General features: G+C 46.0%; 2 protein-coding genes across 3 annotated transcripts; both read left to right on the plus strand.

The window, feature by feature from the left end:
- Window positions 1–17501: 17501 nt before the first annotated feature.
- On the plus strand, window positions 17502–474883 carry pot1 (protection of telomeres 1 homolog). 2 transcript variants are annotated; one of them, XM_086008747.1, is made up of 22 exons: window positions 17502–17660; window positions 76632–76801; window positions 113948–114085; window positions 124667–124739; window positions 130524–130621; window positions 152389–152499; window positions 174603–174674; window positions 191257–191371; window positions 309799–309929; window positions 361973–362263; window positions 388912–389067; window positions 427094–427275; window positions 432660–432748; window positions 434926–435039; window positions 440287–440343; window positions 443686–443842; window positions 446615–446835; window positions 448056–448191; window positions 450362–450450; window positions 460851–460945; window positions 467540–467645; window positions 474093–474883. In XM_086008747.1, exons 3-22 carry the CDS (start codon window positions 113963–113965, stop codon window positions 474206–474208), a joined length of 2532 nt encoding a protein of 843 aa, XP_085864873.1. In that variant the 5' UTR covers window positions 17502–17660; window positions 76632–76801; window positions 113948–113962; the 3' UTR covers window positions 474209–474883. The 2 variants fall into 2 exon arrangements, with proteins under 2 accessions (XP_085864873.1, XP_085864874.1); XM_086008748.1 differs by lacking the exon at window positions 434926–435039 and adding an exon at window positions 61188–61244 and having other exon boundaries at window positions 17503–17660.
- Window positions 474884–495501: 20618 nt separating this feature from the next.
- Window positions 495502–508331, plus strand: gpr37a (G protein-coupled receptor 37a). The gene is made up of 2 exons (XM_086008749.1): window positions 495502–497892; window positions 506916–508331. Exons 1-2 carry the CDS (start codon window positions 496780–496782, stop codon window positions 507729–507731), a joined length of 1929 nt encoding a protein of 642 aa, XP_085864875.1. The 5' UTR covers window positions 495502–496779; the 3' UTR covers window positions 507732–508331.
- Window positions 508332–576716: the final 68385 nt, after the last annotated feature.

The raw sequence follows: 576716 nt of genomic DNA on the forward strand, positions 1-576716 counted from the left end.
TAACCTTTGCGCTGTCATGGTGGAAACGGCCTTGTTAGGGTTGAATATGGACACCAACGGCTGGTGGTCTGTCAGTAATGTGAACTTCTTGCCCTGCAGATAATGATTGAATTTCCTTACGCCCCACACAAGGCTGAGGGCCTCCCTATCTATTTGAGCATAATTTCGCTCCGCGGAGGTCAATGATCGGGACGCGAATGCCACTGGCCTTTCCGAGCCATTTGGTAACTTGTGTGAAAGTACTGCTCCAATTCCATAGGGGGAAGCATCACAAGCTAGACGAAGAGGTAACGTTGGGTTGAAATGAGCCAACACTTCTTCAGAGGTAATCAACGCCTTGCTTCTGCGAAAGGCCCTTTTACATTCCTCACTCCACTTCCATGGTACTTCTTTCCGCAACAGAGCATTCAGCGGATGCAGCACCGTGGATAGATTCGGCAGAAACTTGTGATAATAATTAATCAACCCCAAGAATGATCTTAACTGTGATACGTTTTCCGGAGCGGGGGCCTTCACGACAGCTTCTATCTTGTCAGGTGACTTGTGCAGCCCCTCTCGGTCAATGACATGACCGCAGTACGAGATCCGTTTTTGGAAAACTCACATTTCTTGTGATTAACTCGAAGGCCATATTCCTTCAACCTAGTGAGCACCAGTTTCAAATTTGTGAGGTGTTCTTCCTCGTCTTCTCCCGTAATCAGGATATCGTCTAAGTAACACTGCGTGCTTGGAATTCCTTGTAATACCTGCTCCATGGCCCTCTGCCAAATTGCTGGAGCCGAAGCTACCCCAAAAACCAGTCTATTATAACGATACAAGCCTCTGTGTGTGTTGATGGTGAGGTACTGACGCGACTCTTCCTCGACTTCCATTTGTAAGTATGCCTGTGCCAGGTCTATCTTGGTGAAGTGTTTCCCTCCAGCCAACGAAGCAAAGATATCTTCAATCCGCGGAAGCGGGTATTGTACCGTGTGAAGCACCGGATTCACTGTGATCTTGAAGTCTCCGCAGATGCGGACCTTCCCCGGTCCCCCTGGCTTGTTACTTGGTGAAGACTTCATGACGGGAACAATGGGCGTGGCCCACTCACTCCAGTCCACTTTTGACAGTACCCCTGATCGTTCAAGTTCTTCCAGTTCTGCCTCCACAGTAGGTCGTATCGCGTAAGGTACCGATCTGGCTTTGAAAAATTTTGGGCTTGCATGTTCTGCAATCTTAACCTTTGCTTTAATTCCTTGCAGTGTTCCCAGTCCTTGCTGGAATACCTCTTTAGCTTCGTCTAATATTCTGGACAACCGTTCAGGTTTGACATCTTCCTTTCCGGAATCTACCGTCATGGTGTTTAGTGAATGCCAGTCTATCTTTATTTTCCTGATCCACTCCCGTCCCAGAAGTGGTGGACCTCCCTCAGGCAACACATACAGGTCCATCCTTTGGTGCTCTTTGTCCTTGTATCTCACCTTGACTTCTATCTTTCCGATGGGGTATACTTTGTGCCCCGTGTATGTCTTCAATACTAGTTCCGTATCCCGTAGGGGAATATGCTTGAATAACCTTTTATAATCATGCTTATTCATGACCGTCAATGCCGATCCGGTGTCCACTTCCATTTTCACTTGGACTTTTGCAATCTGTAGTGTGATCCAGATAGCTTGTCGGTCAGCTTCATTACTCACATTGTGAATTCTCAGACTATCCAGTTCCTTGCAGTTGGAGTGTGAGTCCGAATTCTGTTCTTCCGGACTCTTCCTAGTCACCTCATGTACCTTCCTGTACCTCTTTTGTGGTGACTCATTATTGTTGGTCTTCTTCCCTGACCGGCATACCTTAGCTATGTGACCGAGCTTGCCACATTTCCTACATTCCTGGTTTTTAAACCAGCATTGGTTCTGGTCGTGTGTTGTCTTCCCACACCGATAGCATTTCGTTGTACCCGAAGTAATTTGCTGCACCCTGAGTGCCGCTGCCTTTAGCTGCATTTCCGTCGTTCCTTTCGCTGCGGCTTCGTTCGATGCAGCAATAAGGACAGCCTTCTCAAGTGTAAGATCGTTCTCTTCGAGCAGTCATTTTTGTGTTTCTTCCTTCGACATTCCGCACACGAATTTGTCTCGCAACGCCTCTGTCAGATTCCCTCCAAACTGGCAGTGTTTCGCTAGTCTACGCAGTTCGACCAAGTATTCTGCGTTGCTTTCGTCTTTCCTTTGCGTTCTCGCATAGAATTTGAATCGTTCCGCCAACATCAACGGTGTGGGGTTCAAGTGATCCTTCAGAACAGTCACAATATCATCGAAAGTCTGATCCGCCGGTTTAGCTGGTGCTAGTAGATGCTTCAAGAGCTCGTATGTCTTCGCGCCCATCGAGTTTAGCAAGGTTATAGCTTTGTCATCTTCTTCTATTTTATTGGCCTCACAATAGATCTCAATGCGTTCCACATACGTGGCCCAGTCTTCTACCTCGGAATTAAAATCATTGATGTTACCACGCTTAGGCATCTTCCTCTCTTCCTGATAACACCACGAATTATTTCTTTAAATTTTTTTTTTTTTCCAAGATGGCGGTTCCCGCGAAAATGGCGGTTTCCCGCGCTTATCTTCTCTCCCCGCCCACTTCAATGGCGGTTCCCCGCTTCTGTCTTCTTCTCCGCCTAATGGCGGCTTCCCGCGTTTCTTCCCCTGGCGGGAGGGGTACACTTTCCCCACGGGCGACGGCCGCTGGCTTTCAGGTTCACAGCCTGCGCGTCGACTTTAGTGCTTTCCCTTTTCTCGGCAGGGCAACCGGCGCTGGGTACACCCCGTTGACGGCGAACAGTTTCAGCCGCTGGGCTGGCTCTCGCTCAGTTCCCCTTGCTCGGGCTCTGTCTCTCTCCCGCTCGCTCGGCTCTACCGGCGCTGGGTACACCCCGTTGACGGAGAACAGTTTCAGCCGCTGGACTGGCTCTCGCGCAGTCTCCCTTGGTCGGCTCTGCCTCTCCCGCTCGCTCGGCTACCAAACGCCTCTCCCAGCTGTCTCGCAGTCCGGTGCTTCCCTCCCCGGCTGCGGCTGAGTTTTTATATCTTCCCGCGCCTACGCCCCCATTCGCAGCGCTTCGTGGCTTCGGTCGCTGCCCGGCCTTTTTCGCCGGTCGCGGTCTAGCTGTCTCACGACGCCGTTGCGTCCCCAGCCTGTCTGTACCGCGGCTTCCTTGCTCCACGCTGCCCCAGTCTCAGCGCCTCTGGGCCCGACTTCTGTCCGGCTCCTTTCCCCCTCGACCGTGGTCGAGTGCACCGCCCTTATCCTCCGGTTATTCTTTTTACTTTTCCCTTACTCACAGTCACCGTGGCCGCCTTGCTTCTCGTGCTGATCGGCTCACTCCTCACCGTGGCAGAAGGGACAGTCAGTGCCTGTTGCTGATGGAAGTCTTTGTCTCTGAATTCTTCCTCCTTTCCAGCTCTGCAGACTCGAGTTTTCTCCCAGCAGAATGACGAGGGCGGTTGCCTCTTCTCGACGCTCGTTAACTGCTTCGGAATTATTGTTGCCGCAGGGTACGATCGGACTCGTCGCCACTGTAAAGTCTGTGGGTTGTTTAGTTAATTAATACACAGACTCCAAGAGTAACTTAAAACAGGACTTTACTATTCGAAGGTCAGGGCGAATCTGCTCAATACTTCCTGACACAGCACTTATATACCGGTGTGGTCACCGTCGGTATTACACTATACAGAAGCCAACAAAGTAGTGCAACACCTAAAGTAGTTCTCTTAAAGGTGGACGGTTACATACAATAGTTCTCTTAAAGGTAGACGGGTACATACACTACATGGAACCTTGTCAAATGCCTTTTGGAAGTCCAAATACACTACATCCACTGGTTCCCCTTTATCCACCCTGCATGTTACATCCTCAAAGAATTCGAGCAAATTTGTCAAGCATGACTTCCCCTTTGTAAAACCATGCTGACTCTGTCCTATTAAATTATGTTTATCCAAATGCTCTATTACTGTATCCTTAATAGTGGACTCCAACATTTTGCCAACCACAGATGTTAGGCTAACTGGTCTATAGTTTCCAGCTTTTTGTCTACTTCCCTTCTTAAATAAGGGTGTTACATTAGCAGTTTTCCAATCTGCCGGGACCTTTCCTGAGTCCAGGGAGTTCTGGAAAATGATCACCAATGCATCCACAATCCCTACCGCCACTTCTCTCAAGACCCTAGAATGTAGGCCATCAGGTCCGGGGGATTTATCCGCCTTAAGTCCCATTATTTTACTGAGTACCATCTCCTTAGTGATTTTAATCGTGTTTAGCTCCTCCCCCCCCCCATTGCCCCCTGTTTGTCCAGTGTTGGGATATTTTTAGTGTCCTCTACTGTAAAGACTGATACAAAATATTTGCCATCTCCATGTTCCCCACCACTACTTTCCCAGTCCCCTACTCTAAGGGACCAACGTTCACTTTAGCCACCCTTTTTCTTTTTATATAGCTGTAGAAACTCTTGCTATATGTTTTTATATTTTTATATTTTTTGCTAGTTTACTTTCATAGTCTATCTTCCCTTTCTTAATTAATCTTTTAGTTATTATTTGCTGGCTTTTAAATGCTTCCCAATCTTCTATCCTCCCACTAGATTTGGCTAATTTATATGCCCTTGTTTTCAGTCGAATACTATCCTTTATTACTTTACTAAGCCACGGATGGCTGTCTTTTCTTTTACTCCCCTTTTTCCTCAGTGGAATATATTTATCTTGAAAGATGTGAAATATCTCCTTGAATGTAGACCACTGCTCTTGTACCATCTTACACTTTAATCTGTTTTCCCAGTCCACTCTCTGCTCTAAGGAGAACAACCCCAGCTTCTCATGTCTATCCACGTAACTGTAATCTTTCACCCCTGGAACCATTCTAGTAAATCTCTTCGGCACCCTCTCCAAAGCCTTCATGTCCTTCCTAAAGTGCGGTGCCCAGAATTGGACATAATACTCCAGCTGGGGCTGAACCAATGTTTTATAGTCCAAGGCCTAGAAATTCAGTCTAGCCACTTTTGGGGCGGTAAAGTCGGGCGGGCGGTAAAGTTAGCGCCCGCCGGAAAGTGGAGGCCACTTCGCCGAAATTCAGTAGCTTTGGCCAAGGAGTTTGGGCGAGCGCTGAAACTGGCGTTGCACTCCTATCTTTAGGCGCTAAGCCGGCGGTGCGGACTGATAACGCCGAGGCCGGGCGCAGCGCAGGTGCGGTCATGTTTTGATTGACAGCAGACACCCTGACGCCGGCCAGCTCTTAAAGGGGGAAGGGTCGACTTTGTCTGCTGCCACGCCCTGGATAGTGGAGCCCTGCAGCTAGGCCTGAACACTGCTGGTGGACCCAAATAGCGCCTGAAGCCATGCAGAAGGCCCGTGAACGAGCACAGCGCTTCTCAGAGCATGCTTTGAGGGTGCTGCTTAGGGGGTTGGAAAAGAACAGAGAGATCTTGTGCCCGGACAGTGGCAAGAAGGCTCCCAGGAGGCAGTACAGGAGAGCCTGGAGGGAAATCGCCCTGAGGGTGTCAGCCAACAGCGATGTCCCCAGGACTGGTGACCAATGCCGCAAGAAGTACAACGACCTCACTCGGTTGGTCAGGGTGAGTACCCTTTCCAGTGTCCTCCTCATCCTTGCATGTGCACCTCACATTATGGGCAAAGGGACCTCAAAGGCCTAATGGCCAGCCCTCCTCCCGCAGCTATGGCACTGGCATGATCATCAATAGCACTTTCTGCACTTCACACACTGGCCAAGCTATTCAACCATGGGAGGCAGTGCACACAACAACAGGGCACCACACTGTACTTAGAGGCCATCCTTTCTCTTGCAGGCCAAGCTGGCGCAGAATCTGAGGAGCCGGACTGTCACCGGGGGAGGCCGTGCCCAGTTCCAGGAGCTCAGTGACCTGGAGGAGCGCGTGGCTCGACTCATGCGTGCCCGGGTGGTTGGCCCCGTTGCTATTGGAGATGCCGACCCTGTGCTGGGCCCCAATGGTAAGGACATGACCGTTTGCACCTCTCTCGTTCCCCTTGCGCTTCAGATCTACATCCTTTGCCACTGTCCGACCAATGCGCATAATGCCACCAATCATGCCTCCCTCGCTGACGCCCTGTCCTCACTCTAAAGCTACTCTTGTGCCTTCCTGCTTTCAGCTGGTGAGGAGGAGGTCCCTGAAGCTGAGAGTGCCAGTCCCTCGGAAGAGGAGGACGATGAGGACCAAGAGGAAGGCGGCACATCGGGGGAACCCTCATCCGCGCCAGGGGATGGCAATGGAGGGGACACGTCTTGCCTGGAGGAGAGCCAGGGGGAAGTGTTGCAGGGGGGTGTAGCTCCTGGGCCCAGTGGCGTCCAGGCACGCGGGAAGGGTCGGGCAGCACAGCGGCTTTCTCCCCAGAGGGGGGAAGTGTTGCAGGGGAGGGCAGTTGCTGGGCCCAGTGGCGTCCAGGCACGCGGGAAGGGTCGGGCAGCTCGGCGGCCTTCTCCCCAGAGGGAGAGTCCGGCCTCCAGTCCGGAGACGGTCCTCGCCCAGGAGGTGCGCCTCCTTGATGAAATGTCCGCGGCCTCGGAGCGGCGCCACAACGAGTTCATGGGGGTTGTGGGACAGTTGCCTCAGGCCATTGAGTCCCTGGCTCATAGTGTGGCCGATTTCGGGGACTCACAGGCCAGGGGTGTCGACCAACTCGCGGCAGCACAGGACGCGAGTCGAGAGTTCATGAGTGGTGCCGTGCAGACACTGGCTGATCTGATGCGGGCACAGACCAGGGCAGTTCGGGCACTCACTTCTGCCACACTCGCTGTGTCGCGGAAGCATCGCCAGGGCACCCGCCGCCCTGCTGCAGCACAGCGGTCTGGCCTTCACCAGATTGCTGCGCTTGCTGCAGTGCCAGCCCGGCCGAGTGCCAGTGTCTCTGGCGACCAGCGAGCGCCTGGCATCAGCCAGCTTGCCCCCATTGATGCAGCCGCCACTGCCACTCCCCCAGCCAAGCTGCGACGAGCTGCTGGAGAGACTGATGCTGCCCAGCCACAGCTGCAGCAGTCAGCAGCCGGCCCCTCCAGGGCCGGACCTCGTCTAGGCCGACCCCCAAGGGCATCTGCCGTCACGCATTGTGCCCCTCAGGAGCCTTCCCCCAGCCTTGCAACACCCACAGGGCCCAGGTTGAGGCGGAGCAACAGGTCGGGCAGGGGCCGGAGAAGCCTGCACAAGGACTTGCCCTGTCGGCACACCAAGTAGAGTGTGTTGGCAACTGTTTTTTTATATGGGGGTGTTTGTGTTCTGTATGGGGGGGGCTTATTTTGCTAACGCCGAAGATGAAGGCAACTGTTTTTTTATATGGGGGTGTTTGTGTTCTGTATGGGGGGGTTTGTCTTGGTTAGGCCGAGGATGAAGGCCAATTGGATGGACAAGTTTTGTTATTCCTCCCCAGGTTGTGGGAGTGAGATATGTTTTTGACTGTTTTTTGGGGGTGTTGTCTGTTTTTCTGTTTCATGTGGGAAGGGCCCTGAGTTTGTTAAATAAAGCTTTTTATTTATTCAGCTTGTCCAGGTGTCATGTTTCAAGTGGTTGTTGCGTTAAACGGCTGAGGGCTTGCGGAGCGGCTACATTCAGGTGCGTTCATTGCCACAAGCCATTCCCTGACAGGGGGCCTAGAAGTGTCGTTCAATAAGCCGCCGGCGGACGGCCCTTGGACCTTGTGGCTCCCTCCTGGGCTGGTACTCCTCCTCCTCCTCCTCCTCCTCATGGTCCTCCTGCTCGTCCTCCTGAGGTGGTGGTCCAACGTGAGGTGGCAGTGCCTGAGTCCTGCGGATAGCCAGGTTGTGCAGCATGCAGCAAACGACGACGAACTGGGAGACTCTATCCGGCGAATACTGTAGAGATCCGCCGGATCGATCCAGGCAGTGGAACCGTTGCTTGAGGACGCCAATCGTTTGCTCTATGATGTTCCTTGTGGCTTGATGGCTTTCGTTGTATGCCTCCTCCGCAGGGGTCCTGGGCGCGCGGAGCGGGGTCATGAGCCATGTACACAAAGGGTAGCCCTTGTCCCCAATAAGCCATCCCCTTGGTGGAGGCTGTGCCTCGAACATGTCAGCCACAGTAGTCTGGCGCAGGATAAATGCATCGTGGCTGCTTCCTGGAAAGCGGGCATTGACAGCTAGGATGCGCTGCCTGTGGTCACACACCAGCTGTACATTAAGGGAATGGTAGCCCTTCCGGTTGCGGTAATCCTCGGCATTGTCGATAGGTACCCGCATAGCCACATGCGTGCAGTCAATGGCGCCCTGCACCATGGGGAAGTCGGCGATCCTGGCAAATCCGACTGCACGCTGCTCCTGCCTCTCTAGGGTCATGGGGAAGGAGATGAATTGGTGTCTCCTTGCGAAAAGGGCATCGGTGACCTGCCGGATGCAGCGATGCACGGCGAACTGGGAAATGTTCGCTATGTCCCCAGCAGCGGCTTGGAATGAGCCGCTTGCATAAAAGTTCAGAGCCACCGTGACCTTCACTTCCACCGACAGAGACGTCCTGCACGTCGGTGCAGACTCGATGGGCCGAAAAGGCCTCTATCTGCACTGTGGGGTTTCTGTGATTCTGTGATCAGCTGTGGACGCAGATCTCTGTGAAGCAGCTGGCAGATCTCTGCAACCACCTCCCTTCTGAAGCGCAGCCTCTTAACACAATGCGCGGCAGTCATGGTGAGATAGGACACTTGCTGCCGGTATTCCCTGAGTGGGTAAGGCCTACGTTGCTGACGCCTGATGGCCCCTCTGCATCTAGGCATGGCTGGCCCTCTCACACATCGTCTGCGAGCCCTTCGCACGTAATGGTGGAACTGAGGGTTGGAACCCCATGCAGCCCCCATAATAAACTTGCAAACAGTGAAATCACAATGAGTGAAATTTCCAAGCTCTGGCCAGAAGCCAAAAATACCTCTCCTATGTTGTCCCAAATCAGGAAGGTCTGTTCCTTGGTCTCTGTCCAGAAATCCAAAGCACTAAAGTCATTGCAGCAAAATGGCTGGCCTTTATAGTTCAGTCTAAGTGCCCTTTAATTAGCGCTCCCCGAGGCCCGCAGGGCCTCTGCTGCGTTCCACTTCACAGTTCTTAACAGCGCCACGCCCACATTGGGCGGGCGCCACTGAATTTCCAGTTTGGGGCGCACAAACAGCGTTGCACGACGAAATGACGTCATAAGCTGCGCGCGCAGCTGAGCGGGCGCAAACACTTTGTGCCGGCGCTATATGTCAACTGAAGTTGGGCGTAGGCGCAGATCGGCCTGCGCCCGGGCGCTAAGTGCCTAGCGCTGGAAATCTACCCCTCTTATGGTGCTAACGGCTGGCGGACGCAACTGAATTTCTAGGCTCAAGTCATTAATGTGCTTCAAAAACAGCAATGGTCCTTGTACTGAACCCTAGAATTGTGCATCTCCCTCCAGTCTGAAAAACAGCCATTCACTACAACTGTCGGTTTTCTATCCATTTGCCAGTTTGGATCCATGCTGCTACTGCCCCTTTTATCTCACGGGCTTCAATTTTGCGAACAAGCCTAGTATGTGGTACCTTTTGAAAGTCGATATACACAACATCAATTGCACTGCCCTCATCCACTGCATCAAAAAACTCAATCAAGTTAGTCAAACACGGCTTGCTCTTAACAAATCCATGCTGGCTCTCCTTTATTAGTCCATGCTTGTCTAAGTGGCTGTTAATTTTCCCACGGATTATTGTTTCTAAAGGCTTCCCCACCTCTGATGTTAAAGTGACTGACCTATAATTGCCAGGTTCATCCTTCTCCCCTTTTTTGAACAAGGATGTAACATTTGCAATCCTCCAGACCTCTGGCACCACCCTTGTATCTAAGGAGGATTGGAAGATTGTGGCCAGCACCACCACAATTTCTACCCTTACTTCCCTCAGCAACCTAGGATGCATCCCATCCGGACTGGGTGACCTATCCACTTTAAGTACTGTCAGCCTTTCTAGTACCTCCTCTTTATCTATTTTTAACCTCATCCAGTATCGGGACAACCTCATTTACCATAGCTTTGACAAAGTTCTCTTTCTTGGTAAACTCTGATGCAAAGTACTCATTTAGTACCACACCCATGCCTTCTGGCTCCACCAACAGCTCTCCATTTTGGTCTCTAATTGGCCCCACCGCTCCTCTGACAACCCTTTTACTGTTAAAAGGGAGCCTACTGTCAACAAGGGCAGAGGTCGACGATCAAGTCCAACACCACCTTCAGTGTGCCAGTGCAGCCTTCGGTCACCTGAGGGAGAAAGTGTTTGAAGACCAGGACCTCAAACCCGGCACTAAGCTCATGGTCTACAGAGCAGCAGTGATACCGCCCTGCTGTATGCCTCAGAGACATGGACCATGTACAGCAGGCACCTCAAAGCACTGGAGAGGTACCACCAACGCTGCCTCCGCAAGATCCTGCAAATCCATTGGCAGAATAGGCGCACCAATGTCAGTGTTCTTGCTCAGGCCAACATCCCCAGCATCGAAGCTTTGACCACGCTCAATCAGTTCCGATGGACGGGTCACATTGTCTACATGCCCAATACGAGACTCCCAAAACAAGCACTCTACTCGGAGCTCCGGCACGGCAAGAGAGCCCCAGGTGGGCAGAGGAAATGCTTCAAGGACATCCTCAAAGCCTCCTTGAAAAAGTGTAAGAAGTCACACAACACCAGGTTATAGTCCAACAGCTTTATTTGAAATCACAAGCTTTCGGAGCGCTGCTCCTTCTTCACCTGAAGAAGGAGCAGCGCTCCGAAAGCTTGTGATTTCAAATAAAGCTGTTGGACTATAACCTGGTGTTGTGTGACTTCTTACATTTGTCCACCCCAGCCCAACTCCGGCATCTCCACACCTTGAAAAAGTGTAACATCCCCATCGACACCTGGGAAGCCCTGGCCAAAGACCGCACAAAGTGGACGAGAAGCATCCGGGAAGGCGCTGAACACCTTGAGTCTCTTCGCCGGGAGCAAGTGGAAGCCAAGCGCAAACAGCAGAAGGAGCGCACGTCAACCCAAGCACCCCACCCGCCTGCCCCACCTGTGACAGAGACTGTAGATCCCCCATTGGACTCATCAGTCACCTGCAAACTAATTTTTAATGTGAAAGCAAGTCATCCTCGGTTCTGAGGGACTGCCTAAGAAGGAAGAAGAAGGAGAAGAATATGCTTATAGAAGACCTTTGGATTCCCTTTTAGTTTAGCTGCCAATCTATTCTGTACTGTCTCTTTGCCTCCCTTCCTTTTTTCACTTCTCCTCATTACTTTTTATATTCAGCCTGATTCTCCCTTGTATTATCAAGCTGATATTTGTCATACACCTCCTTTTTCTGCTTCATCCTTCTAACTCCTTTGTTATCCAGGGAGCTCTGGCTTTGGTTGCCCTCCCTTTCCCCCTTGTATGAATGTACCTAGACTGCACCTGAACCATCTCCACTTTAGAAGCCGCCCATTATTCCATTACATTCTTCCCTGCCAGTCTTTGACTCCAATTTACCCAGGCAGATCCCTCCTCAATTTGCTGCAATTAACTCTCCCCCAGTTAAGTATTTTTATTCTAGATTGCCCCTTGTTCTTCTCCATAACTAATATAAACATTATAATATTATGATCACTATTCCCAAGATGCTCCCCCACTGTGACATTCTCCACTTGACCCACTTCATTCCCCAGGATTAGATTCAGCAATACCTCCTTCCTCATTGGGCAGGAAACCTACTGATCAAGAAAATTCTCTCTGCCCTTAACGCAATCACTATTGGGGTAGTTAAAGTCTTCCATTATCACTACTCTAGGAGATTTAGGTGTCCTTGTACAGGAAAGTTAGCATACAGGTACAGCAATTAATTAGGAAGACAAATGGCATGTTGGCCTTATTGCAAGGGGGTTGGAGTACATGAGTAAGGAAGTCTTACTACAATTGTACGGGGCTTTGGTGAGACTACACCTGGAGTACTGTGCACAGTTTTGGTCTCCTTATCTGAGAAAGGACATACATGGAGGAGGAGGAAAGCCTCAGGCTACAGGACGATATAAACGGGTTGGTCAGATGGGCGGAAAAGTGGCAAATGGAATTTAACCCTGAAAAGTGCGAGGTGATGCATTTTGGACGGACAAATAAGGCAAGGGAATACACAATGAGTGATAGGACCCTAGGAAGTACAGAGGGTCAGAGGGACCTTGGTGTACATGTACATAGATCCCTGAAGGCAGCGGAACAGGTAGATAAGGTGGTTAAAAAGGCATATGGGATACGTGCCTTCATTAGCCGAGGCATAGAATATAAGAGCAGGGAGGTTATGATGGAGCTGTACAAAACGCTGGTGAGGCCACAGCTGGAGTACTGTGTGCAGTTCTGGTCACCTCACCATAGGAAGGATGTGATTGCTTTGGAGAGGGTGCAGAGAAGATTCACCAGGATGTTACCTGGGATGGAGCGCCTCAGCTATGAAGAAAGACTAAACAGGCTGGGGTTGTTTTCCTTGGAGCAAAGAAGGCTGAGGGGGGACCTGATTGAGGTGTACAAAATGATGAGGGGCATAGATAGGGTAGACAAAGAGGAACTTTTCCCCTTAGTAGGGGGGTCAATAACAAGGGGGCATAGATTCAGGGTAAGGGGCAGGAGATTTAGAGGGGATTTGAGGAGGAACTTTTTCACCCAGAGGGTGGTTGGAATGTGGAACTCAATGCCTAAAAGGGTGGTAGAGGCAGGAACCCTCACAACATTCAAGAAGCATTTGGATGAGCACTTGAAATGCCATTGCATACAAGGCTATGGACCAAATGCTGGAAAATGGGATTAGACTGGACAGGGATGGATGGGCGGCGCAGACGCGATGGGCCGAAGGGCCTCTTTCTGTGCTGTAAACCTCTATGACTCTATGCCTTAGAGGTGGTGCAATGAAGGTTCACTAGATTGATCCCTGGGATGAGAGGGTTGTCCTATAAGGAGAGATTGAGTAGATGGGCCTATACTCTCTGGAATGAGGGGTGATCTCATTGAAACATGAAACATTCTGAGTGGGATTGACAGGGTAGATACTGAGATTGTATCCCCTGGCTGGAGAGAATAGAACGAGGGGTCATAGTCTCAGGATAAGGGGTCGGCCATTTAAGACTGAGATGAGGAGGAATTTCTTCACTCAGAGGGTTGTGACTCTTTGGAATTCTCTACCACAGGGGGCTGTGGATGCTAAGTCATTGAGTATATTCAAGGCTGAGATAGATAGATTTTGGGACTCTAGGTGATTCAAGGGATATTGGGATTGGGCGGGAAAGTGGAGTTGAGGTCGAAGATCAACCATGATCTTAGTAAATGGTGGAGCAGGCTCAAAGGGCTGTATGGCCTACTCCTGCTCCTAATTCTTATGTTCTCTATAGTTCTTTCACCTCTCAGTAATTTCTTTGCAAATCGGCTCCTCTATCTCCTTCCCACTATATTGAAGGGATAATTACTAGTCCTAACCATTTTCAGGCTACCCAGATCAGGCGTATTCCCCAGACGTTCACCTTCAACTAAAGTTAAAGATAGCCGAATTCTATGAGACGCTTAATTGGGTCTAAAGGTTCAGACTATCTCTCCCTAAAGGAAAGAAACGATGTGAAGATGTTACCATCCTCCGGATAGCACTTTTAATAAGTTTAACTAGACTGTAACCTTCCGGATATTATGAGGGTCCGGAATACCCCCCAGAACTCTGCAACTCTTCACCAAAGAATGTACAGAGATTTGAGTCCGTGAGTTTGATACAGAAATACTACTTGAGACAATTCTAAAAATATATAGATTTATTAAAGAAGCAACATGTAGTTAACAGCTGGTGAGTCCATCGCAACATTACAGTTCAAAAACAAATAGCTTACATTTCTTATCCTCAGAGATCCTTATTCTGAAATCTTAACTTTGTACATTTTTACATTTCTTATTCTTAATTCTAATCCAGGATATCCACCAAAATCAAATACCTTGATTACCCGAGACTCAGAGTTGTAGGCTTACAGAGTGGTTCTGAAGCTGAGAGTCGCTTGCCCGTTTCCAGCAACTTCTGACTTTCTATTCTGAAAAGCCCTTATTTTTATATCTTTTTTTAGTGATTTATCCTTTGAAGTTTTCTGCTGATGTAAGCTAATTGTCTCTAGTCATCTTCCTGTTGACTTTTTTCTATTCTTACTGTCAATTTAGCTGCTGCATGCATAATTATGTCTCTACCTTTAGGTGTTCCAAAAACTTATCATATAAAATTGTTGTTACAGATTTATCTCTTTGATGCCATTCTTATTGAAGGTTTTCCATTCAATTCTTAATATTGGCTTACCTGTTTGTAAAAGACTTCGAGTCTCCTAACTGTTCCAAGTTCAATTCAAAAACCATGTGATTGCTTAGTGTCATCTATTGAAGTCATATCTTCAAAGTGTTCTGTAGGTATCTTTTACAACATGTAAATTGAAAACACTTCAACTGGGGTGTTTCATGCATTTCTTAACTACTTCAATTGGTTGCATATTAATCGTGTTTCCTGTTTCATTTGATGTTACTTTTACAAAGGCACATGGTTTTTTAATATTCTGTTTCCGAGTGTTAGTTTTTAACACTTTGCTTGGGTCATTCCATTGTGTTTCTCCCAAACTCCAGACCTTCTGGAAGCACCAAACTGCTATTTCAATAGGGCCATTGTTTTAGTATTAACAATCAATTCCCATTTCAAAAGCCTGTGTGGTTTTTACAGCTTGTGTTATCAAACCAACCCATCTCAGAAGCCTGTTTTGACACAGCTTGTGTCTCCGAGGCTTTTCAGACTTTTAAACCCAGTATATCATGTATTAATAAAATCAGAATTCTGTTCATATGATGGTGTATTTTTCTGAAATATGGCTTATTCCTTCACAATATGATGGCCTATAAAGTGCACCAAGTAGCGTAATAGCTCCTTTATTGTTTCTTAATTAACTCCAACCAAATAGATTCTGTCTTTGACCTCTCAAGGTCATAGTTAGGGGAGCAGATCAATAGTTAGGGGAGCAGAGAGGCGTTTCTGTGGCCGCAGACGTGGCTCCGGGATGGTAAGTTGCCTCCCTGGTTCCAGGGTCAAGGACGTCACTGAACGTCTGCAGGGCATTCTGAGGGGAGAGGGTTAACAGCCAGAGTTCGTGGCCCATATCGGTACCAACGACATAGGTAGGAAGAGGGATGAGGTCCTGCAGGCAGAGTTTAGGGAGCTAGGAAAGAGGTTAAAAAGCAGGACCTCAAAAAGGTAGTAATCTCCGGGTTACTACCAGTGCCACGTGCTAGTGAATACAGAAATAGGAAGATAGAGCAGATGAATGTGTGGCTGGAGAGATGGTGTAGGAGGGAGGGCTTTAGATTCCTGAGGAATTGGAACCGTTTCTGGGGGAGGTGGGACCTCTACAAGCCAGACAGGTTGCACCTCAATGGGAACAGGACCAATATCCTTTTGAGAGGGTTTGCTAGTGCTGTTGGGGAGGGTTTAAACTAGCTTGGCAGGGGGATGGGAACCTGAGTATAGAGTCAATAGGGAGGGAAGAAAAACTGGAATTGGAAAACAAAAATGTAGAAAGTAAATTGGAAGGACAGAGGAATCAAGGGCTAGATAGTAGTCAACAAGGAGGCTTGCCTATACTAAATGGTATATACTTCAATGCAAGGAGTATAGTGAACAAGGCAGATGAGCGGAGGGCACAGGTAGATACTTGGGACTATGCTATTATAGCTATTACAGAGACGTGGCTGAAAGAGGGGCAGGTATGGCAGCTCAACATTCCTGGTTACAGGATTTTCAGACGGGAGAGGGAGGTGGGGTCATGGTATTGATTAAAGAAACTATTACAGCTGTGAGGAGGGATGATATGTTGGAGGGATCATCAAACGATGTCATATGGGTCGAATTAAAAAACAAAAAAAGGGGCGATCACACTGCTGGGAGTGTACTACAGACCCCCAAACAGTGAGAGGGAGATAGAAGAACAAATATGTAGACAAATTGCTGAGAAGTACAAAAACTAGAGGGCCGTAATAGTAGGGGATTTCAATTACCCCAATATTAACAGGGATAAAATTAGTGTGAAGGGTATAGAGGGTGCAGAATTCCTAAAATGCATCTAGGAGAACATTTTTAGCCAGTATGTAGCAAGCTCAACAAGGGAGGGGGCGGTTCTGGACTTAGTTTTAGGGAATGAAGCTGGGCAGGTAGAAGGCGTATCAGTGGGGGAGCATTTTGGTGCTAATGACCATAATTCTGTTAGATTTCAGGTAGTTCTGGAAGAGGGGTCAAAAACCAGGGGGCACAGATTTAAAGTAATTGGTGGAAGGTTTAGAGGGGATTTGAGGGGAAATTACTTCAGAGGGTTGTGGGGGTCTGGAACTCACTGCTTGAAAGGGCGGTAGAGGCAGGAACCCTAAACACATTTAAAAAGTACTTGGATGTGCACTTGGGATGCTCTAACCTGCAGAGCTACGGACCAAGAGCTGGGAAGTGGGATTAGGCTGGATAGCTTTTTGTTGGACACAATGGGCCGAAATGGCCTCCTTCCGTGCTGTAACTTTCTATGATTCTATAAAAGAGACAGACTGAAAAAGTAACATTTTTAAGATCGCCAACACTAATAAATTCTGCAGGAATGAGACTCCACACTTGTAAAATTATATTTTCAGTGCCAGAGAGGTTGTTTGGCAGTAATTATGACTGATCATGCCATTAAAAAATTCACTTACACCTGACTGCACCAGCCCTAACTTTTTCTGCCGTGTTTAGCGGATAACTAGTGAGTAAGTGCCGTAACTTCACGCCCTTACATTGATTTCAATGGCGAGTCTATCGGCGAGGTACTGTTATAGGAGCAAAGTAACTCGAGTTCAACAACTTCAGATCATAACCTCGGGCCCCCATTATATTTTTTATCCACACTTTTGGTTTGTGACTTTTCCTTTTTCTCTCCCCCACATGGCAGCTGTCTCTCACTCTGCCAGCGCATTTCACACTTCATTTAGAGTCATTGTCTGTTTCTTTACCTGTCCTATTACTATCTCATCTCACCTTGAATATCTCTTAATGTCTCTTCTTTCATCCCCTCCCCCATTTCCCAGCCCCCAAACTGCCTTTTGTTCCATTTCCTGCTTTTTTCCAGTTCTGACGAAAGGTCATCGACCTGAAACGTTAACTCTGTTTCTCTCTCCATGGATACTGCCCTGGCCTGCTGAGTTTTTCCAGCGTTTTCTGTTGCTATTTCCTGTAAGAATTTGATACGTTTCAATGAGATCACCTCTCATCCTTCTAAACTCCAGTCTAGACCCATTCTACTCAATTGCTCCTCATAGGACAACCTCTCATCCCAGGAATCAATGAAACGGACTCAAAAATTGATGAAATAGGCTGAGAACAGAACTACTCAGATCTCTCCTGTTCACACAGCTCGAATTGCCTTCACCACTTCCTCTACACTGCTTATTTTTTTCGATTCTTTCTCATTTCAGCCCTTCCTTGAGATGAGCTGTGTTCATTCAAAGGCAGCAGGTCGTTGTCTCCGCTTCACCTCCCTCCTCTTGGCTGGGCAAACACGTGTCTGTCTCTGAATGAGCCGATCGCTTCCGGGTTCCCTTCCCCTCGGTTTGGACAGCGGCTGGTAAACAGGAACCGAGCGGGTGAGTCCCACATTTCTTCAGTCACAGACGGCGGGAGACGTAGCTTGTGGGCTTTACGTGCACTTTAAAAAATAAAGCTGCAATTTCCTGGGTGGATTAAAGCGACGAGTCACTCAGGACGCATGAGCATTAACGTGCAAAAATTAAAGAGGAGGAACATTTGGTGCAAATAACGAAAAGAAAAGTGCAACTGGAAGTGATTGCAAAGCGGCGAGAGTTAGTGCATGGGTCAGATCCCGTCAATAGGCTCCGCGTCTTTCTGCAAACCGGTTACAAGGACCCAGCAATATCGGATAGGGGAATTAAAAGCTGATTGCAATATCATGCACAGCGTGCTTTGAGGTTACAGCTTAAACTGGAGAAGTGAGCGCCAGCCCGTGCATTTGGCGTGTAAAATCCACATGGGCTAACTCTCAATGTGGCCAAGAAGGCATCTCTGCAAACAGCAGCGCGCTAAAGTTTGACTTGAACCAGGCTGACAACAGCCTCCGCAGAAAGACCAGCCCCACGGCCTGAGTAATTACCCCCTGTCACACGGAGTGAAATGTGGGGATGATAATATTCCTACAAGTGGAGGAACCTGCATAGCACTAATGCCAGTAGAGAAAGGGGGAGGGAGTGGAAAGAAAATACCTTGGCAACGAGCTGGAAATGAGCTTAAAATGAAACGACTCTGCCTGTTTTTGTGCTGTGTGTTTTCTCTCTCACACAGCATTAATAGTTCACCTAGTAGGAATCTCTCTCTGTTCAAACTCTGATACTGAGTGTGAAGAGTCAAAATAGTGAAGGAGGAGCAACGGAGGGGAGAATTATGCACGCTTTTCGACTCGAGATGCTTTTAAAATTAGAGAATGCAATTTCTTCAGTGTTTTTACTTGATAACCATTACAAAACCCAAAAAAAGTAAAACTCAAAGTGGACAGCATGTAAGCAATATATACAGTGAAATCCATATTACAAAGGTAACTGCAGCAATATTTAGTTTTGATTAGTTGGTAGGGTCCATGCTTGTGGTTTTATCTTTAGCTAATATAAGTATCAGAGGTACCCTCCCACTAAAAACTCATCACTTTTACCAGAATGATTTATTACAGCTGCAGTTTCAGCCCCCAATAGCTCAGACAACTGTTCCCTTACAATTCCCTGAACATAGCCTCCATATTTTATAATTCACAAACATAATAGCCTGCGGTCATTCTCCCCATTCCCCTACAAACTTTGGAGCTTCTTCTCCCGTTGACCCATTTTGGAGTACTTTTACTTTGCTTTTGCTGCACTTAAGTATGTACTTTTTTTACATAAATTGTTAGACGCATTGTTATTAATCCTTGAAAGATTTATTCTTGAGTGGTGCCCTCCAATCTATGTTACTCCGCCTCGTATATCTTAAATTGCCTTCCCATCTGAACAAAGTCCAGAAGAATGCTGCTTCTTGTGGACACCTTGGTGCAGTCATTATTTGCTTATGTTGGACTAGTTGATGCAGTCATGCACTCCATTGACAAGCTCAGTCATTATTGGCTTATGTTGGACTAGTTGGTGTGGTCACTCTTTGCTTGTGTTGGGCAAGTTGAAAGTCCCCATCATTTCTGTTTTGCGTTTGTTGCTCACTCCTTGAATATTGTTATATAAAAGGGTGGGTCTTTCTCCTTATTTTGGTTTGACAACTTTTTGTAAACGCCAACTGTTGTTCTGACCTTTCTTTGTGGAGCACAGCTAGCCAGGGACTTTCATGCTTTTTCTTCAGTACTGGCTTGACTGCCTTAACATTCCAGATGGTCTCTTATGTATAAGAGAACCACCCATCTTTGCATTACTCCTTATTAGTCTTGAATGCTTTGTACCCATGTAAGTTATATTGACTTGCATTGTCCTGGGTCAGGCATGTTTTTGTGATTCCTGTGACATGTAAATACTGGTTGCTGCTAGCACCTCTAATTCAGTCACCTTGTTTGGAATTCTGTGTCCCAGTTTATTTAGAAGTAAGTTAGTTATGCTGGCCATTTGCAGAAGTGGAGAAACTGGACATTGCATTGTTCATTGCAATTATACAACAGGTGGGAATAATTTTATTTAAAATAACCTTTTGCTTTTTCTGTTAGTTTTAAAGAACTATAGTACAAGGATGGTGAGCTTTTTAATATCTCAGCAACTGGTCATCTTAGAAATTTCACTGATAGGTGTTGTATAAATTATAAAATTCTGAAGGGCCAATTTAACCTCAAAGTAAATTGTGATTATTTAGCTTCATGACTTGCCAAAAAAAATCAAGCTGTCACCAAGCTTACAGTTATTTGCCGTACAGTGAGAAACAGCCATAACAGTTGTGTTCAGCAGGTTATAAGTGTGCCACATGGCAGGTTTATTGCAGAAATAAGGCTTTAGATCACTGGTGACATACCTCAGTATTGTTTCACTTAATCGATCTTGGCATCGCTAAGTGGAAGATACATGATGAAGACCCATAATTTACATTTGTGTATGAGCTACTCTGATAACTTGGAAACTCAGGAGTGACAATTTATCAGTTGCAATGTGTGAGGTAACAGTCATATATAGTACGTCTTCGGAATAAAAAAGAAAAAGACTTGCCTTTATATAGCACCTTTCATGACCACCGGACGTCCCTAAGTGCTTTACAGCCAATGAAGTATTTTTGAAGTGGAGTCACTGTTGTAATGTGGGGAACGTGGCAGCCAATTTGCGCACAGCAAGCTCCCACAAACAGCAATGTGAAAACGACCAGATAATTTGTTTTTGTTATGTTGGCTGGGATAAATATTGGCCAGGACACCGGGGATAACACTCCTGCTCTTCTTCGAAATAGTGCCATGGGATCTTTTACATCCACCTGATAAAGCAGACGGTGCCTCGGTTTAACGTCTCATCTGAAAGACGGCACCTCCGACAGTGCAGAGCTCCCTCAGCACTGCACTGGAGTGTCAGCCTAGATTTATGTGCTCAAGTCCCTGGAGTGGGACTTGAACCCACAACCTTCTGACTCAGAGGTGAGTGTGCTACCCACTGAGCCACAGCTGACACTTGATTATAATAGCAAAATACTGCAGATGTTGGAAATCCGAAATAACAACAGAAAATGCTGGAAAAACTCAGCAGGTCAGGCAACATCCGTGGAGAGAAATTTGAGTTGACGTTTCGGGTTTGACCCTTCTTCAAAACTGGAGAGAAAAGGAACTAGATCGAAGGCAGGGCTGCGATCGGACAAAAGAATAAAAGAACCAAAAGAAGTAAAAGAGATTAGAAGCTAGACGAGATGGTAATAGGCTGGGATTAGGTGTAAAGTGTACTGGCAGGGCAAAAGATAGCTGCCAGGTGTGAGAGAGAAACAAAAGGAATTTCAGATCATAACCTCGGCCCCTATTTCATTTTTACTTATATTTTTCCACTCCTTTCCTCCCCCCCCCCCCCCTTTCCTTTTGTTTCTCTCTCACACCTGGCAGCTATCTTTTGCCCTGCCCGTACACTTTACACCTAATCCCAGCCTATTACCATCTCGTCTAGCTTCTAATCTCTTTTACTTCTTTTGGTTCTTTTATTCTTTTGTCCGATCGCAGCCCTGCCTTCGATCTAGTTCCTTTTCTCTCCAGTTTTGAAGAAGGGTCAAACCCGAAACGTCAACTCAAATTTCTCTCCACGGATGTTGCCTGACCTGCTGAGTTTTTCCAGCATTTTCTGTTGTTATTTTTGACACTTGATTATATATTTGGTGTAGTTTAAAAAAAATATATTTTGGATAAAGAAATATGTGTGGTGTGAAAAATGATCTGTGTACACACTCATACTCACAATTTATACGATTAAATATATCATGATGTGTGGTATTATGTATTTGGAAACAATATGTATAAGTACAGCTTCATTTTATAACTAATTTACTTTGCAAGTTTATTGCAACTACAGAATAAGTTTATAAGCTATAGGACAGAAGGTGATGCTAAGATACAGTTGCTAAATATGAAATGCATATTATATTGCAGCGTTGCCCCTATGATTTCAATAAAGCGGTATGGGACTCTGAAATACTAATGTGTCTGCTTGAATTAGATGTAGAATCCTGCAGTGCCATTAGAAGATTTTATCTTTCCAAACTTGGAGAGAGCATTTTGAGCTATATCAAACTAGGGTGAAATATAGATGGTTGAAGGTCAATCACTGGGGTGCTAGGGGTGGCAGTGTAAGTCACTTAAGGTGAGAAAGTAAGAATATGATGATCTAAGAGGCATAGCATGCAGCATTGAAGCATATTGTGAAACGTGTGTGTCTGGTGGTTATGCTACTGGAATAGTAATCCAGAGGACATGAGTTCAAATCTCACCATGGCAATTTGAGAATTTGAAATCAATTTTAAAAATCTGAAAATAAAAAGCTGGTATCAGTAAAACTGAAGATGAAGCTGTCGGATTGTGGTAAAAACCCAACTAGTTCACTAATGTCCTTACCCAATCTGGCCTGTATGTAACTCCAGTGCCGCACGAACGTGGTTGACTCTTATCTGCCCTCTGAAGTGGCCTAGCAAGCCACTCAGTTGTAGCAAGCCATTATCAGCGGTTCAAGAAGAAGCCCACCACTATCTTCTCAGGGCAACTAGGGATGGGTAATAAATGTCGGCCTTGCCAGTGACTCCCACATCCTGAAAATGAATTAAAAAAAATTAAAGCATGTTGGCAGTTTTTACAGTGTACAGGAAACTTTGGTTTATCTGGAGGTTAACTGTCCAGAATGCTCGAGCCACCAGCAAAATTCAGGAGTCGGTTCAGTAAGTTTTTTTTCTTTTCGTTGCTTTTTTTTCACCAGTCAGGCTCTGCAAGGTCTAGCTAAAGCTGTTGCTTAGCTACAGAGACGCTTGCAAGCTACGGCCGACTGTTTAGAAGCTGTTAAGCAACAGGGTTTGTTGCTAGATACGGAGCTCAAAAGCTTCCGTATGTTTTAACATTAGCGCTGGTTTTGTTGTGTATGTCCCTTTAGACTGCAGTACTGGCAGTGACCACCCCTGTATAAAAGGCCCTAGCAGGCTTCTGTAGTTTCAGTTTCAAGCTGCCTCTTGTTCAGTAAAGTACCTGTTAAACTGTTCTCCCGAAGTCCGTGTGTTATTGAGGCGCGGACTTTACAGTGGCGACGAGTAAGTTCGAACTCCCCTGCAGTGTGGCATCATCTCACGGGGATCTCGCCTGAAAGGAAGGTCCTGGAAGGTCGTAGTCTGAGCAACGGGCGTCGACCGAGGGCAACTGCCCAAAGAATCCATCGGTGTTTGGAGAATTGCGGGAGAGACTGTGGTTCCAGTGAATCGTGCTGGTAGCAGGTAGTGCGCTGACCCTTCCGGACTGCGGCGGGCTCAAGCTCGATCGAGCGGCTCTACAAATCGGGCCGCGCAGCGTCGCCGGGAAAAGAAAACGAGAGAGAGGGTGGAGCGCAAAGGGTGCGGTCGGTGCTCGAGAACAGGACAGCGGAGAGAAACTAAATGGGGGGGGAAGGAAAGCGAGACGCGCCGAAGCTGCGGGTCGCCGCCATTACCTCGTAGAACGCGAGGAGCAGCGTGGCAGTAAGGGGAAGAAGCAAAAGCGCGGGAGGCGCCATTTTATCCCGTTGGGGAAGAAGCAAAAGCGCGGGAGGCGCCATTTTATTCCATTGGGGAAGAAGCAAAAGCGCGGGAGGCACCATTTTAAATCGCCCAAGATGCCGAAAAGTGGCAGTATCACTGCTTTTGACAACGAGGTAGAAGACTGGACCACGTATGTGGAAAGAATTGAAGCGTACTGCAAGGCAAATGAGGTGGCTGATGGAAAGAGGGCGTCGGTATTATTAAATCTGATGGGTGCGAGTACGTACGGCCTATTGCGGAATTTAATTACCCCAGCTAAACCAATGGAGAAAAGTTTTGAGGAGATTGTTCATATCTTACAGGAACATCTAAGCCCTACACCACTGCTGATAGCAGAAAGATTCAAGTTCCATAAAAGAAACCAGCACAACGATGAGAGCAATGCTGACTTATCTTACGGAACTATGCAAGTTATCGAAGCACTGCCAGTTCGGAGCAGGACTGGCAGACACCTTACGGGATAAGTTTGTCTGCGGGCTCCAGAGTGAAGGAACCCAGAAACGACTACTTTCAAAAAAGGACCTGACACTAGAACAGGCTTTCAGCGTGGCAGTATCCTATGAAGCAGCAGCACGGGGAGCTGCGGAAATACAACAGAAACCACAAGAATACAGCGCTAATGAAATGGTGTATGGAGCCGAAAAGTGCTATCGCTGCGGCAGAACAACCCATGAGCAGAAGGACTGCTGGTTTAAAGACAAAATATGCAGGCAATGCGGGGAAAATGGGACATATAGCAAGAGTCTGCAGGTCGGGAAAGAAGACCAACACGACAAGAACTTCTAAGGAACAGTACAGGAAAGTAAAGAAACTGACAGATAGTAGTTCAGAAGATCAGGAGAGTGACGAGGACTCCGGGAGCAGGCGACTAAGTTGTTTAAAGTTACACAACGTGATCGCAAAAGAAGATCACCGAACCATTTGGGTCACCCTCATGATAGCAGGGTCCCCAGTGAAGATGGAATTGGACACAGGATCAGCCCTAACTGTCATGAATCGACGAGACTATGAGCGGCTATTCTCACACATACCCTTAAAGGACACGTCCATTGTATTGAAGACATACACGGGGCAAAAGGTCTACCCCAGAGGAAAAATAAGGGTGCCAGTTGAATATAACGGAAAGAAAACACAGAAACTATACATGTATATACTACGAGATGGAGGACCACCATTATTGGGACGTGAATGGATCCGAAGACTACAATTGGATTGGCATTCCATTCTGGCACTAACTGTGACTGACAAAAAAAGATGATGACGTCGCACCTGGACATCTGTCACAAATTCTATCTGACGCGGAAGAGGTGTTCCAACAAGGACTTGGGACTCTAAAAGGAGTAAAGGCAACCATAAAGATTGAGGATAACGCAACCCCAAAATTTTTCAAGGCTAGACCGGTGCCATACGCGATACGCCCAGCTGTGGAAGCTGAACTGGAGAGTCTGGAGCGTTCGGGGGTGCTGTCTAAGGTGGACTGGAGCGAGTGGGCCACACCCATCATTCCTGTAATGAAGAAAGCATTGAGCAGCATGCCTGGGGAGCCAAGGAAGGTTAGCATCTGTGGGGACTTCAAGGTGACTGTGAACCCAGTCCTGCACACAGTACAGTATCCGCTTCTGCGGATAGAAGATATTTTCGCCTCACTATCTGGAGGGAAACGTTTTACAAAGATTGACCTGGCTCAAGCGTATCTACAAATGGAGGTGGAAGAAGCATCTAGGAAATACCTCACGATAAACACTCACAAAGGCCTTTACTAGTACAATCGACTGGTATTTGGGGTAGCATCAGCCCCGGCTATGTGGCAGAGGGCAATGGAACAAGTCCTGCAAGGGATCCCGGGGACCCAGTGTTATTTGGACGACATCCTGGTTACGGGCGAAAATGGCAATGAACACCTTGCCAACCTGGAACAGGTGCTCACGAGATTGCAGGAATTTGGGCTACGAGCCAACCGTCCCAAATGCGAGTTCTTCAGGAGACAAATCTCGTATTGTGGCCACATGATTGATGAGGAATGGTTGCATAAGTCACCGGACAAGATTGAGGCTGTAGTCAAGGCTCGAGCACCAGAAAATGTGTCGCAACTGAGGTCGTTCCTCGGGTTGGTGAACTACTACCATAAGTTCTTGCCGAATTTATCTACAATTCTGCACCCACTGAACGCCCTCCTTCAAACTGGTGTAACATGGAAATGGAGTGATGAGTGTAAGCGTGCCTTTCAGGAATGTAAATGCCAAATCACTTCAAAAGAAGTATTGGCCCACTACAACCCAACACTACCGATTCAGTTGGCATGTGATGCGTCACCTTACGGCATTGGAGCGGTGCTGTCACACAAATTCCGTGACGGTTCAGAGAGGCCAATAGCCTTTGCATCGCGCTCGCTAACCTCAGCCGAGCGTAACTACGCTCAGATTGACAGGGAGGCCCTCCGCCTGGTGTGGGGGGTGAAGAAGTTCAATCACTATCTGCACGGGCAGAAATTCACCCTACTGACTGATCATCAACTCCTGTTCTCAATTTTTAACCCAAAGAAGGGCGTTCCGGTGATGACGGCGCAACGGCTGCAAAAATGGTCAATTTTTCTAGGAGCACATCAGTATGACATAGAGTACAAAGGTACAAAACAACATGGAAACGCTGATGGGCTGTCGCGCCTACCGTTGCCTACGGTGGAAGAAGCACCTGCAGTGGACCCGGTGGAGATATTCCATGCGACCATAGTCGAATGTTTGCCTGTTACAAACGCAAGTATTGAGAAGGAAACCCGAAATGACCCGACACACTCTCAGGTCTATGATTTGACGGTGAAGGGATGGCCAGCATATGGCGACTCACAGTTGCCAGCATTCTCGCCAAGGAGGGAACAGCTGTCAGTGTGTCGGGGAACCTTGATGTGTGGATCCCGAGTGGTAATTCCACCCAAGTTAAGGGATAGAGTACTCAATGAGCTTCATGAGGGTCATCTGGGAGGGGTAAAAATGAAGAGCCTAGCCAGGGCGTTTGTGTGGTGGCCGGGAATCGATAAAGAAATCGAGGATATGACCAAGAGATGCACAGGATGCCAGAAGGTCCAAAACACTCCACCACAGGCCCCGCTACATCCGTGGGAGTGGCCCTCATCTCCATGACAACGGGTACACATTGATTTTGCTGGTCCATTTATGGACTCCATGTTCCTAATCGCTGTGGACGCCCATTCGAAATGGCCAGAGGTCATTAAAATGTCCTCCACCACCACCACGGAGAAAACTATTGCAGTCCTAAGGACCATCTTCACCAGGAATGGGTTGCCAGAACAGATCTGCTCCGACAATGGCCCACAGTTTGTGTCTGAGGATTTCTGGAGGTTCCTGAAGAATAATGGGGTGAAACATTACACATCTGCCCCATATCATCCAGCCACAAATGGATTGGCTGAGAGGTTTGTTCAGACCTTTAAAAAGGCCATAAAGGCAATGTATAATGACGACATACCACTGCAACACAAGGTGGATAACTTCCTGTTTGCTTACCGGAATGCGACACATGCAGTAACCAACCAAACTCCAGCTGTACTGTTTTTCAACCGGAGACTAAGATGTCGCTTGGATTTGCTCAAACCAAACATAAGACAAGATGTTGAGGATAAGCAGTTCCAGCACATAAATGAGAAGCCAACCAGGAGCTTCAAGATAGGGCAACCAGTCTTGGCCCGCGACTACCGAACAGAAAAATGGCAGCCAGGCACGATATGCACACAGCAGGGACCACTAATGTACACAGTGGACGTTGGAGAGAGCATCGTGAGACGCCATGCTGACCAGATTCTACAGTCACAGGAACAAGTCAAACCTGTACCACAAGCATGTGCACCTGGTAATGAGCCCGAAGTACAGATTGCGTCTACCTCAGAAGCAGGGGTATTGGAAGCTGATGAACCAACCAATGACAATGAGCCAGAATTGACTCCACCGCCAGAACAGGATACTCGAGAAAGGCGCTATCCAGTCCGGATCAGGAAGCCTCCTCAAAGACTGAACTTATAAATGACTATTCCAGTTGATGTATATATTACTGAGAAAATTGTAATTAGTTATTATTTAGTTGTTAAATGAATGTTATGTACTGTTTATCTAAAAGGGGAGGAATTGTTGTGTATGTCCCTTTAAGGGAATAACTGGTCTTAGACTGCAGTACCGGCAGTGACCACCCCTGTATAAAAGGTCCTAGCAGGCTTCTGTAGTTTCAGTTTCAAGCTGCCTCTTGTTCAGTAAAGTACCTGTTAAACTGTTCTCCCGAAGTCCGTGTATTATTGAGGCGCGGACTTTACAGGTTTGTCCGGCAGTTTTGATGGGACGGCAACAGCTCGGTCCCGTTGGTGCCGGATAGCACAAAGTTTCCTGTAGTAGCATTGATACTCTACTATGCTTGGTGAAGAACAGGGATGTTTGCAACACTTGCGATTCACCTTTGAGTCCCATGATTTGTGAAAGTTTAGGAAACGTTCACGATTTAATCTTGTAGGAAATTTAATCTTGTAGAAAGCTTCATTTTAAATTTCCCAACTAAATCTTGAGCATTTAAAAAAAATTGCGGAAATTTGTGGGACTCGTAAGCATGCATGGTCTGCTCCTCTTAAAGTCGTTCATATTCAAATTATTGGGCGATTTGAAAGTTTTTTGCATTTTAAATTACATTGGCTAATTGGCTAATTAGATATTTTTTGTGCTGAAACTGACAAGTATCAGAATAGATTGCCAATCATGAGTGTTACAGCAGTGTAAATTAATGCTGCGTGAAGATGGCTCATAATGTTCTTGGATGTATGAAATGGAATGTGGGTAATTGAGGATAAGTCAGGAGATCGCCTCAGAAATGGTGTAAGTAATAATATTATGATTTCCTTTTTATAACTTTCCTCTTGTTGAAAGTACATTTTATATTTGAGTTTCTTTATTAGTTGTGTCCTTCAAATAAAAAGTGGGGTGCATGTAAATTCGGTTTTTTGGTTGATGAGACTGGGCCAACCCTGTGAGATCCTGGTGGATTGTTTGAAAAAGACATGCATTTACCTTCTGCGGCTGCAAGAAATGGAATGTCTTGTTGACACCAATACTAATATTATTTGATTTTATCAGTTTCCTTTTGTCTTGTTTGAAGTTCATATTATGGTTAAGTTTTTTTTTTAGTTGTGCTCCTTTTAAAATAGAAGGATGGGGTGGGGGAGGGATGGTGCATGTGTAAATTTGGTTTTCTGTTGATGTCACTGGGGCAACTCTGTGACATCCTTATGGATTATTATTTAAATAAAAGGCATCCTCTCTACAGAGGAGAAGGGGGATCCTGGAGCCACTGTGCTCCTCCACTTCCACCCTGAAGCTGTAAAGTCAATCTAGGTGTTAAGGGGTCAGCTATGCACAAAAATAATTGCTAAGCAAGTCAGAGCTTTCTTCTGTTCTCCTTTGTCATAACTTCAGTGTGTTAGCAACACTTGCTAATTTTATTTCTTTTGTGAATTAGCTTCTTATCCTGTGTGTGGTTGGGGAGGGAGGGAGGGGCGGGGGAGATTTTGTAAACAACTACAGCTTTAAAGAGATAACAGCCATTTTATATATTGGCCTTGCTGGAGTGGGGCATCTTGCTGTGTGCCCTGCTAATTCGATTCTACCCCTGGTCCCACAGCTCAGAATCTTTGCGCTGCAAATTGCTGGAAGTTTCGAGTTGATAACGGCATGCCGTGGTCAACAGGGAATGTGGGACTTCGGTGAATGTCGGGACCAACAGTATAGCTTCTCAACCCAAGAGACTGAAGGATCGAGAAAGAAACAGAGGGACGACGGAGAAAGAAATAGGGCGAATTAGAGTCAAACAGGTGCAGAAAGAGAAATAAAGAGAGGGAAAGAAAGATTGGATTGAGAGAGAGGAAAAGTACAAATTTTTTAAATTTAAATTGTTAAAATCAAAAACGTTTAAAAAAAAAAAAAAAAAAAAAAAAAAATTCAAATAATTTACTACCTGGAGGAATGAGACTCCACAGTTTAAATTGTTCCCTTTCTGGGCCGGTGAGGTTGATTAGCATTGCAGGAACATAAATCTCCTAATTAAAAGGGTATTTATAAATACCAACCCAAACTTTCTGTGGCGAGTTTAATTCGCAGTTTATGTGCAAATGCAGCAGTTTCTTGAAACTCGTGGAGCTTGAAGGGGAACTGCTGTTTTCACAAAGCTGACAACTTGTGGCGATTCGCAACTCACTGAGCATCTCTTCCTCGCCACAAATTGCTGGACGTTTAGCACACTAATAACGGCGAGTGCCATTAAACTCCAGTTATTTACCCAGCAGCTTTTGGGCCATTCTCGTACAACCGAGTACAATTTTTTTCGTACACAGTTAGCATTTGGTATCATGGACTTGAATATAAAAGGCATTTTAAGAAGAGGTACAACAAAGCAAAGATTATTCTGTGTCGAAATCGGTGATAGGTGATATCCAGAAAGCTCAAAGCTGGTCCTGAGATTCTGGCAGCATCACTGATCCTTACCTTCCACTTGCAGCTGGAAATTCGTGCCTGAATTTTGTGGTCAATGGCAAAGGAATGGCGCTCGCCGTTCATTACGCTTACAGCTGCCCACTGTAGAGATTTGCGTATCTCTGGTAAAGAGGATAGAGTGCAAACCAATATGGCGGGTATATTGTGTTTAATCAGAGTTTAAGATGGAATATAACATGCTAGTTATACAGCAAAAACATATGATCGTGACAAGCAGCTGGCACTGGCCCCGATTGGACAGACGGTTGGCGTGCATGAACAGTTCTCTGGCTTGTGGCCTCTCTTTCTCTCGTCTAGAGCCTGTGAGTATGGGATCACTCTCGAAAGAGCGCTTGACCAGCCCAACTTTTGTTTAGCTCTTTCCTCCACCATCTGAGTGGGCAAGCCCTCAGGGTGTTACTTTTATTCTCTTTTTAGGGGTGGGCCTGAGGCCAAATTATTGACAAGACCATTTAACCTATAGAGGTTCCCCAAAACCTCAGTACCCAATGGAGCGTTCAGTTCTCTGTCTCAATTCTTGGATGAAAGCCCTCCCTCAAAGGGGTCTCATGATCTCAGCCAATTTATCTTCCTTGTTTTTACATTTTGAAGGTTCCTCCATTGGAATTCGTCCTATCTCCCTGGTCCCTATCCTCCCTGGTACAATTGGTACTAGTCCTGGCCTTGTCCCCTTTCAATCATGAGGCCCAAGCCAGAGCTGTTCCGCTTCAGCCGGTCATTATCTCACTTTCTTCGAGCAAACTGCTCCATCCTGAGATGCATACCTTAACTCCCCTAAATTCCTTTTATTCTATGTCTTTCTATACTAATTAACTTTTAATTATCTTCACAAGTAGTTCTGTTAAACAAATCCAAATTCTACCTTAGCATTATAATATGGTTATTAGTAATAATGGAAGAAACATAGATTGGGCCTTCATTGGCCAAATTAAAGATACATTAACAAAGTCAAAACCCTAACATACAAACAATCTAACTACAGTAACTGAAGACATTTTTTCTCAAAGTCTAATACAAGCCTCCAGGAATACAAAACTTATACATTAACCCCTTACTTGTCTCGAACAGAAACATACAATCATTATTCGCATAGCCATATACATTTTTAGGCTCCCCTAGTATAGAGTTATACAGCACAGAAAGAGGCCCTTCGGCCCATCGCGTCCGCGCCGGCCATCAAGCTCTGTCTAATCTAATCCCATTTTCCAGCATTTGGTCCGTAGCCTTGTATGCTATGGCATTTCAAGTGCTCATCCAAATGCTTCTTGAATGTTGTGAGGGTTCCTGCCTCTACCACCCTTTCAGGCAGTGAGTTCCAGATTCCAACCACCCTCTGGGTGAAAAAGTTCTTCCTCAAATCCCCTCTAAACCTCCTGCCCCTTACCTTGAATCATTGACCCCTCTACTAAGGGAAAAAGTTCCTTTCTATCTACCCTATCAATGCCCCTCATAATTTTGTACACCTCAACCAGGTCCCCCCTCAGCCTTCTCTGCTCCAAGGAAAACAACCCCAGCCTGTCCAGTCTTTCTTCATAGCTGAAGCGCTCCAGCCCAGGTAACATCCTGGTGAATCTCCTCTGCACCCTCTCCAAAGCAATCACATCCTTCCTATAGTGTGGTGACCAGAACTGCACACAGTATTCCAGCTGTGGCCTAACCAGCGTTTTGTACAGCTCCATCATAACCTCCCTGCTCTTATATTCTATGCCTCGGCTAATGAAGGCAAGTATCCCATATGACTTTTTAACCACCTTATCCACCTGTTCTGCCTTCAGGGATCTATGTACATGCACACCAAGGTCCCTCTGATCCTCTGTCTTTCCTAGGGTCTTATCATTCATTGTGTATTCCCTTGCCTTGTTAGTCCCTCCAAAATGCATCACCTCACACTTTTCAGGGTTAAATTCCATTTGCCACTGTTCCGCCCATCTGACCAACCCATCTATATCGTCCTGCCGACTGAGGCTACCCTCCTCGCTATTTGCCACCCCACCAATTTTCGTGTCATCTGCGAACTTACTGATCATACCTTTTACATTCACATCCAAATCATTAATGTAGACCACAAACAGCAAGGGACCCAGCACCGATCCCTGCGGTACCCCACTGGACACAGGCTTCCAGTCACAAAAACAACCTTCGACCATCACTCTCTGCCAGTTTTGGATCCAATGTGCCAAGGCACCCTGGATCCCATGGGCTCTTACCTTCTTGACCAGTCTCCTATGCGGGACTTTATCGAAAGCCTTACTGAAATCCATGTATACCACATCCACTGCACTACCCTCATCCACACACCTAGTCACCCCCTCGCAAAATTCAATCAAATTAGTCAGACATGATTTTCCCTTGACAAAGCCATGCTGACTATCCCTGATTAATCCTTGCCTCTCCAAGTGGAGACTAATTCTGTCCCTCCAGATTTTTTTCCAATAATTTCCCTACCACTGATGTTAGGCTCACTGGCCTGTAATTCCCTGGTTTATCCCTACTACCCTTCTTGAATAATGGTACTACGTTAGCTGTTCTCCAGTCCTCTGGCACATCCCCTGTGGCCAGAGAGGTTTTGAAAATTTGTGTCAGAGCCCCTGCAATCTCCTCCTTTGCCTCACACAGCAGCCTGGGATACATCTCGTCTGGGCCTGGGGATTTATCCACTTTTAAGCCTGCTAAAACCGCTAGTACCTCCTCCCTCTCGATGCTAATATGTTCAAGTATATCACAGTCCCCCTGCCCGATTTCTATGTCTACATCGTCCTTCTCCATAGTGAACACAGATGCAAAAAATTCATTTAAAACCCCACCTACATCTTCCGGCTCTACACGTAGATTGCCACTTTGGTCCCTAATGGACCCTACTCTTTCCCTAGTTATTCTCTTGCCCTTAATATACTTATAAAACACCTTAGGATTTTCCTTTATTTTGCTCGCCAGTGTTATTTCATGGCCTCTCCTCGCTCTCCTAATTTCTTTTTTAAGTATCCCCCTGCACTTTTTATACTCCTCTAAGGCTTCCTCTGTCTTTAGTCCTTTGTATCTGCCAAAAGCCACCCTTTTTTTCCCTAATCCATTCTCGTATATCCCTTGACATCCAAGGTTCCCTGGGCTTGTTGGTCCCACCCTTGACCTTTACGGGAACATGTTGCCATTGTACTCTCTCAATTTTCTTTCTGAAAGACTCCCATTGCTCCAATGTGGATTTTCCTACAAGTAGCTGATCCCAGTCCACTTTGGCCAGATCCTGCCTTATCATATTAAAATCGGCCTTCCCCCAATTTAGAACCTTTATTTCCGGTCCATCTCTGTCCTTTTCCATGACTACCTTAAATCTCACCGAATTATGGTCACTGTCACCAAAGTGCTCACCTACTAACACTTCTATCACTTGCCTGGCCACATTCCCTAGAATTAGGTCCAGTACCGCCCCCTCTCTTGTAGGACTTTCTACATGCTGGCTCAAAAAGCTCTCCTGGATGCACTTTAAGAATTCTGCACCCTCTAAGCCTTTCACACTCTGACTATCCCAGTTAATATTGGGGAAGTTTCTAACAGTCCCCACCTTGAGAGGGAGAAAAACTCTATTTCGACTTCTCATTTTTGACCCTCTACCAACCGTACCAACTCTAGATGATTGGTTTGATGGTTCAGTCGCCGTGTTAAGCATCTCAAATAACAACATAATTAGAACTATTAAGACCAGGCATTGAGCAAATACTAGGGCTGCTGATACCATTCTTGCTCAGGGATGCTGGCTGGCATTATAATCTACTCCCCACCACTAATGGTCCCCTAATTTTCTTATTGCTTTCTCAACTTGGGCATTGAAGAAATGAAGATTTCCCCCTTACAGTGCACTCCTTTGAGGGGGAGGAGCAACCTTCGACCCCTTACTCAAATTCAATTCAATGTTCAGGTGTTCCAATTCTGCCCCGCCTGGGCTCTGTTTCTTCGATTACATAGGATATACGGTACAGAAACAGGCCATTTGGGCCAACCAGACCATGCCGGCGTTTATGCTCCACTTGAGCCTCCTCCCGTCTTTCCTCATCTAACTATCAGCGTAACCCTCTATTCCCTTCCCCCTCATATGTTTGTCCAGCCTCCCCTTAAATGCATTTATACTATTCGCTTCAACCACTCCCTGTGGTAGCGAGTTCCACATTCTCACCACTCTCTGGGTAAAGAAGTTTCCTCTGAATTCCCTATTTGATTTCTTGGTGACTATCTTATATCGGTGGCCTCTAGTTATGCTCTTCCCCACAAGTGAAAACATTCTCTCTGTATCCACTCTATCAAAACCTTTCATAATTTTATAGACCTTTATTAGGTCACCTCAGCCTTTTTTCAAGAGAAAAGTTCCTGATATATATATCCTCGAATTTCTGGTATCATCCTTGTAAATCTTCCCTGCACCCTCTCCAGTGCCTCAATATCCTTTTTATAATATGGCGACCAGAACTGTACGCAGTACTCCAAGTGTGGTCTAACCAAGGATCGATACAAGTTTAGCACAACTTCCCTACTTTTCAATCCTATCCCTCTAGAAATAAACCCTAGTGCTTGGTTTGCATTTTCAATGGCCTTGCTAACCTGTGGCACATCTTTGCTGATCTTACCCCGCCTGGGGTGGTCTCTACGATGCTTCGGATCTTCTCTTTCGGTGAGCTCAATTAATTTGTTAGTGCTGGTTAGTCACAGACATGAGTACACAATTGGCTTATGCATCAAAGTCTCACTACATGGGTTTCATATATCAAATACACTATCATTACAAATTGGAGAACTACCAGAGTGTGTGAAATAATACTAACCTAAGGGTGTGCTGATGTATAAACCCCAATATCCCATCAGTGTGAATCATCCCCTATGCTGTCAATTTCAATATCCTCAAATTGTCTTGCTCCAAAACATAAAAATACTTTAGGCATCATGAGCTCACTGAAGCCCTCGGAGAACAGGGAAATGTCATTTTTGGATTGTACCACATAAATGTGCAGCTCATACTGGCTTTTCCCACGCTCTGTTACCTACAAAGCACAATTATTACAGTCACAGTTATAATTCAGTCTTACAATCATGAGTACGTCGACTAAGTGCATACATTTCAAGCGACAATGATGCAGACAAAGAATACAGAATTTGTAAAGAAAGCTACAGTTTAACATCTAACCAGGAATATTTATTCTTTCTCAGTTTTCAACTGATTGATAAGGTACCATTTAGTCACCTTGGACCTCCCCTTTTTCCCAGGGAATTGCACCAGATAGACCGAGGGACTGGCCCTGTCAATAATCGGGAAGGGGCCATTCCACTTTGGTTCGAAGCAATGTTGCTTCTTCCCATAGTTTAGTACCATTACAACATCTCTCACTTGATACTCAAATGGTCAGACCTTCTTGTTGAAGTATTTCTTTGCCTGGTTTTTTGATTTCCCTGTTTGTGTAGCTACAAACATGTTAGTTTGTTCTGTTTTCTACCACCATTTCAAGCTATTTTTGGTTGTCAATTCCCTGTACTAATGGTGTGGCTGAAGGGGTTAACAGATGGGCTAGCATTCGCATTAGTCACCCGGTCAATGCCTGGTAGGGTGAGATACCTGTTGTGCTATGTGGGGTGGATCTAATAGCCATTCGACACATTGGCAACATACTGGACCATTTAGTGGGGTGATCTGCACAAAATTTGTTTAACATAGTTTTCAGAGTTCGGTTTCCTCTTTCCACCACTCCAGATGATTGTGGGTGATGGGAGAGGTGAAGTTTGTGTGAGATACCCGTTATCTGTTGTAGTTCGGTAAAAATTTGGGTGGTAAAGCGTGATCCCTGATCGCTATCAACTTGAATTGGCAGTCCCCACCTGCAGATCACCTCGCCCAATAAAAGGCGAGCTGCTGTCAGTGTTGTTCCTTTTACATGGAAAAGCCTCCATCCATTTAGTAAATTTCTCAACTATAACCAGACAATACCGCAAACCAGAAGATCCTGTAGGTAAGGGTCCTATAAAATCAATTTGAAGGCGGGTCCACAGCCCATCGGGAGGAGTGGGACTGCACAACAGTGCCCGATTAGTATGGGCACTTGGATTGTGCTGTAAACAGGGCAGGCAACAATTCACCCTATGAGTAACATTCATCACACAATCAGGATACCATGCAAATTTGCGTAGCTTCTGAACGGTTACATCAGCTGAATAGTGTCCTCCTACCGGGTGTGAGTTGAGATCAAAGATTTTGGGTGCCATGGATGGTGGGGGGGGGGACACAGACAACTGGGAGATCGGATGATAGTCACCGCAAGCGAAGGTTGTACATTAACAGGGGGGCAGCTTTCCCAGACTGATCCAGAGCCAATTGTGTGTCTGCAGCCCATGGCTGCGGTAACGGACGTCCATTCTGACGCCATGCAATAATAACCGCATAGGGGGAATAACTGGCCTGGAGGCAGGGGAGGTCGATGTCCCCACCTTGGATACTCGAGACTGATCTTAAGGGAGGGGTAGGGGCTTGCCAGAGGTCACTGTTAATGGTGGTGTCCTTAGCAGCACAATCTGCCTGTGAGTTACCCTGGGTGTGTACATCCGAAGAACGTGAGTAGGACTTCACATTACCAAAATAGACAGGCGCTGATCATGAATTTAAAGAGTCTCAAAGGGAAGCAAAGAGGTCTGCATGGAGCAGGGTCTTACCTTCGAAAGTACAAAAATTATTCCTAGCATATAGCAGTAAAGGTAGCAAAGTGTTAATCACATAGGCACTATCTGACCAGACGTTAACAGGTATGTCATGAGTAGTTTTGATCACTGTCACCAGGACTGCAACTTCAGCATATTGGGTAGAGTGGGGAATGCATTTATACGTGAGTTTTCGGTCAGGCAAAACTACCGCAAATCCAGTAAGGGGCTTTCCATCCCTGTGGTAGGATGATCCATCGACATAGACACCCTGGGCATCACTTAGCGGAGTAGGAGAGACGGGGTGATGGTCAAACTCCAGTGGTGGAAGGGGACATTCATGGCTTCCCCCTTGTACAGTAGGAGCTGGGGTAGTAGAATTGTCTGCTTTCGTGTTTGTTCCAAACCTCTCTGAGTTAACAGAAGAGTCCAGTGACTGAGTCGAGTGGAGGAGACTAAAGTGTCCCCTGGTTTGAGTAGAAGATTCAAAGGAGTGCAGAGGCTGTGGATAATCATTTTGTTCAATCCGGTAATAAACGTGAAGTGTTTAACCGCCAAAAAAGTGGCCAGCAGATGTCGCTCACGCACACTGTAATTCGCCTCCACGCCAGTCAAAATGCGAGAGGCGTACACAATTGGCATAAGCTTATCATGTACCTCTTGGCACAGAACGGCAGCAAGACTCTGATCAGTGGATCCCACCTCCAGGTGGAAAGGCTTGTCCCGGTCAGGACTTGTCAGGTATGTGGCTTGCATAATGGCAGCCTTAAGGAGGGACACAGCCGTGATATGTTCGGTTGCCCAGTCACGGGCCACAGAGTCCTCTTTGCCCTTTAATATTTCATATTGGGGTTATAGAATCATAGTCATAACGGCATAGAAGGAGGCCATTCAGCCCATCGAGTCTGTGCTGGTTCTCTGTGGAGCAATCCAGTCAGTCCCACTGCATGGCTATATCCCCGTAGCCCTGCAAGTTTATTTCCCTCAAGTGCCTATCCACTCTCCCCTTGAAAACATTGAGTGTCTCCACTTCCACCACTTCCGTCGGCAGCGAGTTCCAGGTCCTCACCACTCACTGCGTGTAAAAGTTTTCCCTCACATCCCCCCTGTATCTCTTGCCCAAAACCTTAAATCTGTGTCCCCTAGTCCTTGTACCATCAACTAGTGAGAACAGCCTTTCCCCGTCTAGCCTACCCAAACCCATCTATCAAATCACCCCTCAACCTCCTTTGCTCTAATGAAAACCAATCCAGCTTCTCTAACCTGTCCTTGTAACTAAGATCCCCCATCCCCAGAATGATTCTGGTAAATCTCTGCACCCTCTTAAGGGCCTTCACATCCTTCCTAAAGTGTGGTGACCAGAACTAGATGCAATACTCCAGTTGTGGCCTAACCAGTGCTTTATAAAGGTTCAGCATAACTTCTTTACTTTTGTACTCAGTACCTATATTTATGAAGCCCAAGATCCCATATGCTTTGCTAACTACTCTCTCTATGTCCTGCCACCTTCAGGGACCTATGCACATTAACTTCCAGGTCCCTTTGTCCCTGCACATACTTTAAAATGGTGCCATTAAGTGTATATTGCCTCTCCCTGTTCCTTCTGCCAAAATGCATCACCTCTGTATTAAATTCCATCTGCCACTTGTCTGCCCAATCTGCTAGCCTTTCTATGTCCTGTTGCAGTCGATTGGTATCATCCGCACTGTTTGCCACCCCCCCAAGTTTGTTGTCATCGATAAATTTAGAAATTCTACTCTGTATTCCAATATCCAGGTCATTTATATATGTCAAAAAAATCAGTGGCCCCAGCTCTGACCCTTGGGGAACACCATTGTCTACCATCCTCCAGTCTGAAAAACAGCCATTTACGACAACTCGCTGTTTTCTGTCCTTAAGCCACTCCTTATCCAAGCTGCCACTGACCCACCTATTCCATGAGCCTCAATTTTGTTAACCAGCCTTCTATGTGGTACTTTGTCAAACGCCTTCCTAAAATCCATGTAAACAACATCCATTGCATTCCTTTCATCGATCCTCCCTGTTACTTCATCAAAAAATTCTGGTTTGGCCAGCTCTGCAAATCTGGGAGTAAACGAGCGTTGGTATCCCACCAGACCCAAGAATGAACGAAGTGCGGTTTTGGATGTGGGCAATGGTAAACGCTGAATCACATCAACCTGATGCTGGTCGGGACTGAGCACCTTGGGTCCCACAGTAACCCCTAAAAATGTTGCTTCTGGTTGTAACAATTGTGCCTTCTTTGGATTAATTTTTAGTCCGGCCTTCAGAAGAAAGTTTAGTAACTCTGCCATTAGTTCAATGAGTCTGTTTGTCAGGTGTAGCAAAAGTTTGTCGACATACTGCAGCAGACAGCCAGGTTTCGAGAAAGGTTGAAGTGCCTGGGCCATCCGTTTGTGGAATATAGTCGGGGCATTGTGAAAACCTTGAGGCAACATGTCCATGTACTGTATAACTTTGCTCTTCAAAGGTGAAAGCAAGCTTATACTGATCCGCCTCCAGAATCCATTTGAAATGTCAAAGATGGAGCAGTAGCAGCTACCTGGTGGAATCTGGGACAGGAGAGTGGGGATCTCCCGAACAACAGGGGCACAAGCTGGGGTTACCGAACTAAGCTTGCGATAATTGTTAGACGCCAGCTCTCGTCTGGTTTCTTAACTGGCCAGGTTGGAGAATTAGTGGTAAAAGTGCCACTGCGGATAACACCCTGCTTTAACAATGACTCGATAGTAGACCGAACATAAGGTTTACTCTCAGCCGGAATGGAATACTGCTGAACAGGAGGGTGGGAGGGTCCATTAATCTCCTCATCTCCTGACATCCTACCATAATCATATTTGGACTTAGCAAAAAACCTTTGAAAATTTATGAATTAGTGTATTGACCGTGGGGTCCTCAGTCCCGGGAAGGGTGAAGTCCTCAGGTTTTTTAATCGCATATACCGAATGGGCATCTGAAATAGGTGTCGATGGTCCCTCATTAAAGTGCCACCAAAGACAATTATTAGCGTAGTCAAGGACAGCACAGTGTTTATGCAGCATGTCACTTCCGAGGATACCTTTCAGGTCATGGTGGCCATATATACAGGAGAGGGGATATCGACGGAATTCCCATCGATGGACAAGACTATGGAGCTCAATCCCTAATTAGCCAACTGAGTAGAAGCATCAAAGCCAGAGAGGTTTAGGGAGTGGGGTCTTATAAAATAGTCACGGCAGAACCGGATTCCACAAGCATAACATGGTGGCAGCCTCCATGATCTGTGGCCCGGACAAAGGGTCGGCCGTCCTCCCTGTACCAGACAGGAGAAGACGTGGTCACCGTGGAGGCCGGTGACTGTCACTGGGGCCGTGGGTCTGGGAGCGTATCTCCACTATGAGAAACAGCTTCATGGCCTCGACTACCGCCGAAAGGCATTCTAGCTGCTGCTGCAGAGAGTTCAAATCAGACCCGTTACCTTCACAGACTGGGGGTTGGTAGCGTGGGCCATTATTTGGACGTCGACTATCGCAGCAGTCGCGAGCATAGTGTCCGGGCTTATAACCGCTATAACAGATTCCATGCCGTTTGTCTCCTGACTGGGGAGGGGTTTGTGGAGTCAGAGGACCCTCCACCGCCGACACTTTCCAACTCAGTAGGGATGAGGGACAATTTAACTCTGTCCTAAGCTCAAATGCAAGAGTCCATCAGATCAGCCCAGGGGATTCCCTGATGAACAGTAATACCAAGAGCGTCCCTTACGGGGGGGTAAGAGAGCGCCGATGAGTGTCACCTTAAATCCCTGAGTGTCCCAAAACCCTCGACTATTATGGTTTTCCTGGGACTTGTCTTACAAATCATACAATCACAGCAGGTTAAATCCGAGGCTTCAAGCCTCATTATAATATTTAAAGTGCCAACCTGCCTCCTGGGAGCGGGTTGGCTTCCTGCCCCTGTCCTGCATCCTTTTAAACCCAGAAGTAGACGGGTTGGGGTCAGGATTCACATTTTTAATATTTTAACCTCCCATCCGACCCAACCCACCAGTTTTTTGGGGTTAAAATTCCCTCTGCAGAGTCTGAACCAGGAAGTGTAAGTTAGAATATTTAATTCAATGTAAAATCATGGACAGAAAGTGAAATAAAGATAGGCAAAGAAAGATGGCATTAAGAGAAAGTGATAAAAGAGGCAGAAAGAAAAAGTAAAAAAAAGTTTTATTTTAATTTTAATTTAAAAAAAAATCTCCAACAATAATCAAAATCTGAAGGAATGAGACTTCATACTTGTAAGAGTAAATTTTCAGGGCCAGAGAGGTTGTTTGGCAGTAAATAGGCAAGCCCTAATGTACACTGGCCTGTTTAGTGGGTAACTAGTAGCTTGGTACCGTAACTTAATGCTTTTCATGTGTTTTAATGCTGAATCTCTCGGTGAGGTACTGGTGTAGAGAAGCTTGTGGAGGAGCAGGACAACTCGGAGAGCAACTTCCTGATTTTCACGTTTAACTGCGCATGTGCGGTCGCTGGAAGTTGCTGCCCGATTTACTCCATAGTAATGGTGAGCCTGATGATCGCCTCACCGTAATTCTTTCTGCAAAATCTGGGCCATTAATGTCTGCAGTTTAAAAACTATTTTGGGAAAGCAGGGACTGCCACCTGCGCTCTCAATGTATTCAGGACTGGAGCTCAGTGCATGTGCTAAGAAATTGTTCCTGAGGCCTGTCCTAAGTTTGCCTTTTTAACCCCTCTAAAACTCTACCCTTGTTTCCAGCTGCTGTGACATCTCTGAAATTATTTTTTCGGGTTTTCTTCCTCCCTCTCTCCTGAACTTCACTTTGCCCCAAGAAAAATTTTGTGGATAGGCAGATAATTGGAGCGAGGATAACATAGAAACTTAGAAGATAGGAGCAGGAGTAGGCCATTCAATGCGATCATGGCTGATCATCCAAGTTCAGTACCCGGTACCTGCTTTCTCACCATACCCCTTGATCCCTTTAGCCTTAAGAAATATATCCAACTCCTCCTTGAATACATTTAATGAATTGGCCTCTACTGCCTTCTGTGGTAGAGAATTCCACAGGTTCACCACTCTCTGGGTGAAGAAATTCCTCCTCATCTCTGTCCTAAAAGGCCTACCCTTATCCTTAGACTGTGACCCCTGGTTCTGGATTCCCCGACCATCGGGAACATCCTCCCTGCATCTAGTCTGTCCAGTCCTGCCAGAATTTTATAAGTTTCAATGAGATCCCCTCTCATTCTTCTAAACTCGAGCGAGTACAAGCCCAATCGACCCAATCTCTCCTCATACGTCATTCCTGCCATCCCAGGTATCAGCCTGGTGAATCTTCGCTGAACTCCTTCCATGGCAAGAATATCCTTCCTCAGATAAGGCGACCAAAACTGCACACAATACTCAAGATGTGGTCTCACCAAGACCCTGTACAACTGCAGCAAGACATCCTTGTTCCTGTACTCAAACCCTCTCGCTATGAAGGCCAACATACGATTTGCCTTCTTAACCGCCTGCTGCACCTGCATGCTTACCGTCAGCGACTGGTGCACAAGGACACCCAGGTCTCGTTGCACTTCCCCTTCTCCCAATCTATTGCCATTCAGATAATCTGCCTTCCTGTTTTTGACACCAAAGTGGATAACCTCTCATTTATCCACGTTATATTGCATCTGCCATGCTTTTGCCCAATCACCCAACCTGTCAAATCATCCTGTAGTTTCTTGGCATCCTCCTCACAGCACACACGTCCACCCAGCTTTGTGTCATCTGCAAATTTGGAGATATTACATCTAGTTCCCTTGTCTAGATCATTAATATATATTGTGAATAGCTGGGGTCCAAGGACCGATCCCTGCGGTACCTCACTAGTCACTGCCTGCCACTCGGAAAAAGACCCGTTTATTCCAACTCTTTGCTTTCTGTCTGCCAACCAGTTCTCTATCCAAGTCAATACCTTGCCCCCAATCCCATGTGCCTTAACTTTACACGCTAATCTCTTATGTGGGACCTTATCGGAAGCCTTCTGAAAGTCCAAATACACCACATCCACTGGTTCTCCCTTATCTATTTTACTAGTTACATCCTCAAAAAATTCCAGTAGATTAGTCAAGCACGATTTACCTTTTGTAAATCCATGTTGACTTTGTCCGATCCGGTCAGTGTTTTCCAATTGATCTGCTATTACATCTTTTATAATGGACTCTAGCATTTTCCCCACTACCGTTGTTAGGCTTACCAGTCTGTAATTCCCCGTTTTCTTTCTACCACCTTTTTTGAATAGTGGGGTAACATTAGCTACCCTCCAATCCATGGGTACTGTTCCAGATTCCATCGAATGTTGGAAGATGATCAGCAATGCATCTACTATTTCTAGGGCCACTTCCTTAAGTACCCTAGGATGTAGATTATCAGGCCCTGGGGATTTATCGGCCTTCAATCCCATCAATTTCCCTAACACCATTTCCCTACAAATACTGATTTCTTTCAGTTCCTCCCTTTCATCAGACCCTATGTTCCCCGACATTTCTGGGAGGTTATTTGTGTCCTCCTTTGTGAAGACAGAACCAAAATATGTATTTAATTGGTCTTCCATTTCTTTGTTCCCCATTATAAATTCCCCTGATTCTGACTGCAAGGGACCTACGCTTGAATTCACCAATCTTTTTCTCTTCACATATCTACAAAAACTTTTACAGTCAGTTTTTATGTTCCCTGCAAGCTTACTCTCATATTCTATTTTCCCTTTCTTAATTAATCCCTTTGTCCTCCTTTGTTGAATCCTAAACTGCTCCCAGTCCTCTGGATTACTGCTTTTTCTGGCCAATTTATATGTCCTCTCCTTGGATCTTATGCTATCCCTAATTTCCCTTGTTAGCCACGGTTGAGTCACCTTTTTTGTTTTATTTTTATGCCAAACTGGGATGAACAAATTCTGTAGTTCATCCATGCAGTCTTTGAATGTTTGCCATTGCCTATCCATCGTTAACCCTTTGAGTGACATTCCCCAATCAATCCTACCTAATTCGCGCCTCAGACCATCGTAGTTTCCTTTATTTAAATTCAGGACCCTAGTCTCTGAGTGAACTACTTCATTCTCCATCTTAATGAAGAATTCGATCATATTATGATCGCTCTGACCCAAGGGGTCTCGTACAACAAGATTGCTAATTAATCCTTTCTCATTACATAATACCCAGTCTAAGATGGCCTGATCTCTGGTTGGTTCCTTGACATATTGGTCCAGGAAACCATCCCATAAACACTCCAGGAATTCCTCCTCCACAGTATTGTTACTAATTTGGTTAGCCCAATCTATATGTAGATTAAAGTAACCCATGATGACTGCTGTGCCCTTTTTGCATGCTTCTCTAATTTCCCTTTTAATGCCATCCCCAACCTCCGCATTACTGTTTGGAGGTCTATATACCACTCCCACTAACGTTTTCTGCCCCCTGGTATTTCTCAGTTCTACCCATACAGATTCCACATCATCAGAGGTAATATCCTTCTTTACAATTGTGTTAATCCCTTCTTTAACCAGTAATGCTACCCCACCTCCCTTTCCTTTTTGCCTGTCTTTCCTGGATATTGAATACCCCTGGATGTTGAATTCCCAGCCTTCGCCACCCTGGAGCCATGTTTCCGTAATCCCAATCAAATCGTATTCGTTTACCTATATTTGCGCAGCTAATTCATCCACCTTATTACGAATGCTCATCGCATTAAGACACAAAGCCTTCAGGCTTGTTTTTTTTAACGCTCTTAGACCTATTAGAATTATTATTTACTGTGGCCATGTTTGATTTAAACTGTTGATTTCTCTGACTGCCACTTTTGTTTTTCTCCTTTTGCTTTTATCCTCGTTTCCTTTTCCTCTGTCCCCCTGCTCAGGTTCCCAACCTCCTGCCATTTTAATTTAAACCCTCCCCCAGAGCACTAGCAAACACTCCCCCTAGGACATCGGTCCCACTGTGTATCAGAGTTATGGTATTGTATATAGATGTTGGACTGTACCTCAGGAGTTGTAATGTATATAGGGGTAGTGATGCTGTACATTAGGGCTATGGCATTGTATGTCGGGGGCGGTGGTGCCATGTGTCGGGCTCGTGGCACTGTGCCAGTGGGGGGGGGGTGGGCGGCGGTGGCCACTGTGTGCTGGGGGGGGTGGGGCTGTCGTGGGAGGCGGAGGCCACTGTGTGCTTTGGGGGGGTGGGGGCCATTGTGTGCTGGGGGGGGGGGCAGTGGTGGGATGCGGAGGCCACTGTGTGCTTTTGGGGGGGTGGGGGCCCTTGTGTGCTGAGGGTGGGGGGTGGTGGTTGGGAGGTGGGGGCCACTGTGTGCTTGGGGGGGGGGGGGGCGGGGGCCACTGTGTGCCGGGGTCGAGGCATTGCCTGCCGGGGCAGTGGCAGTGTGTGCCGGGTACTTGGTACTGTGTAACAGGGTTGTGGCACTGTACATCGTGGTCGTAGCACCGTATTTTAAAGTAATGTAATGAGAAGCTGCAGTGGAAGATTACTGGCTTGGCAGTATTCCTACGGGAGATTAAACCTGCAGCTGAGCTAAGAGAATGACGTCATGTTAAAACTATTCACTGCAGCAAAATCTGTAAACGATACAGTGGAATCATAAATCAAAAACCTGGCAATGTTTGAATGGGGTTCGCAAGATTTTTTTGAAAGGCACATATTTCTCAGAAGTAACCGATTTTTACCAGTGACAGTATTGGTTGGCTGATCCATTTTTGCAGAGTTGTACGTTTGTGCTGTCACAAGTTTTACATTAAACCTGATTGCACCATAACAGCAGGCACACTGCAGGCACTGTGAATGTGAGCAGCAGAATATCGCAAAGGGAAAAGAAATAGCAAATCTATCAATGAAGCCTCTCGGCAATTTTAAATTGGCAACATAAATAAGAATGCAGCCTTTCAAAGCCTGTTCCAACCTACACAACATGGCATTCCTGTGGGGTTGTCAGAAGGTAACAGTGACAGGGTGTATACAGGAACAGATTCACCTGACTGACTGTGGCATCTCTAATACCAGCGCCCTGTGATCACATTGCCAAAGGGAGGTTCGGGTACCAGCCTCGCATGCTTACACGTGGTGCGTTGTATGTGTGGGTAATCTGTTCTCTAGCTGCTGTAGGTGGAAGTGTTAACCCTGCACACAGCTCGCTTTGAAAGATCAGAACATGCTGAACAGAGAGGTCGTTAATGAGAGCTGTGTTGTTCTGAAAGCCCACTGGTGCAGACATTGGACTTTGTTGCAGCTGTTTTATGGGAGTGTAGCGGAGCACAATGAGAGCCAATTTTAGGAACCAGCGTCCTGCACCCCAAGGCTGCCTGAAGATATGCGACTCTGGGTCATTTTTCAGGCGTCTGGGGCAGTTGCCTAAGACAGGCATTGGGCACCTTGCATATGGTAATGAGGGGCTTAAGGCCTGTTTTAGGACCCCACTGGGAAATTGGGCTGCTCTGGCCAGAGTAGGTGCTGGGCCTGCTGGCATGGATGCGGCCTAGCAAGTGACCACCACCAACAAAAAGGTAACAACAATAGCGCCTTTAATGTAGTAAAATGTCCCAAGGCACTTCACAGGAGTGTTATAAAACAAAAACTTTGACACCGAGCCACGTAAGGAGAAATTAGGGCAGGTGACCAAAAGCTTGGTCAAAGAGGTAGCTTTTAAGGAGCGTCTTAAAGGAGGGAAGAGAGGTAGCGAGGCAGAGAGGTTTAGGCAGGGAATTCCAGAGCTTAGGGCCTAGGCAACAGAAGGCACGGCCACCAAAGGTTGAGTGATTATAATCAGGGATGCTAAAGTGGGCAGAATTAGAGGAGCGCAGATATCTCGGGGTTGTGGGCTGAAGGAAATTACAGAGATAGGGAGGGGCGAGGCCATGGAGGGATTTGAAGGCAAGGATGAGAATTTTGAAATCGAGGTGTTGCTTAACCGGGAGCCAATGTAGGTCAGCGAGCACAGGGGTGAGGGATGAACGGGACTTGGTGCGAGTTAGGAAACAGGCAGCCGAGTTTTGGATGACTTCAAGTTTATGTAGGGTATAACGTGGGAGGCCAGCCAGGAGTGCATTGGAATAGTCAAGTCTAGAGATAACAAAGGCATGGATGAGGGTGTCAGCAGCGGATGAGCTGAGGCAAGGGCGGAGACGGGTGATGTTACGGAGGTGGAAGTAGGCAGTCTTTGTTATGCTGCAGATATGTGGCCAGAAGCTTATTTCAGGGTCAAATATGACACCAAGGTTGCGAACAATGTGGTTTAGCCTCAGACAGATGTTAGGGAGAGGGATGGAGTCAGTGGCTAGGGAACGGAGTTTGTGGTGGGGACCGAAAACAATGGCTTGGATCTTCCCAATATTTAATTGGAGAAAATTTCTGCTCATTCAGAACTGATTGTCAGACAAGCAGTCTGATAATTTAGAGACTGTGAAGAGGTCGAGAGAAGTGGTGAGGTAGGGCTGGGTGTTGTCAGCATACATGTGGAAACTGATGCTGTGTTTTCGGATGATGTCGCCAAGGAGCAGCATGTAGATGGAAAGTAGGAGGGGGCCAAGGATGGACCCTTGGGGGACACCAGAGTTAACGATGCGGGAGTGGGAAGAGAAGTGTAAAATGTCATTTTGATGTCGAGCCAGTGGGACTTGCCAACAACTGATGACTACCTTTGCCTCTGTTTACAACATGGAATGAAAGAAATTACAGCACAGAAGGAGGCCATTCGGCCCATCGCAGTCCTACCTCTCAACTGGAGCTGCCGCATTTACCTGCCTTTTTATTTGGATTAATTTTATATTCCATCTTTTCAATTATGTATTTTTAGATGGGTGTGAGACAGAGGGAGTGTGGTGGGTGGGAAAGGATCACACACCTCATGGCTTTAATCTGCTGAGTTATCCAGCTGCTTGTAGCGATGTACATACAAAGCTACTTTGTAATGATGCAAAAGTGTGCTAATAACTGCACCCTAAGAAATAAAGTTGTTCATGTTTCTTTTTCTGCGCGTGGCTTTGAAAAAGCCCAATAAGTTGGTTAAAAGTTGTTGAAACTGGACGGGAGCAAGAATATTTGGCCGTTGAATGCCTGCTTTGATGATTTCCCTCAATATAGATAAGGTGAAGTGGAAATTTTGGGTGCTGATCATTTTATAAGCTAGCCGTAGAACTTGTGCGAAATAATTGTAGGTAAAGTAGCCAGCTGTTGGTGAGGAAGTTTCATTTATTATTTAGGCACGATGATGTTGGAGGCTATTTTTAAAGTTGTATAATTGAAATTCAGGTAACTGAGAAAATCACAGCAGGTGAGATTTGTTTCAGAATGCCATGTTATTTTTTTGACAAAGGAGTTTTATAATATTTTCTTGCAAAAATAGAACACTTGCAGTGTTCTTTCTGCTGTAATTGAGACCCTGGGGAAGGAAAGAGAAACACTTAATCCTTGTTCTCTTCCTGACAGTTTATCACTAGAATAAAGATCAGGTTAAATTGCTGCAAATTGTGAGTCAAACCTACGTGTGACAGGATATGTCTTAAGGGGTTGGGAGTGTCACTCAGTTGTGGATTTTCAGCTGTGTTTTGTGATCCAAACCCTTTACACTGTCGGGCCCTGTCGCTGCTCTCTGCATTGCCCCAGTTCTGTAATCAACACTCGGCTCTTGCACGAAGAATTCAGAAAGATCTACAACCCCCCCCCCCCCCCCACCAATAGTTTTTAATTCGGTGTTTCTTCAGACAAAAGGACAATGTTTCGTCAAGTCACTGTACAGTTTGTCACAGGGAAAAATTGACAGAGGAATAAATGGGTACATCGTTGCAATCAGTACGTTGGAAACAATGTGCTGTTTGGGAGCCAGGATGGTCTCTGGGGCGTGGCTGCATTGGGGGGTATATCAAGGGTCCTGCATGTATGGTGATGGGCCTTATAGTGCTGTGTTGTTTGTAGCTTCACTCTGACTTTCTTGGAAGATGATCTTCGTCTATGTGTGCCATGTGGATTTCCAGGAATAGGCCTAGACTCTTGAGCTCCAGGCAGAGTCCGACTGGCATAAACCCCAAAGATGTGTCACCCCCAGTCGTTGTGGGGAGGTGTTGTACTCCACTATACAGAGGGGGTGGGGGTGGGGGTGGGGGGAGTGCAGTTGCATCATCTTGCAGCGACAATTGACAGTTGTTCTAGCCTGTGAGTTGCGGGGAGAGGGAGAAGGCTGACTCAGTGGCAGTTAGATCTAGTTGACACACACTGCAATTGCAGGCATTGTCTTCATACTCTCTGTGGCCTTCAGCTGCCAGGCCCAAAGCTCTGGAATGCCCTCCCTAAACCTTTCCACCTCTCCACCTCTCTCTCATAGAAACATAGAAGCAGGAGTAGGCCATTCGGCCCCTCGAGCCTGCTCCGCCATTCAATGCGATCATGGCTGATCATCCAAATTCAGTACCCGGTCCCTGCTTTTTCCCCATATCCCTTGATCCCTTTAGCCTTAAGAAATATATCCAACTCCTTCTTGAATATTTAAGACACTCTTTAATATTCTTAACTGTCCCAATATCTCCTCCTTTGGCTCGGTGTCAAATTTTATCTGATTGCGCTCATGTGAATTGCCTTAGGACATTTTACTATGTTAAAGGCGCCATATAAATGCATGTTGTTATTGAATGAGGCGGCAGGAACGGAAAGTTATGTATGCTCTGGCTGTAGTCCTTCCAGTGTTCATCTACCAGAGAGGGGTGGGATTTGTGGGCCAGATGTGGGGGAAGGGGTGCTGTATGCTCAATGTGTGACCTTGAGCAGCCTTGCACACACTGCCGTGGGTGGTAGTTATGAGGATCAGCTTCCATACAGTTCTCCATTTCTCATTTGGTGATCTAAGTCTCACTCCCAGGTCTTTTTACAGCTTTCTGTGTTGTAGTTTGTTCTGGAAGCGCTGATGGTATCATGCGTCTTTGAGGATTTGTCGAATAGTTGAGGTGCGGTTTCTGGCAGGTCAGCTCGTATTGTAGTAATTCGAGCGTGCCTGGGCCTGGAGGAGATGTTTAATTTAGACGTAATGAAATAAACCGCCTTAGATGAGCTGTAATTTGTCCACCAGTTGTTAGGGCATCTTCTGGCCTCGATCAGGGAGCTGACCATGCTTTTTCATGCCATACTTAAACCATTTGTCACCGGTGAGTTTGAAATTTATGTCAGGGTGGGGCTGATTAATAGGTCCTGGGGGAATTTTCAAGGAAAAGCGGACCACTTTCTAAGCAGATAGCTTTGTTATTTTTAGGCTCCTATTGGCCTTTTCTAGGGGCCTATGAAAGGCAGACTTTATATGGGGATTGTCTGGGAGGTCCTGGTATCCATGGCCAAGATTTGTAGGTTCTAGGCTATAATTCCCCAAGTTGCACTGCCCAATAGTAGTGCCTGAAATTGGGAAGGCTGAGGCCTCCTTCATGAATGGGGAGCAACGGACATTTGGGATGTATTTGCGATTTTTTTTTTTTTTTTTTTTAATTTTTAAAAAAAATTTTTTAATTTTTTTTTAATGCCTATAGAAATTTGGAGATGAGGGCTTAGCAGGCCAATTAGGGAGGAAATCACTGACAGAGCATGTCAACGTCTGACGTGCTAAAGACTTCTTGAAAGAAGAAATGTCAGCATTTTACAGCTCTGTGAAGCTGTCAAACACTGACATTCTCTGTAGTTTGATGAGTCCTTGTGTTCAGGACTCGTCAAACCTTTCAACTTTGTCGATTTCAGATGGCTGTTGGTTCGGAGGATCCAACAGCCAGTCTGTGAAATCGACAAGGAAGATGTCGGCTCTCTCGATCCAGGGTGGATGCAGGCTGTAGGAAGAAAACAAGGTAAGTGAACATTTTTAAACACTTATCACTCACCTTCTATACTTACCACTCCACACTTGCACCCATCACTCACCTCTACATCTTGCTTCCAGGTGCCTCCGATCCCCGCAGACCTCCTTCACGTCTCCTTCAACCCGGCGGGGTTCTCCGAGGTGGGAAGCCTTCACCTGAGAAGGCAAAATGGCACTAATCCTTTTTCCTGCCTGTTAACTACCTGTTAACAGGCAGTTAAAAGGATTTAATCCCTTTCCCACCTCCAGGAGACAGGACCCGAAGCAGCACATCTTCCTGCCTCCTGGCAAAAGGGCACGGAGGCGGGATGGGGCGGGTTTGCCATCCGCCGCCACTTTCTGCTACTTTACCGGCAGTCCCGCCTCCATGCCCGCCTCCTCGGGCTGAGAAAATCCAGCCCGAAGTCTCAGAATCGCTCCATTGGAATCTTGACTCTGAGCATCTGAAGCATGTTGGGAAGGCTGGGATATGTTTGGAGATCCCCACAGTTAAGTATCGGCCAAACTCCATAATGTTTTGGAAGATGTTAAGGAGCGAGCTGGAAAAGTTAGTTAGGACAGCTTCAATATGGACCGGAAATAAAGGTTCTAAATTGGGGAAGGCCGATTTTAATATGATAAGGCAGGATCTGGCCAAAATGGACTAGGATCAGCTACTTGTAGGAAAATCCACATCAGAGCAATAGGAGTCTTTCAGAAAGGAGTGTGTCAGTATTTGTAGGGAGTTCCCGGGAGTGTGTCAGTATTTGTAGGGAGTTCTCGGGAGTGTGTCAGTATTTGTAGCGAGTTCCCGGGAGTGTGTCAGTATTGTAGGGAGTTCTCGGGAGTGTGTCAGTATTGTAGGGAGTTCCCAGGAGTGTGTCAGTATTGTAGGGAGTTCCTGGGAGTGTGTCAGTATTTGTAGGGAGTTCCCGGGAGTGTGTCAGTATTTGTAGGGAGTTCCCGGGAGTGTGTCAGTATTGTAGGGAGTTCCCAGGAGTGTGTCAGTATTGTAGGGAGTTCCCAGGAGTGTGTCCGTATTTGTAGCGAGTTCCTGGGAGTGTGTCAGTATTTGTAGCGAGTTCCCAGGAGTGTGTCCGTATTTGTAGCGAGTTCCTGGGAGTGTGTCAGTATTTGTAGCGAGTTCCCGGGAGTGTGTCAGTATTTGTAGGGAGTTCCCGGGAGTGTGTCCGTATTGTAGGGAGTTCCCGGGAGTGTGTCAGTATTTGTAGGGAGTTCCCGGGAGTGCGCCAGTATTTGTAGGGAGTTCCTGGGAGTGCGCCAGTATTTGTAGGGAGTTCCTGGGAGTGCGCCAGTATTTGTAGGGAGTTCCCGGGAGTGCGTCAGCAGTTGTAAGGAGTTCCCAGGAGTGGGCCAGTATTTGTAGGGAGTTCCCGGTGTGAGGGAATAAGTCATATTTCAGAAAGATACACCATAATATGAACAGAATTCTGATATTTATTAATACATGATATACTGGGTTTAAAAGTCTAAAGCCTCAGAGACACAGACTGCAAACAGAAAACAGTGTAAGATTAGGATCACAGGCTCACACAGATTATCCAACAGGGCTTTAGAAGTTGTAAGGCTTTTATTAAAGAGCTACAGTTTTAAAGCATAATCGGATATTACATATGGTTTAAGCTGAGTATAATAGACATACAACCCGTGACAGTAGGAGCGATCTACGACTCCCGAATCAGAATGCCATGACCGGTCAGACAGGGAGGCAGTACGGTGGTCTCGGATTGCGTGGATTCCTGCAGTCTGCTGCAGTGGTCACTTCCGTTGGGTCATCTCTCAAGCTGTTGGAGGTGTGAGGCCGTCAGCCACCTCAGAGGCTAAACTTGACCAAGGTGTTAGGCCGTAGCCACCTCGGGGAAGCCTTCGCCCCTAACTGCCTGATTTCCCCACTTGGTCGCCTATATTTATAGTTATTTCAGTGGGCTGGTAATCACCTGGTGTCAAATCATTTGATCCCCCATCCTGTTGTCCAATTGTGAAGCGGGAAGGCATCCCTTGCTGTCTCTTTCTGCATGACTGACAAGGCCTCCCTCTTATCTTTCTGAGGAATGTTTTGTTAAGTTTCTTCAAGGGCTTCATGGCTCCTTATTATCTAGCAGCTGCTATCCTCCCTGTTTCCTTGCATTTTACGACCTTATCATTTTGGTGTTTGTTACTTGGCCTTGCTGACCTTTCTGCTATCTGTTCCCGGCTGCATGTTGTCAGTCTCTGTTCTAAGAATTAAAACCCATCTTTGAATCTAACAGCTATTTCTTACAACAGGCTTCTGAGATAAAGATCAGTTGTTTAACAAAGTTGTAAACATACAAGCTTTGAAATGGGAATTAGTTAAATATACTAAAACAATGACCCTATTGAAATGGCAGTTTGGTGATTCCAGAGGGTCTGGAGTTTGGGAATAACACAATGGGAGACCCAGTTTAAGGTGTTATAAGCTAACATGTGAAACAGAAACACAAATATTAAAAAAAAACAAGTGCCTTTGAAAAGATGACACCAAGTAAAAGAAACACCTGCTGGCCAAATAGCTTTTATGTTAAACTTGGAAGACAGGAAACATAAGATTAACTATGCAACCAATTGAGATAGCTAGAAATGCATGAAACACCCTGGTTAAAGTGTCTTTAATTTATACATAGTAAATATGATACCAACAAGAACACTTTGAAGATATGAGTTCAATAGATGCACCAAGCAATTACATTGTGTTTGTATTGAACTTGGAGCAGTTAGGAGACTCAATGTCTGCTAAAAACCAGTAAAGCCAATATTAAGAATTGAATGAAAGAATTTTGTAAGAATGGCATCAAACAGAAACCATTGCTGTCATATTGCTTTTATGATAGTTTTTGAAACACCTAAAGGTAGAGACATAATTATGCAGGCAATAGTTGAATTGACAAGATAGAAAGCATTCAACAGAGGTATCAATAAATACAATTAGCTTACATCAGCAGAGAACTTCAAAGAATAAACCACTGCAAAAAGGGTATAAAAGAAAGACCTTTTCAAACAGAAAGTCAGAACTCGCTGAACGGGCCAAGCATTTCTCAACTTTACAGGCACCATCTGTAAGTATTTAACTTTGAGTCTCGGGTAAACAAAGTAATTGATTTTGGTGGATAATCTGGAATTAGAAATAAGTAAGAAATGTAGAAATGTAACAAAGTAAAGATTTGAGAATAAGGATCTCTGAGAAATAAGAAATGTAAGCTATTTGTATTTTGAATTGTTAATGTTGCGACTGATTCAACAGCTGTTAATTGAATGTCGGCTCTTAATTCTAAAAATATGTAGTTTTATTTATCTCAGAGTATTTCTCTATAACCTTGCGAACCCAATTTCTGTACACTCTTCTAAGGAGTTGCAAAATTCTGGGGGGTATTTCGGACCCTCATAATATCCGGAAGGTTACAGTCTAGTTAAACTTATTAAAAGTGCTATCTGGAGGACGGTAACATCTTCAGTCGTTCCTTTCCTTTAGGGAGAGATAGCCTGAACCTTTAGACCCATTCAAGCGTCTTATAGAATTCGGCTATCTCTAACTAACTTAAGTTGAAGGTGAACGTCTGGGGAATACGCCTGATCTGGGGTAGCCCGAGACAGGGCTAGGACTTGTAATTATCCCTTCACCGGGAGTGTGTCAGTATTTGTAGGGAGTTCCCGGGAGTGTGTCAGTATTTGTAAGGAGTTCCCGGGAGTGTGTCAGTATTTGTGGGAGTACCCGGGAGTGTGTCAGTATTTGTGGGAGTACCCAGGATTGGGTCAGTATTTGTATGGAGTTCCCGGGAGTGTGTCAGTATTTGTAGGGAGTTCCTGGGAGTGTGTCAGTATTTGTGGGAGTACCCAGGATTGGGTCAGTATTTGTGGGAGTACCCAGGATTGGGTCAGTATTTGTATGGAGTTCCCGGGAGTGTGTCAGTATTTGTAGGGAGTTCCTGGGAGTGTGTCAGTATTTGTAGGGAGTTCCCGGGAGTGTGTCAGTATTTGTGGGAGTACCCAGGATTGGGTCAGTATTTGTATGGAGTTCCCGGGAGTGTGTCAGTATTTGTGGGAGTTCCCGGGAGTGTGTCAGTATTTGTAGGGAGTTCCCGGGAGTGTGTCAGTATTTGTAGGGAGTTCCCGGGATTGGGTCAGTATTTGTGGGAGTTCCCGGGAGTGTGTCAGTATTTGTGGGAGTTCCCGGGATTGGGTCAGTATTTGTGGGAGTACCCAGGATTGGGTCAGTATTTGTGGGAGTTCCCGGGAGTGTGTCAGTATTTGTAGGGAGTTCCCGGGAGTGTGTCAGTATTTGTGGGAGTTCCCGGGAGTGTGTCAGTATTTGTAGGGAGTTCCCGGGAGTGTGTCAGTATTTGTAGGGAGTTCCCGGGAGTGTGTCAGTATTTGTAGGGAGTTCCCGGGAGTGTGTCAGTATTTGTAGGGAGTTCCCGGGAGTGTGTCAGTATTTGTAGGGAGTTCCCGGGAGTGTGTCAGTATTTGTGGGAGTACCCGGGATTGGGTCAGTATTTGTAGGGAGTTCCTTGTCATGTGGTAATGCAGTAGATGCAATATATCTAGGTTTCCAAAAGACCTTCGATAAGGTATCACATAATAGACTAATGAATAAGTTCAGAGCATGCAGAATCAGGGGGCAAATAGCAGAATGGATAGATAACTTGCTGCAAAACAGAAAACAGAGAGTAGGGGTGAAGGGTAGCTATTCAGAGTGGCAGAAGTTGGGTAATGGTATTCCACAAGGATCAGTGCTAGGACCACTGTTGTTCACAATTTATATTAACGATTTAGACTTTGGAATAAAAAACACAATTTGTGGATGACACCAAATTGTGGGGAGTCGGTGGGGGTGCTAATCAATACTGAGGAGGACAGCAACATATTACAAGAAGACATTAATAAACTTGCGGAATGGGCATATAATTGGCAAATGAAATTCAACACAGATAAATGTGAGGTATTACATTTTTAGTAAGAAAAATAAGGAGGTCGCATATTACTTGGAAAATAAGAATCTAAATAGGGTAGTGGTGCAAATCTGGTAGTACAAATACATACATCAAGAAGTAGTGACACAGGTTAATAAGGCCATAAAAAAGGCAAACCAAGGGGTCTATTTCTGGAGGGATAGAATTGAAGAGTAGCGAAGTTATGCTAAACTTGTATCAAACCTTGATTATAAAAAGTATATAGAAGCACTGGAAAGGGTGCAAAAAAGATTTACAAGGATATACCAGAACTGTAAGGTTCTCTGAACCTTTATAAAACACTGGTTCGGCCTCAACTTGAGTATTGTGTCCAATTCTGGGCACCACACTTTAGGAAGGATGTGAAGGCCTTAGCGAGGGTGCAGAAAAGATTGATGAGAATGGTTCCAGGGATGAGGGACTTCAGTTACGTGGGTAGACTAGAGAATCTGAGGTTGCTCTCCTCTCAACCTTCTCTACTCTAAGGAGATTTGATAGAGGTGTTCAAAATCATGAGGGGTCTAGTCAGAGTAGATAGAGAAAAACTGTTCCCATTGGCGGAAGGGTCGAGAAACTGAGGACACAAATTTAAGGTGATTGGCAAAAGAACCGAAGGTGACATGAGGAAAAACTTTTTTACGCAGCGAGTGGCGGAATGCGCTGCCTGAAAGGGTGGTGGAGGCAGACCCAGTTACTGGCTGGCAATCCAACTCTTCAGAATTTGCTGCTTCTGCTTTAGGATTACATCTGACACTGGCATCATTAATACAGCTCCATGATCCACCGACTCACTGAGCAATTCTGAGGATATGTAGGAATGTACCTTGTTGCAACTGAGGCTCCATGTAATGTAGGGGGAATTATTTAATGCCTCAAAACAACTGCTGATCAAACTGGTTTTCACCTCATTCTTCCCTCTCTCCCACAACCAAAATGCACAAGTGGGAGTATCATTGTATATAAATACGATCTCATTACCCATGGCAATTTATGGATTTGTCTTCGATTTAAATTTGTGGTCACTACCTAAAAGTCCAAAATTAAACTCATTACCTGCCGGGCTACTTTTTTGGGGAACTCCATGTCGAACAGACTGTGCTGTCTGTCGCAATATGTGACACATTGCAGTCTCTAACGATATGCAGACTGGCCAGTCACTCTGAAAATGGCTACAAACGCAACTTTAGACTTTTGCTAAATAACTATTATTTTGCTTATTATTATTGCATATAAATGGAAAGCATGTTAGATAGGGAGCAGCTTATGGCAAAGAAGTCCTTTGTTTCATGGTTGCCTGTGATGCTTGGGGATAAAGGACCTTCAATCGACTGGTGGTATTTTTCAGAAGCCACCACTCGGAGCATATATCCTCTGTGGTATTTACTCCAGAGTGGGTTGAAGTGATGAACTGTGATAGTCTATGTTCTTTCATAAATCCAAGTCTGTGCAACAAAGAGTAAGACTGGAGATTGGAGTACAATGAAGCAGCAGATTTCGATTTCATTTATTAGACTATGCTAAATCAGGTGAGGATTCATTCTACATAAAAGTGTGTTCAAAACAAACAAAATTGCTCTCAACAATCAGATTGTATTTTCGTGTAATTAGCTGCAAAATGTTTGAATCTTGCAGCTCAAACTCGGTAGGTGATTGCCACTGATGGCCAAGGCTTGCAATTTCCGTTGCTATAGTCACCAGCAATCAGATAATTGCGACTCGCGCTATCTTTCAGTCTCCAGTTTGGATATTGTCTTGTAATAATGTTTTCTTCTTGTACTGTTTCACATTACTTTGTCAACTGATGTCTTTGAATCTTTGGGGTGATTTTGCCAATGGGGAGCTTTTGGAGGTGGGACTTCCACTTGTCGGGTTTTAGTCCCGCCTCCATCAACTTCTGGCCAACCCACGCTATTTTCCCTTGATTGACCTTGTTAAGCCCGCCCAGCTGGCTTAGCAGGCCAATTAAGGGAAAGCCGGTTACAGAGAACGTCAACGTATGACATTTCATCTTTCAAAAATTTTTGACAGATGAATTGTCATCATTTGACAGCTCTGTGAAGCTGTCAAACACTGACATTTTCTGTAGTTTGATGAGCTCTTGAATTCAAGACCTCATCAAACCTCTTTCTTTTGCAGAAATGAGATGGTTGTTACATCTGAGAATGCAACGGCCATCTGTCATCTCCAACGCGGAGGTGCAAGACTCTCCGCATACACACCGACTGAAGCCTGCAGGAAGAAACAAAGGTAAGTACACTTTTACTAACACTTTGCACTTACCTCAGATACTCACCTCTCCATACTTGCACCCATCACTTACCTTCACAGCACACTTTTGCACCCCGCAGACCCACTACTCGCCTCGCTGACCTGGCGGGTTTCGGAGCCTTCGGGAAGCCCGCATTTGTGAGGGCAAAAAACAGGCAGTCAATAGGCTTTAATCCCTTCCCGCCCCCAAATTCTGCCATTTTTCCGTCAGTCCCGCCTCCAAACCCGTCTCCCAGGGCTGGCAAAATCGCACCCTTTGTTAGCTCTTTTTAATTTTCTATATTCTGAACATGGTGTCAGCCGTGGTTCAGTGGTAGCACTCTTGCCTCTGGGTCACAAGGTTGTGGATTCAAATCCCACTGCAGAGAGCACAAAATCTAGGCTGAAGCTTGAGTGCAGTACTGAGGGAGCGCTGCACTGTCAGAGGTGCCATCTTTTGGATGAGATGTTAAACTGACGCCTGTCAGCCCTTTCAGGTGGCCATAAAAGATCCTATGGCACTATTGTCCTGGCCAATAATGACCCCTCAACCAACATCACTAAAACAGATCATCAGATCAGAATCACATTGCTGTTCGTGGGACCTTGCTGTGCGCAAATTGGCTGCTGCGTTTCCTGCATTAAAACAATGACTACACTTCAGAAGTATTTCAATTGATGCTTTGGGACGTCCTGAGATTGTAGAAGGTGCTATATAAATGCAATTTTTTTTTATTAGCCGAGGAGAGATAATACACCTGTCATCCGTGGTTACAGGAGATCTGCCCATCAGTAAAATGTAACATAATCTGCAGTGGTAAAGACAATAAGGTTAACCCAGCAAAATTATTGGATGAATCAAAGCACAATAACTGCAGCCTCCTGTAATGTGGCCAGAATCAATTATTTCTATTTCAGCCGGATAGGTATGAAAGCTTTCCTTGGTTTTTCACTTCAGCGCTATGCAGCGACGGTCCATGGAAGGGTGGAATGAATCTGACAATTAAAGGAATGTTCGAGGGAGAGCAGACTGGTGCAACTTTTCTTGGTGCACAATGTGTAACTGAACCGTCTGCTGAGAGGGCAGTGTAGTCACAGAATCAGATCAGCTGTGAAGCCCGAGGCAGCAGGTTGTAAAAGGTGCTATATAAATGCAATTTTTTTTTATTAGCCAAAGAGAGATAATATACCTGTCACCTGTGGTTACAGGAGATTTAACGTTAAGCATTAAGCACTTCTGTGTCATTTGAGCTCCAGAGTGCTTTGGAGGATTAGGGTGGGAAGGAGCAAGTACACACTGACAGAATACGTGGGATAGGAAGTAAAAGCGGTAGGGGTAATGGGCGCTAAATGTAAACATAAAGGAATCTGTAGTAATTGTGTGTATTCCTATAAGTGCGTCCAGTCATAGTGGAGCATAGTGTGCAGTGTATGGACTGCTCAGGGAAAAGATGAATGAGCAAAAAGGTGTAAAATTAAGGGGAAAATAAAATGAAGCTAATTTTGTAATGTAGGAAACATGGCAGACAATTTGCACACATCCTGGCTCCACAGACAGCAATGAGATAAATGACCAGATAATCTGTTTTTTTAATAATGTTGGTTGAGAGATAGATGTTGGCCAGGACACTGGGAGAACTCCCCTGCTGTTCTTGAGACATGAACATATAATCTAAGCTGACATTTCAATGCAGTACTGAGGTAGTGCTGTGCTGTCTATCAGATGAAGTGTTAAACCGAGGCCCCTTCTGCCCTCTCGGGTGGAATGTAAAAGGTACCATGGCACTATTTGGTCATTTATCTCATTGCGGTTTGAGGCATCTTGCTGTGTGGAAATTGGCTGCCACGTTTCCCTAAATTACAACAGCGACTACACTTCAAAAGTACTTCAATGACTGTGAAGCACTTTGGGACATCCTAAGGTTGTGAAAGGTGCTATATAAATGCAAGTCTTTGCTTTCTTTTTCTTTCTCTACAAATGATTCTCTGTCCTGTCTGGGAAGAAGTAAAAAGTAACTAGCAGTGATTCAAGTTAATGACCAAAAAAATATATCCAACATATATTAATCATTGATTTTAAACAAAATCTGATGGTAATTCTGAGGTAAAAATGCAGGTGTTCCACAGTTTTCCAATGTGTAGTTTGGCCATGAGAATGGCCTTCACAACTATGCTGCATTATTTGGTCTTCCACTCAAGTGAAACAGCCAGATTATTCATTATGGCTCCTCTATGTTTACATTCCTGATTGTGTCCATCCAAACTAACCTATTTGATCTGGAACTTGTAGGGGCTGAAGGAACTGTCTTTCTCTTACAGAATAGCATCTAGTTCGGTTTTGTTCTGTAGTGAGAGTCGGGCCCACGTCAACCTGGCTGATTTAGCTTTGTTATGGAGCACTAATCCTGCTTCCTCTGTGGGGCAGCTTTTAATTCTGCCTTGGAGCAAAGCATTCTATATGAGCATATAAACCCAGTACTGCTGAATCACAGTTTTAGTTGTTTGCTTGCTCACCAAGTCAAAACAGAACATCAAATAACTTTGCTATTTTGACTTTGAGAAACCCTTCAGCTTTAGAAGGGAAAGAAATGCGTGTTACGGCCCATTTAATGTGTTTACGGTTGCAGAATGAAAATTGAAGACTGTTTTAATTTTGTGTCTGATTCCTTCATTTCATTAACTGTTTTTCAACTAACAACTTTTCAGTTATTTTTCTTTTGCAAAGTTCTTTTCATTTTTTTTTGTATTTGTATATTTTCTTTCAGTTTTTTTAGTGCTTTTTTGTGAATTTTAGATGAGAAATATGTTATGCTTCTTACAGGCCAGTGTTAAACAACAATAAATTCAGAGCTAAGTGAATGTGCTCTTTACTGTGCAGCCATCTTAGGAACATAGGGACAGGAGTAGGCCATTCAGCCCCTCCATTCATTTAGATCATAGCTGATCTGTACCTTTGGTCCATATCCCTTGATACCCTTACTTAACAAAAATATATCGCTCTCAGTCTTGAAAGCTCCAATTGTCTAAGCATCATTTAGGGGAAGATAGTTCCAGATTTATACTACCCTTTGTGTGAATAAGTGCTTCCTGATTTCACTCTTAATTTTAAGATTATGTACCCTCCTCCTTGATTCCCCCACCAAATCGTTCCTTTGTATCTACCCAATCGAATCATTTTAACATTTTAAACACTCGATCAGATCACCCCTCAATCTTCTGTACTCAAGGGAATACAAGCCAAGTTTATGCAACCTGCCTTCATAATTTAACCCTGGTTCTCATTCTGAGTTCTAGTTCTTCGTTCTACACTGCCATTGCAAATTGTACAAAATAACTTCAGGTCAAAGGATTCCTGTGTTTCACTATCGATGTAAAGTTTCAATTCAATATTGGTTCACCTCCCCTCATCAGAAGAAAAGCAACACATTGTAAAGTCTCAACATGCCATTGGTTCCAGTATGAACTGCTCAAACAGTCAGGTGTCACTGGTATATGAAATATGTGTTTTGTGGTCATCCAGTGTTCTGCCACCACCTTGTTGTTAGGGTAGCAGGCTTATGCTGTTCATGGGAGCCTTATTTCCATCCTTACTAATTGTTATTCTCAACCGTTTCAGACTGCCTTCGACTCCAGGAGCTTGCTGAATCTTCTTCATTCCATCCTCGGTTAGGGGGTACGTTTTGCATTGTTTTCATAATCATAATCAACTTTATTGTCATTGTTAGTGCACAAGTGCAGTACAACGAAATGTAGGCTTGCGGCTCCCGAGAGTGTACATTTAGATTAAGACATTTAAACATTCAACATTCATTTGGCTTTCTGTTTCTGAGCATTTGTCAGTTGGCCTGACTTCCTCCTTGTTAACATTCCTGGCCAGTGTGAGGTAGGTTTGCTCTGCTTCAGGTGTCAGCAAGAAACAACTCCTTGCCTCCCTTGTAAATGACAGCAAAGTTGTTATTCTCTGGAGCTGTTTGGTAGTCTAACTAGTAGCAGTTTTTGTGCTCGGTGTCCATTCATACTGGAAACTGGACCGAGTCTGCCCAAACCTCCATCATGCAGGGCACTTCTAGCCAGCAGGAAGAGGAGACTTTCACCCAACAACAACTTGCATTTATATAGCGCCTTTAACGTAGCAAAATGACCCAAGATGCAGCTTAAGCTAGATTTGAGATCAGATCTCTGAGATGAAAGGCCGCTGTCAATCCTGCAGTACCACAAGTTACCTTTCCTTCAATTTTTTCTCATTCAGTGTTTCCTGTATTTATTTCCTAGCTTCTGTTCCATTTTACCTATTGAAATTATTGTTTTATTTATCTGTTTATTGTAAATCTTTTATCTGCCCTCTGCAGCTTTTCATTTAAAAAGTCTTGTTTATTTATTGTGTTGTTCTGTTTTTTCAATAAATTTTATACGCATCTGCCCTTCTCCTATAGGCCCCTTTTCCCTGACTGATTTTCATCAGTGCAGGCTTGAGCTACATGTTATGGTAGGCCACACTTTTTAGTAATGCTTAATGTTGCCTGCAAGAAGTTTATTGTTACAGCTTCTGATCAAGTGGCAATAGCTTCCTGAAGGAAACCGTTTCTGTCACTGGAAAGTTCAAATCCTTTTTGTACATCCACACGCTCTGACTGAATGTAGGTGGTAATTATTTCCATATTGATGCAAATGCTCATGTTTTATGGGGACAAACAATGAGTTTTTCACAGGTACATGAAGGAAGAGAAAGAAAGTTGGTAATGTACCAGGAAATCAGTGCGAAGGAAGTATGTTCCAACTCAGGCTTCATTATCTTATCCAAGTGCAGTGATTTTAAAACTGGCAACGACTAGGTATATCTTCTCTGGGATTCTAACCGGGTGTCATTACGCTGCCAATTATCAATGAATAGGGCTCATTGCAAAAATAGAATTTATTAAGGATGCCATATATAGTTATTGTACTTCTTGACTATTTAGCAACATGTCCTCCTTTCCACAATTGTTGCAGATTCAATCTTGTGGGCATACACAAGATGCAGCGCTTAATGTACTTAATGACAGAACTATGATTGTAGGAGGTGATGGGTACACCACAGCTTTACCCCCCGCCCACCCCCCCCACCTCCCTCCCGGACCAGGAGGGTGATTTACGTTTGTTTTTCGTGGGCAGAATGGCCCTGCCATTGGCATTCCAACATACCTGTACTTTGAATTCATATCATTTGTTGCAAAGTACAGCAGCCTCATTCTGCATTGACTGTTGGTGGCCTGTATGTTTCAGCAGAATACTTTTTGATTGCACCATTAAGATATGAATTGAATATGACCTTGCTGAGTATATAGGGTATAACCTCACCAGTTACTGACCTAGTCATAAGCAAACCCAAAGAGCGGAGTTTCATTTTAGGTGAAGTATACTAAATGCTGTAGGGTTGATGTGAGTTTCCTTATTCGCCAAAAAGGGAACATGCCAATGTAATAATGAAGAATACTCCCATACCACAATGTCGACTCCTTCAACAGTGCTAGTGCACAGCAAGAGGGTGCTGATACTTAACATTTTGAACAAAACAGAGAAACATAGAAGATAGGAGCAGGAGTCGGCCATTCGGCCCTTCGAGCCTGCTCCGCCATTCAATTAGATCATGGCTGATCATCCAAATTCAGTACCCTGTCCCTGCCTTCTCCCCATATCCCTTGATCCCTTTAGCCTCAAGAAATATATCCAACTATTTCTTGAATATATTTAATGAAATGGCCTCCACCGCCCTCTGTGGCAGAGAATTCCACAGGTTCACCACTCTCTGGGTGAAGAAATTCCTCCTCATTTCAGTCCTAAATGGCTTACCCCTTATCCTTAGACTATGACCCCTGGTTCTGGACTCCCCGGCCATCAGAAACATCCTTTCTGCATCTAGTCTGCCCAGACCTGACAGAATTTTATAGGTTTCGATGAGATCCCCTCTCAATCTTCTAAACTCCAGTGAGTATAAGCCCAATCGACACAATCTCTCCTCATACGTCATTCCTGCCATCCCAGGTATCAGCCTGGTGAATCTTCGCTGCACTCCCTCCATGGCAAGAACGTCCTTCCTCAGGTAAGGTGAACAAAACTGTACACAATACTCAAAGGTGCGGGCTCACCAAGGCCCTGTACAACTGCAGCAAGACATCGTTGTTCTTGTACTCGAACCCTCTTGCTACGAAGGCCAACATACCATTTGCCTTCTTAACCGCCTGCTGCACCTGCATTCTTACCTTCAGCGACTGGTGCACAATAACACCCAGGTCTCTTTGCACTTCCCCTTCTCCCAATCTATTGCCATTCAAATAATAATCTGCCATCCTGTTTTTGCCACCAAAGTGGATAACCTCACATTTATCCACATTATAGTGCATTTGCCATGTTTCTGCCCAATCACCCAACCTGTCCAAATCGTACTGGAGTTTCACGACATCCTCCTCACAGCTTACCCTCCCACCCAGCTTTGTGTCATCTGCAAATTTGGAGATATTACATCCAATTCCCTCGTCCAGATCATTAATATATATTGTGAACAGCTGGGATCCTAGGACCGATCCTTGCGGTACCCCACTAGTCACTGCCTGCCACTCGGAAAACAACCCGTTTATTCCAACTCTTTGCTTTCTGTCCACCAACCAGTTCTCTATCCAAGTCAATACCTTGCCCCCAATCCCATGTGCCTTGATTTTGCACGCTAACCTCTTATGCGGGACCTTATCGAAAGCCTTCTGAAAGTCCAAATACACCACATCCACTGGTTCTCCCTTATCTATTTTACCAGTTACATCCTCAAAAAATTCCAGTAGATTAGTCAAGCATGATTTACGATTTGTAAATCCATGTTGACTTTGTCCGATCCTGTCACTGCTTTCCAAGTGCTCTGCTGTTACATCTTTTATAATAGACTCTAGCATTTTCCTCACTACCGATGTCAGGCTTACCGGTCTATAATTCCCCGCTTTTTCTCTACCACCTTTTTTGAATAGTGGGGTAACATTAGCTACCCTCCAATCCATGGGTACTGTTCCAGAGTCTATCGAGTTCTGGAAGATGACCAGCAATGCATCTACTATCTCTAGGGCCAGTTCCTTAAGTACCTTGGGATGTAGACCATCAGGCCCTGGGGATTTATCGGCCTTCAGTCCCATCAATTTTCCTAACACCATTTCCCTACAAATACTGATTTCTTTCAGTTCCTCCCTCTCATTGGACCCTATGTTCCCCGGCATCTCTGGGAGGTTATTTGTGTCCTCCTTTATGAAGACAGAACCAAAGTATGTATTTAGTTGGTCTGCCATTTCCTTGTTTCCCATTATAAATTCCCCAGATTCTGACTGTAAGGGACTTACGCTTGACTTCACCAATCTTTTTCTCTTCACATATCTATAAAAGCTTTTACAGTCAGTTTTTATGTTACCTGCAAGCTTACTCCTTACTCTCATATTCTATTTTCCCTTTCTTAATTAATCCCTTTGTCCTCCTTTGTTGACTCCTAAACTGCTCCCAATCCTCAGGATTATTGCTTTTTCTAGCCAATTTATATGTCCTCTCCTTGGATCTTATGCTATCCCTAATTTCCCTTGTTAGCCACGGTTGAGTCACCTTTTTTGTTTTATTTTTATGCCAAACTGGGATGAACAATTTCTGTAGCTCATCCATTTGGTCTTTGAATGTTTGCCATTGCCTATCCGCCGTCAACCCTTTGAGTGCCATTCCCCAATCAATCCTACCCAACTCGCTCCTCAGACCATCGTAGTTTCCTTTATTTAAATTGAGGACCCTTGTCTCTGAGTCAACTACTTCATTCTCCATCTTAATGAAGAATTCTATCATATTATGATCGCTCCGGCCCAAGGGGCCTCGTACAACAAGATTGCTAATTAATCCCCTTTCTCGTTACATAATACCCAGTCTAAGATGGCCTGATCGCTGGTTGGTTCCTCGACATATTGGTCCAGGAAACCATCCCGTAAACACTCCAGGAATTCCTCCTCCACAGTATTGTTACTAATTTGGTTGGCCCAATCTATATGTAGATTAAAGTCACCCATGATGACTGCTGTGCCCTTATTGCACGCTTCTTTAATTTCCCTTTTAATGCCATCCCCAACCTCCGCCTTACTGTTTGGAGGTCTATATACCACTCCCACTAATGTGTTTTTCCCCTTAGTATTTCTCAATTCTACCCATAGAGATTCCATATCATCAGAGCTAATATCCTTCATTACAATTGTATTAATCCCTTCTTTAACCAGCAATGCTACCCCACCTCCCTTTCCTTTTTGCCTCTCTTTCCTGAATATCGAATACCCCTGGATGTTGAGTTCCGCGTCTTGGCCATCCTTGAGCCACGTTTCCGTAATCCCAACCAAATCATATTCGTTTACCTCTATTTGCGCAGCCAATTCATCCACCTTATTACAAATGCTTCTCGCATTAAGACACAAAGTAATATGTCACTGACCTTAACCTCTTTAAAGTCATTTATTATCTTGAAAAACCTATTCATGAATTGTTATTAGAATATTTTCTTTCACTAAATGGAAACTATGCATATCTTTGGTGCCTCACAAAAAATATTTGGTTGCTGAAAAATGTATTTTTAAATGGTCTTGTTGAAAACGCATTCTGGTATCTGTGAGTGAATCATAGAATGGTTACAGCACGGAAGAAGGCCATTCGGCCCGTCGAGCCTGTGCCAACTCTCAGCTAGTCCCACTCCCCCGCCCTTTCCCCGTAGCTCTGCAATGTTTTTTCCTTCAGATACTTATCCAACTCCCTTTTGAAAGATAAGATTTAGTCTGCCTCCACCATCCTTTCAGGTAGTGCATTCCAGATCTTAACCACTCGCTGTGTAATAAAAAAATTTCTTACGTCGCCTTTGGTTCTTTTACCAATCACCTTAAATCTATGTCCACCGGTTCTCGACCCTTCTGCCAATGGGAACAGCTTCTCTCTATCTACACTGTCCAGACCCCTCATGATTTTGAACACCTCTATCAAATCTCCTCTCAATCTTCTCTGCTTCAAGGAGAACAACCCCAGCTTCTCCAGTCTATCCACGTAACTGAAGTCCCTCATTCCTGGAATCATTCTCATAAATCTTTTCTGCACCCTCACTAAGGCCTTCACATCCTTCCTAAAGTGTGGTGCCCAGAATTGGACACAGTATTCCAGTTGGGGCTGAACCAATGTTTTATACAGGTTCATCATAATTTCCACACTTTTGTACTCTATACCTCTATTTATGAAGCCCAATTTCACGTAAGCTTTTTTAAATGCTTACTCAACCTGCCCTGCCACCTTCAGCAATTTATGCACATATACCCCCAGGTCTCTGTTCGTGCACCCCCTTTAGGATTGTATCATTTAGTTTATATGTCCTCTCCTCATTCTTTCTACCAAAATGCATCACTTCACACTTTACTGCGTTAAATTTCATCTGCCACGTGTCCGCCCATTTCACCCGCCTGTCTGTCTTCCTGAAGTCTATCACTCTCCTCCTCACTGTTCACTATATTTCCAAGTTTTGTGTCATCTGCAAATTTTGAAATTGTGCCCTGTACACCCACGTCCAAGTCATTACTATATATCAAGAAAAGCAGTGGTCCTAGAACCCTGGGGGTTCCTCCAGTCCGAAAAACAACCGTTCACCACTACTCTCTCTTTCCTGTCACTTAGCCAACTTCGTATCCAGGCTGCCACTGTCCCTTTTATTCCATGGGCTTCAATTTTGCTGGCAAGCCTATTATGTGGCACTCTCCTCAAAGTTGCAGTACAGCCAAAATCCAGGTTGTTTTTCAATTGTAATGTTAGGAATATGTTTGTGCTCTGGAATGTTTTGCATCTTTTGTGGTTTGACCTTGGCTGGACAGTCCTTCATGGCTCAGAGTATCAGATTAAGGGTTAGAAGGTTGGGGGTTCGAGCCTCATACCATAACTTAGGCTGACACTTCACTGCAGTGCTGAGAGAGTGCTGCATTGTTGGAGGTATTGTCCTTCATGTGAGATGTGGATGTTAAAGGTCCCATGTTACTATTGAAAAACAAAAGCAGGGAGTTCTCAGTGTCTGGGTTAGCAGTCCTCCCCAAACAAATACCACAAAACAAACAAATTAACTGATCGCTTCTATTGCTGTTTATGGGATTTTGCAGGTGAAGAGTGTCTGCAGTTGCCTGCATAATACTAGTCATACACTCCAAAGATTAATTTATTTTATGAAGTATTTTGAGAACATTTGAGGCTGTGGTAAAGTTCTTTAGTCTTTTTATCAGTCTTGGATTGTTGGTTTCTCAAAAATCAAACGCTTACTGTGCGTGACCCAGGGCTCAGACCAAAAACCACTCCGGTTCAGGCACTGTTATTTGAATCGTGGCAGTGGCTCGAAATTTCAAACTTGGTGATCACAAAGTCCAGATAATTTGGGATAAAGGCTGCTCAGAACAGCAGGATTGAAGACGGTCATATTGCGGAGTTTATTTTTAATACTAGACCACCTGTTTAAGAGCAGAAAGGATTGCAGCAAAGTAACTTTTGACCTGACGATTAAGAACATAGGGAATAGGAGCTGGATTCAGCCATTTGGCCCTTCGAGTCGGCTCTGCCATTCAATAAGATCACGGCTGATCTTCTACCTCAACTCCACTTTTCTGCACTATCCCCATATCCCTTGGTTCCCATAATATCCAAAAGTCTATCGATCTGTGTCTTGAATATACTCAATGACTGAGCCTCCAGAGCCTCTGGGGTAGAGAATTCCAAAGATTCACCACCCTCTGTGCAAAGACATTTCTCCACATCTTGGTCCTAAATGGCCGACCCCTTATTCTGCGACTGTGACCCCTGGTTCTAGACTCCCCAGCCAGGGAAACATCCTCCCTGCATCTACCCTGTCAGGCCCTGTAAGAATTTTGTATGTTATTGCCCTTTTTTCTTGGCGGCGGGGGCAGGGAAGAATATTGTAACGTTCTCTTCAGAAATCTCCGGAGGGTTCTTTAAACAGAGGAAATGAGCTAATGAATTTCCCCAGCAGATTAAAAACTGATGCTTATGTTCAATTGTTTCTGGTAATGGGAGAGAATTAGTGAATTTTAAATTGAGTGACTGAGTCGAAATGTGCAAGCACCTTTACATCCAAACTACAGAAATGGAGTTTTTCTCGGGTGAATTATCAATGGGGTTGGTGGGGTGGGCTGAGGTAAATCTTGTTGCACTCGGGGTTCCAGAGCACTGTATCTTGCAGACAATTGTCCATTGGCCTAATGAAAAGGTGGATTGAAATTCAGGTGTTGTAACTCCAGGTGTGACTCCCCTTCCACCATCCAGCGCCTTGGAGCGATTACATTGCTTCTGATTCATGTTGACAGCAGATTACCCAAGCAATCCAAATGGGAGGTCAGCATGGCAAGATTTACATAAAGATACTGTGCTCCCATTTGTTGGAAAATCTCTTACCGTTTAGATACTGTCTCATCGAGAGCCAGTGCGCTGTTACCAATATTCACTTGTATTTAATTACTGATCTGAGGCCTCATTGGAAATGAGAGGTGCTCCCTTCCTTGTCAATAATAATGTGGTGATGTCAAACTGGCTGTACGCTGCTTTTAATTTTACTGCAGCCATGCTCAATTTCGTAGCTTTTTTATTTTGTTGTTGCTTTAGTTTAGTATACCTTTGGGAGCATTTTCATCCTGCCTTCGTTCACAGGCTTGCACTAATGTAGAAAGGCGTACAGTGCTGGTGTCAGGGTTCGGCTCCTTGCTATACATAACTCCTTATCGCAGTTCAGTGCTTCTCATTGGTTGCTGAGCTCTTGACTGGTGTCTTAACCTGAAATAACAACAGAAAAGGCTGGAAACACTCAGCAGGTCAGGCAGCATCCGTGGAGAGTGTTTTTTCTCTCGCCACGGATGCTGCCTGACTTGCTGAGTGTTTCCAGCATTTTCTGTTGTTATTTCAGATTTCCAGCATCTGCAGTATTTTGCTATGGTGTCTTAACCTGTTTGGTTCCAGTGACTCCTTGGAAATAAGTGACTGAAATCAGTGCTATGCCTCCGTATGCTGGACATGTGAACATAGGAAAATAGGAACAGGAGCAGACCATTCAGCCCCTCGACCCTCGAGTTTATACATTATTCATACTGTATATCAGGTGATCAAAGGATTCACTCTTATTTAAACAGTTGTGATGTATAAACACGTTGCACAAATAGACCAGTGACCTAACTCTTTGGCAGCGATCAGCTGTAGAATTGCGCTGTTACCATTTGCTGCTGCTTCCCTTTATTTGCACAGTGACTTGATGTCTTTGTCCTGCTGGTGGGGCTGTGGAATCAGGGGCCCCCGGTTATAGGAGTTTAAAGTTGCATTCCTTACTCAGTTATTTTTTTCCCCATCAAAACCAGTAATACTCAGCAGAATACTGCTAAGTCGCTCCTGCAAATATTGTGATTCTCAAATCCATATAGAGTTTCTAAAATGGAAAATACGCTGAGTTGAATAAGAAGTGATTTGATTTTTTTTTGTGCTGCTTTACAGTCTAATTTGTATCTGGATTTTGCAGGGGAGATGATAGCTGAAAATAAGTGTAAAATTGTGTAGGTTGTACATTTTGGATGATTTCTGCAGCCACACTGGGCAAGACCAGCTTTTTATCATTTGCTATGGGACAGACCAACTGCTGATTATCTTCTGTAAATGTTTTGCTGTTGCTTAAATTATTTTGAATTTAAAAGTATTTTCCTCTCCTCTGGTCCTCTGTGGTTTCCCCACGTCTCACTATCTCCAGCTGAGTTAGGCAGATACTTCCTTCCAGCCATTTAACTATGTCACTGTTTAGCCACAAGAAGACGCACAGGAGCAGTCAGGGGGAGACTCTTCAGATTTATTTATCCTCCCTCCCTGTGGAGAAATGCATAGCCTCCAGTCGGCACTTAGCCCACGATGGTATGGCTGGTAGCAGAAACCAGTGGGCAGGTTACTCTGAGCAAGAAGCCACTGTGTCCTGCTCATTGATGTGGAGCTTTGGAACTGGATGGGTGTCCTCAGATGGGCTGATTGGATGACCTGGGATGGTCTGGACGGATGACCTGGGATGGTCTGGACGGATGACTTGGGATGGTCTGGACGGATGACCTGGGATGGTCTGGACGGATGACCTGGGATGGTCTGGACGGATGACCTGGGATGGTCTGGACGGATGACCTGGGAGAGGGGCTGGACGGATGACCTGGGAGAGGGGCTGGACGGATGACCTGGGAGAGGGGCTGGACGGATGACCTGGGAGAGGGGCTGGACGGATGACCTGGGAGAGGGGCTGGACGGATGACCTGGGAGAGGGGCTGGACGGATGACCTGGGAGAGGGGCTGCACGGATGACCTGGGAGAGGGGCTGGATGGATGACCCAGAATGGTCTGGATGGATGACCCGGGATGGTCTGGATGGATGACCCGGGATGGTCTGGATGGATGACCCGGGATGGGTTGGATGGATGACCCGGGATGGGTTGGATGGATGACCCGGGATGGGTTGGATGGATGACCCGGGATGGGTTGAATGGATGACCCGGGATGGGTTGGATGGATGACCCGGGATGGGTTGGATGGATGACCCGGAATGGGTTGGATGGATGACCCGGGATGGGTTGGATGGATGGGCTGGATGGATGACCCGGGATGGTCTGGATGGATGACCTGGGATGGGTTGGATGGATGACCCGGGATGGGTTGGATGGATGACCCGGGATGGGTTGGATGGATGACCTGGGTTTGGGTTGGATGGATGTCCCGGGTTGGGTTGGATGGATGTCCCGGGTTGGGCTGGATGGATGACCCGGGATGGTCTGGATGGATGACCCGGGATGGTCTGGATGGATGACCCGGGATGGTCTGGATGGATGACCTGGGTTTGGGTTGGATGGATGACCTGGGTTTGGGTTGGATGGATGACCTGGGTTTGGGTTGGATGGATGACCTGGGTTTGGGTTGGATGGATGACCTGGGTTTGGGTTGGATGGATGACCTGGGTTTGGGTTGGATGGATGACCTGGGTTTGGGTTGGATAGATGACCTGGGTTTGGGTTGGATGGATGACCTGGGTTTAGGTTGGATGGATGACCTGGGTTTAGGTTGGCTGGATGACCTGGGTTTGGGTTGGATGGACTACTTCATCATCCCTATCTGGTGATTTCTGATACAGTGCCCGCCCTCAACTGTGTTTTCTTCTTAAAGTTAAACGAGGAATGGTAACTGGCTGGGGCAAGTATTGTCAGTGAAAGCCCTTATACGTTTGTTGTAATTTTATAACTTCCCCCCTGTGAAACCTACAAGATCAACATCTCAAAGAGGGAGGGGTTGATGAAGTGACATTGATGAGGTGACGTTGATGAGAGGATCTTATTGAAGAGCATCTGACGTTCATCTATTTAGGCCATTTGGTCTGTTTACAAACCAATACATGCCATGATTTCTTTTTTACTGGAGTTGGTTGCTTGCCCAGTGCTTTACTGTGTTCACAACTAAATGCAGTGGGGACCTGTTACAAAAAAGATCACTGCCAATCAATTTGTAAACAGCAGTTACATAGAATTTACAGCACAGAGACAGACCATTCGGCCCAACTGGTCTGTGCTGGTTATGCTTCGCACGAGCCGCCTCCCACATTACTTCACCTCATCCTATCAACATATCCTTCTATTCCTATCTCCCTCTAATACTTATCTAGCTTCCCTTTAAATGCAGCTATGCTATTCACCTCAACCACTCCATGCGGTAGCAAGTTCCACATTCTAACCACTCTCTGAGTAAAGAGGTTTCTCCTGAATTCCTTATTGGATTTATTAGTGACAATTATGCAGAAAACAGCGCTAGTTAGCAGATACATTCTGCAATGTCTCCCCCTGCCTGATGTCCTTGTAGCCCATTTACTTCACTTCAGCTGATTCGAACTGTCTGTCTGAAAGAACTGCTTAACTCAGAATTCATGGGCTTAGGTCAGAGTGCAAGACAAAGCAGCGATGTGCAACGTATGGGGGTGGGGGGGGGGGTGGCGGTGAAGGGAGTAAGTAAGTAAATTACATATAAAATACTTAATCCTGCACTTACTGTCTTCTTTAATAGTGATTTATTTTAGGTTAAAAAAATGAGGAGGAATGAAGGTTTGTGTTATTGTGACAAGAGAAACAGACCATGATTTCAGGGTTCACTCGATGGTTCAACTGGGTAAGATTAAACCGTGAAGAAGGAAAGAGAGAATTTGCATTTATACGGCGCCGTTCACGAGGTCAGGACGTTCCCAAGCGCTTTACAGCTAATAAAGTACTTTTGAAGTGTAGTCACTGTTGTAATATAGAAATAGTGGTTTCATTGGCTGTAAAGCGCTTTGGGACGTCTTGAGGTGGTGAAAGGGGCTAAATAAAGGCAGAAAATGCTGGAAATACTCAGCAGGTCAGGCAGCATCTGTGAAGAGAGAAACAGGGTTAACATTTCAGGTCGATGACCCTTCTCTTCACATACCCCTTGATGCCCTTTCTGTAAAAGACATCATGGTTCTATAAAAGGCATCAAGGGGTGTGGGGAGAGAGCGGGAATATGGTATTGAGACAGAGGATCAGCCATGATCATACTGAATAGCGGAGCAGGCTCGAAGGGCCGAATGGCCTACTCCTGCTCCTTTTTTTCTATGTTTCTATCTCAGCCAGATGACACTAGAAGTGCTACAACTGACCTCCATATCCCTGGGTTACGGAACAGAAAAACTGCCCCAGAATCTCTGCTTGTATCCGCTGTCCAGCTGGAAAGTGCATCTGTTTACATGTTCGTTGAGGATAGGATCGGACGATGGTCTCTGCAGCCTAATAGCCTGCAGACACATGCTCTCGACACGAGGAACGACCACTTGGCTGAGGTCCCGGAGGGTAATTGGCCCTAATGAAACTGTACCCCAGCGAGGAGGTAACACCTTCAGGAGTGGAGAAAAAAAGAGAGGGGTTAAGAAAAAAAGACCCTGTCGTCAAAAATTATTGGGTGAGTTCCAGTTCTGAACTATTACTGGACTTGCTGCCACAGGTAATAAGTGAGCTGGTTGTGAAAAGAACACAAACAACTAGCCTGCTTCACATACAGTGGAACTGGAAAAATTCTAGTGACATTTGTAATGATTTCTAAATCAAATCAAGTTAGCACTTGAGTCTTCAGAGGAAAGAAAAATCTATAACTATGACATTAGCTAGATTCCTGCATTTCTTTACTGGGGTTTCAGTTAAGAAGTGCCGGCGCACTCCCACATTCTACTGTTACAAGTAAATGGGCAAAGTATAAGATTTCTCGAAGCAATGCAGGTTTTTTTTGTGTCTGTGGTGTGAATGCAGATGCCTAGTAGACTGCCATTGTCAACTTACTGGCAAGGAGAGAAATTCTTCCTCCCAGGAGTTTCCGTGCTCTCTCTATGCTATACCATGACTTCCTCCTGCACACCTTGGTAAAGTGATTCCTGTTTGTGTGGCCCTGCAATCAAATAAAGAAAGACTTAGATTTATATAGCACCTTTCACAACCTCAGGCCATCTCAAAAAGCATTACAGTCAATGAAATACTTTTGAAGTGTAGTCACTGTTGGAATGTAGGAAACGCAGTAGCCAATCTGCGCACAGCAAGCTCCCGCAGACAGCAATGAGATAATGACCAGATAATCTGTTTTTAGTGATGTTGAGGGATAAATATTGGCCAGTACACCAGGGAGAATTCCCCTGCTCTTCGAAATAGTGCCACTGGATCTTTTATGTCTACCTGAGAGGGCAGACGGGGCCTTGATTTAACGTATCATCCGAAAGACGGCACATCCGACAGTACAACACTCCCTCAGTGCTGGACTGGAGTGTCGGCCTAGATTTTGTGCTCAAGTCTCTGAAGTGGGACTTGAACCCACGTCCTTCTGAGTGAGAAGCGAGAGTGCTACCCACTGAGCCACGGTCGATCTGGACCATATGGTACATTGGCTGTTGCTGGAGTGGTTTTATACTGTATGTTGAGAGCAGGTTGCAGGCTATCAGCTGAACTAAGTTTAAAAGTGCAAATAAGTCGTTTGTAAAGGCACATGCCCAGGTGTCAGTTTTACCATTTGTCAAGGTCCTGAATACTTTGTCCAGAGTTTCTGCTGGCCAGAGATGTATAAGAGGTTGAAAGCCGTAGTTTCAGACTCTCTGAAGTCCTATGAGTTCAATGTAAGATTTCTGTCTTTCAGACTGTTACAAAATACACTGACATTTTTGCAACAATTCTTTGAAGTTGTCCCTTGTTTTAACCCTTTCCATATGTTGTCCCTCAGTGAATCTTGTCCCAGGGACAGAAATGAAGGGGCCAGATTTTAACTCTGATTCCTGTATTGGACATCTACTTGAAAAGGAAAAAATTGCAGGACTATGGGGAAAGAGCGGGGGAATGGGACCAATGTTCCGCTAATTTCTTTGGGGCTACGCGGCCCATTCAAAAGTCTGCGCATACGCGTTTTTTCAATTTAAAAGCCGGCTGACCGGCTGCGCAGGACCCCGGGAGCACCACGCAGCTTAAAGGGAACATTAAGTGCGACTAATTGGATTGTTCTTTCAAAGAGCCGGCACAGACACGATGGGTCGAGTGGCCTCCTTCTGTGTTGTTTGATTCTATGATTCCTGATATCTTAACAAGGGGGTTGTAGGAACCCACCAAGTATAGTGCTTTCCAAATACAGAGCGCAACAAACAGGTGCTGCTTTGTGTCTGCCGGACCTATTCCTGGCTGGGACGGAGATCACCTCATACAAGAGGTTGGTACTAGATAACATTAATCAGGGCCAGAGTGATCTTCTGGACTAGTTTTGATCGCTTAAAGTGGTCGGAGAGGAATTTTCCAGATTTTTTTCCTCTAATTGGCCTGGGTTTTAATCTGTTTTTTCCGCTTCTCCCAGGAGATCGCGTGGTTTTCGGGTGGGATAGGGAATGTGTGTATTGTGATGCGCAAAGCAACTGTGCTGGATGGATCAGAGGGTCTTTTCCTGTCCACCCATATACCACATTCTCCTAGGACGGTGGGGTGGGGGTTATTTGATATACATGGTGGGATTTTAGTGGTCTTCCTTGACTTCCTGCCGCTGGAGAGAAATGCAGCACTGCAGCCGCTTAAAGGGCCAGAAACTTTGATATGGCAGAAGTAGGGACAACACTGGGAACATCTGCTAAGAGTCTCACACACTTAGAAGGACATTCTGTAGGCAGAAGGACGCTCTGTAGGCAAAGATAAGGGCAAGGAGAGACGGGCTCTTCAGAAGTCCCAGAAGAGGGTGGTGTGGACACTATGGAGGGAGATGGCTCTGGCACTGAGTGTCACCTCGACCATCCCATGTACTGCAGCACAGTGCCGGAAAAAATTTAATAACCACATGAGGTTGGACAAGGTAAGTCCTGAAAGAATGCTGGAAGCATGACGCACCTCCATACCTACCGTGCACTCAGTGTAAATACTGTGATGGATGTGACACTAAGTATTAACAAGTAACATCACACTCTACACACGTGCTGTTTTCCAACCATTCCACTGTGCCACTTCCCAGTGCCTGAGGCTAAGGGTGGTAGTGTTAGAGTCAAAAGAGAATTTTGCTCTGTAGCCTGCACCTGAATGTGTTCTCATCTTGTCCTGGCTACAGACGCCTGGGTGAAATTAAATGCTGTTCCCGTCAGGTGCCTTCAATCTGTATTTTCCTTGCAAAGCTAAAGATTGTCTGTAAGAACAGCAATCTGTGTTGGGGCCTCAACTATTCACAGTATTTATTAACGACTTAAATGATGGCATAGAAAGCCACATATCCAAATTTGCCGATGACACAAAGATAGGTGGTATTGTAGGCAGTGTAGATGACAACATAAAATTACAAATGGGTATCGATAGATTAAGTGAATGGGCACAACTGGAGCAAATGGATTTCAATGTAAGAAAATGTGAGGTTGCAGGAACGGAGGTTCCTATCAAAAAGACGAAGTTCGACTCAGGCAATTAAAACAATGAACTTTAATGGGACAAAACAGGTTTTAACTGGAAACTGCTGGAATACATCAACTACAGGTCTGTTCTCCTTGAGGGCTCCACGAGGACTGATCCCCTGGTCAGAAGACTGACGTCATGACGTTCTTCCCGCAATTTGGGGCATCACGTGACTAACGGCATGACATCATCACGTTGAAACGGCGCTGTAAAGGTAACTAGACATTGTACAGTCAAACAGTGTAATTAAAGGTACAGGCACAGACAGTAACTACATTGCTGTTAAAGGAATTATGTACAACCGCTCTGAGTCCTTTGGTGGCTCCGCCACAAGGTCATCCATTTTGGACCTAAAAAGGATAGAACGGGGTACTTTCTAAATGATGATAAAGCTAAAAACAGTGGAAGTCCAAAGAGACTAGGGGGGGTCCAGGTACATAGATCATTAAAATGTCATGAACAGATACAGAAAATAATCAAAAAGGCTAATGGGATGCTGGCCTTTATATAGAAACATAGAAGATTGGAGCAGGAGTAGGCCATTCGGCCCTTCGAGCCTGCTCCACCATTCAATGTGATCATGGCTGATCATCCAAATTCTACCCTGTCCCTGCCTTTTTCCCATATCCCTTGGTCCCTTCAGCCTCAAGAAACATATCCAACTCTTTCTTGAATATATTTAATGAACTGGCCTCCACCGCCCTCTGTGGCAGAGAATTCCACAGGTTCACCACTCTCTGGGTGAAGAAATTCCTCCTCATTTCAGTCCTAAATGGCTTACCCCTTATCCTTAGACTATGACCCCTGGTTCTGGACTCCCCGGCCATCAGAAACATCCTTCCTGCATCTAGTCTGTCCAGACCTGACAGAATTTTATAGGTTTCGATGAGATCCCCTCTCAATCTTCTAAACTCCAGTGAGTATAAGCCCAATCGACACAATCTCTCCTCATACGTCATTCCTGCCATCCCAGGTATCAGCCTGGTGAATCTTCGCTGCACTCCCTCCATGGCAAGAACGTCCTTCCTCAGGTATGGTGACCAAAACTGCACACAATACTCAAGGTGCAGTCTCACCAAGGCCCTGTACAACTGTAGCAAGACATCCTTGTTCCTGTACTCGAACCCTCTTGCTACGAAAGCTAACATACCATTTGCCTTCTTAACCGCCTGCTGCACCTGCATGCTTACCTTCAGCGACTGGTGCACAAGAACACCCAGGTCTCTTTGCACTTCCCCTTCTCCCAATCTATTGCCATTCAAATAATAATCTGCCTTCCTGTTTTTGCCACCAAAGTGGATAACCTCACATTTATCCACATTATAGTGCATTTGCCATGTTTCTGCCCAATCACCCAACCTGTCCAAATCGTACTGGAGTTTCCCGACATCCTCCTCGCAGCTTACCCTCCCGCCCAGCTTTGTGTCATCTGCAAATTTGGAGATATTACATCCAATTCCCTCGTCCAGATCATTAATATATATTGTGAACAGCTGGGGTCCGAGGAACGATCCTTGCGGTACCCCACTAGTCACTGCCTGCCACTCGGAAAACGACCCGTTTATTCCTACTCTTTGCTTTCTGTCCGACAGCCAGTTCTCTATCCAAGTCAATACCTTGCCCCCAATCCCATGTGCCTTAATTTTGCACGCTAATCTCTTATGCGGGACCTTATCGAAAGCCTTCTGAAAGTCCAAATACACCACATCCACTGGTTCTCCCTTATCTATTTTACCAGTTACATCCTCAAAAAATTCCAGTAGATTAGTCAAGCATGATTTACCTTTTGTAAATCCATGTTGACTTTGTCAGATCCTGTCACTGCTTTCCAAGTGCTCTGCTATTACATCTTTTATAATAGACTCTAGCATTTTCCCCACTACCGATGTCAGGCTTACCGGTCTATAATTCCCTGCTTTTTCTCTACCACCTTTTTTGAATAGTGGGGTAACATTAGCTACCCTCCAATCCATGGGTACCGTTCCAGAGTCTATCGAGTTCTGGAAGATGATCAGTAATGCATCTACTATCTCTAGGGCCACTTCCTTAAGTACCCTGGGATGTAGACCATCAGGCCCTGGGGATTTATCGGCCTTCAGTCCCATCAATTTTCCTAACACCATTTTCCTACAAATACTGATTTCTTTCAGTTCCTCACTTTCATCAGACCCTATGTTCCCCGGCATCTCTGGGAGGTTATTTGTGTCCTCCTTTGTGAAGACAGAACCAAAGTATGCATTTAGTTGGTCTGCCATTTCCTTGTTTCCCATTATAAATTCCCCTGATTCTGACTGTAAGGGACCTACGCTTGACTTCACTAATCTTTTTCTCTTCATATATCTATAAAAGCTTTTACAGTCAGTTTTTATGTTCCCTGCTAGCTTACTCTCATATTCTATTTTCCCTTTCTTAATTAATCCCTTTGTCCTCCTTTGTTGACTCCTAAACTGCTCCCAATCCTCAGGATTATTGCTTTTTCTAGCCAATTTATATGTCCTCTCCTTGGATCTTATGCTATCCCTAATTTCCCTTGTTAGCCACGGTTGAGTCACCTTTTTTGTTTTATTTTTACGCCAAACTGGGATGAACAAATTCTGTAGCTCATCCATTCGGTCTTTGAATGTTTGCCATTGCCTATCCACTGTCAACCCTTTGAGCGCCATTCCCCACTCAATCCTACCCAACTCGCTCCTCAGACCATCGTAGTTTCCTCTATTTAAATTGAGGACCCTTGTCTGAGTCAACTACTTCATTCTCCATCTTAATGAAGAATTTGATCATATTATGATCGCTCCAACCCAAGGGGCCTCGTACAACAAGATTGCTAATTAATCCTTTCTCATTGCATAATACCCAGTCTAAGATGGCCTGATCTCTGGTTGGTTCCTCGACATATTGGTCCAGGAAACCATCCTGTAAACACTCCAGGAATTCCTCCTCCACAGTATTGTTACTAATTTGGTTGGCCCAATTTATATGTAGATTAAAGTAACCCATGATGACTGCTGTGCCCTTATTGCACGCTTCTTTAATTTCCCTTTTAATGCCATCCCCAACCTCCGCCTTACTGTTGGGAGGTCTATATACCACTCCCACTAATGTTTTTTTCCCCTTAGTATTTCTCAATTCTACCCATGCAGATTCCACATCATCAGAGCTAATATCCTTCATTACAATTGTATTAATCCCTTCTTTAACCAGTAATGCTACCCCAGCTCCCTTTCCTTTTTGCCTATTGTGGTAAACCACTGTTTGTATTCCACTGTGTACATGCCTCGGCTGACTCCTCCCACAAGTCCTAGTATAAAGGTGACTGCTCCCCAGCCCTTTGTATTTCTGGACCGGTCGACCACTCGAGGCAGACCTTCATTCTTTTGTTAATAAAAGCCTTTAGTTACTCTCTTAACTCTCAGTCTTTTATGAGTAATTGATAGCGCATCAATTTTATTAACAAAATATTTATAATGGAGAAGATCCTCACACCAGCATGCCTGGACTTAGACCATCGGGAGGCGGACTCATCCACCAAGTTTACTCACTGGCTTAAGTGTTTCGAAAAATTCCTGACCGCCTCCGCAGCAATCAAATCGGACGAGGACAAACTGGATGTCCTGAACTCCAAAGTGAACCACCGAGTGTACTCGGTCATCCAAGACGCGACCTCGTACGCGGACGCTATCAAGCTCCTCAAGGACCAGTGCACGCGCCCAGTGAACGAAGTGTACGCCAGACACCTTCTGGGGAGTCGTAAACAACAACCTGGGGAATCGACCGTGGAATACCTTCAGGCACTGTCTGTGCTTGGCCGGGCCTGTGGTTGTAAGGATGTAAAGGCCGCCGTGTACACAGAGGAACTTATCCAGGACGCTTTTGTAGCGGGCCACAGCTCCAATTACACCTGACAGCGACTGTTGGAGCAGAGTGACCTCGACCTCAACAAGGCCTCTGAATTCGCACTATCATTGGATGCAGCCTACCGGGGCATGGATGCCTACTCCTCTGCACCGTGGACGCCGCGGGGAATGACAGCCTGGGACACGGTAGGACCGCCTCATAGCGCCGTGCCACCCCAGCCACATCCCAGCAACGGCCCAACTACCGCAGCAGTGTCCCAAGGCCAGACAGCAGTGCCCCAAGGCCAGAAATGCTACTTCTGTGGCCAGGCAAAACACCCCAGAGCGCGCTGCCCGGCGAAAAACGCGATCTGCTCGGGCTGCGGGAAGAAGGGACACTACGCTAACGTCTGCAGGGCCAAAGCCACCCCGAACCCCAGCAGCGCCGCGTGTGGGCCATGCGGGCCGCCATCTTGGGCCTCCCCGGCCATGTGCGAACCACCGGTACAGCAGCCATTTTGGACGCCTCCAGCCACATGGGGATCATGGACGCCGCCATCTTGGACGACAGCCGGAACGCAGCAGGCCCCCAACACCGCCTCATCTGATACCCGCAGCGACACACCGACCCCTACGCTGGCATCCGTTACACTGGACCAAGCGAGACCGCACCAGCTGGCCAGTTCCACAATGGACATTAAGGTAAATGGCCACGATACAATCTGCCTTTTTGACTCTGGGAGCACGGAGAGCTTCATCCACCCCGACACGGTGCGGCGTTGCTCTCTCCCAGTCCTGCCTGCGCACCAGCGGATTTCTATGGCCTCCGAGTCCCAGTCGGCGGACATCGGCGGCTACTGCGTGGTGACACTCGTAGTAGACGGGACCGTGTACGATCATTTTAAACTTCTGGTCCTGCCCGACCTCTGTGCTGCCGTCCTGCTGGGGTTAGATTTTCAGTGCCACCTTAAAAGTGTTACGATGGCGTATGGTGGACCCCTACCCCCACTCACAGTCCGCAGCCAGCAGCTCCCAAATTGCCCGCCGCGCACCAGGTGCAACCTCTCCACACTCAGAGTCACCCCCCCCCCCCCCACTGTTTGCTAACCTCACCCCCGACTGTAAGCCCATCGCCACAAAGAGCAGGTGATACAGTGCCGGGGACAGGGTTTTCATTAAAACCGAAGTGGAGCGGCTCCTGAAGGAAGGGATTATTGAGGGCAGCACCAGCCCCTGGCGAGCCCAGGTTGTGGTCGTTAAGACCGGCGAGAAGCAGCGCCTGGTCATCGACTACAGCCAGACAATAAATCGCTACACCCTGCTGGACGCCTACCCACTCCCCCGCATAGCTGATATGGTCAACCAGATCGCGCAGTACCGCGTCTTCTCGACCATTGACCTGAAATCAGCGTACCACCAGCTCCCTATCTGCCCTGAGAACCGCCAGTATACTGCCTTTGAGGCAAACAGCCGCCTCTACCACTTCCTTAGGGTTCCCTTTGGCGTCACCAACGGGGTCTCCGTCTTCCAAAGGGAGATGGACCGGATGGTAGATCAAAATGCATTGCAGGCCACTTTCCCATATCTGGACAATGTGACCATCTGCGGCCGTGACTTGCAGGACCATGACGCAAACCTCGAAAAATTCCTCCGCACCGCCCAACTCCTGAACCTGACATATAACAAGGAGAAGTGCATATTCCGCACAAACCGCCTCGCCATCCTTGGCTGTGTTGTGGAACATGGAGTCATCGGCCCCGACCCCGACCGGATGCGTCCCCTTATGGAACTCCCACTGCCTCAAGGCCCTGAAGAGGTGCCTAGGGTTTTTCTCCTATTATGCCCAGTGGGTCCCCTACTATGCGGACAAGGCCCATCCGCTGATCAAGTCCACCTCTTTTCCCTTGACGGCAGAGGCCCGCTTAGCCTTCCACCGTATCAAGGAAGACATTGCCAAAGCCACCATGCACGCAGTGGACGAATCCATCCCCTTCCAGGTGGAAAGCGACGCGTCCGACTTTGCCCTGGCCGCTACCCTCAATCAGGCGGGGAGACCCGTGGCCTTCTTTTCACGAACCCTCCAAGGCCCGGAGACCAGACACTCCGCTGTTGAGAAGGAGGCCCAGGCGATTGTGGAGGCTGTGTGTCATTGGAGGCACTACCTGGCCGGAAAACGATTTACCCTGCTCATTGACCAACGTTCAGTTGCTTTCATGTTTAACAACAAGCAGAGGGGCAAAATCAAAAATGACAAGATCTTGAGGTGGAGAATCGAACTTTCCACCTACAATTACGAGATCTTGTACCGGCCCGGGAAGCTCAATGAACCCCCGGATGCGCTATCGCGTGGCACCTGCGCCAGCGCGCAGATCGATAGACTGCGGGCCCTCCACAATGACCTCTGCCACCCGGGGGTCACCAGGTTCTTCCACTTCATCAAGGCCCGCAACCTGCCTTACTCTATTGAGGAGGTCAGGACCATGACCAGGAACTGCCAAGTCTGCGCTGAGTGCAAACCGCACTTTTATAGACCAGACAGGGCCCACCTGATAAAAGCCACTCACCCCTTCGAGCGCCTGAGCGTTGATTTTAAAGGGCCTCTCCCCTCCTCCGACCGCAATGTGTACTTCCTCAATATTATTGATGAGTACTCCCGTTTCCCGTTCGCCATCCCCTGCCCGGACATGACCAGTGCCACGGTCATTAAATGTCTGAACGACCTCTTCACCCTGTTCGGTTTCCCCAGCTATATCCATAGCGACCGGGGCTCATCGTTTATGAGCAACGAACTCCGTCAGTACCTGCTAACTAGGGGTATTGCCACAAGCAGGACCACCAGTTACAACCCCCGGGGGAACGGACAGGTGGAAAGAGAAAATGCGACAGTTTGGAAGGCCGCCCTGCTAGCCTTAAAGTCTAGGGGCCTTCCAACCTCCCGCTGGCAGGATGTGCTCCCCGATGCGCTCCACTCTATTCGGTCACTGCTCTGCACTGCCACTAATGCCACCCCTCATGAGAAAATGTTTGTCTTCGCAAGGAAGTCCACATCGGGGACATCGCTGCCGCCATGGCTGACGTCCCCAGGGCCGGTCCTACTGAGAAGGCACGTGAGGACCCATAAAACGGACCCCCTGGTCGAGAGGGTCGACCTCCTCCACGCCAACCCCCAGTATGCTTACATTGCATACCCGGACGGGCGGGAGGACACAGTCTCCATAAGAGACCTTGCACCCTCGGGGGCCGCAGTAACCCACTACTCACTACCACCCCGCCCCACGATCCGATATCCAGCCCCAGCAGACGGCAGGCCTGGGCCCCGCGACCCGCTCGACATCTACGAGGACGACACGCCTGTGCCACAGCCCACGCAGGACTCGACGCCGGAAGCTCCACTACCCCTGCTGTCGCCACGCCGATCACAGCGGCAGACAAGACCTCCGGAGAGACTCCAATACACTAACTTTTAATACACTTCACCCCGCCGGACTCAATTTTAAACAAGGGGTGAATGTGGTAAACCACTGTTTGTATTCCACTGTGTACATGCCTGGACATGCCTCGGCTGACTCCTCCCACAAGTCCTAGTATAAAGGTGACTGCTCCCCAGCCCTTTGTATTTCTGGACCGGTCGACCACTCGAGGCAGACCTTCATTCTTTTGTTAATAAAAGCCTTTAGTTACTCTCTTAACTCTCAGTCTTTTATGAGTAATTGATAGCGCATCACCTATCTTTCCTGAATATCGAATACCCCTGGATGTTGAGTTCCCAGTCTTGGCCATCCTTGAGCCACGTTTCTGTAATCCCAACCAAATCTATAGGACTAGAGTGCAAGGGGGTAGAAGTTATGCTGCAGCTCTTCAAAACCCTGGTTAGACCATGCCTGGAGTACTGTGAGTAGTTCTAGGCACCACACCTTAGGAAAGATATATTGGCCTTGGAGGGAGTGCAGCGTAGGTTTACCAGAATAATACCCGGACTCCAAGGGTTAAATTATGAGGAGCGATTGCACAAATTAGGGTTGTAGTCCCTGGAATTTAGAAGGTTAAGGAGTTTTCAAGCTATTAAGAGTAACAGATAGGGTAGATCCACTGGTTGAGGATTCTAGGACTAGGAGGGATAGTCTAAAAATTAGATCCAGACCTTTCAGGAGTGAAATTAGGAAACACTTCTACACACAAAGGGTGGTAGAAGTTTGGAAATATCTTCTGCAAATGGCAATTGATGCCTAGATCAATTGTTAATTTTAAATCTGTGATTGAAATTTTTTTGTTAACCAAAAGGTATTAAGGGATATGGGGCAAAGGCGGGTATATGGAGTTAGGTCACAGATCAGCCATGATCTCATTGAATGGTGGAAGGAACAGGCTCAAGGGGCTCAATGGCCTCCACCTGTTCCTATGTTCCAATTAAACTTGTTTTCACTGGAGAAAAGATGACAAGTTTGAGAGGAGCAGTGAGGCGAGGAGGAGCCCGGTATAAAAACCGGCGCGAGCACCGAGGCCCGACCAGTTCCAGGGAGCAGTGAGGTGAGGAGGAGCCTGGTATAAAAACCGGCGCGAGGCCCGACCAGTTCCAGGGAGCAGTGGGCGAGGAGGAGCCCGGTATAAAAACCGGCGCGAGCACCGAGGCCCGACCAGTTCCGGGGAGCAGTGAGGCGAGGAGCGCGGTATAAAAACCGGCGCGAGCAGCGAGGCCCGACCAGTTCCAGGGAGCAGCGAGGCCCGACCAACTCAGCAGCAGGGAGAGAGGTAAAAAGTAATCCGAGTGTGACGTCACCAGGGAGCAGGTAAGTGATTGGTTGGTGAGTATTTCTCTTTTTTAAACTTTAACTCTGTGGTTTATAGTTGCTAAGGTCTTTTCTGGTGTAGCGGGGACTGTTGGTAAACCATACAAGCGCCTTAGAGTTTATCTTTAATTGGTGATAGTGAATTAATTTAAATTAATTAAAGGGTAAGTCATGTCAGGACAGCCCAGCCCCGTGTTATGCTCCTCTTGCTCTATGTGGGAATTCAGGGACGCTGCTTGTGTCCCTGACGACCATGTGTGCCAGAAATGCATCCAGCTGCAGCTACTAGCAGACCGCATTGTGGCGCTGGAGCTGCGGATGGATGGGCTTTGGAGCATTCACGATGCTGAGAGGGTCGTGGATAACACGTTTAGTGAGGTGGTCACACCGCAGGTAAGGGCCGCACAGGCAGATGGGAAATGGGTGACCATCAGGCAGAGCAGTAGAGGCAGGCAGGTAGTGCAGGGGACTCCTGTGGCCATTCCCCTCTCAAACAGGTATACCGATTTGGATACTGTTGAGGGGGATGACTTACCAGAGGAAGGCAGCAGCAGCCAACTTCCTGGCACCAGGGGTGCTTCTGCTGCTCAGGAAGGGAGGAAAAAGAGTGGGAGAGCAATCGTGGTAGGGGATTCTATCGTAAGGGGAACAGATAGGCGTTTCTGTGGCCGTAGACATGACTCCAGGATGGTTTATTGCCTCCCTGGTGCCAGGGTCAAGGATGTCACTGAACGGCTGTAGGGCATTCTGAAGGGGGAGGGTGAACAGGCAGAGGTCGTGGTTCACATTGGGACCAATGACATGGGTAGGAAGAGGGATGAGGTCCTGCAGCAAGAATTTAGGGAGCTAGGTAGCAGATTAAAGAGTAGGACCTCAAAGGTTGTAATCTCTGGATTACTCCCGGTGCCACGTGCTAGTGAGTATAGGAATAGGAGGATAGAGTAGATGAATGCGTGGCTAAAGAGTTGGTGCAGGAGGGAGGGCTTTAGTTTCCTTGATCACTGGGCCTGCTTCTGGGGAAGGTGGGACTTGTGCAAGTCGGACGGGTTGCACCTGAACCAGAGCGGGACAAATATCCTTGCGGGGAGGTTTGCTAGCACTGTTCGGGGGGGTTTAAACTAAAATGGCAGGGGGTTGGGAACCTGAGCAGGGAGACAGAGGAAAGGGAAACAGGGATAAAAGCAAAAGATAGGAAGGAGAAAAACAAAAGTGGCAGTCAGAGAAATCAACGGTTTAAATCAAATGTGGCCACAGTAAATAATAATTCTAATAGGTCTAAGAGCGTTAAAAAAACAAGCCTGAAGGCTTTGTGTCTTAATGCGAGGAGCATTTGTAATAAGGTGGACGAATTGGCTGCGCAAATAGTGGTAAACGAATATGATTTGGTTGGGATTACGGAAACGTGGCTCAAGGATGGCCAAGACTGGGAACTCAACATCCAGGGGTATTCGATATTCAGGAAAGATAGGCAAAAAGGAAAGGGAGGTGGGGTAGCATTACTGGTTAAAGGCGGGATTAATACAATTGTAATGAAGGATATTGGCTCTGATGATGTGGAATCTGTATGGGTAGAATTAAGAAATACTAAAGGGAAAAAAACATTAGTGGGAGTGGTATATAGACCTCCCAACAGTGAGGCGGAGGTTGGGGATGGCATGAAAAGGGAAATTAAAGAAGCGTGCAATAAGGGCACAGCAGTCATCATGGGTGACTTTAATCTACATATAGATTGGGCCAACCAAATTAGTAACAATACTGTGGAGGAGGAATTCCTGGAGTGTTTACGGGATGGTTTCTTGGACCAATATGTCGAGGAACCAACCAGAAATCAGGCCATCTTAGACTGGGTATTATGTAACGAGAAAGGATTAATTAGCAATCTTGTTGTACGAGGCCCCTTGGGTCGGAGCGATCATAATATGATCGAATTCTTCATTAAGATGGAGAATGAAGTAGTTGACTCAGAGACAAGGGTCCTCAATTTATATAAAGGAAACTACGATGGTCTGAGGAGCGAGCTGGGTAGGATTGATTGGGGAATGGCACTCAAAGGGTTGACGGTGGATAGGCAATGGCAAACATTCAAAGACCGAATGGATGAGCTACAGAATTTGTTCATCCCAGTTTGGCATAAAAATAAAACAAAAAAGGTGACTCAACCATGGCTAACGAGGGAAATTAGGGATAGCATAAGATCCAAGGAGACGACATATAAATTGGCCAGAAAAAGCAATAATCCTGAGGATTGGGAGCAGTTTAGGATTCAACAAAGGAGGACAAAGGGATTAATTAAGAAAGGGAAAATAGAATATGAGAGTAAGTCTACAGGGAACATAAAAACTGACTGTAAAAGCTTTTATAGATATGGGAAGAGAAAAAGATTGGTGAAGTCAAGCGTAGGTCCCTTGCAGTCAGAATCAGGGGAATTTATAATGGGGAACAAAGAAATGGCAGACCAACTAAATTCATACTTTGGTTCTGTCTTCACAAAGGAGGACACAAATAACCTCCCAGAGATGCCGGGGAACATAGGGTCTGATGAAAGGGTGGAACTGAAAGAAATCAGTATTTGTAGGAAAATGGTGTTAGGAAAATTGATGGGACTGAAGGCCGATAAATCCCCAGGGCCTGATAATCTACATCCCAGGGTACTTAAGGAAGTGGCCCCAGAAATAGTAGATGCATTGCTGGTCATCTTCCAGAACTCGATAGACTCCGGAACAATACCCATGGATTGGAGGGTAGCTAATGTTACCCCACTATTCAAAAAAGGTGGTAGAGAAAAAGCGGGGAATTATAGACCGGTAAGCCTGACATCGGTAGTGGGGAAAATGCTAGAGTCTATTATAAAAGACGTAATAGCAGAGCACTTGGAAAGCAGTGACAGGATTGGACAAAGTCAACATGGATTTACAAAAGGTAAATCATGCTTGACTAATCTACTGGAATTTTTTGAGGATGTAACTGGTAAAATAGATAAGGGAGAACCAGTGGATGTGGTGTATTTGGACTTTCAGAAGGCTTTCGATAAGGTCCCACATAAGAGATTAGCGTGCAAAATTAAGGCACATGGGATTGGGGGCAAGGTATTGACTTGGATAGAGAACTGGTTGGCGAACAGAAAGCAAAGAGTTGGAATAAACGGGTCGTTTTCTGAGTGGCAGGCAGTGACTAGTGGGGTACCGCAAGGATCGTTCCTAGGACCCCAGCTGTTCACAATATATATTAATGATCTGGACCAGGGAATTGGATGTAATATCTCCAAATTTGCAGACGACACAAAGCTGGGTGGGAGGGTAAGCTGTGAGGAGGATGTCGTGAAACTCCAGTATGATTTGGACAGGTTGGGTGATTGGGCAGAAACATGGCAAATGCACTATAATGTGGATAAATGTGAGGTTATCCACTTTGGTGGCACAAACAGGAAGGCAGATTATTATTTGAATGGCAATAGATTGGGAGAAGGGGAACTGCAAAGAGATCTGGGTGTTCTTGTGCACCAGTCGCTGAAGGTAAGCATGCAGGTGCAGCAGGCAGTTAAGAAGGCAAATGGTATGTTGGCCTTCGTAGCAAGAGGGTTCGAGTACAGGAACAAGGATGTCTTGCTACAGTTGTACAGGGCCTTGGTGAGACTGCACCTTGAGTATTGTGTGCAGTTTTGGTCGCCTTACCTGAGGAAGGACGTTCTTGCCATGGAAGGAGTGCAGCGAAGATTCACCAGGCTGATACCTGGGATGGCAGGAATGACGTATGAGGAGAGATTGTGTCGATTGGGCTTATACTCACTGGAGTTTAGAAGATTGAGGGGATCTCATTGAAACCTATAAAATTCTTTCAGGCCTGGACAGACTAGATGCAGGAAGGATGTTTCTGATGGCTGGGGAGTCCAGAACCAGGGGTCATAGTCTAAGGATAAGGGGTAAGCCAATTGGACTGAAATGAGGAGGAATTTCTTCACCCAGAGAGTGGTGAACCTGTGGAATTCTCTGCCACAGAGGGCGGTGGAGGCCAGTTCATTAAATATATTCAAGAAAGAGTTGGATATATTTCTTGAGGCTAAAGGGATGAAGGGATATGGGGAGAAGGCAGGGACAGGGTACTGAATTTGGATGATCAGCCATGATCTCATTGAATGGCGGAGCAGGCTCGAGGGGCCGAATGGCCGACTCCTGCTCCTATCTTCTATGTTTCCCAGTTGGTGCTGTAGATGTAAGCACATTGTTTGACTCGGATTGTGAGCGCAGAACTAAAGGTCGAGTTTACAACTTGGACTTTGTTGTGTGATGAAAGAATTTCACACTGAGTAGAGGCTAATATTAGTGCGAGTGAAATTGTTTGAACAATGTTGAGTGAATGCTAAGGAACTGTGCAGCTTGTGATGGAGGTTTTGAGAGTCCTAGATCACCATTTTGATTGCATGCTTTCTGCGTTGTCTCATGGTTTAAAACGATCCATTAATTGTCTTGTAAGGCACAAAACAAAAGGAGGAATCAGTACCAGCATGCGCGAGCCTGATTACATTTGCTGTACATGAGTGGAAAGCAAGCTGTGTGCTCCATAAAGCTGAAATTAAGAGGAGCGTATTACTTACACAGGCCTCAACAGAGTTCAGGACAGATAATTAAGTTTCCCCCCCCTCCCCCACACCATAATTACTCAGCCATGAGCACCCAGCAGACTTAACGTGACTTAACGTGAGTTATCGACTTGAAGTTTAGAACTGCATCTTTATTTTTATTTTGTGACATTTCCCCGATACATGTTTTGTTTGTATCTTCAGACACCCGTTGGCATTTAGAATAATATATTTCTCCCCAAAAATACTGCAGTAGTGCTCTGTTGTATCTCAGGGAAATAATCTTCTCTCTTTGCATAACCAGCTCAGAGGCAAGAGTTTTGTGTGATCGTATCTGAAAAAGACCTTGAAATGACCTCGTGGATACCAGTGTATAAAAGCTTCCATATCGAACTGCTTCTATTGGTATTTTATGGGAGGAGCTAGCTCATTTAGATTACAGAGAAAAGAATTTCACACCAACATCTTAAACGTTGCTCCACTGGTGTTCCCAACAGTTTTGGAGCCAATTTTTCTGTTGGATTCAGTCCCTTTCAAACAGTGGTTTGAAGAACGTACAGTTCTCAGTGTCGGGCAAGTGAAACTTTCACCCTGCTGCACTGTATGCATTTTTTTCACTGTGATTTCAATAAAATGGTGGGCAAGTGAAATTTTCTGTCTTAAACTGAAAACACCCAGCAGTACTGTTAGACTTTGGATTATGTTCTTCAACAACAACTTGTATTTATATAGTGCCTTTAACACAGTAAAACACCCCAAGGCGCTTCCCAGAAGTGTAATCAGACAAAAATTGACAGAGTCCATGAAGGAGATGTTAGGGCAGGTGGCCAAAGCCATGGTCAAAAATGTAGGTTTGAAGGAGCATCTTAAAGGAGAGTTTAGGAGAGAATGTGTTGATTGGGCTTATACTCACTGGAGTTTAGAAGATTGAGAGGGGATCTCATCGAAACCTATAAAATTCTGTCAGGCCTGGACATACTAGATGCAGGAAGGATGTTTCTGATGGCCGGGGAGCCCAGAACCAGGGGTCATAGTCTAAGGATAAGGGGTAAGCCATTTAGGACTGAAATGAGGAGGAATTTCTTCACCCAGAGAGTGGTGAACCTGTGGAATTCTCTGCCACAGAGGGCGGTGGAGGCCAGTTCATTAAATATATTCAAGAAAGAGTTGGATATATTTCTTGAGGCTAAAGGGATCAAGGGATATGGGGAGGAGGCAGGGACAGGGTACTGAATTTGGATGATCAGCCATGATCGCATTGAATGGCGGAGCAGGCTCGAAGGGCCGAATGGCCTACTCCTGCTCCTATCTTCTATGTTTCTATGTTAAAGGGGCAGAGAGGTTTAGGGAGTTCCAGAGTTTAGGGCCTAGACAGCTGAAGGCACAGCCGCCAATGGTGGGGTGAAGGAAGTGGAGTATGCACGAGAGGCCAGAATTGGAGGAACGCAGAGTTCTCGGGGTCGTACGGCTGGAGGAAATTACAGAGCTAGTGAGCGGCGAGGCGATGGAGGGATTTGAACACGCGTTTTCAAATCGAGGCGCTGGTGGACCGGGAGTCAATATAGGTCAGCGAAGGTTGTGTAGGGAGACAATACTTTGAGTTATACATACTCGAATGGAGCACTGGTTGGAGTAATTCATGGTGATGAATTAAGAGTATCCTGTAGCGCGCGTGTGTATTGGCACAACATTAAAGTGTCATGGTTTAAGGGTGATTTTCTTCCAGCACATTGATGGCAGTACTTTAAGCCCGGTGACAACACTGTTCTTTATTAAGCTGAGTGATTGAGTTAGCATGGAGTTAGAAGGTATACAATTGGTGCAGCCACCCAACATACAATGAGCCTGGAGGGGGTGGTGGGAGGGGGCTGTGGTCAGTGAGGTCATCATAGGGGAGAGATCCTGGGGAAGGCAGGGATCCAGGCCAATGCCATTCTCCCTCTTCTCAGGCTGGGTTGCTGGCTTCATGTGTAAGACTATTCTTGGCTGTGTTTTATTTCCTTCTCTGTACAGTCACTGTGCAAGCAATTTTATTTCAATTTGGTTCGATGAAGAAGTGCAGCTGATGTGTTGATCTGATTGGTCTATAAGATGGAGATTAAGTTAAAGGAATTAAAGCATCTAATGAAGCCATTGCATTGTAGAGACTCTTGATGGCAATAAAACACTGTTGAAAACGGGCACAGCAGTCAACTACTTGGATCATCAATATTCACCTCAGCAAAATTCACTCATCCTCCCACCCTCTGGTACTTGAGAAACTTACTGCAGACTCACTTACGATCACACTAATGAAATCTATCCTACTTGCTTGACAACTCTGGTACTTGAGAAACTTACTGCAGACTCATTTAAGATCACACTAATGAAATCTATCCTCCTTGCTTGACAGAAAGTGAAGATGAAATGTTATTAAAGCTCAGCCTGTCTCCCATGTCTGTCCATTTTCAGACTCGTGCTGTCCAAGTACTTTACAAAGGCGCAACCAGCTTCTCGAATCATGCACGACCTGTAATGGCCTGATGGTGCTGCACTTTATCTATCCTTCCTTCTAAAATGAGTTAAATTTATAAGGATTGGACTAACAAACAGCGTTCTTAATCCACTACACACCACTGGGATCATTCCTAAACCTCACATGATCAAAAATGCTTTGGTGTGCACTAACACTCCATAGGTCCTTCCATATGATTCTTCCACACGTTATAAATTGCAGTTATCATAGCCTCCATCTTGGTAAAAATCCAATGTGGTTAACTCAGGGCATATAAAACAGGCCCACCATGTCCCCCCACACTCAGTTAACACAGCAGCAACAACAACAACAAGTATTTATATATAGCGCCTTTAACATTGTAAAACATCCCAAGGTGCATCACAACAACAACAACAACTTGTATTTATGGAGCGCTTTCAACACAGTAAAACGTCCCAAGGCGTTTCACAGGAGTATTATAAGACAAAAAATTTGACACCGAGCCACATATGGAGAAATTAGGGCAGGTGACCAAAAGCTTGGTCAAAGAGGTAGGTTTTAAGGAGAGTCTTAAAGGAGGACAGAGAGGTAACGAGGTGGAGAAGTTGAGGCAGGGAATTCCAGAGCTTAGGGCAACAAAAGGCACAGCCACCAATGGTTGAGCGATTATAATCAGGGATGCTCAAGAGGGCAGAATTAGAGAAGTGCAGATATCTCGGGGAGTGGGGGGGTGGTGTTTGTGGGGCTGGAGGAGATTACAGCGATAGGGAGGGCCGAGGCCATGGAGGGTTTGAAAACAAGGATGAGAATTTTGAAATCGAGGCGCTGCTTAACCGGGGGCCAATGTAGGTCAGCGAGCACAGGGGTGATGGGCGAACGGGACTTGGTGCGAGTTAGGACACGGGCAGCCGAGTTTTGGATGACCGCAAGTTTACGTAGGGTGGAATGTGGGAGGCCAGCCAGGAGTGCGTTGGAATAGTCAAGCCTAGAGGTAACAAAGGCGTGGATGAGGGTTTCAGCAGCGGTTGAGCTGAGGCAAGGGTGGAGATTGGCAATGTTATGGAGGTGGAAATAGGCGGTCTTAGTTATGCCACGGATATGCGGTCGGATTCTCACTTCAGGATCAAATATGACACCAAGGTTGCGAACAGTTCAACCTCAGACAGATGTTAGGGATAGGAATGGAGTCAGTGGCTAGGGAACGGAGTTTGTGGCGGGGACCGAAAACAATGGCTTCAGTCTTCCTGATATTTAATTGGAGAAAATTTCTGCTCATCCAGTACTGGATATCAGACAAGCAATCTGACAATTCCTGTGGAGCGGTCGAGAGAAGTGGTAGTGAGGTAGAGCTAGGTGTTGTCAGCGTACATGTGGAAACTGACGCTGTGTTTTTGGATGATGTCGACAAGGGACAGCATGTAGATGAGAAATAGGAGGGGGCCAAGGATAGATCCTTGGGGGACACCAGAGGTGACGATGCGGGGGCAGGAAGAGAAGCCTTTGCCGGTGATTCTCTGCTAGGATGAGATAGATCAGAATTGAACCAGGCGAGTGCTGTCTCACCCAGCTGGATCGTGTGATGTCACACTGTAAATCACACCAACACTCGATCGTGTGACGTCACACTGTAAATCACACCAACACTCGATCGTGTGACGTCAAAATGTAAATCACACCAGTATGCGATCGTGTGACGTCACACTGTAAATCACACCAACACTCGATCGTGTGATGTCACATTGTAAATCACACCAACACTCGATCGTGTGATGTCACATTGTAAATCACACCAAAACTCGATCGTGTGACGTCACACTGTAAATCACACCAACACTCGATCGTGTGATGTCACATTGTAAATCACACCAAAACTCGATCGTGTGACGTCACACTGTAAATCGCACCAACACTCGATCGTGTGACATCACACTGTAAATCACACCAACACTCGATCGTGTGATGTCACACTGTAAATCACACCAGTATGCGATCGTGTGATGTCACACTGTAAATCACACCAACCCTCGATCTTGTGACGTCATACTGTAAATCACACCAGTATGAGATTGTGTGACGTCACACTGTAAACCACACGAACACTCGATCATGTGACGTCACACTGTAAATCACACCGACACTCGATCTTGTGACGTCACACTGTAAATCATGCCGACACTCAATCGTGTGACGTCACACTGTAAATCACACCAGTATGCGATCGTGTGACGTCACACTGTAAATCACACCAACTCTCGATCGTGTGACGTCACACTGTAAATCACACCAACTCTCGATCGTGTGACGTCACACTGTAAATCACACCAACACTCGATCTTGTGACGTCACACTGCAAATCACACCAACCGCTCGATCTTGTGACGTCACACTGTAAACCACACCAGTATGCGATCATGTGATGTCACACTGTAAATCACACCAACACTCGATCTTGTGACGTCACACTGTAAATCACACCAACACTCGATCGTGTGACGTCACATTGTAAATCACACCAACACTCGATAGTGTGACGTCACACTGTAAATCACACCAACACTCGATCGTGTGACGTCACACTGTAAATCACATCAACACTCGATCTTGTGATGTCACACTGTAAATCACACCAGTATGCGATCGTGTGATGTCACACTGTAAATCACGCCAGTATGCGATTGTGTGACGTCACACTGTAAATCACCGCAACACTCGATCGTGTGACGTCACACTGTAAATCAAACCAGTATGCGATTGTGTGACGTCACACTGTAAACCACACGAACACTCGATCGTGTGACGTCACACTGTAAATCACACCAACACTCGATCGTGTGACGTCACACTGTAAATCACACCAGAATGCGATCGTGTGATGTCACACTGTAAATCACCGCAACACTCGATCGTGTGACGTCACACTGTAAATCACACCAGTATATGATTGTGTGACGTCACACTGTAAACCACACGAACACTCGATCGTGTGACGTCACACTGTACATCACATCAGTATGCGATCATGTGACTTCACACTGTAAATCACACCAACACTCGATCTTGTGATGTCACTCTAAATCACACCAACACTCGATCGTGTGACATCACACTGTAAATCACACCAGTATGCGATCGTGTGACGTCACACTGTAAATCACACCAGTATGCGATCGTGTGACGGCACACTGTAAATCACACCAGCACCCGATCGTGTGACATCACAATGTAAATCACACCAGTATGCGATCGTGTGACGTCACACTGTAAATCACACCAACACTCGATTGTGTGACGTCACACTGTAAATCACACCAATATGCGATCGTGTGATGGCACACTGTAAATCACACCAACACTCGATCGTGTGATGTCACAATGTAAATCACACCAACACTCGATCTTGTGATGTCACACTGTAAATCACACCAGTATGCGATCGTGTGACATCACACTGTAAATCACACCAACACTTGATCGTGTGACGTCACACTGTAAACCACACCAACACTCTGATCATGTGATGTGACACTGTAAATCACACCAACACTCGATCTTCTGACGTCACACTGTAAATCACACCAGTATGCGATCGTGTGACGTCACACTGTAAATCACACCAACACTCGATCGTGTGACGTCACACTGTAAATCACACCAACACTCTGATCATGCGATTTCACACTAAATCACACCAGTATGCGATCGTGTGATGTCGCACTGTAAATCACACCAACACTCGATCGTGTGATGTCACACTGTAATTCACACCAACACTCGATCGTGTGACGTCACACTGTAAATCACACCAACACTCGATCATGTGACGTCACACTGTAAATCACACCAACACTCGATCGTGTGACGTCATACTGTAAATGACACCAACACTCGATAGTGTGACGTCACACTGTAAATCACACCAACACTCGATCGTGTGACGTCACACTGTAAATCACACCAACACTCGATCTTGTGACGTCACACTGTAAATCACACCAACACTTGATCTTGTGACGTCACACTGTAAATCACGCCAGTATGCGATCGTGTGACGTCACACTGTAAATCACACCAGTATGCGATCGTGTGATGTCACACTGTAAATCACACCAACACTCAATCGTGTGATGTCACACTGTAAATCACGCCAGTATGCGATCGTGTGACGTCACACTGTAAATCACACCAACACTCGATCGTGTGACGTCACACTGTAAATCACACCAGTATGCGATTGTGTGACGTCACACTGTAAACCACACGAACACTCGATCGTGTGACGTCACACTGTACATCACACCAGTATGCGATCATGTGACGTCACACTGTAAATCACACCAACTCTCGATCGTGTGACGTCACACTGTAAATCACACCAACACTCGATCTTGTGACGTCACACTGTAAATCACACCAACACTCGATCTTGTGACGTCACACTGTAAATCACGCCAGTATGCGATCGTGTGACGTCACACTGTAAATCACACCAGTATGCGATCGTGTGATGTCACACTGTAAATCACACCAACACTCAATCGTGTGATGTCACACTGTAAATCACGCCAGTATGCGATCGTGTGACGTCACACTGTAAATCACACCAGTATGCGATCGTGTGATGTCACACTGTAAATCACACCAACACTCGATCGTGTGACGTCATACTGTAAATCACACCAGTATGCGATTGTGTGACGTTACACTGTAAACCACACGAACACTCGATCGTGTGACGTCACACTGTACATCACACCAGTATGCGATCGTGTGACGTCACACTGTAAATCACACGAACTCTCGATCATGTGACGTCACACTGTAAATCACACCAACACTCGATCGTGTGACGTCACACTGTAAATCACACCAGTATGCGATTGTGTGACGTCACACTGTAAACCACACGAACACTCGATCGTGTGACGTCACACTGTACATCACACCAGTATGCGATCATGTGACGTCACACTGTAAATCACACCAACACTCGATCGTGTGACGTCACATTGTAAATCACACCAACACTCGATCTTGTGATGTCACTCTGTAAATCACACCAACACTCGATCGTGTGACATCACACTGTAAATCACACCAGTATGCGATCATGTGACGTCACACTGTAAATCACACCAACACTCGATCGTGTGACGTCACACTGTAAATCACACCAACACTCGATCGTGTGACGTCACATTGTAAATCACACCAACACTCGATCTTGTGATGTCACTCTGTAAATCACACCAACACTCGATCGTGTGACATCACACTGTAAATCACACCAGTATGCGATTGTGTGACGTCACACTGTAAACCACACGAACACTCGATCGTGTGACGTCACACTGTACATCACACCAGTATGCGATCATGTGACGTCACACTGTAAATCACACCAACACTCGATCGTGTGACGTCACATTGTAAATCACACCAACACTCGATCTTGTGATGTCACTCTGTAAATCACACCAACACTCGATCGTGTGACATCACACTGTAAATCACACCAGTATGCGATCATGTGACGTCACACTGTAAATCACACCAACACTCGATCGTGTGACGTCACACTGTAAATCACACCAACACTCGATCGTGTGACGTCACATTGTAAATCACACCAACACTCGATCTTGTGATGTCACTCTGTAAATCACACCAACACTCGATCGTGTGACATCACACTGTAAATCACACCAGTATGCGATCATGTGACGTCACACTGTAAATCACACCAACACTCGATCGTGTGACGTCACACTGTAAATCACACCAACACTCGATCTTGTGATGTCACTCTGTAAATCACACCAACACTCGATCGTGTGACATCACACTAAATCACACCAGTATGCGATCGTGTGACGTCACACTGTAAATCACACCAGTATGCGATCGTGTGACGTCACACTGTAAATCACACCAGTATGCGATCGTGTGACGGCACACTGTAAATCACACCAGCACCCGATCGTCTGACATCACAATGTAAATCACACCAGTATGCGATCGTGTGACGTCACACTGTCAATCACACCAACACTCAATCATGTGATGTGACAGTGTAAATCACACCAACACTCGATCTTCTGACGTCACACTGTAAATCACACCAACACTCGATCTTCTGACGTCACACTGTAAATCACACCAACACTCGATCGTGTGATGTCACACTGTAAATCACACCAGTATGCGATCTTGTGACGTCACACTGTAAATCACACCAACACTCGATCGTGTGACGTCACACTGTAAATTACGCCAACACTCGATCGTGTGATGTCACACTGTAAATCACACCAACACTCGATCTTGTGACGTCACACTGTAAATCACACCAGTATGCAATCGTGTGACGTCACACTGTACATCACACCAGTATACGATCGTGTGACGTCACACTGTAAATCACACCAACACTCGATCGTGTGACGTCAAACTGTAAGTCACACCATCACGCGATCGTGTGACGTCACACTGTAAATCGCACCAGCAACCGATCGTGTGACGTCACACTGTAAATCACACCAACACTCGATCGTGTGATGTCACACTGTAAATCACAGCAGTATGCGATCGTGTAACGTCACATTGTAAATCACACCAGTGCAGAATCTAACTGTTAGTGCATATAACCGTGCCTTACATGCAGACAATGTGACCCGTCCATCGGAGCTGATCGAGCTTGGTCAAAGCTTCAATGCTGGGGATGTTAGCCTGAGCAAGAACACTGATGTTGGTGCGCCTATCCTGCCAATGGATTTGCAGGATCTTGCGGAGGCAGCGTTGGTGGTACCTCTCCAGTGCTTTGAGGTGCCTGCTGTACATGGTCCATGTCTCTGAGGCATACAGCAGGGCAGGTATCACTGCTGCCCTGTAGACCATGAGCTTAGTGCCGGGTTTGAGGTCCTGGTCTTCAAACACTCTCTTCCTCAGGCGACCGAAGGCTGCACTGGCACACTGATGGCGGTGTTGGACTTCGGCATCGACGTCTGCCCTAGTTGACAGTAGGCTCCTTAGGTATGGAATGTGGTCCACGTTGTTGTGGTAAACCACTGTTTGTATTCCACTGTGTACATGCCTGTACATGTCTCGGCTGACTCCTCCCACGAGTCCAGGTATAAAGGTGACTGCTCCACAGTCCCTCTGTATTCTGGACCGGTCGACCACTCGAGGCACACCTTCATTCTCTTGTTAATAAAAGCCTGTTAATTACTCGCTTAATCTCAGTCTTTCGAGTTATTGATAGCGCATCAATTTTATTAACAAGATTTTTATAATGGAGAAGATCCTCACACCAGCATGCCTGGACTTAGATCATCGGGAGGCGGACTCATCCACCAAGTTTACTCACTGGCTTAGGTGTTTTGAAAAATTTCTGATCGCCTCCGCTGAAACGGTCAAATCGGACAAGGACAAACTGGATGTCCTGACCTCCAAAGTGAACCACCGAGTGTACTCGGTCATCCAGGACGCGACCTCGTACGCGGATGCTATCAAGCTCCTCAAGGACCAGTACACACGCCCAGTGAACGAGGTGTACGCTAGGCACCTCCTGGGGAGTTGTAAACAACAACCTGGGGAATCGACCGAGGAATACCTTCAGGCACTGTCTGTGCTTGGCCGGGCCTGTGGTTGTAAGGATGTAAAGGCCGCCGTGTACACAGAGGAACTTATCCGGGACGCTTTTGTAGCGGGCCACAGGTCCAATTACACCCGACAGCGACTGTTGGAGCAGAGTGACCTCAATCTCAACAAGGCCTCTGAACTCGCACTATCATTGGACGCAGCCTACCGGGGCATGGACGCCTACTCCTCTGCACCGTGGACGCCGCGGGGAACAACAGCCTGGGACACGGTAGGACCGTCTCATAGCGCCGTGCCACCCCAGCCACATCCCAGCAATGGCCCAACTACCGCAGCAGTGTCCCAAGGCCAGACAGCAGTGCCCCAAGGCCAGAAATGCTACTTCTGTGGCCAGGCCAAACACCCCAGAGCACGCTGCCTGGCGAAAAATGCGATCTGCTCGGGCTGCGGGAAGAAAGGACACTACGCCAGCGTCTGCAGGGCCAAAGCCACCCCGAACCCCAGCAGCGCCGCGTGTGGGCTGTGCGGGCCGCCATCTTGGGCCTCCCCAGCCATGTGCGAACCACCGGAACAGCAGCCATTTTGGACTCCTCCAGCCACATGGGGATCATGGACGCCGCCATCTTGGACGACAGCCAGGACGCAGCAGGCCCCCAACACCGCCTCATCTGATACTCGCAGCGACACACCGACCCCTACGCTGGCCTCCGTTACGCTGGACCAAGCGAGACCGCACCAGCTGGCCCGGTCCACAATGGACATTAAGGTAAATGGTCACGAAACAATCTGCCTTTTTGACTCTGGGAGCACGGAGAGCTTCATCCACCCCGACACGGTGCGGCGTTGCTCTCTCCCAGTCCTGCCTGCGCACCAGCGGATTTCTATGGCCTCTGAGTCCCAGTCGGCGGACATTGGCGGCTACTGCGTGGTGACACTCGTAGTAGACGGGACTGTGTACGATAATTTTAAACTTCTGGTCCTGCCCCACCTCTGCGCTGCCGTTCTACTGGGGTTAGATTTTCAGTGCCACCTTAAAAGTGTTACGATGGCGTACGGTGGACCCCTCCCCCCACTCACAGTCCGCAGCCAGCAGCTTCCAAATTGCCCGACGTGCACCAGGTGCAACCTCTCCACACTCAGAGTCACCCCCCCCCCCACTGTTTGCTAACCTCACCCCCGACTGTAAGCCCATTGCCACAAAGAGCAGGCGATACAGTGCCGGGGACAGGGTTTTCATTAAAACCGAAGTGGAGCGGCTCCTGAAGGAGGGGATTATTGAGGGCAGCACCAGCCCCTGGCGAGCCCAGGTTGTGGTCGTTAAGACCGGCGAGAAGCAGCGCCTGGTCATCGACTACAGCCAGACAATAAATCGCTACACCCTGCTGGACGCTTACCCACTCCCCCGTATAGCTGATATGGTCAACCAGATCGTGCAGTACCGCGTCTTCTCGACCATTGACCTGAAATCAGCGTACCACCAGCTCCCTATCTGCCCTGAGGACCGCCAGTATATTGCCTTTGAGGCAAACGGCCGCCTCTATCACTTCCTTAGGGTTCCCTTTGGCGTCACCAACGTCTCCGTCTTCCAAAGGGAGATGGACCGGATGGTCGACCAAAATGCGTTGCAGGCCACTTTCCCATATCTGGACAATGTGACCATCTGCGGCCATGACTAGCAGGACCATGACGCAAACCTCGAAAAATTCCTCTGCACCGCCAAACTCCTCAACCTGATGTATAACAAGGAGAAGTGCATATTCCGCACAACCCGCCTCGCCATCCTTGGCCGTGTTGTGGAACACGGAGTCATCGGTCCCGACCCCGACCGGATGCGTCCCCTTATGGAACTCCCACTGCCCCACTGCCTCAAGGCCCTGAAGAGGTGCCTCGGGTTTTTCTCTTATTACGCCCAGTGGGTCCCCTACTATGTGGACAAGGCCCGTCCGCTGATCAAGTCCACCTCTTTTCCCGTGACGGCAGAGGCCCGCTTAGCCTTCCACCGTATCAAGGAAGACATTGCCAAAGCCACCATGCACGCAGTGGACGAATCCATCCCCTTCCAGGTGGAAAGCGACGCGTCTGACTTTGCCCTGGCCGCTACCCTCAATCAGGCGGGGAAACCCGTGGCCTTCTTTTCACGAACCCTCCAGGGCCCGGAGACCAGACACTCCGCCGTTGAGAAGGAGGCCCAGGCTATTGTGGAGGCTGTGCGTCATTGGAGGCACTACCTGGCCGGAAAACGATTTACCCTGCTCACTGACCAGCGTTCAGTTGCTTTTATGTTTAACAACAAGCAGAGGGGCAAAATCAAAAACGACAAGATCTTGAGGTGGAGAATCGAACTTTCCACCTACAATTACGAGATCTTGTACCGGCCCGGGAAGCTCAATGAACCCCCGGATGCTCTATCGCGTGGCACCTGCGCCAGCGCGCAGATCGATAGACTGCGGGCCCTCCACAATGACCTCTGCCACCCGGGGGTCACCAGGTTCTTCCACTTCATCAAGGCCTGCAACCTGCCTTACTCCATTGAGGAGGTCAGGACCATGACCAGGAACTGCCAAGTCTGCGCTGAGTGCAAACCACACTTTTATAGACCAGACAGGGCTCACCTGATAAAAGCCACTCGCCCCTTCGAGCGCCTGAGCGTTGATTTTAAAGGGCCTCTCCCCTCCTCCGACCGCAATGTGTAGTTCCTCAACATTATTGATGAGTACTCCCGTTTCCCGTTCGCCATCCCCTGCCCGGACATGACCAGTGCCACGGTCATTAAATGTCTGAACGACCTCTTCACCCTGTTCGGTTTCCCCAGCTATATCCATAGCGACCGGGGCTCATCGTTTATGAGCGACGAACTCCGTCAGTACCTGCTCGCTAGGGGTATTGCCACAAGCAGGACCACCAGTTACAACCCCCGGGGGAACGGACAGGTGGAAAGAGAGAATGCGACAGTTTGGAAGGCCGCCCTGCTAGCCTTAAAGTCTAGGGGCCTTCCGACCTCCCGCTGGCAGGATGTGCTCCCCGATGCGCTCCACTCTATTCGGTCACTGCTCTGCACTGCCACTAACGCCACCCCTCATGAGAAAATGTTTGTCTTCCCAAGGAAGTCCACATCGGGGACATCGCTACCGCCATGGCTGACGTCCCCAGGGCCGGTCCTACTGAGAAGACACGTGAGGACCCATAAAATGGACCCCCTGGTCGAAAGGGTCGACCTCCTCCACGCCAACCCCCAGTATGCTTACATTGCGTACCCGGACGGGCGGGAGGACACAGTCTCCATACGAGACCTCGCACCCTCGGGGGCCGCAGTAACCCACTACCCACTACCACCACCCCCCCCCCCACGACCCGATATCCAGCCCCAGCAGATGGCGGGCCTGGGCCCTGCGACCCGCTCGACGCCTACGAGGACTACACACCAGTGCCCCAGCCTACGCGGGACTCGACGCCGGAAGCTTCACTACCCCGCCGTCGCCACGTCGATCACAGCGGCAGACAAGACCTCCGGAGAGACTCCAATACACTAACTTTTAATACACTTCACCCCGCCGGACTCATTTGTAAACAAGGGGTGAATGTGGTAAACCACTGTTTGTATTCCACTGTGTACATGCCTGTACATGTCTCGGCTGACTCCTCCCACGAGTCCAGGTATAAAGGTGACTGCTCCACAGTCCCTCTGTATTCTGGACCGGTCGACCACTCGAGGCACACCTTCATTCTCTTGTTAATGAAAGCCTTTTAATTACTTGCTTAATCTCAGTCTTTTGAGTTATTGATAGCGCATCAGTTGTCCAAGTCCTTGTCGTGGATTTTGATAATTGGGGGGCAGTACCAAAACAAGTGCTCTACTCGGAGCTCCGGCACGGCAAGAGAGCCGCAGGTGGGCAGAGGAAACGCTTGAAGGACACCCTCAAAGCCTCCTTGAAAAAGTGTAACATCCCCATCGACACCTGGGAATCCCTGCCCAAGACCGTACAAAGTGCAGGAGAAGCATCCGGGAAGGCGCCGAACCCCTCGAGTCTCTTCGTTGGGAGCAAGCGGAAGCCAAGCGCAAGGAGCGCACGTCAACCCAAGCACCCCACCCACCCGCCCCTTCAGCCACCGTCTGCCCCACCTGTGACAGAGACTGTAGGTCCCGCATTGGACTCGTCAGTCACCTGAGTACTCATTTTTAATGTGGAAGCAAGTCATCCTCGGTTCCGAGGGATTGTCTAAGAGAAGAGAGGCTATCCTCGGACCTCAGTTTCTGCTGCTTCTGGTACTGCACATTATAATAATTAATATCACAAAGCCATATCACATCCTCCGAACATCCCAGAGCGAAGCAATGATGTGAATTCACTGTTTCAAAGCCAGCAAACTAGTGTCAGCCAAGTTGTTGTAACTGTTCACTGGAGCAGAGTTTATTTGCTGTAAATTAAGATGATTGAAATGCATCTCCAAACTCTGCCACCTGTCTGACAATGTAATGATTTTTGCAATCCATCACAGTGTATCTTCAGAATCAGACCTCTTGGGGATTGTGCCTCCTGTTCTCTTTTGGAGAAAATATTGCCACAATGTCACTGTCCTGATTTGGCACGGTGGACTTTCACTCTTCCCTCATTAATTTGACTCCCTCACTGTCGGTCACTTCGACCCAGTATCAAACGTTCCATGTGGCTGTTCGGCATTTGTGCCAGTGCCACTCTGTGACCTAGGGGTGCATAACAACAGCCCAGGGTGATAAACTGCTGACAGATAGCAAGAGACTATGGGCTTGATTTTTTATTTCCGAGGCAGGTTGGAGTCGGGTTGCGTAGTGGGCGGGTTCCGGAGCCGCTTCCGACGGGATCAGCTGCTGATGTCCGATTTTAATTAAATCAGCTTGTTGATTTCATTGGGGCGCGCTGGCCGGTCCAATGAGTGCGATCGGGTCGACTGGCCACCTCTGATGATGTCATCATAGCAGCTGGTTTTAAAGCTGCCATTCCGCCTCAGCCTTTCTCTTCTGGATTCTGATACTCAGTGAGATTGCTCCATCCACAACGACTTCTTCCAGAGGCAAGGCAGCTCCTCGATTTAATGATGAGTCCCTCCATGCTCTTGTGGATGCTGTCAGAGGGCGCAGGGAGATTCTCTTCCCTCCTGATGACCGGAGGAAGCCTCCTCAGCAGACCAAGGCAGCCTGGCTGCTCATTGCTGAGGAGGTCAGCGTAAGGTCCGTTTGTTCACGCTCCTGGAACCAGTGCTGAAAACGGTTTAATGAGCTTGTGCAAACATCAGAAGTGAGCATCACATCACACTTACCTTCAATCTGCTTCCCTTCTCTTCTCATCACCAGCACGCTGCGTTGTTAGCCTGCTCCTCCACATACCACCTTACCCTTACTTCCCTTGGCCCCTTACCTATCCATCTCTGTCTCTGTACTGAATCACTTCACCATCCTATTATGCATCCCTTAGACTTGCTCCCACTGTTATGCAGGGACAACAACTAACAACGCACAGCGATCTCGCTTCCTCTTGAGACCTCACCCCATCTTCGTCTCCCTCAAAGATTCTATGATAGGGATTCTTCACACTCACTCCATCACGGGTTGAAACTCCACTTGTATCCCTCCTTGCGGGAAAAGATAGCCCACAATAAGAGAGACAGAGCATTGACTGGTGCAGGTACACCAACCCTAGCAACCTTGACAAGTGCTGAGAAGGCTGCACACAAAATTGTTAGAGGTGGCGAGGATCTGGAAGTGGGCGATGGGCACACTAGAGGAAACTGGTGACATAAGAGTTTCATCCCTCTCATTGACATTTAGTGATTGACTGCAATGGCATATGATGTTCATAGAGAATCGCGTTGTATCATGTGCACAAAAGGCTGTGTCTGCTTCATCAATATCAGATGTCTAAATCATGCCTTTTAATCTCCCACAGGACTATCGAGCGCCCCCCCTCCCCACGATCCAGGACGAAGAGCCAGACGACTCCTCAGAGGAACCTGAAGCCTCTGAGGGAGCAGCGTCATCAGGACTCAGCGCACCCAGCACCAGCGCAGCAACGCGCACCTCGGTGGGGCTCTCGCGAGTTAGAGTAGTGTTGTCACCTGGTCTATCACAGCGCACAAATGAGCATCAGCAGATGGTGGAGATAACGACAGCAGTGGAGAGTCCTTGGTGGAGGTTGCAGCAATCTCCTAGCTCTACTGAGCTGCATGCAGACGCTGTGCCTCTGGGGCCATCCAGAAAAAGAGCGGTTCGTGAAATACAGGAACAAGTGCAGGAGTCTCTGGAAGGGTTTGCCTCCAGGGTTAGTGCGAGTGTGGATAGAATGGAGGAGTCCATCTGTAACATCAGCACTGCCGTGGTGGAGGCAATGGCGCATGAACGCACCACCATGGATAGGATGGCAACCTCCATGGATAAGATGGCAACTGCCATGGAGGAAATAAGTCACCAGAGTCAGGAAAACATGGTAACTGTTCAAAATAGATTGTCATCTCTGGAGGGGAGATGGGCAGCTATTGAGCAGAGAGACCAGAGCTTCATGGACGTCCTTGTGATGAGGACTGCCAGTGCAGATATGGGTCCTCATGGCCCGTCTGATGTGCAGCAAGGTGCTCTCCAGCCATTTGCCATCACTGAGGTGCGGCTGACCCATGAGAGGGATATTGTTGGCAGGACACAAGGAAGTGTGGGCTCCTCTCAAAGCGCTCACACAACCATGCCACTGCGGAGCCCTCGGTCAGAGACCGACTTTGCAGAGCCAACTGAGATGGCCGTTTCAGCCCTACACAGCCGCAGGAAGAGCAGACTGTTGAAGAGCCCTCCCAGGCTCCCAAACCCAGACGACACCCACCAAAGGCATGTAAGCAGGTGCAGCATCCTAGTCAGTAAGGTGCTTCTACATCTGCTGAAGCCACAGGGAAGCACCACGTAGAAGCACGCGTAAGAGAAAGATTAAACGCCTATAGTCACAAGGGGACTCACGTGGGTGTTGTGCCTTTTTTTTCCTAAATGTTCTTGGTTTGTGATCCTCTTGTCGTGTGGTAAAGAAAGATTATGACAAACAGTTGATTGTGTGGCCTATATGTTCTGGGAAATGGCAAAAGCGCATTGAGGGCTCAGGGCAACTTGCTTTTGTAATGCTGATGGTGAAAGTGATAGGAAATAACCGGGTATAGCAGGGATGATGTATGAAGTTGGGCAAATGTCGCCTACAATTACAGAGCCATATGGTAGCCACCTATGGTTGAAGAGTAAGCTAATGCAAATGTGGCATGGCAGTGTGCATAACCTTCTTGATAGGCAGCAGTGAACTGGAAGGATGCTGCATTGGTCACAACAGGGCACGCAAGGCGCCCCTCATCATCATCCTCCTCGTCTTCCCAGGAAGATCTGCGCTGAGCCACACAGCTGGTACTCCTCCGATTATGAGGACCAGGATGAGAGGACATACATTTTTCCCATCCCCTTGCTATAGATTTCATTTGAGGTAACAAGCTTGCAAGCGCACAGTCGAAGTGGCCTGAAATTATTCCATTCAGGTCACACAGCAGATGGGTGTCAGCTTGAACAGTCACAAGGTCAGTAGATGTGCAAAATTCTTATTCCATACCTACAACAGTAAAGTTGTTGCATTGAATGTTAGCCATGTTTCAGGGGTGCTTTTACAGTGCTCCACCAATGACTACAAATCATGTCCTCCAGTAACTCGTCTCCTTGAAGCTGGCTTGTTTCTGACAAGACGGAAAACAGGAGCCAGAAGCTCGAAAATGGGAAACCACTATCAAAATAGGATTAGCAAGGTAGTTAACAGGCTCTTAACTACCTGTCCCACCGGTTCCCGTCGGGTCAGTTTGGGAGCGGTTGAACAGACACTCACGAAAATCGGTTGGGGGCGGGATGGAGGTGGGTTGGCAGTCTGAAACCATTTTTTCCGATTTTCGCTACAGACCCGCCTCCAAACCCACCTTCTCAGGGCTATTAAAATCGAGCCCTATGTTTCTGGTGGGTCACATTATTGGTGATTATTTTTATGATGGGGAGGATTTGCAATGAGCCCTACATCAGTCTGTATAATGCAATGCCTTGGAAAGGGTGCAGAGAAGATTTACCAGAATGATACCAGTGATGAGGGACCTCCGTTATGTGGAGAGACTAGGGAAGCTTTGAATGTTCTCCTTAGAGCAGAGAAGGTTAAGGGGAGATTTAATAGAGGTGTTCAGGATCATGAAGGGTATTGATAGAGTAAATAAGGAGAAACTGTTTCCACAGGCAGGCTGGTCAGTAACCAGAAGACACGGGTTTAAAAACCCGAGGGGAGATTAGTTTTTTTTTACGCAAGGAGCTGTTAAGGATCTGGAATGTACTGCCTGAAAGGGTGATAGAAAAAGATTCAATAGTAACCCTCAAAAGGGAATTGAATATATACTTGAAAAGGAAAAAATTGCAGGGTTGTGGGGAAAGAGCAGGGGAGTGGGGAAAGAGCAGGGGAGTGGGGAAAGAGCAGGGGAGTGGGACTAATTGAAGAGCTCTTTCAAAGAGCCAGCACAGACACAATAGGCCGAATGGCCTCCCTCTGTGCTGTAAGTTTCATTGGGCTGTAATTTGCGACACCTGCAGGTGCGTACAAGGTACGCACGTGCCCGTAGGGGCCGCGCAAATTCCGGGTTTAGGCATGTGAAGCGCATGCGCGAAAACCCGGAACTTGCGATCTGTCAAGAATTCTCTTGGCAGATGATCCGCATCCCCTGGAGAAGGGCCTCCGCGGGCGGAGAGTTGCGCTATTTGCCCAACTTCTGCCCGTTGAATGCCCGTGAAATTCTTATGCCTGGTTTCATACGTACAGAATCCCCCTAAGTATGAATGGGGATACCCTTCTTTCATTGGCTGGGCCGGCCCATGTGATCCCAGGGGCACTTACGAACCGCCTCTGGGATATGTGGGCCTCTGCCCGTGGGTACCCGGAGAGGCCCAGGAGCGCGAATCTACGAACCTCCCGGGCCACCTGGTAAATTCGTAGATTTTTTGCGGGTCGGAGGCATCCGCCCACGGGAAGCCTCCGACCGCAAATTTTGGGCCTATGATTCTAAGTTTTGCCTCCTCTCCCTCCATTTATACATGAATATATACTACCAGGTAGCTTCAACCTGTTTCTTTCCTCCTTGGAACATGCCCCAGAGTCAGATTCATGTTATTTTTACATGTAGCGCAGGGTTTGCTTTGCATTGCTTTAGGCGTGTGAACAATAGGAATTCAGAAGCTTGCTGAGAACTGTGCAGTACTCCAGGGCTTCACCTGACGACTTCCCAATCGGAGTTTTAAACCGATCTGTGCGGCCTGCCAGCCCTTCAGCTAACTTCCAGAAAATCTGCTGCTCTTGTCGCAACACTGGCCGTTTGAAGTTTGTGATCGAAGTTGGGAATAAAATACACTTGTCGGGAGGCAGTCATCTTGGTGAAGTTTTGCAAATGAGATGGCCTGGGTGTGCTGATTCAGCATTATGAGGAATACCTTTTATTAGCTGCATTAAACATGTCCTGCTTGTTGTCGGACTGAAAATGGTCCACAGCGTTTCTGCTCACTCCTTCTATCCAAGTAGTTTAAAGAGGCAGTGCCGTTTTAATAGATACTCAGTGAAGAATGTGAGTTTTCAGAGTGGCATGGTGGGGTTGCTTTCTCAAGTGCAGGTGAGCAGACCTTCTTTGCTGAATGGGCGTCTACAGTATTAACAGAAATTCAGGACCTCTTCATTAAACCCAACCAGAAAAAGAGGGAGGGAGGTGGCCCATCTCTTCTGGCGCAGCACTGATTATGCTGACCCCAGACTTGCCCTTGGTTATTCTGTTGGTCGTTTTCACTTCATCCTTGGCTGTTTCATCAAGCAGCAAGCTGTCATCAGGACTGTGGAGGTGTTCATACTGTTACTTAGATTGTTCTCTCAGTCGGAGGTTCCTCGCAATCAGAGCTTGTGGTGGGGCAGAGGGAGGTGTTTTGATTCCCAGTCTTAACCATTAAAGTACTGAGACCATTTGCTACAGTAACACTATGGAATTCCATTTGTTTATACACTGATAGTTCCAGGGACTGTTTCATTCTCTCCTTAACTATAGTACTGCTTTGTCTAGACATAGGAGAAGTGCCTTTTATTTCCCCCCCACCCCCCCCCCCCCCCCCCAGTTATTTACCCATTCCTAAATGTTGTTGACTCCTTGCCATGGCTCAGTGATGGCACTCTCATCTGAGTCAGAAAGTTGTGGGTCCAAGTCCCACTAGAGACTTGAGAGCCAAATCTAAGCTGATATTACAGTGCAGTATGGAGTTCCACTGCACTGTTGGAGGTCCCGTCTTTCGGCTGAAATGTTAAACCAAGCTCCCATCTGCCCGCTCGGGTAGACATAAAAGATCCCATGGTGATCATAGAATCGTAAAAATTTACGGCACAGAAGGAGGCCATTCGACCCATCGTGTCTGCCGGCCAAAAAAGAGCTCTCCAGCCTAATCCCACTTTCCAGCACTTGGTCCGTAGCCCTGTAGGTTACGGCACTTTAAGTGCATATCCAAGTACTTTTGAAATGTAATGAGTGTTTCTGCCTCTACCACCCTATCAGGCAGTGAGTTCCAAACCCCCACCACCCTCTGGGTGAAAAAGGTTCTTCTCAAATCCCTGAAAATCCTTCTACCAATTACTTTAAATCTATGTCCCCGGTTATTGACTTCTCTGCTAGGGGAAATAGGTCCTTCCTATCCACTCTATCTTGGCTCCTCATAATTTTATACACCTCAATCAAGTCTCCCCTCAGCCTCCTCTGTTCCAAAGAAAACAACCCCAGCCTATCCAATCTTTCTTCAAAGCTAACATTCTCCAGTCCTGGCAACATCCTCGTAAATCTCCTCTACCCTCTCCAGTGCAATCACATCTTTCCTGTAATATGGTGACCAGAACTGTACACAGTACTATAGATGTGGCCTAACTAGTGTTTTATGCATTTGAAGCATAACCTCACTGTTCTTATAGTCTGTGCCTCGGCTAATAAAGGCAAGTATCCTGTATGCCTTCTTAACCACCTATCTACCTGTCCTGCTACCTTTAGGGACCTGTGGACATGCACTTCTCAGTATCCTACCATTTATTGTGTAATCCCTTGCCTTGTTTCCTATTGAAGACATATCAAAATGAAAATCCTATTTCGAAGAAGAGCAGGAGAATTTTCCCCAGTGTTGTAGTGTATGTAACCTGTACCACCTTAAGAGACTACCTTAAGGTGATGAACTACTTTCTGATGGCTCCTGTATGTTGTAGTACCGGTGGTGACCACACCAGTATATAAACCCTGTGGAGCAAATTGTATTTCAGTTCAGCCCTGACCCTCAGTTACTAAAGACCTGTTTAAGTATTCTGTTGTCTGTGTCCAGTTATTCAGCATAACTACATTTGGAAAGCACAGACTCAACAAGTGTCCTGGCCAATATTTATCCCTCAACCAACATCACTAAAGCAGATTATCTGTTCAGTGTCATTATCACATTGCTGTTTGTGGGAGCTTGCTGTGCACAAATTAGCTGCTGCATTTCCTACATTATAAGCAGTGACTGACTGTACTTCAAAAGTAATTGATTTGGTCATAAAACGCTTTAGGATGACCTGCGGTCATGAAATGCAGTATAAGTCTTTCTATTGGGGTACAGTTCCACAGGTGATCCTTTGGTACCTTCATCCAGCTGGTCATTATTCATAAAGGAGCCTTCATAGTGAGTGTCAGTGGGTGTTTGATGGTGGAGGTGGGGTGGTAATTTTGTAATTACCTACTGTCCACTCACACCATCTCTAGCAGGGGCCGCTGGATTGTGATGAGTCACAGAAGCCTTGGCCGATTTTTCCCTTCCCTAGGCCATGACCACTGAGGCCAACTGTAGCACTCCCTACCACCACCCTGGCTTTGATCAGCTTCCTCAACACAGACCAAGGATCAAACCTGGGCCCATCCTGGTGTGTATGACTCACCACCTCACAGGATAAGCTCGCTGAATTGTCGAGGGGGAGGCTACCAAAACATTGAGTTTGATTGTTCAGAATCTGATGGAACATTAGGAACAGGAGTAGGGCATTCAGTTCCTTGGGCCTGCTCCGCCATTCAATGAGGTCCGGGCAGATCTGCACCTCAGCTCCATTTTCCTGCCTTTTTTCCATATCCCTCGATACCCTTAACTAACAAAAATCTATCGATCGCAGGCTTGAAAGCTCCGATTGTCCCAGTATCCACAGCCTTTTGGGCAAGAGTGTTCCAAATTTCTACTACCCTGTGTGTGAAAAATGGTGTCACGGTGCTTGGGAGGAAGCAAAACTGAAGTATAATTGAAGGTTCTACTGGGTTTTACTGGTATTTGCTGCAGTTCCCGTCTATCCTTACCAAGGCCTGTGAGGGAATAAGCCATATTTCAGAAAGATACACCATAATATGAACAGAATTCTGATATTTATTAATACATGATATACTGGGTTTAAAAATCTAAAGCCTTGGAGACACAGGCTGCAAACAGAATACAGGCTTCTGAGATAAAGATCAGTTGTTTAACAAAGTTGTAAAAACCAAACAAGCTTTGAAATGGGAATTAGTTAAATATACTAAAACAATTACCCTATTGAAATGGCAGTTTGGCGATTCCGAAAGGTCTGGAATTTGGGAATAAAACAATGAAAAGTTTAAAGTGTTAAGAACTAACACGTAAAACAGAAACACAAACATTAAAAGAGGCATGTGCCTTTGAAAAGATGACATCAAGGTAAAAGAAACACCTGCTGATCAAATAGTTTTTATGTTAAACTTGGAAGGCAGGAAACATAAGATTAAATGTGCAACCAATTGAGATAGCTAGAAATGCATGAACCACCCTAGTTGAAGTGTCTTTAATTTACACACAGTAAATATACCAACAAGAACATTTTGAAGATATGACTTCAATAGATACACCAAGCAATTACATTGTTTTTGTATTGAACTTGGACCACCACGGAGTCACAATGTCTACTAAAAATCAGTTAAGCCAATATTAAGAATTGAATGAAAGAATTTTGTAAGAATGGCATCAAACAGAAACCATAGCTGTCATATTGTTTTTATGATAGTTTTTGAAACACCTAAAGGTAGAGACATAATTATGCATGCAGCAGCTAAATTGACAGTAAGATAGAAAGCATTCAAAAGAGGTATCAATAAAGACAATTAGCTGACATCAGAGAACTTCAAAGAATAAACCACTGCAAAAACGGTATAAAAGAAAGATCTTTTCAAACAGAAAGTCAGAACTCGCTGAATGGGCCAAGCATTTCTCAACTTCACAGGCACGCTCTAAGTTTTTAACTTTGAGTCTCGGGTAATCAAAGTAATTGATTTTAGTGGATAATCTGCATTTAGAAATAAGTAAGAAATGTAATGAAGTAAAGATTTGAAAATAAGGATCTCTGAGAAGTAAGAAAAGTAAGCTATTTGTATTTTGAATTGTTAATGTTGCGACTGATTCAACAGCTGTTAACAGAATGTCGGCTCCTAAATAAAACTATATTTTTAGAATTGTCTCAAAGAGTATTTCTGTATAAACTCGCGAACTCCATTTCTGTACACTCTTTTGTAAGGAGTTGCAGAATTCTGGGGGGTATTCCGGACCCTCATAAAATCCGGAAGGTTACAGTCTAGTTAAACTTATTAAAAGTGCTATCTCTAGGACGGTAACATCTTCAGTTGTTCCTTTCCTTTAGGGAGAGATAGCCTGAACCTTTAGACCCATTTAAGCGTCTTATGGAATTCGGCTATCTCTAACTTAAGTTGAAGGTGAACGTCTGGGGAATACGCCTGACCTGGGGTAGCCCGAGACAGGGCTAGGACTGTAAGTATCCCTTCAGGCCCTTCATGGACCCAGGACGTGTTTGAAACTTCCGTGTCAGGACTCATCAAATGGGAGTTGTGGACCTGCATAAAATAATATTTTTATTCCACATTTTTGGTCTGATGGAACCTAATGTTTATTGTTGCCGAGCCGCTCTTAAATCTATTTTTTATGAATAGTCTGTAGTGGGGAGCTTTGAGTTTTATTTTATTTTCTCTTAAGCCAGCAGGACTAGCTATGCCACTGCAGCAGCTCAGAGAGTCTGATGGTCCAATCGAAGCACAATTCCCCAGCCATGTGCAGCGGATTGAATTTGATAAGCTGCAGCCGGGCTCTGCCTGCATGGACAAGTATGTTGAGGTAAGCTCCCTCCACGCGTGTCAATGGGTCTTAGCAGAGCAGTTTAAACCAGTGTATTTTGTCACACTCTAACCCTCGAAACAATGACTGTGCAAGTGGCTGAGATTCCAGTTTCGTCAGAAATGCTGTCTGGTTATGGAACATTTTAAATAAGTCATTCAGATTTATGGCACCTTTTGCTGACTTTAAACAGATTAAGCATCTCAAATGTACAACAATGGGTAATCGGTTTCATTCTCAGTGCTTTTTGTGCAGTCGTTGATAGTGGGCACTAATTTTGGTTTAATTTGGCAAACCATTTCCATTAAACCAATTTGGCTGGAATGATGTGCTGCGTCTGCACACACTGGAAAATAATCAAAGCAAATTAAATTGGCCCTATGGGTACTTAAAGCTGTGCTAACCTTGTTGAATAAACTGCTCTGCTACCAGAGAGTACTGAGCACTACTGTTACCATTGATTCAGGTGGTGATGCTGTTGTATCAGCCTGATTTAAATAATAATCCGAAGATTTGTCTTTGGCTACCAATCTGCTTTCTTGGGGGATTCCTGTTGCCTGATGTTTTTCCTGACACGTGAACACCCTTTTTGGATGGCATTGAGGTCTTCACAAATGCTCCGCGATCATTCCCAAGTCCGTACACAATTATGGTGAACTAATTGTCCTGTGTGTAGGCCATTTTGTAAAAAACAACTTTTAAACTTCTTAAAAGTAAATTATGTTTGAGCCTTAATGCTGATTATCTACAGCTGTCTGACATTTGGGGACGTCACAGTTGAGTCTAGTTCTGTCCTCGCCCTACCTCTCTTTTTAAAGGAGTTAATGGGACTTGTTCATTTTGTATTGTTACAAGTTAAACAGCCTTTTACATGATCTGTATGGAAACATAGATCATGTTCCCCCTCAATCTTCTTTTCCAATCAGTCCCAGATGCCCAATAGTTTTTGTATAATTTAATGTGGAATTCTCCACCACCTCTTGACCCCTCCACTGCTTCTGTGGTGTCAGACTGCTTGCCCGACATCCAGTCTTAGGTGAACACAGCTAAACGTTGGAAAGACCAAATACATTGACCTCCGCCTCCGGCACAAATCTTGTACCCTTGCAACCAACTCCTTCTCGGCCACTGTCTCAGACTGTACCAGACTGTTTACAGCTTTGGCGTCCAATTCATCCCTGGGCTGAGCTTCAAACCCCTTCTCCTCTGTAACATCACCTGCCAATGCCCCTGCCTTAGCCCATCTGCTGCTAAAACCCTCATCTATGCCATTGTGAGCTCCAGGCTCGACAATTCCGATGTTCCCCTGGCTGGCTTCAAATCCTTCACCCTCCGTAGACCTCCGCTCACCCAAAACTCTGTTGCCCTATTCTACACCAAGTCCCACTCGCACATTTCCCATGTCCTCGCTTATCTACATGGCTCCTGGCACTTTTTATGCCTCTAATTTGAGATTCCCTTGCTTGTGTTTAAATCCTGCCCTCCCTGTCTCTTCTCCATCCTTGCAACCCACCCCCAAATTCTCAATTACTCTGATTCAACCTCCTATGCATCCACCCTTCCTTAGCCGCAACATTGCCAGCGCGCCTTCAGTTGCCTGTAATTCCCTCCCTAAACCCCTCCCCCTCTCCACCTCAACCTCCTTCTTTAAGACCCTTAAAATGCACCTCTTTGGCCACACCTTTGAGCACTAGAATATAAGAACATAAGAAGCAGGAGTAGGCCATATGGCCCCTCGGGCCTGCTCCGCCATTCAATAGGATCATGGCTGATCCGAACCTAGACTCATGTCCACTTCCCTGCCCGCTCCCCGTAACCCCTAATTCCCTTATCAGCTAGGAAACTGTCTATCTCCGTTTTAAATTTATTTAATGTTGCAGCTTCCACAGCTCTCTGAGGTAGCAAATTCCATAGATTTACTACCCTCTGAGTGAAGAAGTTTCTCCTCATCTCAGTTTTGAAAGGGCAGCCCCTTATTCTAAGATTATGCCCCCTAGTTCTAGTCTCGCCCATCAGTGGAAACATCCTCCCCGCATCTGTTTTGATTTCTTTTTGGGTTCAATAAAGACTCATTTCTGAAAGAGAATGTTGTTTAATCTAAAGTCTTGTTCAAGACTTTCTACAGCTTTTTACAGAACACACTATGCTGAGATGCATTTAGAATGAAACTGAAAGTAAAACTCCTCTGGACTGCTTGTCTCTCACATGACCTCTGCTGGTCAGGCACAAGTAATCAAAAACACAGACAAATATGCTGTAAGGCATAAGTAATCAAACACAGACAAATATCATCACTATTTGCTGATATCATTACATCTCCCTTTCTTAAAACAAAAGTATTTTACTTTTAACTAACAATATTTAATGAACTTACATTATCATTATCATGATCAAGGTTTTTTACCCTTGCTTTGTGTGTTCACATGAAATATGTCAATACACTAGAACTTGAAGAAAGAATAAGATAACATGGTAACCTTAGGAATCTGTATCTGCCAAATGGAGTGTTGAACGTGCACAGTCTTGAACTTGCTTCGTCCAGCTTCATCTGCCAAAATCCTGAGGACGCATCTAACTTGCTGAAATATTTTGCATTTGCAAACTGTGCCATGATTTCCTCACGTGTAGGAAGCTTGAAGTGCTCTCTCTTTATTGCTCTGTTTAGATCTCTTGGATCCAGGCAAATTCTGAGTTTTCCATTCTTTTTGTCCACTACGACGAGGGAACTCACCCACTCAGTTGGCTCATCTATCTTCTGAATCACGTTCAGGCTTTCCATCCTGTCCAACTCTGCCTTCAGTTGCTTTTGAAGAGCAAACGGAACTTTTCTGCATGGATGTATGACCGGTGTCATACTTTTATCTACTCTGATCGTGTGTTCTCCTGGAATGCAGCCTAGACCCTTAAATAGGTCTTTTTACTCTTTCATGAGTTCATCATAGACTGTCTCTCCTTCGCTTTCCACAACGAGGACTCTCTTTACCAGGTCCAGTCTCTCACAGGCTTTTAACCCTAGTATGGCTTGCACATCCTTTGGCACCACGATTAATGCTAGCGTGTGCTCTCTGTCCTTGTGTGTTACTTTGACAATGCATTTTCCTTTCACTGGTATATCAGTACCTGAGTATCCGGTCACTTTCACTTGTATTCCATGTAACTTTGGTCTGGGTCTAATTCTCTTAAAATCGGTCTCTGATATCACATTAACTTGTGCTCCAGTATCCAATTTAAATGGAATGTGTATGTCATTCACTTTTAGTGTCAATATCCAGTCTCTTTCTTCTTTTTTGTTTTCAGACACAACATCTACATTGAATTCCTCTATCTCGCTTTCATCTACTGTATGGACCTTGCTTTGTTGCGCTTGGTTCTTACAGCAACGGGCATAATGGTTGTTTTTGTTGCATCTATTGCATGTTTTACCATATGCTGGACACTTTCTTGGTGGATGCTGTGTACCACATCGACGACATGACTTCCGATTGTCCCTTTCATTTTTGTTTGCTGGCCACGTCTCTTTTTTCACATTGGCGCTCTCTTTGTTAAACGGTTTGTATCCGTTCTTTCTCACTGCATCCACGTTGCAGCTACTGTCACTGAACAGCTCCTTTGCCTGCAACTTCACAGTCTCTGTAACCCTACACAGTGCTATGGCTTTTCCCAGGTCTAGATCTTGCTCTCTTAGCAGTCTTTCCCTTAGACCATTATCTGGAATACCACACACCAGTCTGTCTTTTATCAGCGAGTCTGTCAGTCCCCCAAATTCACACGATTTGCTTCGGTTTCTCAGTTCAGTCACATACTGATCAATAGTCTCGCCGATTTTCTGTACACATGTGAAAAATTTGTGCCTCTCAAAGGTCATGTTGCGTTTAGGTATGCAGTAGGCCTCAAACTGTTCCATTATTTTATCTAGCTTCATTTTGCCGCCATCAACAGCAAATATGAAATTATTATATACCTCCAGCGCTGCATCACCCACGACATGTAAGAACAGTGACGATTTCTGTTTATTACTTTTATCGTCAGCTCCGATTGCTGATAAATACAACCCTACACGTTGTTTGAATCTTCTCCAATTTTCAGCCACATTACCTGTCAATTGAAGCGTCGCCGGTGGGAGTAAACCTTCCATTTTTTCACTTCGTTAGCTATTCTCTAATGGTAAGCAACGATGTTCTCTTCTGGCTTGCTAATATGTGGAGAGCTGATTTCGCTTACTTGCCACAACTGCGTTCACTGTCCCATCAAGTTGCTAACTTCAGATTTTTTCTCTTTCAGCCACTTCTGACATCATGTTTTGATTTCTTTTTGGGTTCAATAAAGACTCATTTCTGAAAGAGAATGTTGTTTAATCTAAAGTCTTGTTCAAGACTTTCTACAGCTTTTTACAGAACACACTATGCTGAGATGCATCTAGAATGAAACTGAAAGTAAAACTCCTCTGGACTGCTTGTCTCTCACATGACCTCTGCTGGTCAGGCACAAGTAATCAAAAACACAGACAAATATGCTGTAAGGCATAAGTAATCAAACACAGACAAATATCATCACTATTTGCTGATATCATTACAGCATCCACCCGATCAAGCCCCCTCTCAATCTTATATGTTTCGATAAGATCGCCTCTCATTCTTCTGAATTCCAATGAGTAGAGGCCCAAACTACTCAACCTTTCTTCATAAGTTAACCCCCTCATCTCTGGAATCAACCGAGTGAACCTTCTGTGAACCGCCTCGAGAGCAAGTATATCTTTTCTTAAATATGGAAACCAAAACTGTACGCAGTATTCCAGGTGTGGCCTCACCAGTACCCTGTATAACCAAAGCAAGACTTCCCTGCTTTTATACTCCATCCCCCTTGCAATAAAAGCCAAGATTCCATTGGCCTTCCTGATCACCTGCTGTACCTGCATACTAACCTTCTGTGTTTCATGCACTAGGACCCCCAGATCCCTTTGTACTGTAGCACTTTGCAGTTTCTCTCCATTTAGATAATAACTTGCTCTTTGATTTTTTCTGCCAAAGTGCATAACCTCACACTTTCCAACATTATATTCCATCTGCCAAATTTCTGCCCACTCACTTAGCCTGTCTATGTCCTTTTGCAGGTTTTTTATGTCCTCCTCACTCACTGCTTTCCCTCCCATCTTTGTATCGTCGGCAAACTTGGATATGTTGCACTTGGTCCCCTCCTCCAAATCATTAATATAGCTTGTAAAGAGTTGGGGTCCCAGCACTGACCCCTGCGGAACACCACTAGTTACTGATTGCCAACCCGAGAATGAACCATTTATCCCAACTCTCTGTTTTCTGTTAGATAGCCAATCTTCCACCCATGCCAGTATATTACCCCCAATCCCGTGATTTTTTATCTTGTGCAGTAATCTTTTGTGTGGCACCTTGTCAAATGCCTTTTTGGAAGTCCAAATACACCACATCCACTGGTTACCCTTTATCCACCCTGTTTGTTAATCTCTCTCCACTTGAGTGAACATCCATTATTTTCCATTATGCCTTTGTGAAGTACCTTGGGATATTTATCAACAGGAGCCCTAGTAAAACTAAAGTCAATGGGGCTCAGGGGACACTCTCCAATGGCTGGAGCCATACCTGACAGAAAGGAAGATGGTTGTGGGTGTTGGAGTCCAGTCATCTCTGCAGGAGATTCTCAGGCCCAACTATCTTCAACTGTTTCATCATCCTTGCCTCCATCATAAGGTCAAGAAGTGGGACTGTTCTCTGATGATTGCACAATGTGCAGCTTCATTTGCAGTTCCTCAAATAATGGAGCAGTCTGTGCCCACATGAAGCAAGACCTGGACAACATCCAGACTCAGGATGATAAGTGACAAGTAACATTTGTACCACACAAGTTTCAGGCAATGACCATCCCCAACAAGAGAGAGCCTAACCACTTCCCCATTCAATGGCATTACCAACGCTGGGTCCTCCACCATCAACACCCAGAGGAGTCATCACTGACCAGAAACTCAGCTGGACCAGCCACATAAATACTGTGGCTGCTTAAGTAGGTCAGGGGCTGCGTATTTAAGCAGTCCACTTGACCGGCAACTCATCTACTAACCTAAATGTCCACCCCTTCCACTACCCATGTATTTTAGCTGCAGTGTGTTCTAGCTACAGGATGCAGCAAGTTGCCAAGGCTTCCTCAGCTGCACCTCCCAAATCTCCAACTTCGCCACCGAGAAGGTGAAGGACAGCAGGCGCATTGGAACACCATCACTGTCCAGTTCCCCAGTGTCCAGTCACACACCATCTGTGTCCACTTCCAGTCACACACCATCCTAACTTGGATATATATCGCCGATCCTTCATTGTCGCTGGGTCAAAATCCTGGAATGCCCTACCTAACAGCACTGTGGGAGTATCTTCACCACATGGACTGCAGCGGGTTCAAGAAGAAAGTTCACCACCACCTTCTCAAGAGCAAATAGGGATGGGCAATAAATGCTGGCCTTGCCAACGACACCCACACGCCGAGAATGAATAATAACAAAATAATCACTGAAACTTGTTATAGCTGCAGTAGTAGTCGTAGAAGGACAATTTTACAATGGGTTTTATAACATTTATGCTGTTGCCAAGAAGCCATTAATTTTGTTGCCAGGACGTGTTCTCTGGAGTCCAGCATTCGAGAGCTGCATGGCAGAAAGCTTTGGCCGTACTCTCTGAAATTTGGAAGCGTAAGCCATATGCAAATTCAGTAATTGCCAAGATGGTAGTCTCAGGACATTACATTATTCTGATAAAATGTAAAGAAAATCCCTCCCCATCTGCTCCAAGCATCTCCCATCAATAATCAGACTGCAAAAGTCACCCACAGCAACCATTATTAGCATAGCAAAACACCGTGAAAGCCACAGAGTCATCCAGAAATGTGAAGCAGGAGCTTTGAGATAAACCTGCAGGCTTTCTTGCACTTTCAGCAACGACTTGCAGTTATATCGTGCTTTTAATTCAGTAAATGTTCCACGGTGCTGCACAGAAGTGGAAACATCTGTAACATACAGGATTAAAATGGCTTTTGCAAGTAAACCTCAAATGAAGTGTGTTTTTTATTGGATTAGATGAGGACTTTATGCTGCGAGAGAACACTGTGCTGACATGCGATATGGTGATGATACTTGCATTAAATAAATGTTCATATTGAGAAAATGTAGCCATCTGTCTCCAAAAAAACCTCTCTGGGCAGTGCTTGAGTTGGTTTGCCAGCAACAGATTGAGATAACAGAATGCATTCTGGCTGCTAACAGTCCCAATGGACTGTTGAAAAGAGAGCGAGGCATTACTGTGCCTGAGCTCTTGTTTGCTTTCAAATCTCTGCACTGAATGCTTCACGTTTATAGTACTTTTATAGATTAATGTCTTGGAACTATTAGCTTCTAGTGCAACAGAGCCTGCATACTGTGCTAACTGCAGAAAATAGTTCGACCATTACAGCCATTCCATCAGAGTCACAGCCTTATTCCTTTTCATGTACATATTCACGTGGAACAGTCTGCACTGGTGAAGAGGGATTTAATCAGGAACATTAGTAAAGCTTTTGGCACCAGACTACTCTCAAAGTAAAGGTTTAGCAAATATTTACCATGAAAGACAAGGCTCCAAGGCATTGACAAACTGCAACTGCTTTGAAGATTGCCTTCCAATTTTAACAAATCAGATTACGTAGATAATAACCAATAGCTTAAAACAGACAAACAGACTTTCAACCATCTTTTTATATAGTCCAGGAAAATTATATTGATGTGTTTTTTAAACTTGCTGTTTGAATTTTGCTATCTTTTTGTTTTTCTAATAACTCTTGCCGGATTTTCCTTCCTCCTGGTGTTAAGGGTTTCACCATTAATTTTCCGCTTTGCTACCTTCTAACTTGTTCTTCCGGCTCTCACCAACACTTTCAGACGAGATGTTAAATAGAAGCCCCATCTTCCCTCTCAGGTGGACGTTAACGATTCCATGGCACTATTCAAAGAAGAGCAGGGGAATTCTCCCCAGTGTCCTGGCCTTATCCCTCACTCAACACCTAAAAGAGATTATCTGGTCATTATCACATTGCTGTTTGTGGGACCTTGCTGTGTGCAAATTGGGTACCGCGTTTCCCGTATTACACTTCAAAAAGTACTTCATTGGCTGTAAAGCACTTTAGGATGTTCTGAGGTTGTGATAGGTGCTATATAAATCAAGGCCGAGAAATTCAGTGCCCTTAGCGCCGATTTTGCGGCGCTAGAGGGCCTAGCGCTGCAATTGGCGCCGGCGCCGAAATTGCCTGGGGCCCTTCCGCCGCGGTAGACCGGTAGCGCTGCGCCGGCACCGATGACGTCATCGGTGTGCGCAGCGTCCCGGTTGCCATGCCGACGGGCCCCAGCGCCGAAATTCAGTTGCGTCCGCCTCGCCCGTGGCAGCCGCAACTAAGACTCTGGCAACAGAGTCTTACATGACTTTGCGCCGGCGCATTAAAGGCCCCGCGGCGGCCGGCCGCTTTCCCGCCGGCCGCCTGGCCGCAGCTCCCTCCCCGGACTTCCCCCCCCCCCCCCCCGGAACAGAAGCAAGCCCGGCACTTGTCCGAGGTGCCGGGCTCATTTTTAAAAAGATTTTCGCGGGCTGCGGCCGGGTGCAGGCAGCTCCTCCTTAAGGGAAGGAGGAGGCCTGCACTTCCCGAACCTGCCGCACCGCAGCGGGCGCCGCAGCGCCGGAATAGCGCCGATATTCAGCGCGTAGCGCCAGTTTTCAGGCGCAAACAGCTCTCAGCAGCGCCGGCAGCCGTTTGGGCGCAGAACTATTGAATTTTGGGCCCGACCAGCGCGACTTAGCTCCGGCACTAACTTCCGGCGCTAAAGCCCTGGCTGCGCCAAAACTCAATTTCTAGGCCCAAGTCTTTTTGCTTGTAAAAGCGCCAGCACAAACAACTGCGGTGAATGGCCCACTTGCTTGTTCAAAATACCAACAAGAAAATCCACGTCAGAGAAAAAGAACTACAACATCTGGGAAAAAAAATCTATGCTCCAAAATCCAGTAGGATTAGCTAAATACCAACATCTACTTGACACAATTCATTGTTATGGTGATCTGTCTGAAGAGGTACAACACAAACAGCCTTGCACATGAGCATCCACACACCTATATAAACCTGTAATGAAATACTGGATCAGTCTTACTTTATAATTTTCCGGTGAGTGACGTAAGGAGGCGATAAACTGCTTCTGGAATCAGAAGCTGATGGTATTTTGGAACATGCTGTCATTTTGAGTCCCATGATAAGCCTGCTTCTTATTTAAGTTGTCCATCAAAAGCAGCAGGAAAGAATGGTCTGTTGAAATATTTAAAAAAAAAATCTGAATGTTGTCTTGAAGCCATGCTCTTCTCAAGCCTTGTGTCATCTTGTATCCAAGAGAGTGGATGACCTTTTCCTAGGCCTCCACTAATGTAACTGGCATATTAGCTGTTCCCTGCCACAAACTGCGTTCCCGAGCCACCGACTCCATCACTTTCCCTGGCAACTGTCTGAGGCTGACGCAGACTGTTCTCAACCTTGGTGTCATATTTGACCCCGAAATGAACATCTGACCACATTTCTGCGCCATCACATTTCCACCTCCGGAACGTTGCCTGATTCCGCCCCTGCCTCAGCTCAGCTGCTGCTTGAAACCCTTTGTCACCTCTAGACTTGACTATCCCAACGCACTCCTGGCTGGCCTCCCACGTTCTACCCTCCGTAAACTTGAGCTCATCCAAAACTCTACTGCCCGTGTCCCAACTCGCACCAAGTCCCACTCACCCATCACCCCTTGTGCTCGCTGACCTACATTGGCTCCCGGTTAAGCAGCGCCACAATTTAAAAATTCTCAGCCTTGATTTCAGATCCCTCCATGGCCTCGCCCCTCTCCATCTCTGTAATCTTCTTCAGCCGCACAACCCTCCGAGATATCTGTGCTCCTCTAATTCTGGCCTCTTGAGCATCCCTGATTTTAATCGCTCCACCATTGGTGGCCATGCCTCCAGCTGCCAAGGCCTTAAGTTCGGGATCTCCCTCCCTAAACCTCTCGACCTCTCTTTCTTCCTTTAAGATGCTCTTTAAAGCCTACCTCACCCGCCCTAATATCTCCTTATGTGGCTCGGTGTCACATTTTGTTGGATAACACTCCTGTGAAGTGGTTTGGGACATTTTACTATGTTAAAGGTGCTATATAAATGCAAGGTGTTGTTGGTGCCCCGGCCTGCAAGGAATTACCTGACCAATTTTTAGCACCTCTTTCAAGTGAATTGGGGATTCTCCTTGATTGCAGGAGAGTTGGTGGTTTGGGGTGATGTTCAGCCTATTGTAAGCTCCTTCGTTGTACTCATCAGATCATTACAAGGATAGTTTTATGCTGTGGATTCTTGGCTCCTGGGATCTTTACTGAGTCTGCTATTTCTCACTTAGGATCCTTAGGCAGCCATCAGAGAAAGAGGGGGCATTTAACAACCAAATCTTGAACTGGGTCAAACCCTGGCTCCACATGCAAAAGGGCAGCAGTCATTGTTTAATTGCCATTGTATCTTTGTTTCTGATCTTTAGGGAGCTATTTTAGTGAAGTACCCATCACATGAGCTTGGAACAGGAGAAAAAGTATTCAAAATGGTGTTGGAAGGTAAGGTGACATTGGTTGATGGACAGATTGTAACTTAGAAATAAACACAAGCACAGCCCTTTAAAGGAGCTGTGTGTCTTAATTTGACAAACTTGTTGGTAAATTGCTAACATTCCAGTTTTGTGTGTCATTATCTGCCAACTTCTAAAACTTTTAAAATTGCTGCCATTTTAATGTGGGTGGAATATTCTACTCCCCTTTGTATTCCAGCACCCTCGGGATAAAGGCCTAGATTCCATCAGCTTTTTTGATTATTTTTTGTACTTGTGCGCTAACTTTTAGTAATTTGTGTACATGGACTCTCAAATCCCTTTGCTATAAGGACACTCAAATTCCTAGGGGGAGAAATTCGGTATCGCCCTATTTGGGGCGCAATTATCGGCCGGGCGCAAAGATTAGTGCCTGGCACTAATTATCGCCTCCGACTGCAAACTTGGCTTTTATCGCCCCTGGAGGTGATTGGAGCGCTAAATCAGGCGCTTCACATCTGTCTTAAGGCGCAAAGGCCAAGGAGTGAGGCGCTAACTCACAGCGCTGGCGAAGCTCATGTGATGTCAGTCAGCAATGGAACACACACACTGGCACCAGCCAATTCTTAAAGGGGAGTTCTGATGAATGGTCATCGACCTGAAACGTCAACTCTGTTTCTCTCTTCACAGATGCTGCCTGACCTGCTGAGTTTCTCCAGCATTTTCTGTTTTTATCTTAAAGGGGAGGGTTTATCTTGGTCTCCATCTACATCCTGTTTATTGCAGCCTTGAGTCTTGGCCTGGAGAGACCTGTACATCAAATCTGCTGGAAAGAACAATGGAGAGACCCAGGAAAGAGCTCAGAGTGCAGCCCCCACAGTCTCTTCTAAATAGATACAAGGAAGGGCAAATCAAAATGAACCTGCAAAGTGCTGCTCAGTATGCAAAACTCCTTCACACAGTGTAGAATCTCTCCAGAAGTCTCTCTCTCTCTCGGAATGCATGGTGCAAAAATGTCACCAACAAAAAAAGGCAGGAAGCGGTCGCCTTTAAATAGCGCTCCCCCAGTCCCTTCCCGACTGCAAAACGCTCCCCTCAACCTGTCGTTGCTAGTGGCAGGCGTTAAAGCAGGGGGCACCACTCAATTTCCAGTCCGGGACGCTACCGGGGCGTTGCGCACTCGACTGATGTCACGATCTGCCGGCGCAGGAGATCGTGGCGGTATTGTTTAGCGCCGCCGCAAAATGTCCGGTCAATTTCGCGAGAGGCGCAGATATCGCCGCGCCCGGGTGCTAGTTGGTTTGCGCCCCACTTAGCGCCCTCTTAAGGTGCTAACGGGTGGCGCTACCAACTGAATTTTTCCCCCCATGACTCTTACCATTAAGACAATACTCTGATTTGTCTTTCTTTGATCCAAAGTATATGACCTCACACTTCCCCACTTTGAACTCTATCTGCCACAGTTTTGCCCACTCACTTCTCTGTCTATGTCCCTTTGTAACTTCCTGCTCTCATCTACGCAATGTAATTTGAAAACTTGAAAATATATATCCCTTCATCCAAGTCATTGATATATATAGTGGAAAACTGAGGCCCCTGTACAGATCCCTGTGGAGTACCACTTGTCACATCACACCAATCAAAGTATATTCCTTTAATCCCTACATTCCCAACCAGCTACTGACCCATGTCACAATGTTACCTTCAATTCTGTGTGCTATTATTTTTTGGTAATCTCCTGCGAGGAGCCTTATTAAATACCTTCTGGAATTCCATCCAAATAACATCCATAGACACTCCCCTATTCACCATGTTAGTGGCATCCTCAAAAAGTCAATTAGATTTGCCAAACACAGTCTACCCTTCACAAATCCATTCTGATTCTCGTTGATTAGCTCATCCTTGTCCAAGTGCTCAGTCACTCTGTCCTTGATGATAGATCCTAGTAGCTTCCCCACAACTGATGCTAAACTGACAGGTCTGTAGTTTCCTGGTTTTTTCCCTCCCTCCCTTCTTAAGTAATGGAATGATATTTGCAATTTTCCAATCCAAAGGCACAATTCTTGAATCGAGAGAAAAACTATGACCAACGCACCTGCAATTTCCTCAACTACTTCCTTTAATACCCTGGGGGTGGAAATCAACATGTCCTGGAGATCTGTTGTCTTAGGTCTCACTATTTTCCACATTAGCATTTTTAAAAAACTAAGTTCCTCTCCCCTTGTCTTACTTTTAAGCTCCCTTGTTAGCATTTTGTCCTCTTCCTCTACTGTGAAAACGGATACAAAGTACTTGTTTAACAAGTCTGTCATTTCTTTATTGTCCATTATAGTCTCACCTGCATCTGTCTTTAATGGACCCACATTCCCCCTTACCACGCTCCTTCCCTTAATATATTTATAAAAACTTTTATTGTTACCTTTTGATATCCTGTGCAAGTTTTTTTCCATGTTCTCTTTTTGCACCTCTTGATACTTTCTTTGTACCCTTTCATGATTTTTAAAGCTCTCCAGTCTGCTGGATTTCAATTTTTCTTGCATTTGTGTAAGACTTTCCTTTTAGCTTGATGCTGTCGCTTACCTTGTTTGTTGACCATGGTTGCTGAACAAGTGGTATGTACTGGTTTTGTATTGTATCAAATACTTTGAATACGTCCCACTGTTTGTCGGTTTAACAGTTCAGCCTGATTTACTGTGGGTAATTTAATTCATCCCTTCGAAGTTTAAGTTCTAACAATATGAGCCAATCTCCTTTTTGAATGGCTAAATAGCGTTAACTGTTAGCCCAGCTGATACTATGATCAGGAATTTCAGCTCTAATCAACTCCTGTCACCACATCACTTCACCTTTTTTTGTATGGCCTCCCTTGATAACGCAGCTTAAATTGCTGCTTTAAAAACCTTTTAAGCCAAAAGCATGGATTGCTTATAAATCAGCCAGTTTTTATGGGAGCTTTTAACATATTTAAATTTATTCGAAGTGCTAGTGTGCTTAAAATGTCTAAGAATTAAGATTTAGTAAACTCCCTACATCATTAAAACTAAGTATTCATGAGTTTTTTTAAGAAACATTTACTACATTCATTGAAGGAGGAACATGAGTAGGCCATTCAGTCCCTCGAGCCTGTTCTGTCATTCAGTTAACACCATTTAACCACCTTGGTTCCATATCCCTTAATACCCCTGCCTAACAAAAAACTATCAATCTCAGTTTTGAAATTTTCAGTTGACCTAGCCTCAACAGCTATTTTTTGCTGGGGAAGAGTTCTATATTTGCACTACCCTTTGTGTGAAGAAGTGCTTCCTGACATCACTCCTGTACAGTCTAGCTCTAATTTTAAGGTTACGCCCTCTTGTTCTGGACCCACCCACCAGAGGAAATAGTTTCTCTCCATCTACCCTATCAACTCCTTTAATCATCTTAAACACCTCAATTAGATCACCCCTTAATCTTCTATATTCAAGGGAATACAAGCCTAGTCTATGCAACCTGTCCTCATAATTGAACCCTTTTAGCCCCGTAAGTAAGTACTCATTAAAGTGAGGCATGGAATAGTATGATTGCAGAACAGTTTTATTTTTGCTTTATGATTAGCATCACTCAAAAGCAAGCATGGTCCATATATAGGTAATTAAGGGCTAATTTCACAGCTCCCTGCTCCCAGTTGTGTCTTCTGCTCATAGGGAGCATGGGTTGAAGACAAGGCAGCAGTGTTGCAGCACTGATTCTTCAAGCCATGCTGCTTATATCCAGTGTATTTTATAATCGGTTGATTGGAGATTTTACAAAGCTTTGAAACCTCGGTGACAGGTCAAAGCTGCCTGTTTTTTCCTGTTCTGGGTTAGTGGGAGGGGAATAATACGGTGTAGCTAAGCTTTGATTCTGGTCTCTGTTCTGTTTCTCATTCTCCAATCTAGTTTTTGTAGCTCTGATCTTTTATAGAATAGTACAGCACCGAAGGAGGCCATTCGGCCTATCGAGTCTGCACCGGCTCTTTCGAAGAGCAATCCAGTTAGTCCCACTCCCCCGCTCTTTCCTCATATCTCTGCAATTTTTTCTTCTTCAAGTATTTATCCAATTCCCTTTTGAAGGCGACTTTTGAATCTGTATCCACCACCCTATCAGGCAGTGCATTCCAAATCCTAACCACTCGTTGTGTAAAAAAGTTTTTCCTTATGTCACTTTTTTTGCCAAACACCTTCAATCTGTGCCCTCTGGTTATTGACCCTTCAGCCACTGGAAACAGTTTCTCTTTATTTACTCTATCTAAACCATTCATGATTTTAAACACCTCTATCAAATCTCCTCTTAGCCTTCTCTGCTCTAAGGAGAACAACCCCAGCTTTTCCTGTTTATCCAAGTAACTGCAATCCCTCATCCCTGGAACCATTCTGGTAAATCTCGTCTGTACCCTCTCCAAAGCCTTCACGTCCTTCCTAAAGTGCGGTGCCCAAAATTGGACACAATACTCCAGCTGGAGCTGAATTAGTATTTTATAAAGGTTTAGCATAACTTCCTGGCTTTTGTACTCTATGCCTCTGTTTATAAAGCCCGGGATCGCATATGCTTTATTAACTGCTTTGCTAACCTGTCCTGCCTCCTTCAAAGATTTGTGCACAAACACCCCCAGGTTCTTGCAACCCCCTTAAAATTGTACCATTTAGCTTGTATTGTCGCTCCTCATTCTTCCTACCAAAAATGTATCACCACACATTTTATTGAACTGAATTTCATCTGCCATGTGTCCGCCCATTCCACCAGCCTATCTATGTCCTCTTGATGCCTATTAATAGCCTCCTCACTGTTTACTAAACTTCCAAGTTTTGTGTCATCTGCAAATTTCAAAATTGTGCCCGGCACCCTCAAGTCCAAGTCATTAATGAACATCAGAAACAGCAGTGGTCCTAGTACTGATCGCTGGGGGACACCACTGTATATCTCCCTCCAATCGAAAAACAGCCATTCACCCCAACTCTCTGTTTTCTATCCCTTAGCCAATTTTGTATCCATGCTGCTAGTTGCTTATAAAATAAGTGACTGCACTTGAAAATCAATTCATTGTCTGAGATTCGCTGTAAGGTTGTGAAAGGCGCTATGTAAATATATAAATGCAAGTCCTTTCTTTACTTGGTCAAGCTATCCCCCCTCCCTCCACCCCACCCATCCAGAACGGAAATCATTGGTGCCATTTAGATTGTTACAGCCTGTTATTAGCACCGTAAATTGATGTACATTGACATCAAAGCATAGTTATCAATGTAACTGATGTACAGGAAACTTTCTGGTATCCGGCACGGCACTGACGGGACCGAGCTGGTGCCGTACCATCAAAACTGCCGTAGAAACCAGCGCTAACGTTAAAACATACGGAGCTTTTGAGCTCCGTGTGAATCAACAAACCCTGTTGCTTCAAAACAGTCGGCCGCAGCTTAAAAGCGTCTCTGTAGCTAAGCAACAGCTTCAGCTGGACCTTGCAGAGCCTGACTGGAAAAAAAAAAAGCAACGAGAAGTAAAAAAACTTCTAGGAAACGGCTCCTGAATTTTGCCGGTAGATAGAGCTTTCCGGACATTTAACCTCCGGTTAAACGAAAGTTTCCTGTATTAAGTACAGTAAATGCCTGCAATGCCACTATAGAGCGGAGGCTCCCAAGGTTTCCTACTTTGATGGTGCAAATGCTTTTGCAGAAATTTTGTTAAATATAAAAACATAGATGTAAATATATGTGCTTAGTACACGTCTCTGTGTTTTGTAAATAATTGGAATTTAAGCCCTCTGCTGTAACATAACACAACTTTAATTTTCTGCTTTTCTTAGAGTCGACAGCACAACAGTCAAAGTCCAACCAAGCAACCATCAACACCTTTATTTTTGGAAAGCTGGTGGAGGACTGTGAACACACTCTTAAACAAGGGGTAATGTATTTAATTAAACAAGTGTGTCAACTGAGAGGTTATAACTCTCAGGAAAGATTGAACAGGCTGGAGCTCTTTTGTCTAGAAAAGAGAAGGCTGAGGGGTGACCTGATCGAGGTCTTTAAAATTATGAAAGGGTTCGATAGGGTAGACATAGAGAAGATGTTTCCACTTGTGGTGGAGACCAGTACTCAGGGCCATAAATATGAGATAGTCACTAATCAATCCAATAAGGAATTTAGGAGAAACGTCTTTACCCAGAGAGTGTTTAGAATGTGGAACTTGCTACCATAAGGATTATTTGAGGTGAATAGTATAGATGTATTTAAGGGAAAGCTAGCTAAACACATGAAGGGAAAAGGAATAGAAGGGTATGTTGATAGGTTTAGATGAAGAGGGGCGGGAGGAGGCACATGTGGAGCATAAACACTGAAATGGACCATTTGGGTCGATTGGCCTATTTCTGTGCTGTAACTTCTATGTAGTTCTATGTAAGGTGAGAAGCCATAGTGATTGGTGATGGAGCTTTTCATTGCACTGACAATAGCAAACAGGCATTTGTCCCCTACAGTGAGTGGCCAACAGACCTATCAAGTCTCCATCATTAAGAATGAGATTCACTCCTTTTGAGGTGTCTGATTCTGAAAGTCATTGTCTTCTTGTGTATGGAAGTAGCAAAGCATATCAAATGTCAATATCTAAGTCAGATATCCAGGCCAAAGCTCCTGGTGTAACAGCGTGGATATCTTGTAGGCTGCCTACGAATTTCCTCTGAGGGCAGTGCGCAATGATATGCTCCAGGGTCTGAATAGGAGCTCCACAGTCGCATGATGGGGATGCTTTAATCTTCCATCTATGAAGAAGGTGGCAGCATCTACCATGACCGGTTCTGAGGTGGTTGATGATTGTCCACTGTTTGCGAGGAAGTTTTGATCCTTCAGGTTGTACTGTGGGGTCCTCTATAAGGAATCCATTCCGTATATCACAGTTCTTCCAAGCATTTCGCCATCGGACAGCAAGGCTGAGGGGAGATCGCTGAAGGGCTTCAGCGACTGTCGAAAATGGCCTTCTAGATTTGAGACGGGTTGGTGGTAGGTTGTTCAAGTCAGCCTGGATCAGCATGTCTTTGCTGGTGTAGCGGTTGTATTCTCTGGAGACTGCGTTTCATGGCGTAGGTGTGGTGGTGCAATGTTTGGAAGCACAGGCTCCAAGGTGTTGGTGTCGATAAAAGTGTACTGGTGATAATTCTCATCATAGAGCTAAGCTGGACATCAACGGATTTGACATACGGACTTGATAACCATGCCGGAGAGCAGTACTCCGCTGTGGAGTACACCAGGGCAAGTGCTACCATATGGAGGGTTTGAGCGTCTGCTCCCCATGTGGATCCGGCGAGTTTCTGGATCAAGTTGACCCTACTCTTTGGTTTCTTCCCACGGTTCTGGAGATGCTGTCTATACGACAAGGTGTGATCGAGCCTGACTCCTAAATAGAAGGGTTTTTAGCATGGTTTACCTCTGCGCCGCAAAAGGAAATTTCAAAGCTTGGTTTGCTTGACGGGTGTTGAGGTGGAATGTCGAGGTGACCGTCTTTTGCAGGTTTGGCTGAAGTCGCCATCTGAAAGTAAATCACAGCTCCCTTTGTGTTAACCGGTTACCAATAAGAACATAAGAAGTAGGAGCAGGAGTAGGCCATTCGGCCCCTCGAGCATGCTCTGCCATTCAGTAAGATTATGGCTGAACTTCTACCTCAACTCCACTTTCCTGCACTATCCCCATATCCCTTGATTCCCTTAATATCCAAAAATCTATCGATCTCTGTCTTGAATATACTCAGTGACTGAGCCTCCACAGCCCTCTGGGGTGGGGAATTCCAAAGATTCACCCCCCTCTGAGTGAAGAAATTTCTCCTCATCTCAGTCCTAAATGGCCGACCCCTTATTCTGAGTCTCTGACCCCTGGTTCTAGACATCCCAGCCAACCTGTCTGGCTCTCTGTGATTATAAATCTCAGTCCTAGCATTTCTCTGAAGTCAATAGCTTTGCTCACCAATTTGATCATTCCCACACTAAACAGAGAATGCCACTGTAACCTGTAATTGCTCACCTTCTTTGCCTAATTTATAAGAGAATGGCAGGCTGTCGAAAAGATGGGACCATTCAGGTAAATGTCCTGGAGATAAATTTTACAATGTTAAATGAGCTTGCAGAATAACATGAGAACACTGTCGTCTGCAGGGAGAGATTTTTCTTCCCTTCTGTGTTTAAATTTAGATGAGAGGACAGTGCTCAAATTCATTGTTCAGACAGTCTACCTCAAGAAGAAATCTGTCAAGACAGAAAAAGAATTGCATCGTTAAATCGCTATTTTCAGACTTGACTTCTAAACCCTTTTTCATAACTGCCTTCTACGATGCTGTGATTTATTCAGGAAAATAGGCTGGAATTTTAATTTGGAGGCAGGTAAGGAGCGGGGGGGTGGGGGACGGGGCTCGAAAGCGGTCGGGATTCCCGGGAGAACAGGTTTCCCGCAGGCCCTGCCGAATTTAACGGCAGGGCCTGATTAGCATTTCGAAGCACTGATTCCCATCCGCGGCCAGCTAACTGGGGAAGCTGGCATGCCTGTCGAGCGGTAGGCCTGCGGCACCAGGCCGCAGAGAGGAGGGAGGGAGGGATTGGGGGGGCTGGAGGCCGGAGGAGGTTCGGGGCTGGAGCGGGGAGGCCAAATAGTGATCGGGACCAGGGCCTGAGGAGGAATGGGGCCGGAGCGGGGAGGCCGGATGGTGATTGGGGCCTGGGGGCGGGATTGGAGGCTGGCAGGTGGGTCGGGGTTTGGAGGGGTATCAGGGACCGAGGAGGGGTGTGAGGGGGTGGTCGGAGGCTTCGGGGGTGAGGTTGAGGTTGGGTGGGGGGGCGGGGGGCGGGTGGAGATCAGAAGGGTTGAGGAACAGATCGGTGGGAGGGAGGGTTGGAGGCCCCGTGTTGTCCGATCGCGGGGGCGGGGTGACGGGGGGCGTGGAGTGGGGGGGGGTGGGGGGGGCAAGGCCGGGGTGCTGAATCCAGCAGGTAAGTGGAAAGGCACTTACCTCTTGGATCCAGCAGTCCTCGTCTCACTTTAGCTGGCAGGTTCCCCTAGGCCTGGGAAACCCGGCCAGCCATGTTAAATTTGAAATGGTGGATCACCATGAGGAACGCCAGCCTCATTATAATATTTAAATGGAGGACCCGCTTCCTCGGAGCTGGTTGGCTGCCCCTCCTCCACTGTCCTGCCTTCGTTAAAAAAGTGGGCAGGCTGGAGGCAGGTTCGGGTCGAGATTCAGTTTTTAAATTTTTTAACCTCCCACCGGACCCCAACTCACCTGCCTTTTGGAGTTAAATTTCTCTCCATAACTTTGATTTAATTTTGGCTATTAATATTTATGTGCTTTTTTTTTTGTTGAGAAACCAAGGCGTCAAGGTCCATATTGCTGGCCAAAGAGTAAAAGAGATGATTAAATCAGGAAGTAGTGTTGAGGTGATACCAGGCTTAGGTTTGAAAATCCTGAAGATTGTATTCAAGCCTTGGAAGGACGTGAACTTTGAAAGAGTTCATAATTTTATATGGGGAAAAAGAAGTGTATTTGTTTGTCACCAGAAGGGGAAATTTAGCTTCTTTTAGTAATGAAGGAAATATAAGAGTTCCATTTGAGATTAAGGAGACAGTGAGGCCAAAAATGTCAACAGATAAAGAAGCACTAAGGTTAAAGCCATTAAAGGTAAGAAGTGGACATAAAGAAACTGTTTGAAAAATTGATAAAAGCAAAATTTTGCCTGTCTCGATGAAGGGTTTTGGAAGAGATGAAGGCCTAGAAATTCAGTCGCGTTTGCGCCCACTTATTGGCTATAGAGTGGTTTGCGCCGGAAGTTTTTTAGCGCCCGAAATTCAGTTGGTCCCTAACATCGGCATTAGCCGGTAGCGCTGCGCCGGCACTGATGATGTCATCGGTGTGCGCAGCGCCCCGGTTCCAATGCTATTCCGTGCCGATGGCCAAATTCAGTTGCGGCCGCCTCGCCCGTAGCGGCCGCAAACAGCGTTTGAAAAACGGTGCCTTGCAGCTCCGAGAGGCCGGCGCATAAAGGTGGAGGGGCAGCCGGCCGCTTTCCCGGTGGCCGCCTGGCCGCACCTCCCTCCCCGGACTCCTGCACCACCCCCCCGCGGCATTGGTGTCTGACTCCCGCGAGCCCGGCACTTCTCCGTGGTGCCGGGCTCATTTGCCGGGGGAATCCAGCGGCGATCTCACGGCTGCAGGCAGCTCCTCCTTAAGAGAAGGAGGAGGCCTGCAGTACCCCAGCCTGCCGCACCACATCGGGTGCCGCAGCGGCAGCTGGACGCCTGAAACTGACTTTCATCGCCCCAAACGAGGCGGCCAAACCCTGCAATAGCGCCCGCCTCCGTCTTGGGGCGGCGCAACTGAATTTCAGGCGGGCGCTACGGGAATCCGGGCGAGCGCAAAATTTCGGGCACTAAAGACCTGGCGCGGCGATACCGAATTTTTAGCCCACAGAGTGTAGTGGTTCAACCAGTGAACTGGAAGAGGACTGGACGTAGTGGATTATTTGACAGTAACAGCTTCCATAATTTCTAAAATGCCAAATTAAGGGCAACAGGGCAGTATTTAGAAGGACAAGAGAGGTCATCTTTCTTGGGGAACTGGATGAAGATGAGCAAATTTTTATGGAGGAGGAAAAATGAACTAGAACAGAGAAGGAAGAGACTGCATAGGACAAGCGCAATATAGGAGCTGTTACATCTTGAGACGTTACTGAGATATTCCTCGGGTGCGAGTGCCAAAGACCACTCCTACAAGTTAAGCTCACTGCATGCAAACCAGAGTGTCATTTTATCCGCACAAGAAGTAGCGTTGCTCAAGAACTGAGCAGATACCTGCCTTGCTGTAATTCAGTCACTGAATTGACATGAACTTTCTCTGGTTCTCTTCATCTTTGGAGAGTGAATGAATAGATGCTCTCCCAGACCATGTAACTTAAGCTATGAAGCACGCATTAGGTTTATTAAAAGATAGTGCTGAACAATAGCAGAAAGTTAACACAGCAGATTTCACTTGATTACAGAATTTCTAACTTGTGCCTCCTCTGCGATACAAAAATCACAAAAGACACAACACTTCACTGATGCAACCAAACTCAGACCAGCATCCGTAACATAACCTAAATGTGAGGTGTCATCCATCTACACAGAGTCATCATTTATCACTGTTGACCCAGAAGAACCAAGGAATTGGGAGAATGCTGCCAGGGACATACCTCTTGCAAACTTTGAAGTCCCAAACTGGAATACAGGAAAACAATGCTGATTTCCATAATTAAACCAAACTTTTCAAATTAAAGCGATGGTCCACCCAGATGAGCCCCTCACTTGGACTTTACCTTAAATTGCTTGATTTCTGGACAAAACAAGCAGCCTGTGCTTGTCGGTTTCTGCTTGCTTTGCAATCAAAATGTATTTGCGTAGGAATAATACCTATGAAGTGACATTTTGCACACTAGATAGCAATATGTATCCTCTTTAGCGTGTGTAAAGCAAATTTAGTGACCTAGCTATTGCTCATAAATATGATTTGAATCGTGAAAGAACTCCTATTCATCACAGGAGGCACACGCTTTGAAGATAATAGGAGGGATATCGTGAGCACCACAGGTCTTATTAGATTCCAGAGAGTGGAAGCTCCAGCGCACCCGCTGCGAATAAAACTTGCGGTTGGTCATAATGGTCAAGCAGAATGGAGCAATAGAAGGATATTCTTTACCAAGGTTATTGAGATTAGAATTAGAGGGAAAAGTGAATCAAACGAGCCAGTTCTCTCTCCGAGAGTTAGAAACTGTGCCATCAGGACAGTGCAATATATCTAAATGCCAAGATTTTATTTATAAACAAAAGGCAACAAAACTGCTGATGCTGGAAATCTGAAACAGAAACAAACTGCTGGAGACATTCAGCAGGTCAGTCGGCACCTGGGGAGAGAGCATGGGAGTTGACGTTTTAGATGCGAACCCTTTGTCAACACATTGGCCCAGAAATTCGGGTTGGAGGCTTCCCGCGGGTGCAAGCCTCCGACCTGCACTTACTTAGCGCACCGGCCGTTGAGCTGTGGGCCCGCGTGGGATTCCGATCCTGGGCCTCCTCCAACTGCCGGCGCGCAGTGCTTGCGTATCCCAGGGGCACAGTTAGTTCGATGCATCCCCTGGGATCACGTGGACCATGGAGAACCAATGGTAGCAGTGAAATGCCCATTCATAAAATTGACGGGAAGAGCTGTCAAAACTATAAATACTATAAGCCCCAAAACATCACTAAAACTTCAAATAAATTTTAAAAAACACATCACATTTTTAAAATAACTATAAATTACATAAAATAACTATTTTAAACAATAATTTAAATTTTTGAAAAAATTAATTACATTTTCTAACAGGGCTAAAAATAAACTTACCTTTAAAGTATTTAAAAATAATAAACCTGTGGAAAAAATGTTTTAATTTTAATTAATTCAACACTTACCTTGTTAAAAGCAGGCCTTGTGCCTGTTTTTTACATGTGTAACTCCTGGAGACTTACCCTCCCGGGAAAAACCTGCAAAAAAAACGTAAGTTCCATGCACACGCGCTGCCTCTCCGGCGCACGTGCTGCCTCTGAACCCCTTCCTTTAAGGGAACGGAAGTTCCGGTTTCCCGCGCATGTGCAGTGCATGCACGAAACTGGCACTTCCGTTGGGCCTACGGGTGAGTACCCCATGCGTACTCACCCGTGGAGACCCGAATTTCTGGGCCATGAGTTTTCATGAAGGGTCTACACCTAAAACGTTAACTCCTCAGTTCTCTCCACAGATGCTGCCTGACCTGCTGAGTGTTTCCAAGGTTGTATTTATATCTGGGGCACCTCAGGGCTGGCTGAAGAGGTACCATGTGGTGATTGGGGGTGGGGGGGGGGGGGGGGTGGAAATAACTGTAATTGTTCCTGATTGGTGTCAGTGATTAGTAGCCTTCAGTGAGTGTTGTCAGCAAGTAACATAGCACAGGCTTTTGTGACTTGTTATTAAACACTGGGCCTGTGCCATTCTAGTTAAATAAGGATGCCTGAGGTATTTTAGAATGATACCCAACCAATAGTGGGAGCTCAGAGCACATGATTTGAACTTTATTGTAGTTCAGGTTCTGGAGCTCAACCCCACTGGTGACTGTGGAGGAGTTTGGATTTACAGAATCAGCATTTTCTTTTGGCTTCTGTTCCTATCATTATTGGCTTGCTGATGGGTTTTTTTTGGCTTTTGAACTTAATGGTATAGACACTCTTGTGGTAATAAAATATATTATTCAAATACTAATTGGCATTTTTGAGCTGAGGGTAAACCATTCGATAACCTCTTGGGTTATAGAAGAATTTTTGATAATGCCATTATGTACAGTCCCCGCCACTTATAGCGGGTGTGTTGGCGTTAACACGATTTGCCCGCTGTATGAGGTGGATGGTTTAAAGGGGTAGAGCTGGACAGGAATCAATTTCACAATCAGAATGATTATTGAACAAACTGAACTAGACTACTTAAGATAATTGGCCAAAGAAACAGAGAGGGGGATGAGGAGATTTTTTTTTTACACAGCGAGTTGTTGGGATCTGGAAGGCACTGTGTGAAAGGCTGGTGGAGCAGATTCAATAATAACTTTCAAAAGGGAATTGGATAGATACTTGAAACGGAATTGTTTGCAGGGCTATGGGGAAAGTGCGGGGGAGTGGGACTAATAGGATAGCTCTTTGAAAGAGCACAGGCACGGTGGGCTGAATGGCCTCTTTCTCTGGTGTGCGATTCTATGACCATATGCTCATCTTGTGCAGCTCATCCATGTTACTCAGGAGGTGGATTTTCGTGCTGAAGCTCGTAAGCTTTCCTCTTTCCAGTTATGTTTGGTCGTGCAGCCAGTGCTGAGTAGCACAAGCTGTAAACTAAACTGTAAACTCAGAGGCTATTAAGTATCCAAGGTAACTGCACCTTAACAAGGTGCGATCTGCTTATTGAACAGTTACAACTGCCCGAAATAGCCAACACGGTTAATACACTGTTAGTGGTGCCTTTGCAGTTGACATAAATGGTAATGGAAAATGGTTACTGCTGTTTGCCAGATATAAACGGTTGCCCGCGTTAAACGTGGGCGGTATAAGTGGGGGGGCTGTACTTTTTAATTATTATACATGGTTTTGTTATAACATGGTTTCATAAAAACGTATCCTTAGGGAATAAGTATGTGTCTGAGTCACTGGGAGGGTATTTTTGTATCCATGACGTATAATGCAATGAGGCCATGTTCCATCATTTAGATCCATTGTTTTAATGGGATGTGATAGAGCAGTAGTTATGTTGCTGGACTCGTAGTCATGGACTAATAATCCAGAACGCGAGTTCAAATCCCACCAAGGCAGTTTGAGTATTTGAATTCAGTTTAAAGAAACACGGGAAATAAAAAGCTGGTACCAGTAAAAATGATTATGAAGCTATTGGATGTTGTAAAAACACAACTGGTTCATTAACGTCCTTTAGGGACGAAAAGCTGTTGTCCTTAGTCTGGCCTATATGTGACTCCAGTCCCACATGTGGTTGACTCTTAATTGCCCTCTGAAGTGGCCTGGCGAGCCACTCGATTACTTCAAGATGATGGCTCAGGGCAACTAGGGATGTGCAATAAATACTGGCCTTGCCAACGATGCCCACATCCCAAGAATGAGATTGGTGATAAGTGCAATCTCATACCTATGTGCATCTGTCACAAGCCTGCTTTTAACACCCAAACAAGAGGAACAATGAGGGAATTAACTGACTTGATAAGTCAGTTGCACATTTGCAACATAAGCCAAACGTTTGTGTCCAGCTGCTCAAGATGCTGCTTAATTCACCCATTGGAGAGCTAAAACACTTCACTTCACAGGAATTTCTTCATTCTCTTCATTTGAGGAATAAATTCCATCTTTAATGGCTAAACGGTTGCCTGCGTTAAACGTGGGCGGTATAAGTATCCCAATAATTTATCAGTCTGCAGTACCTGAAAGTTACAGACTTTTAATATATTCTGATTGTGCCGCTTGCCAAGAATTCAGTGTGGGTGACGATCTTTCAACTCGAAGTGATTCGCTTACAGTCATTAATGCTTTAGTAGGCACATCATCTCACGCACTGTATAATATTTCTGACGAAAGCCAATACATGGGATTGAGGTGGCTGTTTGCTGTTATAGTTCAAGCCATTTGATCCCTTGGGGAGAGCAGGGCCTCACCATTTGCTGAGTAAGCTGACCTCAGCTGGGGAACAATTGGGAATGCTGCAGCTGGCCTCACTGACCTGGGCTGTGGAGGGAAAAGTCAGCTAGGGTTCCCATCCCGGTTGGAATTCCAGAGACCCCGGCGTGTTTGGAAATTGGGTGAGGACAGGATTGGGCTCAGCTGTGACTCCCTTCACGGTGAAATAGCCTGCTGACTCGCACGTGAAGAATGACCTTTTGGGCGAGTTGCTGGGAAGCGATCAGTGCTGCAGGAGACAATTAGAGCAAGAACATGGAATTTAAAAACCACTCTCAGGTGCTCAATATTTAATCTGCATTTTCTTAGGTGATTAGTTTAACTGCATATTTACCATCTCTGATGTAAGACTTGCCACTCTTCATTATCGATGGCCTCTCAGCTGTGCAATAAGCTTGCCTGATTTCACAAACAGAGGCTGGTGCTTCTTTGTGTGAATCACTACTAAAATGGATCGCATACTCAGAGATCTGTCTGGAATCCTTCATTCCCTGTCTGTCTTTCTTTTCCTATAGCAACAAAACATTATCTGCCGAATTGTTCTTCAAAAATAGGCTGTTGATGAAAATATACTTGATGAGAACCGCTTTCGCAGTCTTCAGTTCTTTTTATTGTGACTGTAGCTAGAGGCTGGACAAGCATATGAGGGAGAAGGGAATAGAGGGTTACGCTGATAGATTTAGATGAGGAAAGACGGGAGGAGGCTCATGTGGAGCACAAACGCCGGCATGGACTGGTTGGGCTGAATGGCCTGTTTCTGTGCTGTATATCCTATGTAAGCTAGGCTGTACTAAAGGTGGAGGTAGAACTGCATGTCTGCACTGGTGCATTCCCTTAGGGTAAAAGTACCTAAAAGGTTTCTGAAAGTAACAGGCTCTTAAGGTACAAATGAATGATGGTGTCGGCTCACCTTTATGAGATGGATGCGGTACATGAAGCAATGGTTAAAAAAAATCACATACCACCAAAGAAACCTCTGCCAGAATACCAGATTTTGCAGCTCTGTATTTATTAGTTTGTTTTCACTGCTAGAAAACATTGCCTGAAGGCATTTAATAATTGGATAGCTCAACTTTTGGATGAGCGAGCTCTGTGGCTATCAAGAGGAATCTGTTGTTTGTTTTGAACTCAAAGACAAGGATTTTAAAGGATTCAACTAAAGGCTTTTAATCACTAAGAACATAGCAGCATAGCAGGTCTTCCCACATCGAGTTCATCTGGTAGTGAGTGACTCATACAGCTCCTGAGACCTTTATATGGCGAAAGACAGGGGCGTAGCCAATACACACAATAGGAACAAAAGGGTGCGGTTCACACAATACAAGCAGGTAAAATACAAGCAGGTCTGATGAAGGCATATTTCATCACATTCACCCCTTCTACAGATTTAGTCTGTCCGGGGGTGTGATAGTCCTTCCTGAACGTCGCAACAGTACCTCGGGTTCCGACCGGGAGTCCGTGGTGCCCTCCTGGGCATACCCATGTGCCGGGGGTGTTGCAGGTACTTCTGGGGGTGGTGAGGATACCTCTGGGGATGGTGGAGGTTCTTCTGGGGGTGGTGGGGATGGGTCGTCGTCGTCGCTTCCTGCCGAGGCGAGGTCCTTTATGGACACGGTGTCTTCACGCCCGTCGGCGTGCTTGACGTACGCGTACTGTGGGTTTGCGTGGAGTAGGTGTACTGCCTCCACGAGGGGATCCGTTTTGTGGCCCCTCACATGCTTCCATAACAGGACTGTCCCTGGGGTGGAGAGCCACGAGGGTAGGGATACTCCTGAGGTTGATTTGCGGGGAAAAACAAACATCTTCTCATGAGTGGCATTAGTAGCAGTACACAGTAGCGACCTTATCGAGTGGAGTACGTCTGGGAGGACCTCCTGCCAGCGGGAGGTGGGGAGGCCTTTAGACCTTAGTGCTAAGGTGACCGCCTTCCACACTGTCGCATTCTCCCTCTCCACTTGCCCATTACCCCGGGGGTTATAACTAGTGGTCCGACTCGTGGCTATCCCCTTCGACAGCAGGTATTGGCGCAGTTCATCGCTCATGAACGACGCCCCCCTGTCAGTGTGGATGTAGTTAGGCATGCCGAACGTGCAAAACAGGTTGCCGAGGCACTTGATGACCGTGGCACTGGTCATATCTGGGCAGGGGTAGGCGAATGGGAAGCGGGAGTACTCGTCCACAGTGTTGAGAAAGTACACATTGCGGTCGGTGGAGGGGAGTGGTCCCTTGAAATCTAAGCTCAGGCGCTCGAATGGCCGTGTAGCTTTGATCAGGTGGGCTCGGTCGGGTCTGAAAAAACAGGGCTTGCATTCCGCACAGGTGCGGCAGTCCCTGGTCATAGACCGGACCTCCTCGATGGAATAGGGCAGGTTACGGGATTTTATAAAGTGGAATAGCCGGGTGACCCCCGGGTGGCAGAGGCCATTGTGGAGGCCCTGTAGCCTGTCCCCCTGGATGCTGGCACACATCCCTCGTGATAGGGCGTCGGGGGATTCGTTGAGGGCCCCCGGCCTATATATTATGTCGTACTCAAACGTGGAGAGTTCGATCCGCCACCTGAGAATTTTGTCGTTCTTGATCTTCCCCCTCTGTTTGTTGTTAAACATGAAGGCTACCGACCGCTGGTCGGTAAGCAGGGTGAAGCGTTTGCCGGCTAGGTAGTGCCTCCACTATGGCCTAGGCCTCCTTCTCTACCGAGGAGTGTCTGATCTCGGGCCCTTGGAGGGTTCTTGAGAAAAAGGCTACGGGCCGCCCATCCTGGTTGAGGGTGGCTGCTAAAGCGAAGTCGGACGCATCACTTTCGACCTGGAAAGGGATGTTTTCGTCCACTGCCCGCAGCGCGGCCTTCTCCATGTCGTGTTTAATGCTGTTGAAGGCGGCGTGGGCCTCGGCTGTGAGCGGGAAGGACGTTGATTTTAGGAGGGGACGGGCCTTGTCGGAATAATTGGGGACCCATTGGGCGTAATAGGAAAAGAACCCCAGGCACCTTTTCAGGGCCTTGGGAGTGTTTGGTAGGGGTAGCTCCCGTAGGGGGCGCAATCGGTCGGGGTCCGGACCGATTTCCTCGTTTTCCACCACGCAGCCCAGGATACAGAGGCGCGTGGTGCTAAAGACACACTTATCCTCGTTGTAGGTGAGATTGAGTCTGAGGGCGGTTTTCAGAAATCTCGCGAGGTTCGAGTCGTGGTCCTGCTGGTCGTGGCCGCAGATGGTGACGTTGTCTAGGTATGGGTAGGTGGCTGTTAACTGGTTCTCATCGACCATGCGGTCCATCTCCCGCTGGAAGACCGAGACCCCGTTCGTTACCCCAAAGGGGACTCTGAGGAAGTGGTAGAGACGTCCGTTCGCCTCGAAGGCGGTGTATGGACGGTCCTCCGGCCTAATGGGGAGCTGGTGGTATGCCGATTTTAGGTCGATGGTGGAAAACATCCGGTATTGCGCGATTTGGTTAACCATATCCGCTATGCGGGGCAGAGGGTAGGTGTATAGATTAACCGTCTGGCTATAATCTATCACCATCTGCTTCTTTTCGCTACCCTTAACTACTACTACCTGGGCGTGCCACGGGCTGGTACTGCATTCGATGATACCCTCCCGCTTGAGTCTTTCTACTTCCGACGCAATGAACCGTCTATCCTCCCAGCTGTACCGCCTACTGTTGGTCGCTATGGGTCGGCAGTTGGGTGCGAGGTTGGCGAACAGAGAGGGCGGCTTGACCTTCAGGGTAGCCAGACCGCACACTGTGAGGGGCGGCTGGGACCCACCGTAGGTAAGCGTGATACTTTGGTGGTGGCACTGGAAGTCCAGACCCAAGATCACGCTCACACAGAGATCTGGCATTATCAACAGTTTAAAATCTCTGTAATCAGTGCCTTTTACCGACAACATAACCGCGCAGAAACCTGTAATTTTTGAGGTATGAGTCTTATCGGCCATGGCGATTTTGCCCTGTGTGGGGACTATCGTTAGAGAAAGTCGTTTTACCAGGCTAGGATGAATAAAGCTTTCGGTGCTCCCGCAGTCAATCAAGCATTTAACCTTGTTCCCGTTTACCTCTATGGCCATCATCGATTTAGACAACGGATGCGGCCTGGATTGATCCACTGTGATCGAGGCCACCAGTGGGTCCTGGAGGTCTGTGTAGTCGGGGCAAGATGGTGGACTCCATGAGGGTGGACAAGATGACTTCCAAGATGGCCACTCCCACGGCGCACACGCGGCAGTGGTGGAGTTGGAGGCGGGGTTCCCTCTGCAGACTTTGATGAAGTGTCCTTTCTTCCCGCATTTAGAACAGGTGGTGCCCTTCGCTGGGCACAGATGCCTGGAGTGTTTGTCCTGACCGCAGAAGTAGCATTTCGGGCCCCGATGCATCGCGGCAGTAGTGGGGCTCCTGGGTGGAGGCTGGGGCTCCGATGGTGCTGGGCTGGCCTGAGACCTGGGAGGTGAAGATGGCTTCCAAGATGGCGGCCCCCACGGCGCGCATGAGGCGGAGTGGGCCGCGTGGCCTGGGGAACAGGATTCAGAGTTCCTCTGGGCCATATCCAGCGATCGTGCTATATCTATAGCCTGTTTTAAGTCCAGTCCCTCCTTTTCAAACAGTCTCTGCCGAATATAGTTTGAACTGAGGCCCGCAATAAGGGAGTCTCGAATCAGCTCCTCCGTGTACACGATGGCAGACACGGCCTTACAGTTACAGTCTCTGCCCAGTACTTTTAGGTTTAGTATAAAGTCCTCTAGTGACTCACCATGCCGCTGCGTGCGAGTAGTCAGAAGATGCCTGGCGTACACCTCGTTTATTGGCCGCGCGTAGTGGGCCTTCAGGATGGTGCAGGCTTCCTCGTAGCTGGTGGCATCTTGGATGAGGGGGGAGACCCGATGGCTCACCCAGTTTCGCAGGATTCCCAGTTTCATGTCTCCGGTAGCGGTTTCGGCTGCGGCTATGGCAGTGGATGAGTTTGCAATGAAAAATTCGAAGCATTGGAACCAGTGTCCGAACTGTGTGGCTGCGTCTGAGGCATGGGGGTCCAGATCCAAGCGCTCTGGTTTCAGGAGTCGATCCATCTTGGTGTTTGTGATGAAATATACCTTCATCAGACCTGCTTGTATTTTACCTGCTTGTATTGTGTGAACCACACCCTTTTGTTCCTATTGTGTGTATTGGCTACGCCCCTGTCTTTTGCCATATAAAGGTCTCAGGAGCTGTATGGGTCACTCACTACCAGATGAACTCGATGTGGGAAGACCTGCTATGCTGCTATGTTCTTAGTGATTAAAAGCCTTTAGTTGAATCCTTTAAAATCCTTGTCTTTGAGTTATTGAAGGCACATCAATTTTAATCACTAAAACACCAAGATGGATCGACTCCTGAAACCAGAGCGCTTGGATCTGGACCCCCATGCCTCAGACGCAGCCACACAGTTCGGACACTGGTTCCAATGCTTCGAATTTTTCATTGCAAACTCATCCACTGCCATAGCCGCAGCCGAAACCGCTACCGGAGACATGAAACTGGGAATCCTGCGAAACTGGGTGAGCCATCGGGTCTCCCCTCTCATCCAAGATGCCACCAGCTACGAGGAGGCCTGCACCATTCTGAAGGCCCACTACGCGCGGCCAATAAACGTGGTGTACGCCAGGCATCTTCTGACTACTCGCACGCAGCGGCATGGTGAGTCACTAGAGGACTTTATACTAAACCTAAAAGTACTGGGCAGAGACTGTAACTGTAAGGCCGTGTCTGCCATCGTGTACACGGAGGAGCTGATTCGAGACTCCCTTATTGCGGGCCTCAGTTCAAATTATATTCGGCAGAGACTGTTTGAAAAGGAGGGACTGGACTTAACACAGGCTATAGATATAGCGCGATCGCTGGATACGGCCCAGAGGAACTCTGAATTCTGTTCCCCAGGCCACGCGGCCCACTCCGCCTCGTGGGGGCCGCCATCTTGGAAGCCATCTTCACCTCCCAGGTCTCAGGCCAGCCCAGCACCATCGGAGCCCCAGCCTCCACCCAGGAGCCCCACTACTGCTGCGATGCATCGGGGCCCGAAATGCTACTTCTGCGGTCAGGACAAACACTCCAGGCATCTGTGCCCAGCGAAGGGCACCACCGGTTTTAAATGCGGGAAGAAAGGACACTTCAGCAAAGTCTGCAGAGAGAACCCCGCCTCCAACTCCACCACTGCCGCGTGCGCGCCGTGGGAGCGGCCATCTTGGAAGCCAACTTGTCCACCCTCATGGAGTCCACCATCTTGCCCCGACTACACAGACCTCCAGGACCCACTGGTGGCCTCGATCACAGTGGATCAATCCAGGCCGCATCCGTTGTCTAAATCGATGATGGCCATAGAGGTAAACGGGAACAAGGTTAAATGCTTGATTGACTGCGGGAGCACCGAAAGCTTTATTCATCCTAGCCTGGTAAAACGACTTTCTCTAACGATAGTCCCCCACACAGGGCAAAATCGCCATGGCCGATAAGACTCATACCTCAAAAATTATAGGTTTCTGCACGGTTATGTTGTCGGTAAAAGGCACTGATTACAGAGATTTTAAACTGTTGATAATGCCAGATCTCTGTGTGAGCATGATCTTGGGTCTGGACTTCCAGTGCCACCACCAAAGTATCACGCTTACCTACGGTGGGTCCCAGCCGCCCCTCACAGTGTGCGGTCTGGCTACCCTGAAGGTCAAGCCGCCCTCTCTGTTCGCCAACCTCGCACCCAACTGCCGACCCATAGCGACCAAGAGTAGGCGGTACAGCTGGGAGGATAGACGGTTCATTGCGTCGGAAGTAGAAAGACTCAAGCGGGAGGGTATCATCGAATGCAGTACCAGCCCGTGGCGCGCCCAGGTAGTAGTAGTTAAGGGTAGCGAAAAGAAGCGGGTGGTGATAGATTATAGCCAGACGGTTAATCTATACACCCAGCTAGACGCCTACCCTCTGCCCCGCATAGCGGATATGGTTAACCAAATCGCGCAATACCGGATGTTTTCCACCATCGACCTAAAATCGGCATACCACCAGCTCCCCATTAGGCCGGAGGACCGTCCATACACCGCCTTCGAGGCGAACGGACGTCTCTACCACTTCCTCAGAGTCCCCTTTGGGGTAACGAACGGGGTCTCGGTCTTCCAGCGGGAGATGGACCGCATGGTCGATGAGAACCAGTTAACAGCCACCTACCCATACCTAGACAATGTCACCATCTGCGGCCACGACCAGCAAGACCACGACTCAAACCTCGCGAGATTTCTGAAAACCGCCCTCAGACTCAATCTCACCTACAACGAGGATAAGTGTGTCTTTAGCACCACGCGCCTCTGTATCCTGGGCTGCGTGGTGGAAAACGGGGAAATCGGTCCGGACCCCGACCGATTGCGCCCCCTACGGGAGCTACCCCTACCAAACACTCCCAAGGCCCTGAAAAGGTGCCTGGGGTTCTTCTCCTATTACGCCCAATGGGTCCCCAATTATTCCGACAAGACCCGTCCCCTCCTGAAATCAACGTCCTTCCCGCTCACAGCCGAGGCCCACGCCGCCTTCAACAGCATTAAACACGACATTGAGAAGGCCGCGCTGCGGGCAGTGGACGAAAACATCCCTTTCCAGGTCGAAAGCGATGCGTCCGACTTCGCTTTAGCAGCCACCCTCAACCAGGATGGGCGGCCCGTATCCTTTTTCTCAAGAACCCTCCAAGGGCCCGAGATCAGACACTCCTCGGTAGAGAAGGAGGCCCAGGCCATAGTGGAGGCAGTGCGGCACTGGAGGCACTACCTAGCCGGCAAACGCTTCACCCTGCTTACCGACCAGCGGTCGGTAGCCTTCATGTTTAACAACAAACAGAGGGGGAAGATCAAGAACGACAAAATTCTCAGGTGGCGGATCGAGCTCTCCACGTTTGAGTACGACATAATATATAGGCCGGGGGCCCTCAACGAATCCCCCGACGCCCTATCACGAGGGATGTGTGCCAGCATCCAGGGGGACAGGCTACAGGGCCTCCACAATGGCCTCTGCCACCCGGGGGTCACCCGGCTATTCCACTTTATAAAATCCCGTAACCTGCCCTATTCCATCGAGGAGGTCCGGTCTATGACCAGGGACTGCCGCACCTGTGCGGAATGCAAGCCCCGTTTTTTCAGACCCGACCGAGCCCACCTGATCAAAGCTACACGGCCATTCGAGCGCCAGAGCTTAGATTTCAAGGGACCACTCCCCTCCACCGACCGCAATGTGTACTTTCTCAACACTGTGGACGAGTACTCCCGCTTCCCATTCGCCTACCCCTGCCCAGATATGACCAGTGCCACGGTCATCAAGTGCCTCGGCAACCTGTTTTGCACGTTCGGCATGCCTAACTACATCCACACTGACAGGGGGGCGTCGTTCATGAGCGATGAACTGCGCCACTACCTGCTGTCGAAGGGGATAGCCACGAGTCGGACCACTAGTTATAACCCCCGGGGTAATGGGCAAGTGGAGAGGGAGAACGCGACAGTGTGGAAGGCGGTCACCTTAGCACTAAGGTCTAAAGGCCTCCCCACCTCCCGCTGGCAGGAGGTCCTCCCAGACGTACTCCACTCGATAAGGTCGCTACTGTGTACTGCTACTAACGCCACTCCTCATGAGAAGATGTTTGTTTTTCCCCGCAAATCAACCTCAGGAGTATCCTTACCCTCGTGGCTCTCCACCCCAGGGACAGTCCTGTTACGGAAGCATGTGAGGGGCCACAAAACGGATCCCCTCGTGGAGGCAGTACACCTACTCCACGCAAACCCACAGTACGCGTACGTCAAGCACGCCGACGGGCGTGAAGACACCGTGTCCATAAAGGACCTCGCCTCGGCAGGAAGCGACGACGACGACCCATCCCCACCAACCCCAGAAGAACCTCCACCATCCCCAGAGGTATCCTCACCACCCCCAGAAGTACCTGCAACACCCCCGGCACATGGGTATGCCCAGGAGGGCACCACGGACTCCCGGTCGGAACCCGAGGTACTGTTGCGACGTTCAGGAAGGACTATCACACCCCCGGACAGACTAAATCTGTAGAAGGGGTGAATGTGATGAAATATGCCTTCATCAGACCTGCTTGCATTTTACCTGCTTGTATTGTGTGAACCGCACCCTTTTGTTCCTATTGTGTGTATTGGCTACGCCGCTGTCTTTTGCCATATAAAGGTCTCAGGAGCTGTATGAGTCACTCACTACCAGATGAACTCGATGTGGGAAGACCTGCTATGCTGCTATGTTCTTAGTGATTAAAAGCCTTTAGTTGAATCCTTTAAAATCCTTGTCTTTGAGTTATTGAAGGCACATGAGTTACGCTGATAGATTTAGATGAGGAAAGGCGGGAGGAGGCTCATGTGGAGCACAAACGCCGGCATGGACTGGTTGGGCTGAATGGCCTGTTTCTGTGCTGTATATCCTATGTAAGCTAGGCTGTACTAAAGGTGGAGGTAGAACTGCATGTCTGCACTGGTGCATTCCCTTAGGGTAAAAGTACCTAAAAGGTTTCTGAAAATAACAGGCTCTTAACAAGGTACAAATGAATGATGGTGTCGGCTCACCTTTATAAGATGGATGCGGTACATGAAGCAATGGTTAAAAAAAAATCTCACACCACCAAAGAAACCTCTCCCAGAATACCAGAATTTGCAGCTCTGTATTTATTAGTTTGTTTTCACTGCTAGAAAACATTGCCTGAAGGCATTTAATAATTGGATAGCTCAACTTTTGGATGAGCGAGCTCTGTGGCTATCAAGAGGAATCTGTTGTTTGTTTTGTATTTTATATGTTAATTTTATCAACAGCACCCAAGTTGTATTAAGTGTCTGTCTCAGATTTAGTTGTGTGAAGGAAAACATTTCTGACATTTTCACTCCATGTTACATTGTGTAAAAGTAAGTTCCATTGACATCGGAATTAAGCTTTGTCTCTGAGATAGACTGAAGTGCCTGAAAAGTGCAGGGCCCTGACTTTCAGCTGCCTCGCTTCTCTGCCTGATTTTGCCAAGTAAAATGGTGTCGTTTTAGGTAGGAATCTGTGTTTGAGGCTGATCGTCTGCCAGTCTCAATCTTCCACCCGCCATTTATTTGGATTGAAACTCTGTATTGCACAGAATCAGATCATCAGCTTGATGTCAGATCAGCTCAAAACTGAGAGTAGGGGGCTAAAGGTAGTTACTCAGATTGGCAAATGGTGGGAAGTGGTGTTCCACAAGGATCAGTGCGGGGACCACTGTTGTTCATCATTTACATAAACAATGTGGACTCGGGAATCGGGGGTACAATTTCAAAATTTGCAGATGACACCAAATTGGGGGGTGTAGTTAATATAGAGGAGGACTGCAACAAAATATAGGAAGACATTAATAAACTTGCAGAATGACATGTGGTTGGCCAATGAACTTCAATATAGATAAGTGAGGTACAGGAAACTCTCGATTTACCGGCACCTAAATAACCGGAAATCTCTGTTAACCGGCAAAATTCAGGAGTAGGTTCAGGTAAGTTTTACTTCATATTAGTGGCAGTTCCTGGATCTGTGGCTGTGTAACTGGGGTTCCTGCACTTGTGGGACGCTTGGTCTGTGGCCGGAGTTCCTGCACATGTTGCTAAGCAACAGGGAAGTTTGGAATTGTTGCTGTGTACGGAGCTCTCGTACCTTTTAACTATACCTCTCTGTAATCCGGACTTTTTGATAAACCGGCATCACGCCGGTCCCGTCGGTGCCGGATAATAAAGAGTTTCCTGTAGTACATTTTGGTAGGAAGAATAAGGAGGTCACATACTCCTTGGAAAATAAGTGTCTAACTGGGGTAGAGGAACAGAGGGATCTGGAGGTACAGATACACAGATCACGAAAAGTAGCAACACAGGTTAATAAGGCCCTAAAAAAAGAAGCAAACTAAGCACTGGGGTTCATTTCTAGGGGGATAGAATTGAAAAGCAGAGAAGTTATGTTAAACTTGTATAGAACCTTGGTTAGACCACACTTGGGAGTACTGTGAACAGTTCTGGTCTCCATATTATAAAAAGGCCATTGAGGCTCTGGAGAAGATGCAAAAGAAGATTTATCAGAATGAGACCAAAACTGAGAGGTTATAACTATCAAGAAATAGTGAACAGGCTGGGTCTCTTTTCTCTCGAAAAGAGAAGACTGAGAGGTGAACTTCTAGAGGCCTTAAAGATTATGAAAGGGTTTGATAGGGTAGACTTAGAGGAGATGTTTCCACTTGCGGGTGAGACAAGAACTAGGGGCCTTAAATAGTAATAAATCCAATAGGGAATTTAGGAGAAACATCTTTACCCAAAGAGTGGTTAGAATGTGGAACTCGCTACCACAAGGAGTAGTTGAGACAAATAGCATTGATGCATTTAAGGGGAAGCTAGATAAGCACGAGGGAGCAAGGAATAGAAGGATATGTTGATGGGGTTAGATGAAGAAAGATGAGAGGAGGCGCCTGTGGAACATAAACACTGACACGGATCTTTTGGGCTGAATGGCCTGTTTCTGTGCTGTAAATATTTTGTAATAACCACTTCTAAGGGGGCAGAATTAGGCCGCTTTGGACTTGATGGGGTTTGATTTTCAAGTGACCGCTTTCATTGGATGGGAGGTAGGTGGAGTAAGAAAAGTGAAAGATTGAATTGTGTAACAATGGAACATAAGAACATAAGAATTAGGAGCAGCAGTAGGCCATATGGCCCCTTGAATCAGCTCCGCCATTCAGTAAGATCATGGCTGACCTTCGACCTCAACTCCACTTTCCTGCCTGATCCCCATATCCCTTGATTCCCCTAGAGTCCAAAAATCTATCTATCTCAGCCTTGAATATACTCAACCATTCAACATCCACACAGCCCTTTGGGGTCGAGAATTCCAAAGATTTACAACCCTCTGAGTGAAGAAATTCCTCCTCATCTCAGTCTTAAATAGGCGACCCCTTATCCTGAGACTGTGCCCCCTAGTTCTAGACTCTCCAGCCAGGGGAAACAACCTGTCAATCCCCCTCAGAATCTTGTATGTTTCAATGAGATCACCTCTCATTCTTCTAAACTCCAGAGAGTATAGGACCATTCTACACAATCTCTCATCATAGGACAGCCCTCTCATCCCAGGGATGACTCTAGTGAACCTTCATTGCACCGCCTCTAAGGCAAGTATATCCTTCCTCAGATAAGGAGACCAAAACTGTGCACAGTACTCCAGCTTCCAAACGTTTTCCTTTTAAAAATGGAACTCCTCAGAAGCAATTCACAGTATTCCACCAGAAATATTTGTTGTATGAAACTGGTTCATTGTGCCACTCTAATTGTTTAAACCTAATTTAAGAATATTGTTTGAAATGTTTGAATTCTCTCTTTCCTCATTAGTTTGTAATAAATTCTCCTGTTTCTTTCCTACTATCTCAACAGGACACAGTGGTGCTCACGAAGTTCCAAGTCAGCAAGTCTCCAAGTGCCAATAAGGATGGAAGGCATACTTTCCAGCTTGAACTTTCGGAAGAGACTGGAGCAACAGTGTTTGTAAGTAAAGTTACAGTGACTCTTTCTCCGTACAAGTTAGCTTAGGTTATTGGCATTGCAAGTGCTGGAAATTCCTAATAGTGAATGGGGTTGATGTAATATGAGGTGTTTAATCTAAATCCAAACAACCTGAATCTATATATATAAATCGGTACTTCTGTCATTCTGTCTATCTGTCTGTCTATCTGTCTGTCTGTCATCGCGTGTGCGTTGCGGGTATGCACTCGAAAGTTACAGGGCGTACCTACGCGCGCGTTACCTCCAAAGAAAGCTTACGCTTCCGAGACGGTTTTAAGCGTATTTACGTTTCGTCCGGGCTAAAATCCCGCCCGCGGTATCCCAAAAACCTTCAATGTTCCGCTCACTAGCATCTCATTATCCGCTCATTAGCGACAGTGTGACCTCGAGCTCGACCAATCGTACGCCGGGTTGCTGGCGTGTGCCGCCGGGCCAATCGGTGTGCGTGTGGCCGGGCTTTATCGTTCTGAACCGAGGTGAGTCGCCGCCATCTTGATTCCAAACTTTTCCTTTTTCCCGCTTTCTGCGTCTTAAAAAAAAACATTGCTTTTAAAACACATATTGTTTTTAAAAAAAAATGATTTAGAAAGTAATTAACTTATCTAATCTCATTAATTTTCCTACCTTTCCCGTTTTTCCAGGTAGACCTAGAAGCCTCGGCGTCTCCTCCGCACCCACGCCCGAGCTAGGCACCTCCCGGCCCCACTCGAAGGCTGGAGGGCCGAGCCTCAGCCCAGCGCCGCTAGGGTGCGCGCGCAGCAGGAGCTGAGACGTCTCTGGCTCGGCCGGGGGGGCGGGGCTTGCTGAGCGTCCAGCGTTACCCTGGCAACCGGGCCCGCCGGACGTCTCGCACAGCCGCAATCGGCGGTCTTCACCTGGGGGGGGGGGGGGGGTGCCGCGCGCGCAGCAGGAGCAGCTGAGACGCGGCGTCTCTCTCTCTGGCTTGGTCAGCGTCACGGTTGCCCTGGCAACCGGGCCTACTGGCCAAGAGAGACGCCGCGTCTCAGCTCCTGCTGCGCGCGCAATCGGCGGTCTTCACCTCGGGGGGGGGGGGGGGGAGGCGCCCCCCGCCCTCCCTTCCCCCCCCCTTTTCCCCCCTCCCCGCTCCCCCCCTGCCCTCCCTCCCCCCTCCCTTCCTCCCCGCCCTCCCTCCCCTCCCTCCCCTCCCCCTCCCCCTCCCTCCCCCCCGCCCTTCCCCCTCCTCCCTCCCTTCCTCCCCCCCTCCCCGCCCTCCCTTCCCCTCCCTCCCCTCTTCCCTCCCCCCGCTCTCCCCCCTCCCCTCCCCCTCTTCCCTCCCCTCACCCCCTCCCCTCCATCTCTTCCCCCCCAGTCGCGCTCTCTCTTCCCCCCCAGTCGCGCTCTCTCTTCCCCCCCAGTCGCGCTCTCTCTTCCCCCCCAGTCGCGCTCTCTCTTCCCCCCCAGTCGCGCTCTCTCTTCCCCCCCAGTCGCGCTCTCTCTTCCCCCCCAGTCGCGCTCTCTCTTCCCCCCCAGTCGCGCTCTCTCTTCCCCCCCAGTCGCGCTCTCTCTTCCCCCCCAGTCGCGCTCTCTCTTCCCCCCCAGTCGCGCTCTCTCTTCCCCCCCAGTCGCGCTCTCTCTTCCCCCCCAGTCGCGCTCTCTCTTCCCCCCCAGTCGCGCTCTCTCTTCCCCCCCAGTCGCGCTCTCTCTTCCCCCCCAGTCGCGCTCTCTCTTCCCCCCCAGTCGCGCTCTCTCTTCCCCCCCAGTCGCGCTCTCTCTTCCCCCCCAGTCGCGCTCTCTCTTCCCCCCCAGTCGCGCTCTCTCTTCCCCCCCAGTCGCGCTCTCTCTTCCCCCCCAGTCGCGCTCTCTCTCTTCCAACAACAACATTCCCTCGAAAAAGCCTCGGCACCGCCGGGCACTTCAGCTAGTGGCAGATAAAGAAGTGGGTTCACTGAAAAACATGCAGCCTTGAAAGGAAGTGACTGCTGGGGGACCTATACAGAGTTATACAGAAATAACAACATGGACGCAGGCCATACAGCCCAACCAATTCACGTTGGTGTTTGTCCTTCACATGAGCAGTAGTCCTTACCCCATGTCCCCATATCCCTTTATTCCCCTTTCCTTAAACCACCTGTATAACCTATTTGTCAATGCTGACATGGTCTCTGCTTCGTACTAAGCATTCTAGACAGGGTAAATCCACAGCACCATTTCAAGGTAAGCCATGGAAGTAGGACTAGTGGGTACAGGTTCAAACTGTGGAAAGGAAAATTTAGAATCAACATCGGGATTTTCATCACGCAAGTGGTGGTTAACACTTGGAAGGGACTTACGGTGAGATATTCAAAGTTGAAACCTTGGAGTCATTAAGTCGCCATTAGACGTGGTGCTGCAGCTTTTTGTTAATGAATGAGCTGAGCTGGGCAGAATCCATAACCAGCTTGTAATCTTAAGAATTGACACCAGATGGTGCCATTTGAGCCCAGAGACTGCAGTGGGAAGCGGACTGAATTAGATCTAGCAGCAGTGAATAATAGAAGAACTATAATTGGAAAAAGTAGGTCTCTGCAATCACAAGACCATACGGTATTTATCAATGAGGACACCATGTGGCTCATTTTAGTTCATCCATCCAGAATGTCCTTCAGTCCTTCATTGCAACATACAATTTTTTCTTGTGATTCCAGGGTTTTTGCCTACGCTACTGTATTTGTTCCTCGTATCGATCACTTTTTGTGTTAAGAACTTCCTGACATCAGTTCGAAATTTGCCTGTCACCAGTTTGAACCTGTGTCTCCTTGTCCTACTCTCACAATTTAATTTAAAGTTATTTTCCATATTTGCCTTTTCCATACCCTTGCCTATCTTGACTGGCGCCAATAGGTCATCATATTGATACCTCCTTTCAAAGCTGAAAAACCCAAGTTCCTCAGACCTTTAACACTACTGATCAACCCTGTGGCTCTTTTCTACACAGTTCCCGATGCTTGATTGTCTCCCTTTTATTTCAGTGACCAGAAACTGGGCACCGTACTGAAGATGTGAAGACCTGAGCACCCTGCAGTTTGATTATGGCTTCCTTGGACTTGTATTCTTCAGTTTTGGCTATATGATTCAAAATTACCTTAGATCAAGTACATTTTGTTGTTTTCATCTTCAAGTAAATTTGGGGGTTGATTTGGGAAACAAAAAAAATACTTCCTTTTTCTCACAGTGCAGGATAGACAACAAGGGCTATACAATCAGCTCTAAAGACAAAAAAGATAATTGAATCAGAATGGCACAGCACAGAAGGAGGCCATTCGGCCCATCGAGTCTGCACCAGCTCTTTCCTCATATCTCTGCAAATTTTTCTCCTTCAAGTACTTATCCAATTCCATTTCGAAAGCTACTATTGAATCTGTATCCACCACCCTATCAGGCAGTGCATTCCAAATATCTTGTTATCGACCCTTCTCTTTATCTAAATCCTTCATGATTTTAAACACTTTTATCAAATCTCCTCTTAGCCTTCTCTGCTCCAAGGAGAACAACCCCAGCTTCGCCAGTCTATCCACGTAACTGAAATCCCTCATCCCTGGAACCATTCTAGTAAATCTCTTCTGTACCCTCTCCAAAGCCTTCACGTCTTTCCTAAAGTGCAGTGCCCAGAATTGGGGCTGAACTAGTGATTTATAACGGTTTAGCATAACTGCCTGGCTTTTGTACTCTATAGCTCTACTTATAAAGCCCAGGATCCCGCATACTTAATTAACTACTTTATTAACCTGTTCTGCCACCTTCAAAGATTTTTGCACAAGCACACCCAGGTCTTTCTGTTCTTGCACCCCCTTTAAAATTGTACCATTTAGTCTGTATGGTCTCTCCTCATTCCTCCTACCAAAATGTATCACCTCATACCTGTGTTGAATTTCATCTGCCATGCGCCCGCCCATTACACCAACCTGATATATCCTCTTGAAGTCTATTATTATCTTCCTCATTGTTTACTGCACTTCAAAGTTTTGTGTCATCTGCAAATTTTGAGATTGTGCCCAAGTCCAAGTCATGAATGTATATCAAAAACAGCCGTGGTCCTAATACTGAATCTTGAGGTACGCCACTGTATACCTCCCTCCAGTCAAAAAAACAACCATTCATCACAACTCTCTGTTTTCTATCCCTTAGCCAATTTTGTATCCATGCTGCTACTGTCCCTTTTATCCCATGGGCTTCAATTTTGCTAACAAGCCTAATATGTGGTACTTAATCAGACACCTTTTGAAAGTCCATATACGCAACATCAACTGCACTGCCCTCTTCCACCCTCTTCGTTACCTCATCAAAAAACTCAATCAAGTTAGTCAAACACGATTTGCCCATGCTGGCTCTCCTTTATTAGTCCACACTTGTCCAAGTGGCTGTTAATTTTCTCCTAGATTATTGTTTCTAAAAGCTTCCCCACCACTGACGTTAAACTGACTGGCCAGGTTTTTCCTTCTCCCCTTTTTTGAACAAGGATGTAACATTTGCAATCCTCCAGACCTCTGGTACTACCCCTGTATCTAAGGAGGATTGGAAGATTGTGGTCAGCACCTCCACAATTTCTACCCTTACTTCCCTCAGTAACCTAGGATGCATCCCATCCAGACCGGGTGATTTATCCACTTTAAGTACTGCCAGCCTGTCTAGTACCTCCTCTTTATCTATTTTTAATCTCATCCAATATCCCAGCAACCTCCTCCTTTACCATAGCTTTGACAAAATCCTCTTCCTTGGTAAACACTGATGCAAAGTACCCATTTAGTACCGCACCCATGCTTTCTGCCTCCACCAGTACTTCTCCATTTTGGTCCCTAATCAGTCTTCTGACAACTCTTTTACTGTTAATATGCCTACAGAAGACTTTTGGATTCCCCTTTGTTAGCCACCAATCTATTCTCATACTGTCTCTTTGCCCCTCTTATTTTCTTTTTCACTTCTCCTCTGTACTTATTATATTCAGCCTCATTCTCCCTTGCATTATCAATATGACATCTGTCATATGCCCCCTTTTTCTGCTTCATCCTACTCTCCAACTCCTTCGTCATCCAGGGAGCTCTGGCTTTGGTTGCCCTTGCTTTCCCCTTACAGGAATGTACCTGGACTGCACCCGAACCATCTCCCCTTTAAAGGCCATCCATTGCTCCATTACATTTTTGCCTGCCAGTCTTTGACTCAAATTTACCCAGACCAGATCTCTCCTCAATTCACTGAAATTAGCCCTCCTCCAGTTAAGATGAAACCACAACAGGAATGTAATAATTTTGCCAAAGATGTCACAATATATCAATATACCTTTCACTTTTCTTAAATTTCTTGTGTTGTTTGTGCACAAGAGAATCACATTAAGAACATAAGAACATAAGAAATAGGAGCAGGAGTAGGCCATTTGGCCCTTCGAGCCTGCTCCACCATTTAATAAGATCATGGCTGATCTTCTACCTCATCTCCACTTTCTTGCACTATCCCCATATCCCTTGATTCCCTTAATATTCAAAAATCTATCGATCTCTGTCTTGAATATACTCAATGACTGAGCCTCCACAGCCCTCTGGGGTAGAGAATTACAAAGATTCACCACCCTCTGAGTGAAGAAATTTCTCCTCATCTGAGTCCTGAATGGCCGACCCCTTATTCTGAGACTGTGACCCCTGGTTCTAGACTCCCCAGCCAGGGGAAACATCCTCCCTGCATCTACCCTGTCAAGCCTTGTAAGAATTTTGTATGTTTCGATGAGATCACCTCTCATTCTTCTAAACTCGAGAGAATATAGGCCTAGTCTGCCCTCATAGGACAATCCCCCATCCCAGGAATCAGCCTGGTGAACCTTCGTTGCACTCCCTCTATGGCAAGTATATCCTTCCTTTGGTAAGGAGACCAAAACTGTACACAATACTCCAGGTGTGGTCTCACCAGGACCCTATATAATTGCAGTAAGACGTCTTTACTCTTGTACTCAAATTCTCTTGTAATAAAGGTCAACATACCATTTGCTTTCCTAATTGTTTGCTGTACCTACATGTTAACTTTCAGTGATTTGTGTACAAGGACACCCAGGTCCCTCTGAAAACCAACATTTCCCAATCTCTTACCATTTTAAAAAATACTCTGCTTTTCTATTTTTCCTACCAAAGTGGATAACTTCACATTTCTCCACATTATATTCCATTTGCCATGTTCTTGCCCACTCACTTAGCCTGTCTATATCCCCTTGAAGCCCCCTTGCATCCTCCTCACAACTTACATTCCCACCAGGCTTTGTATCATCAACAAACTTGGATATATTACATTTGGTCCCCTCATCCAAATCATTGATGTAGATTGTGAATAGCTGAGGATCACTTTTCCTGTGGGGTTTTTGTGCCTTAAAGGAATGTACATTTGTTGTACATTATGTATTAATTCTTTAAATGCTTGCCATTGCTTGTCTACCGTCATCCCTTTTAATGTAGTTTCCCAATCTACCCTAGCCAACTCATCCCTCATACCTACTTAGTTTGCTTTGTTTAGATTTAAGACCCTAGTTTTGGATTTAACTAAATCACTTTCAAACTCAATATAAAATTCTATCATATTATGGTCACTCTTCCCTAAAGACCCCTTTACTACAAGGTTATTAATTAACCCTTTCTCATTGCACAATACTAGATCTAAAATAGCCTGTTCCCTAGTTGGTTCCTCAACATACTGATCTAGAAAACTATCTTGCATACATTTCATGAATTTGTCCTCCACACTATTACTGTAAATTTGGTTTGCCCAGTCGATATGTACACTAAAGTCCCCCATGATTACTGTATTACCCTTGTTACATGCGCCTCTAATTTCCTGATTTATACTCTGCCCTACATTACAACTACTGTTTGGGGGTCTGTAAACAACTCCCACCAATGTTTTCTGCCCCTTGCTGTTTCTTAGCTCCACCCAAACTGATTCTACTTCTTGATTTTCGGAGCTAAGATCCTTTCTCTCTACTGTCTTTATCCCATCCTTTATTATCAGGGCTACCCCATTAGAGAAGCGTGCAATAAGGGCACAGCAGTTATCATGGGTGACTTTAATCTACATATAGATTGGGCTAACCAAATTAGTAACAATACTGTGGAGGAGGAATTCCTGGAGTGTATACGGGATGGTTTCCTGGACCAATATGTCAAGGAACCAACTGGAGATCAGGCCATCTTAGACTGGGTATTATGTAATGAGAAAGGCTTAATTAGCAATCTTGTTGTGCGAGGCCCCTTAGGTCGGAGCGATCATAATATGATAGAATTCTTCATTAAGATGGAGAGTGAAGTAGTTGACTCGGAGACTAGGGTCCTGAATTTAAATAAAGGAAACTACGATGGTGTGAGGCGCGAGTTGGGTAGGATTGATTGGGGAATGTCACTCAAAGGGTTAACGGTGGATAGGCAATGGCAAACATTCAAAGATCGCATGGATGAGCTACAGAATTTGTTCATCCCAGTTTGGCATAAAAATAAAACAAAAAAGGTGACTCAACCGTGGCTAACAAGGGAAATTAGGGATAGCATAAGATCCAAGGAGAGGACATATAAATTGGCCAGAAAAAGCAGTAAACCTGAGGATTGGAAGCAGTTTAGGATTCAACAAAGGAGGACAAAGGGATTAATTAAGAGGGGGGAAATAGAGTATGAGAGTAACCTTGCAGGTAACATAAAAACTGACTGTAAAAGCTTTTATAGATATGTGAAGAGAAAAAGATTGGTGAAGTCAAGCGTAGGTCCCTTGCAGTCAGAATCAGGGGAATTTATAATGGGGAACAAAGAAACGGCAGGCCAATTAAATACATACTTTGGTTCTGTCTTCACAAAGGAGGACACAAATAACCTCCCAGAGATGTCGGGGAACATAGAGTCTAATGAGAGGGAGGAACAGAAAGAAATCAGTATTTGTAGGGAAATGGTGTTGGGGAAATTGACGGGATTGAAGGCCGATAAATCCCCAGGGCCTGATAATTTACATCCTAGGGTACTTAAGGAAGTGGCCCTAGAAATAGTAGATGCATTGCTGATCATCTTCCAACATTCGATGGAATCTGGAACAGTACCCAAGGATTGGAGGGTAGCTAATGTTACCCCACTACTCAAAAAAGGTGGTAGAGATAAAACGGGGAATTAGACTGGTAAGCCTGACATCGGTAGTGGGGAAAATGCTAGAGTCCATTATAAAAGATGTAAAAGCAGAGCACTTGGAAAACAGTGACAGGATCGGACAAAGTCAGCATGGATTTACAAAAGGTAAATCGTGCTTGACTAATCTACTGGAATTTTTTGAGGATGTAACTGGTAAAATAGATAAGGGAGAACCAGTGGATGTGGTGTATTTGGACTTTCAGAAGGCTTTCGATAAGGTCCCGCATAAGAGATTGGCGTGTAAAGTTAAGGCACATGGGATTGGGGGCAAGGTATTGACTTGGATAGAGAACTGGTTGGCAGACAGAAAGCAAAGAGTTGGAATAAATGGGTCTTTTTCCGAGTGGCAGGCAGTGACTAGTGGGAACCCCAGCTATTCACAATATATATTAATGATCTAGACGAGGGAGCTAGATGTAATATCTCCAAGTTTGCAGACGACACAAAGCTGGGTGGGCGTGTGTGCTGTGAGGAGGATGCTGAGAAACTCCAGTATGATTTGGACAGGTTGGGTGATTGGGCAGAAGCATGGCAGATGCAATATAATGTGGATAAATGCGAGGTTATCCACTTTGGTGGCAAAAACAGGAAGGCAGATTATTATCTGAATGGCAATAGATTGGGAGAAGGGGAAGTGCAACAAGACCTGTGTGTCCTTGTGCACCAGTCGCTGAAGGTAAGCATGCAGGTGCAGCAGGCGGTTAAGAAGGCAAATGGTATGTTGGCCTTCGTAGCAAGAGGGTTTGAGTACAGGAACAAGGATGTCTTGCTGCAGTTGTACAGGGCCTTGGTGAGACCACATCTTGAGTATTGTTGTGCAGTTTTGGTCGCCTTATCTGAGGAAGGATGTTCTTGCCATGGAGGGAGTGCAGCGATGATTCACCAGGCTGATACCTGGGATGGCAGGAATTCAGATTCAGATTCAGATTTAGATTCAGATTCAGATTCAGATTAGATTCAGATTCAGATTAGATTTATTTGCCATATGTAACAAGTACAATGGAACGCGTCAGCTATACATACAGCGCCACGTTCAGAGTCAATACAGTGGCTTCCCGTGGCACTGGGAGCACGATGTCCCTCAGCCGCTCCGTCCTCCTCTTCACCGCGGCTTCCTCCTCACCTGTTGCCGGCTCCACGTGTGGTGGCCTGCTTCTCCCGCTCTGGCCACCATGCCCGGCTCCCCTCCTCCTATCCGGACTGCGAGTTACCCGAAATGGAGCTGCCGGCCGACGTGCTGCTGCGTGTCGTGAGTCTGCTGCTGCTGCTCGTTGCGCTGCGCTCCTCCGCCCGACTCGCCGAACACATCGTCGGGATGTGAATGCTCCAATTCAGCCTCCTCTTCACCGTCGCCGGCTCCACGCTCCACGGCCCGGGGCCTACTTCTCTCTCTTCGCGGGTCGGCCTCTGGCCGCCCTGCTTGGCTCCCGTCCTCCCAGTCGGAATTCCTTCCCGCCGAGGAGCTGCCGGCCGATGTGCTCCAGCGGGTCGGCTTGGCTGCTGCTGCTGCTCACCGCACTGCGCTGCCTCTGCCCGACTCGCCAACGTATGAGGAGAGATTGGGTCGATTGGGCTTATACTCGCTGGAGTTTAGAAGAATGAGAGGGGATCTCATTAAAACTTATAAAATTCTAACAGGACTAGACAGACTAGATGCAGGAAGGATGTTCCCAATGGCCGGGGAGTCCAGAACCAGGGGTCACAGTCTAAGGATAAGGGGTAAGCCATTTAGGACAGAGATGAGGAGGAATTTCTTCACCCAGAGAGTGGTGAACCTGTGGAATTCTCTACCACAGAAGGCAGTAGAGGCCAATTCATTAAATATATTCAAGAAGGAGTTAGATATGTTTCTTAAGGCTAAAGGGATCAAGGGATATGGGGAGAAGGCAGGGACAGGGTACTGAATTTGGATGATCAGCCATGATCTCATTAAATGGCGGAGCAGGCTCGAGGGGCCGAATGGCCTACTCCTGATCCTATCTTCTATGTTTTTATGTTTCTATCTCCTTTCCATTTTGCTTATCTCTTCTAAAAGTTAAGTATCCTGGAATATTTAGTTCCCAACCCTGGCAACTTTGCAACCACATCTCTGTTATGGCTATTAGATCAAACCTGTTAATTTCTATCTGCGCTATTAATTCACCTATTTTGTTGCAAATGCTTCGCGCTTTTAGCTATAGTGCCTTTAGCTTTGACTTATTTCCATTTTTCCCTGATGTCACCTTTGTCATGTCTTATTACCTTTGTTACTCTCCCTGTCCCTTCCTGACCCACTCTGCTTATTTTTACCCAAAACTCTACTCTGCTCTAGAGCCTTGACATTTCTCGCACTGCTTTTAAATTTACTCCCCTCACTCCCCCCCCACTTCATTAGCTTAAAGCCCTGACTGCCGCCCTAGTTATTCGGTTCGCCAGGACACTGGTCCCAGCCTGGTTTAAGTGGAGCCCGTCCCGACGGAACAGCTCCCTCTTTCCCCAGTACTGGTGCCAGTGCCCCATGAACTGAAACCCCTTCCTCCCACACCACTCTTTCAACCACGCATTTAAACCTCTAATCTTTTTGTCCCTATGCCAATTTGCGCGTGGCTCAGGTAACAATCCAGAGATTATTACCTTTGAGGTTCTGCTTTTTAATTTGGATCCTAGCTCCTCAAACTCCCTCAGCAGAAACTCATTCCTAGTTCTACCTATGTCGTTGGTTACTACATGGATCACGACAACTGGATCCTCCCCTTCCCACTCCAAGTTCTACTCCAGCCACGAGGAGATGTCTTTAACCCTGGCACCGGGCAGGCAACACAACCTTTGGAACTCTCGGTCGTGGTTGCAGAGAACAGTATCTATCCCCCTGACTATACTGTCCCCTACCACAACTACATTTCCTTTCACATCCCCCCACTTGAATGGCCCCCTGCAGCATGGCGCCATGGTCAACTTGCTCATCCATCCTGCAGGCTTTTCCCTCATCCACACAGGCAGCAAGAACCTCATACCTGTTGGACAAGGGCAAAGGCTGAGGCTCCTCCAGCACTGCACCTGGGGTCCCCTTACCTGCCTGAGTTGCAGTCACAACCTCCTGTCCCTGGCCACTAACCAGACCTGTACCACTATCTAACCTAAGGGGTGTGACTGCCTCCTGGATCAAAGTGTCCAGGTAACTCTCCCCATCCTTGATGCCCCGCAATGTCTGCACCTCAGACTCCAGCTCAAAAACTGAGCTGAAGCTCCTCAAGATGCAAGCACTTACTGCAAACGTGGTTGTCCGGGATCACAATGCTCTCCACAAACTCCCACATGCTGCAGTTGCAGCACACTACCTGTACTGCCATCCCTGAAGGACCTTGTTTTATTTAATTAAAATATTGCATATAATTTTTGAAGGACCATAGTACATGCAGTAATCTATTAAAAAATACCAAAATGCCATTGTTCCGCTTGGGTAATCATAATTATTTCATTCTCATGATTGCTGCATTAAAAAAAAAAAAGTGTTAACATTTTGCTGCACTTATCTATTTACAGGCAAGCTTGCTCTCCTATAAATCTGTAAACAACTGTCCCTGGTTCGCTGCCTTTTAATTTATAAAATTGACAAGCATATCATTGAAAGAAAGATACAGGAGCTTTAATTGTTACAGGTATTTTGTTTCAAACATATAATGCAGGATAACAATTTAGTTACTGATGCAGCAAAATTATTTTATTTTGCTTTTAAAAGTATATATTAACCAAAACGTTGCACAACAGAGCATTAATATCAAAGCACTTCTTATTAGAGGTGTGATTTATTAGACGGTGACAAGTGAGTCCTGGGGCTGGATTTTGATACTGGAGGCGTGTAGGAGGCGGGACTACAACTTTTGGGGTTGTAGTCCGGCATCCATCGAGTTGTGGCCAACCCACACGATTTTCACTTGATTGACCTTGTTGAGCCCGCCCAGCGGGCTCAGCAGGCCAATTAAGGGCCACCCGGCAACAGGTGACGTCACAGATTGACATTTCATCTGTCAATAACTTTTGACAGATGAAATATCAGCGTTTGACAGCTCTTTGAAGCTGTCAAACACTGACAATCAATACACTAAGTTAATTCCTTCCTTTCAGGCTGATTTAGAGATCTCTCCAGAACAGAAAGCTGAATGCTGCAACTTTTGACAGCTCGCGGACATTCTGCTTTCTGTGCCGGTGAGATGAGGAACTCCCGAGACCTGAAGGAAGGAAGGCTGTAAAGGTAAGTAAAGGTAAGTAAAACTTCTTTAAACACTTTACACACACCAAACACACTTACCTCTTCACTCATGCACTCATCACTCACCTGAACACCAGACATCTCGAATCCTCCAAGCCCTTCAGCCCGACGGTCCGCCTCGCTAACTTGGCGTGGTTTGGAGCCGTCGGGAATCCCACACTACAGCAATAAAAATAGGGATTAGGCTAAAAACTGCCTGTTAACTACCTGTTAACAGGCAGTTAATTTGGCACTAATCCACTTCCCACCTCGGGGAGGCGGATCCCAGCACAGGTCAGGTCTCCGCCTCCTTTGAAACTGGCATGGGGGTGGGATGGGTTCGTGCCCCCCCGATTTCGAGATTTTAACCCCCCACACGCCTCCAATCCCGCCTCCACGGCCCAATGAAAATCCTGCCCCTGGACTCTTGTATCTGGATTCTTTTCCACAGTTCTGTGCTTTGCTGTTTAATTAGATAGGAATTGGCTGTATTATTAACATGATGATTTTGCAGTACATAATTTTTATCATAAATGTATCAGAAGCTGGCAGAATAAAATTTAATTTCTGTGGCCTAGTTCAGACTGGACGTCCTTAATTAAGGACTGTACAAGATGTTTTATACATTGAAATGTCCTTCCTGTACGATGCCAAGATAGGCCAGAACCCCTTGCTTATCTTCCTATTCTTTCTAAAATGAAAATAAAACCTCCTTAGTGACTGCCCAAAGTCCTTGCTGACAGATATGGGATTCCACACCAGCCAGGGGTTTGTACATGGGCTGTCATTTCACTGATAATCTCTGTCATCTTTCACTGTAATTTACGATTTTTCTTCTGGACACGTACCAGCCATGATGTTTTTATTTGGTACTAAAAGTAAGATTTATTAGGATGGAATGCAGATTCTGATTTGCTATTTTGACCAGAGCTATATTTCAAGAACTCCTTTGTAAATCTGACCGCCACCTTAGCCCCCCAACCCGTCAAGGCACATGAATGCGGTGGATCCCTCACACCTCACTCGCCCTTACTTGGCCATGAATGTTCTGAATTTCCTCTACCCCGTGTCACTTTGTTTACCATGGCGATGGAACCCTCGGCTGGCACAGTTGGAGGTTGTCCTGGTTTCAGGGGAGTGAAACCGGGATTTAGAACAAATTTGCTTTGGACATAGTCATTTGCTTAATCCTCACCACTGATATTCTAATTTCTATCCTAAGTGTTTGTAATGTTATTCAGGAATTTCACACCATATTTATATTTAAATGGAATTGTTCTAGTTCAAAATTCTTTGTCTTATCATTACAATAACCAAGGCCACTGATTCATATGGCGCGTTTAATACACGCTGCCCCTTGGGAACATCATCCGAAAACACAGTGTCAGCTTCCACATGTACGCTGACGACACCCAGCTCTACCTCACCACCACTTCTCTCGACCCCTCCACAGTCTCTAAATTGTCAGACTGCTTGTCCCACATCCAGTACTGGATGAGCAAAAATTTTCTCCAATTAAATATTGGGAAAACCAAACCATTGTTTTCGGTCCCCGCCACAAACTCCGTTCCCTAGCCACCGACTCCATCCCTCTCCCTAACATCTGTCTGAGGCTGAACCACACTGTTCGCAACCTTGGTGTCATATTTGACCCTGAAATGAGCTTCCGACCACATATCCACAGCATAACAAAGACCGCCGACTTCCACCTCCGTAACATCGCCCGTCTCCGCCTTTGCCTCCGCTCATCCCATGCTGAAACCCTCATCCATGCCTTTGTTACCTCTGGACCTGACTATTCCAACTCACTCCTGGCTGGCCTCCCACATTTCACCCTTTGTAAACTTGAGGTCATCCAAAACTCGGCTGCCCGTGCCCTAACTCGCACCAAGTCCCATTCGCCCATCTCCCCTGTGCTCGCTGACCTACATTGGCTCCCGGTTAAGCAGCGCCTCGATTTCAAAATTCTCATCCTTGTTTTCGACTCCCTCCATGGCCTCGCCCCTCCCTATCTCTGTAATCTCCTTCAGCCCCACAACCCCCCGAGATATCTGCGCTCCTGAGCATCCCTGATTATAATCGCTCAACCTTTGGTGGCCGTGCCTTCTGTTGCGTAGGCCCTAAGCTCTGGAATTCCCTGCCTAAACCTCTCCACCTCGCTACCTCTTTCCTCCTTTAAGATGCTCCTTAAAGCCTACCTCTTTGACCACGCTTTTGGTCACCTGCCCTAATTTATCCTTATGTGGCTTGGTGTCAAGTGTTTTAAGAACATAAAAACATAAGAAGTAGGAGCAGGAGTAGGCCATACGGCCCCTTGGGCCTGCTCCGCCATTCAATAGGATCATGGCTGATCGGAATCTAGACTCACATCCACTTCCCTGCCCTCTCCCCGTAACCCCTAATTCCCTTATCTGCTAGGAAACTGTCTATCTCCGTTTTAAATTTATTTAATGTTGCAGCTTCCACAGCTCTCTGGGGTAGCAAATTCCATAGATTTACTAACCTCTGAGTGAAGAAGTTTCTCCTCATCTCAGTTTTGAAAGGGCAGCCCCTTATTCTAAGATTATGCCCCCTAGTTCTAGTCTCACCCATCAGTGGAAACATCCTCACCGCATCCACCCGATCAAGCCCCCTCACAGCCTTATATGTTTCGATAAGATCGCCTCTCATTCTTCTGAACTCCAATGAGTAGAGGCCCAACCTACTCAACCTTTCTTCATACGTCAACCCCCTCATCTCCGGAATCAACCGAGTGAACCTTCTCTGAACCGCCTCGAGAGCAAGTATATCTTTTCTTAAATATGGAAACCAAAACTGCACGCAGCATCCCAGGTGTGGCCTCATCAATACCCTGTATAACTGCAGCAAGACTTCCCTGTTTTTATACTCCATCCCCCTTGCAATAAAAGCCAAGATTCCATTGGCCTTCCTGATCATCTGCTGCACCTGCATACTAACTTTTTGTGTTTCATGCACCAGGACCCCCAGATCCCTTTGTACTGTAGCACTTTGCAGTTTCTCTCCATTTAGAAAATAACTTGCTCTTTGATTTTTTCTGCCAAAGTGCATAACCTCACACTTTCCAGTATTATATTCCATCTGCCAAATCTCTGCCCACTCACTTAGCCTCTCTGTCCTTTTGCAGGTTTTTTATGTCCTCCTCACTCACTGCTTTCCTTTCCATCTTTGTATCGTCAGCAAACTTGGATATGTTGCACTCGGTCCCTTCCTCCAAATCGTTTATATAGATTGTAAAGAGTTGGGGCCCCAGCACTGACCCCTGCGGAACACCACTAGATACTGATTGCCAGCCCGAGAACGAACCATTTATCCCAACTCTTTGTTTTCTGTTAGATAGCCAATCTTCCACCCATGCCAGTATATTACCCCCAATCCTGTGATTTTTTATCTTGATCAGTAATCTTTTGTGTGGAACCTTGTCAAATGCCTTTTGGAAGTCCAAATACACTACATCCACTGGTTCCCCTTTATCCACCCTGTATGTTACGTCCTCAAAGAATTCGAGCAAATTTGTCAAACATGACTTCTCCTTCATAAAACCATGCTGACTCTGTCCTATTAAATTATGTTTATCCAAATGCTCTGTTACTGTTTCCTTAATAATGGACTCCAACATTTTGCCAACCACAGATGTTAGGCTATCTGGTCTATAGTTTCCAGCTTTTTGTCTACTTCCCTTCTTAAATAAGGGTGTTACATTAGCAGTTTTCCAATCTGCTGGGACCTTTCCTGAGTCCAGGGAGTTTTGGAAAATAATCACCAGTGCATCCACAATCCCTACCGCCACTTCTCTCAAGACCCTAGGATGTAGGCCATCAGGTCCGTGGGATTTATCCGCCTTAAGTCCCATTATTTTACCGAGTACCATCTCCTTAGTGATTTTAATCGTGTTTAGCTCCTCCCCCCCCCCCCCCCCATTGCCCCCTGTTTGTCCAGTGTTGGGATATTTTTAGTGTCCTCTACTGTAAAGACTGATACAAAATATTTGTTCAGCGTCTTTGCCATCTCCATGTTCCCCACCACTAGTTTCCCGGTCTCATCCTCTAAGGGACCAATGTTCACTTTAGCCACCCTTTTTCTTTTTATATAGCTGTAGAAACTCTTGCTATCTGTTTTTATATTTTTTGCTAGTTTACTTTCATAATCTATCTTCCCTTTCTTAATTAATCTTTTAGTTATTGTTTGCTGGCTTTTAAATGCTTCCCAATCTTCTATCCTCCCACTAGATTTGGCTACTTTATATGCCCTTGTTTTCAGTCGGATACTATCCTTTACTAAGCCACGGATGGCTGTCTTTTCTTTTACTCCCCTTTTTCCTCAGTGGAATATATTTATCTTGAAAGATGTGAAATATCTCCTTGAATGTAGACCACTGCTCTTGTACCGTCTTACACTTTAATCTGTTTTCCCAGTCCACTTTAGTCAATTCTACTCTCATACCTTCATAGTCTCCTTTATTTAAGCTCAGTACGCTGGTTTGAGATCCAACTCTCTCACCCTCAAACTGAATTTGGAATTCAACCATATTATGGTCACTCATTCCAAGGGGATCCTTTACTAGGACATTTTTTATTAATCCTGTCTCATTACACAGGACCAGATCTAAGATTGCCTGCCCCCTGGTTGGTTCAGTTACATACTGCTCATGGAATCCGTCCCTAATACACTCTATGAACTCTTCCTCAAGGCTGCCATGCCCAATTTGATTAGTCCAGTCAATATGAAAGTTAAAATCCCCCATGATTATAGCTGTTCCCTTATTACAAGCCCCAACTATTTCCTGATTTATACTCCGACCAACAGAGTTGCAACTGTTAGGAGGCCTATAGACTACGCCCACTAGTGACTTTTTCCCCTTATTATTCCTTATCTCCACCCAAACTGTTTCACTATCCTGATCCTTTGACCCAATATCATTTCTGACTATTGCAGTGATTTCATCCTTGATTAACATAGCAACCCCACCTCCCTTTCCTTCCTAATTGTCAAATACCCTTGTATGTTTAGTTCCCAGTCATGATCATCTTGCAGCCATGTTTCCGTAATGGCCACCAGATCATACCCATGTGTAGTTATTTGTACCGTCAACTCGTCTATTTTGTTACGAATGCTGCGTACATTCAGATAAAGAACTTTCAAATATGTTTTCTGACAATTTATTCCTGCTTTTACCCCTTTTACTACTTTACCTTTATCATTATACATTCTGTCCCTTCCTGACACGCTCTGGTTTTTAATTCCCCCACAGCTACCTTGCTCAATTGCCTTCTCCGCTGTCATTTTTATTTTTCGCTCTTAAAACCGCTACTCCTGTGCAGCGTCTTGGGACGTTTTACTATGTTAAAGGTGCTATATAAATACAAGTTGTTGTTGTACAGAGCATTTCCAGTGTGTTTTAATTATTATACACTGCTGTAACTTGCTGGTCACTCTTGCCCCCAGTATGTCTGATGGGCAGTTATTGCCATTAAAGTTACCAGAAGACTGCCTCTATAAATTAGAATTCAAAGCCAAATTTTGACTGAGCTTAATTAATAACTCACTAATTTCCTTTGGAATGGTAAAAGGGTACAAGATCGATAAAGCAACTACAGCTGCCTGGCTTGCAGGTTTAGCTGGGTCATCAAAACCTGAAATAACATGTCTGTGGGCTGCACTACTTTTAGTTGAAGCATCTCTTAATTGATACGTGCCACCCTATTCCAATTGGATGTGCATTATTTATTAATTCTAAACAACTGTCTGCCAATGTTCAGTTCCATCAATGCATTTGACAAACTCTGTGTGCGGATAGTTAATTGCTATCCTTTCAATATCCCCCAAAGTACTTCAATGCCATTCTACATATAGTAGAACACTAGCCTCACTCTCTCTCCGTCAGTTTCCAGAGATGAGAGCAAGGCGGTCTCTAAATATTTTCTGACCCGTTTGGCCGGGAATACTTAAACCAGCACCAAGTCCCTTATTGATCCTCTAGCTTTTTTTAATACTCTCAAATAAGCCATGTTTATTACACAGGGTAAACCTCCAGAATCCTTTCACTTCTATAGAACAGTTTCTAAAATGGAGCAAAATAGAACCACAAACTCATTACACTTCTTTATCATGCCATAACTAGTTTGGAAACAGAAAATGCTAAATTCAGTTTGATGGGTTCAGAAGGAAAGTCTCCAAAGAGCTCAGTTTGGAAATCAGAATGTATTGGCCTGGATTTTGCTCTCACGCGAAGGAATGGCGCTCGCCGTTCACCTCGCTAACAGCTGCCCACAGACTTTTCGCGGGCTTGTCAGCTAATTTCTACTAATCCGCTGTCTTTCCAGTGCGGCGCCCTCTACAGGGGATCTGTGGCGTGTGTAAGCAGGACAAGCAACAGCGAGGCTCTTCAACCAATCAGATTGAAGAATTCTCACTGAGCCACTCAGAGTCCAAACCAAGAAGTATGAAGCAGGAAATATAAATTAGAATTAAGTGATGTTCAGAAAGCAAAATAAAAATTGGGATATACAGATGGGAAATACAGATGGGATTAAGGGAGAGAGATAAGAGATAGACAAAAAGTAAAAAAAAATGTTTTAAATCTCCAACACTAATTTCCTTCTGAGGGAATGAGACTCCATACTCGTAAAATTAATTTTTCAGAGCCAGAGAGGTTGTTTGGCAGTAATTATCACTTACTCCTGAATACCCCAACCCTAACTTTTTAAGCCAGTTTTATTGGGGAACCAGTGGGCAAGTACAGCAAGTTCACGCCATTGCAGCCATTTCATTGCCAAGCCTATCGCAAGGACTGCAAAGCACACCCTATGGAGGGGCAGAGTATCTCTGACAGCAACTTCTGGATTTCCATGTTTAACTGTGTACTCCAGAAGATGCTGTCAGATTTCCTCCATTATAACGGTGAGCGCTGATAGCCTCACTGTTATTCTCATCGCAAATTCCAGGCCAATATTTATCAGCAACAGAATTAAAGGAAGGCAGAATACTTAAGAAGCTGGAAATCTGATATATAAACAGAAGATGCTGGAAATACTCAGCAGGTCAGGCAGCATCCGTGGAGAGAGAAACAGAATTAACATTTCAGGTTGATGTCCTTTCATCAGAACTGGAAAGTGTTAAGAGATGTAACAGGTTTTAAGCAAGTGCAGGGGCAGGGAAAGGGGGGAGGGGAGGAAAAGACAAAAGGGAAGGTCTGTGATAGGCTGGAAGGCAGGAGAGATTAAATGACAAAAGGGATAATGGTGCAAGACAAAAGGGGGTGGCAATGGGACAAGTAAAGAAAGAAAAGATGGGTCTGAAGGAGTTGTAAATGGCAATAGCAGAAACATTGCCAGCACCTGTTATCTGGAAAAAATGGGAGCAGTGGTTATGATCTGAAATTGTTAAACTCTAATTGAGGCTGGAAGGTTGTTGAGTGCCAAATTAGAATTAAAGGAGTCTCGTTATTTGCCTACTTGGCATTTATGTACACGACAGACCAAATTTAATCAGATAGTTCCTGATTACTTTTGATGAACAGGTTGGTTCAGTACTGAAAGTTATTTGGACCTGCCCTCAATCCAGCTTTAGTAAGATATTGGCCCGTATTTTCCGATCGGAGGCTTCCTGCGTGCGGAGGCCCCCGATCTGGAAAAAATCTACGCCCTTACCGGAGGGCTCCAGAGGTCCGGCCATTTCCGCTCCTGGGCCTCTCCACGACGAAATGTGCAGGGCCCACGTGTCCTGGGGCGCAGGCGGTTCACAAGCGTCCCAGGGATCACGTGGGCCATGGGGAACCAATGGGAGAAGGGAATCTCCCTTCATACTTTTGATAGCTTAGACCTGTCAAATATATGAATGGAGATCACTGAAAAAAGGCATCAAAACATTAAATAAATCTTTTTATCACGTTTTTAAAATGAGTTAAAATTACATTAAATTAAATATTTTAAACAAAAATTTAATTTATTGAAAAAAATAATTAAAACTTTTATGGGGCTAAAAATAAACTTACCTTTTTAAAGTATTTTTAAATTATAAATGAGTGGGGAAAAAAATATGTTTTCAACTTTTTTAAACTCATGCTGGCCTTACGCTTGCTTTTACCAGGTGTAAGATTTTTAAGTTATTTCAGCGGGCGGAGGTTCTGCAGAAAGCGTAACTCTCCCCCCGCAGAGGCCCTTCTCCAGGGCAGGCGTCCGATCTGTCAAGAGGATTCTTGACAGATCGGAAATGCTGGTTTTCAACGCATGCACTTCGCATGCCTGAAACTGGCACTTGCGATGTCCCAACAGGTGTGTGCACAGCTCAAACACACCCGTAGGGATTGGAAATTATGGGCCATTATCATTGCACAAATAAATAACTATCCTTGGCCAAGCAGTTCACAGTCTGGGTTTGCCTTGGATGTTTCTATTAGAGAAAGCTATTGGATTTTATTACATGGATCCTCTATTTATACGTTGGAGCAACAAGTCTCAGAGTAATTTTGTTGTTTTTATCTTAAAATGCTTCAATGCTACACCTGAAATACTGTATGCAGTTTTGGTTGCCTTATCTTTCAAAAAGAACTCACAACTAAGTGCTATATTTTAAGTGCCGTATCAGCAATGATCTTAAGGTTAGAATAATTCCTTTTGGCATACTGGCAAACATCTTTGAGATGAATGCTAATACCTGATTGACTAAGTTGATATCAACTTCAGTCTAATGAAATATAGCCAATCAGTGGTCAATAATAATTCCATGGACACTCCATGATTAACAAGGCCATAAAAATGCAAACAAAGCACTGGGATTCATTTTAAGAGGTATAGAATTGAAAAGCATAGAAGTTGTGTTAAACTTGTATAGAACCTTGGTTATACCACACTTGGAGTAATGTGCAGAGTTCTGGTCTGCACTGGAGAGGGTGCAAATTTTTTTTTTACAAGGATGATACCAGAACTGAGAGGTTATGCCTATCAAGAAAGGCTGAACAAGCTGGGGCTCTTTTCTCTAGAAAAGAGAAGGCTGAGGGGTGAACTAATAGTGGAATTTAAAATTATGAATGGGTTTGATAGGGTAGATGTAGAAAATGTTTCCGCTTGTAGAGGAGCCCAGAACTAGGGGTCATAAATATGGTCACCAATGAATCCAGTAGTGAATTCAGGAGAAACTTCTTTACCCAGAGAGTGATTAGAATGTGGAACTCACTACCACATGGAATAGTTGAGGCAAATAGCATAGATGCATTTAAGAAGAAGCTAAATAACTACATGAGGGAGATAGGAATAGAAGGTTATACTGATAGGGTGGGAAGAGGCTCGTGTGGAGCATAAAAACACTGGCATAGATTAGTTGGGCCAAATGGCCTGTTTCTGTGCTGTATATTCTATGGAATTATTAAGTACATGTTTCATATTTCCTGTTCTAATGTGAATAGTCTCGCCTCCATCTACATTAAAATCCATCTGTTGTTCCTAAGCTCATCTGCTTATTTGGTCCAGATCCCTTTGAAATGCTTCTCGTCTGTCTTGTACTCATCACCTTACCCACATATCTTGCTATCATTGGCAATATTATAATTGCCCTCTGTATACAATCAGGCCTCAAGTATCTGAATTGATAGTGTGAATAATACAGGACAAGTCCATTTAGAATCAGTAACTCCAGCCTCACTCTGCTTCGACTGTGTGATTAGAGGTGAAGAGAAACCAAAACTTTTATTTTTTATTCTATTTTAGGTACGTGGCAAATCGGTGAAAGAACCAGCAGCAGCTTGTAGTATTAATGCACCGATCATCGAAAACCCGAAGGTAATTCCTGTTGTATGTTTGTCCTCTCGATGTATCAGATGTATTGATTACTCAAAAAAAAGTGAACAGCCGGCTTAAAAATGCAATTCGGGTCTAATACAAGAAAGAATGAAAGAACTTGCATTTACAGGAAACTTTGTGATATCCGGCACCGACGGGACCGAGCTGTTGCCGTTAGATCAAAACTGCCGGACATGTTGAAACATACGGAGATTTTCAGCTCCGTGTGAATCAACAAACCCTGTTGCTTAGCAACAGCTTCAATACAGTCAGCTGCAGCTTAAAAGCGTCTCTAGCTGAAGCTGTTGCTTAGCTACAGACCTTGCAGAGCCTGACTGGGGAAAAAAAAGCAACGAGAAGTAAAAATACTTACAGGAAACGGCTCCTGAATTTTGCCGGTAGATAGAGCTTTCCGGACTTTTAACTTCCGGATAAACCAAAGTTTCCTGTATATACATTAACTCCTTTCATGACCTCAGGACGTTCCAAAGCACTTTACAGCTAATGAAGTACTTTTGAAGTGCAGTCACTGTTGTAATCTAGGAGGAAACCATAACTGTATAAAACGGTTTTAAAAGCACACACTTCTTGTTTTTGTTTCCACGGAAACTGGTTCGATGAAATGAACAGGATCAAAGTATGCACCGTAAAACAACTGGAATGCGTCTAAAGGGGAAACTTTAGTGGTGAAATAATCACATTGTTCTGAATGTTTTAAATACATTTTCAGTTCAATTTCAGCATAATTTGTGGCATTCTAGCCATTTCAAAAACATTTCACAAAGTGCATTTAGGGCACATTAACTTGTCTGAGACACTGAGCTGATAAATACCTCAAAGATCTCTTTACGGGCACTGAGAAACCTGGGTGAGGGTCTAGAGCCAATGACTCTTACTGCTATTACTTAAAAAAAAAACATAGAATTACATAGAAATTACAGCACAGACACAGGCCATTCGGCCCAACTGGTCTATGATGGTGTTTATGCTCCATATGAGCCTAAACAGTATCAAATATTAGGTAAATAAAAATACAGGAAGCAAATAATTTCAGTCATAACACTAAAATCAAAGTGTAATAAAATATCATATACTGTAATTAGTAATAAGAAATGAAAAGCAGAGTGACGTATCAAAGTGGCAGAATGTAAAAGAAACACCATTTGTGCATGAGCAGTTTGCCATTTTTTACAAACACTGATTTTCGGGTTTTATGTAAACACCAATTATTCCTTGGAAGGCGCCGGGAATGTCTCCAACAAACCCCAAACTCTTACTTCTGTATTATCGGTGCTCCAGTGGACCACCGAGATAAATGAAGAAGTCGTGATTAAGTGACACCAAGCTTGTGTTTTTCTCAAAACATGTAGATTTTGGGGGGAAAGTGGAGTCAGTTTGGGACGAATGAGTTTGAGGAGGACGAAATAGTGTCATAAGCTTCGATTTTCAACAAAGTGTGGATGCCGGGGAGAGACCGAACATGTAGGGCACTGGATTTGGAACTAAAGGGAAGCCAATAGAGACAGTTCAGAGGGGCAATCACCATAGTAATTTTGCTAAAATAGAAACCAGGAAAATTGACAGTGGAGAGACAGAGGTTGGGAGCCAGAGGTAAGAGGAAGACTGTCCATCAGACAGCAAGTTTTTTCTTGTATCTTATCCAGAAGTGCGAGAGAGGTGTTCGAAGAGCAAACCCATACATGGAAAAGGTATTCACATCTTGGACAGAGAATTAGGAATGGTTGAGGGGATTAGATGTATTGACACAAAGTGGGAAGTTGAACCTTTTTGTGATGTAGGAATTCTATTTGAGATTTTTTATGGCCTTGCTAACCTGTGTCGCAACTTTTAGTGATTTGTGTATTTGTACACCTAGATCCCTTTGTTCCTCCACCCCACCTAGACTTGCACCCTCCGAGTGATAAGTGACCTCCCTATTCTTCCTACCAAAATGTAATACCTCACATTTATCTGTGTTGAACTTCATTTGCCAATTATATGCCCATTCTGCAAGTTTATTAATGTCCTCCTGTAACTTGTTGCAAGTACCCCTCAGTATTGACAATCCTGCTCAATTTGGTGTCATCTGCAAATTTAGAAATTGTGCTTTTGATTCCAAAGTCTAAATCATTAATATAAATTGTGAACAACAGTGGTCCCAGCACTGATCCTTGTGGAACACCACTACCCACCTTCTGCCACGGTGAATAGCTACCCTTTACTCCTACTCTCTGCTTTCTGTCCTGAAGCCAGCCAGGAATCCATTCTGCTACTTCTCCCCTGACTCTGCATTCTCTGACCTTGTTAATCAGTCTATCATGGGGTACCTTATCAAAGGTCTTTTTAAAAATCCAGATAAATTACATCTACTGCATTACTATTGTCTACTCTCTCTGTTACCTCTTCAAAATATTCAATGAGGTTGGTTAAGCAAGACTTTCCCTTTTGAAACCCATGTTAACTATTCATCATTATTATATTTTTGGCTTTTAGATGTTCTTCTATTTTCTCCTTTAGTAGGGATTCCATTATTTTTCCTACCACCGATGTTAAGCTGACTGGTCTATAATTCCGTGGACTTGTTCTATCCCCCTTCTTAAATATCAGTATTACGTCAGCTATCCGCCAGTCCTCTGGCACTACACCTTTTTCTAACGAATTATTAAATATGTGTAGTAATGCCTCTGCTATTTCTTCCCGAGATTCATTAAAAATGTGTGGATGCAATCCATCTGGACCAGGGGTTTTATCCTCTTTGAGTTTGATTAATTTAATTTATTTAATATATCCCCTTTTTAAATTTTAAACGCACTTATTTCATTACTAATCTCATCATCCAATGTCATGTCCACCTGTTCTATTTCCCTGTAAATACTGAAGCAAAATAATTATTTAATATGTCTGCCATCTCTCAATTGTTACGTGTGGTATTATCCTGACTATCCCTTAATGGCTCTATTCCCATCCCAACCTTCCTTTTTTATTGATGTGCCTATAAAATATTTTACTATTTTGTTTTATGTTCCTTGCTAATTTAATTTCATAGTTCCTCTTTGCCTCCCTAATTGTTTTTTTGACTTCTCTCCTAATCTTTTCGTATTCTCCCTTATCATGCACTCCCCTGCTGTCTGTCTACTTAATTTATGCCTCTTTCCTTACCTTCAATTGTTCCCTTATGGCTTTATTCATCCATGGAGTCTCTTGTTGTTTAGTTTGTTCTTTCCTTTTAGCGGAATATATTTTTCCTGCACTCTGTTGAACACTGTTTTAAATGTTTCCCATTGCTGTTCTACATCGTTGTTTGCCAATATTGTTGCCCATTTTTTTTCCCAAGTTCTATTCTCAGCCCCTCAAAATCAGCTTTTCTCCAATCTATTAACATGGATCTGCTTTGGCTCATCATAGGGCATGGGGAGATCAAGATGTAATAATTTACCCATTGCAATGCCAGGAGATTGGTCATTAAAAGGTTATAATCTGAAGAAAGCTGCTGCACGTTGCGTGGAATCATCAGCAGTAGAGTGGACTGTGATAGACAATGAGTAGAGGAGATCATTAATAATAAACAGGAATATGCTTGGCGAGAGAATGGAGCCCTGAAGAACCCATTAGTTGATGGAAGTAATGTTGGATGGTCAGCTATCAACTAGTGCACAGATAGAGCACCTTGAGAGGAATACTGGATAGCCATGACCCTAGCTTTGGTGGAAAGCCATATAGTAGTAACTTGTTCGTAAGTACATGGTATCACAACCTGTGGAAAAACTTTGGAGATGTCCAGGCGATGACAAAGGAATCATGAAAGAAAGTGTACTGGTTATCATGAGTGCCTCTCTTGGCATCCTACGAAGGGCCCATCGAGGCACTCGTCACTGCCTTCTTACGAGCAGCAACCCCAACTGTCCCATCCTACTCTCTCACCGACCTTCCCGCCCAGCGTGCCCACTGGAGGAAAATCATGCCAATCTCCTCCCCATCCAACTCATCCCACCGCCCCCCCAGCACTGACCCTGTGGACGCTAGCAGTGGGGCAGCCTTCACCGACCTTCTCCGCATCTCCTTGCGAACAAGGCCCTTGCCATCCATGAGCTTATCGTGGATGATTGCATCGTCATCATGGCCCTGACAGAAACTTGGTTGAGGGGTGATGATTCCTTACCCTTAAATGAAGCCCCCTGCCCCCTGCCTGGCTATACCTTCCACCACTTGCCCCGCTCAGACCGCCGTGGTGGTGTGGCTCTCATCACCAAATCTCTGTCCCCCTACTCCTCCGGCCCTTTCTCCTCCTTTGAGCATCTCTCCTTATTCCACCCCTCTCTCCTCTCATTTAAAATTCTTGTTCTCTACCGCCCACCCAAGTACCATAAAAATGTTATTACTGAGATATCTTCACTGTTCTCCTCCCTCAGCCTCTGCACCGAGCGACTTCTCATCCTCGGTGATTTCAACCTCCATCTGAATTCATTATGCTCTCTCTCCTCTGAGTTCACCAGCCTCCTATCCTCCCTTAACCTCTCCCTCCATGTAAACTCCCCAACCCATATTCACGGTCACCACCTCTACCTTGCCATCTCTTGTGGTCTCGCTACTCCCATCATGTTCAATCGAGGATAAGGCCATCTCTGACCTCGTGTCACTCTCCACCCACATCCCCCTTCCACCGCCCCCCGCCCCCCCCCCCCCCAAACCTACTTCCTTCTGTGTCCGCCCCTGGAAAAAACTCTTTCCCATCTCTCTTACAACAGCACTTATGAAATCCCAACTGTCCAGCCTTTGGCCCTCCATTACCATGCCATTTCTGCAGCTACCGATCTGCTCAACCACACCCTCACCACCACCTTTGATGCCCTAGTCCCTATTGAAACAATTACACTCTCACCCTGGCCGTTCCCCCTGGTATGACCCTCATCTTTGCTCCCTTAAGTCCAAGGGATGCAGACTTGAACGGATATGGCAGCCAACTGGTTTAGCCATTCACCGCCAGATCTGGCTGGACCACATAAAGCATTATCGGGTCCCGTTCTCGTCTGTGAAAATTGCTCACTATTCCAGAATCATACTGGAATGCAAATATAAACCCCGGCTTCTATTCTCCACTGCTAACCGTCTTCTTAAACCCCTCTCCCCTGTCTCCTCCGCCCTCACCTCCAACAACAAGTGTGAGGAACTCATGGATTTCTTCGTCTCTAAGATTGAGACCATCCGTTCAGCTGCCTCTGCCACTTCCCTTCCTTCCCCGAGCCCTTCCTTCCTTTAAGGTTCCCCCCTGCCCTGAACTCACATCTTTCTCCAGTTTCTCTCCAACCTCCCCTCATGACCTCTCCGCACTCATCTTGTTCATGAGATCCACTTCCTGCTCCCTCGACCCTATTCCCACCAAACTGTTGACTACACAACTTCCTTTTCTGGCTCCCATGTTAGTTGATATTGTTAACGGTTCTCTCTCCTCAGGTACTGTCCCCCTCTCCCTCAAATCTGCCATCATCACCCCTCTCTTCAAAAAACCAAGCCTTGACCCCTCCGTCCTCGCAAACTACTGTCCCATCTCCAACCTCCCTTTTCTCTCAAGTCTGTGAACGTGTTGTCGCCTCCCAAATCTGTGCCCATCTTTCCCGCAACTCCATGTTTGAATCCCTCCAATCAGATTTCCGTCCTTGCCACAGTACCGAAACGGCTCTCATCAAAGTCACAAATGACATCCATTGTGACTGTGACAAAGGTAAACTATCCTTCCTCGTCCTTCTTGACTTGTCTGCAGCCTCTGACACGGTTGACCACTCCATCCTTCTCCACTGTCGTCCATCTGGGTGGGACTGCCCTCGCCTGTTTCCATTCTTATCTATCTAATCGTAGCCAGAGAATCACCTGCAATGGCTTCTCTTCCCGCTCCCACAACGTTACCTCTGGTGTCCCCCAAGGATCTATCCTTGGCCCCTCCTATTTCTCATCTACATGTTGCCCCTTGGCGACATCATCCGAAAACACAGCGTCAGTTTCCACATGTATGCTGATGACACTCAGCTCTACCTCACCACCACTTCTCTCGACCCCTCCACGGTCTCTAAATTGTCAGACTGCTTGTCCGACATCTGGATGAACAGAAATTTTCTCCAGTTAAATATTGGGAAGACCGAAGCCATTGTTTTTGGTCCCTGCCACAAACTCCTTTCCGTAGCCATTGACTCCATCCCTCTCCCTAACAGCTGTCTGAGGCTGCACCACACTGTTCACAACCTTGGTGTCATATTTGACCCCGAAATGAACTTCCGACCAACTTTCCACAGCATAACTAAGACCGCCTATTTCCACCTCCGTAACATCGCCTGTCTCCGCCCTTGCCTCGGCCCATCCGCTGCTGAAACCCTCATCTATGCCTTTGTTACCTCTAGGCTTGAGTATTCCAACGCATTCCTGGCTGGCCTCCCACATTCTACCCTACATAAACTTGAGGTCATCCAAAACTTGGCTGTCTGTATCCTAACTCGCACCAAGTCCTGTTTACCCATCACCCCTGTGCTCGCTGATCTACATTAGCTCCTGGTTAAGCAATGCCTCGATTTCAAAATTCTCATCCTTGTTTTCAAATTACTCCATGGCCTCGCCCCTCCCTATCTCTGTAATCTCCTCTAGCCCCACAACACCCCCGAGATATCTGCGCTCCTCTAATTCTGCCCTCTTGAGCATCCCTGATTATTATCACTCAACCTTTGGTGGCCGTGCCTTGTGTTGCCTAGGCCCTAAGCTCTGGAATTCCCTCCCTAAACTTCTCCTTCTCGCTACCTCTCTTTCCTCCTTTAAGACTCTCCTTAAACCCTACCTCTTTGACCAAGCTTTTGGTCATCTGCCCTAATTTCTCCTTATGTGGCTCGGTGTCATATTTCTGTCTTATAATACTCCTGTGAAGCGCCTTGGGACGTTTTACTATGTTAAAGGCGCTTTATAATTACAAGTTGTAGTTGTTGTTGTTGTTAGGCCAGACCATTAAAGTGCTGAATAATCTAGACGGACCCACCACAGATGGGATGCCACTAACATCAACAGTCATGTTGAAATCCAGAAAAAAGGCCCCACAAAGCACTATCTGCTTCGCTGGCCCTCCAATCAGTTAACTCGCTCCCTGTCATTAGTGTATCTGTTAATTGTCTCTCTTCGCCCTTCTCTTTTTCTTTCATCCTTAGTATCTTCAGTTTTGATGAAGGGTCTACACTTGAAACATCAAAATGTCTTTACATTTTGCAAATGCTGACTCACTCGCTACGCAATTCCAGCATTTTCGGTCTTTCCTATATTTGCACATAGAATCATAGAAATTTACGGCACAGAAGGAGGCCATTCGGCCCATCTTGTCCATGCTGGCCGACAAAGAGTTATCCACCCTAATCCCACTTTCCAGCACTTGGTCCGTAGCCTTGTAGGTTACGGCACTTCAAGTGCATATCCAAGTACTTTTTAAATGTGATGAGGGTCTCTGCCCCTACCACCCTTACAGGCAGTGAATTCCAGACCCCCACTATCCTCTGGGTGAAATAAATTCTCCTCAAATCCACTCTATCTAGGTCCCTCATAATTTTATACACCTCAATTAGGTCTCCCCTCAGCCTCCTCTGTTCAAAAGAAAACAACCCCAGCCTATCCGATCTTTCCTCATAGCTAAAATTCGCCAGCCCAGGGAACATCCTCGTAAATCTCCTCTGCACCCCCTCTAGTGCAATCATATCCTTCCTGTAATGTGGTGACCAGAACTGCACGCAGTACTCTAGCTGCGGCCTAACTAGTGTTTTATACAGTTCAAGCATAACCTTCCTTCTCTTATATTCTGTGCCTTGGCAAATATCCCGTATGCCTTCTTAACCACCTTATCTACCTGTTCTGCTACCTTCAGGGATCTGTGTACATGCACTCCAAGGTCCCTCTGATCTTCTGCACTTCTTGGTGTCCTAACATTTATAGTGTATTCCCTTGCCTTGTTAGCCCTCTCCAAATGCATGACCTCACACTTCTCCAGATTGAATTCCATTTGCCACTGTTCTGCCCACCTGACCAGTCCACTGATATCCTTAATACTTCCTCTTTCACTATGTTTATTTCATCTAATATTTCACACTCCTCCTCCCTGATTGCATTGTCTGCATCGCCCCTCTCTTTTGTGAAAACAGATGCAGTGTATTCATTAAGAACCATACCCATGTCTTCCGCTTTCACACAGGTTTTTATGGTCCCTAATAGGCCCTACTCTTACTTTAGTTATCCTCTTGCTCTTAATGTATTTATAAAACATCTTTGGGTTTTCCTTGATTTTACTTGCCAATATTTTTTCATGCTCTTTCTTTGCTTTCCTAATTTCCTTTTTAATTTCACCCCTGCACTTTCTATATTCCTCTCGGCTTTCTGCAGTATTGAGTCCTCGGTATCTGTCATAAGCTTCCCTTTTTTTCTTTATCCTACCCTTTATGCCCCATGACATCCAGGGGGCTCTAGATGTGTTAGTCCCACCCTTTTTCTTTAAGGGAACATACTTGCTCTGAACCCTCACTATCTCCTCCTTGAATGCCTCCCACTGCTCTTCACTGATTTAACTTCAAGTTTCTGTCTCCAGTCCACTTTGGGTAAATCACCTCCCAGCTTAGTAAAATTAGCTTTTCCTCAATTGAGAACTTTTATTCCTGGTCTATCCTTGTCCTTTTCCATAACTATGCTAAATCTAACTGAATTATGATCACTACCACCAATATGCTATCCCACTGATACCCTTTCCACCTGCCCAGCTTCATTCCCTAAAACTAGGTCCAGAACCGCCCCCTCTCTTGTTGGGCTTGCTACGTACTGGCTAAAAAAAAAGTTCTCCTGAATGCGTTTTTAGAATTCTGCTCCCTTTATACCTTTCACACTAATTTTATCCGTTAATATTAGGGAAGCTGAAATCCCCTACTATTACTGCCCTATTTTTGCACGTCTCAGAAATGTGCCTACATATTTGCTCTTCTACCCCCCTCTGACTGTTTGGGGGTCTATAGTACACTCCCAGCAGTGTGATTGCTCCTTTTTTGCTTTTCAGTTCAACCATATGGCCTCATTTGATGATCCTTCTAAGATATCATCCCTCCTCACAGCTGTAATTGATTCTTTATTCAATATTGCGACGCCCCCTCCTTTTTTAACCCCCTTTCTATCTCGTTTGAAAACCCTGTAACCAGGCATGTTTGAGCTGCCATTCCTGCTCTTCTTTCAGCCATGTCTCAGTAATAGCTATAATATTATACTCCCACGTGTCTATCTGTGCTCTCAGCTCATCTGCTTTATTCCCTAGACTCCTTGCATTGAAGGTATATACCATTTAGCACTGCCAAACTCCCTTGTAGTCTATTTTCTAGCCTTTGTTTCCTCTGCCTTCCAAACTCGCTTACTAATTTTCTGCCTTCCATTTCCAGCTTTGCTTCTCTCCCTTCTGAATCCACTCTCCGGTTCCCATCCCCCTGCCAAGCTAGTTTAAACCCTCCCGAACAGCACTAGCAAACTCTGCCACGATGATATTGGTTGAGGTGCAACCCGTCCGGCTTGTACAGGTCCCACCTCCCCTAGAAACGGTCCCAATGCCTCAGAAATGCCTGTCTATTTCCCTAACTATCGCATCCCCTACCACTATTGCTCTTCCACTCTTCTTCCTCCCCATCTGTGCAGCTGAGCCACCCATGGTGCTGTGGTCTTGACTCTGGCTGTAGTCCCCAGAGGAAGCATCGCCCTCACCAGTATCCAGAACTGAAAACCAGTTAGCGAGCGAGATGCACTCAGGGGATTCCTGCCCTACCTGCTTGGTCCTCCTCTTCTGTCTGGCGGTCACCCATTCCCTCTCTGCCTGCATACTCTTAAACTGTGGGGTGACCACCTCCAGAAACGTGCTATCCACGTAACTCAGCCTCTCGGATGCACTGCAGTCACTCCAGCCGCCACTCAAGCTCGGAAACCCGGAGCTCAAGCTGCTGTAGCTGGTGACACTTCCCGCACACGTGTCCGTCCAGGCCACGAGAAGCGTCCAGGACTTCCCACATGGCACAGGATGTGCATTTCACGGGATTGAGGTGCCCTGCCATGCCTTTATTTTATAGACTATTAACTAGAAACACTTACCAGCTACTCACCAATCAGCTCCTTACCTTCTGCCGACGTCAATTTTTAATTCTGACGTCACTCTTTCAAATTCTGCCTTTGTTGAGTTGCTCCCGCTCGGGTCCGCTTCCTCCGCTCTCAGGCCTTCCTCTGCCGCGCTCTTTATTTGCTCCACCTCCGCTCTTGCTCCCGCTCAGGTCCGCTGCCTCCGCTCTCGGGCCTTCCTCTGCCGCGCTCTTTATTTGCTCCACCTCCGCTCTTGCTCCCGCTCAGGTCCGCTGCCTCCGATCCCATATGTCTATAGATCCCATATAAATGTTCCAGTTTAGAAAATCCTATTTTTGGATAACTGGGCAGATATTTAGTTTATTGCTGCTATCCATAACAAATGCACATTCAGGTGTACAGGAGTTGGCACATTCCAGACTAGGGCTGAGTATGTTGCCAGCTTTTACTTGACGTGCTCCTCATTAACCTCATACAGCGAACATATATTTGCTTTTGTTGGGAAATTGATAAACTGATGTAAATTATTGTAGGCTTCTCAATACGACTGCCAAACCTTTCTTAAACGGGTAAAATATGAAATTTAACCACGGGGGGGCAATATTAATGGAAGTGCTCATGAATTGATTTATCCTTCTGCTAATGAATGCACTGTTGTCTGCAGTGAGAGATTGCAGTTTGTTTTACTGTACTAAAAACCGAAAATGCTGGGAATACTCAGCAGGTCTGGCAGCATCTGTGGAGAGAGAAACAGAGTTAACGTTTCAGGTCGATGACCTTTCATCAGAGCTGGAAGATGTTCGAGATTAACAGTTTTTAAACAAGTAAATAAACAGAAGATGGGCCCAGAGGAGGTGTAAATGGTTTGTTTCTTTACTTTCCCTATTGTCCCTTTTGCCTTGCACCATCATCCCTTTTGTCATTTAATCTCTCCTGCCCTCCACCCTATCATAGAGCTTCCCTTGTGTTCTTTCTTGACTCAACATTTCCACCCCCCCCCCCCCCCCCCCAATCTCCCTCCCTCCCCTTTCCCTGGCTCTGTACTTGCTTAAAATCTTTTGATCTGTTTCCACTGGCAGGCGGTTAGGTAACCAGAGGACACAGATGTAAACTAGACGATTTACAATAATTGGCAAAAGAACCAAGGGGGAGACGAGGAGCCATTTTTTATGCAGTGAGTTGTTACGACCTGGAATGCACTGTCTGAAAAGGTGGCGAAAGCAGATTCAGTAATAACTTTCTAAAGGAAATTGGATATATATTTGGAATGGAAAAAAAATTGCGGGGCTATGGGGAAGGAGCAGGGGAGTGGGACTATTTGGACAGCTCGTCCAAAGAGCCGGCACAGGCATGATGGGTCAAATGGCCTCCTTCTGTGCTGTATCATTCTATGATTCCATGAACCACAAAAGCTAAATGCAGTTACTATGATCCTGATGAAAGGTCATCGACCTGAAACTCCAGGTGGATTCCCTGCTCAGGCCTGAGTTAAAATTACAGTCGGGTCTCAATGATGTCATCGGACTGCAATGTGCATACGTAAAGAAGGACCTTGTTGGCTCCGGGTGTGTATCCCTGCCAATATTAATGGAAGTGCACAGCTTGCCAAGCAGTCATAGCTTAACAGGCCACTCGCCAGGTTTCTGCTGAGTGAGTAGGGTTAAAATCACCTCCATTATCCCTGTTTCTCTCTCCACAAATGCAGCCTGACCTGGTGAGTGTTTCCAGCATTTCCTGTTTATATTTCAGAATTCAAGCATCCGCAATATTTTACTTTAGGTTTTTTTGTTTTTACTGTATGTTTTAATGAATGAAATGTTGTCTGCAGTGAGAGATTGCAGGTTGTTTTACTGTATGTTTAATGAATGCACTGGATCTAGTTGATAACATATCAGTTGCTGCAACAAATCTCTTTCCCAAACCACCCAGCACCTGCAGCGTTGCATGCGATGAAGTAGATGCACGCAGACACTGCGTTCTTAAGCAGGGGTTTACTGTTCACTGCAACAGTTGTTCGCAAGCGTCATTTCTCAGACTGAATAAGGCAAACTGAAATACTGAGTTCAAGGACAGCCAGAAACAACAGTGACTTACTGGCTGAGCAAAGCAAACTAAACGAGCAAAAGATGAACCATGTGGCACACGGATCGAACTGAGCTCCTTGCAGAAAAACAGATGGATAACTCAAGTAATCCATCCTTTGCTGTCGAATCAATAAAGTAAATCCGTAACAAATACAGGACATGATAAACAGATAAATAACTTTCTAGTGCACCGCACTGGGGCTCAAGAATGGATAGATCAGAGCCGTCAATAAGTGGACAAATCCTAGCGCTGAGATTTTCAGTCGTGAGGCACCTACCTCTCTGTTTCTGTATCCCTTTATCTGTATTTCTTGTTCTGCCTTCGCAACCCATCTGGCTGTGGATTTGCAAGTGAAAGAGGAGAGGAAGCAGGGGGCGGCAAAGCTAATCCGCCATTCAAAGTGCTAAAGAAAGATTTCTATTATCACTGTAGAGTTTATCATTTTCAAAGATGATTTTCTCTATTGCTATGAATGCTCGGCGAGCTGTGGCTCCATAGTCTCGCATTGCCTCACTCTCCTGTGATATACAACAAGAGAAATGGTAGGGATTAGAGACACAGTGCGATCTCCTGTGTGAGAATTCGCCATGAATGCAGGAAAATTGGCGGCACTTGCTGAAAAAGATTGCAAAAAGGCGACAATCTAGAAAGGTGCAACGTGCAGTTAGTGTGTTGAATATTGAGTAGTTATGAGTGCACTGTGCTTGTAGATAATGGCACCATGTTCTAAACAGACACTGGGATTGCAAGCATTGATTCAACTGTTAAACTACCTGAAAATTCCACAGCAGTGAAACTTGAATATTCCCTGACTTGGTCTAATTGATTTGGCTGAAAAATATTGGAGATTGGATTCAAGTCCAATCCCATATCCTGAAGCAGTACCAGCACGATCAAAGCTAAAGTCATCACAATAAGTTTGAATGAAACACTGCAGTTGATTCAAATTGATCTGACAGATGTGTGGCTGCTGTTACACGACCAGACCTCCACGAATGACAAGTGATTTTGAGTATGCATCAGTGCAAAAATGGTAGGAATACCTGTGTTGTATCCAAGTCTAGCGCCCGAGCGCACCACAACTGGGAGGTGTTGTCAAGTCAGTAGACTCGTGTCATTTGGTTTGTGCCCTGCTGTGGAATAATTCTAGTCTGTTGTGAAGCTGCATTTTAAAACTGTCCAAGTGTTCTTTAAACTTCAGTGTGGAATGTTTTGAATAGTTCTTTATTGCAATGTGCTTAATTTCCCATTCAGTCAGATATGCAGATAGGATATGCTTATTTAGCTTCAAGCAATTGCTATTAAAAAGGTAGATTGAATAACTTTACTGGTTTAAATCTTGATGCCCACTCCGAGCTTTATCTGGTATTAGTGTGGCTGAGGATGGGTGCTATGAATTCAGAAACCCTAAGAGTTTTCTGTATCGTCATTAGCATAGGCACCTCGCCTGCACCCAGAGCCTTCCCAGTGGTTCCAAGGGTGGTTGGGAACTTTGCAGAGAAACTCCAAAAACACCAGCAAATTGTAACTGATCTTTGAAGTACCTGTCATCTTGTAATCCATATGGTGTATTTTGCTTGTGGCATTGGTCGGCAGTTAATGCTTTCATTGCATGACATTATAACAGTTGGTGGATGGGCAATGTGCCGAGCTATTAAAAGCACTGCGTTTTTCCAGGTTTAATGAGTACAAATGATGATGCACCTCGGGCGCAAATGTGTCATGAAAGCATTCATTAAAAAATCCGTCTCGTCATATCATGCATTGTTCGTGTCAGTATAAGACGGATCAAGGTCACCCATGTTTACATACTGAAAGCAATGAGATTTGATTTTAACAGAAGTCAAGAGGCTTTTGCTGTTACGATATGGGTGGACGAAAAATAGCATATTGCTGCAGTAGTGTCCACAGTTCAGGATCACAGTGTTTGGGTGGTGATCATGGGTTGGGTGGGCAAAATTGATTATGGGCTACTCTGCCTTGTCTGGGGTCTCATTTAAAAAAAAAAAAAAATCATTCATGGGATGTGGGCGTCGCTGGCAAGGCCAGCATTTATTGCCCATCCCTAGTTGCCCTTGAGAAGGTGGTGGTGAGCCGCCTTCTTGAACCGCTGCAGTCCGTGTGGTGAAGGTACTCCCACAGTGTTGTTAGGGAGGGAGTTCCAGGATTTTGACCCAGCGACGATGAAGGATCGGTGATATACTTCTAAGTCAGGATGGTGTGTGACTTGGAAGGGAACTTGGAGGTGGTGGTGTTTCCATGCGCCTGCTGCCCTTGTCCTTCTAGGTGGAAGAAGTCGAGCGTTTGGCGAGTTTCTGCAGTGCATCTTGTAGATGGTACACACTGCAGCCATGGTACACCGGTGGTGGAGGGAGTGAATGTGTAAGGTGGTGGACGGGGTGCCAATCAAGCGGGCTGCTTTGTCCTGGATGGCGTTGAGCTTCTTGAGTGTTGTTTGAGCTGCACTCATCCAGGCAAGTGGAGGGTATTCCATCACACTCCTTACTTGTGCCTTGTAGATGGTAGAAAGGCTTTGGGGAGTCAGGAGGTGAGACATTCACTGCAGAATACCTAGCCTCTGACCTGCTCTTGTTGCCACAGTATTTATGTGGATGGTCCAGTTAAGTTTCTGGTCAATGGTGACCCCCAGGATATTGATGGTGGGGGATTCAGGGAGGTGGTTAGACTCTCGCTTGTTGGAGATAGTCATTGCCTGGCACTTCTGTGGTGCGAATGTTACATGCAACATTTCAGCCCAAGCCTGAACGTCGTCCAGGTCTTGTTGCATGCTGGCATGGACTGCTTCATTATCTGAGGAGTTGTGAATGGCACTGAACACTGTGCAGTCATCAGCAAACAGCTCCAATTCTGACCTTATGTTGGCGGGAAGGTCATTGATGAAGCAGCTGAAGATAGTTGGGCCGAGGACACTGCCCTGAGGAACACCTGCAGCGATGTCCTGGTGCTGTGATGATTGACCTTCAACCACCACCATCACCATTGGGTTAGACCACTGTTCTTGTGGTGCCTGGAGCAAAAGGTGCTGTATTCTCATCTTCCCTTTTGTATCTGCTTGTCCCTCTGTGAGGGCAGTTGTGGTGGAGTTGGCAGTAAGGGTCTTGTTGTATAGATCTTCTAGAAGTGCAGAGCTCAGGCCAGGTAAGGTTATTTGTCATACTATGGGGAAGGTCCACCATGGCCCAGTGGTAGCACACTTGCCTCTGAGTCAGAAGGGTATGGGTTCAAGTCCCTCTCCAGATACTTGAGCACATAATCCAAGCTGACACTCCAGTGCAGCACTGAGGGAGGTGCTGTCTTTTGGCTGAGACGTTAAACCGAGGCTCCGTCTGCCCTCTCAGATGGACGTAAAAAGTCCCACGGCACTATTCGAAGAAGAGCAGATGAGTTCTCCCCAAGGTCCTGGCCAATATTTATCCCTCAACCCGGGTCACTAAAACAGATTTGGTCATTGTCACATTGCTATTTGTGGGACCTTGCTGTGCGCAAATTGGCTGCTGCGACTCCTACATTACAACAGTGACTGCACTTCAAAAGTAGTTCATTGGCTGTAAAGCGCTTTGAGCTGTTCCGAGGTTGTGAAAGGCGCTATAGAAATGGAAGTTCTTCCTTCTTTTTAGTAGAGGGCTATAAGGGTCTTCACCATAGCAGGTACATCATTTAGCCAGTTTTTTTTAATTTAAAAATTCAAATATCTCTTCAAAAGCCTTTCTATACTTTAAAGTACATGCTGAGCACATTATACGTCGATGGACAGAGATACGGAATCAGGTTAATTGCTTATGTATGGGGTTTATTTTTACCTGTGGTTCTTTTTTGAGAATTTTAAGTGAAATTTCATCAAATCTTTTAAAGATTTTAATGATTTTTAAAGAAAACTGAAGGTAAACAAAGTTATTGCAGTATTTGGAAGTTCTATATAAATACGCTGATTTATAAGTGTTGCACATTGTGGTACAGTATAATGGTGAGACTGAAGACGGTGAGTAAACAGTGAGTCATTTTTGTAACTTCGGGACTGCCAGGGGCTCTTGATCTTTCTTTTTCTTTTATCGATTAGTAGCTTTGAATAGCTTTTTATCTCCCTGCTACTCAAGGTTCATTACGTTGTTTTATGTGGGTTCATGTGGTTTTTGCACTAAAAGGTAATGAACAGCTGTGTCCAAAGCAAGATGGTTACATTTCCTTGTAGCAATTGAATTACCTTTGTGATCCCACATCGACAGGAGTATGTAACAAACAGCCTATTAACCAAGGCCTCATTTTAAGTCGACATTTCCTGTCAACTTGTGCTGAATGATTCCAGTCTGTAGTACAGAACAACAATTCCTGTTGTGACTCGTGCTATTTTTATGCATTCTTTCTTTAGGTCGGAACGCAGGATTATATTTATGTGCCGCTAAATAAGATCAAAGATGGAATCACTGTAAATGTGTATGGTGTTGTGAAATTCTTCAAGCCTCCCTATCGCAGCAAAGGAACAGGTACGTAAGAATATATGGTTTACACGTGGTCAAAGTATATAAGGTAAGTAAGAATGTAGACATTGTGTGTGGCCAGAGATGAATCATCGAATTATAAAGCACTGAAGGAATCTTAATGTGACAGCCCATCACACCTGTAACAGCTGTCTGAAAGAGCTACCCACTTATCCTGTTTCCCTGCTCTTTCCCCATATCGTTTGAATTTTTTCTCTTTCAAATATTTATCTCGTTACCTAAGAAAGGATATATTTTCCATAGAGGGAGTGCAGCGAAGGTTCACCAGACTGTTTCCTGGGATGGCATGACTGTCGTATGAGGAGAGATTGGGTCGACTAGGCCTGTATTCACTAGAGTTTAGAAGAATGAGAGGGGATCTCATTGACACGTATAAAATTCTGACAGGGCTAGACAGACTGGATGCAGGGAGGATGTTTCCCCTGGCTGGGGGGTCTAGAACGAGGGGTCACAGTCTCAGGATATGGGGTAGGACATTTAAGACTGAGATGAGGAGAAATTTCTTCACTCAGAGGGTGGTGAACCTGTTGAATTCTCTACCACAGAAGGCTGTAGAGGCCAAGTCACTGAATATAATTAAGAAGAAGATAGATAGATTTCTAGATGCAAAAGATATGGGTATGGGGAGAGAGCGGGAATATGGTATTGTGATAGAGGATCAGCCATGATCATATTGAATGGTGGAGCAGGCTGGAAGGGCCGAATGGTCTACTCCTGCTCCTATTTTTCTATGTTTCTATCTCTTTCACTTTTAAAAGCTATTATGGATTCTGCTTCCACCACTGTTTCTAATGGGGCATCCCACGTTCTAATAACACATTGGGTAAAAAATAAATGCCCTCTCCTCACCGACTAGTGGAAATAGTTTCTCCCTGTTTACCTTATTATAAAGACCCTTTATAATTTTGAAGCCCTCGATCAGATCTCTACTTGCCCTTCTCTGTTCTCCTGAAAAGAGCCCCTGCTTTTCCAGTCTCTTATGATAACTGAAGCCTCAACCCTGGTATCACCTTAGTGAAAATATGTACATTACATATTGTTCAAGATTATCTGATATATAAAAAAGTTATGCATTGCAGATGGTCAAAGTATTTAAGGGATGTAGAAGTATATGCATTTAAGTATGTTTAATGAATATAAGATATATGGAACCATTTATATTCAAGTCAATGTTTTGATGGAAATTATGGTTGAAAGTAAAAATAAACGAATGCTTTTGATTTACTTAATATTTTGTAAGTTTTACTGACTGCTCTTCAGCAGTGTTGTTTGACAGAGTTGATGTCTTACTGTTCGAGCAGCTGAATTAGTTAGTGATCAGGGATCATTGACTGTGAATTGATTATGAGAACAAATTCAATCTCTTCCTTTGGGACGCTGTCCCCAATTATTTCATATGCCGATCTCAAAAACAATTCAAGCTTTGTTTGCACCAAGTCAGTTTTAATTAGCGATGAGTTGAATATTCAAAATATTAGGAACCTCGTATATCAGTAGGACTTTCCAGCCTCATCTGTATTGCATTGGTAAGGATCAGTATGTTCTGAAAGTAGGTTTTAGGCATTAAAAATACTGTAAGTAGCTAACTGGAAATTATTGCGAGATATTTCAAAAGGTTTTATGAAGTCATCATGCTAATATTATAAAATATCTCACTTTATTTGCTTCACCCAATTTCTTCTTTTCCCCACCTCTCACTGCCCATTCTTTCCACTTGCTACCTCTTCTCCCTCTCTTGCTTTCCATACCTCTCCCGCCCTTTCCTCTCCCGCCCTTTCCTCTCTTCCCCCCTTTCCTCTCTTCCCCCCTTTCCTCTCTTCCCCCCTTTCCTCTCTTCCCCCCCTTTCCTCTCTTCCCCCCCTTTCCTCTCTTCCCCCCTTTCCTCTCTTCCCCCCTTTCCTCTCCCTCTGGCTGATTTTCGGTTTCTCCCAGCACCAGAGACCTTCCAGCTGACATTGGCGCACTCATCACAGACTGGCAATTGAAACTGGGGGTCTCTATGAACTGTAAGGCTCTTTAGCACATTAGACAGTGTATTTACCCGTCATCATTAGGGGAGCTGCAGTGTTAAAGGCATACGCCGTGAGCAGTCCAGCAACTGCAGTATTGGATCCAGATTTTTGGCTGGACATTCATTTTTGAAGCACATTGCTGGGTCTTAGTTGGGTTACATTGTGGAAGAATAAAAAGTTGATTGGCAGCTATGACATTCCTATATTGCTCAAGCAAAGCTTTCAGTTGGTTCACAAAGAGGATCATTGATGGTGTTTGTGTGACGAGATACTGCCTGGAATGTCCCATGCACCTGATAGGGTGGATGAGGGAGTTGGGGCAAATGACAAAAATGATTTTTTTAAAAGATGTCTGTTTGCATGAAGCACATGGCAGGAGGTTTCCAAGGTTGGTCGGCTTTGACAATTTAAAAAAAAAAAAATGAGCGGCTTTTATCCATCCAGTAATTTCCTCCAATGCGATGGCTCTCTGGCTGAGATGTATCCACATTGCATTGCAATTTCAATCAATGGGAAAGAGTGCAGTAGTATAATTGAGATGTGGAGTGTTAAATAATGAATATGTTGTTGATCTTCATGTATAGGCAGATCACAAGGTAGTGATCTGCCATCTGCTGTTGAAAGCAAGGCAGCAGATGCTCTTTACCTGTATATTCCTTAGACAGCAGCCTGATATCAACTAATACCATTCATTTAACTCTGACGCATGTAATACGAGGCAAAGTTAAAGTCTGACTGTTAAATTATGTTCCTGATTTACAACTGGTTATATTTGCTTTTTCTGGAGGTGTCAATCCTCCCAAAAATCAGAATGTAATATTATCAAAAACATTTCATTAAATGTTATTTGTCCACAGATTCAATTTAGACAAAGCACAGCTATTAAAAATGGAAACATTTGAAGTCTTGTCCTGTTATTTAAGATGTAGTTCCAGGGCAGCACTTAAACTCACTATAAGTACCTGAAATGCCTGTATACAGAATTACATAGAATTTACAGCACAGAAACAAGCCATTCTGCCCAACTACGCTGGTGCTTATGCTCCACATGAGCCGCCTCCCGCCCTACTTCATCTAACCCTATCAGCATATCCTTTTATGCCTTTCTCCCTCATGTAGCTTGCCCTGAAATGCATCTATGCTGTTCACTTCAACTACTCAGTTGAAGGGACAAGGACAGAATCCATTTGGTTAGAGTTGAGGAGCAAAAAGGGTATGATCACACTATTGGGGGTATTCTACAGGTCTCCAATTAGTGAGAGGGAGGTAGAGGAGCAAATCTGCAGGGAAATCGCAGAGATATGCAAGAGCTATAGAGTGGTGATATTGGGAGACTTTAAATACCCAAATATGGTTTGGGATAATACTAGGGTAAAGGGAAAGGAGGGGGAGGAATTTCTGAAATGTGTTCAGGAGAATTTCCTTGACCAATATGTTATTGGCCCAACTAGGAAGGAGGCATTGCTGGATCTGGTGCTGGGGAATGAGGTGAGCCAGGTCGACCAAGTGTCTGTGGGAGAACACTTAGGTACGAGTGATCATCGTATCGTAAGATTTAGATTAGCAATGGAGAGGAGCAAGGAACAATCTAGAGTGGAACTTTTAAACTGGAATAGGGCTAACTTCGATGGGATGCGAAAGGATCTAGCCAGGGTAAAATGGAGCCAAAGACTGACAGGAAAAACTGTAATGGAACAATGGGTGATCTTTAAGGAGGAGATGTTCCAAGTAAAGGCTAGGTATATTCCAACAAGAGGGAAGGGTAAGGGAACCAAAGCAAGGACTCCTTGGATGACGAGGGAGATAGAGAAGATGATGAAACAAAAAAAAGAGGGTGTATGATGCATGTCAGGTGAATTCTCCAAGGGAGAACTAGACCAAATACAATAAGTTGAGAGGGGATGTGAAGATGAAAATAAGATTGGCAAAGAGAGAATATGAGAGTAGAATGGCGGTTAACATAAAAGGGAACCCAAAAATCGTCTACTGCATGTAAACAGTAAACGGGTAGTAAGAGGCGGGGTGTGGCCTATTAAAGACAAAGAAGGTGATATATGCTAAGAGGCGCAGGGCAAGGCTAGAATACTCAATGAGTACTTTGTATTGGTGTTTACTAAGGAGGTGGATGCTGACAAAATATCGGTAGAAGTGGAAAAGGTAGAAGCAATGGAAGGGGTGAAAATTGATAGATAGGATGCACTAGAAAGGCTGGGTATGCTTAGAGTGGACAAGTCGCCTGGTCCAGATGGCTTGCATCCCAGGTTGCTGAGGGAATTGGGGGAGGAGATAGCGGAAGGGCTTGTCATAATTTTCCAATCTTCCCTAGATGTGGGGGAGGTGCCGGAGGATTGGAAAGTGGCAAATGTGACACCATTGTTCAAGAAAGGGTGTAAGAACAATCTTGTTAAACTGACCGGCCTGCAGTTACTATCAGTGGTGGGTAAAGTTTTAGAAACAATAATCAAGGAAAAAATTAAGAGGCACTTGGAGAGGTTTAAGTTAATTAAGGAGAGCCAACACAGATTTGTAAAAGGCAGATCGTGTTTGACTAATCTAATGGATTTTTTTGATGAAGTAACAGAGACGATTGATGAAGGGAATGCAATGGATGTTGTCTACATGGATTTTCAGAAGGTGTTTAACAAAGTAGCACATAGAAGGCAGGTTAACAAAATTGAGACTCATGGAATAGGTGGGTCAGTGGCAGCTTGGATAAGGAATTGGCTTAAGGACAGAAAACAGCGAGTTGTGGTAAATGGTTGCTTTTCAGACTGGAGGATGGTAGACAGTGGTGTTCCCCAAGGGTCAGTGCTGGGCCCATTGCATTTTTTGATATATATATAAATGACCTGGATATTGGAATTACTAAATTTGCAGATGACACCAAACTTGGGGGTGTGGCAAATAGTGATGATGATATCAATCGACTGCAACAGGACATAGAAAGGCTAGCAGATTGGGCAGACAAGTGGCAGATGGAATTTAATACAGAGAAGTGTGAGGTAATGCATTTTGGCAGAAGAAACAGGGAGAGGCAATATACACTTAATGGCACCGTTTTAAAGAGTGTGCAGGGACAGAGGAACCTGGCAGTTAATGAGCATAGGTCCCTGAAGGTGGCAGGACATATCGAGAGAGTGGTTAACAAAGCATGTGGGATCTTGGGTGTCATAAATAGAGGTATTGAGTACAAAAGTAAAGAAGTTATGCTGAACCTTTATAAAGCGCTGGTTGGGCCACAGCTGGAGTATTCCGTCCAGTTCTGGTCATCACACTTTAGGAAGGATGTGAAGGCCCTTGAGAGGGTGCAGAGGAGATTTACCAGAATGGTTCTGGGGATGTGGGATCTTAGCTACAAGGACAGGTTGGAGAAGCTGGATTTGTTTTCATTAGAGCAAAGGAGGTTGAGGGGTGATTTGATAGAGATGTACAAGATTATGAAGGTTTGGATAGGCTAGACAGGGAAAGGCTGTTCCCACTAGATAATGGTACAAGGACTAGGGGACACAGATTTAAGGTTTTGGGTAAGAGATACAAGGAGGACATGAGGAAATACTTTTTTACGCAGCGAGTGGTGATGACTAGGGGGATAAAGCGGGGGAATGGGACTGACTGGATTGCTCTACAGAGAGCTGGCACGGACTCGATGGGCTGAATGGCCTCCTTCTGTGCCATTATGACTCTGAACACCTGTGGTAGCGAGTTTCACATTCTAAACACTCTCTGGATAAAGAAGTTTCTCCTGAATTCCTTATTGGATTTATTAGTAATTATCTTATATTTATGGCCCCCTAGTTTTGGACTCCCACATAAGTGGAAACATCTTCTCTATGTTTACCCTATCAAACCCCTTCATAATTGTAAAAACCTCTATTCGGTCCCCCTTCAGCCTTCTCTTTTCTAGAGAAAAGAGCCCTGGCCTGTTCAATCTTTCCTAATAGTTATAACCAACATTCCCCCTAAGATGCGTGGGCGCACGGCCGCATATCGATTGGGAGGCCCCTCGCCGGCCGCTCACAAGCTGTTGCCGCTGGAAAAGATACCGCGCAGGACTGCACACAAAACAAATGAGGGGACATTGGTTATAACCACTCAGCTCTGGTATCATCCTTGTAAAAAAAAAATGTTTGCACCTTCTCTATATCTTTTGTATAATATGAAGACCAGAACTGTAGGTGGCTCTGTGATGGGTATCTTCAGTGTTAAAAATGTCTCACAATAGCTGCTATTTTATAGTGAGAGTACATCACGCTGTGATTACGCAGACTGGTCATCGATTTCCCACAAAATACTTCACGAATTTTTTTTTCATTATTTTTTCTCTCAGTGGCTCTAATCTCAAAAAATAAGGGTCTCGCAAAAAGAACGAAATTCAAAAAATGTTATCTTTCATAATAAGATTACACTTATGCATTGAATTGTCATTTTTTTTCTTTTAATGCCTTCATCAAAGTGTTTATTTGGAGGCCTCAGACTCTCCCAAGAGCCTGGGCTTTGACTTTTGCCCACAACTGTGAGGCTGTGAGCTAAATTTGGATTGTGCAGTCTGAGCACGTACAGTGCACCACATTTCCCAGGGTGCAAGGCTACTGCTCAGTCAGCTGTACTGAGGAATAATTGTTCTATCGCAGTTTATGTTCAAAAGTTTTTCAAAATTATTTGAAGGATAGATCGAGGGAAAAATGTCAAAGATTTTACTGAGGTAGAATTCATATTGAGTGTTTTTTTAAGAAAAACCGCGCGAGAAACAAAAATGGTATTGTTCTGATTTGTTTTGTATTCTATAAACTGTAGAAAGGAGAGAGGGAGAGAGACTTGGGTGAGAGCAAAAGAGAAATGAGGGAAGGATTGTGTTATTCTTCATGGTAATGCTAGTTTAGTTTAAAAAAAATAATATTGAAGCCAGCTAATTAGCTCACTTGTGTTTTGTTGACAGAAAAGTCAGCATTAATGGGTAGGAGAGACATATACAAATGGAGAGAAAGGCAGACAAGCAGTTTCTTTCCTCACTTTAATTTGATTTCTTATTTGGTCAAAAAAAAGTAGCATTTGGAAACAGATAAGAAGATAGAATAGCGGGGGAAGGGATGGGCAGGAGGCGAAAGTGATCTGAGGGTGATGGGGGCCTCTGTCCTCTTGCTATCTGCCCTCGGGGGGCAGTGAGCAGGAGTGGTAGAGTGGATGCAAGATTAAGGATGAGGTGAGTGACAGCAGAGCAAGGGGGCAGGGAGGATAATGAGGTTGAGAGAATACGTTGTAGAGGAACCAATCGGGGTAGTGATGGGAATAAAGGTGTGGTGGAAGGGTAATGGTAGTTGAATTTGAGGGGGTATATGACATCGTGGGAGCAAGAGGTTATGGGGAAGTACAAGTGATTGGGGTGGTGATGGGAATGGAGCTACTAAGGGCCACATTTTTCCCGCCACCCCCACCCCAAATGTAACCTGCAGCCGTTGGTGGCTCCTTTCCCCGCTACAAAACCCACCACCTCTCACCTGAAAGGAAAGAAGAAACAGAGAAAAAAGACAAGAGAGAGAAGCAACGAGTGTTGAAGAGAGAAAAGCAGAACTGAAAGGAGAACCAGGATTGGAGTGACAAGAGAGAGAAAAACAGCAACATGGAGACAGATCAGAGCGAGACAATATTCTCTGACTTTTTGGCCCCAATATTCTGGGGAGATGGAGTGGGGGGGTGGGTGGGTGCGGCGGCAGTTTTGCGTTTCGGAAACCCGCATGAACGGGTTTCCCTTGGTTACTGCCAAATTTAATGGCAGGACCTGATTAACAATTTTTGTCTCTGTCTCCCACCCGCAGCCAGCCAGAGATCGGAAAGGCCGGGTTGGTGGGAAATCTTAGCTTGGGGGGTGACATCATGATCATGGCTCGGGGTGGGGGGGGGGGGGGCAGCGGAGGGTGGAGCAAGATCGAATTGTTGCGGGGGATGGGGAACAGCTGATTGCAGGCTGTAAGGAGTGGGGGGAAGCAGGTTAGCTTGTTGGGCCGGGGGGGGGGGGGAAGAGCTCCTGCTCCTCCTGGCCCACAAACAGTGCTGGAAAGGTGCTTAACCTTTTCCACGCATCAGTCTTTGCCTCCCTTTCGCTACCGGGTTTCCTGAGGTCCGGGAAACTAGGCCAACCAGGGTTAAACCTAAAATGGAGATAAAACCTGAGGCACGCAGCCTCATTAAAATATTTAAATGAGCAAACCGCCTCCTGGGAACTGCCCGCACTCCCCCATCCCGCCTCCGGAATTGGGCGGGTTTGGTTTGGGTTTGAGAATTAAACATTTTTTACATTCCACCCGACCCATACGCACCTGTTTTTGGGGGATAAAATGTGTGCAACATTACAAAAGATTGAAAATGGGCGGTCTGGGACCTGATTAGTTTTACAGCCATCTGTGACAGTTATTTATGATTTATAAAATTCTCCAATTGCAACCACTTGATCTGAAGGGGTGGGGGAATATGTGACATTAGCCGCTGTGTTCCAGATGGTGTGTTCTGATTCAGCCTGGCACGGCCTGGAGGGCAAAATCAGTGGCGAAGTCAGTCCTCATTACCCTTGCACTTCCCATAGTAGAATTGACTCTTCGCCCTTCTCTGTAAAGTACATGGTGAAGCGGAACAATAGGAAGAGTGGGTAAAATTCGTCAGAGTGCAGGAGCAGGACAGTCTGAGGCAGTGAATAATTGCACCATCACACTCATGATTGCCAGAGGGCACGATTCACATATGACTAACGATCATTTCTTGTGACCCCCTCATTTGCTTCATAGGGTGCTTTATTCGTTCATAGAAACATAGAAGCTAGGAGCAGGAGTAGGCCATTCGGCCCTTCGAGCCTGCTCCGCCATTCAATGAGATCATGGCTGATCATCCAAATTCAGTACCCTGTCCCTGCCTTCTCCCCATATCCCTTGATCCCTTTAGCCTCAAGAAATATATCCAACTCTTTCTTGAATATATTTAATGAACTGGCCTCCACCGCCCTCTGTGGCAGAGAATTCCACAGGTTCACCACTCTCTGGGTGAAGAAATTCCTCCTCATTTCAGTCCTAAATGGCTTACCCCTTATCCTTAGACTATGACCCCTGGTTCTGGACTCCCTGGCCATCAGAAACATCCTTCCTGCATCTAGTCTGTCCAGACCTGACAGAATTTTATAGGTTTCGATGAGATCCCCTCTCAATCTTCTAAACTCCAGTGAGTATAAACCCAATCGACACAATCTCTCCTCATACGTCATTCCTGCCATCCCAGGTATCAGCCTGGTGAATCTTCGCTGCACTCCCTCCATGGCAAGAACGTCCTTCCTCAGGTAAGGTGACCAAAACTGCACACAATACTCAAGGTGCTGTCTCATCAAGGCCCTGTACAACTGTAGCAAGACATCCTTGTTCCTGTACTCAAACCCTCTTGCTACGAAGGCCAACATACCATTTGCCTTCTTAACCGCCTGCTGCACCTGCATTCTTACCTTCAGCGACTGGTGCACAATAACACCCAGGTCTCTTTGCACTTCCCCTCCTCTCAATCTATTGCCATTCAAATAATAATCTGCCTTCCTGTTTTTGCCACCAAAGTGGATAACCTCACATTTATCCACATTATAGTGCATTTGCCATGTTTCTGCCCAATCACCCAACCTGTCCAAATCGTACTGGAGTTTCACGACTTCCTCCTCACAGCTTACCCTCCTACCCAGCTTTGTGTCGTCTGCAAATTTGGAGATATTACATCCAATTCCCTCGTCCAGATCATTAGTATATATTGTGAACAGCTGGGGTCCTAGGACCGATCCTTGCGGTACCCCACTCGTCACTGCCTGCCAATTGGAAAATGACCCGTTTATTCCAACTCTTTGCTTTCTCTCCGCCAACCAGTTCTCTATCCAAGTCAATACCTTGCCCCCAATCCCATGTGCCTTAATTTTGCATGCTAATCTCTTATGTGGGACCTTATCGAAAGCCTTCTGAAAGTCCAAATAAACCACATTCACTGGTTCTCCCTTATCTATTTTACCAGTTACATCCTCAAAAAATTCCAGTAGATTAGTCAAGCATGATTTACCTTTTGTAAATCCATGTTGACTTTGTCCGATCCTGTCACTGCTTTCCATGTGCTCTGCTATTACATCTTTTATAATAGACTCTAGCATTTTCCCCACTACCGATGTCAGGCTTACCGGTCTATAATTCCCCGCTTTTTCTCTACCACCTTTTTTGAATAGTGGGGTAACATTAGCTGCTCTCCAATCCATGGGTACCGTTCCAGAGTCTATCGAGTTCTGGAAGATGACCAGCAATGCATCTACTATCTCTAGGGCCACTTCCTTAAGTACCCTGGGATGTAGACCATCAGGCCCTGGGGATTTATCGGCCTTCAGTCCCATCAATTTTCCTAACACCATTTCCCTACAAATACTGATTTCTTTCAGTTCCTCCCTTTCATCAGACCCTATGTTCCCCGGCATCTCTGGGAGGTTATTTGTATCCTCCTTTGTGAAGACAGAACCAAAGTATGTATTTAATTGGTCAGCCATTTCCTTGTTTCCCATTATAAATTCCCCTGATTCTGACAGTAAGGGACCTACGCTTGACTTCACCAATCTTTTTCTCTTCACATATCTATAAAAGCTTTTACAGTCAGTTTTTATGTTCCTTGCTAGCTTACTCTCATATTCTATTTTCCCTTTCTTAATTAATCCCTTTGTCCTCCTTTGTTGACTCCTAAACTGCTCCCAATCCTCAGGATTATTGCTTTTTCTAGCCAATTTATATGTCCTCTCCTTGGATCTTATGCTATCCCTAATTTCCCTTGTTAGCCACGGTTGAATCACCTTTTTTGTTTTATTTTTATGCCAAACTGGGATGAACAAATTCTGTAGCTCATCCATTCGGTCTTTGAATGTTTGCCATTGCCTATCCACCATCAACCCTTTGAGTGCCATTCCCCAATCAATCCTACCCAACTTGCTCCTCAGACCATCATAGTTTCCTTTATTTAAATTGAGGACCCTTGTCTCTGAGTCAACTACTTCATTCTCCATCTTAATGAAGAATTCGATCATATTATGATCGCTCCGACCCAAGGGGCCTCGTACAATAAGATTGCTAATTAATCCTTTCTCGTTACATAATACCCAGTCTAAGATGGCCTGATCTCTGGTTGGTTCCTCGACATATTGGTCCAGGAAACCATCCTGTAAACCTCCAGGAATTCCTCCTCCGCAGTATTGTTACTAATTTGGTTGGCCCAATTTATATGTAGATTAAAGTAACCCATGATGACTGCTGTGCCCTTATTGCACACTTCTTTAATTTCCCTTTTAATGCCATCCCCAACCTCCGCCTTACTGTTGGGAGGTCTATATACCACTCCCACTAATGTTTTTTTCCCCTTAGTATTTCTCAATTCTACCCATACAGATTCCACATCATCAGAGCTAATATCCTTCATTACAATTGTATTAATCCCTTCTTTAACCAGTAATGCTACCCCACCTCCCTTTCCTTTTTGCCTATCTTTCCTGAATATCGAATACCCCTGGATGTTGAGTTCCCAGTCTTGGCCATCCTTGAGCCACGTTTCCGTAATCCCAACCAAATCATATTCGTTTACTTCTATTTGCACAGCCAATTCATCCACCTTATTACAAATGCTCCTCGCATTAAGACACAAAGCCTTCAGGCTTGTTTTTTTAACGCTCTTAGACCTATTAGAATTATTATTTACTGTGGCCACGTTTGATTTAAACCGTTGATTTCTCTGAATGCCACTTTTGTTTTTCTCCTTCCTATCTTTTGCTTTTATCCATGTTTTCCTTTCCTCTGCCTCCCTGCTCAGGTTCCCAACCCCCTGCCATTTTAGTTTAAACCCCCCCGAACAGTGCTAGCAAACCTCCCCGCAAGGATATTTGTCCCGCTCTGGTTCAGGTGCAACCCGTCCGACTTGTACAAGTCCCACCTTCCCCAGAAGCAGGCCCAGTGCTCCAGGAAACTAAAGCCCTCCCTCCTGCACCAACTCTTTAGCCACGCATTCATCTGCTCTATCCTCCTATTCCTATACTCACTAGCACGTGTCACCGGGAGTAATCCAGAGATTACAACCTTTGAGGTCCTACTCTTTAATCTGCTACCTAGCTCCCTAAATTCTTGCTGCAGGACCTCATCCCTCTTCCTACCTATGTCGTTGGTCTCAATGTGAACCACGACCTCTGCCTGTTCACCCTCCCCCTTCAGAATGCCCTGCAGCCGTTCAGTGACATCCTTGACCCTGGCACCAGGGAGGCAATAAACCATCCTGGAGTCACGTCTACGGCCACAGAAACGCCTATCTGTTCCCCTTACGATAGAATCCCCAGCACTATTGCTCTCCCACTCTTTTTCCTCCCTGCCTGAGCAGCAGAAGCACCCTTGGTGCCAGGAAGTTGGCTGCTGCTGCCTTTCTCTGGTAAGTCATCCCTCTCAACAGCATTCAAATTGATATACCCGTTTGAAAGGGGGATGGCCACAGGGGTCCCCTGCACTACCTGCCTGCCTCTACTGCTCTGCCTGAAGATCACCCATTTACCTTCTGCCAGTGCAGCCCTACCCTGCGGCGTGACCAACTCATCAAACGTGTAATCCACGACCCTCTCAGCATCGTGAATGCTCCAAAGCCCATCCATCCGCAGCTCCAGCGCCTCCATGCGGTCTGCTAATAGCTGCAGCTGGATGCATTTCTGGCACACGTGGTCGTCGGGGACACTGGCAGCGTCCCTGAATTCCCACATAGAGCAAGAGGAGCATAATACAGGGCTGGGCTCTCCAGGCATGACTTACCCCTTTAATTAATTTAAATTAATTCAATACCACCAGTTAAAGATATACTCTAGGGTGCTTGTATGGTTTACCAACAGTCCCCGCTACACCAGAAAGACCTTAGCAACTATAAACCACAGAGTTAACGTTTAAAAAATAGAGAAATACTCACCAACCAATTACTTACCTGCTCCCTGGTAACGTCACACTATGATTACTTTTTACCTCTCTCCCCGCTGCTGAGTTGGTCGGGCCTCGCCTCGCTCCTCCTTTTATCCTCGGCCTCAGTGCTCTCCTGGTCCGATCTGGTCGGGCCTCGCCTCGCTCCTCCTTTTATCCTCGGCCTCGGTGCTCTCCTGGTCCGATCTGGTCGGGCCTCGCCTCGCTCCTCCTTTTATACCCGGCCTCGGTGCAAGGCCAGCATTTATTGCCCATCCCTAATTGCCCTTGAGAAGGTGATGGTGAGCCCCCGCCTTGAACCGCTGCAGTCCGTGGGGTGAAGGTACTCCCACAGTGCAGGTAGGGAGGGAGTTCCAGGATTTTGACCCAGCGACAGTGAAGGATCGGCGATATACTTCTAAGTCAGGATGGTGTGTGACTTGGAGGGGAACTTGGAGGTCATGGTGTTCCCGGTGGTAGAGGTCGCGGGTTTGGGAGGCGCTGACGAAGAAGCCTTGGCGAGTTGCTGTAGTGCATCTTGTAGATGGTACACACTGCAGCCACAATACGCCGGTGATGAAGGGAGTGAATGTTTAAGGTGGTGGATGGGGTGCCAATCAAGCGGGCTGCTTTGTCCTAGATGGTGTTGACCTCCTTGAGTGTTGTTGGAGCTGTACTCATCCAGGCTAGTGGAGAGTATTCCATCACACTCCTTACTTGTGCCTTGTAGATGGTAGAAAGGCTTCGGGGAGTCAGGAGGTGAGACACTTGCCGCAGAATACCTAGCCTCTGACCTGCTCTTCCAGTTAAGTTTCTGGTCAATGGTGACCCCCAGGATGTTGATGGTGGGGGGTTCGGCTACTGTAATGCCGTTGAATATCAAGGGGCAGTGGTTAGACTCTCGCTTGTTGGAGATAGTCATTGCCTGGCACTTGTTTGGCACTAATGTTACTTACCACTCATCAGCCCAAGCCTGAATGTTGTCCAGGTCTTGCTGCATGCGGGCATAGACTGCTTCATTATCTGAGGAGTTGCGAATGGCACTGTAATGAAATCTGTTTGTTCTTGCCTGTATTCGTTTTGCACTCATGTATATTACCCTACCCCACACGGTGTATAGTTTCACTTCCTCTTTCCTGACTAACCTGGAGGGTTCCAGGTCTTGGCTCTTGGCTCCGCCCCTGACTTCTCTTACATAAAGATCCCAGGATCTGTATGACTCATTCCTGCGAGCCAGTCAGTGTGTTGAGATGTTAGCTCTGATCTTAGTGATTAAAAGCCAACTTGTTAAAGTCTATAACTTCTAGTTTTGTGGTTATTGAAGGCACATCAGGCACTGAACATCATCAGTGAACATCCCCACTTCTGACCTTATGATGGAGGGACGGTCATTGATGAAGCAGCTGAAGATGGTTGGGCTTAGGACACTGCCCTGAGGAACTCCTGCAGCGATGTCCTGGGACTGTGATGATTCACCTCCAACCACCACAACCATCTTCCTTTGCGCTAGGTATGACTCAAGCCAGTGGAGAATTTTCCCCCCGATTCCCATTGACTTCAGTTTTACTCGGGCTCCTTGATACCACACTTGGTCAAATGCTGCCTTGATGTCAAGGGCAGTCACTCTCCCCTCACCTCTAGAATTTTGTCCATGTTTGGACCAAGGCTGTAATGAGGTCTGGAGCTGAGTGGTCCTGGTGGAACCCAAACTGGGCATCGATGAGCAGGTTATTGGTGAGTAACTGCCGCTTGATAGCACTATCGACGACACCTTCCATCAGTTTGCTGATGATTGAGAGTAGACGGGGCGGTAATTAGCCAGATTGGATTTGTCCTGGGCAATTTTCCACATTGTCGAATAGATGCCAGTGTTGTAACTGTACTGGAACAGCTTGGCTAAAGGTACGGCAAGTTCTGGAGCTCATTAAAGTATCCACTTACTAATTAGAACTATTGACAGAAATGTAAGCTTGAGTTTGGCTAATTTTATGTGTTTCCTTTAAGGAGTTAACTTTTTTTAAGCTGATACAGACCTTGGTTTCCTCGTTTTGAGTCAAATTGAGAGTTTTGAATCTCATTGTTAAGCAAGAAAAACTTGGGGGAGGGGTTAAATTGGGTCACGTAGCACCCATTTTTCAGGCGTTACTTGGCCTCCTAAGGCCGCAAAATGGCGGGCATGAATTGTGCACGCACTTCCAACCGGAAGTGCACTGCCCGCATGTTGGGTAAGGATAAACAAGAGGCGTCCTTTACCCATGCCTGAAGCAGGCTTTAGGCCCTTTGCATATACAATTAAGGAGCCCAACGCATGTTTCACGTCCCTGCTGCAATATTGGTTTGTGCTGGCATTGGCTGCACTCAGAGAAAACCAACCCTAAACATTGCCTGTGTAAAATAACAGAAAGGCAGAGTATTTCCTAAATGGTGAAAGATTGGGGAATGCAGATGCTCAAAGGGACCTGGGTGTCCTTGTACATAAGTCACTGAAAGTGAATGTGCAGGTGCAGCAAGCCATTAGGAAGGCAAATGGTATGCTGGCCTTCATTACAAGAGGATTTGAGTACAGGAGTAAAGAAGTCTTACTCCAATTATATAGGGCCTTGGTGAGACCACACCTGGAGTACTGTGTACAATTTTGGTCTCCTTACCTAAGGAAGGATATACTTGCCATAGAGGGAGTGCAACAAAGGTTCACAAGATTGATTCCTGGGATGGCAGGACTGTCGTATGAGAAGAGATTGAGTAAACTAGGCCTGTATTCTTTTGAATTCAGAAGAATGAGGGAATCTCATTGAAGCGTACAAAATTATTACAGGGCTTGATAGGGTGGATGCTGGGAGAATGTTTCCCTTGGCTGGGGAGTCTAGAACCAGGGGCCACAGCCTCAGGATAAACGGTAGGCCATTCAGGACTGAGATGAGAAGACATTTCTTCACACAGAGGGTGGTGAATCTTTGGAATTCTCTACCCCAGAAGGCTGTGGAGGCTCAGTCATTGGATATATTCAAAACAGAAGTCAATAGATTTCTGACTAGTAAAGAAATCAAGGGATATGACGATAAGGCTGGTGAATGGCGATGAGGTAGAAGATCAGCCATGGTCTCATTGAATGGCGGAGCAGGCTCAAAGGGCCGAATGGCCTGCTCCTGCTCCTATTTCTTATGTTCTTATGTAAAAGATATGTACTTAACCACAATCGCCATTCCAGTCACTGCCGCTTCCAGTCCTGAGATCCCTGACTTCCAGGCCCTGGCCCCAACCCCTGGTGTCCCTCTCCTCCTCCTACCCCACCGGCCCCGACCTCCAAGCCCCCAGATCCTTCCTCCGAGGCGTCCGATCTCGAGTCCAGCCACTTACCTGGAGCACCTACTGTCCAGTGCCTCAAATGCACAACGCCCAAGAATGGGCGCGCCTGAATTTTATCCCCTTGAATTTATCAAGGCTCTTAGTAATGCCTCAAGCTGCTTCGAGCAAGTTTACACTAACTCTGTAATAAAATTCCAGGTTGCATCCTTGCATTTCATGGTGTGTGAGTTCCTGGTTTCCATTAAGCCAGCACCAAAATGAGATGCAGTGATGAAATGCTTGCCCGGAGGTGAAATTACACTCACATGCACATCCTGCTGGCCAGCCCTGGGCAGCATTGTGGAGTGTTTTATAGAGGTAACCTAATGAAGCAGCAGAAGTTCCTGACAACACGGTAGCACTATTACCAAAGTGTTGTTTACCAAAGTGTTGTTAATGCTCCATGGGGTGGACTTAGAATTATGGGCGATCGACTGCTGGAGTGCGCTGGCTGATCGGCTGCCCGTTCGGCCGGCGTGCTGCGGGTCGCCAAACAGGCCTTAGATTGAGGCCTCCAAATCGCACCTAGGCAGCCACCAGCAAGATGAATTGCGTGGGGGCGGTGGTCGCGACACCGGCCCAGATTAGTTTTGTGGGCCCCTGAGGCGTACTATTGCTCCACCAGGGCCCACAAAAATAATTCAACACTTGCGTTTGGCGGGTCTCTTTGCTTCCATCACCCAAAGAACTGATTGTAGCCTGCAAGGTGCAAGTTCCAACCAGTTCGGACCTAAAATGGCAAGCTAGGGCAAATTTACGTCGTAAGACCCCAATTTCCATAATAAAAGTGTCCTGAAACAGGTGGGTGCTTTGGGCATCCGGCAGTAGGCCCCTTTCAAAATGGAGCCGGCTGCATCCAGATAATAATCCTGGCTCTACCCTGTGGCTTTAATGTTGCCGGCCCCTTTAACTGTGCTGTTGCCTTTAAGGTCCAGGATTCCTCTTCCTGTCTTCATGGCTGCGACCTAAAGTGTGCCCCGAAGTGTACCCAAGTGGACCCTCCTTTATTTAAACGAAGCATTGGAGCAAGTTCGGGCGCTCAGCTCCTGGTCCCGGCGGAAAGCTCTGCACTAACACGAACTGCCCTCAACGATTCATTTCTGAAAACAGCAAAGTATTTTCCTCACCATTTTGAGTGTGGCTTTGCCATTATTATGCTGTACCTTGCGTGGAAGTGTAAAGAAGCTAACGTGAGGCAAATATCGATGTCCTTCCTGGGAACCCATGTCCTAAATTCTGAAAAGGCAGTCTCAGCTACCCAGAAGGACGCAGTGTTCTCCCTACAAAGCCATGTTTTATTTGTATACAACAACAGAAATAAGTCAACTAAAGCAGGAATCTGATGACAGATGAATAAAAATCTCATGACCTTGTGGACCCCCCAGAATTGTTTCGTAGACATCCCATTTACAACTCTGCTAGCATCAGGTGGCAGGTACTGTAGGAGTAGCAATTAGTGAGACTGATGAATGGGTTCTTCAACCAGCACAAAGGAAGAGACAAGTGATGAGACTGATTATGATGAGGAAGATGGCACGCTTGTGGGCACGTGGTCCTGGAGTGAAAAGGGAAGTTGTGACAGTTGTAGTGCGGAAAAGTTGGTGGCAAAGGATCGCGAGGCAGTCGAAGAGTGTGGCTTGATGACATGATGGGATAGGCAGGCACAACGCCAATTGGCCAGTGCAGAAACTGGGAAGTGTGGAGTAAATTGGTCACCAGCCTTGAGGGGAGGGGGGGCGGGAGAGAGAGAGAGATTCATAAATATTTTCAGCACTGGATTATCATCCTGGAAATAAATAATGAGGCTGATCGATTTGCTTTGGCATTTGGTGCTCTGTGTGTTCATTAGATTTGAGCTGCTTTCTTAAACCAGTTTCCCAGACCCTCTATTTCAATCACCAGTTTGCAGGCTGCTGTTTATGCTTGTTACTTAATTATTTCTTTACATGTGTCTCGGCATTTGCCAGTGGGATTTTTTTTGAGCAAGACATACCGATGTCATCTAATATCAGGTCTAGGACACAATTTATCTCCCGGACAGTTAATCAGGGCAGAAGTGGGTTACTCCCAACCGCTGCGTATCTTTGTCAGTTTTTGAAAGAATTATACGAGCCAGTGACTGGGACACTGAGAGAAGATGCTGAGTATGCAGATGTGGTTTGTCGAGAAGATGCAGCAGTACCTTGTTGGCGCAGTGTGAACAGCTGCATCTGGTGTCGGCGGGTGGTAAACTGCCTCAGTGACACCCGAGGAAGAGGTTTCTGATACCAACTGTGACATGTAAATGATCTTAATCATTTTCACAAGCTGTAATTAGAGAGTTGCTTTGCATTTTAAAGGTATCCATTAAGTCAAGGCTGTAGGTCAAGTTGATTGAGTGAGATAGCTGTAAAGGCTGCTTTTGGGTTCTAGATTGGTGTGGTGAAGCTGATTGAACATAAATACTGTGCCTTTGCCTTCACGTATATACAAGCTATTTTTATGTTTGTTGGGGACTCGAGGAGACAACGCTTATGAATGCAGCGCTCCCTGTTTTGCTTGCAATTTGTTATCTATCCCTGTTGGGCTGGTTGGGAGCATATGGCACATATAGTGCTTACAAATGGTCACTCTACTTATTCCTGCAATCCCTAATGAAAAGTAGGATTTATTGGCCCGGAACTTCCTGTGAATTTGTGTCCAAACAGATGTATAATTGAGGCATATTCCCAATTTTGGATGTGCGGCGTTCCCCTGTTTTCATGGGGGATTGACAGAGGCCTTGCAGTGCGTCACTCGGCCTCTTTCTCAGGTAAAACACGGTGAGAGACTTGAGCAGAAAGTATAATTTTTTTTTAAAGCAGTTTAATCTAATTTTCTGCTCTGGTTTTCTCCTCTGTCCTCCTGTCCTGAAGATGTTGACTTTCTCACTGGGTCAGGTTCCACAGCTGCCAGTCACCATTCAGGACTTTGACTAAGTGGCCATTATTGATGTTTGGGCCTTGACTAGAGAGGACATCACAGCCGGTTCTTATCCGGTGTCCGCACGTGCACTTCAGGTACAATTCACTGGATACTGAGTAGTACAGGTAGTGGGAACCCCTAGCTGGTTTTCACCTCCCTAAAACAGGGGTGCTGAAGCCAATTGTAGTGCCCTGACTCTGCTCTGGCTAAGATCAACTAACTAGGCCAAGACCACCAATTGGATTTGGGACCTTTCTAGTCTGTATGGCTCATTGAGGGCAACTTTAACTCTGAACAATTGGAAGAGTAAGAAAATATAATTTGCTGAAGAAGTAGTTGGAAGTAGCCAAGCATTGTGTCTCTTTCTTGTAAATCAATTCATAGAGTTAAAGGGCTAAGTTGGTAGGATAATATTGATAAGTGTTTGGTAATCCAAAGACATCTTGCTGGCCTGACCTTTGAATGCTCATTCTCAGTTTGTACTGTTTGAAATAATCTATACAGTCTTAATTATGTTACTGAATGTTGTCTGTGGTACTTTGGAGACCATTGACATTATATAATTAATAGGCAGGGTTACTGACAGTTCTAAAATATCTGCTATCTCCGCATATACTCAGCCTCATCGCAAGGATTTCGAGGAAGGCATCTTGGTGTTTGTTTTTGATACATCATTGACCAAGGATTCCTAAGTATTTGACCCTCATTTGGGCAATGTACAGGTAGAAGATTATATGCTGTGAGGAAACGATGTTTTAGATTTATTCTGTTTCCTGACCATCTTCTGTACTTGCTGATTGAATTCTGAAAGCAATGGGGAATTTGAAGCTCAATTGTTTAGAAAACAGAGAGAGAAATATCAATATGGCATAATGTCTACAGTCCTGATTGCTTAATGTTTTCTAATCAAAGCAGCAAGTTATTATAGTACCAGAGTGAATAGTAGGAAGTGGTTTTTGATGGTTGCGCCTACAAATCAATGTAGTTTCAGTCAGTGAATCATGATAATCCTTGATCAAGTAGAGCTGGATTGTCACTGGGATTCCAGCAAGTGCAAAGGTTGCCATTGCCCCCAGTATCATGCTTGTGTAGTCATATGGTAGCGCATGCAAGTCATTTTTCTGGTAGGGATGGTTTTAAGTTTTTATAATCTCTTTTTTTCAGTTGGTAAAATAACAAACAGTTCCCCCGTTGGGGTTAAGTAATCTACTTTGGTGTCTGATTCGATATTTAGTGTTCTATAGCAAAATAAAGAAAAGAAAGTTAGAAAATGAATTCTCTAAATAAAAATACCAAGAGGGCAAAAAAAAATAAAACCCATTGGAACAAATACGTGAAGACTGGAAGCAGATGCAAACAAGAATCAAGGGACAAAGTGAACTGTTAAACTAGGGAGGATCAATCTGATGAATAGGAAAGGATATTGAAGCTGTAAAGGGAAATACAAAAAGACTGGGGACAACACAGAACAATAACATGAGAAAGATGACAACAAAAAAACTTGCATGATAACTGAAAATGGCCCAGAAAAAGAAATACTGAAGTAAAGTGCGTGCGCGTGTATATTTTGGGACTGAAGTGATATTTTCCAACTACTGACTATGTGCTCCGCAGGTCATTGCCAGTCGCACACTTGATCAATAAAATGTTTGTCATTTTATCCTGCAAGGCTGTCTACACCAAAACGAGTGTGCTCGGGACAGGAATGAAAGAAATGCTGCAGCTTTGCAGTTCCAGCCCTTTCAATCTGAGGAAAGTTTTAGGGGTAAAACCGCCAAATGCTGAAAGTGCAAGCTGTATCCAGAATTTGCTGGGAGTCGGGGCCTGCTTGTGATCCCAGAAGCTGTGGGCTGTTTTAAACATACAAGCTCATTACTTATTTTGTAAATACCCCCTGTATATTATATATTTTTTAAAATGGAGGTGATTTTTCTGCCATGAGGGTTTAGCCTTCAAAATGAGCGTTGATTGAAAAGATGGGCAAGGCTTTAGGCTGAGATGAGTTAGGAATTTGCCACAAATCAGACACAATGAAAACAAAAGCATTCCATCATATTTTGTCATACCCCTGAGATGACCATCAAAATGACAGATTAGACTCAATTGGCCAAATGGCCTGCTCATTTTCCTAAGTTCCTATTTTTGAAGTCTTTTCATTCATTTCAGTCAGAGTTGTGTGTTAATGACATGTCCAGTCAAAAACTTTGGAAGTTAGTTTTGTATTTATCACAAACAAATATTTCATCCGATAGCTTTGCATTTATGTAAGTTTTGTAACCCAGTTTATTGTAAGTTCATGTCATTTTGGATGTGTTAAAAGTACAGTCTATTGAACCTAACATGTTTGATGGACCTATTAACAATTTTATTTTTCAAATAGTTCTCTGATTTGAAAAACACAATAGGCTCAAAGTCCTTTCTTGACAATGCTAACTCTTCTGTCAATCACAAGATGTCTGCTCATTGTACTGTACTTCATTGGCTGTAAAGTGCTTTGGGATGTCCTGAGATTGTGAAACTTGCTATATACAGTAAATGCAATCTTTCTTTTGACCTTTTTACCCCACCCAGTCTATCCTCGTCTCTGGCGTCAAGTATAAGGAGCTCATGGGAAAATCTGCTTGACTATTCCTGCTGACCTGATGGAAACCAAAATGGGTGGTTTTGGTCTTGCCAAGTTTTAGCTGGAGGGAGTTCTAGCTCATCCATAACTTTACGCCGGACATGCAGTTAGACAAGATAGCAACAGTTGTGGAGTCAAGGGTGACAACAACAATAACAACAACAACTTGTATTTATATAGCGCCTTTAACGTCGTAAAACGTCCCAAGGCGCTTCACAGGAGTATTAAAAGACAAAAAAAAAATTGACACCGAGCCGCATAAGGATAAATTAGGGCAGGTGAGCAAAAGTTTGGTCAATAAGAGGTAGGTTTTAAGGAACGTCTTAAAGGAGGAAAGAGAGGTAGCGAGGTGGAGAGGTTTAGGCAGGGAATTCCAGAGCTTAGGGCCTAGGCAACAGAAGGCACGGCCACCAATGATTGAGCGACTATAATCAGGGATGCTCAAGAGGGCAGAATTAGAGGAGCGCAGATATCTCGGTGGGGGGCGGAGGAGGGGGTGGTTGTGGGGCTGAAGGAGATTACAGAGTTAGTGAGGAGCGAGGCCATGGAGGGATTTGAAAACAAGGATGAGAACTTTGAGATCGAGGCGTTGCTTAACTGGGAGCTAATGTAGGTCAGCGAGCACAGGGGTGATGGGTGAACGGGACTTAGTGCGAGTTAGGACACGGGCAGCCGAGTTTTGAATCACTTCAAGTTTACGTAGGGTGGAATGTGGAAGGCCAGCTAGGAGTGCGTTGGAATAGTCAAGTCTAGAGGTAACAAAGGCATGGATGAGGGTTTTAGCAGCGGATGAGCTGAGGCAAGGGCGGAGATGGGCGGTGGAAGTTGGCGGTCTTAGTTATGCTGCGGATATGTGGTCGGAAGCTCATTTCAGGGTCAAATTTGACACCAAGGTTGCGAACAATGTGGTTCAGCCTCAGACAGACGTTAAGGAGAGGGATGGAGTCAGTGGCTAGGGAACGGAGTTTGTGGCGGGGATCGAAAACAATGGCTTCGGTCTTCCCAATATTTAATAGTGAAGAGATTTATATAGAAGCTGACCCCATGCTTGCAGATAATGTTGCAAAAAGGCAACATCCACTTGAAGATTAGAAAGGGACTGAGAATGACATTTTTGAGGCAAGGCAGAGATTACTGTGCAAGGGCAAGAGAAGTCACTGCAGGAAATTGTGCTGGATACATTGGGACAAGTATGAGTATGACTTTGTGAAATGTCCCTTGAAGGCGCTGCATGAGTGTCAGTTAATAATGTGTAAAACTGATGACCCTTTCTATTTCATTGAAACATGGTAATTATTAGAGACTCGAAACCCTCTCCAATCTCAACGGTCTAAAAAAATTACATAGACAAAATGAGTCTGGTTTTACTGAATGAGTTTGTAGAGAATCTATTCTGTACATTGAGGCACACTTTTAGATGAAATTTTACAGACAGCATTGATCGTTAGCAAGAGACAGGCCTATAATTACCAAATTTCAAACAGTCTCTACCTGCCTTTTTTAAAAACTAATTTAATTCATCCAGCAAATGAGTTAAGCTTCCAAATTCTGAACAGACTCACAGCAATAAAGAAATGTGTTATATTTTTGTAAAGCCGGCTTAAAAACCCCCCCAGCTCAGCCCCATGCTTTGAGTACAGGGAGATTTCTTTATGGCAGTTTCAATTTGTTGCAGGGAGAAAGAGACAATCTGTGTGTTCACTGAAGTAGGGTTAGTTGTGCTTGGGAAGTAAAGCTGCAGCAACTGCTCAGTATTCCAGTAGAACGGAAACTAGAAGGAGATTGCTGCATCGTCCCCAGCAGGTGCTTCCAAACCACTGCCTTGTGAAGATGTTCCAACAGTGGGGTGTTCACGGCTTTGGGGAGAACATTTAACTATTTAACTGCATTTCTGGACCCGAGTCGGCTCCTCTGTCATGGTCTTGTTCTTCCCTGGAAAGGAGCTCCTTTTATCATCTCCACTTCCCTGCATCTCTAATTTCCAGACTGATGTGTGGGAGCAGCATCGAAGGAACACAATGATCCTGAAAGCACCTCGCTAGCCCTGGAAATCCTGAGTGATTGGTGCCTTTGGACATCGGCCATTTTCTCCAGTCACCCAGGCAGTTATCTCATTTCAGGAGTGAGGGAAAAGTCAGGCTTTCAGCCCTGGGCAGTCTGAATAGATAGCTGTCTTACGCATCAGTGGAGTATCTATTCTTTTGAAGTGTAAGAAAGATTAAGGCATTATATTCTACGTTTTTATACATTCATAATTTTATGGGGACATAAGGGTCACTGAACCTTGTATGATGTGTTTTTATTTTCTGGAGCTCTGATACTTTTGCACACTTCCACATCCACCAAGTACTCTGACTTCTGTATATTTTAATAAGTATCAGTTCCTGTGCATTTATACTGCCCCCTGGTGTGTCATATGCATGGTGCTGTGCTTCAGAGGAGGAGAAGCAATGTCAGGAATGGGGAGGCTGCTTTTTGTTTTTCCAGTACAGGGGTACTACAACCCTACAGCCCTAGATCATGAATAAATGTAAACTGTTTATCAATGTAGAGAATAAACCATTGTTAGTTTAGGCTGATTTGATGTGCATGTACAAGGAGCAGAATGTTCAAATGTAATGGATTCTTAAAGTCTAATTTGTTTGTTTTTTCAGAGCTCTGAGTGCACTTTATTCCGTATTTAATTCTGAGTGGAACTTCCTGACTAATTCAGAGCACTGAATCATATACACCTTTTATTTGTATATTCCAGCAGCATCGAAAGTGAAGACATTTTTGACTGAACTAATTTGGAGATTTAGGACTTTTGTGATCTGAAAAGGCCTGTACTCCCACACACACCTCTCTCCGCCACCCAGATGCTACCTTCACCCAAGTGGCTGCTCTTCATATGTAAGCCTGGATAATGAGTGTTGGCAGGCTTTCGCACTCAGGAGGCACTGCAGCTGAGCCCATACCTGTCCTCACCCAACATCTGCACACATGCGTCTTCATTTGAAACACTTTTTATGGGAATTCAGAGCATTGATCCGCCCTTCAGTCATGATTTTAAATGGTTTTTGAACTGGGTTTTGTGGACCCTAGGCACTTGCGAGGGGCTTCTAGGAGGTCTGCAAGGTCATCCAGTCTTTACCCTTCTGGGACAGGACAAGCTGCACGCTGTAGGTACAGTGTCTGGAGAAATCTGTATCTTTTCTGTATTTGTTGGCTTTAGTAACAAATTATTTCTGTTGCTATATGCCATTAACATTTTCTGCAATTATAACACTGCTTTCCTTCGGCTGTTTGACATTATAGTTTGGACATTAAGATAGGAGAAGGGTTGCTGGCATTGTGTTAATATTCATAGAAGTCACTGGGAGTGTGTCAGTATTTGCAGGATTCCCCATACAGGGAAGCTTTAAAACCTGCTACTTTAATGCAGTGAAATTTCTCCAGTATTTAGAGATTTTTTCAAGTATGCGTCATCTCAGAATGGTCCTGTTCTTCATCAACAACAACAACAACCTGTATTTGTATAGCACCTTTAACTTTAGTAGTAAAACGTCCCAAGGTGCTTCACAGGAGCGTTAGCAAACAAAATTTGACACCAAGCCACAGAAGGAGATATTAGGGCAGATGGTCATACAGGTAGGTTTTAAGAAGCATCTTAAAGGCCATATTTGAGCTTTGAATCATAGAATGATACAGCACAGAGGGAGAATGATACAGCACAGAGGGAGACCATTCAGCCTATCGTGCCTGTGCCAACTCTTTGAAAGAGCTATCCAATTAGTCCCATTCCCTGGCTCTTTCCCCATAGCCCAGAATTTTTATTCTTACTAAGTATTTATCTAATTCCCTTTCGAAAGTTACAATTGAATCTGCTTCCACCACCTTTTCAGGCAGTACGTTCAGATCATCACAACTCGCTGCGTAGAATTTTTTTCCTCATGTCTCCTCTGGATCTTTTGCCAATTACCTTAAATCTGTGTCCTCTGGTTGCTGACCCTTCTGCCACTAGAAACAGTTTCTCCTTATTTACTCTATCAAAACCCGTCAAGATTTTGAACACCTCTATCAAATCTTCCCTTAACCTTCTCTGCTCTAAGAAGAACAACCCCAGTTTCTCTAGTATTCCACGAAACTGAAATATTGCATCCCTGGTACCATTCGAGTAAATCTCCTATGTACCCACGCTGAGGCCTTGACATCCTTCCTAAAGTGTGGTGCCCAGAATTAGCCACAATACTCCAACTGGGTGATGTAAGAAAAAGGAGTCTCACACATTAAGTAACTTTAAAGTAAGCTTTAAGCAACTTATAATCACACTATATACAAGAGAGGTCTTCATCATGCCTCTGGTAGAAGCCCCTTACAATACTGAGCAGTTCAGTATTTATACCAGTCCAACAGGAAGTGAGGTATGTACAAAGTTCACAGTTCACAGGAAGTGATGCGCATAACTTCCCGGAAGTTGTTATTATTATCACACTGGGTATTTGAGTACAGGAGTAAAGCAGTCTTACTCCAATTATATAGGGCCTTGGTGAGACCACACCTGGAGTACTGTGTACAATTTTGGTCTCCTTACCTAAAGAAGGATATACTTGCCACAGAGGGGTGCAACGAAGGTTCACGAGATTGATTCCTGGGATGGCGGGACTGTCGTATGAGAAGAGATTGAGTAAACTAGGCCTGTATTTTCTTGAATTCAGAAGAATGAGAGGGGATCTCATTGAAGCGTACAAAATTATTACAAGGCTTGATAGGATGGATGCTGGGAGAATGTTTCCCTTGGCTGGGGAGTCTAGAACCAGGGGCCACAGCCTCAAGATAAAGGGTAGGCCATTCAAGACTGAGATGAGAAGAAATTTCTTCACACAGAGGGTGGTGAATCTTTGGAATTCTCTACCCCAGAGGGCTGTGGAGGCTCAGTCATTTGGTATATTCAAAACAGAAGTTGATAAATTTCTGACTAGTAAAGGCATCAAGGGATATGGCGATAGGGCCGGTGAATGGAGTTGAGGCAGAAGATCAGCCATGATCTCATTGAATGACGGAGCAGGCTCGAAGGACCGAATGGCCTACTCCTGCTCCTATTTCTTATGTTGTTAGGGGACCTAACCAGTGTTTTATAAAGGTTTAGCATAACTTCCTTGCTTTTGTACTCTATGGGCTCGATTTTGCCAGGCGTGTGAGGTGGTAAAATCGCAAAAAATGGTGGGCGGGCCGGATCCCGCCTCCGAGCAATTTTCCCAAATGCGTGTTTTCTGACCCCGTTTCCATCCCGCCTCCAAGAGGCGGGATAGGCCCTTAAAGCCCTTAATAACCAGTTAAGTGCTCCATAATCCCATTTTGAGAGGCCTTTCTGATTTTACCACTTTTCCCACCTGCTGCACGTCTCCTCTGGAACACGCCAGTGAATCCTGGCGGCCTCACAAGTGGACTGCTTACTAACAGCTGCAGCTCCACCATTAAAAATGAGTTTTCTGCAATCATCATTTGCAGGTGGCAGAACTTTGTTGTTTCAGGTCTGGTGGAACTTTTAGCAGGCCTACTCATTGTTGTGGAAGTTTGGAGCCTGACATCCATCTCCAGTGTGATCTCCTGGGAAACCCCTCTCGCCACCTTGACTGAGCACTTCCTCAACTGAGGTATATACCAGAAGCTTGGGAACCATTTATTTCCTTTCCTCCTGGACATCAGATTCGGACGAAGACCAGCCGTGGCAGCAGCAGAACCATGAACAACAGCAGCAGCAGCAACAACAGGAGCGCCAAACTGCTGCTCACCCACCTGAATCTGCACAGGCCAGAAGGCGCCAGCGCTCGACCACCTTGCTGCCCGGGATGCAAGGGACGCACTCATCTTGGCCAGATTTGCTTAGCCTGCACAATCAAACACTTTTGCCTCGCACCTTCTTATCAGATCATAGACAATGGCCAAGAACCTGCGGATTCCTATCACTCTGACCACCATACTGACAATTGCAAGTCGCCCTAAGCCCTCAATGTGGAAGTCCCATTTGCGAAATGATACACGCCACAACTGCAACAGTTTGCCTTCATAATTTTTTATGACAATAAGCAACTGATGGCTTTTCAAAATTAAACACAACATTACACCCAAGTGACTACGGTAACCATCCTTTCCATGGTGGTAGCCATCCTTTCCATGGAGGTTGCCATCCTTTCCATGGTGATGCGTTCATGCGCCAACGCCTCCACAAAGGCTCTGCTCATGTTAGCGATGGACTCCTCCATTCGCTCCACACTCGCAGCAACCCTGGAGACAAAACCAGCCAGAGACTTCTGCACCTTTTCCTGGAGTTCCAGCACCGCTCTTCTTCTGGATGGACCCGGAGGCAGAGGGTCGACATGCAGCTGAGCCAAGCTGGCGGAGTCCTGCGCCCTCCGACTAGGACTCTCCACTGCTATCCCAGTCTCCACCATCTGCTGATGCTCACTTGTGAGCTGTGATCCACCAGGTGTCAACAGTGCACTATCCCGCGAAGGTATCAGCGAGGTGTGAGTGTCTGCGCTGGTGCTGGGTGCGCTGAATTCTGCTGATGCTGCGCCCTCAGAGGTTGCAGCTTCCTCTGAGGAGTCTGGAGGCTCAGGCTGTTCGTCCTGGATAGTGGGGACGGGGGCTTTCGTTGGTCCTGTGGGGAATAAAGGAAAGAGTCAGATGTGAGGCCAAGGTTACATGCACAATGCATATTGCAGATGATCAAAAGTCAATCTGTTAGAGCCTCAGAATCATTATCAGTGACTCATGCAATGTCAGTGAGAGATATGATAAATTATTCTGTCACCAGCTTGCTGTGATGCACCCGTCTGTCCATCCCCACTTGCGCATCCTCCTCCACTCCCACGATCTCCAGGGCCACCTCCTCCCAGGGGGTGAGCTGGGCTACTGAGGGTGGCCCTCCTCCTGTCCTCGCTCTTTCCCTCTTATTGTGAGCTCTCTTTTCCTGCAATGAGGGAGACAAGTGGAGTTTGAGTGAGAATGAAGGAGTGAGTGTAGAGAATCCATATCATTGATGGTTAGAAGGAGACAAAGATGGAATGAGGTGGCAAGACCAAGGGCCCTCCCTGTGTGTTGTAAGTTGTTTTCATAGCATCACAGCGATAGGGAGTGTGAGGGCTGCATAGTCGAATAGTTAGGTGAATGTGACCATAGAGAGAGAGAGGGAATGGGTAAGGGTGCAGGGATGTCAGTGTCAAGTGGGATGTGGAGGAAGAGGTTGTCAAAGCTGAGTGCTGGTGAGGAGAGGCAATGGAGATCAGATTGAGGGTGATGGGAAAGTCATACTCACTTTTCCAGTGTGCTGAAGGTCATGAAACCTCTTCCTGCACTGCAGCCAGGTTCTGCAGCACATAGACAAAGAGTTGACCTCCTTGGTCACTTGCATCCACACAGCTTTCATCTGCTGGGGAGACTTCATCCTCGCTGAGGAAGGGAAGAGCACCTCCTTATTTCCTCTTGCTCCCTCCACCAGAGCTTGCAGGGCGGCACCATCGAACCTCGGTGCAGATTTTGGCCTACTGCTGGACATATTGGCTGGAGGAATCTATCACAGCAAAGGGCATAAGGTTTGCAGTCTGCAGAAGAAGCAAGGCTGCTTGCAGGCCTTAAATCCAGCAGCATTGATGACGTCATCGGAGGCGACTTTCAGGATGGAAAGACGAAGTGGGCCAATGGTTCCCACACGCTGGAAATCAATTGCCCAATTAGGGGAAAATCGCATATTTTTCCCACATCAAATTGGAGTCGGGTGGCTAACACGCCCCCAGCCCGCCCCATGGCAAAATCGAGCCCATGGCCTCTATTTATAAAGCCAAGGATCCCGTATGTCTTTTTAACAACTGTCTCAACTTCTGCCACCTTCAAAGATTTGTGCACCTACAGCCCCAGATCTCTCTGTTCCTGCACCTCCTTTTAAATTGTACTGTATAGTTTATATTGCCTCTGCTCATTCTTCCTACCAAAATTAATCACTTCACACTTCTCTGTGTTAAATTTCTTCTGCTATGTGTCTGCCCATTTCACCAGTCTGTCTATGTCCTCCTAAAGTCTGTTACTATCAGAGTCATAACGGCACAGCAGGAGGCCATTCGGCCCATCGAGTCCGTGCCGGCTCTCTGTAGAGCAATCCAGTCAGTCCCATTCCCCCGCTCTATCCCCGTAGCCCTGCAAGTTTATTTCCCTCAAGTGCCTATCCAGTCTCCCCTTGAAAACATTGAGTGTCTCCGCTTCCACCACTTCCGTCGGCAGCGAGTTCCAGGTCATCAGCATTCGCTGCGTAAAAAAGTTTTTCCTCACGTCCCCCCTGTATCTCTTGCCCAAAACCTTAAATCTGTGTCCCCTAGTCCTTGTACCATCAACTAGTGGGAACAGCCTTTCCCCGTCTAGCCTATTCAAACCCATCATAATCTTGTACACCTCTATCAAATCACCCCTCCTTTGCTCTAATGAAAACAAATTCAGCTTCTCCAAACTGTCCTTGTAGCTAAGATCCCCCAACCCGGGTTGTTTACTACATTTCTAAGTTTTGTTTCATTTGCAAACTTTAAAGTTATGCTCTGTATATCCAAGTCCAGGTCATTAATATATATATATATCTTTTTTAATTCTTTTGTATCAAGAATTTAAAAAATCAGGTGGGTTCTGGTCCAGTGGACTGATTAATTGAGTAATTACAATCACTTAATCTGTTCTGCCACACTGGTTAACTGAACTCTTTATTGTTCAGGACATAAATCAATACAAGAGTGTGCATGTTTAGTCATATAGATGGGGGGATTTGTCACAAATCTGGTACTGACGCATAATCCATGTGTAATATTATCAATATTATTCCACTCTTTTTGCCAAGCTAGTGCCCATTTTCTGGCTTTTTTCTCCTCACAGTGGTTATTCGGGTTATATTTTCAATCTTTTTATACAGATTTTTTAATATATGCAGTTTATTTTCTGTGAACATTATTATGGCGGTGTATAAAACATTCATCATTTATATTAAAAAAATTAACTGGTTTGCTCTGAATCAAAACTGGGCACCAGAGAGCAGACTGCTGCGGTTGAGAAGTTGCAGCAGTTTTGCACTCTGAGTGGTTATCAGGGACCCACTCTTCTGTGTGAGATGGGACAGTATCAGTGGAGGTTTGTGCTTGTGTCTCTGATAACATCTTAGTGTGTGTTCTGCTGACATGGACATGGGCCTGTGCCATGTCCTACTGTGACAGCTTGGCCTTTGCAATTTTCATGGTCTTCTCAATGTAAAGACCTGAGAATTTCCCACACGGGACATGATCTGAGATTGGATCCTTGGCCTAGTTGATAGTGGTGGCAGGGTCTGTCTGAGCATCGAAGCAGCCTCGCTGGGGATGTGCACGAGGATATGACAATGTTTTGCAATTGTTCAGAGCAATATAGTGGGTCAGAAACTGGTCCTGAGGATCTCCCTAAAGACTTATGTTTTTCCTCTTGGTTTACGTCCATGAGGATAAAGGCAACTTGATGCGATGGCCCAGGACAGCATAGTCGGGGCAGAACTTTACTTAAGATCTAACCAGCAAGTAATATCCAACTTCAAGATTGTGTGTGCAGATATGCCAACTTGTATAGAGGAGACTGACACTGCATTGACTTGTGATCCTTCCTGCGAGCTGGCATAATCCTCCCAGGACACGTATTCAGTTAAGTTCTTTGCAACCTCTTCATTTTGTCTTGAGCTGTGGCATGCTCTATTGGGATGTGTCAGCATCCTTACTGCTACTGTTCTGCCAAATGTTTCAATGTATGGCATAAAATGTGGGTACATTTTGTGTATGTTGACAGGGTGCCATTAACTAGTGTCAACTTTCTAAGCCTCTGTGGTTGTTTCATTGAGCAGGAACCTACCCGACTTTTGTGTTTGCCACACAGTGCACCCAGTAGGAGGATGGGATGTGAGTTTTATGATGAAGACTTGCTCAATTTCTTGGTAACAAGGTTCGACATTTAAATTGGTTCCAAAAGAGCTTGGTAGACAAGAGGCCAGCTCGCTGCTTATTGCCTGTGAATTAGTAGGAAGCATGCTGGTGTTATGTGAAAAGTTTATTGATTATAAGTCGGCAGCAATTACCAACAGACTGCCACAAATGCAGCACTGAGATTTTTTTTTCTTTAAAATGTGTGTATACATACCATCATTGTAGAATGATCAATGCACACAATAATGAAATTCAATCATTGCAGTGCTAGGCTCATCCATCATTTAGGTCCTAAACAATCAATTGATGTACAAGTAGAAATGCCTAGACTGGGCTGAAGAACACACGAACATACGAAAATGATGGGCAGGAAAAGAGCAGCTAGGCCATCAAGCCTACTCCACACTCATGATACCTAGAGCATCTAACTAGCCACTGCCTACCCACCTTCACCCCCCCCCCCCCACAGCCATGTAATCTTCTGGGAGAGGCAAAAAAAAGGGCCAAAAGGAGGGGGGAGGGGGAAATCTGGAAAATTTCTCTCTGACCCATGATGTGATGGAAACTAATCCAGATGATCACATTGATCATGTGTACATTAACTGCTAATCCATTTACTTTTTATATGATGTGTTCTCTGCCCAGGCCAAGAACAGGTCCTTTTCCCTTTTTCCCAGTGAGTCAGTACACACCGCACAAGCCAGCAACACATTCCAGAGGCTCAGTACTCTCTGGGAAAAGAAGAATCGCCTAACGCCTAGCCTATTCCTACTCTTGCGTAGTTTAAATGCATGTCCCCTGGTCCTCCCTGATCTGTCAAACTGAAATAATCAGGTTTCTTGTATTCAACCTTTGCTTCTCTATAAGATACAACTTTGTTTAAGGTTCTGAACGAGCTTCAAAAGAAGGCTTGACAGTTTTTGAGTTTTTAAAATGTAAGTTACTTTGCTTAAACAATAACGCACTCTCTGTGGCAGGTTGTCTCACCATCTTGTTCCAATCTGTGCTTTGTATGTGCTGCCAGCTATAGAGATGGTCTTAGAAACAGTGCTCAAACTTTATGGTCCAGGCCTCATAAAATGGTTCCAGGCAAACCACCGGGAGTTGAACAGATATACCCTTTTATGAAAAAAAATTGGCCATTTGATCTTCAGTCCCCAGAATGAAAGTTCTGCCTTCCAAAGTTTCTTGGCATTTCTAAGAGACAGGACTACCTCAGCTGAAGTACTTGTTTGAGCAGTGAGTCACAGGTTAATACTATCAGCACAGTGAGTGTGGACTCAATAAAACCATTAGAAAGATTGTTGATTCAATAGACTGGAGAGATATTAGCTTGAGATAGTTGGAAGGGACAAGCGAGAAAGGTCTGAATTGGTCTTTTAAATTGGCCTAAATGATGGGATAAGATGGATGGTCTTTTCTGATTGCCACTTCCCTTAGCTTTGTGAGCCTATCTGATGGAATGCAAAATTTAAAGGTATCTTCCAGGTTCACCTGCCGCTGTAAAGGGCAGAGAACCTCACAGTTTTAAATCGGTACAGCTGTAAATGTAGTGCTGCCGCCGTAAATCACCAAATATGAAAGGACTGAAACTGGACCAGCACAGAGCTTAAAAAAGGAAAACGCATCAGATCTGACATTCACCACTGAATCAAGTTAATGTACATAAATTGAAAGTTTATATTTAGAATATTAAGCAGACATTGGCCAGTCACTGATGGCTAAAGGTAAGAGGAAGCAGGAGGCTGTACTTTCCATATATCTAAGTCTCCATCCAGCTATAAATGCCAAAATTAGTTATTTAAAGGGATATACTCTACTTTTTACTCCATCAGTATGCTGCATTTTGTATCTGTGTGTTCCCTTCATCAGTACTGAAGATTGAAAGATAGACAGGCATTTTAGTAAGGATAGGGAAAACTGAAGACAAGGAAAAGGGTCAAAAGTGTTGCGTCTGTGTATAATAAGACACAGACTGCAGGAGAACTGTACAACAGGTGTTTACTCAACGTGGCTCACACTGGAACTGATCTGTACAGATTACTACTCAGTGCTATATACAGGTGTGGTCACTGCCGGTACTGCAGTATACATGAGCTGTAAAAGATAGTTCCCCCCTTAAAGGTATATACATTACAATTCCTCCCCTTTTAGATTAACAGTACCATAACACTCATTTAACAATTAAATATCAAACTAATTACAATTAACACTTTTAACATGCAACATTAGCTGAAAATAGTCTATTTATATATTCAGTCTTTGGGGAGGCTTCCTGATCCTTTCTGGATAGCGCCTTTCCCGAGTGTCTTGCTCTTGGTGCGGAGGCGATTCTGGCCCCCTGTCGTCGGTTGGTTCATCAGCTTCCGATGCTACTGTTTCTGGGGTAGATGCGACCTGTACGTCGGGTTCATCACCAGGTACGTATGGGCGAGGCATGGGGTTGACTTGTTCCTGTGACTCTAGGATCTGGTCAGCATGGCGTCTCACGATGCTCTCCCCAACGTCCACTGTGTACATTAGGGGGCCCTGCCGTGTGCATATCGTTCCTGGCTGCCATTTTTCTGTTCGGTAGTCGTGGGCCAAGACTGGTTGCCCTACATTGAAGCTCCTTGTTGGCTTCTCATGGATGTGCTGGAATTGCTTACTCTCAACATCTCTTCGTACGTTTGGTCTGAGCAAATCCAGGCGAGATCTTAACCTTCGGTTAAAGAACATCATGGCTGGGGCCTGGTTGGTGACTGCATGTGTCGCATTCCGGTAGGCGAACAGGAAATTGTCCACCTTGTGCTACAGTGGAATGTTGTCATTGTACATAGCCTTTATTGCCTCCTTAAAGGTTTGTACGAACCTCTCAGCCAATCCATTTGTGGCTGGATGATACGGGGCGGATGTGTAATGCCTTACCCCATTCTTTTTCAAGAACCTCCGGAAATCTTCGGACACAAACTGTGGTCCGTTGTCGGAGCAAATCTGTTCTGGCAAGCCATTCCTGGCAAAAATGGTCCGTAGGACTGCAATAGTTTTCTCCGTGGTGGTGGAGGACATTTTGATGACCTCAGGCCATTTCGAGTGCGCATCCACGGCTATTAAAAACATTGAGTCCAAGAATGGACCAGCAACATCAATATGCACCCGTTGCCATGGAGATGAGGGCCACTCCCATGGGTGTAGAGGGGCCTGTGGTGGTGCATTTTGGACTTTCTGGCATCCTGAGCAGCTCTTGGTCAGGTCCTCGATTTGTTTATCGATTCCCGGCCACCACACATAAGCCCTGGCTAGGCTTTTCATTTTTACCGCCCCCAGATGACCCTCATGAAGCTCATTGAGCACTCTATCCCATAACTTGGGTGGTATTACCACTCGGGATCCACACATCAAGGTCCCCCGGCACACTGACAGCTGTTCTCTCCTTGTCGAGAATGCTGGCAACAGTGAGTCGCCATGTGCTGGCCATCTCTTCACCGTCAAATCATATACCCGAGACAGTGTCGGGTCATTTTGGGTTTCCTTTTCGATACAAGCATTAGTTACCGGTAGGTATTCAACTATAATCGAATGGAATATTTTGACAGGATCCACTGCTGGTGCTTCCTCCGCAGTAGGCAGTGGCAGGCGTGATAGCCCATCAGCATTTCCATGCTGTTTCGTGCCCTTATATTCAATCTCATAGTGGTGCGCCCCTAGAAAAAGTGACCATCTTTGTAGTCGTTGCACAGTCATCACCGGAACGCCCTTCTTCGGATTAAAAATGGAGACAAGAGGCTGGTGATCAGTCAGCAAGGTGAATTTCTGCCCGTGCAGATAGTGATTGAACTTTTTCACTCCCCACACTAGGCTGAGGGCCTCCCTGTCAATCTGGGCGTAGTTACGCTCGGCTGAGGTTAGTGATCGTGACGCAAAGGCTATTGGCCTCTCTGAGCCATCCGAGAATTTGTGCGACAGCACCGCTCCAATGCCGTAGGGTGACGCATCATATGCCAACCGAATTGGTAATGCCGGGTTGTAATGGGCCAATACCTCTTTCGATGTGATTAGTGTTTTGCTCTTCTGGAAAGCTTGTCTACATTCGTCACTCCACTTCCATGGCACCCCAGTTTGCAGTAGGGTGTTCAGTGGGTGTAGTATTGTAGACAAATTTGGCAAGAACTTATGGTAGTAGTTTACCAGCCCGAGGAACGACCTCAGTTGTGACACATTTTCCGGTGCTGGAGCCTTGACTACTGCCTCAATCTTCTCTGGGGACTTATGTAACCCCTCTTTATCGATAACGTGGCCACAATACAAGATCTGTTTTCTAAAAAACTCGCATTTGGGGCAGTTAGCTCGGAGCCCATATTCCTGCAAGCTAGTGAGCACCTGCTCCAGGTTGGCAAGGTGATCACTGTCATTTTCGCCCGTGACCAGGATGTCGTCCAAATAACACTGGGTCCCTGGGATCCCTTGCAGGACTTGTTCCATTGCCCTCTGCCAAATAGCCGGAGCTGATGCTACCCCGAATACCAGCCGGTTGTATTGGTAGAGACCTTGATGGGTGTTGATTGTGAGGTATTTTTTTGATGCTTCTTCTACCTCCATTTGCAGATACGCCTGGGCCAGATCAATCTTAATGAAGCGTTTCCCTCCAGATAGCGAGGCAAAAATATCTTCAATCCGCGGAAGTGGATATTGTACGGTGTGAAGGACCGGTTCACTGTTACCTTAAAGTCCCTACAGATGCGAACCTTCCTTGGTTCCCCAGGCGTGCTGCTCAATGACTTTTTCATCACAGGGAGGATGGGTGTAGCCCACTCGCTCCAGTCTACCTTGGACAGTACACCTGAACGTTCCAGACTCTCCAGCTCTGCTTCGACGGCTGGGCGGATCGCATAAGGTACCGGTCTGGCCTTAAAAAATTTTGGGCTTGCGTTTTCTTCAATTTTAATCGTCACTGTCATGCCTTTTAGTGTTCCGAGTCCTTGCAGGAACACTTCTTTCGCGTCAGTTAGGATCTTTGACAGTCGCCCAGGTGTGACGTCATCATCCTTTTTGTCAGCCACAGTCAGTGCCTGTATGGAATGCCAATCCAGTTGTATTTTCCGGATCCATTCACGTCCCAGTAATGGTGGTCCTCCATCATGCAATACATACAGGTCTAGTTTTGGTGTTTCCTTACTGTTATATATAACGGTCACCCTTATTTTTCCTTTGGGGTAGACCTTTTGCCCCGTGTACGTCTTCAAAATAATTTTTGTGTCTCTCAAGGGTGTTGTATCCGTGTGTTAATAGAGACACTGAAGACAGGAGTTGGTTTCACAGGTGTTTACTGAACAAAGTCTGGAGGGGAACTAACTGATACAACACAATATACAGGCTTATATAGCCCGAGTGGCCATTACCGGCATTACAGTACACAGGGGGCTCTTAAAGGCACATACACTACAATTCCTCCCCTTTTAGCCAACCAGTACATAATATTTTAAGTAATCATTAATTACATGTTACAAGAAAAATAATCTACACATTGCTGCAGTTAATTAATTATAAGTCAGTCTCTCTGGAGGCTTCCTGACTCGGTCCGGATAACGCCTCGGTGGTGTAGTAGTTTCTGGTGGTGTAGTAGGTTCTTTTGGCAAGGCTGATTCGGCTTGAATGCCAGTGTCGGGTTCATCGGGTTCCAGTATCACTGGATCGGAGGTAGATATGGGTATCTCTACTTCATCATTAGGCGTATAGAGTTGTGGTGTAGGTTGTCCCTTTTCGGATGACTCTATGATTTGGTCAGCATGGCGCCTTATTATGCTTTCTCCGATGTCCACGGTATACATCAGTGGTCCTAGTCGTGTGCAGATAGTTCCAGGCTGCCATTTCTCGGTACGGTAGTCCCGGGCCAAAACTCGTTGACCTATCTGGAAGGTTCTAGTTGGCCTTTCATTCATGCCTTGAAACTGCCGGCTCTCCACGTCCCTTCTGATGTTGGGCTTGACTAAATCCAGCCGGCATCTTCGCTTTCTATTGAAGAACATCATGGCGGGAGTTTGGTTGGTAACCATATGTGTTGCATTCCTGTATGCGAACAAGAAGTTATCCACCTTGTGCTGAAGTTTTATGTCTTCATTACCCATGGCCTTTATGGCCTTCTTGAAGGTCTGGACAAACCTTTCAGCCAATCCATTGGTGGCGGGATGGTATGGGGCGGACGTGTAGTGCTTAACCCCATTGTTTTTTAAGAACTTCCTGAATTCTTCGGACACAAATTGTGGTCCATTATCAGAACAGATCTGTTCCGGCAGCCCATTCCTGGCAAATATGGTTCTTAATACTGTGATGGTTTTTTCCGTGGTGGTGGAGGACATCTTTATTACCTCCGGCCACTTGGAGTGTGCATCAACCGCGATTAAGAACATTGAGTCCATAAATGGACCAGCAAAGTCGATGTGTACCCTTTGCCAGGGAGATGAGGGCCACTCCCATGGATGTAGAGGGGCTTGTGGTGGAGCGTTTTGGACCTTCTGGCATCCTAGGCAGCTCATGGTCATTTCTTCGATGTCTCCATCGATACCTGGCCACCATACAAACGCCCTGGCTAGGTTCTTCATTTTCACTCCACCCAGATGCCCCTCGTGAAGCTCCTTTAGAACTTTATCCTGGAGTTTGGGTGGAATCACCACTCTGGATCCACACATCAAGGTTCCTCGGCACACTGACAGCTGTTCTCTTCTTTGCGAGAATGCTGGCAACAGTGGTTCGCCATGTGCTGGCCATCCCTTCACTGTTAAATCGTAGACTCGTGAGAGAGTCGGGTCATTTCTAGTTTCCCTTTCAATGGCAGAATTTGTTACTGGTAGACATTCGACTATGGTAGTGTGGAAAATCTCCACTGGGTCTACGGTAGGTGCTTCTTCTACCGTTGGCAACGGTAGGCGCGATAAACCGTCAGCATTCCCATGCTGTTTTGATCCTTTGTATTCTATGTTATATTGGTGTGCCCCTGGAAAAAGGGACCACCTCTGTAGCCTTTGCGCTGTCATAATGGGAACACCCTTTTTAGGGTTGAATATGGAGATGAGGGGTTGATGGTCAGTCAACAAGGTAAATTTTTGTCCGTGTAAGTAATGGTTGAATTTCTTCACTCCCCATACCAGGCTGAGTGCTTCCCTGTCGATTTGGGCATAGTTATGCTCAGCTGAGTTCAATGAGCGTGACGCAAAAGCTATCGGAAGTTCCGAGCCAGCAGGGAATTTATGCGATAATACTGCTCCTATGCCGTAAGGGGATGCATCGCACGCCAGTCTGATTGGCAGTGATGGGTTGTAATGAGCCAAAACTTCTTTGGACGTGATTAAGTCTTTGCATTTATGGAAGGCAGGTTTACAGTCTTCGCTCCATTTCCAAATTACTCCTGTTTGTAGCAGTTCATTAAGAGGGTGCAGAAGAGTTGATAAGTTCGGTAAAAATTTATGATAGTAATTTATTAATCCCAGGAACGACCTTAATTGTGAAACATTTTCAGGTGCTGGGGCTTTTATGACCGCTTCAATTTTTTCAGGTGACTTATGCACCCCTTCCTTATTAATTATGTGGCCACAATATGATATTTGATTCTGGATAAATTCGCACTTGGGGCGATTTGCTCGTAGGCCCCGTTCTCTCAGCCTCGTGAGCACCTGCTCCAAATTGGTAAGGTGCTCGTTGTCATTTTCTCCTGTTACAAGGATTTCGTCTAGGTAGCATTGAGTCCCCAGAATCCCTTGAAGGACTTGCTCCATAGCTCTTTGCCAGATAGCTGGAGCGGATGCTACTCCGAAAACCAGTCGATTGTACTGGTACAGACCTTTGTGTGTATTTATCGTGAGATACTTTTTAGAGGCCTCTTCAACCTCCATCTGTAGATATGCCTGTGCCAAGTCAATTTTGGTGAAACGTTTCCCTCGGATAGTGAGGCGAAAATATCTTCTATCCTCGGAAGAGGATACTGTACCGTGTGAAGGACCGGGTTTACAGTCACCTTGAAGTCTCCACAGATGCGAATTTTTCTCTGTTCTTCAGATTTATCATTATTCAACGCTTTCTTCATGACTGGGACGATGGGTGTTGCCCACTCGCTCCAATCTATTTTGGATAATACGCCTGCCTTTTCCAAATTCTCCAGCTCTGCCTCGACTGCTGGACGAATTGCGTATGGCACCGGTCTTGCCTTAAAAAACTTGGGAATTGCCGCATCTTCCACTTTTATTGAGGCGGTGATGCCTTTCAAGGTTCCTAGTTTCTCTTGAAACACTTCTTTGGCGTTGGCCAAGATGTCTTTTAATCGTTCAGGTATGACGTCATCATCGTTTTTTTCCTTACTGGTCACCGTCAGTGCCTGAATGGAGTGCCAGTCTAAACGTATTTTCCTGATCCATTCACGTCCCAACAGCGGTGGACCACCATCTTGTAGAACGTATAAATACAACTTTTGTATTTCCTTGCCGTTGTATACAACAGGCACCCTTATTTTTCCTTTGGGGTATACTTTCTGCCCCGTATATGTTTTCAAGATAATGGATGTGTCTTTTAAAGGTATATGCGGAAATAGCCGCTCGTAATCCCGTCGATTTATGATGGTCAGAGCTGATCCTGTATCTAGCTCCATTTTAACTGGGGACCCTGCTATCGTGAGGGTAACCCAAATGGTCTGGTAATCTTCTTTGGCAATTACATTATGTAATTTGAGACAGCTTAGTCTCTTGTTTTCGGAGTCGCTATCGCTCTTCTGGTCTTCGGAGCTACTGTCCATCATCATTTGTACCTTTCTGTACTTTTCTTTCTTGATTTTTTTTTTTCCTGTCCGTGGATTTTTTTTGTCCAGATCGGCATACCCGTGCAATGTGTCCAATCTTTCCGCATTGCCTGCATGCTTTGTCCTTGAACCAGCAGTCCCTCTGGTCATGGGTGGATCTGCCGCAGCGATAACATCTCTCTCAACCCTGTGTCATTTCATGGGTGCCGAAGTCCTGTGTCTTTTGTTGTATCTCTGCAGCTCCTCTTGCGGCTGCTTCGTATGATACAGCCATACTGAAAGCCTTGTCCAGTGTTAAATCTTTCTCAGAAAGCAGCCTTTTCTGTGTTCCTTCACTTAGGAGACCGCAGACGAATTTGTCTCGAAGATAATCTACTAGTCCTGCCCCGAATTGGCAGTGCTTTGATAGCTTTCTTAATTCGGTGAGGTAATCAGCGTTACTTTCATTCTTGTGTTGATTCCTCTTGAAGAATTTGAATCGTTCCGCTATCAGCAGCGGTGTTGGGTTTAAGTGCTCCTGTAGGGTATCAACAATTTCTTTAAAATTCTTGTCCTTTGGTTTGGCTGGAGTGATTAAGTTTTGTAACAGCCCGTATGTCTTTGCGCCCATTAGATTTAGAAGTACTGACGCTTTTTTTTCATTTTCTATTCCATTTGCGGTGCAATATACCTCCACTCTTTCCACATATGTGGTCCAATCCTCTATCTCGTTATCAAAAGCATCAATATTGCCAGACTTAGGCATCCTAGAAAATAATGGCGCTTCCCGCGCTTTTCTTTCTTTTCTGCAGAAAAGATGTGGCGCTTCCCGCGCTTCCCTGCCGATGACAACGCTGCTTCCCGCGGGTTTCCCTTTTTATTTATTTATTTACAGGTGGAGACTCGTTCCCGCCGGACTCTCTCTGCTAGGTCTGAACGCCGATCTGCTTGCAGCGCCGGCCATCTCCCGAGTGCTCCCTCCCCGTCTGTTACTGCTTGCCTCCGCCTTCGCTGCTTGGCCTAGCTGCAGAGCCAGCCGTTGGAGCCCCAGCCCGACGCCCAGGAAGAATTATTGCAGTACCTGCCACCAGCTCGGCTAGCTGGTGAAACCACAGCTTTTTCTTTTTCTTGCTTTTCTTCGACTTTGGACGCCAGAGGAATCGATGTCCTTGAGGTGCTGCCGAATTGCAGGTAAGTCCGTTTCCAATTCGTCGCCACTGTTGTATCCGTGTGTTAATAGAGACACTGAAGACAGGAGTTGGTTTCACAGGTGTTTACTGAACAAAGTCTGGAGGGGAACTAACTGATACAACACAATATACAGGCTTATATAGCCCGAGTGGCCATTACCGGCATTACAGTACACAGGGGGCTCTTAAAAAGGCACATACACTACAAAGGGTATGTGTGAGAATAGCCGCTCGTAGTCCCGTCGGTTTATGACTGTTAGGGCTGATCCTGTGTCCAATTCCATCTTTACCTGGACTCCTGCTATCCTGAGAGTGATCCTCCGTTGTGATCACATTATGTAGTTTCAGACAACTCAGTTCCCTGCTTGCGGAGTCGTTTTCACTCTTTTGTTCGTCTGAACTATTCTCCGTCATCTTATGTACCTTCTTGTACTTTTCTTTGGTAAGTTTCTTATTGTTGGTTTTCTTTCCCGACCTGCAGACTCGTGCTATGTGTCCTACTTTTCCACACTGTCTGCACACTTTGTCTTTGAACCAGCAATCATTCTGGTCATGTGTTGTTCTGCCGCAGCGATAGCACTTCTCTGTTCTATATGACATTTCGTTTGTGCCATATTCTTGTGGTCTCTGTAGTATCTCTGCAGCGCCCCGTGCTGTTGCTTCATATGATACCGCAATGCTGAAAGCCTTTTCCAGCGTAAGGTCCTTTTCAGATAAAAGCCGTTTCTGGGTTCCTTCACTTTGAAGCCCACACACAAACTTGTCCCTTAAGGTATCTGGCAGTCCCGCTCCAAACTGGCAGTGTTTCGATAGTTTGCGCAGTTCTGTTAAATAATCAGCATTGCTTTCATCCTTAAGCTGGTTCCGTTTGTGAAACTTGAATCTTTCTGCTATCAGCAGCGGTGTGGGGTTTACATGTTCCTGTAGTATCGTTACTATGTCTTCAAAACTCTTTTCCATTGGCTTCATTGGGGTTACTAGATTTCGTAATAAACCATACGTCTTTGCACCCATTAAATTTAACAATACCGACGCTTTTTTGTCATCTGACACCTCATTTGCCTTGCAGTATACCTCTATTCGTTCGACATATGTAGTCCAATCTTCGACTTCATTGTCAAACGCGGTGATACTGCCACTCTTCGGCATTTTGGGTGTGGTTTAAAATGGCGTCTCCCGCGCTTTCCTTCCTCCCCCGCTGCTGCCAACGCCGCTCCCGGCGGTTCTCGTGGCAATGGCGGCGCCCTGTATGTTTCGCGCGCTTCTCCTGCACTGCTGCCAACGCCGCTCTCGGTGGTCCTTGTGGCAATGGCGGCGCCTCGCGGGTTTCTGCGCCTTTCTCTCTCCCTCTCTTCGACGCTGCTCGGCCCCTGAACACCGACTGCGCCCTGTGCGCTCTGCCCTCTCTCTCTCTCCCCCGTCGACGCTGCTCGGCCCTTTGCTGTGCCGCTCGGTTGGGCTCTAGCCCGCCGCTGTCCGGGAAGGGCCTGCGCACTACCTGTTGCCAGCCCATTTCGCTGGCCCACCTCAACTGGAAAGCCAAGCCTGGCTCTCGACAGCCTCCCCCACAATTCTCGAGTCTCTGCTGCATGACTGGGCGGTTGCCCGTGGTCGACGCCCGAGTCTCTGGCCTTGACCTCCAATCCACTGATCTCCAGGAACGAATCCCCGGGAGGTGATGCAGAGTTGCAGGTAGGTTCGAACTTGCCTCGTTGCCAATGTTGTGTCTGTGTAAAGTAAGACACAGACTGCAGGAGAACGGTACAACAGGTGTTTACTCAACGTGGCTCACACTGGAACTGATCTGTACAGATTACTACTCAGTGCTATATACAGGTGTGGTCACTGCCGGTACTGCAGTATACATGAGCTGTAAAAGATAGTTCCCCCCCTTAAAGGTATATACATTACAAAAAGAACCTACAGATACAAACATCATAGAGAAGGAGTAGGCTAAAGACAGTTAGATGATATAACAGATCAGTGAGAAGATGCAGGCACACACAGCTGGATGTTGCTTCTGTGACTGTGGCGTCGAGCTGGCCACATTCAGTACTGAGATGGCGTTGAACTTTGTTGACTTGGATACCACCCTGAATGGTGATTTGCGGCGTTCCTGGTAATGCTGGTCGCTGCCAACCCCAGGTGTATGTGGAGATTTGAAATGGAAGGAGAGAGTGATGAGAAACACAATCAAAGGGATATCTCCGGCCTAATAGTTGATCTATTTTCTGTGTATCCTACTTCAGGGTGCAACTGCAGCTTTCCTCGGTGTGTTGGAGTGGCTATTAAAATGAATTATAATAAAAAGGGAAAACTACAAATGCTGGAAATCTGAAATTAAAACAGAAAATACTGGAAATATACAACAGGTCAGTCAGCATCTATAAGAGAAATGGCAGGTTATGATGTTTTGGATGTGTATTCTTCATCAAAACTTGAACCTTTTGTCCATTTTTGTGTCTGTCTTCTCACTGATCTTTTATATCATGTAACTGTTTTCTATTAAGCAGTTCATAAGTCAGTCTTTAGCTCACTCCCTCTCTGTGGTTTTTCTATCTGGAGGTTCTCGTCCCCTTTTTTCTCTTTACTTTCCCCATCCTTATTAAAGTGCCTGTCTATCTTTCAGTCTTCAGTGTTGAAGGTGGGTACACCGCCGATGACATCATCTGCCATTTCTCTTTACTGATGTAGACTGACCTGCTTTGTATTTCCAAAATTAATTGAGAGTGGTGATGTTTAGCTGCCAACCTGCCCCTTTAAAGCCACCGCTTAAATACCCCTTCTGGGTATCCAGATAACAGTAGATGCTTGTAAATTCACAGGGTGATTTAGAGATCATATTGCTTGCATATTTCAGGTTTCACTGGATTTATTTCACTTTTATTTGAGTATTTTGCATGTGTAACACTTGGTATGTGATGGACATGTACTAAAAGCAAGACCTTTAGTAGCGGAACGTGTATCCATGGTGTTAACCACAGTAGGTCTCACGATAAGCTCTGTGTGCTATCTCTCTTTGTTTTGCTGTTAGTTTCTCTGTCTTCTCTTCTAGTTCTGCTTTATTTCTGTGTTCATCACCTCGCTGTTGCCTCCTTTCCTTTCTATGCACCTTGCCCCTTTTCCTCTCCTCTCTTCCTTTCCCCTCTTGAGCTTCCATCCATCTCTCTTCCTTCTTCCCCACTTAAACATTCCCTGCCACCTTTTCAGCTCCCCTTCCACGTCCCTTCACAGACTCCCTGCCCTTCCCGTTCTCCGTTTCCTACTCTTACCCTTCCCCATGTTCCCTGTTTCCCTATCCTTCCTGCTCTTTCATTCTCTCATCTTTCAGATGAGACGTTAAACCGAGGTCCCGTCTACTCTCTCAGGTGGACATAAAAGATCCCATGGCACTATTCCGAAGAAGAGCAGGAGAGTTATCCCTGGTGTCCTGGCCAATACTTATTCCTCAACCAACATCACAAAAACTGATTATCTGGTCATTATCACATTTCTGTTTGTGGGACCTTGCTGTGCGCAAATTGGCTGCCGCGTTTCCCACATTACAACAGTGACTCTACTTCAAAAGTACTTCATTGGCTGTAAAGCGCTTTGAGACGTCTGCTGGTTGTGAAAGGCGCTATATAAATGCAATTCTTTCTGTTTTTCTTTCTGTCTCTCTCCTTCCTTCCTTCCCTCCCTCCCTTCCCTCATTGTGTCCTTTCTCATCCCTCCGACCTTCCCTATCACCCTTCCTTTTTCACCTCCATCTTCCTACAAAATTCCCCCTTCAGTACCACCTTGAGCTTCCCTCCATTTCTTTCCTTTCCCCACTAATCATTCCCTTCCACCTTTTCTGCTCCCCATCCACATTTCTTCACACTCCCTGTCCTCCCTGATCTGGATTTCTCTCTCAATCTTCCCCCATACCTCATCCCTTCACACTTCATCCTCTTTCACTCTCTTGCTTTTCCTTTTACATAGAAAGTACATAGAATTTACAGCACAGAACCAGGCCATTCGGCCCAACTGGTCCATGCTGGTGTTCATGCTCTTCATGAGCCTCCTCCCCACCTCTCTTCATCTAACTCTATCAGCATAGCCTTCTATTCCTTTCTCTCATGTTTATCTAGCTTCCCCTTAAATACATCAATGCTATTTACCTCAACTACTCCTTGTGGTAATGAGTTCCAAAGTCTAACTACTCTCTTGGAAAAGAAGTTTAAGTAAAGCAGCTGTATAAAAACCTGAATTCTCTATTGGATTTATTAGTGACTATCTTGTGCTGTTGACCCCTAGTTTTGGACTCTCCCACAAGTGGAAGCCTCTCCTCCACGTCTATCCAACCCCTTCATAATTTTAAAGAGCTCTATTAGGAAATGTTGTCCCATTATTACACGGAAATCCGTGCCTAGGCTGACAGTAAGGTATTTTTGTCCAATTTTTCTCCCTGTTCAGTTTTTGTGCAGTGCAGTCATGTGGAAATCTCACCTCTCATTACAGCTGAACTGGTCAGAGGCAGCTGTTCACATTTCTCTCAAAATGAGCAATGTTATCAAAGCTGCAGTGGCATTTACTGCCAAAGGATTCTGACTTTTCTTAGTGATTTTATTGCAAAATAGTTCACCTTAAATGTGTCTCTCGGGAAAGCTCCAGCATACTGGATGAAAGCCCTATTTCTGAATGGGGAAAGAGATATATTTATATGGCGCCTTTCATGACCTCAGTACATCCCAAAGCGCTTTACATCCAATGAAGTACTTCTGAAGTGTAGTCACTATTGTAGGAAACGCGGCAGCCAATTGTGCACAGCAAGCTCCACAAACAGCAATGCGATAACGACCAGATAATCTGTTTTTGTTATGTTGGTGTAGCGATAAATATTGGCCAGGACGCCGCGGAGAGCTCCCCTGCTCTTCTTCAAAATATTGCCATGGGATCTTTTACGTCCACCTGAGAGAGCAGATGAGACCTCGGTTTAACATCTCACCTGAAAGATAGCACCTCCGACAGTGGAGCACTCCGTCAGCACTGCACTGGAGCGTCAGCCTGGATTATGCGCTCAAGTCTCTGATTCCAACCTTCTGACTCAGAGGTGAGAGTGCTACCCACTGAGCAACAGTTGACACAAGTGAAAAGTCATCACTTTCTCTGCCCAAATTGATTTGGTGCATGGGAACACCACCACCTCCAAGTTCCCCTCCAAGCCACACACCATCCTGACTTGGAAATATATCGCCGTTCCTTCATCGTCACTGGGTCAAAATCCTGGAACTCCCTCCCTAACAGCACTGTGGGAGTACCTTCACCACATGGACTGCAGCGGTTCAAGAAGGCGGCTCACCACAACCTTCTCGAGGGCAATTAGGGATGGACAATAAATGCTGGACTTGCCAGCGATGCCCACATCCCGTGAATTAATTTTTTTTTTAAAGCGAAGAAAAGCCAGGCTGCCAATTTGAATAATATGATAGCTATTTTGTGGAGTTTATTGATGCTATTTTCTAATATTTTAGTTTGTACATTAAGTGGTATCATTTATATATTTTGCCAGCTGTGTGTCTGAGACAAACAGAAACGCTTCACTATATTGAACAGTCTGTAAACCAAATAAGTTAGTCCCCCTCAAAGAAACCAGTTAGACAATGCCAACAAGAACGGATGTTTTATGAAGCTGATTGTAATGACTGCTGATGGCACAAAGAATTTTTTTTGTGCATGGATATAGTAGATTCATTTTGGTTAAACCCACACCAAGAGGAGTAAAGTCATAGGTTTGTGCCAAGAAAATTGCTTTAATAGTAGCATAGGATGCAAGTGTGGGCAGGATTGTCAGTAGCCATTCACTTTCCTCAGTTACTCATGCCCCTTAACCTGATGTGGTTACTCTGTCCCCCCCAGCACCCTCACCCCAAATAATCTAGTAGCCAACCCTTGTCCCCTCCCTGGCTCCCAGGCCTGCTTCAGGATCCAGTTTATGAGCACTGGGGAACCAGCACTTGAGATTTCAAAAGGGCTTACAATGTACTTATGAAGAAAGGCCCAGAGTAGAATCTTACAGCACAGAACGAGGCCATTTGGCCCATCGTGACTGCCAGATGAAGTAGGGCCCAGGTTCGGCAGTAAAAGGCCCAAGAGTAGTGGGCAAAATGAAACGTGGCAATAAAAGTTTAAAGGTACATTAACTATAAGTTTAAAACTAAATATATTAAAAAAAAATAAAACTTAAAAGGAGCACAATGCACAGAAGGGAAAAATAGAAAATTAAATAAAATGTACCTACAGTGCCATCTAAAGGAATGGACCTGGGAGACTGAGCTTGGCGGAACACCAGTACTACCTCGTGTTGGGAGGACTGAAAAGGAAATAAAGTGTGAATATACATAGTAATACTGTAGCATGACCAAAAAAAGTGACATTGATCTTAAGTGTGACAAACAGAAAGTGCACATTACAGTATATTACATTAGTGTCTCACCACCTGACTCCCCAAAGCCTTTCCACCATCTACAAGGCACAAGTAAGGAGTGTGATGGCATACTCTCCACTTGCCTGGATGAGTGCAGCTGCAACAACACTCAAGAAGCTTGACATCATCCAGGACAAAGCAGCCCGTTTGATTGGCACCCCATCCACCACCCTAAACATTCACTCCCTCCACCACCAGCGCGCCATGGCTGCAGTGTGTACCATCTACAAGATGCACTGCAGCAACTCGCCAAGGCTTCTTCGGCAGCTCCTCCCAAACCTGCGACCTCTTCCACCTAGAAGGACAAGGGCAGCAGGCGAATGGGAACACCACCACCTCCAAGTTCCCCTCCAAGTCACACACCATCCTGACTTGGAAGTATATCGTTGTTCCTTCATCGTCACTGGGTCAAAATCCTGGAACTCCCAACCTAACAGTACTGGGGGAGTACCTTCACCACATGGACTGCAGCGGTTCAAGAAGGCGACTCACCACCACCTTCTCAAGGGCAACTAGGGATGGGCAATAAATGCTGGCCTTACCAGTGACGCCCAGATCCCATAAGCGAATTAAAAAAATTAAAGGTGTGTATGCATGCAAATCTCCCATTCTTTTAGACATTATGCATTGCCTGGTGTAATACCAAGATTGGAAGATATGCTGTTACACCATGTCATGTATAATGTTTAATTCTGCTGCTGAAGTGTATCTCTGAGCAACTTAGTGCCTTTTTGAAGCCACAGGCTCTAATTGTTGTGCCCAGATCAGGTCAGTTAAAGGGTAATTGTTCTTCGTAGGTCCTCAAGTCAATTAGATGTCAGGCTGGCTTTCTTTTTTTTTTTAATGACTTTGTTTTTAAATGTGACACAGCCAGTTGCATGTGTGACACCTAACGTATGACAAACAGAGACACAGCTAGCTGCACTATTTTTATAAATGTGCTTGTCGCCCACCTGTGGCAATGCAAACAGGGAGTCCAAACCAAGTGTTGTCTTTAGATGAAGTGATCCTGTGTGGGGGATAATTGGAGCAGAGCGCACAGACTTAACTCAGTCCCTGTTTTCAAGTCATACGCTATATCCTGATTTTGTTTATATAATACTTTGATTTTTATATTACTATTTATATTTATAGCTAAAAAATAAAAATGATGGAAGCAGAGAAGTAGAGTTGGTCGGAGCATAAAGTTCCTCTGTAGTACAGGCTGAGGAGCTGGGAGAACCAAAACAGTGATACACTTACAGTGATAAACTTATTTAAGCAGTTCCCATTATAAATGTTGACGTAGGAATTTTATAATGGAGATAAAGTTGACACAAAAACGTGACAACAAGATAATGTTTTGTGGACAGGAGGTTTGCACAGATGTATGATTTTTGTAATATATATAAAGAGATAAAACAATTGAAATCTATAGTATAGAAGGATTGATAAGCTATTGATCTGACAGATGTTCCCTCTTGTGAGCAGATCATAATTCTTTTGTGGAATAGATATCACATTATATATATATATATTTCTATTTATTATCCTCTAGGAATTGAAAGCTTGAATTTAGGGAGCATTGCCTCGACTAACCATATTGTAGGACCTTTTGTTGAATTTAATCTCTGGAGGAAAGAGGATATTTGTTTTGTAAACCAAAAGCAATTCAAACAAGCTGTAAACTTATGGCAAAGGGATTGCAACGATGTTCAAATGCAAATTAGATAGATTTCTTTCAGAAAATAGCATTTAGGGATACATTACAGTATATGAGTAATTGGAGACCTGACGTGTGTGTAGCGGGCTTGGAAGGAAACTGGTGACTTTGGGCCTATGGTTCCCAAAGCTCTCCACCACTGGGGTTTACCCTCGCATCATGTCTGGATCTGTTGTAGACTAATTGCTAGAGATTGGTTGCGATAGTTAGTCAGCTACTCCATTATCATTGAATCCTGTGACAACAAGGATGGTGGAAGGCGAGCTAGATGGACTATGGTCTTTTTTTGTCTTGCAATTCCTATGAACACTCCGACAGGTAAAAGCAAGAGTACTTTTGACTGATTCGTTCACCCTTCTGAAAGAACATTCATCATCTGGTGACAAAAGGCAGCTTGCTAACAAGCTCTCGGCTAAGCGGTTAATGGTCGCTGTCAGCTACTGCAAGTGGAAAGCATTCACTTTACAGCTTGTTTTTGCTGCGTGAATGGAATTACAACAATGAATTGTTGCTGAGGGGTATATATGTGGATTATATATGAAATCTGGTGTAGTGCGTACTGCATGCCTTGCTTCAGAGTAAAACGGGTGAGCAGTGTAAATGCTCTGAGCGTGTGTCAGTTCATTGTTGCTCTAGCAATGTGGGGCCGGTGGAAGGAAGGAGCCTCGCACAGTTTCACTTTCATGCCGCTTTCAGTAGAACTGCCTCTGTCGCAAAGCTGAAGTTTGAAACGTTAATATTAATGGCAGTTCAGTGACCGCCCAGATTGTTTTAACCTCCATACTGTGCTTTAGAAATGGTGCAAGATACAAATTGAGTAATTCTGTAAAGGGACATGTGGGAAACATAGAGAAGAGAAGGGACAGAGGGTGGGAAAGACCTTTCTTAAAAAAAGGAGGAGGCTGTTTTAGCCCATCAAGTCTGTCTAGTGGACTGGAGCTTTCTACTCTCATGGTAGACTGCAGTGTTGTGCACCCTTGCTATGTAACTGCACTAGTGGTACAGCTAGTGGACTCCTGCAGACTTTTCGCCAGGCTCTCCTGATTCCAACAGACAATCCTGTTCAGATGGTCATTTCCTTTTATATGCAGGTCCTATGAGTTCCGGATCCATCGGCACTGCAGCTGATGCAGGAGCCCAGCTGACTCTCCAAGGAGCAAGTTCCTGCTCTTTCTCTCACGCCTCCTCACCTATGCACCGTGAATCACTTGCTGCTACCTGCTTAAGCTCACTGTCTAAATCTTCCAGGGGGAAAGGTTTTCCTATGCTGGTGCTTGCGAAATTTGGCGAGAGTGATGCAGGTTACTTTGAGGTGCGAGCTTGCTTGTATCTACAGAAAGCCTGTTCTTCCAGGCTGCGAAACAGAACGGGAACATATGAGTTAATACGAGCTCCAAGAAGCACCTTCAAAAAGTGCTTTTGATGGCAATATACGGTGTATGTTCACATTAGAGGTTTGGCTGTAAACAAACAAACAGTATAAAAAGACCAGTGCTAGTGCAAGTCAGCAGAGAGTACTGTGAGTTTGGGTAAGTGTGAGTTAGGGTAAGTGGGGTGTTAGGTGCTCTTTTCAAACTTTAACTCTGTGGGTTGTAGTTAATAAGGCCTTTCTGGTGCAGAGTGATTGTTGGTAAACCATTGAACTGGTGTAATTAGAGGGATTGATTTAATTTAAATCCAATTAATTAAAGGGGATACTAGCATTTAAAATCGGGCAGAGGGTGTCCATAACTAACAATAAAAAATTTAATTAATTACATAGAATGGAGCAGTTGATGTGTTACTGTTGCGAGATGTGGGAGCCGGTGGACCCCATTGAGGCTCACGGTGATTACGTCTGTGACAAGTGTCTGCTGCTACAGGAACTCCAGTTCCGTGTTGATGAGCTGGAGTCTGAGCTTCAGACACTGTGACACATCAGGGAGGGGGAGAAGTACCTGGACTCTGTGTATCAGGAGGGGGTCACACCTATGAAGTTAATTAATTCAGATGTAGCCCATGGTCAGGGACAGGACGGTGTGACTACGAGTGAGGCAGGTACGGGGATCCAGGAGGTAGAGCTGGAGGAGCCGCAGCCCTTGCTCTTGTCCAACAGGTTCGAGGTTCTTACTCCCTGTGGGGACAGGAGCAGGGACTGCAGGGAGGATGAGCAACCTGGCCACAGCACCATGGAACGGGGGGGCCATTCAAGAGGGGGGAGTAAATAGAAATGTTGTAGTGGTAGGGGATAGTATTATTAGGGGGATGGATAGAGTTCTCTGCAGCCGAGAGCGAGAGTCCCGAAGGCTGTGTTGCCTACCCGGTCAGGGTTAAGGACATCTCCTCCGGGCTGGAAAGAAACTTGCAGTGGGAGGGGGTGGATCCAGTTGTCGTGGTCCATGTTGGTACAAACGACGTAGATAGGACAAGGAAGCCGGTTCTGTTAAAGGAGTATGAGCAGCTAGGGATCAAATTAAAAAACAACCTCAAGGGTAATAATCTCTGGATTATTACCTGAGCCACGAGCAAATTTGGCTAGGACAAATAAAATTAGAGAGTTAAATGCGTGGCTCAAAGACTGGTGTGGGAGAAATGGGTTTTGCTTCCTGGGACACTGGCACCAGTACTGGGGCAGGAGGGAGCTGTTCCGTTGGGACGGGCTTCACTTGGCCAGTGCTGGGACTAGAGTCCTGGCGGATCATATAACTAGGGCTGTAGAGAGGGCTTTAAACTAACTAGTGGGGGGGGGGAGGTTCCTAGAGAGCAAATAATAAAAATGACAGCAGAGAAGGTCATAGACTTAGGTAGCAGTGGGGAAATTAAAAACCAGAGCGTGTCAGGAAGGGGCAGAAGGTATGGAGTAAAAGGTAAAGTAATAAAAAGGGCAAAAGCAGGAACTAAGTGTCACAAAACATATTTGAAAGTTCTCTATCTGAATGCACGTAGCATTCGTAACAAAATAGACGAGTTAATGGCACAAATAACTACATATGGGTATGATCTTGTGGCCATTACAGAAACATGGCTGCAGGGTGACAATGCCTGGGAATTAAACATACCAGGTTATTTAACGATCAGGAAGGACAGGCAGGAAGGAAGGGGAGGTGGGATGGCTATGTTAATAAAGGAAGGAATCACTGTAATACAGAGAAATGATATTGGGTCAAAAGATCAGGATAATGAAACAGTTTGGGTGGAGATAAGGAATAATAAGGGGAAAAAAACACTAGTGGGCGTAGTCTATAGGCCTCCGAACAGTTGCAACTCTGTTGGATGGAGTATCAATCAGGAAATAGTTGAGGCTTGTAATAAGGGAACATCTATAATTATGGGGGATTTTAACTATCATATTAATTGGACAAATCAAATTGGGCAGGGCTGCCTTGAGGATGAGTTCATTGAGTGTATTAGGGATGGGTTTCTTGAGCAGTATGTAACTGAACCGACCAGGGGGCAAGCAACGTTAGATCTGGTCCTGTGTAACGAGACAGGATTAATTAAAAATGTCCTAGTAAAGGATCCCCTTGGAATGAGTGACCATAACATGGTTGAATTCCATATTCAATTAGAGGGTGAGAAGGTTGGATCTCAAACAAGCGTGCTAAGCTTGAATAAAGGAGACTATGAAGGTATGAGAGCGGAATTGAGTAGAGTGGATTGGGAAAATAGATTAAAGGGTAAGACGATACATGATCAGTGGTGTACATTTAAGGAGTTATTTTACAACTTCCAAAAAATATATATTCCACTGAGAAGAAAAGGGGTGTAAAAGAAAAGACAGCCATCCGTGGCTAAGTAAAGAAATTAAGGATAGTATTCGACTAAAAACAAGGGCATATAAGGTAGCCAAATCTAGTGGGAGGATAGAGGATTGGGAAAACTTTAAAAGACAGCAAAAAATAACAAAAAGATTGATTAAGAAAGGGAAGATAGATTATGAAAGTAAATTAGCAAAAAATATAAAAACAGATAGTAAGAGTTTTTATAGTTATATAAAAAGAAAAAGGGTGGCTAAAGTAAATGTTGGTCCCTTAGAGGATGAGACCGGGAAATTAATGGTGGGAAATATGGAGATGGCAAAAACACTGAATGAATATTTTGTATCAGTCTTTACAGTAGAAGACACTAAGAATATCCCAACACTGGACAAACAGGGGGCTATGGGGGGGAGGAGCTAAACACGGTCAAAATCACTAAGGAAGTGGTACTCGGTAAAATAATGGGACACAAGGCGGATAAATCACCTGGACCGGATGGCTTACATCCTAGGGTCTTGAGGGAAGTGGCGGTAGGGATTGTGGATGCATTAGTAATAATTTTCCAAAACTCCCTGGACTCAGCAAAGGTCCCGGCAGACTGGAAAACTGCTAATGTAACACCCTTATTTAAAAAGGGCAGTAGGCAGAAGGCTGGAAACTATAGACCGGTTAGCCTAACATCTGTGGTAGGTAAAATTTTGGAGTCCATTATTAAGGAGACAGTAACAGGACATTTGGATAATCATAATTTAATAGGACAAAGTCAGCATGGTTTTATGAAGGGGAAGTCATGTTTAACAAATTTGCTGGAGTTCTTTGAGGAAGTAACATATAGGGTGGCTAAAGGGAAACCAGTGGACGTAGTGTATTTAGACTTCCAAAAGGCATTTGACAAGGTGCCACACAAAAGATTATTGCTTAAGATAAAAAATCACAGGATTGGGGGTAATATTCTGGCATGGATAGAGGATTGGCTATCTAACAGAAGGCAGAGAGTTGGGATAAATGGTTCATTCTCGGACTGGCAATCAGTAACCAGTGGTGTTCCACAGGGGTCAGTGCTGGGTCCCCAACTCTTTACAATCTATATTAACGATTTGGAGGAGGGGACTGAGTGTAACATATCAAAGTTTGCAGATGATACTAAGATGGGAGGGAAAGTAGTGAGTGAGGAGGACATAAAAAACCTGCAAGGGGACATAGACAGGCTAAGTAAGTGGGCAGAGATTTGGCAGATGGAATACAATACTGGAAAGTGTGAGGTTATGCACTTTGGCAGGAAAAATCATAGAGCAAGTTATTATCTTAATGGCAAGAAACTGGAAAGTACTGAAGTACAAAGGGATCTGGGGGTCCTGGTGCACGAAACTCAAAAGGTTAGTATGCAGGTGCAGCAAGTGATTAAGAAGGCCAATGGAATGTTGGCTTTCATTGCTAGGGGGATAGAATATAAAAATAGGGAGGTATTGCATACTTGCTCTCGAGTCAGTACAAAGAAGGTTCACTCGGTTAATCCCGGGGATGAGGGGATGGACATATGAGGAGAGGTTGAGTAGATTGGGACTCTACTCATTGGCGTTCAGAAGAGTGAGAGGTGATCTTATTGAAACATATAAGATTGTGAAGGGGTTGGATCGGGTGGGTGCGGGGTGGATGTTCCCGATGATGGGTGAAACTAGAACTAGGGGGCATAGTCTTAGAATAAGGGGCTGCTCTTTCAAAACTGAGATGAGGAGGAACTGCTTCACTCAGAGGGTGGTAGGTCCATGGAATATGCTGCCCCAAAAAGCTGTAGAAGCTAAATCATTACATTAATTTAAAGCAGAAATAGACAGTTTCCTAGAAGTAAAGGGAATTAAGGGTTACGGGGAGCGGGCAGGAATTTGGACATGAGTCTAGGTTCGGATCGGACATGGCCCTGTGGGTAGCAGAGCCCAGGGGCCGTGTAGCCTGATCCTGCTCCTATTTCGTGTGTCTAATTCTGTTAGATTCAGGAGATGGTTCTGTGATAGTAGATTGGCGGTTAGGATCAGATCAGCCATGATCTTATTAAATGGTGGAGCAGGCTCGAGGGGCCGATTGGCCTTCTCCTGCTCCTATTTCTTATGTTCTTATGTTCTTCATGGGTGAGTGAAAATGGGGAAAAGACACATCAAAAGCAGCATGATACTGGGCCTAACTTTGGGCGAAGGCTCCAGTTTCGTCCTCCCCCCGCCCCATCCCCTGATGCCTTTGATGCTCTTGTAGCCAACAATGTGGAGTTTGGCCTCCTCATAGAGAGCCAAGGTCTTGATGTTTCTGGGACCTCCTTCATTTTGGGTTTTTGAGATGGTATAAGTTTAAGGAGTACATAGCGTGACACACAAGTGTCCAACTGCAGCCCATCCTATGTGTCAGTAAAGAAACCTGCATCATGCAGCTAGCTTCTGTTGGAAGGATTTGCTTTGTAAAGCCCCTTTAAAATGTCATTGTGAGAACAGCTTCTGACGCAAGTTGCTGGTTGTATTTGTGCTGTCCTGCAGGATGGGATGAATGGTAAGCACTCATCGGCAGTAAGGTTGTATGAATGTTTTGGATGGACAGAGGAAAGAGTAACAGGTTTTGAGGAAAAACTTTGTGACATAAACAGTTGGAGCAACTACGGTTGGGGAGCTTTGACTTGGTAGCCTTCCTCAGGTCTGCCATCTTCGCATTTGGAAGCATGTCCTTTGTGCACTGGTGGCAGCATTCACCTATGTGCTGTCAGGCTTTTTGCACCAAGCTCCTGTGGAGGTGCCTTTCATTGCCAAAGAGGGTAGCCCTCCTTTCCTTCACTTCCTGCAGTATGAGATGCACCATAGCGTCAGTAACTGTGGTGGCGTGTGGTCGAGAATGCAAGACATCAGCTGTGAAACTTGTGCAAATGCTCCACTGGTCAGAGTTCACGCTGAATGGAGAAACATACAAGTGCCAAATATTGGGAGTAAATGACCGTGTAAGTGTAGTCAGGGGAAACACTCGCAATGCATAGTTTACCCTTAATTTGTTTGTGAATGGAAATTTCCAGGCTGTATTAATCAATGAGCCAAAATCTAATGGTTAGATTTGATGATCTTTGTGTTATTCTAGTCAGTTTTTTTTGTAACCTAGGCCTTCTCAGAGTGATGATTAAGGAAGAGACAGGGAGGTTTCAAATTCAGGATGTAAAACTCAAATCAGTAATTGTAGTTCCAACTAAATACAAACATTTTGTTTCAATGGAGCATGAATGTCAACTGAATACAATTGAACTCATTTATAGTGAAATCTTGTATTCCACAGTAGTGGCATAACAGAAACCAACTGATTGAACTTTACACACTGACAGTTTGATGAAGTGAAGTAAGCAGTAAGTTCAAGTCGTGACACAGTAAACAATTGGTTCAGCTTAACATGGGTGGATTCTTAACATTGATTGAAAGACCAATTCCAAGAGTCTAATTCAAAGAATTATCACGTTTCCTGTGTTTGGAGCTTGTCCGTTTACCTGGAAATTAAACACATTCTTTGGTAAGAGGATTGTGATTTTGAAACTACAACCAACGGATCAGATCAAAGCTCTGCAGCCCTGCCACATCCAGTCATGAATGGTGGTGGACAGTTAAACAACTAACGGGAGGAGGAGGCTCCATGAACATCGCCATCCTCAATGATGGTGGAGCCCAGCACGCGAGTGCAAAAGACAAAGCTGAAGTGTTTGCAGCCATCTTCAGCCAGAAGTGCCGAGTGGATGATCCATCTCGGCAACTTCCTGAGGTCCCTACGATCACAGAAGCCAGTCTTCAGCCAATTCGATAATCAAGTAGTGGCATAACAGAAACCAAATGATTGAACTTTACAGACTGACAGTCTGAGCACACTGGATACAGCAAAGGCTATGGGCCCTGACAACATCCTGGCTGTAGTGCTGAAGACTTGTGCTCCAGAACTTTCCGCGCCTCTAGCCCAGCTGTTCCTGTACAGCTGCAACACTGGCATCCACCTGACAAAGTGGAAAATTGCCCAGGTATATCCTGTCGACAGAAGGTAGGACAAATCCAATCCAGCCAATTACTGCCCCATCAGCCAACTCTCAATCATCAGCAAAGTGATGGAAGGGGTCATTGATAGTGCTATCAAGCAGCACTTACTCACCGATAATCTGCTCACCGATTCTCAGTTTGCGTTCCACCAGGACCACTCGGCTCCAGACTTCATTACAGCCTTGGTCCAAACATGGACAAAACAGCTGAATTCCAGAGGTGAGGTGAGAGTGACTGCCCTTGACACCAAGGCAGCATTTAATTGAGTGTGGCATCAAGGAGCCCTAATAAAATTGAAGTCAATGGGAATCAGGGGGAAATCTCTCCACTGGCTGGAATCATAACTAGTGTGGTAAACCACTGTCATACCTGTCTGTGTCTGTATGTGTATTCCACTAGGTACAGGTCTGGACATGCCTCGGCTGACTCCTCCCACTATTCCAGGTATATAAGTGACTACCTCCCAGTCCCTTAGTATTCTGGACGGGTCGACCACTCGAGACAAGACCTTCATTCTTTAGTTAATAAAAGCCTGATTGTTACTCGTTCAACCTCAGTCTTTTGAGTAATTGATGGCGCATCAATTAGCACAAAGAACGGTGGTTGTGATTGTTGGAGGCCAATCATCTCAGCCCCAGGACACCACTGCAGGAGTTGCTCAGGACAGTGTCCCAGGCCCAACCATCTTCAGCTGCTTCATCAATGACCTTCCCTCCATCATAAAGTCAGAAGTGGGGATATTCACTGATGATGGCACAATGTTCAGTGCCATTCACAACTCCTCCGATAATGAAGCAGTTTGTGCCCACCTGGACAACATTTAGGTTTGGGCTGATAAGTGACAAGTAACATTCATGCCACACAAGTGCCAGGCAATGATCATCTCCAACAAGAAAGAGTCTAATTACCTCTCCTTGACATTCAATGGCATTACCATCGTCAAATTCCCCACCATCAATATCCTGAGGGTCACCATTGACCAGAAACTTAATTGAATCAGCCACATAAATACTGTGGTTGCAAGAGCAGGTCAGAGGCTAGGTATTCTGCGGCGAGTGACTCGCCACCTGACTCCCCAAAGCCTTTCCACCATCTGCAAGGCACAAGTCAGGAGTGTGATGGAATACCCTCCACTTACCTGGATGAGTGCAGCTCCAAAAACACTCAAGAAGCTCGACACCATCCAGGACAAAGCAGCCCGTTTGATTGGCACTCCATTCACCACCTTAAACATTCACCCCCACCACCACCACCACTGGCGTACCATGGCTGCAGTGTGTACCATCTACAAGATGCAATGCAGCAACTCGCCAAGGCATCTTCGACAACACCTCTCAAACCCGCAACCTCTACCACCTAGAAGGACATGGAAACATCACCACCTCCAAGTTCCCCTCCAAGTCACACACCATCCTGACTTGGAAATATATCGCCGTTCCTTCATCGTCGCTGGGTCAAAATCCTGGAACTCCCTCCCTAACAGCACTGTGGGAGTACCTTCACCACACGGACTGCAGCGGTTCAAGAAGGCAGCTCACCACCACCTTCTCGGACAGTTAGGGATGGACAATAAATGCTGGCCTTGCCAATGACGCCCACATCCTGTGAATAAATACAAAAAAACTTAAAAGTTCCTGCAGTTAAACTGGAATGAATGCTTTTAAAAAGTGTAATAAAGAGATTACGGTCTAGAATTTCTGCCCATTAATTATGAATGGGCAAGCTATCTATTTTACATTTTAACTGTAAGCATTTGTCTCTATTGAACTGTTGAGATCTTCCTGAGCTAGAATCAGAGTTCAAACTTCCAATATGCAGGAATAGTGATTTCACGGTAATGCAAGTACACGTGCATTCAGTTAAATGGTAAAATAGTTCAAGACTTTGTTTTATTCAGTCTGAGTTTACTTCATGCAGGTTAATCTTTGTGAAGTTAAAATCAAACCAGTTAGTTGCATTCTGAATAACATACAGATCATTCTATTCAAGAGCATTCCAGCTACTATTTAAATAGCAGTCGGCTGTATCTGTCTCTTTACCATTTAGTATGTGAATACGGATGTCTCTGTGTTCAATATAGCCTATTGGCTGATGTTGCCTACAGCACGCGCTGTGCGCATAAGAACTGCCCAATGACAATATTCAGCTATTTAGACTTGGGTCTGCATCCGCCATCATTGAAATGGTTGTGAGGATGACTACCAAGGCTGCTTGATACTAAAATGCATCAGACACAAAGGGGGTAACTTTGTGGGGGTAACCTGCCAAGCGGGCAACAGACAGTTTCGGGTCAGAATGTCCGTTTTACACCCCGCCTGATTTTAAACGTTGAAGTGAATGGAGAGTAGAATCTCTGAGTGGAGAGTAAAACGGGCGGCCGACCTGAACCCATTAGCTTCCCACCAAGTGGATTAGCTTCAAATTGTCCCCAAACAGTGAGTTTGGCCCAGATGTTTATTGGCTGAGCCACTCCCTAACTTCTGCCTCGGATGCCCAAGTCCTCAGCCAGTCCTTCATTGCCTCCCACCCCTGTCATTCTGCCTGGTATGGCCGCCACTTTCGCTCCCTCAAGTGCAAGGGGTGCAAACTTGAGCATTCTGGCACACAACAGGCCTCGCCAGATCTGGCTGCATCACCTCGAGCCCTATTGGTAAAAGGCAAAGGACTGTAGATGCTCGAAATCTGAAACAAAAACAGAAACTAGTTTTTCATCTTTCCCATTTTCTCGCCTGTCCACCTCTTACATTTCAGTTCTGAAGAAGGGTCGACACTGAAGAGTGAACTTAATCTGTTGTCCCCACAGATACTGACTGAGCTGCTGCATGTTGTCAGCGTTTTTTTATGGTTTTGTTTCAAGCTCTACAAGGCATCACACTGCTCTGCCAGAACCGCCCAATAGTTTAGAATCACCCTGGTGGAGAAAGATAACCCCAGACCCCTTTCCTCTACTAACAGCAGCCTCTTTAAACCCCTGTCCTCTGACCCCCTCCACCTTCACCTCTAACAAATGTGAGCTCATGGATTTCTTAATTTGCAGAACAGAGACCATCTATTCAGCTGCCTCTGCTAGTTTCCTCCCATCCCCTTGCCCGACAAGTTAAACCTCCCCCAGTCCTCCTGCCCAGCTAACTTCCCCTCCTGGCCCCAATGCCAGCTGGCATTGTAACTGCTTGCCTCTCCTCAGGCACCAACCTCCTCTCTTTCAAAACCACCGTCACCACCCTTCCCCGACGCTGTCTCAGGCTGAACCAGACTTTTCGCAACATCAGCACCCTATTTGACTCCAATCCAACTCTATATCCTCTCCATCACAAAGGCTGCCTAACTCTGTATCATCTATCTCTGCCCCTACCTCAGCCCATCTATCACTGAAACCCTCAATCATGCCTTTGTAACCTGCAGACTCAATTACTCCACGCTTTCCTAGCTGGTCTCCTATCTTCCACCCTCTGTAAACTTCAACTCATCCTAAGCAATGCTGCCTGTATCCTATCCTGCACTGAGTTCCGCTTGTCCATAACCCCATCCTCGCTGACCTACGATGGGTCCTGGTCCCCCGTGCTTCAAATTTAGATTTCTCAACCTTGTCTTTAAATCCCTCCATGGCCTTGACCCTCCCGAGCTCTGTAAAATTCAGCCACCTAGGCCCAACATTCTGGAATTCCTTCCCTAAACCCCTCTGACTCTCCATCTCCCTCCCCTCCTATAGGATCCTCCGTAAAACCCAACTCATTGACCAAGCGTTTGGTCACATCTCTTGATATCCCCTTCTGTAGATCTGCATCCATTTTCCCCTCTCGCCGCTGTGAAGTGTCTTGGGAACATTTTCTGTGTTAAAGGTGCTAAATAATTGCAAGCTGTTGTTATTTAGGAGAGCTTGGAACTGTTTCCTGTAACGGGGTTGTCGGAGCTGGCTAACTGCACTGACTGCATTGTGTAGCATCTTTCTTAATGTCCAGCATATCAATACCACTCTGAGCTGCCACAGATATCTAAACACTCAGCAGATGTACAAAGGGAAATACAATGAAATGAATCACCATGAGCATTAACACTGAATAAATTAAATAAATATCAAAAATAACTTTTAGAGGGAGGGGTATTTTTATTGAAAAGTACCCCTCCATTATTTTCTTTAGGTGAAGTATATGAAGCTCTCCAGCTTCTAATAACCATCTCCACAAACTCCCCAGCATTTCAGATGAAAAGGAGCAGGGCTGAACTAAATCAATCAGTTCAGTCAGTGAGTATCTCCAGTCCCTAATAGGATTGGTGCCCTTTTCATTCCTGGTTACTGCTCTGAAGGTACTGGGCAATTTTCAGACTCAGTTCCACCCGAGTACTGATGTGTGCACATCAATCAGGAATGATTGACAGCTATGGAGAGTCTGGGCACCAAGAACAAAAATGTGGATTTCACCGAATGGGAGGAGGTTCGAAAAGTTTTACTTACGATAACAAACAAGAGGAAAGTATTTTGCTGGTCTCCGTTTGTGTGGCTGTTAAATCTCTATAATTGAGCACAGCATCTCCAGGCTGGGAAGGGGGAAAATATTGTGCCGATGTCCCCAATCCTGATTCCTATTTTTGCTGGAAAATGTGACCCAGGATCATAAGAACATGAGAAGTAAGAGCAGGAGTAGGCCTTACGGCCCCTCAAGCCTGCTCCGCCATTCAATAAGATCATGGCTGATCATCGACCTTAACTCCACTTTCCCACCCGATCAACTTTGGCTGTAATTGCTCATTCCCCCGCCCTCTCCACCCCCCCTCCCATTGATTGAATAGCTTGGCAACATTTACATTCTCAGATTACATCCAAACACTGGTCGCTTGGGCAAGTTACTGGATGGCTCTTACTCTCTTCACCCCCTCTCCAGCCACCCCCCTTTCCCTCCCACCCCCACCTCCCCATTCTCTCTTCCACCTCTCCATCTCCATCCCCCCCATCTCCATCCCCCCCATCTCCATCTCCCCCCATCTCCATCTCCCCCATCTCCACCTCCCCACATCTCCACCCCCCCACATCTCCACCCCCCCACATCTCCACCCCCCCACATCTCCACCCCCCCACATCTCCACCCCCCCACATCTCCACCCCCCCACATCTCCGCCCCCCCACATCTCCGCCCCCCCACATCTCCGCCCCCCCACATCTCCGCCCCCCCACATCTCCACCCCCCCACATCTCCACCCCCCATCACCATCCCCCCATCTCCATCCCCCCATCTCCACCCCCCCATCTCCACCCCCCCCATCTCCACCCCCCCCAACTCCACCCCCCCCAACTCCACCTCCTCCCCTCTCCACCCCCCCATCTCCATCTCCCTCCATCCCCCCCCCCCATTCCTTCTCCTCCGATCCCACTCTCCCTCCCCCACTCAATTCAATTCAATTCAATTCAAATTGCTTTATTGGCATGGCAAGGTACATCTTATGTTGCCAAAGCACAGACAAACATGTATGATTGAACACGTAATCGCAGACCTAGACATACAGTGTATAGACAGATATATCCCTGTGTATATATAAATATACACACATATAATATGCATATAATCTTTTCTTAGATTTAATGGTTGTCCCTCTGCTTATGGCAAGCTGTAACATAGTTTGCCGCTAAAGTTACGCAATTTCTCTGTTCCCCTAATAGTTATGAGAGTTTTTGGTGGTCATTCAAATTTTTGAATTCAGGGCATATTTTTATGAATTTTGGGTAGAAATTCCCCCTTATGTCCTGATAGTTTCCACAAGTTGTGAGGAAGTGCATCTCTGTCTCCACCACTCCCTGACTGCAGTGAGAGCATATCCTGTCCTCTCTTGGCAGCCAGGTCTGCCTGTGTCTGCCTTTTTCAATGGCCAGGCTATGCTCACTAAGTCTGTACATTGTCAAGGTTTTTCTCAGTTTGCTATCTTTTACCATGGTGAGGTATTCAGCCGTGGTGTATTGTCTGTTTAGGGCCAAATAGCAATCGAGTTTGTTTTGGGTTTTTGTCGTTTCTGTCCAATAGGTCAAATATTTTTCCTTTTGTTTAGTGACAATTGTGTTGGGTCGAATTCTCTGTGCTAGGATGTCACTGTCCTGGAGCTAATTATTATTAGTCGTGTTAGTAGTTACTTCACTGAGTCCCAGGACTAGTTGACTGAGGGGACTCTTCTCTATGATCATCTCTTGGCATTTCAGGGCTTCGTAATGATAGCAGTGGGGATTGCTCATTTTTAGGTGTTTCCAAAATTTGACAGCTCTTTTTTGGATATTAATTAGTAGTGGATATTGGCCTAGCTCTGCCCTGCATGCATTGTTTGCGGTTTTCCTCTGAGTCCGGAGGATACTTTTACAGAATTCTGCATGTAGGATCTCAATTGGGTGTTTATCCCATTTTGCAAATTCTTGTTGTGTTAGCGGGCCCACACCTCACTGCCATGGAGTGCAGTTGGTTCAATTACTGCTTAAAAAATTTTGAGCCAAATGCCAATTGGAATTTCTATTTGGATTGACTTTTTAATGGCATAGAAAGCCCTTTTTGCTTTCTCTTTCAGTTCATTCACAGCCAAATGAAAATTTCATGTAGAACTGATTTTTAAGCCTAAGTATGTGTAAATTGTAGTTTGTTCAATTTTAGTTGCTCCTAGTGTGAAGTTTATTCTGGGTCCCTGATGTCTGGATCTTTGCTGGAACACAAGAACTTTGGTTTTTTGGGGGTTTATTGTCAGGGCCCAGGTCTGACAGAACGACTCTAGCAGATCCAGGTTCTGCTGTAGACCCTCCTCTGTCGGTGAGAGCAGACCAGGTCATCTGCATAGAGGAGGAATTTAACCTTGGAGTCATATAGGGCGATGCCAGGTGCTGTAGATTGTTCAAGTAGTTTTGCCAATTCATTTATGTAAATATTAAAGAGTGTCAGTGAGATGGGCGAGCCCTGCGCCACGCCCCTGTGAGAAATATTTTGTTTGTCTCCAATTTTAACTGCACATTTATTGTTTGTATACATTGATTTAATTACATCATATGTTTTTCCCCCTACACCACTTTCAATAAGTTTCAAGAATAGACCGTCGTGCCAAATAGAGTCAAAGCCTTCTGGAAATCTATAAAGCAGGCAAAAATTTTGCTTTTGTTTTGGTGGACATGTTTGTCAATTAGGGTGTGTAGGGTGAAGATATGATCCGATGTTCTATAATTTGGTAAGAATCCAATTTGGCTTTTACTCAAGACATTGTGCTCCTCAAGGAAGTTTATAAGCCTTTGGTTTATGATACTACAGAATACCTTCCCCAGGTTACTGTTCACACAGATGCCTCGATAGTTATTTGGGTCAACTTTGTCTCCACTTTTGTATATGGGCGTTATGAGTCCTTTGTTCCAGATATCAAGGAAGTAACCGACACTCAGAACCAAGTTGAAGAGTTTTAGGATAGCCAATTTCATTTTATCGTCAGTGTGTTTAATCATCTCGTTTAGGACGCCATCTGCACCGCAAACTTTTCTTGGTCGCAGGTCCTTGAATTTTTCAAATAGCTCTTTTTCAGTTATTGGGGAGTCTAACAGGCTTTGATAATCTTTTATGGCCAGTTCGATCTTTTCCAATTCTTTACATATTTGATCTTGCTCTGGGCTTAGTGTGTTTTTCTGGTATAATTTTTGAAAATGGTTTTCCCACGTATCTCCATTTTGAATGGGCAATTCATCGTGTTGCTTTTTGTGTAATGTATTCCAGTTGTCCCAGAAACAATTGGAGTCAATAGATCCCTCAATGGAGCTAAGTTTACTCTTAATATACTGTTCTTTCTTGGTTCTGAGTATGTTTTTGGATTGTGTTAGTGCCTTGTAAAGTCCGCGCCTCAATAATACACGGACTTCGGGAGAAGAGTTTAACAGGTACTTTACGGAACAAGAGGCAGCTTGAAACTGAAACTACAGAAGCCTGCTAGGGCCTTTTATACAGGGGTGGTCACTGCCGGTACTGCAGTCTAAGACCAGTTATTCCCTTAAAGGGACATACACAACAATTCCTCCCCTTTTAGATAAACAGTACATAACATTCATTTAACAACTAAATAATAACTAATTACAATTACAATTTTCTCAGTAATATATACATCAACTGGAATAGTCATTTATAAGTTCAGTCTTTGAGGAGGCTTCCTGATCCGGACTGGATAGCGCCTTTCTCGAGTACCCTGTTCTGGCGGTGGAGTCAATTCTGGCTCATTGTCATTGGTTGGTTCATCAGCTTCCAATACCCCTGCTTCTGAGGTAGACGCAATCTGTACTTCGGGCTCATTACCAGGTGCACATGCTTGTGGTACAGGTTTGGCTTGTTCCTGTGACTCTAGAATCTGGTCAGCATGGCGTCTCACGATGCTCTCTCCAACGTCCACTGTGTACATTAGTGGTCCCTGCTGTGTGCATATCGTGCCTGGCTGCCATTTTTCTGTTCGGTAGTCGCGGGCCAAGACTGGTTGCCCTATCTTGAAGCTCCTGGTTGGCTTCTCATTTATGTGCTGGAACTGCTTATCCTCAACATCTTGTCTTATGTTTGGTTTGAGCAAATCCAAGCGACATCTTAGTCTCCGGTTGAAAAACAGTACGGCTGGAGTTTGGTTGGTTACTGCATGTGTCGCATTCCAGTAAGCAAACAGGAAGTTACCCACCTTGTGTTGCAGTGGTATGTCGTCATTATACATTGCCTTTATGGCCTTTTTAAAGATCTGAACAAACCTCTCAGCCAATCCATTTGTGGCTGGATGATATGGGGCAGATGTGTAATGTTTCGCCCCATTATTCTTCAGGAACCTCCGGAAATCCTCAGACACAAACTGTGGGCCATTGTCGGAACAGATCTGTTCTGGCAACCCATTCCTGGCGAAGATGGTCCTTAGGACTGCAATAGTTTTCTCCGTGGTGGTGGAGGACATTTTAATGACCTCTGGCCATTTCGAATGGGCGTCCACAGCGATTAGAAACATTGAGTCCATAAATGGACCAGCAAAATCAATGTGTACCCGCTGCCATGGAGATGAGGGCCACTCCCATGGATGTAGCAGGGCCTGTGGTTGAGCGTTTTGGACCTTCTGGCATCCTGTGCATCTCTTGGTCATATCCTCGATTTCTTTATCGATTCCCGGCCACCACACAAACGCCCTGGCTAGGCTCTTCATTTTTACCCCTCCCAGATGACCCTCATGAAGCTCATTGAGTACTCTATCTCTCAACTTGGGTGGAATTACCACTCGGGATCCACACATCAAGGTTCCCCGGCACACTGACAGCTGTTCCCTCCTTGGCGAGAATGCTGGCAACAGTGAGTCGCCATATGCTGGCCATCCCTTCACCGTCAAATCATAGACCCGAGAGAGTATCGGGTCATTTCGGGTTTCCTTCTCAATACTTGCGTTTGTAACAGGCAAACATTCGACTATGGTCGCATGGAATATCTCCACCGGGTCCACTGCAGGTGCTTCTTCGGCCGTAGGCAATGGTAGGCGCGACAGCCCATCAGCGTTTCCATGTTGTTTCGTACCTTTGTACTCTATGTCGTACTGATGTGCTCCTAGAAAAAGTGACCATCTTTGCAGCCGTTGCGGCGTCATCACCGGAACGCCCTTCTTTGGGTTAAAAATTGAGACCAGGGGTTGATGATCAGTCAGTAGGGTGAATTTCTGCCCGTGCAGATAGTGATTGAACTTCTTCACCCCCCACACCAGGCTGAGGGCCTCCCTGTCAATCTGGGCGTAGTTACGCTCGGCTGAGGTTAGCGAGCGCGATGCAAAGGCTATTGGCCTCTCTGAACCGTCACGGAATTTGTGTGACAGCACCGCTCCAATGCCGTAAGGTGACGCATCACATGCCAACCGAATCGGTAGTGTTGGGTTGTAGTGGGCCAATACTTCTTTTGAAGTGATTTGGCATTTACATTCCTGAAAGGCACGCTTACACTCATCACTCCATTTCCATGTTACACCAGTTTGAAGGAGGGCGTTCAGTGGGTGCAGAATTGTAGATAAATTCGGCAAGAACTTATGGTAGTAGTTCACCAACCCGAGGAACGACCTCAGTTGCGACACATTTTCTGGTGCTGGAGCCTTGACTACAGCCTCAATCTTGTTCGGCGACTTATGCAACCCTTCCTCATCAATCATGTGGCCACAATACGAGATTTGTCTCCTGAATAACTTGCATTTGGGACGGTTGGCTCGTAGCCCATATTCCTGCAATCTCGTGAGCACCTGTTCCAGGTTGGCAAGGTGTTCATTGTCATTTTCGCCCGTAACCAGGATGTCGTCCAAATAACACTGAGTCCCCGGGATCCCTTGCAGGACTTGTTCCATTGCCCTCTGCCACATAGCCGGGGCCGATGCTACCCCAAATACCAGCCGATTGTACTGGTAAAGGCCTTTGTGAGTGTTTATCGTGAGGTATTTTTTTGATACTTCTTCCACCTCCATTTGTAGATACGCTTGAGCCAGGTCAATCTTTGTAAAACGTTTCCCTCCAGATAGTGAGGCAAAAATATCTTCTATCCGCAGAAGCGGATACTGTACTGTGTGCAGGACTGGGTTCACAGTCACCTTGAAGTCCCCACCGATGCGAACCTCCCTTGGCTCCCCAGGCGTGCTGCTCAATGCTTTCTTCATTACAGGAACGATGGGTGTGGCCCACTCGCTCCAGTCCACCTTAGACAGCACCCCCGAACGCTCCAGACTCTCCAGTTCAGCTTCCACAGCTGGGCGTATCACGTATGGCACTGGTCTGGCCTTGAAAAATTTTGGGGTTGCGTTATCCTCAATCTTTATGGTTGCCTTTACTCCTTTTAGAGTCCCAAGTCCTTGTTGGAACACCTCTTCTGCGTCAGATAGAATTTGTGACAGACGTCCAGGTGCGACGTCGTCATCTTTTTTGTCAGTCACAGTTAGTGCCAGAATGGAATGCCAATCCAATTGTAATCTTCGGATCCATTCACGTCCCAATAATGGTGGTCCTCCATCTCATAGTATATACATGTATAGTTTCTGTGTTTCCTTTCCGTTATATTCAACTGGCACCCTTATTTTTCCTCTGGGGTAGACCTTTTGCCCCGTGTATGTCTTCAATACAATGGACGTGTCCTTTAAGGCTATGTGTGAGAATAGCCGCTCATAGTCTCGTCGATTCATGACAGTTAGGGCTGATCCTGTGTCCAATTCCATCTTCACTGGGGACCCTGCTATCATGAGGGTGACCCAAATGGTTCGGTGATCTTCTTTTGCATATTTTGTCTTTAAACCAGCAGTCCTTCTGCTCATGGGTTGTTCTGCCACAGCGATAGCACTTTTCGGCTCCATACGCCATTTCGTTAGCGCTGTATTCTTGTGGTTTCTGTTGTATTTCCGCAGCTCCCCGTGCTGCTGCTTCGTAGGATATTGCCACGCTGAAAGCCTGTTCTAGCGTCAGGTCCTTTTTTGAAAGTAGTCATTTCTGGGTTCCTTCACTCTGGAGCCCGCAGACAAACTTATCCCGTAAGGTGTCTGCCAGTCCTGCTCCGAACTGGCAGTGCTTCGATAACTTGCGTAGTTCCGTAAGATAGTCAGCATTGCTCTCATCTTTGTGCTGGTTTCTTTTATGGAACTTGAATCTTTCTGCTATCAGCAGTGGTGTAGGGCTTAGATGTTCCTGTAAGATATGAACAATCTCCTCAAAACTTTTCTCCATTGGTTTAGCTGGGGTAATTAAATTCCGCAATAGGCCGTATGTACTCGCACCCATCAGATTTAATAATACCGATGCCCTCTTTCCATCAGCCACCTCATTTGCCTTGCAGTACACTTCAATTCTTTCTACATACGTGGTCCAGTCTTCTACCTCGTTGTCGAAAGCAGTGATACTGCCACTTTTCGGCATCTTGGCCGATTTAAAATGGCGCCTCCCGCGCTTTTGCTTCTTCCCCAATGGAATAAAATGGCGCCTCCCGCGCTTTTGCTTCTTCCCCTTACTGTCACGCTGCTCCTAGCGTTCTACGGGGTAATGGCAGCGACCCGCAGCTTCGGCGCATCTCGCTTTCCTTCCCCCCCCCCCCCGTTTAGTTTCTCTCCGCTGTCCTGTTCTCGAGCACCGACCGCGCCCTGTGCGCTCCACCCTCTCTTGTTTTCTTTTCCCGGCGACGCTGCGCGGCCCGATTTGTAGAGCCGCTCGATCGAGCTTGAGCCCGCCGCAGTCCGGAAGGGTCAGCGCGCTACCTGGTACCAGCACGATTCGCTGGAACCACAGTCTCTCCCGCAATTCTCCAAACACCGGTGGATTCTTTGGGCGGTTGCCCTCGGTCGACGCCCGTTGCTCAGACTACGACCTTCCAGGACCTTCCTTTCAGGCGAGATCCCCGTGAGATGATGCCACACTGCAGGTGAGTTTGAACTTACTCGTCGCCACTGTAAAGTCCGCGCCTCAATAATACACGGACTTCGGGAGAACAGTTTAACAGGTACTTTACTGAACAAGAGGCAGCTTGAAACTGAAACTACAGAAGCCTGCTAGGGCCTTTTATACAGGGGTGGTCACTGCCGGTACTGCAGTCTAAGACCAGTTATTCCCTTAAAGGGACATACACAACATGCCTGACAATAAGCAAGGCATAATTCCTCGTTTTCTGGCTGTCTGTTTTTGGTTTGATATTTTTCTGAGTTTTTTCCTCATGTTATGACAGTCTGAATCAAACCATTTTTCGTGGTTTTGTGTTTTGTGTTTACTCTTGCGAGATTTCAAGTTCGACATTGATGCCAAATTATCAGAAATATTATTTAGGTTATTCACTGCCAGGTTTACGCCTTCTTTATTGTGAGTGTGTGTGTTTTCCAGAAAGGTGTCCAAGAGAGACTGAGTTGATTGACTGCTAATTGCTTTCTGGTATTTTTCCATGCTGTTTTGGGCCCATCTGTAGGATTTTTTAATGTTGTACAGCTTACTGGGCTGTGTTTCTGTGTTGGTTGTTTCTGTCCTTTTAAGATACACAGTAATTTGGCTGTGATCTGACAGTGTTGTTAGTGGTTTGACTGAATGCTCTGAAAGAGGATGGGTCCAGATCCATAATCATATAGTCTACGGTGCTGAAGCCAAGAGTTGAGGAATAGGTCAATCTTCCAGTGAGTCTCCTCTGAACCTACCATTGACAATGTACAGACCCAGGCTTCGACAGAGCTGCAGGAGCTGTTTTCCATTTGCATTTGTCTGTTTGTCGTAGTTATTCCTGTGTGAATGAAAAGGGAGATCAAAATGGTTATTCCCAAATATGTAATTATTTCCCTGAGTACTGGTAAAGTCTGGTTCTTCACCAGTTCTTGAGTTGAGGTCACCACAGATCAACACGTTCCCCTGGGCCTGGAATTGGTTAATCTCCCTCTCAATGTTGGAGAAGGTGTCCTCTTTGAAGTACGGGGATTCTATAGGGGGAATATAGAGTGCGCAAATGAAAACATTTTGCATGCTAGAAATGATGCCTTTCTTAATCTTGAGCCATAAGTGGTTTTCGCCCTTTTTTATAAATTCAATGTAATTATGAAGCTCTGCTTTAAACCAAATCAGTATGCCTCCAGAGTCTCTGCCCTGGGTTACTCCTGGCAGTTTATTGGAGGGGACCACCAGCTCAGTGTACCCAGGGGGACAACCAGTGGGCCCTTCTCCTCTACACCAGGTTTCTTGCAAAAAGATAATGTCCGAATCTTTGATTTCATCTAGGAACTCTGAGTTCCTGCTCTTCAGGCCAAGCACAGAAGAGCGTAAGCCTTGGATATTCCCGGTTGAGATACACAAGGATTTCATGCTAAGATTGGTCTTTTTATTGTGATAGATGTGTTTGTGTTTGTCGTGTTAAATGAGGAAAAAAGAACATTTCAAGTGTCTATAAATGCTGAGAATATATAGCTGCAACTCTTTCTAACAACTAGTCATTATGCTTCCTGGTCCATAAAGCGGGTGCAGATGATGCTGAGCATCTGCTTTATGTCTCTCAATGAATTGTCCCTGTCTGTAGTATTGCTCACATCTTGAGCACATCTCCCTCTGCCTGGCTGGGGTGGTCCTGCTCCCCTGTAGGGCAGGTGTGGTGCAGGTCGGACATTGATGTTGTGCTCTGATGGCGTGTGTGTGGGGATCCTCTCTGGTGTGGTGGTGGTCTCTGTAGTGGTCCTGGGCTGTACCCCGCTGATCTCTGATGGCCGGGGGGGGTGTCCTCTTGGAGTCTGGGTGTGGACCCGGTTAAGAGCGACGTCCTTCAGTGCCTTAGCAAAGACCGGCACTAGCTCCTTGTGGAGATGGACGTGGTCATGAAGACATTCCACACCGAGGGTGGGATGTTGGGCCAGGTGCCCGTTTTGTTTTAATTCACAGTCTCGTGCTATGCTGGCATTTATCTCGTGGATTGTATTGTGGTTGAAGTCTTTTCTCGGCAACAGTGTGGAAACAGTGATTCTAGTGTTCGGGAAGGTGGTGCTTGCCTTCTCAATCGCTGCTCGTAGCGACGTTGCCACCCTTTTCTGCTGGGCCTTTAGGTCATTTGTGCCGGTGTGTGTTATGATGTGTTGGGGGGAGCCTAATTGGGTTGTGGTCAACAATTCCAGGGCTTTGTCTGATGTTGGGCACCGGATCTTGTCTACTTTATGTTTAGGGAAGAGCTTTTTCTCCAGGCAGAATCTCCCATTTGAGTCTATGAGTATTACGATGTCAGCCTTGTTGGTGTTTACTGGCTGGTGACTCTCGCTTGGACTCACCGGTTGTGTGTTGGACTGGGGGGGGTAGTGTCTGGTGTGTGCGCTCCTCTTGTGAGCGTCTTGGCTGTGGTTCCAAAGTGCGGGGGGCATATTGGGCTTCAGTGTACTGGTTGGTCTGTGTGGCACTCCCTGTAGTGTGGGTCTGCTGCTGTTGCTCTGTGGAAAAGTGCAGCTGCTCAGTAGGGCTCTCCACTGTCTTGTCTCTGGCCTCTAGTTGCTGGGCCAATGCCGCTATCTCTCCCCTGTAGCTCTCCCCTTCTTTCTGCAGCTCTTTCACCTGCTTCCCAAGTAAAGTCAGCTCTCTCTTGTAGATCTCTTGATTTTGTTCCTGCTTCAGTGCTGAAATGCTGCTTTCTTGATTGCTTTTCAGTTGAAGGACATCCTCCTTAAGCTTAACCAGCTCTATCTCCAGCTGGGTGAACTGCTCCTGTAATTTTACCAGGGGGCAGTGGGGCCCCAGGGTGTGTGCCTGGTCAGAACTGGGGGGCTCATTCACCTCCTGGTTAGGCTGCTTTACTCCTGGTGAGCCGCAAGTGGTGGGGAGAGTGTGTGTGGCTTTCTCTCTGGTAGTTACACTGTGGCTGGTCAATTGTACCATGGAACTGGTCAGTTGTACCATGGAGCAGTGGGGCCCCAGGGTGTGTGCCTGGTCAGAACTGGGGGGCTCCCTCCCCTCCTGGCTAGGCTGCCTTACTCCTGTTGAGCTGCAAGTGGTGTGGGGAGTGTGTGTGGCTTTCTCCCTGGTAGCTACACTGGTGCTGGTCCTTCCCTTCTCTACTGATCCTCTCAGTGTCTGGAAGGCCGTTTCAAAGTCTTTGAGGTTGCTTTGCACCATTATTGTCCCGTTGTTGTACATGTTGACAGTTGTCATTTCACAATCAGGGTCCTCTGATTTCCTTATTTTCAGTTTGAACCCATTTTTGGTTTCTTCCTGCTGAACACTGGGATAGTGTGTGGTGACTGCTTTGCGCCAAGCATCGGACTGACCTGAGTAAAAAATAAGGTTACTCATATCCCCATTTTTGTACAAGTCAGCAAAAAGAGTTTCTGGCTTCTCTCTCATCCGCTTTTGCTTGAACAGTTTTCTTTCGTTGTATTTGGTGTCAGGGGGAAACTGAAAGAGGTTGCTCTTAGTGCAGCACGGGAGCTGCTGCAGCTCTTCTGATTCGCTCATTTTTGAGTACCGGCTGTTTTTAGTGTAAAAGTGAAAAAATTTTGCCGGGTCTGTGCCGGTTTCCCCTCTCGGTCCGTGGTCTCCGGGAGTTTCTCACGGTCTGGGGGCCGCTGTTTCCCGGTGTTTCTGGGCCGTTCTCACTCTCAGACCCCGTGGTCTCTGGGCCTCAGTCTCAGGCCTGGTCTCTCGGGTTTTCTCTGGTTTCAGGCCCCCAGCTCGGGTTGTTTCCCTTTCCCTACCGTTTCTCTCGGGGGGGTTTTCTGTTTTTGGGCCTCGCTCTCCCGGTTTTTCCCCGAGTTTATTTTTCTTTTCCTCGTGGGTTTGTTGTGCTTTTTTTTCACGTTTTTTTTTTCAGTCTATGGTATATGTTAGAATTAAACTTAAATAGAATTAAAAAGAATTAAATTTAACTTTTTCAGGACCCGGGCCCAGTGTTTCCCTCTTCCGACTCTCGGATTTCCTCAGGCCCCGGACTCGCTCGCTCTCCGCACCCCGGACTCGCTCGCTCGCTCTCCGCGCCCCGGACTCGCTCGCTCGCTCTCCGCGCCCCGGACTCGCTCGCTCGCTCTCCGCACCCCGGACTCGCTCGCTCGCTCTCCGCGCCCCGGGCGGGTTTTCTCGCGTCGGTCTCAGGCCCCTGGTTTTTCAGACTCACCAGGTCCCTCCGGGTGCTCTCTCCCCCACTCTTTTCCCCCTCTCACTCTCCCCCACTCTCTTCCCCCACTCTCTCTCCCCACTCTCTCTCTCCCCACTCTCTCTCTCCCCACTCTCTCTCTCCCCACTCTCTCTCTCCCCTGCTCTCTCTCTCTCTCCCCCACTCTCTCTCTCTCTCTCTCTCTCTCTCTCCCCCACTCTCTCTCACTCTCTCCCCCACTCTCTCTCTCCCCCACTCTCTCTCTCCCCCACTCTCTCTCTCCCCCACTCTCTCTCTCCCCCACTCTCTCTCTCCCCCTACTCTCTCCCCCTACTCTCTCCCCCCCACTCTCTCCCCCCCACTCTCTCCCCCCCCCCACTCTCTCCCCCCCCCACTCTCTCCCCCCCCACTCTCTCCCCCCCACTCTCTCCCCCCCCACTCTCTCCCCCCCCACTCTCTCCCCCCCACTCTCTCCCCCCCACTCTCTCCCCCCCCACTCTCTCCCCCGCACTCTCTCCCCCCCACTCTCTCCCTATCCCCTCCCCCGCTCCCTCTCCCCCTCCCCCGCTCCCCCTCCCCCGCTCCCTCTCCCCCGCTCCCTCTCCCCCTCCCCCGCTCCCTCTCCCCCTCCCCCGCTCCCTCTCCCCCTCCCCCGCTCCCTCTCCCCCTCCCCCGCTCCCTCTCCCCTCCCCCTCTCTCTCCTCCCCTCCCCCTCTCTCTCCTCCCCTCCCCCTCTCTCTCCTCCCCTCCCCCACTCTCTCTCCCCTTCCCCACTCTCTCTCCCCTTCCCCTCTCACTCCTCCCCCTCTCTCTCCTCCCCTCCCCCTCTCTCTCCTCCCCCTCTCTCTCCTCCCCTCCCCCTCTCTCTCCTCCCCCTCTCTCTCCTCCCCCTCTCTCTCCTCCCCTCCCCCACTCTCTCTCCTCTTCCCCTCTCTCTCCCCCGCTCCCCCTCCCTCTCCCCCTCCCCCTCCCTCTCCCCCTCCCTCTCCCCCTCCCTCTCCCCCTCCCTCTCCCCCTCCCTCTCCCCCTCCCTCTCCCCTCCCTCCCCCGCTCCCTCTCCCCCTCCCCCGCTCCCTCTCCCCTCCCCCTCTCTCTCCTCCCCTCCCCCTCTCTCTCCTCCCCTCCCTCTCTCTCCCCTCCCCCTCTCTCTCCTCCCCCTCTCTCTCCTCCCCCTCTCTCTCCTCCCCTCCCCCACTCTCTCTCCCCTTCCCCACTCTCTCTCCCCTCCCCCTCTCTCTCCTCTCCTCCCCCTCTCTCTCCTCCCCTCCCCCTCTCTCCCCTCCCCCTCTCTCTCCTCCCCCTCTCTCTCCTCCCCTCCCCCTCTCTCTCCTCCCCTCCCCCTCTCTCTCCTCCCCTCCCCCTCTCTCTCCTCCCCCCTCTCTCCTCCCCTCCCCCTCTCTCTCTCCTCCCCTCCCCCTCTCTCTCCTCCCCTCCCCCTCTCTCTCCTCCCCTCCCCCGCTCTCTCCTCCCCTCCCCCGCTCTCTCCTCCCCTCCCCCGCTCTCTCCTCCCTCCCCCGCTCTCTCCTCCCTCCCCCGCTCTCTCCTCCCCTCCCCCGCTCTCTCCTCCCCTCCCCCGCTCTCTCCTCCCCTCCCCCGCTCTCTCCTCCCCTCCCCCGCTCTCTCCTCCCCTCCCCCGCTCTCTCTCCCCCCCTCCCCCGCTCTCTCTCCCCCCTCCCCCGCTCTCTCTCCCGCTCTCTCTCCCCCCTCCCCCGCTCTCTCTCCCCCCTCCCCCGCTCTCTCTCCCCCCTCCCCCGCTCTCTCCTCCCCTCTCTCTCCTCCCCTCCCCCTCTCTCTCCTCCCCTCCCCCTCTCTCTCCTCCCCTCCCCCCCTCTCTCCTCCCCTCCCCCTCTCTCTCCTCCCCCTCTCTCTCCTCCCCCTCTCTCTCCTCCCCTCCCCCTCTCTCTCCTCCCCTCCCCCTCTCTCTCCTCCCCTCCCCCACTCTCTCCTCCCCTCCCCCACTCTCTCTCCTCTCCCCCACTCTCTCTCCTCTCCCCCACTCTCTCTCTTCTCCCCCTCTCTCTCTCCTCTCCCCCTCTCTCTCCTCCCCTCCCCCTCTCTCTCCTCCCCTCCCCCACTCTCTCCCCCTCCCCCGCTCTCTTCTCCCCCCTCTCCCGCTCTCTTCCCCCCCTCCCCCACTCTCTCCCTCCCCCCTTCTTTTCCGGCCCCTTCTCATCCCCACTTTCCCTCCCATCTTACCCCCACACAGTTGCTGAGGGTTGACACCAGCAGAAAATCTCCCTTCATCCTTCTATCTGTACCAACTGCTGGAAAAGCTTGAGAATGCAGCATGTGACATTTAGGAGAAAAAAAACTGCTGGCACTTACTGAAGTCAAGGGGAAAAGAGCATAGTGCAGAATAAAATGGCTATAGTTCGTGCAGCATGATAAAATAAAGCTGTTAAAGGAACCTTTTCTTTTCTCGTCATGCTTCAGTTCAAGCCTGGTAATAATGTCAGTCGTGGCTCAGTACTTGCACTCTTACTCTGAGCCAGAAGGACATGGGTTCATGCCCCACTCCAGAGACTTCAGAACGTAATCTAGACTGACATGTCAGTGCAATCCACAGTCGCAAATTTTCTTGACATTTAGCTCAGTTGTTGCTAATGCTTATGTCATTAGTGCTGCCCATAGTAGAGCAGAGCCATGGGCAGGTCTCACCCTGTGGATTGCCTCCTGTCACTATTTGTCCAAATGTGGATCAGCTCAAGGCTTAAGCACTAGTAGAGAAACACTTTATTATTAAGGTTCATGGGTATGAGCTGCACAGTAATTTTACCAGAGTTTGAAAAACAAAATGTATCTTCCATACTGGGCCCTAGCCTCTGACATTAGGCAACAGCCGTGGTCCAGTGGTAGTGCTCTCGCCTCCGAGTCAGAGGGTTCTTGGGTTCGCCCCACTCCAGAGACTTGAGCACATCATCTAGGCTGACGCTCCAGTGCAGTACTGAGGGAGGGCTGCACTGTCAGAGGTGCCGTCTTTCGAATGAGACGTCTGCTCCCTCTGGTGGACGTGAAAGATCCCATGGCACTGTTTTGAAGAAGAGCAGGGGAGTTCTGGCCAATTTTTAATCCCTCAAGCAACATCTCTAAAACAGATTATCTGGTCATTTATCTCATTGCTGTTTGTGGGACCTTGCTGTGCGCAATTTGGCTGCTGCATTTCGTACATTACAACAGCGACTGCACTTCAAAGGTCCTTAATTAGCTGTGAAGCACTATGGGAAGTCCTGAGGTCGTGAAAGGCGCTATATCAATGCAAGTTCTTTATTTTCTTTATTTTATTTAACAGCAGACTGCACATTGTGCAAGTGTAGTTTTTTAAATTCACATTAGTTCAACTGGGCAAAAACTGACTGTTGCTGTAAGAGGAATTGTAATTGTTATCATTCTGACAGTCTTGTGATTTGCCCATTTACAATTGGCTGGAAACATTTAAACATTCGAAAAGGCGATCAGATTGAAATGATGATCTTGCTGAAACAGTAATAATTGAGCAGGTAGACTTGATTGCTTCACTGTTTAATTGCTTGATAGGTTCACTGTATATAATCCTGTGGTGCCACCTGAATTAAATGACAGCTGGCTCTCAGAAATATACTACCCCTGTGGATCACATTTCAAAACGCACTGCTCAGAAAACATTATTTCTAAAGGTTTCTAATGATCATGAGAAGTAAGTGGGCATTCATTCCAAAGCTGGGAGAATGCAGTTAGAGTAGGCAAATGCACAGCTGATATTCAATAAGTGTTTTTTTTTAATTGAGGCATCTATAGAAAGGACGAAGTCCCCAAGGCTGGAAAGTGAGGTAAATCAAAAAGTAATGATAGAGTGACGCCACGCTAGGGTTTTGAAAGCCTGTAGATCATAGGAGAAAGGAGAGTTTGAGTGAACTTAAGAGAGTTTGAGTCCCAAAGAGTGATATAGAATCAGAGGTTTGCGTGAGTCTTGATTTCAACACATTAAAAAAAAAATTGTTTATGGGATGTGGGCGTCGCTGGCAAGGCCAGCATTTATTGCCCATCCCTAGTTGCCCTTGAGAAGGTGGTGGTGAGCCGCCTTCTTGAACCGCTGCAGTCCATGTGATGAAGGTACTCCCACAGTGCTGTTAGGTAGGAGTTCCATTTGAGGTTGTAGCAAGGAGGAAGAAGATATCCAATGGTTTGGGAGCAAAAAAGAGAGCACTGTCATACCAATGAAGTAGAAAGACAGAAAAATTGTGATGGAGTTATAGAGGTTAAAGGCTAAGAAAGAAGGGTTGCCTATTAAATGAGCTTTTTCATGTGCCCTGTTCAGGGTTGTGAGAGGTATTAGAAAAACCACCCCAGGTACCCGCTGCATTGCTAACGCACCTCACGTGCAGGAAGCTGTCTCCGATTGCTTTACAATAATAATGAGGATAAAACAGTAGATGTTGAGTAGAAGGGAAAAATGGAAACGGCAAGGTTGGGTACCCACGGGACAGTTAAGAGAAGGTTTTTGATGGATGCTGTTGAGAGCAGGATGGGAGGTGGTAAGGTGACGGTCATTGGACAGGCAGTTGCAGAGGGCATGAGCATTGTGGCTGAGCAAGCAGCTATCAATGGTAGAATAGGGAGAGCGGCAGCCAATGAGAATCCCAATGTTAGGGAAACAAAGAGTGCATGCAGGGAGGTAAGGCAGGACAAGGAGGACTAGGGTGAGGCCATGGAGGGAATTAAAAACGAGGATGGAAATTTGAAGTCAACTCTTACAGGGAGACAGTGGAGCTTGGAGAAGCTAGATATGGCGGTGCAAGTGAGGAAATATGCTGTAGCTTTTCAATCAATTTGAAGCTTCTGGACACTTGAGGCTGGAAAAAAGCATCGGAGAAATTGAGCCTCGACATGATGAAGGAATCGACTAGGGTTTTATCAGTGGAAGGGTAAAGTTAGGGTGGAGTGGTCAATGTTAAGGCAGTGTAACAAAGCTGTCCTGTTAAAGAAATGGAAGTGGGGAGGAAGCTGAGACAAAAGCTCCACATCTGACAGCCTGAGGTGGCAGCCAGGGAGGTTGATGGAGTCAAGCGTAGCCAGAGGCACAAAGTAGCTGGTAAAGGCCAAGAAAGATAGCCAACCTTGAGCAGGAGGGAATTTTGGTTCATTCAGGTCCTAATGTTGAACAGGCAGTTGGAGAGTGAAGCAACCGTTCTTCGCAGGATGGGAGCAGTATTCAATTCTTGGGTGGTCTTGGTCTTTTCGGTAGCTCAGAGGGGAGAGAAGTGTTTAGCACACAACGAACAAACCAAACTTCTTGGAGCCAGCTTTACCAATGGCAAACGTGCAGAAGTTCCATTTAAGATCAGAGGAAAGAATAAGTCCAAGAATGTCAATAGAGGAAGAAGGACTAAGATGGGGGGAGTCATAAGTAAAGGTGGTAGTTGTTGGTTAGACTTGTGAAGAAGCTGGCCTAGATGTTTCAATTGTTGTGTCAACAGTATCCCATTTAAAATGAATGGGTGACTATCGATGTTATGATCAGAAAATCTAGGCTACTGTGTCTTTCAACAGTTGATTTTAATTTTATGCATTAAAGAGCTTTATAACTTGCTGAACCATGACAAAAACTTCTCCGGCTCTTTCCTACCACTCTGCGATGTGAGTGTCAGCCAGGCACTGAATCACTGATTGAAAGTGAAGACAGGTTATTGTTTTGGGTGTATTAAGATTTCAGTGTCAGATGCTGATCATGCAGTACATTTCCGGCACCTTCCGTTTTAATTTCAGATTTCCAGCATTCACAGATTTTCCTTTTATCTTTACAGCTCCGTAATATCAGCAGCAGGAAATTAATCACATCACTGCTTCTACTATATATTCTAGGAAATATTTCTGTTTGTTGCTATCTGTCTATCTTATTTACTGAAAACAGTCCATCAATATTCAAGAATTTTCCTTTGTCACCACCTTCACTTTAGAAATGAGTGTTGTCACAATAATTATTTTTTAAATATCTTATAATGTGTACTGAACACAAACAGAGAACTTCAAGTGCCAAACCACCTCTCAGTCCCTCGTCATGCGGGAAGGCGCCAAACACCTTGAGTCTCTTCGCCGGGAGCAAGCGGAAGCCAAGCGCAGCCAAGCGCAATCAGTGGAAGGAGCGCACGTCAACCCAAGCACCCCACCCACCCGCCCCTTCAACCAATGTCTGCCCCACCTGTGACAGAGACTGTAGGCCTCGCATTGGACTCATCAGTCACCTGAGAACTCATTTTTAGTGTGGAAACAAGTCATCCTCGGTTCCGAGGGACTGCCTAAGAAAAAGAAGAAGGTATAGACAGTAATTCTTCTGGATAAAAAGAATAGGAATCTCGAAAAGTCCCTACTACTATCCCCATCCCAGCTGAGGATTGTTGGGATGTCCCTTTTTTAATCGTCATTGACGATCCATTACAGTAAATAACTTGATGGTATTCTGTAAGCGGTCTGATAGGTATTTGTTTGATTCTCTCTTCCGTATCATCATCCTCCATGATGGGGAGATGCTCTATCTTTCCACATTGATTTGGATGGTGTTGTAGATAAGGATAGTATCTATTAATGAGTAGCTCGAGGAGGTCTTTGCCTCCCCCCCTCTAGGCAAGTTCGATCAAGCTGTGTTCGAACATGATTTTCCCTGTCATCCTGGTCTGTGGATGCTTCTGCAGGTCTGGTTGAGATTTTAAGATAATGCTTCATGTCTGGTTGTCCTATAATGAGAGAACAGGCCAATTGTGGTACCAGTCCTACATCTAGGGTCACCGTGATTCCATATATAGTAATAGGTATTTTGTAAAAAATTTATTATTTTGGTTTTGTCTTGTGTGAATCCCCCTAATGATTTTTTACAAATTGGGCTTCCCAAATCTGTCCACTTAGTTTTATAATTGCAGGATCTATTACAGTGTAATCAGCTCCCGTATCAAACAGGGCCTTCACTTGTGTGTTTGTGGGCAAGGTTGCGAGGGCATAGGGGAATTCAAGAGGCCCTGGCCGGGTGCCAGGCCTCCAATCCTGGGATTGTTCATCCTCAGGATGCTGAGTTTCATTTGCTGCTTTGTCTTTAATTATTTTAACTGATTTTTGTTCCTCCCTCTTGGGGGTATCATGTTTTCCAGATCCCTGAGGGGGTTTGTCGGACTGTTTTATTATGTTGGCGATCCTCCTGTTGGGGTGGACGTTGGTTCTGCCGGGAATCTTTTTGATCCCCATTTCGGTTTTCTCGGTATCCTCCCATGGCTCTCTGATAGTTTTGGTCAGTGTAAAAGCTGTCCCCATAGGGAGTCCACTGTCCTTCGCTTTCCTTTGAGGTCCAGCCCCTCATCTATCCCATCTTTCTGGGGAGAAATCTGTCTCATATTGTGGGCGAGTTGTGGGTGTAAACCTTCTGGAATACCCTCTTGGGGGTCCCGAGCCACGAGTTTGTGTCTGGGCGGGGTGGACTTGAGACTTGGGTCTATACATTCCTTCTTTCTGAGTACCAAAGGTACCTTCTCTGGTTTTTTTATCCCTAGTTTCTGATCTCATTATAGGTTTGGTTTGGGGTAGACCTAAGAGGTCATGATTTAATTGGATAATGCGATTGACATTATCCCATATTTGTTGGTTATCTCAATAATCGTTTAGAGCACCCTCGCAGGCAAGTTTGAGGGCTGTATTTTGGTATTGATTGGCCAGGCAACCATGGACAATGTCCCAGTTATCCTGTGTAAGTACTTTGCCTAATCTGTAGGCAGCTACCAGCCCTTTAGTTGTGGCTGCATTAGTGAATATTTCCTTGATGGAACCCATTACATGCCCTCCCTGAGTTGTCGTGAGGACATAAGCGTATATTTGAACCCAGTTGTTACACTGGTTTAATGGGGGTATTAAGTCTGAGCTTCGTATCATTTGTACTAGTTGCCTCAGGTGTTGGGCATTCCAATCTTGGCAACAGGTTTCCAATTTATCAAGGTTAGTTAGAATCCAGCAGGTTTTTTCCTGGCTGGTGTTTCCCGGTCTACCACACATTGTGTAGATAGAGCTTAAATTGATTTGTAATTTTTTTTTGATGATCCTAAATATAATTCCTTAGATTTCTTTGTTGGCACCTTTGACAAAATTGGCCAAAATGGCGTGCTCCCAATCTGTACGGTTTGACTGATGAGGTAAATTATAAAATTGAGAAAAGTATAACTGGGAACACTCTTTGGTGTCTGGGCTGAGGCATTGTTAGAGTTGTGTAGAGTAAGCTTTACTCTGTACTTGACTGTGTTGTGTCTTTGAGTGCTTGATGCTGACACTGATGGACATTGAGTAGGGCGGAACAAAGAGAATTTGGGAGCTGGGGAAAGGCAAGAAGAGCGCACAATCAAAGAGCAGGACATTGATGAGGCTTTTGGAAGCAGGGATCGAGGTGGCGAGGCCGAGGGTTTTAGAGAGGGAGTTAGGGAGCACCAACAAACGGGAGAAAGCAGCTCCCAGAGGTCGGGAGGTCTCTCTGTGAGCCCTGCTGTCCCAGGATTGCACATTTAACATAAAACTGCCTTAAAGTAATCCAAAAATAGTAGGCATTTAAAAAAAAAAAAGCGCATTGATTATTAGTGGTGAAACTGTCTCCACCATTTACGCAGCTGGAGTAGAATAAAACCCCTGGTACCTTTTAATAAATGTGCAGTGAGGTTTGTGATTGATGGAACAATAAGTACACCTGTATTCAAGCAGAAATTATAATGAGCCAAAAGTCCTGGTGGGTGCATGAGCCAGTTTCAGTTATCTGTCTGTGCAAGCGTTTCAGGCAGTCTGTCTCTCTTCATCGGTGTTAAATGAGACGGGAACAGAATTTGTTCCTTGGTAATTTTCTAATATTTTGCACATCATTGCGTGGGCCGAACCAACAGCTTCTGACACATCATAGCGTCGCGCATCATCTTCCTTTCTAATCATCACAGTTTCGATTGAGAAGTGACATTATGAAAACTAAAACAACAAAGATGCTTACAGGTTTGAGGGAAGGCAAGCAAAGTTAGATGAAGTTCCAGAAATTGCTCTCTCAGGTTTTTTTTGTCAGATAACAATAAAAGTTCACTTCAGTGAAATGTGCTGGGTATATTTAGTGACTTGTCAAAAGTCACAAGTGGAGGAGAAAGGTGTAAGAGGAGTTGGGGCAAAGAGAGACAGAAGTCAGTAATGTGTAAATGTGGTACTGTGCCATTCAGAGTAGAAGGCCCTAGCTTCCACTCGCAGTCAGGTCACTGAGGTAGCTGATCTCCACCGAAGCAACAATTGAGCAGTTCACCTCTTGGCCAAGGAGATGTGAAATCCGTCAAGGTTCCCACTCTTGATCACTCTCTTGTGACTGCTGCTGTGAAGTTTGCATGTGTGGATGTCTGCTGAGGATGCTGGCCACGATCGAATATCTTAGCAACACACACTTGAGCCTTACACATTAAGAATGGCCATTTAGTGAACTTCAGAGAGCTACTGGGGTCAGTGACGCTGTAGTCCAACAAGAGTTCGCTGCTTCAGGGGGGAAGAGGTGGATTCTCTTTTTTTTAAGATTTATAATTGAGCAAGTAATACTACAGTTCATGAGCTGGGGGCCTTCATAAGATGATAGAATTGTATCTGGTTAATCTGTTGTTATCTCTGGAGTCCCCCAAGGATCTATCCTTGGCCCCCCTCCTTTTTCTCATCTACATGCTGCCCCTCGGCGACATCATGCGAAAACGTAATGTCAGGTTCCATATGTAAGTTGAAAACACCCAGCTCTACCTCACCACCACTCAGTCAACCCCTCCAATGCCTCTATGTTGTCAGCCTGTTTGTCCGGCATCCAGTCATGAATGAGCCGAAATTTCCTCCAATTAAACGTTGGAAAGACGGAAGCCGTTGTCTTTGGCCCCCTCCACAAACTTCGTACCTAGTCACTGACTCCATCCCTCTCCCTGGGCACTGTCTCAGACTGAGCCAGACTGTTCGCAACCTTGGCATCGTATTTGATGCTGAGGTGCGCTTCCGACCCCGTATCCTCTCCAGCACCAAGACCATCTACTTCCACTTTCATAATATCCCCCATCTCCACCCCACTGGAGCCCATCTGCTGCTGAAACCCTCACCCCTGCTTTTATCACCTACAGACTCAACTATTGTAACGCTGTCTCCCATCTTCCACCCACTATAAATTTAAACTCATCCAAAACTCTACAGCCTGCATCCTAACTCGCACCTGTGCCAGTCACCCATCACCCCTGTGCTCGCTAACCTACATTGGCTTGTCTTCCAATAACATCTCGATTTTAAGATTCTCATTCTTGTGTTCAAATCCCTCCATGGTCTCACCCCTCCCTATCTCCGTAACCTCCTCCAGCACTACAACCCACTGGGAACTCTGTGTTCCTCCAACACTGGCCTTTTCTGCATCTCCCATTTCCTTCGCCACACCAGTGGTGGCCATGCCTTCAGCCATCTAGATCCTAAGCGCTGGAATTCCCTCCCTAAACCTCTCCATTGCTCTCAACCTCCTTAAAGACTTTGCTTTAAACCTACCTCTTTGACCAAGCTTTTGGACGTAATGTCTCCTCCTTTGGCTTTGTGTCATTTTTTTGTCTGATTATGCAACTGTGAAGTGCCGTGGGACATTTTACTACACTTAAAGGCACTATATAAATGTAAGCTATTGTACAAGAGCATTACACTTCTTTACTGCAGAATTTGGTGAATCTAGCAAAACATATCGGCCTGGATTTTGCGGTCAGCTAGAGCATTGTTCGTTATGTTTACACTTGTTTTGAACTGTGACTTGTGTTATTAAGAGAGTCAAAAACAGCACGGCGCCCTCTACAAGGGATCTGGGACCTGTGTGTGCAGGGTAAGCAACTGTGTGCCTCCTTAAGCAATAAAATTGAAGAATCCTGACTGAGACACCGTAGGGGAGAAGTTCAGTAGCGCCCAGGAAACTTTTGAGAAGTTGGAAATTTAGCGCCAGGCAATAATCAATCTTGCTGCCCACTAAATTCAGTCTCGGCGTTCAAAGAATGCAGGGGGTTGCTAATGGCGTAGGTTAATGGCGTTAGGCTCCAAGCGCTAATAAATATGAGGTGTTGTGTCATCGGAAGTGAGCATTGGCGCAGACGCCTTCCAGCCATTAAAGGGGAGGGTCACTGGAGTCTGCATACCAGCCCCCAGTGGTTCGGGGAGTGCAGAATGGCGATATGCTGCGAGATGAAATGCATAGTGCTTTGACAACCCGCAACACTCCAGGGACTAAGCAGCCTTTATTTGGCTGCAGATACATCCTGCACTCCCTGCCACTCATAACTGACCTTTCGAACGGAAGTTCCTTGACAGCTGGGGCACATCCCTTTAAGCAGCACCCTGTCAGCCGGCTGGTTCACGCTTCCGCTCCCTGGCGCTGTCGACGCGAGGCGGTAAGGCAGGGGGAGCTACTGAAGTTTGCAGATCGGGCGTCCAGCGAGCGCTACGGGACCAGCGAATTTGCCGTGTGGTGCGTGATTAGCCCCTCCGCGACGCTACTGCTTGAGCGCCCCATTATCGTCTCCGCCAGGCGTTAACTGGGGCCGCTAACTTACTGAATTTCGCCGCCGCAGCGTCTAAACCTGGAAGTGTAAGTTAGAATATTTAATTCAATGCCAAATTATATACAGAAAGCAAAATAAAAAGAGGGAAAGAAAGATGGGATTAAGAGACAGAAAGAAGTAAAAAAAAAAAAGTTTAATTAAAAAAAAATCTCCAACAATAATTAAAATCTGAAAGAATGAGACTCCATACTTGTAAAAGTTAATTTTCAGTGCCAGAGAGGTTGTTTGGCAGTAATTAAGACTTATCACACTGTTAAAAATGTACTTACACTGGCATGGACAAGCAACTTTCTGGCGAGTTAAATGGGGTTATATCATAATGCCGAGTCTCTTGGTGAGATGCTGTTATAACAAAGCTTCTGGAGGAGCAGGGCAACTCGGACAGCAACTTCCTGATTTCCGTGTTTAACTGCGCATGTGCGGACACCGGAAGTTGCTGCCCGATTTACTCCATAATAGTGGGGAACGTGAATACTTTATCATATTGTGACCAAACCATCATTTTCTTTACTGAAACAAAAGCAAAATACTGCGGATGCTGGAAATCTGAAATAAAAACAGAAAATGCTGGAAATGCTCAGCAGGTCAGGCAGCATCTGTGGAGAGAAACAACGATAATGGCCCCAATATTGACAGGGGTGGGTTTTCTGAGCGGGGGTGGGGATTGAGTAGCGTCTCGGTCAGCCCCGCAGGTGCCTGCGTCTCGTTTTTCCCAACAGGATCCCCTCCCGGAAGTCAGCCTGGTTGACAGGCTTGGCCTCCCTGTTGGGTGGGGAGTAGGCCGCAGGAGCAGGTAGGGAGCCTGCAGCTGCTAGTGGGAGCATGGGGGGGCGGGGGGGGGGGGGGGGGGTGTCCGATCCCTGGCCCCAGAGGTGGGTCCGATCTTGTGGTGGGGGGGGTGGTCTGTTGGCGGGGAAGCATGTAGCTTGGGGGGCCTAGGAGAAAGCAGTCCTGCTCCTCCTGGCCCACAAGCAGTGCTGGAAAGGCGCTTACCTTTTCCCCGAAGCTGTCCTCGCCTCCCTTGAGCTGCCGGGTTTCCCAAGGCCTGGGTTAAACCTGTAAGACAGGTTAAATGTGAAGCTCCCAGCCCCGTTATAATACTCAAATGGCCAACCTGCCTCCTGGGAGCGGGTTGACTGCCCAACCCCTGTCCGGCCTCCGTTAAACCCGGAAGTGGGCAGGTTGGGTCAGGTTTGGGATTTTAAAAATGTTTACATCTCACCCGACCCCAACCCACCTGTTTTTGGGGGTTAAAATTATCCCCAAAGTTTCAGGTCAATTAGTTCATTTAATGTCAATTTTTATCCTTCTCTTGTTATACTTTCTTCACACACGGGCAGATAAGTAAGGCAAGCCAGTGAGGCACAAATATGTACAGTTAATTCAGAACTGGATGCATGAACGCAGATTAAGACATGCACAGGTGTGCAGGTACACACAACTGGGATGACTGGATGCATAGTATTATTTTAATGTTATTGGATATCCTAGAACTACAGACATTTATAATTAAAAATAGATTTAGGCTCACACACATGCTTAGTGGTGGTTTGTTTCTGTTTGTAATGGTATGTTATGGTAGTAATCCGTCTCCTATTCTGCTGATTTCTTAAGGCTCATGCACCATGTGTGGTCAGATGGCTAGCATTTTAAGCCAGCCTCTTCGAGCTCTGCAACAACAGTCCTGAATGGTGCTCCTCTCTGATTTCCCCCTCCATCCACTCGCTTTTTTGGTTCCACACCCACCACCCACCCTCCACCACTTCTCTTAAGTAGAGATCTGCAACCACATATAAAAAGTTTGAGGAGAAGATGTTGGGGCCAATTCCTGTCTTTGGAGCAGGGACATAACCATACCAATTATTTTGTGGGGTGGGGGGGAAACACCCCCTCTTTCCCCCAGTAGTTGTGCCCAATGCTCTGGGGAACCCATCTGGTCCCTGCTCAGTGCCTCCTCAAACTGAGATTGGCAAGTCAACCATATGAAGGAATCAAACCGCAGTCCCTGCCCTCACACAAAGACCTAAAGTGCCACACATCCAAAAGATTTTTTATCTTTTGTTATAAAATAAAAAGCTTAAAATATGGGTTTGTGAGGAAAAAAGTGAACTAAGAAAATGTAGATATATAGATATAAAATTGTATGTATAAACAACTTCCATATATTTTATAAACAATGGGCATTTGGTTAATAATTTTTCCTTTGATCAGCTTAGAGTTTAAAATCAACAGCACCACAAATAATTATTAAACTATTAAAAATAGTGATAGTGTTTGTGATGCGTGAATTGAATTGAAAACAAGACAGGCTTATAATCGTGTTTTGCCCTGGAGCGTGCTGTCCTTTAAACTTCCTCCTTCTTACCACCTAAAGGCATTGAGTTATTTTTTTTCCTTCTCTGGTCCGCACCAAACGCTGTCAGACTGTTAAATGAAAAATCCCATGTGAGCCAGGATACAGGATGGAGCAGTCTCATGTTGCACACTGGTGGAGTAGAGAGTTTTTGAATCACTCTGCAAATCAATCTCCCGAACAGAGCCAAGTCCAGTTAAGAAAACTTGGGGGTACAATTTCTTCCGATTGCCAGTGTGAATGAAAGGGCTGGTCCAAGCATAAAACATTAAGTGACTGGAGAAATATCCCCGTTCGCTTGTGAACTGGAACAGGCCTGGTGCTTTCTACATGTTTATCAGCTTATACATAACGGTGCTAAAGCTGTTGTCTTCTGATAACTGAGCAGCGCAATGGGTTAATAAGAACATAAGAAGTAGGAGCAGGAGTAGGCTATACGGCCCCTCGGGCCTGCTCCGCCATTCAATAGGATCATGGCTGATCCGAACCTAGACTCACGTCCACTTCCCTGCCCGCTCCCCATAACCCTTAATTCCCTTATCAGCTAGGAAACTGTCTATCTCCGTTTTAAATTTATTTAATGTCGCAGCTTCCACAGCTCTCTGAGGTAGCAAATTCCATAGATTTACTACCCTTTGAGTGAAGAAGTTTCTCCTCATCTCAGTTTTGAAACGACAGCCCCTTATTCTAAGATTATGCCCCCTAGTTCTAGTCTCACCCATCAGTGGAAACATCCTCACCGCATCCACCCGATCAAGCCCCCTCACAGCCTTATATGTTTCGATAAGATCGCCTCTCATTCTTCTGAATTCCAATGAGTAGAGGCCCAACCTACTCAACCTTTCCTCATAAGTCAACCCCCTCATCTCCGGAATCAACCGAGTGAACCTTCTCTGAACTGCCTCGAGAGCAAGTATATCTTTTCTTAAATATGGAAACCAAAACTGTACGCAGTATTCCAGGTGTGGCCTCACCAGTACCCTGTATAACTGAAGCAAGACTTCCCTGCTTTTATACTCCATCCCCCTTGCAATAAAAGCCAAGATTCCATTGGCCTTCCTGATCACCTGCTGTACCTGCATACTAACTTTTTGTGTTTCATGCACCAGGACCCCCAGATCCCTTTGTACTGTAGCACTTTGCAGTTTCTTTCCATTTAGATAATAACTTGCTCTTTGATTTTTTTCTGCCAAAGTGCATAACCTCACACTTTCCAACATTATATTCCATCTGCCAAATTTCTGCCCACTCACTTAGCCTGTCTATGTCCTTTTGCAGGTTTTTTATGTCCTCCTCACTCACTGCTTTCCCTCCCATCTTTGTATCGTCGGCAAACTTGGATACGTTGCACTTGGTCCCCTCCTCCAAATCGTTAATATAGATTGTAAAGAGTTGGGGTCCCAGCACTGACCCCTGCGGAACACCACTAGTTACTGATTGCCAACCCGAGAATGAACCATTTATCCCAACTCTCTGTTTTCTGTTAGATAGCCAATCTTCCACCCATGCCAGTATATTACCCCCAATCCCATGATTTTTTATCTTGTGCAGTAATCTTTTGTGTGGCACCTTGTCAAATGCCTTTTGGAAGTCCAAATACACCACATCCACTGGTTCCCCTTTATCCACCCTGTTTATTACGTCCTCAAAGAATTCGAGCAAATTTGTCAAACATGACTTCCCCTTCATAAAATCATGCTGACTCTGTCCGATTAAATTATGCTTATCCAAATGTCCTGTTACTGCTTCCTTAATAATGGACTCCAACATTTTACCAACCACAGATGTTAGGCTAACTGGTCTATAGTTTCCAGCCTTTTATCTACCTCCCTTTTTAAATAAGGGCGTTACATTAGCAGTTTTCCAATCTGCTGGGACCTTTCCTGAATCCAGGGAGTTTTGGAAAATTACCACCAATGCATCCGCAGTCCCTACCGCTACTTCTCTCAGACCCTAGGATGTAAACCATCAGGTCCAGGGGATTTATCCCTTTCAAATCTTTAATGAGATGAAATACACTTCTCTGCTGGCTGTCGGGGTCCGTTGAGGTTGCTCAGTTCCCAATGGGCAAAGGTGAACGGCACAAAACTAATTGTTACTAAATTGGCAGCTTGTACTCGTAAGAAAACAGAAAACAAAATGACACTTGTGGCAAGGGGTATTTTTCAAGCCGAGTGTTCTCCGACCTTGGGACTTCCGTGACGGGCACACTGAGGGACCCCAGGGTCACCACATCTCTGCCCATTTTATCTGATTTCTGGATTTCTCTTAGTTAACTCAGTAATATATTGGCCCAGAATTTGCTGGAGGTGGGGGTATCTCGCATCATGCCCCGTTTGTTAGATTTTTTTTACTCGCCCTTCAGCTCAATTTTTTTGCATTGCAAGTTGCTGGAAGTGCGAGCTGACAATGGTACGGCGAGGGCAATGGGACATCCTGCGACCTTAGTGAATGATGGGAACAACATTAACGAATGAGATTTTAAGGATTGAGAAAGAAACTGACAAATGACAAAGGAAATAGAGGGAATTAGTTAGGTTAGATACAGAAAGAGAAAAAGAGAGAGAAAAAGAAAGATTGGATTAAAAGAGAGAAAAAGGAGACAAAGGAAAACTAAGAGGAAAAAAACGATTTTAAATTTTAAAAACCTCCCAAGAACAATTTACTACCTACAGAAATCAGACTCCGCAGTTTCAATTGTTCCCTTTCTGGGCTAGAGAGGTTGAGTGGCATTGCAGGAACATGAACCTCATCATAAAAAGGGTTCTTGTGTCGTGAAGTACCAGTCCATACTTTCCACAGCGAGTTTAATTTGTTTTAACAGTGAAAATGCAGCAATTTCTTGAAACTCGTTTGGCAGTTTGGGGGCGAGCTCCCGTTTTCCCGAGGCTCATGACGGAGCGACGCAAATTGCCCAGCAGCTCGTGGCAGTTTGCATCTCATGGGGTATCTCTTGCTCGCCACAAATTGCTGGGTTATTTACGGCCTGTGCATTAAACTCACCGTTACTTTCCCAGCAAATTTTGAGCCATTATTTTTGTTGTTGTATTCTACTAAAACTAAACTAAATGACTTCTTTGAGTAGCCGATGGTATCTTTTGGAAATTAGGACAGGGGGTTCCCAGGAAAGTGTTGATATTTGCAGTGTCCCCACACCCAGAAAGGGTGCTTTGTGAGGGTGCGAGAGGGGTTTTTACCCCGCTGAGTGGGACAAGGGGGTGCTTGGCATTGGCCTCGGATGAAATAAGTAATTTCTTTTTAAAACTTTTTCCCACGTTTCTCTCGCCTCCTGCTGGCTCATTGAGGTCCAGGCCCATGCGTCTCAGCAACAGCCCCACACCCAACCTCATATCTTTTCAATTGTTTTGCAATGTTATATAAATGTGGAGATACCAGGGTAATCTCAGGTTTCCTTGACTGTTAGAAAGTTCGAATTTATCCACAGACATATTCTTTGTCCCTTTCCTTTTGATTGTGTTCATTTGCTCATCAGAAGTTTTACCGAGCTTCAGATTCAGCTACCATTTCTCCCTGGTGCAGAGCGCAAAATGGTGGTTTCAGTGATGGAAAGAAGTTAACTGTAATGATGAGGTGCGTGTTTTGTGGAATAAAATAACAGTTTCTAGTACTGGCGGAGCCTCAAGGTATAGGGCAGATCTCATTTCCACTTAGAAAATACTAAAATTGCACAATAAACAATCTGACTCGAATGTACAGAACAATGTAGGGCCTTCATTATATGTATGTACGATTTGTAATGTAATACGGCAAAGGCTGTATTGATTTCACCCTTTAGGGGAGATTGAAATGATTACCTGAATCAGATTACTGTAAACAAAAGCAAAATACTGCGGATGCTGGAAATCTGAAATAAAAAAAAGAGGTTTTCCAGCATTTTGTGTTTTTATTTCAGATTACTATAAGACAAGAATGATGATTAATGGCCTTTTTCTATATTTCTAAAGCCAGTTGCAATCTCTGAAGTGCGCAGTATTCCATTGATAACCAGCTGTCTGTTGCTGTTATGGCCAGTTAGGCTGATGGCAACTTAAGGTAAATTCATGTTATTCAGTTTTAAAAAATCACCGGTACAGAGTCGAGGTAAGTAGCTGTTCCATTAATTAAGGTGAGTAAAGCGAGAATACAGGTTAATAATATTGTGGGCAAATGCGATAAGTGAAATACAATACTGTCGTCTTGCTGTAGTGACAACTTGGCAGAGTTGGCTCTCTTTGCTTCTCGATCAGAATGTCCACGTAGTTCTGTACATTTAACTGGCTTTTACTCACTGACAGGGTTGGGATCCAAACTTATCCGGGGACTTAGAGACAGGCAGCAAGGGTGGGTCCTACAGGTACACAGCGGGACTAAAAGTTGTTTTGGGGGACAGTAAGGTACTTGGATCATGCTGGCTCTCTGTGGCCGAGAGCTATTGGGAAGGTAGTGTGGTGGACTTTCCTATGTGGGCGGGTGGGGGAGTCGGCTGATGCCACAGCTTGGAGCAGCACCTTCTCGCGGTTTGGTTCTGGAGCTTTGGGTAATCACGGGTCACTCGCCCAGCTGCCAGCAGGCTGGGTAGGCAGCAGGTTGGGTTTGGAAGGATGGCCAGTGGTCCCCAGGATGTCCCAGAAGAATCTGGAAGGGGACATGATTACAATGTGTGCAGGAGTGAGTATCCCTTTTTATCCACTGTTCCACCAACAATTATCTGTCAGGGTTGGTTGCAATTTTTGGGCCTTTCATGTATGATTGCGAGCTGGTCATCTCTGATTCTGTTACAGATGGAGATTAGACGGGTCAGCTGCAATGCCTCTGATCACCACCTATTAGGGAGTGCTGCATTTCCAGGCATTGTGTTATCTCACCATGTTTTCTGGTTATGCAAGGACAAGATGCAACAGAGGGAGGAGATATGTATGCAGGGGACCGTTATACTATGGAGGAAAAGCTGCAATAGAGTCAGACAGGAGGTGGATTTTCTGGGAAATGCCAGGTTCCATGAGATAACCCAGAAATATAGTGGAATAAATTGTAGAGGGTACCAACTACTGTAGGTCATCGTCTGGACTGGTTTCAATCGCCTGAGGGTGTCGAAGAGGAATTTTTCCAGAGTATTATTTCCCTGATTGGCCCGGGTTTTTTCTCTTTTTTTTGCCTCTCCCAGGAGATTCCATGGCTGCAGAGGAGCGGGTGGAGAGCGAGGGAGGAAGTGTTTAGTCATGATGCTCTGGCCATCATGCTATGGGGCAGGCTTGATGGACCAGCTGTTATTTTGTATGTTTGTAACTAGCTGCTGGAATGTCAGGAGCTGGCTATGTGGAGCAGTGTGCCCATTTTGGTAATGCCCTTCTTGCACCAGACTCTGAAACCACACACAGCAAGTGCCTCTGAGCGTCTCCACAACCCCATAGTATGGGAAGGGCTGAGAGGCCAAGTGGCATTTTCAGATTGATGCAGGCTTCCCTCCTAACTACTAAAGTTAGTGACCCTGTGGGGTGTTTCTGGAGGACCCGTGAAGGGGAGGATGTGTAGCGAGGTGAAAGAACAGGGCTCATTATCATATCCAGCCAAATATTCTGGTGGAAGACATTGGGGGGAATTTTAGCCTAAAAAAATGGGTGGGTTTAGAGCATTTAAAAAAAAAAATTATTCATTGATGGGATGTGGGCATCGCTGGCTGGCTAGGCCTGCATATAGTGCCCATCCCTAATTGCCCTTGAGAAGATGGTGGTGAGCCGCCTTCTTGAACCGCTGCAGTCCATATGGTGTAGGTACACCCACAATGCTGTTAGGAAGGGAGTTCCAGGATTTTGGCCCAGCGACAGTGAAGGAACGGCGATACAGATCCAAGTCAGGATGATGTGTGGCTTGGAGGGGAACTTGTAGGTGGTGATGTTCCCATGCGTCTGCTGCCCTTGTCCTTCTAAGTGGTAGAGGTCGCGGGTTTGGAAGGTGCTGTTGAAGGAGCTTTGGCGAGTTGCTGCAGTGCATCTTGTAGATGGTACACACTGCAGCCACAGTGCGCCAGTGGTGGAGGGAGTGAATGTTGAAGGTGGTGGATGGAGTGCCAATCAAGCGGGCTGCTTTATCCTGAATGGTGTCGAGCTTCTTGAGTGTTGTTGGAGCTGCACTCATCCAGGCAAGTGGAGAGTATTCCATCACATTCCTGACTTGTGCCTTGTAGATGGTGGAAAGGCTTTGGGGAGTCAGGAGGTGAGACACTCGCCGCAGAATTCCCAGCCTCTGGCCTGCTCTTGTAGCCACAGTATTTATATGGCTGGTCCAGTTCAGTTTCTGATCAATGGTAACCCCCAGGATGTTGATAGTGGGGGATTCAGCGATGGTAATGCCATTGAATGTCAAGGGGAGATGGTCATTGCCTGGCACTTGTGTGGTGCGAATGTTACTTGCCACTTGTCAGCCCAAGTCTGAATGTTGTCCAGGTCTTGCTGCATATGGACACGGACTGCGTCAGTATCTGACGAGTCTCGAATGGTGCTGAACAGTGTGCAATCATCAGCGAACATCCCCACTTCTGACCTTATAATGGAGGGAAGGTCATTGATGAAACAGCTGAAGATGGTTGGGCCTAGGACACTGCCCTGAGGAACTCCTGCAGTGATGTCATGTGATTGAGATGAATGACCTCCAACAACCACAGCTAGGTATCCTTTGTGCTGGGTATGATTCCAGCCAATGGAGAGTTTCCCCCTTGATTCCCATTGACTTCAGTTTTGCTAGGGCTCCTTGATGCCACACTCGATCAAATGCTTGGCGGTAGTTAAATTGTTAAAAATCGTATTTCCAACCTCAACCTGCCCACTTCCGCTTTTAACGGAGGCGGGACGGGAAGCAGGATGGGGACGAGCAGCCAACCCGCTGCCGGGAGGTGGGACTTTAATTTAAATATTATAATGAGGCTGGAAGCCTCTTTTTTTAACCTCCATTTTGTTTTTAACTGCATGTGGACGGGTTTTACACACTTCGTAAAACTCAGTAGTTACAGCAAGGCAGGGACTGCTGCATCCAGGAGGTAAGTGCCTTTACACCTACCTCCTGGATGCAGGGTCCCTGCCTATCCCACCCCCCCGCCCCAACCCCCCACCCCCAACCCCCCACGATTGGAGACCCCCCCACGAGGCCTCCGAATGCCTTCTACCCCCCCCCCCCCCCAGCTGAATCCTTTGATAGTTTTGAAAATGCTGGGAAGGATTTGATACATATTTCTCCTCACTAGCACAAGGGCATTGTGGCCAACTCTTAACACCCATACCAATGCCCTGGTGAGCTCAGCTAACCCAGCCCAGGGAGCAAATCTGGGACTGTCCGGTCCATATGGTTCAGTTCCACCTTGGATTATGTATTTTGCAAAAGTTACAAATTTCAAATCTGCACAAGATATTCTTTTGAGTTCAGCGTCACCTTTGTTTCCCATAAGTGGACTTCATGCTCCTTAAGCATGATGTTCAGCTTGGCTAATACTTTTATGATCATGGGTGGCCAGACTAACAGACTTGGAAATATGATTAGCTATGAATTGTCTTCTCTCTACTAATGATAACATTGGTAACTAAGGAGAATGTTTGACAGCGGGTTGGTAATCCTATCTGCACGTTCCCTTCCTTACCCACTCAGAAAGAGAGAGGATTGGAGGAATGCAATCTATACAGCTTTATGATTGGCTAGCAGTAGCAGTGGATTAAGGTGAATGAACCAACCAACACCAGTTTCACCTTTCTTTAAAGTTGACAGATCTATAGGGCACTCCATCTAATGTCCTGAACTGCTGGAAGTCATTCACAGGACGCAGGAGTGAGAGGTGCACCTAGGACTTGATGGAGATCCTTGGATGCCCATAGTGGCACAGCCCAAGTAGAGATGCCTCCGTTTTAATGATTTGAGTTGCAATTTGTAGTGTTTTGTAACCGTTGGCTGAGATTGCACTACATTTCACCATTACACCGGTCTTCTGTGAATTGGATCCAGTGCCGCCTCTCTCAATTTCTTGTGGGCAACGTGTGCAATCCTGGGAGTTGATGCAAACTGCCTGTGAGCATAATTGCAATGCTATTGGACAACAGCTGAGCAAATTATAGCTTCCATCTGACTTGAAGTTTACTAGTTCCCATAAAAGCATAAACTTATTAACTATTTAATGAGAACATGACACCAGCTGATTAATGCTTGCTGCATTAAATCATTATTTGATTTGCAAATTGCTGAGGGCTAATGGTAGAAGTGCTAATGCATCGATAAAATGATTTGTTTGTTTCTCAGGGCGGAACACAGTGAAATACAACAGAGATCCTAATACAAAGAGGGTCTCTGTAGTATCATTCACTGTGAAAGTTATTTGCTGTCTTGTGATTACCTTCATTTGTTGCCAAAGAGACTGTTCATGCAGTTCATTCACTCAGTGGTATGCCTACAAGCGCAAAAGAAACCAATTGAAATGTTTGTGTTAGGTCTTCAACTGATGTATATTTTTCTGTTAAATGTTTTTTTCTGACCATTCTAGATCTTTGTACTTAATAGGTAATCAATTCTTCCATTTGGTTCAGCTCTTGCAAGGTTAGTTATTGTTTTTATGAGGTTTCTTGCCTTTGGTTGTCTTTGCATAGAAGATAGGAGCAGGCGTAGGCCATTCGGCCCCTCGAGCATGTTCCGCCATTTAATTAGATCATGGCTGATTATGTACCCTGTCCCTGCTTTCTCCCCATATCCCTTGATCCCTTTAGCCTTAAGAAATATATCTAACTGCAGTGGTGGAATAAACAGTGCTGTTACGCTTCTGATCCACATCTTTTTCAGTTGCTCTGAATAGCACCCCAGATCAATGAAGAGGATTCTAATCTCACCAGAGTTATCTCACTAACTCTGGATAACAGTTATTGTGTTTCTGTTAGAGTTGGAACTTTGATATTACTGAAGTCGTCCAGTTTTTCAAACGAGCTGCCAGAGTGTAATAACAACAACAACAACTTGGATTTATATAGCTCCTTTGGTGTAGTAAAAACTCCCAAGGTGCTTCACAGGAGCGTCTTCAGACAAAAATTGACACAAAAGGAGACATTAGGGCAGGTGGGGTCAAAGAGGTAGGTTTTAAGAACATAAGAAATAGGAGCAGGAGTAGGCCAATCGGCCCCTCGAGCCTGCTCCGCCATTCAATAAGATCATGGCTGATCTGATCCTAACCGCCAATCTACTATCACAGAACCATCTCCTGAATCTAACAGAATTAGACACACGAAATAGGAGCAGGATCAGGCTACAGGGCCCCTGGGCCCGCTCTGCTACCCACAGGGCCATGTCCGATCCGAACCTAGACTCATGTCCAAATTCCTGCCCGCTCCCCATAACCCTTAATTCCCTTTACTTCTAGGAAACTGTCTATTTCTGTTTTAAATTTATGTAATGATGTAGCTTCTACAGCTTTTTGGGGCAGCATATTCCATGGACCTACCACCCTCTGAGTGAAGTAGTTCCTCCTCATCTCAGTTTTGAAAGGGCAGCCCCTTATTCTAAGACTATGCCCCCTAGTTCTAGTTTCACCCATCATCGGGAACATCCTCCCCGCATCCACCCGATCCAACCCCTTCACAATCTTATATGTTTCAATAAGATCGCCTCTCATTCTTCTGAACTCCAATGAGTAGAGTCCCAATCTACTCAACCTCTCCTCATATGTCCATCCCCTCATCCCCGGGATTAACCGAGTGAACCTTCTTTGTACTGACTCGAGAGCAAGTATGCCTTTTCTTAAGTATGGACACCAAAACTGTATGCAGTATTCCAGGTGCGGTCTCACCAATACCTTGTACAACTGAAGCAATACCTCCCTATTTTTATATTCTATCCCCCTAGCAATGAAAGCCAACATTCCATTGGCCTTCTTAATCACTTGCTGCACCTGCATACTAACCTTTTGAGTTTCGTGCACCAGGACCCCCAGATCCCTTTGTACTTCAGTACTTTCCAGTTTCTTGCCATTAAGATAATAACTTGCTCTATGATTTTTCCTGCCAAAGTGCATAACCTCACACTTTCCAGTATTGTATTCCATCTGCCAAATCTCTGCCCACTTACTTAGCCTGTCTATGTCCCCTTGCAGGTTTTTTATGTCCTCCTCGCTCACTACTTTCCCTCCCATCTTAGTATCATCTGCAAACTTTGATATGTTAGACTCAGTCCCCTCCTCCAAATCGTTAATATAGATTGTAAAGAGTTGGGGACCCAGCACTGACCCCTGCGGAACACCACTAGTTATTGATTGCCAGTCTGAGAATGAACCATTTATCCCAACTCTCTGCCTTCTGTTAGATAGCCAATCCTCTATCCATGCCAGAATATTACCCCCAATCCCGTGATTTTTTATCTTAAGCAATAATCTTTTGTGTGGCACCTTGTCAAATGCCTTTTGGAAGTCTAAATACACTACGTCCACTGGTTCCCCTTTATCCACCCTATATGTTACTTCCTCAAAGAACTCCAGCAAATTTGTCAAACATGACTTCCCCTTCATAAAACCATGTTGACTTTGTCCTATTAAATTATGATTATCCAAATGTCCTGTTACTGTCTCCTTAATAATGGACTCCAAAATTTTACCTACCACAGATGTTAGGCTAACCGGTCTATAGTTTCCAGCCTTCTGTCTACTTCCCTTTTTAAATAAGGGTGTTACATTAGCAGTTTTCCAGTCTGCCGGGACCTTTGCTGAGTCCAGGGAGTTTTGGAAAATTATTACCAATGCATCCACAATCCCTACCGCCACTTCCCTCAAGACCCTAGGATGTAAGCCATCAGGTCCAGGTGATTTATTCGCCTTGAGTCCCATTATTTTACCGAGTACCACTTCTTTAGTGATTTTGATTGTGTTTAGCTCCTCCCCCCCATAGCCCCCTGTTTGTCCAGTGTTGGGATATTCTTAGTGTCCTCTACTGTAAAGACTGATACAAAATATTCATTCAGTGTTTTCACCATCTCCATATTTCCCACCATTAATTTCCCGGTCTCATCCTCTAAGGGACCAACATTTACTTTAGCCACCCTTTTTCTTTTTATATAACTATAAAAACTCTTACTATCTGCTTTTATATTTTTTGCTAATTTACTTTCATAATCTATCTTCCCTTTCTTAATCAATCTTTTTGTTATTTTTTTGCTGTCTTTTAAAGTTTTCCCAATCCTCTATCCTCCCGCTAGATTTGGCTACCTTATATGCCCTTGTTTTTAGTCGAATACTATCCTTAATTTCTTTACTTAGCCACGGATGGCTGTCTTTTCTTTTGCACCCTTTTCTTCTCAGTGGAATATATTTTTTTTAGTAGTTGTAAAATAACTCCTTAAATGTACACCACTGATCATGTATCGTCTTTCCCTTTAATCTATTTTCCCAATCCACTCTACTCAATTCCGCTCTCATACCTTCATAGTCTCCTTTATTCAAGCTTAGCACGCTTGTTTGAGATCCAACCTTCTCACCCTCTAATTGAATATGGAATTCAACCATGTTATGGTCACTCATTCCAAGGGGATCCTTTACTAGGACATTTTTAATTAATCCTGTCTCGTTACACAGGACCAGATCTAAGGTTGCTTGCCCCCTGGTCGGTTCAGTTACATACTGCTCAAGAAACCCATCCCTAATACACTCAATGAACTCATCCTCAAGGCAGCCCTGCCCAATTTGGTTTGTCCAATTAATATGATAGTTAAAATCCCCCATAATTATAGATGTTCCCTTATTACAAGCCTCAACTATTTCCTGATTGATACTCCGTCTAACAGAGTTGCAACTGTTCGGAGGCCTATAGACTACGCCCACTAGTGTTTTTTTCCCCTTATTATTCCTTACCTCCACCCAAACTGTTTCATTATCCTGATCTTTTGACCCAATATCATTTCTCTGTATTACAGTGATTCCTTCCTTTATTAACATAGCCACCCCACCTCCTCGGAGCATCTTAAAGGAGGAGAGAGAGGCGGAGAGGTTTAGGGAAGGATTTCCAGAGCTTAGGGCCTAGCTGTCTGAAGGCACAGTCACCAATGTTGGGGCAAAGGAAGTGAGGTGATGCGCAAGAGGCCAGAGTTGGAGCAAAGCAGAGATCTCGGTGGGTTGTAGGGCTTTAGGCTACAGAGATAGGGAGGGGTGAGGGCATGGAGGGATTTGAACACGAGGATGAGAATTTTTAAATCGAGATATTGCTGGACCAGTCAGTGAGCACAGGTACTTGGTGCGCGTTAGGATACGGCCAGCATAGTTTTGGAATGAACTTAAGTTTATGGAAGATGAGAGACCAGCCAGAAGATTATTGGAAAATAGATTAAAGGGTAAGACGGTACATGATCAGTGGTGTACATTTAAGGAGTTATTTTACAACTTCCAAAAAAAAGATATTCCACTGAGGAAAAAAGGGTGTAAAAGAAAAGATAGCCATCTGTGGCTAAGTAAAGTAATTAAGGATAGTATCCGACTAAAAACAAGGACATATAAGGTAGCCAAATCTAGTGGGAGGATAGAAGATTGGGAAGTTTTTAAAAGACAGCAAAAAATAACTCAAAGATTGATTAAGAAAGGGAAGATAGATTATGAAAGTAAATTAGCAAAAATATAAAAACAGATTGCAAAAGTTTCTATAGTTATATAAAAAGAAAAAGGGTGGCTAAAGTAAGTGTTGGTCCATTAGAGGATGAGACCGGGAAATTAATGGTGGGAAACATGGAGATGGCAAAAACGCTGAACAAATATTTTGTATCAGTCTTTACGGTAGAGGACACTAAGAATATCCCAACAATGGACAAACAGGGGGCTCTAGGTGGGGAGGAGCTAAATACGATTAAAATCACTAAGGAAGTGGTACTTGGTAAAATAATGGGACTCAAGGCAGATAAATCCCCTGGACCTGATGGCTTACATCCTAGGGTCTTGAGGGAAGTGGCATTAGGGATTGTGGATGCATTGGTAATAATTTTCCAAAACTCCCTGGACTCAGCAAAGGTCCCGGCAGATTGGAAAACTGCTAATGTAACACCCTTATTTAAAAAGGGTAGTAGACAGAAGGCTGGAAACTACAGACCTGTTAGCCTAACATCTGTGGTTGGTAAAATGTTAGACTCTATTATTAAGGAGACAGTAACGGGACATTTGGATAAACATAATTTAATAGGACAAACTCGGCATGGTTTCATGAAGGGGAAGTCATGTTTGACAAATTTGCTTGAGTTCTTTGAGGAAGTAACATACAGGGTGGATAAAGGGGAACCAGTGGATGTAGTGTATTTAGACTTCCAAAAGGCATTTGACAAGGTGCCACACAAAAGATTATTACTCAAGATAAAAAATCACGGGATTGGGGGTAATATTCTGGCGTGGGTGGAGGATTGGCTCTCTAACAGAAAGCAGAGAGTTGGGATAAATGGTTCGTTCTCAGACTGGCAATCAGTAACTAGTGGTGTTCCGCAGGGGTCAGTGCTGGGTCCCCAACTCTTTACAATCTATATTAACGATTTGGAGGAGGGGACTGAGTCTAACATATCAAAGTTTGCAGATGATACAAAGATGGGAGGGAAAGTAGTGAGTGAGGAGGACATAAAAAACCTGCAAAGGGACATAGACAGGCTAAGTAAGTGGGCAGAGATTTGGCAGATGGAATACAATACTGGAAAGTGTGAGGTTATGCACTTTGGCAGGAAAAATCGTAGAGCAAGTTATTATCTTAATGGCAAGAAACTGGAAAGTACTGTAGTACAAAGGGATCTGGTGGTCCTGGTGCACGAAACTCAAAAAGTTAGTATGCAGGTGCAGCAAGTGATCAAAAAGGCCAATGGAATGTTGGCTTTTATTGCTAGAGGGATAGAATATAAAAACAGGGAAGTATTGCTGCAGTTGTACAAGGTATTGGTGAGACCGCACCTGGAATACTGCATACAGTTTTGGTGTCCATACTTAACAAAAGACACAATTGCTCTCGAGTCAGTACAAAGAAGGTTCACTCGGTTAATCCCGGGGATGAGGGGGTGGTCATATGAGGAGAGGTTGAGTAGATTGGGACTCTACTCATTGGAGTTCAGAAGAATGAGAGGCGATCTTATTGAAACATATAAGATTGTGAAGGGGCTTGATCGGGTGGATGCGGTGAGGATGTTCCCAATGATGGGTGAAACTAGAACTAGGGGGCATAATCTTAGAATAAGGGGCTGCTCTTTCAAAACTGAGATGAGAAACTTCTTCACTCAGAGGGTGGTAGGTTTGTGGAATTTGCTGCCCCAGAAAGCTGTGGAAGCTACATCATTAAATAAGTTGAAAACAGAAATAGATAGTTTCCTAGAAGTAAAGGGAATTAAGGGTTATGGGGAGCGGGCAGGAAATTGGACATGAGTCTAGGTTCGGAATGGTCATGGCCCTGTGGGTGGCGGAGCGGGCCCAGGGGCCGTGTAGCCTGGTTCTGCTCCTACTTCTTGTGTTCTAATTCTGTGTTAGATTTCAGGAGATGGTTTTATTCCTGTTTCTGGCTGGGGTGGAGATCGTCTTTACAGAAGGTAAGTACTGTCGAAAATATAGGGACAGAGTGATCTCCTGGACGAGTTTCGATCGCCTAGATGGGTCAGAGAGGAATTTCCCAGATTTTTTCTCCCAAATTGGCCATTGGGTTTTTTAACTGGTTTTTCGCCTCTCCCAGGAGATCACATGGGTTCGGGAGGGATGGAGAGTGATAGAAGATTTGAGGTTAGGATCAGATCAGCCATGATCTTATTGAATGGCGTAGCAGGCTCGAGGGGCCGATTGGCCTACTCCTCCTATTTCTTATGTTCTTATAGTCGTGTCTGGAGGTAACAAAAGCATGGATGAGGGTTTCAGCAGCAGCTGAGCTGAGGATGGGGCAGAGACAGGTGATATTACAGAGATGCAATTAGGCAGTCTTGGTGATGGGGAGGATCTGGGGTTGGAAGCTCAGCTCAGGGTCAAATAGGATGCCGAGGTTGCAAATAGACTGAAATTTAAAGAGAAAATGCTGGCAACACTTAGGTCAGGCAGCATCTGTGGAGAAAGGTACAGAGTTAACATTTCAGGTCGATAAAAGTTCTGGTGAAAGGTCATTGACCTGAAACGTTAACTCTGATTCTTTCTCCACAGATGCTGTCTGACCTGTTGAATGTTTCCAGCATTTTCTGTTTTAATTTCAGATTTCCAGCAGCCGCAGTATTTTGTTTCTGCACACAGTCTAGTTCAGCCTGAGACAGTGGCCAGGCAAGCGTTGGCTAGGGAACATGCCATATTGTTTTTTTCTAATCATTACTTCAGTAATTTCAAGGTTGAGACATTTGAATGAGTCTTAGGGGGGAATTTTAACCCCAAAATGCGGGCGGGTTTGGGTCAGGTGGGAGGTTAAAATATTAAAAATGTGAATCCCGACCCCAACCCGCCTCCAAAATGCCCATTTCTGGTTTGGCACTTTAAATATTATAATGAGGCTGGAAGCCTCGGAGTTAACCTGCTGTGCAGGTTTAACTGGCCGGCCTGGGGTTCCCGGGCCTCGGGAATTCCGGCAGCTGCAGCGAGACAAGGACAGCCTCAGGGAGCACTCTTTGTGGAGCAGGAATGTGTCCCCCAGCCCCATAAGCTTCCCCACCATCAGCCTGTTTCTCCCCCCCACCACCCCCCCCCCCCAATACAAACACCAACACACCCCCACCCTGGTGTCGGGGATTGGACCCTCCTGTGGGGTCAGGGATCAGATCCCCCACCATCCACCTCCCCGGGCTCGTACCCCTCCCGCCCACCCCCGGGGTCGAGGATCAGATTCCCCCGGGAATGAGCTTCCGAGTTTCCCCGCATTCTACCGGACTCCCCCGCACCCAGCGGGTCAAAACTTAAAATTCCGGCCTTAGTGTCCCTATCCTGAGATACAGGGGATGGAGCAATAAATCTGCTGTAATATTGGAGTCATAGCACAACCCCAGTAACTTGACAATCTTCCATGGACTTTACTGAAGCAGTGAGCTAATTCTCATTACCGTATGAATTCTTTTGGGAAAATGGATCTCTGTGGTACAATTCGAAGTAGCATTGTTTTGAGAGTTTTTTTTAAAAGTTCCCAAGATAACTTGAGAAATCTCTGAACTTGGCTCAGATTCAATCAGTAGGCAGATGTTGTATATTTAAGGATGCATCATAAAAAATCTCAAAGTGTCCAAAGCAATAAAACTATTATTTAGACTACTGAAAATAGAAATAATTCAAACATTAATTCTATAAACTTCCAGAGTCTTCGCCCTTGTGTGCACTTCACATTCATTGATATCAAAACATATCGACCTTAAACAGCCCCTTGTTGTATAATGCAAAGAAAGACTTTGGTGATTTACTTACACTTAAGCAGTGGTTCATCTGGTGTTTAAGCAAAAGAGCAGGTCAGAGGCTGGGTATTCTGTGGCGAGTGCCTCGCCTCCTATCTCCCCAGAGCTGTTCCACCATCTACAAGGCACAAGTCAGGAGTGTGATGGAATACTCTCCACTTGCCTGGATGAGTGCAGCTCCAGCAACACACAAGTAGCTCAACACCATCCAGGACAAAGCAGCCCACTTGATTGGCACCCCATCCACCACCTTAAACATTCACTCCCTCCACCACCGGCGGACCGTGGCTGCAGTGTGTACCATCTACAAGATGCACTGCAGCAACTCGCCAAGGGTTCTTCGGCAGCACCTCCCAAACCCATGACTTCTACCACCTAGAAGGACAAGGGCAGCAGGCGCGTGGGAACACCACCACCTCAAAGTTCCCCTCCAAGTCACACATGACCCGGACTTGGAAATATATCGCCGATCCTTCATCGTCGCTGGGTCAAAATCCTGGAACTCTCTACCTAACAGCACTGTGGGAGTACCTTCATCACACAGACTGCAGCGGTTCAAGAAGGCAGCTCACCACCACCTACTCAAGGGCAACTAGGGATGGGCAATAAATGCTGGCCTTGCTAGCGACGCCTACATCCCATGAACGAATAAAAAAAAATGTTGTCAGATCTCCAGCTGTCTTTACTGCTTATCATTAATCAAACTTATTATGAGCTCAAGTCCTTGAACGGTGGTTGAACCCACAACTTTCTGAAACCGAGGTGAGAGTGCTACTAAGTTGACAATTCCAACGCAATTTTAACTCTGGGCCCATTTGCGGAGGGTGAGTAACGGTTTGTTGTAAAGTCACCTGCAGCTCCAGAAATGAGGCCTGGGAGATTTTAACTCCCAGGCCTCCTTTAAATCCCATCGGTGGACGTGACACCCACTCCAGAAGCTGCAGAACATCGCGTGGTCAGAGGCTGCCCACCGAGACCAGGCAAGCGACAGGATCGGCTGCCAGGGTTGTTCAGTGCAGGGGAGGTCTAAGCTTTTCTGGTGGGGCCCTGAGGAGCACTCCTGCTCCTCCGTGCTCCACAAGCAAGGTAAATATTTTAAGTTTAAAGAAACATATCTTTTGGGCCTCTTCTAGCCCCGATTCAATTCCCCGCTGGGTTGGCCTGGCGGGAAATTCAGTGACACTTCACACTAAAGTCACCGAGTTAAAATTGCAATCGGGTCTCAATGACATCATCGGACCCCAATCTGCATATTTAAAGAAGGACCCTGCCAGCTTTGGGCATGTGGATGTGGCTTAGCCACTCAGAAACTGAGTGGAAATTGGGGTCAGCAGGATCTGAGCAGCTTTTCCGGGTGATTTTAACTGGCCGCCCACCCAATTTCCTCTGGTTGATTAAGGTTAAAATCGCCCCTTGAATTTTAACCGTAATTTTACTTTCCATCTAATTTATCTTTTCTGCAATTTACCCATAAAAGATTCAAACTCTTTACTTTGTTTGATTCTTTTCTGTTATGCTTCCCACCGCTCATGTTGGAGGTGAGATTAGTTTCCAAGCGAATTAGGTTTTCTTTGGCTGAAAACCTGACGCTGCAGCCATTCTGAAGCCCAGATACTGCCGGCTGACGGGGCTGTATCACTCAGCATGAGCAGGTCAACATCCTGTCAAAATAAGAAGGGCTGCCTGTCAACAGACAAGTAGATTCACCAGTGATCTGTCAGGCATGTAAATTCATCCATTACACGCCATGGGTTACATTGTAATGGGTGGGGAAGAAGCAACTTCATAAGATAAGAGCCAGGAAGAGTCACCGATTGTGTGGCTTTTTAAATTGTCAAACATTAAGCTTCAGTTACTCTATAGGGGCACTGGCCTCCTTCTGAATCGAGTCGAATGACAGCTTTTGAAATGATTTGGCAGCTCATCAAGATCGGCAGGTTTTCACACGGTGTGTAGTGTGATGCCAGTCTAATTCATTTCCTTTACGACTGAAGTGTGCAGCTAAGTACTAGCATAGAGAAGGGCATGATTGCCCTCATAGTGTGTAACTAATTAAGCGCAGTACTTTTATAAAAAAAAAAAAAAAAAATTAAAGCAGAATATTTTGATGAAGAATTTTATTTAACTCTCACATTCTAGAAAATTCCTTTTTTTCCCCCCTCTTCCCAATCGGCTGACAGGTACAGTTCAAAATACCTAGTGTGCCATCTTTAAAAATACAGGGGGGAAAATTCGGTTGATTTGTGCCTCCTGTTAGTGCAAAGCAACTAGCGCCTGGACGCAGCGCCGCTAATGCCTCCCGCGAAATTCAGCGGGAGGTTAGCGGCGGCGGTAACCTTTTGCACTCCGTGGCGGTGCGCCTCCGCCGATGACATCATCGCCGTGCGCAGCACCCTGCTCACGCCCCGGCCGCGATCTTCGGTAGCGCCCCCTGACTTACCACCGGACGCTATGTCCGACAGGGTCAGGGGGGCCTACCTGCAGCCGGTGCGCCGCTAATTAAAGGGGAGGTGCCGGGCAGCCATTTTTGTTGCTGGCCGCCTGCCAGCACCTGGCCCCCGTTGCTGTCCCCGGCCTCCTGTGCAGCTGCCCCATGGGGTGCCGGCTGCACACCGCGAGCCCGGCACTTCTCTTGAGTGCCGAGCTCTTTTGCTGGCACTCCGACCCCTGGTGGTCCAGCTGGGCCCAGGGTCGCGCTGGCGCTGCGGCACGTAGCAGCGTGATATTCACTCGCAGCGCCCCAAGAGGGAGGTGGGGCACTTCCAGTAGCCCCCGCCTTCCTCTTGGGGCGCTACCAGTGAATTTCGGGCACGGGGAGCTAACTTTTTTGGGACGCTACCAGTGAATTTCGGGCGCGGGGAGCTAACTTTTTTGTGACACTACCAGTGAATTTCGGGCGCAGGGAGCTAACTTTTTTGGGACGCTACCAGGGAATTTCAGGCGTGGGGAGCTAACTTTTTTGGGACGCTACCAGTGAATTTCAGGCGCGGGGAGCTAACTTTTTTGTGACACTACCAGTGAATTTCGGGCGCGGGGAGCTAACTTTTTTGGGACGCTACCAGGGAATTTCGGGCGCCCCAAAGGGGGCGCGACCTAATTTTACCCCCACGCTGTCTGAATGAAAAAGTGCTTAGCCAAAGTATATTTTAATTTTGACAGCAGAAACGTAATATGGCAGTAGTTAGGCAGAGACAGAGAGTAGGGATAATGGGTATGTACTGAAATTAAACAAAAGTGATTAGTGGTGTCCCACATGGGTCTGTGCTGGGACTTCACTTATATCACTATATTTCTTAATGACTTGGATAACAAAATAGAGAGCCATATATCCAAGTTTGCCGATGACACAAAGATTGGTGGCATGGTAAGTAGTATAGACGGAAGCATAAAATTACAAAGAGACATTGATGGCTTAAGTGAGAGGGTGAAACTGTGACAGATGGATTTCAACGCAGGTAAGTGTGAGGTCATCCATTTTGGCCCAAGCAGTATAGATCCGAGTATTATTTAAATAGTGAAAAGCATAGAACAGTGGCGCTCCAAAGAGATTTAGGACATGGATCACTAAAATGCCAGGTACAAAATATAATCAAAAAGGCTAATGGAATGCTAGCCTTTATAACGAGAGGGCGAGAATATAAAGGGGAGGAAGTTTTGCTACAGCCATACAAAGCCCCGGTTAGACCACATCTGGAGTACTGTGCACAGTTCTGGCCATCGCACCTCAGAAAGGATACATTGGCCTTGGAAGGAGAATATTACCAGGGCTCCAAGGGTTAGATTGTGAGGGGAGATTACATAAACTAGACTAGTATTCCCTGGAATATAGAAGGTTAAGGGATGAGTTGATTGAGGTCTTTTGGATTTTGAAAGTAATTGATAGGGTAGATGGAGAGGAGCCTTTTCTGCTGGTGGGGGAATCTAGGACAAGGGGACATAACCTTAAAATCAGAGCCAGGCCATTCAGAGAGAAGTTAGGAAACACCTCTTCACGCAAAGGATGGCAGAAGTGTGGAACACTCTCCCACAAAAAGCAGTAGATGCTAGCTCAATCATTTTAAATCTAAGATCAACAGATTTTTTGCCAGACAAGGGTATAAAAGAATATGGAGCCAAGGCAGGTGGATGGAGTTAAAATGCAGATCAGCCATGATCTCATTGAATGGCAGAACAGGCTCGAGGGACTGATTGGCCTACTCCTGTTCTTATGTTCCTAGTATATTTAAAGATGGCATACACCATTAAAGAATGAACGAGTGTTTGTCAAACATTTTCTTCCCTGAAAAGAGTACCCTTTTGTAAATGTTTCCATACCTATGCAGTGACGAATTATTTCTTTTATTATGGTCCAAATAATATTTAACAGTAGTGATGCAAAAGAAAACCTGTGAATGTTAAAGATTTGAGATAAAAACAGAAAATGCTGGAAATATACAGTAACGTCAGTCAACATCTGAAAGAGGGAAGTTTATGTTTTGGGTGGTACCTTTCATCTGAGGAAGGGTCACACATGAGAAGTTAAGCTTTATTTATCTTTAGTTTAAGTGTCCTCCATGGCTCAGTGGTACCACTCTCACCTCTGAGTGAGAAGTTGGTTCAAGTCCCACTCCGGAAACTTAAGTGCATAATCTAGGCTGACGCTTCAGTGCATTACCGCAGGAGTGCTGCTCTGTCAGTGATGCCGTCTTTCGGATGAGACCATAAACCGAGGCCCTGTCTGCCCTCTCGGGTGGATGTAAAAGATCCCATGACACTATTTCGAAGCACAGGGGAGTTCACCACAAAATGATAGAGCCAGCCTTCCGGATGAAATGAAACATAACCGAGCTCCACACCACAAAAGTGTGTACTTATACAAACCCTTGGAGTCATTTTGGGTGACGAAACTCCCGGCACGAGAGCCTTTGCTAGTGGCAAATGTGCAATGGAAAATCAGGCACACAATGCTGTAGCACTGTGTCCACTACCTCAACCACTGCTGGCGAGGCTTTATACCAGGACCCTCGCTTTGCAAAATCACCCAAATATTGTACTCTTATAGAGTTCAGTATTGAACAAAGTAATGGAAACGATTTAAAATTGGACTTTATTACAAAAAGATGTACATGTGAAGTTGAGAAATACTGATTTTTTTTAAATTCAAAAATATAGATTTAATATATGAATTACATATGTAATTGATCCCATGAGTTGTAATATCTGATGAGATGGTGGATACTTATGTCAAGCAGCAAGCAGTTAACACAGGAGGACAGGCACTATTATGTTAAGCTGTCATTTAGAAGTAGACACAGAAACCCTAGGTATTAAAATTCAAAAGGTTAATCTAATGACTTCCTGCTGTTCCCCTTCACGAAGTGGAAATTAATTTATTCTGGGACCAGCTTTCATTGGTCTACTGGGACCAAGTACATGACGAGCTTATGAAATATACATTGTGGAAGTTACAAACTTGTACTAGTTTTTAACTCTGAGAATGTTCTCCCGTTCCTGTGGAATTTTCTGGTTGATAATGCCAAACGCTGTTATAATTTCTACACTAACTCTCTCTTGAGTATCTTTGTTGATATCTGAAGAAGTATAGTATGGACTAAGGAATCTTTATAGCCTAGCCGTAAGAATAAAGCACAGCATTTTACTTAGGGTCAGTGTTTTTAGTGCACAGTCTGTAGGTTAGAGTGTTGATGTCATTCATTAGTTTACCATTGTATTATTATTGGTGATACAGTTTCACATCATTGATTATTCACATACAGGAAACTCTTTTTTATCTGGCACCGACGGGACTGGCGTGGTGCCAGTTTGTCAAAAAGTCCGGATTACAGAGAGGTATAGTAAAAGGTACGAGAGCTCCGTACACAGCAACAAATCCAGGCTTCCCTGTTGCTTAGCAACAGGTGCAGGAACCCCGGCCACAAGATCTAAGCGTCCCTGTTGCTTAGCAACAGGTACAGGAACCCTGGTCACAAGATCCAAGCGTCCCTGTTGCTTAGCAACAGGTACAGGAACCCCGGTCACAAGATGCAAGCGTCCCTGTTGCTTAGCAACAGGTGCAGGAACCCCGGTTAAACAGCCACAGATCCAGGAACGGCCACTAATATGAAGTAAAACTTACCTGAAGCTACTCCTGAATTTTGCCGGTTAACAGAGATTTCCGGTTATTTAGGTGCCGGTAAATCGAGAGTTTCCTGTACTGTGTTTGTATATGAGGAGAGGTAACAGTGGGGCCTATTAGAGACCAAAAAGGTAACCGGTGTGTCGAGGCGGAAGATGTGGGTATGGTTCTTAATGAATACTTTGCGTCTGTCTTCACAAAAGAGAGGGACGATGCAGACATTGTAGTTGAGGAGGAGGAGTATGAAATATTAGATGAGATAAACATTGTGAGAGAGGAATTATTAAGGGGTTTAGCATCTTTGAAAGTAGATAAATTGCCAGGGCCAGATGAAATGTATCCCAGGCTGCTAAGAGAAGCAAGGGAGGAAATAGCGGAGACTCTGACCATCATTTTCCAATCCTCTCTGATTACAGGTGTGGTGCCAGAGTACTGGAGGAATGTTATTGTTCTGTTATTTAAAAAGGGAGAAAGGGATAAACCAAGTAATTAAAAGCCAGTCAGCCTAACCTCGGTGGTGGGAAAATTATTGGAAAAAATTCTGAGGGACAGTATTAATCACCATTTAGAAAGGCACGGATTAATCAAGGACAGTCAGCATGGATTTGTTAAGGGATGGTCGTGTCTGACATAACAACAGAAAATGCTGGAAAAACTCAGCAGGTCAGGCAACATCCGTGGAGAGAAATTTGAGTTGACGTTTCGGGTCGAAACCCTTCTTCAAAACTGGAAAGAAAAGAAAATAGATCGAAGGCAAGACTGCGATCGAACAAAAGAAGCAAAAGAGACAATAAAAGGTATTCGAAGCCAGACGAGATGGTAATAGGCCCGTGGAGACAAAAGGCAGCTGAGATTAGGTGTGAAGTGTACTGGCAGGTAAGAGACAGCTGCCAGGTGAAAGAGAGAGAAACAAAAGGAAAGGGGGGGGGGGGGAAGGAGGACCCAAAACAAAGGGGTGGAAAAAATTATAAGTAAAAAAGTAATAGGGGCCGAGGTTATGATCTGAAATTGTTGAACTCGATATTGAGTCCGGAAGGCTGCAAAGTGCCTAATCGGAAGATGAGGTGCTGTTCCTCGAGTTTACGTTGAGCTTCCGTGGAACAATACAAGAGGCCAAGGACGGTGAGGTCCGAGTGGGAATGGAGCGGTGAATTAAAATGACAGGCGACCGGAAGCTCGGGGTCACCCTTACGGACTGAATGGAGGTGTTCCGCAAAGCGGTCACCCAATCTGCGTTTGGTCTCCCCAATGTAGAGGAGACCACATCGTGAGCAGCGAATACAGTATACTAGATTGCAAGAAGTACAAGTAAATCGCTGTTTCACCAGGTAGGGATATCCCACCACCAAACACATCTTCCCCTCCCCTTTCAGCATTCCGTAGGGACCGCTCCCTCCAAGACACCCTAGTCCACTCCTCTATCACCCCAAACAGCCCTTCCCCTTCACCTGGCACCTTCCCGTGCAAGCGCAGGAGATGTAACACCTGCCCCTATACCTCCCCCCCTTCCCACTGTCCAGGGCCCCAAACACCCCTTCCAGGTGAAACAGCGATTTACTTGTACTTCTTGCAATCTAGTATACTGTATTCGCTGCTCATGATGCGGTCTCCTCTACATTGGGGAGACCAAACGCAGATTGGGTGACCGCTTTGTGGAACACCTCCGTTCAGTCCGTAAGGGTGACCCCGAGCTTCCGGTCGCCTGTCATTTTAATTCACCGCTCCATTCCCACTCGGACCTCACCGTCCTTGGCCTCTTGTATTGTTCCACGGAAGCTCAACGTAAACTCGAGGAACAGCAACTCATCTTCCGATTAGGCACTTTGCAGCTTTCCGGACTCAATATCGGGTTCAACAATTTCAGATCATAACCTCAGCCCCTATTACTTTTTTGGTTATAATTTTTTCCACCCCTTTGTTTTGGGTCCTCCTTCCCCCCCCCCGCCCCCCCTCCTTTCCTTTTGTTTCTCTCTCTCACCTGGCAGCTGTCTCCTACCTGCCAGTACATGTCACACCTAATCTCAGCTGCCTTTTGTCTCCACGGGCCTATTACCATCTCGTCTGGCTTCGAATAACTTTTATTGTCTCTTTTTCTTCTTTTGTTCGATCGCAGTCTTGCCTTCAATCTATTTTCTTTTCTTTCCAGTTTTGAAGAAGGGTTTCGACCCGAAACGTCAACTCAAATTTCTCTCCACGGATGTTGCCTGGCCTGCTGAGTTTTTCCAGCATTTTCTGTTGTTATTTCGGATTTCCAGCATCTGCAGTATTTTGCTATCGTCGTCGTGTCTGACCAACTTGATTTGAATTTTTTGAGGAGGTAACGATGAGGGTAGTGTGTTTGATGTAGTCTATTTGGACTTTAGCAAGGCTTTTGATAAGGTCCCACATGGCAGACTGGTCACGAAAGTAAAAGCCCATGGGATCCAAGGGAAAGTGGCAAGTTGGAACCAAAATTGGCTCAGTGGCAGGATGCAAAGGGTAATGGTCGACAGGTGCTTTTGAGTGGAAGGCTGTTTCCAATGGGGTTCCGCAGGACTCAGTACTAGGTCGCTTGCTTTTTGTGGTATATATCAGTGGTTTAGATTTCAATGTAGGGGGCATGATTAAGAAGTTTGCAGATGATACAAAAATTGCCCATGTAGTTGATAGTGAGAAAGAAAGCTGTAGACTGCAGGAAGATATCGATGGACTGGTCAGGTGGGAAAAATTGGCAAATGGAATTAATCCGGAGAAGTGTGAGGTAATGCATCTGGGACGGGCTAACAATGCAAGTTAATAAACGATAAATGGTAGGATACTGAGAAGTGTAGAAGAACCAAGGGACCTTGGAGTGCATGTCCACAGATCCCTGAAAGTAGCAGGATGGGTAGATATGATGGTTAAGAAAGCCTATGGGACACTTTCTTTTATTAGCCAAGGCATAGAATATAAGAGCTGGAACACTAGGCCACAGCTAGAGTACTGCATACAGTTCTGGTCACCACATTACAGGAAAGATGTGATTTCTCTAGAGAGGGTACAGAGGAGATTTACGAGGATGTTGCCAGGACTGGAGAATTTTAGCTATCAGGAAAGATTGGATAGACTGGGGTTGTTTTCTTTGGAACAGGAGGCTGAGGGGAGACTTAACTGAGGTGTATAAAATTATGAGGGGCTTAGATAGAGTGGATAGGAAGGGCCTATTTCCCTTAGCAGAGAGGTCAATATCAGGGGGCATAGATTTAAAGTAATTGGTAGAAGGATTAGAGGGGGGTTGAAGAGAACTTTGTTCACCTAGAGGGTGGAGGGGGTTTGGAACTCACTGCCTAAAAGGGTGGTAGAGGCAGAAACCTTCATCGTATTTAAAAAGTATTTGGATATGCACTTGAAGTGCCATAACCTACAAGGCTACGGACCAAGAGCTGGAAAGTGGGATTAGGCTGGATAGCTCTTTTTCAGCCAGCACAGACACGATGGGCCGAATGGCTGCCTTCTGTGCCATAAGTTTCTATGATTCTATGAACAATGTGAGGGGATGCCCTGGTGGGAGGGCTATTTGGAGGATGAGTCAAATGATTAGTTAGAGAGTTACACAGGGAGTGATCTGGGAGCAAGTCTCCTACCAAATATTTAATCTAGGAAAGAGCGAACCGAAGGGCTGAGGAAAGGGGAGAAATATATAAAATGGGGTGGGGAAGAGAAAAGAGAATAAATAGCCTGTGTCTCTGGAATTCAAAGCTAGAGTGAAAATGTTCAGTAAAACTAGTAATGTAAGAACCAAGCCACTTAAAGCTCTTAACTGTCCCACCATCCTCTCGGACCTTGCCAGTTTGATCTTGGCCTGCTCCTCGGGGATGGGAGCTACCCACAATGTGCAACTTCAGCCAGTTCTCACAATTCACGATAAAAAGATACATACCCAACTGACTTGGGTTAACCATGTGTGGGACATGCATCAGTCCTAATGAATGCACAAGCCAAAATATATGGGCCCCCTTCCTGTGTCCCACCCACACCTGCCTTTCCATCCCAGGAAAGCAAAAGCAACAGAGAACCACCAATCCTACACAACCCACCACGAACACGAGAGCAAACTCCTTACTTCCTCTCTGCCATTATTGGCCAGTGATTGGCATGTTCCAACCCTCCCTCCCTTCTGGTTGGCCTGCAGCCACTCACCAAGAAGCAATCTCAGTCCTGCTAATGCACCGTGCTACCTAAATATACTCACCCACCAATGTGAATGTGGTGTGACCATGATTCCTATAGCTATATCAGATATAGAAACATAGAAAATAGGAGTAGGCCATTTGGCCCCTCAAGCCTGTTCCACCATTTAATGAGATCATGGCTGATCATCCAAATTCAGTACCCTGTCCCTGCTTTCTCCCCATATCCCTTGATCCCTTTAGCCTTAAGAAATATATCTAACTCCTCCTTGAATATATTTAATGAATTGGCCTCCACTGCCTTGTGTGGTAGAGAATTCCACAGGTTCACCACTCTCTGGGTGAAGAAATTCCTCCTCATCTCAGTCCTAAATGGCTTACCCCTTATCCTTAGACTGTGACCCCTGGTTCTGGACACCCCCGCCATCGGGAACATCCTTCCTGCATCTAGTCTGTCTAGTCCTGTTAGAATTTTATGTTTCAATGAGATCCCCTCTCATTCTTCTAAACTCTAGCGAATATAAGCCTAATTGACCCAATCTCTCCTCATATGTCATTCCTGCCATCCCAGGTATCAGTCTGGTGAATCTTCGCTGCACTCTCTCCATGGCAAGAACATTCTTCCTCAGATAAGGTGACCAAAACTGCACACAATACTCAAGGTGTGGTCTCACCAAGGCCCTGTACAACTGCAGCAAGACATCCTTGCTCCTGTACTCAAATCCTCTCGCTATGAAGGCCAACATACCATTTGCCTTCTTAACCACCTGCTGCACCTGCATGCTTACCTTCAGCGACTGGTGCACAAGGACACCCAGGTCTCGTTGCACTTCCCCTTTTCCCAATCTATTGCCGTTCAGATAATAATCTGTCTTCCTGTTTTTGCCACCGACGTGGATAACCTCGCATTTATCCACATTATACTGCATTTGCCATGCATCTGCCCAATCACCCAACCTGTCCAAATCATACTGGATATATGTATATATGAGTACTTTGTGAATATATGTGCACCATGACTCATGATGTGTATAAAATATATATATATCGGTGAATGCTGTGTGACCTTATGACTAGACATGTAAACTTCACAGCTGACGATAAAACCCTTTAAGAAACTCAAATTCTCACGATCCGGCACACTGCTCCCATAAGGACAGAGTGCACAACATTTACCAATGGCTGCACAAAAACTTAGCAGTGTGATTACACTTCATGTGCTGCTCAAAGCAGCTGTATTTTAAAATGGAAGTTATATCATTTTAACTTTGAGCCTGTCACTTTAAATCTGAAAAGTTCTTTAATCATCTATTACATCAGCACGGTGGCAGGCCAGCAGTGGGATTGTACATTTAACAGCACTTATCATTTTGGAAATTGGCATTTGTAGAGCAAAAGTCACCTCCAACAAGCAGTCCCAAGTTTGAACATTTTAATGATGTACAGCCACCAGAGATTCATGCAACAGGCAGGCACAAGCAGTTTCGCTAATTACTTTATAAAACAAAACATAGAAACTGTAATAGAAAGCGCTCAAAGTCTTTCATAATTTCCATGGGCTTTTTAATAAAAGCAGGCATTCTAATTTCAAACACTAAGTAGTTTGGTGTTTGGATTGGGACTCGGGGGCTGTATGATATTTATTGCAATTAGCTGAGTAATGTTGAGATACAATGAGGCAGATGTCAAGTTTCAAGTCAAGTGTGGCGTTTTGGATTTCATTGCAGCAGGATAGCAGGAAAACTGAAAATGGACAGACTGAAGAGTTGAGTGGAAGGCGGAGTAACTCAGTTACTTGTGTTTTCAGGGTTACAAAGAGGGCTATTTGGCAAAGCAAACCTTAGGACACATGGAATGGGGGTAATCTACTAGCATGGATTGAGAATTGGTTAACAGACAGAAAACAAAGAGTAGGGGTAAACGGGTCTTTTTCAGGATGGTAGGCTGTGACTAGTGCGGTGCCACAAGGATCGGTGCTTGGGCCCCAGCTAGTCACAATCTATATCAATGATTTGGATGAGGGGACTAAAAGTAACATTTCCAAATTTGCTGATGATACAAAGCTAGGTGGCAGTGTCAGTTGTGAAGAGGCTTCAGGGGGATCTCGACAGGCTCAGTGAGTGGGCGAGAACATGGCAGATGGAATATAATGTGGATAAATGTGAAGTTACCCACTTTGGTAGAAAAAGCAGAAAGGCAGAGTATTTCCTAAATGGTGAAAGATTGGGGAATGCAGGTGCTCAAAGGGACCTGGGTGTCCTTGTACATGAGTCACTGAAAGTGCAGGTGCAGGTGCAGCAAGCCATTAGGAAGGCAAATGGTATGCTGGCCTTCATTACAAGAGGATTTGAGTACAGGAGTAAAGAAGTCTTACTCCAATTATATAGGGCCTTGGTGAGACCACACCTGGAGTACTGTGTACAATTTTGGTCTCCTTACCTAAGGAAGGATATACTTGCATAGAGGGAGTGCAACAAAGGTTCACAAGATTGATTCCTGGGATGGCGGGACTGTCGTATGAGAAGAGATTGAGTAAACTAGGCCTGTATTCTCTTGAATTCAGAAGAATGAGAGGGGATCTCATTGAAGCATATAAAATTATTACAGGGCTTGATGGGGTGAATGCTAGAAGAATGTTTCCCTTGGCTGGGGAGTCTAGAACCAGGGGCCATTCAGGACTGAGATGAGAAGAAATTTCTTCACACAGAGGGTGGTGAACCTTTGGAATTCTCTACCCCAGAGGGCTGTGGAGGCTCAGTCATTGGGTATATTCAAAACAGAAGTCGACAGATTTCTGACTAGTAAGGGCATCAAGGGATATGGCGATAGGGCCGGTGAATGGAATTGAAGCAGAAGATCAGCCATGATCTCATTGAATGGCGGAGCAAGCTCGAAGGGCCGAATGGCCTACTCCTGCTCCTATTTCTTATGTTCTCTCTTGATTGATGTCAACTTCCACACCCACCTTCTCACCACATCCCTCAGTCTCTTTCCCTGGTAGTACATCTAATTGCCATTTAAATCTGTTTAAACGGTGGCCCTCCCTGGTAAAAAATAGTTCTACCTGACTTATCTTGTCTTACTTTATAGGGTTGGGGGGGATTCATCAATTTGTTAGCTGTGTTAGTCCATTTTCACTCAGAGTTTACATATATATTGATTTAGACTGCTTGCTTTGAGAGCTGAAATGTCCAATTTGAATATGTGATTGTCTTAGGAACAGGAGTCGGTCATTCAGCTCCTCAAGCCTGTCCCGCCACTCAATTATGGCTGATCTGTATGCTAACTCCATCTACCCGCCTTGGTTCCATCGCCCTTAATACCCTTATCTAACAAAAATCTATCCATCTTAGTTTTAAAACTTTCAATTGACCCCCTGCCTCAACAGCTTTTTGGGGGAGAGAGTTCCAGATTTCCACTACCCTTTGTGTGGAAAAAGTGCTTCCTGACATCACCCCTGATTCGCCCAGCTCTAATTTTAAGGTTATTCCCCCTTGTTCTGGACACCCCCACCAGAGGGCACAGTTTTTCTTGTACACTTATTAATACGATATAAAGAAATTTTATGTATCTTTGCCATGACCTTTTAACTAAATGTTGTTGCACTTTTGCAGATTTCTGTTCCACGGTGACCATAGTGGACCCTTCTAATGGAAGGCTCAATTGTGTGCTTTTCAGTGGGAATGCTGATCTACTTCCTAAAATCTACAAAGTAGGAGATGTGGTTCGATTCCATAGAATCAAGGTGGGTTTGTTAATTTGCTTTGTGTGAATTGAGCATAATGACCATGGGCTATCATTATAAAACAAGTATAGTTTAGAACGAACTTGCATCTATATAGTGCCTTTCACGACCTCAGGACAGCCCAAACACTTTACAACCAATGAAGTACTTGAACTTTAGTTACTTTTGTAATGTAGGAAATATGGCAGCCAATTTGGGCACAGCATGGTCCCAAAAACAACAATGAGATTGTTGGAGTCGCTAGAAATCAACAGGCTCTGAGACTTTTGTTGCAGCAAAGGCAAAATGCGTGTTACTTTATTCACTCTCCATGAGGACTGAGGTTCTCAGCCTCGTTGCAGGGCTATGACGTCATCACGCTACCGACGCTCTTAAAGGGACCCTGCCCCGATAACCCAACCAAGTACGTACATATAACCACATTGGCTATACATTGTGAATTGTGTTATTGTCCCTATGTGGTCTCCGCCACATACGTCCCCCCAGAATTCACTAGCACTGGCAATGTCAGTCGTTGGGGGGGCCGGATCACACGGTCGGAACGGCTCCTCAATTCCGGGGCGGGGACCGGGGATTCGTCGGAGGGACCTCGGGCGCTCGGTGGTGGACTGAGGGTGCAGAAACCGGAGGTTGGCCCTGCCTCGGGGGCTGTGCCAACTCAATGGGTCAGTCCAGATCCAGGTGGGCCGGCTTAAGACGGTCCACGGAAATGCAGTCCGGCTTACCGCCGACATCCACTACGAAGGTCTTGTCCCCGGTTTCCAGGACGCGGAATGGTCCATCGTGGGGTGGCTGAAGAGGTCCCCGGTGGGCGTCATGGCGGACGAAAACGTACTCCGTCGCACGAAGGTCGAGCGGAACGTGGGACTGCGGCGTGAAAACCTTGGCGTTGTCCAGAAGGTCGGACCGCTGACGGGCTGCGGACCAAGGTTCCGTTGCGTTGGGGATGAAATCCCCGGGAACCCGCAGCGGCTGTCCTTAGACGAGCTCGGCAGACGAGGACTGGAGGTCCTCCTTGGGGGCGGTCCTGAGTCCCAGCATGACCAACGGGAGTCTGTCGATCAACTGTCGTCCTGGAGGCTGGCCCGGAGCGCGGCCTTCATGGAGCGATGAAACCGTTCGCACAGCCCGTTAGCCTGAGGGTGGTATGCTGTGGTGCGGTGGAGTCTCAATCCGAGGCCTCGGGCGACAGCGTTCCAGAGCTCTGACGTGAACTGGGGCCCCCGGTCGGAGGAAATGTCAGATGGGGCGCCGAACCGGGCGACCCAAGTGCTGATGAACGCCTGAGCCACATCGGCGGACGTCGTTGAAGACAGCGGGACGGCTTCCGGCCATCGGGTGGTTCTGTCGACCATTGTGAGGAGGTGGGTGAACCAGCAGGAGGGCGGCAGGGGCCCCACCAGGTCCACGTTAACATGATCGAACCACCTCTCGGGCACCGCGAAAGGCGCCAACAGGGCCTTAGTATGGCGATGCACTTTCGAGCATTGGCATACCACGCAGTTGCTGGCCCAGTCGCGAACGTCCTTCCTGAGCCCGTGCCAGACGAACTTAGCCGCCACCAGCTTCTATGATGGCTTCCTGCCCGGGTGGGAAAGATTATGGACGGCGTCGAAAACTTGCCGTCTCCACCCGTCGAGCACGACGGGACGTGGCTGCCCCACGGAGATGTCACACAGGAGTGTGGTACCGGCATCGTCGAACGCAACGTCCGCTAGTTGAAGGCCCGTGACTGCCGTCCTGTAGGCCTGGACATCCGGGTTGGAGGCCTGGTCGGCCGCCATGCGGGTGTAGTCGATGCCGAGGTGTACGGCGCTGGCGACGGCTCGGGAAAGACAGTCGGCGACGGGGTTGTCTTTCCCAGCCACATGCTGGATGTCCGTTGTAAACTCTGAGATGAAGGTCAGCTGGCGTTGCTGATGGGCCGACCATGGCTCGGAAGCTTTGGCCATGGCGAAGGTCAACGGTTTGTGGTCCACGAACGCTGTGAACGGGCGAGCCTCCAGTAGGAAATGGAAGTGTCGGATGGCGAGGTAGAGGCCGAGAAGCTCATGATCGAAGGTGCTGTACTTCCGCTCGTTGGGGCGGAGCTGCCGTCTGAAGAAGGCGAGTGGCTGCCAGGTGCCGTTGACCCACTGTTCGTGGACGGCGCCGACCGCATAGTCCGAGGCGTCGGTGGTGAGAGCGATCGGCGCATCAGGTAACGGATGCGCCAGCATGGTCGCGTTAGCCAGGGCCCTTTTCGTGTCCGTGAAAGAATTGGCTATCTCCTCGGACCAGTCGACGGCGAGTTTGTCGGGCTTGCCTTTGAGGGCCTCGTTAAGGGGCCGCATAAACTGGGCTGCTCGGGGGACGAAGCGATGTTAAATGTTCACCATGCCCAAAAACTCCTGCAGGGCCTTCACGGTGAGGGGTCGCGGGAAGTCCATCACGGCCTCCACTTTCGATGGCAGTGGCACCGCCCCGTCCTTCGTGATGCGGTGCCCGAGAAAGTCGATCGAGGACAGCCCGAACTGGCACTTGGCCGGGTTGACGATTAGGCCGTGCTGGCTGAGGCGTTGGAAGAGAGTCCGAAGGTGCGACACATGCTCCGTCCTGGAGGCGCTGGCGATGAGGATGTCGTCCAGATATACGAACAGGAATGTCAGGTCCCGTAACACCGTGTCCATTAGGCGTTGAAAAGCCTGGGCGGCGTTTTTGAGGCCGAATGGCATGCGGAGGAATTCGAACAACCCGAACGGGGTGATCACCGCAGTTTTCGGGACGTCCTGCGGCCGGACAGGGACCTGGTGGTAACCCCGGACGATGTCCACTTTCGAGAATACCACTTTGCCGGCCAGGCGGGCGGAAAAGTCCTGGATGTGTGGAATCGGGTAGCGATCGGGGGTCGTAGTGTCGTTGAGGCGCCGGTAATCGCCGCACGGGCGCCACCCGCCGCCTGGTTTCGGAGCGATGTGGAGGGACGAGGCCCACGGACTGTTCGACCGGCGGATGATGCCGAGGCGCTCCATGGTGTCGAACTCGGCTTTAGCGATGGCGAGTTTCCCCGGGTCGAGGCACCAAGCGCGGGCGTAGACGGGTGGACCGGTGGTCGAGATGTAGTGTTCTACCCCATGTTTGGTGGCGGCGGACGAGAACGTGGGCTTCGTGAGGTCCGGGAACTCGGCGAGGAGGCGGGAAAACTCGTCGGAGGCCGAGAGTGCGCTGGACAACTTCGTCGTGCTGGACCCGCTGAGGGAACATGGGAGCGAGCTGAAAGTCTCAGCATTGATGAGACGTCGGTTCTTGACGTCCACCAAAAGGCCATTGGCGCAGAGGAAGTCAGCGCCGAGAAGGGGGGTGGACACTTTTGCCGTGACAAAGTCACAGGTGAACCGCTGCCCGCCAAAACAAAGCGCCACGCTCCGTTTCCCGAAGGTGCGGATGGAACTGTTGTTGGCGGCTTCGAGGACGGGGCCGTGGTTCCCCCCTTGCATGTCTATGGTTGACGCGGGCAGGACGCTCACCTGGGCACCCGTGTTGCAAAGAAAACGACGTCCGGAGTCGGTGTCCGTAATAAATAACAAACTGCCTGAACGGCCGACAGCCATAGCAGCCGACGAGTGGTCTTTCGTTTGTTTCGACGCGGGAAAACTGCACAGGGGCCGGCACTTCCTGGCTTTGGGGCCAAACTGCGCATGGTAGAAGCAGAGGTTTGAGAGTTGCCGCCGTTGGGCTGTATCAGTGGGGGCAGGGCTCCGCGTGGCCGCGCAGTACTGTTGCCCGGCGGAGAAAAATTTGTCTGCCTCCTTGGCCAGGTCGCGGAAATCGGTAATGGAAGAGTTGGCTAAAGCCGACCGTACCTGACCTGGCAGCTGTTGAAGGAACAGTTCCTTGAAGAGGAAGCACGGCCTGTGTGTGCCCAGGAGGGCCAGCATGTGGTCCATCAGCTCCGAGGGCTTGGAGTCGCCAAGCCCGGGTAGAGAGAGAAGCCGGCATGTGCGCTCGGCTTCGGTGAGTCCAAAAGTTTCCAAGAGGTGCGTTTTCAGCGTTTCAAATTTGTTGAGCTCCGGGGGGTTCTCGAGCAGGCTCACGACTCTGGCCGTGGTGGAGCTGCCGAGAGCAGAGACGACGTAGTAGTACCTCGTGTCATCCGCGGTCATGTCCCGGAGTGCAAATTGAGCCTCGGCCTGGGTGAACCAAGCGGCAGCCTGTCGTTCCCAAAACTCGGGTAATTTGATGGAAACGGCATTTGTCGCCATTTCAGATGCAGTCTTTGGAATCGTCCAAAAGAGCAGCGGGGTCACCAATGTTGGAGTCGCTAGAAATCAACAGGCTCTGAAACTTTTGTTGCAGCAAAGGCAAAACGCGTGTTACTTTATTCACTCTCCATGAGGACTGAGGTTCTCAGCCTCGTTGCAGGGCTATGACGTCATCACGCTACCGACGCATAACGTCATCACGCTACTGACGCTCTTAAAGGGACCCTGCCCCGATAACCCAACCAAGTGCGTACATATAACAACATTGGCTATACATAGTGAATTGTGTTTAGGTACATATAACCACATTGGCTATACATTGTGAATTGTGTTATTGTCCCTATGTGGTCTCCGCCACAAGATAAGTGATTAGATAATCTGTTTTAGTGATTTGGTTGAGGGATAAATATTGGCCAGGACACCAGGAGAAACTTTCATGCTCCTCTTCGAATAGTGCCAAGGGATCTTTTACGTCTACCTGAGAGGGCAGATGGGACCTCATTTTAATGTCTCATCTCAAAAGAGAGGGTCCTTGAACTAGCCCAGGAAAAGAGCAAAGTGATGTGATTGATTATAATGAGAGAGAATGCAAACTGTGGGGAAATCATTCGAGAATCACGGAGAAAGTTGTTGAGGTTATCACTGTCTGGAAAAGTTAATAACAGATCAAGAGGCAGGCAGAGATCAATGTGGTTGGATTATGGTAACAGGAGTAGGTCATTCAGCCCCCTTGAGCCTGTTCCACCATTCAATGAGATCATGGCTGATCTGTATCTTAAATCCATCTACCTGCCTTGCCTCCATGTCTTTTTATACCCTATCGCTCTCAGATTTAAAATTATTAATTGAGCTAGCATCTACTGCTTTTTGTGGGTGAGTTCCACACTTCTACCACCCTATGTGTGAAGAAATGTCTCCTAACTTCTCTCTGAATGGCCTGGCTCTGAATTTAAGGTTATGTCCCCTTGACCTAGATTCCCCCACCAGCAGAAATGGTTTCTCTCTACCTTTAATTACTTTCAAAATCCTAAAATACACAATCAAATTACCGCTTAACCTTCTATATTCCAGGGAATACAAGCCTAGTTTATGTAATCTCTCCTCATAATCTAACCTTTGGAGACCTGGTAACATTCTGGTGAATGTGATGGGTGAGACAGGTATGACCCAACTAGAGGCAGATCCAAACTGCAGTGTTGGGTCCAGGATACATGGAGAGGACTCACCACCAAACTCTGGAGCGTGGCGAGAAGGGAGAGAAAGGGGAGGGGTGGATTAGTAGAGCTGAAAGCCTACTAATATATTAGAAGTCAACAACAACAACTTGCTTTTATTTAGCACCTTAACATAGAAAAAAACATTCCAATGAGGTTTCACCTATAAAATGACCTTTACTTAGAGAAGAATCTAGTTTGTTAGATTTTGGCAGACCTGGCTAGAATCACAGTTCAATTGCCATTGAGGGAATGTGACTTCTAAAGATTCATGACTTGGAATTTCGGCTGTGGTTAATTGAAATTAGTAAAGAGAAAATATGGACGTTGAGCCAAAGAAGGAGATATTAGGAGGAGTGATGAAAAGCTTGGCTCGAGGTGGGTTTTAATGAGGATCTTGATAGGTGGAGAAAGATGGGAAGAGGCAGAGGGGTTTAGGGCTTTCCGGAGTGTGGGGTCTAAGTGGATGAAGGCACTGCTGCCAGTGTTGGGGCAGAAGGGTGGGGGGATGGGGAATGCACAAAAGACCAGGAGTGAGAGGAAGAGAGAGCTCAGGGGCAAGGGTTGTCGCTCTGGAGGAGGTTACAGATGGGGAAGGACAAGGCCATGGAAAAATTTAAATACAGGGTTCAGAATTTTAAATTTGAGGCACTGGGAGATGGGGAGCTGTAGGTCAGTGCTGTTGGGGAGGGTTTAAACTAATTTGGTAGGGGGATGGGCACCAGAATGTAGCATGAGACAGGAGAAACAAGGTGCACAAAGGAGTGGGAGAGACAGAAAGCACTAGAGTAAGAAATAGTACGGTATTAGGTGGGGTCAGATTAAGAGAGAATACAAGAAGTTCCAAGATAGTTTTACAGTGCATGTGTGTAAACGCACGAAGCGTGGTAAATAAGGTTGGTGATCTGCAGGTGGAAAAAGCCACATGGGAATATGATGTTGTGGCGATAACGGAGACCTGGCTCAAAAAAGGGCAGGATTGGGTATTAAATATTCCTGGATATAAGGTGTTCAGGAAAGATAGGGAACGAAAGAAGGGAGGTGGTGTGGCAGTATTGGTTAAGGAGACTATTACAGTGCTGGAGAGAGAGGATGTCCTGGAGGGGTCAAGGACAGAATCTATTTGGTTAGAGTTAAGAAACAATAGAGGTGCCATTACACTACTAGGTGTATTCTATAGACAACCAAATAGTGGGAAAGATATGGAGGAGAAAATTTGCACAGAAATTACAGTAAGGTGCAAGAAGTACAGAGTAGTAATAATGGGGTCTTCAACTATCCTAATATAAACTGGGATAGTAATAGTGTAAAGGGCAGTGAGGGGAAGAATTTCTGAAGTGTGTTCAGGAGAACTTTCTTGATCAGTACGTTTCCGGCCCAACAAGGAAGGAGGCATTGCTGGATCTGGTTCTGGGGAATGAGGTGGGTCAAGTGGAGCAAGTGTCAGTAGGGGAACATTTAGGGAACAGTGTTCATAGTATCATAAGATTTAGATTAGTTATGGAAAAGGACAGGGAGCAATCTGAAGTAAAAATACTTAATTGGAGGTGGGCTAATTTCAGTAGGTTGAGAACGGATCTCGCCCGGATAAATTGGAATCAAAGATTGGCAGGCAAAACTGTAATCAAACAATGGGCTGCCTTTAAAGAGGAGATGGTTTGGGTACAGTTGAGGTACATTCCCAGGAGGGGGAAAGTTAGGGCAACCAAAACCAGAGCTCCCTGGATGACAAAAGAGATAGAGAGTAAGATGAAGCAGAAAAAGGGGGCATATGACAGATGTTAGGTTGAGAATATAAGTGTGCACCAGACTGAATATAAAAAGTTCACAGGGAAAATTAAAAAGGAAATAAGAGGGGCAAAGAGAGCATATGAGAATAGACTGGCAGCTAACATAAAAGGGAATCCGAAAGTCTTCTATAGGCATATATAAATAATAAATGGGTAGTAAGAAGAGGGATGGGGCCCACTAGACACCAAAAAGGAGAGCTACGCATGGAGGCAGAGGGCATAGCTGAGGTACTAAATGAGTACTTTGCATCTGTTTTTACCAAAGAAGAAGATGCTGCCAAAGTCATAGTGAAAGTAGAGGTAGTTGAGATAATGAATGGGATAAAAATTGATAAAGAGGAGGTACTAGAAACATAGAAGATAGGAGCAGGAGTCAGCCATTCGGCCCCTCGAGCCTGCTCTGCCATTTAATGAGATCATGGCTGATCATCCAAATTCAGTACCCTGTCCTTGCTTTCTCCCCATTTCCCTTGATCCCTTTAGCCTTAAGAAATATATCTAACTCCTTCTTGAATATATTTAATGAATTGGTCTCAACTGCCTTTTATGGTAGAGAATTCCACAGGTTCACCACTCTCTGGGTGAAGAAATTCCTCCTCATCTCTGTCCTAAATGGCTTACCCCTTATCTTTAGACTGTGACCCCTGGTTCTGGACTTCCCGCCATCGGGAACATCCTTCCTGCATCTAGTCTGTCTAGTCCTGTTAGAATTGTATAAGTTTCAATGAGATCCACTCTCATTCTTCTAAACTCCAGCGAATATAAGCCCAATCGACCCAATCTCTCCTCATACGTCATTCCTGCCATCCCAGGTATCGGCCTGGTGAATCTTCGCTGCACTCCCTCCATGGCAAGAACATCCTTCCTCAGATAAGGTGACCAAAACTGCGCACAATACTCAAGGTGTGGCCTCACCAAGGCCTTGTACAACTGCAGCAAGACATCCTTGCTCCTGTACTCGAATCCTCTCGCTAGGAAGGCCAACATACCATTTGCCTTCTTAACCGCCTGCTGCACCTGCATGCTTACCTTCAGTGACTGGTGCACAAGGACACCCAGGTTCAGATAATAATCTGCCTTCCTGTTTTTGCCACCAAAGTGAATAACCTCGCATTTATCGACATTATACTGCATCTGCCATGCATCTGCCCAATCACCCAACCTGTCCAAATCATACTGGAATTTCTCAGCATCCTCCTCACAGCACACACGCCCACCCAGCTTTGTGTCGTCTGCAAATTTGGAGATATTACATCTAGTTCCCTCGTCTAGATCATTAATATATATTGTGAATAGCTGGCTGTACTTAAAGTAGTTAAGTCACCAGGACTGGATGGGATGTATCCTAGGATGCTGAGTGAGGTAAGGGTAGAAATTTTTATTTGTTCATGGGATCTGGGTGTCACTGGCAAGACCAGCATTTATCGCCCATCCCTAATTGCCCTTGAGAAGGTGGTGGTGAGCCGCCTTCTTGAACAGCTGCAGTCCGTGTGCTGAAGGTACTCTCATAGTGCTGTTAGGGAGGGAGTTCCAGGATTTTGACCCAGCGACGATGAAGGATCAGTGATATACTTCCAAGTCAGGATGGTGTGTGACTTGGAGGGTAACTTGGAGGTGGTGATGTTTCCATGGGCCTGCTGTCCTTGTCCTTCTAGGTGGTAGAGGTCGCGGGTTTGGGAGGTGCTGCCGAACTAGTCTTGGCGAGTTGCTGCAGTGCATCTTGTAGATAGTACACACTGCAGCCACGGTATGCCGGTGGTGGAGGGAGTGAATTTTTAAGGTGGTGGATGGGGTGCCAATCAAGCGGGCTGCTTTATCCTGGATGGTGTTGAGCTTCTTGAGTGTTGTTGGAGCTGCACTTATCCAGGCAAGTGGAGGGTATCCCATCACACTCCTGACTTGTGCCTTGTAGATGGTGGAAAGGCTTTGGGGAGTTGGGATGTGAGACACTCGCCGCAGAATACCCAGCCTCTGACCTGCTCTTGTTGCCACAGCATTTATGTGGTTGGTCCAGTTAAGTTTCTGGTCAGTGGTGACCCCCAAGATGTTGATGGTGGGGAATTCAGCGATGGTAATGCCATTGAATGTCAAGGAGAGGTGGTTAGACTCTCGCTTGTTGGAGATAGTCATTGCCTGGCACTTGTGTGGCGCGAATGTTACCTGAGGTACTGGCCATAATCTTACAATCCTCCTTAGATACGGGGGTGGTGCCAGAGGACTGGAGAATTGCAAATGTTACAGCCTTGTTCAAAAAGTGTTGTAAGGATAAACTCAGCAATTACAGACCAGTCAGTTTAACCTCAGTAGTGGGAAGCTTTTAGAAACGATAATTCGGGACAAAATTAACAGTCACTTGGACAAGTGTGGATTAATTAAGGAAAGCCAACACGGATTTGTTAAAAGAAAATCGTGTTTAACTAACTTGATTGAGTTTTTTGATGGGTTGATGAGGGCAATGTGGTTGATGTGGTGTACATGAACTTCCAAAAGGCATTTGATAAAGTGCCACATAATAGGCTTGCCATCAAAGTTGAAGTCCATGGAATTAAAGGAACAGTGGCAGCATGGATATGAAATTTGCTAAGTGACAGGAAACAGAGTAGATGTGAACAGTTGTTTTTCGGACTGGAGAAAGGTATACAGTGGTGTTCCACAGGGGTCAATACTGGGACCACTGCTGTTCTTCATATACAGGAAACTCTTTTTTTATCCAGCACCGACGGGACCGGCGTGGTGCTGGTTGATCAAAAAGTCCAGATTACAGAGAGGTATAATGACCAAGGTACGAGAGCCCCGTACACGGCCACAGGTGCAGGAGCTCCGGTTACACGGCCACAGGTGCAGGAGCTCCGGTTACACGGCCACAGGTGCAGGAGCTCCGGTTACACGGCACTTGTGCAGGAGCCCCGGTTACACAGCACTTGTGCAGGAGCCCCGGTTACACGGCCACAGATCATGGAGTCCCTGTTACACGGCCACAGGTGCAGGAACCCCAGTTACACGGCCACAGATCCAGGAACCCCGGTTAAACGGCCACTAATATATAGTAAAACTTACCTGGACCTACTCCAGAATTTTGCCGGTTAAGAGAGATTTCCGGATTTAGGTGCCGGTTAAAAGAGAGTTTCCTGTATATTGACTTGAACTTGGGTGTACAGGGCACAATTTCAAAATTTGAAGATGACACAAAACTTGGGAGTATAGTGAACAGTGAGGAGGATAGTGATAGACTTCAAGAGGACATAGACAGGCTGGTGGAATGGGCGGACAAGTGGCAGATGAAATTTAACGCAGAAAATTGTGAAGTGATACATTTTGGTAGGAAGAACAAGGAGAGGCAATATAAACTGACGGGTACAATTCTAAAGGGGGTGCATGAACAGAGACCTGGGGGTATATGTGCACAAATCGTTGAAGTTGGCAGGGCAGGTTGAAAAAGCAGTTAAAAAAGCATACAGTTCCTGGGCTTCAGAGAGGTATAGAGTACAAAAGCAAGGAGGTGTTCAAAATCATGAGTGGTCTAGACAGAGTAGATAGAGAGAAAGTGCTCGCATTGGCGGAAGTGTCAAGAACCAGAGGACACAGATATAAGGTGATTGGCAGAAAAACCAAAGGCACCATGAGGAAAACCTTTTTACGCAGCAAGTGATTATGATCTGGAATGCACTGCCTGAAAGTGTGGTGGAGGCAGATTCAATCGTGGCTTTCAAAAGGGAATTGGATAGTCCAGATCCAAGGTTGTCCCATCCTCTGTCATCGAATATGCAAGCGACGCTTGCGTCTGCGCACACTCGGAGGTCGAACTCCAAGCCATCGTTAAACACCTTCACCGAAGCATACGAGAGCATGGGCATTACACTAAACATCCATAAGACAAAGGTCCTCTACCAACCTGCCCCCGCCACATAGTACTGGCCCCCGATTATCAAAATCCACAACGTGGACCACTTTTCATACCTCGGGAGCCTACTGTCAACAAGGGCAGACGTTGATGACGAAGTCCAACACCGCCTTCAGTATGCCAGTGCAGCCTTCAGTCATCTGAGGAAGAGAGTGTTTGAAGACCAGGACCTCAAACCCGGCACTAAGCTCATGGTCTACAGAGCAGTAGTGATACCCGCCCTCCTGTATGCTTCAGAGACATGGACCATGTACAGCAGGTACCTCAAAGCACTGGAGAGGTACCACCAATGCTGCCTCCGCAAGATCCTGCAAATCCACCGGCAGGATAGGTGCACCAACGTCAGTGTTCTCGCTCAGGCCAACATCCCCAGCATCGAAACTCTGACCATGCTCGATCAGCTCCGATGGATGGGTCACATTGTCCGCATGCCCAATACGAGACTCCCAAAACAAGTGCTCTTCTCCGAGCTCCGACACAGCAAGAGAGCCCCAGGTAGGCAGAGGAAACGCTTCAAGGACACCCTCAAAGCCTCCTTGAAAAAGTGCAACATCCCCACCGACACCTGGAAATCCCTGGCCCAAGACTGCACAAAGTGGAGGAGAAGAATCCGTGAAGGTGCCGAACACCTCGAGTCTCTTCGCTGGTGTGGTAAACCACTGTATTGTATATTGCCACCTCTGGGTGGCGCTGTGTATGGAGGCATGCCTCAGCTGACTCCACCCACCACTGTGTGGGTTTCGTTCAGACTTGTTCAGTCACTCACGAAGAAGCATGGTCTCTTCTTAGCTAATAAAAGCCTTATTCATCTCTTCTTTCGACTCATCATCTCTTCTTCGACTCATCACCTTTTATGAAGTAATTGATAAGCGTATCAATTTTATTAGCTAAAAGTTAAATGGCGACACCTGAGGAGCAACAACAGCAACGGATACAGCAGACATTGCTGAGAGCCCTCAGACCACCACGCCTGGACCTCGACCCTCAAGATGTGGGTGCATCAGCCAAGTTTGAACACTGGCTGAGCTGCTTTGAATCCTTCCTCGCAATCTCACAGGTTACAGAGGAGGATCACAAACTGAAAATTTTGACCGCCCAGGTGAGCCATCAAGTATATATGCTAATCCGGGACTCTTAATACGTACGTGGCGGCCCTCGAGCTACTAAAAGGGCAATATACGCGCCCAGTGAACACAATTTACGCCCGACACCTCTTGGGATCCCGCAGGCAGCAACCGGGAGAATCGGTAGGGGCATTTGCACGGGCGCTACTGGCACTCTGCAGAGACTGCGATTGTAAAGCGGTAACGGCTGTGGAGCACGCGCAGGGACTCGCCTGTGATGCCTTCGTCAGGGGCCTCCAGTCAGACCACACCCGGCAGAGACTGCTAGAAAGCAAGGAACCCGACCTGAAGACGGCCATTGCCCTTGCGCTCTCGTTAGAGGAGGCCCACCGAAACCTCGAGGCATACCCCCGTAACGGCGCCGAGACATGGCAATCGAAACCGTGGGACACGGGACCGCCGCCCCCGGCACCAACCGCTGCAGCGACCCAACCGAGACAGCAGCCTCCGGTAAGAACTGCTTCGATGCCCAGTAACCAGGCCCAAAAATGCTATTTCTGTGGCCAGTTAAAACATCCCAGAGCGCACTGCCCAGCTAAGACAGCTACCTGCTCGGGCTGCGGGAAGAAAGGCCATTACGCTAACGCCTGCAAGGGGAAGCCAGCCAGCAGCGCAGCGTGCGGGCCGTGGGAGCAGCCATCTTATCCGCCATTTTGTGTACCCCCGGCCGCATGGCATCCGCCGCCATCGTATCCAACGCACTCAACCGCCATTTCGTCACCGGAACCGACCACCGTCTCGGCGGATGACTATAGTGACTCACTAAGCCACATACTGGCCTCCGTGACGCTGGATCAAGGCCACCCTCACCATCTATCCAGCTCCATGATGGATATCGCGGTAAACGGCCGCGCCACCAGTTGCCTGATCGACAGCGGGAGCACAGAGAGTTTCGTCCACCCCGACACGGTACGTAGCCACTCCCTCACGATTCTGCCAACGCACCATCGCATTTCTATGGCGTCCAAGTCCCAGTCAATGGACATCAGCGGCTACTGTGTGGTGACCCTGTCAGTAGGGGGCACTGAATATCAAAAATTTAAACTGCTAGTCCTGCCCCGTCTTTGCGCTGCCGTCCTGCTAGGGTTGGATTTTCAGTGCCACCTTAAGAGTGTCACACTAGCATACGGTGGACCCCTCCCCCCACTCACAGTCTGCAACCAACAACTTTTAAATCGCCCGCTGCAAACCACCTGCAGCCTTTCCACATTAAAAGTCCCCCCCCTCCCCTGTTCGCTAACCTCACCCGCGACTGTAAACCCATCGCTACCAAAAGCAGGCGGTACAGTGCCGGGGACAGAGCTTTTATCAGCTCTGAGGTGGAGCGGCTATTGAAGGAGGGCATTATCGAAGGTAGCACTAGCCCCTGGCGAGCCCAGGTTGTAGTCGTTAAAACCACTGCAAAACGCCGCATGGTAATCGACTACAGCCAAACCATAAACCGGTACACCCAGCTGGACGCGTACCCCCTCCCTCGCATATCTGATATGGTCAATCAGATTGCGCAATACAAAGTATTCTCCACCATCGACCTTAAGTCAGCGTACCACCAGCTGCCCATCCGCCATGAGGACCGCCAGTATACTGCCTTCGAGGCAAACGGCCGCCTCTACCACTTCCTTAGGGTCCCCTTCGGCGTCACCAACGGGGTTTCGGTCTTCCAAAGGGAGATGGACCGAATGGTTGACCAGAACGCGCTGCGGGCAACCTTCCCCTATTTGGATAACGTCACCATCTGCGGCCACGACCAGCAGGACCACGACGTTAATCTAGCAAATTTCCTCCGTACGGCCCAACGGCTGAACCTAACGTACAATAAGGAAAAATGTATGTTTCACACCAAGCGCCTGGCCATCCTCGGCTGCGTGGTGGAGAACGGAGTCATCGGGCCCGACCCCGACAGAATGCGCCCCCTAATGGAGCTACCCCTTCCCCACTGCCAAAAAGCACTGAAGAGATGCCTGGGGTTTTTCTCCTACTACGCCCAGTGGGTGCCCCTCTATGCAGACAAAGCCAGGCCCCTCATCAAAGCCACCTCCTTCCCCCTGACACCAGAGGCGTGTGCAGCCTTCACTCTTATCAAGAACGATATCGCGAAGGCCGCAATGCACGCGGTGGATGAGTCCATCCCCTTCCAAGTGGAGAGCGATGCCTCCGACTTCGCCCTAGCCGCGACCCTTAACCAGGCGGGCAGACCCGTGGCCTTTTTCTCAAGGACCCTCCAGGGCCCCGAGACGAGACACTCTCCGTCGAAAAGGAGGCCCAGGCTATTGTAGAAGCGGTGCGTCACTGGAGGCATTACCTGGCCGGGAAACGATTTACCCTGCTCACTGACCAGCGTTCAGTAGCTTTTATGTTTAATAATAAGCAGAGGGGTAAAATCAAGAACGACAAGATCTTGAGGTGGAGAATCGAACTCTCCACCTACAATTATGATATCTTGTATCGGCCAGGGAAACTCAATGAGCCCCCAGATGCCCTATCACGTGGTACATGCGCCAACGCGCAGAGTGATAGGCTGCAGTCCCTCCACAATGACCTCTGCCACCCGGGGGTCACCAGGTTTTTCCATTTTATCAAATCCCGTAACCTGCCCTACTCCATCGAGGAGATCAGGACCATGACCAAGAGCTGCCAAATCTGCGCCGAGTGCAAACCGCACTTCTATAGGCCGGACAGAGCAAGCCTGATCAAGGCCACCCGCCCCTTCGAACGCCTGAGCGTCGATTTTAAAGGGCCCCTCCCCTCCGCTGACCGCAATGTGTACTTCCTCAACATAGTTGATGAGTACTCCCGTTTCCCCTTTGCCATCCCTTGCCCAGACATGACCAGTACCACGGTCATCAAGTGTCTGAATGACATCTTCGCTCTGTTCGGGTTCCCCAGCTATATACATAGCGACAGGGGCTCATCGTTCATGAGCGACGAACTTCGGCAGTACCTGCTAACAAGAGGTATCGCCACGAGCAGGACCACCAGTTACAACCCCCGGGGGAACGGCCAGGTGGAAAGGGAGAACGCGACGGTTTGGAAGGCAGTCCTCTTAGCACTAAAATCTAAGGGCCTTCCGACCTCCCGCTGGCAGGAGGTCCTCCCTGCAGCGCTTCACTCCATTCGGTCACTGCTTTGTACTGCCACTAATGCGACCCCTCATGAGAAAATGTTCGTTTTCCCCCGGAAGTCTACATCGGGAACCTCGCTACCGGCATGGTTGACTTCTCCTGGGCCCGTCCTACTGCGGAGGCACGTGAGGACGCATAAAACGGACCCCCTGGTTGAGCGGGTGCACCTCCTACACGCCAACCCCCAGTATGCCTGGGTGACATACCCAGACGGGCGGGAGGACACGGTCTCCATACGAGATCTCGCACCCTCGGGTACCCCTGAATTACCACCGTTATCCCCCTTACCACCGTTATCCCCCTTACCACTGTTATCCCCCACCACCCCTCCCAACCCAACCCCTGCAGACGGCATGCCAAAGCCCCAGGAATCTTCGCCAACCACCCAGACACCAGACCCGACGTCGGATGTTGCAACACCACCGCCGCCACCACGACGATCAGGACGTCAGACAAGGCCTCCTGATAGACTTAACTTGTAGTACCCTTCACCCCGCCGGACTTCACATTAAACAAGGGGTGAATGTGGTAAACCACTGTATTGTATATTGCCACCTCTGGGTGGCGCTGTGTATGGAGGCATGCCTCAGCTGACTCCACCCACCACTGTGTGGGTTTCGTTCAGACTTGTTCAGTCACTCACGAAGAAGCATGGTCTCTTCTTAGCTAATAAAAGCCTTATTCATCTCTTCTTTCGACTCATCATCTCTTCTTCGACTCATCACCTTTTATGAAGTAATTGATAAGCGTATCAGCTGGGAGCAAGCGGAAGCCAAGCGCAAACAGTAGAAGGAGTGCACGTCAACCCAAGCACCCCACCCACGCGACCCTTCAACCACCGTCTGCCCCACCTGTGACAGAGACTGTAGGTCCCGCATTGAACTCATCAGTCACCTGAGAACTCATTTTTAGTGTGGAAGCAAGTCATCCTCGGTTCCGAGGGACTGCCTAAGAAGAAGGATAAGCACCTGAAGGAAATCATTTTGCAGGGCTCCGTGGAAAGGGTGGGGGCATGGAACTAGCTGAAGTGCTCTTGCAGAGAGCTGGCATGGGCTCGATGGGCCGAATGGCTTCCTTCTGTGCTGTAACCATTCTATGATTCTAGTATGGAAAGGGACTTGGTGCAGGATAGGATACGGGCAGCAATTTTAGATGAGCTTAAGTTTACAGAGGATTCAGGGAGGCCAGGAGACCTTTGGAATACTAGAATCTGGAGGTGACAACAGTATGGATGTGGGATTCAGTGCCAGATTGTCTGAGCTGGGGTCGAAGCAAGCAATGGAAGTAGGTGATCTTTATGATGTATGGGGTTGGAAGTTCAGCTCGGAGATGAATAGAATAGAATGCTGAGGTTGTGAACAGTCTAGTTCATCCTGAGACAGTGGCCAGGGGAGGGGGTTGTCCTCTCACCTGGATGGACATTATTGGTGACAAATAAATCCTTGAGTTGCTCACATTATTGTTAGAGGTGACCGGGCAGCGGAGAGGGGTATAAAGAGATGGTTGGCAGTGGAGAAAAGAATCCAGGGTTAGTTTGCTCTGCAGGATGATCCCAGAATATTAAAAGTCTTGCATATAGTGACCATCACACTTCAGATGTGTCCATCGCACAAAACAAGTCATGATTTTCTGACTGGCTCATGGAGCCAATCAGAAAACACTTCAACAATATTGACTTGCTTCACTCTTCCCACATCTCTCTCAAACCTCTACCTTTTCTTCCGAATCCCTGACAACCACTAGTTTTATAGAAGTATGCAAATTCCAAGTTCTTGAAAAGGTCATGCCAATTAGAATGTTGCTGAGACCTGACATGGATGGATTTCCGTACAGTGTCTATATTTTGCAATCCTCCTACAACTAATTAATATTAATACATACCGCTAAAAGCTGTGTACGACTAACATTAAACATTGATGCTCACTTACTCCTAAATAATGTTTAATGTCTTGAAAATAACCTCTAGAAAATGCAACTGATGTTCTGCTCCTTAAAAGATTTTTTTTTTTTAACAAGCTTACCTCCGATCCCTCTGGGACTGTACCAAATGTAGTGGGAGGGAAATGAGAAGAACGGAATCAGGTTTGAGGCAGCAGAGCAATCCAGATTTAACTGAGCAGAAGTGAATAGAACTGTTCCCAGTGGGCCTTTTAAGTTTACTTGTATGCTCTTTTAATTTTCTCATTATGTACTGAACAAACTCCCTGTTGATGTGGGAAAGAAAAGAGTTTTGTTCCCTGGGCAATGGAGAGACAGGATGTGACCTACCTGTGAATGAATCATAGAATGATACAGCACAGAAGGAAGCCATTCAGCCCATCATGTCTGTGCCGGCTCTTTTGTAGAGCTATCCAAATAGTCCCACTGCTCTGCTCTTTCCACCATAGCTCTCTAAATTTTTCCTTCAAGTATTTCTCCAATTCTTTTTTGAAAGTTACTATTGAATCTGCTTCCACCACCCTTTCAGGCAGTGAATTTGAGCTCACAACAACTCGCTATGTAAAAAAAAAAAAGGTTTCCTGATGTCACCTCTGGTTCTTCTGCTGATCACCTTAACTCTGTCTCCTCTGGTTACCGACCCTTCTGCCACTGGTAACAGTTTCTCCTTATTTACTCTATCGGAACCATTCATGATTTTGAACACCTCTATCAAATCTCCACTAAAACTTCCCTGCTCTAAGGCAAACAACCCCAGCTTCTCCAATGTCTCCACATAACTGAAGTCCCTCATCCTTGGTACTTCTTTAACAGATTTCTCAACTTGTTCTGCTACCTTCAAAGATTTGTGTACATGCACTCCGGGTCTCTCTGTTCCTGCACCTCCTTTAAAATGATACCATTTAGTTTATATTGCCTCTGCTCATTCTTCCTACCAAAATGTATCAATTCACACTTCCCTGTGTTAAATTTCATCTGCCATGTGTCTGCCCATTTCACCAGTCTGTCTATGTCTTCCCGAAGTCTGGTACTATCCTCCTCATTGTTAACTACATTTCCGAGTTTCGTATCATCTGCAAACTTTGAAATTATGGCCAAGTCCAGTACATTAATGTATATCAAAAAGAGCAATGGTCCTAATACCGACCCCTGGGGAACACCACTGTATATCTCCCTCCAGTTTGAAAAACAACCGTTCACCTCTACTCTCTGCTTTCTGGCCCTTCACCAATTTTGTATCCACACTGCCACTGACCCTTTAGTCCCATGGGCATTAATTTTGCTAATAAGTCTATTATGTGGTATATATTTAAAATTATCATTGCACTCACGTGTAAAATACGCTGCATGTTAGATCTGACCTTTCATGGTAATGGTGATTACAACAGCACGAGAGAGGGGCTGCTGCTCACAGGAATGCTTGCAGTGTTCTAGATAGTTCCAAATGACTGAACGTTAACCAGCCCTTGCAGACCCAGTTTGAAAAAAGGTAAATATTAGAAAGTGATCTTTTAAAAAATTCCCTTGATTATACTTAGTAAAATGCAGTTATTGAGAAACGTAGGTGAAAGGCTGAGGTTCACAGTGCAGAGCATCACCAGGGTTGAAGTGAGTAAAAAGGTAAGATGAATCAGGAAGTGGTGATGAGGTGACACCAGGCTTGGGTTTTAAGAAGCTGAATATTGTAGGAGTAAGGGAAGACTGAGGGAGGAAAGGAGTTCTATGGGTTTGAAGTCATGGAATGGACTGAGTTAAAGTTAAAGGAGCCTGTGAGGTAAGTCTTGATTACATCACGGTGGGGATATAGAGAGGCTGGCATACTTGGAGCTTAGGAGGTTCAAGAGAAGAGAGTTCAATAAGACAGAAAGATGAAGAAGATTGTGTGAGAGAGAGAGAGGTTGGAACCTTGAGTAAGAGGGATGACTTTTTCTTGAGTGTATTAATGTATATTTAAAGTTTTGATGGTGGAATGTGACAGTTGTTGCCTCCATTAGCAGTGCCTCAGATACATGCAGTTTTCAAAGAACCACTTAAAGAATTTTGAGATGGGATTGTTCAACATTGACCATTGGAAGTAGCTGCAGTCCCGTAGGATTATTCACTCAGGAAAGGAGAGAATTTTCTTGTGCTGCTGGCTAACAGGTTGGCTCAGAAATCCATTTCTGTAGTTCTGAAAATGAGAGAGTTTTAGAATCTGAGTCAGATGGGAGCAATTTTAACCTAACACAGCGATCGAGAATCTGACTAGATCGGGTGCAACGCTAGTTTTACACCCCGTCCGAATTGACTCTTCATTGAAGTCAATGGAGTGATATTGGGTGGGGTATAAAACTGACGATCAACCCGATCCCAACGGCCCGGAATTTCCTGGAAACATGCGCCAAAACGATAGAGCACGAATGATTGTGAAAATTTGGGCCGAAGTGACTTACGCCATAACAGCAGGTCCGGGTTTCTTTGATTTTTTTGTGCAGAGACTGGGAAACCTCCAACCTAACCCCCTGCTGCTTATTAAGAAAGCCCCGCCCCCATGCAAAAGTAAAGTTCAGCCTAACTTCCTGGATTTACACTAGTTTTCTGTGGGCAGAAATTTAAGGCAAAAAAAAATTTGGTGCAGTAGGGACCTGCTTATGGAGCTTTACAATGGTTTTTTTTTTAATCTGCGCTGTATTTTCTATATCTTTGAATGCTTTTTTATGGCATCGAAAAGTGTTACATTAAAAATTGTAAAGCTTCCACAATTGCATTTTCAAGAACACGCTGTGCCGGATGTGCATAAATGATGGTTTGATGGCTTCAAACTTTAATTTTCATAGATAAAGAGAGACTTAAAGAAGAAAAAATGTACTGCAGTATGCTTTATACTTGAACTTAACTTATTAATAGTTATTGTAGAATTAAATTATTATCACAATACATTTTTTGTTGCCATAAGGAATCTGTTATCAGATAATTTCATGATTTAACCATTTTTAATCTACATCTAAAACTAATACAGAAATATTTTATATTTACATTAATATTTTTACGTATTTTATAGCTTGCAACTTTAGCGGTGTTTCTTAAAGTGCAAACTTTAAGTGAGCAATCCTCTGGTTTATGTCAATAACAACTTGTATTTATATAGCGCCTTTAACATAGTAAAACGTCCCAAGGCGCTTCACAGGAGCGTTATCAAATACAATTTGAAACCGAGCCCCATAAGGAGATCTTGGGACAGATGACCAAAAGCTCAGTCAAGAGGTAGGTTTTAAGGAGCGTCTTAAAGGAGGAGAGCGAGGTAGAGAGGTGGAGAGGTTTAGAGAGGGAATTTCAGAGCTGGGGGCCAAGGCATCTGAAGGCACGGCCGCCAATGGTGGGGTGATTATAATCGGGGAGGCGCAAGAGGCCAGAATCAGAAAAGCACAGAGATCTCGGAGGGTTGTAGGGCTGGAGGAGGTTACAGAGAAAGGGAGGGGCGAGGCCATGGAGGGATTTCAAAACAAGGATGAGAATTTTGAAATTGAGGCATTGCGGAACCGGGAGCCAATGTAGGTCAGCAAGCACAGGGGTGATGGGTCAACAGAACTTGGAGCGAGTTTTGGATGAGCTCAAGTTTATGTAGGGTGGAAGATGGGAAGCCGGCCAGGAGTGCATTGGAATAGTCAAGTCTGGAGGTAACAAAGGCATGGATGAGGGTTTCAGCAGCAGATGAGCTGAGGCAGGGGCGGAGTCAGGCGATGTTAGAGGTGGAAGTAGGCGGTCTTGGCGATGGAGCGGATATGTAGTCGGAAACTTATCTCGGGGTCAAATACCAATGATCCAAACTGACTGGTTCAGATTCAGGGCGTGGGATAGAGTTGGTGACTAGGGAAGCGAAGTTTGTGGTGGGGACCAAAGACAGTGGCTTCGGTCTTCCCAATATTTAGTTGCAGGAAATTTCTGCTCATCCAGCACTGGATGTCGGAGAAGCAGTGTGACAAATCAGAGGCAGTGGAGGGATTTTGGGAGCTGGTGGTGAAGTAGAGCTGGGTGTTGTCAGCTGCATGTGGAACCTGACGTGTTTTTGGATGATGTTGCTGAGGGACAGCATGCAGATGAGAAATAGGAGGGTGCCAAGGATAGATCCTTGGGGGAGTCTAAGAGGTGATGGTGTGGGTGCAGGAAGAGAAGCCGTTGCAGGTAATTCTCTGGCTGCGACTGGATAGATAAGAATGGAACCAGGTGAGTGCAGTCCCACCCAGCTGGACGATGGTGGAGAGGCGTTGGAGGAGGTTGGTGTGGTCAAAGGCTGCAGACAGGTCAAGAAGGATGAGGAGGGATAGTTTACCATGGTCACATTCACATAGGATATCATTTGTGATTTTGACAAAGGACGTTTCAGTACTGTGGCAAGGGCGGAAACCTAATTGGAGGGTTTCATACATGGAGTTGTGGGAAAGATGGGCACGGACTTTGGAGAGGAAAGGAAGGTTGGAGATGGGACGGTAGTTTGCTAGGACAGAGGGATCAAGGGTGTGATTTTTGAGGAGGGGTGATGATGGCAGATTTGAATGGGGGGACGGGGGTTACAGTACCTGAGGAGACGGAACTGTTAACAATATCGGCTGACATGGGGACCAGGAAGGGAAGTTAGGTGGTCAGCAGTTTGGTGAGAATTGGGCCGAGGGAGCAGGAAGTACATCTCAAGGCTAAGATGAGCTCAGAGAGGGCATATAGGAAGATAAGAAAGAATCTAAAGAAAGATGCGAGTTCAGGGCTGGGGGGGGCGGGGGTGGGGGGGTGAACCTTGGGGGAAGTTTGGCTCGGTGGGCTGTTGGAAGGGAGGGAAGCGGCAAAGGCAGCTGAACGGATGGTCTCAGTCTTGGTGGCAAAGAAGTCCATGAGTTCCTCGCACGTTTGAGGTGAGGTGAAGGAAGCAGGGGAGAGGGATTTAAGGAAACTGTTTGTAGTGGTGAAGAGAAGCTGGGGGCTTTTATTTGCATTTTCTGAAATGATTCTGGAATAGTGAGCAGTTTTGGCAGAGGAGAGAGTAGTGCTTCATGTGGTCCAGCCAGACCTGGTGATGAATGGCTAAACCAGTTGTCCACCATAAACATTCAAGTTCGCCTCCTTTATAACTTGTAAAATGTATGTATATTATCAGTCTGAAAGAGATGTGAGGTTCACCTGTTAGTACAGTAAAACCCTCATTATCCAAACATTTTGAGAAGGCACTTTAAAAAGTTTGAATAATTGTATGAAAATGTGCTGTCGACATTAATATAGCACAGCTCTCATTATCAAAACTGCCTTTAGGACACTTGGAAAGATAATTGAAGGAATGCCTTCCAGCTGCTACAAACTGAGTACATGTGCAGAATATATTTGATTTATAAGAGCGTTCAATTAATCAGGGCTTTACTGTAGTAGTTTAAGGGGTTTTTTTTGGTGGTGGGGGAGGGAGAATAGGATGTTTGTTTCTACTGAGCCCTGCTCCTCATCCTCCGCCGTTCAGCAATTGGTAACCAGGATGTACGTCAGTGCGAATAAGAGGTTGGGGGAGGGGGCAGACTGGCTCTTGGACAGGTTTTATTCCCTGCTCCCTGTGGAGAGGTACTTGCCCTCTGCTCGATGGTCTTCCATGACAGCACCAGTGAGATCAGAAGCTCACACCTTAAACGTGACCCTGCCTTCTCGCGACTTCATGCCACATCATGTTTGAGCTCCAACATGCTGGATTACCCATCGTAAGATCTGCTGCTTTATTTTTTTTCTTCCTTTCACATCATAAAATTCATCACCAAGGGTCCTCAATTGCTCAGTGGTTATATGTACAGGCCAGTGTAACTTTGAGAGGTGAGGGACTCATCCAAGAAGTGGCAGAAGAAACAGGATAAGATTGTGCCAGGATCATTTTGCACGGAGTCTCTCTCTATTAAATACTAATGATAGACTTAAGGGGGATGTTTAATGTTTTTTGTGAAAAAAGATGGAATTTTCACGTGTAAATCCCAAAGGAAAAGGAAGACAATAGCCACCCACTACCTGAACAAAAGGCTCTAGGCTTGGAGTGAGAAGTTTTGAGACCAGAGTTTGGGGGAAGGGATGTGATTTCACTACCAAGTCAAATAGTTCAAGGAAATCATGGAGCAGGATTGCAGGTGACTCCATCCATTATCACAGGGGGAGAGGGGATGTAATCCATGCCAAAAAAAATTGGGGAAGAGGATTCATTCCCTCCGCCACCCCCAGCACTTGTGCCTGCACCTCGCTGTTTACTCTGATAGGCCCATGTGCTTTCTCTGAAAATGTGGTCCAAAACACACAATTACAAATAGATTGAAAACACATTTGATATTACTACATGCTCACTAACCTTGCCTCTTTTTTACTAAATAGTTTCATTTATAAACCTATGTGATTTTTTTTTGGGGAGTATTTTTCCATCTTTTTCCCTGAAGTTTTTTGTGATCTTTGCTGTTATTTCTCCTTACCCAGCAGATGAGATGGGATTAATTAAATGATTCCCATGCTATCTTCCATTCCACAGCCAGTCTTCCAATGGATGTGAAGGGTAGAAGGGTTGATTTCAAGTATTTATGGCCATTTTGAAATGCTAGTGTGGAGAGTTGATACAAGATTAGTTGACACATTGTCTGATGTGTCCAAACCCCTCTCTCACTCCCTCATTCACTCTCACACCTCCATCTGAGATTGTCAACTGACTATATGGGAATTATTAAATGGGAACCTGTGCCAGATGAGTCAACGACATGGTTGGGCTGGTCTTTGTGTCTCTACTCTTAAGTAACTGCTAATGCTAGTGCTGATGCTAGCTCAGTTTCATGCAGCCCCAAGCCTGGGGCTTACATCATCATCATTATCATTATCTCAGCACATTTACTTGGATTTTCTGTTTTAAAATCAAACACTCGGTGTTACACTGCGCCTGTAAATGTACCCCAGCTGTGTGCAGGACACTGGAGCATGAAGGAAAAAATGAGATTACCTACCATAGAGTGACCTTCATTCTTCAATGGAAAGACTCCTTTCCCCTGTGGCATTGTAATGCAGGACGAATTAAATGGTCGCAGTTGGAGAATACAAATCATTGCAGTAACTAAAATTCTTCTAATTAGTCCTCCTGTGGGACTGCTCTCTAATCCAGTTACGTAAAAAGTGTAATGAAGTAGATCTAATTTTCTTTCGAATTAAAAATGAAAGCAATTGTGAATTACTTATCAAGCCTTGCCATGAAAGATGCGCCATAGTGCTATCTATAGGTTTAGGTCGGTACTTTGTCGAGTTTGATCTGTATACTGAAGCAGGTGGCCCTCAATGGAGCGAATGTCAAGGTTATCAATAAACGGCTCTGAATGAGGTATTCCTTGTTAACAATGCATCCTTTTAATTTAGGAAATGCAGAAATACACAGACCAGTGATGGCGTGTTGTCTTGGTGGCTGCTCGAAGTCAGAGATCTCCTGCACAGGGAGGGCTCTGCCGCACGGGGGTGGGGGGCTCTGCCGCACGGAGGTGGGGGGCTCTGCCGCACGGAGGTGGGGGGCTCTGCCGCACGGGGGGTGGGGGGCTCTGCCGCACGGGGGGTGGGGGGCTCTGCCGCACGGGGGGTGGGGGGCTCTGCCGCAAGGGGGGGGGGTGCTCTGCCGCACGGGGGGAGGGGGTGCTCTGCCGCACGGAGGGGGGGGTGCTCTGCCGCACGGAGGGGGGGGGGCTCTGCCGCACGGAGGGGGGGGCTCTGCCGCACGGGAGGGGGGGGTGCTCTGCCGCACGGAGAGAATCATAGGGCTGGATATTACTCACTGAGACGCCTTGGGGGCAGGACTGCTGCCCTCCAGGTTCTAGTCCCGTCCCCAGCGACGTCTGACGCACAGACACTATTTTCCCCTGCAGGCTTGCCGGCCAATTAAGGGAAAGCCAGTGTCAGATGGCGTCAGTTGATGACGCTTCATCTGCCGGTTTTCTTAAGGGCACATGAACCATAAATTTTTGACATGATTTGACAGTGCTTGACAGCATTGAGGTGCTGTCAAACACTGTCAATCACTGTACACAGGTGAGCCCTTGCCCCCAGGCTCTCCAGTGACTCTCTCCTTAGGATGAAACAGATGGCAGCTGCAGGTGAGGGTACAGAAGCGATCTGTCACTTCTCCCAATGAGGTGATGCCACACAAACATTTCAAAGCGTGTCACCTGCAGAAAAATCTAAACACATTAAAAATGACTTTCCCAACATCTCCTTACCTCTGCTACTCACCAGTGTCCCATTGCACCCTTCACACCTCTTCTGCAGCTGTCATCTATACACCAACATAACAACAGACCCACAGCACACCTCACTTACCTTGGCGGGGTTCCCCGATGTCGGGAAGCCCACAGCAGAAGTCTCAAAATGGGAAAAAGCCTCTTAACTGCCTGTTAACTACCTGTTAACAAACAGTTAAGTGGCTATAATCCTCTTCCCGCCGCTAGGAGTCGGGTCCCCGATTTGCGCAGGGACCCGGGAAGATTGGTTGGGAGCGGGTTCAGGACATGCTCCCATTCTTTTTGACTTTCCCAGCAGTCCTGCCTCCTCGGCTGGTAAAATCCAGCCCATAGAATCATAGAAATTTACAGCACAGAAGGAGGCCATTTGGCCCATCTTGTCCGTGCCGGCCGACAAAGAGCTTTCCACCCTAATCCCGCTTTCCAGCACTTGGTCCGTAGCCTTGTAGGTTACAGCACTTCAAGTGCATATCCAAGTACTTTTTAAATGTGATCAGGGTTTCTGCCTCTACCACCCTTTCAGGCATCAGTTCCAGACCCCCACTATCCTCTGGGTGAAAACATTTCTCCTCAAATGCCCTCTAAACTTCCCACCAATTACGTTAAATCTATGCCTCCTGGTTATTGACCCTTCTGCTAAGGGAAATGGGTCCTTCCTATCCACTCTATCTAGGCCCCTCATAACTTTATACACCTCAATTAGGTCCCCCCTCAGCCTCTTCTGTTCAGAAGAAAACAACCCCAGCCTATCCAATCTTTCCCCATAGCTAACATTCCCCAGCCCAGGCAACATCCTCGTAAATCTCCTCTGCACCCTCTAGTGCAGTCACATCCTTCCTGTAATGTGGTGACCAGAACTGCATGCAGTCATAGAGATATACAGCACAGAAAGAGGCCCTTCGGCCCATTCTGTCCGCGCCAGCCATCAAGCCCTGTCTATTCTAAACCCGTTTTCCAGCACTTGGTCCATAGCCTTGTATGCTATGGCATTTCAAGTGCTCATCTAAATGCTTCTTGAATGTTGTGAGGGTTCCTGCCTCCACCACCCTTTCAGGCAGTGAGTTCCAGATTCCAACCACCCTCTGGGTGAAAAAGTTTTTCCTCAAATCCCCTCTAAACCTCCTGCCCCTTACCTTGAAACTATGCCCCCTGGTTATTGACCCCTCTACTAAGGGGAAAAGTTCCTTTCTATCTACCCTATCTATGCCCCTCATAATTTTGTACACCTCAATCAGGTCCCCCCTGTGGTAAACCACTGTTATACCTGTCTGTAAGTGTATGTGTATTCCACTAGGTACAGGTCTGGACATGCCTCGGCTGACTCCTCCCACTATTCCAGGTATATAAGTGACTACCTCCCAGTCCCTTAGTATTCTGGACGGGTCGACCACACGAGACAAGACCTTCATTCTTTAGTTAATAAAAGCCTGGTTGTTACTCGCTCAACCTCAGTCTTTGGAGTAATGGATGGCGCATCACCCCCCCTCAGTCTTCTCTGCTCTAAGGAAAACAACCCCAGCCTGTCCAGTCTCTCTTCATAGCTGAAGCGCTCCAGCCCAGGTAACATCCTGGTGAATCTCCTCTGCACCCTCTCCAATGCAATCACATCCCTCCTATAGTGTGGCGACCAGAACTGCACACAGTATTCCAGCTGTGGCCTAACTAGCGTTTGGTACAGCTCCATCAGAACCTCCCTGCTCTTATATTCTATGCCTCGGCTAATGAAGGCAAGTATCCCATATACCTTTTTAACCACCTTATCTACCTGTCCTGCTGCCTTCAGGGATCTATGTACATGCACACCAAGGTCCCTCTGATCCTCTGTCCTTCCTAGGATCCTACCATTCATTGTGTATTCCCTTATCTTGTTAGTCCTCCCAAAATGCATCACCTCACAGTTTTCAGGGTTAAATTCCATTTGCCACTGTTCTGCCCATCTAACCATCCCGTCTATATCGTCCTGTAGCCTGAGGCTTCCCTCCTCGCTATTTACCACTCCCCCAATTTTCGTGTCATCTGCGAACTTACTGATCATACCTCCTACATTCATATCTAAATCATTAATGTACACTACAAACAGCAAAGGACCCAGCACTGATCCCTGCGGTACACCACTGGACACAGGCTTCCAGTCACAAAAACAACCTTTGACCATCACCCTCTGCCTCCTGCCAGTAAGCCAATTTTGGATCCAATGTGCCAAATTATCCTGGATCCCGTGGGCTCTTACCTTCTTGACCAGTTGTATAAAGCCTTACTAAAGTCCATGTAGACTACATCAACTGCACTACCCTCATCCACACACCTAGTCAACCCCTCAAAAAAATTCATTCAAATTGGTCAGACATGATCTCCCCCTGACAAAGCCATGCTGACTATTCTTGATTAATCCCTGCCTTTCCAAATGGAGACTAATTCTGTCCCTCAGAATTTTTTCCAATAATTTCCCTACCACTGATGTTAGGCTCACTGGCCTGTAATTCCCTGGTTTATCCCTACTACCCTTCTTGAATAATGGTACTACGTTAGCTGTTCTCCAGTCATCTGGCACCTCCCCTGTGGCCAGAGCGGTTCTGAAAATTTGTGTCAGTGCCCCTGCAATCTCCTCCCTTGCCTCACACAGCAGCCTGGGATACATCCCGTCAGGGCCTGGAGATTTATCCACTTTTAAGCCTGCTAAAACCGCTAGTACCTCCTCCCTCTCGATACTAATTTGTTCAAGTATATCACAATCCCCCTGCCTGATTTCTATGCCTACATCGCCCTTCTCCATAGTGAACACAGATGCAAAATATTCATTTAAAACCTCACCTACATCTTCTGGCTCTACACACAGATTGCCACTTTGGTCCCTAATGGCCCCTACTCTTTCCCTGATTATCCTCTTGCCCTTAATATACTTATAAAGCACCTTGGGATTTTCCTTTATTTTGCCTGCCAGTGTTTTTTCATGCCCCCTTTTCGCTCTCCTAATTTATTTTTTAAGCACCCCCCTGCACTTTCTATACTCCTCTAGGGCTTCCACTGTTTTTAGTTCTTTGTATCTGCCAAAAGCCTCCCTTTTTTTCCTAATCCATTCTTGTATATCCCTTGACATCCAGGGTTCCCTGGGCTTGTTGGTCCCACCCTTGACCTTTACGGGAACATGTTGGCATTGTACTCTCTCTATTTCCTTTCTGAAAGACTCCCATTGCTCTGATGTGAATTTTCCTACAAGTAGCTGATCCCAGTCCATATTGGCCAGATCCTGCCTTATCATATTAAAATCGGCCTTCCACCATTTTAGAACCTTTATTTCCAGTCCATCTTTGTCCTTTTCCATGACTACCTTAAATCTCACTGAATTATGGTTGCTGCCACCAAAATGCTCTCCTACTGACACATCTATTGCATCTTGACCGAACAGTAATGAATAGAGGAGACGGAATGTACCTTTTACTATTTACTGAGTAAATGGGTGGACATTACAGCACATTGTCTGCATGGCAGAACCCAAAACTGAAAGTGAAAGACAAAGTAAAACCGAGCCCCCCAGCAGCCCCTTCAGGTAACACCCGGGAACTGGGACAAACTTAATTGAAGCAAAACTCAAAACACAACACTCCTTTCCCCCAGATAAAACCCCTTAGTCCTCCAGGCGTCTGGGACGGAATCTAACCCGACTTGAGCGCCGCTGGACAGGCATAGTCGGGGTGCCACTGCTAGTCGCAGGAAAACCTTCCTCCGTGGCTGATGACTCCGTGACACCTTCTGTCGATGTGGCTTCCGTCGTTGTTGCAGGAAGCAGGCCGTCACTGTCTGGCAGAGGTGGCGGAGACAATGGCCTAGCCTGTGACGTCTCTGTTACTCTCACCGGAGTACGACCCCGTAGCTGGTCTACGTGGCGTCTGTGTAGCTGGCCATCAGGTGTACGGACGCTGTACGACAGGGGACCCGTGGCCTGCTCCACCACGGCAGGCATCCATTTGTCTCCTCCTGCATAGCAACGGGCAAACACAGTCTCTGATGGCTCGAACTGCCTGGCGGTGCCCTGGTGCTTCTTAGCCAGCTCCTCTTGCTTTGTGTGCATCTCATCCCTGTAGTCCGGGTGTAGGTGGTCCAGCGCAGTCGCCAGCCGGCGACCCATCAGCATCTCGGCAGGACTCTTCCCCGTTGCTGAGTTTGGTGTGGTATGCTGTGATAACAGGAACCTGGCCAATCTGGTTTGCCAGTCCCCCACCGATATCCTCACCAGTGCCTCTTTTGTGGTTTGTACCATCCTCTCTGCCTGCCCGTTAGAGGAGGGGTGATAGGGCGCTGTGGTCACGTGGCGAATCCAGTTTCTGCCTGCAAAAGCCTTGAACTCCGCTGACGTGAAGGCTGCTCCATTGTCCGAAACCAGCACGTTGGGGACCCCATGTGTGGCAAACAGCAAATGCAATGCGTTGATCACTGCACTGGATGTCATGGAGCTCATGATAGCCACCTCCAGCCATTTTGAATGAGAATCCACCACTATCAAAAAGACCTTCCCCTGAAATGGCCCTGCAAAGTCAATGTGGAGTCTTGACCATTTACGAGTGGTCCACTCCCAGGGGTGAAGGGGAGCCTTGGATGGGCTATGGCGAGTCAGCTGACATGTCTCTCAGCTCCTTACCACCTCCTCCACGTCTCGGTCCAACCCCGGCCACTAGACGTACCTTCTCGCCAACGCCTTCATGTGCACAATCCCAGGGTGTGAGTCATGCAGCATTTTCAGCACCTCCTCTTGCGGCAGCAGGAACCACCACACGGCTTCCCCAGAGCACGCAGTTCTTGTGTGCAGATATTTCATGGCGCCTCTGAACGAAGGGCTTGAAATGCTCCTCCTGGACCTCGGAGGGCCAGCCATGCAGCAGCCAGCGTAGCACCCGTGATAAGACTGGATCTTTGTGTGAGGCTGCCAATCCGCTGGGCGTGGAGTGGGGCCTCCGGAACCTCCTCCAGTAGCAACACCTCCAGGGGTGGTGGCGTCTCAGCCATCGGCCGGTTCAAAGGCAAGCGACTCAGAGCATCAGCATTAGCCAGCATCTTCCCAGGCCTGTAGCAAAGTTCATAACTGTAGGCCCCCAACATCAGACTCCACCGAAGCATACGCGGTGATATGATCTGGGGCATGGGCTTGGATTGATGCAGGAGCCCCAAGAGTGGCTTGTGGTCTGTGTAGATGACGAACTGTCTCCCTAACAGGTACTGGCTGAACTTCTTTACCCCAAATATGATGGCTAGGGCCTCCTTGTCAATCTGGGCTTAATTACGTTCTGTTGTTGAGAGTGTTCTTGAGGCAAAACTGATAGGCGCTTCCCGGCCATCTGGCTCTATGTGACCCAACAGAGCTCCCAGCCCGTATGGTGAGGCATCACACACCAACACCAATGGCTTGTTTTCATCATAGTATGCCAGAACCTTATCTGCTTGTAGCAGTTCCTTTGCCTGTCTGTAGGCTGTTTCATGAGCTGAGGTCCAGTTCCACACTGTTGCTTGGTCTAACAGCCTGTGCAGTGGCTCTAAGATTGTGGCTTTGCCCTTGAGAAAACAACTGTAGAAGTTTAACAGTCCGAGGAATGCCTGCAGTTCAGACTTGTTCTTGGGGGTGGGAGCGCTCCTGATAGCCTCCACCTTCTCCGTAGTCGGATGCACACCATCTTTGTCCACTCGGAATCCCAAGAACTCCACCCCATTGGCAGCGAACACACATTTCTCCTTCTGAAGGCGTAGTCCTACCTCAGCCAGCCGGCGTAGTACTTCCTGCAGCCGCTCATCATGGGCTTCCTGTGTCTTGCCTGTAATCAGTATGTCATCCAAGTAAGGCTGAACTCCCGGAACACCAGCCAACAGGGTGTCCATGAACCTCTGAAAGATTGCCACAGCCGTAGACACCCCAAACTGCAGCCTTGTGGCTCGGAAAAGTCCTCTGTGGGTGTTGATTGTCAACAGCTCGGCTGACTCTTCATCCAGGACCAGTTGCTGGTATGCTTGCTTGAGATCCAGCTTGGTGAACAGAGTGCCTCCAGCCAGTGTTGAAAACAGCTCTGTAACTGTTGGTAAGGGATACACATCTGGTAACACAGCAGTATTAACCGTACATCTGTAATCTCCACAGATGCGCAGGCCCCCATCCTTCTTTGCAATGGGCACGATAGGGGTGGCCCAACGGGAGTTCTTCACTGGCAAGAGAACCCCTTGGTTCACCAGCTTATCCAGGGCCTCATCCACCTTCTTGCGCAACGCAAAAGGAACTGGTCGCGCCTTGAAGAACTTAGGCGCTACCCCTGGGTCCACTTCGATTGAGACTGGCGGTCCCCGACAGGCCCCGAACTCACCAAAAACCCCTTCATAGTTCTCCAACATAGGCATTGTGGGCTGTCGCTGTACCGTGTGTACTCCTGTCACTTCAATACCGAGGGGCTCAAACCAATCTCTGCCCAGCAGGCTTGTGCCCTGCCCCGCCACCACATAAAGTGGAAGTGTGTCCTTGACTGCCTGATACTTAAGTTTCACATGAATCGTACCCAGCACCTGGAGTTGAGCTTGGGACCACTGCCGTAGCACGCCACTGACCTGAGCCATCGCCGGGGGTTCATTTGGCCACAGCCTATTGTAAGTCTCTTCACTTATCAACGAACACGCTGAGCCTGAATCCACCTCCATGCAGAGTGGTGCCCCATTCATGATCACATTTGCCGTGTATCCCCACCGTCTGTTGGGTAGCTGCTCAGCTTCCGTGGTATACACTGTGTACTCATTGTTGTCCTCCAGTGTCAGGGTGTGTGTCTGCGATGCTTGTGTTGGCTCTGCTGCAGCAGCCTGAGCTTTCTTCATGCAGACACGAGCTATGTGTCCTCTTTTCTTACAGAAATGACATACCGCTGACACAAATTTGCATGTAGTGGAACCATGGAGAGCCCCACAGCGGAAACATTTTCTTCCTGTCTCTTTAGTTGCCTCCATGTCTCTCACAGCAGCAGCTGCGTGTGTGGTCTTGTGCACCTCCTCGGCGGCCTGAGATGGTGCTGCCTCTGTACGGAGCATACGTGTGTTCATCGATGCAGCCTCTGCAGCTAAAGCCTTCTCCTCGGCCAGTCGGAACGTCAGGGCCTTCTCCGCTAACAGCTGTCTCTGCAATGCCGAATCCAGCACTCCACACACAATCCGATCACGGAGCATATTGTCTAACTGGTCACCAAAATTACAATGTAATGAGCGTTTCCTCAACTCAGCAATGTAACTTGAAATAGATTGTCCAGGCTGTTGTTTACAATTGTGAAAATGGAAACGCTGCACAATCTCTGTGGGTTTTGGGTTAAAATGTTTCTGCAGCTTCTCAATCAAATCAGCATAATCCACCTCACTAGGTTTATGAAGTGCCACCAATGAACGCAGGACGGAGTGAGTAGCAGCTCCGCATACACTTAGCAACACTGAGCGCTTCTTCTCTTCTTTGTCAATATTATTGGCCTCAAAGAAACACCCCAGTCTTTCTGCGTATTCCTCCCATGAACTGTCCTTATCCCCAGAGAACTCTTCAATACGTCCCAAGGTCGTCATAGTTTTAATGTGTACTGTCCCTTTAAGATCCACGGACTTTTTTCTGTTTTTTTAAAATTCTTTTTCTCCGGCCAGAGTTATGGTAGCTACATTCACGCTAGTTGCCTGGCCCGCACAATACTCTATCCGCCGTCTACGTCGCAGCCAGCCAACTATCAAAATGCCGTTGATGTTGCTAGCTGAGTGGCCCGCTCGTCGCAATTTCCAATATCACGGCTGTAGGTTCGCATGTCTATCTCCGTCCTTCTAGAGAGTTCAACAGCTGCCTCGTCGCCAGTGTTGCATCTTGACCGAACAGTAATGAATAGAGGAGACGGAATGTACCTTTTACTATTTACTGAGTAAATGGGTGGACATTACAGCACATTGTCTGCATGGCAGAACCCGAAACTGAAAGTGAAAGACAAAGTAAAACCGAGCCCCCCAGCACCCCCTTCAGGTAACACCCGGGAATTGGGACAAACTTAATTGAAGCAAAACTCAAAACACAACAACATCTACCACTTGCCAGGCTACATTCCCTAGAATTAGGTCCAGTACCGCCCCCTGTCTTGTAGGACTTTCTACATGCTGGCTCAAAAAGCTCTCCTGGATGCACTTTAAGAATTCCGCACCCTCTAAGCCTTTCACACTCTGACTATCCCAGTTAATATTGGGGAAGTTGAAATCCCCTACTATTATTACCCTATTATTTCTTCACTTCTCTGAGATTTGCCTACATACCTGTTCCTCTATCTCCCCCTGACTGTTTGGGGGCCTATAGTACACTCCCAGCAAAGTGCTTGCCCTGCTTTGGTTTTTAAGTTCTACCCATATGGCCTCGTTAGAGGATCCTGCTAAGATATCATCCCTCCTTACAGCAGTAATTGACTCCTTGATTAATATTGCGACACCCCCTCCTCTTTTACACCCCCCTCTGTCTCGTCTGAAGATTCTATACCCCGGAATATTGAGCTGCCAGTCCTGCCCCTCCCTCAACCATGTCTCTGTGATAGCAACAATATCATACTCCCATCAAATCAAATCAACTTTTATTGTCATTGTTAGTGCACAAGTGCAGTACAACGAAATGTAGGCTTGCGGCTCCCGAGAGTGTACAATTTGGATTAGGACACTTAAACATTTCAACGTACATTTGTACATATATATTAGCATAAATATGACCATAATAAAGTGCATCGGCAGATGTGCAGGCTTTAGTGTTTATTTGTGGAGTTCAGTAGGATGACAGCCCTGGGAAAGAAGCTGTTCCTAAATCTGGTCGTACGGGTGCGAATGCATCTGTAGCGTCTTCCAGATGGTAGGAGGGCGAACAGATTGTGGCTGGGGTGGGTAGGGTCTTTGATGATGGACCGTGCCCTCCGTAGGCAGCGTTTCTGATATATATGTTCTATGGTCGGTAGCCGGGTGCCAGTAATGCGTTGGGCAGTTTTGACTACCCGCTGCAGGGCTTTCCGGTCATGGTAGCTACAGCTGCCGTACCATACCGTGATACAGTTTGTCAGGATGCTCTCTATAGTGCAGCGGTAGAAGTTAGAGAGGATCGGGGGTGACAGATTACATCCCTTCAGCCTCCTCAAGAAATATAGGCGCTGCTGGGCCTTCTTCACCAGAGAGGAGGTGTTGAGGGACCAGGAGAGGTCTTCCGTGATGTGGACTCCGAGGAACTTAAAGCTGGCCACCCTTTCCACCTCCGCCCCATTGATGTGGATGGGGGTGTGACTTCCGCCTTTGGACTTCCTGAAGTCCACGATTATTTCCTTTGTTTTCTTGGTGTTAAGGGCCAGGTTGTTGTCGGCGCACCACTTCACGAGATGCTGGACCTCCTCCCTGTAGGCTGACTCATCGTTGTTGGTGATCTGGCCCACTACCGTGGTGTCATCTGCAAACTTGATGTTCATCAACACCTTCAATTCATCTGCCTTACTCGCAAGACTCCTTGCATTAAAATAAATGGCATCCAGCCTTGCCATACTCCCTTATGCCGTTACATATATGCTCTGCCTTCCAGGCTGACTTGTTTTTTCCTCTATATTTGGCTGTGCATCACCCCCTACTATAGCTCCACTCCGTATCCCATCCCCCTGCCAAGTTAGTTTAAACCCCCCCCGCAACAGCACTAGCAAACCTCCCCGCAAGGATGTTGGTCCCGTTCCGGTTCAGGTGCAACCCATCCGACTTGTACAGGTCCCACCTTCCCCAGAAGCAGACCCAGTGATCCAGGAAACTATAGCCCTCCCTCCTGCACCAATTCTTTAGCCACCCATTCATCTGCTCTATCCTCCTATTCCTATACTCACTTGCACGTGGCACCGGGAGTAATCCAGAGATTACAACCTTTGAGGTCCTGCTTTTTAATCTGCTACCTAGCTCCCTAAATTCTTGTTGCAGGACCTCATCCCTCTTTCTACCCATGTCGTTGGTACCATTGTGAACCACAACCTCCGACTGATTGCCTTCCCCCTTCAGAATGCCCTGCAGCCGTTCAGTGACATCCTTGATCCTGGCACCAGGGAGGCAGCATACCATCCTGGAGTCACGTCTGCGGCCACAGAAACGTCTATCTATTCCCCTTACGATAGAATCCCCTATCACTATTGCTCTCCCGCTCTTTTTCCTCCCCTCCTGTGCAGCTGCGCCACTCGTAGTGCCACGGACTTGGCTCTTGCTGCATTCCCCTGAGAAACCATCTGCCCCATCAGTGTCCAAAAAGGAAAATCTGTTGGAGAGGGAGATGGACCCAGGGGACTCCTACACTACCTTCCTAGTTCTTTTACTCTGTCTGGCGGTCATTCATTTCCTATTTGCCTGTGCACTCTTTACTTGCGGTGTGACCAGTATTCTAGCTGCGGCCTAACTAGTGTTTTATACAGTTCAAGCATAACCTCCCTGCTCTTATATTCTGTGCCTCAGCTAATAAAGGCAAGTATTCAGTATGCTTTCTTAACCACGTTATCTACCTGTTCTGCTACCTTCAGGGATCTGTGGACATGCACTCCTAGGTCCCTCTGACCTTCCGCACTTCTCAGTGTCCTACCATTTATAGTGTATTCCCTTGCCTTGTTAGCCCTCCCCAAATGCATTACCTCACACTTCTCCAGATTGAATTCCAATCGCCACTGTTCTGCCCACCTGACCAGTCTATTAATATCTTCCTGCAGTCTGCAGCTTTCTTCTTCATTATCAACCACATGGCCAATTTTTGTGTCATCTGCAAACTTCTAAATCATACTTCCTACATTCAAGTCCAAATCATTGACATATACCACAAAAAGCAAAGGATCCAGTGCTGAGCCCTGCGGAACCCCACTGGAAACAGTCTTCTAGTCACAAAAACACCCTTTGACCATTACCCTTTGTTTCCTGCCTTGGAGCCAATTTTGGATCCAACTTGCTACTTTGCCTTGGATTCCATGGGCTTTTACTTTCGTGACCAGTCTGCCATGCGGGACCTTAGCAAAAGCCTTGCTAAAATCCATATAGACTACATCAAACGCACTACCCTCATCGACCCTCCTTGTTGTCTCCTCAAAAAATTCAGTCAAGTTAGTCAGACACGACCTTCCCTTAACAAATCCTTGCTGACTGTCCCTGATTAATCCGTGTCTTTCTAAATGAAGATTTATCCTGTCTCTCAGAATTTTTTCCAATAATTTTTCCATCACCGAGGTTAGGCTGACTGACCTGTAATTACTCGGTCTATCCCTTTCTCCCTTTTTAAACAAAGGTTCCACGTTAGCAGTCCTTTAGGCCACACCTGTAGCCAGAGAGGATTGGAAAATGATGGTCAGAGCCTCTGCTATTTCATCTCTTACTTCTCTTAACAGTCTGGAATACATTTCATCCGGGCCTGGGGATTTGTCCACTTTCAAAGATGCCAAACCCCTTAATACTTCCACTTTCACTATGTTTATTTCTTCTAATATTTCACACTCCTCCTCCCTGATTGCAATGTCTGCATTGCCCCTCTCTTTTGTGAAAACAGATGCAGTGTATTCATTAAGAACCATACCCATGTTTTCCGCTTCCACACACTGGTTACCTTGATGGTCCCTAATAGGCCCTACTCTTACTTTAGTTATCCTCTTGCTCTTAATGTATTTCTAAAACATCTTTGGGTTTTCCTTGATGTTACTTGCCAATATTTTTTCATGCCCTCTCTTTGCTTTCCTAATTTCCTTTTTAATTTCACCCCTGCACTTTCTATACTCCTCTCGGCTTTCTGCAGTATTGAGTCCTCGGTATTTGTCATAAGCTTCCCTTTTTTTCTTTATCCTACCCTGTATGCCCCTTGACATTCAGGGAGCTCTAAATTTGTTAGTCCCACCCTTTTTCTTTAAGTGAACATACTTGCTCTGAACCCTCACTGTCTCCTTCAGTGCCTCCCACTGCTCTTCACTGATTTACCTTCAAGTTTCTGTCTCCAGTCCACTTTGGCTAAATCACCTCTCAGCTTAGTAAAATGAGCTTTTTCCCAATTGAGAACTTTTATTCCTGGCCTGTCCTTGTCCTTTTCCATAACTAACTGAATTATGATCACTACCACCAATATGCTCTCCCACTGATTCCCTTTCCACCTGCCCAGCTTCATTCCCTAAAACTAGGTCCAGAACCACGCTCTGCTGCACAGGGCTTGATCTGCTGCACACAGAGACCCCCGGCGCACGGAGACCCCCTCCTGGCACACGCGCGGAGACCCCCTCCCGGCACGCGTACACACGCGCGGAGACCCCCCCCCCCCCCCGGGCACGCGCGCACACGAGCGGAGACCCCCCCGGCACGCGCGCGCACACACGGAGACCCCCCCCCCGGCACGCACGCACGCACACACACACACACACACACACACACACACACACACACACACACACACTGCAGCAGCTCGTTCACAGCATTAATAAATGTTATAAAAGGGACTTGCATGATAGCTATCTGAAAAGCTCAAGCAACAAGTCTAGCTTACATAAAAGCATTTACAAAAGACTGCACTAAAATTAATGTGAATATTAAAGTACTACTTCTATTTCACTATCCTGTCGTAACACTTGAACTGAATGCCATTGCAACTTGGGCTTTGTGATGCCTCTGTTCCTGTCACTCGGAGCTTATTAATAACTATTTAATAGGTGGGTAAATGGAGTTGTGATACAGATCAGCCATGATCTAATTGAATGGTGGAACAGGCTCAAGGGGCTGAATGGCCTACTTCTGTTTCTATGTAACATTTAGCATTAAAAAGAAATAGTTTATCATCAAGGATTAGCAGTATTTGCTGCAAAATGAAGTGTAACTTGTTTTTTTGGGCTTAGAGTAAGCTGATTGCTGCTGTTGAATATATAGCTGCACTGGATCCAGTATGTTGCTTGGAAACCAGCCGATATTGTAATATGAACTGAGAAATGGTTAAAAATAAAGTTGGTTCATTACATCTTACCTTGTGCATGTAACTGCAAGTGATGTTGATTGGTTTAGTATTGAAGTGCTGGGTTAGTGTTGCCACTAGTCTGTAGGTGACATGCCCGAGCTTGCAGTGTTAGATATGAGCATGTATTATCAAGTACATATAGTGTTTAATTTGTGTCTGCATAGCAAAATGTGACACTTTTTTTTGCAAATGAACTGTATGGGCTAAGTGGAAGGATCCATTTGCAACATCTACATTTTCATGTCTTTCCAGGCAGTCTTTATGAGGAGTTAATCACATAGCAACAAGTCTATATTACCATGTAAGAGCTAAAAGCAGGTAAATCGGGCACATTTGCAACCTAGTATAAAGGGGTAAAACATTTTCATTCAAATAAAACTGACTTTGGTGAGTGTCATAACATATTTACAGTATGTCTTGAAATCTAAAGGATATAGGGCTGGATTTTGCACTCAACGGCAAACTCTTACACTTGCCCACAGACTTTCTATGGGCTTTTGCACTGGAACTTGGTGGTTGGAAAGCTATTTCAGCAGAGTGCCCTCTACAGGGGATCTGGGACCTGTGTGAACAGGGCAAGTAAATTCCTTAACCAATCAGATTGAAGAATCTTTAATGAACAGCGCAGAGTCTGAACCAGGCAGTGTAATTTAGAATAATGGCCCAGAAATTCGGGTCTCCACAGGTGAGTACGCACGGGGTACTCACCCGTAAGCCCAATGGAAGTGCCGGTTTCCTGCATGCACTGCGCATGCGCGGGAAACTGACACTTCCGTTCCCCTGAAAGCAGGGGTTCAGAGGTCGAATGCGTGCGCGGGAGAGGCTGCGCGTGCGCATCGAACTTAGGTTGTTTTTACAGGTTTTCCCGGGAGGGTAAGTCCAGAAGTTACACATATAAAAAACAGGTGTAAGGCCTGCTTTTTATATGTAAGTGGTGAATTAATTAAAATTAAAACATTTTTTCCACAGGTTTATTATTTTTAAATACTTTAAAGCAAGGTACGTTTATTTTTAGCCCCGTTAGAAAATAAAATTATTTTTTTCAAAAATTTAAATTATTGTTTAAAATAGTTATTTCATGTAATTTATAGTTTATTTAAAAAATGTGATTTTTTAAAATTTTATTTGAAGATTTAGTGATGTTTTGGGGCCGTAGTATTTATACGTTTTGACAGCTCTTCCTGTCAATCTTATGAATGGAGCATTCCCTGCTCCGATTGGCTCCCCATGGCCCACATGATCCCAGGGGACGCATCGAACTAACTGCGCCCCTGGGATACGCAAGCACTGCGCACCGGCAGCTGGACCAGGCCCCGGATCGGAATTCCACGGGTGCCCACAGCTCAACGGCTGGCGCGCAAGGTAAGTGCAGGTCAGGGGCTTGCACCCGCGGGAAGCCCCCGACCCAAATTTCTGGGCCAATAAATTCAATGCCAAATCAGGTACAGAAAGTGACAAAGAGAGGGAAAGAAAGACTGGATTAAGAGAGAGAGATAAAAAAAAGACAGAAAGAAAACAATTTTAAAAATTATTTAAATTTCTTAAGTCTTTTTAAATCGCCAACAATAATTAAAATTTGAAGAAATGAGACTTATACTTGTAAAAGTTAATTTTCAGTGCCAGAGCGGTTGTATGGCAGTAATTAAAACTTGTCATGTCGTTAAAGATTTACTTAGACTGGAACGGACAAGCCCTAACTTTTTCTGGTGAGTTTAGTGCGTTTATATCATAATGCTGAGCCTCTGGGCAAGATATTATTATAGCGAAGCTTCTGGAAGAGCGGGGCAACTCGGACAGCAACTTTCTGCTTTCCGCGTTTAACTGCACATGTGCAGTCGCCGGAAGTTGTTGTCTGATTTACACTTTAATAACGGTGAGCGCTGTTAGCCTCACCGTTATATCTACAGCAAAATCCGACCCAATATTTTAAATGCCACATTTTTTGAGTTTCTTGCAGAATGTGAAAGTTTTGTGTCAGAAAAGTTGTAACAGAAATGAAAGCAGATGTTCTACTATAGCTTTGGTGCTTGCAAACCTTTTTGTTAGTCCTGCGTGTACACTGTCTGGTGCAGGTTGTGATTCTTTCAGGCCCTAATTAGCTTGCTGTAGTTCAGGTTTTGGTATGGCTACCCCCCAAATCAGCTTCCATCATAAATTGACCGTTCCCTTGGCTCTGACTGTAGATCCTTACTATGCATCAAGGCTTTGAAGCTTTTGTGTAAGAGCCAATCCAAACCTGCAACAAAAACAGATGGGATTCATTTAAAAAGAACTGTTAGTACAGAATCATTCCCTGTCGAAAGTACACCATTTGGAAACTAAAATCAGAAAGTTATCAACCCTCTCATGGTTCCTATTTAAACCTGTCAGTGCTATCCAACAACTTTCAGGAACCTTGTAAGCATTGTCTGAGTGTTGGTATTCAACAGATTTACTGCAGCATTGTACTTGAAGAAATATTCCAGATCAAGGTACTAAATGGGCCAATCCTCAAGTGTTGATCAGTAAGTACACCTCAATCCTGTAAACAAGTATTGCAAAGACAATTCTAAATTGAAAACATCGTGGCTAGCCATTCAATCAGGGCCATTTACCTTCATCGCACTTCCAAGATTCAGATAGGGAATTATGACATTCCATCATTCTAGCCTTGGCTCCAAGCAGCCCACAGTCCTGGCCATGCTTTTGTAAATGGAAGCCCTGATACCAAGGCCAGCCACCTTGCTGTAATCCTACGAGCTGTATTAGTTTATTTGGTATTGAATAATATTTTGCCAGACGTTCTTTACAAATAGCCCCTCAGCGAAAAAAAATTATTAAAATTATACAGCCTTGTGGCATTTCTTTTTAAGGAAACTTATTTTGCAAAGACCGATGTGGGGTTGCAGGGATAAGGAACATATGGGCGCTGCAGATTCCCCAGTGTAGAAACTCTCCCAAGTAAAATAACATTGTGCTGCACGAAGTGGCAGGAGTAAAACTGTGCATGTCACGCGGGAGAAACAAAGGTTCTCCCTTAGCATATCAATGTTTCTTAGTTGGCCAAGTTTCAGTCTTTTAAGTAATGAAATCATTGAAGTATGCGATATATGAATATGCAGGCATTTAAAAAATTTTAAGCTTCAGAAATCTTGAACATTAGAAATGGATTAATATAAAGTCTGGCAGATTTTAATTACTGCAGAAACTTGTGCAATTTGTTGTGGTGAATAAATTACTTCCAAGGCTAAGCACGGAGCAGAACGTTCCAAATGAAAGTTTCTGATACCGATTGGCCCTTTGGGTTCATGCAGCTTGTGTTAATTTGCCATTGCGCACTGCTTAGAGGCGGGTGACTATGGCTTTCACCGTAGAAATCTTTATGCAATAATGGGAGTTGACTGATCCTGTCGTTTCAGCATTGCCTCCTCCATGCTTCACACTTCTTGTCCACTTGTGTAGTTTAGCCAAGGTTCAGTTATTTTCCTTTCATAGAAAAGAAAGACTGGCATTTAGATAGCGCCTTTCACAACCTCAGGACGTCCCAAAGCGCTTTAAGCCAATTAAGTACTTTTGACGTGTAGTCACTATTGTAATGTAGGAAACATGGCGGCTAATTTGCGCACAGCAAGGTCTCACAAACAGTAATGAGATGATGACCAGATAATCTGTTTTAGTCATGTTGGTTGAGGGATAAATATTGGCCGGGGCACCAGGGAGAACTCCCCTGCTCTTCTTCAAAATAGTGTCATGGGATCTTTTACATCCACCTGAGAGTGCAGATGGGGCCTTGGTTTAATGTCTTAACCGAAAGGTTAGATCAGAACTTCCTGCTTCTGACATTTGTCCAACCCAGTTTAGTAAGACTTTGAGTGTAAGGTAAAGTGAAATAGGTTGGCAATTTAACAGGGGAATAGAATTTGAAACTAAATCTGTGGCAAATTAGGTACATTTATGTGCATTTAAAGGGTGTGGGGGGGAGGAGAGCGTTACCGGTACTGCTAAGGGATTTACTTTTAGATATCTTACTGCAGGAATTCCTCTTTAAATTAAAAATGGAAAGCAGAGGTTTGAAAATCATGATATAACGTAGAGCGTACAGTTCAGCTTTGTCTATATTTGACTGCCAGTTGTGACAAAGCTGTGTAACACCAGTACAAAGGCAAAATACTGCGGATGCTGGAAATCTGAAATAAAAACAGAAAATGCTGGAAATACTCAGCAGGTCAGGCAACATCTGTGAAGAGAGAAACAGAGTTAATGTTTCAGGTCGATGACTTTTCGTCAAAAATGGAAAAAGTTAGAGATGTAACAGATTTTAAGCAAGTGTAGGGGCAGGGAAAAGGGGGAAGTTGTAGTGTCCGTGTGTAGATAAAGACACTGAAGACAGGAGTTGGTTCATAGGTATTTACTAAGCAAGTCTGGGGGGGGGTTTCTAAAGGATATACACAATACACAGGCTTATATAGCCCAAGTGGCAATTACCGGCATTACGCACACCTGGGGCTCTTAAAGGCACATACACCATAATTGCTCTTAAAGGCACATACACCACAATTCCTCCCCTTCTAGCTAACTAGTACATCATATTTTAAGTAATTATTAATTACATGTTATATGCAAAATAATATACATTGCTGTATTAATTAATTATAAGTTAGTCTCTCAGGAGGCTTCCTGACTCGGTCCGGATAATGCCTCGGGGGTGTAGTAGTTTCTGGTGGTGTAGTAGGTTCTTCTGGCAAGGCTGATTCGGCTTGAAGGCCAGTGTCGGGTTCATCGGGCTCCAGTATCACCGGATCGGAGGTAGATATGGGTATCTCTACTTCATCGTTAGATGTATAGAGTGGTGGTGTAGGTTGTCCCTTTTCGGATGACTTGATGATTTGGTCAGCATGGCGCCTTATTATGCTGTCTCCGATGTCCACGGTATACATCAGTGGTCCTAACCGTGTGCAGATAGTTCCAGGCTGCCATTTCTCGGTACGGTAGTCCCGGGCCAAAACCGGTTGGCCTATCTGGAAGGCCCTAGTTGGCCTTTCATTCATGCCCTGAAACTGCCGGTTCTCCACGTCCCTTCGGATGTTGGGCTTGACCAAATCCAGCCGGCATCTTAGGTTTCTATTGTAGAACATCATGGCGGGAGTTTGGTTAGTAACCATATGCGTTGCATTCCTATATGCAAATAAGAAGTTATCCACCTTGTGCTGAAGTTTTATGTCTTCATTACCCATGGCCTTGATGGCCTTCTTGAAGGTCTGGACAAACCTTTCAGCCAATCCATTGGTGGCGGGATGGTATGGGGTGGACGTGTAGTGCTTTACCCCATTGTTCTTTAAGAACTTTCTGAATTCTTCGGACACAAATTGCGGTCCATTATCAGAACATATCTGCTCCGGCAGCCCATTCCTGGCAAATATGGTCCTTAATACTGTGATGGTTTTTTCCGTGGTGGTGGAGGACATCTTTATTACCTCCGGCCACTTGGAGTGTGCATCAACCGCGATTAAGAACATTGAGTCCATAAATGGACCAGCAAAGTCGATGTGCACCCTTTGCCAGGGAGATGAGGCCCACTCCCATGGATGTAGAGGGGCCTGTGGCGGAGCATTTTGGACCTTCTGGCATCCTAGGCAGCTCTTGGTCATGTCTTCGATGTCTCCATCGATACCTGGCCACCATACAAACGCCCTAGCTAGGTTCTTCATTTTCACTCCACCCAGATGCCCCTCGTGAAGCTCCTTTAGCACTTTATCCTGGAGTTTGGGTGGAATCACCATCTGGATCCACACATCAAGGTTCCTCGGCACACTGACAGCTGTTCTCTTCTTTGCGAGAATGCTGGCAACAGTGGTTCGCCATGTGCTGGCCATCCCTTCACTGTTAAATCGTAGACCCGTGAGAGAGTAGGGTCATTTCTTGTCTCCCTTTCAATGGCAGAATTTGTCACCGGTAGACATTTCACTATGGTAGAGTGGAATATCTCTACTGGGTCTACTGTAGGTGCCTCTTCTATCGTTGACAACGGTAGGCGCGATAAACCGTCAGCATTCCCATGCTGTTTTGATCCTTTGTATTCTATGTTGTATTGGTGTGCCCCTAGAAAAAGGGACCACCTCTGTAGTCTTTGTGCCGTCATAATGGGGACACCTTTTTTAGGGTTGAATATGGAGATGAGGGGTTGATGGTCAGTCAGCAAGGTAAATTTTTGTCCGTGTAGGTAATGGTTGAATTTCTTCACTCCCCATACCAGGCTGAGTGCTTCCCTGTCTATCTGGGCATAGTTACGCTCAGCTGAGTTCAATGAGCGTGACGCAAAAGCTATCGGCCGTTCCGAGCCATCAGGGAATCTATGGGACAATACCGCTCCTATGCCGTAAGGGGATGCATCGCACGCCAGTCTGATTGGTAGTGATGGGTTGTAATGAGTCAAAATTTTCTCGGATGTGATTAAGTCTTTACATTTATGGAAGGCACGTTTACAGTCTTCGTTCCATTTCCAAATCACTCCTGTCTGTAGAAGATCATTAAGAGGGTGTAGAATAGTTGATAAGTTCGGTAAAAATTTATGATAGTAATTTATTAATCCCAGGAATGACCTTAATTGTGAAACATTTTCAGGTGCTGGGGCTTTTATAACTGCTTCAATTTTTTCAGGTGACTTATGCAACCCTTCCTTATTAATTATGTGGCCACAATATGATATCTGATTTTGGAAAAATTCGCACTTGGGGCGATTTGCTCGTAGGCCCCGTTCTTTCAGCCTAGTGAGCACCTGCTCCAAATTGGCAAGGTGCTCGTTGTCGTTTTCTCCTGTTATAAGGATGTCGTCTAGGTAGCATTGAGTCCCCGGAATCCCTTGCAGGACTTGCTCCATAGCTCTTTGCCAGATAGCTGGAGCTGATGCTATTCCAAAAACCAGTCGATTGTACTGGTACAGGCCTTTGTGTGTGTTTATTGTGAGATACTTTTTAGAGGTCTCCTCAACCTCCATCTGTAGATATGCCTGTGTCAAGTCAATTTTTGTGAAACGTTTCCCTCCGGATAGTGAGGCGAAAATATCTTCTATCCTCGGAAGAGGATACTGTACCGTGTGAAGGACCAGGTTTACAGTCACCTTAAAGTCCCCACAGATGCGAATTGTTTTCTGTTCCTCAGAGTTATTTTTCAATGTTTTTTTCATGACTGGAACGATGGGTGTTGCCCATTCACTCCAATCTATTTTGGATAATACGCCTGCCTTTTCCAAATTCTTCAGCTCTGCTTCGACTGCCGGACGTATTGCGTATGGCACCGGTCTTGCCTTAAACAATTTTGGAATTGCTGTATCTTCCACTTTTATTGAGGCGGTGATGCCTTTCAAGGTTCCTAGTTTCTCTTGAAACACTTCTTTGGCGTTGGCCAAGATGTCTTTTAATCGTTCAGGTATGATGTCATCACTTTTTTTCCTTACTGGTCACCGTCAGTGCCTGAATGGAGTGCCAGTCTAAACGTATCTTCCTTATCCATTCACGTCCCAACAACGGTGGACCACCATCTTGTAGAATGTATAAATACAACTTTTGTATTTCTTTGCCGTTGTATACCACAGGCACCCTTATTTTTCCTTTGGGGTAGACTTTCTGCCCCGTATATGTTTTTAAGATAATGGATGTGTCTTTTAGAGGTATATGCGAAAATAGCCTCTCGTAATCTCGTCGATTTATTACGGTTAGAGCTGATCCTGTATCTAGCTCCATTTTAACTGGGGACCCTGCTATTGTGAGGGTAACCCAAATGGTTTGGTAATCCTCTTTGGCAAGTACATTATGTAATTTGAGACAGCTTAGTCTCTTGTTTCCGGAGTCGCTATCGCTATTCTGGTCTTCGGAGCTATTGTCCGTCATCATTTGTACCTTCCTGTACTTTTCTTCATTGATTTTTTGTTTTCTGTCAGTGGATTTATTTTGTCCAGATTGGCATACCCGTGCAATGTGTCCAATCTTACCACATTGCCTGCATGCTTTGCCCTTGAACCAGCAGTCCCTCTGGTTATGGGTGGATCTGCCGCAGCGATAACATCTTCCGAACTCCTGTGTCATTTTATGGGTGCCGAAGTCCTGTGTCTCTTGTATCTCTGCAGCTCCTTTTGCTGCTGCTTCGTATGATACAGCCATACTGAAAGCTTTGTCCAATGTTAAATCTTTTTCAGAAAGCAGTCTTTTTTGTGTTCCTTCACTTAAGAGACCGCAAACAAATTTGTCTCGAAGATAATCCGATAGTCCTGCTCCGAATTGGCAGTACTTTGATAGCTTTCTTAACCCGGTTAGGTAATCAGCGTTACTTTCATTCTTGTGTTGATTTCTCTTGAAGAACTTGAATCGTTCCGCTATCAGCAGCGGTGTTGGGTTTAAATGCTCCTGCAGGGTATCAACAATTTCTTTAAAAGTCTTGTCCTTTGGTTTGGCTGGAGTGATTAAATTTTGTAACAGCCCGTATGTCTTCGCGCCCATTAAGTTCAGAAGTATTGAAGCTTTTTTTTCATCTGTTATTCCATTTGCAGTGCAATAAACCTCTACTCTTTCCACGTATGTGGTCCAATCTTCTATTTCGCCATCAAAAGCCTCAATATTACCAGATTTAGGCATTTCAGAAAAGATATGGCGCTTCCCGCGCTTTTTTTTTCTCTGTAGCAACGATATGACGCTTCCCGCGCTTTCCCGCCGCTGCTACCGATAACAACGCTGTTTTACTGTGGTTTCCGTTTATTCACTGTTGGAGACTCGTTCCCGACGGAGGTCTAAACGCTGACCTGCTTGCCGCGCCGGCCGTCTCTCGAGTGCACCCTCCCAGTCCGTTATTGCTTGCCTCCGATTTTGCTGCCTGTCTCAGCTGTAGAGCCCGCCGCTGGAGCTCCAGCCTGACGCCCAGGAAGGATTAGCGCAGTACCTGTCACCAGCTTGGCCAGCTGGTGAAACCACAGTTTCTCTTACTTCCTTGAGTCTTCTGGACGCTGGAGGAATCGATGTCCTTGAGGTGCTGCCGAATTGCAGGTAAGTCCGTTTCCACTTCGTCGCCACTGTAGTGTCCGTGTGTAGATAAAGACACTGAAGACAGGAGTTGGTTCATAGGTATTTACTAAGCAAGTCTGGGGGGGGGGTTTCTAAAGGATATACACAATACACAGGCTTATATAGCCCAAGTGGCAATTACCGGCATTACGCACACCTGGGGCTCTTAAAGGCACATACACCATAATTGCTCTTAAAGGCACATACACCACAGAAGTGAGGAAAGAACAAAAGGGAAGGTCTGTGATAGGGTGGGCGGCCGGAGAGATTAAAGGACAAAAGGTATGATTGTACAAAGCAAAAGGTGTTTACCACCAGTATTTTACTGTTTCCATTAGGCCCTCCTTTTCAAATCTATCCAGAATTTCAACATGTCTTTTTAATTGGATTCATTGGATCAGAATACTAGACACAAATCCTACCTATTACATGCTTAAAACCACTTCATCCTCGGTTCCGAGGGACTGCCTAAGAAGAAGAAGAAAATCCCTTCATCTGTCTAGGGTCTAATGATGACATGACTTGTGAGCAATAAAATAAACTCCTGATTAGTTTATTGAGTGAATTAATAAAGTATTTCTTCAGTGCTGCTTTTCCTTTACAGCATCTTGAACAGATTCCAAGCGCTTTAATCAAATTTCATCTGTGCTATGGATGTTCCGCAACATCAGCTTGTAAAAAGGCACAGAGGAGTCTTTAGACAGAAAACAGGTTGAAGTTTTAACTCTTGTGGATTCAGCTATTTGCTTTGTACGAGGATGGTAGAAGCAGACATTATATAAAGGGGTTTAGTCCCTCTTTTAAAGCGAAATAGGAGCGAGTCTGTTTTTCTCTGTAATTAATGATCTGCTGATGAAATAGCATGGAGTTGTGCATTCCTGTAGTTTTGTTAGCAAGTCATTAATTACAGAGAGATACACGGCATTCCCCCATTTCTCATGAAGAGGAATTATAGGAGCCAAGGAATTTTTACAATGTGACACTACAAAGCCTATGGTGTAAGTACTGAACTTGCAGGGGAGCTATTAATGAAACAGTTTTAACACAGGAGTCTGTGATTTTGAGGTAGGTTGCACAGAGTTCATTGATATTCATGCCATAATATGAAGCTATTGACCGCCATTTTGAGAATGAACTACAGTTTTACTAAACTTATTTAAAAGAAAAATATCATGAGCCATGCGTTTTATTCAACACCATCTCCCCTACAATCATTCAACCTGTAAATTGTTTTAGATTCAAAAGAATGACGGGCTCAATTTATTTTCAGTATTTTCATCATCCGTGTAAAGCAGGCTGCCCAGGTACAAATGTAGAAGATTGATCAGAATACAAGGCTTCATGGCGTAATACTTTGGTATGAAACTGGGTTGGAATGGTGCTGTTAAACCATTCGGGAATTCTTGATGAAACATTGCCCTCGATTTCTACACACGCCAGGAATGTGGAAGACTTTGCCAATTTTGTTTTAATTAAAACCTCACCCTAAAACTTCATGTGCAATTATGAAGCGTTCAGGTTTAGCATTCTACAGAATATTTTCCATTGTTGCTGTCCATTTAGTGTCTGCCTTTATACTTGGGAGTTTAGTACATGAAAGGATAACACATTATAGTGCTTGAGACGACTGAAGCATTTACACATACAGTAGAACATGTAGCTGAGGCAGGAATAGAAAAAACCCCAATTCATACACCATCTGCTTGAATTTCACCTCCTAGTAGATAGCCTTGCAATCTATTTTGGTTACAAACTGCTTCCCTCAAAGTATGGTGAGTGTTCCCTTGTTTAACATCCTCTTGTTTTGAGTAATGTTCTCCAAGTATCTTTTCAGTTTCAGAAAGGGCTGCTTGGTTGTCAGGAGATGAAAGGCAGAGTTTTTCTCCCCCCTCATTAATACCGTCTTTGTAAAGTTACTTGTTAGAATTGATGTTGAACAAACTGCGGCCAAGTACTCTGTATGCCAAGACCGATTTCTGTTTGTACACAGCATTAATTTAGCTTGAAAGGCATGAAGTTGTTGAATCCATTAGTTTTGGGAAGACTAGTTTTCAATCTGTAGCGCCAGCCAATTGTGCGAAACTTGAAAAATGGGCTCGGCATTATATCCTGGGTGATCAATTTAAGGTCTTCTAAAATATAACTTTCTGTGGCATTTAGTTAGTTTAAAAAAAACCTGTTCTGAATGGAGTGAATACCAGCATTGTAAGAGAATCATAGCACAATTTATGGTGCAGGGTACAGCATAATACTCCTTCAATAAACCTTCCCAAACTGCATTAGGACTGTTGAAAATACTGTAGTTTTCTTGAAATCTTCTGTACCTGCACCCAAACATTTTTAAGTACTGGAAACTTACATTTTTAGACTGTGTTTTTACTAATTAATAGTACCATCTTGCTTTAGAACAATCGTTTTAATAAATTTGAATTACATTGTTTTATATAAGGTGACTGATGCTGTATTAATGTAAATATTTTGTGGGTCAGTTTTAGATATGTTATGACTCTATGAGCTCATCGTCTTCTTGCCATTTCAACCAGTGATATATGGGGGTGCAAAAGAAGACAAACTAAATGTAAAGAATGATGTATTAAAAGTATATAATAAAGTAAATTGCCCCTTCCGATGTGCTATCTTTTAATACCATGTACATAAACAGGGAAGCTTTGAGTTTGGGAGAAAAATGCTTCAAATCACATTTCTCCAGCTGTTAAGTAGCATTTGTCGCTCACTGGCTCAGTGTGTTTTCTTTTTTCTTTTTATTTATTTGTTCACGGGATGTGGGCATCGCTGGCAAGGCCGGCATTTATTGCCCATCCCTAATTGTCCTTGAGAAGGTGGTGGTGAGTCGCCTTCTTGAACCGCTGCGGTCCATGTGGTGAAGGTACTCCCACAGTGACTTTGTCGTAGCAGTTTGGTACAACTGAGTGGCTTGCTAGGCCATTTCGGAGGGCAGTTAAGAGTCAACCACATTGCCTTAGGTCTGGAGTCACATGTAGGCCAGACCGGGTAAGGACGGCAGGTTTCCTTCCCTAAAGGACATTAGTGAACCAGATGGGTTTTTACGACAATCCGGTAGTTTCATGGTCACCATTTCTGATACTAGCTTTTATATTGCAGACTTTATTAACTGAATATTAACTGAATTTAAATTCCCCAGCTGCCGAGGTGGGATTTGAACTCACGTCTCTGGATCATTAGTCCAGGCCTCTGGATTACTGGCCCAGTAACATAACCACTATTGTACTGTACCCTGTAACATGTTACTTTGTTAGCTATATAAGTGAAAAGCCATCACTTGATCTGTGGATTTAACAGTGACTGCATTCAGCATTGACATGATCAGGGTTGCACACTCCTCTGTTTTTGATGAGTGTGCTGCAGATGAATGTAAAATTCCCCTTGAGCATTCACACGTGCGCATTCCTCAACCTCGTTTCACAGTGCAATCTTCCATTATTCGTCATAATGGAGCCCATGTTCATGCGCTACCCTCTCCTGGTTTACTGTGTGTTCACCCACTCTGTCCATTGCACCATCGCTAGCAGGACCTTCAACCATCTCTTCCCTCATACTCTGGAACTTTCTTCCTAATCCAGCCTCACCTGTGGAACTTTCTTCCTAATCCAGCCTCACCTGTGGAAAACCTATCTCTCCAGACCCCTGCCGTAATTCCTTTCCCTACTTTTGCTAGAATCTGACCCTCGCCTCTGAAGGGCCTTGAGACGTTCACAACATTAAATAGGCCGTGTGAGTGCAAGTTGTTGACCCTCGCTGGCAAACGATGGAAATTGATGGATAATGAATAGCCGCCCCCCCCCCCCCCGCCAATTTTTGTAATTACACATACAGTACAGTAATACAACAGATACTGGAATTCAGGCAAATAAAAGAAACATTGTGTGGCTTCACTCACAAGTAAATGGGATGAAATGGAAACAAGAAAGAAAGAATTTTCATTTCTATAACACCTTTCACCACCTCAGGATGTCCCAAAGCACTTTACAGCCAATGACGTACTTGTGAAGTGTAGTCACTGTTATAATGGAGGAAACAACAAAAGAAGCTGTGCTATGAAGCAATATTTCATGCAAGACAAAAATTCTGCCAACTACTTGGGAAGGAAAATAGTAATAGTTTCAGGCGAAGACCTTTGGTCCATCTAATTCCACTCTCCACAGTATTCCCTTGGGGCATTTTTAATAACCGCAAATCCCATTTGTTGACCATAACCTGTCTCATTCCTTCTTAAGACCCATTAAGGTTTCTTGCTCCACTACCTATGCCGTTAATCTGTTCCACATACTGACCACCCAACTGAACAATGCAGAGGCAGATTCTGCAATCTGGGCCAACTGGGGTCAGCTGGTCTGTCCAATTAGTAAATGATAAAGTAACAAAACTGACTGTGGTACTAAATATTTGTTGCATTATCTATGGATAGATACAAGAATTCAACCAAGAGCTTCAGGCCATCAGCGCTCCTGGTTTCTCAGCCTTGATATTCGACGGAACTGTGGGAGCGCCTGTGAAACCGCGGACATCCAGCAAATTGTACCAGTTCACTGCCACTGACCAGCGGACTGTGGAGGAACTGCGCAGATGGGCAAATGCAAACCTTTCTATCCACGAGCCAACCATCAAACTCTCTGAAGTTAAACCTGCTGAGTATTTTGACTTGACCTGTCAACTCATCGCAAAAGCTGTGGTGGATCGATCTGCTGTTCTGCTGAAGGTAAGAAGAGATGTATGAAAGCACGTCTTGAACAACATTGGTTAATCAGGTCTTTAGTTTTCACCAGCATCAAAAGTTAATGGCGTGTAATTTATTCATAAATGTAGCATAAAAAGAATTAGAACATTAACATTTTCAAAATCAATTCCAATTACGTACTTGGTCATTTAATAGCCTCATCAAATTGCTGCAGAGGGATTGAAAATGGTTCTTCATGAATCCAGCCCTGTTCAATTGCATGGAATCTCCTCTCTCTCTCTCTCTTTCTCATGCCAGTGAGGTTGCCAAGTGAAATGAGTTTGGGGAGTCTCATCCAAAGGCTGGTCATCTCTGCAGCCCATCTATTGTTTGTCTGTCCCTTTCCTGACTCCTCTTCCTATCATTGGGCTAAGATACTGGGAATTTTAATCCTCCACCCAATCCACACACTGTCTGACCTGGTACCACTTGATGCCAAACAAAGTGTTCATTCATATTTTATCCAATGATGGAACAGTGTATCAAGCCTGAAATATAAAAGGAACCACTCAATAAATGGACATTTAATCCCTTCCTATAAAATAACAGCAGAAAGTCGACTGTGTCAGAGTATAAAATGTAATTCATGGACATGACATTCCTGACCCTTGTGAACAGAAATTTCTGTTGTTTACCCGTCCCCCTTCCACCACCAAGATAAAAATAGTGAAGATTAATTGACCCCATAGGACCTTCCCTAATCTTACATCTTAGGTCAAAATTATTTCAACATCAGACATAGTCACAAAGTCTAATTTGCTTGCGGATATCCTTGCTATTGTAATTCCTAACTCTGAGAAGATCTTACTGTACTTGGAATGAATGAATTAATGAGGAACCCAATACGACAATATTCCAAGGGCATGCAATTAACATATAAACATTTTAAATCCAGTTTAGTATTTGTCTTGTTTTTAAAACCAGTTAATTGAACAGCAGCATTCTACCATTCTCCTGGGGTGTTGACCAGGGGATTTGTTTTCATCCTGTGACACAATCTGGTCTAAACTGAAGTATGATGATACTGTTGATGTATTTGGGAAATTTGGACAAGATCATTGGTATACTAAATATCAAGGCCTAGTCTTGGGTAGGTAGTATAGAAATACAGGGGGATCCTGGCTTGTGGAGTTGCCGAAAGCGATGATTCCTGCTCCCTTTCACATCTGATACTTATTAACTGGCACCAGAAAGAGTCCTTGTTCTGTCAGTGAATCAAATTGCTACCCAGCACTCCAAAACTGAAGGCAGTAACTGAAACTGGTATCTTGGCTAACTCTGCCTAATTATGTGATCGCCATTTCGAATGGTGAAGGGGAGAGGTCAGGTGTGTTTATATTGAGCTAGTCATTTGTCATTTTGTGGATGTAACTGGTAAAATAGATAAGGGAGAACCAGTGGATGTGGTGTATTTTGACTTTCAGAAGGCTTTCGATAAGGTCCCGCATAAGAGATTAGCGTGCAAAATTAAGGCACATGGGATTGGGGGCAAGGTATTGACTTGGATAGAGAACTGGTTGGCGGACAGAAAGCAAAGAGTTGGAATAAACGGGTCGTTTTCCGAGTGGCAGGCATTGACTAGTGGGGTACCGCAAGGATCGGTCCTAGGACCCCAGCTGTTCACAATATATATTAATGATCTAGACGAGGGAATTGGATGTAATATCTCCAAATTTGCAGACGACACAAAGCTGGGTGGGAGGGTATGCTGTGAGGAGGATGTCGTGAAACTCCAGTACGATTTGGACAGGTTGGGTGATTGGGCAGAAACATGGCAAATGCACTATAATGTGGATAAATGTGAGGTTATCCACTTAGGTGGCAAAAACAGGAAGGCAGATTATTATTTGAATGGCAATAGATTGGGAGAAGGGGAAGTGCAAAGAGACCTGGGTGTTCTTGTGCACCAGTCGCTGAAGGTAAGCATGCAGGTGCAGCAGGCGGCTAAGAAGGCAAATGGTATGTTGGCCTTCGTAGCAAGAGGGTTCGAGTACAGGAACAAGGATGTCTTGCTGCAGTTGTACAGGGCCTTGGTGAGACCGCACCTTGAGTATTGTGTGCAGTTTTGGTCGCCTTATCTGAGGAAGGACGTTCTTGCCATGGAGGGAGTGCAGCGAAGATTCACCAGGCTGATACCTGGGATGGCAGGAATGATGTATGAGGAGAGATTGTGTCGATTGGGCTTATACTCACTGGAGTTTAGAAGATTGAGAGGGGATCTTATCGAAACCTATAAAATTCTGTCAGGCCTGGACAGACTAGATGCAGGAAGGATGTTTCCGATGGTTGGGGAGTCCAGAACCATTGATCATAGTCTAAGGATAAGGGGTAAGCCATTTCGGACTGAAATGAGGAGGAATTTCTTCACCCAGAGAGTGGTGAACCTGTGGAATTCTCTGCCACAGAGGGCGGTGGAGGCCAATTCATTAAATATATTCAAGAAGGAGTTGGATATATTTCTTAAGGCTAAGGCGATCAAGGGATATGGGGAGTAGGCAGGGACAGGGTACTGAATTTGGATGATCAGCCATGATCTCATTGAATGGCGGCGCAGGCTCGAAGGGTCGAATGGCCTACTCCTGCTCCTATCTTCTATGTTTCTATGTAATTAGGCTGTCCATAGATGATATTCACAAGCCATCTATACGTTGAAGGTGGTGGAATCTCTTGATCTAACCCCCAGATTTTGCGTGGATCTCCAGAAACCAAGCATGTGGTACAAGGCAGTCTTCCTTTGCAGATTCGGGGGGTGGGGGGGGTGGTTGATGATGATGGTTACATGATAAAATGGGGTGAGCGTATCTTCTTGATGAAGCAGTGGACAGCAAGCTGACTAATGTTGTATATGTCATCTTGTTAGGATTGCAAGCGTACAATTCATGTGATCTTATTTGCTATTGGCAGTACGTTATTGATGGTGGAGCTTGACTGCTTGTATTCCTAAAGCAGTTTGCATATGTGGGACACTGCAGCTCCAGTTGAATATGGCTTCACCAAATACTGTTCCTGTGACATATTCAGGTAATCTTGACATTGGTGAGAGACCTGTGAATAGGATAATGCTGCATGTGGGTGGATCTCCTCCAGTGTAGTCTGACTTCACCAGCCTGAAGCTGTGATCTATCTTCCAGCTTTTTATGACTGTTTAGTTAGAAAGGTAAGTGGAGAAGGAATAAGAGGGGGTGAATTTCCCAGATACTTTAGGCGCTAAAGAGCCTCCGAGATGGCCAATGTGGGGTCTTAAGCTGAAATGCAGGCTTAGCCTGCGTTTAGCGCAGGACACCATCTTGGTAAAGGAGTTGAAGCTTGCACTTGGAATGACCGCTTGGAGGATCGTTAATTCGCTGATTGCCACTTAAATTGCCTGCTAGCGGTCATTATGGAGGCTGCACGGCAGCTAGTGCTGACCCAAAGCCCCCTCTCAACAGCAGCCAGCTGATTGGGAATAAACTAGTCGTTGCTGAGGATTTCAAGCGCTTTTATCACCTTTTACTGTTCACTTGTTGCTGGAGGTTTGAAGAGGACTTTTGAAACACATTGGGAGACTTTCTGGGACACTTTGCCAAGACTTCACCAACACTCCATCAACATTTATTCTGGAAATTTACTGAGGACTTCACCTAAAAAGAGTAAGTGCTGTGCTACTCCACCTTATTGGACACCAGGAGAAAGGGAGTGCTTGGTCATGTGCATCTTGCTAGGGATCCCCCTTGGTCTGGAGGAGGAGATGAGGCCAGGCAGAGCAGCACCAGCTGCTGGAGGAGAGAGGAAGTGGAGGGCGAGGAGGGCTCCAGATTAGTCGTGACTTGCTGCATGCTCCACAATCTGGTGATCATGAGAGACCAGTTGTTACCACCGGTAGTTGTGCCAGAGGATCAAGCTCAGGAGCCACAAGAGGAGGAGGAGGAGAGAGGGACAGGAGGGTGAGGTGGACATCCCCCCCACCCCCCCCCGCGCCCACCCCCCCCCCCCGCCCCAGTGGGTACAGGACATCCCTCCTTCTCCGGACCTCCTCCACCAGGACCTCCAGTGCCACGTCCGAGAGTCTGTGCACCCTCTCCCTTGGTCCCTGAGCCATCCTGAAATCTGCTGCTGTGTGCCAGCCAGAGCACTCCATACCTTCAGTGGAAGTGGGTACAAGGAGTCCACATACACTGCTCCACGAAAATCGCATCTATTCAGCGCTTGAGTGCTAAACCTGCCGGTGTCTGTTTTAGCACCTCCAGGCAAGTTCAAATTATGGTAATCAGCAAAAAGGACCAACATTGTGTGCTAAATCCGAACTTTCAAACAGGCTAGTATTATTAGCACAGCACCCATTTAGTGCCTGTTTTCACCCTTTCACCAAAATAACCCCCAAGGTATGGAAATTTAAATCAGTATGAGAAATGGTAATGGAGGAAATACAGCAGCATCAAAAAAAAATAATCTGCATCAAAGAAAGAATAGAGGGCAAAGAAACAACAAGCACCACCACCAGGTACCTTGAGGGAAACAGGCAAAATATCTCTCAGTGCCCAATATAAACTTTCTGGAATGTCCATAAATAAGCAAAGAATAATCACAATTACCGTTATACACTACTGCTTGTTCAGCAGTTCATTTTAAGGCTGCATTTCAGAACCAGCAGCCAAAAGAGAAGTTGGCATAACCTCAACTGCTAGAAATTACACTGCATAGAAGCCTCGAAGTTTGCAGCACAGATGGGGGTTAGTGCCGGCTCTTGCTGGAAGAATATGAAAGGCCATGCACACCGGGCTTCAGGTGAAACGAATGACTTAGTGAGTCTGAATCTTAGCAGATCGGTTTCTGCTCTGTGGGTGGGCTCTTGGTGCAGTCGTATTGATACAAGTTAATTGAATAACAATATGCAGCACATTACTAGAAAATGTTATGTCCGGTTGTATACATGAAACCATTCACATAGCAATGAATAGTTGCAAAACGATGTGTCAGTGTGCACAGTTCCCTACACTACGGGAAAAGTGTACGCTGTGTTACTTTTCCACCAGCGATGCCTCCCCCCCCCCCCCCCCCCCCCGCCCAGGCCACACCCTGCACTTGACCAACACCAGACAGCCCACCTCTTTCAATGATGTCAGGATTGAAGGGAATTTTTGGCTGTGGCTAGAAAGGGGAGGAGACCCAGTGGAACCAGGCCCTGCCCCGAATTCCTGCGTCCTTTCTACCGCCCCCCCCCCCCTGCCACCGCACCACCCAACACGACCCAAGTCTTTGTTCCGCCCTCCTCAACCCAGGAAATTCAGGGCCATAATGTCGAGCCTGTAGGATAGATACATAACCAAAAATCAGCTAGCTCAGACTGAAGAAACTTGACGCTAACTGGATCGATAAACAAATCAGAAGTGAAGTAAAGGGGGAAAAATGGCCAGTACCAATCCTGCAGGGAGAAAGGGTATGGAGGTTTCACTGAAATGAATATAGGAACATGCAGAGACATATTAGAAAGGTGATCAGATGGGTAAGGAATGACCTAGAAAAGCATCGGTAGCTGAAGGCACAAAACAGTAAGAAATTCTTTCAGTACTTCAGCAGCAACAGGACAGTCTGAGAAGAGGTGAGAACCATAAACGATGCAAATGGGTATGAAAGAGAGGATGAGCACAAAATAGTGAATATTCTTAACTAACAAGAGAAGCATGACCTCCCCCAAATAGAGATAATCCAGGCAAAATCACTGACTTAGATATCTATGAGATGGCCTTCCACACAGAAGGCCTTTAATTAAGCTTAAAGTTGTGAGGATTTAGGGTAAAACTGGTGAATGAATAAGAAACCTGAAGAGTACTAGTTTGTGGAATTATGGGGGCGGTACTGAGTGGTTGCACTCAGTGTTGAGATCACTACTGTTTCTAATTTATATCAACAACTTGGGTTCAGAAACCGAGTGCAAAGTAGTCAAATTTAGAGATGATACCAAACTAGTAGTGTCAGTGGAATTGAAGGGGACAGCCCAGAAATGACAGAATGAGTTGGACAAAATATGTTAATGGGCAGAACAATGGCAGATAAAAGTTAATGTGGACAAGTGTGAAGTACTGCACAGAGGCAGGGAAAGTGGGCAACACACATACTCCATGACTGGTGTTAAAATATCTCAGGGTGAAGTTGAAAGAGATCTCGGAGTCTTAGTGTGTTTAATGCTCAACAATCAACAAACCCATTGGAACTGTGAACGCAAGTCAGGGGAGGTCATGATTCAAACTGTACAATATTCTGGTCAGACTGACTCTTGAGTACTTTCTCCAGTTCTGGTCACTGAGACACAGATGAGCCATTCATGTGCTGGAGACAAAGCAAAGAAGAGCCACAGGGCTGATCCCTAGGGTCAAAGGTCTGAGTTATAAGGGAAGATTAGCAAAACTTGAGCTTTTCAGCCCTGAAACGAGGCATTTGAGAGGTGACCTTACAGAGGTACATGAAATAGTTAAGGGAATAAAACTATTACTTTAAATTGAATTGTGAGAGTACGACAAGTGGACACAGGTACAGACTAATGAAAGGCAAATTTAAAACTGATCCCAGGAAGTTCTTCACGCACAGAATGGAATGGACTCCCAGAAGACCTTGGAATCATTTCTAAACCAATTTATACTGGAATGGGGGTGAATGGGGGGCTTTCTGGACAGATGGACTAAGATGGCTTTTGTCATTCACCATTATCTTGTGATCTCCGGCACAGACATGCACTCCTAGAGAAGAAATACGCATCAATAAATTAATGAGATACGCATATAAAGTTATACAAAATAGAGAAAAACAGAGGAAGGGAATGAAAGGCAACGATTCCATCACACGGCTCTAAATTCATTGGTAAACTTTTTTTGTGATCTGCTCGCATGAATTCCAGCACGCTGTGAATGCCTGTCTGCATTCTACCCTGTAACTCCAAGTACTGCTATTGATTAGCCCTCTCATTACTGCTTAAATGTAATAACCGTAATTGGAACAGTCAAGCACAAATATGATAACACCGTTGAATGCAGAAATAATAAGGGAGATGTATCAAATCATGTTTTAAAATCTAATAATGGCTTGGACTGCAAGGATTATGGAGTTTATTTGTGAACACAGTTCATTGGCGCGAATACAAGGTCATTCTGAATTAATCAGATTATTATTGTTACAGTAATTATTTAGACACATTTGAGCTTGCGTTTGAACAAAAAGCCTATTGAATAAAAGTCAATAGTAATACCCAAGTGCTGAATTGCAAAAACACACTTGGAAGTCCCAGATCCAGATTTTTTTTCCCTCACTCATTCTTTTTTACAGTGGCTCTGGGAATAACTCTATTTCAGCTCAGTGAAGATGTGGAGAGAATGCATGACAGCATAAGAATTAGGAGCAGGAGCAGGCCACTTGGCCCCTCGAGCCTGCTCCGCCATTCAATAAGATCATGGCTAATCATCCACTTTCCTGCCTGATCTCAGCCTTGAATATACTCAAAGACTCAGCATTCACAGCCCTCTGGGGCAGAGAATTCCAAGGTTTTACAACCCTCTGAGTGAACATAAGAACATAAGAAATAGGAGCAGGAGTAGGCCAATCGGCCCCTCGAGCCTACTCCGCCATTCAATAAGATCATGGCTGATCTGATCCTAACCTCAAATCTACTTTCACTCTCCATCCCACCCAAACCCATGTGATCTCCCGGGAGAGGCGAAAAAACAGATAAAAAACCCAATGTGCCAATTTGGGAGAAAAAATCTGGGAAATTCCTCTCCGACCCATCTAGGCAATCGAAACTCGTCCAGGAGATCACTCTGTCCCTGTATTTCCTACAGTACTTACCTTCTGTAAGAGGTGATCTCCACCCCAGCCAGGAACAGGCCCAATTTACTCTTGAAGGACTCCTAGCTGGCAGCCTGTTCCCGAGGTCTCCACTAATCCCTGTGAATAGAACCATCTCCTGAAATCTAACACAGAATTAGAACACAAGAAGTAGGAACAGGACCAGGCTACACGGTCCCTGGGCCCGCTCCGCCACCCACAGGGCCATGACCGAGCCGAACCTAGCCTCATGTCCGATTTCCTGCCCGCTCCCCGTAACCCCTAATTCCCCTTACTTCTAGGAAACTGTCTATTTCTGTTTTAAATTTATTTAATGATGTAGCTTCCACAGCTCTCTGGGGCAGCAAATTCCACAGACCTACCACCCTCTGAGTGAAGAAGTTTCTCCTCATCTCAGTTTTGAAAGAGCAGCCCCTTATTCTAAGATTATGCCCCCTGGTTCTAGTTTCACCCATCATTGGGAACATCCTCACCGCATCCACTCGATCAAGCCCCTTCACAATCTTATATGTTTCAATAAGATCGCCTCTCATTCTTCTGAACTCCAATGAGTAGAGGCCCAACCTACTCAACCCTTCCTCATATGTCCACCCCCTCATCCCCGGGATTAACCGAGTGAACCTTCTTTGTACTGACTCGAGAGCAAGTATGTCTTTTCTTAAGTATGAACACCAAAACTGTATGCAGTATTCCAGGTGTGGTCTCACCAATACCTTGTACCTTGAGTGAAGTAATTCCTCCTCATCTCGGTCTTAAATGGCCAATAAATGCGCCCACATCCTGGGAACAAATAATAAAAAAAAGATATTCTGGTAATCCAACCAATGCAGTCGTAAAAATGTTCTGGCTTCCCATGTGTCGTGCCAGTGGCTGCTAGGCAGACGATGTTATGAACCTTTAGAATTCTGTATGTTATCTCTAAATCCCCTGTGTCACAGTGGGGAATATCGCACTAGCCCGTACTAGATGGAAATCTCCACCATGAGATAACAGTCTGTTACCAATCCAAGCGACAATCAGCTAGACCCAGCAGCAAAGGCCAAGGGAGCAGGCGATCTACGCACTACGCGCTGTAAAATGATCTGACAAGCAGTGTGTCTGAATCAAATGGGACAGAGCGGAGCACTCATGTCATGACAGGCTGAGTTAGAATTCATTGCCTCTGCAGTATGGTTTCAATGAGCTGTGCTAATAATGAAGATTGTCCAATGCCTGGATGGGATGTTCATGGTCTTTCATCCAAGCTTGGAGATGTGTCTTGTCGCAATACAGTTAATTAGAAATGCACGATACTGGAATTAAACCACAGCAAATTTAAAGCAGAGGAAAAAAGGGTAAGACATTCTCATGCTTCAAAATAAAATCATTGAATGATCCAGCACAGAAGCAGGCCATTCGGCCCATCGTGCCTGTGCCGGCTGTTTGAAAGAGCTATCCAATTAATCCCACTCCCCTGCTCCTTCCCCATAGCCTTGAACATTTTTCCTTTTCAAGTATATATCCCTTTTGAAAGTTACTATTGAATCTGCTTCCACCTTTCAGGTAGTGCATTCCAGATCATAACATGACTGCTTTCAATAAAATAACGGGCTACTGACAAATGATTCAACTAATATAAGAGATGCTTAGAGCACTGACAAATATATTTGGAAACTGTGAATAAGCTCAGAAAAGAAAATCGACATCATTTTGTCAGTTTTTATACTTTGAGTGCACAGAATACAGAGGCTGAAACTCCAGAAGCCTTATTGTAACTGAGCCAGGTTTAATACCAAGGTATATTACTGAAGAATGCTTCTTTTGGAACTAGCAGCCTAATAGGAGAGCAGGGCTCTACACGAACCTCAGTAACTCGTTTGCTGTGAAAGAACTGTGGAAGTTCTGAAGATGAGAGGGGTTATTTGGATTAGGTCGTTTCTGGTGCTTCTCCTTGATGAGATTGCATACAGCACAGAATAAAAAAAACAACTATCAAAGGGAAAAGGTTTGCCTGTGACAAGACTCCATCTGACTGGAACATAACAAAATGGCAAGACAGCCAGAAGCCTTAAAAATTGGAGACAAGGAAGAAAAGCAGGATCACAAAGCAGTGAGCTTATCAGAGAAAAATAATGTTTGATTTTCGGTATCTTCTAAAAAGATTGGAATTTTGATGAAAGTTGTATCTCGTTTCAATAATAAAAAAATGATTAACCAGCTGGTTTAAATTCAACAAAACATGAACGAAGTCCTTGATATACATTCAGACTTTCAAAAGCCAGTATCAGGGAGTGGAGTTGCTGGTTTCAGCGAAATTCGACAGAGCACCAGGGAGCTTTTATCAGCTCGTATCTTAGAGCACAGCAATCAGCTTAGGGCAACCTATTAAACATCCAACAGCAGCAGCACAGTGTCTGTCTGATACACCAGCACAGCACACTTAAGACAGTTTGAGTATTAAATATATGAAGCACTTTCCATTCAGTGCATAATTAGCACCAGAACAATTTTTCTGTATAACGAAACCAAATTATTTAATACTAACTGATTTCCCATGGTGTTGCCTGTAGTGAGTCAGGGAATGCACAAAAGTTTGACAGGAAATGTGACATTTAAGGAAGTGCATGCAGTACACAAGATTTTTAACATAGTACTAGTCCATCTTCCACAGTGTTCCTTAAGGTGAGTTAAAGGATACGTTGTTTTGTGAGTGTTATTGATAAAAGTGTGAGGAGATGCAAGTTTTTCAGGAAATGCGCACTGGATGCAAGATGTTTAATATTGTATGAGTGACTCTCTTGTGGTCTTTCTCACCGTTAACCTGGTGGAAATGGTGGCCAGGATTCTCCTCTGAATCACTCACCATTTTTGTTGTGGATTTGGTTGTAAAATTTTACCGTCACATTAAAAACTGCACCTGCGTTCTCCTCCCAATAAACTGTCGGTTCCCTTTAAGGCTGGCCAGGAGCCTGCTGTACCACATTTAAATAGTCAAGGAGGCATTGTTAACCACTCCACCTCATTCCCATCCGTTTCCACCCCCTTCCCATCCGTTTCCACCCCCTTCCCATCCGTTTCCACCCCCTTCGCTTTCATTTCCATCTTAATAAATACCAGCACTGCATCAATGACAGTAAGAGGTGCAGCCAGGTGTCGCTGAGGTGGATACCACTGAGGAGGTAATTTTGTGTTGTGCCAATGAAAGTTAATGTTTCTTTGTATTACAATCTTTGTATTACAATCTAGGGTTTGGATGATCAGCCATGATCTCGTTGAATGGCGGAGCAGGCTCGAAGGGCCGAATGGCCTACTCCTGCTCCTATCTTCTATGTTTCTATATCTTAATAGTACTTTGGGAGTTGAGTCAGGACATTTGCTACTTCTTACATTTGGCTCTGCTCCAAGTACTGCCTTTCCCACTACACATGTATTCCCTTTGAGAAATCCCTTCAATTTGATGTTCTGAAGAGGAGGAGGATGAAGATATGGAAGAGGCTAAGTTGGAGACCATTAGAGTTCGGCATCACAGAAGGTATCTATTTCTACACATAGGCACTCACTTACCAGGATCTGTAGAACAAGAAGCTCATACTTAGGCATCCCTGCAACAGGGTGTTAGGGGGTGCTGCACAGAAGGAGAGGAAATGGATCAGCAGAGCCAGCTGTCAGAGTAGGGAGAGCACGACTGATAATCCAGAACGTTCAGTAAATAATGGTTGACCCACCAAATGAAGTCACTTCGCACCTGCCTATTTAGCCCTACGAAGCCCCTCAATCACAGGGGAATGGCGAACCCTTTCAGGGGAGTGGCGAACCCATTCGGGGGAGTGGCGAACCCTTTCGGGCCTCAGTGAAAATGTTTATTTTTTCCCCCACACGTTCCTGGTGTTGCTATAGATTGTTATTTAAAGTGCTCTGAGATCCACTACCTGCTGAATAAGCTTGCATTTCCCCTTCGAGTCTGAATAGATTTCTGAAAACCATTAATGCATTCTGACAGATTGATCATCATCATTTAAATTATTTTTCCGCTCTACTTATTAAAAAGCAGTCTTTCATTCCAAGATAACATCACGTTCAATTTTGCAGCCTAAACATTCTTTTTTTAAGAAAATAGATTAAAATCTTAGAAACAATTTTATCAGCAGTTTTGTATGTGCTAATCTGTAGCTGTTTTTATTTTCACCTTCCAGTCTCCTGAAGTGAGACTGAATCTATAATGACTGGAATGAAGTACCTTTGCTTTGAAAAACAAAGTTTTTCTTCTATTTGACAAGAGGCCTGCAATATTTTTATTAGACTGCACACAGATAGGCCAAGGCAGTTCCTGTGGCTCTGTTCCTCACATTGGATTTGCACTGTTTAATCGAAAGATGTCTTGCAGATTAGAAAAGTGAAATTTTTAAAAAGACGGCACTCCTGCTCCTCCCGGCCCCACAAAAATGAAGAAGTACTTAGTTTTGGGCTCCCCTTTGGTCTTCCCATCAGTTGATACCGGACGGACTATATACAGTTGGTGCTTCACCCAGTTCAGTCCTAAAATGGCATCTGGATCCTCCTGACGTCATAGGACCCTGACTTAAATATCTAAATCAGCTCTGCGCCCTCATCAGGCCTATTCGGAACACCTCGGCAAAACAGAGATGGTCACGGTGATGGCAGGACCACCACATTGAAGTGGGTGGCCTTAAAATCCCACTCAAGGACTTACTTCCTTCCTTCCTTCCTCCCTCCCTCCCTCCTTCCCTCCCCCCGTCTCCGTCTCTTTCTCTCTCTCTGTCTCTGTCTCTGGAACCTTCGCAAGATCAAGACCAAGCCACGTTCTGTACCGGCTCACATGGCCAGAGAGAAAGAGTTGATGAAATCTGCATCCCACGCAACCCTCTCCCACCACTAAATTGCGTAAGCTTCGAGTTCAGCTTTAAGTCTAAATTTGGCCCTCGGCACCCAGTGCAGCATATATGCCGATCTAGAAAACTAGCAAAAGCTGACACAGCCCTAAAAAAGCTGTCAACTTGCACCGCCCTGAATATAGGCCTATGGCAGGTGAAAGTACAGCAGGGCAGGTGCTTCTAATGTAAACCGTAGATATACCCGATATGCCTTCATATCGGCAAAGCAAAATGTACTTGCGTGAAATATTGAAGGGGATGTAGTCTCCATTTCATGCACGTCCATTCTTTCTTTTTGTATGGTTTGGCACGGTGGCTTTCCTTTTACATCCTGGCCACAATACACAAGGTGCGTAGAAGCCAGCTATAGTCAGAGTCTAGGAGCAAGCTGAACTTGAAGTAGACATTTCCGGTTTCGCTCAGTTGTCATCAAAGTTTGAGGGCGGGACCAAGCTACTGTCCAACAAACACAGGTTGTGTGATTTGTTCAGTTATGTGTATGGTGGTTAGTTATTTTTATATGTGGCCATCGGTTATTCCGATCCAGGGAGGCTAACCAACAGTTTCCATGGATAGTTTAGGAGGTGCAGCTGCTCGATTCTGAGGGCTGGATTTTCTCAATGGGGAGCTTTTGGAGGCGGGACTCCCACTTGTCGGGTTTTAGTCCCACCTCCATTGACTTGATGCAAACCCACGCTATTTTCCCTTGCTTGATCTTGTTAAGTCCGCTCAGCGGGCCTAGTAGGCCAATTAAGGGAAAGCCGGTTACTGGTGACGTCAGCAAGTGAAGTTTCATCTGTCAAGAGCTCTGTGAAGCTGTCAAACACTGGCATTCTGTCCTCTAAGTTGAGCCCTTCCACTCAGGCTCACTTGATCTCTCCTTAGCAGAAAGCTGAATGCTGCAGCTTTTGACAGTTCAGCGGCCATTCTGCTTTCTGTGCAGGTGAGATGAGGGAGTCCCGAGACCTGAAGGCAGGAATCCTGCAGGAAGAAGTAAAGGTAAGTAAAACTTATTAAAAACACTTTACACTCACCTCACACACTTGCACTCATCGCTCACCTGCACACCGGACATCTCGGCCCCTCCGACCCCCGCAGACCCACGGCTCGCCTCGCTGACCCTGGCGTGGTTCGGAGCCGTCGGGAAGCCCACACTTCAGGGCTGAAAATAGGGATTCTCAAAAAAACTGCCTGTTAACTACCTGTTAAAAAAGTAGCAATCTGAAAGATTATGATGAGAGTAGAAGTAGGCAATGGAGAAAGTGGGAGTTGAGCACGCATGGAATGAGGACTGAGATGGGAGATTGCAGGGGTCAGTAAGCCAACCAGAAATAAAGATCATATAAAGAGAGAAAACATGTCGGTGGAGCAAACTAAAGAAAACTAACAAGAAAATGAGAGAACGAGCAGAGCAGCATGAAGGAACTGAAGAGGTAGATGTTTCTAAAATTACAGAAATGACAAGGCTGTACTCAAGACCAGCACCAGTCCAGTCTGCCAAATGCTCGTGAACAATTAGTAAAGTGGGAAAATAGAATGAGTTTCGGTCTACATTATACAGGTCATATATTTCAGTAGGAAACAAAAGTTTCTTTTAACGTTCAAGGTTGCTGGTAGCTGTTAGTTGCTGTTTTGGATTCTAGGGGCTCAATTTTAACTCAGCCGTCAGGCGGGCTTTGAGGCATGTAGGGGGTTAAAATTGCAAAACCTGGGGGTCGGGACCCCCCAGCCTGGTTCCCGACACCTAGCCATTTTAACCCAGGCGTGTCTGATGGTCCCGAATCAGTCCCGCCTGCAACAGGTGGGACTGGTCTTTAGGGCCCTTAAACAGCACTAATTGACTTTTATAATCCCATTTTAACAGGCCCTTGCCTGTTTAACCCTTTTCCCACGTAAAACACGCCTGGTGGGGATCACGCCTGTGAAACCTGGCGTGAGCACTATTGGCTTGCTGACTCTCAGCTGCAGGTCAACCATTAAAGAGGAGATTTGATCAGTCATCATTTGCAGGCGGCAGGAATTTGTTGTCTCAGGCCTGGGGCAACTTTTACCAGGCTTAACCACACCTGTGGAAGGTTGGAGCCTCACACACTCCTCCAGTGTGACCTCCTGCGAAACCCCTCTCGCCACCTTCACTCAGCACTTCCTCAACTGAGGCATCTACCAGAAGCATGGGAGGCCTTTTTTTCCTTTCCTTCTTGGCATTAAAGGACCTCCAGCACCAGGCGCGGCAGCAGCAGAACCGGGAACAACAGCAGCAGGAGCGACAGGCTGCTGCTCAGCCACCTGAGGCAGCACAGGCCAGAAGGGGCCAGCGCGTGGAAGCCCGTCGGCGCAGGAGATACCCCCCAAACAGGGTCTACAGACACAGGGTCAGCTACCTCAACATGACTGAGCAGCAGTGCCAAAGGCGGCTCCGATTTTCGCGACAGGTAGTGACTGACATCTGCGCAATGATACAGTAAGACCTGCTGCCCAGAGGACCAGGTGGACACTCCTTACCAGTGGCCATCAAAGTCACCACCGCACTCAACTTTTTGGCCTCGGGCTCATTCCAGGGATCATCAGCAGACATCAGTGGTATCTCCCAATCAGCCGCACACACTTGCATCACGCAGGTAACCGATGCCCTCTTTGCCCTCGCGCACAATCACATCCATTTCACCAGAGATCGCGCAAATGTGACGGCGCGAGAGGTTGGATTAGCTCATCTGGCAGACTTTCCAAGGGTGCAGGGCGTCATTGAGTGCACACATGTGGCCCTTAGGGCACCCCATCGCAATCCAGGTATTTTTGTCAACCGCAAGGGCTTCCACTCCCTTAACGTTCAGCTGGTGTGTGACCACAAGAAGGAGATTTTGCATGTTTGTGCCAAGTACCCTGGCAGTTGCCATGACTCCTTCATACTGCGCCAGTCTAGTGTGCCTCCGCTATTCAGGCCGCCAGACCAACTTCACGGATGGCTACTTGGAGACAAGGGCTATCCCCTGAGGACTTGGCTAATGATGCCGTTGAGGAGGCCAGCCAAAGAAGCTGAGGAGCGCTACAACTCCAGCCATATTTCCACCAGATCCATAATCGAGCAAACCATCAGCTTGTTGAAGATGTGCTTCAGATGCCTGGATAGATCAGGTGGAGCCCTGCAGTACTCAGCAGCCAGGGTCTCCAGAATCGTCGTGGTTTGCTGTGCACTTCACAACATGGCACAGCGTCGTGGCTTGCAGATTCCTGAGGACCAAGTGGCTCCTCGCATACCCTCCTCAGATGATGATGAGGAGCAGGAGGAGGAGGAGGGCGAAAACGAGCATCCTGCAGAGGCCCATCAACCAGCGGCAGCATTACGCGAGAACATTGCTGCCCAGGATGCAAGGAACGCACTCATCCTGGCCAGATTTGCTTAGCCTAGTCAATCAAACTCTTTTGCCTCGCAGCTTCTTACCTGAGCATCGACAATGGCCAAACCCTGCGGATTCCGAGCTATTTGACCAGCATCCTGACAACTGCAAGTAATCCTAAGCCCTCAATGTGAAAGCCCCATTCGCGAAATGACACACGCCAGAACTGCAGCAGTTGCCATCAGAATTTTTATGCAAAACAAACAACTGATGGCATTTTTACAAAATACACAACATTTCACCCAAGTGACTACCCTTGTGACTATTTTTGCTTTATTTTCCTCTTACGCGTGCTCCTACGTAGTGGTTCCCTTGTGGCTTCAGCAGATGTGGAGGCCCCTTGCTCACTTTCCTGCTGCTCCTGTCTCGACACCTTTGGCAGGTGTCCTCTGGGGTGGCGAGCCTGTGAGGGCTCGTCAGCAGTCTGCTGGTCCTGCAGCTGTGCAGGAGTTGAGACGTCTATCTCCGTTGGGTGTGGACTCCGGCGGGGCTCTGACCGCGGGCTCTGCAGTGGCATGGAAGTGTGAGCGCTTGGAGAGGAGCCCCCACTTCCTTGCGGTCTGCCACCAACCTCCCTCTCATGGGTCAGGTCCCCCTCAGTGCCTGCAAGTGGCTTGAGAGCACCTTGCTGCACATCAGGGGGGCCATGGGGACCCGTATCTGCAATGGCAGTCCTACTCAGAAGGACTTCCATGAAGGTCTGGTTTCTCTGTTCAATAGATGCCCATCGCTCCTCAAGAGATGTCATTCTATTCTGAACACTCACCATGTTTTCCATACCCTGGCGACTAACCTCCTCCATGGCCGTAACCCTCCTTTCCTCTACCGTAGCCATCCTCTCCTCTACGGTAGCCAGCCTTACCACGGAGGCAGCAATCATTTCCACATAGGTAGCCATCCTTTCCGTGTTGATGCGTTCATGCGTCAATGACACCACAAAGGCTCTGCTCATGCTCGCTATGGACTCCTCCATTCGCTCCACACTGGCAGCGACCCTGGAGACAAAACCTGCCAGAGACTCCTGCATCTGTGCATGGAGTTCCATCACCTCTGATCTTACGGATGGACCCAGAGGCAGAGGGTCGACATGCAGCTGAGCCGAGCTGGCAGAGCCCTGCGCCCTCCGACGAGGATTCTCCACTGCTGTCCCTGTCTCCACAATCTGCTGATGCTCACTTGTGAGCTGTGATACACCAGGTGACAACTCTACTCTATGTCCCGAAGGTCCCACCGAGGTGTGAGTGTCTGCGCTGGTGCTGGGTGTGCATTTTTCTGCTGACGCTGCACCCTCAGAGGTTGCAGATTCCTCTGAGGAGTCTGGCATCTCAGGCTCTTCCTCCTGCACACTGGGGACGGGGGCTCTCGATGGTCCTGTTGGGGGAGTCAAGGAAAAAGTTAGAGATGTGATGCCAAGGTTACATGCACATTGCATTTTGCAGATGATCATAAGTCCATATGATGTAGCTTCAAAATCATTATCAGCGACTCATGCAATGCCAATGAGAGAGATGGAAAACTATTCTGTCACCAGCTTGCGGGGATGCACCTGTCTGTCCTTCCCCAACTTCCGCATCTCTGTCAGCCCCGACAATCTCCAGGACGGCTTCCTCCCAGGGGGTGAGCTGGGCTAATGAGGGTGGCCCTCCTCCTGTCCTGGCTCGCTCTCTCCTGTTGTAAGCTCTCTTTTCATGCAATGAGGGAGACAAGTGGAGGTTGAGTGAGAATGAAGGAGTGCAGAGATTGCATAGCATAGATACTTAGAAGGAGACAAAGATGGAGTGAGGTTGCAAGACCAAGGGCCCTCCCTGTGTGTTGTCAGTTGTGTTCAAAGCATCAGAGTGAGAGGGAGTGTGAGGGCTGCATGGTCGAATAGTTAGGTGAATGTGAGCATAGAGAGAGAGGAATGGCTAAGGGTGCATGGATGTGAGTGTCAAGTGGGATGTGGAGGAAGAGATTGCTAAAGCTGAGTGCTGGTGAGGAAAGGCAATGGGGATCAGATTGAGGGTGATGGAAACTTCATACTTACTTTTCCAGTGAGAAGGTGGTCATGGAATCTTTTCCTGCACTGCAACCACGTTCTTCGTGTGAGCCCCAAGGAGTTGACTTCCCCAGCCACCTGTAGCCACACAGCCTTGGTCTGGCTGGGAGGCCTCTTCCTCCCTGAAGAAGGGAACAGGACCTCCCTGTGGGCCCTAGCACCATCCAGCAATGCCTGGAGTGAAGCCTCATCAAATTTGGGGGCAGCTCTTGCCCTCCCACTGGCCGTTGCTCTTGCAGGCTCCTGTGCCATCCTAATGGTAAAGTTTGGAAGCCTGCAGAAGAAGCAAGGCTTGCTGTGGGCCCTAAAAGCAGCAGCAATGATGACGTCATATTCTGGGACTTTCTGACTGGAAATACTCAATTGCCAAGGGTTCCCACACGTTGGAAATCAATTGGCCAATTGAGTTAAAATGCATCAATCTCACAGACCCATTTAGATTCGTGTGGGAAACACTAAATTCGGGGAACCCGACAATTCCCCGCACCCGAGTTAAAATTGACCCCTAGAAGTCTACACAACATAGACCAAGTAAAATTGTTGATAGCCTACAGCAACTGCTATAAAAGAAGATTGCTTCATTTCACAGTGCAGAGAATATAAAGCAGAACTATGTGAGTTGAGTTTCAGGCAAATTTTCCAGTACTCAAAACTCATGAAAGCACAGAAATTTGAACTGTCTCTATGATTTAAATTTCTTCCGTTCTCGCCAAAAATCATTTTAAGTTTGTTTGTTTATTTCTTTTTAACGAATCTCTCCCATGCCTTTTTTAGTCCATTTTCTCAAGCAACTTGGAGGAGGGCTATTAGTTAATTTGGAACGTTTCAGATTATATGTAGAAAATACCTTTTTTTCCTCACCATTCTCTCTCCACTCTTTAAAATGATATGAAAGAATCTGAAAGAGTTTCCCTTTATTTCTTCCCATTTGAAAAGTCTAATGACTATCTTTGAGAACCTAATATTAATGCAATAGCCTTGGTTTAATCTTTTTTGTGGCGGTACACAAGAAAGGTTAATAACAAGAAAAGTTATTCAGTCCATCAAAGCTTCGTCCTCTATACTCCACCTCCCTCAACCTACCAACCAACTGCATTAGAATGCCCGACTGCCTTTGACCCTATTACCTTAGTCGGTAGATTACTACAAACGCTTGTCACTCTTTTGAGTCAAAGATTTATTCCAAGGTTTGTTTTTTTTTTCAATTTACTTTCACTAATTTATTTGTTTTCATTTGGATTTACTGACCTGACACCTTCAACTAATATTCTGGGTTGCCCTTCTCCCTGCCCCATAATACTTCATATACCAGGACGAGGTTTTTCACTGCTTTCACTCTCGACTGTAGAATGTAAGCTTCTCTCGCCTTTCCTCATCCACTTTATACTTAGGGCCATTCTTTTGTACACCACCTCCAATGCATGTAAACTCTTTCTGAAGAATGTGACTGACATTATACACAGCAGTCCAACTGTGGTCTGACCAGTAGATTATAAAACTTTCGCTCCACCTCTGTTGACTTGCATTGCACGAGATATTATCCCAACATTTTACTTGCTTTTTTTTGTAATTGCATCTCCAACCTGTCTTATCACTAATGGTGACAAGCCTAATGTCACTAATGCCTCTATGCTGTCCGTTCCCTTCATCGTATACCTATGCCACTTATTTTTTACCTGATATGCATTTGCCAGCATTAAATTTTAATTCGTATTTGTGTAACTGATCTAAATCCTCTTACGAATTATTAAGTCCCTGCTGCTTTCCCTAATTTAGTGTTATTTGCAAGTTTGATGAGCTGACAAGTGGCTTCTGCATCTAGGTCATTCACGTGTATTAGAATCAACAGGGACCCGAGCCTTGATTCCTGCAATACTGCACTGAACATCCCTTCCCTGCAGTCTGACATTACACCTCTCAACAGCACCCTGTGTTTCATTTATAGCACAAAGGATATCCTAGAGGGGTTAGTGTGGAGAATCCACTTTGACAGGTGAAACAGTTCCAAACATACAGAATCTCTCCGGTACCCAATGAATCTTTCATGCCAATAGCCATTTCCCCACAGTCTCTCATCATCTAGGGTATATGCAGTCCAGCATAGGGGATTTGTTCGTCTTCATTTCCTGCAGTAAAACAGTGGCTACACTTCAAAGTACTACAATGGCTGTAAAGTGTTTTGGGACATCCTGAGGCCATGAAAGGCGCTATATAAATGCAAGTTCTCTTCTTTCCTTTCTTTTCTTTTTTTCTCTCTGACTAATTACAGCAGAAGAGAGACATTTTCTACATACTGATTTTTTGGGGAAGTAATGATTAAATCATTCTACTATCTCTTTATTTTCAATTATTCTATGACTCTCATTCCTTCACGTTCTAACTTGCTCTCGAGACCTGACTGGAACTGAACTGGCACTGGCTTCAGAGGTCAACTGTGCCATTCCAAGCCTGGTTGGGCACCCTAGTAGTCCGAGAACAGTGAGTGTCCATGACTAACAGAGCTGAAATGGTGCAGTGATGCGCTATTGATGCTGTTCATAGTGAGTGCTGCCCCGCACTGTCAGGTACGAGAACATTGGCGCGTTTTCTCGTTAAAATGGTTATTCAATCATAGTTTGCTGCAATGAGCTATGGTGGGTGTAATCTTGACAGTGCAGCCACAGGCTTCACAACAGATGAACAATGTATAATATTTCCATCCACACTAGTCTCTAAAGACCAGAAAGAATGAATCAAAGGCTGCTTTTATGGTTTAAAATTGATGCATTGGCAGGGCTTGACACTGAAGTTGATATACACCATGGAAGTGTATCTGGATCTGGTGATAAATGGCCAAGCGGCATCTGAAAAGCTCCTACTGCGGAGAAGCAAGCTGATCGAACTAGAACTAATCTTCTATATCGAAGCAAGTTGTCCACCAACTTAATTAACCCTTAAATTAGTGTTGAGGCCTGTCTGGAATGGGACTGAGATTTACCAATGATTTACTGTTACCCATCAGCATGGAAGCTACGATAGTAATTTTGGACAAAAAAAAAATCCTTGAAGATACCGAGAGCTTAATGCAGAGTCTGTATGAAGAAGTAGGACTAGCCACAGCAAATGAATACCTAAGTGAAGTCCCGTCCCTCGGGCTAGAGCAGATAAAGTAAAGTGACTTGTGAGTCTATGATAGGAAGCTTGCTGCAGCCACAGTCACAAGGGGAGAGAGAGAGAAAGGGGAAAGTTTTTTTTTTAAATGGTTGATGCTGAGGCGGAAAAATGGTGACTCGATTTGGATCTGCAGCTGGATTACTTGCAGCTAAGCAGGCCGTCACATGGAAAGGAGGGCTGGAAGGGGCATGCTATTGGCACATTTGTATAGTTGATAACCGCATCATTTGCGAAGCAATGCTAGCAGGTGGTATAGTGTTATGTTGTCGGCTTGCCCTGCTAGGAGAAAGATAGAAGAAAGAATTGGATTTGTATAGTTCTTTTTATGACCTTGGGATGTCCCAAAGCGCTTTACAGCAAATGAAGTACTTTGCAATTGTTATCACTGTTGCTATCTAGGAAACATGGCAAGCAAGCTCCCACAAGGAGCAATGTGATAACAACCAGATCATTTGTTTTTGGTGATGATGTTGAGAAATAAATATTGGCCAGGACACCAGGGAGAACTCCCCTACTCTTTGAACAGTACTGTGGGATCATTTGCGTCCACCCGAGAAGGCAGATGGGGCCTTGGTTTGACGTCTCATTCAGAAGACGGCACCTCTGACAGTTCAGCACTCCCTCAGTACTGCACTGGAGTGTCGGCCTGGAGTATGTGCTCGAGTCTCTGGAGTGGGATTTGAACCCACAACCTTCTGATTCGGAGGTGAGAGTGCTACCACTGAGCCATGGCTGACTCCCAGTAGTTGGGGATTATAGACTTTGAGCTCGCACTGTGTAGGTACACTACATCCTGCAGAGAGCTTGGCATCATCATCATCATCGTGTGCTGACATCAGGACACCAAATGAGCAGCCTCTTCCATTCAGAATGGATTGTTGAACTGCTTGCAACGTCTTGCCTGCAGAATAAAATTAGAGGGAATGAAGATAAATAATGTTGAAGTAGAGGCAGGAAGAAAAGACAGAGATATGGTAAAGTTAATGGAGACAACTCGGGCACAAAATTAAGATCATGAAGAAAAAGAGACTTAATAGAAATTGTTTTACAATTTTCTCCCCCTTCTCTCCTGACGGCACTAACTCATGCTGGGTTACAGGCAGTGACCATCCTCTCCTGCCTCACCCAGTTGACCATTATGAATGTGAGAGTCTGGGCAGTGAGTGTAAACAAGATATTTGACCATGCGGGCATCATTTCCACCAGGGCTCACTGAATAGAGATCAGTAGTGTCAAGCCAAGCTGACTTTCTTTTCCCTTTCTGTACCCCCATTGCTGCCCTGCTGAGATTAGTTAACTAAGCACAGACTGGGATCAAACTGGGGACCCTTCTGGCCTGCGTGGCACAGATCCAACTGAGCCCCTGGAGAACATATCAACAAATTTGGGATAGTCTTAAGAAAAAGAATGAAAGAAATTGCCAATAAACGCAGGTAATGATTGTCAGTCTAGTCTTTTGGTGAAGCAACTTTACTGACCATGTCCCATTGCACAGCACTGGTGCTGCCAAACCACCTCTTCTAGATACCATGCTTAGTATTTATAGATAAACTCCTCCAGCCCTACAACCCTCCGAGATCTCTGCACTCCTCCAATTCTGGCCTCTTCTCCATCCCCCGATTTCCTTCGTTCCACCATCGGTGGCCGTGCCTTCAGCTACCTAGGCCCTAAGCTCTAGAATTCTCTCCTTAAAACCTCTCCGCCTCTCTACCTCTCTCTCCTCCTTTAAGACTCTCCTTAAAACCTACCTCTTTGACCAAGCTTTTGGTCACTTGTCCTAATATCGCATTATGTGGCTCGGTGTCAAATCCTGTGAGGCGCCTTGGAACATTTTACCATGTTAAAGGCACTATTTATAATACAAGGCAGGTCAGGCAGCACCTGTGGACAGAGAAACAGCTGAAAGATCATGAACCTGAAACATTAACTCTGTTTCTCTCTCTACAGATACTGCCTGACCAGCATTTTCTGTTTTTGTTTAAGATTTCCAGCATCTGCAGTATTTTGTTTTTATATATAAATGCAAGTTGTTCCTGCCTTTTGCCTTGGGTTCAGCGTAAAGAGAAATTCAACAGTAGGTGTGCAGCATGACCAGTTATTAACTGCAGAGAATGTCTCAATCACCCTGATGCACCAAGTCCTTTCATAGATGAGATAGTCCATTTGTGATTATATGTTTACCTGGATATATTTTACTTGTGAAGGGAAATGGACTTTGCACAATGTTATACTGGTTAAGTGTGTTTTTATCTTGATTACAAAGCTGCTGATCGTGTGCTGATTGCCAGCCTTCCAATGCAGGATACGGACTATTTTGTTCCCCTTTCACCTCCATTTGCTTGAACAACATTAAAAACAATTGCAGTGTTTCAATCAATAAAGGGAATTGGAATAAATACAATTTATGAAAATTTAATTTCATGAATTGAGCTCAAAACAACATTTTCTAACATTAAAAAACACTAATTTTGGTATTTCCCCCCCCCCCCCCCCAGTGTGAGTATTTGAATGAGTTTTGAGATGTTTTGAAGTGATTATCCATTGTGAATGGGGCTTGATCATTAAATCTTTCAAGCTGCGATGCCAAAGTAAAATTCTCTGGGTATTTATGGATGCATTTATCAGACCAACTTAGCCCTCCCTGGTGTGATGTACTTTCAGCTTCACATTGATGCTAAACTTGCAATTGGAATTAGGGCCCAACCCATCACCGGAGGAGGGAGTCTGACTGTGCTTTGCCCCAGAGTCAGGTTCGGCCCTGATTGTAGGCTATATTTACACTGTTGAGGAAATTCATCAGGCCTATGATCCCCAGGGCGGAGCCTCCTCGATAGGAGCGTGGCTCCGTGAATTGGTCATGGAGAATCAGTGCTTCTGATGTGCCAGTGATGGATTTTAATTGCTAGAAAATTGGAAGCATCATGAGTTATGTGTGCTGGCCTCCATCAGGGGCCATGTTATTCTGACTCCGTACCTTTGCCTCTGACTTCACTCCCCCTCCCTGATCGCACACTCGTTCGGTTGCTCTGGTTGAAGGCCTTTTTGGTCCTGTTGTAGAGGGCTCGTGGAACAAAGCAGCTCATAGAAACATAGAACATAGGAGCAGGAGTAGGCCATTCGGCCCCTCAAGCCTGTTCCGCCATTTAATGAGATCATGGCTGATCATCCAAATTCAGTACCCTGTCCCTCCTTTCTCCCCATATCCCTTGATCCCTTTAGCCTTAAGAAATATATCTAACTCCTTCTTGAATATATTTAATGAATTGGCCTCAACTGCCTTGTGTGGTAGAGAATTCCACAGGTTTACCACTCTCTGAGTGAAGAAATTCCTCCTCATCTCAGTCCTAAATGACTTAACCCTTATCCTTAGACTGTGACCCCTGGTTCTGGACTCCCCCGCCATCAGGAACATCCTTCAGACCAGGACCCGGCATAGCCAGGTTCCAGCTTAACTCCTCGGCCTTCCACTGCACTCCTGCTCAATTCACTGGGAGAGTGCGTCAGAAGGCCAGTGGATTTTTGGGACCAGGCACAGCAAGTTACTGATGGTACAATAATTGGAAAAGAAAAGATATTTTCCATTCACAAGAAGTTACTGTATCGTTTACTAGAATGTATTTCTTGCACAGTTCATTATGCCATAAAGCTTTTAGATCAAAGTCTTTTTTTGAATTTGTTGTTGAGATGCGGAGACACTGGCAATGCTGCATTTATTGCCCATCCCTAATGCCCTGAGAAACTGGTGGTGAGCCGCCACCTTGAACCGCTGTCCTCCTTGTGTTGATAGTGACCCATGATGCTGCATCGTTGAAGGTCTTTTGTAGACTTTCGGTTTCCCAGTAGCGTGTTTGGGCCAATGTGATTCCCATGTCAGCTCATGTAAAGGTACTTGGGTAAATTCAGCGAAGGAGATGTGTTTTCCAAGGGTGCACGGGCCTAAGATTGACACAAGTGTTACAGCCCTAACTTTCATCCTTGGATTCTTGGACCAGCAGCTGCCCCCAGGAGCATGGGATCGGTAAATCTACCCTATTGACAAAAGCTTGCTGTATATACTTCAGACCAAAAGGCCTCTGAATAAAGAGCAGCAGTCAATGAATCAAATTCAAAGACACAATGGTAGGAGAGCATTGCATTCCATTCTATTGACCAAGTCACCTGTTAGCCAGGTTTTGTTGATGTTTTGAACAAATAATTTAAATGTGTACAGCAAAGCTTCTTTGATGGCTAAGCCATTTAAGATATAATGTATTTGTGTGTAAGCTCATTAACTTTGATACTTTCCAGCGATTGAAACCATTCCGCTGCCTGATTGCTTTGGTTCAGAATCGACACATAAAATCCCCATTCCCTTTCAAAAGAATCAATAATTGAATTAGCAGCTAGAACTAAGATTCTACATCCTGGATAATCTACAGATTAAAGAACATGCTCACATGGGCTCTACTCTTTAAATAGGGAAAAGGCACTTTGGGACGTCCTGAGGTCATGAAAGCCACTATATAAATGCAAGTCTTTCTTTTAAAACAACTTCCATCTTAAGTCAATAGTAAATGTAAAACATTGGGTGAATTCATTAAATCCATCTTAAGTCCAGTTATTTATTTTTTAAAAACACTATTGATACTCGTATAAGAAAAGTACAGAAGTCTTCCAAAACCTTACCGTGATGGTGCTCATTCCCTCCCTTAATTTTCTAACTGTTTTATTTAAACAAGTTTCCGAATGGTTTGAAAATGTTCCTAATGTCAGCAATATATTCAGTAAAGGTTGTGAACTCTTCCACCACCAATGTCCTAAATAACAAAGACATACGGGTTGTTTAAAGCAGTGGTAGCAGCTTGTGCCTGGAGCGGCCACCATCTTTGGATGACTCCAGACACTGGTCCTCACTTGGCACGACGCTCTCATCTGTGCCTCCTGGTGCGCTAGTGGCGCTCAAGCCCTGGGAAACTGTCTTCGCTGCGAAGTGAAACGAGATGAGGGTAGCTTGGTGGTCCCGTCATTCTTGAATACGGAGGAATGCCAGTCCTCAAATGCATAAGCTCGCAGCAGCAAAACCCACCAGGAGAAGCTTCACCTAGAAATTTAGTGCAGATGATGTTTTTGTGGTGGATAATCAAGTGTAACAGGAGCACTTGTATTAAAAAAAATCAATTGTGGCCAAAATGTACAAATGCTTGAAAAAAACATAGCAATAATATACTGTTACTGTACCAGAGAATTGAGAGTACGGCAAGTTAGATTGATTGTACATGCTTCATTACTTTTAAGTATTTACTCCAGGAAATTGAATGTAAAACATTGGATAAATTATTAAATTTGTACATAATTATATGAAAATGACTTTTCCAACAGGTTTGGGATGGCACCAAATGTCCTCACCCATTGTGGCAGATCCCAACAGATATGAATGCCCTGGAGGGAGAGCCCGCTGATATTCATCGCCTGTGCAAGCTAACTGTCGACGTGCTGGTGTATGACAACCACATTGGAGCAGCAAACTCCCTCAAGGTACCATGTCTGAGCAAACTGACCATAAATAGCTGGGACTGATTACAGGGTCTCGCTGAGGTGTTTAGATGATGGCACACAACCTGGGTGTAAAATTACTGGCTGAAGTCAGTTAAGTATCTCTGCTACAAAAGCAAAATACTGCGGATGCTGGAAATCTGAAATAAAAACAGAAAATGCTGGAAACACTCAACAGGTCAGGCAGCATCTGCAGGGAGAGAGAAAACAGAGTTAACGTTTTGGGTCGATGACCTTTCGTCTCTTTTTTTGATGTATAATTCAAGTAGATCTCCCATGGTTTGGTAGGTCAGAGGACAGGCAGTTTTACAAAGACCGCAACATTATGCCAGCTGCTTGCTGCTGTGGTGGAGCTGTGTGTAAAATGGCCTGTCCATTAAGGCACGAGGTCTTATTGCTGCAAACAGATACATCCTGAGATCAACTAGAAACGCTTTGCTTGTGAGCAGACGAATAAAGCTGTTGGATTCGGTGCAGAAGGCTTAATAAACAGTGAGAAAATATAACCAACTGGGGGGAAAAAGGAAAGAAAGGTGGTGAGAGATGAAAACACTTGCAAAGTGATGTAAGAAAACTACTAGGCACTTGGTCTAAGCGTTAAGCAAAGCTTTAATCAACTGTTTTACAACATGGAGGTCTAGTTGTGTCCTTCACTAGTTCCTGTTAATGTCCTGCGCAAGCTGGGCCCATGTCCGAGTATTTATACGCTCCCTGGACAGCGCCACCCGTAGGCCGCTCAGTATTATTTCATAAGTCTTTCTTTCATGAATGACTGATTCATGTCACAAAGGATATCAAAAGGTTAACTCAGAAGACGGAGAGAGAGAGAATAAAGGTCAACATTCCTGTTACAAATGTCAGGTCTGTCCTAGTTACCCTTGTAGATTAGAATCTCTCACACAAGCAGATCAACATCCCTGACGATCAGGAATTTACAAATTCAAATTCAAATTCAAATGCTTTATTGGCATGAAAGTTTACAGGGAACCATATTGCCAAAGCTTACATAACAAAAAAGTACAGGTTTCCAACATTCTGTAGGTGTCAAACAATTTTGACCTTCGTTGGGTACAGACAGTATTAATTTAAACAGTCGTTGACCCTCGTTGGGTACATTCAGTATTAATTTAAACAGTCGTTGGGTACATTCGGTATTGATTTAAACATTTTTCGTGTATATATGCTATGGGTGTGCTCGTTAGTCACTCACTGTTCCTCAGGCTGTGACATGTTGTTACATATTGGGCACCAAGATATGGTCTGTCTCCTTCCCCCAGGACTATTCTTAATTTTGACAGGTCATCCAATTCTTTGAAATCTGGGGTTGTAAGGCTGAGCTTGTCAAAATATATGTTTCTTGTTTTGTTGAATTTTTCGCATTTTAGGAGGAAGTGCACCTCTGTCTCAACCTCGCCGGCCAGATAGTGATCACATATTCTATTTTCTTTAGGTTGCCAGGATTTCTTGTATCTTCCTTTATCAATTGCCAGTTGGTGGTCGCTTAGTCTGTATCTGGTGAGGGTCTGTCTCTGTTTTGTGTCTCTGATGGTCGAGAGATAGTCTGCCAGTTTATATTCTCTTTTTAGGGCCCGGTAGCATTCTAATCTGCTTTGGCTGTTGGTTATTTTGTTCCAATGTTCCAGGTAGGTTTCTTTGCATTGTTTAATGATTTGGTTCACTCGGATTGGTGTTTGGAGAGCAGTGTTGGTCTGGGACTGGTCAGGGTCCGGCTGGGTAGGAGTACTTAGTTTCAGTAACAACTGACTCAGGGGACTCATTTCTGGGTTCAGCTCTTGGGTCTGGAGGGCTTTAAAATGAAGGGTGTCTGGGGAACTAGATTTGAGGTGATTTAGAAAGTTTAGTGCTCGTTTTTGGATGTTTATTATCAGAGGGTATCTGCCTAGTTCGGCTCTACATGCATTTGTTGGTGTTTTCCTTTGGGTGCGAAGAATGCTTCGGCAAAATTCTGCATGTAGGGCTTCTATTGTGTGTTTTTCCCATTTAGTGTAGCTATGGTGATTGAGTGGGCCCCATACTTCACTACCATACAGCGCAATGGGCAGGATTATACTATCAAATATTTTGAGCCAGATTTTGATTGGGATTTGGATGTTGTAGAGTTTTCTTTTTATTGCATATAGGGCTCTTCGGGCTTTTTCTTTTAGTGCATTCACTTTGGCTGCCCAATATGATATATGATAGCCCAGTGGTATAACTGTGAAGACTGCCTTGTTATAAGAATTGAATATCTCGATCCTCGCATACATGCTTCTCGGACCTTCCGAAAGCTGTATGAATCATAAGCGGCTTTATTTTACAGTCAGCGAGTGAACGTACAGAGTAACAGTTCTAGCAAACCTCATCTCATCTTAGTTCCACTTCACTTCAGTCCCTCCATGTAAATAAGGAAATTAATAAATTGCACCACCCTGAACTGGTTAGTGAGGCAAGTAACTAGTATTTTCTCAGCCCTATCATTAAATGAGGCCACGACTTGTTTTGGGCCTGGTCAGCTCTCTTAAGGCAGACTGGCCTAGGTCTTTCTGGTCTCTAATCAACAGACCACACCTACTCTTTGAACATGTGGGTCGTTGTTCTTTTGTAGCCTCTCTGGATCGGAAACATGGCAGCTGGACATCTTCCCAGTCCAGGGGTTGGCCAATAGAGCTGCCAGTTTAACTGGTGTTTGCCTTCCAAAGAGTGGATTCCTACCAGACAACCCCATGCTGTGTTTGCAGGAAACAGTTTCTTCTACCATCTCGTGTGAATGTCTACTCGAAATGTCTGAAATGAGATAATGAATGAGATATTGTTCCAGGTCATTATGCATAACAGTTTTAATGGCTGGCTCATTAACTCGTGGATGAGCTCATTAACAGATCAAACTCCTCTGCGTTTCAATGGCAATATTTCTTCATTCTGCACCTCTCCCTATTGAGACAACAGAAAGGATGCTGGACATATTTGAGAATTAACTCTTAAAAATCCTGAACCTAATTTAGAATCATGGAATAGAATCATAAAATAGAATGGTTACAGCACAAAAGGAGGCCATTCAGCCCATTGTGCCCGTGCCAGCTCTTTGCAAGTGCACTTCAGCTAGTCCCACTCCCCCGCCCTTTCCTCGTAGCACTGCAAATTTTTTTCCTTCAGGTACTTATCCAATTCCTTTTTGAAAGCCACGATTGAGTCTGCCTCAACACACTTTCAGGCAGTGCATTCCAGATCCTAACCACTCACTGCGTAAAAAGGTTTTTCCTCATGTCGCCTTTGATTCTTTTGCCAATCACCTTAAATCTGTCCCCTCTGGTTCTCGAAGCTTTCGCCAATGGGAGCAGTTTCTCTCTATCTACTCTGTCTAGACCCCTCATGATTTTGAACACCTCTATCAAATCGCCTCTCAACCTTCTCTGTTCTAAGGAGAACAACTCCAGCTTCTCTAGTCTATCCACGTAACTGAAGTCCCTCATCCCTGGAATCATTCTTGTAAATCTTTTCTGCACCCTCTCTAAGGCCTTCACATCCTTCCTAAAATGCGGTGCCCAGAATTAGACACAATACTCCAGTTGAGGCAGAACCAGTGTTTTATAAAGGTTCATCAGAATGTCCTTGCTTTTGTACTCTATGGGCTCGATTTTGTCAATGGGGAGCTTTTGGAGGCGGGACTCCCACTTTTTGGGTTGTAGTCCCGCCTCCATCGACTTGTGGCCAACCCACGCTACTTTCCCTTGATTGACCTTGTTAAGCCCACCCAGCAGGCTCAGCAGGCCAATTAAGGGACACCTGGTTACTGGTGACGTCAGCGATTTCATCTGTCAAGAGCTTTTGACAAATGAAAAATCAGCGTTTGACGGCTCTGTGAAGCTGTCAAACACGGACAATCTGTCTTCTAACTTGAGTCCTTCCACTCAGACTCAGTTAGAGAGCTCTCCAGACCAGAAAGCTGAGGCTGCAGCTTTTGACAGTTCAGCGGCCATTCTGCTTTCTGTACCGGTGAGCTGAGGGACTCCTGAGAACTGAAGGAAGGAAGCCTGCAGGAGAAAGTAAAGGTAAGTAAAACTTATTAAAACACTTTGGGGGAGAAATTGGGTGAGTAGCGCCACCTGTTAGCGCCTAAAGAGGCAGTCAGTGGCTGTAGCGCCACTGGCTGCGTCTGCGGTGATATTCAGTAGGGGCGCTAATGGTGGCGTTAGGCATTTGCGCTGCGCCGCCACCAATGACGTCATCGGTGTGCGCAGCGCCCCATTCGTGCCCCGTTCGCGATATTTGGTAGCGAACGCCACAGTTGCGCCGCTCGCTACCCGCGCCCGGTTCACGGGGCCTTACTGTGCCGGCAGCGGCGCAAGTTAAGGTGGAGGTGCGGGGCGGCCGCTTTTTCGGCGGCCGCCTGCCAGCACCTCCGTCCCCGGCCTCCTAACCCCTCCCCCCGCGGCATTGCTGGCTGTTTCCCGAGAGCTCGGCACTTCTCCTTGGTGCCGGGCTCATTTGCCGACACTCGCGATCGGGGCTCGCGCTGTTGCAGGCACCTCCCCCTTAACAGTGGGAGGAAGGCCTGCAGTACCGCAGCGTGCCGTGCCGCAGCGTGTGGTGCTGCGGCACGTTGCGCTGCGATAATCAGTTTCAGCACCCTAAGAGGGACGCGGAGCGCCTCGAGCCTCGCCCCGTGTCCCTCGAGGGGCACTGAAACTGAATTTCTGGCGATCGGTATCGCTCCGCCGACTTTTGCGCCACTTTGGCACCCCAACCCAATTTCTAGGCCTTTACACTTACCTCACACACTTACCTCTGCACACATGCACCCATCACTCACCTGCACAATGGACATCTCGACCCCTCCAACCCCTGCAGACCCACGGCCTGCCTCGCTAACTTGGCGTGGTTCGGAGCCATCGGACAGCCCACACTTCAGGACTAAAAATAGGGATTAGGCAAAAAACTGCCTGTTAACTACCTGTTAACAGGCAGTTAATTGGCACTAATCCCCTTCCCGCCTCAGGGAGGCGGCTCCCAGCACAGGTCGGGTACCCGCCTCCTGGGACATTGGCACGGGGGCGGGATGGGTTCCTGCCCCCCGATTCTGCAATTTTCCCACCACTCCCGCCTCCAAACCCGCCTCCTCGGGGCTTGGAAAATCGAGCCCATTGACTCTATTTATGAAGCCCAGGATCCCGTATGCTTTTCTAACCGCTTTCTTAACCTGTCCTGCCGCCTTCAACAATTTATGCACACATACCCCCCAGGTCTCTCTGTTCATGCACCCCCTTTAGGATTGTACTCTTTAGTTTTATTGTCTCTCCTTGTTCTTCCTACCAAAATGTATCACTTCGCACTTTTCTGTGTTAAATTTCATCTGCCACGTGTCCACCCATTTCACCAGCCTGTCTCTGTCCTCTTAAAGTCTATCACTCTCCTCTCACTGTTCACTATACTTCCAACTTTTGTGTCATCTGCAAATTTTGAAATTGTGCTCTGTACACCCAAGTCCAAGTCATTAATATATATCAAGAAAAGCAGTGGAACACCGCTGTATACCTTCCTCCAGTCCAAAAAACAACCGTTCACCACTACTCTGTTTCCTGTCACTTAGCCAATTTCATATCCATGCTGCCATTGTCCCTTTTATTCCATGGGCTTCAACTTTGTTGGCAAGCCTATTATGTGGGACTTTGTCAAAGCCTTTTGGAAGTCCATGTACACCACGTCAGCCGCATTGCCCTCATTAACCCTCTCTGTTACCTCATCAAAAAACTCAATCAAGTTAGTTAAACATGATTTGCCGTTAACAAATCAGTGCTGGCTTTCCTTAATTAATCCACACTTGTCCAAGTGACTGTTAACTTTGTCCCTGATTATCGTTTCTAAAAGCCTCCCCACTACTGAGGTTAAACTGACTGTCCTGTAGTTGCTGGGTTTATCCTTACACCCTTTTTTGAACAAGGGTGTAACATTTGCAATTCTCCAGCCGCCTGGCACCACCCCCGTATCTAAGGAGGATTGGAATATTATGGCCAGTACCTCCGCAATTTCCTCCTTAACTTCCCTCAGCATCCTAGGATGCATCCCATCTGGTCCTGGTGACTTATCAACCTTAAGTACAGACAGCCTTTCTAGTAGCTCCTTTATCAATTTTTATCTCATCCAGTATCTCCACTACCTCCTCTTTCACAATGACTTTGGCAGCATCTTCTTGTAAAGACAGATGCAAAGTACTCATTTAGTACCTCAGCCATGCCCTCTGCCTCCATGCGTAGCTCTCCTTTTGGGTCCCTAACCAGCCCCAACCCTCCTCTTACTACCCGTTTATTATTTATATGCCTATAGAAGACTTTTGAATTCCCTTTTATGTTAGCTGCCATTCTATTCTCATACTCTCTCTTTGCCCCTCTTATTTTATTTTTCACTTACCCTCTGAACTTTCTATATTCAGCCTGATTCTCACTTGTATTCTCAACTTGATATCTGTCATGCATGGTCTTTTTCTGCTTCATCTTACTCTCTATCTCTTTTTCATCCAGGGAGCTCTGGCTTTAGTTGCCCTACCTTTCCCCCTCGTGGTAATGTACCTCAACTGTACTCGAACCATCTCCCCTTTAAAGGCCTAATAAACGGGTAATAAGAGGAGGGTTGGGGCTGATTAGGGACCAAAAAGGAGAGCTACGCATGGAGGCAGAGGGCATGGCTGAGGTACTAAATGAGTACTTTGCATCTGTCTTTACAAGAAGATGCTGCCAAAGTCATTGTTCGATTACAGTTTTGCCTGCCAATCTTTGATTCCAATTTACCCGGGCCAGATCCGCTCTCAACCCACTGAAAATTGCCTTCAATTAAGTATTTTTACTCTAGATTGCTCCCTGTCCTTTTCCATAGCTAATCTAAATCTTATGATACTATCATCACTGTTCCCTAAATGTTCCCCCACTGACACTTGCTCCACTTGACCCACCTCATTCCCCAGAACCAGATCCAGCAATGTCTCCTTCCTTGTTGAGTCAGAAACATACTGATCAAGAAAGTTCTCCTGAACATACTTCAGAAATTCTTCCCCTCACTGCCCTTTACACTATTACTATCCCAGTCCATATTAGGATAATTGAAGTCCCCCATTATCACTACTCCATAGTTCTTGCACCTCTCTGTAATTTCCCTGCAAATTTGCTCCTCTATATCCTTCCCACTAGTTGGTGACCTATAGAATAGACCTAGTAGTATAATGGCACCTCTATTGTTTCTCAACTCTAACCAAATAGATTCTGTCCTTGACCCCTCCAGGACATCCTCCCGCTGCAGCACTGTAATAGTCTCCTTAACCAATACTGCCAAACCACCTCCTTTCTTTCCTTCCCTATCTTTCCTGAACACCTTATATCCAGGAATATTTAACACCCAATCCTGCCCTTTTTTGAGCCTCTGTTTTCGCCACATCATATTCCCATGTGGCTATTTCCACCTGTAGCTCACCAACCTTATTTACCACGCTTCGTGCGTTTGCACACATACACTGTAAACCTATCTTAGACCTTGTATTCTCTCTTAGTCTGACCCCACCTAATACCGTACTGTTTCTTACTCTAGTGCTTTCTGTCTCTCTCAATCCTTTGTGCGCCTTGTTTCTCCTTTCTGATGCTACATCCTGGTGCCCAAACCCCTGCCAAATTAGTTTAAACCCTCCCCAACAGCACCAGCAAACCTCTCCGCGAGGACATTGGTTCCGGCTCTGTTGAGTTTGCAACCCGTCTGGCCTGTACAGGTCCCACCTCCCCCAGAACTGGTCCCAATGTCCCAGGAATCTGAATCCCTCCCTCTTGCACCATCTCTCCAGCCATGCATTCTTCTGCTCTATCCTCCTATTTCTATATTCACTAGCTCGTGGAACCAGGAGTAATCCAGAGATTACTACCTTTGAGGTTCTGCTTTTTAATTTCTTTCCTAGCTCCCTAAAATCTTCCTGCAGGACCTCATCCCTCTTTCTACCTATGTCGTATGGACCACGACCTCTGGCTGTTCACCCTTCCCCCTCAGAATTTTCTGCAGCCGCTCAGTGACATCCTTGACCCTGGCACCAGGGAGGCAACATACCATCCTGGAGTCACATCTGCGGCCACAGAAACGCCTGTCTGTTCCCCAGACTATCGAATCTCCTACCGCTATTGCTTTCCTGACTTTCCTCCTCATACGCTTCCCCCCCCCCCCCCCCCCCCCCCCCCGTACAGCTGAGTCTCCCTTGGTGCCGTGGACTTGGTTCTGGCTGTATTCCCCAGAGGAACGATCGCCCTCACCTCCTGGTTGGAGAGCGAGATGCACTCCGAGGACTCCTGCACTACCTGCCTGGTCCTCCTTGTCTGTCTGACGGTCACCCATTTCCTCTCTGCCTGCTTACCCTTACAGTGCGGGGTGACTGTTATAAATCTCATCATTTATCAAGAAACTACTCATGAAATAACGCTGGACGGCCAGCTGGTGGCGCCGTCCAAGGAGTAAATACTCAGGCGTGGGCCCAGCTTGTCAGGGACATTTTGTAAGACAAGGAACTAGTGAAGTACAACTAGACCTCCATGTTCTGAAACAAGTTGATTAAAGCCTTGCTTTATGCTCAAACCAAGTGTGTAGTGAGTTTTATTACATCAGTGGCCAGCTCCTGAAACGTGCTATCCACGAAGCTCTCTGCCTCACGAATGCACCGCAGTGACGCCAGCTGCTGCTCAAGCTCCGAAACCCAGAGCTTGAGCTCCTCCAGCTGACCACACTTCCTGCACACGTGGTTGTCCAGGATACGGGAAGCGTCCTGGAGTTCCCACATGACACAAGATGTGCATTCCACGGGACTGAAGTACCCTGCCATGCCTCTACTTAATAGATTATTAACTAACTTAACAGAAATAAACTCAAGACTTAAAAAAGAACAATCACCAGCTACTCACCAATTTGTTTATTTTTTCTCTTCAGCTCCTTCCCTTGTGCTGACATCACTTACATCGCTCCCTGACGCTCGCACTCCCTCCGGGCTCTCGGGCCTACCATTATCTCCAGCTGCTCCTCTCACTCTCTCCCCGTTCCCTATCTGCTCCGAATTCCCACTCTCTCCAAGTTCCCAATTTAGCACTCTGTCTAGAAGCACTCTGTTTCGGATCACTCTCCCATTTATGTAAGAAGTCACACAACACCAGGTTATAGTCCAACAGTTTTATTTGAAATCACAAGCTTTCGGAGCGCTGCTCCTTCCGTCAGGTGAAGTCCAGCGCTCCGAAAGCTTGTGATTTCAAATAAAACTGTTGGACTATAACCTGGTGTTGTGTGACTTCTTACATTTGTCCACCCCAGTCCAACACCGGCATCTCCACACCATGTCTCCCATTTATAGCAGACTTCAACTGAAAATCTCTGCAAAGTCAAATAGCCAATAATCCCCAGTCCTGACTGTTTCAAATGCCCTCCTTAATTCTTCTGAGTCCTGCTTGCCATTGTCATCGAATTCAATTGTTTGTAAAGGAAATAAAAAGGACACAGAGACAGTTTAACAGAATGGGCAGACCAGTGGCAGATCCCATTTTAATATGGAGAAGTGGGAGGGTTTGAGAGAGAAAGCAAGGAATGGGGTGTAGACTCAATGGAAAGACACTGAAGGGTGTGGGTGAACGTAGAGATCTAGAGGTTCAGGTAAATAATTACCTAAAGTATGGAATGCGGGTAGATAAAGCCATTAAAAAAAGGCCAACAGCATGTTCGGTTTTATGAATAGGACACAGAGAACAAAATTAAAGAGTTCTGGTAAATTGGTGCAATGCCACAGTTAGACCCCAGTTAGAGTATTGTGTGCTGCTGTGGTCTTTCCATTATAGAAAGGACATTAAACTAGAAAGAGTTTACAGTGTAGATTTGCCGGGATAATGCCAGGAATAAGAAACATGGTTTAGGAGAAGAGACTTGAGATATTGGGACAATTCCCACCAGAGCGGAGAAAGCTGAGAGGAAATTTAATAGATGTTTTTTGAAATGATAAAGGGCTTTAACCAACTGAGCAGTGAAAGGCTTATTATCTCTGATTGGTGACAAGGGGTCCTCAGTTTAAAATGGTCACTGAGAGTAAGGCGTAAAGTTAGACAAGTATCAAGTTAAGGGGGAGATCTCTGGACAATCCATTGATGATTTGGCCGACCATATTATAAGACAATCTACAATAATAACAGCAATTGGTAGAAGTGCACAGCAGGTCCATGCAAAGAAAAATGACAAGTTAAGGTTTTGCATGCAGACCCTCCACTAAAATATTTAATTGTTTTTTCCGCTGAATTTTTTTTCTGTGCTGGTAGGAAAATTTGCAGCAAAGTAGAGTTGTTACAGTATGCTTTGCCATGGGAAGTAGTTACGGCAGGGATCACGTTCAGATTGGTTTGAACTTCTGTCTGACGGTTTGTAGAGTTCAGACCTGTGGAACAGACAACTCGAGACGAGGATTTTCAGGGTAAACTATTTACTTAAAATCAGCAAGCGGTTACAAGTAAGCACACAAAATACAACCCGTACTCAAATCATTTACTTATCACAAGCAAGCACGTATGGATCATACAGTAAAACAACTCTTACTCAAATCATTTACTTTAAGCTCAAGTGATCATAAGCAGCCACACACGTACTAACGCCAGTAAGAGGTCAGCTTGGCAGTGACTAGACGTACGACTTTAACTGGCAACTGACCAGGTCGCCCTTGACTGCAGCCCCGAGTGTCTTGAAACAGCACCTTTCAACACCCAAAACTTGACGACTCCCCCACATCATGTCCCGCACTGTGTGAACAGCGTTGTTTTCTCTCTCTCGCTTCCCTATCTGTTTTGACACTTAGTTAGCCAAGGCCAGATGGTCAGGGGTTGGAAAAAGTCCTGGTTTTTGACTCTGAGGATTGTTGACTCCTTGTTCTCGCAGAACTTTTCAAGATCTTATCTTTTGGAGGGAATAAAGCAGCTTGCAAGCACATCATTTATTTTACAAATGTTTAGCCAAGAAGTCTCTTAGTGATCAAAGCCTGTCGGTACATCAGATTTGGTCACTTTAGCTTCAGTCCAGTTTACCGTGAATGGTGTATTCTTACACACTGCATCTTTGAGGAAAAGTGAATATGTATTTGAAGTCGAGGAAAATACAGGGCTGTGGAAGAGAGTAGGCTGTGGTGATAGTTTCAGCGCAGACACAAATGGCCGCCATCTATGGTTCTAAATCAAAAGACTAATTTACAGTGAATTTTCATTCAGCGTTATGGGATTTCGGCTCAATTGATTTGAAGTCCCAAGCATTTTCCCTTAACTGGTTCAACAATCTCCTGTTTCTCATCTACATGTTGCCCCTTGGCGACATCATCCGAAAACACAGCGTCAGTTTCCACATGTACGCTGACGACACCCAGCTCTACCTCACCACCACTTCTCTCGACCCCTCCACGGTCTCTAAATTGTCAGACTGCTTGTCCGACATCCAGTTCTGGATGAGCAGAAATTTTCTCCAATTAAATATTGGGAAGACCGAAGCCATTGTTTTCAGTCCATGCCACAAACTCTGTTCCCTAGCCACCGACTCCATCCCCCTCCCTAACATCTGTCTGAGGCTGAACCACACTGTTCGCAACCTTGGTGCCATATTTGACCCCGAAATGAGTTTCTGACCACATATCCGCAGCCTGACAAAGACCGCCTACTTCCACCTCCGTAACACCACCCGTCTCCGCCCCTGCCTCAGCTCATCCGCTGCTCAAACCCTCATCCATGCCTTTGTTACCTCTAGACTTGACTATTCCAATGCACTCCTGGCTGGCCTCCCATATTCTACCCTATGTAAACTTGAGGTGATCCAAAACTCGGCTGCCCGTGTCCTAACTCGCACCAAGTCCCATTCTCCCATCAGCCCAGTGCTCCCAGTTAAGCAATGCCTCGATTTCAAAATTCTCATCCTTGTTTTCAAATCCCTCCATTGCCTCGCCCCTCCCTATCTCTGTAATCTCCTTCAGCCCCACAACCCCCCGAGATATCTGCGCTCCTCTAATTCTGCCCTCTTGAGCATCCCTGATTATAATCGCTCAACCATTGGTGGCCGCGCCTTCTGTAGCCTAGGCCCTAAGCTCTGGAATTCCCTGCCTAAACCTCACCGCCTCACTACCTCTCTTTCCTCCTTTAAGACGCTCCTTAAAACCTACCTCTTTGACCAAGCCTTTGGTCACCTGCCCTAATTTCTCCTTATGTGGCTCGGTGTCTTATAATACTCCTGTGAATCGCATTGGGACGTTAAAAGCGCTATATTAATACAAGTTTTTCTTGTTTGTGGGTAAGCATAAGAACATAAGAAATAGGAGCAGGAGTCGGCCATTTGGCCCCTCGAGCCTGCTCTGCCATTCGATAAGATCATGACTAATCTGATCTTGGCCTCAACTCCGCTCTCCCGCCCGCTCCCCATAACCCTCGCCTCCCCTGTAGCTCAAATATCTGTCTATCTCCGCCTTGAATATATTCACTGACTCCGCTTCCACACCTCTCTTGGGTAGAGATTCCAAAGATTCACAACCCTCTGAAAGAAGAAATTCCTCCTCATTTCGGTTTTAAATGGGTGACCCCTTATTCGGAAACTATTCCCTCACGAAGGGAAACATCCTCCCGGCATCCACCCTGTCAAGCCTCCTCAGAATCTTATATGTTTCAATAAGATCAACTCTCCCTCTTCAAAACTCCAGTGAGTATAGGCCCAACCTGCTCAACCTTTCTTCATAAGACAACCCCTTCATCTCGGGAATCAACCTCGTGAACCTTCTCTGAACTGCCTCCAATGCATTTTTATCCCTCTTTAAATAAGGAGACCAAAACTGCACGCAGTACTCCAGATGTGGTCTCACTAGCGCCCTGTACAGTTATAGCAAGACTTCCCTATTTTTATACTCCACCCCCCTTGTAATAAAGGCCAACATGCCATTTGCCTTCCTAATTACTTGCGGTACCTGCACGCTAACTTTTTGTGTTTCATGTATGAGGACCCCCAGATCCCTCTGTACCACAACATTCTGTAGTCTCTCTCCATTTAAATAATTTTCTTTTTTATTCTTCCTACCAAAGTGGATAACCTCACATTTTCACACATTGTGCCAAAATCTGGCAGATGAGAATAATCACTTAACCTATCTATATCCCTCTGCAGACTCTTTGGGGTCGATTTTCAGTGTGTCATGAGGCGGGCTTTTAGGCGTGCGGGGGGCTAAAATCCCGAATTCGGGGGGTCCCGACACCATCCCGCCCAAAACCCGCCTCCATGTAAGTTTCAAAGGAGGCGGGCACCCGCCCCGCACTGGGACCTGCCGACCCGAGGTGGGAAGGGATTAGTGCCAATTAACTGCCTGTTAACAGGCAGTTTTTAGCCTAATCCCTATTTTGAAGGTTGTCATGGGATTCCCGACGGCTCCAAACCACGCCAGGTTAGAGGAGTCGGGCCGTCGGGTTGAAGGACTTGGAGGGGTCGAGATGTCGGTGTTCAGGTGAGTGATGGGTGCATGAGTGCAAAGGTAAGTGTGTTTGGTGTGTCTAAAGTGTGTAAAGAAGTTTAAATTACCTGTACTTACCTTTACAGCCTTCCTTCCTCTAGGCTTCGGGAGTCCATCATTCAGCCGGCACAGAAAGCAGAATGGCCGCGAGCTGTCAAAAGTGACAGCCTGCAGCTTTCAGTGCCGGTGAGATTTCTAAATGAGTCTGCGTAGAAGGACTCAGGTTAGAAGTAAGACTGTCAGTGTTTGACAGCTTCAAACAGCTGTGAAACACTGATATTTCATCTGTCAACACGTCTTGATAGATGAAATTTCAGCCTGTGATGTCACCTGTTGCCGGGTGGCCCTTAATTGGCCTGCTGAGCCCGCTGGGCGGGCTCAACAAGGTCAATCAAGTGAAAATCGCGTGGATTGGCCGCATCTCGATGGAGGCGAGACTACAACCCGAAAGTTGTAGTCCCGCCTCCTTCCCGACTTCTGAATGAAAATCCAGCCCTTTGTGTTCTCCTCACAACTTGCTTTCCCACCTATCTTTGTATCATCAGCAAATTTGGCTACAGTACACTCGGTCCCTTCATCCAAGTCGTTAATATAGATTGTAAATAATTGAGGCCCCAGTCCCTGTGGCACCCCACTAGTTACAGTTTGCCAACCTGAAAATGACTCTCTGTTTTCTGTTAGTTAGCCAATCCTCTATCCATGCTAATATGTTACCCCCAACTCTGTGAGCTTTTATCTTGTGCAGTAACCTTTTATGTGGCACCTTATCGAATGCCTTCTGGAAATCCCAATGCACCACATCCACTGGCTCACCATTATCCACCCTGCTCATTACATCCTCAAAGAACTCTAGTAAATTTGTCAAACACGATTTCCCTTTCATAAAACCATGCTGACTCTGCTTGATTGCAGAAAGCATTGATATCGGGATGCAAAGGGACATTGATAAATTAAGTGAGTCAGAAAAACTGTGTCAGATGGAGTTCAATGTAGGAAAGAGTGAGGTCATCCACTCTGGACATGAGAAAGATAGGTCAGAGTATTTTCCAAATGGAGACAAGCTAGGAACTGTGGATGAACAGCGAGATTTAGGGATTCAAGGACAGGGATCACTAAAAACTAGTGGATGGGTACAAAAGGTAAGTTAAAAAGCTAATGGAAAGTTGGTCTTTATCTCGAGAGGGCTGGAATGCAAAGGGGTGGAAGTTATGTTGCAGCTGCACAGAGCTCTGGTTAGACCCCACCTGGAGTACTGCATTCAGTACTGGGCACCGCACCTCAGGACGGATAGATGGGCCTTGGAGGGGGTGCCGTGCAGATTCACCAGAATGATACTGAGGCTAGAAGGGTTAAATTATGAGGCCAGGTTGCACAAGCTAGGCTTCATTTAGAAGATGAAGGGGTGATCTAATTGAGGTGTTTAAGATGATCATAGCAGTTGATAGGGTAGAGAGAGAGAAACTATTTCCTCTGGAGGGGGGAGTCTAGAACAAGAGGGCATAACCTTCAAATTAGAGCTAGGCCGTTCAGGGGTGATGTCAGGAAGCACTTCTTTACACAAAGCTTAGTGGAAATCTGGAACTCCCTCAAAAAAAGCTGTTGAGACCAAGTCAATTGAAAATTTCAAAACTGAGATTGATAGATTTTTGTTAGGCAAGGATATTAAGGGATATGGAATTAAGGTGGGTAGATGGAGTTGCGATCAAGCACGATCTGATTGAATGGCTCGAGGGGCTGAATGGCCTACTCCTGTTCCTATGGTAACATCTGCTGTATAACATCATTGGCTCTAGAATTTTGCATGGCTGATGAGCACACACAGCAATAGCAAAAATTCTTCTGTAATTAACAAATGTGTTAAACACACGAGTGAAAACATAGGGATATACACACAAATTTATGTGGTTCCTAGTTTTGACAAAATGGGGGTATGATTTATGAGTGGGAATTTTTTTCTGTTGTGAATCTGGCTCTTAATTTCTTTTACAGCCAAGGGTTTGTATTGTGCTAGCAGTTTGAAACAAATTATACAAATTGTCTGAACCAAACTCAACAGAAAGCATGTGGTGGGAAGGATAATAGCTGGATGTTTGCCCGAGTGGTGGTGACCCAGGCCAGCAGTCACACTGTGTTAGCTCGCTGTCCATAGAGTCCTGTCCGATCGAGCACAGCGCCATCTTACATAGCGTTAATTCATCAGGATAGCTGGTGTCAGTTTGAGCAATTGGAAACATAATTTCAGATTATCTCTGGCTCGCATTTTACAAAATATGTTAAAAAAAAACAACCTTGCAGGAAATTAGAAGCGCACAACTTTTCAAAAAGTCTCTTTACTTTGAATGTCACGTTTCGAGGCACGTGGAGAAGCCCCTGTTTGATGGCTGCTGAAGTGGAGGATGTGCTGCTCCACGTCACCACCCTCACATGGTCAATGTTACAGCACCTACCACAAAGAGGTGGTCCTACTTCCCGACTGACTTTGACTGGCGCTATGTTGCAGCTGTAGGTGGTCTTGCAGCAGATGCCGCTGCTCTCTGCTGTCCCAAGCCCCTGGGTGCTGGCAGCAAGCGCACTTGGGCCTGCTCGATGTGGATCTTAGTCGATGTGGTTAACCAGTCGCCATTAGCTGCTTCTTCCAGATTTAATTAATTAACTGAATTAAATTCCCCAGCTGCCGTGGTGGAATTTGAACTCTCGTCTCCAAACCATTAGTCCGGGCCTCTGGATTATTGGTCCAGTAACATAACATACCGTACCCACATGCTGCCTTTGGTTCTTCCGTCCTAGGTTTCTACGGAAACAGGAGCCTCCACGGATAGGCCGCCAAAGCCAGGTGCGTTCACCTCTGTCTGCAGGTGTAGGCGCACAGATAGCTGGGGATGGGCACAGAGCATCTCTCGTGCAGCCTGATCTGTCTGGCCTCCCTCGGTAGGTCCTTCTCTCCCTCTTCCGTTCAACTCAGATAGACGGATTCTCATTTGAACACCCAAATTTGGCACAAAGGCTTATTAAAACCTAAGAGCCAGCAAGAGAAAAAAAAGGTCCAAAATAGTCCAGAAATGGCTATTTCCATTCGTATTGGTTTGCCCTTTAAGTGGACAGGCACATGACTCCCTCGTTCTCGAGCAAATTGTAGACCCACCCCCGGTTTCCCAGACGTGCCTTAGACTGGACGCCCTGCACTCAGGAGCTCATGGACCCTGTTCCCCACCTCCATGTTGTAATGAAGCTCCTGCCTGTTTGGGATTGAAGCTTTTGCACCGTCACCAGTGCCGGCAGCGACCTTCACTGGAGTACAGAGCAGTTGGGACTGACCTCTTCCCAATTTCAAGCTCCATCACACCCAGTCCGCCCTCGTTCCCGGGGTGCAATGGAGAGTGAAGTTGGTGCCCCATTTCTCTTTGGTCACAGCTGTTATATTGTGACATTTCATAGTATTTACAGCACAGAAACAGGCCATTCGGCCCAACTGGTCTATGCTGTTGTTTGTGCTCCACACGAGCCTCCTCCCACCCCTCGTCATCCAACCCGATCAGCATAACCTTCTCTTCCTTTCTCCCTTGTGTGTTTATCGAGCTTCCCCTGAAATGCATCTATGTTAATCGCCTCAACTACTCCATGTGGTAACGAGGTTAACGACTCTCTGGGTAAAGAAGTTTCTCCTGAATTCCTTGTTGGATTTATTAGTGACTGTCTTATATTTATATGTCTTATATTTATGTCCTCAAGTTCTGGTCTCCCCCACAAGTGGAAACAGCTTCTCTACTCCATCAAACCCTTTTATAATCTTAAAGACCTGTATCAAGTCACTCCTCAACCTTCTACTTTCTAGAGAAAAGAGCCCCAGCCTGTTTAATTAGTATGCAATCTAGTATCCTGAGTTGATAGTTAGGCCCTTCTCTACTCTCAGTCTCTCCCTTGCCCCCCTTCCTGCTCCCACAGCTGTGTTTTTACAGTCACTCTCATGAACTCTATCTTCTGCCCACACTGCCCCCTTCAGGCCACCTGTGAGCCTTTTCTGTGCTCACCTGCCATCAGTTCTTGCGGGAGTCACTGGATAGTGACCGGCAGTGGAAGCACTGACCGATTCTCCCCAGGGGAGTTAAGTCACCTTGCGACATCTTGCCACCGCCCCGGCTGCCATCAGTCAACTCAACCCAGATTGGAGATCAAAGCTGGAAGCTTCCTGGTCCTTGTGGTTCAGTACAGTGCCTGCTAAACTCGCTGCGCTACCGTGGGGAACTCTGGCTGCCTGATTTCAGTTCAGCTCAGCAATCCCTGCTTGCAGAGATTAATGTGCAGTTCCGTTCACGCTCCCCTGTCACGTTTCAGGAATTGATGTATATTTTCATGGTCTGTTGGTCTTTTGGGAGACTGATTTCAGTAATGGGGCTTCGGAACCTCTCTGTGCAGACACTTTTTGTTTTACGGTTCGATATGGAGACAGCAGAGCCTGTGGATTTGGCCCCGTCCCATTCTGCAAATTGCCGGGCTCACGGCAGATTCCACAGCACCTTTAGCTGTGTAACAAATAGTTCCTGTCTCCCCTTTTATCTGAAGCAGTGATTAAATTGAGATTTAAAATTGAATTTCTTCAAATGTACATTGGCTGCCAGCCTCAGACGGCCGAGGTAGATTGTTTGCAAGTAAGTGCTACGTTCCTCCGATATAATGAAGTGGAACCTGCAGCCTAACGCAACCCGAATGGAAAAAGATGCAGCTCATGTACCATTGAAGTGCCTTATTCAACCTTTAATACAGCTCAGCTTTTTGGGGTGCCAGTGCCAAACGTGCATTGTAATGTTGCCGATGTAGGCCAGATGTAGGCACGATGGGCCAAATGACCACCTCCTGTGCTATAGGATTCTATGATTCAGCGGAAGGGGCTGCAGCCTCCAGAAACAGATCTCCTGTCAGTTTTCACATTGCACTGGCAGCAGCTACCACTCTCCGGCTTCCGACCGCCTGAGCCATCGGAGCGATTTCACCGATTGAAGAGAACCGGCTGTTGAAAGGTCCCAGGCTGGCAAGCAGCAGTCGGTGGCTGCCTTTCCAATGTGCATTCATGGAGCTCTGTCGCCCCCTGCTGTCAGTACCGCATAGTTCGGGCAGAGTGACGGCACAAAACTGGACTCTTGGAGAAACTTAATGGCCCAGAAATTCAGGTTGGGGGCTTCCCGCGGGTGCAAGCCCCCGACCTGCACTTACCTACCGCGCCGGCTGTTGAGCTGTGGGCCCGCGTGGGATTCCGATCCTGGGCCTGCTCCAACTGCCGGCGCGCAGTGCTTGCGTATCCCAGGGGCGCAGTTAGTTCGATGCGTCCCCTGGGATCACGTGGGCCATGGAGAGTCAATGGTAGCAGGGAATGCTTCATTCATAAGTTTGACAGGAAGACCTGTCAAACCTATAAATACTATAAGCCCCAAAACATCACTAAATCTTCAAATAATTTTTTTTTTTAATCACATTTTTAAAATAAACTATAAATTACATGAAATAACTATTTTAAACAATAATTTAAATTTTTGAAAAAATTAATTACATTTTCTAACGGGGCTAAAAATAAACTTACCTTTCTTTAAAGTATTTAAAAATAATAAACCTGTGGAAAAAATGTTTTAATTTTAATTAATTCACCACTTACCTTGTAAAAAGCAGGCCATGCGACTGCTTTTTACATGTCTAACTTTTGGAGACTTACCCTCCCGGGAAAACCTGCAAAAACAACGTAAGTTCGATGCGCACGCGCAGCCTCTCCGGCGCACGCGTTCCACCTCTGAACCCCTTTTAGGGAAACGGAAGTGCCGGTTTCCCACGCATGCATGAAACCGGCACTTCCATTGGGCTTACAGGTGAGTACCCCGTGCGTACTCACCTGTGGAGACCCGAATTTCTGGGCCATTGTAATGGGTCTAACTTCAGCCTGCACAGGATAGGCATACTGCTCTTTTAGAATGTATCGTACTTTACAATTTGAGAACAGTCACCACCACTTCCACTGCCCACACTTGTGGTGGGCAACTGACTGTAGCGGGTTAGGAGACGGGCAGCAGAGTTTTGGATGAGCTCAGGTTTACAGAGGGAGGGAGGTCGGCCAGGAGAGCACTGGAGTAGTCGATTCTGGAGGCGACAATAGCATTGTAGAAAATACAGGGGGTGTTTTTGGTGTAATGAGGTTATTGTCTCTGGCCAGTCAGAAGCATCTGAGCTGCTCCAGAGCCCCGTGCGGTTTTGAATCGCTCCCCTTTCTGGTTCTGACCGCCAGACTTATTTCAGTAGCGATGTAGACAAAACGAGACTCGTGGTTGGGTGCAAAGAAGACCAGTATTTATTGAAATAAAGAATAAATTGAAAATAATGATAAATACAGCACTCTTTTGCTTAATACAGCGCACTATTTACTTAATACAGCACACCCTTGCTTAATACAGCACACCTTTGCTTAATACAGCACACCTTTGCTTAATACAGCACACTTTTACTTAATAGGGGAGGAGAAACGGACACATCGAGGGAAAATTGACTAAAATTACAATTTAACAAAATTCCCCTTTAATTACTGCCCCTTATACCTATCTAGGTTGCCTTGTAATGCGCCAGAAAGTTTTATGCTCACCAATAAACGCCTGCTCCGTGCCCCTGCGGTCTGTCTTGGATTCTTCACCGCCCCGAAGTAGAGATACCCCAGTAATTCAAAAGTAACTGCTGGTATTCCACTTCTTTGGGTGGGCTGTTGAGCTGTTCCCCTTGTAGGCAGGGCACGGAGGCGAGGCGGCAGAGAGAGAGAGAGAGAGAGAGAATGGCTTCCTGAGGGGCTACCTTTATACCCCATTGGGAGCCGTTGTCTTCGCGCCCAAATCTGGATGTATCTGGGCTATACAAAAGGGACCGAAGTGTCCCCATTGACTAATGGGTTTGAATGTGTTACCCATTCATTTTAACTGGTTTGCGACCAGTTTGAAATGTCCCACTGAATCCTTAAGTGTTCAGTCAACAGCACACAAGTGGTTTGTAAACAATCCATTGTCCTGCGGTCACCGCCCAACCGCAACTGATTGACAGCTTTAAGTACTTAAGCCCTTGAGTCAACATTGTAGAGGGCTTGTAAACAAACAACCCCTTTGTCCTGTGAGTGAAACTTCCTAAACTGCAGTTGATTGACAGTTTCAAGTACTTCAACAAATTCACACAAGCTGGTATTTTTTCAAATCCTTTGTCAGCCAACGATGGGAGAGGCTGTCTTTGTCTTCTGCCACGAGGCCTGACAGCCATTTTGATACCCTGAGTTTTTAAGGTATATTCCACCCAGGTTTTTTTTAATCAAAAATAATCTTCGGGGGCTGTAGAAATTTTCTGAAATTCTTGCGAACCTTACAGCATGGATGAGGGTTTCAGCAGCAGCTGGACTGGGGCAGGGGTGAAGAGACGAGCGATATTACAGGGATGGAAGTAGGGGAGAGGATGTAGGGGAGAGGATATGGGGTCAGAAGATCGGCTCTGGGCGATGAAGGACACCGAGGTTGCGAACAGTCTGGTTCCCACAGTGGCCCAGGGGAGGGGTTTGGAATCAGTGGTGAGGGATCAAAGTTTGGGGCCGAAAATAATGGCTCTGGCCTTCCCAGTGTTTAATTGGAGGAAATTGTGGCTCATCCAGGATTGGATTTTGGACAAGCAGCCTGACGGCACAGAGTGGGTGGAGGGGTCGAGAGTGGTGGGGGTGAGGTCCAGCTGGTTGTCGCCAGCGTACATGTGGAACCTGATATCGTATTTTCAGATGATGTGACTGAGGGGCAAGCACATCGATGAGAAGTAGGAGGCGGCCAAGAATTGATCCAGAGAGAACGGTGCGGGAGGTCCTCTGGGTACATCCGCCTGAATAGGCAAAAGAGACCTTGGTTTAACAACTCACCCGAGAGCTAGCACCTCCAACAATGCAGGCTTTGAGCCCACCACCTTCTGACTCCGAGATGAGAGTGCTGCCAACTGAATCAAGCTAGATTGATGTAGACAGTAAATGTTAATTCTGCAGTTGTACCTCGTAAAACACAAACTATTGACTTTGCGGAAGTAATGAGGTGCGACCCAGGTGTTTCTGTGACTGTTCACATTCAGCCAGTGTTGATTTTTTTAAATTGCCACAATCCGTACAGTCTGATTTGTTCATGAATGACATCGGACAGGCTTTTGAACAACAAAAGGTGCATTTGTAGCACTGCTGCACTGTTGTCCCGAGATTGGGGCTGGGGTTGCTGCACAATGGCAGTTCTCCGCGTTGTTAAGTGAGAATATTGGCAATCACAGCAAGCGTTGATGGGCCTGATTGTCATAGGAACAGGAGTAGGCCATTCCGCCCCTTCAGCCTGTTCTGCCATTCAGTTAGATCATGGCTGATCTGTAGCTTAACTCCATCTACCCACCTTGGCTCCATATCCCTTAATATCCTTGCCTAAGAAAAATCTTTCAATCTCAGTTTTGAAATTTTCAATTGACCCCCTAGCCTCAACAGCTTTTTGAGGGAGAGATTTAGAGATTTCCACCACCCTTTGTGTGAAGAAGTGCTTCCTGACATCACCCCTGAACAGTCTAGCTCTAATTTTAAGGTTACGCCCCCTTGTTCTGGACCCACCCACCAGAGGAAACAGTTTCTCTCCATCTACCCTATCAACTCCTTTCATCACCTTAAACCAGCTGAATTAGATCATCCCTTAATTCTTCTATATTCAAGGGATACAAGCCTAGTTTATGCAACCTGTCCTCATAATTGAACCCTTTTAGCCTCAGTATCACTCTCTTCCCTTGCCCTGTGCTTAGTAAACAGTGAAAGCTGTGGTAAACAAATAATACCCAGCATAGGACCCGCTGGACAATATTCAGTTTCAGACTTCCAGATGTCTTGCTTTATCTCATTTATGTTTCTATTTTTGTAAAAAAAAATTGCTGCTCCGTGTGGGTGTTGTCACTAAAGAATGGAATCCCTCCCCACTTCAGAGTCACACAGTGTTAACACCCAACTCCCCGTATCAGATATACCATGGAAAACAAGCAGCTTCACCCTCCAGCTACTCAATCTCAGTAACGTGTGTTAAACCCAGTCTCAGAAGAGCTGCACGAGAGTGACTTGTTTCACCTTCCCACCCTGGCCCTCCCGGGGCAATATTCCTCTGTCGATCATGTAACAAGATAGACTGCAGTAAAGTTCATTTCACAAAACTGAAAAGAAACTTATGAAAGGAAAAGCTGCTCAAGATTTCAGGGAATTTACTGCTAGATTTTCTGTTCCAAACTTGGTGATAGCTTAAATGCTGTACTCCCAGCTTAACAGCAATCCTCTTACACGGGATGCACTGCTCAGCTCCTTGTTCCTGAGGGTAATATTCAGTCTGAGATAAAGACTTCACATATTGAAGCTACTAATCTGGTTTGTGTGCTGTACTTTTTTTCTAAATGGTGATATGTTAATGGAGTATCTGGTTGGTATGTGATACTGGCTACTTTGATTAAAGCAGAACCACAGGCCAGTATTACTAGGGACCATCAGAGCTACACTGTGAAACATTGATGGACAGATCTTCCCAGTGGCAATGTTCTATCGAGCCTTTTTCAGCTGTATACACGGCCGTTGAAATTTGGTTGTAGGTGTGGGGCTGAGAACCAGTCAATAAATGCAGAGAGCCCCGTTTTAAATGCATCTCCTTATCCGTGCCCTCCAATGTCTTCACATTGTTTTAAACTTCTAGTTATCATTAAGTATGAAGACCTGTTAGCAAAATATAGAAGAAAAACCCTCCAGCTACAGATAATCAATGCAATTGCCACGCTGTTTACTTAGCATTTATTATAGAATACTGAGCAGGGTGAACCGCATTAATGTGGATCTTAGCTGGAGGTGTAAATAAGCAGCTCTTAAAAGCTGGAAGGAAGAGGACATTCTCCCATGTTAGTTTGGATTATGGGCCACGTGCACAGCTCGAAGCACTGATGGAATTTATTTCAGAGTGTTGCTAAGTACACTTCCCGTGATTTCGTTCACTAAAGAAATTCTTGCAATTAAGTGGCCATTAACCTGACACTTCAAAACTGGGAATGTGTTTGAGATAATTAGATGCCACACAATCCATCAAATGGATTTTACACTAGTTTTTCTTCCCCCCTCCCCCCGAATGTAACTTGTTTTCCATTAGCTAAGCAGCAGTAATCTTGGTCTCTTAAAAATATTTATGGCAGAGTTCATTCAAAAAAACCTGTGGTCGATTTGTAGAGCTCTAGTGCTCTCTGCTGGTGGATGAGGTATTGCGTCCAGTGCCCAGTGTTCCACTTAATGTGCTATCTCGCATTTGTTTATGCTGAGATTTATCAGAAGATACTAAACAAAAGCTTCCCCAGTGCCCTCAAGGGTAAAGAACTGAGGTTATACCTCTCAGGAAAGGATGGACAGGCTGGGTCTCTTTTCTCTTGAAAAGAGAAGGCTGAGGCATGACTTAATAGAGGTTTTTTTAAATTATGGAAGGTTTTGATAGAATAGACAGAGAGAGAATGTTTCCACTTGTGGGGAAGAGCAAAACCAGAGGCCATCAATATAAGCTAGTCACCAAGAAATCAAATAAGGAATTCAGAAGAAACTTCTTTACCCAGACGGTGGTGAGAATGTGGAACTCGCTGTCACAGGGAGTGGTTGAAGCGAATAGTATAGATGCATTTAAGGGGAGGCTAGATGACATATGAGGGTGAAGGGGGATAGAGGGTTATGCTGATAGAGCTAGATGAGGAAGGATGGGAGGAGGTTCAAGTGGAGCACAAACACCGGCATGGACTGGATGGGCCGAATGGCCTGTTTCTGTGCCGTATATTCTATGTAATCCTATATAATAAATAAAGAGTAGGTTCCAGGTTCAATTCCTGGTCTCCGTTCAAGTGATCTCATCTACAACAGCAGTTATTGAGCAATAATTGGCCTCAGCACCCCTTGGCTGGGAATAGGAGAAATGAACTCCTGGTCACTACTCACTGACCCATCTAGAGTGTGTGGGGAAATGAGAGATTATCCGCTTTGATAGGAAAAATAGAAAAGCAGAATATTTTTTAAAAGGTAAAACTAGTAAATGTTGCTAGGCAGAGGGATTTGATTGTCCTTCTCACTAGTCACAGAACGTTAACATACAGGTACAGCAAGCAATTAAGAAGGCTTTATTGCAAGGGGGTTGGAGTATAAGTAAGGAAATCTTGCTGCAATTATACAGGGCTTTGGTGAGACCACACCTGGAGCACTGTGCACAGTTTTGCTCTCCTAACCTCAGGAAAGATATACATGCCTTAGAGGTGGTGCAACAAAGGTTCACTAGATTGATTCCTGGGAGAAGATGGTTGTCCTATGAGGAGAGATTGTGTAGATTGGGACTATACTCTCTGGAGTTTAGAAGAATGAGAGGTGATCTCATTGAAACATATAAAATTCTTAGAGCAGAATGGAGTAGATGCTGAGAGACTGTTTGTTTCCCCTGGCTGGACGGTCTAGAATCTAGGGGTCTCAGAATAAGGGGTCGGCCATTTAGGACTGAGATGTGGAGACATTTCTTCACAGAGGGTGGTGAATCTTTGGAATTCTCTACCACAGAGGGCTGTGGATGCTCAGTCATTGAGTATATTCAAGACTGAGCTCGATAGATTCTTGGGAACTAAGGGAGTCAAGGGATATGGGGATCGGGCTGGAAAGTGGAGTTCTTATTTCACCTGACTTGATAAGGACACGGAGACTGTCAGTTTGCTGGTGTTATACTTTAGTTCTGATTGTGTCTATTATTTTTGGTGATGAATCCTCTCTTCTCGTACTGCTCTGCATTTTTTTGTTGGTCCCAATTTTCATACTTAGCAAATAACTTGTGCTCAGTAACAACAGCCGCAGGCCTCCAAATACTGGGGCATAGAGGCATAGAATGATACAGCACAGAATGAGGCCATTCTCCCATTGTGTCTGTTCCAGCACTTTGGTAGAGCTATCCAATTAATTCCACTCCCCTGCTCTTTCCCCACAGCCCTGTTGAGTATTTATCCAGTTCTCTTTTGAATGTTACTGTTGAATCTGTTTCCATTTTCAGGCAGTGAATTCCAGATCATAACAACTCGCTACATTAAAAAAATGTTTCCTCATGTCGCCTCTGGTTCTTTTACCAATCACCTTAAATCTGTGTCCTCTGGTTACCGACCCTTCTGCTACTGGAAACAGTTTCTCCTTATTTACTCTATTAAAATCATGATTTTGAACACCTTTATCAAATCTCCTCTTAACCTTCTCTGCTCTAAGGAGGACAACCCCAGCTTCTCCAGTCTCTCCACATAACTGAAATCCCTCATCCCTGGTATCATTCCAGTAAATCTCTTCTGCACCCTCTCCAAGGCTTCAACAACCTTCCTGAAGTGCGGTGCCCAGAATTGAACTTCAGCTGAGGCCTAATCAGTGTTTTATAAAGGCTTAGCATAATTTCCTTACTTTTGTACTCTATCCCTCTATTAATAAATCCAAGGATCCCATATACTTTTTTAAGTCTTCTCAACTTGTCCACCTTCAAAGACTTGTGTACACACACCCTCGGGTCTCTCTGTTCCTGCACCCCCTTTAAAATTGTACCATTTAGTTTATATTGCCTCTCCTCATTCTTCCTACCAAAATGTATCACTTCACACTTCTCTCCACTAAATTTCAATGGCCATTTCCCCAGTTTGTCTATGTCCTCCTGAAGTCTGTTACTATCCCCATCATTGTTTACTACATTTCCGAGTTTCTTATCATCTGCAAACTTTGAAATTACGCCCAAGTCCAGGTCATTAATTATATATCAAAGAGAGCGTATGTCCTAATACCGACCCCTGGGGAACACCACTGTATACTTCGCTCCAGTCTGAAAAACAACCGTTCACCACTACTCTGTTTTCTGTCCCTTAGCCAATTTTGTATCCACGTTGCCACTGCCCCTTTAATTAAACAAGTTAATATGGGGTACTTTGTCAAATGCCTTTTGAAAGTCTAGATAGGCAACATCAACCACACTACCCTCATCAACCCTCTCCGTTACTTCATCAAAGAATTCGATCAAGTTAACCAAACACGATTTGCCTTTAACAAATCCATGCTGACTTTCATTTATTAGCCCATACTTTTCCAAATGCAATTAGTTTTGTTCCGGATTATTGTCTCAAAGTTTCCCCACCGCCCCGACGTTGGGCTGATTGGCCTGAAGTTACCGGGTTTATCTCTCTCCCCTTTTTTAAACCAGTGTAACATTTGGAATCCTCCATTCCTCTGGCACCACCCCCATATTTAAGGAGGATTGGAAGATGGTGGCCAGAGCCTCTGCAATTTCCATCCTTACTTCCCTCAGTAACCTAGGATGCATCCTTTCTGGACCGGGTGTCTTTTCTACTTTGAGGACTGCCAACCTTTTAAGTACCTCCTCTTTATCTACTTTTATCCTGTCCAATATCGCTACTGTCTCCTCCTTTACTGTTACACTGGGCAGTATTCCCTTCTCTGGTGAAGACAGATGTGAAGTCCTCATTTAGTACCTCAGCCATGCCCGCTGCCTCCACAAAAAGATCTCCTTTTGTCCCTAATCAGCCCCACCCTTCCTTTGACTACCTTTTTACTATTTATGTGTTTCTAAAAGACTTTTGTTTCCCTTTTATGTTAGCCACTAATCTATTCCCATACTCTCTGTTTGCCCCTCTTATTCTGCAGTCTGTTACTATTCTCCTCATTGTTTACTACATTTCTGAGTTTCCTCTGTACTTTCTAAACTCAGCTTGGTTCTCTACTGTATTATGAATCTTATAATTGTCATAAGCCTCCTTTTTCTGTTTCATTTTAATCTCGATATCTTTAGTCATCCAGGGAGCTCCAGCTTTGGATGCCCATCCTTTTCCCTCCCATGGGAATGTGTCTATTCTGTACCCAAACCGTCTCCTCGTTGAAGGCCTCCCATTGTTCAATTACTGTTTTCCCTACCAATTTTTGATTCCAATCCACCTGGGCCAGATCTCTTTACAACTCACTGAAGTTAGCCCTCCTCCAGTTAAGTATTTTTACGCTTCACAGTCGATAATTTTAATTCAAAAGTAGGTGTGAGTGAGAAAGATGGGTATAAAGTTTAACGCTACTGGTTAAAATAGAGAGAAACTTGGGGTCTGATATACGACCCTGACAGAAAAGGTAGATCATGTGGTGAGTAGTAGAATAGTGTCATCCATACAGCAGCCTTGCTACAGGTCGACAGCAATGCTCTTTTATACACAACACCCATATTTAACAAGAAATCGTGAGGTCTCACTTAGAATTCAGCAGCAAAATATTGGATTTCAGGAGAAAGTGCCAATTGAAGTGTATAATGCTGCTTGTGGAACAGCACCTTTTAAATGGGCAGAGCAGGGTCCCTTTAAACCGGGAGGGCAGGGTCCCTTTAAACCGGTAGGGCAGGGTCCCTTTAAACCAGGAGGGCGGGGTCCCTTCAGAGTCAATGGGCTCGATTTTCCAAGCCCCGAGGAGGCGGGTTTGGAGGCGGGAGTGGTGGGAAAATTGCAGAATCGGGGGGCAGGAACCCATCCCGCCCCTAACCCGCCTCCGTGCCAATGTCCCAGGAGGCGGGTACCCGACCTGTGCTGGGAGCCACCTCCCCGAGGTGGGAATGGGATTAGTGCCAATTAACTGCCTGTTAACAGGTAGTTAACAGGCAGTTTTTTGCCTAATCCCTATTTTTAGCCCTGAAGTGTGGGCTGTCTGACGGCTCCGAACCACGCCAAGTTAGCGAGGTGGGCCGTCGGTCTGCAGAGGTTGGAGGGGTCGAGATGTCCGTTGTGCAGGTGAGTGATGGGTGCATGTGTGCAGAGGTAAGTGTAAAGTGTTTTAATAAGTTTTACTTACCTTTACTTTCTCCTGCAGGCTTCCTTCCTTCAGTTCTCGGGAGTCCCTCAGCTCACCGGCACAGAAAGCAGAATGGCCGCTGAACTGTCAAAAGCTGCAGCCTCTGCTTTCTGGTCTGGAGAGCTCTCTAACTGAATCTGAGTAGAAGGACTCAAGTTAGAAGACAGATTGTCAGTGATTGACAGCTTCACAGAGCTGTCAAACGCTGATTTTTCATCTGTCAAAAGCTCTTGACAGATAAAATGTCAATCGCTGACATCACCAGTAACCAGGTGTCCCTTAATTGGCCTGCTGAGCCCGCTGGGCAGGCTTAACAAGGTCAATCAAGGGAAAATAGCGTGGGTTGGCCACAAGTCGATGGAGGCGGGACTACAACCCAAAAAGTGGGAGTCCCGCCTCCAAAAGCTCCCCATTGACAAAATCCAGCCCATAGAATTTTTACAGCACAGAAAGAGCAAAGTTTGGGAGTCAGTCAGAAAGCTCTCTCTCTGGTGATTGTGATGATGTGTATCTAAGAAGAATTCAGAAGTCCATTGACTCCTAACTGTCAATCAGATTGCTCACAGATTACCCCATCAGGGCTTGACTTTCCATTTTAATTCCTGCCTCCCTTTGGCAGCAGTAGCAGAATCGGGCGAGTAGCCTAGAAATGACTGTTGCTGCTTGTAGCAGACAAGCTCTGCTTTAGCCGAGACATTAATCCATGTTTAAATTGAGGGCCTGTTTTACACCTCGCCCAATTTTTGTTTGTTTTGACTTCAATGGAAAAGAAAATCCGCTGCGGTGTGAAGCAGGCTCCTGATTCGCGGTGAGCACATTTCATGGTACTGCCGAAGACCAGCTTCACCCCCACTTATTTTAAATGGGTTACCATGGCATTGAGCTATCGCGGCTGCGTTATCTGCTGTACTACGAGCAATCTAGGCCTAGTTCGTGATATGCGAGGTCTAAACCCAAGGCTAAATCCCTCCCATTACTTCTTGTTCAAAGGCCTGTCAAACTCTTTTTTTTCCAAATGACTTCGTAGTTGAACTGATTTACGAAAAATCTTGTTTGAAAAATTGTTTGCTAAAAGTCCAAAGATGTGCGGGTTAGGTTGATTGGCTATGATAAATTGACCCTTAGTGTTAGGGGGATTAAATACGTGGGGTTACGGGGATAGGGTGGGATATGTGTTGGTGTAGGGGTTACGGGGAATTGGGTGGGATATGTGTCGGTGCAGGCTCGATGGGCCGAAATGGCCTCTATCTGCACTGTGGGGTTTCTGTGATTCTGTGAATTTTCATTTTGCGAATGATTTCCTAATCTGCAACTTTGCCCCTCTGTACAGATCACATTTCACACTCCACTCCATTTCATTTGTTACCTTAATGATTTTAAATAGTCTGATCACAGATCTCGGCCATTAACTTTTCTAGGAAGCAGAATGCACTGATTTCCCCAGCCTGTTCTTGTAATACACCAATTACTGACTGCTCTGGACCATGGAAATGTCTCTGTGAGGTGTGCCAGGCGTATTGGAGACACAATCAAACAGAGGGCATTCTTCCCTCTGGATAAGCACCAATATTTCTCTGCTTTTAGTGGTTCTCTCACGCTGGGCAGCGGTTTCACTGAAGAGTGTAGTACCACTCCCAAATGTTTCCCAGTTTTACATCCCTCTAAGTGCAGCTGTACAATCAGCACCAGTTTGTAATTGCTTTCATTTCCCGTTAAGAATGGATAGAATTTATGAAATGTGCAGCCCCAGATGTCAAGCCTCTATTGCTAACTTCGTAACATTACCTCTTAAATGTACTTTGCAGCTTAACCACATACATGTTCAAGCTCTGTTGGTGCTTGTGACTGACCCTCCCCTCACCAGCACCATGAGCTCTCTGTCCCTAATAGCTGATACTGTCTTGGACAATATTCCAGACTTTACGGTTAATCTGGTTTCCTGATCCGCATTGCACAAGTAGAATGATTCCGGTATTACAGATTAATAAGTGGCTTTGAGTCCTGAGCAAGGATTTCTCAATTTACATGTCATTTGAACCTAAGGACTGCCCTGCACACTCTGAGAAGTGATCAAAACTATCTGCTATTATTTGTAATATGTGGGACTTGGGTGTTGCCTCACCAGCATTACTTGCAACACGAGGTGTCCCATCAGGCGAGAAACATCAGCACTAGGGGAAGGCACCATGGGCCGATAGTCTGATTCTAGCTGTGCGGTGCCGGGACACCTGCTCCTCAATGAGCTGACCTCGCCCCGTAATCTGATAGTCAACTCGTTATAATGATGCCTTTGGTTCTTTTGCCAATCACCTTAAATCTGTGTCCTCTGGTTATCAACCCTTCCCCCAATGGGAACAGTTGCTCTATATCTACTCTGTCTAGACCCCTCATGATTTTGAATACCTCTATCAAATCTCCACTGAACCTTCTCTGCTCCAAGGAGAACAACCCCAGCTTCTACAGTCTATCCACGTAACTGAAGTCCCTCATCCCTGGAACCATTCTCGTAAATCTTTTCTGCACCCTCTCTAAGGCCTTCACATCCTTCCTAAAGCCCAGAATTGGACACAATACAGGAATCCCGCCCCAACGCGGATTTCAAGTATACATGGTTTCCTCTCTGCGATAATTTTTACCAACCGCGGCAGTGAATTTTGCGTATACGCGGTTTTTAATTTGCAAGTTTCATAGGTCGCGCTTCCAAACACGAGACTGCATTCATCCACGCCGTTCTTTTCAGCATAATTACTACCAGGTGTGGTCTCGCTCCACTCGTGGATATACTGTACCTGTTCTGTGTGTGTGTGAACGTTTAGCCCTTAATCATGGCCCCTAAGCGTAATCTCAGTGGTAAAGGTGAATCAATAGCGAAAAGGGCAAGGAATGTACTAACCTTCGATAGGAAATTAGATGTCGTTAACAGACTTGCCCGTGGTGAAAGTACAGCGTCGGTTGGATGGCTAATGGGGGTTAACGAGTCCACGATTAGAACCATAAAAAAAAGTGAGGTGTCGATAAGGGCTAGTATTGCGGGTAGCTCTTCGAAAAGTGCTAAAGTGTCGTTTATGCCACAGGACCATAAGCTTGAAAAAATGGAGAAAACCAGAAACAAGCGAATGTTAATTCCGCACGTAAGAAGGCCCTTAGTTTCTACAAGCATCTTACTGTGGCTGCCGGGGAAGGTGTAGATGACATAAAGTTTCAAGCGAGTAAGAGCTGGTTGGAAAATTTTAAGGTTGTGGGGGAATCGGCCTCAGCCGATCACGAGGCCGCTGCCAACTTCCCAGAGGAGCTGAAGAAGTTGATCGCCGAGAAGGGTTACCTGCCGGAGCAGGTATTTAATGCGGATGAGACTGGTCTCTTCTGGAAGCGGATGCCTTCCCGAACTTTCATCGCAAAGGCTGAGAAGCATGCTTCGGGATTCAAGGTGGCTAAGGATAGGGTGGCCCATCTCCTTTGTGCTAACACCGAGGGAGACTGTTTAGTGAAGCCGATGCTGCTCTACCGCTCTCTGAAGGGCAAAAATAAAAACTATCTCCCTGTCTTTTGGCGTTCTAACCACAAGGCGTGGGTTACTGCTGCAGTCTTCATGGACTGGTTTCATAACTGTTTTGTGCATGACATGGAGAGGTAACTTGCGAGAGAAAATCTGGCCTTCAAGGTCCTACTCATCCTCGACAATGCCCCCGGCCACCCGCTGGCACTCCAATTCACCCACCCTAATATTGACGTCGTCTTCCTGCCTCCCAACACGACTTCACTCCTTCAACCCATGGACCAAGGTGTGATAGACACCTTCAAGGCATACTACATACGACGCAGCTTTGACCGCATGATGGAGGCTATGGAGGATGACACAACACTGACGGTGAAAACCTGTTGGAAGGATTACACCATCGCTGACTGCATCACCAACATAAAGGAATCGATGGATGAACTGAAGAGGACGACAATCAACGCCTGCTGGGGTAAACTTTGGAGGGAGGCGGTGAATGACTTCCAAGGCTTCCCTACAGTTGACGGTGAAGTTCAGCACATTGTAAAGGTTGCGCGATGTTTGGGAGGCGAGGGGCTGGCCGACATACAGCCTGATGACATCGAGGAGCTCCTTGAGTCGCACGGCGAGGAGTTGACGGAGGAGGACCTTGAGGAGCTGATACAGCATTCTAGTGAGGCAGAGGACGAGGACAAAGACGAGGATATGGTAGAGAAGTCGAAGATGACAAGTGCCAACCTTAGCAAGGCAATGCTCCTTGCCAATAATCTCTCGGACCTCTTTATGGAGATTGACCCATTCTTGGAACATAGTTTAAAATTCAAGCGAGGTTTGGAGGATTTAATGAGACCATACAAGCAGGTCCAGAAAGATATTCAGAAAAAAATGAGTCAACCATCCATCGCAGAATTCTTTAAGAAACCGCCCAGTTGATGACTCAGCTGTATCAACCAGCCACGATGTCGCTTCTCCACATTCACCCCCCTCGATTGATGTTCTTTTTTATTGTGTTATTTAAAATAAAGCAACTTACACAGGCTCTGACGAGTGTAAATGCGGCCGCGTTCCCCCTAACCCCATTTTTCCCATAAGGTCTTATATTTGCCAACCGCGGTTTTACCAACCACGGGGGTTTTCAGGGACGTATCCCCCGCGGTTGGGGAGGGATTACTGTACTCTGGCCGAACCAGTGTTTTATACAGGTTCATCCTAACTTCCTTGCTTTTGTACTCTGTGCCTCTGTTTGTGAAGCCCAGGGTCTGGTCTGCTTTTTTAACTGCTTTCTCAACCTGCCCTGCCACCTTCAGCGATTTATGCACACATACCCCCAGGTGTCTCTGTTCATGCACCCCCTTTAGGATTGTACCCTTTAGTTTATATTTCCTCTCATTATTCCTACCAAAATGTATCACTTAAATAAATTCATTTAGAACCATCTCTCCTTCAGTGCTCGTTGTCCGCAGGCACTGAGTGACTGTCGTGCTCCTCACAGACTACAGCCATGTTATCAAAAGCGGCTCCAATTAAAATAATCAGCCTCGCAGACACTTGTTTCTGACAGATTCCCAGCATGCTGTGAACTGGCCGGCAGCGCCAGGGGATGCAGAGCACATGAGAGACCTCAGGCCCAATAATAGAGGGAGCCAGCACCCGACACTGTTCAGTACAATGGGTGCCGGCCTCACGTTCGACACCCAGCTCACAGTGCACATCTCCCCCGGGGTAGGAGCACTGCATGGCCATTTGCTATTCAGTTACAAAGTTTAGAAGCTCTTCAAAGTAACCATAGCGAAAAGTTTCCCGCGTGCCCTACACTTACCTGTATTTTAAATAGAGCAGGGTTCCTTTTTGTTTTATAATGGGAACACTGGTGATTTAATTCACAACATGACAGCAGCCACAGATTAAATTGTAATCCCTTTAAATGGGCCTGAGACCAACAGCTAATGTAACCCCCCAGTGTATATATATGTGTTATATTAGAGTAAGCTTTCTTAGGCAGTTGATTTCAAGAGCCCGGCTGAATTAATGAGTAATTTAGAAAGATAACTGTATTTGACTCTTACTGCAGATATTCTCGGAGGACAGTTCTGATTAAATGTTCGTTGTGTAATGAAAGTGAGTGGCAGATGCCATATTATTATTATTACAGTCTATTCTGCTGTGATCACATCAGTTAGTTAAAGCCCTAAATTAAAATTGCCTTGCACTGTAGTTAGTGTTTCGAGAATAACTCGCTGAGGCAGCCAGGCTATTTGTTTCACCAATATTCTCTCCTTCCCTTCTCTTCCGGAGGTGTTGCTCCTTGCTGGCGTAGAGTTCCGCAGGACCAGGGCGCCCTCGGCCTCTCCTCCCACACGTGCGCCTGCGCAAAGTGACTGTAATGGGGGCATTATCTCCAAGTCTGATCCTGTCCTCTGTCAACATCCACTTGTACACCTTTTCGTTTTTGGAAGATAGAAGATTTCATTATTTAAGGTGCCAGCTAAGGCTCAGTGGGTAGCACTCTCGCCTCTGTGTCAAAAGCTCGTGGGGGCAAGCCACACTCCAGAGACTTGAGCACAGAGTCCAGGCTGACATTGCAGTGCAGTGTTGCACTGTCGGAGGTGCCGTCTTTCGGATGAGATGTTAAATCGAGGTCCCATCAGCCCTCTCGGGGCACATCCCTTGGCACCGTTCGAAGAAGAGTAGGGGAGTTCTCCCGTAGCCCTGGCCAATATTTATCCCTCAACCAACTTTACTAAAACAGATCACCTTGTCAGTTATTTCATTGCTGTCTGTGGGACCTTGCTGTGCGAAAATGGGCTGATTCAGGGTCAGGAAAGCTGGAGCAGCACTGACTGTGTGTGACAGTTAATTCAGATTTCTGACTTGATGTCTAACTGTGAAGTGTTCACCTCTCGAGGTGGGATACAGTTGGATACCAAGTGTGGAATGCATTTAATATTTGAGGATTGGATTGGTGCGGGGGAATAAAATGACATTTGGAGCTACATAGAAGTTACAACACGGAAACAGGCCAGTCAACCAGTCTGTGTCGGTGGTTACACTCCACACCAATGTTTGCTCTAAGCTGCGTGCTCGGCCGTGCAGCAGTCTGCAAGGTACCGCGCAGGCCGCTCACCGGCTTCTCCATTGGAAACACCGCACATGCGCCGAAATCTAAAGACCCGCGCATTGAAAGAAACAGGCCGTGCACAACAGACAATTTAGAGAGCACACTGCTCCACATGAGCAAATAGTTCGAATCACATTTACCCGCCCTGTTCCCAAATCCCTTCACCCTTTTTTTCCTTCATCCACCTATCCAATCTAATGTTGACCTTGTTTCTGCCTCAACCACTAACCCTGGAAGTGAATTTCACAGCCCCACGTCTCTCTGTGTGAAGATGTTATTCCTGCCCTTTGTTCTAAATTCCTACATTACAACAGTGACTACACTTCAAGAGTACTTTATTGGCTGTAAAGCGCTTTGAGACGTCCTGATCTTTCATCTATCCATCCTTCTCTCCCTCTCCCTCCCTCTCACTCACTCCCCTCTCGCTCTCCCCCCCTTTCACTCTCCCTCTGTCTCTCCCTCTCCCTTTCACTCTCGCTCTCCCTCTCCCTTTCACTCTCACTTTCACTCTCCCCCTCTCCGTTTCACTTTCACTCTCTCTCCCTCTCCCTCTCTCCCTCCCTCTCACTCTCTCCCTCTCCTTTTCACTCTCACTCTCTCCCTCTCCCTTTCCCTCTCCCTCCCTCTCTCTCTCTCTCTCTCTCTCTCTCTCCCTCCCTCCCTCCCTCTCCTCCCCCTCCCCCTTTCTCGCTCTCGCCCTCTCCCTCTCCCTTTCACTTTCACTCTCCTTCCCTCTCACTCTCACTTTCACTTTCACTCTCTCTCCCTCACTCTTACTCTCACTCTCCCTCTAACTCCCCCTTTCACTCTCTCTCTCTCTCCCTCTCTCCCTCCCCCTCCCTCTCCCCCTCCCCCTCCCCCTCCCTCTCCCCCTCCCTCTCCCTCTCTTCCTCACCCTCTCCCTCTCCCCCCTCCACCTCCCTCTCCCTTTACCCCTCACTCTCCCTCTACCCCTCACCCTCACTCTCCCCCTTTAACTCCCTCACCCTCACTCTCCCCCTTTAACTCCCTCTCCCTCACTCTCCCCCTTTAACTCCCTCTCCCTCACTCTCACTCCCTCCCTCTCTCTCTCTCTCACTCTCCCTCTCTTTCTTCCTCTCCCTCCCTCTCCCTCTCACTCCCTCACTCTCACTCTCACTCTCCCTTTCTCTCTCCCTCTCCCTCTCTCTCTCTCTCTCTCTCTCTCTCTCTCTCTCTCATTCTCACTCCCTCTCCCTCCCTCACTCTCCCTCCCCCTCTCCCACTCCCTTTCCCACTCCCTCACTCAAGGAAGTGGTGGTTTATGTTCAGTACTTACTTGACTGGAGAGTGCAGTGTGGCCCAGGGTGACTGAAAGAGAGATGAACAAAATAAAATGATAGAAAAAAGGGAATTCATTTTTTAATTGAAAATTTGATTTAATTTCTACCTAATGAAGGAGAATGACAGTTTGAGGATGATTCCAAGACTTAGGGGGATATGATCCTAGAAAAGCGCAAATGTAAGCAGGCAGTTGGACTTGGACTGTAAGCACACAGGTTTAATTAATAAGGCCTCGAGTGTTTTTGTGCACAGGTTAGTGGAGCAGATTCCCAGCAAAAGCAATTGATGCTGAGATGGATAACTCATTAAAATGGAGCTGGATAAACACACATTTGAGAATGAGACTGGTTGTTAACAGGGATAGTTATAGACTGAGATGATAATACTACAAGGGGAAGTGGCGTTATTAGCTGGCGGTCAGTTGGCCATGGTTAAATAATGGAGATGTGGCACTGTAGTTTTACTTTGAGGGTCAGGGATATTTACCCAGTACTTTAAATGGATGGAGTCGAACCCATATTATACATGGTTTGTAGAAGGACCAAGCTTGATCGATTGAATGGCCTTTTCATGTTTTTATGTTCTTAACTGAATGAAAAGATACAACTAGAGTGAGAATTTTTCATTGCTGTACATATTTTACTTGTGGAGTTTTAAGTTAATCATTTGTGCCAATTGGTTCCAGAAATGTCGGCTGTCAGCAGTGGGAAGAGTAGGCACTCCTTGCACAACATAGCTGTCACGTATACATGTAAGAAGTTCTGAATTAAGCAAGAGATGGCGGTGGGGTCGTGAGATAAGATTTGGCAAACCTGTCAGTCACAGAATTGACGCCTTTGTTGTTGAGCTGTGGTAATGTTGCAGTAACTGAAACTCTCCACCAAACATGTGCCGGCACCTGGGGAAGTGAGTCTACAGAAAATATCCAGAAACCAGGATTTCTAGCCTCCATGGTCAGTGTATAGAATTTCCAATTTCATCAAGAATATAAAATAGTGCACAAAGACATTTTATGTGGTTGTTTTAACCAGGCAATAGGGTTGGACATTAAAATTTCTTGAAGTTCTGTTCTCGGATTATAAAAGGATGAAAATCTTCCTTAAGAAGTAGGAATAAAGTTTCACGTCTGTCCTAAGACACATATCCAGGAACAGGAGTAGGCCATTCAGCCCCTCGAGCCTGGTCCGCTATTCAATGAGATCATTGCTGATCTGCGACCTAACTCCATATACCCGCCTTTGGCCCATATCCCTTAATATCTTTGGTTAACAAAAAAATCGATCAATCTCAGATTTAAAATTAACAATTGACCCAGCATCAACTGCTGTTTACAGAAGAGAGTTCCAAACTTCTCCCACCCTTTCACTCCTGAAAGGTCTGGCTCTAATTTTTAGACTGTGCCCCCTAGTCCTAGACTCCCCAACCAGCGGAAATAGTTTCTCTTTGTCTACCCTATCTGTTCCCCTTAATATATCCCTGTTAGTGGCTTCCAGTAATACACAAAAGTTATATTTTGCTCCATTTACTAAGTTTAGCAGCAAAGTAGACTCTATTATAAAGGAGTGATGGGCCCTTTATGCTCACATTACATTTTTTCACTAAAAATATTGAACACAGGAAGATGCGCTCCCAAAGTAGCAAGAGTAATGATAGTGATTTTTTTTTAAACACTTACAGGTGGGAACTTACCTGAGAATCCACAACGTTCATGCAAAGCTAGCGACATCTAGCACTGAGAAACAAAGCGGGAGCCGCGACACTGTGCCAGAGATGGAATTCCACCTGCACGGGGGGACGTCATATGGGCGAGGAATAACAGTGCTGCCAGAGGACTGCAGTGACGTTCAACAGCTGAAGCAGTAAGTAGCATTTGAAGAGAAGCGATTCATAACTTGAAAGATCTGAAGCCCCTCGCCCCATTACTTTCCCCCTCGGTTGCAAGTGTTTACAGCGCAGTGAGAACAGGCCCTGTTCCTTGAGCCGATGCTGAAAATTTGACAGGAAAGTCAGAGGTCAGTTAGGAACTCCTCAGTGCCTGCCGTTCTATGGTTAAGTGGAAATAGCTCTAATGCCTTTCATCTAAATTGTAGAGTCTTACAGTACAGAAAAAGGCCATTTGGCCCATCGTGCCTGTGCCTGCTCTTTGAAAGAGCTGTCCAATTAAGAACATAAGAACATAACAAATAGGAGCAGGAGAAGGCCATACTGCTCCTCGAGCCTGCTCCGCCATTCAATAAGATCATGGCTGATCATCGACCTCAACTCCACTTTCCTGCCCGATCTCCATATCCCTTGATTCCCCTAGAGTCCAAAAATCTATCTCAGCCTTGAATATACTCAAAGACTCAGCATTCACAGCCCTCTGGGGCAGAGAATTCCAAAGATTCACAAACCTCCTCATCTCAGTCTTAAATGGCCTACCCCTTATCCTGAGACTATGCCCCCTAGTTCTAGACACTCCAGCCAGGGAAACAACCACTCAGCACCTATCCTGTAAATCCCCTTCAGAATCTTTTATGTTTCAATGAGATCACCTCTCATTCTTCTAAACTCCAGAGAGTATAGGCCCATTCTACACAATCTCTCCTCATAGGACAGCCCTCCCATCCCAGGAATCAATCTAGTGAACCTTCGTTGCACCGCCTCCAAGGCAAGTATATCCTTCTTTAGATAAGGATACCAGAACTGTACACAGTACTCCAGACGTGGCCTCACCAATTAGTCCCACCCTCCTGCTCTGTCCTCATAGCCCAACAATGTTTTCCTTTTCAAGTATATATTCAATTCCCTTTTGAAACCTACTGTTGAATCTGCTTCCACCACCCTTTCAAGCAGCACATTCCAGATCACACCAACTCGCTGCATTAAAAAAGTTCTCACCTCCCCTCTGGTTCTTTGACCAATTATTTTAATTCTGTGTCTTCTGGTTCCTTGACTAACATCCTCTTACTGGTTGCTTGGGAGGCAGAAAAGGATGAGCACTTTTACCAGGCTACCTTTCCTATGACACATTTATAGTTTATCTGCTTCTGAACTGAGGATGACTTGCTTCCACATTAAAAATGAGTTCTCAGGTGGCTGATGAGTCCAATGCGGGACCTACAGTCTCTGTCACAGGTGGGGCAGACGGTGGTTGAAGGGGCGGGTGGGTGGGGTGCTTGGGTTGACGGGCGCTGCTTGCACTTGGCTTCCGCTTGCTCCCGGCGAAGAGACTTGAGGTGTTTGGCGCCTTCTCGGATGCTTCTCCTCCACTTTGAGCGGGCTTGGGCCAGGGATTCCCAGGTGTCAATGGGGATGTTGCACTTTTTCAAGGAGCCTTTGAGGGTGTCCTTGAAGCATTTTCTCTGCCCACCTGGGGCTCTCTTGCCGTGTCGGAGCTTGGAGTAGAGCGCTTGTTTTAGGAGTCTCGTATTGGACATGCGGACGATGTGGCACGTCCATCGGAGCTGGTCAAAGCTTCAATGCTGGGGTTGTTGGCCTGAGCGAGAATACTGACGTTGGTGCGCTTATCCTGCCAATGGATTTGCAGGATCTTGCGGAGGCAGCATTGGTGATATCTCTCCAGTGCTTTGAGGTGCCTGTTGTACAAGGTCCATGTCTCTGAGGCATACAGGAGGGGGAGTATCACTACTGCTCTGTAGACCATGAGCTTGGTGCTTGTTTTGAGGTCCTGGTCTTCAAACACTCTCTTCATCAGGTGACCGAAGGCTGCATTGGCACACTGAAGGCGGTATTGGCAGTTGACAGTAGGCTCCCGAGGTATGGAAAGTGGTCCACGTTATCCAAGGCCTTGTCGTGGATTTTGCTAATCGGGGGGCAGTACTGTGTGGCGGGAGCAGGTTGGTAGAGGACCTTTGTCTTAGGAATGTTTAGTGTAAGGCCCATGCTCGCATACATTTCGGTGACGGTGTTGATGATGGTTTGGAGTTCGACCTCCGAGTGTGCGCAGATGCAAGCGTCGTCTGCATAATGTAATTCGACGACAGAGGATGGGAAGACCTTGGATCTGGACTGGAGGCGACGGAGGTTGAACAGTTTCCCGTTTGTTCTGTAAATTAGCTCCACTCCAGCGGGGAGCTTACTGAGGGTGAGATGTAGCATTGCAGCAAGGAAGATCGAGAAGAGCATTGGTGCGATGACACAGCCTTGCTTGACCCCGGTCCATACGTGAATTGGGTCTGTGGTGGAACTGTTGGTCAGGATCACAGCTTGCATGTTGTCGTGAAGCAGGCAGAGGATGGTGACAAACTTTTGAGGGCAGCCGAATTTGAGAAGGACACTCCATAATCCCTCATGGTTGACGATGTTGAAGGCCTTTGTGAGTTCAAAGAAGGCCATGTGCAGCGGTTGGTGCAGTTCTGCAGCGGTTGGTGCAGTTCCCTGCATTTCTCTTGTAATTGACGTGCGGTGAAGATCATGTCCATTGTGCCCCTTAGTGGACGGAATCTGCATTGCGACTCTGGGAGGAGCTCTTCAGCCGCTGGGAGAAGGCAATTGAGGAGGATTCTTGTGATGACTTTCCCTGTGGCAGACAGCAGGGAAACTCCTCTGTAATTACCGCAATCGGACTGGTCACCTTTCTTGAGGATGTTCACAATTACAGCATCTCTGAGATCCCCTGGCATGCTCTCCTCGTTCCAGATAAGACAAATGAGTTCATGAATTCGCGCCAGTAGTGCTTCTCCACCATGCTTTAGTGCCTCGGCAGGGATTCCAACTGCTCCTGAGGCCTTGTTGTTCTTCAGTTGTCGGATGGTCTTTTCAACCTCATGCCAGGCTGGGTTTGTGCTGAGATGGTGGCGGGTAGCATGCTGCGGGATGGAGTTCAGGACACTCACATCGAAGACAGAGTCTCGGTTAAGGAGATCTTCAAAGTGCTCCTTCCAGCGGGCACTGACTCCCTCCCTGTTCTTGATGAATACCTCTCCGCTCTTGGCCCGCAGTGGGGTAGGAGCTTGGGTGCTTGGGCCATAAGTGGTCTTGACTGCGCTAAAGAATCCACGCACGTCGTGGTTGTCGGCTAGCTGCTGGATCTCCTGCGCTTTCTCCACCCACCATCTGTTCTTTAGGTCGCGAGGTTTTTGTTGGACCTTGGCCTTCAGGCGTCTGTAGAGCTGCTTTCTTGCACTCGAGTTGTATTGCTGTTTCCAGATCAGGAATGCCTTGTGCTTGCGGCTTATATTACTTATTTTATCACCTTTCTTGAGATCTGCTATTAAGCCTTGCCGGGTCCTGGAGATAACAGAAACTCGCTGTGCTGTTTGATCCCATGCCTCCTACATAGGGCACTTCTGGGAGTGGCGGGGGGTGGCATTGCATTGCATTGTGTGCCACCTTGCAAAACAGTTCTTCCTGGTCACTGACCTCAGAGAAACTGGCAGTGTTATTTGGGTTGCTGCTCGCTGTGTGAAATCCGGTGCTAACACCAGCCTTAACCCAGTGTAACAAACAGCAACAACTTGCATTTATATAGCGCTTTTAACGTAGTAAAATGTCCCAGAGAAGTAATCAAACAAAATTTGATACCGAGCCAGATAATGAGATATTGGGACAAGCGACTAAAAGCTTGGTCAAAGAGGTAGGTTTTAAGGAGCGTCTAAAAGGAAGAGAGAGAGGAGGAGAGGTTTAGGGAGGGAATTCCACAGCTGAAAGCACCTGTGGAGTACAATCAACCAGTCCGCAACCTCTGCTACAACAGTAGTTTTAAACACGGGTTAATAATGCACCCGCCACACTGAAGACCCAATTGTGCTGCCTTAAAATATAAATGGTGTGGAGTTGGACTGGGGTGGACAAATGTAAGAAATCACACCACACCAGGTTATAGTCCAACAGCTTTATTTGAAATCACAAGCTTTCGGAGCTTTTCGTCGTCCAGTACTTCCCCGGAGCGGAGAAACTACGCCATGTTCTTCGCAGCCTTCAACATGTCATCGATGATGACGAACACCTCGCTAAGGCCATCCCCACGCCTCCACTACTCGCTTTCAAACAGCCGCCTAACCTCAAACAGACCATCGTTCGCAGCAAATTACCCAGCTTCCAGGAGAACAGCGACCACGACACCACACAACCCTGCCACAGCAACCTCTGCAAGACATGCCAGATCATCAACACAGATACCATCATCACACATGAGGACACCACCCACCAGGTACATGGTACATACTCATGTGACTCGGCCAACATTGTCTACCTCATACGTTGCAGGAAAGGATGCCCCGGAGCATGGTACATCGGCGAGACCATGCAGACACTGCGACAACGGATGAACGGACACCGCGCAACAATCACCAGGCAGGAGTGTTCCCTCCCAGTCGGGGAACACTTCAGCAGTCAAGGACATTCAGCCTCCGATCTTCGGGTAAGCATTCTCCAAGGTGGCCTTCGAGACACACGACAACGCAAAATCGTCGAGCAGAAACTGATAGCCAAGTTCCGCACCCATGAGGACGGCCTTAACCGAGATCTTGGGTTCATGTCACGCTACATGTAACCCCACCTGATGCAGGGTCATCCAGACTCGAGTCGACATTGGCTTGTTCTCTCTACACAGATGCGGCTGGACCTGCTGTGATTTCCAGCCAAAAAAATGTTTTTTGTCTGTTTTTTTGTTTTTCATACAGACCCCAGCATCTGCAATATTTGACCCCTTGTGACCCCACCTCATTGTTCTTTGATGTAATGTTTCCCTGACTGACCTGTTTGGACACCATTCACACCTTTGACTGCTGTGATTATCTCCCTGCCGAGGTGCGATAAATGGCAGTTGGAAAGGTTACCTGTAAACATCTGACATGATTCTCTGACTATATAAGCTGTGTCTTTATGCATTTCTCCACTTCACCTGAAGAAGGAGCAGTGCTCCGAAAGCTTGTGATTTCAAATAAAGCTGTTGGACTATAACCTGGTGTTGTGTGATTTCTTACATTTAAAATATAAAGGCTAACACAAGAATTTAGTGCTGTGGCACCAACAAGCTACTTCCTGCTTACAGTAGCTTTCAGACAATTCTGCACTCCCCAAAGTTACTGCGATGTAACCCAAAAACAGTGCAGGCATCCATGGTATCGGCAACAGTCGTGGAACCTCCGGTGACCTTGTGATTGTCAGCAGTTCGCACAAAGGTCATCGTTATCTGAAGTCATCTCGACCCTTTTTTTTAGTCATAATCAGCTCTTTTTTGGTACTGTTATAGAATGTGTTTGGTGCAAGTTTCTCAGGGTTATTTGCTTTCTTTCAGATCTTTAGAATCAGCACTTTCTGCAGACCAGGATAGTATGGGAGATCTTACACTGCTGGAGCTGTTTAACACCTCAAGAAGGCCCTCGGGTAAGAGCCGATGATTGTGTTATATACTTCTGTACCCCATCACCCTCTGCAGTCCTGTCTTGTCAAAGGTTCCAGGCATCATTAAACCAAAGAAAGAAAGCAAGTTTGGACTGATTGGATCTCCACGGGCTCACTTGACACATGACTGTTTCAGGGTCAGCAAAGCTGGACCAGCACTGACTGCGTGTGACAGTTAACTCAGATTCCTGACTTGACGTCTAACTGTGAAGTGCTCACCGCTCATGGTGAGATGCAGTCAGATACCAAGTGTGGAATGCACTTAATATTTGAGGATTAGATTGGGGCGGGGAGAGGGGTAATAAAAGGACATTTGGAGCTACATAGAAATGCTTAGAAGTTACAACACGGAAACAGGCCAATCGACCAGTCTGTGTCGGTGTTTACCCTCCACATGAGCAAATAGTCTTAATCACATTTCCTGTTCCCATATCCCTTCAACCCGTTTCCCTTCATCCACCTATCCAATCTAATGTTGACCTTGTTTCTGCCTCAACCACTAACCCTGGAAGTGAATTCCACAGCCTCACAACTCTCTGTAAAGAAGTTTCTAACTCTCTTGCATTTAATTTTGTTCTTGACCCCCTCAACTAATGGAAACAGTCTACTTCTATCTACCCTGTCCCACCCTTTCATAATTTGAAACACTTCTATCAGATCGCCCCATAATCTGCGTCGTTCGACTGAAAAAAGTCTCCCATGCCTAGAAATTGGACTGCGACGCGAAAGTTGCTGGTGTCACTGTGGCCTTCGATTAACGGCCGCTGAAAATGGCCGCACCGGTAGGATAGAAAAATTTGCGCTGGGGACTTTTTAGCCCAGCGCTAAACTCACCGTGTAATGCCCTCCTGGTGGCGTTACTCCAGGCATCAGTGCCGAATGTGGCGTCCAGAAGCGGCATTGATTCTTCCAACAGTCTCTGGAAACTAAGCTATGAGTTTGCTAGGCATTGTGGGATATTAAAAGGGCAATGCATTGTTGTTTGCTTAAAAGGACAATGCCTTCTGAACTGATAAAAAATAAAAATGAAGTTAAAAAAAATGCAGCTTACAGCTCTACTGCCTTTAAAAAAAATTAACATTTGAAAAAACATTCCCAAATGGGAGTCTTCAGCTCTTAAAGCTGAATTCCCTTCGCAGCTCAAAAAATGGATAAAGTGCTTCAGCACTAACACGAATGGCTCAACAAGCCAGGGAAGAGGCACCCAGGGTCTCGCACGCAGCACTCCAGCTTTGTGCAGGGGGGTCAGCACTGCAAGAGAGATCCTCTACCCACAGGGGACAGGGGGCACTCCAGAAAGAACGATGTGGGACCACATCACTGAGGCCATCACTGCCAGCAGTGTCGCCCCCCACTATCTGGCTCCAGTGCCCAAAAATGCTTCATGACCTCAGATCACTGGTCAAGGTCAGTGAATACATCTTCAAAAGCCGTCTCCTACCAACTGCATCGCTAGCCTCTCACACTGCTCAATGTACAACCCCCAATCACTCACCTACCAACAATCTGTACCAATCATGAGGCACACCTCCCATTCCTAGCTTCACCTCACCCCCTTGGAGGAGACGGTGTTGGCCATTCTTGGCAGGGGCATGGCTGAGCCCTTGGCCAGTGGCAGGGATGAAAGGATACAAGGTGCTGCTATCCTCATACGTTATCCTCCTTCTTGCACGCACCTCTTGTCATCCTCTTCTGCATCTTCCTCTTCCCTCTGCAAGCGGATGCTGGAAATCTGAAATAAAAGCATAAAATGCTGGAAATACTCGATCAGGCAGCATCTCGACCTAAGACGTAAACTCTTGTTTCTCTCTCCACGGATGTTGCCTAACGCGCTGAGTATTTGCAGCATGTTCTGTCTTGTCAGAGGCCTTCCTTTACCATCCGAGGCCTTACAAGCATCCAGCAGCACTCCTTGCACACTTAAAAAAAACTTTTAACGTATTGCAGCGAGCCACTGCTTCAATAAAATCTAGGCCAGAAGCTTAAATGCAAACTTAGCTAAAAGATGTGTATGTCCCTTTAAGAGGTGCTGACAGCGCCTGTCAGTCTGCTGCACACTGGGTTTTCATGGCGAGTTTAGGACCCAGCACCGAACTCAGCGCAAAGGTCCAAGTTCGCTGAGGTGACGTTCATCACTTCTCCCTAATTTAAATTTGCAGGGCCATCGCACTTACCAACAGCGCTGCCGGACCACAGAAAATGGCGGACACCACGGGACCCACTACCAACTGGCGAAAGTGCGACGGCCGCCGTCTTTCCGCTACATTATGACGGTAACGAGTGGAGTAAAGCACACTAATTTTTAGCCCCCAATTTTTCAATTCTTTCTTCATATTTATTTCCTCACACCAGGCAGCGTCTGAGTGAATCTGTGTTGGACCCTCTCTCAAGCCTCAACATCTTTCCTATAGCGTGAAGCCCATTACTGAACACAATTCTCTAACTGTGGTCTTATTATCTAGGCTCATTACCTATCATTACCTCTTGGCTTTTACATTCTATACCCCTTGAGATAAAACCTACAATTTTATTCGCTTTTTTTTTTACAGCCTTATCAATCTGTGGGTGCTGCCTTTAATGTCCTGTGACCCTGTAGCCCCAGATCCCTCTGCTCTTCCACAGCACCGAGCCTTCTTCCATTCACAATATAATTACTGCTGTTATTTTTTTTGCCAAAATACATAACCTTTTTGATCGCTGTATCTGTGCTGATGGTTAGTTGATGCTATGACTGCATTGTCTTGTTTGTTAAATAACTTAAATGATATGATGTCTGCTGGACTGAGATCTCTCCATACATCATGGGGATTATTGCACTGCCCTAACGGTAGATTTCCCCCGAATATTCATTGCATTGATGTAAACTAGTCCAGAATGGTGCACATTGCTATTTATTGAAAGTACATTGAGAACCCCTCCAGACAGCCGCCGTTCTGTATCCACGATGACCTACTTGGAGGAAGGGAAGTATATGTTTTGACCCACAGGTGTTTCCGGAGACGGGTGTTGTAAGTAGATACATGTCGAGAAGCCGCGATACTCCTCCAGTGAAAGGAATGTCTTGCGCGTGGCGTTTGGTTGGACCAGTACTGGGGGTAGTTTCCTGACTGCACGCTGTGGGCTGGGTGCCTTGCCAGCTGCCAGCAGCTGTTGGTAGTTGGCCATATGCTCTGTACACCTCACTTTCCCATCTCCACAACCAGAGGGCTAGGCTTTCAACAATAGTGTGAGGCTGGAAGGTTACCCCTATTGTGTCTAGGAGTGGGGGGGCTCTTGCCTTTATCCACTTTAACTCGAGTCAAGAAATAAACATCATATTTCTCTATTGAAATCCTCATTAAAGATATCAAAAATATAACATGTAATAATGTATGGAGTAATAGCACAGCAGCCTTGGCTACAGTAGTATATGATTTTCTTTCTAGCCTCATTTTCTTTCCAACCTGCTTCTTCGGGAGCCGGTGCTCATCTTCACTAATAACCCAGCCCCTGTGCAGTCCGCCCACAGCGCAGTGACAGCAATGGGCTCGCTGTTGCAATCAGCTCAAGTCTTCACTCTTGTGTTGATGCCACTTTGTGCTTTGTCTTTCTTCCTTTGCTGACTCCAGGAAATCTTTTGGAGCAACGGGAGAAATGGAAGTTCTTGACCACTAGATGGTGGTGTTGCTGAAGACTTGTCGCAGGTGCAGTCTGTGCAGCAGCTATCTTGCAGCCACAGCGCTGCCTCCTGTCCGCTGAGCACGGGGGTCTTTGCCGAGTTTCCTCTCTCAAATCCTTCTTCTTAGGCAGCCCCTCGGAACCGAGGATGACTTGCTTCCACATTAAAAATGAGTTCTCAGGTGACTGATGAGTCCAATGCGGGACCTAGAGTCTCTGTCACAGGTGGGGCAGACGGTGGTTGAAGGGGCGGGTGGGTGGGGTGCTTGGGTTGATGTGCGCTCCTTGCGCTGCCGGCGCTTGGCTTCCGCTTGCTCCCAGTGAAGAGACTCGAGGTGTTCGGCGCCCTCCCGGATGCTTCTCCTCCACTTTGTGCGGTCTTGGGCCAGGGATTCCCAGGTGTCGGTGGGGATGTTACACTTTTTCAAGGAGGCTTTGAGGGTGTCCAGGCACCTCAAAGCACTGGCGAGGTACCACCAACGCTGCCTCCGCAAGATCTTCTCGAAAATAGAAGAAAAGTCAATGATAAGAAAACAGTTGGTTACCCACCTTGGTGTGGGGTCATCTCCGCTTGCCGATTGCAATGGTTCTGCACACACCACGGGGGGTGGGGGGTCTGTCCCGCGTCATTTGGAATGTGATGTCATCAACCTCATTGTTGACGCAAGCTGTTCTCACTATAAAAAGAAGTCAATGTGCCTGAGAGTCAGTTCAGTGTGCTCTGACTACAGCATTTAGCTGGATGATACAGCTTGAATGGAGATGTCTGGCAGAGCTTTTGGACATGAATGAGAGACAGTGCAGTATGCGGACGGTGTTTGCAGTTGCAGATCTCCGAATCCTCCACGCGATGCAGGAACATACAAGAGTAGTGGGGATTGGGGGGGGTGGGGGAGGCGGTGGGAGTTGTCCATTGGGGTTTCAGCACTGACAGAGAGGACTGATCTGTGTAAAATGTTAAATCCTAGGAAGCAGTTAAACTCACTGCTTTCTGAAAGTCAGAGTGTCATTCTGTGTTGCGGCTTTACAGATAAAATTAATAGGCACCTGGTTAAGTGATCCCAGGGTGCAGTCATAAAATAGCCTTCAACCTGTCCCCTGGGCTCACTATCCACAATATGGCCACGATGGAAGATCCATTCAGCCATCTGTTTAGCTATCCTTTACTTGCTCAATGGCTTACCCAGGGTTTTCATTCCATGTTCAATTAGTACTTGTTGGATTTTACAGCAGCATTTCAATGCTTTTGACATAAAACGCTAAGGGCCCCTGCGGGTATCTGAGTCGACTGTCCAATCTCAGCTTACGATGCGAAGGATAAAATGCTGGAACAACCATCTGTTGTCCTCAATGACACTGAGAAGATATCTTGGGTAGGAAGTTCGGTTGAGCCTTAAGAATATCTGATCAGCTTGGGTTGGTCTCTAATGAGGGCCTGTAACTCACTGAAACTGATGCCGGCAATGTAGTTTTCCAAGAAAAGAATTTTAAATCACAGGAACTCATGGGTTCAAATGGGAAGCTCACCTATATTTGTAAAACTAAATGAAGGTCATAGTTCAGACTAATGGAAGTCTAATTTCCAAATAGCCTTTGTGAATTGGGATACCAACGGATGGCCCTCTAATGATCTGGTGATTAAAGGTTTGTGGAAAGTCGAAATGGCCTCAACTTAAATCATAGAATTTTATAGCATGAAAGGAGGCCATTCAGCCCATCACACCTGCACTGAAAGAGCTACCCACTTAGTCCCATTCACCTGCTCTTTCTTCATGCCCTTCTAAAATGTTTTTTTCTTCAAATATTTATCTACAGCTCTTTTAAAAGCTATCATGGATTCTGCTTCTGGTGGAGAATTGCATGTCTCAACAACTCTCTGTGCTTTAAAAAAATTCTCCTGACCTCATCCTTTCATTCTTATGGTGCTGGTAGAATTGCCAACACTGGTTGGCCATATTCCTGGCAGTTTTATCACACGACATCCTGCCTCGAACTGCCCCCGCCAAGTCAGACAGCTGTTTTCCCCATCTCCAATATTTTAATAACTAATAAATAAAAGTGTTCAAAGAAAATTAACAAAACACACAATTTTCCCAATGATTTTTGCCTGGTTGTTCAGTACAGTGTCCAGGAAATTAATCTTTAATTGCTGGAGAGTCCAGGATAATCCTGGAGGGTTGGCTACACAAGGTGTTTGCTTTAAATTTATATCCTTTAGTTGCAGACTCACTGAAATATTTTTTCTCTCTTTACCTTCTCAAAATCCCTCCTAATTTGGAACATCTCCATCAGGTTCCCTCTTAACCTTCCCTGTTCTAGTGAGAAGAACCCCAGTTTCTCTAGAAAGAAGAAACAAAATATATATCCTCAGGACATCCCAAAGATGGTGTTGGTTGAGGGATAAATGTTGGCCTGACACCGGAAGAGCTCCCTTGCTCTTCTTCAAATAGTGCCATGGATTTGAGTGCATAATCCAGGCTGAGCCTCCAGCGCAGTACTGAGGGAGGGTTACATTGTGGGAGGTGTCATCCAGCATTCAACGGTCAGTGGAGGGGTCAAAGGTGAAGGGTTTCTTGGAGTGGGGCCATCCAAAGACCTCAGGAGCTGCAACAAAATTTCATAGAATTTCAATTTTTCAGGCAGCTTTTTCCTCTCGCTGCGACAGGTCTGTTGTCACAGGAAGTTTCTGGCTGCAGTTCAGTGGAGTTCACGGGCAGAGGCCAGGGCGCCCACCCCCAGGATGCATGTGACCCTGGGACCAGAAAATTGACCAGGGGCAGGTTGAGACAGAAGTCCCGTCCTTCCAGAAATGCGCCCCCAATTGGAAAGTCTAGGCCAATATATCTTCTCCATCTTTCAGGAACATAAACCTATCTTTTCTTAGGTTTTTATGTTACCTCTTCTCATGAGATTCTCCAACTACATGCCTTATAGGATCTTCCAACCACCTACTGCCTTCTTTAAGAGAGCCTTCCAGCTGTCACGATTCAAATAAAATTGCCTTTTATATTGTGGAAGACAGTTACCCACGTTATCCCGAATTTTGAATAACTGGCCATTGAAATGAAATGGGAGCTGTCAAATGCAAACTGAACTAATCAAATATATATTTGAAATTCACATTAAACTCCATTTCGAGTCTGTTACCAGGGAAATTATGACAACACGCTTTGCAACACTGAATTGGGACAGGCTTATTACCAGATTTCTGACTAGCTGGCTGTTAAACCCTAAATGCGTTATGGCTGAGTTTTAAGCCACTAAATCAAAACTTATGAAAATACATAATTTTTATTACACTGCCCTAGCTAATCCCTCAAAGGACCAGCGCAGTCTTTAATTGCTTTTCACATAAGTGAAAAAAATCAACCTTGCCACTAAAACTGCCCATAAATCTGTTATCAAATACCTTGTTAACCTTTCTAAAATTGGCTTTAGTAATCCTCAATTATTTCTTATAACCGTCTCTACTCTCTACAGACATTCACTTTCGAACTGGCGAATTCTTTTTTCAGTAATTTTCCCGATGAACCTCTGTTTTGTTACTTAGGCTTCACGTTACCATGCACTGCATTTGTACTAACAAGTCGAATACTGCCTTCAGTTCTGTAATCAGACTGAACGTGAATAAAGGAGGTACTACACTATAAAGACAAGACACTTTGTGGCTTTTATGTTAAAATTAAAAAACCCTGATTACCTCTTTGTCCCTTCCTCTCCCAGCGCTCACCCCATGTGTGCTCGTGAGGATGATGTGAATTTTCTGTTTAGATAGGAAAATGTTTTGCAAACAGAACCAGTTTCCTGTTTGATAGTTGGTTAGCTAGTTAGCTCATTAATTAAACTGTTATCAAATCTTTCAGCACCTGAAGGAGCCTCAACAACTCATGTGGAGCGATGTCATCAAGAATCTGCAACAGGTTGGTATCAACAGGAGTTTTTTGGACCTTGTGGAAAATTGCATCGATTCTTAACAGCGTCACAAGAAGTCATGCCATTCATAAAAGGATAGCTGTTGCCTGTAGCCTCAAAAGTCCTTTTCCTTGGTGTCAGCTGTGGCTCAGTCAGTAGCACTCTCCCCTCTGAGTCAGAAGGTTATGGGTTCAAGTTCCACTCCAGAGACTTGAGCACATAATCTAGCCTAACACTCCAGTGCAGTACTGAGGGAGTGCTGCACTGTCGGAGGTGCCGTCTTTCGGATGAAACATATAGAAACATAGAAGATAGGAGCAGGAGTAGGCCATTCGACCCCGCTCCGCCATTTAATGAGATCATGGCTGATCATCCAAATTCAGTATCCTGTCCCTGCTTTCTCCCCATATCCCTTGATCCCTTTAGCCTCAAGAAATATATCCAACTTCTTCTTGAATATATTTAATGACCTGGCCTCAACTGCCCTGTGTGGCAGAGAATTCCACAGGTTCACCACTCTCTGGGTGAAGAAATTCCTCCTCATCTCTGTCCTAAATGGCTTACCCCTTATCCTTAGACTGTGACCCCTGGTTCTGGACTCACCCGCCATCGGGAACATCCTTCCTGCATCTAATCTGTCTAGTCCTGTTAGAATTTTATAAGTTTCAATGAGATCCCCTCTCATTCTTCTAAACTCTAACGAATATAAACCTAATCAACCCAATCTCTCCTCATATGTCATTCCTGCTATCCCAGGTATCAGCCTGGTGAATCTTCGCTGAACTCCTTCCATGGCAAGAACATCCTTCCTCAGATAAGGCAACCAAAACTGCACACAATACTCAAGGTGTGGTCTCACCAAGGCCCTGTACAACTGCAGCAAGACATCCTTGCTCCTGTACTCAAATCCTCTCGCTATGAAGGCCAACATACCATTTGCCTTCGTAACCGCCTGCTGCACCTGCATGCTTACCTTCAGCGACTGGTGCACAAGGACACCCAGGTCTCGTTGCACTTCCCCTTTTCCCAATCTATTGCCATTCAGATAATAATCTGTCTTCCTGTTTTTGCCACCGAAGTGGATAACCTTGCATTTATCCACATTGGGCAGATGCATGGCAAATGCAGTATAATCACCCAACCTATCCAAATCGTACTGGAGTTTCTCTGCATCCTCCTCACAGCACACACGCCCACCCAGCTTTGTGTCATCTGCAAACTTGGAGATATTACATCTTAAACCGAGAAATGTTAAACCGAGGCCCCATCTGCCCTCAGGTGGATGTAAAAGATCCCATGGCACTATTCGAAGAAGAGCAGGGGAGATCTCCCCGGTGCACTGGTCAATATTTATCCCTCAACCAACATCACAGATTATCTGGTCATTATCACATTGTGGGCCCTTGCTGTGCACAAATTGGCTGCCACCTTTCCTACATTACAACAGTGACTACACTTCAAAAAAAAATACTTAGTTGGTTGTGAATCGCTTTGGGACGTCCTGAGGTAGTGAAAGGCGCTATATAAATGTAAGTCTTTCTTTTTCAAACAGGCGCTGTTATGGTTCCATGTAGTTCAGAACTGTGGCCCTGTGATTCATATTGATCATTAAAGAAACAGGAAAGTGTAGGAGAGTATTTTCTGTTCAAAGTATTTCTCCTATCTGCTTAAAAATAGATAGGTGTGAATATATATATATATATCTTACCTTTATAAAACAGTGTTAGTTACAGAAGTCCTATGGGTAGCTACCAAATCTCAGAGGGAATCTTAGCAGTAAATAAGATACATGACAAGAAAAAAAGTGAACTCAGAACAATACTTTCGGATATGCCAGGGCAGCAGGAGAAGAGGGCAGAAGTTAATTGTTTTGATGGGCTGGGTTTGGTCAGACTTCAGGAAGGATTTCCTTACAAGGAGTGTGATCAGCAGCTGGAATGGGTTGCCAGGAAGGCTGGTTTAGACCAGGAAACTCGAGCCAATTTAGAAACAACTGGGAATTTAGGAAGTGGGTCTGGTAGCATTCTTGTTATGGGACTGGTCAAGAATTCAAATCCCACAATGCCAAGTTATTAAATTGGAATCAATTCTGGTAAAAATGACCATAAAAGCAGTCGGATTGTCATAAAAAGCAACATGTTCACCAACGGAGGGAGAAGAACCTGACACCCTAACTGGTTTGGCTTACGCATGACTCCAATCCCATAATATGTGGTTGACTATAAAGTGGTCTTCATCACCCTCTCAGTGCAGCGTGAGAAATGGGCAATAAGTTTGGCCTTGCCAGTGCCATCCACGTCTAGAGAATTTTAAAAAATGAGATCATACAAACAATGACGGACAGGTAAAGACCCTCTGGTCCATCCAGCCTGTCTCACACAAGTATGACGCCTTGTGTATATCACAATATACCCTCCACCCCACCCAAAACCAGGGGACCTCCTGGGAGAGGCAAAAAAACAGATAACAAAAAACCAAGCCAATTTGGGGAAAAAATCTCCGACCCATCTAGGCTATCGAAACTAGTCCAGGAGATCACTCTGGCCCTGAATTCCCTGCAGCACCTACCTTCTGTAAGAGGTGATCTCCACCCCAGCCAGAAACAGATCCAGCTCTCACTTGAAGGAATTCAGTGAACCAGCACCCACCTCACGACACGGCAGCCTGTCCCAGAGGTCCACTATTCTCTGGGAAAAGAACCACCTCCTGACATCTAACCAAGATCTGGCCTTGTATAACTTAAATTTGTGACCACTGGTCCTCCCTAACCTACTTAATTGGAACAAACTGTCAGCTGGAACACAATCTATTCCCTTCATTATCTTATAAACTTCAATCAGATCACCTCTAAATCTATGCTTCTCTAAAATGTAGAGTTCCAACTCTTTTAGGCCTGTCTTGATAACTAAGATCAAATGGGCTCAGAGGCCGTTTTTATCTGAAACTCAATTGTGTGATCTTGTAATTTCGGTTTATCTTCACTCTCAGCTGCTATAGTTGTGGGGTGGCGCGGCGCAGGGTCCTGAGTTCGCTAAATTCATTTTGGTGGAGAAGTAGCTGAGGATGGAGGCACTTTAGCCTGGGAGCTGAGCCTGAGTTGCTGATTCCGGGAGAAACACCAGCTTACAAATTGGGGAGAGAAGGTGCAGAAGTACTTTGAAAGGAGTCGCCAAGATTTCAAACTTTCCTATCCCTTTAAGACCCTTAATATTGCCAGTGTTCCTGCTTAACAAATGGTTATGACACGGTGGAAGGTTTGTCATCTTCCTGTACTTTTTTTGTTTCCGATTTCTTCATTGTACTTTTTCAACCTTCATTCACCACGCTCTCAAAAACTCTCTCTGTTGCAGTGCTCACAGCTCATCAACATATCAGAGCAACCTCACTCCAAGAAGTCTTAGACCAAACGCCTCCTCACAAGTACCGTATTCGAGCTAAGCTGGTGAATTATGAGCCCAAAGCTCTTTACCAGTCAGTGAAACTTTATTGTCCCAAGTGTCGTTTGCTGTAAGTACATGACAGGATGTTGCAACAGCTCTCTGGCTAGACAAGTGCAGAAAAATAGAATGGAAAATTAAGACTATGATGATAACTGAAATCATGAGTTTACTGTGAAGTGGATACATAGCGGGAGCTTGGTGGGGAGTGAGTTTTAATTTGCCATTACAGGAACATAAGAGCAGCTTGAAATAAGAAATTCCCATTCAATCCATCAAGCCTGCTCCTTCCAAAGTCTACACATGATGCCTCAGTCATGGATTACTCTACCCGCCCCACCCCGAGATCTCTCTACTCTTTTCCTATTGCCCATATGAATCATAAGAACATAAGAAATAGGAGCAGGAATAGGCCACTTGGCCCCTCGAGCCTGCTCCACCATTCAATAAGACCATGGCTGATCTTGGGCTCAAAGCCACTTCCCTGCCCGCTCCCCATAACCCTTCACTCCCTTATCTTGCAAAAATTTGTCTGTCTCCACTTTAAATGTATTTAATGACCCAGCCTCCACAGCTCTCTGGGGCAGAGAATTCCACAAATTTATGACCCTCTGAAAGAAGTTGTTCCTCCTCATCTCAGTTCCAAAAGGGCGACCCTTCATTCTGAGACTGTGCCCCCAAGTTCTAGATTTCCCCATGAGGGGAAACATCCTCTCTGCATCTACCCTGTCGAGCCCCCTCAGTATCTTATATGTTTCGATAAGATCACCTCTCATTCTTCTAAATTCCAATGCGTATAGGCCCAGCCTGCTCAACCTTTCCTCATAAATCAAACCCCTCATCTCTGGAATTAACCTAGTAAATCATCTCTGAACTGCCTCCAATGCAAGTATATCCTTCCTTAAATAAGGAGACCAAAACTGTACGCAGAACTCAAGGTTTGGTCTCACCGATACCTTGTACAGTTGTAGCAGGACTTCCCTGCTTTTATACTCCAACCCCCTTGAAATAAATGCCAACATTCCATTTGCCTTTTTGATCAAACAGGATCTATTAATATCTCTCTAGCCCTCAAGCCTCTGTCTCAGCAGGAATTAATCCCATATTAACCACTTTAACTGCTGTGTGCTCAGTCAAGGGAAGATGCATTCTGTGCACGCCCCTTGTGCTGTTACTGTTTCTAACCACAGCCCCAGTCAGCATGCTTTGATATTACAAAGGCAGATTTAAATTTACACAAGCTGAATGGAAGTCAGCGCTCAACCATTACAGGATGGTGTCTGTCCTATAGTACAACCATCACCTGCCCAATTACTGCACCCATTTTACAGCCATGTCCAAAGAATTATTACCGCAGTGCAGGTTTGGAAATGTTTGGTTAACAGCAACTGATTACCTTCTAGTTGTTTTCCCACGTTGGGTTTTATTGAGTTACCCGCACCCACAGTAGTAACTTCCATTTTGCATTCAGTATCGCCGACAGGGTTAACACCCGTACCAATATAACAGGAAGCGGAATTTTGATAGTACATGTGTATTAAGAGTTCATGCTATAACATTGCCGGCAGTGATTAGCACTGCTATATGCTCCAACGGGTAAAATTAAATGTCCAACTAGGAGAGTTGGAGGGATGTCTATCCCTAGAAGCATTTGGAGTGAATGCCTGTCTAAGGAAGGAGAGTTGGAGTGAATGCCTGTCTATGGAAGGAGTGTTGGAGTGAATGCCTGTCTAAGGAAGGCGAGTTGGAGTGAATGCCTGTCTATGGAAGTAGAGTTGGAGTGAATGCTTGTCTATGGAAGGAGAGTTGGAGTGAATGCCTGTCTATGGAAGGAGCGTTGGAGTGAATGCTTGTCTATGGAAGGAGCGTTGGAATGAATGCCTGTCTATGGAAGGAGTGTTGGAGTGAATGCTTGTCTATGGAAGGAGTGTTGGAGTGAATGGCTGTCTATGGAAGGAGAGTTGGAGTGAATGCCTGTCTATGGAAGGAGCGTTGGAGTGAATGCTTGTCTATGGAAGGAGCGTTGGAGTGAATGCTTGTCTATGGAAGGAGCGTTGGAGTGAATGCTTGTCTATGGAAGGAGTGTTGGAGTGAATGGCTGTCTATGGAAGGCGTGTTGGAGTGAATGGCTGTCTATGGAAGGAGAGTTGGAGTGAATGCCTGTCTATGGAAGGAGCATTAGAGTGATATCTATCCACAGCAGGGGAGTTGGGGAGATGTCTGTCCCCACCTTCTTCCCTTACACCCTACATTGTGCACTATTCCCTGGTGCAGGTGTGTTTTTATTTTCTCCTGGTCTATTGTTACATGTCCTTTTATTTTAGAGATGGATCAATAATATAGCTTGACTACAAGTGCTGATAAGAAAGAAGTGCTTATATACAAAGATGGCTGTGGCTGAAAATGTTCGGCTTAATTTTTTTAATTGATACAATTGGATTGTTGTAGAACAATAATGTTAATGAAAAAAAAATCCAAGTCATACTTCAGGCATATTTACCTTACCAACCTGAAGAGAAGAAATATTAATTAGATCCCCAAAATTACAATTATTTGTAATTCTAATATTATAAAACTAAGGAGTAACGGCGTAGACTTCTTCATGGATTTCTAATCTGAGATACCCTCACCAGTTCAAAGAATTGAATGTGTCTCAAGTGGGATAAATACATGCACTAAGGGAAAGGGGTTGAAATTCCTTCCTGAAGACCCTTTAAAGGAGGCATTTTGCTGTTGCTTATCTTACCTGTGGCACACGGACTTCAAGCTTTATTTGAAACATGGTGACTGCTTACTGTGAGTAACTATGGGTAATCCATGCTCCTGTGGGTCCATTTTTCAGGCAGGAGATTCCAGATGATGATCATATCGACGGTTTGTTGCAAGATGTTTGCAGTCCTGATTCTGCAGCTGTTGACCCTGATCCTCAGCCACATGAAGCTCTGTGGTACGAGACCACTATATGGGAGGTAGAAGATCAAAGACGGCGCCGGATCACTGTTCATCTTGTGAAGACAGACAGAGTGCAAAGAACTCCAGAATGCTCCACAATTCTGGTGGAAGGTAAAATGCTTACAGTACGCTGTGCTGATTGTGTCTATAAGTGCAGAGTGGTATTGGTAAGCAAATGTAAACCCTCAGGTAAAATCTGTTTTGACACCTGGATGCTGTTGCGATTCTCAAAAGGCTCTATATATCTACATCTCACTGTGCGGGCAGTGTAACCCATGGAATGTAGACATGTAAATTCAATTGCACAGTTAGCCTTGGTGCTCCTAGCCATGGAAAACACAATCAGCCAGGGTTCCCAATCCTGATCGCAAATCCATTAACTGCTGCTGGAATGTGCACGCGCCTTGACATTGGATTGTCCTTGGCTGTGATGGCTTCAATGATGGTTGATCATGCTGCCTACACTCACTATCCAGTTCTGTGCATTAAGAATTGTCACTCGGGTGAGGTATTGGCGAGCTGCTAGTGTCTATAGAGCCATAAGCAAGAAGGTAAGGGGAAGAAAATAGCAGATAAGAAAAAACACTGCAAGACATCACCATCAATAATTCATAACAGCTGACCCCATTGCTCTTCCTGAAGAAATGAGTTTCATTTGCAACTCTCTTCAGTAAGGAACCCTGAGCTCCTCACTAGAGCCTAGAGTCCATTGCTAAATGTTTTGGCCCACCTCCCACCTGCCTCCTTTCCCATTCTTACAGCCAATGCTTGAACTTTGCAAAATGTATTACTGAAGAAGATTGTTTTTTAATGAAAGTCTAGCAGCGCTCTATTGTTACATTTATGAGAGGGTGGAACTATTCCAGAAGCCCAAGAAACAAATGGCAGGCATATTAACCATGAGTTTATAGCAAGTATTATTGCACTTTTACTAGTTCTTGGGAGAAAAGTGTTACGCCATTTCTGTATTTTTGCACGTGTTATTAACAGAATTGATAACGGACAACAGTAGATCAACCATCTGTTAATGTGATTTATACTAATCATTGATGCCCCGTAGTACAATGCTGCTTTGGAGACATCCCACAATGTTTAACTGCGTTAAGCATTTGAGTGAAAATCGGCTTTTCTGACAACTGTTTTAGTTTAATGAAGGAAGTTAAATGCAAGAGAAAACTGAAAAACTACCCAGTCCGGAATGGATATTTGAATTAACTCACTCCCGCAGATGGACAGTAAACATGGCATTGAGTTGTGTAGAGGTTGTGTTTAATGAGCACTATGTGTTGAATTCTGAACTGGTTACATTTTCTTTCCTCTTTTATTTTAAGGGGTATCTCTAAATGAGCTGTGCCGACTCTCCAAGATGTTTGGGAGCGTCATTCCTACAACGTCCAGGACTGAATGCCTGACTTTGAATGACCTTTCCATTCCATTCCTGATACAAGATGGAAAATGGCATTACGGGTAATTCATGTTGAAGCTTGGCTACTTTGCTTTTGCCCTTCCCAACTTTTATGGACCTCAACCTCCTCGCGCATCGCATTAGTTTATTTTTGTTCTTTAGAAGGAGATGGCTGACACGGGGGGAGAAAAAAAACACTGAACCCTTTTCAGCTTGCGCTGGTCGTGCTCCTTATCCAACAGGATATACAATTTCCATTCCCTCCAACAAAAGGGTTGAGTGCCCCAACTAATTGGCCATCTAAAACATGACATTACTCCCACAGACACGGAAAGAGAATGTCCCCTGATGCAAATGAATTAGCATGCTGCCCCATATGATGGTTCGCTTGTCCTTTTGCAAAAACTTACTCTGTAGGCTGCATCGACAATGGGAACCACCATTAGGTGTGATTCACCTAAATTTCCCCTCTCAGAATAGCTATTGGATGGTGGTTGAATGTTTTGTGTTCTGCAGTCACTGTCCTATCATTCAGAGGCAGAAAACGTGCTTGCAAAGTACTGGCATGTCACCCAGTACCCATTTCACGCTAGATAATTCAAACAAGTCGCACTTTTGATTGGTACACTATGTGGTTGCCCAGCTACATCCAATGTACGGAACAAAGCCATTTTGGGGGGCAGAACAGTGAAGTCATCATCTGAGAGACTTAATAGCAAGTGTCATATGTTAAATGTGCCCTTAGCACAAATTGTCACATTTTTCTGATTGGCTCTAATTTTAAACCAACTAAAAAACACTTCAATCATTATCCACTTATCGTGATTGGCTGAAATTTTCCAGGAACTAATCACTTCACACTTTATCACTATTCACTTACTTCACGGTTTCCTTTCGTTACACAGTAGATCCACGTCTTTAATAGATTAAATGGGCTGTTGTACAACGTGTCCATTATTGTCTGCAGATTACAGTGATCCAGATATCTGCAGAATATTTCTTGGCAAGTGTGCCTATTAATATTCAGATGTATAACCCATTGAATGTAGAAAAACCCAAAGAGACTATAGGGTGAATATGTACTGCGATTTTAGTGTATGAACACGCAGCACGTTCCTTTGGCCACTATTTTAACAGAGGTATTCAAATTGCAAAGGAATGTCTTTCGAACTCATTGCACATCCATAAGCTAATATCCATAAGCTAACAGTCCGATCATACAACGTTGACTATACTAAGTTATTAAGATTTTTTAAGTTCTAGCTTATAATTAAATATAATTTAGATGTCAAATATGTCATGTAGTATTCAACTATTTTGTTATGTTCTAATACTTAATAGAAATCGGCCCTGAAATTCGGGTCTCCACGGGTGAGTACGCACGGGGTACTCGCCCGTAGGCCCAATGGAAGTGCCGGTTTCCTGCATGCACTGCGCATGCGTGGGAAACCGGCACTTCCGTTCCCCTGAAAGGAGGGGTTAAGAGGTCGAACGCGTGCGCAGTAGAGGCTGCGCGTGTGCATCGAACTTCGTTTTTTTTTTTACAGGTTTTCCCGGGAAGGTAAGTCTCCAGAAGTTAGAAATGTAAAGAGCAGGCATAAGGCCTGCTTTTTGCAAGGTAAGTGGTGAATTAATTAAAATTAAAATATTTTTTCCACAGGTTTATTCTTTTTAAATACTTTAAAGCAAGGTAAGTTTATTTTTAGCCCCATTAGAAAATGTAATTAATTTTTTCAAAAATTTAACTTATTGTTTAAAATAGTTATTTCATGTAATTTATAGTTTATTTAAAAAATGTGATTTTTAAAAAATTTAATGAAGATTTAGTGCTGTTTTGGGGCCGTAGTATTTATAAGTCTTGACAGCTCTTCCTGTCAGACTTATGAATGGAGCATTCCCTGCTCCGATTGGCTCCCCATGGCCCACGTGATCCCAGGGGACGCATCGAACTAACTGCGCCCCTGGGATACGCAAGCACTGCGCACCAGCAGCTGGACCAGGCCCCGGATCGGAATCCCACGGGGGCCCACAGCTCAACGGCCGGCGCGCTACGTAAGTGCAGATCGGGGGCTTGCACCCGCGGGAAGCCCCCGACCCGAATTTCTGGGCCATTTACTTAAAGGAATGAATTGTCAACAGTTGTTAAATGACAAATGAATCTATATGTTTTTAAGGATAAGGGAAATTTGGTTTCCAGCTTGCTTCCTAAAGGGTGATTATTTTTTTCTCCAGATGCAAGCATTGTTCTAACCCTCAACCAGTGAATGCTCTTCAACCCCTGTCACCAGCAGAATCATGGGAGTTGTCAGTAATAGCCAAAGGTAAGCTTCACTATTTCGCAATGTGACAGCTCATGAACTATGTCAGTTCACAAGGTACCACATTACACAGCAATTTGTTTTTAGAACGAGGACTACAAATAATGTTGTAATTGTGTGGCAGAATCAACCATCGGCACACTGGGAAAGGTCAGGTAAGCACATCACGCCCTAAGACTTCCAGCACTTACTCCAACCTGCAAAACTGCGTCTCCTTTATATTTGGCACAGACTTGAACGTTTATGGCGGACAACTGGTTTATCCTTTCAGCGCCAGATTTGGCTGGACCACAAAAAGCACTATCGGGCCTTACTCTCCTCGGCCAAAACTGTTCACTAGTCCAGGATCATCCCCAGCTTTTCTTCTCCACTACAAACCGTCTTCTAAAACCCCTCTCCCCTGCCTCCTCCACCCTCACCAACAACAACAGTTGCAAGGAGCTCATGGGCTTCTTTGTCACTTAGATTGAGACCATCCATCTGCTTCTGCTACTTCCCTCCTTTCCCGTAGTACAGTATATAAATACAAGTTGTTGTTGTTGCCCGCCTCACCAAACTTTCCCCAAAATTCCCCCCTTCCCTAGTCCTGAACTTGCATCTTTCTCTAGTTTCTCTCCTATCTCCCCTCACGCCCTCTCTGAGCTTATCTTGTCCATGAGCCCTACCTCCTGCTCCCTAGACCCTAATCCCACCAAACAGCTGATCACCCAACTTCCCTACTTGTCCCCCACGTTAGCTGATATTGTTAACGGTTTCCTCTCATCGGGTACTGTCCCCCTCCCCTTCAAATCTGCCATCATCACCCCCCTCCTCGAGAAACCCACCCTTGACCCCTCTGTCCTTGCAAACTACTGGCCCATCTCTAACCTCCCGTTCCTCTCCAATGTCCTTGAACATGTTGGCGCCTCCCAAATCTGTGCCCATTTTTCCTGCAACTCCATGTTTGAACCCCTCTGGTCGGGTTTCCGCCCCGCCACAGAACGGAAACAGCACTTATCAAAGTAACAAATTGCATCCTATGTGGTTGTGACCGTGGTAAACTATCCCTCCTCGACCTTTGACACAGTTGACCACACCATTGTCTTCCAACGCCTCTCCTCCATTGTCCAGCTGGGTGGGACTGCCCTCGCCTGGTTCCATTCTTTTGTATCCAGTTGTAGCCAGAGAATCACCTGCAATGACTTCTTTTCCCGCTCCTACACCATTAACCCCTGGAGTCCCCCAAAGACCTATCTTTGGCCCCCTTCTATTTCTCATCTACATGCTACCCCTCGCCGACGTACCACATGTACGCTGATGACATTCAGCTCTACCTCATCACCGTCACCTCTCTCAACCCCTCCACTGTCTCTGATTTGTCACGTTGCTTGTCTGACATGCGTAGAAATTTCCTCCAACTAAATATTGAGAAGATCGAAACCATTGTCTTCGGTCCCCACCACAAACTCCATTCCCTAACCACCAACTCCATCCCTCTCCCTGGCTGAACCAGACCATTTGGAATCTAACCTTGGCATCGTATTTGACTCTGAGATGACTTTCTGACCATAACCAAGACCGCCTACTTCCATTTCTCTAACATCGCCCGTCTCCGCCCCCTCAGCTCATCTGCTGCTGAAACCTTCATCCATGCCTTTGTTACCTCCAGACTTGACTTTCCAATGCTCTCCTGGTCGACCTCCCATCTTCTACCCTCCATAAACTTGAACTCATCTAAAACTCCGTTGCCCGTTTCCTAACTCGCACCGAGTCCTGTTCACCCATCATCCCTGTGCTCACTGGCTCCCGGTCCGGCAACGCCTCGATTTTAAAATTCTTGTCCTTGTTTTCAAATCCCTCCATGTCCTTGTTCCTGCCTTTTCTCTGTAATCTTCTCCAACCCTACAATCGTCCGAGATCTCTGCGCTCCTCCAATTCTGACAAGTGGCAAATGGAATTTAATACAGAGAAGTGTGAGGTGATGCATTTTGGCAGAAGGAACAGGGAGAGGCAATATACACTTAATGGCACAGTTTTAAAGAGTGTGCAGGGACAGAGGGACCTGGGAGTTAATGTGCATAGATCCCTGAAGATGAGATCTTGGGCTTCATAAATAGAGGTATTGAGTACAAAAGTAGAGAAGTTATGCTGAACCTTTATAAAGTGCTGGTTAGGCCACAACTGGAATATTGCATCCAGTTCTGGTCACCACACTTTAGGAAGGATGTGAGGGCACTTGAGAGTGTGCAGAGGAGATTTACCAGAATGGTTCCAGGGATGGGGGATCTTAGCTACAAGGACAGGTTGGAGAAGCTGGATTTGTTTTCATTAGCGTAAAGGAGGTTGAGGGGTGATTTGATAGAGGTGTACAAGATTATGACGGGTTTGGATAGGCTAGGCGGGGAAAGGCTGTTCCCACTAGTTGATGGTACAAGGACTAGGGGACACAGATTTAAGGTTTTGGGCAAGAGATACAGGGGGGAGATGTGAGGGAAAACTTTTTTACGCAGCAGGTGGTGAGGACCTGGAAAACACTGTCGACGGAAGTGGTGGCAGCGGAGACACTCAATGTTTTCAAGGGGAGACTGGATAGGCACTTGAGGGAAATAAACTTGCAGGGCTACGGTGATAGAGCGGGGGAATGGGACTGACTGGATTGCTCTACAGAGAGCCGGCACGGACTTGATGGGCCGAATGGCCTCCTTCTGTGCCGTTATGACTCTATGACCCTGGCCTCTTGAGCATCCCTGATTTTAAACATTGGCGGCGGTGCCTTCAGCTGCCTGGGCCCTAAGCTCTGGAATTCCCCCCTTAAACTTCCCTGCCTCTCTACCTCTCTTTCCTCCTTGAGGATGCTCCTTAAAACATACCTCTTTAACCAAGCTTTTGGTCACCTGTCCTAATATCTCCTTATGTGGCTGGGTGTCAAATTGTATTTGATAACACTCCTGTGAAGCGCCTTGGGACATTTTACCACATTAAAGGGGCTATATAAATGCAAATTATTGTTATCGTGCTGCTCATGAGATACTCACTGTATCAGACGTGAAATGTCATCTCCTCACGTCTGTATATTCTAGTTTTCCAGACATTTTTTTTCATTGAGAAAACTATATAAAGCCCATAATGCAGGACACGACCAAGATTAAAAAGAAGTACTGGTCTGTTGACACCATGCTTGAGTTTTAAAATCCTGTAGTTGTAAGAGGAAGGAAAGACTGAGAGAGGCAAGGAGTTCCATTGTTTGGAGGCACTGCAAAAGAATGAAATATTCAGTTACGTGGATAGACTGGAAAAGCTGGGGTGGTTCTCCTTGGAGCAGAAAAGTTTGAGAGGAGATTGGATAGAGGTTGTGCTGTCTCTCTGTAGCAATTTATGTTAGTTTTCCAGTTAATTCAAGGGTTTGAGTAAGTTGGGTCGATTCCCATTGTGTGCTGCCACCTAGTGGCTATTTGGTACCTAGCAACTGCAGTAAAAGTGCAGTAAAGTGCTGTAAAGCACAGTAAGTGCAGTAAAGTAAACTACAGACCTACAGCGGCACATGCTCTGAGAAGTTCTATTGTTCCCATGCCTGAGTCTTGGATATTATTTGTCTGTAAGTACTTGAGAATGTTATAGATGATTAGTGTACACTGTATGTTGCAGAAAATGTTTAGTTTGTAACTTTTCTCTGTAAGCAAACTTACACAGCTAGCCGTGAAGTGCTCGCTCTCTGTCTAGCTGGTTAACTAGTAGCTGTATTTTGATGCACTATGTACAGGGCTAATTTAAAGAGAATGCCTTCCAGTTTGCTAAATGTATATTCACAGTAAGCTGTGTTTCCACGTGTTTGGTAATTTACATGCCAAATGTACTGTGTTGCTCAGGCGTACCTAAATTTGTGTATGCATATCAGTTATGCGCTTGTATACTAATGTGTGCTTCCATTTCTGTGTTGTATTTCAGTTTTACAATAAGAATCTTTCAGTAAATCTTTACAAGAAAAGTCAAGCCTTGTGATTTTTATGGGAAGATATCAAGTTGTCAGCTATCTGTGTAGCTCTGCATAGGAACGCGCTGCGAGGGCAGAAAAGAGGTGTTCAGAATCATGAGGGGTCTAGATAGAGAGAAAATGTTCCCATTGGCAGAAGAGTGGAGGACCAGAGGGGACAGATTTAAGGTGATTGGCAGCAGAACCAAAAGCGACATGTGGAAAAGCTTTTTTACGCAGTGAGTAGATATGAATGGAATGCACTGCCTGAAAGAGTGGTGGAGGCAGATTCAATCAAAGCTTTCAAAAGGAAATTGGATAAGTACCTGAAGGAAAAAATTTGCAGCGCTAGAGGGAAAGGGCGGTGGTGTGGGGCTAGCTGAAGTGCTCTTGGCCTCCTTCTGTGCTGTAACCATTCTATGATTCTATTCCGCTTTATTTACTCTGCCCAGCAGTTGTTCAGTTTTAGCATTAGTTTAACTAGGATCAGTGAGTTAGATTTGTTCGAAGCATCTTTTTTCAGCAGCAAGAGATCATATATTGTGTTAAAGTTGGTGTACCACAGTGGATTTGAATTCTTCCAGTATTGGAACTTCAAGTCTTCCTTCAGAAATTAAGATTATGTTTGGACAGTTAGAATCGTAGAATCTTACAGCACAGAAGGAGGCTGTTCACCTCATTGTGCCTGTGCCGGCTGTTTGGGAGAGCTATCCAGTTAATCCCACTCCCTTGCTCTTTCCCCATAGCTCTGCAATTTTTTCCTTTTCAAGTATATATCTATTATGTCCGTGTGTAATTGAGACACGGACTGCAGGAGTTGGTTACAACAGGTCTTTACTGAGTGGAGACAAACTGGAACTAACTATGCAAAGTTACTGCACAGGCTTATATACAGGGGTGGTCACTACTGGTACTGCAGTATACAGGGGCTGCAGAATATAGTTCCTTCTGCAAAGTACATACACTACAATTCCTCCCCTTTTAGCTAAACAGTACATAACATTTGATTCATAATTAAATAACATATTTACAATTACAGTTGTCATATACATTAGCTGAAGTTAAGCAATTATAAGTTCAGTCTTTGAGGAGGCTTCCTGATGCTGTCTGGATAACGCCTCTTTGGGGTATCAGGTTCTTCTGGCAGAGTTGATTCGGAATCAACGTCGTTGTTGGGTTCGTCTGCTTCCAATATTCCCGATTCTGAGGTAGATGCAATTGGTACTTCGGTTTCATCACCAGGTCTATCGGATCGTGGTGTGGAATTGACGTTTTCCAGTGACTCTAGAATCTGGTCAGCATGGCGTCTTACAATGCTCTCTCCAACGTCCACGGTATACATTAGAGGTCCTTGCCGTGTACAGATCGTTCCTGGCTGCCATTTCTCTGTGCGGTAGTCCCGGGCCAAAACTGGTTGACCTATCTTAAAACTCCTGGTCAGCCTTTCATTCATATTCTGAAACTGCCTGTTCTCCACATCTCTTCTGATGTTTGGCTTAACCAAATCCAAGCGGCATCGTAGTCTTCGATTGAAGAACATCATGGCTGGAGTTTGGTTGGTAAACGCACGTGTCGCATTCCGGTAGGCAAACAAGAAGTTATCCACCTTGTGTTGTAGGGGTATGTCTTCATTACACATTGCCTTGATAGCCTTCTTGAATGTTTGAACGAACCTCTCAGCCAATCCATTGGTGGCTGGATGATATGGGGCGGATGTGTAATGTTTAACACCATTGTTCTTTAAGAACCTCCGGAACTGTTCAGACACAAACTGTGGTCCATTGTCGGAGCAAATCTGTTCAGGCAGCCCATTTCTGGCGAATATGGTTCGTAAGACTGTGATAGTTTTTTCTGTGGTGGTTGAGGACATTTTTATTACCTCTGGCCACTTTGAATGTGCATCCACCGCAATTAAAAACATTGAGTCCATAAATGGACCAGCAAAATCAATGTGCACCCTTTGCCATGGAGATGAGGGCCACTCCCATGGATGTAGAGGGGCTTGTGGTGGGGCGTTTTGGACCTTCTGGCATCCTGTACAGCTCTTGGTCATCTCTTCGATTTCTCTATCGATTCCCGGCCACCACACATACGCTCTGGCTAAGTTCTTCATTTTTACCCCTCCCAGATGACCCTCATGAAGCTCATTGAGCACTCTATCCTTCAATTTGGGTGGAATTACTACTCTGGATCCACACATCAAGGTTCCTCTGCACACTGACAGCTGTTCTCTTCTCGGCGAGAATGCTGGCAACAGTGGTTCGCCATGTGCTGGCCATCCCTTCACCGTTAAATCATAGACCCAGGAGAGTGTCGGATCATTTCGTGTTTCCTTTTCTATGTTTGCATTTGTCACAGGTAGACATTCGACTATGGTCGAGTGGAATATCTCCACTGGATCCACTGCAGGTGCTTCTTCCACCGTTGGCAACGGTAGGCGCAACAATCCATCAGCATTCCCATGCTGTTTAGTTCCTTTGTACTCGATGTCATATTGGTGTGCCCCTAGGAAAAGGGACCACCTCTGTAGCCGTTGTGCTGTCATTATCGGGACGCCCTTCTGAGGGTTGAAAATGGAGACAAGAGGTTGATGATCAGTTAGTAGAGTAAATTTCTGACCGTGCAGGTAGTGATTGAACTTCTTCACCCCCCACACCAGGCTGAGGGCCTCTCTGTCAATCTGGGCGTAGTTACACTCGGCTGAAGTTAACGAGCGTGACGCAAAAGCTATCGGCCTCTCTGAACCATCAAGGAATTTATGTGACAGTACCGCTCCAATGCCGTCGGGAGACGCATCACACGCCAGTCTTATCGGTAGTGATGGGTTGTAGTGAGCCAATACTTCTCTTGAAGTGATTAGGTCTTTACTCTTCTGAAAGGCCCGCTTACATTCATCACTCCATTTCCATGCTACTCCAGTTTGTAGTAGGGCGTTCAGTGGGTGCAGAATTGTGGACAAATTCGGTAAAAACTTATGGTAGTAATTCACCAATCCGAGGAATGACCTCAGTTGCGACACATTTTCAGGCGCTGGAGCCTTAACTACCGCTTCAATTTTGTCAGGGGACTTATGTAACCCCTCTTCATCAATCACGTGGCCACAATACGATATCTGTTTCTTAAAAAACTCGCACTTGGGGCGATTGGCTCGTAGCCCATGTTCTCTTAGTCTAGTGAGCACCTGCTCTAGGTTGGCAAGGTGTTCACTATCATCTTCACCTGTCACTAGGATGTCGTCCAAGTAACACTGAGTCCCCGGAATCCCTTACAGGACTTGTTCCATCGCTCTTTGCCATATCGCCGGAGCTGATGCTACTCCGAATACCAGTCGATTATACTGGTAAAGACCTTTGTGAGTGTTTATCGTGAGATACTTCCTAGAGGATTCTTCAACCTCCATCTGCAAATATGCTTGTGCTAGGTCAATTTTTGTAAAACGCTTCCCTCCAGATAGTGAGGCGAAAATATCTTCTATCCTCGGGAGAGGATATTGTACAGTGTGAAGGACTGGGTTCACCGTCACCTTGAAGTCCCCACAGATGCGAACCTTCCTTGGCTCCTCAGACTTATTGTTTAACGTTTTCTTCATGACAGGAACGATGGGTGTCGCCCACTTGCTCTAGTCTACCTTAGATAACACGCCTGCATTCTCCAGCTCTGCCTCGACGGCTGGGCGAATTGTATATGGTACTGGTCTTGCTTTGAAAAACTTGGGAATTGCATTCTCTTCTATTTTTATCGAGGCGGTTACGCCTTTAAGCGTTCCCAGTTCTTGTTGAAATACCTCTGGCGTTAGCTAAGATTTTTGACAATCGTCCAGGTGTGACGTCGTCATCCTTTTTACCAGCCACCGTCAGTGCCTGAATGGAGTGCCAGTCTAAACTTATCTTTCTGATCCATTCACGTCCCAATAACGGTGGTCCACCATCTTGCAGTATGTACAGATACAATTTCTGTATTTCCTTGCCGTTGTATTCGACAGGCACCCTTATTTTCCCTCTGGGGTATACTTTTTGCCCCGTATACGTCTTCAAGACAATGGATGTCTCTTTCAAGGGTATGTGTGAGAATAGCCGCTCGTACTTTCGTCGATTCATGACGGTCAGGGCTGATCCTGTATCCAATTCCATTTTGACTTGGGACCTTGCTATCGTGTGGGTGACCCAAATGGTTCGGTGATCCTCTTTTGCGATTACGTTGTGAAGTTTGAGACAGCTTAGTCTCTTGTTCCCGGATTCACTATCGCTCATCTGGTCTTCGGAACTACTGTCCGTCATCTTTTGTACTTTCCTGTACTGTTCCTTAGTAGCTTTTTTGTTGTCGTTAGTCTTCTTCCCAGACCTGCAAACTCGTGCAATGTGTCCCATCTTTCCGCATTGCCTGCATATTTTGTCCTTGGACCAGCAGTCCTTCTGGTCATGGGTTGTTCTACCGCAGCGATAACATTTTTCAAATCCCCGTGTCATTTCGTGTGTGCCGTATTCCTGTGGCTTTTGCTGTATTTCCGCAGCTCCCCTTGCTGCTGCTTCGTACGATACTGCCACGCTGAAAGCCTTATCTAGCATCAGCTCTTTCTCTGAGAGTAACCTCTTCTGGGCTCCTTCACTCAGGAGTCCACAGACAAATTTGTCCCGTAGAGTATCTGTCAGTCCTGCTCCGAACTGGCAGTGCTTTGATAGCTTGCGTAGTTCCGTAAGGTAATCAGCATTGCTCTCATCTTTATGCTGATTTCTCCTGTGGAATTTAAATCTTTCTGCTATCAGCAGCGGTGTCGGATTTAGGTGTTCCTGTAGGATATCAACAATTTCGTTAAAACTCTTCGCCATCGGTTTGTCTGGAGTAATCAGGTTTCGCAATAGGCCGTACGTTCTTGCACCCATTAAGTTTAGTAGTACCGATGCCTTTTTCTCATTGGCTACTTCGTTTGCCTCGCAATATACTTCGACTCTTTCCACATACGTGGTCCAGCCTTCTATTGCATTATCGAAGGCAGTGATATTGCCAGTCTTCGGCATCTTGGAAATCTAAGATGGCGCCTCCCGCGCTTTGCCTTCTTCCCCGATTTAACAAAATGGTGCCTCCCGCGCTTTCCGTCTTCTCCGCTGCTGCTAGCGCTGTTGCTGGCATTTTATGCCTTGATGGCGACGCCCTATGGTCTTCGCGCACTTCCCCCCGCGCTGCTGCTAACGCCGCTCTCCGCGGTTCCCGTGGCAAACTGCAGCTCCTCGCGGCTTTCTGCGCTTCTAATTTCTTTTATTTCCCCGTCGTCGGAGCAACCCTACGGGACACTTTCCTCCCTCTTCTCGGGTCTGTACGCTGCCCGGCTTCGTAGCACCGGCCGCGCCCTGTGTGCTCCACCCTCTCTCTCTCTCTCCTCTTCCCGACAATGCTGCTCAGCCCCGTTGAAAAGCCACCCGATCGAGCTCTAGCCCGCCGCAGCCCAGAAAGGATCAGTGTACTACCTGCCACCAGCCCGATTAACTGGAACACCATCGACAGGATAACCAAGCCCTGCTCTTGACAGCCTCTCCTGCAAATCTTCAACTCCGATGAATCAGAGGCGGTTGCCCACGGTCGACGCCCGTTTCTTCTGTTTGTTTTATTTATTTATTTTTTTCTTCCTTCTGGCCTCGACCTCTGACAACTTCGCTTCAGGGATGGATCCCCATGAGGTGGTGCAGACTGTAGGTAAGTTCGGAGCTGCTCGTCGCCAGTATTATGTCTGTGTGTAATTGAGACATGGACTGCAGGAGTTGGTTACAACAGGTCTTTACTGAGTGGAGACAAACTGGAACTAACTATGCAAAGTTACTACACAGGCTTATATACAGGGGTGGTCACTACTGGTACTGCAGTATACAGGGGCTGCAGAATATAGTTCCTTCTGCAAAGTACATACACTACAATATCCAATTCTATTTTTGAACGGAGTGACTGCTGTCAATGACCGGAAGCTGTGCAGAAGTGTACTGTGCATTAATCTGGATGCTCCAACGATCGGATGTTTCTGGGATTTTTTAATGAGCCCGCTCCCTTCCCGCCATTTTTCCAAAGAGCCCGCTCCCTTCCCGCCATTTTTCCAAAGAGCCCGCTCCCTTCCCGCCATTTTTCCAAAGAGCTCGCTCCCTTCCCGGCTTTTTTTCCAAAGAGCCCCTGAGTCTCGAAGCGAACAACCAAAAAAAACCCACTTCGACTGCGCATGCGCAACTACTTCAACTTCGTTGGCAGCAGTCATGTCCATTTTTGAAAGTTACTAAAGTTATTATTGAATCTGCTTCCACCGCCCTTTCAGGCAGTGCATTCCAAATCACAACAACTCGCTGCATTAAAAAGAGTTCTCCTCATCTCCCCTTTCCCAGTTGTGGCCACACTCACAATTAGAGGGTGTCCTGAGGGGCCGAATGCACTTGTGGCAGTAACTTTACAATACGTTAACCTGCTTTCTTTGCACCAGTTTTAGGCATTCAGCTGCTACGTTATGTTTTTGTCATGAAGTTTACGCTTGATGATGGATCGGGGTCACTTGATGCGTTACTGTGGGATGAGGCGGTAAGTCAACCTTTGACTCTCTGTTACTGAAATACTGACAGAAACTTGCACTATCGACACTATTTAGGGTTGGAAATCCCACTTCCCTTAAAGTTTAAAAAAGACAGATTGCAATATTAACACCTTATCATGGATGAGAGAGAGTTGCAAAGCACTCATCCAGTTCTGGTTATCAGATGATGTTTTAGCTGCATAATTCTATACAACTAGTGATCTCCTGCTGCATTGTCCAAGGAAAATCAGGACAATACGAATTTCCCTCGGATTGCATGAGTGGATGAGTGAGGTATAGGTCTGGGGAGCTGTCGCTAATGAAGCTCCATCTAATGGCAAAAGTGCACAGTTGACTGTCACGAGAGTGATGCCCAAATAAGGATCACATATGACATGTAGCAAATTTAATAGAGAGATTTTTCAGTGATTACTGATGTCAAGTTGTTGAGCATTGAAAGCCCTGTTCAGTTTTTAAATGTGATGCTTACAGAGCTGCTTTTCTATAAATTTAGAGAAAGGTTCAGAAATTCCTTCACACAGATGTTTGGATAAATATTTGAAGCGGGAGGAAGATACAGGGGTATGGTGAGGGAACAGGACAGTGGGATTAGTTTTTGATTGTTCTAGCAAAGAGACAGCACAGAAATGATGGGCCGAATTACCACCTCCTGTTGCTAGAAACTTCTATAGTTATTTCTTCATGCACATTTGTCTTGAAGTGAAAAAATGCCTCTTTTTATGATTTGCTGCCACAATGTTGCTGCATTTCTCAAAGAAGTGTTTTTCTCCTATTTTTGGCCATTTTCCTCCCCTCACCTTCTAATAGAAGACCTTGTGTCCTTGCTGAGGTGGAGTTAGAATCATGGAATGATGCAGCACAGAAGGAGGCCATTCAGCCCATTGTGCCTTCACTGGTGCTTTGGTAGAGTTATCTAATTAATCTCACTCCCCTGCCCTTTCCCCAAAGCACTGAAAATTTATTCCCTTAAAGTATTTATTCAATTCTCTTTTGAATGTTATTATTGAACCTGCTTCCAGCACCCTTTCAGGCAGTGCATTCCAGATCACAACAACTCGCTGTGTGAAAAAAATGTCTCCTCATGTCGCCTCTGGTTCTTTTGCCAATCACTTTAAATCTGTGTCCTCAGGTTACCGACCTTTCTGCCACTGGAAACAATTTCTCCTTATTTACTCTATCAACACTATTCATGACTTTGAACACCTCTATCAAATCTCCTCTTAACCTTCTCTGCTCTAAGGAGAACAACCCCAGCTTCTCCAGTCTCTCCACATAACTGAAGTCCCTCATCCCTGTTAGCATTCTAGTAAATCTCTTCTGCACCTTGTCCAAGGCCTCAACAACCTTCCTAAAGTGTGGTGTCCAGAATTGAACACAATACTCCAGCTGAGGCCTAACCAGTGTTTTATAAAGGTTTAGCATAACTTCCAAGTTTTTGTACTCTATGGCCATGATTTTCATTGAGCCTTGGAGGCGCGCGGGGGGTTAAAATCGCAAAAACTGGCGGCCGGGGCCCCCCCCACCCCCCCCCGGCCTGGTTTCCGACTCCGAGCAATTTTAACTCAGTCGTGTCTGATGGTCCCGACTCCATCCCGCATCCAACAGGCGGGACTGGTCGTTAAGGCCCTTAACAACCACTAAATGGCCTCTATAATCCTATTTTGAAAGGCCCTTGCGAATCTCACCCTTTTCCCACGTGAAACATCCCTGGTGGGAAACACGAATGTGAAACCTGGCGGGAGCACTATTGGATTGCTGACTATCAACTGCAGGTCAACCATTAAAGAGGAGATTTGATCAGCCATGATTTGCAGGTGGCAGGACTTAGTGGTCTCAGGTCTGGGGCAACTTTTAGAACACTTAACCACACCTGTGGAAGGTTGGAGCCTCACACCCATCTCCAGTGCGGCCTCCTGGGAAACCCCTCTCGCCACCTTCCCTCAGCGCTTCCTCAACTGAGGCATATACCAGAAGCATGGGAGCCATCTACTTCCTCCCCATCTGGGCATTAGAGGAGTTCGAGCACCAGCAGCAGCAGCAGGAGCGCCAGGCTGCTGCTCACCCACCTGAAGCTGCACAGGCCAGAAGGGGGCCAGCACCTGGAAGCCCGTCGGCGCAGGAGATACCCCCCAAACAGGTTCTACAGACGCAGGGTCAGCTACCTCAACATGTCTGAGCAGCAGTGCCAAAGGCGGCTCCGACTTTCGCGAGAGGTAGTGACTGACATCTGCGCATTGCTACAGCAAGACCTGCAGCCCAGAGGACCAGGTGGACAAGCATTACCAGTGGCCATCAAAGTCACCACCGCAATCAACTTTTTTGCCTCAGGCTCATTTCAGGGATCAGCAGCAGACATCAGCGGCATCTCCCAGGCGGCCGCGCACACTTGCATCATGCAGGTAACCGATGCCCTCTTTGCCCTCGCGCACAATCACATCCATTTCTCCAAGGATCAAGCAAGTGTCACGGCGCGAGCGGTTGGATTAGCTAATCTGGCAGGCTTTCCAAGGGTGCAGGGCATCGTTGACTGCACACATGTGGCCCTTCGGGCACCCCATCGCAATCCAGGTATTTTTGTCAACCGCAAGGGCTTCCACTCCCTCAACGTTCAGCTGGTGTGTGACCACAAGAAGGAAATTTTGCATGTTTGTGCCATGTACCCTGGCAGTTGCCATGACTCCTTCATACTGCGCCAGTCTAGTGTGCCTCCGCTATTCAGTCCGCCAGACCAACTTAACGGATGGCTATTTGTAGACAAGGGCTATCCCCTGAGGACGTGGCTAATGACGCCGTTGAGGAGGCCAGCCAACGAAGCTGAGGAGCGCTACAACTCCAACCACATTTCCACCAGATCCATTATCGAGCAAACCATCGGTTTGCTGAAGATGCGCTTCAGATGCCTGGATAGATCAGGTGGAACCCTACAGTACTCAGCAGCCAGGGTCTCCAGAATCGTCGTGGCTTGCTGTGCACTTCACAACATGGCACAGCGTCGTGGCTTGCAGATTCCTGAGGAACAAGTAGCTCCTCACATCTCCTCCTCAGAGGAGGAGGAGGAGTGCAAAAACGAACATCCTGCAGAGGCCCATCAACCAGCGGCAGCATTACGCGAGAACATTGCTGCCCAGGATGCAAGGAACGCACTCATCTTGGCCAGATTTGCTTAGCCTAGTCAATCAATCATTTTTGCCTCGCTGCTTCTTACCAGAGCTTTGACAATGGCCAAGAACCAGAGGATTCCTAGCACTCTGACCACCATACTGACAGTTGCAAGTATTCCTAAGGCCTCAATGTGGGAGTCCCAATAGTGAAATGACAGACGCCACAACTGCAACATTTGCCATCAGAATTTTTATGTTCAATAACGACGTGATGGCATTTTTACAATAAACACAAAATTGCACCCAAGTGACTATCCTTGTGACTATTTGTGCAGAATTTTCCTCTTACGCGTGCTCCTACGTGGTGCCTCCCCTGTGGCTTCAGCAGATGTGGAGGCCCCTTGCTCACTTTCCTGCTGCTCCTGTCTCGACACCTTTGGCGGGCGTCCTCTGGGGTTGCGAGCCTGTGAGGGCTCGTCAACAGTCTGCTGCTCCTGCGGCTGTGCAGGGGTTGAGACGTCTATCTCACTTGGGTGTGGACCCCGGTGGGACTCTGACCGAGGGCTCTGCAGTGGCATGGAAGTGTGAGCGCTTGGAGAGGAGCCCCCACTTCCTTGCGGTCTGCCACCAACCTCCCTCTCATGGGTCAGGTCCCCCTCAGCGCCTGCAAGTGGCTGGAGAGCACCTTGCTGCACATCAGGGAGGCGATGGGGACCCGTATCTGCAATGGCAGTCCTACTCAGAAGGACTTCCATGAAGGTCTGGTTTCTCTGTTCAATAGATGCCCATCGCTCCTCAAGAGATGCCATCCTATTCTGAACAATGACCATGTTTTCCATACCCTGGCGACTAAGCTCCTCCATGGCCGTAGCCATCCTCTCCTCTACCGTAGCCATCCTCTCTACGGTAGCCAGCCTTACCATGGAGGTAGCAATCCTTTCCATGGAGGTAGCCGTCCTTTCCGTGGTGATGCGTTCATGCGCCAATGACTCCACAAAGGCTCTGCTCATGTTCGCTATGGACTCCTCCATTCGCTCCACACTCGCAGCGACCCTAGAGACAAAACCTGCCAGAGACTCCTGCATCTGTGCCTGGAGTTCCATCACCTCTGATCTTATGGATGGACCCAGAGGCAGAGGGTCGACATGCTGCTGAGCTGAGCTGGCAGAGTCCTGCGCCCTCCGACTAGGACTCTCCACTGCTGTCCCTGTTTCCACAATCTGCTGATGCTCACTTGTGAGCTGTGATACACCAGGTGACAACACTACTCTATGTCCCGAAAGTCCCACCGAGTTGTGAGTGTCTGCGTTGGTGCTGGGTGCGCTGAATTCTGCTGACGCTGTGCCCTCAGAGGTTGCAGCTTCCTCTGAGGAGTCTGGCTGCTCAGCCTCCTCTTCCTGGCTAGGGGGGACGGATGCTTGTGATGGTCCTGTGATGGAGTAAAGGAACGAGTCAGAGATGTGATGCAAAGGCTACATGCACATAGCTTTTTGCAGATGCTCATAAGTCCATCTGTTACAGCTTCACAATCATTATCAGTGACTCATGCAATGTCAAAGAGAGAGATGGGAAACTTTTCTGTCACCAGCTTGCTGTGTTACACCCATCTGTCCGTCCCCCACGCGCGAATCATCCTCTATCCCCATAATTTTCAGGACGGCCTCCTCCCAGGGGGTCAGGTGGGCTATTGAGGGTGGTCCTCCTCCTGTCCTGGCTCGCTCTCTTTTGTTCTGAGCTCTCTTTTCCTGCAATGAGGGAGACAAGTGGAGGTTGAGTGAGAATGAAGGAGTGAGTGTAGAGATTGCATAGCATAGATACTTAGAAGGAGACAAAGATGGAGTGAGGTTGCAAGACCAAGGGCCCTCCCTGTGTGTTGTCAGTTGTGTTGAAAGCATCAGAGTGATAGGGAGTGTGAGGGCTGCATGGTAGAATAGTTATGTGAATGTGAGCATAGAGAGAGAGGGAATGGGTAAGGGTGCATGGATGTGAGTGTCAAGTGGGATGTGGAGGAAAAGATTGCTAAAGCTGAGTGCTGGTGAGGAAAGGCAATGGGGATCAGATTGAGGGTGATGGGAAATTCATACTCACTTTTCCAGTGCGCTGAAGGTCATGAAATCTTTTCCTGCACTGTATCCAGGTTCTGCGGGTGACTCCCAAGGTGTTGACCTCCTCAGCCACCTGCATCCACACAGCCTTGGTCTGAGTGGGAGGCCTCTTCCTCCCTGAGGAAGGGAAGAGCACCTCCCTGTTGGCCCTAGCCCCATCCACTAATGCCTGCAGTGCCACCTCGTCAAAGCGAGGAGCTGATCTGGCCCTCCCGCTTGTCATATTTGCTGCAGCTCCCTCACACTGCACAGTCAGGAAGCTTGGCAGTCTGCAGAAGAAGCAAGGCTTGCTGTGGACCTTAAATGCAGCAGCAATGATGATGTCATTGGAGGGGACTTTCAGTCATGAAAAAACCATTTGCAAAGGCTTCCCACACGTTGGAATTCAATTGGCCAATTAAATTAAAATTGCATCAATCTCCCACATCCATTTAGATTTGTGTGGGAAACACGAAATTCGGATAACACGACACCATCCCGCACCTGAGTTAAAATCCCCCCCCTATGCCTCTATTAATAAAGCCATGGATCCCGTATGCTTTTTTAACAGCCTTCTCAACTTGTCCTGCCACCTTCAAAGATTTGTGTACATACACCCCCGCCTCACCAGGTCTCTCTGATCCTGCACCCCCTTGGGACCTCGTCACACTCCAGTATCTTCCCCAATTGACCATTATTTTACATGTGAGGCAAGGCAAGTGTTGGCAAGATATTTGATGGAAAAATGCCTCACAGCTGACCTGATGCTTTCCTCACCCACATCCTTCCTCCAGGGGTCACCAGATAGCAATCAGGAGCAGGTCCTCGAGAAGACTTTGCCCTCCATAATCGAGGCACTGCAGCCATTTGTATCACACCTCCTGTCACAATAATTAAGGTCAACTCTGCACAGACTGAGATTCGAACTTGACACTTTTCTGTTCTGCATGGTTCAGCTACTCAATGAATAATCACACTGTCTCGACAGTTTAGCTAGTTTCCTCAAGACATTTAATAAAGAAAGTTACATTTTTTTCTGGGGGGGAAAAATAAACATGTTCATGCTTCCGAGGAAACAGGCAAAGCCTTAGATTCAGACATCTTGTTTGAAACTGCAGGACTTTCAACTCAGACCATTCTGCTCTTTACTTGCTGGTTATTAACAAATTCTGCTGCTCCCTGAAAGTCAATCAGCAACGATAAATGACAGCTTCAAACATCTGTGGCTTCCGTGTGTGTTTTGGCTATTGCAGAAACTGGACAATTAAGAGCTGATAGATGGCAGCATTGAGATAGAAGTCATGTGTTTTTTTTTAATCTAATTTTGTTGATAATTAAACGGAGGACTCAGCAGGTAGCAGGAGTCCAATTAATTCTGGTTCATTCATCCCTGCAGGAAAGATTCTTTGAGATTTCTGCAGCTGACGTTGTGATCAACGATGCACTTCAGAATAAGCTAACAAGAATAATGGACACATTGAGTCCTCCAAGGACAGATCCAGGTAACAGGCTACAGAGTATGTGCATATCATATAATCTGCGCACGAGGGAAAACTGGGCGTTTTCTGGTGTGATTTGCATGTGTTTTTGCTAGAGACACTCGGCACTTAGGATGTAGCATTTCAGCAAAATCCAATTTAAAGTGTTAGAATTACACTGATGGTTCCTGGTGATTCATTATGAGTTGTAGCTTGATGAGCATGCACTCTACACCGTAATCATTAATAATTCGATGGGGACATTACCATCAACTTCATGGAGCATCATGGCTCTGCACATCTCCCCTGACAGGATCCAGCTACAGAAAAAATATACTGACTAAAAACAGAATCCATTAGATTACTTGACGGCCTTTTCAATGCTCTATGCCCTTTTAATATTGACAGGTCCCATTCACCCATCACCTCTGTGCTCGCTGACCTATGCTGGCTTCCGATTGCCTCGATTTTAAAATTCTCATCTTTGTGTTCAAATCACTCCATGGCCTCATCCCTCCCTATCTCTGTACCCTCCTACAACTCTCCGAGAACTCTGCGTTCCTCCAATTCTGGCCTTTTGTCCAACCCCTAATTCCTTCACCCCACCATTGGCGGCCGTGCCTTCAACTGCCCCGGCCCTATAACTTAGAATAAGCTCTGAAATTCCCTCCCTAAACCTCTCTGCCTCTCCATCTCTCTCTCCTTTAAGATGTTCCTTAAAACCTACCTCTTTGACCAAGCTTTTGGTCACCTGTCCTATTGTCTCCTTCTTTGGCTTGGTGTCAATTTTTGTCTGATGATGCTCTTGTGAAGCGCCTTGGGATGTTTTACTACATTAAAGGCAATATATAAATGGTTAATAATTTAACCAACACTTGAATACTGGTGAAAGGATTGCTGACACAATTGGTTCCGATTTTAACTCCAGGTGGATTCCCCCCTCAGGCCTGAGTTAACATTACAATCGGGTATCAATGATGTCATTGGGCGGCAACATGCATATGCAAAGAAGGACCCTGTTGGCTCCAGGCGGGTGTCCTTCCTGCCTGCTCAGGAGAGCAGGTTAAAATTGCAGATGTTGCGATCATGGTGGCTTTCGGACAGGGAAGAGCCACCCGCTAGGTTTCTGCTGGGCAAGAGGGTTAAAATCACCCCCCTATGTCGCTGCCTAGAGTTTCTACCTTAAAATGGTGCCCGTCATGCCACAATTTCCAAAGAAACTTGAATCCAAAGCTGGAACCTGAAGTTGTGACTGCCATTAAAACTCAGCTGCTCTCGATGAGTACATTTTGGATTGTCTGCGATGGTGGCTGGTAGCATTCTCTGTAAACTCCTTACCTAAGGTACCGTTTGAGGTGTTTGAACTGTGCTTTACACAGAGATGTGAATGTGATAATTGGAAAGATAACTGAAAATACTGCAGTGAGCTCGCAGTGTGCCACCATTTTGAACAGCTCACGGCTTATTCGCGAAGGGTATAGTCCATCTCCTTGCCTTCCTTAATCAAATAAAATAGCCACGTCAAAGCTGCTATGCTCCATAATTTGTCGCGCCTGAAGATTTTATATAAAGCAAGTGTCTGGCAAGAAAGGTGATTTCTTTAATCACTGATTAAACATGATGCAAACACTTGTGGCTGCTCTCTGTATACCTCCACTGGGTACAATCTCACACTGGTTGATTCTTTGTCAGTCACTACTGTTTTTCCAGTACAACGGAGGAATGAGATGGAAAGGAGGCAGGTGGAGAGTGCCTTTGACCAAACTGACAGAAAATCTGAAGGAACTTCTCCAAGGGAAATGGTGTGAGAAAGAAGGAGAGCAGATGAAAGATACACTGTGCAGAACAGTGAGCAAATTAGACAGCTAATAAAGCCTGAAGTATTAGAGGGAGCGACTCTGCTGGTGAATTCAAGAGTCAGAAGGCATCAATGTCAGTAAAAAGGTGGAGGAGAAGAAGTGGATACTTTTTTTTTAAGTGCCCAGGTTGAAATCCTGTCTTTGATAATCATTCAAACCCAGTTGCCCTCTGTGGGTGAGTCGTACTGTTTCGCAGCAGGTTGCCAGGTACTTGGTGTCATGGTAACAGACAGCTCCCTTTGAGGAAAACAATCAGGCAGGGGATGAGCTGCATGCGTCGTATCGGTTGAATATGAAGTACGATTGACCCTTGCTGTACAAAGCCCTCAGCCCTGACTGCCTGAACCTCCCTGCTGAGAGCCAGCTCGGGGGGCGGAAGGCATTGAAAGGCAATAAGGTAGGAGCGGCATGCTGCACCAATGTTCATCCCAACTGGCAGAGGTCTGGGATTAGGTCATCTGCCTATCTTCTTGCCTTGGGCTGGCAGAGTAAAACGTGAAAGAGCAGCAAATAAGATTATGTGACAGAATGGTGAGGAAGGGGATCAAATGCCTCATAAAGTTAGTAACATTTGGGTTTCCTCCAACAACTCAGCAAGTTTATCTGAGTCCCATGTACCAGGAAGAACCCCCAGTCTATGCTGAGTTTGTTTTCTTAGGATGGTGGTAGGACTGTTGTAATTGGCCTCCACTCCCCAGTTCCAACTCCTGTGTGTGGCTGTTACATCAGAACGGGATTGGCCTCCGCCGTGATGCCTCCTGCAATCAAATAGCAGTCCACACTCGCATTTACAGGTCACACGTAAATAATGAATTCCAGAGGCAACCTGCCGACCTCTGGAACTGCACTCCAGGATTGGAGTCAACGTCTGCAGGAAGGAAGGAGAGAAATCCAGTGCGAACTGGCATGTGGTGATCTGAAAATGGGAACTCAACTATCAGTAGTCTGAAAAGTAAAGAGTAGAGCAAAATGGGAAATCAACTGTATTACAAAGTTATTTACAACACAGAAACAGGCCATTCGGCCCAACAAGTGTCTGCAGGTGTTTATTCTCCACACGAGCCTCCTCCCACCCCTCTTTATCTAACCCCATCAACATACCCTTCTATTCCTTTCTCCCTCATGTGCTTATCTAGCTTCCCCTTAAATGCATCAATGCTACTCGACTCAACTACTCCCTGTGGTAGCGATTCCACATTCTAACCACTCTCTGGGTAAAGAAGCCTCTCCTGAGTTTCCTATTACATTTATTGGTAACTATCTTATATTTATGGCCCCTAGTTCTGGTCCCACCCACAAGTGGAAACATCTTCTCTAAGTCTACCCTATCAAACTTTGATAGTCTGAAAGATGGAGACACATTGTTCAGTAAATGATCTCCATTGTAATGAAGGTGTTTTGGGGAATGGTTACAATCCAGCATGTCACACATCTTGCCGTCAGCGCTCTCAGCAGAGTTTTTAACACTTGTGTGTGGATTTACAGAACCTTAGTAACAGTATAGTTCAGGGCTAATTACACCGGCACTTCTGGGATGCCATTTCAGATATACTATGTCAATTGTAATTGTCAGATCATCAACCACTGTACACAATTACATCACACATTGAAAAACCTTTCAAATCATGCTTAAATTAAACAATGAAAACTATCAGTGCAACCTAAACACTATTCCAAAATCCTCTTCTGGTAGTAAGAATCTTGCATTCCTGGTTTCATCAAGAAGACCAGCGTAAACCGTTGGCTGCAATGGCCTCACCGGACAGTATGTAATTTTGGACAGGAATGGGCAGCGTGACTGGACCCAAGGCAGCAGTGTTGCAATCCTACACCAGCATTTAAATCATTATAGTTCTGGGTCACCCCGAGTGCATAAGCTGTTGAAAAGTATATTTTAATTCATGTAATGTAAGTGTTTCTGTATTGGTCTTGTATCAGCATTGAACATCGAAGCTTAGAAATTCCTGCTGGCGATATTAATTTGTGTGACATTCTTCTGTCTCTCATTAAAATAAATAATGGCCAGAGGAATATTATACAAATGTCTTAGTCATTCCTTTCCTACCCACTCTCCTCTTTGCCCTTCCTCTCCCACTCTCTCCCCTCCTCTCCCACTCAATTCAATTCAATTCAATTCAATTCAAATCGTTTTATTGGCATGACCACTCACTCCCTCCCCTCCTCTCCCACTCCCTCCCCTCCTCTCCCACTCCCTCCCCTCCTCTCCCACTCCCTCCCCACCTCTCCCACTCCCTCCCCACCTCTCCCACTCCCTCCCCTCCTCTCCCACTCCCTCCCCACCTCTCCCACTCCCTCCCCTCCTCTTCCCCTCCCCTCCTCTCCCACTCCCCTCCCCACCTCTCCCACTCCCTCCCCACCTCTCCCACTCCCTCCCCACCTCTCCCACTCTCTCCCCACCTCTCCCACTCCCTCCCCTCCTCTCCCACTCCCTCCCCTCCTCTCCCACTCCCTCACCACCTCTCCCACTCCCTCCCCACCTCTCCCACTCCCTCCCCTCCTCTCCCACTCCCTCCCCACCTCTCCCACTCCCTCCCCTCCTCTCCCACTCCCTCCCCTCCTCTCCCACTCCCTCCCCTCCTCTTCCCCTCCCCTCCTCTTCCCCTCCCCTCCTCTCCCACTCCCCTCCCCACCTCTCCCCTCCCCACCTCTCCCCTCCCCACCTCTCCCTCCCCTCCCCTCCCCACCTCTCCCTCCCCTCCCCTCCCCACCTCTCCCACTCCCTCCCCACCTCTCCCACTCCCTCCCCTCCTCTCCCACTCCCTCCCCACCTCTCCCACTCCCTCCCCTCCTCTCCCACTCCCTCCCCTCCTCTCCCTCTCCCTCCCCACCTCTCCCACTCCCTCCCCACCTCTCCCACTCCCTCCCCTCCTCTCCCACTCCCTCCCCACCTCTTCCCCTCTCCCACTCCCCTCCCACCTCTCCCTCCCCTCCCCTCCCCACCCCTCCCACTCCCCTCCCCACCTCTCCCACTCCCCTCCCCACCTCTCCCACTCCCCTCCCCACCTCTCCCACTCCCCTCCCCACCTCTCCCACTCCCCTCCCCACCTCTCCCACTCCCCTCCCCACCTCTCCCACTCCCCTCCCCACCTCTCCCACTCCCCTCCCCACCTCTCCCACTCCCCTCCCCACCTCTCCCACTCCCCTCCCCACCACTCCCACTCCCACTCCCCTCCCCACCACTCCCACTCCCCTCCCCACCACTCCCACTCCCCTCCCCACCACTCCCACTCCCCTCCCCACCTCTCCCTCCCCTCCCCACCTCTCCCACACCCCTCCCCACCTCTCCCACTCCCCTCCCCAGCTCTCCCACTCCCCTCCCCAGCTCTCCCACTCCCCTCCCCAGCTCTCCCACTCCCCTCCCCAGCTCTCCCACTCCCCTCCCCAGCTCTCCCACTCCCTCCCCACCTCTCCCACTCCCTACCATTCCCATTCCCTCCCCACCTCTCCCACTCCCTCCCCTCCTCTCCCACTCAATACAATACAATACAATACAATACAAATCGCTTTATTGGCATGATAAGGTACATCTTATGTTGCCAAAGCATCAAAATACATTTATGGTTGAACACATAAACGCGGTTCCATTCATACAGTGTATAAACAGGTATATCCCTGAGTTTATAAATATATTTTCGCCTTGTTTATATATACTCTTGTCTTAGTTTACTGGTTGTCCCTCTGTTCATGGCAAGCTGTAACATAGTGTGCCGCCAGTGTTACACAGCTTCTCTCCTCCCCCAGTAGGAATGGGAGTTTTTGGTTGTCAGTCAGATTTCTGAATTCAGGGCATATTTGTGAGAATTTTTGATAGAAATTCTCTCTGATGCCCTGATATTTTCCACTCCTCTCCCACTCCCCTCCCCACCTCTCCCACACCCCTCCCCACCTCTCCCACTCCCCTCCCCAGCTCTCCCACTCCCCTCCCCAGCTCTCCCACTCCCCTCCCCAGCTCTCCCACTCCCCTCCCCAGCTCTCCCACTCCCCTCCCCAGCTCTCCCACTCCCTACCATTCCCACTCCCTCCTCTCCCACTCCCTCCTCTCCCACTCCCTCCCCACCTCTCCCACTCCCTCCCCGCCTCTCCCACTCCCTCCTCTCCCACTCCCTCCCCTCCTCTCCCACTCCCTCCCCTCCTCTCCCATCCCTTCCCCTCCTCACCCATTCCTTCCCCTCCTCACCCATTCCTTCCCCTCCTCTCCCACTCCTTCCCCTCCTCTCCCACTCCTTCCCCTCCTCTCTCACTACCTCCCTTCCTCTCCTCTCTCACTCCCTCTCCTCTCCTCTCCCACTCCCTCCTCTCCCATTCCCTCCCCTCCTCTCCCACTCCCTCCCCTTCGCTCCCACTCCCTCCTCTCCTCTCACACTCCCTCTCCACTCCCCTATCCTTCTCCCCCCTTGCCCGTTCCCTCCTCTCCCTCCCTGAAGAAGAAAAGATGCCTCCAGAAATTAAAGGACAGTTTAAAAAAAAAAATTAAAAAAAATTCTGATTGGTAAGCAAGAAAACTGAGTTCTGTCCTATTATTTTGGCAAGGGAGTTCTATCAAATCTGTTTTGAGCATACTAAAGGTTCTTTGTTATCCATGTGCCCACAGATGGCTGCCCCTGGCTGGAATGCTGCATCAAGTCCTATTATGTCAAGGAAGGTTCAGAGCAGAAGATATGCTACCAATTATTCGACACTGTCATTGCAGGAGCTGAGGGCATTTAACATTTCACGTCCATGATAATAACTCAACCTTACCAAGAATAAGTCTCATTGTATTTCAACATTTTTTTAATGAACCAAAGACAATTTTTAAAAAAACACAACTACAAAACTTTGGGTGGAATATTCAGTCCAAGTTTCATATCTATAACAAGATGCAGGAATGAAAACCAAACACTCATACTTCTGTGAAGAAACTGGCTTTATAACCCCTCCACAGCACTGCTGATACATAGACTTAAAGTATGTCCTTGTGGTTGGGTCTTTTCCCCTGACAAGTGCAGTATTATTCACCACCAACTATCACTAGAAATGTATTTTTTTATGGAATACCTAAAGACAAGGAGGTAATGAAGAAGGCTACTTTTCATCATAAAGCTCAATTATATTCATTGCATTTAAGCCTTATAAGTAGCTGCATTGCTGCTTAGCTAAGTAAATACTTCATGTTCAATTTAGACAAATGTTACTCAGTTTGTTATTAATCATAGGCGGTTATGTTTTTTTCTCATGTAATTTGCTTTGAGTTTTCTCCCTTTACTTCCTTATTATTAACAGCTGTATTGTTATTTTTTTCTCTTTACCGGTAGCTATCATTTACAGATGTCTTTTGTGTTGGATTCTTTAGTTTATAAAGATTGTTCCTTTTTGGCTGAATAAAAGTGCATTTGAAAACTATTATCCGGTCAGTGTTTTGTTTTATTTTTCTGTCTCTGAGTCCTTTGTGAACTTATATGGTTAAAAGAGATGCGCACATTTCATGCAACCTACTTTCAGTGGAGTGAAATGGAGAAATCTATAGCATTTTCTAGCAGTGGATTTGTTAAGCAACTTGGTAAGCTTTCGAATTTCTTTAGAAGGTAGGTTACCTTGGCAACGCAGTGATGAACTATAGTAACTTCAGGTGACGTTTGGGGCTGTACATAGAGCTGTGTTATTGTATCACATAGTCATGTGTTAGAGTACCATATATAGAACCATGTGTTACAGTATAATAGTCGTGTGCTAGAGCACCGTATATAGAGCTGTGTGTTACAGCATCATAATAAGTGTATTATATCAATCTGGCTCATTAGCCTAGAAGTATGATTCTTACTTAGGAAATGTCACTGATTAAAATGTGAGAGTTCACAGATTCAAATCCAGAATGAGCCACCGTGTACCATTTGTCCTTGACCCCCAAGAGTGCTGTCAGAGCCCAACCTCCCTCAAAGCCCTCTCGGGCCCCAGACCTCAATCCCGCCAAGTCTTCCCAGAACTCTCAAAGCCCATTGCCCACAATTATTCTCAAGTCTAGCCGTCGCAGACCACAGCCTCTCCACCTGTTCTCACCCATGTTCCAATCCCAACCTGCTTCTTCTCCCAACCATAGTTTGCCTCAGTCACTTTTGTCTGACTCAGTCCCACCGTTTCTGTGAACTGCTCATATTGTAGCACATTTCTGACAGCTTCACCCCAGCCCTACGTCCAACCTGGTATACATTGCTTCCCATCTCTGCATATCCTAAACCTTAAAAAGATAGACATTGAGACATCAGTAAAGGAACATGCATAAGCGCCATACAGAAACATTACATGCATACAATAGAGAGGGGATGAGAGTCTTACAGAAAGAGTAAGACAGAAACACTGAGACAGAGAGCCAGTGATATAAACACCAAAGAAATATATGTGACAACTATAAAGAGAAAGAGAATGAGTGAGATATATAGAGAGAGAAAGTGACCTGAAAAGAAGGGGAGAGTGGGAAAGAAGCAGACTTACTTTTGAAGTGTAAGCACTGTTATATAGGGAAACACAGCAGTCAAACGTATTGGCCAGGACACTAGGGGAACTACCCTACTCTTTGAATAGTGCCATGGGATCTTTTACATTAACCTGAGAAGGCAGATAAAGGCTTGGTTTAATATTTCATCCAAAAGACGGCACCTTCGACAGTGCAGCCCTCCCTCAGTACTAAACTAAACTAATCAGCACAAATCTCTGGAGTGGCGCTTGAACTCGTGACCTTATGACTCAGAGATGACAGTGCTACTGCTATGCCAGAGCTGACACCTTTGCCTATAAAGGGTCATTTTTATTTGCAAGCTAGCCCACTCGCAGCATGGTAAAGGGCAAACATTTGGGTCACAAGAGACTCGCTCTGTTTATGGAAACGGCCTTTCTGTCCTGAGCACTGCAATAGCTTTGGAAGAAAGCCCGTACCGTAACAGCCTGTCATGAACTCAAACATCCAGATTTAGTGGTAGGTTAACTATGGACCCACTTGATTCTGTACATTACGCTTGCTAAAATGGTGGAAAGAATGGCAACTTTACTCCTCAGCAAGATTATGGACAAGCTGTTGGGTAGAGTGAAGCCATCGATGAGCACTGATTACAGCACAGCTGATTTACATTCATTATCCCAGTCTCTCTATGTACCAAATAGAATGCTCATGTTGTGGAGAATATGAGAGACAAGCCATCACTATTGAAGACAGCCTGGGCTGATCTTTCGGAAACTTTAGGAGCTAACTTCAGCCCACGATTCCTCATCGAGGTTGTCTGTACGCTTGCTAACAAATCTGCACTTGAACCACAATGCTCTCTCCAAAGCAAATATTAAGTTAAACTAAGTTGGCTTTGCCACAGGAATATTGCCTTAGCCTTACTAGCAGCCCTACACATCCCCCCCAAAAAATCCACCACTGAAATTACTTGGCAAATCTTGACAGTGTCCAGGCCAACTCGGCCCTTATCCCAAACGATCATCAATGTCAAATAGTTTGTCTTGAGTGGTCTGCTCATGTCTCAAGTGTTACACTGATCATCTTGCACTCGAGTGTTTAAAATACTCTTTCTGCATATCTTGAAGCCTGATTCCACTTCAGCAAAGGTGGGCAGGCTTTCCCATCAGATGTTCGTTGGACAGAGTTATTAGCACTTGTCCAAGGGCTGGATTTTCATTGAGGAGGCGGGTAGAAGGCGGGAATACAACTTTCGGGGTTGTAGTCCCACCTCCATCGAGTTCTAGCCAACACACACGATTTTGACTTGATTGACCTTGTTGAGCCCACCCAGCAGGCCAATTAAGGGCCACTCGGCAACAGGTGACATCACAGATTAAAATTTAATCTGTCAAGACCTTTTGACAGATGAAATATCAGCGTTTCACAGCTGTTTGAAGCTGTCAAACACTGACAATCTGTACTCCAGGTTAATTCCTTCCTCTCAGGATGATTTAGAGATCTCCCCGGAACAGACAGAAGAGGCTGCAGATTTTGACAGCTGGCAGCCATTCTGCTTTCTGTGCCGGTGAGATGAAGGACTCCTAAAACCTGAAGGAAGGAAGGATGTAAAGGTTAGTAGAACTTCTTTAAACACTTTACACAGACCAAACACACTTACCTCTGCACTCATGCACCCATTACTCACCTGAACACCGGACATCTCGACCCCTCCAAGCCCTTCATCCCGACAGCCCGCCTCGCTAACTTGGCGTGGTTTGGAGCCGGCTGGAATCCCACATTTCAACAATAAAAATAGGGATTAGGCTAAAAACTGCCTGTTAATTGGCACTAATCCCCCTTCCCGCCTCGAGGAGGCGGGTCCCAGTGTGGGGTGGGTACTTGCCTCCTTTGAAACTGGCATGGAGGCGGGATGGGGTCGGGAGGCGGGATGGGGCCGGGACCCCCGATTTCAGGATTTTAAACCCCCACACGCCTCCAATCCCGACTCCACGGCCCAATGAAAATCCAGCCCTAATGTACAGAATCTTCATGATTTTGTGGAGTCATTTTCATTTACGCATTTAGTAAAGGTGAGTGGTCACATATGAGAATAATAATTTTGGCAGCAATTAGAAAGGCTGCTAATGTTTATAATGTATATTTCAACCTTTGCAAAACTTGTTTGGCTGGTGCAATAAATGTGGAGGCAGGAACCTGAGTCTGTGGCAAATGTGTGATTCATCATTCCAACCCATTATTTGATGGCTGCTGGTGTTGGGGTGGTACACAATGATGCAGGAGCAAGAAGTATGTACAGTATGAACTGTGTACAGTTTTGGTCTCCTTACCTAAGGAAGGATGTACTTGCCTTAGAGTGAGTGCAAGAAAATTCACTAGACAGATTCCTGGGATGGGGGGATTGTCCTATCAGGAGAAATTGAGTAGCCTAGGCCTATATTCCCTAAAGTTCAGAAGAATGAGAGGTGATCTCATTAAAATGTATAAAATTCTTAAGGGTCTCGACAGGGTAGATGCTTGGAGGATGTTTCTTCTGGCTGTGGAATCTAGAACTAGGGGTCACAGTCTCAGAATAAGGGGTCGGCTATTTAGGACTGAGATGAGAATTTTTTTTTCACTCGGAGGGTGGATCTTTGGAATTCTCTACCCCAGAGGGCTATGGAGGCTCAGTTGTTGAGCATATTCAAGACAGAGATCGATAGATTTTTGGATACTAAGGGAATCGGGAAAAGGGGATAGTGCGGCAAGGTGGAGTTGAGGTAGAAGATGAGCCATAATCTTCTTGAATGGCGGAGCAGGCTCAAAGGGCTGAATGGCCTACTCCTGCTCCTATTTCTTATGTTATATATGCTTTTCATTCCTGGGCACTGTCTCCATAGGACAGAATTGCAGCATGACTGGAAGTAGGCCAGAGCAAGAGGACTAGAAGCTGCAGCCAATGGTTCGTGATAGCTTCTGATATTTTTGTAGCCATTGGCACAGCTCTGCATCTTATTGTCTGCTGACCTGGAGCCTGTATTGATGGTTCTTCACTGTCATTGTCAGGTTACTGCTCATCTGCCTGTAAATGTGGGTGGGAAGTGGGTGCAGCCTGACCTGCCTGTCTAGCCTCCATTCCTCCTCGTCCACAAAACAAAAGGGGGAATTCCCATTGGGAAACCCATTGTCCCAGTATCGTGAAAATAACCAAAATAAATGGAAATGCCCTTCATACTCAAATCTTTGAAGGTGGTAGGACAAGTTGAGAAGGCTGTTAAAAAAAAAAAAGCATATGGGATCCTTGGCTTTATAAACAGGCATAGGGTACAAAAACACAAAAGTTACGCTATACCTTTATAAATCACTAGTAGGCCTCAGCTGGAGTTTTGTGTTGTATTCTGGGCACAACACTTTAGTAAGGATGTGAAGGCCTCGGCGAGGGTATGGTAGCATAGTGGTTATGTTACTGGACTAATGATCCAGAGACGTGAGTTCAAATCCTACCACGGCAGCTGGGGAATTTAAATTCAGTTAATTAAATATAATCTGGAATAAAAAACTAGTATCAGTAATGGTGACCATGAAACTACCGGATTGTTTTAAAAACCCATCTGGTTCACTAATGTCCTTTCGAGAAAGAAATCTACCGTTTGGCCTACATGTGACTCCAGATCCACTGCAATGTGGTTGACTCTTAACTGCCCCAGCAAGCCACTCAGTTGTACCAAACCGCTACCAAATTCCGTCATCGTCGCTGGGTCAAAATCCTGGAACTCCCTAAAACACTGTGGGAGTACCTTCACCACACGGACTGCAGCGGTTCAAAAAGGTGGCTCACCCCCACCTTCTCGAGGGCAACTAGGGATGGGCAATAAATACTGGCCTTGCCAGTGACACCCACACCACATGAAGGAATAATTTTTTTAAAACGCGAGATTTACTAGAATAAGAGGGCTGAGAGACTTCAGTTATGTGGAGTGTCTAGAGAAGTAGGAATTGTTCTCTTTAGCGAAGAAAAGATTATGGGGAGTGTAGGGGGTGGCGTGTGCCCAGTCAGCTCTGCCTCTGACTGTCTCTGAGCGGTTCGAATCGCTCCCACACCCCTGGTTTCTAGACACCGGACTTAGGTACAGGCGGCGATACAGAAAATCAAGTAGACAAGTGGTTTGGTGCAAGAAAACCGCAATTTTTATTAAAGGCACAATAAAACACAATCTTACTGAGAATTACTGAAATAATTACAGGCATATGAAATTACACTTATTTGGGAATGGGGAACACAAGGCACATCGAGGAAAACAATTACATTAAAAATCCCCTTATCCTACCCCCAATACCTAACTAGATTAAGCTACGAGGAGCCAGGAATTCATGCTCACCAATTCGAAACCTGTTGATTTAACTGATGGTGGGTTTTGAGGTTCACTCTTGTCCTTTGGGGTTCATCGTTGCCATGTGGTCACAGGGCGCGGTGATGGAGTTGTTTGCGAGACACCCTCCTTTTCCTCCGTTAACGTCTTCGTTGAGTACTTTGTCGCGATGGGCCTTCGGGCGGTTCAGTCGCCGACGGTTTGGCTGCGGTTGGGGCTCGGTTGGCGGTTTTTACCGTTAATGTGATTTTTCTACCCAAGCTTCGAATGCCAGTTTATTCTTAACTGGGTTTTACTGTCCAAGCATCAAACGCCAGCTTATAACTAGGCCGTTTGTCTTGATTTCACTATCCATGCTTCGAACGCCAACTTATTCATCAAACGCCAGCTTATAACTAGGCCGTTTGTCCCCCAATGCATCTTTCCGCTGCCCTTCTCTGCCTTTACCGGTTTTACCGTTTTCCTCGTCTCATCTCATCTGTTCGTGGCCCCGTATGTCCTGTGCGTTTTCGATTCGGGTCTCGTTCTCCTCCTGCGTTTGGCCCCCGGTGTAGTAATGGGCGTCCTTGGTGTCGAGCAGTGTGGGGAGGGAGAAGAGAGCCCGCAACGAGTCACGAAGTGAGAGCAGGAGGCAAGAGAGCGAGAGCTACCGGTGGGCCTACAATTATACCCGGTTCTTCACCCCTTATCTGCGTGCCAAATCAGGTCAATTCTTTGTCTAACTTTTGGCAGGCTCGTCTAAAATGATTACAGCCATTTACTTTAATGACTCCTGGGGTGGTTGTCTCCTTGCATAATGGCTTCGATATCCTGGCTATTTGTTATTTATGCAAATAACCTCCCAGAAATACCAGGGAACATAGGGTCTGATGAAAGGGTGGAACTGAAAGAAATCAGTATTTGTAGGGAAATGGTGTTAGGAAAATTGATGGGACTGAAGGCCGATAAATCCCCGGGGCCTGATAATCTACATCCCAGGATACTTAAGGAAGTGGCCCTAGAAATAGTAGATGCATTGCTGGTCATCTTCCAGAACTCGATAGACTCTGGAACAGTACCCATGGATTGGAGGGTAGCTAATGTTACCCCACTATTCAAAAAAGGTGGTAGAGAAAAAGCGGGGAATTATAGACCAGTAAGCCTGACATCGGTAGTGGGGGAAATGCTCGAGTCCACTATAAAAGATGTAATAGCAGAGCACTTGGAAAGCAGTGACAGGATCGGACAAAGTCAACATGGATTTACAAAAGGTAAATCATGCTTGACTAATCTACTGGAATTTTTTGAGGATGTAACTGGTAAAATAGATAAGGGAGAACCAGTGGATGTGGTGTATTTGGACTTTCAGAAGGCTTTCGATAAGGTCCCGCATAAGAGATTAGCGTGCAAAATTAAGGCACATGGGATTGGGGGCAAGGTATTGACTTGGATAGAGAACTGGTTGGCGGACAGAAAGCAAAGAGTAGGAATAAACGGGTCATTTTCCAAGTGGCAGGCAGTGACTAGTGGGTTACCGCAAGAATCGGTCCTAGGACCCCAGCTGTTCACAATATATATTAATGATCTGGACGAGGGAATTGGATGTAATATCTCCAAATTTGCAGACGACACAAAGCTGGGTGGGAGGGTATGCTGTGAGGAGGATGTCATGAAACTCCAGTACGATTTGGGCAGAAACATGGCAAATGCACTATAATGTGGATAAATGTGAGGTTATCCACTTTGGTGGCAAAAACAGGAAGGCAGATTATTATTTGAATGGCAATAGATTGGGAGAAGGGGAAGTGCAAGGAGACCTGGGTGTTATTGTGCACCTGTCGCTGAAGGTAAGCATGCAGGTGCAGCAGGCGGTTAAGAAGGCAAATGGTATGTTGGCCTTCGTAGCAAGAGGGTTCGAGTACAGGAACAAGGATGTCTTGCCACAGTTGTACAGGGCCTTGGTGAGACCGCACCTTGAGTATTGTGTGCAGTTTTGGTCGCCTTATCTGAGGAAGGACGTTCTTGCCATGGAAGGAGTGCAGCAAAGATTCACCAGGCTGATACCTGGGATGGCAGGAATGACGTATGAGGAGAGATTGTGTCGATTGGGTTTATACTCACTGGAGTTTAGAAGATTGAGAGGGGATCTCATCGAAACCTATAAAATTCTGTCAGGCCTAGACAGACTAGATGCTGGAAGGATGTTCCCGATGGTCGGGGAGTCCAGAACCAGGGGTCATAGTCTAAGGATAAGGGGTAGGACATTTAGGACTGAAATGAGGAGGAATTTCTTCACCCAGAGAGTGGTGAACCTGTGGAATTCTCTGCCACAGAGGGCGGTGGAGGCCAGTTCATTAAATATATTCAAGAGTTGGATATATTTCTTGAGGCTAAAGGGATCAAGGGATATGGGGAGAAGGCAGGGACAGGGTACTGAATTTGGATGATCAGCCATGATCTCATTGAATGGCGGAGCAGGCTCGAAAGGCCGAATGGCCTACTCCTGCTCCTATCTTCTATGTTTCTACATTTAATCGTCTTTCCTGGCTTGGCAGCTACCTGTGAGCTGTTACTGATTATTTATGCGAGAAGTTAATGGCCTTCAGATTAGGGTCATCCTGACTTGATCTGTCCCAAGGTGAAGAATGCATATTATGGCCTAGAAATTCAGTTGCGTTCGCCAGCCGTTAACGCCATAAGAGGGGTAGATTTCCAGCGCTAGGCACTTAGCGCCCGGGCGCAGAACGAACTGCGCCTATGCCCAACTTCAGTTGTCATTTAGCGCCGGCGCAAAGTGTTTGCGCCCGCTCAGCTGCGCGCGCAGCTTATGACGTCATTTCGTCATGCAACGCTGTTTGTGCGCCCCAAACCGGAAATTCAGTGGCGCCCGCCCAATGTGGGCGTGGCGCTGTTAAGAACTGTGAAGTGGAACGCAACAGAGGCCCTGCGGGCCTCGGGGAGCACTAATTAAAGGGCACTTACACTGACCTATAAAGCCCAGACATTTTGCTGCAATGTCTTTAGTGCTTTGGATTTCTGGACAGAGACCAAGGAACAGAGCTTACTGATTTGGGACAACATAGGAGAGGTATTTTTGGCTTCTGGCCAGAGCTTGGAAATTTGATTCATTGTGATTTCACTGTTTGCAAGTTTATTATGGGGGCTGTATGGGGTGGCAACCCTCAGTTGCAGCATTATGTGCGAAGGGCTCGCAGACGCTGTGTGAGAGGGCCAGCCATGCCTAGACGCAGAGGGGTCATCAGGCGTCGGCAACGTAGGCCTTACCCACTCAGGGAATACCGGCAGCAGGTGTCCTATCTCACCATGACTGCCGCGCAGTGTGTTAAGAGGCTGCGCTTCAGAAGGGCGGTGGTTGCAGAGATCTGCCAGCTGCTTCACCGAGATCTGCGTCCGCAGCTGATGTGCAGGACGTCTCTCTCGGTGGAAGTGAAGGTCACGGTGGCTCTGAACTTTTATGCAAGCGGCTCCTTCCAAGCCGCTGCTGGGGACATAGCGAACATCTCCCAGTTCGCCGCGCATCGCTGCATCCGGCAGGTCACTGATGCCCTTTTCGCGAGGAGACACCAATTCATCTCCTTCCCCATGACCCTAGAGAGGCAGGAGCAGCGTGCAGTCGGATTTGGCAGGATCGCGGACTTCCCCATGGTGCAGGGCGCCATTGACTGCACGCATGTGGCTATGCGGGCACCTATCGACAATGCTGAGGATTACCGCAACCGGAAGGGCTACCATTCCCTCAATGTACAGCTGGTGTGTGACCACAGGCAGCGCATCCTAGCTGTCAATGCCCGCTTTCCAGGAAGCAGCCACGATGCATTTATCCTGCACCAGACTACTGTGGCTGACATGTTCCAGGCACAGCCTCCACCAAGGGGATGGCTTATTGGGGACAAGGGCTACCCTTTGTGTACATGGCTCATGACCCCGCTCCGTGTGCCCAGGACCCCTGCGGAGGAGGCATACAATGAAAGCCATCAAGCCACAAGGAACATCATAGAGCAAACGATTGGCGTCCTCAAGCAACGGTTCCGCTGCCTGGATCGCTCCGGCGGATCTCTACAGTATTCGCCGGATAGAGTCTCCCAGTTCGTCGTCGTTTGCTGCATGCTGCACAACCTGGCTATCCGCAGGACTCAGGCACTGCCACCTGACGTAGCACCACCACCTCAGGAGGACCATGAGGAGGAGGAGGAGGAGGAGGAGGAGGAGTACCAGGCCAGGAGGGAGCCACAAGGTCCAAGGGCTGTCCGCCGGCGGCTTATTGAACGACACTTCTAGGCCCCCTGTCAGGGAATGGCTTGTGGCAATGAACGCACCTGAATGCAGCCGCTCCGCAAGCCCTCAGCCGCTTAACGCAACAACCACTGGAAACATGACACCTGGACAAGCTGAATAAATAAAAAGCTTTATTTAACAAACTCAGGGCCCTTCCCACATGAAACAGAAAAACAGACAACACCCCCCAAAAAACTGTGAAAAGATTATCTCACTCCCACAACCTGGGGAGGAATAACAAAACTTGCCCATCCAATTGGCCTTCCTCCTCGGCCTTACCAAAAGAAGCCCCCCCCACAACAGAACACAAACACCCCCATATAAAAAACCATTGGCCTTCATCCTCGGCCTTACCAAAAGAAGGCCCCCCCACAACACAAACACCCCCATATAAAAAACACCGTTGCCACCATACTCTACTGGGTGTGCCGAGAGGGCGAGTCCTTGTGCAGCCTTGTGCGGCCCCTGCCCGACCTGTTGCTCCGCCTCAACCTGGGCCCTGTGGGTGTTGCAAGGCTGGGGGAAGGCTCCTGAGGGGCAGAATGCATGACGGCAGATGCCCTTGGGGGTTGGCCTAGACGAGGTCCGGTCCTGGAGGGGCCGGCTGCTGACTGCTGCAGCTGTGGCTGCGCAGCATCAGTCTCTGCAGCAGCTCGTCGCACCTTGGCTGGGGGAGTTGCAGTGGCGGCTGCAGCAATGGGGGCAAGCTGCCTGATGGCATGCGCTCGCTGTTCGCCAGAGACACTGGCACTCGGCCGGGCTGGCAGTGCAGCAAGCGCAGCAATCTGGTGGAGGCCAGACCGCTGTGCTGCAGCAGGGCGGCGGGTGCCCTGGCGATGCTTCCGCGACACAGCGAGTGTGGCAGAAGTGAGTGCCCGAACTGCCCTGGTCTGTGCCCGCATCAGATCAGTGAGTGTCTGCACGGCACCACTCATGAACTCGCGACTCGCGTCCTGCGCTGCCGCGAGTTGGTGGACACCCCTGTCCTGTGCTGCCGCGAGTTGGTGGACACCCCTGTCCTGCGCTGCCGCGAGTTGGTGGACACCCCTGTCCTGTGCTGCCGCGAGTTGCTCGACAACCCTGTCCTGTGCTGCCGCGAGTTGGTCAACACCCCTGGCGTGTGCTGCCGCGAGTTGCTCAACACCCCTGGCCTGTGATTCCCCGAAAGCGGCCACACTATGAGCCAGGGACTCAATGGCCTGAGGCAACTGTCCCACAACCCCCATGAACTCCTTGTGGCGCCGCTCCGAATCCGCCGACATTTGATCAAGGAGGCGCACCTCCTGGGCGAGGTCCGTCTCCGGACTGGAGGCCGGACTCTCCCTCTGGGGAGAAGGCCGCCGAGCTGGCCGACCCTTCCCGCGTGCCTGGATGCCACTGGGCCCAGCAACTGCCCTCCCCTGCAACACTTCTCCCCTCTGGGGAGAAGGCCGCCGTTCTGCCCGACCCTTCCCGCGTGCCTGGATGGCACTGGGCCCAGGAGCTACACCCCCCTGCAACACTTCCCCCTGGCTCTCCTCCAGGCAAGACGTGTCCCCTCCATTGCCATCCCCTGGCGCAGATGATGCTTCCCCCGATGTGCCGCCTTCCTGTTGGTCCTCGTCGTGCTCCTCTTCTGAGGGTCTGGCACTCTCTGCTTCAGGGACCTCCTCCTCACCAGCTGAAAGCAGGAAGGCACAAGAGTAGCTTTAGAGTGAGGACAGGGCGTCAGCGAGGGAGGCATGAGTGGTGGCATTCAGCGCATTGGTCGGACAGTGGCAAAGGATGTAGATCTGATGCGCTAGGGGAACGAGAGAGGTCCAAACGGTCATGTCCTTACCATTGGGTCGCAGCACAGGGTCGGCATCTCCAATGGCAACAGGGCCAACCACCCGGCCACGCATGAGTCGAGCCACGCTCTCCTCCAGCTCACTGAGCTCCTGGAACTGGGCACGGCCTCCCCCGGTGACATTCTGGCTCTTCAAGTTCCGGGCCATCTTGGCCTGCAAGAGAAAGGACGGCCTCTAAGTACATTGTGGTGGCCTGTTGTTGTGTGCACTGCCTCCCATGGTGGAATAGCTTGGCCAGTGTGGTGCCCTGTTGTTGTGTGCACTGCCTCCCATGGTCGAATAGCTTGGCCAGTGTGTTAAGTGCAGAAAGTGCTATTGAGGATCATGCCAGCGCCATAGCTGCGGGAGGAGGGCTGGCCACTAGGCCTTTGAGGTCCCTTTGCCCATAATGTGAGGTGCACATGCAAGGATGAGGAGGACACTGCAAAGGGTACTCACCTTGACCATCCGAGTGAGGTCGTTGTACTTCTTGCGGCATTGGTCACCAGTCCTGGGGACATCGCTGTTGACTGACACCCTGTGGGCGATTTTCCTCCAGGCTCTCCTGTACTGCCTCCTGGGAGCCTTCTTGCCACTGTCCGGGCACAAGATCTCTTTGTACCTTTCCAACCCCCTAACCAGCACCCTCAAAGCATGCTGGGAGAAGCGCTGCGCTCGTTCACGGGCCTTCTCCATGGCTTCAGGCGCTATTTGGGTCCACCAGCAGTGTTCAGGCCTAGCTGCAGGGCTCCACTATCCAGGGCGTGGCTGCAGACCAAGTCGACCCTTCCCCCTTTAAGAGCTGGCCGGCGTCAGGGTGTCTGCTGTCAATCAAAACATGACCGCACCTGCGCTGCGCCCGGCCTCGGCGTTATCAGTCCGCACCGCCGGCTTAGCGCCTGAAGATAGGAGTGCAACGCCAGTTTCAGCGCTTGCCCAAACTCTTGGCCAGATCTACTGAATTTCGGCGAAGTGACCTGCAGTTTCCGGCGGGCGCTAACTTTAGCGACCGCCCGACTTTACCGCCCCAAAAGTGGCTATACTGAATTTCTAGGCCTATGTGTTTACCTAGCTGTCTGGCTTTAGAAAGGACAAAGTCTTTCACAGATCCATGCAGTTTCGTTTCAGGTTTTGAAAGGGCCTGCCATCTGCAGGGCCTTGCTTTTAAAATCCTGCAAGCCTTGGTCATGAGGTCTCAGAAGCCATTTTGGGTACCCTTTTTAATAACTTGTCCATACAGGGTCCCTTTATCCATAACTTTCGGGGAATGTGGGAATTTTGAGAACCCTACAGGGAGATTTAATAGAGGTGTTCAAAATATGAAGGATTTTGACAGAGTAGATCGGGAAAATTTGTTTCCACTGGCAGGAGGTTCATTAACCAGAGTACTCAGATTAAAGATAATTGGCAAAAGTATCAGGGAGAGATTAATTTATTTTTTAACACAGCGAATTGTTATGACCTGGAATGCACTGCCTGAAGGGGCGTTGGAACCAGATTCAATAGTAACGTTCAAAAGGAAATTGAATAAATTCTTGAAATGGAAAAAAATTGCAGGGCTATGGGGAAAGAGCGGGGGAGTGCGACTAATTGGCTAGCTCTCTCAAAGAGCCACCACAGGCATGATCGGCCAAATGGCCTCCTTCTGTGCTGCAAGATTCTATGACCGGGATTTTGCTCACCTCGGCAGGTCCGTGGCGGGACCCGTCCCGCTGCTGGCTCCATCCCGTTCTGTGAAATTAATTTCCCTTGATTGGGCTTGTTAAGCCTGCCCAGCGCGTTTCCTGGCCAATTAGAGGAAACGGGGCTGATGACATCATTTGATGACGCGTCATCAGCCGGTTTCCTTAAATAGACCATGTTCTAATTTATGTTGACATTTGTGCTGTCAGTGTTCTGCAGCGTTGAGGTGCTGCAAACATTGAGAATGACTGCACAAAGGCACAGGGCTGCACCCAGGCTCTCCCATGACTCCCTCCCTATGCTTAGGGAGGGAGTCACAGCACACAGGGAGGTCCTCTTCCCTTCCCATGGGTGGAAGAGCCCTCCCCAGGAGATCAACACAGCCTGGTTTTACATTGCAGAGGAGGGCACAAGCAGGGATGTGGTAAGGAGGACCTGGGTGTAGTGTCGCAAATGTGTCAATGATCTCAGTAGATCACGAAACGTTAGTGCAAAGCCACGCTCAACCTCATCCTGCTGTGCCTCTCATCACATCCCCATCACTCTGCCTTCCCTACCCTACTCCTGCACATCCTTATTCACAACAACTTACCTTGGACCGCCATCCATCCCTCTCTGTATATTATCACATCGCCATCTCACCAGTCATCCCTCACACCCTCATCCTAGTGCAATCATACCAACTAACAAGAGTAGGCACTTGGGTGTTTTAGCAATGTAAAGTTTCTGTTAATGTGGTGTCAAATATTGAAACCTTTATTTTCAACACTTTGCGTTCTTGGACAGATTTGTGAGCACTTTTGGAAGTGGCTTAGTGAGTTGCAGTGAATGGTGAGACATAACGTCCCTCCCCCCCCCCCGCAATGGTGATGAGTGTGAAAGGAATGGCTTGTGACATAAGAAAACTACTAGGCACTTGGTCTAAGTATTAAACAAGGCTTTAATCAACTGTTTTTCAATATGGAGATCTAGTTGTGTCCTTCACTAGTTCCTGTTAAAGAATGTCCTGAGCAAGCTGGGCCCATGCCCGAGTATTTATACTCTCCCTGGACAACGCCACCAGCAGGCCACCCAGTATTACTTCATAAGTCATTTCCACATGAATGTCAAGATTCATGTCAGCTTGGTCATTGTGAGGCTGCTTTATATGGTGTTGGTGTGGGGTGGTGCCAACCTGGCGCATCATGTGGCAGCCAGAGTTTACAGAGTCAAGTGAAGTAAATCTGGCCATGGTGAGGCCGTCCCTGGCCTCCCGGGCAGTAATGTGGTCAGGTGCTGATGCCCTCTGTCCTGTGCAGTATCAGTTGATTGCAGAGAAGGTTAGTGGTGTTGTTAGTGCTGCTGGTGTTGGGACTGATCGTGGTGGGATTCTGAGGACCACGGTGAGAGAGTACAAAGGGCACCCATGCTGATGGAATAGATGGCAGGTGAAGTAGAGATGACAGAAGTGATCTGTCAATGGTGAAAGAGGCAATGAGGTCAGACTGGATGGAGACTTGTGTAAAGACTTGCAGCATGGTGAATCTGTTGTGGAAATGCAGTGAGGAAGAGCTTGTGGCTGAGGGAAGGTATCTCTGTAAGGTGGGAGCTTTTACTTTACATTTGAAGCTGTCAACTCATCAGCTAATTCAATGGCCACTGGACTCTCACCTCAGCTTGACAAGACATGGTCCACGGCCAGCGTGGACCCCATGGGCGAGCTGTCAAATGCAAAAGTTAAGCTGAAAATCATTATTAAGTGGCTCTAAACAAGCCACAAATTACCTGAATTGGTTGCCTGCCGCTGCCTGGTGGGTCTGCTCAGCGCTGACAGACGTGACATCACTGACAGGCCCACCCAGAATGGAGGAATTTCAGGGTTTGGGTATTTGGAACTCCATAGAGAGCTGGCCATCACCAATGTGGATAGTGTTCTCCCCACGTAACAACCTGCAGGAAACTTCCCACATGGTGCCCGCAAAACCGTTCAGTAATTTTACACAGAACCATTTATTATAGATGTGTTTTATTACACTTTGCACTTTTTCTGGCATGGTGTCTCTAATGGTAAGAGCCATGTAAAGTGAACTGAAGAGGTGGACCCTGCAGCAGTGTTTTCCTGGGATGGAGGGTGTGAATAATGGAAGCCACCGCCTCCAAGAAAGAATCTGAGTTATGGTACCCAACCCCTCAGACCCAATCAGGAAATCAATGTCTTTTCCGTAGTATGCTGTTTGAGTATGTTTGACTTTAAGGTAAGAACTAGTATATGTTTGTCACATTTTGGAATTTTTTGAACATTTTTCCACAGAAAGGAGAAAAGAGGGTTACTTTTAAGTGTTGGGCTTTAAAACAAAATGAATTTGTGCAGGTTTTTAAAAAAGGGCCACAGGCTTTAGGCATATAGAATGATACAACACAGAAGTATCCTGTGCCAGCTCTTTGCAAGAGCTATCCAATTATTCCCACTCCCTTGCTCTTATGTAATTGGGAGAACCTATATTACAGCTAGACATCGATACAGTTGCCCAGGATGATCAAGAATAATAGAGGAGTCTTTGGGGTCGATTTTCATTGACTCGTGGAGTCGGGATTGGAGGCGTGCGGGGAGTTAAAGTCCCGAATTCGGGGGTCCCGACACCATCCCACCCCCAACCCGCCTCCATGTAAGTTTCAAAGGAGGCGAGTACCCGCCCCGCACTGGGACCCGCCTACCCAAGGCGGGAAGGGATTAGTGCCAATTAACTGCCTGTTAACAGGTAGTTAACAGGCAGTATTTAGCCTAATCCCTATTTTAAAGCTTGAAGTATGCGATTCCCGATGGCTCCAAACCATGCTAAGTTAGAGGAGTCGGGCCGTCGGGTTGAAGGACTTGGAGGGGTCGAGATGTCGGTGTTCAGGTGAGTGATGTATGCATGAGTGCAAAGGTAAGTGTGTTTGGTGTGTCTAAAGTGTGTAAAGAAGTTTAAATTACCTGTACTTACCTTTACAGCCTTCCTTCCTTTAGTTTCGGGGAGTCCCTCATCTCACCGGCACAGAAGGCAGAACAGCTGCGAACTGTCAAAAGTGACAGCCTGCAGCTTTCTGTGCCGGTGAGATTTCTAACTGAGTCTGTGTAGAAGGACTCAGGTTAGAAGTAAGACTGTCAGTGTTTGACAGCTTCAAACAGCTGTGAAACACTGATATTTCATCTGTCAAAACGTCTTGACAGATGAAATTTCAGTCTGTGACGTCACCGCTGGGCGGGCTCAACAAGGTCAATCAAGTTAAAATCGCGTGGATTGGCCGCATGTCAATGGAGACAGGACTACAACCCCGAAAGTTGTAGTCCCGCCTCCTTCCTGACTTCTGAATGAAAATCACCCCCTTTATCTCATCCTCGGGGGCTCCCAACATGCATTCACACCAGAGGTGAAAGATATGGCCCTTCCTGTTCAGCTGTGGATGTAACAAAGGGAGGGAGTGCAGAAAAAAATAATCAACTCAACACAGAGCAAGGAAACCCTCTCTCGTTAATACATTTTTGAGAAATGTATTAAATAGCACCACATTATTTAACAACATCTATGATAATGCATTGAATGCACTGAACACCAGCATATGATTAAGCATTAAGGAGTACAGAAAGTACTTGAGTATATATTATTAATTGACAGAGTCTAAATCATTACAGCCACAAATGTTTAAGCGTGTTGCAGTATCTCAGCCTTTCTTGGGTTTGAGTTATCACTGTTGTCGCCTCCCAAATCTGTGCCCATCTTCCCCACAAATCCATGCTTGAACCCATCCAATCAGGTTTCTATCCCTGCCACAACACTGAAACGGCCCTTATCAAAGTAACAAATGACATCCTATGTGATTGTGACCATGGTAAACTATCCCTCCTCATCCTTTCCATCCAGTCTGCAGCCTTTGACATGGTTAACCACACCATCCTCCTCCAACGTCTCTCCTCTGTTGTCCAGCTGGGTGGGACGGCCCTTGCCATTCTGATCCAGTCGTAGCCAGAGAATCACCTGCAATGGCTTCTCTTCCTGCTCCCACACTGTTACCTTTGGAGTCCCCCAACAATCTATCCTTGGCCATTTACTATTTCTCATCTACATGCTGTCACACTACTTGTCCAACAGGTGTTAACCTTTTCAAACATTTGTTAACTTCCCTGATTTTGCTCCAAGAGGGAAGTGGAGTGCAAAATCAAGCACTCCAGTTACCTCATGGAGCACAAGAGGCGGGGAATGTCCCGATCTGGGGCGATGTGCTCAGCAGCACCATGCGTTAAAGGGAAGGGCCCCACGCTGCGAGCTCTGCAGGTTTCATTGTAGATTTCTGGGCCACAAGGGAGCCGGGCACTCGAGCAGAATGCTGGGCTGAGCGATCGCAGCATGGATGCTGAAAATAAAAATAAATTAAAATCGGCTACTTACTCCATTTGAGGACACATTTAAGGCAATTCTTAAGGCATTTCTCCTACACTTCTCCCCTTTAGTAGTGGGGAAAAATATGCCTTTATACCTAAATTTTTACCAAGAAATTTCCACTTACAGTACCAAAACATTATTGACAATTCAAAAGGATTATCTCTGTTGCATCGCTCTAATCCAAGGTTATTCAACTGGACAGATGTGTCAGAAACTATGATTGGCTGATGCCAATTAGTTTGATGAATGCCAGGTATTGCACTTCTCTTTTCTGGTGCTCGGTTCATGACCAGGACACTGAGGCTCGAATTCCAATTGTTCCAAGGCTCTTCCTCCTCTTTTTAGTCCTTTTGTTTCAAGATCCATAACGCACTACTCAGTCTTGAGAAGCCTTGCTCCGATCTGGCCAAGCAGACAACATCTCCTTTGACCGTTGGTAACACCAGGATTGATACAGTCCTTTGAGTTTCAGTTTGCAACGTTCAAAGATTAACCTTTTGTTTTACAGAATGTCTGTAGCGTAGTTTAGAATTGCCAGCTTTCGCACAGTGGTTCATCATTTCCCTAGGATTTCCTGCAGAAATTTCCTCCAACTAAATATTGGGAAGGCTGAAACCATTGTCTTTGGTACCCACCACAAACTCCATTCCCTAGACACCTCTCCCTGGCCACTCTCTGAGGCTGAACCAGACCGTTTGCAATCTTGGCCTTCTATTTGACCCTAAGATGATCTGCCGACCCCATATCCGCTCCATCACCAAGACTGCCTAATTACGTCTCCATATCATTTGTCTCAACCCCCGTCTTGGCCCAGCTGCTGCTGAAACCCTCTTCCATACTTTTGTTACCTTTAGACTCGACTATTCCAATGCTCTCCTGGACGGCCTCCCATCTTCCACACTCCATGAACTTGAGCTCATCCAAAACTCTGTTGTCCGTATCCTAACTCACACCAAGTCCCGTTCGCCCATCACACCTATACTCACTGACTTACATTGGATCCCGGTCCGGCGATGCCTCCATTTTAAAATTCTCATCCTTGTTTTCAAATCCCTACATAGCCTCGCCCCTCCATATCTCTGTAACCTCCTTCAACTCTACAACCCTCCGAGATCTCTGCGCTCCTCCAATTCTGGTCTTTTGTGCATCCCCCGATTTTCATAGTTCCAACATTGGCGACCGTGTCTTCAGCTGTCTAGACCCTAGACTCTGGAATTCCCTCCCTAAACCTCTCCACCTCTCTACCTCTCCTCCTCCAAGATGCTTCTTAAAACCTACCTCTTTGACCAAACCTTTGGTCACCTGTCCTACTTTTTCCTTATATGGCTCGTTGTCAAACTTTGTCTGATAACACTCTTGTAAAGCATCTTGGGACATTCTACTATGTTAAAAGCGCTGTATAAATGCAAGTTGTTGTTGTTGTTGTAGGATGTCTCAAAGTGCTTCACAACCAATGAATGACTTTTTGAAGTGTAGTCATTGCTATGTCAGCAACTCCAATAGCTAATTTTCACACAGCAAAAAACAAATTAGATAAATGACCAGATAATCTGTCTTTGATTGAGGAAATAATGTTGATCAGAATATCAGAAGAAATCTGTGCTCTTGAAATAGTGACACATGGTCTTTTACAGCCATGTTAACAGGCAGGCATGGCCTTGGTGTAATAACTCATCAAAAGTACCGTCCCTCCGACAGTGCAGCACTCCCTCAATACTGCACTAAAGTGTCATCTTAAATTATATACAGAAGTCCTAGAGTGGGCTTTAAACCTACAACTTTCTGATTCAGATACTGCTACCAATTCATCAAAGCTGACAATCATATTGGTTTTATGAATTCATATATATCACAAAGCAGTAATTACACGTTTCTACGCTGAATTCAAAACTAACGTGTATATATTATATATATATGTAGATAGTGAAAATACCTACAATTCGAAACACTATCAGAATCATTAATAGCAAATTTAGAAAGAGAGGAGAGAAAATAATAAATGAATGCTTAATAGTTTTCATTACACTTTGTGCAAACCAGATTGGAACTCTAAGGGGGTGAAATTGGATTTGGGGCGATAACTTTTAAAAGTTTGGAAAATTAGTGCCAGGCGCTAAGTTTTTCTAACTTTTAACAAATTCGGTTTCCTCGCTCCAAGAGGGAGGTGGAGCACTAAATCATTGTTGGAAGGCTCCGTGCCTCCCTTAAAGGGAAGGGCCATAGCTGCAGGCTCTATAAAAGAAATGGCGCCTACCTGGACCACCAAGGGAGCGGCGAACTCGCACAATCAGCCCGGCACTCACTCAGAGTGCTGGGCTGATCGATCGCAGGCAGGAACCCGTGAAAAAAAGCGGATCAAAAAAGGTACGTTTTTTTTTACTTACTTAAAGGCGAGATGGCCAAGGTATCGCCCCAGATGCACGTTCCCTGAAGCTGGCGTTGTTTTCACCCAGCGATGCTTCAGGGGGCAGAAATGAGTTTCGGGTCCAGGGCGTTACCAGGGCGATGTGCAGCCGGATGACATCATGATCTCCGGCCGCAGGCGGGCGTGGCAATAGGGGTTACCGCCACCACAAATTTCGCGGGCGGTGGTAGCATCGCCACACCTGGGCGATAAGGCCTCAGCGCCCCGTTATTGCCCACCGGAGGCGATAACAGGAGGCACTAAGGCACCAAATTTCTAGCCCAAAAGATGTATTTGATTCAGTTGCAGAGTTAGATGGAAGGTTCTTCGGTGTAGCCTGTGTGGTTAGATCACACCAATTGTGGTGATGTTCCGCGCAAGTGGTGCAATGAGACACTGCATGTTCTATGTGAATTCTCAGTCACCATGTGTACAAGTACTGCCAAGTCCCTGAATTGTCTGTGAAGTTTCCCTCCTCCAATACTTGACACATTGTGACACCTCTGGGTCAAGACCTTGGCAAACATTTTTTCTCTCTCTTCTGTATTTTAATTTTCCAAGAAAGGCAGTGTCTCTTTAAGGAGCAGAGCTGGAGAAGGGCAATGTTAAGCTCAAATCAGGCTGTGGTAGTGTGTTCGCTTCTGTTGCAATGACTTCCTTTCACAGGAGGGAGCTGTTGGCATATTATTCGGGTGGAACAGTGTCTTGGTGATGTTTTGAGACGAGTGTGTGTGTGTGTGTGTGTGTGTGTGCCCGAGGACTGTCTGTGCTCCAGGTGGATACAGAAGAGCCAGGTGGGTGGCCGGACTTGTGGCCAGTTCTTCTGACAGGTGGAATATGAGAGACGCTGCAGTGATGGGAATCCGTGGTCAACGCTCCCCATTCAAAGGGGGGAAGTTAAGTCATTTATTTACACCGATATAGGGTCTGGGGTGAAACGTGTGGCATGAGCAAAGGGGAGAAGCCTTGCTTGAAAATAGTGATCTTCCATTCTAATGTTCGGCCACCTTGTAAAATGTTGTGGTTTTAAGTGAAAAGAACTGATCGAAGCGACAAGAGTGAAGACGGTGAAATAGCCGTGCGATCGTTCTGCTGGTTGGAGGGTTCTCCCGAGATAAGTGAAAGGACCATCCCCGCCGCCTCCCCCCCCCCCCCCCCCTTGACTGACCCCAGCTGTTGGGGTGCGGATCGGCTCCTGATGGATCTCTTCTGACAGATCAGGACTGGGGAGATTCCAGCCGCCAGGGGAACACATCAACCTCCGCAGAACACACTCCGCACACCCGGACCGGCGCTCGCTCGCTCGCTCGCTCCTTGGACCCTCTTCCCCAAAGTGTTTGCGGACCCCAACTCTCTGGCTGTTTCATCTGCTCGGGTCCTCCCCCTCAAACCCAAGTGGGGGAAAGAAGTTTGAAAGCTCCGTGTGCCGGACCCCCCCCCCCCACCCCCCACCAAAAAAAACCCCAGTCAAATAGGGTTCAGAAACGAAACCGTTCCGGTTGCTACGTGGAAACTAAGCGGAGATTGGAAGCAGCGAGAGGCGAGTTACGGTGAGGCGCAGAGCTGGCCAACACCGAGGGACAATCTGCCAGAAGATCAAACCCAGAGAGCGCTGTAAGTGGGGGTGGAGAGGGACCGGAGCAGGGTCTGACCCTGTTGCTCCTCAGTGATGCTCAAACTTGTACCTTGTTGATGCCGGGTCCCCCGCTGGGCTCCCAAGAAGCCTCGAGTTAACGGGCAGAATACTTCTGACAATGTTTTAACACTGCCAGCACGAAGCTGCAACCTACCGATGTCTTCATCCATGCAAGCGGCCCCGACGGTACCGAGTATTGAGCTCTTGTGAGATGGGAGAGGCCCAGGTGCCTTTCTAAATATTGTCCTGTCCTTTGATTTCGCCCCTGTTGGCTGAGCGGCAGTCTGAAGATGCGGGGCTCGGTGCTCGCCCTTGCACTCTGTGGAGTTTGGGTTGCCTCAGCCAGCCCCAAACAAGTCCAGCTAAACAGCACTTGGACTGAGGAGACTGAGGAAGATGAAATAATCGGGGTTTCTCCTGAGCCAACTGCATCGAAGCTGGAAGTTACTGGGTCTGTGCCTCGGCAGGGAGGTGGAGGTGGAGGTGCTGCAGGCCCTGCGCTGAGGCGTGAGTACAACTCACCGAGTAACCTTCGCGTGTTAATAAAGGAAAAGGGAAGGGATCCTGCTTGGTTGCGTTTCAATGAGACGTCGGTCAATGGCGAGCACCGGTGGGAAATGCCAAAGTTCTCCAAGTACCTCCGCGAGAACGTTCCCGGGGAAAGTGGGGCAAATTTGCAAGGATTTGTGGGGAAACGTGGCACCAGACACAGGGAATCTCACCATGGAAAGTTTGATCCTGAGACATCTGCTGTCATGGAAACCAGAACAACGGGATATAGCCAGTCACGGGACGTGAGAAGGCGACAGGATGGGCTTTTCCAAATAAGCACGACTGGAAGGTTTAAAAGGGGAACAAATGGCATTGAAAACAATGACCGAACAAGAGTCAAAAGTAAGAGAGAGAAGGGTAAACATTCTCATATTCATAACTCCACTGGGTCAAGCGAGTCCCAGTATCCCCAGGAGCAGGAAGCTGCTCCGCTCTTTCTCAATACATCGGCAGATCGCTCCAACCCACAGAGCAGAGCAGAAGGATTCCACAACACCTCCAGCGCCTTTATCTTGGAGGGTGTTCCGGCAGTGCTACCTGTACAAGCACCAGGGAGGAGACGCCAGCTGAAGAACCCTTTCTACCCTGTGACCGAGGACTCCTATGGGGCCTACGCTGTCATGTGTCTCTCCATTGTCATATTTGTGATTGGGATTATGGCAAACCTATCTATCATGTGCATTGTCTGCCACAACTATTACATGAGAAGTATCTCCAACTCACTATTGGCCAATCTGGCTTTCTGGGACTTTCTCATCATCTTTTTCTGTCTGCCTCTGGTCATATTTCATGAGCTGACTAAAAAGTGGCTGCTTGGAGATTTTTCCTGCAAGGTGATCCCTTATCTTGAGGTGAGGAATAAAAATAACCTTCCCAGTCATGAATGAATTGTACGCACATTTTGATACTAACCTGCACTCCCATAACATTTAAATCAGTGTGTAAATATGATAAATAAATGATTCATTCTTGGGATATGGGCATTGCTGGCAAGGCCAGCATTTATTGCCCATCCCTAATTGCCCTTGAGAAGGTGGTGGTGAGCCGCCTTCTTGAACCGCTGCAGTCCGTGTGGTGAAGGTGCTCCCACAGTGCTGTTAGGTGAGTGTGTCCTGGAGATCTCAGGGCCCTCTGAGCACTTGTTAAACTGGGTCCTACTCCGCACTGGAGCTATTCACCATATGGTGATGTGAGACTGCCTGCTCCATTCACTCATCGCTGCCCTGTGGGGGTGGGTCACGACCCACTTCTGGAGCTATACTGCTACTGCAGCAATGTTGTAAAGTTTCACAGCACCACTGAACTTGCATTAGAACTGCAGCCATAAAGTGTGGGTGTACAATCACCATGGACAGCAGAATTCAAATACCCAGTGCACCTGTTAAAGAGAAGTCAATACCAATACAGGGACACTGGAATAAAACCCAGTACACAGCAAGTCAGTCAGTTCCTGAAAGAAAAATATAGCTTCATGTTTCAGGAGAACATAACTCAGAACTGATGTTTAAACAATATATTGTACTACAGCTGAAAAGAAGGCCGCTTCATTAGTGAATAGCTGCTTAAAGTTTATTATCTTGCTTCATCTCAGTTTCCTTGGTAGCGACGTGACAGGGAAAATAGTTTGTCCATTCATCTGTCTTGTTACATTAAGCTAAATGTTATCACCTAAATTAATAATTACCATATTAATCACTCTGCTACAGCAGTCTATTAGCCTTATACAAACAGTGTGCAAGCACAAAACTTACATTCAGTCCCACCTGTCCTTTTGGTTATTTATGAAAATGCATATGCTTTGCAACTCCAATAAGCTGTTAGATTGCTTCTTGTCGGCTGATTTATGTTAGTAATATTACAGCAGGATAAGGCACCCAAGCACAAAGCGCCAATCAGCACTGATCGATCCTGTTAAATGACTCCTGAAGTGAAATAAGACAGAATTAATTATATGTTTTACTGGTAATAACGGGGCATGGCAGAAGGATGCCAGCCAATTACTGACTAAATGAGTCGGTATTTTATTGAGCTGAAACTGATAATCATTTTAAGGTAATCCTGCCTCAGTGATGCTCAACTGTGAAAATTAATTCAATGCGTTTGTAATCCGGCCCTATTAACAATGGGGCCCCAGCGTCTCTTTCAGTTTCTATGTAGGATCCATCCATAGACTGCTGCAGTACGACTTCAACCGTTGTACGTTAACAAGCCTTCATTAGTGTGTCAGACACAACAATATTGCTCATCAATGTGCTTCCTCATCCAGGGTTTAGAGATTCGGAATTATCTGCCAGATGCACTTTATTTTTAACACAATGCCTTCAAATACAGAAAGTTTGAGACGTGCAGTTTATTTTTATTTTTTAATCCAGTTTTATTTTCTGAAAGCAGTGACCCGTGCTGGGATATATATGGTTCCGTGACCATCAGCCCTTCAGTACCTTGCCCACTGGCAGGCCTAGCTGGGAAGTCCGCGCCTTCCTGCATTTTCTAACGGGGGGGGGTGAATGCATCGTGACCAGAAGTGGGAACCCGGCTGACTTCCCCTCCCGAGGGCAGGGATACAATTGCAGAGATCGCTTAATTCAGCACCACAGAAAGCTTCCCTGCATCGCGAAATCAATTCATTCAAAATAGTTTCAGCAGTTGATTACAAAGATGAAACGAAAATATTGCTCTTTGGTCAAGGTCTTTTAACTAATATTTGTAATACTTGGATGGGCCCGAGGTCACACAAGAGTGCCATAGCTGTCAATGTGTAGGTTGTCCTCCTCATTCCCACCACTAATACAAATGAACGCTTCTTTGGTATTTGGGGCTTCTTTGGGGCAGCACGGTGGCATAGTGGTTAGCACTGTTGCCTCACAGCGCCAGGGACCCAGGTTCAAATCCGGCCTCGGGTGACTGTCTGTGTGGAGTTTGCACATTCTCCCCGTGTTTGCGTGGGTTTTCTCCGGGTGCTCCGGTTTCCTCCCACAGTCCAAAGATGTGCGGGTTAGGTTGATTGGCCATGATAAAAATTGACCCTTAGTGTTAGGGGAGATTAAATACGTGGGGTTACGGGGTTACGGGGATAGGGCTTGGGTGGGATGGCTGTCGGTGTAGGGACCGGGTGCTAGGGTTTGGATGATCAGCCATGATCTCGTTGAATGGCGGAGCAGGCTCGAAGGGCAGAATGGCCTACTCCTGCTCCTATCTTCTATGTTTCTATGTTTCTATGTATGAGCTTTACTAATATTGCACGGGCACTCAAGGAAATGCTTCATTCCATTGCAAAGGCAGTAGTGCTTAAGACGTTCAAGATTACATGTCAGATCATATTGCACCAGAACCGATCATTTCCTGTCATGGAATGCCAGTCCAAACAGAAGTTGCCTGATCCTCCTTCATGCACCCGCCATAATAAGCCCACTACGGGCCACCCCCATACTTGCCGCTGAACTACACACAGATCAAACTTCAACAGTACAAACATAAGCCCGTGGAGTCCAATCCGCTTGTCCCAACATTCATCTCACAATATCACGCGGTACAACCCACAGCATAAAAAATACAAAATGACATGAATTAAATCGGTGCACAAAGTATATAAATGAGATTGACAAACTGGTACACATCTGCCACGTTGGAAAAAGTGCAAACGTATTCATAGAAATGTTCAGCGTGCTTTTAATTTGCCTACCAAATTAATGTGCTTTTAAAATGAAAATATGCACATTATAATTTACTGGACAAATACAATATTAACATTGAGTGGAAGGTTTATCACAAGCCAATATGGCACAAAAAGGTCTTGACTATAGCCTGGTATCTTTCAGCCAGATAAGCACATGATGATTGTCCTACTAGTTCTAACATGTTGTAAGGTAGATAACTTCAGGTGAATATCTGTGCACTTCAGTTGAAACATCATTTCTAACATGCAGAACAACATAAGAAAAGGCAGGGATGAGAAAATACCATTTGACCCATTGCAATTCATCGCTCCAGTACATAAATTCTGTCATTCTGGCATCTAATTGTATTCTCAATGACCCGAATGTTTTTGTACCTCTATCTTGTCTAGCAGAATTGATCTATTTTTGGGTTAAGAAGTTCTTTCTGATATCAGTTCTGAATTTACTTTTCACTAATTTGCAATTATGCACTTTATCCTGATGTACATTAAAGTAATAACCTGGGTTCATCTTATTTATACCATTTGATAATGAATGTGCTCCCTTGAGGCCCACCCGCCATTAGCTGACTCCTTTCTAGACTGGAAAACTTAAGCTGCTCATAATCTTTTCTTATACTAATACAATGAAAACATATATAAGAGTGTAATATAATATAATAATTAATTTTCCCCCATAGTTCATTCCTTTGCACAGGGGATCAGTCTTGCTCTTCTCTGTAACCCTTCTGATGCAAGCTCTTTTTGTAGCATATTGATCAAAATTGAGCACACGCTCTAAGTGAGGTCTGGCCCACGCATTGTAAAGCCTTAGCATAGAGCAGACGTATATTGTAATGTTCTGGTTAGATATCCCAGCATTCTATTCACTTTTTAAAATAGCTTTTTTGCAGTATCTGGACTTTGTAAGTGACTAATTAGCAGCAAAAGCAAAAGTGAACTTCTACAATAACATGGTCATTATATTTCTACATATGTTACACTTTGAAATTAGTTAAATACCGTACAGGCCAAAAGGTGCCAGGTTTAAGGCCAAAAGGTGCCAGGTTTGATCTCTGCCCTGTGATGAATCAGTTGATCTCAGCCAACAAATTGTTTGGATCCAGGGAGGGGAACAATGAGCCAGGGTTCCTGCTCTTGGTTGCAATCTAATAATGTGGATCATTTCAGGTGAGGATAAGATCAGACATGGCTATAATACACTTGACTGCTGATTAGCTTGCTAACCCTCATTGACAGGGACTTTCTGCTTTTGAGCTCATCAGCCCGTGATTAAAGTGAATGGGCAGAAGATCGTAGGCTAGCGGGTGCAGAAGCAGAAAACCCCAGCCGTTGTCTAGACGCACACTCAAAGAATGATCCCTTAGGCGAGGTACTGATGGGTATTGAGTGCCCATGGAGTCGTACCCCAGCATGCATCAGTTCTTTCAGGAAAGGAGGAGTGAAAAGGGAGAACATTGAGGGAGTGGTGGAATGTTGTTAAATGCACAAACACATCAAAGGGTCTCATAAGTGTTTTCAAAGTAAATGCCAGTAAAGAAAGAAAGACTTGCAATTATACAGCGCCTTTCATGACCACTGGACGTCTCAAAGCGCTTTACAGCCAATGTAGTACTTTTGAAGTGTAGTCACTGTTGTGATGTAGGAAATGCAGCAGCCAATTTACGCACAGCAAGGTCCCACAAACAGCATTGTGATAATGGCCAGATAATCTGTTTTTGTTATGTTGGTTGAGGGATAAATATTGGCCAGGACACCGGGGATAACTCCCCTGCTCTTCTTCAAAATGGGTGCCATGGGATCTTTTACATCCACCTGAGAGAGCGGTTTAACGTCTCATCCGAAAGACAGCACCCCCAACAGTGCAGCACTCCCTCAGCACTGCAGGGTCAGCCTAGATTTTTGTGCTCAAGTCCCTGGAGTGGGACGTGAACCCACAACTTTCTGACTCAGAGGCGAGTGTGCTACCCACTGAGCCACAGCTGACAGTGTCTAGAGTTTGCATACCTTTAATTATAAGTGAAGAAATACAAATGAGGAGTAACAGAAAATTTAAAGAGGCAATGTGCATAATCAATTTTCCTTGCTTACTTAAATTATAATCATAAAATTCTGTATGGGTGAATTTCCCCCTATCAATAACATTAGTGAAAAAGTGTGAGTCTAGATATTATCTGAGCCACCTCTTGCTTTCGGTCAGCTTCTGTTTTTCCTCCTCTTGCTGTGCATAATGTGAAGAGACACTTAACAAAATTGGTTTTATGCAACGGTGAGAGCATATCGCTAAAGTCAGGCAGAGAAATGTGTCTAAATTCAAATAAAGTGCTGGATTTAAACTAAACTATGACTTCTACATGTAAAACGAAACAGTATAGTGAAAAAGAAGCCAATACCTACAGAGGCCGGAGTTTAATCTTCTCCCCTCCACCCCCTGCTCCTGCAAATGAAATCATAGCTATGATTCAAAGCTCCACAGTGGACAATACTTAAGTAAAACACTCTGCTTTAAAACAACTATTTGCAGGAGAATAACATTGTGATATTTGCAATTTATACATGCAGTATCTCTATCACTCATACAAAACCTGTAGTCTAGCCAATGTAAATACTGACAGTATGCAGTACCTTGTAATCATAAGGTTTACCTGCACTGATAGTTCTATTTAATTGGATTAAGTGAGTCTGTCATTATAGCAGACTAGAATTTTAAACTAGAATTTTGAAACATTTGAAGCATCATTAGCAGAAATATTCCAATTTCTGCTGACAGCAGTACTGTCATATAGAAAAACATCTGATTTAAAAGTGCGGCTAACAGTTCTCATGGTATTAAAAACTAAGTCTGTTGAAGAATTTTACTTTGTTCATGTGTTGAATTAACAAGTTCCCTCATGGAAGGATGTTTTGAAGCTGAGGGGGTTCCCTAATGCCACGCATACCCAATCATACTGCTGTATAGTTTAATAACATCCATCCTGTTCCTAACCTATTGCCTCTAGCACATTACTGGGAAGCAGAAAATAAGCGTTATTTATGAGTGAATATTTTAAAAATTACTTTATTAACAAAAACATGCTGTTAAAGATGCTTTTGAAGATAAGACTGATCAAAGGTCAAAGAGCAGTCTTGTTCTGTCAGAGAAGTCCAAGTTTGTATGTCTCCTCTCCATTTTACACTGTGAGGTGCTTGTGGTCTGTAGTATTGATTAATTAATTGACTGCTGAAGTTTAGTAAATTTAGTGTTTCCATTTTTTTAAATTCATTCACGGAATATGGGAGTCGCGAGCAAGGCCAACATTTATTGCCCATCCCTAGTTGCCCTGGAGAATGGTGGTGGTGAGCCGCCTTCTTTAACTGCTGCAGTTCGTGTGGTGAAGGTACTCCCACAGTGCTGTTAGGCAGAGAGTTCCAGGATTTTGACCCAGTGACAATGAAGGAACGGCGATATATTTCCAAGCCAGGATGGTACGTGACTTGGAGGGGAACTTGGAGGTGGTGGTGTTCCCATGCACCTACTGCCCCTGTCCTTCTAGATGGTGGCGATCACGGGTTTGGGAGGTGCTGTTGAAGAAACCTTGCAAGTTGCTGCAATGCATCATGTAGATGGTACACACTACAGCCACGGTGCGCCAGTGGTGGAGGGAGTTGCTATTTAAGATGGTGGATGGGCAGTGTTGGTAAACTGTGATCTAAGTCAGTGCTTGTGATGACATATAGCATAAAATACTATTGCAGATCAATGATCTTTAAAATGCAGATTTTGGAAAAAAACAAAATGAAGGATTTGGAGCGGTCCAGTAATAGCCACTGGATGCATTACATAGAATGAAGTCTTTGAGAAAGTTTTACAATGGCTGTATATTAGATATATGCATAATGTGTGTTATGCTTCACATTAACACACAAACCAAATTTGAAGCTGATCTGTTCAGAACTTCAAGAACTTTTTAAAGAAAATATTACATTTTCAGCAATTAATTAGTTAACTTTGAACCCCGAAGAGTGGAAAATTCAGTCATCATCCCAGATTGGCAGTTTAGAGGATGATTTTGCTTTAACGCAAGATTGGCAATTGGTATAACTTTTTGACTTTAAAGGGATTGTGGTAATGGTGTTTTGAAAAAAAATCACAGAGGTGTCACCCTTGACACAGCGTCAGAAGGTTGTGGGCTCAAATCTCGTCCAAAGACTTGCTCACATAATCTAGACTGACACCTCAGTGCAGTACTGAGGGAGTGCTGCACTGTCAGAGCTGTCATCTTTCGGATGAGATATTAAACTGAGGCCCTGTCTGCCCTCTCAGGTGGATGCAAAAGATCCCATGGCACTATTTGAAGAAGAGCAAGGGAGTTCTCTCGATGTCCTGGCCAACATTCATCCCTTAAACAGCATCAGTAAAACAGATTATTGGATCATTTATCACATTGCTGTTTGTGGGATCTTGCTGTGTGCAAATTGGCTGCTGCGTTTCCTACATCACATGACTAAACTTCAAATGTACCTAATTGGCTGTAAAGTGCTTTGGAATGTCCTGAGGTCGTGAAAGGTGCTATATAAATGTAAAACTTTCTTTAGAAAACCTGTAAGTGGTCAAATCTGCAGACAATAAAATGTTGAATTTTCCTTTTTAAACATTTCCGACGTGCCCAAAACTGTATCTTTTTAATTCCCTTTTGGGGTGAAATCACAGTGTGCAATAAACAGGTTAATATTTCCATTAAAATAGCAAAGGAATTTTACCACATTCATATATTTATTTCTTAATAAATGCCAGCCTTGCCAACGGTGCCCATACCCTGAGAATGAAAAAACTCTGAACCAGCCTGTCCAGTTTTAACATCATTTGATTCCTCCTCAAGGAGCCCAGCTCAGACTAGTCGACTGTTTAATTTTTTGCCTGCATGGAGACAGTAAAGGGGCCTTCTGTGTGATAAAGGCACCTCCTGTGTGCGCACTCTCAACACGTACAAAGTATTTACAACACAGAAACAGGCCATTCAGCCCAATAGGTCCATGCCGGTGTTTAGGCTCCACACGAGCCTTTTCCCACCCTCTTCATCTCACCCCATCAACATATCCTTCTATACCTTTCTCCCTTGTGCTTATCTAGCTTCCCCTTGATAGCAGCGAGGGACTGGGATAAAGGAAATGGGAAGAGCATTCTTCCATTCTAGGAGATAACACATATTATAATTGAGGATTATCCCCCAAACATTTTTGCTTAAAACTATATTCATAAATACTTGCTAAGTTTTTAAAAAAAAAGAGAAAACTACACTGAGATAAAGTAATATATATTAAATTAGTAAAGTCTGATTTACGTGTAAATTATGAGCATTAAATTTTGGTAGGAACTGTCAAATTTATTAATAATACCTAGCAAAATAAATATATCTATATAGACTATATGTTCCAATGGTACCAGGGATGAGGACTTCAGTTATGTGGAGAGACTGGAGAAGCTGGGGTTGGTCTCCTTAGAGCAAAGAAGGTTAAGAGGAGATTTGATAGAGGCATTCAAAATCAAGAAGGGATTTGCTTGAGTAAATAAGGACAAACTGTTTAGAGTGGCAGAAGGGTCAGTAACCAGAGGGCACAGATTTAAGGTGATTGGCAAAAGAACCAGAGGCGACATGAGGAAACATTTTTTTACACAGCGAGTTGTTGTGATCTGGAATGCACTGCCTGAAAGGGTGGTGGAAGCAGATTCAATAGTAACTTTCAAAAAGAGAATTAGATAAATAGTTGAAGGGAAAAAAATTGCTGGTCTATGCGGAAAGAGCGGGGGAGTGGGACTAATTGGATCGCTCGTTCAAAGAGCCGGCAAAGGCACGATGGGCCGAATGGTCTCTTTCTGTGCTGTATGATTCTATGATCTGCATTCTTCAGTGTTTGAGTGTGTAGGGAGCACACTCACATTGTTAATCAGGCAACTGCTGTAAAAGTGCCTAGTCAAAGAGTTTCTTGCACTCATCCACCAAACTGATCTGGCCAGCACTAAATGTTTCTGCCTGCCCACAGTACTGAACAATATTGTTAAAATATTGCTAAATAAAGTCAAATATAACCGTAAAAAAACAGAAATAAAAATAGCATCAACTAATGGTGGATGTTGATTCTCACTCATGAACTTTTCCTCGTGCCATAATAAATAATATTGCGCCTGTAACGTTTTTCTCTTGACCTTTTCTCCGACAGGTTGCTTCCCTCGGAGTCACCACCTTCACTTTGTGCGCGCTGTGCATTGACAGGTTCCGAGCGGCCACCAATGTGCAGATGTACTACGAGATGATTGAGAACTGCTCATCGACAACGGCCAAGCTGGCCGTCATCTGGGTGGGGGCCATGTTGCTGGCGCTTCCCGAGATTGCTCTTCGGCAGTTGATAACAGAGGAGGTAGCGGCCTCCGATTTGGCAGCAGACCGGTGTGTTGTGAAGATATCTCCTAAGTTACCGGACTCTCTTTACGTGCTGGTACTTACTTACGACAGCGCCAGGATGTGGTGGTACTTTGGCTGCTACTTCTGTTTGCCCACCCTCTTCACAATCGGCAGCTCCATCGTAACCGCTAGAAAAATCAGAAAGGCGGAGAAGTCCTGCGCCAGAGGGAATAAACGCCAGATTCAGCTCGAAGGCCAGATGAACTGCACGGTGGTGGCCTTGACCATTCTCTATGGGTTCTGTATCATCCCCGAAAACATCTGCAACATTGTGACTGCCTACATGGCCACTGGGGTCTCCCAGCAGACGGTAGATCTTCTTCAGCTCATCAGTCAGTTCCTTTTGTTCTTCAAGTCTTGCGTGACCCCAGTGGTCCTTTTCTGCCTCTGCAAGCCGTTCAGCCGCGCCTTCTTGGACTGCTGCTGCTGCTGTTGTGAGGAATGCGGCCCAAAGTCGTCCACTGTCGCAAGTGACGACAACGACAATGAATTTACCACAGAACTTGAGCTCTCTCCGTTCAGCACAATACGGCGGGAGATGTCCACCTACACCTCAGTGGCAACACACTGTTGAAAAACTTGGTGCCTCTTACTTTGATGGGAAACAAAGCCCCATAATCGTGGACAAGTGTCCCTTTTCACCATGTTTCAGCATCCTTAGGAAACAAACTCGATGGAATGACACTGCCATTGTAGCCCAGACTTATCAAAACACCTTTGAAACTGTATACCGCTGTTCCTAAGTATTGCAAGCAAGCCTGTTAATGAGACGGTTGGACTGACTGTTGGTCCCCAGAGTTGCAATGTAACACACGCAAAACTGTGAAACATGGTTGTAGACGAGGAGAATATAATTTGGGATGGTTTTCATCCATTCGGCGTGAGTTAGTAAAAACAGTGTTGTCCCTTTATGTATAAATCAAATTGCGCCGGAACATGTGATCCCTAATCCATGGGTTTGAAGAAAGCTTAAAAATGGAGTCTGTGACATGTGACGTGCATAGGGAATAGTAAGGACTAGCTAATGTACCGTATTTTGCTGTATATTAACTGCAGCTAGCTGTTATACATTGAATATCTGAAGTTTGTAAGATCTATTGTTGGAAGCTGTGTACACGAGCAGTACAAGTGCTGATTGTCCTGATGTTGACAATACACTCTTCTTATTTTGTGATGTTGGGTTTGTAATTATGGAGAGAGCTAAGTTGTAAATCACAAATGTCTTTTTTTTTAAATTTTCCTCGTTATGCACTCCATAACTATTTGGAAATTGTGTTTTTTTATAAAAACACTTAATTCCCTGCAAATAAAACCTTAAGTTAAATAAAACAAGTCTTTCATTCAGTAAGCCCAGTTCTTATCACTGTGCATTACCAGTGTTTCAGTTGGCTGGCCAGAGCATAGGTTTTCATAGGAGGTCTATGAACCCTAGGGGGTCAGCAAGGGCAATGGGATTTTGCTTTGTCTGGGAGGGCCATATCAAGTACTGAGAGCAAGAGTGTCTCGAAAATTCTGTATTAAGTAGTTTAAGGGGAGATTTAATAGGTGTTCAAAATTATGAGGGGTTTTGATAGAGTAGATAGGGAGAAACTGTTTCCACTGGCAGGAGGGTCGGTAACCAGAGGACACAGATTTAAGATAATTGTCAAAAAAGCCAGGAGATGAGGAGAATTTTTTTACACGGCAAGTTATGATGATCTGGAATTAACTGCCTGAGAGGGTGATGGAAGCAGTTCCTGGATAATGCTTTCAAAGAGCTGGCAGAGGCACGATGGGCCGAATGGCCTCCTTCTGTGCTCTATGATTCTATGAAATATGTTAAGTCAGCAAACACAGACAATACCACATTGGCCTGATATTAGTGGGGAGGGTGCGGTGGAGCATGGAAGCGCGTGGAAAACCCGACAAAGCCGGCCACTTGGAGGCCCTGCTAATCTTTACAGCAGGGCCTCATTTAAATAAAAAAGCAGAATACTGCAGATGCTGGAAATCTGAAATAAAAGCAGAAAATGCTGGAGATACTCAGCAGGTCAGGCAGCATCTGTGGAGAGAAAAACCGAGTTAATGTTTCAGGTCGATGACCTTTCGTCAGTTCTGATGAAAGGCCATCGACCTGAAATGTTAACTCTTTCTCCACAGATGCTGCCTGACCTGCTGAGTATTTCCAGCATTTTCTGTTTTTATTGCTCATTTAAATAATCTGCTGCAGACTCCCGCCCGACAACCGGCCAAATTGACAGCCTGGCTGGTGAGTGGGCGCACAAACAAGCGGCAGGAGGCCACAGCCAGGGAGCTATGGGGACGGTCCCCCGCAGTCAGAAGGTACCAGCAGCTTCGGGCTGCCATCGGGAGTGGGGAGGGTGGTGGTCAGTGATCGGGGCCTGGGGAGGTGGTGGGGGTGGGGGGTGGAGCAGAAGTCTCTGGGCCATGATCGGGGTTGGGGGAGGCCGAAGGCTTTCTTGTGAGGCCTGGTGGGAGCCCTACAGCTTCTCCTGGCCCACAAGGAACGCTAAAAGGAGCTGACCTTTAGCAATCACCTTGGCCAGTCAGCTCCTCCTGCCTTGGATCTGTTGCTGGGCAGCCGACAGCTCAGGCCTACCCCCTCACTCATGATGATGTCATCAGGCCATGACTTTGGAATGTTAATTATGCCCCCGCCTGCCTTTTGCAGGAGCCTCGTCGATGTCCTGATTTCTGTTTGTTAAAATTTAAAGGGCCGGGAGTGGGGTCAAGTTGGTGTCGAACTGCTCGATCCTGATATTTTCACCCCACCGACCCTCGCCCGCCCATTGGGAGTTGGGGGGTGGTGGTGTTACAATGAAGCCCATTTTTTCTGTTGCTGTGTATGTACTGGTTAAAAACATTTTCTGCAGTGATAGCACAGTGTTCCTTTAGGGAGCGGGCACTATCCTTCAGATGGTAGGATAGGTTGTCACTGACCGTATGCCAGCCTCTGCAGGGAGCCCCCGAGATGTCTAAACTATTTCCAAGAATCACATGGCAGCGTGACAGGAATTACAGGGGGTTCCTAGGAGTGTATTAATATGCGCAAGGGGTCCCCACACACAAGAGTTTGAAAACCATTGGGATGTACGTTGAACATGTTAATAGGTTTAGTCCTGAAATATGCTGACAGAGACTTTTATTGCCTGTGATGATCTTCGCTTAAAGTAGCCATGCTGTGCCCCTGCCCTTGATCATTGCTTCTGTGCCACAGCTTATCTTCCATCCATTTCAATGTGAATTGCAATCATGAGACTGGAGATCCTGCCAGCTGTTAATGATTGGTCTTGCTGTTTGCTGAGAAACTCTCTCTGGAGTGTACAAGGTCAAAAACTAACTGTCAAAAAAGACACACACACGTTAAATCTTACTCAGCGAGTCACTGAAGAGATTAGAATTTCATTAAATTGTGTTTGTGTTTATATTCACTTGTTTTGTCTCTCATTGTGCTGCCTTTATCAGGACCAGCTAATTGGTGTCTTATTGGAGTTTTTCTTTTATGACATTGTTGTGGAACACTTTGATGCGAGGATACGTCTTTATCTCCCAATAAGTTTCTCAAACACTGAGGTCCACTTCAGTGCTTTACTGTACGACGGTTATTTTTCTCCATATCTTTGGATGATAATGTCCTTTGCCAAAACATATTACTTTAGATTTTTGAATGCTGTAGCAAAGACTTGCTAAAAAATATTCCAGCAACACCCGATATAAATGTCTTATTCCAGCTGCCTTGAAAGCAGTAACTTGTGCCATTATCTGCTTTTAAAGATATCAGCTGAGTTCAGATTTACATAGAATTACATAGAATGTACAGCACATAAACAGGCCATTCGGCCCAACTGGTCCATGCCGGTGTTTATGCTCCACATGAGCCCCCTTCCACCCCTCTTCACCCAACCCTATCAGCATATCCTTCTATTCCTTGCTCCCTCACATGTTTAGCTTCCCCTTAAATGCATCTCTGCTATTCGCCTCAACTACTCCTTGTGGTAACAACAGAAAATGCTGGAAAAACTCAGCAGGTCAGGCAACATCCGTGGAGAGAAATTTGAGTTGACGTTTCGGGTTTGACCCTTCTTCAAACCCGAAACGTCAACTCAAATTTCTCTCCACGGATGTTGCCTGACCTGCTGAGTTTTTCCAGCATTTTCTGTTGTTATTTCGGATTTCCAACATCTGCAGTATTTTGCTATCGTACTCCTTGTGGTAGCAAGTTCCACATTCTAACCACTCTCTGGGTAAAGATGTGAATCTTGGCTTTGCTGTTTGCTGGTGAAGGATGTGAATTGATCTTCTGAAGTAGTACGACTGGCATTGTGCAAGCACCGGATAGTAAAAACTTTGCTTAAAAAAAATGATGTTGTTCTTTGGGAGCACCAGCAACTCAGTACCATGATTCATGCAAATTTCTGAGTCACGCTTCTACTTGATCGGTTGAAAGTTTATAAACAGCAACAAATCAAAGCAGGTATAGAAAATGCCATCCAATAAATAGCAAACTGAGAAGTAAACCATCAATAATATCATTAACAAAAAAATCCTGGGGAAAATAAGGAGAATTTGTTTTGCACAGCGAGCTCTTATGATCTTGAATCTACTGGCTGAAAGGATTGTGGAAGCAGATTCAATATTAACTTTCAAAGGGGAATTGGATATATACTTGAAGGGGAAAAAATGCAGGGCTCTAGGGAAAGGGATTAACTGGACAGTTCTTTCACAGACACGATGGGCCAAATGGCCTCCTTTGGTGCTGTATGATTCTAAGTAATTTCAACATTGAAATCGACAGTCAGCAAACGGCAAGAAATCACAACAAATACTTTCTAAATATATGTTCAACTGTCCTCTTGCTTTGTGCACTAAGCTGAGGTCTTAACACTAGAAATAAAATAAAATAAATAACATAAGAAGGATGTAAAAATACAAAATGTACTAGAGAATGGTTAAACTTGCCTAGTTAGCAGGAATTTCTATGTATAAAATACTAATGTTCTCCATCGCACTCGAGTGCTTCTCTGTCTTCAGGGCTATCAGTTGGAGACACTCAACAAGGTGGGTGGCAATTCCCGAGAATTCTTCTTTTATGATTGGCATCAAAGCAAGGTAAAGCATGAACTATCCTGATCAAACAAGGTTACTATACTTAAGGGATGGTTTATTTGCTAGCATAGCTTGTTATATCTGTGAAAAATGAATTTTTGCGCTTGGTAAAATGTGATACTGTTTGATGTTTATATTCTGCAATATATTATAAATGTTACATTTCTTTTATTCATGTTTATCTCTGAAAGGCCACAAAAACAACCAGAAAAAAACTTGATTAATAGGAACAGTGGAAGTTTGAAAGGATGTCCTGAATAAAATTCCTGAATTTAAACATGTTTATTTAAGCAGAACCTTCTAATGACATCACTTGCTGTTGCAGAAATATTGGGTGGAGAAATTATGAACTTGCATTTGTATAGCGCCTTTCATGACCTCGGACATCGTAAAGTGCTTTACAGTCAATTAAGTACTTTTGAAGTATAGTCACTATTATGATGTAGGGAATTGGAATAAAACAAATAAGTCTAATCTTTCCTTAAGTTTGTGTATATTTGTTTTATTTTGCAGGAGCCAATCAAAACTTACTGTATTGTCCCTCTGAGGAGATCTCTAATAAACATCTTTCTTCATTCTAGAGACTTGCATCCCTCCAGCACGTCCACACCCCAGCACTGATTTCCAAATTCTTTCGGTGGATATGTGCATCGCCCTTGCCCCAATCACCTTCTGAGTTCTGACTCATCATGATCAATGCCAGGGGAGATCTGCTAGCACATGAAGATATGTTCTGGGTAAATTCATGAAGTGTGCAGGAGGTGTAATGTTTCGCTGGGACTTTCTAAAGCTGGTTTGGCATTATGCTGCGTGAAGGGTACACTCAAGCGACATGAGACTGCCTTCTCTGGGGGTCCATCAGGTCATGATCAGCTCTGCAGTTATACTGCAATGTTTGCATCAGTGTGAAGCAGAAATAAATTGTTAATAAAATGGCAAGATTTTACTGGCTCTTCATTAGTGAATATGGAAACTATAAATAACCACAATCTTTTTCATCTCTAGCATATTGCATGATACAAACTGTAGACCATTATTATGTTGCATTACAACAGTGACTCTGCTTCAAAAGTACTTCATTGGCTGTAAATCGTTTTGAGACGTCCGGTGGTCGTGAAAGACGCTATATAAATGCAAGTCTTTTTTCTTTTGCATTAACTAACCTGCTATGTTTAATTTACATAAGAACTCTCCATGCCTAAACATGCAGGTTAAAAGATATGTAAGGAGGACTTGTCTTAGATTTCTTTTGAAAGCTGAGATATCACAGGCATATAATTTGTTATGATTATGGCCTCCGGTAAAACCACTGAATTTTAATTTTAGTACCACATAATCTATTGAAATCCTTGCAGGCCTTGCTTAATTTAGACATATTCCATCAACATCTGGTCAGACCGGTTTGTCAGTACCAACCTGCTGGTTATATTCAATGCCTATGGCTGTGACATCCTGTTGTTTCTAGCTACTGCAGAATTAAGGCTTAGAGAATTAAGATCATCAAGAAACTTGTTTGCACAGGTTGGCCTTTCTGTGACAGTCCCACAGTGTAGATCCTGAATTGAAATCTGCTGTAGTCGGGAGTGCAGACAGCACTTTCCAATTAAAAGTATTACATGTGGTTGAATACTTTATGAGGCTTAAAACCTTATACCATGTCTCATGATAAACACCAGGGTGGTGGTGGGACTTTTATAAGTAGCTTCAACGACCCTAGCCTAAGGAAGAGAAGAAAAAAATCAGCCAACGGTTCCACTATTGAACTTTATCCTGCGACCCTCTGTTGGGAAATGAGAATCTTTGAAATCTGGGTGAGGACAACACAAGCTCAGCTGTGATGCTGCCCATTCCTCCTGAACAGCCTGTTGATGCTTGATATTTAAACCCATTGGATGAGGATTTGGAATCTGTGGAACTGTTCTCCAGCATAAGTCACAGCCTCCTGATGAGGGGGAACAGGAGGGAGAAAAAAATACTTAGATCCCAGTGTTTCCCAGTTTTCTCAAAGTATTCGAGTGGCATATTTAAGCAAGTTTGAAATCTCCAAGTTTGAAAAAAGCCATTACTGTTTCTTAGTGGGTCAGCACATATCCAAATGCTTCCAAATTTGGTACTGAGGGAAAGGAGAGGAGTACGTAATGCCATTATTCAGGATGGAAAAATTAATAAACATCAGGGAAGTCTCAGAGAGGGCAAGGAATAATTAGAAGAGGGTTTATAATAATCCTAACTGGCACTGTTTGCTTTTTCATGGTGTTGGTCAATGTGTTGTGATTGTGGCCCAGATTGTCCTGCAATGGTGAGATCGGCGACATACACTGTAAATTTTGTCATCTAGCGGAGAGGTTGATTGGCATTGCAGTAACAATGATCACATCATTAAAAGGGTACTTACGCTGTTAAGTAAGAGCCCTAACTTTCTGCGGTGTGTTTAATTCGACTTTAATGGTCAAATCCAGCAAGTTCTTAAAAATAATGTGGAGGTTAAGGGTGAGCTGCCATTTTCGCAAGGCTAATGGCAGAGTGGCCCAGATCGCCCAGCAACTTGTGGCGATTTGCAATTCACCGGGTGTCTCTTCCTCACCACAAGTTGCTGGACGATTTACGCATTAATAGCAGCGAGTGCCATTAAACTCGGTGTTAACTTATTTTGTTAGCAAATTCTGGGCCATTAGCGCGTCACATCTGGATCAGCAAACACAGCGATGTCCCGATTAGCACATAATTTAAATGCAATCAGAGAATGCATTCAAAGCCAATTAATCACGGTGCTGCCAGGTCTCCAGTGTCATTATTTTTTAATTCTAAATGGCAGTGGAGTGAAAACTGGCTTTATTGCAGGAAGATTGTGATTGTGATTGATTTTAATGGAGCCGGAGCTATGATCGTTACCTTCTAGCTGTTTTCGGCAGAGCAGCGTAAAAGTCCCAGGAAAATATGGAGTGGCATAAAACTAATAAGTCACTTACTCCATAATTTCCTCTTTCTTTTGTGCCATTCAGGAATCCCTACACTGTAGATCACCTGGAAAGTCTGAGCATTGTGATAGGCTCCTCTTAGTTGTGGCCTCATAGTCTCATAATACAGTTCCAACTTCGCACAAGGTATGGCATTATAATATAAAAACATAAAACTGAAGTAACAAGTCCAATTAAACTGCTGGGTCTTGCAGCACGGATGAATTTAGTGGAAAAAAACAAATCCTGAATTATAACTCTTATTTATGGTATAATTTGTGCTGGTCATTCTTGTGTCACATATAGCCACATTCATCAGTTGATATGGAGTGAAACCAGCCATGGTCCTTCACAAGTTGCAGAGGCATATTACCTAAACTGTCATTCAAATATAGTTCTGTGGCTACCTTGTTGTGTAAATGGACTCACTGGGCCATCTGTGCAGAGGAGTTCAAATGCATTATTGATAAAAGATGATTTTGGTAGCAATATCAGTTCCGACGCTGTTTTATATTGTTTTATTTCTGGGGAATACAAGCAATGGCCAGGGCATAGTTTATTAAATGAACAGAGTTTCAAGCCATTGGAGCTTTTCAGTTAGCGATTGATACAGCAAATGATAAACGCCACATTTGAAACATCCTCTGTAAAATATCAGTTCAAATAGCATCGTGGTATTCAAGTTATGATGAATGGAATGCTGCACCACTAACATTTCAGAATATATTTCTTCAAGAAACATTATTCAATTTCAGCAGTACAAACTAAAGATGTAATAGCAGAGCACTTGGAAAACAGTGACAGGATCGGACAAAGTCAACATGGATTTACAAAAGGTAAATCGTGCTTGACTAATCTACTGGAATTTTTTGAGGATGTAACTGGTAAAATAGATAAGGGATGTAGGGGTTCGCAAAATCCCCTCAGTCCCCGAAGATCGGGAAATATTAATCCACATCGTGGACGAAGACTTTGCGTGATTTAAATTGTCTCTGGGTTGGACAATGTTTTTAAAATGTGCCCAGAACCACAAAAGGCTGCGTTAAGGAGCCCGTGGGCAAAGCAGCACTTGGACACCGGAATCAGAGAACTTTGTGGAAAAAGTCGCACATTTTAAGACAGTAAATTTTATTAAAATTTGTACCCTTGAGTTTGGTAAATTGCAAAGGGGTTTAAAAATGGCCGTCAGAAAAGCATGGCCAAGGACAAAGAGGCTTGGAAGCAGCTCGTGGATGTCTGTGAAAAGGAGGAGGATTGAAGCAGTGGCAGTCAGATTCTGTCAATCAAAAAGGGGAGTTTCCCCTCCCTTCAGAGGCAATCGATGATTGTTTACCGAAACTGCTGCAAGGATGTTGACACAAAGAATTATCCACTTAGGCTGCGGTTTCAGTGACCGCAGGACAAAGGGGCTTCTGTTTACCTAGTAATCCAACTCCATTCAAAGCCCAGCACACAATGAGAACACACCGAAACTACGGAAGAGACTTTTTAAACTAAGAAAAGGAACAGTTTAAGAATTAATGGGTTTGAATCACCCATTACTAGACAATAGGGCAGTTGGATCCCTTTTGTTTTAGCCAGATGAACTTGGATTTGGGCGGGAACATTTCGGCCCCAGAATGAAGACAGATTCAAACCACTCCAAGCTTTATTCAAAACCCATTCCAGACAATGGGAGCAGTTTGGCCACTGGGAAATAGCCCGTTTGAATCAGCCAATCATGGCCTTTCTCTTGTGTATTCGAACTTTTCAGCGCGAATTTGCACAGAAACCTTTTCAGCGCCAAAACAGCAGGAGCTCCCAGGATATAAAGATAGCTTCTCAGAAGCATATCTCTCTCTCATTCCTTGGACTGCAGGTGAGCAGGTTTCTGACTCCTCAACAAGGTAACCTAGTGAGAAGTAAAGGGTGGTAATTTAAGGGAAATGTTGCTAAGATTGTATGGTTAACATTGTAGCCATTTATCCCTTGTTTTTGCCATCTGCCTTCCCCTGTTATGCAATTTTAACTGTTGTACTAAAACCGTGTGGTGCAGTTTATTTAGTTTAATAAAATTTGACTTTCTCACATCCAGATCATTTGTCCGTTTTAATATATCATTAATTATAAGTTCCTCCAGTCAGAACTGGAAGGGTGGGTTTAGCAATTCAAAACCGCTGTTTGGGATTGGTCAGAGTGCAGCAGCAAAAGGCTGCTTGACCAGGTAAAGGTAGGTAAATTACCGTAAACCAGGTAAAAGATGCCCCCCTACAGGGAGAACCAGTGGATGTGGTGTATTTGGACTTTCAGAAGGCTTTTGATAAGGTCCCGCATAAGACATTAGCATGTAAAGTTAAGGCACGTGGGATTGGGGCAAAGTACTGACTTGGATAGAGAAACATAGAGATAGGAACAGGAGTAGGCCATTCGGCCCTTCGAGCCTGCTCCGCCATTCAATGAGATCATGGCTGATCTTCGTCTGAGATCATAGCTGATCTTACCAGTTCAGTACCCCGTCCCCGCCTTTTCTCCGTAACCCTTAATCCCCTTAGCCTTCAGAAATATATCCAATTCTCTCTTGAAAATATTTATTGAATTAGCCTTCACAGCCCTCTGTGGCAGGGAATTCCACAGGCTCACCACTCTTTGAGTGAAGAAATTCTTCCTCATCTCTGTTTTAAATGATTTGCCCGCTATTTTTAGACTGTGGCCCCTGGTTCTGTGCTCCCCTGCCATTGGAAACATTCTCTCTGAATTCAGCCTGTCCAGGCCTGCCATAATTTTATATGTTTCGATGAGATCCCCTCTCAATCTTCTAAACTCCAGTGAGTACAAGCCCAAACTATTCAATCTCTCCTCGTAGGTCATTCCCGCCATTCCAGGTATCAGCCTGGTGAATCGCCGCTGCACTCTTTCCATGGCAAGAACATCCTTCCGCAGATGGGGCGACCAAAACTGTACACAATACTCCAGATGCGGTCTCACCAGCACCTTGTACAGCTGTAGTAAGGTATCCCTATTCCTATACTCGAACCCCCTTGATATGAAGGCCAACATACCATTTGCCTTCTTAATCGCCTGTTGCACCTGCATGCTCTCCTTCAGTGACTGGTGCACAAGAACACCCAGGTCCCTCTGCACTTCCCCATCTCCCAATCTATTGCCATTTAGATAATAATCCACCCTCCTGTTTTTACCCCCAAAGTGGATAACCTCGCATTTATCCACATTATAGTGCATCTGCCACGTATCCGCCCATTCCCCCAACCTGTCCAAATCGCACTGTAGCCTCCTGACATCCTCATCAGAGCCCACCCCTCCTCCTAGTTTAGTGTCGTCAGCGAATTTGGAAATATTGCATCCAATTCCCTGATCCAGATCATTTATATATATTGTGAACAGCTGGGGTCCCAGGACAGATCCTTGCGGCACCCCGCTGGTCACTGCCTGCCACTCCGAAAACGAGCCGTTTATTCCAACTCTCTGTTTTCTATCCGCCAGCCAGTTCTCTATCCACGTTAATACTTTGCCCCCAATCCCATGAGCCTTAATTTTGCATGATAATCTTTTGTGTGGAACCTTATCGAAGGCTTTCTGGAAGTCAAGGTACACCACATCCACTGGCTCTCCCCCATCTATTTTACCAGTTACTTCCTCAAAAAATTCCAGCAGATTAGTCAAACACGATTTACCCTTTGTAAATCCATGTTGACTCTGTCCGATCCTTTCCCCATTTGTCAAGTGCTCCGCTATTTTATCCTTAATAATGGACTCTAGCATTTTGCCCACAACCGATGTAAGGCTTACTGGTCTATAATTCCCTGCTTTCTCTCTACCCCCCTTTTTAAATATTGGGGTAACATTAGCTACCCTCCAATCCACGGGTACTGTTCCCGAGTCAATGGAGTTCCGGAAGATGATCCTTAGAGCATCTGCTATCTCCAGGGCCACCTCCTTAAGTACCCTAGGATGTAGTTTATCAGGCCCCGGGGATTTGTCGGCCTTCAGTCCCCTCAACTTACCCAACACCATATCCCGAGAGATACTAATTTCTGTCAGCTCCTCCCTCTCATTAGTCCCTATGTTTGTCGATATTCCTGGGAGGTTATTTGTGTCCTCCTTTGTGAATACAGAACCAAAGTATGAGTTTAATTGGTCTGCCATTTCCTTATTCTCCATTATATATTCTCCCGAATCGGACTGCAAGGGACCGACTTGGGATTTTACCAGTCTTTTCCTCCTGATATACCGATAAAAGCTTTTGCAGTCTGTCTTTATGTTTGCTGCAAGTTTACTTTCGTATTCTATTTTCCCCTTCCTGATTAATCCCTTTGTCCTCTTTTGCTGTATCCTGTACTGCCCCCAATCTTCCGGTCTGGTGCTTTTTTTTGCCAGTTGATATGCCCTTTTTTTTGATTTTATGCTGTCCCTAATTTCCCTCATTATCCACGGTTGAGTCACCTTTTTAGGTTTATTTTTATGCCAAACCCGTATAAACATGTTCTGGAATTCTTCCATTCTATCTTTGAATGCTTGCCATTGTCTATCCACTGTCAATCCCCCCAGAAACACCACCCAATCAATCTTACCCAATTCCCGTCTCATACCCTCGTAATTCCCTTTATTTAAGTTCTGGACCTTAGTCTCTGATTCAATTTCCTCACTCTCCATCTCGACTGAGAGCTCGATCATATTATGATCGCTCTGACCCAAGGGGCCTCGTACAAGAAGATTGCTGATAAGTCCCTTCTCATTGCACAATACCCAGTCTAAAATGGCCTGATCTCGAGTCGGCTCCTCGACATATTGGTCCAGATAACCGTCCCGAAAACATTCCAGGAATTCCTCCTCCTCAGAATTTTTACTAATTTGGGTAGTCCAATCAATATGTAAATTAAAGTCACCCATGATGACAGCTGTGCTCTTATCGCACGCTTCTCTAATTTCCCTTTTTATGCCTTCCCTCACCTCCATATTACTATTTGGAGGCCTATATATCACACCCACTAACGTTTTCCTCCCCTTGCTATTTCTCATTTCTACCCATACAGATTCCGTTTCATCCGAGTTAATATCCTTCCTTTCCATTGCATTAATCCCCTCCTTTACCAGCAATGCTACCCCACCTCCCCTACCTTTTTGCCGATCCTTCCTAAATATTGTATATCCCTGGATGTTAAGTTCCCAGCCTTGCCCACCCTGCAGCCACGTTTCTGTAATCCCAATCAAATCATACTTGTTTACCTCTATTTCCACAACTAATTCATCCACCTTGTTCCTAATGCTTCTAGCATTAAGATACAAAGCCTTCAGGCTTGCTTTTTTCACACTCTCATTATGAATTAGTTTGGCCCTTTGTGTTTCTCTCCTTTGCTTATTGCTTCTCACCTTTCTACCATCTATTTCTAACTTCATATGACTTCCCTCTTTTCCACTACCTAGGTTCCCATCCCCCTGCCAAATTAGTTTAAATCCTCCCGAACCGCCCTAGAAAATATTACCCCGAGGACATCGGCTCCCTCACAGTTCAGGTGTAGACCCTCCCCTTGGTACAGGTCACTCCTCCCCAAGAACTGGTTCCAATGCCTCAAGAATTTAAATCCCTCTCCCTTGCACCACTGCTCAAGCCACGTATTTAGCTTATCTATCTTACTCTCTCTAAACTTATTAGCTCGTGGCACTGGTAGCAATCCAGAGATTACTACCTTTGAGGTCCTACTTTTCAATTTAGCTCCTAACTCCCTAAATTCAGCTTGTAGGACCTCCTCCCTCTTTTTACCTACATCGTTGGTACCTACATGTACCACGACAACTGGCTGATCCCCCTCCCCCTTCAGAATGCTCTGCACCCGCTCCGAGACATCCTTGACCCTTGCACCAGGGAGGCAACATACCATCTTGGAGTCTCGGTCTCGGCCACAGAAACTCCTATCTATCCCCCTTACAATTGAATCCCCTATCACTATAGCCCTATCCCTCTTTTTCCCGCCCTTCTGTGCAGCAGAGCCAGTCATGGTGCCCTGAACCTGGCTGCTGGTGCCTTCCCCTGATAAGTCATCTCCCCCAACAGTACCCAAAACGGTAAACCTGTTTTGGAGGGAGATGACCGCAGGTGACTCCTGCACTACCTTCCTGCCTTTACCCTGCCTTTTGGTCACCCATTTACTGTCTGAGCTAGCCTTTACCTGCGGTGTGACCAACTCACTGAATGTGCTATCCACAACATCCTCAGCATCGCGTATGCTCCAGAGTGAGTCCATTCGCAGCTCCAGAACTGGTTGGTAGACAGGAAGCAAAGAGTTGGAATAAATGGGTCTTTTTCCGAGTGGCAGGCAATGACTAGTGGGGTACCGCAGGGATCGGTGCTAGGACCCCAGCTATTCACAATATATATAAATGATCTAGACGAGGGAACTAGATGTAATATCTCCAAGTTTGCAGATGACACAAAGCTGGGTGGGCATGTGTGCTGTGAGGAGGATGCAGAGAAACTCCAGTATGATTTGGACAGGTTGGATGATTGGGCAGATGCATGTCAAATGCAGTATAGTGTGGATAAATGCAAGGTTATCCACTTCGGTGGCAAAAACAGGAAGGCAGATTATTATCTGAACGCCAATAGATTGGGAAAAGGGGAAGTGCAACGAGACCTGGGTGTCCTTGTGCGGCAGTTGCTGAAATTAAGTGTTAGATCCGTGATTCTGAAGGTATGGTGTTATTCAATAACCACACGGATGCTGTAACTTAACGATAAACAGGTCTTTACTGGAGGAGGGTAGTCTCAAGGCTGGGGGTACAGAGGCATGCGCAAAGCTTATATACAGGTGTGGTCAGTGCCAGTACTACAGTATACAGGAGCTGTAAAAGTAGTTCTGTCTTAAAGGCACATACACTACAATTCCTCCCCTTTTAGATTAGTAGTACCCCTAATATTCAAATAACAATTAACACTTTAACATGTACATTAAACAACAATTGTCCATTTATAGATTCAGTCTTTGGGGCGGCTTCCTGACCCTTTCGGGATAGCGCCTTTCCTGAGGTTCTTGTTCTTGGTGCAGAGGCAATTCTGACCCCTTTTCATCGGGTAGTTCATCGGGTTCCATTGCTACTGGTTCTGAGGTAGATGCTACCGGTATGTCGGGTTCATCCCTAGGTACTCGAGACATGGGGTTGACGCGTTCCTGTGACGCTAAGATCTGATCGACGTGGCGTCTCACAATGTTCTCCCCGACATCCACTGTGTACATTAATGGCCTCTGCCTCGTGCATATAATTCCGGGTTGCCATTTCTTTGTTCGATAGTCACGGGCCAAGACTGGTTGCCCTACATTGAAGCTCCTTGTCAGCTTCTCATTGACATGCTGGAATTGTTTGTCCTCAACATTTCTTCGCACATTTGGTCTGAGCAAGTCCAGACGAGATCTCAACCTTCGGTTAAAGAACAGCATGGCCGGGGTCTGGTTGGTAACGGCATGTGTCGCGTTTCGGTAGGCTAATAAGAAATTGTCCATCTTATGCTGTAGTGGAATTTCATCATCGCACATGGCCTTTATCGCCTTCTTAAAGGTTTGTACGAACCTCTCAGCCAATCCATTGGTGGCTGGGTGATACGGGGCGGATGTGTAATGCCTTACCCCATTCCTTCTCATAAATTTTTGAAACTCGTCGGACACAAACTATGGTCCATTATCAGAGCAAATCTGCTCTGGCAAACTGTTTCTGGCAAATATGGTCCGTAGGACTGCAATCATTTTCTCTGTAGTGGTTGAAGACATCTTTATCACCTCAGGCCACTTTGAATGAGCATCCACTGCTATTAAGAACATTGAGTCCATGAATGGACCAGCGAAATCAATATGCACCCGTTGCCATGGAGAGGAGGGCCACTCCCATGGGTGTAGAGGGGCATGTGGTGCATTTTGGACCTTCTGGCATCCTAAGCAGCTCTTAGTTAGGTCTTCGATTTGTTGATCGATTCCCGGCCACCACACATAAGCCCTAGCAAGGCTTTTCATTTTCACTCCCCCCAGATGACCTTCATGTAGCTCATTTAGCACTCTCTCCCTTAACTTGGGTGGAATCACCACTCTGGATCCACACATCACTGTCCCCTGGCATACTGACAGCTGTTCTCTTCTGGATGAGAATGCTGGCAACAGTGAGTCGCCATGTGTTGGCCATCCCCTCACCGTCAAATCATATACCCGAGACAGCGTTGGATCATTGCGCGTCTCCTTCTCTATATCCGCGTTCGTTACTGGCAATCGTTCAATTATTGACGAATAAAATATCTCGATGGGGTCCACTGCTGGTGCTTCCTCCACAGTAGGCAGTGGCAGGTGCGATAGCCCATCAGCGTTCCCATACTGTTTCGTGCCTTTATATTCTATTTCATATTGATTCGCCCCTAGAAACAGGGACCATCTTTGTAACCGTTGTGCAGTCATCACTGGAATGCCCTTCTTAGGATTAAAGATGGAGACAAGTGGTTGGTGGTCAGTTAGCAAGGTGAACGTCTGCCCATGCAGATAGTGGTTGAATTTTTTTACTCCCCATACTAGGCTGAGGGCCTCCCTGTCAATCTGGGCGTAGTTGCGCTCGGCTGAGGTTAGTGACCGAGACGCAAAGGCTACTGGCCTCTCCAACCCGTCTGGGAATTTGTGCGACAGCACCGCTCCAATACCATAAGGTGATGCATCACATGCCAAACGAATTGGTAGTGCCGGGTTGAAATGGGCCAACACCTCTTTTGATGTGATCAATTCTTTACACTTCTGGAAAGCTCGTCTACGTTCGTCATCCCACTTCCATGGTACCCCTTTTTGCAGTAGGGTGTTCAGTGGGTGTAATACCGTGGACAAATTTGGTAAGAACTTGTGGTAGTAGTTTACCAGCCCGAGGAACAACCTCAGTTGTGACACATTTTCCGGTGCTGGAGCCTTGACTATTGCCTCAATCTTGTCAGGGGACTTAGGTAACCCCTCTTCATCGATGATGTGGCCACAATACGAGATCTGTTTCTGGAAAAACTCGCACGTGTGGCAATTAGCTCGTAGCCCATACTCCTTTAATCTGGCGAGCACCTTCTCCAAGTTGGCGAGGTGATCACTGTCATTTTCGCCCGTGACCAAGATGTCGTCCAAATAACACTGAGTCCTTGGAATCCCTTGCAGGACCTGATCCATCGCCCTTTGCCAGATAGCCGGAGCCGAGGCTACTCCGAACACCAGCCGGTTGTATTGATAGAGACCTTTATGAGTGTTAATCGTAAGGTATTTTTTCGAAGCTTCTTCTACCTCCATTTGCAAGTACGCCTGGGCTAGATCAATTTTGGTGAAGCGTTTACCTCCAGATAGCGAGGCGAAAATATCCTCAATTCGTGGAAGCGGATATTGTACCGTGTGAAGGATTGGGTTCACTGTCACCTTAAAATCCCCACAGATGCGGACCTTCTTTGGTTCCCCAGGCGTATTACTCAACGACCTCTTCATTACAGGAATGATGGGTGTAGCCCACTCACTCCAGTCCACTTTGGACAGTACTCCTGAACGTTCCAACCCTTCCAGCTCTGCTTCAACAGCTGGTCTGATCGCATAAGGCACTGGTCTGGCCTTAAGAAACTTTGGGCTTGCCTTTTCCTCTATTTTAATCATTGCTGTTATGCCTTTTAGTGTTCCTAGTCCCCCCTGGAACACTTCTTTTGCGTCAGTTAGCATTTTTGACAGTCGTCCAGGTGTGACGTCGTCATCCTTTTTGGCCTCAACCTTCAGTGCCTGTATGGAATGCCAATCTAATTGTATCTTCCGGATCCATTCACGTCCTAGCAGTGGTGGTCCTCCATCTGGCAATACATATATATCCATTTTAGGTATTTCCTGGCCTTTATATATCACTTTCACCCTTATTTTTCCTTTGGGGTAGACTTTTTGCCCCGTATACGTCTTCAAGACAATCTCTGTAGCTTTTAAGGGTATATGCGAAAATAGCCGCTTGTAGTCCCTTTGGTTTATGACTGTTAGGACTGATCCTGTGTCCAATTCCATTTTCACTTGGACTCCGTCTATCTTGAGTGTAATTCAGATAGTCTGGTGATCCTCCATTTCGGTTACCTTATGTAGTTTCAGACAACCCAGCTCCTTGCTTCCGGAGTCTGTGTCACTTTTCTGTTCGTCTGAACCACTGTCCATCACCTGGTGTACCTTTTTGTACTTCTCCTGTGGAGATTTCTTACTGTTGGTTTTCTTCCCAGACCTGCAGACTCTTGCTATGTGTCCTGCTTTCCCACACTGTCTGCACACTTGGTCCTTGAACCAACAATCCTTCTGGTCATGTGTTGTTCTGCCGCAGCGATAGCACTTCCCTGTTCCATAGGACATTTCATTGGCGCCATATTCTTGTGGTCTCCGTTGTATCTCTGCAGCGCCCCTTGCGGCTGCTTCGTGTGATACTGCCATACTGAAAGTTTTGTCCAGCGTAAGATCCTTTTCTGATAGAAGCCGTTTCTGGGTTCCTTCACTTTGTAGCCCACACACAAACTTGTCCCTTAACGTATCTGCTAGACCCGCTCCAAACTGGCAGTGTTTCGATAGCTTGCGCAGTTCCGTTAGGTACTCAGCATTGCTTTCATCTTTGTGTTGGTTCCTTTTATGGAACTTAAATCGTTCTGCTATCAGCAGCGGTGTGGGGTTTAAGTGGTCCTGTAGGATTTCTACTATGCTTTTGAAATTCTTGTTCACCGGCTTCTCTGGGGTTATTAGATTTCGCAGTAACCCATAAGTTTTGGCACCCATGGAATTTAACAAAACCAGTGCTTTATTAGCATCTGGCACTTCATTCGTCCTGCAGTACACCTCAGTACGTTCCACATATGTCGCCCAATCTTCGACTTCATTGTTGAACATAGAGATACTGCCACTCTTCGGCATCCCTGGGTGTGAGTTAACTGTCAAAAATGGCGCCTCCCGCACTTCCCCTTCTTCTCCGCTGGCACAAAATGGTGTCTCCCGCGATTTCCTTCCTTCCCGCACTCGCCCTTCTTCTCCGCTGCGGCTTCTAAAAATGGCATCTCCCGCGCTCTTCCTTCTTCTCCGTGGCTCAATGGCGTCTCCCGCGCTCTCCCTTCTTCTCCCCGCAGACCCTGTTCAGCCCGTGAGCCCTGGCTGTGCTCTGCGCTTTCTTCTTTTTATTTTTTTTTTGATTCGACGCCGCTCGGTCTTGAACCCGGCTGTTTCTTTACCCTCTCTCTCTCCGGTTTGTTTGTTTTTTTCTCGACGCCACTCGGTGTTCAACCCCCGGCTGCGCCCTGTGGGCTTCACCCTCTGTCTTACCCCGTCGATGCTGCTCGGCTTTCTCTCCGCCGTCGGTCGGCTCCAGCCGCCACTGCCCGGGAAGGGTCTGCGCTGGGCCTGTCGTCAGTCTCTTGCTGATCGTCGTGGCTGGGTAACCAAGCCCGGCTCTCCACAAACTCCCCTGCGATGTTCACTCTCTGCCTGATGACTGGGCGGTTGCTCGTGGTCGACGCCCGTGTTCCTGGCCTCGACTTTTTTTTTTAGTTGCAGTTAGATTCGAATTGACACTCGTCGCCACTGTTAGATCCGTGATTCTGAGGGTATGCTGTTATTCAATAACCACACGGATGCTGTAACTTAACGATAAACAGGTCTTTACTGGAGGAAGGTAGTCTCAAGACTGGGGGTACAGAGGCATGCGCAAAGCTTATATACAGGTGTGGTCACTGCCGGTACTACAGTATACAGGAGCTGTAAAAGTAGTTCTGTCTTAAAGGCACATACACTACAGTAAGCATGCAGGTGCAACAGGCATTTAAGAAGGCAAATGTTATGTTGGCCTTCATAGCGAGAGGATTCGAGTGCAGGAGCAAGGATGTCTTGCTGCAGTTGTACAGGGCCTTGGTGAGACCACATCTTGAGTATTGTGTGCAGTTTTGCTCGCCTTATCTGAGGAAGGATGTTCTTGCCATGGAGGGAGTGCAGCGAAGATTCACCAGACTGATACCTGGGATGGCAGGAATGTCGTATGTGGAGAGATTGGGTCGATTGGGCTTATACTCGCTGGAGTTTAGAAGAATGAGAGGGGATCTCATTGAAACTCATAAAATTCTGATAGGACTGGACAGACTAGATGCAGGAAGGATGTTCCCGATGGCCGGGGAGTCCAGAACCAGGGGTCACAGTCTAAGGATAAGGGGTAAGCCATTTAGGACAGAGATGAGGAGGAATTTCTTCACCCAGAGAGTAGTGAACCTGTGGAATTCTCTACCACAGAAGGCAGTTGAGGCCAATTCATTAAATATATTCAAGAAGGAGTTAGATGTATTTCGTAGGGCTAAAGGGATCAAGGGATATGGGGAGAAAGCAGGGACAGGGTACTGAACTTGGATGATCAGCCATGATCTCATTGAATGGCAGAGCAGGCTCGAGGGGCCGAATGGCCTACTCCTGCTCCTGTCTTCTATGTTTCTATGTTTCTAACCGTAATAAAAATCCAATTGGTTATTGTTATCTCATTTTTATAATAACCTTTCCTGATCATTCTTGTGCTATTATTTAGAACATCCAAGGCCTTTGACTTGTAAACTATCCTGATCTTTTACGGTAAATTCCTCTGATTTTCTGCGGATGTTCAGCTTGAATTTTATAAAATTACTAGTTGATCTCCTGTGACATTGCCTATGGGGAGAGGAGAGGGGGCGAGGGGAGGAGGGGAGAGGGGAAGAGGGAGGCGAGAGGAGAGACGTAGGGAAGGAAATATCATGGCGGGCTCCCCGCAGGATTCCCGGAACTAACGAGGAGCCCGCCATTGGTCCTGATTGAAATGCTGCTGGCGCTGCAGTGGGGCTAAACAAAGTGGTGACAGAGCTAAAGGAACAAGGAGTTTCTCAGATTGTCTGGAGTGTCTTCTCATCTGCACTGGAAGATCCCACTATTTCAAAGAAGAGCTGGGGATAGGTGTCCTGACCCAAATCACTAAAAAAACAGATTATCTGGTCATTAGCACATTGCTGTTTGTGGGAGCTTGCTGTGCAGAAATCAGCTGCTGCGTTTCCTACATTACAACAGTTGACTACACTTCAAAAGTACTTAATTGGTTGTAAAGCGCATTGGGATGTCCTGAGCTCATGAACGGCGCTATATAAATGCAAGTCTTAGTGACTGATAAGTCCATGCAGGTGCCTGAGGTGTCCTCACACCCTAGGCTGGTCTGGTTGGAGTCAGTCAGGGTTGTGATTTGGCTGTTGTCTCATTTTCTGCTCGTCTCACACTACCATTTCTTTTCAAAGTGAGTGACATCAGCATGTGAATGCAATTAATGTAAAAGAGCAAGAGAAGGAAGCTGTGAAAGAGAGAAAGAGGCTGCTGACAAGAGGTGGGAAAAAGATCAGACAACAAGGTGTAAATATTTCTCTGTCAATTCCTGTGGTTAAACTTCGGACCATATGCGACCCAAGTCAGTTTGGTTTGAAATGTGTATTGCCCAGGAGGGAGTGGAATGATTGAGAGATCTCAAAGACCACCCAGGGTGAGGGGAGGAAACTAATACTTAATTATCCGAACAAAGTAATTGGCATCTGGGAGAGAGAGGTTAATCAATCTGAAGGATTTTAATTACTTTAATTTACAATTGAATAGTGTAATGGTCTTTCAAAACTGGCAGGTGAGTTGCTGAAACTGATGCAGGACTGGGAAGAGACTTGACTTCAGATAGTATTTAATAGTGAGCCGGGGATGATGAAAATGTGACAGTAGAGGAACACTTGAACACTGACGATTATCAGGCTATTCGATTTTATATATTAAGCCAGGTTAATAAAAACAGTAAAATGACATGAATAATCTAAGTGCCGATGCACTAACGCTGGGACTGCTGTAGTTGGGCAGTGGCCTGGTCTGTGAGGCAAAGAGCTAACCTTGTGGTATGATGTGAGGTTAACTATTCTAATAGTTTCTGTGCACTCCCAACACCCAGCACACAGCATGCTGGGAAACCATTTTTGGGGGAAAGGGTTGTTAAAGGAGGAGAAAATGTTTAAAAGTATATTTGTCAGCCTTTTCAAAGGCTCAATGAGGGGGTTGGCAAAAAGTGGCAGGACAAAAGCAACTCAATGTTGAGGAACAATATATAGTCTGTGGCAAGTGATGGAGCAGTGTAAACCACGGCCTTCCATTTGATGCCTTGCCAAGTGGGCGTGTTACTGCTTGAAGAGAGTGAATATAAGAACATAAGAAATAGGAGCCTGCTCTGCCATTCAATAGGATCATGGCTGATCTTCTACCTCATCTCCACTTTCCTGCATTATCCCCATATCCCTTGATTCCCTTAATATGCAAAAATCTATCGATCTCTGTCTTGAATATACTCAATGACTGAGCCTCCACAGCCCTCTGGGGTGGGGAATTCCAAAGATTCACCACATTCTGTGTGAAGACATTCCTCCTCATCTCAGTCCTAAATGGCTGACCCCTTATTCTGAGACTATGACCGTTGGTTCTAGACTCCTCAGCCAGGCAAAACATCCTCCCTGCATCTACCCTGTCAAGCCCTGTAAGAATTTTGTATGTTTCAATGAGATCACCTCTCATTCTTCTAAACTCTAGAGAATATAGGCCTAGTCTACTCAATCTCTCCTCATAGGACAATCCCTCCATCCCAGGAACCAGTCTGGTGAACCTTCATTGCACTCCCTCTATGGCACGTATATCCTTCATTAGGTAAGGAGACCAAAACTGTACAAAATACCCCAGGTGTGGTCTCACCAGGGCCCTATATAATTGCAGTAAGACGTCTTTACTCTTATACTCAAATCCTCTTGTAATAAAGACCAACATACTATTTGCTTTCCTAATTGCTTGCTGTACCTGCATGTTAACTTTCAGTGATTTGTGTACAAGGACACTCATGTCCCTCTGAACACCAACATTTCCCAATCTCTCACCATTTAAAAAATACTCTGCTTTTCTATTTTTCCTACCAAAGTGAATAACTTCACATTTCTCCACATTATGTTCCATTTGCCATGTTCTTGCCCACTCACTTAGCTTGTCTATACCCCCTTGAAGCCTCTTTGCATCCTCCTCACAACTTACATTCGCACCTAGCTTTGTATCATCAGCAAACTTGGATATATTACATTTGGCCCCCTCATCCAAATCATTGATATAGATTATGAATAACTGAGGCCCAAGCACTGATCCTTGCGGTACCCCACTAGTTACAGCCTGCCAACCCAAAAATGACCAGTTTATTCCTACTCTCTGTGTTCTGTCTGTTAACCAATCCTCAATCCATGCTAGTATATTACCCCCAATCCCATGAGCCCTAAATTTGTTTAATAATCTCTTGTGTGGCACCTTATCGAATGCCTTCTGAAAATCCAAATACACCACATCCACTGGTTCCCCCTTATCTATTCTGCTAGTTACAACCTCAAAATACTCAAACAGATTTGTCAAACATGATTTCCCTTTCATAAATCCGTGTTGACTCTGCCCAATCCTATTATTATTTTCGAAGGGGGAATAATTCTGTGGCGTCCCCTTTGGGGTGCTAACTTCTCCGGGGCACTACTTTTAACGCCCAGAAAAAGTTAGCATTTTGAGCAACCCTATTGTTTGCTCTATGAGACTTCAGGTGGAAATGTGGCTTTGATTGTAACACTCCTGACACTCGTTCGATGGGCTCCTCGACAGTGTCATTAGCCACGTCTTCAGGGGACAGCCCTTCTCGCCAAGGAGCCATCCAGAATGTTCATTTGGCGGTGCAAAGAGCAGGGGAACAGTGGACTGGCACAGGATGTAAAAGTCATGGCAGCTGCCAGGGAACTTGGCGCACACATGCCTGATGCTCTGCCTATGGTTGCAGACCAGCTGCACGTTAAGGGAGTGGAAGCCCTTGCGGTTGACAAATACTGCTGGGTTCTGATGGGGTGCCCTGATGGCCACCTGTGTGCAGTCGATGACACCCTGCACCCGTGGGAAGCCAGCCAGATTGACAAAGCTGAGCGCCCGCTCGGTGACACTGGCTTCAGTAGTGGAAAAGTGGATGTAATTGGTGGACTTGTCAAAGAGGGCATCAGTGACCTGCGTGATGCATCTGTGGGTGGCCAACTGGGAGATGCCACTAATGTCTGCTGCTGATTTTGTGGCAATAACAGAAAAATGGCTTAAAAATGGTGAGGACTGGGCACTTAATATTCAAGGGTAAAAGGTGTTCAGAAAAGATAGGGAAGGAAAAAAGGGAGGTGAGGTGACAGTGCTGATTAAGGAAGACATTGTAGTGTTGGAAAGGGAGGATATTCTTGAGGGGACAAGGACAGAATCCATTTGGTTAGAGTTGAGGAGCAAAAAGGGTATGATCATGCTTTTGGGGGTATTCTATAGGCCTCCAATTAGTGAGAGGGAGGTAGAGGAGCAAATCTGCAGGGAAATCGCAGAGATATGCAAGAGCTATAGAGTGGTGATATTGGGGGACTTTAATTACCCAAATATTTATTGGGATAATATTAGGGTAAAGGGAAAGGAGGGGGAGGAATTTCTGAAATGTGTTCAGGAGAATTTCCTTGACTGGTATATTCTTGGCCCAACTAGGAAGGAGGCATTGCTGGATCTGGTGCTGGGGAATGAGGTGGGCAAGGTCGACCAAGTGTCTGTGGGAGAACACTTGGGTATGAGTGATCATCATATCATAAGATTTAGATTAGCAATGGAGAGGAGCAAGGAACAATCTGGAGTGGAACTTGTAAACTGGAATAGGGCTAACTTCAATGGGATGCAAAAGGATCTAGCCAGGGTAAAACGGAACCAAAGATTGACAGGAAGAACTGTAACGGAACAATGGGTGATCTTTAAGGAGGAGATGTTCCAAGTGCAGGCTAGGCACATTCCAACAAGAGGGAAGGGTAAGGGAACCAAAGCAAGGGCTCCTTGGATGACGAGGGAGATAGAGAAGATTATGAAACAAAAAAAGAGGGTGTTTGATGCGTGTCAGGTGAATTCTCCAAGGGAGAACCAGACCAAATACAATAAGTTGAGAGGGGAAGTGAAGATGAAAATAAGATTGGCAAAGAGAGAATATGAGAGTAGAATGGCGGTTAACATAAAAGAGAACACAAATGTCTTCTACCGGAATGTAAACAGTAAGCAGGTAGTAAGAGGAGGGTGTAGGGGTTTTGCAAATTTCCCCTATTTTCCCTGAAGATTGAAAATATTGGTCCACATCGTTGATGAAGAATTGCGTGACCTGAATTGTCTCAACACGAGGACTTTAAGATTAAAATGGTACCTTTTGAGTTTCAAACTGTGCAAATTGCAGAGGGGCCTGAAAATGGCATGGACAACAATGGAATTGAGGAATTGGTGGAAAACATTCACACACCTTGAGACAGTACATCTTAATAAAGTTGTTCCCTGGAGTTTGGGCTATCACAAAAGGTTTTAAAATGGCCACAGAAAGCATGGCAAAAGGACAAGCAGCTCGAGTTGCCTGTGTGTATAAAGTGGGAGGATCTAGCAGTGGCTGTGAGTCAGACCTGCCAATCAAAGGGAGGTTCCCTTCAGAAGCACTTGAAGTTGTTTATTTGCTTAAGAGATTAGCCCACTTGAGAAAACCGCAGGACAATCGATTTGAAACTGCTTCTGTTTACACAGCCATTCAGAGCGCCCTCACAGACAATGAGAGACTGAAACCCTGAAATGGACTTTTGATCTGCAACCGTTTAAGAACTGAATGGGTTTTTGAATCACTCATTCTGGACAATAGAGCAGTAGTATTCCCTTTTGTTTCAGCCCAGGTAAACTCCGGATGTGGGCAGGATCATTTCGGCCCCACAGTGCAGACACACTAACCCAGTCCAACCACTTTGAGCTAGCCAATCACAGCTTTTCTCTTGTGAATTGGAACTTTTTTGGGCGCGAATTTTCCAGTCAGGCAAACAGCAGGGGGCCTCACCAGGTATATATGATAGCTCCTGAGAAGCTATCACTCTCTTTACTTCCTGGGACCACAGGTGAACCTCTCTCTCTCTCTCTCTCTCTCTCACTTCGCTGGACCACAGGTGAGCCTCTCTCTCTCTCTCACTTCGCTGGACCACGTGTGAGCAGAGTTTCTGACTCCTCAGCAAAGCAACCTGGTAAGGAGTTGGGGGGATGCTAAGATTGTTTAATTAACATTGTAGTCACTTACCCCTCGTTTTTGCCATCTGCATTCCCCCATTTAAGCAATTTTACTGTAATTACTGTGTTCGTGTGGTATAGTTTGATATTTTGATTATAGTTTCTTTTAGTTAATAAAGCTTGATTTTTCTCTCATCCAAACCACGTGTCTGTTTTAATATCATTAATTATAAGTCCTGCAGTCAGAACTGGAAGGTGGGGTAGCGATTCGAAACCGCTGTTTTAAAATTGGTTTATTTGGAATTGGTCAGATTGCAGGCAAAGGCTGCAAGACCAGGAAAATTACCTTAAACCTGTGAAAAGAAGCCCCCCCCCCCTACAAGGGGTGGGACCTATTAGCGACAAAGTAGGTGATATATGCATAGAGGCGCAGGACAAGGCTAGAATACTCAATGAGTACTTTGTATCGGTTTGTACTAAGGAGGTGGATGCTGACAAAATATCGGTAGCAGTGGAAAAGGTAGAAGCAATGGAAGGGGTGGAAATTGATAGACAGGATGTACTAGAAAGGCTGGATATGTTTAGCGTGGATAAGTCGCCTGGTCCAGATGGCTTGCATCCCAGATTGCTAAGGGAATTGGGGGAGGAGATAGTGGAAGGGCTTGCCATAATTTTCTAATCTTCCCTAGATGCAGGGGAGATGCCTGAGGATTGTAAAGTGGCAAATGTGACACCATTATTCAAGAAAGGGTGTAAGGACAATCCTAGTAACTACAGGCCGGTCAGTTTAACATCAGTGGTGGGTAAATTTTTAGAAACAATAATCAAGGAAAAAATTAATGGGCACTTGGAGAGGTTCAAGCCAATTAAGGAGAGCCAACATGGATTTGTAAAAGGCAGATCATGCTTGACTAATCTAATTGAATTTTTTGATGAAGTAACAGGGAGGATCGATAAAGGGAATGCAATGGATGTTGTCTACATAGATTTTAGGAAGGCGTTTGACAAAGTACCACATAAAAGGCTGGTTAACAAAATTGAGGCTCATGGAATAGGTGGGTCAGTGGCAGCTTGGATAGGGAATTGGCTTAAGGACAGAAAACAGCGTGCTGTGGTAAATGGCTGTTTTTCCAGATAGGAGGATGGTAGACAGTGGTGTTCCCCAAGGGTTAGTACTGAGGCCACTGCTTTTTTTGATATATATAAATGACCTGGATATTGGAATACAAAGTAGGATTTCTAATTTTGCTGATGACACCAAACTTGGGGGTGTGGCAAACAGTGAGGATGATACCAATTGACTGCAACAGGACATAGAAAGCCTAGCAGAATGGGCAGACAAGTTGCAGTCAATTGGTATCATTCTGACTTTTTGCCACACCCCCGAGTGTCAGGTCTGTTCTGAAATCGCAGACCTGACACTTTGGAAACTTACATGGAGGCGGGTTTGTAGCGGGTTTCAAACCCGCCGACAATCATTGCAATTTTGATAGCGGACCCGCCTCCAAACCCGCACTCTGAGTACCAGCAAAATCGCAGCCAACGTATTTGTTTAATTTCTCTGCCATTTCCTTATTCCCCATTATAATTTCTCCTGTCTCAGCCTGTAAGGGACCCATGCTTACTTTCACTAATCTTTTCCTTTTTACATACTATTGAAGCTTTTACAGTCTGTTTTTATGTCTCTTGCTAGTTTACTCTCATATTCTAATTTCCCTTTCTTTATCAATTTCTTGGTCCTCCTTTGCTGAATTCTAAAATCCTCCCAATCCTCAGGCGTACTATTCTTTTTGACAACATTATAAGCCTCTTCCTTTGATTGAATATTATCTTTAACTTCTCTTGTTAGCCATGGTTGGACCATTTTTCCTGTGGTGTTTTTATTCCTTAAGGGAATGTATACTCGTTGTGAATTATGAATTATTTCTTTAAATGTTTGTCATTGCTTTTCTAATGTCATATCTTTTAATCTAGTTTCACAACCCACATTAGCCAACTCGCCTCTCATACCTATGTAGTTTGCTTTGTTCAGGTTTAGGACCCTAGTTTCGGACTTAACTAAATCACTCTCAAACTCAACATGAAATCTATCATATTATGATCACTGCTCTCCAGAGGCTCCTTTACTACAAGGTTATTAATAACCCTGTCTCATTACACAGTACACGATCTAAAATAGCCAATTCCCTCATAGGTTCCTTGACATACTGATCTAGAAAATTATCTTGAATGCTTTCCATGAACTCTTCCTCTGCAATATTTCTGCAAATTTGGTTTGCCCAGCCCCGGAACTTGACAAGATGAAATTACTTTCAGAGCCTTAGAAGGTTATGGGGAGATTTAATAGTCATGGTCAAAATTATGAAGGGTTTTGATAGCGTAGATAAGGCGAAACTGTTTCCACTGGCAGGAGGATCTGGAGCCAGAGGACACAGATTTAAGCTAATTGGCAAAAGTACTGGGGGAAGCTGAGGAAGAATGTTTTTATGCAGTGCGTTGTTATAATCTAGAATGCACAATCTATCAAAAATATGTGGAAAATCTGTAATAATACCAACATCGTACTGAAAAGAATACAGGAAACTCGATTTACCGGCACCTAAATAACCGGAAATCTCTGTTAACCGGCAAAATTTAGGGGTAGGTTCAGGTAAGTTTTACTTCATATTAGTGGCCGTTCCTGGATCTGTGGCCGTGCAGGTTCCTGCACCTGTTCCTATGTAACAGGGACGCCTGGATCTGTGGCCGGGGTTCCTGCACCTGTTACCATGCAACAGGGACGCCTGGATCTGTGGCCGTGTACGGGGCTCTCGTACCTTTTACTATACCTCTCTGTAATCCGGACATTTTGATAAACCGGCACCATGCCGGTCCCATCGGTGCCGGATAAAAAAGAGTTTCCTGTACTATAAACCTTGAAAGAAACAAACCTTTTGCCACATGAAGAGGTCCTGTGCCCGTGGAGCTTGACTTGCTCCCATTCTAAATGGGCATTGTGAAAAAAAAAAGGAAAGCTGCCACAAATACCACATTGTGACGAGATCTGCTCTCTAAAACATTTTTGTATGAAACCTGGGGCCTTAACGAGGCTTGCTCATCACTAGTGCACAAACTCTCAACCTCCGAGTGCCTCCCCACCGCACGACATTCCTCTCTGTGCTACAGAAGCACAGCAGGCCCCAGGCTACTGCCCCGGATAATGTGTTGAGTGACCAACTGTAGCACGGCAGAACTATTGGAGCATGTCACCAGAGATGTCAGAAAATTAAATTTGATGTTTGGTCAAAATGGGGGGAATAAAATGGGCAATAATTTTGAATGAGAGGACAGTTGTCAAATAAAAATTGAAAGGATACAAATTAAACTATTTTAGTGGTGTGGTTTGATCATACGATCATAATAAATAGGAGCAGGAGTAGGCCATTTGGCACTACAAGCCTGCTCCACCATTCAATAAGATCATGGCTGATCTTTTACCTCATCTCCACTTTCCTGCACTATCCTCATATCCCTTGATTCCCTTAATATTCAAAAATCTATCGATCTCTATCTTGAATATACTCAATCACTGAGCCTCCACAGCCCTCTGGGGTAGAGAATTCCAAAGATTCACCACCCTCTGAGTGAAGAAATTTCTCCTCATCTCTGTCCTAAATGGCCGATCCCTTATTCTGAGACTGTGACCCCTGGTTCTAGACTCCCCAGCCAGAGGAAACATCCTCCCTTTATCTACCCTGTCAAGCCCTGTAAGAATGTTGTATGTTTCAATGAGATCACCTCTCATTCTTCTAAACTCTAGAGAATATAGGCCTAGTCTACTTAATCTCTCCTCATAGGACAATCCCCACATCCCAGGAACCAGCCTGGTGAACCTTCGTTGCACTCCTTCTATGGCAAGTATATCCTTCCTTAGGTAAGGAGACCAAAACTGTGCACAATACTCCAGGTGCGGTCTCACCAGGGCCCTATATAATTGCAGTAAGACGTCTTTACATTTGAGGGTTAAATATCCTGTGTAGAGGCAAACATGTTAATATTAAAGCCTAGACTACCAGAAATGTAAATATATTATATATATGAAATGTAAGAAAGAATGGAGAAAGTTAACATAGTTTAGGGGTGAATATAAATAGAGATAAGTGTCAGCTTGGCTCAGTGGCAACACTCTCATCTCTGAGTCAAGAAGTTCTGGGTTTTAAGCCCCTTTCCTGACACTTGAGCGCATGATCCAGACTGACACTAGTACAGTGCTGAGGGAGTGCTGCACTGTCGAACGTGTTCTCTTTTGGATGAGATGTTAAACTAAGACCCTGTCTGCTCTCTCAGGTGGCAAAGGATCCCATGGCATTATCTGAAGACGAGTAGTGCAATTGTCCAGGTGTCCTGGTCAATATTTATCCCTCAATCAACATCACTCAAACAGTTTAATTGGTCATTTAACTCATTGCTGTTTGTTGAAATTGAATGCTGCATTTCTTATATTACAATAGTGACTAAACTTCAAAAGTACTTCATTGGCTGTGAAGTGCTTTGGGACATAATGAGGTCATGGAAGGCACTTTATACAGGAAACTCTCGATTTACCGGCAACTAAATAACCGGAAATCTCTGTTAACCGGCAAAATTCAAGAGTAGGTTCAGGTAAGTTTTATTTCATATTAGTGGCAGTTCCCCCATCTGTGGCTGTGTAACTGGGGTTCCTGCACCTGTTGCTAAGCAACAGGGACGCCTGTATCTTGTGGCCGGGGTTCCTGCACCTGTTGCTAAGCAACAGGGACGCCTGTATCTTGTGGCCGGGGTTCCTGCACCTGCTGCTAAGCAGCAGGGAAGCCTGGATCTGTTGCTGTGTATGGGGCTCTCATACCTTTTACTACACCTCTCTGTAATCCGGACTTTTTGATAAACCGGCAGCACGCCGGTCCCGTCGGTGCCGGATAAAAAAGTTTCCTGTAAATGCAAATTCTTTCCTTCTTGTAGCACTGCGGAGGCGGAGCAATGAGACGAGTCAACCAAACAGGCCCCACAGACAGTATTCAAGGAGGAGGTTGACAATCAGCTGGTTGGTTGGTTTTCTTCCTTCTCTTTTATACCTTTAAGTTGGTAAGTCCTATTGAATAGTGGTGTAATATTATCTATATCAGGGCAGAGGGTCTTCATAACTAATAAGAAATTTAATTAATTACATAGATATGGGTGAACAGGTGATGTGTCACTGTTGCAAAATGTGGGAGCTGGTGGACCCCATTGAGGCTCATGGTGATTACATTTGCGATAAGTGTTTGCTGCTAGAGGAACTCAAGCTCCATGATAAAGAGCTTGAGACCGAGCTTCAGACACTGCAACACATCAGGGAGGGGGAGAAGTTCCTGGACTCTATGTTTCAGGAGGTGGTCACAACTATGAAATTAATTAATGCAGATGTAGTCCATGTCAGGGACAGGACGGTGTGACTACGAGTGAGGCAGGTACAGGGATCCAGGAGGAAGTGTTGAAGGAGCCGCAGCCCTTGCTCTTGTCAAGCAGGATTGAGGTTCTTACTCCCTGTGAGGGCGGGAGCGGGGACTGCAGGGAGGATGAGCAACCTGGCCACAGCACCGTGGTACAGGGGGCCATTCAAGTGGAGGGAGTAAAAAGAAATGTTGTAGTGGTAGGTGATAGTATCATTAGGGGGATAGATAGGGTTCTCTGCAGTCAAGAGCGGGAGTCCCGAAGGCTGTGTTGCCTGCCAGGGTTAAGGACATCTCTTCTGGGCTGGAAAGAAACTTGGAGTGGGAGGGGGAGGATCCAGTTGTCATAGTCCATGTTGGTACAAACAACGTAGATAGGACAAGGAAGGCGGTTCTGTTAAAGGAGTGGCTCAAAGACTGGTGTGGGAGAAATGGGTTTTGCTTCTTGGGACACTGGCACCAGTACTGGGACAGGAAGGAGCTGTTCCATTGGGATGGACTCCACTTGGCCAGTGCTGGGACTAGAGCCCTGGCAAATCGTATAACTAGAGCTGTAGAGAGGGCTTTAAACTAATTAGTGGGGGGGAGGTTTCTAGAGAGCAAATAACAGAAATGACAACGGAGAAGGTCATAGACTTAGGTAGCAGTGGGGGAATAAAAATACAGAACGTGTCAGGAAGGGACAGAAGGTATGGAGTAAAAGGTAAAGTACTAAAAGGTGAAAAAACAGGAACTAAGTGTCACAAAACATATTTGAAAGTTCTTTATCTGTATGCACGTAGCATTCGTAACAAAATGAATGAGTTAACGGCACAAATAACTACATATGGGTATGATCTTGTAGCCATTACAGAAACATGGCTGCAGGGTGAACATGACTGGGAATTAAACATACCAGGTTATTTAACAATCAGGAAGGACAGGCAGGAAGGGAGGAGAGGTGGGGTGGCTATGTTAATAAAGGAAGGAATCACTATAATACAGAGAAATGATATTGGGTAAAAGGAGCAGGATAGTGAAACAGTTTGGGTGGAGATAAGGAATAATAAGGGGAAAAAACACTAGTGGGCGTAGTCTATAGGCCTCCGAACAGTTGCAACTCTGTTGGACAGAGTATTAATCAGGAAATAGTTGAGGCTTGTAATAAGGGAACAGCTATAATTATGGGGGATTTTAACTATCATATTATTTGGACAAATCAAATTGGGCAGAGCAGCCTTGAGGATGAGTTCATTGAGTGTATTAGGGATGGATTTCTTGAGCAGTACATAACTGAACTGACCAGGGGGCAAGCAACCTTAGATTTGGTCCTGTGTAATGAGACAGGATTAATTAAAAATGTCCTGGTAAAGGATCCCATTGGAATGAGTGACCATAACATGGTTGAATTCCATATTCAATTAGAGGGTGAGAAGGTTGGATCTCAAACAAGCGTGCTGAGCTTGAATAAAGGAGACTATGAAGGTATGAGAGCAGAATTGATTAGAGTGGACTGGGAAAGTAGATTAAAGGGTAAGACGGTACATGATCAGTGGTGTACATTTAAGGAGTTATTTTACAACTTCCAAAAAAAATATATTCCACTGAGGAAAAAAGGGTGTAAAAGAAAAGATAGCCATCCGTGGCTAAGTAAAGTAATTAAGGATAGTATCCGGCTAAAAACAAGGGCATATAAGGTAGCCAAATCTAGTGGGAGGATAGAAGATTGGGAAGTCTTTAAAAGACAGCAAAAAATAACTAAAAGATTGATTAAGAAAGGGAAGATAGATTATGAAAGTAAATTAGCAAAAAATATAAAAACAGATAGCAAAAGTTTCTATAGTTATATAAAAAGAAAAAGGGTGGCTAAAGTAAATGTTGGTCCCTTAGAGGATGAGACCGGGAAATTAATGGTGGGAAACATGGAGATGGCAAAAACGCTGAACAAATACTTTGTATCAGTCTTTACGGTAGAGGACACTAAGAATATCCCAACACTGGACAAACAGGGGGCTCGAGGGGGGGAGGAGCTAAATATGATTAAAATCACTAAGGAAGTGGTACTTGGTAAAATAATGAGACTCAAGGCAGATAAATCCCCTGGACCTGATGGCTTACATCCTAGGGTCTTGAGGGAAGTGGCATTAGGGATTGTGGATGCATTGGTAATAATTTTCCAAAACTCCCTGGACTCAGCAAAGGTCCCGGCAGATTGGAAAACTGCTAATGTAACACCCTTATTTAAAACGGGTAGTAGGCAGAAGGCTGGAAACTATAGACCTGTTAGCCTAACATCTGTGGTTGGTAAAATGTTAGAGTCCATTATTAAGGAGACAGTAACGGGACATTTGGATAAACATAATTTGCTTGAGAAGTTTGCTTGAGTTCTTCGAGGAAGTAACATACAGGGTGGATAAAGGGGAACCAGTGGACGTAGTGTATTTAGACTTCCAAAAGGCATTTGACAAGGTGCCACATGAAAGATTATTGCTCAAGATAAAAAATCACGGGATTGGGGGTAATATTCTGGTGTGGGTGGAGGATTGGCTCTCTAACAGAAAGCAGAGAGTTGGGATAAATGGTTCGTTCTCAGACTGGCAATCAGTAACTAGTGGTGTTCCGCAGGGGTCAGTGCTGGGTCCCCAACTCTTTACAATCTATATTAACGATTTGGAGGAGGGGACCGAGTGTAACATATCAAAGTTTGCAGATGATACAAAGATGGGAGGGAAAGTAGTGAGTGAGGAGGACATAAAAACCTGCAAAGGGACATAGACAGGCTAAGTAAGTGGGCAGAGATTTGGCAGATGGAATACAATACTGGAAAGTGTGAGGTTATGCACTTTGGCAGGAAAAATCATAGAGCAAGTTATTATCTTAATGGCAAGAAACTGGAAAGTACTGTAATACAAAGGGACCTGGGGGTCCTGGTGCATGAAACTCAAAAAGTTAGTATGCAGGTGCAGCAAATGATCAAGAAGGCCAATGGAATGTTGGCTTTTATTGCTAGGGGGATAGAATATAAAAACAGGGAGGTATTGCTGCAGTTGTACAAAGTATTGGTGAGACCGCACCTGGAATACTGCATACAGTTTTGGTGTCCATACTTAAGAAAAGACATACTTGCTCTCGAGTCAGTACAAAGAAGGTTCACTCGGTTAATCCCAGGGATGAGGGGGTGGTCATATGAGGAGAGGTTGAGTAGATTGGGACTCTACTCATTGGAGTTCAGAAGAATGAGAGGCGATCTTATTGAAACATATAAGATTGTGAAGGGGCTTGATCGGGTGGATGCGGTGAGGATGTTCCCAATGATGGGTGAAACTAGAACTAGGTGGCATAATCTTAGAATAAGGGGCTGCTCTTTCAAAATTGAGATGAGGAGAAACTTCTTCACTCAGAGGGTGGTAGGTTTGTGGAATTTGCTGCCCCAGAAAGCTGTGGAAGCTACATCATTAAATAAATTTAAAGCAGAAATAGATAGTTTCCTAGAAGTAAAGGGAATTAAGGGTTATGGGGAGCGGGCAGGAAATTGGACATGAGTCTAGGTTCGGAATGGTCATGGCCCTGTGGGTAGTGGAGCGGGCCCAGGGGCCCTGTAGCCTGGTTCTGCTCCTACTTCTTGTGTTCTAATTCTGTGTTAGATTTCAGGAGATGGTTTTATTCCTGTTCCTGGCTGGGGTGGAGATCGCCTTTACAGAAGGTAAGTACTGTAGAAAATACAGGGACAGAGTGATCTCCTGGACGAGTTTCGATTGCCTAGATGGGTTGGAGAGGAATTTCCCTGATTTTTTTCTCCCAAATTAGCCATTGGGTTTTTTATCTGATTTTTCGCCTCTCCCGGGAGATCACATGGGTTTGGGTGGGATGGAGAGTGATAGTAGATTTGAGGTTAGGATCAGATCAGCCATGATCTTATTGAATGGCGGAGCGGGCTCGAGGGGCCGATTGGCCTATTCCTGCTCCTATTTCTTATGTTCTTATGTTTTATGTTCCCATAATCCACAGCAGTGTAAAAGTCACCTCACCACGTGTCACTACTGTGGGAAAGTCATTCTGCTCATGTGAAAAGTAGAAATGGAGACATGACTTGTAGTGCATGTGTGTATTCCAGATGTGAAGGAAGCTGGAGAGAATAGAATAGGCCTGCGGTTTCAGTCTAAAGTTGTATCAAGAAACTCAGAGGAGGCATCCTACTGAGGAAGGCAGATACAATCCTGAATTGCCCTACGGTATTACATGAAACTTAACTCAGGGACTTGTTCTGTAGCAGCAGGTGATTAGTACACAATGATGTCTTGGTAGCAGGGTGCTTGCCGAATGGCTTTTTATTGATTTGATGCCTGCTGGCTTGGCAGAGTGTTGTTGGGAGATTCGCTCTGCATGCGGAGTGTAGGTGGGATGCACGAGCAATCAACGTCTGGCTGGATCATGCAGTGGGAGATGGACACAAAAGGTCCAATTTCTTTAGAATTCAGGTCACTTGAAATGCTATTATTTTCTCCTATTTCCTCTTTATGTGAGCTGAATTCTTAAGGAAACCCAAAAGTCGTATTCAAGATGCAAGTACATGGTTCAATTCCAGGTAAATTCTAGGGGGGATTGAGTTGAGCAAGTACAAAAATCGATTAGCCCAGATAAAGCACTAATCAGCATCGGACCTCCTGGTCAGAGAAACACTCATTAGTGACAACTTGAATAATGTAGTCGGAAAAACTTAGACTATCTCAACAAATTTCTCAAAATACACAACACAAGGTGTGGAGTTTTAACTTTTAAATTGCAGTTTAGGGCGATGCCATCAGCAAAGCAACAAGACTTACTATTCTTACTAATGCTGTTCTTTTTCCTGCTTCTAAAAAGCCGATTACATATTACTGAGCATTTTCAATTATTCATGTTTTAAACATATTTCATTCCCAGTTGTGTCCTGTGTGCTTTCATGTTGATATGAACAATGCATAAATAAAACAACCTTTTGTAAAGAGGAGACAGCTTCTGAATTGTGATTTTTTTCCTCCCCACCTACTGCATTGATGGCCTATCTGTTCAGTCTGTAACTTATTGCAAGGTTAAGTCTAGAATGTTATAACTAATGCGGATTCTGTCCAATGGCCTGAATTTTCTGTACCTGGCCGGGTCGTGACCCTGTTCTTCATAACATTCCGCTCCTGAGATCGACTTTCCATTAATGGGGCCTATTAAGGCAGCTCAGCATTACCCGGCCGTATTTAATGGTGCGGGTCTGATGACGTCATCGATGATGCGTTTTCAGCCGGGATATTTAAAGGAGCCTTGGCCACATTGCATTTGAAAGTTCATCTAGGATAGTGCAGGCACTACACTGCACCATTGGAGTGTTGCAAAGAGTGGCAAACATGACTGCACAGAGACAGAAGGCTGCACCCATTTTCTCAGATGACTCCCTCCATATGTGTAGTGTATGTGCCTTTAAGTCAGAACTACTTTTTACAGCTCCTGTATACTGTAGTACCGGCTGTGCGCATGCCTCTGTACCCCAGTCTAGAGATTACCCTCCTCCAGTAAAGACCTGTTATTTGTTAATGTACAGCATCCGTGTGATTATTTATCCACTGAACCACGGATCTAACAGTGGCGACGAGTGTCGATTCGAATCTACCTGCAACATAAAAAAAAAAATAGTCGCGTCCAGGAACACGGGCATCGACCGCGAGCAACCGCCCAACAGTCAGGCAGAGATCCAACTTCGCTGGGGAGGCTGTGGAGAGCCGGGCTTGGTTCCCCAGCCACAACGAGTAGTAAGAGACCGACGACAGGTCCAGAGCAGACCCTTCCCGAGCAGAGGCGGCTGAATCCGACCGACGGCAGAGAGAGAGCCGAGCAGCGTCGATGGGGTAAGAAAGAGGGTGAAAAGAGCAGGGCGCAGCCGGGGGTTGATCACCGAGCGGCGTCGAGGAAAAATACTGCAAACCGGAGAGAGAGAGGGTAAGAAACAGCCGGGTTCTAGACTGAGCGGCGTCGACAAATATCAAGAGAAGAACGCACAGAGCACAGCCAGGGATCACGGGCTGATCAGGGTCCGCGGAGCGAAGCAAGGGGAGACGCCATTGAGCCGCGTAGAAACAGGGAGAGCGCGGGAGACGCCATTGAGCTGCGGAGAAGCAGGGAGAGCGCGGGAGGCGCCATTGAGCCACGGAGAAGAAGGAAGAGCACGGGAGATGCCATTTTGCGAAGCAGCAGCGGAGAAGACGGGTGAGCGCGGGAAGGAAGGAAAGCGCGGGAGACGCCATTTTGTGCCAGCGGAGAAGAAGGGGAGGCGCAGGAGGCGCCATTGGTGATAGTTAATGCACAACCAAGGATGCCGAAGAGTGGCAGTATCTCTACGTTCGACAATGAAGTCGAAGATTGGGCGACATATGCTGAATGTATTGAGGTGTACTGCAGGGCGAATGAAGTGCCAGATGCTAATAAAGCACTGGTTCTGTTAAATTCCATGGGTGCAAAAACTTATGGGTTACTGCGAAACCTAATAACCCCGGAGAAGCCGGTAAACAAGAATTTTGAAAGCATAGTAGAAATCCTACAGGACCACTTAAACCCCACACCACTGCCGATAGCAGAACGATTTAAGTTCCATAAAAGGAACCAACACAAAGACGAAAGCAAAGCTGAGTACCTAACGGAACTGCACAAGCTATCGAAATACTGCCAGTTTGGAGCGGAACTAGCAGACACGTTAAGGGACAAGTTTGTGTGTGGGCTACAAAGTGAAGGAACCCAGAAACGGCTTCTATCAGAAAAGGACCTTACGCTGGACAAAGCTTTCAGTATGGCAGTATCACACGAAGCAGCCGCAAGGGGCGCTGCAGAGATACAACGGAGACCGCAAGAATATGGCACCAACGAAATGACCTATGGAACAGGGAAGTGCTATCGCTGCGGCAGAACAACACATGACCAGAAAGATTGTTGGTTCAAGGACCAAGTGTGCAGACAGTGTGGGAAAGCAGGACACATAGCAAGAGGCAAGAGTCTGCAGGTCTGGGAAGAAAACCAACAGTAAGAAATCTCCACAGGAGAAGTACAAAAAGGTACACCAGGTGATGGACAGTGGTTCAGACGAACAGAAAAGTGACACAGACTCCGGAAGCAAGGAGCTGGGTTGTCTGAAACTACATAAGGTAACCGAAATGGAGGATCACCAGACTATCTGGGTTACACTCAAGATAAACGGAGTCCAAGTGGAAATGGAATTGGGCACAGGGTCAGCTCTAACAGTCATAAATCAAAGAGACTACAAGCGGCTATTTTCACACATACCCTTGAAAGCTACAGAGATTGTCTTGAAGACGTATACGGGGCAAAAAGTCTACTCCAAAGGGAAAATAAGGGTGAAAGTGACATATAAAGGTCAGGAAATACCTAAAATGGATATATATGTATTGCCAAATGGAGGACCACCACTGCTAGGACGTGAATGGATCCGAAAGATACAATTAGATTGGCATTCCATACAGGCACTGAAGGTTGAGGCCAAAAAGGATGACGACGTCACACCTGGACGACTGTCAAAAATGCTAACTGACGCAAAAGAAGTGTTCCAGGAGGGACTAGGAACACTAAAAGGAATAACAGCAACAATTAAAATAGAGGAAAATGCAAGCCCAAAGTTTCTGAAGGCCAGACCAGTGCCTTATGCGATCAGACCAGCGGTTGAAGCAGAGCTGGAAGGGTTGGAACGTTCAGGAGTACTGTCCAAAGTGGACTGGAGCGAGTGGGCTACACCCATCGCTCCTGTAATGAAGAGGTCGTTGAGTTATATGCCTGGGGAACCAAAGAAGGTCCGCATCTGTGGGGATTTTAAGGTGACAGTGAACCCAGTCCTTCACACGGTGCAATATCCGCTTCCACGAATTGAGGATATTTTTGCCTCGCTATCTGGTGGTAAATGCTTCACCAAAATTGATCTAGCCCAGGCGTACTTGCAAATGGAGGTAGAAGAAGCTTCGAAACATTACCTTACGATCAACACCCATAAAGGTCTCTATCAATACAACCGGCTGGTGTTTGGAGTAGCCTCGGCTCCGGCTATCTGGCAAAGGGCGATGGATCAGGTCCTGCAAGGGATTCCAGGGACCCAGTGTTATTTGGACGACATCTTGGTCACGGGCGAAAATGACGGTGATCACCTCGCTAACTTGGAGAAGGTGCTCGCCAGATTAAAGGAATATGGTCTACGAGCTAATCGCCACAAGTGCGAGTTTTTCCAGAAACAGATCTCGTATTGCGGCCACGTCATTGATGAAGAGTGGTTACATAAGTCCCCTGACAAGATTGAGGCAGTAGTCAAGGCTCCAGCACCGGAAAATGTGTCACAACTGAGGTTGTTCCTCGGGCTGGTAAACTATTACCACAAGTTCTTACCAAATTTGTCTACGGCATTACACCCACTGAACGCCCTACTGCAAACAGGGGTACCATGGAAGTGGGATGACAAACGTAGACGAGCTTTCCAGAAGTGTAAAGAATTGATCACATTAAAAGAGGTTTGGGCCCATTTCAACCCAGCACTACCAATTCGTTTGGCATGTGATGCATCACCCTACGGCATTGGAGCGGTGCTGTCGCACAAATTCCCAAACGGGTTGGAGAGGCCAGTAGCCTTTGCGTCTCGGTCACTAACCTCAGCCGAACGCAACTACACCCAGATTGACAGGGAGGCCCTCAGCCTAGTATGGGGAATAAAGATGTCTTCAACCACTACAGAGAAAACGATTGCAGTCCTACAGACCATATTTGCCAGAAACCGTTTGCCAGAGCAGATCTGCTCTGATAATGGACCACAGTTTGTGTCCGACGAGTTCCAAATATTCATGAAAAGGAATGGGGTAAGGCGTTACACATCCGCCCTGTATCATCCAGCCACCAATGGATTGGCTGAGAGGTTCGTACAAACCTTTAAGAAGGCGATAAAGGCCATGTGCGACGAGGAAATTCCACTACAGCATAAGCTGGACAATTTCTTATTAGCCTACCGAAACGCAACACATGCAGTTACCAACCAGACCCCGGCCATGATGTTCTTTAACTGAAGGTTGAGATCTCGTCTGGACTTGCTCAGACCAAATGTGCGAAGAAATGTTGAGGACAAACAATTCCAGCACATCAACGAGAAGCTGACAAGGAGCTTCAATGTAGGGCAACCAGTCTTGGCCCGGGACTATCGAACAGAGAAGTGGCAACCTGGAACGATATGTACAAGGCAGGGGCCATTAACGTACACAGTGGATGTCGGGGAGAACATTGTGAGACGCCACGTCGATCAGATCTTAGCATCAAAGGAATGCGTCAACCCCATGTCTTGAGTACCTGGGGATGAACCCGACATACCGGTAGCATCTACTTCAGACCCAGTAGCAGTGGAACCCGATGAACTACCCGATGAAAAGGGGTCAGAATCGCCTCTGCACCAAGAACAAGAACCTCTGGAAAGGCGCTATCCCGAAAGGGTCAGGAAGCCGCCCCAAAGACTGAATCTATAAATGGACTTTTGTTATTGAATGTACATGTAAAAATGTCATTGTTATTTGAATATTAAGGGGTTATTATTAATCTAAAAAGGGAGGAATTGTAGTGTATGTGCCTTTAAGTCAGAACTACTTGTTACAGCTCCTGTATTCTGTAGTACCGGCAGTGACCACACCGGTATATAAGCTGTGCGCATGCCTCTGTACCCCAGTCTAGAGATTACCCTCCTCCAGTAAAGACCTGTTATTTGTTAATGTACAGCATCCGTGTGATTATTTATCCACTGAACCACGGATCTAACAATATGCTTGTGGAGGAAGTGAGAGCACGCAGGGAGGTCCTCTTCCCTTTCTGATGGGCAGAAGAGACCTCCCCAGCAGACCAAAGGAGCCTGGCTCCAAATAGCAGAGGAGGTCAACAGCAGGGATGTTATGAGGAGGACCTGGGTGCAGTGCTGGAAAAGTTTCAATAATCTCATTAGATCAGGAAAGGTGAGTGCAAAGCCACACTCAACTTTATCCTGCTGTGCCTGTCATCACATCCCCATCACTTTGCCTTCCCAAGCCTACTCCTGCACGTCCTTACTCACACCAACATACCTTGCACGTCCACCCATCCCTCTCCCTCTAACTACATTATCACATCCCCATCTTAATAACCACCCCTCACACTCACCCTCAACCTAATGCAATCATACGAACTAACAACACACAAGGAGGCCACTTGGCATTGGCACCCCACTCCATCATAGTCACCCTCTAAAGATGTAACCCATCCATTTCTTACACTCATTCCATCACTCTCACTCAAATTCTCTTCTTTGGCTCCTTGCAGGAGAAGAGAGTCCACAATAAGAGGGAGCGAGAGTACCAGAAATGGTCCTTCATCATTCACCACCTTAACAGCAGCAGAGGAGGTTGCCTTGGAAGTGTCTGGAGTCGCAGAGCAGCTGGAGGTAGGAGATGGAGAGAGGAGGACATCTCAGCAGCCTGGTGACAGAATTACATTTCATATAGACTCATGACATACAGCAATCACTCATATGGGGACTGATGTCAGAAGCCAGTGAATGTCCATCATGTGCATAATGGTATCTGTACCATTCTTGATATGACATATCTAACTCATCTCTTTACTCTCCCACAGGTCCATCAAGAGCCGCTCCCCCCCACCACAGTCGGGAGGAAGCGCAAGATGACTCCTCTCTCTGAGGGTGCACGGTCACCAGACCCAAGCGCATCCAGCACCAGCGCAGATACGCATACCTTGGTGGATGCAACGTGAGATAGAGTAGTGTTGTCACCTGGTGTTTCACAACTCACAAGTGAGCAAGAGGAGATGGTGGAGGCAGGGACAGCAGTGGAGACTCCTCGCCGGAGGGCACAGGACGCTCCTAGCTCTGCTCAGCTGCATGCTGAGCCTCGGGGGTGATTCAGAAAGAGGGCAATCCTGGAGTGCAGCAAGAAGTGCAGGAGGCTTTGACAGGTTTTGAGACTGCGATGTCTGAAAATGTGCAGAGAATGGAAGAGTCCATCTCCAACATGAGCACCACCGTGTCGCAGGCGATGGCGACTGTAGGCTCTTCCATTGGAAGGATGGCCACCTGCATGGAGCAGCTAATGCACCACTTGCATGGAATCTATGGAGAATAGATGGCTATCTATAGAGAATAGATGGCAGAGGCTCATAGACCTTCTCTCTAGGAGGGGTGTCAGCATAGACGTGGGTCCTCATGGCCCCACTGCTGTGCAGCAAGGTGCTCTCCAGCTCCTTGCTAGCAGGGCAGTGCAGGTTGCTCATGAGAGGGATGATGGTGAGAGCGGACATGGAAGTGGGGACTCCTCTCAAAGCGCTCACAGTTCTCCCCCATTGACAACTCCTCAGTCAGAGCCCCAGATGGCTCCTCGGATCGCGATGGCCGAGTCTGCCCCTGCACAGTCGCAGGAGGAGCAGACTTTGGCAGGGCCATCACAGGCTCCAAAACCCAGAGGACGCCCACCAAAAGTGTCTATACAGTCGCAGCAAGGATGTGAGCAGGTTGCCTCTACCTCTGCTGAAGCCACAGGGGTAGCACCGCATAGAAGCACGCATAAGAGAAAGATAAAACACAAGTAAATGCATAAGGGCAGCCACTTGGGTGTTTTAATAAATGTTTCTGTAAAGTTTCTGTTACTGTAATGTCACAGATAAAACTATTTATTTTCACCACTTTCCAGTCATGAACAAATTTGTGTGCAACTTTGGAAGTGGCTTAGTGAGTTGGAGTGAATGGTGAGACATAACGTTACTTCCAGCAATGGTAGTCAGTGTGAAAGGAATGGCTTGGTCATTGTAGGGATGCTTTATGGAGTTGCTGTCGAGTGGTTTGAACCTGGCACAGCATGTGGTAGCCATATGTGTGTAATGCCTGAAGTTAAGTAAAACTGGCCATGATGAGCCCATGCCTGGCCTCCCGGGCAGCAATGTGCTTGGGTGTTGGTGACATCTGGACCGCAGGTTCCTCCTGCTCCTCCTCCAAAGAGGCTGTGTGCTCAAGCCTTGCTTCTCATGCAGCGCTGATCCTCGTTGCTGCACTATGTTGTGCAGGGTGCAGCAGACCACGATGATTCTGGAAACCCTGGCTGGTGCGTACTGAAGGGCTTCTCCAGATCTGTCAAGGCATCTGAAGCACATTTATAGCAAGCCTATTGCCTGCGCTATGACACATCTGGTGGAAATGTAGCTTTCATTATATCTCTCCTCAGCCTCAGTACTTGGCCTCCTCAAGGGTTTCATGAGCCATGTCTTCAGTGGATAGACCATGCTCCAAGCAGCCAGCCAGAAAGTCTGTTTGGAGGAGCGAAGAGCTGAGGGAGGGTGGACCGGCGAAGGACGAAAGAGTCATGGCAGCTGCCAGGGAATTTGGCGCACACATGCTTGATGACCTTACTATGGTTGCAGACGAGCTACACATTGAGGGAGTGGAAGCCCTTGTGGTTGACTGTTCTGGACTTATTACATGCAGATAGCACCCTCTGGTGGTAGCTATTGTATAGCAGTGTTAGTATACAGCAGAGGTCATTTGACCTTTCTTCCTGTTTGACCCCGGAAGTAGTTTGCCAGAAAGAAGCTACTTACTGAGTAATGGAGAATTCCATGTGAGAATCTCAATCTTATGCCATCTCATCTCATATGCTAGGCCAGACGCAATATCTGTGAGTATCCTTCTTTGTTAACATGATAGCAACTTTGTCAGTGTAGTATTTGACAATACTATGCTTATAAGAAGTAATAGTTGGTATTTACAGAAGTCTAGCTCAAATGTTAGTTAGTTATACAATTAGTCTATTCTATTGTTATAAATATGTTTATATCTTATGTAACATCTAATGTACAGTACTCAGTTCTATGTACAAAACATACTTTGTCTTTGTTTACAGTTTCACAAATTTGTTCAAGTAAAGCTTCAAAACAGCAAACCGGCTTCTCGAGGAATTATTTGAATAAGTGTTTAACTTGCTGGATAACTAGATAGGAGTACGTCTAGCGAGACCAGTACATTGACAAAGACTCCTGGGTGATGATGGGGTGCCCTGATGGTCACATGTGTGCAGCTGATTATACCCTGCACCCGTGGGAAGCCAGCCAGCGTAGCAAAGCCCAGCGCCCACTCAGTAACATTGGCTTTATCAGTGGCAATGTTGATATAATTGGCTGACTTGTCAAACAGGGCATCAGTGACCTGTGTGATGCATCTGTGAGCGGCCAACTGTGAGATGCTGCAAGTGTCTGCTGCAGATCCTTGGAAGGAGCCTGAGGCAAAGAAGTTGAGGGCGCTGGTGACTTTGACAGCCACTGGTAAGGTGTGTCAACCCCCTCCTCTGGCCAGCAATCTGAAAATGTCTGCAACAACCTGGCATGATAGCCTGAGCCTCCTTTAGCTCTGCTGCTCAGTCATGTTGAGGAAGCTCATCCTTTGCCTGTATAGACTGTGTTGGGGGTATTGCCTCCTGTGCGGTGCAGTCCTGCGCTGATGCCCTTTGTCCTGTGCAGCATCAGGTGGTTGAGGCAAAGGTTGGTGGTGTTGTTGTTGTTGTTGCTGGTGTGCTTGGTGCTGCGGGTGTCGGGGCTCATCGTGGTCCGATTCTGAGGACCAAGGTGAGAGAGTATAAACGGCACGCATTCTGATGTAATAGATGGCAGGTCAAGTAGAGATGACAGAAGCAATATGTCAATGGTGTGATAGGTTCTACCAATGAGGTGACAGTGGATCCTGACTTTGATGGAAACACTTGCAACCTCTAGAAAGCTAAATCTGTGCTGACAATGCACTTAGCAACAGCATTTGCTTTAGGGAAATTTGAAAGGTAAGTTTAAAAAGAAGTTTAAGGGTCTGACAAGTACCTCATAATGATCTCAATTACCTCAGCCTGAAGGGATAATTACTAGGCCTAGCCCTTTTCGGGCTAACCCAGATCAGGCATATTCCCCAGACGTTCACCTTCAACTAAAGTTAGAGATAGCCAAATCCTATAAGATGCTTAATTGGGTCTGAAGGTCCAGGCTATCTCTTTCTAAAGGAAAGGAATGACTTGAAGATGTTACCATCCTCCTGATAGCACTTTTAATAAGTTTAACTAGACTGTAATCTTCCAGATATTATGAGGGTCTGGAATACTCCCCCAGAATTCTGTAACTCCTCACCAAAGAGTGTACAGAGATTGAGTTTGCGAGTTTGATACAGAAGTACTCTGTGAGACAATTCTAAAAAAATAGAGATTTATTAAGGAACCAACATGTATTTAACAGCTGGTGATTTCAGTCGCAACATTAACAGTTCCAAAAACAATTAGCTTACAATTCTTATTCTCAAATCTTAACTTCGTTACATTTTTACATTTCTTACTTATTTCTAATCCAGGATATCCACCAAAATCAAATAAAAGTACCCTTTTGATCCCTGAGACTCAAAGAGTTAAAAATTTACAGAGCCTGCCTCTGAAGAGTGAGAGAATCGCTTGCCCCTTTCAGTGACTTCTGACTTCCTATCTGAAAGTTCCATATTTTATAACTTTTTTGCAGTGGTATATCCTTTGAAGTTTTCTGCTGATGTACGCTAATTATCTCTAGTCATTTCTCTGTTGACTTTTTTTCTACTCTTACTGTCAAATCAGCTGTTAGATTGCAGAATTCTGTCTGCTATGTAGGTGTTCAAAGCTTATCATAAAAAACGGTTATAACAGATAGAAACATAGAAACATAGAAGATAGGAGCAGGAGAAGGCCATTCTGCCCCTTGAGCCCACTGTGCCATTTAATGAGATCATGGCTGATCATCCAAATTCAGTACCCTGTCCCTGCTTTCTCCCCATATCGCTTGATCCCTTTAGCCTCAAGACATATATCCAACTCCTTCCTGAATATATTTAATGGATTGGCCTCAACTGCCCCATGTAGCAGAGAATTCCATAGGTTCACCACTCTCTGGGTGAAGAAATTCCCCCTCATCTCAGTCCTAAATGGCTTACCCCTTATCCTTAGACTGTGTCCCCTGGTTCGGGACTCCCCCGCCATTGGGAACATCCTTCCTGCATCTAGTCTCTCTAGTCCTGTTAGAATTTTATAAGTTTCAATGAGATCCCCTTTCATTCTTCTAAACTCTGGCAAGTATAACCCTAATCGACCCAATCTCTCCTCATACGTCATTCCTGCCATCCCAGGTATCAGTCTGGTGAATCTTCGCTGCACTCTCTCCATGGCAAGACCATCCCTCCTCAGATAAGGTGAACAAAACTGCACACAATACTCAAGGTGTGGTCTCACCAAGGCCCTATACAACTGCAGCAAGACATCCTTGCTCCTGTACTCGAATCCTCTCACTATGAAGGCCAACATACCATTTGCCTTCTTAACCGCCTGCTGCACCTGCATGCTTACCTTCAGCGACTGGTGCATAAGGACACCGAGGTCTCGTTGCACTTCCCCTTTTCCCAATCTATTGCCATTCAGATAATAATCTGTCTTCCTGTTTTTGCCACTGAAGTGGATAACCTCGCATTTATCCACATTATACTGCATTTGCCATGCATCTGCCCAATCAGCCAACCTGTCCAAATTATACTGGAGTTTCACTGCATCCTCCTCACAGCACACACGCCCACCCAGCTTTGTGTCATCTGCAAACTTGGAGATATTACATCTAGTTCACGCGTCTAGATCATTAATATATATTGTGAATAGCTGGGGTCCTAGCACCGATCCCTGTGGTACCCCACTAGTCAGTGCCTTCCACTCGGAAAAAGACCCGTTTATTCCAACTCTTTGCTTCCTGTCTGCTAACCAGTTCTCTATCCAAGACAATATCTTACCCCCAATCCCATGTGCTTTAATTTTACATGCTAATCTCTTATGCGGGACCTTATCGAAAGCCTGTTGAAAGTCCAAATACACCACATCCACTGGTTCTCCCTTATCTATTCTACCAGTTACATCCTCAAAAAATTCCAGATTAGTCAAGCACGATTTACCTTTTGTAAATCCATGTTGACTTTGTCCGATCCTGTCACTGTTTTCCAAGTGCTCTGCTATTACATGTTTTATAATGGACTCTAGCATTTTCCCCACTACCGATGCCAGGCTAATCGGTCTATAATTCCCCATTTTTTCTCTACCACTCTTTTTAAATAGTAGGATTACATTAGCTATCCTCCAACCCTCCCTCTCACTGGACCTTATGTTCCCCAACATCTCTGGGAGGTTATTTGTGTCCTCCTTTGTGAAGACAGAACCAAAGTATCAATTTAGTTGGTCTGCCATTTCTTTGTTTCCCATGATAAATTCCCCTGATTCTGACTGCAAGAGACCTACGCTTGACTTCACCAATCTTTTTCTCTTCACATATCTATAGAAGCTTTTACAGTCAGTTTTTATGTTCCCTGCAAGCTTACTCTCATATTCTATTTTCCCCCTCTTAATTAATCCCTTTGTCCTCCTTTGCTGAATCTTAAACTGCTCCCAATCCTCAGGTTTGCTGCTTTTTCTGGCCCAATTATATGACTGCTCCTTGGATCTTATGCTATCCCTAATTTCCCTTGTTAGCCATGGTTGAGTCATCTTTTTTGTTTCATTTTTATGCCAAACAGGGATGAAGAAATGCTGTAGTTCATCCATGCGATCTTTAAATGTTTGCCATTGGCTATCAACCATCAACCCTTTAAGTAACGTTCCCCAATCCATCCTAGCCAACTTGTGCCTCATACCATTGTAGTTTCCTTTATTTAAATTCAGGACCATAGTCTCTGAGTCAACTACTTCACTCTCCATTTAAATGAAGAATTCTGTCATATTATGATCACTCCTCCCCAAGGGGCCTCGCACAATAAGATTGCTAATTAATCCTTTCTCATTACATAATACCCAATCTCTAGTTGGTTCCTCAACATATTGGTCCAGGAAACCATCCCGTATACAGTCTAGGAATTCCTCCTCCACAGTATTGTTACTAATTTGGTTAGCCCAATCTATATGTAGATTAAAGTCACCCATGATAACTACTGTGCCCTTATTGCACGCATCTCTAATTTCCCATTTAATGCCATCCCCAACCTCAGCATTATTGTTTGGGTGTCTGTATACAACTCCCACTAATGTTTTCTGCCCCTTGGTATTTCTCAGCTCTGCCCATACAGATTCCACATCATCAGAGCTAATATCCTTCATTACTATTGTGTTAATCTCCTCTTTAACCAGCAATGCTACCCCTCCTCCTTTTCCTTTTTCCTGTCCTTCCTGAATATTGAGTACCCCTGGATGTTAAATTCCCAGTCTTGGTCACCCTGGAGCCATGTCTCCGAAATCCCAATTATATGATATCCGTTTACATCTATTTGCGCAGCTAATTCATCCACCTTATTACAAATGCTCCTTGCATTAAGACACAAAGCCTTCAGGCTTCTTTTTTGAACACTCTGAAGTCTTTTTAGAATTATTATTTACTGTGGCCCTGTTTGAATTACACCCTTGATTTCTCTGCCTTCCACTTTTGCTTTTCTCCTTCCTGTCTTTTGTTTCTATCCTTGCTTCCCATTCCTCTGTCTCCTTGCACAGGTTTCCAACCCCCTGCCATTTTAGTTTAAACCCTCCCCAACAGCATTAGCAAATACTCCCCCTAGGACATCAGTTCCGGTCCCGTCCAGGTGCAAACCATCCAGTTTATACTGGTCCCACCTCCCCCAGAACAGGTTCCAATGTCCCAGGAATTTGAATCCCTCCCCCTTGCACCATTCCTCTAGCCACGTATTCATCTGAAATATCCTTCTATTTCTACTCTGACTAGCACGTGGCACTGGTAGCAATCCTGAGATTACTACCTTTGAGGATCTAATTTTTAATTTACCTCCTAACTCCCTATATTCAGTTTTTAGGACCTCGCCCCATTTTTTACCTATATCGTTGGTACCTATATGCACCATGACAACTGGCTGTTCACCCTCCCCCTCCAGAATGCCCTGCAGCCGCCCCGAGACATCCTTGACCCTTGCACCAGGGAGCCAACATACTATCCTGGAGTCTTGTTTGCAGCCGCAGAAACACCTATCTATTCCCCTTACAATAGAATCCTGTATCACTATAGCTCTCCCATTCTTTTTCCTCCCATCCTGTGCAGCAGGACCACCCATGGGTGCCAGGAAGTTGGCTGCTGCCTTCTTTCCCTGATAAGCCACCTCCCTCAACAATATCCAAAGTGGTATATCTGTTTGAAAGGGGGATGGCCACATGGGACCCCTGCACTACCTGCCTGCACCTACTATTCTGCCTGGTGGTGACCCATTCCCTTCCTGCCTGTGCAGCCTTTATCTGCGGTGTGACCAACTCCCTAAACGTGCTATCCACGATGTCCTCAGCATCACGAATGCTCCAGTATGTATCCATTTGCAGCTCCAGCACCACAATGCGGTCTGTCAGTAGCTGCAGCTGGATATACTTCCCGCACACATGGTCGTCAGGGACACAGGAAGTGTCCCTGATTTCCCACATAGTGCAGGAAGAGCATGCCATTGGGCCGAGCTGTCCTGCCATGAATTACCCGTTAATTCAATGTATTTAAGAACATAAGAACATAAGAACATAAGAAATAGGAGCAGGAGTAGGCCAATCGGCCCCTCGAGCCTGCTCCGCCATTCAATAAGATCATGGCTGATCTGATCCTAACCGCCAATCTACTATCACAGAACCATCTCCTGAATCTAACAGAATTAGACACACGAAATAGGAGCAGGATCAGGCTACACGGCCCCTGGGCCCGCTCCGCTACCAACAGGGCCATGACCGATCCGAATCTAGACGCATGTCCAAATTCCTGCCTGCTCCCCGTAACCCTTAATTCCCTTTACTTCTAGGAAAATGTCTATTTCTGTTTTAAATTTATGTAATGATGTAGCTTCTACAGCTTTTTGGGGCAGCATATTCCATGTACCTACCACCCTCTGAGTGAACTAGTTCCTCCTCATCTCAGTTTTGAAAAAGCAGCCCCTTATTCTAAGACTATGCCCCCTAGTCCTAGTTTCACCCATCATCGGGAACATCCTCCCCGCATCCACCCGATCCAACCCCTTCACAATCTTATATGTTTCAATAAGATCGCCTCTCATTCTTCTGAACTCCAATGAGTAGAGTCCCAATCTACTCAACCTCTCCTCATATGTCCATCCCCTCATCCCCAGGATTAACTGAGTGAACCTTCTTTGTGCTGACTCGAGAGCAAGTATGTCCTTTCTTAAGTATGGACACCAAAACTGTACGCAGTATTCCAGGTGCAGTCTCACCAATACCTTGTACAACTGAAGCAATACCTCCCTATTTTTATATTCTATCCCCCTAGCAATGAAAGCCAACATTCCATTGGCCTTCTTAATCACTTGCTGCACCTGCATACTAACGTTTTGAGTTTCGTGCACCAGGACCCCCAGATCCCTTTGTACTTCAGTACTTTCCAGTTTCTTGCCATTAAGATAATAACTTGCTCGACGATTTTTCCAGCCAAAGTGCATAACCTCACACTTTCCAGTATTGTATTCCATCTGCCAAATCTCTGCCCACTTACTTAGCCTGTCTATGTCCCCTTGCAGGTTTTTTATGTCCTCCTCACTCACTACTTTCCCTCCCATCTTAGTATCATCTGCAAACTTTGATATGTTACACTCGGTCCCCTCCTCCAAATCGTTAATATAGTTTGTAAAGAGTTGGGGACCCAGCACTGACCCCTGCGGAACACCACTAGTTACTGATTGCCAGTCTGAGAATGAACCATTTATCCCAACTCTCTGCCTTCTGTTAGATAGCCAATCCTCTATCCATGCCAGAATATTACCCCCAATCCCGTGATTTTTTATCTTAAGCAATAATCTTTTGTGTGGCACCTTGTCAAATGCCTTTTGGAAGTCTAAATACACTACGTCCACTGGTTCCCCTTTATCCACCCTATATGTTACTTCCTCAAAGAACTCCAGCAAATTTGTCAAACATGACTTCCCCTTCATAAAACCATGCTGACTTTGTCCTATTAAATTATGATTATCCAAATGTCCTGTTACTGTCTCCTTAATAATGGGCTCCAAAATTTTACCTACCACAGATGTTAGGTTAACCGATCTGTAGTTTCCAGCCTTCTGTCTACTGCCCTTTTTAAATAAGGGTGTTACATTAGCAGTTTTCCAGTCTGCCAGGACCTTTGCTGAGTCCAGGGAGTTTTGGAAAATTATTACCAATGCATCCACAATCCCTACCGCCACTTCCCTCAAGACCCTAGGGTGTAAGCCATCAGGTCCAGGTGATTTATCCGCCTTGAGTCCCATTATTTTACCGAGTACCACTTCCTTAGTGATTTTGATCGTGTTTAGCTCCTCCCCCCCTATAGCCCCCTGTTTGTCCAGTGTTGGGATATTCTTAGTGTCCTCTACTGTAAAGACTGATACAAAATATTCATTCAGTGTTTTTGCCATCTCCATATTTCCCAGCATTAATTTCCCGGTCTCATCCTCTAAGGGACCAACATTTACTTTAGCCACCCTTTTTCTTTTTATATTACTATAAAAACTCTTACTATCTGTTTTTATATTTTTTGCTAATTTACTTTCATAATCTATCTTCCCTTTCTTAATCAATCTTTGTTATTTTTTGCTGTCTTTTAAAGTTTTTCCAATCCTCTATCCTCCCACTAGATTTGGCTACCTTATATGCCCTTGTTTTTAGTCGAATACTATCCTTAATTTCTTTACTTAGCCACGGATGTCTGTCTTTTCTTTTACACCCTTTTCTTCTCAGTGGAATATATATTTTTTGGAAGTTGTAAAATAACTCCTTAAATGTACACCACTGATCATGTATCATCTTACCCTTTAATCTATTTTCCCAATCCACTCTACTCAATTCCGCTCTCATACCTTCATAGTCTCCTTTATTCAAGCTTAGCACGCTTGTTTGAAATCCAACCTTCTCACCCTCTAATTGAATATGGAATTCAACCATGTTATGGTCACTCATTCCAAGGGGATCCTTTACTAGGACATTTTTAATTAATCCTGTCTCATTACAAAGGACCAGATCTAAGGTTGCTTGCCCCCTGGTCGGTTCAGTTACATACTGCTCAAGAAACCCATCCCTAATACACTCAATGAACTCATCCTCAAGTTCATTTATTTGATGCTATTCTTGTGAAGTACTTCCATTCAAATCTTAAAACACCTAGCTGGTTGTAAGTAGACTTCATGACTCCTTTGTGTTCCAATTTCAATACAAAAACCATGTGATTACTTGGTGCATCTATTGATGTCATATTTACAAAGTCTTCTTTTCGGACCAGGGAGCAGCGAGGCGAGGAGGAGCCCGGTATAAAAACCGGCGTGAGTACCGAGGCCTGACCAGTTCAGACCAGGGAGCAGCGAGGCGAGGAGGAGCCCAGTAAAAAAACCGGCGCGAGTACCGAGGCCTGACCAGTTCGGACCAGGGAGCAGCGAGGCGAGGAGGAGCCCGGTATAAAAACCAGTGCGAGTACCGAGGCCCGACCAGTTCGGACCAGGGAGCAGCGAGGCGAGGAGCAGCCCAGTATAAAAACCGGCGCGAGTACTGAGGCCCGACCAGTTCAGACCAGGGAGCAGCGAGGCGAGGAGGAGCCCGGTATAAAAACCGACGCGAGTACCGAGGCCCGACCAGTTCGGACCAGGGTGCAGCGAGGCTTACAAACTCAGCAGCGGGGAAAGAGGTAAAAAGTAATCAGAGTGTGACATCACCAGGGAGCTGGTAAGTGATTGGTTGGTGAGTATTTCTCTTTTTTAAACATTAACTCTGTTGTTTATAGTTGCTAAGGTCTTTTCTGGTGTAGCGGGGACTGTTGGTGAACCACACAAGCGCCTTAGAGTTTATCTTTAATTGGTGATAGTGAATTAATTTAAATTAATTAAAGGGTAAGTCATGCCAGGAGAGCCCAGCCCCGTATTATGCTCCTCTTGCTCTATGTGGGAATTCAGGGACGCTGCTTGTGTCCCTGATGACCACGTGTGCCAGAAATGCATCCAGCTGCGGCTACTAGCAGACCGCATGGAGGCACTGGAGCTGTGGATGGATGGGCTTTGGAGCATTCACGATGCTGAGAGGGTCATGGATAACACGTTTGATGAGGTGGTCACCCCGCAGTTAAGGGCTGCACAGGCAGAAGGGAAATGGGTGATCATAAGGCAGAGCAGTAGAGGCAGGCAGGTAGTGCAGGGGACCCCTGTGTCCAACCCCTCTCAAACAGGTATACCGATTTGGATACTGTTGAGGGGGATGACTTACCAGAGGAAGGCAGCAGCAGCCAACTTCCCGGCACCAGGGGTGATCTGCTGCTCAGGAAGGGAGGAAAAGGAGTGGGAGAGCAATAGTAGTAGGGGATTCTATCGTAAGGGGAACAGATAGGTGTTTCTGTGGCCGTAGACGTGACTCCAGGATGGTTTGTTGCCTCCCTGGTGCCAGGGTCAAGGATGTCACTGAATGGCTGCAGGGCATTCTGAAGGGGGAGGGTGAACAGTCAGAGGTCGTGGTTCACATTGGGACCAATGACATGGGTAGGAAGAGGGATGAGGTCCTGCAGCAAGAATTTAGGGAGCTAGGTAGCAGATTAAAGAGCAGGACCTCAAAGATTGTAATCTCTGGATTACTCCCGGTGCCACGTGCTAGTGAGTATAGGAATAGCAGGATAGAGCAGATGAATGCGTAGCTAAAGAGTTGGTGCAGGAGGGAGGGCTTTAGTTTGCTGGATCACTGGGCCTGCTTCTGGGGAAGGTGGGACTTGTACAAGTCGGACGGGTTGCACCTGAACCAGAGCGGGACAAATATCCTTGCGGGGAGGTTTGCTAGCACTGTTCGGGGGGGTTTAAACTAAAATGGCAGGGGGTTGGGAACCTGAGCAGGGAGACAGAGGAAAGGGAAACAGGGATAAAAGCAAAAGATAGGAAGGAGAAAAACAAAAGTGGCAGTCAGAGAAATCAACGGTTTAAATCAAACATGGCCACAGTAAATAACAATTCTAATAGGTCTATGAACGTTTAAAAAACAAGCCTGAAGGCTTTGTGTCTTAATGCAAGGAGCATTTGTAATAAGGTGGACGAATTGGCTGCGCAAATAGAGGTAAACGAATATGATTTGGTTGGGATTACGGAAACGTGGCTCAAGGATGGCCAAGACTGGGAACTCAACATCCAGGGTTATCGATATTCAGGAAAGATAGGCAAAAAGGAAAGGGAGGTGGGGTAGCATTACTGGTTAAAGAAGGGATTAATACAATTGTAATGAAGGATATTAGCTCTGATGATGTGGAATCTGTATGGGTAGAATTGAGAAACACTAAGAGGAAAAAAAAATTAGTGGGAGTGGTATATAGACCTCCAAACAGTAAGGCAGTGGTTGGGGATGGCATGAAAAGGGAAATTAAAGAAGCGTGCAATAAGGGCACAGCAGTCATCATGGCTAACTTAAATCTACATATAGATTGGGCCAACCAAATTAGTAACAATACTGTGGAGGAGGAATTCCTGGAGTGTTTATGGGATGGTGTCCTGGACCAATATGTCGAGGAACCAACCAGAGATCAGGCCATCTTAGACTGGGTATTATGTAACGAGAAAGGATTAATTAGCAATCTTGTTGTACGAGGCCCCTTGGGTCGGAGCGATCAGAATATGTTCGAATTCTTCATTAAGATGGAGAATGAAATAGTTGACTCAGAGACTAGGGTCCTGAATTTAAATAAAGGAAACTACGATGGTCTGAGGAGCGAGTTGGGTAGGATTGATTGGGGAATGGCACTCAAAGGGTTGACGGTGGATAGGCAATGGCAAACATTCAAAGACCGAATGGATGAGCTACAGAATTTGTTCATCCCAGTTTGGCATAAAAATAAAACAAAAAAGGTGACTCAACCGTGGCTAACAAGGGAAATTAGGGATAGCATAAGATTCAAGGAGACGTCATATAAATTGGCCAGAAAAAGTAATAATCCTGAGGATTGGGAGCAGTTTAGGATTCAACAAAGGAGGACAAAGGGATTAATTAAGAAAGGGAAAATAGAATATGAGAGTAAGCTTGCAGGGAACATAAAAACTGACTGTAAAAGCTTTTATAGATATGTGAAGAGAAAAAGATTGGTGAAGTCAAGCATAGGTCCCTTGCAGTCAGAATCAGGGGAATTTATCATGGGAAACAAAGAAATGGCAGACCAACTAAATTGATACTTTGGTTCTGTCTTCACAAAGGAGGACACAAATAACCTCCCAGAGATGCCGGGGAACATAGGGCCTGATGAAAGGGTGGAACTGAAAGAAATCAGTATTTGTAGGGAAATGGTGTTAGGAAAATTGATGGGACTGAAGGCCGATAAATCCCCAGGGCCTGATAATCTACATCCCAGGGTACTTAAGGAAGTGGCCCTAGAAATAGTAGATGCATTGCTGGTCATCTTCCAGAACTCGATAGACTCTGGAACAGTACCCATGGATTGGAGGGTAGCTAATGTTACTCCACTATTCAAAAAAGGTGGTAGAGAAAAAGCGGGGAATTATAGACCGGTAAGCCTGACATCGGTAGTGGGGAAAATGCTAGAATCTATTATAAAAGCTGTAACAGCAGAGCACTTGGTAAGCAGTGACAGGATCGGACAAAGTCAACATTGGTAAATCATGCTTGACTAATCTACTGGAATTTTTTGAGGATGTAACTGGTAAAATAGATAAGGGAGAACCAGTGGATGTGGTGTATTTGGACTTTCAGAAGGCTTTTGATAAGGTCCCACATAAGAGTTTAGCGTGCAAAATTAAGGCACATGGGATGGGGGCAAGGTATTGACTTGGATAGAGAACTGGTTGGCGGACAGAAAGCAAAGAGTTGGAATAAACGGGTCATTTTCCGAGTGGCAGGCAGTGACTAGTGGGGTATCGCAAGGATCAGTCCTAGGACCCCAGCTGTTCACAATATATTTTAATGATCTGGACGAGGGAATTGGATGTAATATCTCCAAATTTGCAGACGACACAAAGCTGGGTGGGAGGGTAAGCTGTGAGGAGGATGTCGTGAAACTCCAGTACGATTTGGACAGATTGGGTGATTGGGCAGAAACATGGCAAATGCACTATAATGTGGATAAATGTGAGGTTATCCACTTTGGTGGCAAAAACAGGAAGGCAGATTATGATTTGAATGGTAATAGATTGGGAGAAGGGGAAGTGCAAAGAGACCTGGGTGTTCTTGTGCACCAGTCACTGAAGGTAAGCATGCAGGTGCAGCAGGCTGTTAAGATGTCAAATGGTATGTTGGCCTTCGTAGCAAGAGGGTTCGAGTACAGGAACAAGGATGTCTTGCTACAGTTGTACAGGGCCTTGGTGAGACCGCACCTTGAGTATTGTGTGCAATTTTAGTTGGCTTACCTGAGGAAGAACGTTCTTGCCATGGAAGGAGTGCAGCGAAGATTCACCAGGCTGATACCTGGGATGGCAGGAATGACGTATGAGGAGAGATTGTGTCGATTGGGCTTATACTCACTGGAATTTAGAAGATTGAGAGGGGATCTCATCGAAACCTATAATATTCTGTCAGGCCTGGACAGACTAGATGCAGGAAGGATGTTTATGATGGCCGGGGAGTCCAGAACCATGGGTCATAGCCTAAGGATAAGGGGTAAGCCATTTAGGACTGAAATGAGGAGGAATTTCTTCACCCAGAGAGTGGTGAACCTGTGGAATTCTCTGCCACAGAGGGCGGTGGAGTCCAGTTCATTAAATATATTCAAAAAAGAGTTGGATATATTTCTTAAGGCTAAAGGGATCAAGGGATATGGGGAGAAGGCAGGGACCGGGTACTGAATTTGGATGATCAGCCATGATCTCATTGAATGGCGGAGCAGGCTCGAAGGGCCGAATGGCCTACTCCTGCTCCTATCTTCTATGTTTCTATGTTTCTATACCTTTTACAACATGTAAATTGAAAACACTTCAACCAGGGTTTTCTATGCATTTCTTAGCTACTTCAATTGGTTGTATGTCTCCTGTCTTTCATTTGATGTGATATTTATGAAGGCATATGGTTCTTTCATGTTCTGAGTTTCTGTTCGAAATGTTAGCTTATAACACTTTAAACTGGGTAATGGTATTGTGTTTCTCCCAAACTGCAGACTTCTTGGAAGGAACAACTTGCTACTTCAATAGGGCCATTGCTTTAGTTTTAACAACCAATTCCCATGTCAAAAGCTTGTATGGTGTTTACAGCTTTGTGTTAACAACTGATCTTATCTCAAAAGCCTGTATTTCTGTTTACAGCTTGTGTCATTGAGGATTTTAGATTTTTAAGCCCAGTTTTCATATTTTGATACAGTCAGAATTCTGTTCATAGGATGGTGTTATTTTCTGAAATATGGCTATTCCTTTACACCTCCCTCTTGAACAAAAAATGAGCTGGAACATCTAGACAGAGTTAGGTCAATATTCCTCATAAGGTTACAATAGCATATTAATTTCACAAGACGCACAATCATGTGCTACATGAAAATTCCTTTTAAGTCATCCTAGGACAATATTTTGCCTTATTTTAAATTGAACACAATTTAAAAGGATGATAAGTACATAGTCATGCAATTAGTGAAACAACATGTACTTAGAATGTCCATTCAGCAGATGTACGTTCTGTAGAGGTGAATTATTCATAGGAGTCAAGGAGACGTCATTTGAAACTAGTTGAAGCTTGACACGCTGTTCCTTCGATCCATGTACAGATGCGTGTTTTCGTAAAGGCCTTGCCAGGCACTCAGTTAATTCCTTCTTCATCCACTGTGTCTTCCTCCTTCGTTGAAGTAACTCATTGATCTTTCCTTGTTTCGGTTGTTGCTTTTTGCGAATCCAATTCCTGATTCGTTGCCAAGCATTGTGTGGAAGAGCTGGCGACACCGTCTGACTGACCGTCGTCAGTAATTCGATCGCATCCATTTCCTGTGTCGTGCTCCAAGCTGGGTCTTGAAAGACAGTGTACGACTGCACCTTGTATTGTTCCTCCTTTTTGGTATCCCGCAGGACATCTTTTGATATTTTCTATGGAGACAGTTTTAAGAATATGCTTGCCATTCAGCTGGTTAATATGTATTTGAACTGTTCTTTTGTTAATAACAGAATGTATTTGAACAGGTTTTTTCCACTTCAGTCTTAGGCTAGGTTTTTGCTCGAACTTTTTTTCCTGTACCCATTCTCCTACTATGGGTTGCCATGTGTTATTTGTCAATTTTTTCTGCCTATTTGCTGCCCTTATCCTCTGATCAATTCGATGAATCTCCTCTGTTACTTCTTTTTTTAAATCTAACTGTCGCTGTCGGGTCAAAGACTCAGGGTGTGTAGAGGCAATAAAAGAACTATGGGTAAGTGGTGTATGCATCTCAACCCCATACATCAGATAATATGGAGTTTTAGGGGACACTTTCCCTGATGCAGATGTGAGCACATTATTGAGTGACAGCTGCACCTCCGGAATGATGGTGCTCCACTTATTCCCCCTGATTCTCAACAGTTTGACCAATAGCTTTTTTACTTCCTGGTTTTTACGTTCCACCAGCCCCGCTGATTGCAGATGATGTGGCGTGTTGTGTTCTAACCCAATCCCCCTTTGTTCGCAGTAGTCTTTGAAGACTTTAGATACAAAGGCTCCGCCTTGATCAGAGTGTAAGATTTTGGGTGCACCAGCTACAGTAATTATATCAGAAATAGGCCTGGCAAGTGCGTTTTCTGAAACAGTTTTTGTGGGGACCAGCCAGCAGAAGGAAGTACATCCATCTACACAAACGAATACATGTCTGTATCCCAAAGACGGGGGAAGTGGTCCAATAAAGTCAATAAAGTATTTTCCCATTGGCTCATCAGCTTTCACAGGAGCCAATGGTGGTGGCTTAATTAGTGATGACTTATTGGTTAAATAGCATGGCTCACAATTTGCCACATATGTTTTACAGCCTTTAAGCATGCCTGGCCACCTATATAAGGGGGTCAATTAACAGAATGTTGTTCTGGCACCACAATGTGCATGACTTATACCCTCGTGAGCTTCTTTTACAAGCTGTTCTCGTTTGTGTCTCGGGGGTACTTCTCGGCTTCCCTTGGGCAACTTAACTAGTACAATACCCGTAGGGGATTCCAAGTAAAATTACTTTGGTGGATATCCTGGTGGATTCTCTTTTGTTGGGTCTAATAGCTGAATCAGTTCCTCATCCTGATTAACTGCCCGTTCTGCCCTAGTGATTACACTAACATTGGCAGGCCCCTCTCGAGGGGGTGTTATGCAGACCGAACGTTTCGCTTGTTCATCTGCAAGGCTGTTTCCTTTTGGGTGTACTATCCCAGTGGTATGCCCGTTTACATGAATCACCTGACAATTCTGTTTCTCCCTTCTCGAACGGAGAATATCTTCCCACAATGACTTATGTTTTATGGGTTTACCCTTATGATTGGTAAAATTTGTTTGTTCCCAGAAAACTAGATCTTGGTTATATCCTCTTTTACAATAGTCACTATCCATGCAGATTAGTGTGGGTTTAATAAGGTCTGCCTTCTCTAAAGCATACTGTAATGCTGCGGCTTCAGCATATTGCGCTGTCTTATGGCCAAGGGGTATAGACAGTAATTCTTCTGGATAAAAAGAGTAGGAATCTCAAAAAGTCCCAACTACTTTCCCCATCCCAGCTGAGGATTGTTGGGATGTCCCTTTTTTAATCGTCATTGACGATCCATCACAGTAAATAACTTGATGGTTTTCTGTAAGCGGCCTGATAGGTATTTGTCTGATTCCCTTCTCCGTATCATCATCCTCCATGATGGGGAGATGCTCTATCTTTCCACATTGACTTGGATGGCGTTGTAGATAAGAGTAGTATCTATTAATGAGTTTCTCAAGGAGGTCTTTGCCTCCCCCCTCTAGGCAAGTTCGATCAAGCTGTATTCGAACATGTTTTTCCCTGTCATCCTGGTCTGTGGATGCTTCTACAGGTCTGGTTGAAATTTTAAGGTAATGTTTCATGTCTGGTTGTCCTATAATGAGGGAACAGGCCAATTGTGGTACCAGTCCTACATCTAGAGTCACCGTGATTCCATATATAGTAATGGGTATTTTATAAAAATTAACTATTTTGGTTTTGTCTTGTGTGAATCCCCCTAATGATTTTTTACAAATTGGGCTTCCCAAATCTGTCCACTTAGTTTTTATAATTGCAGGATCTATTACAGTGTAATCAGCTCCCATATCAAACAGGGTCTTCACTTGTGTGTTTGTGGGCAAGGTTGCGAGGGCATAGGGGAATTCAAGCGGCCCTGGCTGGGTGCCAGGCCTCCAATCCTGGAATTGTTCATCCTCAGGATGCTGAGTTTCATTTGCTGCTTTGTCTTTAATTATTTTAACTGATTTTTGTTCCTCCCTCTTGGGGGTTTCATGTTTTCCAGATCCCTGAGGGGGTTTGTCGGACCGTTTATTATCATGACGATCCTCCTGTTGAGGTGGATGTTGGTTCTGCCGGGAATCTTTTTGAACCAATTTCGGTTATCTCTGTACCCTCCCATGGCTCTCTGATAGTTTTGGCCAGTGTAAAAGCTATCCCCATAGGGAGTCCACTGTCCTTCACTTTCCTTTCGAGGTCTAGCCCCTCGTCTATCCCATCTTTCTGGGGAGAATTCTTTCTTGTATTGTGGGCGAGTTGGGGGTGTAAACCTTCTGGAATACCCTCTTGGGGGTCCCGAGCCATGAGTTTGTGTCTGGGTGGGGTGGACTTGAGACTTGGGACTATAAAGTCCTTCTTTTTGAGTACCAAAGGTACCTTCCCCAGTTTTTTTATCCCTAGTTTCTGATCTCATTATAGGTTTAGTTTGGGGTAGACCTAAGAGGTCATGATTTAATTGGATAATGCGATTGACATTATCCCATCTTTGTTGGGGAACAAAGAAATGGCAGACCAATTAAATACATACTTTCGTTCTGTCTTCACAAAGGAGGACACAAATAACCTCCCAGAGATGTCAGGGAACATAGGGTCTAATGAAAGGGAGGAACTGATAGAAATCATTATTTGTAGGGAAATGGTGTTAGAGAAATTGATGGGATTGAAGGCCGATAAATCCCCAGGGCCTGATAATCTACATCCTAGGGTACTTAAGGAAGTGGCCCTAGAAATAGTAGATCTTCCAAAATTCGATAGACTCTGGAACAGTACCCATGGATTGGTGGGTAGCTAATGTTACCCCACTGTTCAAAAAAGGTGGTAGTGTAGGAACGGAGGTTCCTATCCGAATAATGAAGTCCAACGCAGTGAAACGAAATAATCAAGCTTTAATATACAAATAACTTTAACTAATAAAACTACAAGAGCAGATGTAAGCAGGTCTGTCCAGTACCACAGCCTCTCCAAGACTGCCACTAAATACTGGAACCCGACGTCATGACGTCATCACGTTCTCCGTGCCAACTGGGGGTCACGTGATCGGCGTCATGACGTCATCACGCGGAAATACAAGAAACTACACACAGCTTAAAGGTGCAGTCCTCAACTGCACTACAGAGTAGTTAAAGGAATGATTATTGTTCAGTGTCTCTTGGTGGCTCCGCCACAGGCGCCCCCCCAGAATTCTCTTTAACAGACAGCGTCAAACGAGCAGGAGGTTTAATGATTCTGCCCGAACGACTACGAACTTCAGATGATGGAACGTTGGAAGATGAGCCAATACTTGGTTGTGTCTGAAGCGGTACATCTGGGGTGGAGGAAACAGTAGCAGGAGGTGTAGACAAGGATGAAGCTGAAGCAGTCAATTTAATAGTAGACTGCTGCATAATTGGTCTAGCAGCCAACGGTGGTCATCCACGACGAGGTGGCTGAGCAACAACCACTGGTTCACTCCGATCCAGATGGGCTGGTTTAAGTCGGTCGATGGAGATGGTATCAGACTTACCTCCTACTTCGACTGTAAAATATTTCTCTCCCGCAGCGATGACATGAAATGGTCCAGCATAAGGTGGTCTGAGTGTATCTCTATGAGCATCCTGCCGAATAAAAACATAATCGGAACTCATAAGTTCTGCCGGAACATGAGGCCTCTGTAGGTTGTGATGCGAGGTTGGAATAGGCAGGAAATTCTTTGCCACCTCCTGATGCTGAAGGAGCTGCTGAGCAGGCAACCACGATTCTGTATGTGGAGGGAGGAAATCCCCTGGTACTCGAAGTGCTTGACCGTAGACTAACTCAGCCGATGAAGCCTGGAGGTCATCTTTGGGGGCTGTACGAAGGCCTAGCATCACCCAAGGGAGTCTATCCACCCAGTTGGAACCACGCAAGCTGGCACGGAGGGACGCCTTTAGAGACCGATGAAACCTCTCACATAAGCCATTTGCTTGCGGATGGTAAGCGGTGGTACGGTGCAGCTTGGTACCCAAGCCCTGTGCAACTGCATTCCACAACTCTGACGTAAATTGTGGACCTCGGTCAGAGGAGATATCAGATGGCACTCCAAACCGGGCCACCCACGACGAAATGAACGCCCTGGATACGTCCGCTGTAGTAGTAGCAACCAAGGGAATCGCCTCTGGCCACCTGGTAGTACGGTCCACTATTGTCAGGAGATGCATAAAACCCCGCGAAATGGGGAGGGGGCCCACTAAGTCCACATGTACATGGTCAAACCGGCGTTCAGGCACTGGAAAAATGGCCACTGGAGCCTTAACGTGACGGTGGATCTTTGATTTTTGACAGTCCACGCAATTGTTTGTCCAGTCCCGAATGTCTAAATGCATTCCCTTCCAAACAAATTTATGGGACATAAGTCGTTGTGAAGCTCGCATCCCCGGGTGTGATAAGCCATGTATAACCTGAAAAATCTTCTTACGCCATTCGACTGGCACAATGGGCCGGGTCACTCCCATGGATATGTCACACAAGAGCGTGGTTCCTGCTGATTGGAACATAACATCGGCTACCTGCAAGCTGGAAGGCATGGTCCGATATGCCTGAACTTCAGGATCCGCCAGCTGTTCTTTCGCCAACCCGACGAAATCGATTCCCAGGTGAATTGCCTGGACTGGGGCACGCGAAAGGCAATCAGCCACAAGATTATCTTTGCCAGACACATGTCGTAAATCCGTCGTAAATTCAGATATAAATGTAAGGTGGCGCTGTTGCCGGGCTGACCACGGCTCCGCCGTTTTGGCCATTGCAAAAGTGAGCGGTTTATGGTCCACAAATACAGTAAACGGACGCCCTTCTAGGAGAAAACGAAAATGCCGGATGGCCAAAAACAAGGCCAGCAACTCCCTATCAAAAGTGCTATATTTTCGCTCATTTTTATGCAGTTGGCAGCTAAAAAAGGCCAATGGCTGCCAAGTCCCGTCAACCCATTGTTCCTGAACTGCCCCGATGGCGTAATCGGAGGCATCGGTAGTAAGGGCGATGGTCGCGCCCGGGAGTGGGTGTGCAAGCATAGTTGCATCTGCCAATGCCGCCTTGGTGTCCAGGAATGCCTGGTCCATCTGTGGTGTCCAAATGATAACATCTTTACCCGACTTCCCTTTAAGCGCTTCGTACAGTGGCTGCATTAATTGGGCTGCCTTGGGGACAAAATGATGATAAAAATTTACCATCCCCAGGAACTCCTGAAGAGATTTAAGTATATGAGGCCGCGGGAATGCCGTAACTGCCTCTACCTTAGTGGCCAGTGGGACGGCGCCTTCTGAGGTGATCCTATGCCCCAGAAAGTCAATGCTGGTTAACCCAAACTGGCATTTGGCTAGATTTATGATGAGGCCATGTTGGCTGAGACGGGCAAAGAGTGTACGTAAATGAGCCATGTGCTCTTCCTTATCCTTACTAGCAATGAGAATATCATCCAAGTAAATGAAAATGAAAGGAAGGTCCCGTAACACAGAGTCCATAAGTCGCTGAAAAGCCTGAGCTGCATTTTTCAATCCAAACGGCATGCAAAGGAACTCAAAAAGGTCAAACGGTGTGATGACCGCCGTTTTGGGGGTGTCTTGAGGGTGCACAGGAACTTGGTGATATCCACGAACGAGATCTACTTTGGAAAATATTGAGTTGCCAGCCAAATGAGCCGAAAAATCTTGTATATGCGGTATTGGATACCTATCCGGCATAGTGGCTTCGTTAAGGCGTCTGTAATCCCCACAAGGCCTCCATCCGCCACCTGGTTTAGGTACAATGTGTAGTGGGGAAGACCAAGGACTATCGGAGCGTCGGACAATCCCAAGGCGCTCCATAATCTGAAACTCTGCCTTTGCGGCTATAAGCTTTCCGGGTTCCAATCTTCGTGCCCGAGCGTAAACAGGCGATCCCGTTGTGGTGATATAATGCACCACACCGTGCTTCGCGACTGCTGCCGAGAATGTAGGCCTGGTGAGCCCCGGGAACTCGCCAAGTAGGCGCCTAAACCCTTCCTGCGATGGAACCGCACAGGCAACCGACCAGGAGACAGCAGTACTGCGGTGACAAGGCACCGCATGGAAAGTAGACGCATTAATGAGTCGACAATGTTGGACGTCGACCAGAAAACCATAGGCACAGAAAAAATCAGCCCCCAGGATGGCCTGTGATACTTTAGCCGTTATAAATTCCCATACAAAACGTTGACCTCCAAGAGTTAAATTAACTGTCCGTTTACCGAACGTGCGAATGGCCGCACCATTGGCTGCCTCGAGGGAAGGGCCGTGACCGCCGGATTGTAGATCTAGCTTTGAAACTGGCAAAATACTGCACTGAGAACCAGTATCACACAAGAATCATTGCCCTGTTCTGGAATCAGTAATATAGAGGAGTTTTCCTGCTGAACCGACTGCCATGGTGAACTGGGTGTATTTGTCAGCCCCTGTCTTCTTCATCGAAGTTTGTGAGCCTGCTGGAGGTTTTTTTTCAACAAAACTGCAGGGAGGACGGCAGCGTCGAGCCTTGGCACCAAAACGGGCGTGATACACACACCAGCCTGTTGGAGGAGGGCTGGACTTTGCTCGCATAGGGGAAAGACGCCTCGTGGCTGCGCAACTCTGCTGTGTGACCATAAAAGTCTTATCTGCCTCTGCAGCCAGCTCGGCACAGTCCGTAATCGTAGAACTGGCCAAGACTGCCTGAACTGGCTCGGGTAGCTGGCAGCGGAAGAGCTCTCGAAATAAAAAACATTGGGGCTCCGAACCCAAAAACGTGAGCATTTGGCTCATCAATTCTGATGGTTTTGAGTCCCCAAGACTGGGCATAGCGATAAGCCTGTGTGCACGCTCCGACTTAGTTAAACCAAACACCTGTAGTAAACGATCTTTTAAAGCTTCATACTTGCCCTCTGCCGGTGGATTCCCCAGGATGCTGACGACCCGTGAAGCCGTGGCGCTGTCCAGAGTGGAAACCACGTAATAATAACGGGTTAAATCAGCTGTAATGTCCCGGATAGCAAACTGGGCTTCTGCCTGGAAAAACCATGCTGCTGGTTGCTGTTCCCAGAACTGCGGCAATTTAAGGGCAACAGCGTTCGTGTTCATTGTAAGTATCTCGAAGAAAGTTGTCCAACGAGCTCGGGGTCACCAATGTAGGAACGGAGGTTCCTATCCGAATAATGAAGTCCAACGCAGTGAAACGAAATAATCAAGCTTTAATATACAAATAACTTTAACTAATAAAACTACAAGAACAGATGTAAGCAGGTCTGTCCAGTACCACAGCCTCTCCAAGACTGCCACTAAATACTGGAACCCGACGTCATGACGTCATCACGTTCTCCGCGCCAACTGGGGGTCACGTGATCGGCGTCATGACGTCATGACGCGGAAATACAAGAAACTACACACAGCTTAAAGGTGCAGTCCTCAACTGCACTACAGAGTAGTTAAAGGAATGATTATTGTTCAGTGTTTCTTGGTGGCTCCGCCACAGTAGAGAGAAAATGGGGAATTACAGACCGGTAAGCCTGACATTGGTAGTGGGGAAAATGCTAGAGTCCATTATAAAAGATGTAATAGCAGAGCACTTGGAAAACAGTGACCGGATCGGACAAAGTCAACATGGATTTACAAAAGGTAAATCGTGCTTGACTAATCTACTGGAATATTTTGAGGATGTTACTGGTAAAATAGATAAGGGAGAACCAGTGGATGTGGTGTATTTGGACTTTCAAAAGACTTTCGATAAGGTCCCGCATAAGAGATTAGCATGTAAAGTTAAGGCACATGGGATTGGGGGCAAGGTACTGACTTGGATAGAGAACTGGTTGGCAGACAGAAAGCAAAGAGTTGGAATAAACGGCTCTTTTTCCGAGTGGAAGGCAGTGACTAGTGGAGTATGGCAGGGATCGGTCCTTGGACCCCAGCTATTCACAATATATATTAATGATCTGGACGATGGAACTAGATGTAATATCTCCAAGTTTGCAGACGACACAAAGCTGGGTGGGCGTGTGTGCTGTGAGGAGGATGCCGAGGTACTCCAGTATGCTTCGGACAGGTTGGGTGAATTGGCAGAAGCATGGCAGATGCAATATAACATGGATAAATGCGAGGTTATCCACTTTGGTGTCAAAAACAAGAAGGCAGATTATTATCTGAATGGCAATAGATTGGGAGAAGGGGAAGTGCAATGTGACATGGGCGTCCTTGTGCACCAGTCACTGAAGATAAGCATGCAGGTGCAGCAGGCAGTTAAGAAGGCAAATGGTATGTTGGCCTTCGTAGTGAGAGGGTTCGAGTACAGGAACAAGGATGTCTTGCTGCAGACAGGGCCTTGGTGAGACCACATCTTGAGTATTGTGTGCAGTTTTGGTCGCCTTATCTGAGGAAGGATGTTCTTGCCATGGAAGGAGTGCAGCGAAGATTCACCAGGCTGATATGTGGGATGGCAGGAATGACGTATGAGGAGAGATTGGATCGATTGGGCTTGTACTCGCTGGAGTTTAGAAGAATGAGAGGGATCTCATTGAAACTTATAAAATTCTAACAGGACTAGACAGATTAGATGCAGGATGGATGTTCCCGATGGTCGGGCAGTCCAGAACCAGGGGTCACAGTCTAAGGATAAGGGGTAAGCCATTTAGGACAGAGATGAGGAGGAATTTATTCGCCCAGAGAGTGGTGAACCTGTGGAATTCTCTACCACAGAAGGCAGTAGAGGCCAATTCATTAAATATATTCAAGAAGGAGTTGGATATATTTCTTAAGGCTGAAGGGATCAAGGGATATGGGGAGAAAGCAGGGGCAGGGTACTGAATTTGGATGATCCGCCATGATCGCATTGAATGGCGGAGCAGGCTCGAGGGGCCGAATGGCCTACTCCTGTGCCTATCTTCTATGTTTCTATGTTTCTATCTCTATAATCATTTAGAGCACCCTCACAGGCAAGTTTGAGGGCTCTATTTTGATATTGATTTGCCAGGCAACCATGGACTATGTCCCAGTTATCCTGTGTAAGTACTTTGCCTATTCTGTAGGCAGCTACCAGCCCTTTAGTTGTGGCTGTATTAGTGAGTATTTCCTTGATGGAACCCATTACATGCCCTCCCTGAGTTGCCGTGAGAACTTAAGCGTATAGTTGAACCCAGTTGTTACACTGGTTTAATGGGGGTATTAAGTCTGAATTTAATATCCTTTGCAGTAGTTGCATCAGGTGTTGAGCATTCCAATCTTGGGAACAGGTTTCCAATTTATCAAGGTAGTTCCAATCCAGCAGGTTTTTTCCTGGCTGGTGTTTCCCAGTCTACCACACATTGTGTAGATAGTACTTGACCTAGGGTGCAATTTGTGGTTGCTGGGGTTGGCTTACTGTACCATTAATCATTGCACTTCCAGCATTTAAATAAGATTGAGCTAGTGCCAGTCGGCATTGATTAAGCTGTCTATAGTTTTCTCGAAGATTCTGGTCATTTATTTCATCATGAGCTTGCCACCTTAACCGGAATCCATGGCCCCCAGGAGCATAGGCTGCTCCGGGTCCTGCTGTTCAGCCATCATTGCCACCACCTTGTTGGGCACCATTCATTAGGCCTCCCCATTGTGCAGGTGTGCACCTTATCATTAAGGAATTTACTGGATTTGGAGAATTTGTTTGATTATCCCACAGGATACTCTGTATCCCCTGGTTCTGGTGATCAACAATAATTGTGCCATGAGTTCTAACGGCTCCTTTGGCATCAATGCCTTCTATTTCAAAAATTATCACTTGGTTTTGTGGAGGTACAGGCATAGGATTATTTCCCCTAATAAACCAATCGTTTGAATTTCCTAATAAAAAGACTTGGCCAATTCCGACAGCGCTTGCCATTTCGTCAGGACCTAACCTCGGTTAGGGTTTAATATGAACTTTATAAGAAATTTCTAGACCTCAATGGTATATTGAGGGAGTTCATTTTAAGTTCTACAAGGCCTGATCAGGGTCTTGTCATCTCTAGAGACTTAAATCTGGGTCTTAGTACCACTGTCAGTAAAACACTCCTTCTATACTTAACAATCTACAAGATGATGTAGATATAAATATAAGTATAGGTTCTGTATCAACTTGTTAACACACATGTTGGGCACCAACTGAAGGGATAATTACTAGTCCTAGCCCTTTTCGGGCTACCCCAGCTCAGGCATATTCCCCAGTTATTCACCTTCAACTAAAGTTAGAGATAGCCGAATCCTATAAGATGCTTAATTGGGTCTAAAGGTCCAGGCTATCTCTCTCTAAAGGAAAGGAATGACTTGAAGATGTTACCGTCTTCCAGATAGCACTTTTAATAAGTTTAACTAGACTGTAACCTTCCGGATATTATGAGGGTCTGGAATACTCCCCCAGAATTCTGGAAATTCCTCACCAAAATGTGTACAGAGATTGAGTTCACAAGTTTGATACAGAAGTACTCTGTGAGACAATTCTAAAAAAATATAGATTTATTAAAGAACCAACATGTATT

Source organism: Somniosus microcephalus, chromosome 16 (genome assembly GCF_052327205.1).
Source record: "Somniosus microcephalus isolate GS21.2 chromosome 16, FLI_Smic_1.0, whole genome shotgun sequence".
Classification (NCBI taxonomy): Eukaryota; Metazoa; Chordata; class Chondrichthyes; order Squaliformes; family Somniosidae; genus Somniosus; species Somniosus microcephalus.

Bases quoted from the DNA above. Each gene is read 5' to 3' on its own strand.
- gpr37a (XM_086008749.1), top strand. From the start codon at position 496,780: ATGCGGGGCTCGGTGCTCGCCCTTGCACTCTGTGGAGTTTGGGTTGCC. The intron at 497,893-506,915 runs GTGAGGAATAAA...TTTCTCCGACAG, and splicing joins AGGTGATCCCTTATCTTGAG to GTTGCTTCCCTCGGAGTCAC.
- pot1 (XM_086008747.1), top strand. From the start codon at position 113,963: ATGCCACTGCAGCAGCTCAGAGAGTCTGATGGTCCAATCGAAGCACAA. The intron at 191,372-309,798 runs GTACGTAAGAAT...GCACTTTTGCAG, and splicing joins CTATCGCAGCAAAGGAACAG to ATTTCTGTTCCACGGTGACC. The intron at 389,068-427,093 runs GTACCATGTCTG...AAACACTTACAG, and splicing joins GAGCAGCAAACTCCCTCAAG to GTGGGAACTTACCTGAGAAT.